The sequence below is a fragment of the Balaenoptera musculus genome, chromosome 3 (genome assembly GCF_009873245.2).
Source record: "Balaenoptera musculus isolate JJ_BM4_2016_0621 chromosome 3, mBalMus1.pri.v3, whole genome shotgun sequence".
In the NCBI taxonomy this organism is placed as follows: domain Eukaryota; kingdom Metazoa; phylum Chordata; class Mammalia; order Artiodactyla; family Balaenopteridae; genus Balaenoptera; species Balaenoptera musculus.
Window position 1 is genome coordinate 109,742,887 of NC_045787.1, and position 576,716 is coordinate 110,319,602.

At 46.1% G+C, this 576,716-nt stretch overlaps 1 protein-coding gene across 2 annotated transcripts; it reads right to left on the minus strand.

Annotated features, from left to right (window-relative positions):
* Positions 1-34,640: 34,640 nt before the first annotated feature.
* Positions 34,641-469,643, minus strand: FSTL4 (follistatin like 4). Of its 2 annotated transcripts, none has more exons than XM_036848961.1 (16): positions 469,435-469,643; positions 461,689-461,824; positions 417,084-417,117; positions 271,576-271,824; positions 180,822-181,015; positions 177,219-177,342; positions 104,143-104,309; positions 90,645-90,765; positions 70,110-70,271; positions 69,590-69,724; positions 68,633-68,659; positions 65,240-65,358; positions 60,801-60,950; positions 52,135-52,242; positions 43,069-43,178; positions 34,641-40,920 (listed from the first exon to the last, which is right to left on the minus strand). In XM_036848961.1, exons 2-16 carry the CDS (start codon positions 461,812-461,814, stop codon positions 40,212-40,214), a joined length of 2,535 nt encoding a protein of 844 aa, XP_036704856.1. In that variant the 5' UTR covers positions 461,815-461,824; positions 469,435-469,643; the 3' UTR covers positions 34,641-40,211. The 2 variants fall into 2 exon arrangements, with proteins under 2 accessions (XP_036704856.1, XP_036704854.1); XM_036848959.1 differs by having other exon boundaries at positions 90,645-90,768.
* Between the last annotated feature and the right edge of the window lie 107,073 nt (positions 469,644-576,716).

Here is a 576,716-nt window from a genome sequence, read left to right on the forward strand (position 1 = left end):
ATGTCTTCTTTGGAGGAATGTCTATTTAGGTCTTCTGCCCATTTTTTTGATTGGGTTGTTTGTTTGTTTTGGGATTGAGCTGCATGAACTGTTAGTAAATTTTGGAGATTAATCTCTTGTCAGTTCCATCGTTTGCAAACATTTTATCCCATTCTATGGCTTGTCTTTTCATTTTGTATATGATTTCCTTTGCTGTGCAAAAGCTTTTGAGTTTAATTAGGTCCCATTTGTTATTTTTGTCTTTATTTCCGTTACTCTAGGAGGTAGGTCAAAAAAGATCTTGCTGAGATTTATGTCAGAGAGTATTCTGCCTATGTTTTCCTCTAAGGGTTTTATAGTATCCAGTCTTAAATTTAGGTCTTTGATCCATTTTGAGTTTATTTTTGTGTATGGTGTTAGGGAGTGTTCTGATTTCATTCTTTTACATGTAGCTGTCTAGTTTTCCCAGGACCATTTACTGGAGAGACTGTCTTTTCTCCATTGTATACTCTTGCCTCCTTTGTTATACATTAGGTGACCATAGGTGCGTGAGTTTATCTCTGGACTTTCTATCCTGTTCCATTGATCTATATTTCTGTTTTTGTGCCAGTACCATACTTTTTTGATGACTGTAGCTTTGTAGTATAGTCTGAAGTCAGGGAGCCTGATCCCTCCAGCTGCGATTTTCTTTCTCAAGAGTGCTTTGGCTATTCGGGGTCTTTTGTGTCTCTATACAAATTAAAATTTTTTTTGTTCTAGTTCTGTGAAAAATGCCATTGGTAATTTGATAGGAATTGCATTGAATTTGTAGATTGCCTTGGGTAGTATAGTCATTTTCACAACATTGATTCTTCCAGTCCAAGAACATGGTATATGTTTCCATCTGCCTGTATCATCTTTGATTTCTTTCATCAGCATCTTATAGTTTTCAGAGTAGAGATCTTTTGCCTCCTTAAGTAGGTTTATTCCTAGGTATTTTTATTCTTTTTGATGTGATGGTAAATGGGATTGTTTCTTTAATTTCTCTTTCTGATCTTTCATTGTTAGTGTATAGCCATGCAACAGATTTCTGTGTATTAATTTTGTATCCTGCCACTTTACCAAATTCATTGATGAGCTCTAGTAGCACCTTTAGGATTTTCTATATATAGTATCATATCATCTGCACTTACAACTTTACTTCTTCTTTTCCAATTTGGATTCCTTTTATTTTTTTCCCCCTCTCTAATTTCCATGGCTAGGACTTCCAAAACTATGTTGAATAAAAGTGGTGAGAGTGGACATCCTCATCTTGTTCCTGATCTTAGATGGAATGCTTTCAGTTTTTCACCATTGAGTATGATGTTAGCTGTGAGTTTGTCATAAAAGGCCTTTATTATGTTGAGGTAGATTCTCTCTATGCCTACTTTCTGGAGAGTTTTTATCATAAATTGTGTTGAGTTTTTTTGAAAGCTTTTTCTGCATCTATTGAGATGATCATAGGTTTTTATTCTTCAATTGGTTGATGTGGTGTATCACACTGATTGATTTGCAGATACTGAAAACTCCTTGCAACCCTGGGATAAATCCCACTTGATCATGGTGTTGATCCTTTGAATGTATTGTTGGATTTGGATATTTTGCAGGTATTTGTTGGGGATTTTTGTGTCTATCTTCATCAGTGATACTGGCCTGTAATTTTCTTTTTTTGTGGTATCTTTGTCTATTTTTTTTTTTATCAAGGTGATGGTAGTCTCATAGAATGAGTTTGGGGGTGTTCCTTCCTCTGCATTTTTTTGGGAATAATTTCAGAAGGATAGGTGTTAACTCTTCTCCAAATGTTTGATAGAATTCACCTGTGAAGCCATCTGGTCTTGGACTTTGTTGCAAATTTTAAAATCACAGGTTCAATTTCAGTACTTGTGATTGGTCTGTTCATATTTTCTATTTCTGCTTGGTTTAGTCTTGGGAGACTGTACCTTTCTAAGAATTTGTCTATTTCTTGTAGGTTGTCCATTTTATTGAAATATAATTGCTTATACTAGTCTCTTACGATCCTTTGTATTTCTGTGGTATCCATTGTAATGTCTCCTTTTTCATTTCTAATTTTATTGTTTTGAGACCTCTCCCTTTTTTTCTTGATGAGTCTGGCTAAAGGTTTATCAATTTTGTTTATTTTTTCAAAGAACCAGCTTTCAGTTTTATTGATCTTTTCTATTTTTTTCTGTCTCTGTCTCATTTATTTCTGCTCTGATCCTCATGACTTCTTTCCTTCTACTAACCTTGGGTTTTCTTTGTTTTTTCTCTAGTTGCTTTAGGTGTAAGATTAGGTGGTTTATTTGAGATTTTTCTTGTTTCCTGAGGTAAGATTATATTGCTATAAACTTCCATCTTAGAACTGCTTTTGCTGCATCCCATAAATTTGGGATAAATTTGGTTCATTGTGCTTTCATTTTCATTTTTCTCTAGGTATTTTCCTGATGTCCTCTTTGATTTCTTCAGTGATCCATTGGTTGTTTAGTAGCATATTGTTTAGCCTCCAAGTGTTTGTGTTTTTCACAGTTTTTTTCTTGTAGTTGATTTCTAATCTCATAGCATTGTGGTTGGAAAAGATGCTGATATGATTTCAGTTTTCTTAAATTTACCAAGTCTTGCTTTATGGCCCAACATGTGATCAGTCCTGGAGAATGTTCCATGTGCACTTGAGAAGAATATGTATTCTGCTGCTTTTGGATGGAATGCTCTATAAATATCAATTAAGTCCACCTGGTCTCATGTATCATTTAAGGCCTGTGTTTCCTTCTTGATTTTCTGTCTGGATGGTCTGTCCATTGATGAAAGTGGGGTGTTAAAGTCCCCCACTATTATTGTGTTACTTTCAATTTCTCCTTTTATGGCTGTTAGCTTTTGCCTTATATATTGAGGTGCTCCTATGTTGGGTGCATATATATTTACAGTTGTTTTATCTTCTTCTTGGATTGATCCCTTGATCATAATGTAGTGTCTTTCTTTGTCTCTTGTAACAGTCTTTATTTTAAAGTCTATTTTGTCTGATATGAGTATTGCTAGTCCAGCTGTCTTTTAATTTCCATTAGCATGGAATACCTTTTTCCATCCCCTTACTTTCAGTCTGTGTGTGTCCCTAGATCTGAAATGGATCTCTTCAAGGCAGCATATATACGCGTCTGGTTTTTGTGTTCTTTCAGCCAGTCTATGTCTTTTGGGTGGAGCATTTAATCCATTCACATTTAAGGTAATTATCGATATTTATGTTCTTACTGCCATTTCCTTAATTGTTTTGGATTTTGTTTGAAGATCTTTTGTGTTCCCTTCTTCTTTTGTTTTCTTTTATTGTGATTTTATGACTATCTTTAGTGTTGTTTTTGGATTGCTTTTTCTGTTTTGTGTGTGTTTCTGTTGTAGATTTTTGGTTTGCAGTTCCCATGAGGTTTTGATATGGCAGTCTATATATAAACAAAATTGTTTAAGTTGCTGGTCTTTTAATTTCAAATGGATTTCCAACCTCCTGCATTTGTACTCACCTCTTCTCATGATTGCTTGTTTTGATATCATATTTATGTGTGGATGATTTCCTATCTTACTGTATTTTTGCCTTTACTGGTGAACTTTCCCATTCCTAATTTTCTTGTTTCTAGTTGTGGCCTTTTCTTTTCCACCTAGAGAAGCTTCTTAAGCGTTTGTTGTAAAGCTGGTTTTGTGGTGCTGAATTCTCTTAGCTTTTGCTTATCTGTAAAGCTTTGGATTTCTCCATTGAATCTGAATCAGAGACTTGCTGGGTAGAGTGTTCTTGGTTGTAGGTTTTTCCCTTTCATCACTTTAAATATGTTGTACCACTCCCTTCTGCCCATCAGAGTTTCTGGTGAGAAATCAGCTGATAACATTATGGGTGTTCCCTTGTATGTTATTTGTTGTTTTTCTCTCGTTGCTTTTAATATTTTTTCTTTGTCTTTAATTTTTATTAATTTGATTTTTATGTGTTTTGGTGTGTTCCTCCTTGGGTTTATCCTGCCTGGGACTCTCTGCGCTTCCTGGTCTTGGATGACTATTTCCTTTCCCATGTTAGGGAAGTTTTTGGTTACTATCTCTTCAAATATTTTCTCAGGTCCTTTCTCTCTCTCTTCTCCTTCTGGGACCCCTATAATGCAAATGTTGGTGTGTTTAATGTTGTCCCAGAGGTCTCTGAGACTTTCTTCATTTCTTTTCATTCTATTTTCTTTATTCTGTTCTGTGGCAGTGATTTCCACCATTCTGTCTTCCAGCTCACTCATCCGTTTTTCTGCCTTACTTATTCTGCTATTGATTCCTTCTAGTGAATTTTAAAATTTTAATTATTGTATTGTTCATCTCTGTTTGTTTGTTCTTTAGTTCTTCTAAGTCTTTGTTAAACATCTCTTGTATCTTCTCGATCCGTGCCACCATTTTTTACTGAGATCTTGGATCGTCTTTACTATCATTACTTTGAATTCTTTTTCAGGTAGGTTGCCTATCTCCACTTCATTTACTTTTCCTTGTGAGTTTTTATCTTGTTCCTTCGTCTGGGACATATTCCTCTGCCATGTCATATTGTCTAACTTTCTGTGTTTTAGTCTCTGTTCTGTAGGCTGCATGATAATAGCTCCTCTTTCTGGTGTCTGCCTCCTGGTGGGTGAGGTTGTTCCAGAGGCTTGTGCAGGCTTCCTGGTGGGAGGGACTGGTGTCTGCCCTCTGGTGGGTGGTGCTGGGTCTTGCTCTCTGCTGGGCATGGCCGTGTTAAGGTTTGTGTTTAGAGGTGGTTGTTGGCTCAATATGGCTTTAGGCAGCCTGTCTGCTGATGAGCGGGGCTGTGTTCCTATCCTGCTGGTTGTTTCGCCTGAGGCATTCCAGCACTAGAGCCTGTAGGCTGTTGGGTATGGCCAGGTCTTGATGCCAAAATGGCAACTTCCAGGAGAGTTCACACTGATCATTATTCTCTGGGGCCTCTGCCACCAGTGTCCTTGCCTCCTCAGTGAGCCACAGCTGACTCCTGCCTCCACAGGAGACCCTCCAAGACTCGTAGGTAGGCCCAGCCCAGGGTCCTATGGAGCTACTGCTTTATGCTGGGTCCCAGTGTACTTGAAACCTTGTGTATGTCCTCCAAGCGTGGAGTATCTGTTTCCCCTTGTCCTGTAGAGCTCCTGCACTCCAGCCCTGCTGGCCTTCAAGGGCAAATGCGCTGGGGACTCCTCCTGATGCCAGACCCTCAGGCTGGGTAGCATGACGTGGGGCTCAGGAACCTCACTCTTGTTGGAGAACCTCTCTGATATAGTTATTTTCCAGTTTGTGTTTTGTCCCCCACCCAAGTGGGTATAAGATTTGATTATATCATGAAAGCACTCCTTCTATCATCTCGTTGTGGCTTTTTTGTCTTTGAATGTAAAATATATATATTTTTGGTAGGTTCCAGTCTTTTTTGTCAATGGTTGTTCAGCAGTTGGTTGTGAGTTTGGTGTTTTTGTGAGAGAAGGTGAACAGAAGTCCTTCTACTCCATCTTTTCTGGAATTGAGGGGCTGCTTTTAGTTTGGATGCTTGCTGTCTCTTTCCTCAGCGTGTGCTGGCCCTTATCCCCTTTATATCAGGTGTGCAGGTCAGTGGCCCCTGCACACCCCTTGGATGGTGGGGGCAGGGCTTGATGCCTGCTTGCAGGTCTCGTATAGGTGACTGCTGTCCGTGCACTCCTGGGGCAGTGGGGGCTGCACTTGGTGCCTGCTTGGGGGTCTCCTAGCTGTGGCTGCTCTCCTCTCACTCCTGGGACAGTGGGAGCAGTGCTTGCGACCTGTCCATGGGTCTCATAGTGGTGGCCTGTGCCCACCTCTGGAGCCCACAATGGTGGCGGCTACTTGCATCCACCCCTGGAGTTTCTGTAGGCAGTGTCCTGTTTTCTGGGAGCACTCATAGGGAAAGGAACCCTTATGGTGGTCCCACCTCTCTCCTTGTGTGCCCCCCAACAAAGGTGCTTGCCTCTCTGGTGGTCCCAGGCTTGTTCTGAATGCACGCTCAGTTGCCACAGTCCAACCTCTTCAGGCTGTGTCTGTGCAGCCAACCCCAGTCTTCTCCCTGGGTCTGACCTCTGAAGCCTGTGCTTCAGCCCCCAGCCCCCACCCACACTGACAGACAAGCGTCTCAGTCTGGGGAGCACAGGGCGGTGGTGCTGACCTTCTGTGCATGTTACTGTCCATTTTGCCTTCTGCACACCAGTTGCTGTGCTCTCCTCCAAAGCTCTGAAACTCCCCCTCCATCCAGGCTGATCTCCATGACAGTGAGGAGACTTCCCAGGGTGTGAGAACCTTTCCTCCTTCACAGCTCTCTCCCTGGGGCACAGGCCCCATCTTAATTCCTTTCTTTTTCTTTTTTCCTTTTGTCCTACCTGGTTACATGGGTGTTCTTGCCCTTTCGGGAGTCTGAGGTCTTCTGCCAGTGTTCAGTAGATGTTCTGTGTGAATTGTTCCACTTGTAGATGTATTTTAATGTTTTTGTGGGAGAAGGTGAGCTCCCCATCCTACTCTTTTGCCATCTTGATCCTGTCCTCACTGTTAATTGTTTAAACTATTTGGAAGGGGAAATGGGGAGAGTCCCTCCACTCAGCCCCAGGGCTGTTCTAATGTCAGGGCTCCACTGGTCACTCGGGGCTCGTCCACCTCCTCCTTGGTGTCCTGCCCTCAGCTGACCTGGAAGCAGATGTCTATATTTAAAAATTGAAGTATAGTTAATTTATAATGTTGTGTTAATTTTTGAATCACAGCAAAGTGATTCAGTTATACATATATATTTTTTTTCATATTCTTTTTCATTATGGTTTATTATAGGATATTGAATATAGTTCCCTATTGTTTATCCAGTCTATGTATAACAGTTTGCATCTGCTAATCCCAAACTCCCAATCCATCCCTCCCCTGCCTCCCCACCCCTTGGCAATCACAAGTCTGTTCTCTATGTTAATGACTGTATTTTTATACTAAGTCTTGTTATTTGATAGGGCAAGTCTCCTCAGCTTTTTCTTGAGTTTCTTAGCTATTTGTGGCCTTTCAAACTTCTATAAGTTTTAGAATTAGCTTGCCAAAATCACCTCTTGAATTTATGATTGAGATTGTTATTATTTTGTAAATCAGTTTTGGGAAAATTAACATCATTATATTATTAAATCTTCCAATCCATCAACATGGTATGGTTAAAGACATCTTCCTTTTAATGTCTTTAATGTATACACTTAGAGTTCTCTTCAGAGACAACTTATATACCTTTGCTGATTTTATTCCTCAGTACTCTTTTAATGTTATTGTAAATGGTATCTTTCAAAAGAATAAATTTTATTTTTATTGTTTGTGCTAGTATATAGAAATAGAATTGATTTTGTCATACTATTTTTTAAATCCAGTAACCTTACTCAACTCTCATTAATTTTAATAATGTATCTTGTATGTTCATTTTAATTTTCTACCTACACAATCATATAATCTTGTTTTTTTTGTGTGTGTTTCAATCCCTTATACTTTTTGTTTCAATTTCTTGGTTTATTGATCTGGCTAGGACCACAGTGCACAGGGCTGAATTGAAGTGGCAATAAGTGGTATCTTTGTCTTGTTCCCTATCTGAAAAGGAGCACTTACAATATTTTACCGAAAAGAATGTTTGTTGTAGATTTTCATCTCTAATAATCAAGAAAGTTTTCTTCTATTTCTACTTTGCAAAGAGGACACCATGAAAGTGAATGAATCTAGAATTTTTTTTCAATGCTTTTTCTACATCTTTCCTGTGTTTTTCCTCCTTTAATCTGACAACATTGTAAATTACATCAATTATTATTTCCTGATGTTAAATCAAGTTTGCTTTTCTGGGATTAATTCAACTTGGTCATAATGCATTATCCTTTTTCTAAGTTGCTGGATTCAGTTTGCTGATATTTTATTTAGGATTTTGGTGTCTATTTTATGAGTAAAATAGGCTTGTAAGTTTTTCTGTCTTGAATTGATCTTGTTGGGTTTTGTTATAAAAGAGTTATTCTAATATCACAAAATAAATTGGGAATTTTAGTGCTTTCATTCTTTTCTCTGGAAGAGTTTGTGTAAAATTGTTATATCTTGCTTAAGTGGCTGATAGAATTCATTGGTGACACTGTCTGGCCTGGAGGCTTTAAACTGAAAAAAATTTTAGATAATTGTAGATTCACATACAGTTGTGAGAAACAATACAGAGAGGTCCTATGTACCCTTTACCCAGTTTTCTCCAAAGGTAATATCTTGCAAAACCATAGTATTATCTCACAAACAGGATCTTGACATTGATACAATCAAGACAAAGAACATTTCCATAACCACACGGATTTCCCATGTTGTCTTTCATAGCTACACGCAGTTTCCTCTCACTCTTGTACCATTTCTTAATCCCTGACAATGACTAATGTGTTCTCCATTTCTGTAATTCTGCCATTTCAGGAATGTAATATAAATGGAATCATGTATTCAGTATGCAGCCTTTTGTAATATGCCTTTTCAGTCAGCATAATTCTCTGGAGGTTCATTCAAGGCTGTTTCGTGTGTCAATAGTTTGCTCCTCTTTTTTCTCTGAGTAGTGTTTCATGGTGTGGATGTGCCACAATTTTGTGTAATTATTCACCCACTGAATGAAGAACATCTCAGTTATTTCCAGTTTGGGGCTGTTATGAATAAACCTGTTATGAATATTTGTATGCTGTTTTTTTTGTGTGTGTGTGAAGATAAATCTTCATTTCTGTGGGATAAATGCCCAGGAATGTAATTATTGGGTCATATAGGAGTTGAATGTTGATTTTTTTTTTTAAACCTGCTCAACCGTCTTCCATTTTACATGCCCATCTGCAATGTATGAGTGATCCAGTTTTTCTTCATCTTCAGCAGCATTTGGTGTTGTCACTATTTTTAATTTTAGCTGAGTAATATTTAAGCAGTTCTGATAGTGATAACATAGTGATATTTCACTGTGGTTTCAGTTTGCATGTCCCTAATGGCTAATGATGTTGAACATCTTTATTTTATTATATTTTATCTTAATTAATTAATTTTAATTGACATATAGTTGATTTACAATGTTGTGTTAGTTTCAGGTGTACAGTAAAGTGATTCAGTTACATATGTATGTGTGTGTGTGTGTATATATATATATATATACACACACACACATACACACACATTCTTTTTCAGATTCTTTTCCATTATAGATTATTACAAGATATTGAATATAGTTCCCTGTGCCGTACAATAGGTCCTTGTTGTTTATCTATTTTATATATAGTAGTGTCTGTCTTTTAATCCCAAACTCCTAATTTATCCCTCCCCCTTTTTACCCTTTGGTAACCATAAGTTTTTGAACATCTTTCCATGTGCTTATTTACTATCTATATAACCTCTTTGGTGAAATGTAACCTTTAGAATTTTATAATTCATGTCCTTTGCCCATTTTCTAATTGGATTGCTTGCTATTTTAATGTTGATTTTGAGTGTTCTTTGTAATATGCAAAGTTACCAGTCCTTTGTTGGATAGGTGGTTTGCAAATATTTTATCCTAGTCTATAGCTTATGTTTTCATTCTTTTAACAGGATTTTCACAGAGTAAACATTTAAAATTTTGGTGAACTCTGATTTATCAGATTTCTCTTTATGGATCATGCTTTGGTGTCAAGCCTAAGAACTCTTTGCCTAGCTGTATGTAGGTCCTGAGTATTTTCTACTATTTTTTTCTTCTTGAAGGTTTACAGTTTCATCTTTTACACTTAAGTTCATGATCTATTTTGAGTTAACTGTTTGATAAGATGCGTCATATAGGCTGGGGTTCTTTAGTTTTTTGCCTATGGATGTCTAACTGCTCCAGCAGCATTTTTTGAAAAGGCTCTTTCCTCCATTGAAATGCTTTTGCATCTTTGTCAAAAATCAGTGATGAGTGTGTTCCCAATTATATCAGTCAGAGTCCAATCAGGAGACCAAATCTATACCAATTTGAAGAATAGAAATTTTTTTTTTTCACACACACACACTGTATTTTATTTTTCCAAGAGATAAATAGACTGACACCAAGCATTGTACATGGATGACCACAATAAAAGCAACAATGATTGCAATTACCAAACATGAAACACACTCATACTATGTCATAATATTGACATTCAGTCCAGTAATCCTCCACTGTAGCAGCTCCTTTACTTTGCAGTGAAAATTGATTTGTATATTCTTTGCCTCTGAGTCCTTGTGGGATTTTTTTTTTTAATTCAAACAGAAAGTCACAAAAATTATACTCATCCTCATCAGTTCACTCAGTCCCATGTAATTAATTTTTTTTTCATCTTGATCTTTTGTTAGCACTTTTATGAGTTCATCAGTTTTTCATTAGAGTTCTGAAAATGCTTATTCATTCAGTTCAGCAGTACAGTCAGTTACCAGAAACCTGTACTTGTCAGAGTCTTTTCCATGAATTTCTTGAAGATGAAACCCTTTTACAGGAAAATATTTGCAAAAGCATCAGAGTACACCCAGAACTGTCTGTAAATGACAAAAGTCTTAAAAATGACCACGGTTAAAGATTTGATGAAAGTTCATAATAATGTAGTTGACAAGAAAATTAGTTATTTCTGAGATATACATTTTAAAGTAATAACTAAGATTATGACTTATAACATTACACCAGAACATATAAGATTTTTAGAAATTTCATGTAATGTCTGAAACATTTATATTAACATATTTCCATACAAATAACCCAATGAAAGTTTAGTATTAGTTGTTTTGTTTGTTTTTTTATACTGCACGTTCTCATCAGTCATCAATCTTACGCACATCAGTGTATACATGTCAATCCCAATCGCCCAATTCAGCACACCACCATCCCCACCCCACCACAGTTTTCCCCCCTTGGTGTCCATATGTCTGTTCTCTACATCTGTGTCTCAACTTCTGCCCTGCAAACCGGCTCATCTGTACCATTTTTCTAGGTTCCACATACATGCGTTAATATACGATATTTGTTTTCCTCTTTCTGACTTACTTCACTCTGTATGACAGTCTCTAGATCTATCCACATATCAACAAATGACTCAATTTCGTTCCTTTTTATGGCTGAGTAATATTCCATTGTATATATGTACTGCATCTTCTTTATCCATTCGTCTGTTGATGGGCATTTAGGTTGCTTCCATGACCTGGCTATTGTAAATAGTGCTGCAATGAACATTCGGGTGCATGTGTCTTTTTGAATTACAGATTTCTCTGGGTATATGCCCAGTAGTGGGATTGCTGGGTCATATGGTAATTCTATTTTTAGTTTCTTAAGGAACCTCCATACTGTTCTCCACAGTGGCTGTATCAATTTACATTCCCACCAACAGTGCAAGAGGGTTCCCTTTTCTCCACACCCTCTCCAGCATTTGTTGTTTGTAGATTTTCTGATGATGCCCATTCTAACTGATGTGAGGTGATACCTCACTGGAGTTTTGATTTGCATTTCTCTAATAATTAGTGATGTTGAGCATCTTTTCATGTGCTTCGTGGCCGTCTGTCTGTCTTCTTTTGAGAAATGTCTATTTAGGTCTTCTGCCCATTTTTGCATTGGGGTGTTTGTTTCTTTAATATTGAGCTGCATGTGCTATTTATATATTTTGGAGATTAATCCTTTGTCCGTTGATTTGTTTGCAAATGTTTTCTCCCATTCTGAGGGTTGTCTTTTCGTCTTGTTTATGGTTTCCTTTGCTGTGCAAAAGCTTTGAAGTTTCATTAGGTCCCATTTGTTTATTTTTGTTTTTATTTCCATTACTCTAGGAGGTGGATCAAAAAAGATCTTGCTGTGATTTATGTCAAAGAGTGTTCTTCCTATGTTTTCCTCTAAGAGTTTTATAGTGTCCAGTCTTACATTTAGGTCTCGAATCCATTTTGAGTTTATTTTTGTGTATGGTGTTAGGGAGTGTTCTAATTTCATTCTTTACCTGTAGCTGTCCAGTTTTCCCAGCACCACTTATTGAAGAGACTGTCTTTTCTCCATTGTATATCCTTGCCTCCTTTGTCATAGACTAGTTGGCCATAGGTGCGTGGGTTTATCTCTGGGCTTTCTATCTTGTTCCATTGATCTATGTTTCTGTTTTTGTGCCAGTACCATATTGTCTTGATTACTGTAGCTTTGTAGTATAGTCTGAAGTCAGGGAGTCTGATTCCTCCAGCTCCGTTTTTTTCCCTCAAGACTGCTCTGGCTATTCGGGATCTTCTGTGTCTCCATACAAATTTTAAGATTTATTGTCTAGTTCCATAAAAAATGCCATTGGTAATTTGATAGGGATTGCATTGAATCTGTAGATTGCTTTGGGTAGTATAGTCATTTTCACAATGTTGATTCTTCCAATCCAAGGACGTGGTATACCTCTCCATCTGTTTGTATCATCTTTAATTTCTTTCATCAGTGTCTTATAGTTTTCTGCATACAGGTCTTTTGTCTCCCTAGGTAGGTTTATTCCTAGGTATTTTATTCTTTTTGTTGTAATGGTAAATGGGAGTGTTTCCATAATTTCTCTTTCAGATTTTTCATCATTAGTGTATAGGGATGCAAGAGATTTCTGTGCATTAATTTTGTATCCTGCAACTTTACCATATTCATTAATTAGCTCTAGCAGTTTTCTGGTGGCAGTTTTAGGATTCTCTATGTATAGTATCATGTCATCTGCAAACAGTGACAGTTTTACTTCTTCTTTTCCAATTTGTATTCTTTTTATTTCTTTTTCTTCTCTGATTGCCATGGTTAGGACTTCCAGAACTATGTTGAATAATAGTGGTGAGAGTGGACATCCTTGTCTCGTTCCTGATCTTAGAGGAAATGCTTTCAGTTTTTCACCATTGAGAATGATGTTTGCTGTGGGTTTGTCATATATGGCCTTTATTATGTTGAGGTAGGTTCCCTCTATGCCCACTTTCTGGAGAGTTTTTATCATAAATGGGTGTTGAATTTTGTCAAAACCTTTTTCTGCATCTATTGAGAGGATCATATGGTTTTTATTCTTCAGTTTGTTAATACGGTTTATCACATTGGTTGATTTATATATATTGAAGAATCCTTGCATCCCTGGGATAAATCCCACTTGATCATGGTGTATGATCCTTTTAATGTGTTGTTGGATTCTGTTTGCTAGTATTTTGTTGAGGATTTTTGCATCTATATTCATCAGTGATATTGGTCTGTAATTTTCTTTTTTGGTAGTGCCTTTGTCTGGTTTTGGTATCAGGGTGATGGTGGCCTCATAGAATGATATTGGGAGTGTTCCTTCCTCTGCAATTTTTTGGAAGAGTTTAAGAAGGATGGGTGTTAGCTCTTCTCTAAATGTTTGATAGAATTCACCTGTGAAGCCATCTGGTCCTGGACTTTTGTTTGTTGGAAGATTTATAATCACAGTTTCAAATTCATTGCTTGTGATTGGTCTGTTCATATTTTCTGTTTCTTCTTGATTCAGTCTTGGAAGGTATACCTTTCTAAGAATTTGTCCATTTCTTCCAGGTTGTCCATTTTATTGGCATAAAGTTGCTTGTAGTAGTCTCTTAGGATGCTTTGTATTTCTGCAGTGTCTGTTGTAACTTCTCCTTTTTCCTTTCTGATTTTATTGATTTGAGTCCTCTCCCTCTTTTTCTTGATGAGTCTGGCTAATGGCTTATCAATTTTGCTTATCTTCTCAAAGAACCAGCTTTTAGTTTTATTGATCTTTACTATTGTTTTCTTTGTTTCTATTTCATTTATTTCTGCTCTGATCTTTATGATTTCTTTCCTTCTGCTAATTTTGGGTTTTGTTTGTTCTTCTTTCACTAGTTTCTTTAGGTGTAAGGTTAGATTGTTTACTTGAGATTTTTCTTGTTCCTTTAGGTAGGCTTGTATAGCTATAAACTTCCCTCTTAGAACTGCTTTTGCTGCATCCCATAGGTTTTGGGTCGTTGTGTTTTCATTGGCATTTGCCTCTAGGTATTTTTTGATTTCCTCTTTGATTTCTTCAGTGATCTCTTGGTTATTTAGTAACGTATTGTTTAGCCTCCATGTGTTTGTGTTTTTTATGTTTTTTCCCCTGTAATTCACTTCTAATCTCATAGCGTTGTGGTCAGAAAAGATGCTTGATATGATTTCAATTTTCTTAAATTTACTGAGGCTTCATTTGCGACCCAAGATGTGATCTATCCTGGAGAATGTTCCATGTGCACTTGAGAAGAACGTGTAATCTGCTGTTTTTGGATGGAATGTCCTATAAATATCAATTAAATCTATCTGGTCTATTGTGTCATTTAAAGCTTCTGTTTCCTTATTTATTTTCATTTTGGATGATCTGTCCATTGGTGTAAGTGAGGTGTTAAAGTCCCCCACTATTATTTTGTTACTGTCAATTTCCTCTTTTATAGCTGTTAGCAGTTGCCTTATGTATTGAGGTGCTCCTATGTTGGGTGCATATATATTTATAATTGTTATATCTTCTTCTTGGATTGATCCCTTGATCACTATGTAGTGTCCTTCCTTGTCTCTTGAAACATTCTTTATTTTAAAGTCTATTTTATCTGATATGAGTATAGCTACTCCAGCTTTCTTTTGATTTCCATTTACATGGAATATCTTTTTCCATCCCCTCCCTTTCAGTCTGTATGTGTCCCTAGGTCTAAAGTGGGTCTCTTGTAGACAGCGTATATATGGGTCTTGTTTTTGTATCCATTCAGCAAGCCTGTGTCTTTTGGTTGGAACATTTAATCCATTCACGTTTAAGGTAATTATCGATATGTATGTTCCTATGACCATTTTCTTATATGTTTTGGGTTTGTTTTTGTAGGTCGTTTTCTTCTCTTGTGTTTCCCACTTAGAGAAGTTCCTTTAGCATTTGTTGTAGAGCTGGTTTCGTGGTGCTGAATTCTCTTAGCTTTTGCTTGTCTGTATAGCTTTTGATTTCTCCATCAAATCTAAATGAGATCCTTGCCGGGTAGAGTAATCTTGGTTGTAGGTTCTTCCCTTTCATCACTTTAAGTATATCATGCCACTCCCTTCTGGCTTGTAGAGTTTCTGCTGAGAAATCAGCTGTTAACCTTATGGGAGTTCCCTTGTATGTTATTTGTCGTTTTTCCCTTGCTGCTTTCAATAATTTTTCTTTGTCTTTAATTTTTGCCACTTTGATTACTATGTGTCTCGGCGTGTTTCTCCTTGGGTTTATCCTGTATGGGACTCTCTGCGCTTCCTGGACTTTGGTGGCTATTTCCTTTCCCATGTTAGGGAAATTTTCGACTCTGATCTCTTCAAATATTTTCTCAGGTCCTTTCTCTCTCTCTTCTCCTTTTGGGACCCCTATAATGCGAATGTTGTTGTGTTTAATGTTGTCCCAGAGGTCTCTTAGGCTGTCTTCATTTCTTTTCATTCTTTTTTCTTTAGTCTGTTCTGCAGCAGTGAATTCCACCATTCTGTCTTCCAGGTCACTTATCTGTTCTTCTGCCTCAGTTATTCTGCTCTTGATTCCTTCTAGTGTATTTTTCATTTAGTTATTATATTGTTCATATCTGTTTGTTCTTTAATTCTTCTAGATCTTTGTCAAACATTTCTTGCATCTTCTCGATCTTTGCCTCCATTCTCTTTCTGAAGTCCTGGATCATCTTCACTATCATTATTCTGAATTCTTTTTCTGGAAGGTTGCCTATCTCCACTTCATTTCGTTGTTTTTCTGAGGTTTTCCCTTGTTCCTTCATCTGGTACATAGCCTTCTGCCTTTTCATCTTGTCTGTCTTTCTGTGTATGTGGTTTTTGTTCCACAGACTGCAGGATTGTAGTTCTTCTTGTTTCTGCTGTCTGCCCTCTGGTGGATGAGGCTATCTAAGAGGCTTGTGCAAGTTTCCTGATTGGAGGGACTGGTGGTGGGTAGAGCTGGGTGTTGCTCTGGTGGGCAGAGCTCAGTAAAACTTTAACCCACTTGTCTGCTGATGGGTGGGGCACTGTCCCCTCCGTGTTGATTGTTTGGCTTGAGGTGACCCAACACTGGAACCTACCCGGGCTTTTTGGTGGGACTAATGGCAGACTCTGTGAGGGTTCATGCCAAGGAGTACTTCCCAGAACTTCTGCTGCCAGTGTCCTTGTCCTCATTGTGAGACAGAGCCATCCTGCAACTCTACAGGAGACCCTCCAACAGTAGCACATAGGTCTGGTTCAGACTCTGTGTGGTCACTGCTCCTTCCCCTGGGTCCAATGCATACACGACTTTGTGTTTGCCCTCCAAGAGTGGAGTCTCTGTTTCCCCCAGTCCTGTTGAAGTCCTGTAATCAAATCCCACTAGCCTTCAAAGTCTGATTCTCTAGGAATTCCTCCTACCGTTGCCACATGCCCAGGTTTGGAAGCCTGACGTCCGGCTCAGAACCTTTACTCCAGTGGGTTTATTTCTGTGGTATAAGTGTTCTCCAGTTTGTGAGTCACCGACCCAGCAGTTATGGTATTTGAATTTATTGTGATTGCTCCCCTCCTACCATCTCACTGTGGCTTCTCCTTTGACTTTGGATGTGGGGTATTTTTTTTGGTGAGTTCCAGTGTCTTCCTGTTGATGATTGTTCAGCAGTTGGTTGTGATTCTGCTGTTCTCACAAGAGGGAGTGAGAGCACGTCCTTCTACTCTTCCATCTTGAACCAATCTCCTATGTCTGTACTTTCTATCCTGTTCCATTGATGTATATTTCTGGTTTTGTGCCAGTACCGTACTGTTTTGATGACGTAGCTTTGTAGTGTAGTCTGAAGTCAGGGAGGCTGATTCCTCCATCTCCGTTTTTCTTTCTCAAGATTGCTTTGGCTATTCAGGGTCTTTTGTGTCTCCATACAAATTAAAAATTTTTTTGTTCTAGGTCTGTGAAAAATGCCACTGGGAATTTGATAGGACTTGCATTGAATCTGTAGATTGCCTTCGGCAGTATAGTCATTTTCACAATGTTGATTCTTGAAATCCAAGAACATGGTATATCTCTCCATCTGTTTCTGTCATCTTTGATTTCTTTCATCAGTATCTATATTTTTCTGAGTACAGGCCTTTGCCTCCTTTTTGATGTGATGGTAAATGGGATTGTTTCCTTAATTTCTCTTTCTGATCTTCATTGTTAGTGAATAGAAATGCAACAGATTTCTGTTTATTAATTTTGTAACCTGCCACTTTACCAAAATCACTGATAAGCTTTAATAGTTTTCTGGTAGCATCTTTAGGATTTTCTATGTATAGTATCATGTCATCTGCAAACATTGAGAGTTTTCCTACTTCTTTTCCAATTTGTATCCCTTTTATTTCTTTTTCTTCTCTGATAGCATGGCTAGGACTTCCAAAACTATGTTGAAAATAAGTGGCAAGAGTGGACATCCTTGTCTTGTTCCTGATCTTAGAAGAAATGCTTTCACTTTTTCACCATTGAGAATGATGTTTGCTGTGTTTGTCATATATGGGCTTTATTATGTTGAGGTAGGTTCCCTCTAAGCCCACTTTCTGGAGAGTTTTTATCATAAATGGGTGTTGAATTTTGTCAAAAGATTTTTTTGCATCTATTGAGATGATCGTATCTTTTTTTCAAAATTTTTTGAATTTTATTTTATTTACTTTTTTATACAGTAGTTTCTTATTAGTCATCAATTTTATACAAATCAGTGTATACATGTCATTGCCAATCGCCCAATTCATCACACCACATCCCCACCCCCCCACGGCTTTACCCCCTTGGTGTCCATACGTTTGTTCTCTACATCTCTGTCTCAAATTCTGCCCTGCTAACCGGTTCATCTGTACCATTTTTCTAGGTTCCACATACATGCGTTAATATACGATAGTTGTTTTTCTCTTTCTGACTTACTTCACTCTGTATGACAGTCTCTAGAACCATCCATGTCTCAACAAATGACCCAATTTCATTCCTTTTTATGGCTGAGTAACATTCTATTGTATATATGTACCACATCTTCTTTATCCATTCATCTGTTGATTGGAATTTAGGTTGCTTCCATGACCTGGCTATTGTAAATAGTGCTGCAATGAACATTAGGGTGCATGTGTCTTTTTTGAATTATGGTTTTCTCTGGGTACATGCCCAGTAGTGGGATTGCTGGGTCATATGGTAATTCTATTTTTAGTTTTTTAAGGAACCTCCATACTGTTCTCCATAGTGGCTGTATCAATTTACATTCCCACCAACAGTGTAAGAGGGTTCCCTTTTCTTCACACCCTCTCCAGCATTTGTTGTTTGTAGATTTTGTGATGACGCCCATTCTAAGGGGTGTGAGGTGATACCTCATTGTAGTTTTGATTCGCATTTCTCTAATAATCAGTGATGTTGAGCAGCTTTTCATGTGCTTCTTGGCCATCTGTATGTCTTCTTTGGAGAAGTGTCTATTTAGGTGTGCCCATTTTTGGATTGGGGTGTTTGTTTCTTTAATATTGAGCTGCATGAGCTATTTATATATTTTGGAGATTAATCCTTTGTCCATTGATTCATTTGCAAATGTTTTCTCCCATTCTGAGGGTTGTCTTTTCATCTTGTTTATGGTTTCCTTTGCTGTGCAAAAGCTTTGAAGTTTCATTAGGTCCCATTTGTTTTTTTTAATTTTTATATCCATTACTCTAGGAGGTGGATCAAAAAAGATCTTGCTGTGATTTATGTCAAAGAGTGTTCTTCCTTTGTTTTCCTCTAAGAGTTTCATGGTGTCCGGTCTTACATTTAGGTCTCGAATCCATTTTGAGTTTATTTTTTGAGTATGGTGTTAGGGAGTGTTCTAATTTCATTCTTTTACATGTAGCTGTCCAGTTTTCCCAGCACCACTTATTGAAGAGACTGTCTTTTCTCCATTGTATATCCTTGCCTCCTTTGTCATAGATTAATTGACCACAGGTGCGTGGGTTTATCTCTGGGCTTTCTATCTTGTTCCATTGATCTGTGTTTCTGTTTTTGTGCCAGTACCATATTGTCTTGATTACTGTAGCTTTGTAGTATAGTCTGAAGTCAGGGAGTCTGATTCCTCCAGCTCCATTTTTTTCCCTCAAGACTGCTTTGGCTATTCGGGGTCTTTTGTGTCTCCATACAAATTTTAAGATTTATTGTCTAGTTCCATAAGAAATGCCATTGGTAATTTGATAGGGATTGCATTGAATCTGTAGATTGCTTTGGGTAGTATAATCATTTTCACAGTATTGATTCTTCCAATCCAAGAACATGGTATATCTCTCCATCTGTTGGTATTATCTTTAATTTCTTTCATCAGTGTCTTATAGTTTTCTGCATACAGGTCTTTTGTCTCCCTAGGTAGGTTTATTCCTAGGTATTTTATTCTTTTTGTTTGAATGGTAAATGGGAGTGTTTCCTTAATTTCTCTTTCAGATTTTTCATCATTAGTGTATAGGAATGCAAGAGATTTCTGTGCATTAATTTTGTATCCTGCAACTTTACCAAATTCATTGATTAGCTCTAGTAGTTTTCTGGTGGCATTTTTAGGATTCTGTATGTATAGTATCATGTCATCTGCAAACAGTGACAGTTTTACTTCTTCTTTTCCAATTTGTATTCCTTTTATTTCTTTTTCTTCTCTGATTGCCATGGCCAGGACTTCCAAATCTATGTTGAATAATAGTGGTGAGAGTGGACATCCTTGTCTCGTTCCTGATCTTAGAGGAAATGCTTTCAGTTTTTCACCATTGAGAATGATGTTTGCTGTGGGTTTGTCGTATATGACCTTTATTATGTTGAGGTAGGTTCCCTCTATGCCCACTTTCTGGAGAGTTTTTTTTATCATAAATTGGTGTTGAATTTTGTCAAAAGCTTTTCCTGCATCTATTGAGATGATCATACGGTTTTTATTCTTCACTTTGTTAATATGGTGTATCACATTGATCGATTTGCATATATTGAAGAATCCTTGCATCCCTGAGATAAATCCCACTTGATCGTGGTGTATGGTCCTTTTAATGTGTTGTTGGATTCTGTTTGCTAGTATTTTGTTGAGGATTTTTGCATCTATATTCATCAGTGATATTGGTCTGTAATTTTCTTTTTTTGTAGTATCTTTGTCTGGTTTTGGTATCAGGGTGATGGTGGCCTCATAGAATGAGTTTGGGAGTGTTCCTTCCTCTGCAATTTTTTGGAAGAGTTTGAGAAGGTTGGGTGTTAGCTCTTCTCTAAATGTTTGATGGAATTCACCTGTGAAGCCATCTGGTCCTGGACTTTTGTTTGTTGGAAGATTTTAAATCACAGTTTCAATTTCATTAGTTGTGATTGGTCTGTTCCTATTTTCTATTTCTTCCTGATTCAGTCTTGGAAGATTATACCTTTCTAAGAATTTGTCCACTTTTTCCAGGTTGTCCATTTTATTGGCATAGAGTTGCTTGTAGTAGTCTCTTAGGATGCTTTGTATTTCTGCAGTGTCTGTTGTAACTTCTCCTTTTTCCTTTCTGATTTTATTGATTTGAGTCCTCTCCCTCTTTTTCTTGATGAGTCTGGCTAATGGCTTATCAATTTTGCTTATCTTCTCAAAGAACCAGCTTTTAGTTTTATTGATCTTTGCTATTGTTTTCTTTGTTTCTGTTTCATTTATTTCTGCTCTGATCTTTATGATCTTTATCCTTCTGCTAACTTTAGGTTTTGTTTCTTATTCTTCTCTCTAGTTCCTTTAGGTGTAAGGTTAGGTTGTTTATTTGAGATTTTTCTTGTTTCTTGAGGTAGGCTTATATAGCTATCAACTTCCCTCTTAGAACTGCTTTTGCTGCATCCCATAGGTTTTGGATCATCGTGTTTTCATTGTCATTTGTCTCTAGGTATTGTTTGATTTCCTCCTTGATTTCTTCAGCAATCTCTTGCTTATATAGTAACATTGTTTAGCCTCCATGTGTTTGTGTTTTTCACATTTTTTCCCCTGTAATTCATTTCTAATCTCATAGCATTGTGGTCAGAAAAGATGCTTGATATGATTTCAATTTTCTTAAATTTACTGAGGCTTCATTTGTGATGCAAGGTGTGATCTATCCTGGAGAATGTTTCTTGCGCACTTGAGAAGAAAATGTAATCTGCTGTTTTTGGATGGAATGTCCTATAAATATCAATTAAATCTATCTGGTCTATTGTGTCATTTAAAGCTTCTGTTTCCTTATTTATTTTCATTTTGGATAATCTGTCCATTGGTGTAAGTGAGGTGTTAATGTGCCCCACTTTTATTGTGTTACTGTCGATTTCCTCTTTCATAGCTATTAGCAGTTGCCTTATGTATTGAGGTGCTCCTATGTTGGGTGCATATATATTTATAATTGTTATATCTTTTTCTTTGATTGATCCCTTGATCATCATGATTGATCCCTTGATCATCATGTCCTTCCTTGTCTTTTGTAACATTCTTTATTTTAAAGTCTATTTTATGTGATATGAGTATTGCTACTCCAGCTTTCTTTTGATTTCCATTTGCATGGAATATTCTTTTCCATCCCCTCACACTCAGTCTGAATGTGTCCCTAGGTCTGAAGTGGGTCTCTTGTAGACAGCACATATATGGGTCTTGTTTTTGTATCCATTCAGCAAGCCTGTGTCTTTTGGTTGGAGCATTTAATCCATTCACGTTTAAGGTAATTATCGATATGTATGTTCCTATGACCATTTTCTTAATTGTTTTGGGTTTGTTTTTGTAGGTCGTTTTCTTCTCTTGTGTTTCCCACTTAGAGAAGTTCCTTTAGCATTTGTTGTAGAGCTGGTTTCGTGGTGCTGAATTCTCTTAGCTTTTGCTTGTCTGTAAAACTTTTGATTTCTCCATCGAATCTGAATGAGATCCTTGCCGGGTAGAGTAATCTTGGTTGTAGGTTCTTCCCTTTCATCACTTTAAGTATATCATGCCACTCCCTTCTGGCTTGTAGACTTTCTGCTGAGAAATCAGCTGTTAACCTTATGGGAGTTCCCTTATATGTTAGTTTTCATTTTTCCCTTGCTGCTTTCAATAATTTTTCTTTGTCTTTAATTTTTGCCCATTTGATTACTATGTGTCTTGGCGTGTTTTTCCTTGGGTTATCCTGTATGGGACTCACTGCGCTTCCTGGACTTTGGTGGCTATTTCCTTTCCCATGTTAGGGAAATTTTCTACTATAATGTCTTCAAATATTTTCTCTGGTCCTTCCTCTGTCTCTTCTCCTTCTGGGACCCGTATAATGCGAATGTTGTTGCGTTTAAAGTTGTCCCAGTGTTCTCTTAGGCTGTGTTCATTTCTTTTCATTCTTTTTTCTTTATTCTGTTCTGTAGCAGTGAATTCCACCATTCTGTCTTCCAGGTCACTTATCCGTTTTTCTGCCTCATTTATTCTGCTATTGATTCCTTGTAGTGTAGTTTTCATTTTAGTTATTGTATTTTTCATCTGTGTTTGTTTGTTCTTTAATTCTTCTAGGTCTTTGTTAAACATTTGTTGCATCTTCTCAATCTTTGCTTCCATTCTTTTTCCGTGGTCCTGGATCATCTTCACTATCATTATTCTGAATTCTTTTTCTGGAAGGTTGCCTATCTCCAATTCATTTATTTGTTTTTCTGGGGTTTGATCTTGTTCCTTCATCTGGTACGTAGCCCTCTGCCTTTTCATCTTGTCTGTCTTTCTGTGTATGTGGTTTTTGTTCCACAGACTGCAGGATTGTAGTTCTTCTTGCTTCTGCTGTCTGCCCTCTGGTGGATGAGGCTATCTAAGAGGCTTGTGTAAGTTTCCTGATTGGAGGGAATGGTGGTGGGTAGAGCTGACTGTTGTTCTGGTGGGCAGAGCTCAGTAAAACTTTAACCCATTTGTCTGCTAATGGGTGGGGCTGGGTTCCCTCCCTGTTGGTTGTTTGGCCTGAGGCAACCCAATACTGGAGCCTACCTGGGCTCTTTGGTGGGGCCAATGACAGACTCTGGGAGGGCTCATGCCAGGTGCACCCCCCAGAACCTCCGCCTGCCAGTGTTCTCGTCTCCTCAGTGAGCCACAGCCACCCCCCGCCTCCACAGGAGACCCTCCAACACTAGCAGGTAGGTCTGGCTCAGTCTCCCCTGGGGTTACTGCTCCTTCCCCTTGGCCCCGATGTGCACACTACTTTGTGTGTGCCCTCAAAGAGTGGAGCCTCTTTCCCCCAGTCGAAGTTCTGGAATCAAATCCCACTAGGCTTCAAAGTCTGATTCTCTAGGAATTCCTCCTCCCGTTGCCGGACCCCCAGGTTGGGAAGCCTGACGTGGGGCTCAGAAGCTTCACTCCAGTGGGTGGACTTCTGTGGTGTAAGTGTTCTCCAGTCTGTGTGTCACCCACCCAGCAGTTATGGGATTTGATTTTACTCTGATTGCACCCCTCCTACTGTCTCATTGTGGCTTCTCCTTTGTCTTTGGGTGTGGGGTACCCTTTCTGGTGAGCTCCAGTGTCCTCATGTCGATGATTGTCCAGCAGCTAGCCGTGACTCTGGTGTTCTCACAAGAGGGAGTGAGAGCACCTCCTTCTACTCCACCATCTTGTTTCCTTCTTGATCATATCTTTTTTATTTTTCAGTTTGTTTAAGTGGTGTATCACATTGGCTAATTTGCATATATTGAAGAATCTTTGGAATTCTCTCCTTGTACTAACTTTGAGTTTTGTTTGTTCTTCTTTCTCTTGCATACCTGGGATAAATCCCACTTGATTATGGTGTATGATCCTTTGAATGTGTTGGTTTCGGTTTGCTAGTATTTTGTTGAGTATTTTTGGGTCTATGTTCATCAGCGCTATTGGCCTGTAATTTTCTTTTTTTGAGTTGTCTTTGTCTGGTTTTGGTATCAGGGTGATGGTGATCTCATAGAGTGAGCTTGGGAGTGTTTCTTCCTTGCAATTTTTTGGAAGAGTTTGAGAAGGATAAGTGTTAACCTTCTCTAAATGTTTGATAGAATTCACCTGTGAAGCCATCTGGTCCTGGACTTTTGTTTGTTGGAAGTTTTAAAATCACAGTTTCAATTTTAGTAGTTATGATTGGTTTGTTCATATTTTCTACAATATTTCTTCCTGGTTTAGTCTTGGAAGGTTGTACCTTTCTAAGAATACATCCATTTCTTCTAGGTTGTCCATTTTATTGGCATAGAGTTGCTTGTAGTAGTCTCTTAGGATGGTTTGTATTTCTGCAGTGTCTGTTGTAACTTCTCCTTTTTCATTTCTAATTTTATTGATTTGAATCCTCTCCCTTTTTTTCTTGATGAGTCTGGCTAAAGGTTTATCAATTTTGTTTATCTTCTCAAAGAGCCAGCTTTTAGTTTCATTGATCTTTTCTATTGTTCTCTTTGTCTCTATATCATTTATTTCTGCTCTGATTTTTATTTCTTTCTTTCTACTAACTTTGGGTTTTGTTTGTTCTTCTTTCTCTAGGTGCTTTAGGTATACAGTTAGGTTGTTTATTTGAAATCTTTCTTATTTCCTGAGGTAAGATTGTGTTGCTATAAACTTCCCTCTTAGAACTACTTTTGCTCTGTCTCATAGGTTTTGGATTGTCGTGTTTTCATTGTCATTTGTCTCTAGGTATTTTTTTATTTCACCTTTAATTTCTTCAGTGATCCATTAGTAGTTTAGTAATATATTGTTTAGCTTCCATGTGTTTGTGGTTTGTTTTGTTTTTTTTTTACAGTGTTTCCTTGTAGTTGATTTCTAATCTCATAGCATTGTGGTTGGAAAATATGCTTGATAGGATTTTAATTTTCTGAAACTTACTGAGGCTTGATTTGTGACCCAAGATGTGATTTATCCTGGAGAATGTTCTCTGTGCAGTTGAGAAGAACGTGTATTCTGCTGTTTTCAGATTGGATGTCCTACAGATATCAATTAAGTCTATCTGACCTAATGTGTCTTTAAGGCTTGTGTTTTCTTTTTTCTTTTTGTAACATCTTTATTAGAGTATAACTGCTTTACAGTGTTGTGTTAGTGTTCTGCCTATGTTTTCCTCTGTTGTGTTAGTTTCTGTTTTATAACAAAGTGAATCAGTTATACGTATACATATATCCCCATATCCCCTCCCTTTTGCGCCTCCCTCCCACCCTCCCTATCCCACCGCTCTAGGTGGTCACAGAGCACTAAGCTGATCTCCCTGTGCTATGCAGCTGCTTCCCACTAGGTATCTATTTTACATTTGGTAGTGTATATATGTCAATGCTACTTTCTCACTTTGTCCCAGTTTACCCTTCCCCCTCTCTGTGTCCTCAAGTCCATTCTCTACGTCTGTGTCTTTATTCCTGTCCTGCCCATAGGTTCATCAGCACCATTTTTTTTTTTAGATTCCATTTATATGTGTTAGCATATGGTATTTTTTTTCTCTTTCTGACTTACTTCACTCTGTATGACAGACTCTAGGTTCATCCATCTCACTGCAAATAACTCAATTTAATTTCTTCTTATGGCTGAGTAATATTCCATTGTATATATGTGCCACATCTTCTTTATCCATTCCTCTGTCAATGGTCACTTAGATTGCTTCCATATCCTGGCTATTGTAAATAGAGTTGCAATGAACATTGTGGTACATGGCTCTTTTTTTAAAATGTTTTTTATTTTTATTTTTATTATACTTTAAATTTATTTATTTCATTTATTTATTTTTGGCTGTGTTGGGTCTTCATTACTGTGCATGGGTTTTCTCTAGTTGCTGCGAGTGAGGGCTACTATTCATTGTGATGTGTGGGCTTCTCATTGCAGTGGCTTCTCTTGTTGAGGAGCAAAGGGTCTAGGCACGTGGTCTTCAGTAGTTGTGGCACACGGGCTCAGTAGTTGTGGCCTGCGGGCTCTAGAATGCAGGCTCAGTAGCCGTGGTGCATGGGCTTTGTTGCTCTGTGGCATATGGGATCTTCCCGGACCAGGGCTCGATCCCAGGTCACCTGCATTGGCAGGCAGATTCTTAACCACTGTGCCACCAGGGAAGCCCTATATGACTGTTTTTGAATTATGGTTTTCTCAGGGTATATGCCCAGTAGTGGGATTGCTGGGTCATATGGTAGTTCTATTTTTAGTTTTAAAAGGAACTTCCATACTGTTCTCCATAGTGGCTTTATCAATTTACATTCCCACCAACAGTTCAGGAGGGTTCCCTTTTCTCCACACCCTCTCCAGCATTTATTGTTTGTAGATATTTTGATGATGGCCATTCTGACTGGTGTGAGGTGATACCTCATTGTAGTTTTGATTTGCATTTCTCTAATGATTAGTGATGTTGAGCATCCTTTCTTGTGTTTGTTGACTATCTGTATGTCTTCTTTGGAGAAATGTCTATTTAGGTATTCTGCCCATTTTTGGATTAGGTTGTTTGTTTTTTTGATATTGAACTGATTAGCTGCTTGTATATTTTGTAGATTAATCCTTTGTCAGTTGCTTCATTTGCAAATATTTTCTCCCATTCTGAGGGTTGTCTTTTTGTCTTGTTTATGGTTTCCTTTGTTGTGCAAAAGCTTTGAAGTTTCATTAGGTCCCATTTGTTTATTTTTGTTTCTATTTCCATTTCTCTCAGAGGTGGGTCAAAAAGGACCTTGCTGTGATTTATGTCATAGAGTGTCTTCCCTATGTTTTTCTCTAAGAGTTGTTTTAGTATCTGGCCTTACATTTAGGTGTTTAATGCATTTTGAGTTTATTTTTGTGTATGGTGTTAGGAAGTGTTCTAATTTCATTCTTTTACATGTAGCTGTCCAGTTTTTCCAGCACCAGTTATTGAAGAGGCTGTCCTTTCTCCATTGTATATTCTTGCATCCTTTATCAAAGGTAAGGTGGGGCTTCCTTGGTGGCGCAGTGGTTGAGAGTCTGCCTGCTAATGCAGGGGACACGGGTTCGAGCCCTGGTCTGGGAGGATCCCGCATGCCGCGGAGCGGCTAGGCCCGTGAGCCACAATTACTGAGCCTGCGCGTCTGGAGCCTGTGCTCCGCAACGGGAGAGGCCGCGATGGTGAGAGGCCAGCGCGCCGTGATGAAGAGTGGCCCCCGCTTGCTGCAACTGGAGAAAGCCCTAGCACGGAAACGAAGACCCAACATAGCAATCAATCAACTAATCAATAAATAAATCTTTAAAAAAAAAAAAAAAAAAAAAAAAAAAGGTAAGGTGACCATATGTGTGTGGGTTTATTTCTGGACTTTCTATCCTGTTCCATTGATCTATATTTCTGTTTTTGTGCCAGTTCCATAGTTTCTAGATTACTGTAGTTTTGTAGTATAGTCTGAAGTCAGGGAGTCTGATTCCTCCAGCCCTGTTTTTCTTTCTCACCATTGCTTTGGCTATTCGGGGTCTTTTGTGTTTCTACACAAATTGTAAAATTTTTTGTTCTAGTTCTGTGAAAAATGCCATTGTTAGTTTGATAGGGAATGCATTGAATCTGTAGATTGCTTTGGGTAGTACAGTCATTTTCACAGTGTTGATACTTCTAATCCAAGAACATGGTATATCTCTCCATCTGTTTGTATTGTCTTCAATTTCTTTCATCAGTGTCATATTGTTTTCTGCATACAGGTCTTTTGTCTCCTTAGATTGGTTTATTCCTAGGTATTTTTTTCTATTTGTTGCCATGGTAAATGGGAGTGTTTCCTTAATTTGTTTTTCAGATTTTTTGTCGTTAGTGTATAGGTATGCAAGAGATTTCTGTGCATAAATTTTGTATCCTGCTACTTTACCAAATTCACTGATTAGCTCTAGTAGTTTTCTGGTAGCATCTTTAGGATTTTCTATGCATTGTATCATGTCACCTGCAAACAGTGGCAGTTTTACTACTTCTTTTCTGATTTGTATCCCTTTTATTTCTTTTTCTTCTATGATTGCCATGGCTAAAACTTCCAAAACTATGTTGATTAATAGTGGTGCGAGTGGGCAACCTTGTCTTGTTCCTGATCTTAGAGGAAATGGTTTCAGTTTTTCACCACTGAGAACGATGTTGGCTGTGGTTTGTCATATATGGCCTTTATTATGTTGAGGTAGGTTTCCTCTATGCCTATTTTCTGTAAAGTTTTTTATCATAAATGGTGTTGAATTTTGTCAAAAGCTTTTTCTGTATCTTTTGAGATGATCATGTGGTTTTTATTCTTTAATTTGTTGATGTGGTGTATCACACTAATATGTGGATATTGAAAAAGCCTTGCATCCCTGTGATAAAACCCACTTCATTATGGTATATCATCCTTTTAATGTATTTTTGCGTTCAGATTGCTAGTATTTTGTTGAGGATTTTTGTGTCTATGTTGATCAGAGATATTGGCCTGTGATTTTCTTTTTTTGATATCTTTGGTTTTGGTAACAGGGTTATGGTGGCCTCATAGAAGGAGTTTGGGAGTGTTCCTTCCTCTGCGATTTTTTGGAATAATATCAGAAAATAAGTGTTAACTCTTCTCTAAATGTTTGATAGATTTCGCCTATGAAACCATCTGGTCCTGGACTTTTGTTTGTTGGGAGTTTTTTAATCACAGTTTCAATTTCAGTACATGTGATTGGTCTGTTCATATTTTCTATTTCTTCCTGGTTCAGTCTTGGGAGATTGTATCTTTCTAAGAATTTGTTCATTTCTTCCTTAATATTTCTGTGGTGTCCACTGTAGCTTCTCCTTTTTCATTTCTAATTTTATTGATTTGAGCTCTCTCCCTGTTTTTCTTGATGAGTCTGGCTAAAGGTTTATCAGTTTTGTTTATCTTTTCAAAGAACCAGCTTTTCGTTTCATTGATCTTTTCTATTGTTTTCTTTGCCTTTGTTTCATTTATTTCTACCATGAGCTTTATGATTTTTTTTTCCTTCTACTAACTTTGGGTTTTGTTTGTTGTTCTTTCTCTAGTTGCTTTAGGTGTAAGGTTAGGTTGTTTATTTGGGATTTTTCTTGTTTCCTGTGGTAAGATTGCATTGCTATAAGCTTCAGTCTTAGAACTGCTTTTGCTGCATCCCATAGGTTTTGGATCATTGTGCTTTCATTTTCATTTGTTTGTATGTATTTTTTAATTTCCTCTTTGATTTCTTCAGTGATCCATTGGTTGTTTAGTAACATTGTTTAGCTTCCATGTGTTTGTGTCTCTTAATTTTTTTTCTTATAGTTGATTTCTAATTTCATACCTGTGGTCGGAATAGATGCTTGATATAATTTCAGTTTTCTTAAATTTACTGAGGCTTGCTTTGTGGCCAAGCATGTGATCAATCCTGGAGAATGTTCCCTGTGCTCTTCAGAAGAATGTGTATTGTGCTGCTTTTGGATGGAATGCTCTGTAAAAATCAATTAAGTCCATCTGTTCTAATGTGTCATTTAAGGCCTGTTTTTCCTCATTGATCTTCTGTCTGGATGATCTGTCCATTGATGAAAGTGGGGTGTTAAAGTCCCCCACTATTATTGTGTTACTGTCAATTTCTTCTTTTATGACTGTTAGTATTTGCCTTATATATTGGGGTGCTCCTTGTTGGCTACATATATATTTACAATTGTTGTATATCCTTCTTGAATTGATCTCGTGATCATTATGTAGTGTCCTTCTTTGTCTCTTGTAACAGTCTTTATTTTAAAATCCATTTTGTCTGATATGAGTATTGGTACTTCAGCTTTCTTTTGATTTCCATTTGCATGGAATACGTTTTTCCATCCCCTCACTTTCAGTTTGTATGTGTCCCTAGATCTGAAGTGGGTCTCTTGTAGATAGCAATATATATGGGCCTTGTTTTTGTATCCATTTAACCTGTCTTTGTCTTTTGGTTGGAGCATTTAATCCATTTACATTTAAGGAAATTATTGATATATATGCTCTTAGAGCCATTTTGTTAATTGTTTTGGCTTTCTTTTCTTTTAAGTTTTTAAAAAAATTAATTAATTAATTAATTTTTTGGGGGGGGTCTGTTTGGTCTTCGTTGCTGCGCACGGGTTTTCTCTAGTTGCGGCAAGCAGGGGCTACTCTTCGTTGTGGTGCGTGGGCTTCTCATTGCGGTGGCTTCTCTTGTTGAGGAGCACAGGCTCTAGGTGTGTGATCTTTAGTAGTTGTGGCATGCAGGCTCTAGAGAACAGGCTCAGTAATTGTGGCACCCGGGCTTAGTTGCTCTGCATCATGTGGGATCTTCCCAGACCAGGCCTTGAACCCATGTCCCCTGCAATGGCAGGCAGATTCTTAACCACTGCACCACCAAGGAAGTCCCCTGGATTTCTTTTTGAAGGACTTTTTATTCCCTTCCTCTTTTGTTCTCTTCTGTTTTGATTCGAAGACTATCTTTAGTGTTGTGTTTGGACTGCTTTTTCTTTTTTTTTTTTTGTATGTATCTATTGTAGATTTTTGGTCTGTGGTTCCCATAAGGTTTTGTTGTAGCAGTCTGTATATGTACAAGATTGTTTTAAGTTGCCAGTCTCTTAATTTCAAATGCAATTCCTATATCCTGCATTTGTACTCTCCTCATGGCTACTGGTTTTGATATCATATTTGTGTGTGGGTGATTTACTACATTTACTGTATTTTTGCCTTTACCAGTGAGCTTTCCCATTTTTGATCCTCTTGTTTCTAGTTGTGGTGTCTTTTTTTTTTTTTTTCTCCTGCCTAGAGAAGTTCCTTTAGGATTTGTTGTAAAGCTGGTTTGGTGGTGCTGAATTCTCTTAGCTTTTCCGTGTCTGTAAAGTTTTTAATTTCTATGTTGAATCTGAATGAGAGCTTTGTTGGTTAGATTATTCTTGGCTGTAGGTTTTTCCCTTTCATCACTTTAAATATATCATGACACTCCCTTCTGGCCTGTAGAGTTTCTGCTGAAAAATCAGCTGATAACCTTATGGGGATTCCCTTGTATATTATTTGTTGCTTTTCCCTTGTTGTTTTAATATATTTTCATTGTCTTTAATTTTTGTCAGTTTGATTAATATGTTTCTTGATGTGTTGCTTCTGGGTTTATCCTGTATAGACTCTCTGTAGTTCCTGGACTTGGGTGACTATTTCTTTCCCATGTTAGGGAAGTTTTTGACTATAATCTCTTCAAATATTTCCTCAGGCCCTTTCTCTTTCTCTTCTTCTTCTTGGACCCCTATAATGTGAATGTTGGTGCATTTAATGGTGCCCCAGTAGCCTCTGAGACTGTCCTCATTTCTTTCTATCCTTTTTTTCCCTTTATTCTGTTCTGTGGCAGTGATTTCCACCACTCTGTCTTCCAGCTCACTTATTCGTTTTTCTGCCTCAGTTATAGTGGTATCAGTTCCTTCTAGTGTATTTTTCATTTCAGTTATTGTGTTGTTCATCTGTGTTTGTTTGTTCTTTAAATCTTCTAACTCTTTGTTAAGCATTTCTTGTATCTTCTCAGTCTGTGCCTCCATCCTTTTTCCAAGATCTTGGATCATCCTTACTCTCATTACTCTAAATTGTTTTTCAGGTAGATTGCCTATCTCCTATTCATTTAGTTGTTCTCATAGGTTTTTATCTTGCTTCTTTGTCTGCAACATATTTCTCTGTCATCTCATTTTGTCTAACTTACTGTGTTTGTGGTATCCTTTCCACATGCTGCAGAATTGTAGTTCCTCTTGCTTTTGGTGTGTGCCCCCTAGTGGGTGAGTTTGGTCCAGGGCCTTTTGCAGGCTTCCTCGTGGGGGGGGGGACTGGTGCCTGCCCTCTGGTGGGTGGATTTGGGTCTTGTCCCTCTGGTGGGCAGGGCTGTGTCAATTGGTGTGTTTTGTTGTGTCTGTGAGCTTAGCATGACTTTAGGCAGCCTGTCTGCTGATGGGTACAGCTGTGTTCCTGTCTTGCTGGTTGTTTGGCCTGAGGCATTTCAGCACTGGAGCCTGCAGGCTGTTGGGTGGGGTTGATTCTTGGCGATGAAATGGGGACCTCCTGTAGAGCTCATGCTGATTAATATTCCCTGGGGCCTCTGCTACCAGTGTTGTTGCCTCCACAGTGAACTACAGCCAAGCCCTGCTTCCCCAGGAGACCCTCCAAGACCCCTGGGTAGGTCCAGCCCAGGTTCCTATGGAGTTACTGCTTTGTGCTGGGTCCAAGCGCTCGTGGTACCTTCTGTGCACCCTCCAAGAGTGGAGTCTCTCTTTCCCCCAGCCCTGTGGGGCTCCTGCCCTCAAGACCCACTGGCCTTCAAGGCTAAATGCTCTGGGGGTTCTTCCTCCAGGTGCCAGACCCTCAGACTGTCTTGGAGGGTTATTTTTATGTGGGAATGTCCCTGTGTAGCCTGCTTGGGTTTGAATTTTTTTTTTTGGTTGCAATGTTTGTTTTCAATATGGATGTCTGCCACCTCTTTCTTCAGTGTATGTTAGCTGTTATCCCCCTGATAGGGTATTTGACTGGTGTTTTGGTGACCAAAGCCTGCCCTGGGTATTGAGTGGAGCCTCCCCTTTGCTCTGTGGTTGTCACTACCCTGTGAGGGGTGGGGTCTGCTCCCTAGGTATTGGAGTAGAGGCCCCCAGATCTGTTTCTTAGCTGTGTTTCTGATCTGCAGTGCAAGGGAGGTGGTATTGGAGCAGTCCCAATAAGAGAGAAGCCACTGAGTATTCCTCCTCTGGCGCTATTCACCTATGAGCATACTCTGTTGTGTCACCTTTTACCCATTGTTTGAACTCACAAGTTACTCTATTGTTGGCACTGCTCTCAGCCCCACCTTAACCATTGGTAGGCCGGCAATTGGCCTTGGTGTCTCTCAGGTGTTGTTTTCACCAGGCCACTAGTGTAGATCCACTGATGTCAGGTCCCAGGAGATTGCAGTAATCATGGATCTGGACCTGCTGTGGGTACTATGGGGGTGGCTCAGACTCTGGCCTGGCCCATCCCGCACATGTATGTGCTCACAAAGTCCACAGCTGCTAAAGCTAGACCCGTCTCAGCTGCAGGAGCATTTGTTGACTGTTTAGATGTTCTTCAGGTGCTGAGTTTACAAAGCCAGTTGTGGGGGTGTAATTCTGCCATTTGTGCAGCTGTGAGGAGAGATTTCAGCTCTTCTTTCATAGTTGCACAGTCCCTGGGGCTCAGCTGTGGTTTCAGCTCCACCTCTGTGTGTGGGCCACCCACAGGCATCTACTCCCAAGGCTGCCCTGGAGCACAAGAGCCCAGCCCTGTGGGGATGGGTCACACGGCAGAGCCAGAGGCCGTGGATGCAAGAGACCTGGCTCTGGAGGGGACGGGGTGTGTGGGGGAGCGAGCCAGTGGCCATAGGTGTGAGTCAGCCCTGGCGGGAGCCCTTCCTAATGCTCATGGAGGCAGGGTCTGGTGCATGGGCAGAGAGGCTTCAATGGCGACCCCGCCCTTTGTGTGTCCCTCAACAATGGCGCTTTGCTTCTATGGCGATCCTGGCTTCTTCCAGGAGGATTCCTGGTTGAGGAGCTCCTCTCTCCCATCCCCTCAGGCTGTCTCCTCTCAGAGAACAGCAGTTCTCTCCCTGGGTCTGCTCTCTAAACCCCACGTTCCAGCACCCAGCCCCTGGGCATGTGTCTCAGTCTGGAATATGCAGGGCTGCGGCTTGGACCCTCTGTGTAGGTCTCGCTCTGTCCTGCCTGCCACAGACCGGTTGCTGCACTCTCCTCTGAGCCCCCAAAGCTCCCCTTCTGTCCCAGATGATCTCCTGTCAGTGGGGGGCCTTCCCTAGATGTGGGAACCTGTCCTCACCTTCAGCTCCACCCAGGGGCGTAGGTCCCATCCTGCTTCCTCTCCTCTTCCTTTTTCCTTCCTTCTTTCATCCTACCCAGTTATGTGAGAATCTTTCTTGTGCTTTTAGGTGTCCAAGGTCCTCTGTTAGTGTTCAGCAGGTGCTCTGTGAGAATTTTTCCATTTATAGATGTATTTTTGATGCATTTGTGGGGAGAGATGAACTCCACATTCTCCTACTCCTCCTCCATCTTGACTCCTCTCTAACAAATCAGTAGACTTTGAGTAAAGCAGATTACCTGCCATAGTGTGGGTGGGCCTCATCCAATCAGTTGAAGGCCTTAAAATCAAAATACTGAGCTCCCCTGAAGAAGAGGGAATTCAGCCAACAAACTGCCTTAGGAGTTGAAATGCAACTCTTCTCTGGGTCTCCAGCTGCCCACCTGCCCTACAGATTTGGGCTTCCCAGCCTCCACAACTGCACGAGGCAATTCCTTAAACTATATCTCCCTTTCCCTACACACACATACACACACACATACACACACACGCACACACACACGCACACACATACACACAGAGTGTGTGTGTTTCTTTGTAGAACCTGCACTACTGGTCACGGCACAGTGGACTTGAAACTCACCAAGGGCAGGGACTGTGTCTCCTTTGTGCGGCCCTGGGTCCCCCTCCCTAGCGCCATGCTGGCACATAGCAGGTGCTCCATCCACATGGTAGCCTGGTGATTACCAAGCACTTTATACATTCTGCATCCTAGCTGGAAAGTCTGCCCCAGTAAGAATCAAGAGTGACTGGAGTCAAGAAATGGATAAGAGTCTGGGGGCTGGGGTGGATTTTAAGGGCCTGCAGGGCAGATGACGAGAAGTTTTGAGCCAGATGTTAGTTGTACATTTTGGGACCTGAAACTTCAACGTGGGGAAGAGAGACTTCTGGGGTCAGATGCCTGCCTTTGTCCAGGCTCTCTTTGGACTGGGCCAGAGCAGTGTCCATTTTGCTTTGACCATCATGGACCTATAATGGCGATGGAGAAGGGGGAGAAGGCCCCCGAGTAATCTTGTCTTAATCAGTTCTCACTTTAGCAAGTGCATACAGACTGGCACCAAAAAAGGTAACTTTTGTCACGTTTTATTGTAAAGTCCTCAGAAAAAGAGCATTTACAATGACAATACTTTATGATAATCTGTGAATCGTCTTTATATCAAGTGGTACTGCAAATACATGGTGTGTCCAATACTGTGCGATACATCAAAGTAAACACAAACTTATCTCCAATGCCACATACAGTTGCTGTGTTGGTACAAATTTCTACTAAAGTTGATGTATTAAAAATAATTTATATATATTTTATAAATAAGGAAAAATTCACATGTATAGTAATTACAGGTGGCCTTTTGAGAAATACCAGTGATTACAGAAAATATATTTTGGAGTCTACACAACTGCTCAGAATAATGTAATCTGCCTCGACATAAGAGATCTGGAAGTTTTCTGAGGTGGGGGAGGATGAGAATCCTAACGGGACAAATTGTGTGTGTGTGACTGCATATCTCGAGGGTCGTTCACTACACTATAGCATGAACACAGCGTGTGTGACTACAGCAGCAAAACTCCATGCCTAGTCTGGTTTTAGATCATCTCACATGGCCTTCAGGAAGCATGAGCAGCGGGGGAGGGGGAGATGGGGTGTGAAGGGGCAAGGCCAGGAACGGAGAGGGGGCTGGCCAGCCGCTGGAGCCGGGCAGTCAGGGTGTGGGTCGGGGGCACCACAGAAGGCTGCGCTGTGGGTCTGGGGTGGGGGACTTGCAGACCACTGTCCCTCACCTCTCTGAAGCAGCTGAAGTAGCAAGGGACAAACAACTCTTAAAGCTATGGTCGATGTCACGCTGGGCAGTGCATGAAGGTTTAGATTTAGGAAATTTTCTCATTTGAGAGCTCTTGGGCCCCATATCCAGCCAATAATGGTTGCCATTCCTCAGAAATGATCTTGAAGACAGTGCCCCCACTGGGCAGCATTGTCTGATCCCGCCTTGGTGACATGTGGAGAGCTGCGTGTCACTGGGCTGGGGGTAGGGTTGAGTCGACAGTTATTGCTTTGTGGCCTGCAGACTGAGCCCTCTACAGCCCTCCAGGGCATGGCCTGCTCCCTGGGGCCACAGCAGAAAGGGATGGTCTCGTGTGAGTCAAGGTGAGCTTGGAAAGAGGGGTATGTGAATTGCGGTTTGTCCAAAAACCACGCACGTGCTCAACACTCTTGTGCTGGCTAAAGAAGCCTTGCTGTGAATTTTGGAGGTCAATTTCTGCTCTCCCCCTATCTTCCATAATTTCACACATTGTGTTTGGTTTAATTCCCAATGCTGCTCACAGGTCCAAAGGATGGGTGAAACCGTGCTTGCTGGGTTCCATGTGTCCGCTGGGTGGCTGGTACCTAAACCCTGAAGGCCCAGATAAGATGCGCAAATCCTCAAGTGGCTTGGCAGGTAACCTGGTGTAGACAAAAGCAGGAAGTGGGTTGCATTCCACCAGGTATTTGGGGTCTTGCAGTCACACCTTGAGTATAAGCACTGTATATTTCCCCCTTGAACTTTTTTAAGCCCCTCTGTTCTATGATCTCTTGATTTTGGAGAGAAATCAAGGCAGTTAGTGACTTTCTTGAACAAAACTGCTTTGCCTATGTGCCAATCTGGGAGCAAATAATAACATCTGGCCCTATGAGTGACTTTTCACTTGTATCCAAAGCAAGGAAGCAGCATGCAAAGGCCACTGGGGGCTGGTGTGGTGGTCAGGTGAGTTGCCCCTTGAATTGTAGGACTGGCTCATGAGCAGGAGGCCCCAGGCGTAGGAAGGGAGTGGGAAAGGCAGAGAACAAAGTGAGGATGGAGGGAGGTGTAGCTCAGTCCTCTAAGGGCTTGGCTGAGATGTTATGGTCTCTATTCCCGTCTGACAGTTTCTGTCTGATAATAGCCAACTTCCCTGACAGTTCTGAGTTCTCGCTTGTCTTGGTCACCTAACTCCAAAGGGCTGTGAGCTAGGGTTTGGGGGGTGTGATTTTGGGTAGCAAGTGGCTGTGTCCCAGTGGGTTCTGATTGCACTTGGAGTGGGATCTGGGGTCCTGGGTGGGGGAGGATGGCAAAGGACTTTGCCATCGATGTCGGCATCGTTGTCATCCTACATCACCTGTCTGGCCTCCTGGCTCAGAGGTGCCAGGTGCAAGGAGGAGGTGCCGGGTGCAAGAAGGAGGATGTGAGGTAGATTGGTGGATGTGTAGGAGGGAGTTGGGAGCAGTATAGTTGCTCCTGGAGGCTGGCTTCTGAAGAGGAGGATGGGAGAGCGAGCTGTAGGATTTGGTAATGAAATGGTGCAGTGTCCGTGGTATCTGAATGAAACACATTGTGAAAAATGAATGGATTACTATTTAAGCCCCTTGTAGAAAAATATATCCATCATGAAGCTGTTTCACATCTCAGTTCTGAAATCTCCTTTAGTTCACAGGTTATTTGGTCAGCAGAAAAGAAGTGGGGGCCACACGAAGCCAACTCTAGGCTGCTTTCCTCAATGAAGACTCAGCAGTTACAATTCCCTAGGGCAGCAGGCGGTTCTTGGCTTTATTTGGGCTGGAGTGCTGTCCTCCAGGGCACTTACCTGGATCTGGGAGGCTGAGATGGGGTTGGGGGGGGGGGATTGCAGGAACTGAGCTTCTGTCTCCCGTGATGCTATCTCTAGGTCACAGAATATGAAGCTTGGTATGAGTGTGGCCCCAGCCTAGACTTTACAGGGCTCTTCCAGCTACTTCCGGGGGCTTGGGGAAAGTAGCAGGACCCTCAAATGACTTGGAGCCTTAAAAAAGGAGCCTGGGCCAGCCCCAGGCAGGGCCCGCTGGCTCAGTGTTACTGGGGCTGCGATGATGGCATTTGCCTCACTGTGTGTGGTTCACAGCCAAGCTTACTTGCACAGAAAGTCCATGCAGGCGTCTAGAAGCAGACAAATCTCTCTTCCCACTATCAATCCGTGGGTGGCTGCGTGGGCTTTTGGACCGAGAACCTCCATGTGGGGTCTTGCTCACTTGGGCAGAAGGAGAATGAAGGCTTCCATTTCAAATCTTTAATGTCACCGTAGGTGTTGATTACTTCCGTTTGTTAGTCTGAAAAAAAATCTACGTTGAATTTTTGTGAAATGAATTTTATTTCAAAATCCAGTAATTTTGAAATAGTTCATCACGTAAGTGGCTTTGGGGGTGATTCTTTTGGTAAAACGAATACTCCTTTAATGTGAAATATTAGTAGATAGCCGATGATTTGTGTTCATCAGAAGGATCGCTGGCTGTTGTGATGACTTCGTACCCCAGTGGCTTTCAAACTGTGTTCCACGAGCCTCTGCTGGGGCTAATGTGTGGGAGAAAGGGGCAGGTGGAGTCCTGGCCAGCCCTTCAGTCCGTTGCACTGCTGAAAAAGCATTGACTTTCCTGCCTTTGTGAATTTGCAAATTTCACAGTTTTCAGGGTTGTGATTCCCCGCTCCTATTTAATTGTGTCTGAAATGCTGGCAGCAAGACCTAAACTGGCCATCTTCACCTTTGCAACTTCACAGTTACGACAACGAGAGGCAGAGAAGCTTTCCAGACACACTTAGAAGCGGAAGGAATTGTGGAAAAGGAACAGGTGCCGCTGAAGTCACTCCCAGTTGAAAAGGCCAGTTGGGACTGGATTGGTCTTTTACTCAGCAATCCTGCAGTCCAGAGGGACCAGTGTTCTGGCCTGGCAGTTGGTGGGCTCTTCCTCATGTAGGCTCAGAGACTTTCTTTTTCTTCCAGGGGCTGCCACAGTTCAGAAGATGTTTTCCAAAGGAAGAAGCTCACGAAAGTTGGAGAATTTCAGGGATAGAAGTGGGACTTTGGAAGAAAATGTGTCAAGACATTGAGGCAGGAATAAAAAAAGGTGAGATGTGTTTTCCATCCATCCCAGTTATTATGAAACTGAATATTAGGCTTTTGAGGTCAGTTTCTTCAACCTATATCTACATATTGTATCTTAAAAAAAAAATCTATGAATGTATTTGTCTAGGCACACCCTGGGAGTTGTGGGGGACAAGAGTTTGGTGGACTGAGATGAATGAAACACACTAGAGGATTGGCCAATGTCGGGAATTCTGTGGCGGGCAGGTGGGCTGGGTAGTTAGGTGGGAGTGAGAAGCTCTGTTTCCAGTGAGGCAAGGTCTATGTCTTCTTTTCTCTGAAAGGGGCCATTCCTCAGCAGCCCAGGAAACTCATGGCCATGTTGGCAGGTGAAGGCATCTAACCTAATGTGTCTGTGATGGGACCACCTCTTCCAACTTCAGGTGGCTTGAAAATGACCACTCAAGCCAGAAAGCATACAAGTGCAATTTGGCCACTGATGTGCACGAGAAGGAAAGGGGCGTTTTGAGAGCCCAAGGGGGCCTCTTCCTTGCCGAGATTCTCTGATATGGGCTGTCTTCATGGGGCTGTTGGGTTGTACTTCTTTGATGCCCACTGGAGAGCCTACCACAGCCTGAGACATTTGGGAATAATGCAGCAGTGCCAGCCCGTATCCTTGTGTATTACTGGGGAGAGAGGGACCCATGTGTAAGAAACACTTACTGAAATGTGCTGTCTGTGCTATGATGATGCAGGGACTGGGGTGCCAGAGCTGAGTGCGAGGGCCACAGGGAGAAGAGAAATGGGGTTTTAAAAGGGATAGCCTAAGGAACCCGCCTGAACCCCACTTGTATCCTTCGGGTTTCTGCCTTGAGCCTGGAGGCAGCTGTTCTGCAGGCCGCACACACCTTTCCAGGCAAGCCTGGTCTGCCCTGAATCTGGGGTACTGGGCTGGCTAATAAATGTCCCCCTTCAGTAGTGAAAAGCAGGCACGCAGGGTTTGTCTTGGTCTCTTGGGGGTCCCAACCCAGAACGGAGCCTTTACCAATGTGGTGGCCTGATCTGCACTTGGGGGTGTCCCTGGTGCAGAGGACCACGATCGCTTGATGGTCATTGTCTTCTTTCTGGATGTGGGGTGGTGACTCTCAGAGCCATGGCCTAAGGCAGGGAGGGATACAGCTGGACCTCGGAGAGCGTCTTTCTGCTTACTAGCATTTGAGATTATAAAAAATTATTTTTTAATCAAAAATTCCAAAATAAAGTGAGTGATTTCCCCATCCCCCAAGATGCAATAAGTCTTGTTGGCTCTCCCTCAGGCTTACAACAAGTCAAATGGAAAGAAAAGCAAGAAGCAACCGCGAAGGAGAAAATGAGGTCCAGAGCGAGGGCGATGTGGCTCTCACGCCAGGAGGGAGAGCCCTGCCCCGGGGAGCCTGTGTCTTCAGGCCACACCATCAGGGTGAAGTCTGGCCGGACCCTGGAGAATAACTAGGTGAAGGCAACCGACGGAAGCATCGCCTGGAAAGCGGGAGCTCCTGGTTCCATGGCGGCCCAGGTAACGTGGCGCGTAGCCGGGCGCAGAAATGATTCCTTTACACGGCAGCATATTCTCATCGTAGCTCAAGGCAGAAATCATACGTCCTAACGGAAAACCCCCATCTCGTTAGCAGCGCATACCTTATACTAGGAAACTTGCAAGGAGACCAGTGTTGAACCACAAAGCGAATACAGGTTTTTGCTTTTGTCTGTAAAAATGTACAGGGTGCCTGCTTGGGGCTGCGGTGTCAGTACCAGGCGGCGCTCGTGGCTGCTTCATACCTCGCCCACCCACACCACTGTGGTCCCCCCCTTCACTCCCGCCACCTCACACCGCGGCGCGTTTTGTCTCGCGTTGATGAGAAACAGTGACTCTCGGGCCGGCGTGAGGAGGTACTGCCCGAACAGCCCGCTGTCCCTCACGATCCTGCGGGGCCCGGCCCAGGCTCGGGCTGGCCCCGCGGGCGCGGGCGGCTCCTTCAAGCCCTTCAGCACGCCCGTCTTCCCCGTGGACAGTTCCAGGAAGAGCAGGTCCGGCTCTGTCTCCAGCGTGGCGTAGACGTAGTACCGGTCGCCCTGGGTGAAGGAGGGCTGGAAGGCCACGTCTGAGACGCCCTGGCTCACTTTCAGGTCATAGAGGGTCTGGATCTCCCCCCGCAGCGTGATCTCCTGCACGTGAAGCTGGGGGCTGCTGGACGCGGCGCTGACTAGGAAGCGCCCATCGGGGGACGTGTGTGGGGTGCCGGTAACGTGGCCGTTGGGGCCGACCACGGCGTCCGTGACGCTGTCGAGCAGCAGCTGCGGGGCGGCTGGAGAGGGGCTGTGCTGTCGGCACTGGATGAAGAAGTAGCCGCCCAGGTGGGTGTGGGCCATGGCCTGCGGCAGGCAGCCGTGGCTCTGCAGCCCGATGGTCTTGAGGAGCATCAGTGTTTCCAGGTCGACTTTGTGGACTGCAGGGTCAGACTTGTTGAAGATGAAGCCGAACCTGGGAGGAGACGTGAACTGAGGTCAGAGGTCAGGAGGACTTTTTGGGTTAGGGGATAGGTCATTGGTCTCAAACAATGGCATCCTTTCTCTTTCCCTTTCTCATAACCCTTTGGTGATCTAACAGCCTATTAATAAGATCTACCATTCTGCAGGAGATGGCTTGATAAGCGATTCATCTATGATCTCAAACCAAATGCAGTCGAGTTACAAAATGTTCCTGGATTTATGCTCTCGTAATATGCGCGCATCTTTAGAAATGGTAAAGGAAGAGCATGGTTGTGCCTCAGCAGCTTCTGCCTCGGGGATGCCTTTGATTCAGCTTCCCAGAGGCCTTGTGGCAGCTGGAAAGTGGTGGGCCTGTGGCTGGAGGGAAGGGACAAGAGGTGTCTGTCCTGACTCTGCCTGCTAGGAGGACGGGATAGGTGAGTCTACATCTGAGGTGGTTTTTGGACTACCGGCTGGCTCAGAACTTGGGGATGCAGATGCAAGAGAACAAGGACAGATGTCCTATCCATGCTCCCTTACCCTTGGAGAGGAACGTGGGTAAGGGTTGAGGGCAGCCTCTTCCCTGGCCACGTTGATGATGCTGGTCACAGGAAGCCCCTTTGGGCTGGGGCTGAGGACAGCTTTTACCTTTACAGCCAGATGGCCTGGCACTGCTGCGGTGCCCTGCTAGCTGCAGAGCCTGGGGCAAGTTGCTTGCCTCTTCAAGCCCCTACAAATATAAAGAGGGTAGTTCCTTCCAAGGGCTGTTGGGAGGATTAAATCTAAGAGGGAGCTTTAGTGGAAGAGGTCAGTAGGTGGAAGCTGCCACATCTGGACTTTGTGAAGTTCCTCTTTGGAGGCTGGTTGTGAGCTGCAAAAGGGCCTGATTCCAGGCAGGACTTCCCTCTGATTGTGAGAGCCTCTGCCTAAACCCCTCACTTGCAGAGGCCTTTGGGTGCTGTGTACACCTACAGGAGTAGAGAAAAATCTCTTCCACAGTTTTCTCTTGAATAACAAGCTGTGCCTCAGAGTTGGGAAAATGCCCACTTTACAGCATCTTTAAAGCATCCTTAAAGAGCTAGAGCATGGAAAGAGCAGGAAAGAAAACCCCATACTTATAAGAAACTCTAATGTAAAAGTCACACACAGGCTCTGCAGAGCCTGAGTTTGCATGACTCCTGGCTGAATTCAGCTTCTTTGAGGGGGTTTACCATTTACAACCATTTTAGAGGCTCTGCCCCAGGTATTCTCTGCAGTGAGGTAGGGAGGTCATAAGGTGGTTATTTTCTCCCTTGGGCAAGGATGAATGGGAGAGCCCTATTTTTACAAGTCCAGCTTCAGCTTGCAAAAATGAGTCATTTCTTCCTGGAAAAAGGTGCTTGATGTCAGAGTAAAGGAAGGCATAAACACTGCCACAAGACATCTGGGTCTTGATGACTTTATAAAAGGGCATGCTCAGTCTTCTGGCAGTGGTGCCTTGACAGAAAATGTCAGGGGTTCTCTGAAATGCATAGGGAAGGGGAGTGGCCAGGCTGGGATGAGGTTTGCAGTCGAGGCCATGGCTGTTATTATTAAGCTGTTCTTTTGGATGGTGGCAAACCAGGCACCCTGGAGGCCTTGTTTCCTTGCAGGCCCCTGCATGGCTGCTCTGGGGACTCCTAGAGGAACCACAGGTGTGGTTAGCAGAGAATGAGGCCAAATGGGGCACTGAAAGGAGACCCAGCTTTGCATTTAGTCTGACTCTGCCAGTTCCTGGCTGTGTGACTTTGGCCAGTGTCTTAACTTCTCTGGGCCTAAGTTTCCTCATCTATAAAACAGATTCGAGACCGCCTCTACTAGTTTCTTGCGTCTAGCAAGGAGAGGGTACTCAATTAACCACGGTTGTTTCCCTCTTTCCTCTGCTGTCCTCACCCAAGGATGAGACTTCCTGACCTCACTGGGCCCCTGAGGGCATTAGGAGCTGGGTGCCTTCCTTAACTTCAACAATTAAGGCCTGGGGATGGGGCCATTTCTCTGTCCGTTCCTGATGGGGTCCAAAGCCAGCCAGCCCAGGAAGAGTGGGGGAGAAAGAGAAAGGAGCAGGGCCACCTCGGGCGAAGCTGCCCCGTGCAGGGCTGAGCTGGGGCATGGAGTAGGTTAGGGCATTGCGGGCCGGTCTCACCTGATGTGGTTGATGATGAGGTTTGTTGGAGGAATGAAGAAATCGTCCACTCCTGCAAAGGGTGTGCGGATCAGGTGCTGGCCCTGACCGGTGCTGGCCTCTGTGATCACCTGCAACACAGAGCGGAGGTCCTTGTGAGGGCCCATCCCAGCGGGGCTTGGAAACCTGCAGACACATGCACGCTCGGGTGGAGACCCCAGCAGACAGGCTGCTTGAGAGAGAGATGATGGGCAAGTCACCGTCTCGGGGTGGGGGGGGTCAGGAGCAGAGCGGGAGCTGCTTGGGAATGGCGTAGGCAGGGACCCATCCTTCCAGGGAGGGGAAGTGGGGAGACAGGAGTGAACGCCTGGATTGCTCCCTCCTGCAAGGTCAGGCCTGCCCCTGACTGACTGTGGTGCATGTTGTCAGCCGCCGTGATGTGACAGCGGAGTGAGGACTTGGAGGGACTGTGCTGGGGCTTCTGAGGGAGGGTCCTTGGAACCTAAGCATCCCTGCTCAGAGACAGCCTCCCCCACGACAGGGAGTCCCACCTTCTCAACACCTAGGCCACCCTGGGAAAGGCGGCGAGGTTTTAAATAACGAAAATGCTAAACGCTGGAATCATTGACTGGCTCTGTATTTTCCCTTGATGCCAGGCACCTGGGCTGGTTTGTTGAGAGTCTCTGTCATATGCGCCTCACAGAGGTGCTCTCTGAGAACTGTGACTGCGTAATTTATTAGAGAAAGCAGGCATCCTGTCAGAGGTGCTGGCCGTGTCATTTATTTTATTTTTTATTTTTATTTATTTATTTACTTATTTATTTTAACATCTTTATTGGAGTATAATTGCTTTACAATGGTGTGTTAGTTTCTGCTTTATAACAAAGTGAATCAGCTATACATATACATATATCCCCATATCTCCTCCCTCTTGCGTCTCCCTCCCACCCTCCCTATCCCACCCCTCTAGGTGGTCACAAAGCACGGAGCTGATCTCCCTGTGCTATGCAGCTGCTTCCCACTAGCTATCTATTTTATATTTGGTAGTGTATATATGTCCATGCCACTCTCTCACTTTATCACATCTTACCCTTCCCCCTCCCCATATCCTCAAGTCCATTCTCTAGTAGGTCTGTGTCTTTATTCCCGTCTTGCCCCTAGGTTCTTCATGAACTTTTTTTTTTTCTTAGATTCCATATATATGTGTTAGCATACAGTATTTGTTTTTCTCTTTCTGACTGACTTCACTCTGTATGACAAACTCTAGGTCCATCCACCTCACTACAAATAACTCCATTTCGTTTTTTTTATGGCTGAGTAATATTCCATTGTATATCTGTGCCACATCTTCTTTATCCATTCATCTGTTGATGGACACTTAGGTTGCTTCCATGTCCTGGCTATTGTAAATAGAGCTGCAATGAACATTGTGGTACATGACTCTTTTTGAATTATGGTTTTCTCAGGGTATATGCCCAGTAGTGGGATTGCTGGGTCATATGGTAGTTCTAGTTTTAGTTTTTTAAGGAACCTCCATACTGTTCTCCATAGTGGCTGTATCAATTTACATTCCCACCAACAGTGCAGGAGGGTTCCCTTTTCTCCACACCCTCTCCAGCATTTATTGTTTGTAGATTTTTTGATGATGGCCATTCTGACTGGTGTGAGATACCTCATTGTAGTTTTGATTTGCATTTCTCTAATGGTCAGTGATGTTGAGCATCCTTTCATGTGTTTGTTGGCAATCTGTATATCTTCTTTGGAGAAATGCCTATTTAGGTCTTCTGCCCATTTTTGGATTGGGATGTTTGTTTTTTTGATACTGAGCTGCATGAGTTGCTTGTAAATTTTGGAGATTGAGCCTTTGTCAGTTGCTTCATTTGCAAATATTTCCTCCCATTCTGAGGGTTGTCTTTACATCTTGTTTATGGTTTCCTTTGTTGTGCAATAGCTTTTAAGTTTCATTAAGTCCCATTTGTTTATTTTTGCTTTTCTTTCCATTTCTCTAGGAGGTGGGTCAAAAAGGATCTTGCTGTGATTTATGTCATAGAGTGTTCTTCCTATGTTTTCCTCTAAGAGTTTTATAGTGTCTTGGCCATGTCACTTAGATGCCTGTGATTAGGATGCCGGGGAGGGTTCCAGTTTCACAAAGGGGACTTGCTGTGAGAAGTGAAGAATTAGGCCCTGTGTTTTGTACAAATTGGTAGTGACAGAGCATGCTGCCTCTGTTCCCCTTGAGGTACCACTTTGTCCCCTGCGTACTTGGCAGGAAGCGACTTGAGCCGTTCCTTGGTGTGTGTCCCTGCTGTGTCTGTATCAGGGAAGGGCACTGTGACAGCACAGAACAGAGCCAAGTGATGTCTGGGGTTAGACAGGATGAGAGCATGGTTTGGAGGCCCTGCCAAAAAGCCCCCCATGGTCAGGCTGGGCTTTTGTCCATCAGCTACTGAGGCCTTGGGCACAGGCAGGCTGGAGACACTGAGCCAGCCAGGCTGTGTCCTCTTGCCTTCTCTGCATGTGCTCTTCAGCCTCCAAGTTCTAGGTGATTGCCCAGAAAGGTGGCAGACCTGCAGCCAGATGAGGGGCTTGGCCAGCTTGTGGGCAGTTTTGCCTGGAGGACCCCAAGGACAAGCCCAGACCCTCTTAGCAGGACAGGAGGCAGATGCTAGACTCTGACCAGGGAGGGGAGACACTTTTCCTGATCTTCATGTTGTGGCCATTTATACAGAAGGAAGAATTCAGATTTTTGCAGCCTGAGGCTGAGGACAATTTGTGATGGGGCTTTGTGACTCACATGGCTTAGAGCTCTGGATGCTTTTACCTTTTAAGAGCGGGGCTGCCTTCTGCCTCTTTAATGACAAGACAAACAGCACCTGCCCTGCTTCCTCGGGCAGGTTTGAGGCTTGAGTTTTTTGGATCATGCTTCCCTTGAGGGGTCAGCAGGCAGAATGCCGGATTAGAATGATGAGAGCTGTGCATTTTCAGTCTTGGGGCAGCTCTAAAGTTGTTATTTTCCTGTGATTAAAAAAAAAAAAGGCCAAATGACACTTCCATGGCAAGTCCATGGGAAAAGCTTAGAACTAGGCATTAAGAAAATATCAGTATTAGGAAACTGGATCTTAGAGAGTCCAGGTGAAAATGCCAGAGAATTCCAAGAAGCCATGCAATCATTGCTTGATATAAGGTCTGTCATTTTAGCTTATAATAGAGATGGAAAATTACAGGCTGTCAGCAGTCAGTGTCATTCATGCTTCACCACCCTGACACCCTATATTCAGAGGTTACTTCATCAAAACCCGGTGTCATGGGCCACTGAACTGACATGGGCTAGTCAGCCTCATTTCTCCAATGAATCATGAGTTCCTTCTTGGCCTGTGTCCCAGCACATGGCTGGGCACATTTGTGACCAAAAGATAATTGTTGAGCTTCTCAAATTTGCTGGCTCTAGGGGCTTGGTTCAGGAGATGCACATAGTTGGCTGGGTATCAGGAGATGTAAGTTAGTAGTGAGTGTGGGGTAGGGAAGTCTGAGCATCTGCTTCAGAGGAGTGGACAAAGCCAGGTGAGAGGTGACAGCTGGGGAAGGGCAGGGTGCAAGATATCGAGTGGGATGGGCAGAGAGGCAGCTGAAAGCTGGGAGTGGGTGGGCGAGAGCATGATGGGCAGGATTTGAGACGGTGCCAAAGGTTCAAACACTGGCTCCTGGGGCAGGGCCTTGGTGGAATAAGCCTCATTTATAGAACCACCTTCATTTAGTCATAGCGAAGTTTGTTTAACCAATTCCTTAGTGTTGGATATTTAGAAACATTAAGATGGTATTTTCAATGTTTTGCAAATATAAACATTGCGGTAACACATAATGTTGTAGCTCAATCTTTGTGTCCATCCCTGATCCTGGTCTTTGGATAAGTTCTGAGAGGTCAAGTTGCCAGATTGAAAGCAATGTTCTGAGGCTTTTGGTTCACATTTCCAAATTGCTCACCACAAAGGCTCTGCCCACTGACATTTCCAGGAGCAGTTTTTGCAAGCAGTGGTTTCCTGAACCCTAGTCCACAGAGATGAAGGTAGGTTTATTCAATTTATTTCATTTTCTTGTCATAGTGCATTTCTAAGACTTTCCAATTATGGTGATGGTGGGCATAATGGTCTAATTCCTGCTATTAATTAAAATGCTTTTAGTGTTTTGTCATTTAGGCAAAATTTCCTCTTGGTTTCTGGGAAATAGTCTTCATTATGTTTATGTCTTCTATTCCTATTTTTAGTTTTTTTAAAAAAATTAAGAATGTCTGCTGTATTTAGTTAAATGCCTTCTAGCATTTATTGAAAATATTATAGCTTTTTTTCTGTTTTGTGTTATGAGTAATGTTGACTGATTTCCTGAGAGTGAACCATTACTGCATCCCGGGAATTTGTTCCCTGCTCGAGCAGTTAGATGCATTGTTGGACTCTATTTTTAATACCATGTTTAGAATTTTGCTTCTGTATTCATAAGTAAGATTAGTTGATAGTTTTATTTTTTAATTTTTTTTTGAATTTTTAAATTTTGTTTTTATACAGCAGGTTCTTATTAGTTATCCTTTTTATACACATTAATGTATATATGTCAATCCCAATCTCCCAATTCATCCCACCACCCTGCACGCACTTTCCCCCCTTGGTGTCCATACTTTTGTTCTCTACATCTGTGTCTCTATTTCTGCCCTGCAAACCAGTTCATCTGTACCATTTTTCTAGGTTCCACATATATGCGTTAATATACGATATTTGTTTTTCTCTTTCTGACTTACTTCACTCTGTATGACTGTCTCTAGGTCCATCCATGTCTCTACAAATGACCCAATTTCATTCCTTTTCATGGCTGAGTAATATTCCATTGTATATATGTACCACATCTTTTTTATCCATTTGTCTGTTGATGGGCATTTAGACTGTTTCCATGACCTGGCTATTGTGAATAGTGCTGCAATGAACATTGTGGTGCATGTGTCTTTTTGAATTATGGTTTTCTCAGGGTATATGCCCAGCAGTGGGATTGCTGGGTCATATGGTAATTCTATTTTTAGTTTTTTGAGGAATCTCCATACTGTTCTCCATAGTGGCTGTATCAATTTACATGCTCACCAACAGTGCATGAAGGTTCTCTTTTCTCCACACCCTCTCCAGCATTTGTTGTTTGTAGATTTTCTGATGATGCCCATTCTAACTGGTGATAGTTTTATTTTTTAGTACTAAGGAGTCACACATTTTTTTCCATATGGTCTGGGATAGTTCAAATGATATTAAAATTATCTACATTTGAAAGGTTTGAGAAAACTTGGCTGTACATTTTTCTATGGTAGATCTTTGATCTTTAAAAAACCTCTTCTCTGGTAATTGTTCTATTTCAAATTTTCCTTTTCTTAGGTCAGTTTTTTTTTCCTCCTTAATTTTTTTTTTATTGAAGTATAGTTGATTTACAATGTGTTAATTTCTGCTGTACAGCAAAGTGACTCAGTTACACATATATATTTTAAAATTTATATAAATATTACAGAACTATTATATTTATACCTTTTCCATTATGGTTCATCCCAGGACATTGAATATACTTCCCTGTGCTATAGAGTGGGACCTTGTTGTCCATCCATTCTATATGTAATAGTTTGCATCTACTAACCCCAAACTCCTAGTCCATCCCTCCCCCACACCCTTCCCCCTTGGCAACCACAAGTCTGTTCTCTATGTCTGTGAGTCTGTTTCTGCTTGGTAGACAGATTCGTGTCATATTTTAGATTTCATATATAAGTGATATCATATGGTACTTGTCTTTCTCTTTCTGACTAGGTCAGTTTGTTTTTTTTTTTTCTGCATTTTGCAAACAATCATCCATTTCTTCTAGGTCTTAAAATTTGCCACCCCAGAGTTGCAGTGTAGTATTATTTTACAATTATTTTCATCTTCTTTTATCTGCAGTAATATGCCTTTCCTCATTTCTCATTTTGTTTATATTCTTTTTTCTTTGTCAGGTTTGTGAAGGATTTATTGGTTTTTGTTTGTCCTTTTTTAATTTCTACTAATTTTAGTCTTTTAAATAATTCCTTCCTGCCAGTTACTTTGTTCTTTTTCTTATTTCTTTATACAAATACATTCTCTGCAGGCTTTTAAGACACAAATATTCCTTGCGTACAGCTTTCTCTGTATCCTGTAGGTTTTGATGAGAAGCAGTCTCTTTTTCATTGCTTTTGAGACAGTTTGTAATTTCTCCTTTTAATTTCCTCTTTGATGCAGTAGTGATCTAGGAGTGTTTCCTTATTAGGTAGGTCACATTTTAATTGTTTCTAATTATCAGATAATGTAGCCTGTAACACTGACTTTTACAAAATTTGCTAAATTTTTATTTGTGATTACTGACACATATATGTGGACATGTGAAAAATTTCTATTTGGCAGAGGAAAGGTTTTCTATATATTTATTAAACCAAGTTCCTTATTCATATTATTCATTTTTCCCATGTCATTATTTTGTCTCTTTGGAATGTACAATTTAAGTGCATTGTAAATCAAGTTCCTTTATTTTTAATCACTCTTGTATTATGTATTTAGTTATGTTGTTTGCTATCTGTTGGCTGTTTGTCTTCATATAATGCTTCTCCTATGCTGTTTAGTGCTTTTAACCTTAAATTTGACCTTGTCTAATATTAATATTACACTCATACATCTTTTTGTCCACCTACCATCACTATTTCCACCCCTTTCAATTCAACCTTTTATTATCACTTTATGGGTTTCTTGTAAACAAGTTACAGCTAGTTTTCTCTCCCTCCCTTCCAAACCCCAATCTCATCATCTCTGCTTTTAATAGGAGAAATCAGTTTGTCACATTTGGAATAATTAGACAGTTAACTATCTATCTCAACTATTAATTTCAAAGAACATTCTCTATATCCTCTCTTATCCCTGTAAGATGACATTTTTGAGTATTTTTACTCTTTCCTCCACTCCCTACCCTTACTTTTACAGAAATAATTTATCATCTTTAGTTAGAGCCTGGTATCAGAATTTCTCTTTCAGTGCATTGCTCCTAATTCAAATGCCCTTATTTAGCACTTATAAATACATTTCCAGGTAGTCTCTCCTCATCCATCTTATTTTATTTTTGGACCTTCCTCTCTAGGTTTCTTACTTAGGGCTGTTTCCTCTTTATCTTTCGCCATCTCGATGTCTCTGATCTGGTTTACCTACTGTTTTTCTGGTATATTTCATGATCTGCTCTCTGAATTCTTGCATATCCTTAGGTCTTTCTTTTGTCCTGACAGGTAAGTGATACCTTGGATATCAGCCCTTTTATCTTAATAGCATGTAGATGTGATGCCACAGTCTTCCAGCAGCTGTTGCAGGTGAGAAGTCCAGTGCCAACCTAATTGTTCTTTTACAGGTGACTTTTCTTTCTGCCTTGTAGCTTGTAATATATTTCCTTTATTCTTGGAAGCCCAGAGTTTTACCAAGAGCAGAGATGTGTTATTTCTCATCAAGTTAGCCTGGAACTTACAGATCCTTTTAATCTACATGATTTACTTTTTCAACTTGGAAATTTTCTTCCAAATTTATTTAATGTTTGACTCCATTCCAACTATTACCTTTTCTCTTTCTAAACTTTTTTTGACTTCTTTCTTTGAAACATCTTTTGAGACTTCATATCTTAATCTTTTCTTGTATTCTGTGAATTGAGGATTTTTCTTGTTCTTTATCTTTCAGGCTACTATTTTGAGTCTCAGTAGAAATCATGCATTTTCAACTCATCTATCTATCTACTGCAGTTTTAAATTAGGAAATCATTTTTTGTTAAATTTTAGTTTTAGAAAAATATTTTTTGGTGGCCCCTCCCCTTGAATTTCCTTACATGCTTTCTTAGAGCTGCCAGAGGAACCAATTTTCTGGGCTTATACTCTGTTTTGAGTGACCTTTATTCTGGCTCCCAGGTCCTCTAATGAGTTGTTATTATTTGTCATCAGCTCACTGGGGCCCAGGATGTGTTGATGGTGTTCATTGAGGGACAATAGTCTTGTTTTGTAGGAGGTGAATTAGTGTCCTTCCCCTGGCCCGGCAGCACAGAGGTAGGTAAGGCAGGTGGCCAGTCCCCAGGAGGAAGCTTCTGTAGACTGGGTATCCCTGGCCTCTTACCAGTCTTGGGAACAGTGTGAACTTGGCTCCATCTGCAGCCCTTCTCAGCTGGGGTTCTGAGAGAGAATAAAACCCTAATAAATATCCCGAGGAATCCACTGTATGCAGTGAATTCTCTTCTGTGCATCTAGAATGGTTCTATGCACCATCATTGGGAGAATCGAGGGAACAGGCATTCAAATCACCTTTTGTAGGGCTTAATCCTCTCATGTACCCCTAATGAGAAAGGCTGAGCCAGACACACTCAACATAGGGTTGGTGTTGACCTTCCCTGACTGGTGGAGGAAGGGATCCCACAGATGTCCTGGGCCCAAGCTCTTCCCAAGAGGCAGTACAGTGCAGTGGCTGAATGTATGGGCTGCAGGGCTGAATGTATGCCTAGGTTGGACCAGGGGCCAGTTATTGAAACTTCCTGTGCCTGGAACACTGTGAGCACTCAGTAATGTGCTTCCATTTATGAACATAATTGCTGCTGCTGCTTTTACTTCTCCTTCCTTATTATCTGGTGCCTGCTCTGACAGTGTTTTCCAGCCCATGCAGCCCAAGGTGAAGAAAGCCCTGGCTCCCTTCTCACTGCTTGAAGTCCAGAGGTTCATTTCTGCTTGGCTCCAGGAGCTCCTGGCTCAGAAGAGGCAAGTGTTCTGGGGCTGGGCTGGGTGGGGCCCAAGAGCCACATTCTGGTTGTCATGACATTAGAATCTTATCCATCATCAGTGTTACTGTCTTTAATAGCAGGCCTGGCAGAAGATACCCTGTTCATTGCCTATAAGGGGCATTATCCTGAGGATGTTTCCTACTGTCTCCATAGCCTTTATGGACATACTTTGGCTAAATGTGATTAGCCACCTAGGGAAGCAGGAGACATTTATTAGCTAGGGAGAGAGCTCTTTCCTGCAGGTGGGTGTTGTCTTCCATGTACTCAACATACCTGGAGGCTTGGTTGGGACTTATGCACGTTCCCCCAGCTCAGGACCCACACTTGGTCATGTGATTTGTCATAGGACAACTTAGCCGGCAGAGGGTCGACACCTATGGACTTGAAAAAAAATAGCGACAAGTTGGTCATTGTTGTTGCAGAAGCTGATTCATTTCTAGGCCATTTTTGGGTAAGTGGAAAGCCAGCCTAGCAGCCTTGACAATGAGCCAGTTTGGGAACCCAGGGTAGAAACATCCCTTCTGGGTTTATCTTCAGAGGCATAAAATTGGTTATCAGTAATGTTCTTCCTTTTAAAAATTTCTTGCAGGGACTTCCCTGGTGGTGCAGTGGTTAAGAATCTGCCTGCCAGTGCAGGGGACGTGGGTTCGAGCCCTGGTCCGGGAAGATCCCACATGCTGTAGAGCAACTAAGCCCATGCGCCACAACTACTGAGCCCATGCTCTGCAACAAGAGAAGCCACTGCAATGAGAAGCCTGCACACTGCAATGAAGAGTAGGCCCCGCTTGCCGCAACTTGAGAGAGCCTGTGTGCAGCAACGAAGACCCAACACAGCCAAAAATTAAATAAATAAATAAATAAATAAATAAATTTATTAAAAAAAATTCTTGCATGTCTTACTTAAAGGGTACCCAGACCATCTTGGCAAAAGCCTAAACAAACACAGAGGTTTTTTTTTTCAGTTTTCCACTCAAGAATCAGCTTCAGGACCCTCCCATCACTTCTCCTGTAAGCCTCTGGGGCCTCTTGAACCCTCAGCGTCCTTCTCTAGCTCTTCTTCCTGGGTCATCTGAGACTGACTTTGAACTTATCCATTATCACCTGTCTGTCTCTTTGTGCAGACTCCTCTATCTGGTACATCATTCACCTGGAGCCTCTGGGACTCAGACTGTAGCATCAGGCAGAGTCGTCTTTTTCTACTGCTGTAACTAACAAACTCTGCTATTATTTTCTGAGGACAGAGCTTCTGCAGTGGCCCTGTCAAATGGTGACTTTTCTACTTCTCAGAATGTAGTTTTATAAGTTCCAAAACTCTGTTTTGTTATGCCACTATGACCCCTGCTCTTCTTGGTATTGGCCAAAGTTCTAGTCACTCCCTTTGTTCACTAAAGATGCTCTGTTTTCTCTGTCACTCCCTGAGTCCCCAACTTTGGTGCCTTCATTCAAAGCCCTGCTTTCTCAGTTCCTTCTTGGTTTCAGTGATCTTTTCCTCTTCCCCACTGCAGCCACCATAACTTAAACCTTGTCAACAAATTTCTGACATTTCAGTCCACCATATTCTAGCCTTTCTGATCTTGGGGGAAAACCATCTTTGCCCCCACTGGTTAAAACTTCTCTAAAGAAATGTCTATGGAGTCCCTGAAACCACTTCCTCTTAACTGTTTGTCTTCACCACTCCACTGAACTGCTCTAGAGCTTCATGTCAAATTCAGAGAGCACTATGTGGTCCTCCTCTAACTTGACATTTCAGCAAGATTCCACATAGTTAACCATTCCATTCTGGAAACATTCTCTTCACTCAGCTTCCCACCTCCCTGGCTTCTCTTCCTCATCCTGACTTCTAAATGGTGGCATGTCCCCAGTCTTCATCTTTGACCTTGTTTCTGTCTATATCCTTTCCCTGGGTGAGCTCATTCAATACATGGCTTCAAGTAACCCATTATACTCTGATGACTTTAGAATTCATTCCTCTGTTGATGACCACAACTTTATACAAATCTGAACTCTTGATTTTGCCTATCCCTGCTGAAATATATTTCTTCTCCAGTCATCACCATCTTTGAAGTCTCCTTGTACTTTCTTGCTCTAATTAAAACTTCCTCTGCCCTGAAGCCTCAAGTAGAGGCTGTTTCTATTTTCCTACACTTCACATACCCCAGGTCCTTTGTTCATGCCTCCAGCTACTCTTCCTTGATCTTCTCATCCTGGCTGCTTCCCTTCATTTACCAAAGGCTTTAGGATCTGGCACTGTCTTCCCCTACCCAGAGCTTCTTTTCTCACCAGCAATGATACCATCCTGACACTATCTCTAGTTTCTTGTATTTTCTCTCTCACTCTTTTAAAAACCCTCTTGATTACACATTCTCCTCCAGCTATCCCATTTGTCTGCCCTCTTCACAAACTTCCCCAAAGTTTAGACTGCAGGCATTATCTCTCCTTTCTGCTTAACTTTCTCTAATCATTTTTCATATTCTCATTCTGACTGAGGTGGTATGGAGTAGGAGACTGAAAACCTAAACCAAAAATCTCTTACATTCAGAACAGAGCTTTCCACAGTCTCAGTATGCTAAGGAGCAAAGACATGGAAGGGAAAAGGTCCTGAAGAACACACCAGACTCTCAGTTTAAAGACCTGAAGTGCTACCTACTAGGAGTGAATCAGAGACTGACTAAGCCTTATGAAAGCTGCAACTCAGCCTTGATTCAACTTAGTACTTGATTAAAGTGATTCATTCTCTACTGTCTTTCTTCCTAGCAGAGAAAAGGGTAAACCCTCTTCAGTGGATGACAGCCATTTAAAGTCTCTACAATGTAATATGGAATGTTTGACATTCAGAAAAAATTACTAGGCACTCCAAGATACAGCTTATATAACTGAAAACAACATAAAAAAGACAATAGAAACAGACTCACGGGTGATCCATAAAAAAATAATTTAAAAATTGTACATATAAAAGGAATTAAGCAGAAATTCTAAAAGTGAAAAATTGCAACACCTGAAATTAAGATCTCAATAAATAGGTTTTGTTATATATACCTCAGACACAGTGGAAGATAGGATTATTGAACTGAAAGACAAGTTGATAGCATATGCCCAAACTGAACCACAAAGAGACAAAAAGGATGGAAAATAAGAGTGAAAGAGATGTGTGGGACACAATAGAAAGGTCTAACTTTTTTTCTCTCAGAGTTCCCAAGGAAGAGGTGAGAGAGAATGAGGCAGCAGAATATTTGAAGAAATAATGGTTGAGAATTTTCCAGTCTGATTAAAGATATTAATCCACACATTTAAGAACCTCTGAAAACCCCAAATCAGAATAAATACAAAGAACACCATATCTGGGCATGTAAAACTGCTAAAGACCAAAGAGAAAATCTAGAAAGTAGCCAGAGAGAAAAAACGAGATACATTATCTTCAAAAGAGAGACAATAAGATGACAGTTGATCTATTAACAAAAACAATGGAAGATAATGAAACGGCATCTTAAAATGCAGAAAGAATTTAACTGCCTATGTAGCACTCTATATCCAGTGCAAATATCCTTTACAAATAAAGGGCAAATTTTCAAACAAACACAAACTATGAGAATCTGTTACCAGCAGACCTGCACTAAAAGAACTATTAAAGAAACTTGTTCAGCCAGAATGAAAATGATACCAGACAGAACTATGTACTTCAGGAAAGAATAAAGAGCAATGGAAAAGGTAAATATGTGGGTGAATGTAAATGACTATCAACTGTACAAAATAATAATAATAGTCATGTCTTGTGGGGTTAAATTACATGTAGAATTAAAATTCATTCTCACAATAGTGCCAAAGGCAGGAGGAAGGTTAAAGGAGTTAAAGTGTTCTAAGCTTCTATCATTATTGGGCAAGTGAAGCAATAATTTGTATGAGACTGTATTGAGGCAAGGATGCATGTTGTACTCTCTATGGTGGTAATAATAACAACAATGATAAAAGTATGCATGGACAACAAACTCATAGAGGGAGAAATAGAAGAACAAAAATATTTGACTCATCCAAAAGAAAGCTAAAAGAAGAAAAAAGCAACATAAAGAGGTAGGTCAAATGAAAAAACAGTAAGATGGTAGACATAACCATATAATTACATCAAAAATACATGGATCAAATAATCCAAGTAAAAGATCAAGATTATTAAACTAGATAAAAGCCAAAATCCAAATACATGTGGCTTTATAAGAGATCACTTTTTAAATATATGAGAAAGATTGAAAGTGAAAGAATGGAAAAATTATACCATGGTAACACTAATCAAAATAAATCTGATTTAGCTATATTAATATTAGACAGAATGGACTTTCAGGCAAGAAGCTTTGCCAGAGATAAAGAGGGATATTTTGTAAGAAGAAAGAAGTCTTTCCCCCAGGAAGATACTATAATTTTAAAGCAAAAATGGATGGAACTTGATAAATCTACAGTCACAGTGGGAGACTTCAACATGCCTCTCAGCAGCTGGTAGACTAAGTGGACAAAAAAATCACTTAGAATATCTGAACAATGCAATAAACCAACTTGACATAATTGATATGTATGTAAAATCTACCTAAAACATTAGAATTCACATTCTTTTAAAGTGCACATAGAACATTTATGAAAGTTGATAAGCTGAGTTATAAAGCAAGCTTCAGTAAATTTCAAAGGATTGAAATTATTCAGAGTACTTTCTCTGGCCAGGGAAATCAATAACAGAAAGATAGCTGGAAAGTCTCCTATCATATTTTTCAGGAGAAACCACAACCACAACCCTGGTTTTTATACAACTTTCTCCCAACAATGATCCTGCACCTGGGCAGCTGTGCATTCCTGGGAAAAAAGATACAACCCTCCTCACTGGTCTGACTTTACATTTGCACCCCTTATCCTTAAGTGGGCCTTCACTATTGCCCTGCAGTCCTATCACATTTCCCTGGTCAGTTCAATCTCACATCCAACTTTTACCTCTTTCCTTAGACCTCAAGCCTTGGTGATAATTTTCCTTCTCATTTCACTGAGAAAATAAAGGCAACCAGAAGAGAAGGTCATCCAGCTATCACCAATTGTATCACCTATTTGCACCTGTGCCTGAATACTTTCTATTTCTTCCTGTTATGATGAAAGAATGTGCTTTTATCTTAGGCTAGCATATCTACTTGTATGTCCTGGATTCCACTGACTACTGCCTACTTCGATGATATAAAAGAAAGGGAAGAATTGTGGGAGAAGTTTTTCCCATTAGCATACAAATGCTGTAATATCACCTATTCTAAAAGTTTCTTCAGCATCCTCTTCCAGCTACTGCCTCATTTGTCTACTTTTTCTCATATTTATAGCAAAACCCCTCAAAATAGTTGTCTATATTCACCATCTCTACTCCCTCTGATTCTAAATTGAATCCACCCCCTCAGGCTTGCATTCTGCCATTATAGTCCTACCTGTTCTTGCCAAGGTGATCCATGTGGTACCAAATCCAGTGGTTAGTTCTCAGTCTTCATAACATACAAATGCTTTCAGCAACCTTTGACACCACTGGCCACTAACTCTCCCTTAAAAAGCTCTTTTCTTGGCTTGTGGAACACCACCCTCTCCTCATTTTCTTCCTACCTTTCAGGCTACTCCTTCTTGGTCTCCTTTGTTGGCTTCCTCTCTCATTCCTGATCTTTAAGTGTTGGAATACTTCAAGGCTCCAACCTTGACCTCTTTTCTATCTGTACTTCCCTCCATGATTTCCTCCAGTTAACTGGAGTTAACACAGTTCACATGGGGATGATGCCCACATTCATATCTCCAGCCTAGACCTCTCCTTTGACTCCAGACCTGTTTATCCAATTGTATATGTGTATATATATATATATATATATATATATATATTTAAAATGGCAGCTCAAGCTTAACAAATCTAAAGCTGAATTACTAATTTTCCCCTGTATCTGCTTCATGACCTGTATCCCCTGCCTTGCTCAAAGCCTCTATCAGAGTGTATTAGTTTCCTAATGCTGCAGTAACATTGCCACAAACTTGGTGGCTTAAAACAACACAAACTTATTCTCTTACAGTTCTGAAGGACAGAAGTCCAAAATTAATCTCACTGGCAGAATAAATATGTATGCAAGGTAGTTCTCCCTCTAGAGGCTCTAAGGGAGAATGCATTTCCTTGCTTTTTCCAGCCTCTAGAGCTGCATTCCTTGGCTTATGGGCTCTCCCTCCAATCTTCAAAGCCAGCAGTGTAGCAAACCTGCTTTAGTCCTTAAACTGCCTCCTCCTTCTATGTTGTCACATTTTTTCCTGCCTCCCTTTTATGAGGACACTTGTGCTTGCAGTTAGGGCTCGCCCAGATAATCCAGGATAACTCCCCATTTAAAAATCCTTAATTTGAACAAAAATGTTTACAATTTGCATGGAAACTCAAAAGACCCCAAATAGGCAAAGCAATCTTGAGAAAGAAAAACGGAGCTGGAGGAATCAAACTCCCTGACTTCAGACCATACTACAAAGCTACAGTCATCAAAACAGTATGGTATTGGCACAAAACTAGAAATATAGATCAATGGAACAGGATAGAAAGTCCAGAGATAAACCCACACACCTATGGCCACCTAATCTATGACAAAGGAGGCAAGAATATACAATGGAGAAAAGACAGTCTCTTCAAAAGTGGTGCTGGGAAAACTGGACAGCTACATGTAAAAGAATGAAATTAGAACATTCTCTACCACCATACACAAAAGTAAACTAAAAATGTATTAAAGACCTAAATGTAAGGCCAGAGACTAAAACTGTCAGAGGAAAACACAGGCAGAACGCTTTTTGACATAAACCACAGCAAGATCTTTTTTGATCCACCTCCGAGAGTAATGAAAATAAAAACAAAAATAAACAAACGGGACCTAATGAAACCCTAAAGCTTTTGCACAGCAAAGGAAACCATAAACAAAATGAAAAGACAACCCACAGAATGGGAGAAAATATTTGCAAACGAAGCGACTGACAAGGGATCAATCTCCAAAATATTCAAACAGCTCATGCAGCTCAATATCAGACAAACAAACAACCCAATCAAAAATGGGGCAGAAGACCTGAATAGACATTTCTCCAAAGAAGACACACAGATGGCCAAAAAGCACGTGAAAAGCTGCTCAACATCACTAATTATTAGAGGAGTGCAAATCAAAACTACAATGAGGTATCACCTCACACCGGTCAGAAAGGCCATCATCAAAAAGTCTACCAACAATATATGCTGGAGAGGGTGTGGCGAAAAGGGAGCCCTCCTACACTGTTGGTAGGAATGTAAATTGGTACAGCCATTATGGAGAACAGTATGGAGTTTCCTTAAAACACTAAAAACAGAGTTACCATATGATACAGCAATCCCACTCCTGAGCATATATCTGGAGAAAACCATAATTTGAAAAGATCCATGCACCCTAATGTTCATTGTAACATTATTTACTATAACTAAGACATGGAAGCAGCCTAAATGTCCATCAAAAGAGGAGTGGATAAAGAAGATGTGATACACACACACACACACACACACACACACACACACACACACACAATGGAATATTACTCAGCCATAAAAAAGAATGAAATAATGCCATTTGCAGCAACATGAATGGACCTAGAGATTCTCATACTGAGTGAAGTAAGTCAGACAGAGAAAGACAAATATCATATGATATCACTTACATGTGGAATCTAAAAAAATGATACAAATGAACTTATTACAAAATAGAAATAGAGTCACAGATGTAGAAAACAAACTTACAATTAACCGGGGGGAAAGAGCGGGGGAGGGATAAATTGGGAGATTGGGAATGACATATACACATTACTATATATAAAATAGACAACTAATACGGACCTATTGTACAGCACAGGGAACTCTACTCAGTATTCTGTAATGACCTATATGGGAAAAGAATCTAAAAAAAAAGTGGATATATGTATATGTATAACTGATTCACTTTGCTGTACAGCAGAAACGAACACAACATTGTAAATCAACTATACGCCAATAAAAAAAAGTAAAAAAAATCTTAATCATACCTGCAAAGTCCCTTTTGCCATATAAGGTGACATTCATAGGTTCTGGGGATTAGGATGTGGACATCTTGGGGGCCATTATTCATCCCACCACACATAGTAAATGGCATCACCATTCTACAGTTGCTTAAATTATTATTATTAAAATTATTATTATTCCTTTCTCTCAAACCTTACATTCAATCGAGCAGAAAATCTTTTGGGGTCTATATTTAAAATATAGCAAGACTTTGATAGCTTCTTACCACCTCCACTGCTGTCATCATCTTGCCCAGATTATTTCAGTGACCAATATCTCTGTTCTATCTTCCAGTCTGCTCTTAACTGAGTGGCAGATTGACTCTTTAAAAATGTCAGACTATGTCACTCCCCTGATTAAAACACCTGAATGTCTGGCTATCTCACTGGCCTTTGTTTACCCCTGACTTCGCCACATCCTACTCTCCCTTTCCTGGCTGTGCTCCAGTCCCACCAGCCTTCCCTCTGCTCCCAGAGCGGGAGTCCCACCGGGCATTCAGATCTCAGATTCTGTTCACTTCCAGAGTGAGGCCCACTTAAAAATAGTCTTCCAGTTCCTCTGTCCCTTTCAACCTGTAAATAGCTCTTACCATCTATAGCTCCCTAAAATTCTGATTTATGGTCTGTCTCCCCAGCTAGAATATAATTTCTAGGACTTGCTCATTCATGGCTGTTTTCCAAGCACCTAGACCAAAGTTTGGCACATAGTAGGCGATAAATACTTGATGAAAAATGCACATGAATCTTCTTTGCTCCCTCCCACTTCTGATCACCTCTCCTAGGAGCTGGGGAGTGTGCGGAAAACAAAGAAGGATGTGGCCGGCTGTGCCCCAGAACTGCAAGCTCCCCCTTCCCTCAGAGAGGTGTACCTGGAGGACTTTCTGGGCCTGCACGTCGACCACGAGGACTCTGCTCAGCGCGGGCTGGGCCACGTAGATGTAGCGGTCCCTGACATTCACTGCTGACGCCCACTGGCAGGGCTGGGTGGCGCCTCCTTCCCTTTGAGGACAGATTTCTTCCTGTAAAGGAGACAGGTTGCCATATGTCTTCTTAATTTCCTGTTCCCTCATCATCGCTGGGTTCCCTCTCCCCGACCCTGCTCTGTCCCTTTCTTCCTCTCCCAGAATTCTTCACATCCAGAGAGCACGGTATGTGCGCCCTCCTGCATCACCAGGTTTTCACTCCACGTTCCGTTCATCTTTCACCTCCTCCTGCTCCTACTGAGGCTGTAACTCCCTTTGCCGGCCTCTCAATCAGCAGCTGCATGGTCCATGTTCTTCCACTCTTGTGAGCTACCTTCTCCCTTTCCTCATCCCCATCCATCATATAAACAACTTCTGTCAATGACCAGACCCCTGAAGGAGTTACCTGCGCACTCTCAGCTTCCTCACCTCTCACAAGCTCCTTAATCCTCTGGCTCTAGTCCTCAGCACAGAGCTGGTGGTGTTCTCACCGAGCTCCAGGCTGACTTCTCAGTTATTACATTCAAGCTCTGCCATCATTTTATTTGAACTTGGGGCATCATGTGACAGCGTGTTGACTACTCCTTGGTTCTTTTCCCTCCATCCTCCCCAGTGGCTGATCCTTCTCCGTTGCTCAGTCCTACTCTGTTTGCTGATCTCTAGATGCCAGGATGCTCAGAGGTCGCTCCTGGACGACTTCTCTAAAATCCACTTCCTTTGCTAATCTTTGTTAATCCACGCCTATGACTTTAGACACAATCTACATGCTTACAACTCCCAAATTCATATCTTTAGCTCAGTCCTCTTCTCAGAAGTCCAGACTTAGCCACTTCCTAGGTCTACTTGGCTATTTAATTTACATCTCAAATGTGTAAGTCCAAAATCAACTCTCAATTTTGCCTCCCAATCCTGCTCATTCCACTCAAATAAATGGCAGCTCCCTTGTTTTAATTCCTTAGACCAAACCTTTCCAGTCATCTTTGATTGCTTTCTCTCCCCATGCCCTCAGCCTTCATCCAATGCATCAAAAATCATTTCCGTTTTACCTTCAAGAATATATTCAGAATTAAACTTTCCGACCACTTCCACCTCTGTCACCTTGGCTCAAGCCACATCTGTCCCTTGAGTAACTGCTACAGCATTCAGACTGTGCTCCTTGATTCCACCCTGGCCTCCTGCTAGCTGTTCCTGACACAGAAACCACAGGGATCACTGTGAAATACAAGTCAGCTCAACTCCCTCCACCACAGTAACATTCTTTCTTGCTCAGAACAGGGTCCAAGTCTTCCCTGAAGCCAGCGAGGCCCTGAACACTCTGGCTCCTCTGCCCATCTCTGCCTTTTTTCTCCTTTTCCCATCCATCCTGGGCACATGGCATGCTTGCTCTTCTGCACTCATGCCGCCCTCCTGCACCAGGGCCTCTGCAGCTGGCTATTCGTCAGATGTCTACCTGGTTTATTTCCTCATGTCCTTTGGGTGTCAGCTTACGTGTCGTCTTCTTGAGACACCCTCTCTGGTCTCACCTAGCCTAGCGTCCCGGCATCCTCACTGCCTCATCTTGCCGCGTTTCTCATCTACCACTTGACCTTCTGCGTTTGTTTGTCTACCTATGTTTAGTCTTTCTTTTTTCACTAGATAGTAAGCGCCTTGAGAGCAGGCTCTTTGTTGGGCTCACTGCCATACTCTTAGCACCTAGTAAAGTACCTGACACAGAATTGGTGCCTAAAATATATTTGTTGAATGACTAAATGAGAGAAAGGGGGACCTTCTTTTCCCTTAGTCTTCCATGATACACATTCTCATGTTTCTCCTCATGACTCTTGTCTAACACTGTCTCAACCTTTGTGGTTCCTCTTGGTGCATCTGCCCCTTAACTGCTGATGCCCCCCAGGGTTCTGGGCTAGGCACCCGACTCAAATCACTCACATGCACCCTTGGCGATCGGGTCTCCCATCCGGGCTTTCGTCAGTACTCTCATGCTGATGGCTCCCAGATCTGTGTCTTTAGCTCAGAACCACCTTCCCCAGTTCCCAAGTGGTTCCCCTACAGTCACCTCATACACAACCATCCACATCTGAACCGGTCCTCGCCTCCATCCCTGCTCCTCCTCTGGGTCCTCATCAGCATCTGGTCAGCCAAGTCCAAAGCAGGAACACCATCTTTGATTCTTCCTTCTCCCACACAAGTCACTGTGAATTAGTCATCGAGGACTAGAGAAATTGCCTCCTAAATCTTGGAGTTCTTCTACTTTCCATCTCCAGCCCCGTTTCTTTCCTAAATGGCTGCAATAGCTTTGAAACAGGTCTTTCTCCTTTTACACTTGCCACTCTCTGTCATCACATTTAACCCTCACAATAACCCCAATTTGCCTGTGAGAAAACGGAGGCTTAGAGGGGTTAAGTAACTTTTCTAAAGCCACTTAGCCTGCTGAGTGACAGAGGTGGGACCTGAACCCACCTGTACAGATCCTGTTCTAAAGCCTGGGCCCTTACCTATTAATCCTGCCACTTCCTTCTGGGCAAAGTGAACATCTCATCCAGCAGAGGGGCCGGAGATGAGATGCCAACCTCCTACTCACTCAGCACTTGAGAAAGAGGGTCAGCTCATTGTAACCCTCCTGTGAGGTTCTAGGCATATTTTAGATGAGGAAAATGTTATTTGGGACTGTTCCATAGCTCACGGAGGTCTTGTGTTGCCTGAAACGCCTACAAGACCTCTCTTACTGTGTCTTGTTCTAGTTTCTTCGGAAAACTGAGCCCTGGTTAGGATTTGAGAGATGTCCCCTACAAGCTACAGGTTAGGTTATTGCAAATATATGAGAAATTAGTGCCAATGTGATGGGTTACAATTATTCAAACTTAACTGCTGGAAATTAACTAGGACCACTCTTTCTCGATGGTTTTGTGGCTATCACGTGGAGGGAAAACTTATCAGAGGTCATATTTTAAAACATGATTAATTCAAAGGAAATAGCCTGGAAAACAGCTGCTCCCAAGCTGCAAATGTGAGAAATGCGACGCTCTGAGGGACACCACCAGTCAGGACAGCAGTGCAACACACCCGGTTCAGGAACTTGTCTGGGCCAGGCCCGCTTGCTCCATTAGCTCCAAGCCCGTTACTGTGCCCCAGTTTATCCACTGTCTGTCTTCAAGGAGAGGGCACGTGGGGGCTTTTAGATGACTCTTGGATTAATCCCATACCTCTACCCTCAAGTCGCTAGGATTAGTAGAAGAGGTCAGACCTCAAGCAAGAAACCACCAACACAACACCAAGTGGGATACCAGTGGGAGGGACAGAGCCGTGGGGTGGGGAAGCACAGCTCTGGAGGACGCCTGCTGGGAGTTGGGTCTTGAGGGTTGGAAGGGATTTTCTGGACCTGCTACCCGCAATCATCTCCTTTGCCTCTGCGCACTGCATGTCACGTTGCCACTTTCTACCTGGCCTCTTATTTGTTCACAGCAGCTCTGATGCGTGGGCCATTCACACATTTCAAGCTCTCTCCCCTGTTCCCTGGAGGCCACTGAGGGCCTCCAAGCTCTAAAATCTACTCAGTGCTTCCCATTCCCACCACCATTGGCTTAACCCAGGTCACCACCCTCACCTGGGTGATCACAACAGCCTCTTCACCCCCTTCTGTGTTTCTAGTGCAACCCTTCTGATCATTACCCACCGTGAGGCCCTGCACAGGTCCCAAAGCACCCTGATCCTGGCCATGCTTCACTTGAAGTTCTTCAGTGCTTCCCATGAGAACTCCTCAGCTTTGACCCTTACCTACTGTCATCCTAATCTGAGGCTCTTCCCATATCCATTCGTCCCTCCAGGCATAGAGAATATTTGCGGTTCCCTGAATGTGACCTGATGTTTTATGCCTCTGTGCTCCATATTCATGACGTTTCCTCTCGAAACCCATCACCGATTCCCACCTGTTCTTCACAGCTGAGCCCAGGCATCACCTGCCCCAGGAGCCTTCTCTGACTTTGTCCCCCAAGGTCTGGAGAGGCCTCTCTCCTCAATGTTCCAGTGCACCTTACACATCCTTCTAGCAGCACCTGTTTGGAAGCTGTCTGTTCACACTTCTGTTTCCATCATTTGACTGTGAACTCGCAGAGGCCAGGAACCCATGTGTCCGCCCTGGGCCTCCCCTCAGGCTCAGTGCATGGAAGTGGCCCCTGGAGGAAGGAATGAGAGTTTAAGCCTCACGTGCTCCTTGCTTAGCCTTGAACCACACCTGGAGCCACACCACATGTAGCAAATGGAATTTAAGAAATCAAGGGGCACACACGGTGCCAGGCTGCCTCTCAGGATGCTGTGCGTGAGGCGGACGGGCCCCAGGCACAGACACTTACGTAGCTCACGAAGATCTTCTCCGTGGGTTTGAGGTGCCTCTGGATCTCACAGTCCACTGGGTGCAGGACGATTATGCCATCGTCGGAGAAGATGTAGAACATGTTTCCCACACTGAGGCCTGCGAGGAGCAAGCACAGCCACACTTAGGCCCTTCCTAGCAGTTGGTCCCCAGGCCGGGTCACATGCCACTTCAGGCACAGATGAAACCTACAGTTTGGCTGCGTCTGCTACAGGCACAGAGTGCAAGGCCTGGTCGAGGTGGGGTGAGGGGAGACGAGCAGGCGGTGTGTGGGGAGCGAGTGCCCGAGGGCTGCGAATCAATATGTACACCGAGGGCTCTGCAATCCCCAGGCTGTCCTCCCAGACACGCATACCTGCGCCAGGTCATCCAGGGCTGGCCGCCAACCCAAGTTTTCAAATAAGTGACAGCCTAGGCTTTGACATACATTTGACCTTTCCTGTTCTGAAAGGCAAAGTCTCCCGTGGTCTTTGTCAACCAGTCAAATCAGAACAGATCAGGTGATGCCAAAAAAGCGAAGGCTTTTATTTTTTTTAAACACATCTATGTACAGTGCTGCTACCTGGGATGTGGGGACCTAAGCAAGCTGTGGCTGGTATTCCTTTGTCCAAATCGGGCCTGTCTGTGCCCGTGAGCCCTTCCTTCAAGACAGTTTGCTCCAACATCTGCCCTACCAGTTTCCCTACAGCAGCCCCAGGCCAGGCGACGGAGCCCACAGCCTGGTTAGGGCACCTACCTGCACCCCCATCCCAGCCCAGGGCTGTCTGGGGAGAAATCTCCTTAGACCAGCAGAGGAGGGGCCTTGGGGACCAGTTAGTTCAGCCTCCTTATTTTAAAGACAAAGAACCTGAGGTCCAAGATGGGGAGGGGCTTGATTGAGGCCATGTGCCTTCGTGCCCGAGCGGGGGTTAGACCCCGAGCCCCAGCCCTGGGCTCTGTCCCCTCACCCTGCTCTCCATAAAAGGTCAACATGGCACAAGGGTGGGTAAGGTCTAGAGTTCTCCCTCTTTCTCCACTCCCCTTCCTCCCTCCCTTCATTTCGTTTGAAGGTAAAACATTGAAAAGATTGCTATGAATTCTAAGAGAATGAGCTATGTGGAAAATTCTCTCTTTTCAGGCATGCTGAGAAAACCAGCGTACTGACTTAACAGACTAGCTGGGTAAGTTTTTAGTGAGTTAGAGAACAGTAAAACAGGCAAATAGGAATCACCGTTCCACTTGCTTTCTGTGGCCCTGCAGGTCATTTTCCCCAGTGCCTGTGGTTCCCTGTGTGGACAGAGGTCCCTGTGTGACACAGCCTCACCTGCCTCTGCTTCTGTGCTGAGAGGGGCTTCGGGCAGGAGGGCTCCTGCCACTAAAGACAGCTAGACGCCAGCCTCTCAGAAGCTGGGAGCACCTAGGAGCACTGCATAGGTCCCAGTGGGAATCCTGGGGTGCTGGGCAGCCCGTCCTGAGAGCCAGACGAAGCAGGCCAGCGCCTCCTACACGGCGGTCCAGTGTTTGGAGTGGGCTAGGTAGCACACGTTCGCTCTGACCCCAATCTATCCTGTCTCCAGGAGGACTTTCTCTTCTGTACACTCTCACCTGGCACGCTTCTGTCACTCAAACCTGTAGGGGCCAGAGGGAGTCAAAGTCCCTGCAAGACCACAGACCCCACAATAGCCTCCCAAGGTTTTTGGAAAATCAGTAGCTGGAAGAACCCACATGAGATGGAAAGCTCAGTAGTAGAGCCCACGTGGGCTTTGCAGCTGTGGCTACACTGCAGGCTGAGCACCGGGCCTTGTCACAGTCGACAGTGCAATGTGAGGCTCAACAAGGCCTTGCTCCACAAAAAACTGACTTCACAGGAGAGCTGGCCTCACGAGCCAGCCCCTGGAAGGTTCTGCCTGGGATTAGCTTGACCAAGGGGGCACACAGGAGCTTTCTCTGCTTCTGCGCACCCAACATTTCACTGCTCCTATTGAGAGCTGAGAGCGCCCTGGGGCCCTGCCGCCTTCTTTGCTTTTGCTTCTGTATTTCCCTATCTCCAGGCCTGGAGTTTGAGCAGGGAGGGGTGTGAGCAGCTAGCTGTCCAGGCGTGATGGAGTTTGTTCGCTGCTGGGTTGTCCAATATTAGCGCATCACCAGCCAGCCTAAAGGCCCGAGGCAGCTGTGGGTCTTAAGTTGGCCTTTGGGCCTCCAGAGCTGCATTTAACACTTTCCAGGGCCTCCTGCATTCTCTGCAGGTCTCCACTTTTGAAATTTGGAAACACCCCTTAGAAAACACCTTTTAAGGACACAGAACCAAAGCTCTCTGTGTGCACTGTGGCCTAGGGACTAAGTTCAGGCGGCGTCAAGGGACCACCGTCCATGATTAGCGACTGCTGCTCTGACTTTCCTTCTGAGGATTCCTAAAGCCCATTGGCAGCAATCCCTCATTTTCCGGGCTCTGCCTTTGTTTTGCTCCCAGACTTACTGTGTGAGCATTAGTGCCTGACATTCAGGAAATTACTCTGAGTGTGTGTATGTGTGCACATGCTAGACTGTAGGTAACATGGAAGTTCTTAAGGAAAAAATATGAGGAAATATGATGGTTTTTAAAGGAGAAAATTTAGTGCTTAGCCCCAAAATTGCATGGTGCTTTCTGCTGCTTCTCATACCATCCCTCTGTCCACCTAGCTGGAGAATAAGTTACCTCAGGGGATTTGGACTCTCTGGTGGAGGGTTTCATAGGTAGGGTTGGGGTCCACGAATGCACGTACACCCCACAGAGTGACTCAGGCTCTTTAACCCAGCACCCACATGTGCCCGCTATTTTTTTTTTTTTTTTTGTGCCCGCTATTTTTGGAGCCATGTTATTAGACCATTTTTGATATACAAAAATGGCAATTTTGTATGGCCCAACCTAATATCTACAGATTGTTAGATAGATACAAATTTTAAAAACCCATTCATTTAGAAATATACATGTAAACATACATTTACAGAAATCATGGTAGCTTTTTTATTCAGCATTTCCTCAAAGTATATGCTAAACCCCAACACCAGTATCAGTTACTGGAAAAAAGTTTAAGGCCCAGCTCTGACCAGGACTCCTGCCAAGAAGCTGGCTTCAGTGGAGGTTTCAAAATTGCTTTAAATGGAAACTTTCGTTTTAAAAATTCTAATCGTCTAATGTCCGTTAAAGACACTAGTAAGTTTAAATCTGCCTCAAGTGTGCCACTTGATTTTGACATGGACTTCCCCTCTCCCATTTGATTTGGCCCGTGGACCCCACTTGTGGGGACTGCTTGATGTCTGGAAAAGCTGTTGGTGGCTTATGGAAAGATGGCCTGTTATGGAACCATGAACACACGTGATCACAGGCACGACACAGAATAAGAAAGCTTGGTACCTTCTTCTCGCCATAGGATGTTTGCAACTGCAGCATCAGAGAATGGTGAAAGCAGGAACGTGATGGAGGGAAGGAAAAAAAAGAAGAAAGCAACTTCAGAACCTTCCTTGTAGTGATTCAGTTCATGAACATACTGGTATCTAGTCCATCATGTATAGAACCTGCACCACTCATGGCCCCAGCAATACTGAGGGGGGACGCTGGACGCTGGACAAATGCTTCCAGGGCTCAGGACCCTTTTGGTTCCTAATGAATCAGGTTCCAGGATCACAGAAGCGAATGGGACTCTCCCCTTCTGTGGATGATAAGGAGCAAGCAACGTCTCTCCCAGACCTCCTGGACTACTTCCAGGAGCAAGCTGGTTTTCTGCTAGGATTCTCCTTAGGAAGACCATCTGCAATACTTCTGAGTTTCTCCCTTGATGATAAAGACTCAGCTTAGAGCCTTTGATCAAGGGAAAGAGACCATGTCCAACACCCATATCCATGAAATCAACCTTGCAGGGTCTCTTGGGGAGCAGGAGCTACGAGGGAGAGCCTGCTTAGCACCCCCGGTGGGCAACAATCCCTGGGGTAAAGGCAGGCGTGTGAGCGTGCACAGGACAGTTCCTGGGCTGTGGATGGGCAGCAGCCGCTGGTGCGTGGTTAGCATGAGCACTTCTGTGGATGAGGGACAGAGCAAGTAGGAGGCAGAACTGGGGATATGATATGCGAGCTTCCTTGTGGTCCTGGGTTCTGTCTGCTGTCCAGAGAGTTTCCCTGTCTATGCCTCCAGAGTTGTCTAGGTTTACAGGGAAGGTCTACCCACCTCTGGCCACCCCCTGTCCCCAGCTTTGAGCACAGAAGGATATGAGGTTTATCCCTGTCTCCAGGGGCTCATGATTGGTGGCTGTGGCCCTTGCCACCCAACATCCCCCAACCAGCTCAGTGAGGAGCTCAAAGGCAAGCGTGGACTCACGGGTCTTTCTAGCCGAGTCTTCGATGAAGAGGGAGGAAATATCTTCATCCACGCCCACTTCATTTTTGGCAATGCAGGTATACGCCCCTGTGTCTTCATACCGAACACTGCCGATGTGGAGTTCGCTCCCATTGGCTGTAGAAGGGACAGTGCTCAGGGGGGCCTGTTCAGCTGGGACCTCCATCCTTCCTCCCTTCTCCCTTCTATTGAAAGTGGTGAGGTTAAAAGCACAGCCCCTTGGCAGGGCTGAGGGTAGCCAGTACCCTGATATACGCCCAGGAAGGGCTGGAACAGCAGAAATGAACTGCAGGTGACCTGGGACCTGATTGACAGCATCTCATCATGGTGCTCAGAAAGATCTGTGTGAGTCCAGAGAGCAGGGAAACTGGGGGAGATATCTGTTTGCTCCCCAAACGTCTGACTTAGAAACAAATCACTCCTCTCATTTCCATTCCTGGGGAGAGCGTCAGCTTGAACTTGATGGGAATAAAGGCACAGAGACACCGAGCGGAGCTCTTACCTAAAAGGGAAAGCTGTTTCGACATCTGGGTTGAGACATCCATGCCATTTTTTAGCCAAGTGATTCTGGGCATAGGAATGCCCTCTGCGTGACATCTCAGGCTAGCTGCCACTCCGGGTTCCTGTGCCTGGGTCTCTGGATAGACACGGATGACGGGTGGCACTGTGGGTGAGAGTTAGTGCTGGTGAGAAAAGGCCTTCACCTGACTCAGGCCTGTGGTCCAACTCTGAGACCCTGCCCAGAGGGCTGAACCAAGAGACAACTCTGGAGTTCTCTTTGTAACCAGTTTGCAGTCATCCTGCAGCAACTCAAGCCCTAAAAGAAAGGGCTATAAAATGGATTGCCGACAATAAACATGTCAGGCTTTGTATGCTGTAATTCATGGCATTCATCATTATTCTAAATATGATCAGAGAGACATCCAAATATTTAAGGCTGCTCAGCTGCTACACGTAAAGAGCAACAACTGCCAAAATTTATTTCTGAATGAATAAAATTCAGATATATTATTTCTCTTATCGGAAAGCCATTGGACAGGGGCTTAATTTCTTGCAGGAAGTGCTTCACAAAGTACTTATGGGCACTGACTGGCAGGGCTCCTAATTACATCACTGCTCTAGGGAAGACCATTGGTTTTCCAGTGGGTCATTTTTATTTTTCCACTTCTCACCCCCTGGAACATGGGTGAAAGGCAAGTGTGCCCTCCTTGGCTCCTGACTCACCCATGGGTCCTGGCAGTCAAGTTCAGGGCTGGGGATGTGACCAGGTCCACTCATCAGATGAGCAGGGGTAGGCAAGGCATCAGTACCCTCTACCCTCTGGCCTTTCCTACATGGGCTGTTTGTGGGGCAGGAAGGAGTGAGGACTGTCTGGAGGATCTTCCCTCTTACCCCTAGCTCTGGGCCCAGGAAATAAAATAATTATCATTTTCAGTGGAATTGGGGGCTCTTACTTATTCATGCATTTTTCTCTACATACTTCCAAAAAGGGTTTATGAGAGCTTATGTAAAGGCACCTGGATATTAAACTAAACAACAACAATAACAAAAACCACATCATACACCTTTTGGAAAGTTGGGAGATGCATTCTTTGCCTTGAAGCTGACAACTACATTTTCCCAGAGTTATCTGGACACTCTTATTGTCCAATAAAAGAAAGTGACCCAGGGCAACTTCCCTGGTGGTCCAGTGGGTAAAACTCGGCGCTCCCAATGCAGGGGGTCTGGGTTCGATCCCTGGTCGGGGAACTAGATCCTGCATGCATGCTGCAACTAAGAGTTTGCATGCCGCAACTAATAAGTCCACATGCCGCAACTGAGTCCGCATGCTGCAACTGAAAGATCCCGCATGCCACGACGCAGATCCCGTGTGCCGCAATGAAGACCCAGCACAGCCTAAATAAATAAATATTAAAAAAAAATAACTTAAAAAAAAAAAAAGAAAGTGACCCAGTATGTTAGGAGAGAGATTTTTCTTGGGACTAGAGGTGGAACAAATTGATGCATATATAGAAGGAAGTGATAATGTTGATCCTAGAATGTGAAGATTTCTAGTGATCTGTGCTTGGGTAGGCTGAGGACAAAGGAAAAATTCTATTACCTTATTGTGAGAAACAGATGCTGTAGGTCCTGTCAAAACCCAGGAGGCTGGTAATAATCTGATCAACTTAGCCTGAGTTTCAAGTCTTTCCTCTGGTTGACCTATGGGGCAAAGTAGGGGGCCGAGGACAAAGCCAAATGGATAGCTGGCAAAGGGCACAAACCCACCTTCAGAGTGGCCAGAGCTGTTTCTATAACATGAGCTCAGAGGCACCCATGACTAACCACACACAGACCAAACAATAATAAAATCTGAGTCATTTCCTTGGTTTCTCTTTGTTTGCAGTTCTGGGGGAGAGTCCCAGGGTGTGGGAGAAGGTCCTTGTCACGGGTCAGGCCACTTGGGATGGATGAAGTAAAAGGGGCTCTAGCTAGGGCGTATCTGCAGGACTGCTTAGAACACAGAAGTGGATCTCTCTTCTCTGATTCCCCTTGGTTCAAAGAGGGAAGAAATAGTAATTTATCTAGGAAAACTTCCTATACCCTGGATTTGGTAAAGAGAGGAATGGGGTTCAAGTTGAAGAGACAGCAGAGTTTTGTTCAAGAGGCTATGATTCAAAAGCACAGAGATAGAGCTGGGGGGCCTAGGAACACTGGACTGGTGGGGAGTTGGAGAAGGAGGTAGAGCAGCCTGGGTTCTAGAATGTGTGAATAACCTTGGGCTCCTGCTAGATCACCATTTATTTATATAAGCCTGCCAAGCAGCCACATAGTAAACTTAAAGAAGGTGAGGGAAGAATCAATAGAGATAGAAGCAGAAAGGAATGAATCAATTTGCCAAAAAAGAGTGGAACTGATAAATCTGAGACCTGGATGTTCGTGAAAATGAATAAAATAGCCAAATTTCTGGCAAGTTTGTTTAGCGAAAAAAATAAAGAACACAGAGGAGATTAAAAAATATGGAAATACTTTGTTCAATTATAGGTAATAAACATGAAACTTTCAATGAAATGAATCACTTAAAAGGAAACTTAAAGTACTGACATGGAATCAAGAAGAGAGCATTTAAAACATTTTAAAGCACTACTTTTCAGTTATGCAGTGAATAAGTTCTAGAGATCTGTTATACAATATAGGGCCTATAATCAGCAATATTATATTGTGCACTTAAACATCTATTAAGAGAGTAGATCTCATGTTAAGTGTTCTCACCACAAAAACGAACAAAAAAGAAAAACAAAGGGACACAAGGAAACTTGTGGAGGTGATGGGTATGTCTGTTACCTTGATTGTGGTGGTGGTATCCTAGGCGTATACATGTAGAAATTCATCAAATTGTATAGATTAAATATGTGTAGTTTTTTTGTATATAAATTATACCTCTATAAAGCTGTTTTCTTTTTCTTTTTTTCTGCTGTCTCAATTATCCTTTATTTGTAGTTTACCTTGAATTACTCTGGTAACCTATTCAGGTTTTTTTTTTTTCTTCAATTCACGGTGTCTCGGCACACCTATGTCACCGGCTCCTTTACAAAGAAAGTCCATAAAGCTGTTTTTAAAAACGCACTACTAACCCCCAAAGAACCCTGATTAGTTTCATAAGAAAGTTCTTTTGTACATTTCAGGAACGGATAATTCCTAGAGCATACAGCAGAGAAGATGCCCCAAATTTTATCATGAAGCTGTATAACCCGGACACGGAAACCTGTCAAAGAAAGCACAAAATAGATGATTACAGACCTAACTCACTCAGCACTAGATATACTGAAATCCCAAGTAAAATATTAGCAAATCAGGATTCTGGACAAGATGGTGGAGTAGAAGGACTTATGCTCACCTCCTCTCACAAAAACACCAAAATCACAACTAACTGTTGAACATCCATCGAAAAAAAAGACTGGAACCTACCAAAAAAGATATTTTACATCCAAAGACAAAGAAGAAGCCACAAAGAGACAGTAGGAGGGGAGCTTTTGTTATATAATCAAATCCCATACCTGCCGGTGGGTGACACACAAACTGGAAAATAATTATATCACAGAGGTTCCCCCACAGGAGTGAGAGTTCTGAGCCCCATGTTAGGCTCCCCATCCTGAGGGTCTGGCATCGGGAGGAGGAACCCCCAGAGCATTTGACTTTGAAGGCCAGTAGGGCTTGAGTGCAGGAGCTCCACAGGACTGGGGGAAACAAAGACTCCACTCTTGGAGGATGCACACAAGACTTCACATGCACTGGGACCCAACACAAAGCAGTGACTCCATAGGAGCCTGGGCTAGACCTACCTGAGGGTCTTGGAGGGTCCCATGGGGAGGCAGGGGTTGGCTATGGCTCACTGTGGGGGAAAGGACACTGGTGGTGGAGGGCTCAGAATACTGATCAGTGTGAGCTCTCCATTTTGGCAATGAGACCTGGCCCCACCATGCAGCCTACAGACTCCACTGTGGGACGCTTCTGGCCAAACAACCAGCAGGGTGGGAATACAGCCCCACCCATCAGCAGACAGGCTTCCTAAAGTTGTACTGAGCTTACAGCTGCCTCTAAACACAATACTTGACACGCCCCTGCCCAAGAGAGGGACAAAACCCAGCTCCATCCACCAGAGGGCAGGCAACAGTCCTTCCCACCAGAAAGCCTGCACAAGCAGCAGGACCAACCTCACCAACCAGGGGGCAGACATCAGAAGCAAGAAGAACTATGATCCTGCAGCCTGTGGAAAGGAGACCACAAACATAGAAATTTAGACAAAATGAGATTGCAGGGGAATATGTCCCAGACAAAGGAACAAGATAAAAACCCAGAAGAACAACTAAGTGAAGTGGAGATAGGTAATCTACCTGAAAAAAAGAATTCAGAGTAATAACAGTAAAGATGATCCAAGATCTCAGAAAAAGAATGGAGGCACAGACTGAGAATATACAAGAAATGTTTAACAAAGACCTAGAAGAACTAAAGAACAAACAAACAGAGATGAACAATACAATAACTGAAATGAAAAATACACTAGAAGGAATCAATAGCAGAGTAAATAAGGCAGAAGAACGGTAAGTGAGCAGGAAGACAGAATGGTGGAAATCATTACTGTGGGACAGAATAAAGAAAAAAGAATGAAAAGAAATGAGGACAATCTAGAGACCTCTGGGACAACATTAAATGCACCAACATTCACATTATAGAGGTCCCAGAAGGAGAAGAGAGAGAGAAAGGACCTGAGAAAATATTTGAAGAGATAATAGCTGAAAACATCCCTAACATGGGAAAGGAAACAGTCACCCAAGTCCAGGAAGTGCAGAGAGTCCCAGGCAGGATAAAAGCAAGGAATAACACACCAAGACACATAGTAATCAAATTGACAAAAATTAAAGACAAAGAAAAAATATTAAAATCAACAAGGAAAAAGCAACAAATAACATACAAGGGAATTCCCACAAGGCTATCAGCTGATTTTTCAGCAGAAACTCTGCAGGCCAGAAGGGAGTGGCATGATATATTTAAAATGATGAAAGGGAAAAACTTATAGCCAAGAATACTCTACCCAGAAAGGCTCTCATTCAAATTTGACAGAGAAATGAAAACCTATACAGATAAGCAAAAGCTAAGAGAATTCAGCACCACCAGCCCAGCTTTGCAACAAATGCTAAAGGAACTTCTGTAGGCTGAAAAGAAAAGGACACACTAGAAACAAGAAATGAGAAAGCTCACCAGTAAAGGCAAACATATAGTAAAGGAAGGAAATCATCTGCACACTAATATGATATCAAAACCAGCAATTGTGAGAAAAGGAGAGCACAAATGCAGGATATTGGAAATGCATTGGAAATTAAGAGACCAACAACTTAAAATAATCTTGTATATGTATAGACTGCTATATCAAAACCTTATGGGAACCACAAACCAAAAATCTACATTAGGTACGTACGAAAAAACACAAAAAGTAGTCCAAACACAACACTAAAGATAGTCGTCAAATCCCAAGAGAAGAGAACAAAGAGGAAGGGAAGAAAAAAGTCCTTCAAAAAGAAATCCAAAACAATTAACAAAATGGCTCTAAGAACACATATATCGATGATCACCTTAAACATAAATGGATTAAATGCTCCAACCAAAAGACACAGACTGGTTAAATGGATACAAAAACAAGGCCCGTATATATTGTTGCCTACAAGAGACCCACTTCAGATTTAAGGACACATACAAACTGAAAGTGAGGGGATGGAAAAACATATTCCATGTAAATGGAAATCAAAAGGAAGCTGGAGTAGCAATACTCATATCAGACAAAATAGACTTTAAAATAAAGACTGTTACAAGAGACAAAGAAGGACACTACATAATGATCAAGACATCAATTCAAGAAGAATATATAACAATTGTAAATATATATGTACCCAACAAGGAGCACCCCAATATATAAGGCAAATACTAACAGCCATAAAAGAAGAAATTGACAGTAACACAATAGTAGTGGGGGACTTTAACACCCCACTTTCATCAATGGACAGATCATCCAGACAGAAGATCAATGAGGAAACACAGGCCTTAAATGACACATTAGAACAGATGGACTTAATTGATTTTTACAGAGCATTCCATCCAAAAGCAGCAGAATACACGTTCTTCTCAAGTGCACATGGAACATTCTCCAGGATTGATCACATGCTGGGCCAAGAAGCAAGCCTCAGTAAATTTAAGAAAATTGAAATTATATCAAGCGTCTTTTCCGGCCACAATGCTATGAAATTAGAAATCAACTATAAGAAAAAAACCAAAACAAAACAAAGAAACATAAACATGTGGAAGCTAAACAATATGTTACTAAACAATAAACAACCAATGGATCACTGAAGAAATCAAAGAGGAAATAAAAAAATACCTAGAGGCAAATGAAAATGAAAGCACGATGATCCAAAACCTATGGGACATGGCAAAAGCAGTTCTAAGACTGAAGTTTATAGCAATGCAATCTTACCTCAGGAAACAAGAAAAATCCCAATAAACAACCTAAACTTACACCTAAAGCAACTAGAGAAAGAAGAACAAACAAAACCCAAAGTTAGTAGAAGGAAAAAAGTCATAAAGATCATAGTAGAAATAAATGAAACAGAGGCAAGGAAAACAATAGAAAAGATCAATGAAACTAAAAGCTGGTTCTTTGAAAAGATAAACAAAACTGATAAACCTTTAGCCAGACTCATCAAGAAAAACAGGGAGAGGGCTCAAATCAATAAAATTAGAAATGAAAAAGGAGAAGTTACAATGGACACAACAGAAATACTAAGGAAGAAATGGACAAATTCTTAGAAAGGTACAATCTCCCAAGGCTGAACCAGGAAGAAATAGAAAATATGAACAGACCAATCACAAGTACTGAAATTGAAACTGTGATTAAAAAACTCCCAACAAACAAATGTCCAGGACCAGATGGTTTCACAGGCGAATTCTATCAAACTCTTTAGAGAAGAGTTAACACTTATCTTTCTGAAACTATTCCAAAAAATCACAGAGGAAGGAACACTCCCAAACTCATTCTATGAGGTCACCATCACCCTGTTACCAAAACCAGACAAAGATACCAGAAAACAAAAATTATGGGCCAATATCACTGATCAACATAGACACAAAAATCCTCAACAGAATACTAGCAATCCAAATCCAACAATACATTAAAAGGATCATATACCATGATCAAGTGGGTTTTATCACAGAGATGCAAGGATTTTTCAATGTCCACAAATCAGTATGATACACCACGTCAACAAATTAAAGAATAAAAACCACAAGATTGTCTCAAGAGATGCAGAAAAAGCTTTTGACAAAATTCAACACCCATTTATGATAAAAACTCTCCATGAAGTGTGCATAGAGGGAACACACTTCAGCATAATAAAGGCCATATATGACAAACCCACAGCTAACATCATTCTCATCAGTGAAAAGCTAAAAGCATTTCCTCTAAGACCAGGAACATGGGCTTCCCTGGTGGTGCAGTGGTTGAGAATCCGCCTGTCCATGCAGGGGACACGGGTTTGAGCCCTGGTCTGGGAAGATCCCACATGCCGCGGAGCAACTGGGCCTGTGAGCCACTGAGCCTGCGCGTCTGGAGCCTGTGCTCCGCAACAAGAGAGGCCGCGATAGTGAGAGGCCTGCGCACCGTGATGAAGTGGCCCCCGCTCGCTGCAACTAGAGAAAGTCCTCGCACAGAAACGAAGACCCAACACAGCCAAAAATAAATAAATAAATAAATAAATAAATAAATAAATAATAAATAAATAAATAAATAAATTTATTAAAAAAAAAAAAAGATCAGGAACAGACAAGGATGTCCACTGTCACCACTTTTATTCAACATAGGGGTTGAAGTCCTGGCACGGCAATCAGAGAAGAAAAAGAAATAAAAGGAATTCAAATTAGAAAAGAAGAAGTAAAACTCTCACTGCAGGGACTTCCCTGGTGGTGCAGTGGTTAAGAATCCGCCTGCCAATGCAGGGGACACGGGTTCGAGCCCTGGTCTGGGAAGATCCCACATGCCACGGAGCAACTAAGCCTGTGCGCCACAGCTACTGAGCCTGCGCTCTAGAGCCTGCGAGCCACAACCACTGAAGCCCAAGTGCCTAGAGGCCGTGCTCTGCAGCAAGAGAAGCCACCACAATGAGAAGCCCGCGCACCACAACTAGAGAAAGCCCGCGCGCAGCAACAAAAACCCAACCTAACCAAAAATAAATAAATAAAAACCAGGTCTCTTCTGTCCTGGTTCAGCATAAAAAAAAAAAAAAAAAAAAACTCTCACCGCAGATGACATGATACGATACATACAAAATCCTAAGGATGCTACCAGAAAACTACTAAAGCTCATCAATGAATTTGATAAAGTTGCAGGATGCAAAATTAATACAAAGAAATCTCTTGCATTCCTATAAACGAACAATGAAAGATCAGAAAGAGAAATTAAAGAAACAATCCCATTTACCATTGCATCAAAAAGAATAAAATACCTAGGATAAACCTACCTAAGGTGACAAAAGACCTGTACTCTGAAAACTATAAGATGCTGATGAAAGAAATCGAAGATGACACAAACAGGTGGAGAGATATACCATGTTCTTGGATTAGAAGAGTCAGTATTGTCAAAATGACTATACTAACCAAGGCAATCTACAGATTCAATGCAATCCCTATCAAATAACCAATGGCATTTTTCACAGAATTAGAACAAAAAAAATCTTAAAATTAGTATGGAGACACTAAAGATCCCGAATAGCCAAAGCAATCTTGAGAAAGAAAAATGGAGCTGGAGGAATAAGGTTCCTTGACTTCAGACTACACTACAAAGTTACAGTCATCAAAATAATATGGTACTGGCACAAAAACAGAAGTACAGATCAATGGAACAGGACAGAAAGCCCAGAAATAAACCCATGCACCTATGGTCAATTAGTCTACGACAAAGAAGGAAATACTCTACAATGGAGGAAAGACTGTCTCTTCAATAAATGGTGCTGGGAAAACTAGATAGCTACATATAAAAAGATGAAATTAGAACATTCTTTAACACCATACACAAAAATAAACTCAAAATGGATTAAAGACCTAAATGTAAGACCGGATACTATAAAACTAGAGAAAACATAGGCAGAACACTCTTTGACATAAATCGCAGCCATATCGTTTTCAAGCTGTCTCCTGGAGTAATGGAAATAAAAACAGAAATAAACAAGTGGGACCTAATTAAACTCAAAAGCTTTTGCACAGCAAAGGAAACTATAAACAAAATGAAAAGACAACCCACAGAATGGGAGAAAATATTTGCAAATGACATGATTAACAAGGGATTAATATCCGAAAGTTACAAACAGCTCATGCAGCTCAATATAAAAAAAACAAACGACCCAATCAAAAATTGGGCAGAAAACCTAAATAGACATTTCTCCAAAGAAAAGATACAGATGGCCAAGAGGCACATGAAAAGATGCTCAACATTGTTAATTATTAAAGAAATGCAAACCAAAACTACAATGATATAACACCTCACACCAGTCAGAATGGCCATCATCACAAAGTCTACAAACAATAAATGCTAGAGAGGGTGTGGAGAAAAGGGAACCCTCCTCTACACTGTTGGTGGGAATGTAAGTTGGTACAACCACTATAGATAACAGTATGGAGGTTTCTTAAAAAACTAAAAATAGAGCTACCATATGATCCAGCCATCTCACTCCTGGGCATATACCCAGAGAAAAACATGATTTGGAAGGATATGTGCACCCTGATGTTCACTGCAGTGCTGTTTACAATAGCCAAGACATGTAAGCAATGTAAATGTCCATTGACAGATGAATGGTTAAAGAAGATGTGGTACATTTATATAATGGAATATTACTCAGCCATTAAAAAGAATGAAATAATGCCATTTGCAGCAACATGAATGGACCTGGAGATTATCATACTAAGTGAAGCAAGTGAGACAGAGAAAGACAAATATCATACAATATCACTTAAATGAGGAATCTATAAAAATGATACAAATGAACTTATTTACAAAATAGAAACAGTCTCTCTAAACAGACTTAGAAAACAAATTTATGGTTACCAAAGGGTAAAGGTTTGGGGGAAGGATAAATTGGGAGTCTGGGATTGACATATACGCACTACTATGTATAAAACAGATAATCAACAAGGACCTACTGTATAGCACAGGGAACTCTACACAATTTTCTGTAATAACCTAAATGGGAAAATAATTTGAAAAATAATAGATACATGTATATGTATAACTGAATCACTTTGCTGTACACCTGAAACTAACACAACACTGTTAATCAAGTATACTCCAATATAAGATAAAAATTAAGAAAAAATTGATGGACCTAGAGATCATCATGCTAAGCGAATAAGTCAGACAGAGAAAGACAAATATCATATGATATCACTTATATGTGGAATCTAAAAAAAAGATACAGATGAACTTATTTGCAAAACAGAAACAGACTCACAGACTTAGAAATGTGGAATCCAAAAGAAAATGATACAAATGAACTTATTTGCAAAACAGAAACAGACTCACAGACTTTGAAAGCAGACCTGTGGTTGCTGGCAGGAGGAAATGTGGGGGGGAGGAATAAATTAGGAGTTTGGGATTAACATGTACACGCTACTATATGTAAAATAGATAATCAACAGGGATCTACTGTATAGCAAGCACAGGGAACTCTACTCCATTTCTGTAATAACTTATATGGGAAAAGAATCTGAAAAAGAATGGATATATGTATATGTGTAACTGAATCACTTAGCTGTACAGCTGAAACTAACACAACATTGTAAATCAACTATAATCCAATATAAAATAAAAATTAAATTAAAAAAATACAAAAAACAAATACCCACATAAAAATATTAGCAAATCAAACCTAGCATGGTATTATTGGGTTGGCCCAAAAGGTTGTTCAGGTTTTTCCATAATATGTTAAAACCGACCGAACTTTTTGGCCAACCCAATAAAAATTAAAAAAACACACAAAAAACAAATACACACATCAAAATATTAGCAAATCAAACCTAGCATGGTATTATTGGGTAAGATGTATTATTTTCCATAAGATGTTACAGAAAAACCTCACGACCTTTTTGGCCAACCCAATAAAAGAACATACTGTGACCAAGTATAATACGTTTCAATGACTAACTATTAGGAAATCTATAATTAATCATATGCATGTCAAAGGCAGTCAAAAAAGAAAACCCATTTGATTCTCTTGCTAGACACTAAAAGGCCTTTGAAAAAAATTCAAAATCCATTTATTGAGGGAAAAAACCTCAATAAAATAGGAACAGAATAATATTTTCTTTCTACAATGAAGAATATCTCTATAAAAAGTGGGACCAGCACCATTCTTTTCAGAATGGTGAAACATCAAGTGGGGATAAAACAAAAAGGAAAGAGGAAAGGAGGCAATATCAGACTCTCAACATTTTGCTGGATGTTACTGTCAATAGAAGGCAAGAAATGAGAGGGATAAATATTAAAGAGGGTGGAGAAAAATGATACTTTACCTGGATATGCTCCAGATAACGAACCAAAAGTGTAAGGTTTAATAAGCGAGTACCATAAGGGGCCAGTACGCAGACAGACAAAATTAATAGCTCACTTATGTACCAGTAGCGACCAGATAGAAAACACACTGGACCGAAATGAATGAAACTATAACATCTCACTGAAGACGTATAAAAAGACTTGAAAAATTAGAGAGAGATGATCTTGGATAGGAAGACTTACTGTTGTTAAGAAACAAGATACTCCAAATTATGCCAAACATTTAATCTCATTCCAGTTAAAATCAATTAGTGGGGTCTTGACAAAATAATTCTCAAATTTAGCTAGAAGAAAGAATGTGAAAGAACAGCAGAAGAAATTTTGAAAAACAAGAGTGATTGTCATTTTTCCATACCAGATATTACAAAGTATTTCAAGTATTACAATAGCAAATAGGGGGAGGGGGAGAGGCAGGGGGAGGGGGAGAGGCAGGGGGAGGGGGAGAGGCAGGGGGAGGGGGAGAGGCAGGGGGAGGGGGAGAAGCAGGGGGAGAGGGAAAGGCAGTGTGGGGAGGAGAGGGGAGGGCTGAGGCACTTCCCATCTTTGAGTCCAGCAGCACATTAATGGTCTTTATTGAGTTTACAAAGTTCTGTCAACTCAATACTGTGCAGTCAACATTTATTACATCCCAACCAAGTGTCAGGCATTACACACAGAGCAGTGAATAAGATCGACCCAGTCCCTGGCCTCATGAAGCTTTCTGTCAGGGGGAAGATGAGTAACATAACTGCAAGTGTGGTGAGGATTACCAGAAGGGAGCTTTGGGGACACAGGGACAGGGGTCTGGGAAGACTTATCAGAATAGAGCACTTGGATCCACTCCCTCCACCTCACAAAGGAAATACCGACCTTCCTTATGCCTGTGGGGCTTGCCCCTTTATTGACAGTATGTTTGTCCAGTGAACTGGTGGTTTGGGCACCGGTCTCCTCAGTGAGGTGCCCAGTGGCCAGCACCAGCCTTGAAGACTGGCCTTTGCCTCTGCCCTGCCCTTTGATGGGAATCTGTGGACCCAGGAACCTGTCACACTTGAGTGTGTATCTGCATCCCCTGGCTGGAGCGGGGGCTCTTGTTAAAACAATGCTGGGCCCACCCCACAGTGTCTGATTCCGGAGGTCTTGGTTGGGGCTGGGGGATTTGCTTCTACCTGTTAGGTTCAAGGTGAGACCCTGGGTCAGCCCTGACTTGGAAGCTCTTGCAGACCGATTGAACTGAAATAGGTGGTGCTGTTCTACAACAAGACGAAAGCTGACTGAAAGTCAAGGGAGTGGAACCAACCATTCACTTAAAAACAAAGGACTACCTGCTGGGCAAAGACACCTGGGCCTCCAGTGGCAGGGGTTAGAAGACAGCTCATGTATGCTGAGAGAGAGGAAACCCTGGCTGGCCTGGAGGTCTCCAGGAGCTGAAGTCATCCTGGGGGCTACGACCACTCCCCCTCAAACCTCCATCCCTCCATCAGCAGGACTAAAGATGGGCCTCAGAACCCCACGTCCTCCACCTCCCAGTGGCCCCTGTCCCCAGTCTCCTCGTCTCCAACTGAGGACCATCAGGACCCTTTCCCTCATGCCCTTGATTTGGGATCCTGTCAGTCTTCACAAGAGCCTAGGCCGCTGGGGCATCCACCATCCCCAAAACCTTCTGTTGTGCCTTCTAGAACTCATGTTCTGCCATCAGCAAAATGTCCTCTATCCTTGAACTCCTCTGTGAGTGTTCCTCACCTTCTTGCTCAGATGGAAACCTGGTGACACTCCTTCTCTTGCAGACTTTTAAGTGCATGTGGCTCTCTCTCCCCACACTCCTCCCCCCGCCCCGTCCCCTACCCCATGGGCTGGGAGGTGGGGCAGGTGTTGTCACTGCCAGACCATCCTCCTTCCATTCTCCAGAAAAGGACCCAGTTTTGAGTTTCCTGTCCCGCGAGCCTCATTCCTAGATTCCATCCCCTCACGTCCTGTCCAGGACGTCGCTCTAGCACTTCTCTGTCCCTCCTGCATCAGTCTCCCCCTTTCTACTGGATCTTTCCTATTAGTCCATTAAACGCTTTTAATTTCCATCTTGGAAGAAAAACCCCAAACCTCTTTACCCCAGCTTCTCTCCCCAACTCTGCCCCATTTTTTTTCTTGGAAACACCCTGGAGAGTTGTCCATACTTGGTGGCTCTCACATCTCCTCCCCACCCCGCCGGAGCCAGCTCCAGGCAGACCTTTCCCCACCACGTGTGGAAATGGCTCTGCTCTGGACCACAGTGCCCCACCCCCCCTACACTGACCCTGACCCAATGGCCAGTTTTCTTTCCTCACCTTCCCTGACCTGCCGGTGGCATTCACCACAGCTGATCACTCCTCTTCCTTGGCCCCAGACACCACTTGGCCCCAGACACCATACTCCTAGATTTCCTCTCTCTGTGGCTTCTTCTCTGCCTTCCTTGCTGCTTTTTCTCATTCCCCAGGCTCTCAGTGCTGTCGTGCTCGGCTGCTGGACATTCTCTATCTGCACTCCTTCAGCATCTACCCTGGTCTATTGACTTTAAATACCAGCCACCCTGTGAGGCATCAGAAATTTATACCTCCAGTCAAACCTCTTCCTTCAGCTCCAGACTTAGATACCCCATGGGCTGCATGACATCACACGTTTGTCATGTCCCCACGAGCTCCTGATCTTTCTTCTCCAAGCTGCTCCTCCACGATCTTCTCCTCTCAGTGAATGGCCTCTACTTTTCCAGGTGCTCAGACCCAGATCCTTTGGAGGCATATTTGACTTTCCCACCAAGTGGACACAAATGTCATCTTTTCAGTACGGCCTTTACTTGCCATCATACCTAAAGCTTCCACCTTTTATCTGAGTCTCCTTATCCCCTCCTGTTTTAAAATGTTCCTCCTTAGTATTTTCCACCCTTTGAATTGCTCCATGAGGATGGGGATTTTGCTCTGTCCACTGCTATGTTTTCAGTGCTCAGCCTGGTGAGTGGCATGGAGAGAACCTCAGTAAATGCTTATTGAATGAATGGATGATGACGACAGTGAAGGATGAGGTGGTGTTGGCAGCAAGGCAGCGCAGAGCGGGGAGAGGGGGGTGGGAGGGAGGATTCTTAGCCAAGGGAACAATCAGTGCAGGGCAGTGGAGTCAAGAAGGCAGGGCGGGCACGGCAGAGGGAGAGAAGTTCACGGGGCAGGGGCACGTGGGAGGGGTGGGGCAGGGCCTGGGTCCCGGTGTGCGTGCGTGTGTGCGTCTGTGAGCGTGCACGGTGGACTCCCGGGGATGGAAGCTGCTGCTGCCCCTCTGTGAACCAGTGGCTTGGGCCTCCCCTCCTGTGGTTCCTGGCCAGTCACGAGGTGTCTGCCCTCTGGCCTCTGGGCGTGGAGGAGGCCAAAGAAGCACAGCCCAGCCAGCAGCAATGGGAGGGGGCCCTGCAGACAGGCCCAGACCCCTGGCTAGATCGGGGCCAGTAGCCTCCTGGATCTTCCCAGCTCCATGCCTGGCACGAGCGGGCCTGTGACATGGAGGGCAAACCCCGGAGTACCAAGGAGCTCCACCGAGAAGCCCATTTTGCCCTGACCTGACCTTTGCTAAGTTGAAAACTGGCAATAGGATGTTAGAGGGAAAAAATAACCATCCCATCATTTGGGTAGAAGCTCAGCCACTGCCTCCAGGACCCAACTGTCCTCCTCGCGTGTGATGAGGCATTGCTAAGACTGCAGCTGGTGTGGAACAGGCCCCAGGCTCTGAGAGAACACTGCAGCCAGAGCCCTGATCCAGCCTCCTGCCAGGACAGGGAGGGCCTAAGGAGAACCCTGGGCAGGGAGGCATCAAAGACCTTGGTACCCTTGGCCCCTGCTTGGTCAGGGTCCTGTCAGAAAAAGTCCTGCATTTTCTTTGTGAGAAACTACCCTTCCCAGGGTAGGGATCAGGTGGAGACACAGCTTTCTGCCAGCAGCAAGGCAAAGGCCCAACTGTTTTCCTTTGGCTCTGATCTCCCCTCTTCCTTTGTGTTAATTCACACACTAAAAAGCATTCAAATTAATGTATCTGGGATAAACATATTCGCTTTCTTTTAAATCTGCAAAACCTTCCCATGAACATATTTGAATACATAACACAAAGGCACATTTTCTTTGGGAAACATCAATCATTTCCAAGGTGAAAGGCAGCATAAATACGTCTTAAGCAAGAGGCACATTCACAAAAGTACCAAGCTGGAGTAATAAACAGATTTGGGAGATTACTATTGTGTTTGGGGAATGAATCGTTACTTGTCTGAACTGTGGGGAGGTTGAGGGTGTTTTTAATTTAATGGATTAATCATTTATTTCTGAAGTTTTTGTTCCTCCTATGGAAGCAATGCGGGAAGTTTGCATGAAGTTATAAATCATGTCAGTGTTTGGGCCTCATCTCCGGGAGGTCTGGTCTATGGGGAAGTTATACTAATAATTTGAGAAAGGAAATAGTTGCCTGGAAGGGTTTCCTTTAGCAAACCAGGTCAAGGCAGAGTCCTGGATGGAGAAGAAGCTCCAGAAGATGGTGACCCAGCCTGTATATGGAGGCCTGCCCCTGCCACCAGGGAGTGAGGCAGCTCCAGGGAGAAGTCTATATTTTATTCCTGGCTTGGCAACTTCCTCTGGGTCTTGATTTTCCCATCTGTATAATGAGTTGGAAGGTCTCTGAGGGGCTACCAGCTCAGACCATCTGTGTCCACCAACTACAGTTAAATATGGCTTGAGACAAAACAAAATCTCCCCCATATCTGTCCCATCTTGGACTTTGAATTATATCTGGCCAGGCATTTCCCAAGCATTTGACACATATCCTATCTCATCAGGCCTATAAGGGAGGAGGCACTATTGTTATTCCCATTTCACAGGTGAGTTTACTCACCAAAGATGTATGTCAAGGAAGTACCAGCACTTGGATAGGTACTAGGCTTGAATGCAGGTCTCTCTGGCTCAGAGTTCATGTCTTGGCCCTATGACAGAGGTGTCTCCAGCTCGGGTCTGCGCCGTGCCTTGGGTGGAACAGCGCCACCCAGCTCCTGTTCGCACGAGCGGTATCCCTGTCTCTTGGGCCCACTGGCCACACATTGCCTCCCCAGCACACCTGCCATTCACATGGAGTCTTCTGAGCCCTCAGAGAGGCAGGGAGCTGGCAGGGCCTCCTCTCCCCGCTTCATCTTCCTCCCCTTCTTGTCCTCCCTCTGACTGAGGAGAAGCAAGGAGAAGCAACCGACAGAACATTGTTCCCTGTCTGTGTGTCCTGGGCACCGCCTCGGCTCAGTAAGCCACAGGCCATCTGCCAGGCCAAGAGGGGACCAAATCCCACCACCCACAGCACAGCTGGGCGACCCCACCAATTCTACTCAAGCTGCTCTGGGACATCTTTCATGCTTTTGACTCACGCTTGGGATGACTGACGAAAAGGAACGAATCCCACAGATGAATCTGTTATAGCTTTCTCACATCTTCTCCATGAGATGCCTCAGCAAAGCAGGGCTCCTTCTGGCCTGAGCACAGACGGTGCCTTCTCACCTTCCCAGTCCTCCTGCCCGGAAGCTCCCCGTGCCCACCGCCTCGGTGAGCCTTCCGCAGCGGCCCAGCCCTCCTGGGCCTCCCCCTGGGAACCTGAGCAGCATCGGGCATCGGCACAGTGATCTGCCAAGTCCACCTGGAGCTGGACGACCAAGCCGCGCAGGTCATCAACTTCAGTCCTGCTGCGGGCAGGGGCTGTCCTTCTATCTACGCTGTGGGTCCTTCATTGGATGCTCGCTAAGCCAGCTGTTTCTGACCAGGCGTGAGCTCAGCACCAGAGGCAGGGATAAACGAGGCAGGGTTCCTATCCCCGGTCCCCCACAGTGTGCCCCCCGACAGCAGATCAACACTGACCTGCTGAACGACCACATCTGGATTCGCCAACAGCAACAGTGCAATGTCCCAAAGGGGAGGATGGGGCGGAGAAGGCGTCAAGAGTCTAGGCTTTGGTGTCAAGATCCATTTTGCAGTTATATACTAATTGTAGGGCTGGGGTTCCTGGGCAAATCACTTAATCTCTCTGAGCCCTAGTTTCCTCATCTGTGAAACAGAGATGGTGCCCAGTAATTATTCAGTAAATGTTCCTACTGCCATTGTGTCTTTCGTACCATTTTACTTTCAACGACATCTTCCCACCTTCCCACACAGATAGAGAGGTTTTCCCTCTCAGTCAACACGGCACGCTTCACTTCTGGAATACTCTGAAAACCTCGTGTCTTGTTCCCTGGTCAGCAGGCAACGGACTCATGTCCTTGGGAGGCAACAGCAGATCTACCTTAGTACGGTGCTCCCATGAGGGAGCTGCTTAATGGACCCAAATGCCACCCCCAAGTGCCTGGGGGTCAGCCCAGCCCAGGGACCTTGTGGGCTCCTGGAGTGAGGCCCACCCTAATGGCCCAGCCCAGCCGTCATGGAACTGAGTGAAGTGAGCCATGGCATGAGGTGGAAAGCCCACCGCAAAATGCAGAGGTCCCAGCATGCTGCCGCTGACTCTAGTACTTCGGCTGGAAGAGAAGCCTTAAATCTCTCAGCAATTAGGAAATGGATCTCAGGTGGCCTGTCTCTGGATCTCAGCGGGGAGGTTTTGCTATTTAGACTCCCCTAGGCCCCAAGCAGCCTCTTTAACAATCGCTGGGCTGGCGGGTGGGTGGGGGTGGAGTGGCTGGGGAGGCTTGAACAGAACTCTCCAGTGCCAGCTGCAGAGTCCACTCCCCACTCGGGTAGCAACAGGAAGCAGCCTAGCCTCTCCTTTCAGCCCAGCAACACACGGTGTCCGTGGGCCTGGGCCTTGCTCCCGGATTCAGCACCAGGAGGGAGGAAATGGTTCATTCCCATCATGAGCTCTGTCTCAGAATTCTGGGGGAACAGGAGGCAGAAGGGCCCTCCCAGCACCGTGGACCTGCCGTTCATGTATTAAAGGTGTTTAAGACCACAGAGTCTCCTGCAGGCGCCTGTACACCCCGATTCAAGCCAACAAACACAGCCACAAAGCCCCAAAGGATTAAATATGTCCCAGCTCAAGGGAAATACTAACAAAATATGGCTTCGGCACATATGAACATAAAAATCCCTAAAACATCCTATAGGACAAATGTAGAGGCAAGCTGAGCTCACTCTGTTGTCCTTAAATGGCTTGTCACCCAGGATCCCAGAGGTAAGTGACACTGAACCTCATGATGTAATTATTCTCAACACCGCGTACACTTTATCTCAGAGCAGAAGCCCTGGACACAGCTGGCACAAAGGATCTGGGGCTGACTTGGAGCTTTCACATTATTCTCTGGTGCACAGACGCCCTGCTCAGGCCTGCTTGGTGAAAGCAGTGATGTCCAGCTGGGCGTGGCTGGACACGTCTAATTTCCCTGGAGTGCTGATCTGCCACGGCACTGTGATGGCTTGTTTGTTGTGATGGCTGGAGTGGCCAGCAGTGTGACAGAGGGCAGAGCACAAGCCCTGGGTCTAGAATGACACCTACCAGTGGTGTGACCCCAGGAAAGTGACCTTACCTAGAGACTCATCCATAAAGTGGGTTAAAAGATACTGACTGGGAGAGTCCATGTGATGTGTTAGCCTAGGGACTGGCCAGAGAAAGTCTCAGAAAACACTGGCTATTGTAATTGCTGATGTGGTCATCAGCAGGGGTTAATTCTTCTCAGTTTCTGGGAATCCTGGCAACACAGGGGCCTGTGAGAAGCAAAGAAAACCTGCCAAGCCTGCTGAGGTTCTGCTTGGCTGGGCCCAAGCTGAGGCTCGTTAAGCCTCTGGGGGGAGGGAGGCAGGAACCAGCCCCTTTTGCAGAAAGTAAGGCCTCCCAACTGGATAAGTGATTTGGGTCCACAGTACCTGGAGGAGGAGTGGCATGTTCTAGACACTGTCTGCTTCTCACTGGATCAAGACCACAACAGCTTGCCATCTCCATGTCACTGTAACCGAGCAGGACCCTATGGGGCCTTCCCGGGACAGACTCCCTCCCCAGCCCCCATGTCCTCCACCTGCCTCTTGTCTATAGAAAACCTTTAGACTCCCAGGCCTGCCCTGAGTGCCAAAGAATAAATTTAATCAGACAAGTGAGAAAATGCAGAAAACAGTCAAGCAAGACAAAATAATAATAGTTTAGCCATTAAACAAAGTCAAGGACCTTTAGTTCCTCCTCAAGGGCTATAGATAATATTCGGAGCCATGCCCTTTGAGCTGTTTTGCAGATCCTGAAACCCCCACCAGGTGGAAGAAGTTAACTCTATGCTGTCCACAAGTACATAGAACCCAGACCAGTTGGAACCAGAAGGTTGACAGTATTGACTCCCGATTACCTCACCACCAACCAATCAAAAGAATGTCCACGAGCTGATCACGCGCCCCACAGCACCCCACCCCCAACCCCCGTCTTTAAAACCTCTCCCTGAAAGCCTTCGGGAGTTGGGTCCTTTTGAGCACTAGCTGCCTGGACTCCTTGCTTGGCACCCTCCAACAAACACTGTGCTTTCCTTCACCACAACCCAGTGTCAGTAGACTGGCTTTACCTTGAGCAGGCGGGTGGACCCAAGTTCGGTTTGGTAACATCACCTACAGGGCACACTGCACATTCTACAGGGGCGTACTGGAGATGCTGGGTGTGACCTGCCTAAGTGACTCACCCCCTCCCACCTTAACTCACTTCATCAGAGGAGGCTTTGGACGCGGGGTTCAGAGGAAGCCAGACCAGGAAATGAGTTGGCAGACTCTGCCCCTGCCTGCTCGCCCCCCTCCCCAGCCCCTCTTTACTTACAGGAAAGATGGGACATTTTGGGGTCAGGTATTTCTTTAAGAAGACAGAATGCAGGAGGGGAGGAGGGTTGTTCTGAGCAGCATTTGGGAACACTATGGGGGGACAACATGCATGGAGCCATTTACTAACCATTCACCTGCAGGACGTGGGTCTGGAACAGCTGCTCGTAGCCAGAGGCATGGCAGGTGTAATTGCCCATGTGGATGGTGGTCACCTTGGTGATGTAGAGGGAGTCGTCCTCTCCAAAGTCCTGCTGGGGCGAGGAAGACAACAAGATTGGCTTCTCTGTTGAGTAGCCTGGGAAGGATAGCCAGGTCTCCGGTTTTGCAGGAAAATAGAAACCCTGTAGCTGCGAGAGACTTCCTTTCTGCCTGGCCCCCTTACTCAGCCAGAGCTCCCTGCAGGGCTGGGCAGCAGAACCTCCATGTCTCTTCCGTGTTGCTTGCCCAGACCCTGTACATCCTTTTAAGATCTTGTTCACCCTCTCTGTGAGGTCTGGCTTGAACATCTTCCCCAGCACCCTCCCTCTCCATTTCTACAACTGGGCTCACCTGCCCCTCCTGTGCTGCTGCTTGGCTGGTTTCCTGGGCTCTTGTCCACCTGTTGAGAAGCTCTGGAGGGCGGCCTCCTTTAGGGTCAGCCCTCTTTTTCTTAAAGGGCCAGATAGCAAACGTTTTTGGCTTTCTGGGCCATAGGGTTTCTGTCAACTACTCAGCCCTGCCTTGTAGCATGAAAATAGCCATACCAATGCCTAAATTAATGAGTATCACTATGTTCCAATGAAATTTTATTAAAAAAAAATGTGGTGGGCTGCCTTTGGCCCATGGGCTATAGTTTGCCTACCACTGGTTTAGATCTCACCTCCATCTCCAAATAATTTCAGGCAGCTTACAGAGATCTGGGTAACCTAAGAGAAGGGAAATTGAACTCTGAGGAAAATGAGGGCAAACAAAAAACAAGGGCAGGGATGTACTAGAGAGCAGAAGGGGCTGATGCCAGGGGTTCCATGAGAAATGGCTCAGTAAGCCTTGTCCCTGTGACCTCTGCAGCCTCACAGAGTGGGATCCTATTTGGCCAGCACATGGGGAGGGATGGGCAGGAGGGGGCTTTGAGCTGGTCAGAGTCCCCTGGTGAGCTCTGGGCATGCAGCACTCCCCCAGGGCCTTTCCAGCCAGCTGCCTTGTCTCCTGCAGAACAATGCACAATGCTGGCCCTATCCAGGCACCAACTGCAGACATGCTGGGGAATGGAATTACCGGTGTTTCAGGGAGACCTTTCATCAGGTTTGGCTTTAGCTAGCAAACATCTCCGAGGTGTGGTGCTCAGAGCTGATGGGACAGAGGAGGTCCTGGCTCCCTGGTGAGAAACAGGCCTGGGCAGTACTAGCTGTGAGGAGTGATGGGGGAAGCCCAGTGCTGGCACTCAAGATACTCAGGGTTTAGCTTGAACTCTGGCACTGATCAATGTTCCCTCATCCCTCTGGGCACTGGCTTCCCCACCTGTAAGTTGTGGACAATTTATATGCCCTATCTGCCTCCTGGGGTGATGGGGAGATCTGGCAAGAGAATGCCCACGAGTACATTTTCCAATGTGGGAAGTGTGACATACATGGGGGCTGCTACTTTTCTTATTATTAACAAAAGATGCAAAACTCCTCTTGACCCCTGGAGACAACACCAAACCATCCCTCCCGTCATTCTCCCTGTCCTTCCTGAGCTTCCTTTTTCCACAGAAGCAATCTCGTGGCAGGAGGGACGGAAGGCCACCAGTCAGTGTGGCACAAGGATTGTCCAAGGGCCCGGCCACAACCATCATGAGTCCTTTAAAGATGCTTTCTGGCTAATTAACCCAATGAAGGGTGCAGGCCCAAGAGAGGTTTGGGTTAAGGCACAGGTTGGAAGGTGGAGAGTGGATGCATGCAGCCTGCTTTCAGTTATCAAGGAACAAAATACTCAGAAGTGTTCCCAGTGGAGTGAAATATTGGAGAAGGCTGCTGTAAGAAACCCTTAGAGTTTTCTCGGAAACATTGCTCTGCTGTAAAAAGCCCCATTCCTATCATGCAGTGGAAGCTTCCCTAATAAAAATAAAACACCAGATAGCTTATTTGTCCTGTGGCATAACAGAGTCATAAAGGGTTCATACCTGAGTTGCTTATGAAAAGTTAATGGTTAGTCAGTTCTGGGGTTGACATATTTCTAATCTAAGTTGTTTCCTGTGTCAAAACCTAAGTCTGCAGGAAAATACATTTTGCTTGGAGTCTCAGTGGTGGAATGGCATCTCGAAAGAGGGCTGGGGAGCTGGGTGCGGCCCCACCTTGGGGAACCTCAATACCTCACTTGGTTGGTTCCTGGACAGACTCCATCCCAAAGGGCAACACCAGAGCTGTTTGTAAGGGGTTTGGTGCTGGGGATCCCCCGGCATTTCCCTTTGTGCTGCCTTCTTGAGCCTTCATACCCACAGCCCTGCCTCACAGGAGGGCCCTTGTAGTCAGTCTCAGGTTCTGGCACCCCCTGCTCTTCTTGCCACCTCAGTGGGGTTGGGTGGTCATGGGACCACAGGCTGAGAAGAGCCCCCAGGCTGAGGTTCCCACAGATCAACTGCAGAGCGGTGCCCAGTAATAACACCAGCTCACAGCCTCCACGAGCTAACTGTGTGCTGGGAATCTTGACATACGTCGCTTTGTTTAAGCCTCAGAAAAAACCCTGAAAACCATAAAGCAAAACAAATGCCCAGTCCCCATGGGGTGAGAAAGTAGAGCTCTCCTGCGCAATATATTCAGAGTCTGACCTTCTCGCACCACCTCCACTGCTACTGCCGTGGGCCAGACGCACGGCCCTCCGCCGCTGCCCCTCTGCGCCGCAGCCAGACCACGCCCCCCTCACTCAGAGTCCCAGCCCTAGAGGGTCTGCAGGGATGACCTGCCGTCCCCTCTCCGCCCCGTCTCCTTCCACGCTCCCTTGCTCATTCCTCTCCAGCACTGCGGCCCCTTGCTGTTGCTCCAACATGCCCGGCATCCTGCCCCCTCAGGAACTTTCTCCTCCTTGTCCCACTGCCCCAGGGCTATCAGTCTGGCTTGCTCTACCTCCTTCAAGTCCGCTCATATGTTATCTGCCGGCCCTATCTGTAACCCCCACGGAGCACCTGGCACGCACTTACTCCCATTTAGCATACTGTTTGCCGCGTGTCTCCCCAGCTAGAATGTGAGCTCCGCCCTCGTGCCTGCTGCGCTCTGCTGTGTCCCCAGTGCCTAGCGGGGCCCGACACAGAGTGAGCCCTCAGTGGATATTCGCTGAGCAGACTGCACACGGCGCTGAGCTAGGCTCTCTGCAGGGGCTGTGCCCTGGTTCCGGTTCTTTGGGTTCGACAATGGAGGCGCCCACCTCCTGCCTTCCTGTGCCCCCAAATGTTACCAATCACACGGGGTCCAAAGCAAGTGGCTAGTGGGGAGGCAGAGAGCTGATCTCAAGTCTTGTCCCTGCTTTCCCACCCTGCCCCCTTCTCCATGCTGCATCCTCAGGCCTGGGCACACTGGGAGGGCTCAGCTCAGTGCAGCAGGCAGAGCCCATGCGTGTAGTCCCACACCGGGCTGATGGCTTCTGGGAGCCCCTAACAGAGTTGCTTAACCTCTCCGTCTGGTTTTCCTCACTGCTCCTGGGAGCAGAGGCATGTCCCCTGGGTGATCGCTCAGGTGTGGAGGCGTGTGGGTTGCCGGATGCATTATGGCTCTACTTCGAGCACCTAACTCATTACCAGCCTGTGAGTTAGGCTCTGGGGAGAACCTGACTCTGTACTAAGTAAAATAATGGCTCTGGGCTGAAACAATAGGCATCATATAATTACAGGAAAGAAATGCACATTATTTTCTGGAGCATGAATACTGGCTACAGAAATCAAATTTACCTCATTAGATGTAAGGAAGGAAATTACTTTAAAAATTGATTTATAAGAAGTTACATAAAACTAAACCTGCAATCCTTCTTCTCCTGAAGGTTTTCTGAGGTGTGTCTGAATGTTGCTATCAGTGCTTTATTGCATCTCTGTAACCGTCTTTTTATGGATGGCTTTTTTTTCTTTTGCTCTGATGCATAGAAATGTATTAGCAACATCAAGGTTCCTTCCAGAAATAAACAGATGCCAGATTAGACCATTCTTTGTATTGATGCACACCTGTCTTTGGAAAAGAGACAGTTTTACTTAAAGGTACGTATTTTTTGCCTTTTAAAAAGCTATTTTCTAAGTATCTGCCCTTAATAAAGTAATTAAATGAAACTTCAGTATTAAACAATATTTAAGCAGAGGCAAGATGGGGGATGTTGTCATAGTGATACATGTGAGTCAGGTCTAAGTAATATGAAAATGAGCCATCAGTGTTGATTATTTAGTGACTAAACGTTAGACACAAGGACTCCAGAGTGATTTCAGAGGTTAGGTTAATGGTACTGTCAGTGCTACAAAGTTTAGAAACATTTATTCAGAGCTTTTCTAGCTCTGCCCTTCTCAGGAGCACTCTTGGCTCTCTTTGGAGAGGATGGAGTAAAGGAGAGGGTCTTTTCCCCCAGGCTGGTTTGACTCTGGCCCCCAGAATTTCACTAACCCTAGCATCCCACCTGCACAAATGCACCCAAACACTGAGCGATGCAGCGCCTTGGTGACGGCCGGTCCTCAGAGATGTCTGCACTCACATGAACACACACACCCATTATCCAGACCCAGCAAAGACCAGATGCATCATTGGTGGGCACAGACAAACATCCTTGGGAACACATGCAGTAAACATGAGCATGTGTGCACACACATGTTCCAAACCACTGTTCTCTCTACACAGCTGACCCCTCGGACTCACACTGGGGTTCCCGTGTTGGTCACCTCCTTCTAGCCCCTCAGAGGACAGACCTGTCACTCTGCGAGGGCCTGCAGAAGCAGTCCTCTTGATCAAAGTCCTCTTAAAAGAGAAGTCCCTGCAACTTGAACCAATGCCTAAGTGGCCACTGAGCCCCCAGGGGAAGGCTGCTGTGGACAGTCACGTTTGGCGTTAGCAGCCTGGAGTGGGTCTGTCCTCCTGCCCACTCCCAGGCCTGGCCCAGGACAGGGAGCCACAGGTGTGGGAGAAGGCTCTGTGGGCAGGCTCCGGGCTTCCCCAGGACTGTGGGGAGTGTGCAGTCACTTGCTGCCTGGGGTTTATGTGGTCAGTGCCAAAGGGGAGGCACCTCATCTCTCTGTGCACCCCTATCCTGTGCCCATGTGTGGCATGGTGCCTGGTGCATAACGGGAGCTCAGTTAGTGTTTGCTGAATGAATGGAGGTGTGTCAGCCTAGAGTGCTGGCTTGTGGGGAGCCATAGGAAGTGAAGTGAAGAAGTAACGTTACCCAGAGAGGAGTCTGGCCTTTGCCCTCAGCTCTTGGGAGGTGAACTCTAGGCCTTGGGATGTGCCTTTGTTTGCTTGAGCAAACCAGAGCATCTAACAATGTGATTTATGATGGGAGCCCTGCACCACATGGTACCAGCTCTGCCTCCTGTCTCCTGGCTGGATACTAGGGGTCAGCCATGTGGGCAGTATGGGATCGAGTGCTAGTGAAGGCTCTGGACACAGACTTGGGTGAGCTTCCCTGGTAGGTATGTTGTTACACGTCTATGCCGGGAACCATGACCGCGCCAGGAGACAATGGAAGCTCCGCACTTGGACCCTCCTGGACTCTGTCCTGTGGGCTTCTTCTCCTGGCTGATTTTAATCTGTACTCCTTCCTGATGATAAACCATAACTGTGAGCATAACAGCTGTCAGTGAGCTCTGTGAGTCCTTCTAGTTAAATTATTAAACCTAAAGGTAGCTTGGGGAACTCCCCAAACTTGAAATTGATGTCAGAGTGAGGCCGTTCCTGTATGAACTGCTGTCTCTAACTTTGTAATTGGTTCCAGAACTCAAATGGGGGAGATTCTGACCCAGTTGCGTGGATGCTAAGCATTTGCCCTGGGGACAAGCTTGAGTGTCTGAGTGCACACAGGGGCCTGGGTACCTGTACGAGAAGGCTCACACCAGAGACATTGCTTTGAGCACCAGCTCGTCCATCCCCAGAGGCCAGAGGGCAGACACCTCTTGACTGGCCAGGACTCTAGAGTATATCACGTGGATGAGTGGCAGCTCCTGGGGTCTTCCGGGGAGTTGCAGGCCTGAGCCCCTGAATGGGGCTTCAGATCCTTAACTGATCAGCCCTGTGTGCCCAGTCTGGGTGGGAAGGGACTCAGGCGCTAGACTGCCCTGCAGGGTCAACTGAAGTTCCACACCATCTCGAACCTGCTGCCTTCATCTGGGAACCCTGCAACCCTCCCCCCGGGGGCCCCTTGCATCACGAGTCCCCAGGCCTAGAGGGCCTTACCAGCTCCTCTAAGCTGGGTCACACTCCCAGCCAAGACAGCTGATAGGCATTCTTGCTGTTCCGGAAACACCCCAGGGAGGATTTGATTAAATTTCCTTCCATGGCTCATTTCAGGGACCAACAAGGCTTGCAATCAGGAATTTTCTCCTGCTATGGTGTTTAAAAATCTTATACATCACTGGAGGGAGTATAAACTGGTGCAACCTTTTTGGAGGGAGATTTGGCAATATCCATCAAAACTGAAAACATGTCCACTCTTGGATATAGTTATTCCACTTCTAAGAACTTATCTTACAGGGCTGCTTACACAAATGTGCAAAGAGGTATGTATAAGGATGTTCACCACAGTATCGTTTTCATTAGATAAAGCCTGAAAACAGCCTGAATGTGAGCTCCCCTGCGTAGGGCTTGGGGCTCTGCATTCAGGGTCGGGAAGCTGGATCAGAACCTTCCTGAGGGACTCTGTACCTTTGAGATGGGGCCAGAAGAGGTCACTGAGCACAAGCAAAGCCTTGAAGCTAGTACTATTGAGACAGGTTGGGACCTGGGCCCCTTTGCTGCAGCGCTGCAGTGCTTGCACCTGGACACACCTCTCCTCGAGCAACAGAATACAAAGAAACTGTATGGGACTAAAAATAACTGCGCGCATGCGCAGTTGGGGCAAATTCCGGACAAAAGATACAAAGAGACCAAAAAACCCAACTGCCACTTTTGAAGAGCCTGGAGCAAAACCAAGGGGTCGGAAGCAAAGCAGGGTACTGCGCATGCCCTCTGCACACAACACCACACAAGGGGTGGGCAAACCACGTAAGCTGGCCCTCCAGCCCGACCCCCCTGGACACACCCCTACTCTCACCTCATGTAAAGAACAAGCTCCCTGATTCCACCCCGCTCAGCTAGTGAGCCAGTAAGGGTTCCTGTTGTTTGTTCTCGCTCCCCGCTGCTGCAGCAGGGGCCCCAATAAAGCCTTGTCTGAATTTCTTGTCTGGCCTCTGATCAATTTCTGTTGATTAAAGAGGCCAAGAACCCTGGTCGTAACACTATGGGGAAAGAGGGGTGATCCTGAGGAGGCCACTGAGAAAGCCAAGGCCAGTGGAGGTATTTGGGAGGGCAGAGACCCCCTTGAGTTCCACAGGCTGATGTACCATGGACCCGGGCCCTGTCTCTTGGAGAGCTCTGGCCAATTCTCGTGGTTTGAGCTCATCCAAAGCTCAAAAGAACCGGTTGCTCAAATGTAACCAGGGTTTTTGACATGAGCTGGCCAAAGGCTTTGAGTGCTTCAAGTATACTGTTTTCCAAGATTTTAAAACAAAATGTACCCAAACGTTTAATGAGATTATTTTAATGCAGAACCTACAACCACTGTCTAGCATGTTGCAAACAGCTCTCCATGCTAATCAAACGCCTCTCATCTTTTTACAATAGATTCATGACTGGTTCATACAAAGACAATAAGAATTAAATGAGTCATGAGCTCTTAAATCATTCTCTTTTGGTCTTTTTAATAACTCACTTCCAAAGAAGAGCTGGCTGAGAGCATATGCTTCATTCGAGTTATTTGTTCATGGTTTTACACCATATAGGCATGGGGAAAAAGTGAATCTTTTAACACATCCTTCAAACACTGCCACAAATAATTTCTTTTAATGGGTTTTGTTTTTCTGCTTTTGTCACTGTACTCTGCCTGCCGACATCTGAAAGCCCCCAATAGGGAGATTTGGTGAAAGAAAAAAAACAGCAAAAAAGAGTGGCTTTTTCAAGTCATCTGCAATATATGGGGTTTGCTATAAGCCTTTTTTTTTTTTTTTAAAGAAGAATACAATAGAAAAATGTTTCCTCTCCCTGAGAATATCTCGGCCAAACAATTCCACATGCTGGTCTCAGAGCCTTCTGCCTTCTCTTTGCTGTGGCAGAGGCTGGTGGCTAACGAGACCTGGAGCACCAGACACACGGGCTGCACCAGGAGGGGACACATCCACTGGGGCTCGGACACTGCAGCGGTTACCGTTGAAGCAGCAGGCAGGCCCAGCTGCCCCAGGGCGAGGCCTTGGCAATGCTTGGTGCTAGGTGCTGTGTCCTAAGAGCAAGGAACCCGGGGAGCTCTGGCTGGGGTGTGCAGGCTGGCTGCAGGCCCTGGCAAGTTCCTGGACCCTCTGACTAACAGAACCCCACTTGCCTCACAGGGCTGCGATGAGGATTAAATGCTTGTGAGCGGACTAGCATGGAAACTGGCTCCTGGACACAGCAGTGGCTTAGTACCGATGGTAGAAACACCAGCATTAATGCTAGTAAGGATTCAGGAGTCGGCTATTTTCTGGGACTTTGGGGATGTCTTCTCCCTGCTTCTCCTCCCCTGATGGGCAGCCCCTGTCCTTGGGGATATAAGGGACAGTGAGGAAGACAGTTACGAGGGGAGGGCAGGTGACATTGTTGGGGCAGGGCGTGAAGACTGGGTTTGGGGACGGTCACTTTATTTCCGGAGTAGCTACTGTGTGGTCTGGGCAGGGCACTGCAGCCAGGGATGGGTTCCACTTCTGCAGAAAGTGAGGCAGCCTCCCCCTCACCTCAAGGACACCTAGTGTGGAGGCCAGGGTAGGGCGAGAAGTGTATGGATCTGCCTCAGAGATGGGCCCCCACCCCAGCCCCGATGCCTGTCTCAGGGGACAGGCCTCGGGAGACAGGAAAGATGGAGGCTCTGTGGTCCAGGTGAAAAAGCAAGGTTCCTGGCTCCTGTGCAGGGCTCTCATGCCCCACATGTCCCTGCTTCCCACACAATTTCCTTATCACAGCACTGTATGACCCCAGAGCCCAGAGAGCCCTCAGGGGGCACCTGGCTGGTCCCCTTTCCGCTTGGGTACCGGTGGTGAGAGGCATCTCCCTGCCTCCTAAGGCAGAGTCCTTCCTGAGGGTAAACTTCCCCCACGGACTCCGGTTGTGGCCCTCCAGCGTGATGGGCTGTCCTCCCCCACGTGGCACAGGGCTGTCTGAGCAGAGCAGGGCCCTAGGCTGGGCATGCTGACCACAGGCGCACAGTGCATGGCCTGCGGGGTGCGGGCTCGCCCAGGCACGCCGGCATAGGTGCTCTGCTGGCCGGCAGCCTGGCCTAAGATCAGGGCAGGTGGTGCTCAGGGGCCTGCTGTGCCTGTCCCCTGCCCTCAGCTTCTGAGCTGGAGCAGTGGCCGTGGGTCCTTGAAGGCTGAGGTGGGGGCCACAGGGCCAGGTCTGAAGCCGCCACACCCACCACTGCTTCTGTAAAGAGCCTAGCAGCTGGCCAGGAAGTAAACAAATTACAGGCCGCCCTTTGTGAGCTCTGGGGAACGTGCATGAGCAGCAACTATTGATTTCTTATCACGCAAACAGAAGGAGGTATCATAATCCAGAGACCTGCTGCCGGGAGGTGAGGCAGAATTCCCGCCCCTCCTGGGGAGCACCTGTCTTGGGGGCCTTTGTGCTCCTGGTACCTAGTGCTGCCCTCTGCTTGGGGGGTTTGTTTTCCCGGGTGGGGCTGAGGCAGGGCCCCTCATGGCCTGTGCTGCAGTGAGGCCGAGGCATCCTGCAGAGGGGGGCTCAGGCATCCCGGGGGCGGGGCACAACAGGTCTGCGCTACCTTGCCCCCGCGAGGCCGGGGAGAATGTCTTTGCTCTACGCTCTGGCACAGGGCTTGCCACTCGCAGGCACTTATTAAGTGAATCCAGAGGATGGCTCCCCACGTAGGCCATCTGGACGGCCGTGTACACATTGGTGACTCCTGACTGCTCCTGACAGCGACATTGCTCACTGGGGAATCCAAGTGGCTCCTTCTTGCTTGGCTCCGGGCTAGAAGGGTACATTTACCTTCTGATCAAATATTATTCTGATGCTTGAGGCATCCTTGATGTTTGCAAGTCAGAAAAGTTTAATTACATGTGTCATTAGCATGGCATTCTGTAATAGCTCTGTGACTGAATTCATTAACAGAATTCTTAACAGATAAGACAAGACAAATTAATATTTTGTTGCCCATGAAAGCCTCTCATTAAGAGAGTAGTGAAAAAGTGATTAATATTTTGTTGCCAATCAAGATGTCTCATACAAATGACAAAGAAAGGAGGCCCACACCTCTCGGTGCTCTCTAATCTGCCCGCCTGGGGTTTTGTAAGCTGATCAACTTCCCCTGTTTGTGGAGCGTTTGGGAGCCAGTCACTCATTACAAGGACTGTGATCGTGTTTCATCTCTGACTGTGGCAGGTGGGGGAGGGCGCTGAGATGCCACAGGCTGGGGGGCTCTATGAACCCCTTGATCCCCGATCTTTGCTCGACCAGGGTAGCCCCCCCTGGGCTTTTCTCCCCTGACCAATCTTGCTTCAGAAATGCCCTGTGAATCCTGATGACCCAGCTCCACCCATCTCCAGCCTGATGTCCTCCTGGGGCTGCTCTCCTCACCGTCCTCGGACACGCTCAGCCTGAAAATGCCCACGTGAGGAGGAGAGCCTCATCCCTGTTTCCCCGCAGGCCCAGAGAAGGTGGCGGCCCTGGACTTGTCGGAGGCGGCTGGTCAGTGTCGCCCTCCGGATGAATCAAGGCTGACCTGAGTCGAGGCGACTACAGGCAGCAGGGGCACCCCAGGGTCACACCTGCCTGACGGGGAGCCTCACCGGACTGTGCTGGCTGCTGTTCGGGGACTCGGGCTGCAAGGGGTGGAGAGTGTTGTCTGGTGGGAGCAGTAATAATAATAATAATAATAATTAGTAATATTATGAAAATGAGAGTGATAATAGTTAGCATGGAACATTATATGCTAAGAATTTCATGTGTCTCTTAATCCTCATTATAACCCTATGAGGCAGGATCTATTATTTATCCCCTTTCCACAGAGGAGGAAACTGAGGCCTGGAGAAGTCAAGTGCCATTTCCAAGGTCACTCAACTAGTAAGTGGCAGAGCTGAAACTTAAAGCCAGATCCTTTTGACCCCAGAGCCTGGCCCTTCATGAGTAGGCTGTGCTGCGTCCCTCCCTCTTAAAGGCAGGTGTGTGTGTGTGTGTGTGTGTGTGTGAGCGTGGTGTGTGTGTTGTGTTGTGTTGTGTGTGCTTGCATGCATCAGGCAAGGACCCCTGCGGGGCTGGCACTGCCCTGCACCCTCACGCGGGGGTTTCTGAGAAGCACAGGCCCCTGCCTGCTTGTGGGCTGCTGACTTGCCCAGAGCAGCAAGTGTTTCCTGGGAGGTAACAAGAGGCCATTAATCTCCAGTCGCACCCACAATTACCCAAATTGCTAACCTCACTGTGAAAAGTAGAAATTCAATTGAGCTGGTGCTGGAGGCGTGTTCGAGGGAGGGGAAAGACACTCAGAGTAATTTAATTAACCATTGGCAGGTGCATTAAGAGGAGTTCTGCCTCTGCCTTTATTTCTAATGTCTTTAAATAGAGCATCAAGCAATGCACATGGATGTTCAGACAGACACAGGAGGACCTGACCTAGTTCTGAATTAATCACTACTGGCCAAACATAGTTAAAAGCTGACAACCCACCCTGAGAGATATGCACACACAAATGTGCACACACACGTGCATATGCACACATACACATACACCCTAGTCTTTACAAACACGCCAGTGCCTTCCCTTGCTAAGATCGCAGACAAGCCCTGGGCACCTCAGGCTCAGAAGATGAAGAACTCTGCCCACCCAGCATCTGACCATCAAGCAGCCACCAGGCTTGTGCTGGTCCTGACATTCAGAGATGGGTGGGATATAGGCTATGCTCACTATAGTGGGGAAATTGCAAGGAAACCATCCTGCATGGTGCGACAAAGGTTGGGGAAGGGCACTTCTGCCCAGCTCTGCCCAGGGTGGGACTCTAGAGTGACCCCCTCTTCCCATCTGCTTCCCCCATGTTCTCCAGGGCACATCCAAAGGGGCCTAGAGAGTAGCAGGGCTCCAACTTTGTGGTTCCTGTAGGATTAAACGCTGGACCTCTCTCCCCACAAAGCAGTCTCAGAGTTGGAAGGGATCTTCAAGGTCATGGGGTTTAGCTGCCCTCTTGTGGCTAGCAGCATTGTTTACCATGATCCTGCTTGAGCTTGTATGCCTCTAGGGATGGGGAGCTCACTGCCTCCTGTGATGCTCACTCCACTGCGGGGCAGGGCTGATGGCTGGAATGGTGTTGCATCTAAGCAAACCAATTGGTCTCTTTTTGGTCCCTTGCCCTTTGTGCTAGTCCAACTCATGGCTCACACGGCCCAGGCCAGCTCCCTCTGCCCCAGCACCTCCCTCACCACCTCACAGTGGCTACAGGAACTGACCACTCATCCCACAGGTCTTCCTTCTTGGGGCCAAGCAGCCCATTCTGGGTTGGCCTGTCCTGAGCCAAGGAGACCAGGGCTGCCCCTTTTCTGCCTGAAACTTGTATTCCTGTCACAGTAGCTCAAGACCTGTCAGCCATCCTGGCAGCGCCCTATGTGGGTGACATCACTCCATCTTCTCACATGAACTCCCAGGAAGCCACCTCATCCTGTGCCAAACCAGGGCCAGTGCATATTCTTGACTCAATCCCCTTATTCCTCAAGTCCAGTAGAAGGGAGGCACCGATAATGTTGCTCTTCTAATAGATTAATTCACTGAGGATCAGTTTAAGAAATTGTCCAGTCCTAAAGGCAGAGTGGGGTGATGCTGGGACCCCAGTGCGGGGTGCCTGGGCCCTCGGAACCCAGGAGACCCCCGTTGCTCACGTTAGGCTGTGAGAGCTCTGGAGCTCTCTTCTTCTGCTCAACCCATCACATCCATACTCCCTCTCCCAGCAAACAAGGCCCCTGGGCAGGCCCCTCTGGCCTGATCTTGTTTCCTTTCACCACCCCGCTGCCCCTGCCCTCCAGCCAACCCAGCCCAGAGGCTCACCTCTGCCCTCCACAGGGAATACCCCCTCCTTGGCGTCCAGCTGTCTGTATCCTCCCCAACTTCCGGATCCAGAGTCTCTCCTGGGGGGCACCCAGCCAGATGCTCTCCCCTGCCCAGGAACCTCCTGCCCTGCCCACCGCGCCTCCCCTGTTCACCTTATTCTGGGGCTGGCTAGCAGCTTGCAGCCACCATCCATCCTATTCTCTGCACGAGGTGGGACTGATACCTCCAGACACCAGACAACAGGCTGAATGGCACCAACGTGGGATGTGAAAAGAAAGCCCTCTGGCCCTGCAGCTACCACATGGCATCTTGGCATCTTGCACAGTTGGCTTTCCCGGGAGGTGCGTCTGAGCTCAGAGTCAGAGCCAGGTGACTTACATTGATGTCTTCCAAATCCAGGAAGTTCAGGGCCAGCCCGTTGCGCTTCCAGACGATGGGTGGCCGCAGGTCTCCGTGGACAGCGCAGGTCAGCACTGTGCTCAGGCCCACGGTCACTGTGGCCACACTGACCCTCTCCTCAGGGGCGAGGCTGAGCTGTACCACCTCTGCAGGGAAAGGAGAAGCCGTCAGCTGGAGGCCCAGGGGATGGAGTCTATACCTGAAGGGATACAGCCACAGGGATCTACTGCAGGTCAGGGGCCTCGGGCAAATTCCGGGGGCAGGAACATTGTCCACAATGTGCTGACTAAATGTACAGATGGACACACCTCCTGGGAGAGGGGCCACAACTTATGTTAAATGCTCAAAGGGCTGTTTGAGGCAAATCAGGTCAGGAACCACAGCTAGCGTAGGGGAAGCATCTGGGCTGTGGATCTGTGAGTCAAGCTAAGAGTGTGGGCTGCCCCTCTGAAACCAGGAAGCCAGGTGTGCTGGCCCTACCCTGTGCCCTCCAGGCCCCCTGGAGTCGGGGCCTTGCCAAGTGCTGTCAAGGTCTGCTGGCTGGGCCGACAGGTTTCTCATCCACCTGGGGGCAAATTAAAGGTTGCACTGTCTGAAGTCTGGGGAATGAACTGGCTGACCTTTGAAGGTTTGTTTCTGTCTAAGGATTCTCTGAACTTGGATTTGGATTTCTGCTCAGCCACTGTGCACTGTAGCCTTTAATTTTTTGAAGTGTACTTTGGGCTGTACAAATGATTAATCCTTGCCATTTTATACTTGATAACTGGCATTAAGACTGATCATCCGTCAGGCAAAGAGGAAGGGTCTAAAATACCTCCCTGCAATCACAGGCCTTTTGAAATTCTCAGGATTAAAGAAAAGAATCAAACTCAGGGTATTCAAATGCCAAAATGGGATGAGGCTTGGAGCGGGCGTCACTAGCTCACTGACTGGACGGCCCCTCCACTGTTCTGCCCCCAAATCCACTTGGGGAGCTTGGGGAGGCAGCCAGGGGCAGCATGAGTGGAGGGGGGGCTGGCTCTGGGGGCCTGTGTTATTCTGGGATGCCAGCAAAGACGCTGGGACCTGGGGGCCTGACAGGTGTGGAGCAAGGCACAGAGTTGGGACCTGAGCTCTGTGACTCAGCGGGACACTTTTGAGCTGTGACCAGGCAGCACACCTGTGCTCACACCCTCTTGCCAGTGTGTGTGGGAAAGGCGGAGGGGAAGGGGAGCAAAAACAGCTGTAGGTGCCACACACCACAAAGCAGGTACGGTGAAAGCAGGTGCACTAAGGTCTGATCCTAAGCCCCAAAGCCCTTTCCCCTCTGCAAACATTCAGTGGCCTGGCCCTGGGCCCACAAAGAGGAACAAGATATACACTAGGTGCTTAATCAGTGCTTGTTGGATGGATGGGTGAAAAGTGGAGAAAATGGAAAGAAGGAAAAAAAAGCCAACAGGCCAGTGGAGAGGGGACAATCGCACACAGGAAAAATGTGACTCCCGCTGAAGGAGCCACACGAGGAAAGATGAGCACTGAGTGACTGATGCAGACGCAACTGGCGTAATATTTTACAAACATTAAAGTGATGCATTTTAAGTTCCCTCTTAAATCATGTTCTGCTTGCTGCCCTCCCACCTCTGAGTCATGAGGCTTATTGCTCAGGGCAGAGAAGCCACTAAACCTCTGTAGCAAGACCCAGGCTCTGGAGATTCAGAGGGGTAGAGAGAAGGAGAGAAGAATTTGCTAAAATATTTTAGCTCCCACTGTGCCCAAGTGCAGAGGAGACAACTCTTCCTCCTCAGAAGAGCCACAAGGCTCCGTGCTCTGTGGAAGTGGGAGGGGGTGTGGAAGGCCCCCCTCGTCCCGGGCATGTGGGAGGGAGACAGTGGGAAGGGCAGAGAGCCTGCCTGTTGGTGTGCGGGTGAGGGGAACCACGGGGGCTCCAGAAGGAGGCTGAACCCTCCCTCAAGCGGCCTGCACCCCACCACCTCGGGCGACCACAAAGATGCGGCAGAGAGCCAGGGCCTGCGCTCGTCTGCCGGAGCCCCCTCGGTCCCTCGCGGCATGGAGGGGTCCAGAGGTTCCTGGCTGGGTCAGGGTGTGCTCTGGGCCTCTGTACCTGAGGACTGCATCGGACTCTCAGACCTGGGCCTGACGGAGCGGCCTCCAGACCTCGAGGGCGCATCATGCCAGTGGGGACTCTGGACTCCACTAGGCTGAGAGTGTCCAGACCAAGAGCACAGCAGGGCTGACCTCTGCTGCGGGTGCCCGTGAACAGCGCGACCAGGGGTCCTCGTGGTGGGGACCAGAGGTGGCGGTGGACAGCCGCACGCTTCCCTCTACACTCAGAAACCAGCTTGGGGAGCTGGGAATTGGAGACACAAAGCATTTTTATTAGCGAGGGCATTACTTACGTGGACTGTTAAAATGATCAGCTAGGACTAAGCTTTACAATGGACTGAACATTTAGGGACATTTTTCTCCCAGTGGCTGGTGGGTGGGGTGTGTGAAGAGGTCAGTTATGTTACAAAAGGAACCTATGTTTTCTTTGCATGTATGAGCACCAGTGAGAGTAAAAGTAAAAGGCCAAATGGGAAGTCAGGGAGGGGCCCTCAGAGGAAGCAGGACCTCCCCTGGGCTCCAGAACTCTGCTTCTCCAGGTACAGTCCCTCCCGCCACCTGCATCTCATCTCTGGGGCAACTGATCAAAACACAGACTCCTGCCCCTCAAGCCCAGGTTGGTACAGACTGTCTGGTGGCAGGATGGGCATCAGGTTTTAACAAGCACCCAGGGGCTTCTGTGGTACCTGAGGCCTGAGAGCCACTGCCTTAAAAGATTGGGGTGTGGCGGGAATGGGGAGATGGAAAGGGAGAGTGTGGGTGCGGGTGGGGAGGGGAGGCAGTGTGGTCGGTGGGGTCCCGGGGGCCTTAATTACCAGTTTTAGGAGCATGGGAATGTAAGATTACGTGCAATGTAGGAGCCCCTTCCTCCATGTGGCCCCAAAGTCTTGCATTTTAAACAGTTGTAGAAAAAATGGCTGGAGGAGCCTATAGCACAGGGCTAAAAACAAACAAACAAACAAACAAACCCGAGTGGGAAGCCTGTGTGGCTCGCCATCCGCCGCTGGGATAGCTGGTTCCCACATCTTTCCTGAGCGCACCCTCGAGCATTTGTATGTCTGAAGATGTGTGATTTTCATGGGAAAGACGCATGCAAAATTAGAATGCACGAATACTGACAAAACCATCATAATTCTGCTCCTGTCAGCTACACAAATATTAACCAAACAGCAAATATTTGGGTCATTTAAAGTTTAATTAAATGAATGTTTTATTAGATTTAGTCCATGTCAATATTCCCCAGATCCTTTTAAAATGCTGGAGATATTTATGGCAAATGAACTGCTCCTCACTCACGGTTATTTACTGTTCAACATGTCTTCCCCGGCAGGCCCCGTCTCCCAGGGTGATTTCCCAGTGAGGGAAAAACGAGGCAGCATCACGGCCTGGGGCTCGAGTGAACTGGGCAGATGCCTGGCTATGGCTCTGGACACCTGGCCTCCAGGCCTGGCTCTGCTGGTGGCACCCGAGTGGCCTCGGGCAGGTCCCTTCCCGTCCCTGGGCCTCAGTTTAGACATCCATATAATGAGGGATTGGGCTAGGAGGGCTCTGGGGGCCCGGCTGGCTTTCAGGCTCTAGGACTCGGAGCGCACGGTTCTGAGCAGACGTCCCTGCTCACTCTCCCTGGTCCTGCCGGGAGCTGCCCAGCTGCTGGTCCCTCAACGCCACCTGCCTCTGTTCCGTGCCCACTTGCCGTGATGGCACAAGTGATGCCTCAAGTGGCAGCATGAACAGTTGCCAAGCCCACAGGGGCTTCCCTCCTGATATCCCCTGAACCCTCCCCTCCCCTCCCTCTCCAGCCAGGTCCTCAACAGCCTCCTGTGTGGTCACCCCTCCAGTTTGCCCCTTCTGCCCGTGAGTGTCCTGGTCACCACTTGGAGTACAAGATGTATCACAGCCCTGCTCAAAAGCTACTAGTGGCTCCCCATCACCCACAGGTTCACCATGAATTGAGAACAGTCCCTGACCTTGCCCCACATTCTCCTCCCAGGTGACTCAACATGGTACCCACTGGTCCCCATCCCATTGTGGTTTGGGGCCTAAGCTTGTGCCTACTTGGCACCTTCTACTTGTCTATTCTGAGACTCTCACACTCTTGGTCCCCATCTCCACAATGACCTCATGGGATGTTTCTGGGACTCTGAAATCTTCACATAAGGAGACACTTGGACAGACATTGGGTGAAGATTGAAAGAAATCATCCTGGTGAACTTATCATGATCTTTTCAGGCTTAAGTAACAGAAACTCTCAGAAATGTTCAACTAGCCTAGGAAAAAAAAAAAGAAAAAACAAGAACGGGGATGATCTTAATGCCTGTAATTGGGAAATCTAAGGGGGTGGAGGAGGCTGCAAGCATCCAGGGCCCTCAACAATGGCACTCTCTGTGTGGCTGCAAGATGTCCAGGGGTGGCCCCACCCTCACATTGTTCCTGTACATGGGATCCCAAAGAAAGGGCCCAAATCCTTCCTGAGAGCCCTGCAAAAAAGCACGGGGGGGAATCTAATTGCCCAGACTCATCTCCTGCGTTCTTCCCTGAAGCAATCAACCAGGCCAGGTGGATGGAGTACTCTGCAGTCGCAGTACTGACTGACCCACAGGCCTGGGCCATGTGGTCACCTCTGGGCCGGGTGCTGGGTGGTTGGGGGTGGGGTCAGATGTCATGACAGAAAGGGTGTGCTGGGCAGATCAACACCCTATGACCCCCACAGAGACACAGAGAGGGCCCCTTCGGTCCCCTCCATTCCTTCACAGCCCCGTCTGGAAGCCTCTACATGGTGCAAGATGATGATGGGAAGGTGGCTGGAGCCATGTTGTGAAGACAACGAGAGTCATCAGAAGGAAACCTGATTTCAGTTACCACCGTCTGCCCCCCACCTGCCCCCTTTGGAGAGTGATCTGGAAGGGCTTTGTGGTGGTGGTGCGGCAGAGCTGAGGGGACCCCACAGTCCTCTCGAGCCTCCCATGGTGACGGGGCAGGAGGAGGGCCAGGCAGCCTGGGATTTGCGTAGATGGCCCTCTTATGTGTTCAGTGAACACATTGACTGAACTTCTACTGTGGGCTGAACCCCACCCCTGCCCAGGCACGTCTGTAGAGCAGGGGACTCAGATATGTCCGCGCCTGGACTCTGCTCTGGTGGGGCCCAGCGTCACGGGAGAGGGAGGCGGAGAAGCCACACTGCAGCCCTCCAGGGAGCAGCCTGCGGAAGGGCCGACAAGGGATCCTTCCAGCTCTCGGCTGGGGCTCTGCTGCTCCCATGGTGCTGACCATCTGTGGTCCCATACGCCACTCTGTGGGAAGCGTCCCTAGGTTTCTGGGGGACCAAGCAACAAGATATGCCTTGTGCCCAGAGGATGGTGGGGGTAGTGACAGAGGGCGGGGCTGGGGGCTCCTGTCAGGTCTGGGGTGACAATGCATCTGTAGGAAGAGGCTGGTGTCCCTGGAAAGGGAGGGCCAGGGTGGGGAGCTTGTCTGGCACTGCTAGGCAGAGGTGGACACAAAGAGACGATGTCCTCACTATAAGAACCAGTACTGGAAGGCTGCCTGGTGTGTAGGCAATTCAAGGAGGGCAAGGGAGATGGGGGTTCCTCACAGCTGGGGACATCTGTCTCCCTATGGGCCAGGCCTTCAGACATCAGTCAGCTTTTCTTTATTCCTCCTGGGATGAAGAGGCTCAGGTAGCATTGCCATGATTGTCAAAGTCAGCGTGGGTTGCTCAGCACAAGAGAGACCTTCCTGCTTCACTTGAGGCAGGAGATAGATGGGACCCAGGCTGAGCAGCTGGAATCTATTCCCTGTGGACAGATATTCTAAGATAAAGATAATGGCAGGAGCAAGGAGGAGCTGAGTCCTGCTTGGATGAAAAATAAAGAGACTACATATTTCTCATTCTTGAGGTCAAGGAGATTGCCCAAACTACACATGCACAGAAAGGTTCCTCAGAGATCAGAGAAGGGAGGGGGCGCCAGACCATAATATGTTCTGTCAACTTCCCAGAAACCCTTGCGCTGGAATCCATCTTGGCTAAGAGATGCACACGCACACAGGGGAGGGCCCTGAGTCAGACCAAATATGGACTCAGAGCCAGGCAAAGCAAGATGATTGGCCAGAGGAAACCCAGAAGAACTGTCCCCATATAAGTGATTTAAACTACCCCAAAGGTGCAACTCTTTCTCTGAGCCCACCTGTGTGAGTCTATCCACACATACATTTTTCCTCCAAATAAACACTTTACTTGTTTCACTACTTTCCATCTCTTTGTTGAAATTCCTTTCTCCAAAGCTGACCTTGTCACTAACCACTGGCCCCGGTGGTCTAGTGGCTAGGACTTGGTGCTCTCGCTACCGCGGTCTGGTTTCAGTCTCTAGTCGGGGAACTGAGATCCTGCTTTGAGCCGCTGCAGGCCAAGGCCACCCGAGATCACACTCACCAGGCTGCACGCCGGCAGGGGGTCTCAGCAGGGCTGTTTGGCCCTCCCGTATCTAGTACAGTGCCTGGCACACGGCAGGTGGGCTTCAGGCCCAGTCCAGGGAGACACCTCCCTGGCTCTCTAGGCCCTTCAAACCACAGTGGGAACACCCTTGGTTTTCCAGACACAGCCCTCACTCTCCTCCGCACACATGCGCTCTCCCTGCTCCTTGGAGCTTGGAGAGAAGGGGCAGCATGGGGGATTAATGGGCCCACCATGAGCAAGCGAACAAGCACCCTGCCTAGAAGCAGGAGGCCATAAAACTTGAATTGTGGGAGAACTGGGTTTTAGTTCCTATTACAGCTTTCCCTTAATCTCAGGCGCTATTTCTCACACTGACTTGAACTCGATGAGACACTCATAAACCCATCAGCACCCTCTCAAGCAGGCTTCTGGTGCTTCACAGCAATAGAAATTAAATTTCTTAAATTCCTGTCAAGTTGGCGTTAGTTTTCTTATGCTAGAAATGCAGTAATGGAACACATTCCTGCCTGGACATTTGCCGTTTTTCAAATGATGCTCTTGGTGGAAAGACTCTGTTCAAACCTCAGTCTACCGGCCCCCACATCCCTGTGTTGACTGAGCTAGGCTCAGGGGCCGGGTGGAAATGTGGGAGACCTGGAGAGACGCTGCAGGCCAGGCGCTTAGAGAGCTCTCTGCGGTGGTGGCCTCTTTTTGCACTGTTCTCTTCCTGCAGTAATGTGCTTCCCCCGTGCCCCGGGGAACACCCCCTCCCCCCGGCGGCCTGGGAGTTGCCGGAGGGGGTGTGGCCCTGTGTGACAGACTCTATTAATCTGGTCTTGTTCCTGTGACCAGGGCCACACTGTGAAATTGGTGAGTGGAACAGAAACAGGGTAGAGTGTGCATGCCTAAGGTCACCTGACCAAGTAGGGGACAGGCAACGTCTAACATCACCTGGGCCTGATGGCTTCCCCGGGCATTTACAGGGTGGGGCTGCTTTGGCTCGCCCCATGAGGAGGTGATGGGGGTGCTTCGTGCCTCCCCTGTTCCCCTCCACCAGAGGCTGCCTCTCTGGGCTCCCTTCAAACGTCTGCTGAGACTGTGTGGGTGGGAGGCTGGGAACAGGTGGTCTTGGGGCCTTTCATCTTGACACGGATGTTTTGAACACTGGGGTGTGTCCAGCCTGGGCAGGTGGCTCTGGACCAGCCAGACTTGCACTCATCCAAAATTTCCTGTTTCTTTATGCATAATCAGATTTAATTTTTGTGCCACTGTCATATTCCCTCTTGCTTGCTTCATTTCGGGGATGGTAATAAACATACTAGTTAATTACCTCCAGGGAATTCCTTGGAGGTCCATTGGTTAGGACTCCATGCTTTCACTGCCAAGGGCCCGGGTTTGATCCCTGGTTGGGGAACTAGGATCCCACAAGCCGAGTGGCGCGGCAAAAAAAAAAAAAAAAAAAAAAAAAAATTACCTCCAGATCTGGGGGTAATTTCCTTTCTCAGTTGACTTATGTTGTTTGGGGTTGCTTCAACCATTTTTGCAGTTCAGTTATTGAGTTCTACTCTCTGAGGTAAACAGACACCCTTATAAGCTGCATGAAGACAGAAACCATATGTCTTTTATTTTTTTTGTATCCCAGCACCTAATACAATTCCTAGCACACAAAAAGGCTTAATAAGTAGTTTTAAGCCAGTGAGTGATTAGGGCAGTGTTCATTCAACAGTTATATACTGAGCACTTGCCAGGATACAGTGGGTATATGCTAGCAAGTAGAACAGGCCCAGAGCCTGCTAACCTGCGACTCCTGGCTCAGCAGGGGGACAAGTGCCATTTGGAGGGACAGCAGGCCCCTGAGCCTGTCCACAGACCCTGGTGCAGAGCCCTTGGCTCCTGCAGAGCCTGACTGCCCTCTTTTGGTAGAGCTCCCTGTTTGCCCAGTGGTGGGCCCTGCAGGGGTGGATGCAGAAGGTAGACCCATGTCCTGCTCCCAGAGAGCCCCGGTCTGGTGTAGGCTTCTCTTTGTTTGCAGGAGAGGCCTGTGCGGGGCCAGGTCAGCTGGGCATCCTTTGAGTTCTAGGTCTCTGTTTTGCCTCCTCTGGCCAATGAACCCTTTCAGCTTTGGGAAAACTAAACCACACTGTGACTACTGTGGGCAGATGAGGGGAGGTTAGAGGTGAGCTCAGCGCCCAGAGACTGTGACATCACTGTCTCAGGGTGCCCTGGGGTGCCACGGGTGTGGCAGGCAGCAGATGCATCAGTGGAAGCATGGGGTCAGCGCCAAGGTTCAAAGCCCAGGGCCTCCTGGTCAGCAGGGTGCGTGGCCTCCATGGTGCCTCCCTAGCTGGTCTTTGTGGCCTGGGGGAGCCTCGGCCAGGCCAGCCAGTTTATGTATTTCCCACACCCCGCCAAGTCGGCTCCCAAAGGGGATGGAAGCACCTCTGCTCAAGATATTTGCAAAAGGAAAGTATTTTAACCAAAGTTGTCTTTTGGTGACTGTAGGGAAAAGAAGGTACTGTCTTAGGTAATTGTATACTAGTTACTCGGAATTTGCAAAAATTCATACAGATGTCAAAGACTGGATCTGGAATCTCCTGGACAAGCTGTTGGTGGAGATGAGCAGACAGCTTTTATCTAACCAGCACGAGGGTGCCATGCTATGTGTTCCCAGATGCTGGTTCATTTTCCAGTCTCTGAGCACTCATTAAGACTATTTCCCAGCCCCTCTTGGAGCCTGGATGCAGTGAGATGATTGGTTCTAACCAAAAGAATCTGAACATGCCTGGCTACACAAGCAGTCATTATGATGGTTAATTTTTTTTTTTTTTTATGATGGTTAATTTTATATATCAACTTAACTGGGCCATGTGGTGCACAGAGAGTTGGTTAAACATTATTCTGGTGTATCTATGAGATATTTCTGGATGAGATGAACATTTGAATCAGTAGACTGAGTAAAGAAGATTGCCCTCCCTAATGTCCATGGGCCTCATCCAGTCAACTGAAGACCTGAATAAGACAAAAAGTCTGAGTAAGAGAGAGTTTCTTTTCCCTGACTGCCTTCAAGTTGGGACATAGGTCTTTTCTTCTCTTCAGACTTGAACCAAGACAACATCTCTTCCTGGGTCTTGAGGTTGCTGGCTTTCAGACTGGAACTTACACCACTGGCTCTCCTAGGCCTCCTGCTTACTGACTGCAGATCTTGGGACTTCTCAGCCTCTATAATCATGTGAGCCAATTCCTAAAAATAAATCACTCTCCATCCATCCATCCATCCATCCATCCATCCATCCATCCACCCATCCATCAATCCACCCATCCTACTGGTTCTGGTACTCTGGAGAACCCTAACTTATGCAGTTATCATCCACGCTCTCGTTTCCTTCCATGGAGTCTGTATGGCGAAGCATTTTGTGAGAGCAAAGAACAAAGTAGTCTCCTAGTTGCTGCTTGAGGAGAGCTGCCTGACCCTATCAGACCTGATGAGGGTGAGAAGTCAGTCTTTACTGCATTATGCCGCTGAGATTTTAGGGTTTCTATAGCACCTGGTGTTGATTACCTAATACATAACACTGCCCGCCCCCACTAAGAGGAAAAAATATAAGTTAATTTACTTCCACTGAAGAAATTGTAATGAGATGTGGAAGGGACCGTTGGGAGGGCAAGGCATTCAGGTCAGGAAACCTCTGAGAATCCTCTGACAAGAGGAGATCTAACTTCTGTTCCAATCCCCAGAACATCTGTCCAGGGATCTCATTCCCTTATCCCATAGCTATTACTACTGCTTTCACTATTAGTGTTCAAACTCTGTGCCCAAGGGAGGGGGCATCTAAGGGTGGGATGGGAGAGAATGTGTAAATAAATTACACAGTATAATATGCTCTATAGGTAGAAGGAATAAGATGCTAGGAGAGAATATCAGGGGAGCCCTATCAAGATGCAAGTGGAGACATTCAGGATCAAGATGGTGGAGTAGTAGGACATGAAGCTCAACTTCTCCCACGAATACATCAAAAATACATGTACATTTGGAACGATTCTCACAGAATATCTACTGAACACCGGCAGAAGACCTCAGACTGCTGAAAGGGCAAAAAACTTTCCATGTAACCGGTAGGAAAAGAGAAGGAAAAAAAAAAAAAAAAAAGAAAGCAAGAAAGGAATAGGGACGGGACCTGCATCCCTGAGAGGGAGCTGTGGAAGAGGAAAGGTTCCTGCACCCTGGGAAGCCCCCTCATCCAGCAGGGAGATTGGCTGGGACAGAAAGGGAGCTTCAGAACCTCAGAGGAGACCGCAGCAGCCAGTCTGTGGCAGCCAGAGCAGAGGGAGAACTACACAGATGGTCAGTGCCATTGCCCTGCAGTCTCCAGCCTAAGAGATGCAACCGCCCATGCGGGCAGGGGCTGGAGGCTGGAACTCGGGCTTCAGAGATCAGAACCAGGGAGAGGACTGAGGTTGGCTGTGTGGAAACAGTCTGGGGTGGCTGGAATCCTATGTGACCGCAACTGAGGGTGTATGCAGAGGAAGTCTGGGCTGCCTTAGAGGCCAGTCGCCATTGTTTGGGGGGGTGCCCAAGGGGAGAGGTGGGACCCAGATTGTAGCCCTTTTCCCGTTGTGCACACTTGCAGAAGGCAAGACACTTCCTGCACAGGCTCCAGGGGCAGTTGTGAACCATCATTGCTGCTCATCCAAACACCAGGAGCGGTCATGAGCCTCTGCCACTGCCCTCGCAAACTCCAGGAGTGGTTAGGGGCCACATCCACTTCCATCATGTGCTCTGGGGATGCGCCTGAGCCGCCACTGCTGCTGAGAACCCCAGGACTGGGAACCAGATGCCACATCTGTACACTCCCTATCAAGGGGATAATGACCAGCACTCCCTGAGGAAAGAGGCGACAGGCATCCATACTAAAATCAGCCCTCGCACCAAATATATTAAAACCACACAAGCTACACAGGGGCACCCTCACAAATAAATAGTCCTCCAAGACCACAGTAGACAATTGTTTCTCCTAAACTCACAGAGTAAGACAAATATAAGTAAAATGAAGAAGCAGAGGGACCACTCCCAGTTAAAAGACCAAGAGAATTTCTCTGAAGGAACAAATAATGAAACAGACTTCTTCAGTCTAATAGACACTGATTTCAAAAAGGAGATAATGAAAACACTAAAGGAATTAAGAAAGGCTATTGACAGAAATGCAGAGTACTGTAAAAAGGAACTAGAAACTATAAAGAGGAATCAAGAAAAATTAGAAAACTCATTTTCAGAGATGAAAGCTCAGCTAATGGCAATGAATAGTAGAATGAATAATGCAGAAGAACAAATAAGTGACCTGGAAGACAGAATAACAGAAACCACCCAATCAGGCCTGCAGACAGAAAGCCAAACAAACAAACAAAAAAGAAAGCAATATGAGACCTACGGGATAATATAAAGCATGCCAATCTACACATAATAAGGATTCCAGAAGGGGGAGAAAGAGAAAAGGGTATAAAAAATGTATTTGAAGAAATTATGGCTGAAAACTTCCCAAACCTAAAGAAGGAAACAGATATGCAGGTATAGGAAGCACAGAGGGTCCCAAATAAGATATACACAAACAGACCTACACCAAGACATATTATAATAAAAAATAGCAAAAGTTAAAGATAAAGAGAGGATTATAAAGGCAGCAAGAGAAAAACAAAGAGTTAATTACAAGGGAACCCCCATAAAGCTATCAGCTGATTTCTCTACAGAAATGCTGCAGGCCAGAAGGGAGTGGCAAAATATTCAAAGTCCTGAAAGGGAAAAATCTGCAACCTAGAATACTCTACCCAGTAAGATTATCATTTAGAATAGAAGGAGAGATAAAGAATTTCTCAGAGAAGCAAAAACTAAAAGAATACAGCAATATTAAACTTATCCTAAAGGAAATATTGAAAGGTCTTCTCTAAATAGAAAAGAAGACTCTATAGGAAAGAGAAAATCACAGTTGGAAAGTAAATCACTTAAATAAGCCAGTACACATATTAAGAAAAAAATAAAAAAGTTTCTGTGAAAGTGAAAATAACCACAATTAACAGCACAAGCATGAACATGAAGATGTAAGAGAGGCCATCAAAATCATAAAATGTGGGGGAGCAAGAAAATGTAGATTTTTTTTTCCCCTAGAATGTGTTTGAGCCTATATGACCACCAGTCTAAGGCAAGTAGATATAGGAAGGGGTTAACATACTTGAAAAACAGGGTAACCACATATCAAAAACATACAGCAGATTCACAAAAACCAAAAAGAAGAGAGCGTAATTATAATACAAAAGAAAATCATCAAACCACAAAAGGAAAAACAAAAAGGACAAAAAAGAAATATAAAATCAATGGGAAAACAAGGTTTAAAATGGCAATAAATACATATCTATCAATAATTACCTTAAATGTCAATGGACTAAATGCTCCAATCAAAACACACAGAGTGGCAGATTGTACAAAAAAACAAGAGCTTACAATATGCTGCCTACAAGAGACCCACTTTAGGGTAAAGGACACACATAGATTGAAAGTGAGGGAATGGAAAAAGATATTTCACACAAACAGAAATGACAAGAAAGCAGGGGTTGCAATACTCATATCGGACAAAATAACTTTAAAACAAAGGCCATAAGGAAAGATAACGAAGGACACTATATAATGATAAAAGGATCAATACAAGAAGAGGATTTTACACTCATCAACATATATGCACCTAATACAGGAGCACCCAAATACATAAAACAAATACTAACAGACATAAAGGAAGAAATTGACAGGAATACAATAATAGTTGGAGACTTTAACACCCCACTCACATCAATGGACAGATCTAGACAGAGAATCAATAAGGCAACAAAGGTCGTAAATGAAACAATAGAACAGTTAGACTTATTGATATTTTCAGGACATTACATCCAAAAAAAGCAGAATACACATTCTGCTTTTGCACACGTGCACATGGAACATGCACATGGAACATTCTCTAGGATTGACCACATACTATGGCACCAAACAAGCCTCAACAAATTTAAGAGTATAGAAATTATCTCAGGCATCTTTTTTGACCACAACAACATGAAACTGGAAATCATCCACAGAAAAAGAAACAAGAAAAAACAATTACACGGAGATAAATAACATGCTACTAAAAAACCAATGGGTCAATGATGAAATCAAAGAAGAAATTAAAAAATATCTTGAGGTCTTCCCTGGTGGCGCAGTGGTTGAGAATCTGCCTGCTAATGCAGGGGACACGGGTTCGAGCCCTTGTCTGGGAGGATCCCACATGCCGCGGAGCAGCTGGGCCCGTGAGCCACAATTACTGAGCCTGCACGTCTGGAGCCTGTGCTCCGCAACAAGAGAGGCCGCGATAGTGAGAGGCCCACGCACCGCGATGAAGAGTGGCCCCCGCTTGCCGCAACTAGAGAAAGCCCTTGCACAGAAATGAAGGCCCAACACAGCCAAAAATAAATAAATAAATTAAAAAATTAATTAAAAAAAATATCTTGAGACAAATGACAATGAAAACACAACCATACAAAATATATGGGACCCAGCAAAAGCAGTTCTTAGAGCGAAGTTCATAGCGATACAGGCCTTATTTAAGAAACAAGAAAAATCTCACATAAACAACCTAACCCACCACCTAAAAGAATTAGAAAAAGAAGAACAAATAAAACCTAAAGTCAGCAGAAGGAAGGAGATAATAAAGGTCAGAGAGGAAATAAATAAAGTAGAGATTAAAAAACAAGCAAAAAAAAATCAATAAAACCAAGAGCTGGTTCTTTGAAAGGATAAACAAGATTGACAAACCTCTGGCCAGGCTCACCAAGAAGAAAAGTGAGAGAACCCAAATAAACAAAATAAGAAATGAAAAAGGAGACATAGCAGCTGATACTTCAGAGATACAAAAAAAAAATAAGGAAATACCATGGAAAATTATTTGCCAACAAATTTGACAACCTAGAAGAAATGGACAAGTTTCTAGAAACATACAGCTCACCAAAACTGAATCAAAAGGAAATAGATAATTTGAACAGACTGCTCACTAGAAGTGAAACAGAATCTGTAATTAAAAAACTCCCTATGAACAAAAGTCCAGGACCAGATGGCTTCACAGGTGAATTCTACCAAACATACAAAGAAGAACATATACCGATCCTTTTCAAGCTCTTACAAAAAACTGAAGAGGAGGGAACACTCTCAAAAACATTCTATGAAGCCACATGACCCTGATACTAAAACCAGACAAAGATACTACTGAAAAAGAAAATTATACGACAATATCTTTGATGAATATAGATGCAAAAATTCTCAACAGATATTAGCAAACTGAATCCAACAACACATAAAAAAGATCATACACCATGACCAAGTGGGATTCTTCCCAAGGTCACAAGGATGGTTCAACATATCCAGATCAATTAAAGTGATACACCACACAAACAAAAGAAAAGACAAAAACCACATGATCATCTCAATAGATGCAGAAAAACCATTTGACAAAATTCAACATCCATTCATGATAAAAACTCTTACAAAAGTGGGTATAGAGAGAATGTATCTCAATAAAATAAAAACTATTAATGACAAACCTACAGCCAATATAATACTCAATGATGAAAAGCTGAAAGCCTTCCTGCTAAAATCTGGAACAAGTCAAGGATGCTCACTGTCACCTCTTCTATTCAACACAGTATTGGAAGTCCTAGCCACAGGAATCAGATAAGAAAAAGAAGTAAAATGTATCCAAATTGGAAGGGAAGAAGTAAAATTGTCATCATAGCAGATAATATGATACTATATACAGAAAACCTTAAAGACTCCACACAAAAACTACTAGAACTGATAAACAAATTCAGCAGGGTAGCACGATACAAGATTAACATACAGAAATCTGTTGCGTTTCTTTATACCAGCAATGAAATATCAGAAAAAGAATGTCAAAAAACAATACCTTTAAAATAGCACCCCCCAAAATAAAATACTTAGGAATAAACCTGACCAAGGAGGTGAAAGACTTATACACTGAGAACTATAAAATATTAATAAGGAAATTGAAGATGATTCAAAGAAATGGAAAGATATCCCATGCTCTTGGATTGGAAGAATTAATAATGTTAAAATGGCCATACTACCCAAAGCAACTACAAATTTAACGTGATCCCTACCAAATTATCCATGACATTTTTCACAGAAGTAGAATAAATAATCCTAAAATTTATATGGAACCATAAAAGACACAGAATGAATTGCCAAAGCAATCCTGAAGAAAAAGAACAAAGCAGGATGCATAACCCTCCCAGACTTCAGACAATACTACAAAGCTACAGTAATCAAAACAGCGTGGTATTGGCACAAAAACCAACATATGGATCAATGGAACAGAATGGAGAGCCCAGAAATAAACCCACACACCTATGGTCAGTTAATCTTCGACAAAGGAGGCAAGAAAATACAATGGGAAAAAGACAGTCTCTTCAGCAAGTGGTTTTGGGAAAGTTGGACAGCCGCATGTAAATCAATGGAGTTAGAAAACACCCTCTCACCATACACAAAAATAAACTCAAAATGTCTTAAAGACTTAGAAGACATGACACCATAAAACTCCTAGAAGAGAACATAGGCAAAACATTCTCTGACATAAATCATACCAATGTTTTCTTAGGTCAGTCTCCCAAGGCAATAGGAATAAAAACAAAAATAAACAAATGGGACCTAGTCAAACTTATAAGCTTTTGCACAGCAAAGGAAACCATAAACAAAATGAAAAGATAACCTACAGAATGGGAGAAAATATTTGCAAATGATGCAACTGAGAAGAGCTTAATATACAAGCAGCTTATACAACTCAATAACAAAAAACCCAAACAACCCAAACGAAAAATGGGCAGAAGACCTAAATAGACATTTCTCCAAAGAAGAAATACAAACAGCCAATAGGCACATAAAAAGATGCTCAACGTCACTAATTATTAGACAAATGCAAATCAAAACTACAATGACGTACCACCTTATACCAGTCAGAACGGCCATTATTAAAAAAGTCTATGAATAACAAATGCTGGAGAGGATGTGGAGAAAAGGGAACCCTCCTACACTGTTGGTAGGAACATAAGTTGGTGCAACCACTGTGGAAAACAATACGGTGGTTCCCTAGAAAACTAAAAATAGAATTACCCTATGATCCAGCAATCCCATTCCTGGGCATATAACCAGAAAAAACTATAATTCAAAAACGTACATGCACCCCAGTGTTCACAGCAGCACTATTCACAACAGCCAAGACATGGAAACAACCTAAATGTCCATTGACGGATGAATGGATAAAGAAGATGTGGTACATATATACAATGGAATACTGCTCAGCCATAAAGAAGAATGAAATAATGCCATTTGCAGTAACATGGATGCAACTAGAGATTATCATACTAAGTAAGTCAGAATGAGAAAGACAAATACCATATGATATCACTTATATATGGAATCTAAAATATGACACAAATGAACCTATCTATGAAACAGAAACAGAATCATGGACATAAAGAAGAGACTGGTGGTTGCCAAGGGGGAGGGGGTTGGCGGAGGGATGGAGTGGGAGGTTAGGGTTAGCAGATGTAAATTTTTATATACAGAATGGATAAACAACACGGTCCTGCTGTATAGCACAGAGAATTATATTCAATATCCTATGATAAACCATAACTGAAAAGAATATAAAAAATGTATATATATGTATAACTGAATCAATTTGCTGTACAGCAGAAATTAATGCAACATTGTAAATCAACTATATTTCAATTAAAAATGTATATATATTGATTAAAAAAAGATGCAAGTGGCGAGCAGTGGTGGAAGACTTCTGAGCAGGAGATATTTAAGTAGAGATCTGTAAGAAGAGAAGCAACTAGCCAGGCCAAGAATGGGCGGAAAGACATTCTAGTCAGAGAAACAGCTCGTGCAAAGGCCCTGAGGTAGGACGGGGCTTAGAGTGCTCTGGGAACTGAAGAAGGCCAGTGTGGCTGAAGCACAGGGAATAGTGCAGGTGTGTGTGGCACAGATGCCGTCAGAGAGGCAGAATGCAGCCAGGTGGAACAGGCAGAGCCATGGTTCCTTAAAGGGAAGACGTAACAGTTTTAATTTAAGGCAATGGAAAGTGATGGGAAGGATTTTAAGTCAAGAAGGGCTGTGATCTGATTTGCATGCTAAAAGGATCACTTTGGCTATTGTGGGAATAATGGACCATTAGGGGAGAGGAGAGGATGCGGGGAGACCATCCAGGAGGCTGAGGCAGTGGTTCAGGGGAGACAGGTGGTGACTGTGGAGATGGGGAGAAGAGGAAGGCTTGGAAATAATGTGGATGAGGGGGCAAGGGAAAGGGGTTTCAGGATGACTCCCTCCTGCATTCCTGGCTTGATCCTCTTGCATAATACAGTGGCATTCCCTAAGGTGAGGCAAGCTGGGAGTGGAGGTCCAGAGACCCACACACAGCCTTGAGGTGCCACCTCTGTCTTGACTGATAGCCGCTAAACCTTCCCAAGGCGTGTGATCTGAAATGTAGATTACAAGCACATTCTTGTTCTCTTTAGTGAATAAGAGGTGAAGAGGATTTCTAAACTGTGGCACTCTTGTTACTACACAGCCTCAGCCGAGGAAGAGGAACAGACACAATCCTCTATTGTCCAGGGGCTGGGGTGTGACCAAGCAGCAGAAGCCAGACAGGGAGCCTGTCCCTGATGCGTCCCCTCACTCCACCTCTGCCCTGCAGCACAGGCTGGGCCCTCTCTGAGCTGGGACCATGCTTCATGCATGCAAAGGGGAGAAGCCATCGGGCCTTGCAAGAACATGAATAATATAGCTTGTTTTCTGTTTAATTATCCGGTCTCCTGAGGACGCTAAGTCACGGCTGCATTTTGTAAACAGGCATCAGCAGGCCATTTTGGAAACAGCTTACATCAGTGTATTTGTTTTTGTCTCAATTCCAACTTCCGGAGTGCACCACAGCTCCGATGAACTCCTGATGAGGGGTTCCTGAGCCTGGCGGTGGGCTCTGCTTCTCCCAGGGCCCATGGAGCTCCTGCCAACTTCTGTCTTAAAGGAAACATTGCTCACGACCTCCGTCCTTTCCAACATGGCTCCCAAGGACCTTGGCTTACCACCTCCAGGTCCAGGGTGAGCCATGTTCAGACTGCGTCCTCCCTCTGTGTCCCCCCTCTGCTCCCATAACTTTGGTCACTGAGTATTTATCAATGGGGCAGGGAGCTCAGCTGAGTCCAACTGTTGGAAGGAGAGGAGGTCAGTGTGGGGCGTTGGCCCTGACAGCCTGGTTTGGGTCTTGGCAGAGGGGGTTCAGGGTTGAATTTGGAGGAGCCTTTCCCTCACCAGAGTGTGATGCTATGAGCACAAGCAGGGAAAGGGCAGCACGGAGTTAGGGAGGAGGCCTCCGGGGGCAGAGGTCAGAGGTGAGGCTGGACATGTGGTCAAGAGCTGAGCTGGAGGGGCCCCATGACGACGGTGAGGAGTTTGGGTTTTATTCCACGAGAAGCCAATGGAGGATTTTAAGCAGGAGAGTAAAATGGTCTGATTTACACTTTTAAAGACCCTGTGCATCGGTTGAGATGTTTTCAGCTGCATTAACAGAAAACCCCGACTGGGAAAGGCGCTGCCTAGTAAGGAAAAGCTATTATCGACATAGCGAGAAGGCCCTGGTAGGTTCATCCTGTGGTCCCAAGATGGCCCGCAGGCCCTCTGCTTCCTGCCCTGCAGCCCTCAGAGCACGACTGTGCGGCACAGCTTTAGGCGCTACACCGGAGGGTGAGAGGAGGGACTCTCCCTTGAGCGTGAACTGTGGGGACAAGGAAGCCTCTCCCAGAGGCCCTCACGCCCCAACTTCCCCTCAGGTTTCCTTGGCCAGATTTGTGTCATGGGCTCACCCCAAAGCAACCACTGGAGAGCACCACCATGACTGGCTTGGGAGGCATGCAAATGTGGGAGTAGGTGGGCTGACCAAGGCTCTGTCTGAAAGAGGTGCACGGTGCTGGGGCGGCCTGCTGGGGGTTGCGTGGTGGGGGGACAGAGCGGGCAACAGAGGAGGGAGACCTGTTAGGAGCCAGACCGTTCTGGGACAGCTGTTAGAGGCAGGGCCAACAGATGTGTTGATTGACTGAATGGCGGGATTGAGAGAAAGGAAAGGATCAAGCACGAATATTAGAACTTTGGCCAGAAAAATTGCGTGGGGTTTGGTTCCATTTACTGAAAGGATAAGGAAGAAAGAGCGGATATTTCGGGTGAAATCCACATTCTGTTTTTCCCACAGTAGGTGGATTGAGGGGTAGGCAGTTGGCTATTTGTGTCTGGGGCTCAGGAGCGTGGTCCATGTCAGGGATACTGCTTTAGAATTCATCAATGCTAAGTGATATTTAAAACCATGGGACCCAATGAGATCAGCAGGGAGTGTGTGAAGAGAGGGGAGACATCTGAGAACTAAGTACTGGTCCCCACTGAGGTTTAGAGGTGGGAGGATGAGGAGAAGTCACAATGAGCCTGGGCAGGAGCGTGAGGGAGGGCAGGGGTCACCTGTGTCCAGTGCTGCCAACAGCTCCAGTCATGCTGGGACTGAGATCATGGGCTTGGTAGCATGGAAGGTAGTCAGGAACTAAATGTTTGGAACCTCTAGTGTTTCATTAGAGCACTGGGGAGTGAAGTCATCTTTGGAATAGCCTGAGAGAGGACAGGAGGTGCAGAGGAGGAGCTCATTAGAAGAGTTTTGTCAGGAAGGGGAGCCGAGAAATGCGATGGTGGGTGGAAGGCCAAGGAAAGCCTGGCTTGCAAACACAACAGCTTAAAAAACAAACCTGTGGGAACGATCGAATGGAGAGGGTGAACTTCATGATGCAAAAAAGAGAAGAGGTGATTCTAGAAGAAAAGCTTCCAAGTGGGTGAAGGTGGAGGGCTCCCAGAGAATAAGTGGAGGCCTGGCCAGGGTTGAGACTCTGCGCTTCATGACAGAGCGTGGGCAGAGCCTGCGTGCAGGTGGAGATGTGCACCCAATGGTGAGAGACGGGGAAAGGCCTGTTTGGTGTATATTAGTGCTTCACAACCTGGGGTGATTCTGCCCCCCAGGAGACATTTGGTAATTTCTGGAGATAGCTTTAGTTGTCACATCTTGGGGAGGGAGTGTTTTCCTACTGGCATCTAGTGGGTGCAGGTCAGGGATGCTGCTATACATACTACAAAGCATTTAAGAGTCCCCACAACAAAGAATGATCTAGTCCCAAATGTCAGCGGTGGCACCACGGAGAACCGTGGTTTACATTAATAACCACAATTAACAGTAATAATGTGACTTGTACAGCCCTCAAAGAAATACTGATCCTTAATCCTTGAAAGTAAAAGCACTCTCTCTCTCACAAAATTTAAGAAAATTCAAGCATCTTTTCTGACCACAATGCTATGAGATTAGAAATCAATTACAGGGGAAAAGGCTGTAAAAAACACAAACACATGGAGGCTAAGCAATATGTTACTAAAGAACCAATGGATTGCTGAAGAAATCAGAGGAAATAAAAAAATACCTAGAGACAAATGACAATGAAGACACAACAATCCAAAACCTATGGGATACAGCAAAAGCAGTTTCAAGAGGGAAGTTTATAACAAAACAATCTTACCTGAGGAAACAAGAAAAATCTCCAGTAAACAACCTAACCTTACACCTAAAGAAACTAGAGAAAGAAGAATAAACAAAACCCAAAGTTAGAAGAAACAGCCATAAAAAGGGAAATCGACAGTAACACAATAATAGTGGGGGACTTTAACACTCCACTTACACCAACGGATAGATCATCCAGACAGAAAGTTAATGAGGAAACACAAGCCTAAATGACACATTAGACTAGATAGACTTAACTGATATTTATAGGACATTCCATCTGAAAGCAGCAGAATACACATTCTTCTCAAGTGCACACGGAACACTCTCCAGGATAGATCACATCTTGGGTCACAAATCAAGCCTCGGTAAATTTAAGAAAACTGAAATCATATCAAGCACTTTTCTGACCACAACACTATGAGATTAGACAGCAATTATTGGAAAACATCTGTAAAGAACACAAACACATGGCAGCTAAACAATATGCTACTAAATTACCAAGAGGTCATTGAAGAAATCAAAGAGGAAATTAAAAAATACCTAGAGACAAATGACAATGAAAACACGATGACCCAAAACCTATGGGATGTAGCAAAAGCAGTTCTAAGAGGGAAGTTTATAGCAACACAATCCTATCTCAAAAAACAAGAAAAACCTCAAATAAACAACCTAACCTTACACCTAAAGCAACTAGAGAAAGAAGAACAAAAAACCCCAAAGTTAGTAGAAGGAAAGAAATCATAAAGATCAGAACGGAAATAAATGAAATAGAAATGAAAAAAAAAATAGCAAAGATAATGAAACTAAAAGTTGGTTCTTTGAGAAGATAAACAAAATTGATAAACCTGTAGCCAGACTCATCAAGAAAAAAAGGGAGCGGACTCAAATCAATAAAACTAGAAATGGGGCTTCCCTGGTGGTGCAGTGGTTAAGAATCTGCCTGCCAATGCAAGGGACACGGGTTCGAGCCCTGGTCCAGGAAGACCCCACATGCCACGGAGCAACTAAGCTTGTGCGCCACAACTACTGAGCCTGAGCTCTAGAGCCCACAAGCCACAACTACTGAGCCCATGTGCCACAACTACTGAAGCCTGTATGCCTACAGCCCGTGCTCCGCAACAAGAGAAGCCATGACAGTGAGAAGCCCACGCACCACAACGAAGGGTAGCCCCAGCTCACTGCAACTAGAGAAAGCCCGCGCACAGCAACAAAGACCCAACACAGCCAAAAATAAATAAATAAATAAATAAATAAATAAATAAAATAAAATTAGAAATGATAAAGGAGAAGTTACAACTGATACCACAGAAATACAAAGGATCATAAGAGACTACTACAAGCAATTATATGCCAATAAAATGGACAACCTAGAAGAAATGAACAAATTCTTAGAAAGGTACAATCTTCTGAGACTGGACCAGGTAGAAATAGAAAATATGAACAGACCAATCACCATACTGAAATTGGAACTGTGATTGAAAAACTTCCAACAAACAGAAGTCCAGGACCAGATGGCTTCACAGGTGAATTCTACCAAACATTTAGAGAAGAGCTAACACCTATCCTTCTCAAACTATTCCAAAAATTTGCAGAGGAAGGAACACTCCCAAGCTCATTCTACAAGGCCATCATCACCCTGATACCATAACCAGAGAAAGGTGTCACAAAAAAAGAAAACTACAGGCCAATATCACTGACGAATATAGATGCAAAAATCCTCAACAAAATACTAGCAAACGGAATCCAACAGCACATTAAAAGGATCATACACCATGATCAAGTGGAATTTATCCCAGGGATGCAAGGAGTCTTCAGTATACATAAATCAATCAATGTGATATACCACATTACCAAACTGAAGAATAAAACCATATGATCATCTCAGTAGATGCAGAAAAACTTTTGACAAAACTCAACATCCATTTATGATAAAAACTCTCCAGAAAGTGGGCATAGAAAACATACCCCAACATCATAAAGGCCATATACGACAAACCCCCAGCAAACATTATTCTCAAGGGTGAAAAACTGAAAGCATTTCCTCTAAGATGAGGAACAAGATAAGGATGTCCAGTCTCACCATTTTTTTTCAACATAGTTTTGGAAGTCTTAGTCATAGCAATCTGAGAAGAAAAAGAAATGAAAGGAATCCAAATTGGAAAACAAGAAGTAAAACTGTCACTGTTTTCAGATGATAATATATGTACAGAGAAAATCCTAAAGATGCTACCAGAAAACTACTAGAGCTCATCAATGAATCTGGTAAAGTTGCAGGTTATGAAATTAATACACAGAAATCTGTTGCATTTCTATACACTAACAATGAAAGATCAGAAAGAGAAATCAAAGAAACAATCCCATTTACCATCGCATCAAAAAGAGTAAAATACCTTGGAATAAACCTACCTAAGGAGGCAAAAGACCTGTCCTCTGAAAACTGTAAGATACTGATGAAAGAAATAAAAGATGACACAAACAGATGGAGAGATATACCATGTTCTCGGATTGGAAGAATCAATATTGTGAAAATGACTATACTACCTAAAGCAATCTACAGATTCAATGCAATCCCTATCAAATTACCAAGAGCATTTTTTCACAGAATTAGAACAAAAAATTTTACGATTTGTATGGAAACACAAAAGAGCCTGAATAGCCAAAGCAATCTTGAGGGGGGGAAAATAACCCCAAAAAAACAAAACAAACAAACAAAAAAAAAGGCAGCTGGAGGAATCAGGCTCCTGACTTCAGACTAAACTACGAAGCTACAGTCATCAAAACAGTATGGTACTGGCACAAAAACAGAAATATAGATCAATGGAACAGGATAGAAAGCCCAGAAATAAACCCATGTATCTATGGTCAATTAATCTACAACAAAGGAGGCAAGACTATACAATGGAGGAAATACAGTCTCTTCAATAAGCGGTGCCGGGAAAACTGGACAGCTACACGTAAAAAAATGAAATTAGAACATTCTCTAACACCATACACAAAAATAAACTCAAAATGGATTAAAGACCTAATGTAAGGCCAGACACTATAAAACTCTTAGAGGAAAACATAGGCAGAACACTCTCTGACACAAATTGCAGCTAGATCTTTTTCGAGTGGTCTCCTAGAGTAATGGAAATAAAGACAAAAATAAACAAATGGGACCTAATTAAACTCAAAACCTTTTGCACAGCAAAGGAAACCATAAACAAAATGAAAAGACAACTCACAGAATGGGAGAAAATATTTGCCAACGATGTGACCGACAGGATTAATCTCCAAAATATACAAACAGCTCATGCAGCTCAATATAAAAAAAACAAAAACAAACCAAACAACCCAATCAAAAACTGGGTGGAAGATCTAAGTAGACATTTCTCCAAAGAAGACATACAGATGGCCAAGAGGCACATGAAAAGATGTTCAACATAGCTAATTATTAGAAAAATGCAAATCAAAACTACAATGAGGTATCACCTCACACCAGTCAGAATGGCCATCATCAACATCTACAAGCAATAAATGCTGGAGAGGGTGTGGAAAAAAGGGAACCCTCCTACACTGTTGGTGGGAATGTAAATTGGTGCAGCCACTATGGAAAACAGTATGGAGGTTCCTTAAGAAACTAAAAATAGAGCTACCATATGATCCAGCAATCCTACTCCTGGGCATGTATATAGAGAAAACCATGGTTTGAAAGGATAATCCACCCCAATGTTCACTGCAGCACTATTTACAATAGCCAAGACATGGAAGCAACCAAAATGTCTATGGACAGATGAATGGATCAAGAAGATGTGGTACATATATGCAATGGACTATTACTCAGCCATAAAAAGAACGAAATAATGCCATTTGAAGCGACATGGATGGAACTAGAGATTGTCAGACCGAGTGAAGTTAAGTCAGACAGAGAAAGACAAATATCATGTGATATCATTTATATGTAGAATCTAAAAAAATGGTACAAATGAACCTATTTACAAAAAAGAAATAGAGTCACAGATGTAGAAAATGAACTTATGGTTACCGAGGAGGAAAGTGGGGGAGAGGGATAAATTGGGGGATTGGGACTGACATATACACACTACTATGTATAAAATAGATAACTAATAAGGACCTACTGTACAGCACAAGGAACTCTACTCAGTACTCTGTAATGACCTATATGGGAAAAGAATCTAAAAAAGAGTGGATATAGGTGTATGTATAACTGATTCACTTTGCTGCACAGCAGAAACTAACACAACATTGTAAATCAACTATACTCCAATAAAAATTAATTAAAAAAGAATAAAGACTATAAATAGCACCACAAAAAAGAAGAGTTCCCACAACAAAAATGATCTGGTCCCAAATGTCAGTAGTGGCACCATGGGGAACCGCCGTTTACATTAATAACCACAAATAACAGTAATAATGTGACTTGTAGAGCGCTCTAAGAAACACTTATCCTTAACCCTTGGAAGTGAAGGTCCTTTCTCTCACTGCCCTTCCCTAGGCAGGGCCGGCTTGCACATGTGGATGAAGCCCCGTGTAGACCAACCTAGGTCCTGGCAGTAACATTGTGGGGGCTAGAGAAGGCCCTTCGTTCCTCCCCGCGGCTTGACAAGGCCAATCCTTACTCCGGGGCTCGGCCATCATGCTTTACTGCTGACACCAGGATTGGTGGACCCCCTGTTGCTCCTGGGGTGGCAGGGTCTCCATGCGGGGAGGTGACTGGGGAGGGGGGACCTCAGATGATTGGGTGTTATGATCATCGTAGTTGTGACATTAGAAACCAACTTAGTTGCCTTTGCTGAAACCTTCCTTGTGTCGGGCAAGATGCATGGCACCAAAATATTGAGATGTGAGAAATCTCTTTTCCCTCTATGGGATATTTCTCTCTCTCTTTTGTCTTGGGTAGGTTCTTTAAATTATCTCTCGGAGAGAACGCTATAATGTATGCTTTGTCCAAGGACAGATCTTGGTAAGAAAAATGCCTCCCGTTTCCTCCCCAAAGACTCCACTGCCATCTGTCAGTTTGGACATCTCCACATCTTGACCCACAGCAAATTGCTTCTGGCTGCATCCAACAACGTAGTTCCTGCCCTGCGAGGCGCACGCAGAGGCTGCAGGCTGGCTGGGTGAACGGTCCATTTTAGGGATGAATGAGCCAAAAACCTCACCTACCTCTCCCCATCTTTACAACTATAGCCAAACCGCCCTTGCGCCCCTCTGAGTTCACCCCTTTCTCTTCATCTCCTCCAAGGTTGCTCCGGTCAGGACCTCATTACTGGCCGGAACAGCAGCCTCTTCTCTGGGAATGTCTCCACCAACAGGCAGCTTGCCTCCAGGCCACCTCCCTGTTCACTGTCTCTGGAGGGAGCCCAACTCCTCTGCCTGGTGTTTAAGGCCCGCGAGCACCTATTTCCAGCTGCATCCCCACAGCTCCCGCTTAGCCTGAGCCAAACTGAACACACTCTCCACATATGTCTTGCCCCGGACCCAGAGAGAGTACTCAGGGCATACATGCTCAAAAACAGAGAAATTCCAATGATCACAAGAGTAGAGGTGAAACTAAAACATCCTCTACAACTTGACACATGCAGCATTTAGTGGGTTGAATTTTGGAGAACTGACCTCCAGACCAAATGCAGGGGAGTCATCCCCTTACCAGGGACTCACAGGTTGGCAGGAGGTGCCCGACAGGCAGGCCGCCCAGCATCCCTGTTGGGCTGGCCATCCAGGGTCTCATGCAATTGACAGGCCTGTCCCCACATGGAGGAACGGGAAAAGCGAGGCGCAGAGAGTTACAGTGGCAGGACCAACACCCTGCAGTTCTGAACACTGCTGTGTACTTCTTAGCACCCCATTTCAATAGGGTCAGAGGGAGAGGGGGCAATGATAAATTCCAGAAGAGAATCTGGGTCTCAACCTCAAGAGAGGAAGGTACCTGAAGAGTTAAACACAGTGCCTCCGCACCCTCCCTCACAGTCCATCTGCCAGGCTGGGGGAGGGGGCAGGGGAAGCCTAAGGACGCAGCAATGGCACCCTGTCCCTGGCAATGGGGACCGATTTATCTTGATCTCATGTGTTTTGCTCACGGTTGTGGCACTGAATGACCTTACGGCTGTATAACTGAAAAGTCTCATAGAGGCTGGGCCACCGCAGGGGTCCCAGTGACCGCGTGGAAGGGGACACACGCATAGCCTGAGCAGAGGTCAGCGTGTGACAAATGGCTCTCTCATGGGGAGGCCTGCACGTGGTATGCGGGGACATGTTTGGGCCTCACCTGGGATGCAGCCCATTTCAGGAAACTGTGCTGGGCCCAGGCCCAGTTTCTCTTTGGCTCATTGTACAAACTGGCTCAGGTTCAAGTTCAAAGGCATCAGAATTCTTTGGAATAAAACAATCATCTGGGTTCTATAAACACCCCGCATATAAACAAATTGCACAGATACCCCAGGACCCTGTCCTGACTTCTCCATCCATGGAGACCCCAGTTTCATACCTCCCACCTGCTTGCTTTATACTGACATCTGGCTGTCTGGAGCAGCCTCGGGAGGCCATCCTTCCTGCCCACTGTAACCCCATCTGTGCCAAGATGACCCTTCCCAGCCTCACCTCCGTCTCCACTCTGGCCCATCAGGAAGGAAAGGGTTCTGAGAAACTAGTTCCTGCTGAGGAGCCGACAACAGCCAAATGTGTGACTCTCCTAGGTCCTGGCCGGGTTGCTTCTGATCTCACCTCACCTCTCCACACCTGAGCCCTCATCTGCAGGCATCTTGGAAAGGCTGGGGTTGGAGAAATGACCCTGATACCAGGAGGCCTGCCACCTGCCCTCAGCTCCATGGACGCCACACACCACGGTCCCCCGACAGACCGTGGGCCGGCCCAGCAGTCCTTGGGAAGAAATGGGAGTCACTGGTCACAGGCTCCTTCTGTTAAACCCACGGTGCTTCAGGAGAGTGGAGTTAAGGTCTTGGAACCCAGCCGAGCCCTCCTTCCTTAAGCCAGTGTGGCATGGTTGGAAGCGATCACCAACATGAAAATCCATCTGTCCGTTCACAGTCACTCACACCACACCCCATGGGCCGAGTGCCTGCGGGAGCCAGGACCTGTGTGCCCGGAGCTATCAGACCCCTGGCACTCCTGGCTGGGACCGCCCTGAGCTCTTGTGGAACTGGTGCTCTGACGTCCACAGGCCCTCTACCCTAGGCAGCCTGGCCTTCTCCTCCCCTCGTCTTCCCCGGCCCGTCGCCCTTCCCGGGCCCTGCCGCGCCGTCCTTTCTCATTCCTTCCGCCTCTCGCCCCCATGGTCCCAGGACTGGTCCCCTCCTCCTTCCCGAGCCTTTCAGCTCGGCCTGTCCTCCACTTCCATAACCACAGGCCAGAGCCTCCTGCCTCCCGCCCCACATCCTGGACAGCCACGCTGATGCCTGGGGTAAGCCTGGAGCCTCGTGAGAGCTGGTGCAGCCCGTCATTTCCTGTTCCACCCGCTGCACCCTCCTGAGGCTTCCAGCCCAGGCTGCCCCTGCGGCCACACCCGCCTCTTGCACTTAATGTCGGAAGCACGGCCTTCTCAGGGTGCCCTATATCACGTTTGGTGAGCGGTAGGCAGGGTTAGGGGCGGCAGGAACTCTCTGCCTGGGTTTCGGCTGCCCCCTCAGCACCTTGCACGGGACCTGGCACTCAGCCGATACAAATAAACGCCAACTGAATCAAGGAAAAATAAGCTTACCGATTGAAGAGGGAGCAAACAGGCAGCCGAGGCACCGAGGGACAGAAGGGCGGGAGCTGCTGGGAGCTGGAAGTGCCTGGGCCGTGGAAGGAGGTAGGGAACGGCGGGGCGAGGATCATGGCAGCCCTGGTTTCCAAGCCCGCTGTGCGCAGGCGCCACGGGAGTTACTCCACACCACGGCCACCTGGCTGGGTGCTGCCTTATCCCTGCGGCTCAGGGAGGAGAAGGGATGGAGCAAGGCTGCACAGCTGAGAAGCCGCGAGGCTGAAGCTGAGCTCAGGTTTAGCCACTGAGTGAGCACGCTGCCCCCAGCAGTGAGGCTGGGATACACAGCGAGGCCCTTATTTTGCCTCCCATCCCTCCCCTTCACGCCCACCACGTGATAGGGATTGATTGTTTGATGGCTCCAACCAGAAGGTACTCTCCCTGAAGGCAGGCAGTAGCCCTGTGAGTCCCAGTCATGTTGCCCCCGCACCCCAGGCCCACAGTGGGGCGCTCGGTAAGGGTGAGGGCACAGTGACTACCCAGCAGGCCCCGGGGGCTGCCAAGTTCAAGGGCCCCGCTACCGGTGACCACAGCGCTCCCGTCAGCTCCTGGCTGGGTGTCGTGAGCCCAGCAAGTACTGGCCAGGATGCTGAGCATGCACCCAGCATGGGGGCCTCTGTGTGCAAACATGGGGTACACAGACCACAGCACGTGCAGCCAATGTGGCGGCTGAATGCCGTTTCCCCGGCACTGACCTCGGGAGCTGAAATGAGTTTCCTTTCTCCTGGCGGCTCTACAGACAGGCCAGCAAGTCGTGGGCAGAAAGGCTTCCTGCTGACCTGAAACAACACTGCTTTAATGAGCTCCTGCACACGTGGGGCAATCGCCAGTGAAAGGTGTCCATTAAAATGTACGTGGCTCAGGAGGCCTGGCCCTCTCCCGGCTGAGGAGCAGCTGAGGGTAGGCGCCTGGTGAGCCGTGCGCCTGCCTAGCTTGGACAGGGTCCACTTAGCAGCCCCAGCCTCACCATCTGCCCCCAGAGACACCCTCCACACTGGCTCCTGACCTTGGAGAGAAGATGGTGAGCCAAGAATGGCGTGGAACAAATGCCTGGGTGTGAGCGGAGCCTGGGAAATGCGGGAGGGCCAGGGCTTCCGGGTTTCTCTGTCCTTCCACGAGAAGCGAGTGGGGCAGCTGCCTGCCTCTGCCCACTCCTGCACTAAGACGCGGGGTGTCCTTGGCAGCAGAGAACAAAGGGTACCATCCACCCCTGCCTCCTGGGAGCTGGGCATGTCCCCTTGTGGAGTAGGTGTGGTCGGCCTGCAGCAGCTGCAGCCGTGGGCGTCGCTGGCCCAGAGCAGCGAGCAGGCTTCCCCTTTGGTCCTGGGTCCCCCTGGGCATCCTCAGCCTTTAGAATGGTTATGACCCTGTTCACGCCCATAGGAACCAGAGAGGGGCAAGCATGCCCCTATCTCCCCCCATGCCCTCGGAGAGCACTGAAGTCCCCACAAGTCACAAAGGTGGAGGGTCTGGCCTTCTGGCTGGGCAGGGTGGACCCCGTCTTTGCACTTCCTCTCCCCCTGGAGTCTCTGTGACCCCATCTCTCAGGACCACTCTCCTGGGAGGTGGAAAAGTAGCAGTAGGAAAAAACTGGGTGATTTTGATTTGATAGGTCCTGTTGGGGAGGGGGAGGGAAGGAGTGAAAGACAAGAGACCAGGGGAGGGGGAGGAGCACAGAGCTGGCTCAGGCACCCTACAGTCTAACAAGATTCTGGGGGCCGGGTTCGGAGGTGGCCACGGGGCAAGCACGGAATCGGAATCGACAGGTGCCGAAGGAGGTGGGTGTTAACTGTCAGAAGGTGGCAGACCCACCGCCTGTCAAAAACCAGCACGTCTGCAGTGGCTGCAAGGGCCTCTCCCTGAGCCCAGGCCCAGGAGGCCCACAGGGCGGGTGAGAGGGCATCCTGGGGCTGCGGTTAACCGAGCAGTGGCAGAAAGGACACCACTTCATCACAAAACACTTGTACATCCAGGGTCACATCACCCCGTGGGGAGGCCCGGGAGGGGAGCATTTGCCCATGTCACAGATGAGGACGCCGTGGGCAAATGAGGCGAAGCAACAGGCCCAGGGTCTCAGAGTGGGGGGTCCTCTCCCTGACACCCTGGATGGTCAGAGTGGGTGTCCTTCGGAGGAAGACACTGAGGGCACAGTGAGGCCTCAGTGCCTGGGGTGGGGAAGGACTCAGTGTTGCCCTCCTGCCAATGGATACATGGGTCCATCACTGAAGGGTCATTTTGCAATTGAAACTCACCTGGAAAGACAGTGCCTATCCCAGCTATTAGTCATTAACACTGAGGAGACAGCTAGATCTTTCCAGCTGTGGGGGAATTTGGTTTGCTAGGGCAAAGGAGGGGTCTAGAGATCAGAATGGGAGCTTCCAGGAATAAGGTCATTAGATGCAGGAGGCAAACTTCCCCAAGCTCCACATTTCAGTGGCCTGGCTGGCGTGTGAAGGGCCAAGGGCTCCTTCTGGCAAGCAGCTTCCCTTTCCGCTCCTGAAGGATGCTTTCCCGGGGAGTACAGCTAACACCCCACACTTCAACTCACGTGCACCTCAAGCGCTGTGTGCTAAGGATTCCCAGGCTGTGTCACCCCACACTTGGCTCCAAACAGTATCAGAGCTGCTGTTTGGCTTCCTAGATTGCATCACAGGCTCTGGAAGTTTCACCTGTATTTTCAAAAGCCATTTTTGTTTTCCAACTATCTGTAAACCAACAGGTTAAATGCTAGCATTCAATCAAATGATGCTCTAACCCTCCAGGTAACGCATCCCTCCTTTGTGCTTGTCTCAGGATCCAGGAGCTCTCATGACAGATGAAAGGTCACGGTGCCAGGTCCTTCTAACTCACTGATTGGCCCACCCACTCCCTCGGCGGCCGCCTGCCCCCATGCACTGCTCCCAAGCTGATGAGGACTGACATGGCTGAGAAGCCAGGCGTGTGCAGCACGAAAGCAGGCTGGCTGGGAGGGGAGAGACCCTCCCCTGCACCAGCCAAACCAGCGGAGGGAGATGTCAGGCCCAACCCGGGTGGGGTGATGCTGTGAGGGCCCAGTGCCAGCGCCTGCACAGAGCTGGGAAGTCCACCTGGCATCCAGATGTTTTCCTCCAGATGTGGCACCAGATCAAACTCTGGTCTGAGAGCCAGTGCTGTCCTGTGGAAGACGTCTTCTCTGGAGGGCGGTGAGGAGTGAGTGAGTGAGTGTGTGAGTGTGTGTGTGTGTGTGTGTGTGTGTGTGATGTTCTTGCTGTTACTATGAGGCTGCCAGTAGCCCTTCCTTTAGTCTGAAATTATTTCCTTTCTGACTTACACCCTTTTTTTATGATGCTGTGGTAATTGTAGAAGCTACGAGTCATTACTTGGCCAAATGAAAATTTGGCAGCCCTAAATTAGTCCCCTAAGTTTTTGTTTTTAATTAAAAAATTAAATTAAATGTAAAAAAACTTTAAAAAATTAAACAAAGTAAGTGTGTGTAATCTGGGCACCACAGGTGTTGTTGTGACGTTGGGACGCCAGCTTTCACCTCTCACTTCTTGGTCAGCCTCCCGTGCCTGTGGCAGCAGGGGTGGCGGGTGGTTCAGTGTCTGCACCAGATCTAATTGGTCGCGTTGAGAAGGAGTCTGGGCCACATCCAGGCTCAGCAGGAAAGAACAGTATCATTGATGTGCCGTGTCTGCCAGCAACTTGGGGAGGAATTTGCTTTCACTAGCACCAGCCCTTGGGTTGAAAGTGAGCAATTTCGCATTTAAAGAAAAAAAGGCAAAACCAGTTCAATGGGCTTAAATAAAATTGTAGCCAATATGCAGTAATTTCTGAAAAGTCCAGATGATCATAACTCAAGCTTTAAAGAGGGCTTCACTTTGGAAAGCTAGATGTCAGAGATATCTGGGTTGGTAATCAGAACATAAGGATAACTCAGGATAAATCCACTCAACAGGCCTTAGAAGGAGCACTGCTTACCAAGAACAGAGGCTGAATTCACTCCTCCTTGGAGCTTCATCTGCTGTGGTCTGAGCTCTGAGGTCACCAGGCTACAGTGCAGAAGACTTTGGGTTTTTAAACGTGGATCTGGTCAAAGTTGTGCCTTTTCACTGGTGGATAGTTTCATGGCAACACTCAGAGCTCCATCTACCCCACTTTCTGTGCTGTTGCTTTTTGGGGGGCAGGAGTCTGTAAGCCACCACTGCCTGCCACGGGAGTTGGTTTGAGAAGCTGGGCTGATGCATGTGAGTTCCTGGATGACTGAAGAGACCCAAGGACTTCTGAGGCCTCTGTAGGTCAATCTGGAGGCGGTAGAGGCATTGTTTATTTATCTTTGTAGCCCAGCTTCTCAGGAGCAAATTCTAAGTGCAAATCCCAGTTGCCTCCCTCCTCATTCCAAGATAGGGAGGAGAGAGTGGGCTGTTTAGTCTTTTCCTAACTTTGGAAACCATAAGATACAGAGACGAGAGCCTGTCACTTCTGGAGGAGCTGGCAGGCACCTGAAAAGTCAGGTCCCTCCAGAAGCCTCTGTGAATTTATTTGATGGTGTATTTATGTGCAAAGATGTCTTTGACCAATGATGCTGATTGCAGTATTGTTTGTGATAATGAAAAACTAAGAACAACCTGATGCCCATCACCAGGGGATTGGCTAAATACACTGTTTCAGCCCCCAATAGAATATTATACAGCTATTGGAAGGATCCAGGTACTGTTTGTACTGACTTGATGTGGTTTTAAGTGAGAAAAGCAAGTTGTAAAACAATGTGTAGATTCTGATCCTAGGTCACAAAAATACCTCTGCGGGTGTTTGTACATGCAGGAAGGAAAGCCTGGATGGGTCCCACCAATTTGTCAATGGAGGTTGTCCCTGAAGCACAGAACTGGGGGTCAGTGGGTTTGGGGAGTGGTTATCCTTCGATTTAATATGCAATTGTGTAAAGTTAGCATATACTACTTTGAAACAAAAAAGACATTGCAAAAAGAAAATGAAAGAAAGCCCTTGGGAGTATCACTGTTTCAGGGTCTCACGTACAAACAGGCTCAGGTTCAAGTTCAAAGGCATCAGAATTTGGCATCAGGATGGGAGAAGTTGGATTTGAGGGATGAGTTCTTAGGAATTCATGCTGTGGGAGTTTTCAATCAGCCTGATGCTCTGGTCCAAGCCCTCACCAGAGGTGAGGCCTTTGCTCTGCTCCATCTAAGATTTTCTGGACCTGTTAATGTGTTTGCCTTTGAGCTGACTTTGGGATCTACAGATTTCTACAAGGCACGGTAATGTGTCCTCTCTCATTTTGTTGGGTTATGGGCCACAGGGTTGACTGCTGCTTGAACTTTTATGATAATTGGTTTGGTGAACACCATGCTTGTAAAGCTGATGAAGAGAGGAGGCTGCATTTGATGCCATCAGTCCCTCATTACCAATTTCTGGTTGGAAACCTAAATGCCCACATACCTGGCTGTCTTCTCTCTCTCCATCCCTCTCCAAGTCTTGAATTCAGGTCAGACTTCCCTGGTAGCCCCCAACTCAATAGAGTGTGGGTGCCTAACATGGCCCTTCCTGTAGGGTTCCCCTTCGTTATCTCCCTAATCCAACATGGAGACGGGGAAGATGAGCACAGCCACTCTCTTGAGTGATTTAACAGGATGCTTTAATGATGTACTGAAAATGAACATTGACCCCAGGTAAGAGGGGCTAAACTGATACTTTCAAAGCATACCATCCATTTCGCTCTGATGGACTCTCCTCCTTAAATCACTGTGTTGTCACTTTTACGATGCCAATCTAGCTATTGAGGCTACAGGACTGTGAAATGTCATATAAAAAAGCCAATAAGAAAAAAATAAAATTAAGTTGCGGGGAGCATGCATTAGCATTTCAAAAATGTTCTGTTGCAGTATGCTATTATTCTCTCTCTGTCAACGGGCACCGGGGTCCCGTCCTCCCCATAAAGAGACTATGCCACAGAATGTATTAGCGCTCCATTCCAGAAACGACGTGGCAGCTGAAGGGCATAGTTACGATAATGGTGAAATACATTTTGAACTAAATTTGATAGGACACTGGGGCCGTCTGCCTCCTCTGATGACAAAGTCTTGATTGCTTTTCTCCTTGTTGGCTCAAGCCTGTGGCTTTCAGAGTTTTGACAAATTAGTCTTTTCAGCATTTCTGCCCTGGAGAAAAGTAAGGAGTGACATCTGCTGAGGTGAGGGTCTGACTCTGTGCTGCAGATGACAACGTAGGGGCTGGGATTCCATGAGGCACAGGCCACCGCCACCCTGCACTTCCCTGCCTGGCAGCACGTAAAATACCCCAAATTACCCAAAGCCCAGTCCGCTTGAATTGCTGGATCTAGGGTTGAGTAGGCATGGTCCATCTGGAAAGGGCAAGTTTAATAATTCATAGTGGGCCTGGGTCAGCAGGACTGGTCACCTCAGGGAAAATTTACTCCCGTCCTTGGAGTTCAACACCTTGGCTCTCTGAGGGGCGTCTTACATTCTAAATGGAGTCTAGCAAGTGCTTCTTCATGAGCTGGGCTTCCAGGCCTGAGCTGGGCCAGAGGGAGGGACAGTGTCTGCAGAGGGGAAGAAAGCCTGCCAACCCCTGCCTTGAGGAGCCTCTGGTCTCCCGGTTAATTATGGGAATGTGATTCCTTCCTATGGCTCTGAATTTGGGGAAAGATAAATTGGGGAAGGTGAATCCAGCGCTCTTGGTAGTCAATTACACTAAACCACTGAAACAACTGCAATGCTTTATCTGGAACCTTCAGAAAGCTGACTTGTTCCTTAGGAGCCATCGGCTTAATGGAATTCCACTGTATTATTCTCCAATGTGATGTGCTGCAAAACTGGGTGGGTCAGCACTTTGGTTTGGGAAATATATTTTCATTTGAGAAGATGCCTCTGCTGGGCTTCTTGCAGCATTGGTTTAGGAAGCACGAGGCTCTTAGCTCCGCTGAAGGAAGGGGTCCTGGGGAGGCCCTCACGGCAGTGCAGGGAAGAGGGGAGCACAGACCTGCCAGCAGTGGCTGGGGCTTTTATTTTTATTTTTAAAAAATATATTCAGTATCACGTCCAGCATGTGAGGTTCTCCGCTGAATTGAATGTTACTCTTAATGAGATACCATGTCCCTTCTGTTCTCTGTAACAGAGACCTTGAGAGTTTTTATTAGCGAGCGAAACCACTTTTCACTGTTTTCATGTTTCCTAATAACAGCCTGAGTCGTAACCTGAATTTTTATGCAACTAATTATGAGCGCGACTTGGGCATGAAAGATTTATACAATCAGATATTACCTGTGTTATCTCTGGGCAGGCGGGGGATGAGCCAAGAAAGGAAGTTAATCAGTTTTCTAGGTCACACAAAAGGCACCTGTGAGGTGCTGGCTGAGAGGTGGGGTGGATGGAGGGAGCCGGGAGATGCCCTCCTGGGACACGCCCCACACGGGAGCTGCTTGCTTCTCCTCCACCCCAGGCCAGCCAGCATTGGCCATGGAGCCCTGGGAATCAGCACTTTTTTCTAGTGTGACATTTCCACCCTCTGCTTCCTAAGAGCAACATAGCTAACTAACAGTCCTGAGGAAATGACCTCAAGCACATGGAGGTGACAGGGTTAACGGGAAACAGAGACATCTCAGAAAGGGTCAATTCCCAGGAACAGAATAGAAGCCAGAATTCTAATAAATTTTGCCACTTTAAGTTTCATTTTAGGGACTTCCCTGGTGGCGCAGCGGTTAAGAATCCGCCTGCCAGTGCAGGGGACACGGGTTCGAGCCCTGGTCCGGGAAGATCCCACGTGCCTTGGAGCAACTAAGCCCGTGTGCCACAACTACTGAGCCTGAGCTCTAGAGCCCGCGAGCTACAACTGCTGAGCCCGAGTGCCACAACTACTGAAGCCCGCGCGCCTAAAGCCCGTGCTCTGCAACAAGAGAAGCCACCCAATGAGAAGCCCGCAAACCGCAACGAAGAGTAGCCCCCGCTCGCCGCAACTAGAGAAAAGCCCGCATGCAGCAACAAAGACCCAAGGCAGCCAAAAATAAAAATAAATAAATAAATTTTAAAAATTTATTATAAAAAAAAAGTTTCATTTTAGTTAAAAACAAAGACAGAAAATGAACTACGTGGCCGTTCCTCGAAGCCCGCAACTGAAGGAATGTGTGTCTGCCAAGAAGCAATAGCTCTTGCCACCAATCACACTCACTAAATGACTAGCGTATTGTTTATCTGTGGAAAAAGCTTGCCCAGGGTGGCGGTAAGGAGTGCGTGATGGAGAGCTGGCCTGGAGAGCGTGGGTACTCATGCGTGTTGAGTGCCGTAATGAGCATTTAGTTACACGGCCATTTGCTGAGGCCCACAACTGATTAATATACACAGGCTTGTTCATTTACTCAGCATTATGTTTAATCATTTAATTTCACAAGAGTTTTCAGATCTTTTAATCATCCTAATATTCTTCTTATTGCAACATATTACTAAGCTGTTAGTTCAATTCAATTAAAAAGTGTCATCTAAAAGTAATTTATTCCATGTGTGTCGTTAAGTGGATACCCCAGATATGCTTGCATTTTAAAGGAATAATAACTCTTCCGATTTATTAGTCTGCAAACGACTGCACTGCGTTAGCACTAAAGACAATACCACGAGTGGTGAACGTCTGTGGGCACTAATGTGGCACCAGATCTGTGACTGTTTCTCCAGGTTTTGCTCTAAGACTCAGAAGAGACTATGAAAACTTGGACCATCTGTTAGTACTCAGGTGGCCCCTGAAAACCTAGTGTGACTTTCTGGCCCTGATCATATTTGTAATAGCACAGCCTCTGGTTTCCCCCTTTGGGGACCTCTTGGCCAGAGTTCCCACCAGCACGTCCTCACTTCAGGAGCAGGTGCAGGAGGACTTCGAGGGCCAGGGTTCGGGAAATAGCCTGCTGTGGGTCTGTTGGGGAGACTTCTTCCCTTGTCAGAATTCTGATCTTCCTGGTTGACTTTTTAGATATTTCCCCTGTCCTCTCTACAGCAGTGCTGTCTAGTGGGAATGTAATGCAATGCAAACCACCTAGCAGATTTAAATGTTCTAGCAGCAACATAAAGTAAAAAGAAACAGGGGCTACTAATTCCGCTAATATACTTTATTTAACTCAATATATCTAAAATATCATTTCAACATGTAATCAATACAAAAGTCAGATAGGAGAATGTAATGAGATATTTTACTTTCTCTTCCCATATAAGGCTTCAAAATCTGGTGTGCACATCTCACTCTGGACAAGCCTCATTTCAGGGTCTTGGCGTCCACGTGGAGCTAGTGGCTACCATACTGGACAGCACAGCTCCAGAGTCCTCAGGCAGGGGGCCCTGTGCAGCCCAGCTGTGGCTTCCCTGTGCCTGTGGCTCCCCTGGATTGAGGTGGTGAGACAGGCTGGAACCTGGGACCCTTTGCTGCAGTGTTGCAAGGGAACCTGTTGTTTGCTCTCGCTCCCCCCCTGCTGCAGCAGGGGCCCCAGTAAAGCCTTGTCTGAATTTCTTGTGTGGCCTCTAGTCAATTTCTATTGATTGGGAAAGCCCAAGAACCCTGCTTAGTATCAGTGGGAGCTGCTTGGGGCCCTGGGGGATCTGCCTGCAGAAATTGGTGACGCTCCCACAGGTGTACAGGACAGGGCACGCTGGCCACTGATGACCTCTGAGGTTCGTCTGACCCTGAGGTTGCAGGAATCCAGCAGGCCTGGGAAGGGTTGGCTTGTTGGAAAAAAACAGCTGCAAAGATGCCCCTCGCTGTCTTTCCTTGTCCCTACGCCTTTGGGAGCCAAAGGGAAACCCAGGTTTCAGGTGGTGGAAGGAGGAAAACCACTCCAGTGCTGACAGGGGACACCGATGGGAGGGTCCACATCCGCTTCTTAGTCCCATTCCTGCCCCGTCAAGCATGACGCTGGGCATACATGGGACGTGCCGACTGATGAACAGGTCTCTTTTGCCTCTCCACCAGGAGACTAGCCCTGAGGCCTGATTATCAAGCTCAGGGAGTAAACTTAGTCCTTAGCCTGCTGTGTCTTCCAAGGAAAGATTGACTTTCCTTGGGGAACAGAGTCCTCCATGATGAGGGCACGTGGAATATTAATGCCTGCACTTTGAGGCCTAAGTGTTCCTTTTCCTTTGGCAGACCAAAGGTCAGTGGCCAGGGCCTGATGGAGGGTTGTTGCAGAGATGTGCTCTGGGCAGGCAGGGATGTTACTTGAGTCTGGTGACAGCAGCTAAGTGCCATTTCAACATCCTAGAACTTTGAGCAGTTAGTCCCCTGGGTCTGTCCCCTATCTGGGCCAGCTGAGAGCCTCAAGAAATCAGGGACAAAGAGAGAAATCTTCATGCCCTTTCCTGCTCTTGCAGAATGCCCTGATTATTAATATCTTGCTCTGGGAAAGGGCTATTTGTGCTGTTTTTTAGGAGAACAGCAATAAAAAAGGGAAATTAAATTAGCAACTCTGTGTGAGCTTCTAGTCCATTAGAGTGTCTTCAACTCCATAACCTGCTGTCTTAAACTCTGGTCACCTACTTAAGAGGTTTCAAGAAAATAGCAGTATTCCGCCTGGCCCCATTTTGTACCAGTTACAATAAAAGTGACTGAATGTCAGCAGAGTCTGGTGGTCTGGTCCTGAGTGAGAGGGCTCTGGACAGGTCACTGTGCTCAGCCTGCCCGCGTGATCACAGATGCTAACCCGTCCGTCAGCAGACCCATGTCCTCGCCCCAGAGCACACACGCAACTCCAAGAATTAGTCAAATACAATTACCCACATGAGGTGGCCTCTCCAACCGCTACTAAATAATGGGAAGATAAAACTGTCTTCAGAGGAAAACATCACAAAGGAATTGCATTTAATAACAAGAACAGGGTGCCAGCAACAGCAGCTAACTATTACTGAGTGCCAACGGTGTGCCTGGCTCTGTGCCATGCAGAGAACTGGCTACGTAATTTGTGGGGCCCAGTACAAAATGAAAATGCAGGGCCTTTGTTCAAAAAAGCAACAAGAATTTCAAGACGGAGATAGCAGAGCATTGAACCAAGCGCGGGGCCTTCTGAGAACGGAGGCCTGTGTGGCTGCAGAAGTCGCCCGCCCATGGCCAGCCTGGCTCTGTGCTGTAGACGCATCAACTGGCTTAATTCTCACAACAAATCCTATTACTGTCTCCATTTTACAGATGAGCAAACAGAGGCTCAGAGAGGTCCAGAGACTGCTGGGATGAAGGTTTTGAAGTGGTCTGAATGGAGAAAAGTGGTGGGAGGGCTGAGTCATCCCCCAGCACACGGTGAAGTCGCAGAAAACCTCACAGAACTGCAGCAGGCTGCCCCAGAATCATGCTGCGAGCGCTGATTTAGTTGCAGGAAAACAGTATCATTTGTTCCATTAAATTAATGTTGTTAATTTAAAGTTTATTGGTTTTGCAGTTTGTTTTTATTTCATTTATAAATTTGTTTTAGTTTTATGGTTGTAAAAGAGCTCTTACTCATAAGGAACGTGTACCTAGTTTTATGTTTGTACATATTTGACTAACATTATACTAAACATAATTCAAGTCAACAGAGAGAAACCCCTTTAAGTGGGGTCTGCATATTACTCCAGGAGGGAAATGCATCTCTTGTCCCCCAAGGTGGGAGCCACAGGGGTTGCTTGCAGCCCCGCCCCTTGGCTGGCTGCCAGCAGGGGCCATGCTGGCTGGACGCTGGACCCCGATGGAGGGGAGGGGAGGGGAGGGGAGGAAGTGAGGGGGAGGGAAGGGAGGGAGAGGGAAGGGAAGGCAGGTGGCTCCTCTGAGCAGGTGGCTGTCTAAAGAATCCCTGAAGGTCTGTCTGGCCCTGGCTCCTCTCCTGGCTGTTGCTTCACATCCCTTTGCCTTGGCCCAGGGAGCCCTCAGTCTATGATCCAGATTCCTGGAGAGTGGCCCAGGCCCAAAGGCAGGGAGTGGCCTGCAGGAACACCCAGGGGCTCAAGACTGTGGCGGGGGAGCAGTTATGACTTCTCAAGGGCATGTCACTAGCTGACCCTGAACAGATGCCTTTGGGCTAAAGGCCATCCCCCACCTCCCCACCATGGTCTAAGTCCCCAGTCTCACAGTAGGAGCATGGTTAAAACCAGCAGACAATACCTTGTTACTCCTGACTGGCAATGGCACTGCCAAGATATATTTCCCACAGAAATGCATGTCAAAGACTTGCACAAGAATGTTCATAGGAACATAATTTATAATTGCCCCAAAACAGAAACAAGCCAGGTACATTAACTGTGGTATAATCTTACAATGGAATATTATATACCAATGAAAAGGAACAAACTTCTGCTACAGATGAAATTCAATAGATGAGTCTCACAAACACAGTTTTGAGGAAGCAGCCATACACAAAAGGGCCATATTATAGTATTCCACTGATATAAAGTGCAAAAACAGGCAAAATGACTCTATGGTATTAGAAAGGCAGGATAATAGTTACACTTGGGAGGAGGGAGGGTGTCTGGGTGCTGGACCACGGGGCCCTCAAACAGCAGGAAGGCATGCCTACTTCACAGATGGGACAACTCTTCCCAGGAACCTTAAGAGGTTTGCATGGGCACCTCCAGGGTTGCCCCCAGCATATCCGTGGGGACCTGGTCTCATGGCCTATGCAAAGCGCCGCTGGGCTGATGCAATTAGTGCGGTGATGTTCGGAAGCACTGAGAGGTTTCACAACTGCGAGCTAAAAAGTGCCAGTTCATGGGAGGGCCAGGTGCCCACACCCTGTCCAAAAGCCTGCCTCCCCTGCAGCTCCTGGGTCTGATATGGCACGTGTGTTTGGAGCAAAAGGGACCTTGAAAGACCTTGGGTAACTCTTGCAGAGGCTCCTGCCCTCCTTGGCTCACCACGACTTCTGCCACGCCTCGGCTGCGGTCTTGACTCTTAGCCCCACACCTCACCTGCCTGCCGGCCACATGGACAGCCTTTCTGTTCTCAAGCATTCCAGGAGGGTCTGCCTCTGCTGGATCTTTCTTTCCCACATTCCATCAAGGCTAACACCAGCTTACGCTTCCTGTTCTGTCATGACTCAGATGGGGTTCAATGATGACTTTCCCCCGCCACAGTCTAAGGGAGCCAGGGTCCGTTCCCCTGCCTGCCCTGGGAGGCCATCCCAGAAGAGGTGCCTCGGGAGCCCCTCGGGGAACATCGGAGGTGGGAGGAAGTTCACAGCAGAAGACTGGGCACCAGGTGCTGGGCTCAGAGGGACATGCTGGAGGTGGGTAGCCCTCTCTGGAGGGGGCTTGTGACAGGCCTGCACATCACTCTCACCTCAAAGATTCCAGCCACTCCCAGACAGCTGGGCAGGGGCATGCCTGTGCTTCCCGCTCAGGACATCACGGAGGGAAGCGCCCTTGAAGACCATCTGGTCCCCCGCTCCTCCTGTGGACAAGTAAACCAAGGGAGCCTCGGGTACACAGGGCGCTGATGGCCTTGCTGGGTCTGAAACTCAGGCCCCCGGACTCCCAGACCAGGGTGGGGGTGACGGGCATCATCTCCGGAAGATGCAGCTGCACACCTGTCAAACCCTCATGCAGAGGGAGGCCCCAGCCTCTCCCCAGCCTTGACCAACCTGCTCATCCTGTGTGGCTGTAATTCAAGTGTGGCTATGATGCTGGGGGTTTGTGTAGAAGAAGGTCAGTTTCTGTAGAGAAGTTCTTTAGAGCTGATTGTGTGTTCTCTGGACTTCCAGTGGCCTAGACTGTAGCCAAACTTGGGTTCCAGGAGTCTGGGAGGAGGTGCAGGCTGAGCCTGGGCTGGCCAGTGCACATGTATCCTGGAAAGTTCAGGGGTTCCTTGAGTGGACCCAAGGGAATGTAAGAACATGGTGACAACGGGAGCCACAGAGCATAGAGTGGCTGGGACGTGGAGGTGCCACAGGGCAAGCACCTGTGAGGGCCAAGACAGCACACAGCAGGCACCCCACGCCAACTCCCTGCCAGGCCCACCTCCTTATGGGCTATAGTGGGTTGAACAGTGTCCCCCTCAAATTCAGGTCCATCAGAACCTCGGAATATAACCTTATCTAAAGATAGGATCTTTGCAGATGTAATTATTTAAAGGTCTCAGGATAAAATCATCCTAGATGTAGGGTGGGCTCTAAATCCAATGACTTAGAAGAAAAGACAGACAGAAAGAAGAGAAGGCCACGTGAAGATGAAGGCAGAGACAGGAGCTGTGCTGCTATCAGCCATGGATCACTGGGAGCCACCAGAAGTTGGAAGAGGCCAGGAAGCATCCTGTCCTAGAACCTTTAGAGGGAGCATGGTCCTGCCAACACCTTGATTTCAGACTTCTGGCCTCCTGAGCTATGAGAGCATAACTTTACATTGTTTCGAGCCACCTTGCTGCACTTTGCTATGGCCGTCCAAGGAAATGTACACAGGGGACTCCCTTGAGTTCAGGAGGTCGAATCAACCTGCAGCACCTTCTAGGCCTACATTTGGCTACCCGCTCTGACCCTGGCCGATCATTTCAGTGCCCTCTGGCTTCCGGAAGCCACATTGCTTAAGCTGGCTCCCGTGGAAAGTGGCAGGAAGAAGGGCTTGAAGTCTCAAGCCATAGACTCAGTCCCGCCCACTCACCCAGCTGCAGTTAGCTCAGAGCTCTCTACCTTGAGCCCAGGCATGAATATTCATGAGCCAAGTTACTGCAAGTATCTCAAACTCCCAGCCAAGGTCCATGCCACGAGGGAGGTGGACTGGGCCAGGTGGGTGAAAATGAGGCATAAAACTCATCCCCTACCTGCTCTGAAAATTCCTCCTGAAACGTGGCTGCACCAAGGGGCCCCAGCACCGAAGGACTCCAAGACACTTCCCATCAGGCGGGGGCTCCCCAGGGGCAGGGACGGAGACTGCCTGGTCTCGCAGGGCCCAGTGCAGAGCCTGGCACCCCATGCCCCCAAACCAAGCCCTACCCAGGGCCACAGAGATCTTTAATAAGCAGCTCTCCACCGCACACTGTGTAAAATCCACCCTCCTTCCTTTCGAGAGCTGCCCGCTGACAGCTTCCCTGCACCACTACATCCCAGCCATGCAGTCTGCCTCCTGGTCCTGGGACACAGTGAGCTGTTCCCGCTCCAGGTCTTCGCATAGGCTGTGTCCTTGGCCTGGACTTCGGCTGGCTCCTTCTCATCCTTTAGGTCTCTTCCTTTACGGTATCTCTCAGTGGGGCACCTCACCCTGTAACTACCCTATCTAGAGGGAGTAGCCACTGTTTTTCTGCCTCTCTCCCCCAACACTATAAGCTCTCCGAGAGCAGGAACCACATCTAGTTTTGCTCACCACTGAATCCCAGTGGCCTAGCATGTGCAACACAGGTAAACACTTGGTAGCGGGCAGAGAGGCCCGCACACTGTTTCCCTCGGTCTGGGACACACTGGGATGCTCTGATTTGGGGGGGGGCGGGGTTCCACCTGATTCCTGCCTCTTCCACCAGCGACGCCTCCAGAGCCCTGAGCCAGCTAGCTCTCCTATTTGCCTGGTGTTTGTGATCTGCATTAATGGCCCTGAGGGCCACTTGAAGGTCATGAATTCAGAGTCCCCGAAAGACCCCTGCTGGCTGTTGCCTGGAACCCTCTTTCTAGGAAATGCTCCCAAATAGATTGGATTTAGGAGGTCAATAATATTGATAATAAAAATAATGAGCATCCCCACCTTGCACTTGGCTGAGTCCTATAAACACAATACTCATTGAACCCTCAGAACAACCCTATGAAACAGGTACTCTTTTGACTCCCATTGTACAGATGAGAAAACTGAGACTCAGAGAAGTGAAGCAACTCAGCTCTTCAGGACTCCCCACCTGAGCTCCCTAAAGGCTGCCGCAGTCCTGGTCCAGGTCTCTCCTGAGATTTGAGCTGAATAACTGGAACAAGAGACTAAAAGTGGAAGAGTGTGATGGGACTGGAGACTGAGGAAAGTGGCCAGGGAGTTTTCTTTTTTCATGAGTTACCAGTTCAGGGTCGGTACTGGGCAGGCCCCTCGTCCTGGTATTCGGTTTTTCAGGGATGGGTTGGGTCTCAAGGGAGCCAGTCAGAGGCAGGTGTGGCCGTAGGGTTTTATCAGGACTTCTGGCCCCAGCAGTGGCCAGGATTTCACTACATGAGTGGCTGGCAAACCTGGGTCTGGGGTTAGGTTTCGTGGCTCTAAGACTGCAGGTCAGGCCAAGGCCTGGCCTTTCAGGTGCTGGGGCTGGTTGGGAAGGTCAGTGCCTATTTTTCCCCTGCAGCCTGAATTCATGGAGCACCCGCTATGTGCCAGGCCCCGCATGGCTTGGGGAACGGGAGATGAGTAAGTCCAGGAGAGGGAGCTGAGGACAGACTTGGCGGTGAAGGAAAGGCTTGGGGGGCATCTGTTCTGTGTCCTTGGAGGTCACCCTGAGCAGGGGACACTTAAGCTGAGCCTCGAAGGAGGACGGGGAAGGGTGGGACCTAGGAAGGGGGTTCCAAGCAGAGGAAACAGCATGTGCAAAGGCACGTACTGCTATGGGGACAGATGAGCAGTGGCAGGAGCACCAGGCCACATTCTGAGGGCTGAGAGCACGGCGGACATTCCTTAAACGTTTGGGGCCCGGAGGAGTCCTGGTGTATCCTTGTGTGCTCTGGGGTGGGGAACCTGTGGCTGTCTGGGGGAGAAGCTGTCAGTTCTGGTTTCCTGCCAGCTCACAGTTGCACTGTTCCAGTTAACATTCACAGAGTAACTGAAATATGTGATTGGAAAACTCAAAATGTATTTTAATCCCATTAGCAGTAGGATTGTTTTCTCCCCATAGGACTCCCCTTGTGAGAGGAGATGAAGGCACAGCAGTGGCTCCTGGGGGCGGAGTCGAGGCCTTCTGTCCCAGAAGATGTCCCTTCTTCACGCCCCAGGCTAGGGCTGCCCCCGGGGTTCTCTGAGCAGACGCCTGGGTCACTTTGGCCGTGGGTGCAGCCTGCTGATTCTGCCTGGTCAGCAGGACCTGCCCTGAACCTTGACCTGGGCTCAGCTCCATCGAACCAAGGGTTTGTCACATCCACTCTAGTCCTCTGAGCCCCGGGACTCTGCTCTGGAAGGGTCTGATCTTTTCCCACAAGGAACAAACAGCCCCTTTAACCAGGAAGGCTGTTTTCTCTAAACAAACACCACCGTCTCACAAGGCTCATCTGACATTTACCTCTTTGCCAAGACACAGCTGTTGACACTCATCAAGTTCTGAGAAATAATTTGGGAGCAGAGGGGCACGAAATGCCTGTTAGCACAAGGTGAGGGACCCAGGCAGGAGGAGGTGCCCCCATCCCAGCAGACATGCCATGGTTTTGTCACCAGGTCACAGAGGAACCTGCTGCCTGCCTCTGAGGACTGGTCACCAGTGACAGAGTTTGGTGGAGGGATTAAGTGCCCCTAACCATTTTCCCCCTAAAGGTGTGTTCCAGGAGCCCTTCCTGGGGCCTTTGGGCCCTGAGCCCAGCGTGTGGTGTCTTCAAGGCTGTAATGGGGCCAGGCCGTGCCTTGAGGACCCAGCTCTGGGGCTGGCCCTTGGCTGTCCAGATGGTAGACAGTGACTCGGGCCCTGTCTTAGGAAGCTGTGTCCATTGGGAAATGAGAAATAAAGCCAAACAAGCCAAGTCACCAAGGCACAACTTGTGAGCACTCTGTTGGAGGTCCAGATCCAGGGGGCAGCCTTCCCTCTTGCTCAAATCAATCATGTCAGACCCCCAGCTTTCCTCCCCATGGAGACCCCAGGTGGCAGATCACCAGGCGAGCAAATTCTGGGAGCTGCTGGGGGGGCATTGAGAACAGGCCCTGAAGGTGTTTGGCCTGAGGGTGAAGAGGGAGCTGGCGGATTCTCACGGAAACCGTGCTGGCGACTGTGAGCAGGAGACCCACGTGCAAGGTGAAGTCTGATCTGCACAGAGGTAGGCGGGGGTCCTACCCTGACCCGGCCGCACCCTGGGAGAGACCATTTGCACATCTGGAACTCTGAGCACATCATAAGGAGCAAACCTCACAAGTCTGTGCCCCCAGGTCAGACTGCTGCTAATCAAAGTGTTGTTTTCTTGACTTAGAACTGGGTCACGTCATTAAAAACACCATCTTTCTATTGTTGAAGTGTGACATTCTTTCTTGATCCTAAGACATGTGTCGCTTGGGGCAGAAACTGGGGGAAGGATGTGAACATCTTTGGTATTCGCAGCTGAGGCCCCTGCAGATGTGAACAGTTGCCCGCCGGTTAAGCGCCCCCTTCTAGGTACCCCCTCCCCCTGAATCCCCCCCATTGTGCTCTTCCTCCTCCTCCCCCTCCCCCCACAACTGTGCAGACATAGTACCTGGCACAGCTCTGCCCCGCGCATATGGCTCTATAGCCGCTCTGGGCCCTGACTCTGCTTTGGGCACTTGATCTTTTTCTTAAGTCCCTAGCCAACCCTGCTGGAGAAGACTCAGGCATCCAAGACCTGGATAAAGCCCCCATCTGCCAACCTCCTTCCCACTTCCTGGTTCAAAATGGTTAGTAAACTAACATTCTAAAATCTGAGAGGATGTCCAGTGTCAGATGCTGGAGAGACAGGTGAATCAGACATAGTCCCTGCCCTCCTCGAACAAATGACCTTTTTTTTGGGGAGGGAGGGGGGAGGGGAAGTGCTGGGGAAATGCAAATAGACCCAGGGAAGAGTCAGGCTGGGTAGGGCACAGGGGCACTGTGAACGGGGTTGGCTGGGGCATGAGTCCCAAGGAGCAGGCAGAGGTGTTGAGACTCAGTGAGGCAGGAAATAGGAAGCCATCGAAGGCTCTGGAACAGGTGAGCACAAGGTGATGGGAGATCTTTGGGAGCCCTGCCAGGCAGCCTTGCGAGTGGTCAGAGCACGGCACTGAGTCAGCCTTGGCACTCTTGATGCTGCCCCCACTACGCCTGGCTAGTTCACGCGGGACAGGGAGGTCGGCACACGTTCCTGTGCCCTCTTACTGTACACAGGCAGAGCTCTGATTGAGAGAAGACAGAGAAGGCAAGAAATATTTATGAACAACGAAAAGAGAAATGAAAAGACAGAGGGAAATCATGATGGAGAGGGGACTGCTAAAACCCTGTAACAGGAATGATATTTTGGTTTTGTACAGTGCCTTGGCGGAATGAGGGGAACAGATAAAGTTCCAGTAAGGTCCAGCCAGGTGCCAGCCCGGCTGGGACCCCAGCCTTTTCTCCGCAGGCTGCCTCTGGCACCAAAGGCTCTCTCAGACCTGCAGCAGAGACCTGCCCACTCCCCTGACCCTGACACCTCACCCTTAAAGGCACCATGGAGTAGGATCTGAACTCTCGCATTTTCCTCTCCACAGTTCCGAAGGAATCATCTCTCAGTGTCCTTCAAGTCCCAAGGGTTCCAACACTGCCACCCCAGGGAGCCTCCCTGAACCTCCAGCTCACCTCATCTTTCTCCCCAGAACAGGCCTTCGAGGCCCTGGCCCGATGGAGTCAGGCACCACCAGACACAGCTTGGGGCTGGGATGTTCCAGCAGCAGATGAAGCAGGAGTTGGCATCTAGCTTTCTGCAGACCCCAGGATAGGCCCTCGGGCTCTACCACAGCCAGGCACAGACTCTGTCAAGACCTGCCTTGTGGGTTCTCAGCACCCTCAGGGTCGACCACAGTCCTGGGCACGGCGTCCTAGGAAGGGAGCGGATCAGTGGCCCCACCACCAGGGCATCAATAGCTCATCTCTGCACCAAGCCCTGTTTTGGGTGTCAGAGCACAGCAGAATCTGCCCCGGCCTGCCTTCCTGGAGCTTGCAGCCGGGGTGTGTGTGTGACACGGTCATAACATGAGGCCGGACTGCTGAGTGTCTCGGAGTATGAGGTCAAGCAGCGCTTGGGAGCCTCAGTTCTAATCCCAGCTCTACTGTTTCCTGACTGTGCCACTTGGGCAAATTCCTTTACCTCTCTGGGCCTTGCTTTCCTCTTCTATAGCGTGGTAATCATTATAGGGTGTGCCTCCCAGACTTTCCATGAGGATTTAATACCTGAAAAATATTTAGCATTGTGCCAGCTCATGGTAAGTATCTGTCCAGTTGTATTACCACCAGAGAGGAACACCAGACTCCAGGGCTTTGGGAGACCTGCCCAGACCTCCAAACTCATGTACCTAAAAACACTTGGACCCAGTTTTTTCCCAAAGAGCTCTTGTTTCTATGGAGCACATTTTAGATACACATCCACCCACTACAAATTAATCATCTCTTTAGTCTTGACAAAAACTTTTCTCGCCCACAAGCCACGGTTCAAAAGAGCTTTTTAGCTTTTAAATATTTTAAAAAACATCACCTCAGAGAAGCTGTTGTGTGAGGAGGGAGAAGCACAGCCTGGGGAGGGGTGGGGGCCTGACCAGTCACTGGAGACCCTGCCCCAGCTCACAGACACATCCCGGCATCAGGGACCCTCCCCACACATCCCAAGCAAGCAAGGGCCAGAGAGAAGGGGCCTGGGGACAGTTTCCTGGCAGAAGGGACATTTGAACTGGCCAATAATGGCTGGAAAGATCCTGACAAGCCAGCGGGCCTTCCTAGCTGCTTTGTGGAAATGATTTTGGTTTTCTTTGTTTTTACTCAAAGCGTGTGTGAGCGTCTGGAAGTTATGAGACACACTAATCACCTCGATGTTGCCCCCAGACATATGCCTCCTCTGGGCTTGAGTGAAGCGTTTTTAATTCCATAAAAGGAAAACCTAATTCAAGAAGTATTGATTTTAAATTTCTTTCCATCTCTTTCACTTAAAAACAAACCCTCAACTGCGGGCGGGTTGTGTGGACTGGTGATCTCATCTTTACATGCACAGGCCAAATGCCAGTGCTTCTCAGCCAGAAAGCCTCAGCTCTAAACGCATCAAAGCTTTATAGGGTAACTATTTTGCAGAGGAATGGAGCACAGCTGCTGGGAGTTTATGAGTCACAGTCTTTGTTAAGTCGGCGTTGGTTTGGGGATGCTACCTAGGCTCAGGCTTGTGACAGAGGCAGCAGTTGGGTCATTTCCTTTTGTAAGATGCAGGCATGGAGTCCCACCCAGTTCAGCCCTGGCCCTGCCTCTCTTCTGCCCAGAGCTTTGGATGGCTGTCCCTGGCCTGGCCTTGGAGGCCTGTGTGTTCTGGGTGACCTCACCACTCTGGTTCCCACTGTCCCCTACTGCCTGCACCCCGTGCTCTGGGATACAGCAGTGCCCTCTTTGCTGAATGTATTCTGTGCCCTCCAGTTTCCACGTCTTTCCTCACACTGTTCTTCCTGCCGTTTGGTTCAATCACACATATTCTTCTGGATGCCACTCAAATGCCAAATGCCACCTCCTCCAAGGAGCCTTCCATGACCACCATACCACAAGCACCCTGCATCCTTCTCTTACCCTCCCTTTCTTCTGGGAAGCAGAATAGTGCAGTGGACAAGCTGTGTGTTTAGGAGTTGGACTTGCCTGGGTTTAATCCCAGCTCTGCTCTTGCCTGACCTCAGTCACCTTATCTGTAAAAGGGGGTTAATAATAGTACCTGCGGACTGAAAACTTAAAATATATAAACTGCTTAGCAGAGTACCTGGCACAGAGTAACGGCTCAGTAAAGAATAGTTATTGCCCTTTTAACAAAAGTCATTGACTTTTTAAGTATCCCAGCTCTACCTCTCACTCGGTGGGTAGCCCTGAGACCAAGTGGCTTATCTCCCTGAGGCTGCGGTCTTGTGGAGTCCGTGGACCTTAGATGAGGGTCTTGGGGATGGGCGGGGCTGGGAGGAGCCGCTGCCCGCCCCTCCCAGCCTCCGTCCGGCGCACGCACTGTGCAGAGCTGTCTGCGGCAGGGCTGCTGCTCATGTGGAAAGTGTCACCTTCAGTACTCACGACACGGAACACAGAACCTGCCCAGCCATGAGCGGCTTCAAGCGTGGCGCAGTCACAGTGCTCAGAGCCCTGCAGTGAGAAACTCACCAAAACAAAGCACCAAACTTTTAACAAGCCCCGACCCCGTCCCTCTTAGCCCTGGATGCTGGGACACGACCTTCTTAGGGGGGGGCCCTTTGTTCCGGAATCGCTGAGCTGCACCCAAGGCCTGGGGGTACCTGTGAGAAAGGCTGTGGTCCAGCTCTATTGACCTACCCAAGTGGCAGCCCTGTCAGGACAGCTGGACAGCACTGAAGGCGGCACCTGGGGACGAAGGGGTACCCCGTCTCTCTGAGTCTCATGCCACCTCGCTAATTGCTCCTGGGTCACAGGAACAACTTCTTGCCCTCCCTCCAAGGACAAGTGTCAGAGTCCATCAGTGGCTGCTCTCCACACCCCAGAGGTGGCGCTGTGCCCTCTCCTCCTGTCCCTGCAGCCTGGGCTCAGGGAAGCACAGCCCTGTAAGAGGGCTTTTGGGCAAGGGAGCTCCAGGAACGGCCCCTCTCTGATGGGGCACTCACCAGGAGCAAGACAGCTCAGTGACACTGGCTTCCCAGCTGCTCTGTCAACATTTCAATGGTGCCAGAAATCCCAGGGGAACCCAGGCGTGGGACACCCAGGTCCCTCCCTGCCCATGGGGTGAGCACAACCCCTACTACCCTGGAGGCTGGGATAACAGTGAGGACCTCGGAGGCTGCCAGGTCTGGAGCCCCAGGGCCAAGCAGGACAGAGCTGGAGGTCACATGTCTCAGCCTGGCCTGGAGGCTCAGCTGCGACTGTCCCACCACTGATCTGTCCAACTTCAGTCCTCCAGTCATGCAGACTAGGAATACAGCAGGTACTTAACCAGTGTTGGATGAAGGTAAATTCTTGAACCTTCTCTCCTAATCCCTCCTCTGAACCTTTGTCTCACCACAAGGTAGAGCCTTTTCCTTTTTTCTCTGTCTATCCATGTCTACCCCATCCCCATTCTTCAAGCCCATCTCAAGTCCATCTTCTTCCAGGAAAGCTGCTGACCTTCACCATAGTTCCATAGCACCTAGCACACAGCCCCTGTGGTTTAGTATTCCATATTCATGCACTGCCTTCTGCCCATGGGCCTCATTTCCCTAGATGGGTCGGGAGCTACAGAGTGCACGGCCTGGGCCACCACTTCCTCCCCCTCCCCAGTGAATGACTGGGCATGTCTTTCTTCCCCAGAATCTTTGCTGATAAAGAAGCCTAAGACAGTGTTTCAGACCCCAGGAATGAGTGAGGGACCACAGCGTGGCTGGACAAGTGTCCTGCAGTTGGGGTCACCTGTCTCCTAGCTCAGCTGACTCCTGGGTGGTCCAGCAGCCAGTCCTGGCACAAAACTAGCCCCAAGCCTGCCGTTCTGCCTCCAGAGCTGCCCGAAGCCAGGTATCAGCCCTTGGCTGGTAAAGTAACCTGAGAGCTCCACGTGGCAGTAAGAGGTGGGGGATTTAGTTCATCTGACACAGCCAGGCACACAGTTGTTTATTTCCACTCTCCTTGGCCATCAGTTCACTTGATGAGAACCAGAAATGGAGCAATGGCTTCGGAAACAAAAAGAATTTTGTCTCAATTGCATTTGCATCCAAATGGGCAAAATAAATTCCAGCACCTTCCTGAGTGTGCCAAGAGCGGGGTCTGGGTACCAGGGGGTTGCTGACAGCTTTCCACCCCTGAGAGAGAGAGACAAGGATGAAAAAGGAGGCCACAGAGCAAAGCTTCGCAGTCAATCTATTAGCGGTGGCGCAGGCGCAGCACCAGGAGGTGTGTCCTCCAGGCGGGGTGTGCCTCTCGCCCCTCCCAAAGGAAGCTCGGTGATTAATTATCGCCTAGGTGGCCCGGGACTACAAGGAGAGTGAATGAGTAAGATGGAATTTTATCTCTGCATGCACTGGTTGGGAAGCATGTGAGACTGTTTGCTGCTCTAAATGAGCAGAAGGTTTAGAGCCGCAACAATCAGCAGGCACATTCGGCATCCGCACCCGCCGCTTAACCCCTCCGCGCCAGCGCCAGACCCTCAACCCACAACCGAGCTGGGGGGCAGGGCCCCTGCAAGACCATGGCGAAGCCTGCCAGCTTCCTCCGCGTGGAGACAAGATATAGCCTGAACCTGAATCTTCCCTCTCGGTCCAGAGCCCTGCTTCCTGGCATGTCAGCAGCCCTCGGGGAGGTGGTCCCATGAGGGCAACAGGGGGACCCTCATGGAGTTACACTTTCTGCAGGGTCTGTGGATCTTGACATGGATGTCTGAAGCCCTTGAATTTTAGCTGCCCTTCACCTGGTGTCTCCTGCCTGCACCGGGCAAATTCATCCGCAGACTCCTTTTCCTTCAACATAACTCTGTGGGGCCCTGTTGGAATGCCAAGACGCTGGTTTGTTGGCCAGCCGGCCCGTCGGCAGGCAGCGACCCAGGCCCAGCAAGCCCTCAAGGGCGGCTTCCTACTCTGGTGCTGCAGGCTCTCCACGGGGCCCTCGGAGACCCAACCACTCACTTGGAGGCACTTAGCAATCTGATTACAGATGAAGTACCTTGAAGGGAAGAGGTGAAAGTACATTGGTGAGATAGGAGATGCAGAGGAGAGCGGGGCTTGGGGGAGGATGGGGAGTTCGGTCACCTCAGTGTGTGGAGCCCACAGTGATGACCGAGGGGACACCAGGGGGCTGGTGAAGACCTGCAGCTGGAAACTTGGTGTCTGGAGGTGTGGGTGGGGCAAGACCCCACCCTGAGGAGAGAAGTTTGCCTAAGTGTCTCAAGAAGGCCCTCTGCCTGCTTTTGTAAATAGAGTTTTCCTGGAACGCAGCCGCACTCATTGGTCTTATGGCTGCTTTTGTGTCACGATGTCAGAGTACTTGCCACCTGGCCATCTATGGAAAAAGTTTAAGAGGCTGGCAAAAGAGAGGAGCTCACTCACAAAGGAGGTGGAGAAGAGGTGGAAGGCAAATGGGCATCTCAAGGAGAGGGATCAGTAGGGCCTGCAGAGGTCAAATCCGCTAGAGGCTGAGGTGTGTCCGTGGATATGCCAACTGTAGGTCCCCAGTGACCTCTGTGGGCCTCAGTTTCCTCATCTGTACGAGGGTGTGGTGGAGATGGCTGCAGAGGGAAGAGCCAGGAGTGAGGGGTAGGGTCACGGCGTCCAGGCGCACAGATGAGCCCTTGGTAAGATGCTTGGCTGTTTCAGCGAGGAGCGGGGGCTGCAGGTATTAGGGTGTAAAGGGCAACCGGCAAACCCTTCTACATCAGATCCAAGCCTTGAAAATATTTCTGAAATATCTGAGTCTGCTTTCCTACCTTGGTTACAATTGTCCAGTCAGCTTCACAGACTCGGCCTTGTCAGGCCTCGAGTCTCCACAGGGGTGTGCGGAAATGGGAGCTGGAGTGTAGAGAGGGGAGCCGCAGACCCAGGGCCAAACGTCGTGGGTCATGTTACCCTGGTGCTGGCCCTTGTCGGGGTCAACTCACCAGTTCTTTCCCATCTCTTACCCTCTTTCCACACCAGAGCCAGAAAGTGTCTACTTAGTCTGCTGAGTTGAGGCTTTGCCATGCAGCTCTATCCCTTCATCCTGGAGCTGCACTGGCCCCTGGGTTCTCTGTGTGACCCAAGAAAGAGCTCAGCCTGCCAGGCCTGGCCCCAGTTCTCCTGCCTCTAAGTGCTCCTCCCAAGACTGTACCTCCCTGCACCATGGAGGTGGGCTTTGGGGTCTCCGTCCCACCTTGCACAGCCCCGCCCCAGTGGCCCACTCCAGGAAGGGTCTGGGCAGCCCCCTCCTGCCCCACCCTGGCCTCCTAGAGCATGTCGTCTTGATTCCTCCCAGTGGTGCCACAGCTAGACCTGCAGGCCAGCCCTTGAATCCAAAAAAAAAAAAAAGTGTGAAGTTAGGTAGCAAACTCATCATTTGAAAATCTCACATTTCCTGAAATGACTCCCATTAACAAAACACCTTCATTTTCAGAAAATCCATGTTCACAGCTTGCTCTGTAGAGCCTGCCCCCACAAGTTATGATTTATATTTTATTACAAGGTGAAAAGAGACAAAAAAAAAAGAAAGCCTCACAAGGAAAAAAACACAAAAGCCCACTGACTCTTTATAGCAACTCTCAGGGCATTTGATTTAAAGGGACATTGTCATCTTTAATGTTTTCATCCAGAGGAATTAGAGAGCGCCACCACGATAATTTAGAAGCCCCTGATTTAAGGGGCAGCCTCCGTGGTCTGGCTTCACTGTATTTCCCTTTTTATGGTTCCAGAGAGTATTTTCTGAGCAATAATAATGTTGGGTGATATTTCTCCTTTGTCATGTGGAGGCCCAAGAAGAAAATTAAAATATGTCCTTTCTTCCTCCCTCTCTGATGGCCAGGCTGTGGATTGAGGAGGACTGTCATGGGCCACCTGCAGCCGCTTCATTTTCCCAAGGCCTGAGCCTGTCTCTTGGTGCTCCCACTGTGGAGATGGGGAGGTGGGTGGCCATCTTGGCCCCACGGGAAGCAACTCCTGCCCCAGCCACTGATCGCAAGGGCCTCTCAATATCATCTCTTTCTGTGGCCCTTTCTGCTCCCACTCCTGCCTCCATGTTCAGGTCTCCATCACCTCCCAAGTTCTCCAGCCCGTCATCTCCCCTGTGGTTATCTCCGGGTCAGTCCTTCACAAGCTGGCTTTGATCATGTCTCTTCCTGCTTCCCTGGTCTCCCTGACTTCCTTGATAAGCCCAAACCCCGTGGCCTGATCTGGGGGCCTACGGCAGAGACCGCCATGTGTTCATCTAACCTGCTTCCTTTCCCTCCTGTGGACACAGCTGGACTACATTTCCCAGCTGCCCCTGCAGTCAGGCGTGGCCATATGACTGACTTCTGGCCAATGGAGTATGTCAGGAGGGATGCACATAAGTCCTAGCTGGGCTCCCCCCAAATCTCCTGCAAGACCTTCTACTCTCTCTTTCCCTCTCCATATACTGGCCAGGTGCAGGGCATCTGGTAAAGGAATCTGAGGCCCTATGAGATGGTAGAGCCACAAAAATGAAGATGCATGGGTCCCTGTGTCATCATGTGGCCATGAACTGAACCCCAGCATTGAACTGTTACACGAGGGAGAAATAAATCTGTATTGTGTTAAGCCTCTGAGACTTGGGGGTATTTGTGCCTGCGTTTAGCCTCCTGACTAACACAAGCCCTTGCTGCTCTGGTTCTAATCTTTCCCTCCAGCATCACCTTCTGCTTCTCTCTTATCCATGACACAAGGGATACACTGGCCATGCAGGATGGTCCTGGGCCTTCCCACATCTGGACTTTTGCTTGGGCTGTTCCCTCTGACTGGGACGCCTTTCCCTACTCCCATATTTGCCTGTGAAATGTCAGCCATCCTTCTCTGAAGACTTCTGGCATCTCTTTGATTGGAGGTGTTACACCCTCCTCAGTAACCAGGGCATTCTGTAGGCAACCGTCTCACAGCCTTTTTGCCTTATCTCTGCACATGCTCTGGTGTCCCACAGGAGAGTGAACTCCTTGGGGACAGGAACCACATCACCCTCATGCCTACGGTTGGAAGGTATGCTGTGTGGTGGCCAGGGAGCCAGCCTTGGAGGCGGACTCCCTGATTTGTGTTTCAGCTCTACCACCACTTACTGACAATCTGGTGCCTCAGTTGCTCGTCTGTAAAATAGGGATAAAAAGAAGACTCCACCTCACAGAACCTGCTCCCAGGGAGAGATGGAAACACCGGTGCAGGCTCCATGTACCACTGCCAACCCTCTCTGCTGCAGTCACCTACTGAGGCTGGGTCACTCCTCACCCCATTTCTGATGCTCGTAGCCTTTGGCTGACCATAGTCTCTCTGATGCTCCTCCTGTGTTTACATCCACTGGGTGATATAAACATCCAAGTGGATTACCCTGCCAGCCCTCCACTTTACAGCCCTCACTCCCATGACAGTATCCCGGCGCCTAGAGATCATCATTATAAATAATGGCAGCCTGAAAAGGCTTATCTTCAGGCATCCTCCTCTCTGATCACTGCCCTCCCACCCCCCATCTCTTCTGGTTTATTCCCTCTGGTATCCAGACTCCGAAAACTCTTCAGCTCCACTGGGACCCACAATCTACTGACCTACCATCTAATTTTCCATCAACCCCTTTATGATGTCACTTCCTTCTCCCCCAGCTTCAGCTCCATGGAATTTCAGTCACTGGAATCATACATTGCACACGCCCTCAATTCTCTGCCCTTCTCGGCCCTACTCCAGCCCTGGTTAACCCTGTCTGTGTGCTCTGTGCTTACATCTGAGTAGCTGAACATGGCTGGGGACAGCACACCACCCTGCTGACTGGGGTCCCTGTGAGTCCATGACTCTGCGCTTCAAATGAGCCCTTCATGCTGCCTGGTGACCATGTCACCTCCTCTCCATCTGGCCACCCTCCCGCTCTCCTGGATGATCGTTCCAGACCTTCTCTCTTCTCAAGCCTCTGCATGTCCTTCCCCATCCTCATTCTCAGCCATGACCTTGCTTCCTGACTCACTGAGAAAACAGACATCTACACATGCTCCCACCACACCTTTCCACCTACCTGCACCTGTGCTCACACCGAGGGCTTCTCTCCTGTTGCTATGGATCTACCAGCCTCGCCCTGGGGCAGCCCCTCCACCCCGGCACTGGATTCCAACTGCCCTCACCTGCTCAAAGAAGTCACTCCAGGCGTGTCACCGCTTCCTTCCACAGCATCAAGTTTCCTCTTTCACTTGATTATTTCCATCACCATGCAGACATGCTCTTACTACCCCTCCCTACTGTCCCTCCAGCTACTGCCCTATTCCTCTACTCCTCACAACAGAATTCCTCAGGAGAGCTCTGTATACCTCGTTCCTCCAGTTCCTCTCTTGCCACTCACTTTTGCCCCCGCTCCCCTGCCATCCCGTGGAAACTGCTCTTCGAGGTCACTAAAGACCCTGCAACTCACAAGCCAGTGCTCTTTTCTCTGTCTTCATTTTAACTGACCTCTCAGTTGCATTCGCAGAACTCACCACTTCTGGCACATTCTTCTCTTGGCTTCTGGGACATCGCGCTTGCCTGGTTTCCCTCCCACCTCTTTGGCATCTTCTCGCTCTCTTTTGCTACCTCCGCCCACCCCCATCTCCTGACCTCTTCATGTTGGACACTCGTTGGACTCAGTCTTGGATACTGACTGAGAGTCTCCATCTACTCTCACCCTCTCAGTGATCTCATCCAACCTCATTGCTTCACACACTGTCAATATGCTAAGGACTGGCACATTTCATCTCCAGGCTGGACCCTGCCCTAACTCAGTCTCGTATACCCAGCTGCCTGTTCTGCATTGCCACTTGGACGTCTGATAGGCACCTCAAACTCAATATGCCCCCAAAGTAACGGCGATCTTCCCTCCCAAACCTACTCCACCCACAGTCTTCTCCATCGCAGTAAAGGGCAGCTCCATCCTTCCAGTCCTCATGCGGAAAACCTCAGAGTCATTCTGGACTCATCTCTTCTCTCATAACCACAGCCAACCCATCGGCAAATCTCCTTGGTGCTACCCTTCAAACTAAACCCATAACTGACCACTTCTCACCACTGTCATGCTTGTCACTTTGGTCTTTGCCACCATTATCTCTCACGCAGATTATTGTAAATGCCTCCTGACTTGTCTGCTTGCTTCCACCCTTGGCCTGCAGCAGTCTATTCTTACAACAGAAGCTAGAGTGATTCCTTTAGAATATAAAGTCAGATCATGTCACTCCTCAACTCAAAACCCTCTGAAGACTTGCCGTTTCACTCAATGTAAAAACAAGTCCTCATGCTGGCATCCAGGGCCCTGCAGGACCTCTGACCTCACCCCCTCCTTCCCACGCCAATCCAGCCACTGGATGGACCTCTTCTCACCTGAGGGTCTGGGATATGTCTTCCCCAAGTGACCTTGTGGCTAGTGCCCCTAGCCCACCCCAACACCCGGCTCACACAGCCCCTGCTTGGTGAGGCCTTCCCTGGAGTTCGGTGTTTAAATTCTGCCACCCACCAGCCGCTGCCTGTCCCCTGCCCTGCCCGCCCTCGTCCTCTGGGTTGTTCTCAGAATCACTTCTTGTCTTCTAATCTATGTTTCTCTTGTTGTTTATCTCTGTCTCCTCACTGGAACGCAAGTTCCATGAGACTGAGAATCTGTGTCTGTTTTGAAACCTGCTGAATGCCACGGCCTAGGACAGTGCTGCCAGGAGGTGTTTGTTGTGTGAGTGACTGCACCCTGCTTCCAAGGTGAAGACCAACGTCGGGGGGCTGGGGGGTGGTGGGAGCCTCGTGGAGGCTCGGGTGTAGGTTCTGCAAGGGCACCTCTGAGGCCACGCGGGCAGGACGCACCGGCCTATCTCAACTGCATCAGGAGGCCCTCCAGAATCAGTAATTGCACCCTTTGATGCGAAACATTTTGAATAAAGGCCAGGAGCCAAGAGGACCATTTTTCATACCAAATAGCATCACCCAAAACTGTTTTGCACTAATGTGTCCTGTCTCACGTGCGAGATCTCAAAGCATTTTGCAAACGCGTATTAATTGATTTTTACAACATCCCTGCCAGACAGAGGAGGAATCAGTCCCCCAATGAAAGAAAATTCAGTTTCATGATTGAATCAGGCACAACGATGGAGTGTGGGGAGCCCCAGGGTGCCAGGGGCGGAGGAGAAAATCCTATCTGCCCTCAAGCCAAGGCTTAAATGTGGTCACAAGTGGCCTCATCACAGATGTGCTGGAGGGCGCAGCAGCTGCAGTGCCTGGGTTCAAATCCTCTGCCTTCGGGTCCAAGCTGGGTGACCATGGGCAAATTACTTAATCTTTCAGTGCCTCGATTTCCTCAACTCTAAAATGGGGATAAACGAAATCTTTTTCATAAGGATTGTTGTTACTAGATAAGATAATGCAAAACCGGTTAACACTCAACAAATGTGATTAGTGGTAACAAATGCCACAGCCCCTGCTGCCTGTCTCCTCCGTCTGAGTACTAGTGAGCCTGACTGGCCCCAGCTCCCTGTCACTCACAGCCCACAGAAGCCCCAGGCTGGACACAGGAGCCTCTGGAAGTGCTTGCCAGATTGGTCCTGGCCAACGAGGAGGAGGGCCCCTGCAGTGGTCCTTCACAGGCCTGTGGGTAGGACAGACTCTAGAAGCAGGGGTGCTTCTGGTGCAGCGGCCTTTGTGGGCCAGGATGCAGAGGGTGGGAGTGGGTGGGACTGGGCCAGCTGTGCCCCCTCCTCTGGATACACCCCCTTCCCCCCCGGCCACCGACATCCATGAGGCTAACACCTGACAAGTTTGAGGTACCACAGGGGCCCTGCTGAAACACTCTGGGCATCACAGCGTCTAGAATTCCTTGAGTGGCAGTATAGCCTAGCTTGGCCTCTGAAGCCAGACTTCTGGGTTCAAATCCTGACCTGCAACTCCAGCTCTGAGACGCAACAAGTTACTCTAGTGCTCGGTGCTTCTGGGCTTTTTCTGCAGAAAGGGGCTAATGACCGTCCCTCCCTCACAGACTGTCGCAAGGACTAATGGATTCACTTAGAACAGTGCCAAGGCACGTGCTAAGCACTCAGTAAGCATCGGCTCTTAACGCTGTTATTATTCCCCAAGATTCATTATATGTCTTCAGAAGCAAGCTCTGCAACACATCATGGGCCCTGTAGCTGCTCTGCCCCAGAGCCCTGGGGCCTCTGCACCGTGTGTTGGGTGCTGGGTCAGCTCACACAGGAAATACTCCATCATGGGAGGGCTTCCCTGTGTGGTCCCTAAACCATTTCCTCAGCAACCAACTTGTAGACAGGGTGACAGGGCCAGGCCTGCTGTGGTCACCATTATGTTCCCAGGGCCCAGGCTGGCACTTGCTAAGCATGAATGCAAACCGGAGAGCAAATATTTACCTGTTGCTTCCATTTGGAAGCGTTTCCTTAAACTTTTGTTTACTCAGAGCTTCCTAACCTGATGGTTTTGTGACTTCATAGACCACGGCTGTCACATGGAAACCTCCTCCAGTAAACTAAGCCATGGTGCTGAGCCATCTGACACCTGCCGGGGGTGTCTCGGTCACTCTGGAAGCTTGCTGTCCTCCGCAGAGACCGCAGGGACAGCTGCTGTTCAGGCCACTCACCCTGGAAGCAACCATACATCACAGTGTCCCCATCTGAGGGTTAGGAACAGGGATTAGGGTCGGAAGGCCATCCCTGTACATTTGGGGAGACCCCCTGGCTGTGTCATTATAAGGACCATCTGCTCTCCTGTGATGAAGGCCACCTCCCACACCCTGGGCATCTTGGCAGATGTTCTGTTTGCAGATGTTACAGAGCCTGCAGGGCCTCAGCCTTCTGAGCCACGGCTCTTCAAAGAAGCAGGCTTGGTCTAGTCCAACACAGGCCTTTTAAAGTTGAGCTGCCTAGACTCTGGACCTGTGAATATTTCGTCTACCCAGCTGCCCGGCTAGGGCTGCTCACAGAGGGGCTGTGGCCTGCAGCCTCGTGGCCGCGGATCACGGGCTTGGGCTGGGTGTGTGCCCTTCACTCCAAGCAAGATCAATAACCTCTCCTGACTTCAAAGGGAGGTGGGCACACGAGTGTGGAGGCTCAGGTGGGGCCCACATGGACAGATAACCCCAGTTCTTCCTCCTGTGTCCATTTAACCCTGGTTCTGCACTCCTCTCCAAAACCACTGCTGCCCAGAGACATTAATCAGCAGCCCATCTAGCTGCTTAGAGCTTTCTCTCCTCCTGTCTCTGCTTCCCCTTCACAAGAGCTGCTTTCAAACTCTAATGAGGCAGTGGCTGGTAGGCAGGGAGGCAAGGAGGCAGGGAGGCTGGGAGGCTTGGGAGAATCTGGGCATGAATAATCCAAAGCGAACAATCAGCCTCTGAATGATGGAGGGCTGACTCTAGGGGACCGGGAGCCCTGCTCAGCCCATGTTAATTTAGAGAATGCAAGGAAAACATTCAAAGTGGAAGCACATTGGCATTCCTCTTTGATTAGATGCAGCTACCGACTGCTTCTCCATCCAGCACACGCCGCTGCTCCCTTAGAAGCTACACAGGCAGCACTTAGAAGGTCTCCCAGCACCTCCCCTCCTGTCTGGTAAGGGGTGTGTGTGTGTGTCCCTGGCTGGAAGCAAGGGGGGCGGGTGAGGTGCTCTGTAATGATGGGGCTGGGGACAGTGAGACCCCAGGAAAAACTAGTAGAACTTCTAACTGTGTGGGGCACAGTCAGTTAGAGAATCCATGGGGCAGACTGGACCTTTGCGTTTAGGGTGAGATATGCCAGGTTGCCTCCGAGCCTCCCTGTAGGTGTGACACCTGCCGCTCTCTTTCCAAATCCCCTCCTTTCCTCACAGCCAACGCCTTGCCTGTGAACATTCCACATTTTCTGTTTCTTCCCAAACCTGAAGCCCTGAGCTTCATCAGGAAGTGCTTCATTGACTGCCCCCCAGTTCACAGGATGGTAATTCTGTATGTGATCTAAACCTCAGGCCACCAGGGTCCCCAGGGAGGACAGGGCTGTACCACTGGTCATGACACAGCAAGACCCCCGATTCAGTCCTCACTTTGCACCTACCCCGTGCCTCCAGGATGGGGGATGTGGTCCAGGAGACGTGACCACCATTGTCTCCACGGAAAGAGAGAGCCTGAGTGTCACTTGTCCACTCAGCACCCCCAGGTGTCAGGGCCGGCTGGGCCCTGGGCAGCCTCAAGAGCTTTGTCGATGCTCTTATTTGCCCTCTAGTCCTTTTCAACCCAGCTCCCAGCCCACCGTCTGTCCTGTCTGAGCCAGCCATGGGTGGCCTCCACTGGCCCTTAGATCCCGCACCATGCCCTGTGCCCTGAGTGCTGGGCGATGGCAGCCCCACAGGTGGTCGGATGCAGCTGCCGCCTGGACAGCGCTAGGCCTGGTGAGCTCCTCCTTGGCTGTCAGCCTGCACCCAGGTGTCAGCAGGGGGACCTCAGGGGAAGGGGGGTCTGAACACCCATGAACAGCAGTGTTGTTCCCAAGCCGTCCTGCTGTCAAGCACCGGCACTTTTCTAAGTACTGCTCCACAGAGGTGGGCTTTTGAAGACTGGGACCAACACCAGGGCTGGACAGGCCCAGGAAGAGGAGACTCTGGATGTGCTTTCACTTGTGGGAGCTGAGGAGGGGTTGCTATTTGACGGGTTCTGGGTCTGAGAGGAGAGCATCTATCTCTCCGTGGGGGACCTGATCCCTCAGGGAGCATGGGGACGCCTGTTCTGAGTGACAGGCCTGCTCCCTGGGGCCCCACCTTCCCCTGCGCTGAAGCCCTCCGGTCCTAAGCGGCTCTTTCCATGATGTCATCGGAAGGGGACCTGGTAAACGTGTCTGAAAGCACCTGCAGCACACGGACTTCGGGATCCAGAAAGAGCACACAGTGAGGGGCGCTGTTCTGCAGCAGCATGTGGTGAATGGCCCTCAGCGAGGATTTGGCCTACCTGACCCCTCCCTCTGCCCCATCCCAGAGTCACAGATCGTGGGGATCTTTCTGGATCTTGGCCTCTGGGGGAAGAACTGGAAACTCCAAAGGGTCCCGTCTAGAGCAGGGTGTGTAGCCAGTGCCTAAGTGCGCAGGTGTGACTCTGCAGACCTGGCTTTGTGTTGGCGTCTGTATTAGCAGCTGTGGGCACCTCACAGGCCCCCAGCCTCCCCGGCCTCAGTTTCCTTATCCTCAGAACTCGGGGTCGGGAGGGAGGCCCTGCCAGGCGCGGGGGTAGCATCTGGCATGCGGTGTTGTGTGCTCTGGAGAGCCGTCAGCGCCACGCCAGTGGGGCTGTGTCTGGAGAGGCTCGAGAGCATTTGGGAAGATGAGTGAACCGGAGGAGGCACTCAGAGGGACCGCCCGCCCGTCTCACTGCCCCTCCTGCCACCTGTGGAAGGCAGAGTCCTTTGGGCCCCATTTCTACTCCCACCTGGATTCGATCTGCAGTCCTGACAAGTGTACCAACAGTTGTGCCTGAAGCGCCTGAAGACAACAACGCCCATGCCGTCTGGAGCAGAGCGGCTCTCCAAGGCTCAGCTCACAGGTGCCTGGGCGGCTCACGCACAGCCTCCCTCCCACCTCCCCTGGGCAGACTGTACTGTGGAGGATCCAGGAACGGGACCGCGCCAGGGGACTTGGAATCCTGGCCAAAGCCCGAAATGGAAAACCACTGCCAAGTAGCCCCATGTTTAAAGAGCACCAGAAGGCCACTTAGTGCTGGTGGCCCAGCCAGTCAGGGGTCCTCAGCTCATCCTGCCCCTCAGCCCACAGGCAGGAGGAGCCTCAGGATTCACTGGAAAGTCTGCACAGAGGAGAATGAAACTGCTTTCCTGCCTGGACCTCTGCTGAGTCCTCCCGCAGTTCAACAGACGGGTAACGCACATTGTTTGTCCTAGGCCCAGCCTGGATCCCACAGGTCCAAGAACAACAGCAGAGTCCAGAAGTGGAGGCAAAGGTCTGAGGTCCTCAGAACCCCACCAAATCCTGTGTGAGCTGAGGCAGGAACTCGGGGCTTGGAGCACACGGCCGTGAGTAGCTTGCCTCCTACCCAGAATCGGAACATGTTCTCCTCCGTCAGTGGGGACACCTCCCAAGTCCCCATTTTACTGCGAAGGGCATTTGAATCCCAGTCCCCTCCCTGGCCTGGGGCCTCCTCACAGCGTCCAGCCTGGAGCCTCCAGGCGGCATTTGGAAAGGACTTGTCAGATGCCGTAGTTATAAAGGGATCTACAGGTGGCTTTGCGCTCTCCCTCAGAGGGCCAGCTTTTGGGGAAAAACAAGTCCCACCAGGAGAGGGGTGAGTGAAGTACAGCAGGGGTGGGAGCTGTCTCGGCAGAGGGCAGCTCTCTGCCAACCCAGTGATCCAGATAACCCGACATCCCTGAGGAACAACAGTGGGCAGCTGACCGCAGCCAGTGCCACGCGTGGGCAGTAGGATGACCTCTACCACCAGAGAACCGCCTGACTGTTCTGCATTCTCTCTGGGAATCGCTACAACTTCCTTGAACCTTTTTGCTTTGCTGTGATTTAGAAAAATCCATCGTGGTCGTTAATCCTTTCAACAAGTGTTTTTCAAGCACCTACTATATACCAGGCTGAATAGCCACCTTGTGGAAAGCTCTAGGCTTCTGTCTCTCTCTCCTGCTCCCTTGTCCTCCAGCTGGAACAAAATGCCTCAGGCAATAACAACCTTGCCTGCTCTCAGACGCAGTCCCTACCTTCCTTCGCCCTCTTGCCTCCTGGGTTTGCTTCTGCTTCGTCCCTTCTGCTGCTTCCTGTGTTCAGGTACTCTTGGTGACGTGGGCTCCGCCCATACATCCACCACCTACCATCTTCCCTCCCCTCAGTCCCAGGCCCAGCAGGAGGGCCTGGGCCCTGGGCCAGTGGGAGGCACCCTCAGCCTTTGGGGCTGGAGAGTTGCTGAGTACTAGTCCTGATAAGGTGAGGACCTGTGAGCCAGCAAGTGTGGCCGGTGCAGAGGACACCTGGATGGGTCACCAGGGTCTCTGACCAGCCCCTCACGTGCCGCCCGAATGCCTGTTTCAGGCAGGCAGCAGCAGCTTGGGCGTTCCTTGCCCTTCCCTTCTCCTCTCCCAGGAGAAGACAACTCCCTCCGCCTATCCAGGTCCGGTCTGCGCCCAGAGCCTGGCTCTCCAGCCACTCCTGCCAGGGGCCACCCTGGTGCTGGGGCTTGCGAGTGTCCCCAGCCCCAAGAGTGGCCCATATGCTGCCCACCCTGTTGGTTGCTGTGCCCATGTAAGCAGAGCCCTCGCCCCGTCGCTCCCCAGCACTCTGTTCCTTGCCCGGCCCACAAGCTGGGCCTGCAGAGTGGTAGTGGCCGGGGAGGTCTTGCGGGGCGCTGTCACAGAGCCTGAAAGGAGGTGGCTAGAGACGAAGGAAAGGCACAGGACAGTGATTTATGCTCCAAGTATCCTCCCCAGGGGCGCACAGCCCAGGGAGGTCTCCCCTCTCAGGCACATAGCAGGCAGGGCTTCTCCACGCCTCAGACCACGGGGGTCTCAGGTGCCACAGAGCCCACACCACCCCCAGGCCACATGCACACTGGCACGCGGGTGTTGCCGGTAGGACAAGGAGGCAGCGAGCCGGGGGGCACCCTGCCTTGCTTTCTGGGCTCTCGCCTGGAGCCTGAGACGCAGCCTCGGCATCTGAGGAGCCCCTCGGAGATCTGGGCTCTGGACAGCTCACCCACTCACATCCCAAGCCTTCCCAGCACCTTAATCCCAGGGAGCAAACTTGGAAATCAGTAATGTGACCTTCAGTGCTTAACTGCACGTTTAGGTCCTTGAAGTCCTCACAGAAGCTTTGCAAAAACAGTGAAATTTATGAGGACAATAAGGTACTATCCTGGTAAAAAGTTGACATTTAAATTGTTCTCCTTTTATATCTTTGTAATGAAATTTTTTGTTTCCTCTGCAGCCATTTCTGAGTATTTACTAACATTTCTGTTCTATGCGAAACTTCAAGTCAGGCTGGCTGGGTGGCACATGAGCGTAAGATCCACAGCCTGGCCTGGAGTCCCACCGGGAGTTCTTACCTCGGAACAGGGAGAAACAAGGTATCCAGCCACCCTGCCCCTGCCTCTCCCTCGAAGAGGAGGGTTTTAAAAAAAATCACCAACGCATCATATTTTAATGAGTTTTCTTTGCAATTTGTATATAATAGATTTTCAGTAACAACCTGTAACAAGTTCATTTTCTACTATTCAATTGCTCTGCACTGAGGTCATTGACAGCCTCCAGCTGGGATCTTTAAAAATGGAAAGTGCTTGAAAACTCAGCTCCAGATAATGCTAGAAAGTGGGACCAAGAGTGCAGCTGTTAGCAGCAAACCACTGGAGATGGGAAAGAGGCCGTCTGGGTTTGAAAATTCCAAGGAGAAACTAGCAGAGGGCAAGGTGGCTGGTGAGCAGCAGTTCTGGCTCAGAGCTGAGCCCTCCATCGTGTGATGCCGGGCGACACTCTTTCACCCCAGAGCCCTGATACATGCGTGGGGGGCCCCATTTTACCACCCTGGCTCCCCATGGGGGTAAGGCACTCATTGAACACCACCCCTCCCCCACACCCCATCATGGGCTGCCAATGGCCTTTCCTGCACAGATTTGCATCAAGATGGCAAAGCTGACCTCCTGGCGTGGGAGCGGGGCAGGAGCCATGGGGCTGAGCCTGGACCGCTCACAGCCAGGGTCTGCTGCCTCTACTGGGCATGTGGCTATGGTCTGAGGAGCGGCTCTGAGCATGATCCCTTGTCTGCACACATAGTTGTTGGGAGTGGGGGTAATTAAGCAGCGGGCAGGTGACCTAACAGACTAACAGAACACGTGTCCCGAGGAGGCTGAACGGCCAGTCAGCGGCCCTGGGAGCAGGACGAGAGCTTTATGGGACAAGCAGCTTTTGTCTTCGTTAAGGGAGCATTAGGCCCATGTGGGCATCAGGGGCTCACCTCACAGCCCAGTCACTCATCCAGCAGATCAGGGGTGTCTGCGGAGGTGCCCTCTGGCCTTGTCTGGCCTGGCTGGTGCTCCCCCACCAGTGATCCCACCTGTGAGGCCCCAGCAAGCTGCTTCCTGTGCACCCCTGGAGACATGCTAAGGCCCTCCGTGACCCTTGGTGACACTGTGCTTGGATGCCTCTGCTTGCCATGAGCACATGGTGAGCAAAACAGCCCCTGGCCTCATGGAGCCTATGGACTAATACGGGCCAGATGACAACAGTGTGGCACAGAGTGACAGGGGCTGGGAACACACAGAAATCTTCATCATCACCATCATCACCTCCATCATTGACCTACCTGGCTAATGATTACTTAGCACTTATCATATACAAGGTATCATTCTAATCACTTTACACGTATTATCTCATTTAGTGCTGAGTAACACTATGCGGTGGTTAGTATACCCATTTTATAGTTAAGGCGCTTGAAGCTCAGCTTAACCTCTGGTAAAGACCTGTCCAAGGTCACACAGCTAGTAAGTGGCAGAACAAGGATTTGAACAAGGTCTGACTCAGTCCACACTCAACCACCAGGCCACAGTCTTATTACTGTGTAGAGATGAACCCAGGGCTATTGGCACACAGAGGAAAGCGTGTGGGGCTTGGTAGAGGAGAGAAATTAAGGAAGACTTCCTGGAGGATGAGACCATTGAGCTGGGACTTAAAATTCAGGGAAACCCACGGTGGGGACAGTGAGATTCTCCTTAATGGAGAACGCTGATGAGTTGCAACCTGTGTTTAAATGCATGAAATGTTTCTGGAACCAGGCATTTGGGTTCTTCTATCTGCTGGCTGTGTGACTTTGGGTTAGCTACTTAACTTCTCTGAGTTTCAGTTTTTTCATCTGTAAAATTGGGATATAATCACAGTGCTGACACATGATAAATGTTAGGTATCATTTTATATGACTCAAGTAGTAAGAGCTCATTACTAACTAAAGCAATATTAACAAGCAAAAAAGCATTCAGATGGCACGCTGATATTGGCTTCAGGGGCACTGAAGCTCACATGGAAACTTTTTTGGAGCCCCTCTCTCTAGTGGAGGTGAGGAGAAAGTCCTTGGCAGGGGGTGGTGAGACTGAAAGCACCTTCTGATACCAGTTTCCAGTTCCTCCAGTGGCCAATCCAATTTAGCTGTTTTATGCCCTTGAGCAAATGAGGGACCAAGGGCAGTGAATCCGTTTTTTTGCCCCTTGATTTGCAAGTCCTGCATGAGGCATCACACATGTTGGGGTTGGGCAGTCATCACACTGATGGTCTTAGCATCTGCCAACACCGACACCAGCGTGCAGGTTACTCCTGCTCTCCAAACTCAAGAGCCAAATAGACTCAGATAAAATTTTTGATAAACCCCATGCTATCTGAAATTTTGCTATTCACTATCCCAAACTAAGGAAATGAACAGAGTAGGATAAAGTGGTATTCTTACCAGCTGAATTTCCTGTCTGAACTCATGCTACATGGATAAAGAGCCGGAAAGATTTGGGCGAGGGATGGCTGCCGTTGTTTTACCATCACAGGGCGGCTGTGAGGGCTGACTAAGAAAACGTGTCTGGCACGGCGTCTGGCCTGGGCGGGCATTATTTATTCCAGAGGATAACGATGTGCGAGGTGAAGCCGTAACCATCCTTTCATTACGCAGAAACAATGGCAGAAAAACAGCTGGAAATTCGCCAAGTGACCACCTCCTCTGTTTCACAGAGTTGCCCTGGATACAGAGGTATTGCAGTAATCAGATTAAATCACTGTTTTCCTTCCTGCTTGCCTGGAGCTGAGGGAGGGCACCTGACTCTCACACAATCAGCTCCCTGCGGTCCCCCTGACACGGGTACTCCTCCTGGACACTGTGCACCTGTGAGCCCGGGACGTTAACACGGGAAGCCCTTGATCCTGCACCGCGAGCTGCGCAAACCCTTCCTTTGCATGAAGCGCATTGCTCTCATAGGATTAATGAAAAGGACAAGTATCTTTCTAAAAAGCAGAAGGAACTTGTAACGAATTCAAAGTGAGAGAAAAATCCTCGTTTAAAGCAACACGTTTTTCCCATGATCCCAACCCAAGCATTCAGAAAAGTGCAAAAACATGCATTATGAGAAAGATTTTTAAGCGAGCAACTTTTAGATTTCTTTATCGAGATGAACAGACAGGCTGGCATGCACCACGCTTACCAGCAACCCTGGGGGCTGGGTCTCTGCCTCATAGCAGGGATGGGAGGTTCTGGGGCTTGTTAGGGACGCGGAGGGAGGAGTGGGGAGGAAGGGTGGGGGACACGTGCTGAGGAGACACTGTGTCTTTAGTTCCGAGATCAGCCTGTGATTTGGGAAGCCAAAAGCAACCTGCAGAGAATGTTTGGGTGACAAATAGAGGAAGAGAGGGAGGCCACCCTCCTATTCCACTGCCATCACTGTACAGAGACGGGTGATTTGCAGCCTTCCCACCTTCTGACAGAAAGAGGCTGACCTGACTTCCACAGCTAAGGGATCTGTCCTCTGCCCTCCTCAGGGGGAGGGTCACCTGTTCTGCAAAGCCAGGAGGAAGGTGCAGCCCCATCACGAACCGGCTCAACTGAGCGCGGCAGCCACCAGCCCTAGGATTCCTGGCATTGCCCTCAGCCATCCATAGACAATGGCAAACACCGGCCCAGCCTGGGCTACGCCAGCTGCATGAGAAGACGAGATTTAGGAGATCCACCCGCAACACCAAAAACTCATAAATACAACCCACTTCTCCAGGGAAAAGTCCCCTAGACCCATCCTTTAATAGAGCAGCCGAGTCTGTGCCAGGAGTCACCCCACAGACCCTGCCCTGCCTGGTACCCAAGCATCCTGGCAAAATAGAGACTAAAAAGTACAATTTTAAAGTCTCAACTTTTGCCAGCCTGTCAGCTGCAGTTTTGAAAATTAAACCCAAGATGTTGTTGCTGAAATGTTTCAGATATTACTTTCTGAGTTTTAGGGAGATTTCTTTAATGCCCATTGATTTCTGGTTAATAAGTTGTACCTATATGTCTCATTTCAATTTCCTATTTAACATTCACTGAACCATAAATCCATTCCCAGAGCAATGGGAATTTAGAGTTCTTGTGACTTTGAAAGACCATTGATCTTGTGTGCTCCGAGTGGCCGAGTGTGGGGCCTCTATGGCAGGGTTAACTCATGCTGCAGCTTCCTTAATGGCTGTGAGTTTACGTTTTATTGCATATCTATTATTTGGGTTGGGCTGTGATGAATGGTTTAGCTGCCAGGTTCAAAACAAGTTCAAGGTGACAGCAGAATCTAATTTGCTTTAAAAACGGTGATTATAAAGCTTTTCAAATAATAATCCAGGAATGAGGGAAACAGACAGCACATTGCTGTGCATGGGACATATGGCTGGAGGTGAAGCAAGGACTTCCCTCCTTTTCCACGGGCAGCCCCTGCTCCTAATGACCTTCACTAGGGAGGCCAGGGAGGACTTCTCTTTCATCAGGGGTAACAGGGATGCTGCCATTTCCTTGAAAGTAGAGCCATTAGCTCCTATTTGGTCCCAGACCAATTCCCACGGAGTGGGCTCATGCGCTAGAGGCTTCTGTGGCACCAGGTACCAGGACGGTACCTAAGAAGTGCCGTTCTCTGCCTAATGATGCCGTCGTGGGACATCTGAGTACGATGCTCAGTGTATCCCCCAAGTCCTTGAAGTCCAGCCTTGGCCCCCAGCTCTTAAAAGGCACTGATCTTTTTCGTTACAGTTCCTTTTCCAGAGGGGCTTGAGCGCACAAAGCACCTCAGAACTGCCTCCAGAGAGCATGCCGCTGCTTCCCTGATGTGGAGGGCGGCTCACCCTGTCATCTGCCCCGACATCTACTCTCTTTTTGTTCACGTCCTGTGGGAATAGCATCATCAAGAGGGCTCCGTTTGGGGAAGCTGGATGGAGAGGAGCTTGCGGGAGGTGATGCTGAAGACAGGAGAGGAGGGAGGGTCTCGTCCAGCGTGTGCAGGTCAGTGCCTAACAATGGGCTCTCCAGAGGGAGAAGAGCGCCCTCGCCCTTCTGTAGCATTTGTGTAGTGTGGATTTCTGTGTTGTAAACACTCCTACTATGGCTGATTTAAAGCTACCAACCATTTCACTGTTTGCCTTGCAAAAGTCCTGAAAATCTAAGAATCGTCTCCTGAGCTAGGTCTCTGGAGTTGCTGATACTTCCATACATTGTAAAGTTTAGAGATTTATTTCATGGAATAAGCTCCTCAATCCACAAAGCAAATCCCTCCCACAGCAGATTGAGCCTACAGTCATTCACGCCGTATTATGAACCACCAGATGTAGATATGGGTTTTAACCGTGGGCAGGAAGGAGGAGGCTGGGGACCCACACCTAGTCACCGTATATCAAGCAGAGCCCGGGAACTGGGGGTTGGACTTTGGGCCTTGGTAACAGGGACGTCGTGGACTGGAAAGGCACCGCCTGCAACAAGCTCATGGACATTTCCCACAGGGAAGAATCACACTCATTTTTCTCCTCTTAGGTCACATGAGTACCTCTTCTATCTGCCACAAGAGCTCTTCTTGCCAACAAATCACAAGGATTCTCAGGCCTTGTGAATGTTTGGAATAACAATAGCACACGGAGATGTCGACTCGAAGCAGGAATACCTTCCTGGAAGGTGGAACTCCAGGTACAGGCTGGGGCCGGGGCCGAGGATGCCAGGACCTGTGGCTCAGAGTACTCAGGGCACCCTGGGGATCTCATTCCTGCTTCCCCAGTTCCAGGGCCTGCAGTTAGGAGCTGTGAGCTTGCAGGTCACGTCCAAGGGCGCCTCACACAGGCCACACACATTACCTGCTTTAAGCAGAGCCTGAATGCTGTCTGTCATAAAGGGGTTTCACCTCTTTGGGGCCAAGAATGTCCCCTCTTGCCTCGAGTTAGGGCCCCCGCATCACCCTTCCCTCTCCCCTCCTAGTGAGCTTGTCTGGAGTTACCTGGGGCTCCTTCCTGCATGCCGCATCTCTTGGAAGCCCTGTTCCATCCCCAGCTATGGTTGGCGTGAGGTCATGTCTTGGGGGAGCACCTCAGGGAGAAGACCTGCGTCCTTCAGCTGCCCTACCCACTCGCCATATGTACCAGCGACCGCACAGAGGGTCCACTCCGGGCACCTCCGCTGTTTTCAGGTAGAGCACCCCCTGTCTCTTCTTCTCCAGGGATTCCCCTGCCTCTCATTAGCCAGGACCCTTGTTCTTCATCATCCTTCACAGTAACTGCTCCCTCTCCTGCCTGGCCACGCCTCCAGCGCCCTCCTGCAGGATTCACCCCCAGGCAGGGTTCCCTGACGGGGCCAGGCCGCCGCCTGGGGAGAACCCTAACATCTGCTCCCGCCACGTGCAGTCACAGAATCCCCTAGCGATGTGAGGCAGTGCCCTCCTAACCGTGCTCACGTCGCAGTCTCGGGTCCCTCAAACAATAGCAACAGCACGAAGAAACTATCCAAAAGGAGCAGAGCGAGTCCCCCCCAACCCCTACCCTCCTCACTCTTCCCTTAAAGCTCAGGCTTGTTGCAAAACAAATTCAACTGCTTTCACCTATAGAAGAAGCCAATCTTGGAAACAACCAAGGACAGACTCCAGGCCCCTGACACCATCTTGGTGCAGGAATGTCTGTTTGCCCACTGTGAGCCCCGACTGGGGCCTGACTTACGGAAGGCTGTGTAGAACTCATGGAGGGTCAGGAGGCCGTCTTTGTTGTAGTCATCAAATCGGAGGAGGTCGCCTGGTGAGCACCCCAGGAAGTCCTCTTCCAGGGCCTGCTCCTTCAGCACGTGCTGCGGGTGAGAAAGGGAGCGAGGCTAGAACCGGGAGTGAGTTCAGAGCTGTGCGCACTGCTGGAAAATGGCTCAGGCCAAGTGCGTGGGGCTGCGCTCACCGGCCTGGTTGTGTGTGTGTGTGTGTGTGTGCGCGTGTGTGTTCGTGTGGGGACTCCAGCGACAGCTCGGTGGGCCATGAGGAGCACCCAGATCTCTTTGGTATTGTCTTGTTTGATCCTCTCATTTTATACATGAGAAAACTGAGGCTCAGAGAGGGAAGGGACTTTCCCAAGGTCACCCAGTGATTGGGGCCGACTCGGGATTAGCATTCAGGTCTGTCTTCTCCCTGCCTGGGCAAACAGACCCCAGACAGTCTGAGGTGGGAAGGATCCTGTGGTCACCTGATCTACCCCTTCACGTTGTAGATGGGGAAACAGGGAAGAGAAGGGGCCTGATCAAATAAGCCCAGCAAACAGTGGCCGAACTCAGTGGCTCCCAGCTATGTAGAGCTGGAAGGTCACTGCTCCATCAGTGTTCCCCTCCCCGCCTCCACCAGCCCACTCCAATCTCAGGGCAGCACGTCCTAGCCACAGCACTCCCCCCGGGAAGGGGAAACTGCCATTCTACCGACACAGGCTTGGGCCCCCGTCTCTGCCTGCCCTGTCCTGCCAGGAACACAAACAACTACCCTTAGGATTCTGTCGCGGGGACCACGGGGGGGCCCCTGTGAACTCCTCTCTGGATGTGGCCTGGGCCACAGGGCAGAGGACTCCCCAGCGTGACCAGTCACGTTTTGGCATGTGTGTCTGGAACTAGAGTCTTGCAAGGAAAATGCTCAGAAGGAAATCTCAGAAGAAAGAAAATGATTTTATTTTTGCGGGGAGAGGGGAACAGAGGCATTTCCTCTTTATTTAACAGTCTCAGCTGGGCCTGCTATGTTAAAGGCAATTTAATGTGATAATGTTAAAAAAATGACCCTTCACCCAGCAAGTAAGAGTGTTCGATAAAAGGGCGATCAACCGTAACGCCCGAAATCAATCTTCCAAAGATGGAAATTTCCCTTTGCCTATTTCTGTATTGGAAATTGATTAACTTTTCATAGGACTGACAAGTTTTTCCCTGATGCCTCTGATTCAGTGTCAAGGAAAGTCCCATTTTAGCTGGCCCCTGCTCGGCAGATTTATGAAATGGACTTTAAACACATTAAATTTTAAAGAGGAAATCATAGTCCAATTACCATGCTTGTTAATGGCTTCAGGTGCCTCGGGGCATGTCTCTGCCAGGTTAGAGCAATGCGCCCAGGAAGGTTCTGTTTACCTGGCAGCTTCCGGGAGCCATGTTGGCCTGGGGCACCAAGAGCCCACAGCTGCCTCTGTTAAATAAGGAGAAAACGCCTGCCCTCCGGGCTCCCCGCACAGCCTGTATTGTGGCGAATCGAATCGCCAGATGGCTCTTCTCACAGGTAACCGTAACTAACAGGACCTGGGCTCTCCCCAGAGCGGTGTGGGTCACCTGTGGGTCCCTGGCCTCGCCCCTTGGGCTCTTAGCCATAGCTGGGGGCTGAGTGTTGCTGGAAGTGGTGACATGCAGGCTGGCATGTGCCTGGGAGGCCTCCCGGGGTGCGGGCCGTGGATGGACTTGCGCATGCTGCCAGGTGTGGGTGAGCAGGGCGGGATCTGCAAACGCCTTAGGATCTGTGTTTCCCAACACACTCCCTGGAAGCAGGCTCTGGACTGGCTGGACTTGAGAAGGGGACCCTGCGTGGGGAAGCATCTGGATAACTGCTCTGTACTCAGATTTTATGGGCACCTGTCATCCCCACAGACTTGGAGAGCATCAGGTGGAGCCTGTGGTGGGAGCCCTCCTCCCAGGGAGCCCCCTGTACCGTGAGGAGAGCAGGTCCATTCACCACCCCCCCCACCACCCCCTGGCCCCCGGCTTTCATCTTAGTTCACCATGTTCTAGGTAGTACACACTCTGCAGGCAAGTCTCTTGATTTCTTGGAGCTGCTTCCTCATCTAAAAATACTTGGGAAGTGAGGATAACACTAGCACCTGCCACACAGCAAAGGGTGGCTGAAAGGTTTAAGGAGGAAATAATACCAACAATAAAGGTGATGATGACGAAGTGATGCTGACGGCTGTCACTTACTGACAATGTGCCGCGTGCCGGGCGCTAGGCTGAGAACTTCACATGTCTTAGCTCATCTAACCCTCCTGATGACCTTGCGACAGTCACAGACAAGAAACGAGGGCACAGAGAGGTGAAGTTGTCTGCCTAGACCCACTAGGTCCCTGTAAATGCTGGAGCTGGACCTGAACTCAGGCAGTCTGACCGTGAAGTCTGCGCTCGTAGCTATTCTCCCTCCGAGTGAGGAACACATCTGTGTTAGGTGCATCACAAGTAAAGGGCCTTGCTTAGTGCTGAGCCCACAGCGGGTGTTCCGTAAATGTCAGGACTCTCCCTAGCCTGGTCCTTCCTGGTGACCTGGTCACAGCTTTGATGAGGTCATTGCTGTGCCTTGTGAAGGATTTCTTTAAAGAAGCATCAAAGGTGGGGACTCATCCTATTACCTGTCCTCTGGTGGGGGGCACTCTGTGGTCTCTGGGGCAGAGCTGCTAGGCCCTCCCACCCTTCCTGACCTCGTCCTCCCTCCATATCTTTGCCCCTGGTGTGGCTCCAGGGCCCCAGGCCCTCAGAGGCAAACCAGCAGAGTAGGAGCAGGAACTCAGGCCCTCGGGCCCACCCAGCCTGCCTTTCTGCCACCAGCACCCAACAGGCCCACTCTGCAGCTGGCCTGCCTGGTGCCCTAGGTTGCTCCTTCCTCGCTTCTTTTTGCTGCAGATGCTCCAGGCCCTTGTACCACCTTGTAGCTGGACAAAGGGACACGTGTGCTGTGTCCGGGAGGGAGGCCCCGTCCAAGTGTTTTCTCAAAGGGAAGAGCAGTGTTTGGGGGTGGCCACAGGGCTTCCTGCAAGCCAGCAGGCTGGGGTGCGGGCTACTGATTCCTGGATACCGCAAAGGGCGAGGTCCTAGCAGAGAGGACGTGGGGACACCCAGGTTACAGCTCCAAAAGTGTCTGGGGGGAACCAAACCTGCTTCCTTTGAACCTTCCTGCTGAGGAAAGCAAAGGACTCAGGAAGAAAAGACTTATTTCCTAATGAAAACCTCAGAGCCCAGCCGGTGTGCAGTGTGTGTTTCACCAGCTAGCTGAGAGGGCCTCAGAGCTTGTTTGTAAATATTGGCTGAAGGTGGCTGGTGGGAAGGAGACACTGACATTGCTCTGTTTGTCAGATATTCTCAAGAGGTGTTAAACACAAGCTCTCCGACTCCCGGGAGATGGTTTTCTCTTGCAGGAGCAAGGCCTCCTCGGCATCCCATTACAGAGACGGTTACAAATGCCTCTCCCCACGTGGATCTCCCAGTTCTCTTCCTTCACATGCGGAATGGAAAACTGGATTCCTCCCTAATGCAATTTCACCGAATGCCGTACCCACCTGGGTCAGTTCAGAGCTGCTGAGGTGGCCATCCCCGTCTACATCCAAGTCCTTAAACAGAGATTCCACCAGGAGCCGCTTCTGGGAAGCAGGGTCTTGTCTGCTGTCCCCTTCATGGAGTGACTGCAGGCGGGTCTGCAGCGCCAGAAGGGCCTTCTTCAGGCGGGCGTAGTCGGCCATGGTGCACGGGTCACCTGGAAGAGAAGACGGGGTTATTGCAGCCAGACTCCTCCCCTGGTCTCGAGAAGACCCCCATGCACCCCACCCATCGGCAGTTACTGGGCATTCACTATGTGCAGTGCAGGGTGTTACCGGAGTACATGAGACCTATTCGTCCATCTGTCCACCAGTCCGTCCCATAAATATTTATTGAGCACTGGATACATGCTACACATGATGCAAATGCTGGAAGGAGCCTGTTTGTTCATCTCGCAAATGTTTATTGAGCACCTACTACAGCCAGACACAGAGTGACTGCCAGACGGAATGGGGAGATTCATCCAGGGGAAGTCCCAGCGCAGCCCCACAGCGGCTTTAGGAAAGCCGCCCCGATTCCATTTTGTAATAGCTCATCTTTGCCTTAATCCTACCTTAAAGGCTGCTTTGGAATCCTTGGCCTCATAGATTAGCGAGTTCCAGTTAACAGGACTAATACGCCCTGCTTAAGTTAATTAGGTACACTCCCAGAGCTGGATTACTTCAAAACGAACATGAGTACACAAGCCTACGACCAAGAAACAAAAGGCAGCTTTTACAAAATTAAAACCAAAGCGCACAGCCCATTGCTCTTAGGCCTTTTATCATGGCCATGCTTGGCCCACAGCATCCGAACCACACGGTGTTCTGGCAAATGAGGCCTGTGATGCACTGTGACATGACATAGTTTACCTCGCTGGCAACAGGCCATGAGGGTGCTCCCCGCACAGGGCTGCACCGTGAGTGGAGGCTGCCGGGTTGTCAGCGAGCGGGAGAGCCTCTCTGGCCCCACTGCCCCACCTCCCGGGGTGGAATATGTACTCCAGCACCTGGCTCTGCTGAGCGCTGGAGCATGGGTGTGGCTCCGCCTCATCCAGTCCAGGTTGAAGCCACTGCCCTGCTGGGAAGGGAGTGTCTGGGGCCTGGGGCTCTTCCCCTTAATTCCAAGGCCAGTTTAGGGCACCAGGTCCTAGCTCAAGGGTGCTGGAGAGCACTGGATCTGGAGTCCACCGGGTTTGAGTCCCAGCTCTGTGGCCGCCTGAGTGTGTACCTTGCACAAGGTGCCTCAGTGATTTCATCTGTGAAGTGGGGAGAGCAGTGCCTCCCACATAGGGCTGTTAGGAGGGTTAAATAAGATACGCACATAAAAGGCACAGCAGTGGCTTGGCACCTAGTAAGGGCTCATAAAATGATAGCTACTCTCCCCCTTGTCATTATTGGAACCGCATTTGCTGAAGAGCAACAAACGGGAGCTGCTTGGTGGGGAGAGTGCTGGTGGGGAAGTCTGTCTGTTTCTCTCCCTGCCTCCCTAGACAAGCCTGGACGGTCCAATCACTTTCTCTTGTGCTTGTTTGTGTTTCTAGATTTTCTTCCAATTTGGCGTCAATTGATTCTTGCCAGAAACAGACGCCTGTTACCATCTCCTCCTGCATGTTTATTTAGAAAAAAATCAATTGCTGTGTTCAATATAATCAAATCTATTTGCTCTCTGGGAGTTTCTATGCTCTGACAAGAACAGCTTACCCACCCCTCTTTGGCCTTGTAGGGTATCCATTCCTGGGAGCTCGTAGGGCCCCTGGTTGGCAAACCCGATTCTCAAGTCTGTACGGCGTTGAAAATTGTGGCCGTGTCCCATGACCACACACTCCCGCCCAGGGGAAGACGTGGCAGCCTGCTGGGCTCTGCTTCCTGAGCCTGGACAAAGGTCAGTCTGGGGAAAGTAGAGGAAGAGCTTTGCCCAAATCCTGGCCTCCAGCCTCCAGGAGGGTGAAACTAGTCCTGGCAAATGGATGGAAGCTGGATGCGGTATCTGAGTGGAGAGAGAAGCTTTGGTGGAGACGGCAGTGGAAGTCTCTGTGGGGGGATCTGCAGGGACCTGCGCCGGAGGGCCTGTCAGGCTTTCCTGGGGACAGGCATTCATGCCCAGATGCTGGGAAGCTAGTGTACACAGCGGATGGATATGGGGTTGATAGGAGGCTCGACTCAGAAATGCTAGCGTACAGTTAGCCTCCTAAAAAAACACACTACAGCAGGGCCACCTGAAGGATGGGCCAGGCCAGGTCAGATGGGCAGAGATGTCGCATTCTTGCAGGTCCTCCCAACCCTCCAATCTTCCTCACAGACCCTGGTGGGGCACAGATCTCCTCTGAGCTGCCTGCTTCCCTCAGCCAGGGGTCCGAAGCTAGACAGCACCTCCCACTCTGGCCGGCCAGGGAAACCTTCAAGGTGGGTTCTGTCAGGTGGGCTGCAGCGACCTCCCCAGGCTCTTACCCTCTTATCACATCCCTACGGTTCACTGTGAGTTCACAGTGGCTTCTCCACCCCGGCAGCTGCCCAGCACATGACTCCTGGTCAGGAAGGTATGTACATGTCTAGAAATCAACTTGGGGGAAAGAGGTGGTTGCCCCCAGTCTCCAGGGCCAGCTCCCTGAGCCCCTGGTCTGGCCTCCTGCTAGGGCTCATGCCAGCCATGCCCTTCCCATCCTTTTACCAGCATCTACTCACAAACTCTGTGCCTGAAGCTGGGCGGCACTTTGAGGATACGATGGAGCTTCCCATCCTGGGCATCAAGGGTGCCAATGGAGGGAGAGTTAACAAGGCCGGGGTGAAGGAAGTCTCCCTAAGGATGGGACCTGCAGGATGAGGGATCTGTGGGCAAAGGAGGCAGAGGGAAGGGAATGCCAGGTCACAGGGATTGCAGGTGCAGGAGCTGGCGGCACAGTGTGTCCGGAGCCCAGAGGAAGCTGGTGTGGCTGAACCGGAGTGAGGCAGGGATGGGGGCACAGACGAGGCTGGAGGGAAGTGTGGGGCTGGCGTAGGATGCCAAGCCCTGCAGATCACACTTTGCCAAACTTCCTGTGTCCTTCTTGCCTCTGCTGAGGGCCTCACTGTGCCTGGCTGCTGCTGGGCATGGGAGTCCTGAGATAAATTGAGCTGCTCCTGGAAGACGATTTGAAGTCCTTCTTTATCCCAGGAGCAGTTGCACTTTACATGAGTTTCAACCTGGAATAATTCAATCATTGGCCCAATGTTCCTGAGCTCCTCTAATATCCCTATAGCTCTGGGGGACCATGAGCATCAGAGGAAAGACCCCCTGACGGTGTCACTTTAGATTCCAAAATTCAACCTCTTTCAAGACTTCCGACGCTTCATCTCCAGCAAGGACTGCCCTCTCAAAAGCCTTCCCTTTTGGTTTCCAGGATGAGTTTACCAAGTCCCAGGTTTATTTCTTTCATTCACAGCCCCCCTGGTCACACTGTGGGGTCAGACGGGACAGCTCACCAAGTTGGAGCGTGGGCGTCTGTGAATCTGCCAGACCTGGTCTTTAGCTAAAGGTTCCCACCCTGCTGCCAGCTTTAAACCTTTGTCTTATTGTAAAAGAAACACACGTCCATCAAAACAACAACAACAAAACACTTGGAAAGTGCAGATGAGTATAAAGAAAGAAAATAAGTTATGCATAATCCCCTTCCCAGAGGCTGGCCAGAGGTGAAGCCAGGCCCTCTGCACAGGTGACCCTGACTGTGAGCCAAACTAGTGGAGCCCTGGCTGGCCTTGTGTGTTGCACGGGGCCCGAGGCCCGGCCCACAGAGCCTCTGTTTTCAGATCTTCCTCTTCCCTTACTCAATTTGGGCAAGAGCTTCAATACCCAAGGGTTGGATGTTTCTCAGTATCATGCGGGTCATTGCTGCCCGCCCACCAGGCAAGTCCACCGGGGACTTGAAGAGGTAGGGGTGTGGAGGGAGAAACATTCTTAATAGCACCTGCCACACGAATGTGCTGCTTGGAGTTGGTGTTTACTGCTCCCTCCAATGTTCTTTTATTTTTCTTTATACAGCAGGTTTTTGTTAGTTATCTATTTTATGCACATCAGTGTATACATGTCAATCCCAATCGCCCAATTCATCACACCACCACCCACCCCCGCCCCGGCCACTTTCCCCCCTTGGTGTCCATACGTTTGTTCTCTACATCTGTGTCTCTATTTCTGCCCTGCAAACCGGTTCATCTGTACCATTTTTCTAGGTTCCACATATATGCGTGAATATACGATATTTGTTTTTCTCTTTCTGACTTACTTCACTCTGTATGAGTCTCTAGGTCCATCCATGTCTCAGAAAATCTACAAACAATAAATGCTGGAGAGGGTGTGGAGAAAAGGGAACCCCCTTGCACTGTTGGTGAGAATGTAAATTGATACAGCCTCTATGGAGAACAGTATGGAGGTTCCTTAAAAAACGAAATATAGAATTACCATATGACCCAGCAATCCCACTACTGGGCATATACCCCGAGAAAACTATAATTCAAAAAGACACATGCACCCCAATGTTCACTGCAGCACTATAGCCAGGACATGGAAGCAACCTAAGTGCCCATCGACAGACGAATGGATAAAGATGTGGTACATACATACAATGGAATATTCCTCCAATGTTCTTTACCCAAACCTCTGCCCGGCTTACTCTTCACTGTATATTGGCCACTGCAGAAACATCACCCAATCTAAAGTAGCACCCCCAGCTTCGTAATTCTCTGTGCCCCACATGTCTGGGGTGGGCCTGGGTCCCAGGGACAGACCCTGCCCCTTTGGAGGGAAGGTCCCTGGAGGGGATACAGCAGAGGCTTGGGGACCACAACACCCCTCCCTGGTGCCCCCGCGGGGGCTGACCGTGATGATGGTGAGAATGGCCATGCCCAGCCTGTCCTGGGAGCCCTGAGCCTGGGCCTCTGTGGCCTAGCCTGCAGTACGGTCAACTTCCTCACTATTGATCCAGGGAGGGTGGGACTTCCAGAGAGGACTCTGGAGAGGAGGATGTTTGTATATGATGTTGAGGTCTGTGCCTTGAATGAGCTCACCTGGAGCTGCCCAGCTGGGACCTTAGGGGACCTGCTTCATGAGTAGGCAGACTAACATAATTTGTACATGCTTAGAAAGTCATTTAAGTGTTTCCTCTGTGTCTTGGTGTTTTCAAGGAAAAGAAAAATTCGTGTCATTATAATATGGGGATTTTGAGGTCTCTTTGGTGACTTAGGCTAGGTCAAAGCCTTCTAGTGAGACTTGGAGAGTCCCAGGGAAGACCCCTACAGACCCATAAGCTCACTGTGCCTGATTGCAGCCGATGTTGGCCTACTGGGTGCCTTCTTGCGTGCTTTCTCCTCTCCATTTCTCTGCATGAAATGGGCTCAATGCCCTATGTGAGCTGGGGCCTGGTGCATTTGTCTCTGTCCCCTTCACTGATGCCTAGCGCCTGGCACAGGTGGCCACAAAATCAGTGAAGACTTCTTCCCTCCCTTCCCATCCCCATGAACATTTCTGCTCTAGGGCCTTTCAGGGAGGGAGGCTTGTGTCCCGGCCAGCCTGGCAGTGATGAGAAGCCCCAACAGGCCCTTGGAAGGGCCCAGCCATCCTCCGCTTGCTGGGGTGCCCCCTGTGCCGCAGCGCTGGCCCCTCTCGGCCAGCCCCCAGCACTGGCCTCGGGCTTCCTGCCAGCATGTGTGCGCGGGGCCCCTCCTGCTCACAGACCGGGCCTGTTTTGGCAGATAAAATATTGATCAGCCTGCCGAGGAGCCCAGAGTGTGATCCTATTTTCATGTCAGAACTTGGTAATGAACTACATTTATCAAGCCCGTTCTCCACGAGAAAGGTCAGTCGCAGATCTGGCTAAGTTGTTATGACACCTCATTAATCTAGTTCCCTCAATAATTGTCCCTCTTGGAAGATTCTAATGTTCTCCCATTCCAGCCACAGTCCTTCCACTCCGAGGGCGATTATTATAGGAGGAGCACAGGCACGTCCGCATTTAATTTTTTGAGCAAAGAGAGATAGGAAGCAGGTAGCAGCTTCCGGAATTAAACGTCTATCAAAGGCACGCTTTCTATTGCAAAACAAAGGGAAGCAAGGGAGACACTGAGACTATTCTATCAGCCACATGTGCCCCTGCCAGCCTGGGCCTCAAAGGGGCGGTCTTCACTCTGCGGCGGGCAAAGCTTCCGGTCCCCGGTGTGGGAGGGGCTGGTGGCTCCCGAGATGAGGAAGGGGCGCTGCACAGGGTGGGCGAGGTGGGAGGCAACAGCCAGGCGGCAGGACGCTCTGATTCTAACCGAGAGGGAGACAGGCCATGTGGGCGAGGCCCCGGACAGGCCCAGGTCCCAGATGCCGGGGTGGCCTGGAGCAGGAGACGGGGTGGGCTGGAGACCCGTGGCACCAGGAAGCGAGGTGGTGCGGGAGACTGGAGAGGGGCCGTCTCTGCCTGCCACCCTCTCCGACATCCCCCCCGCCCCCCGTCTGCTCTGTTGTTGCCCTTTTCCCAGGCTTCACTCTCTGTTATTCACACACTGTTGGTGTCAGGCTGCCCCGGCAGATGGGAGCCCCTGGAGGCCAGGGCCCTGCCTTGTTGCAGGCGTGACGCCAGCACCTGGCCCACGCGCCCGCCTGCAGAAGGTGCTCATTAAATGCCTGTGGGCTGGACGAAGGTGGAATCTTGGCGGAGAGCCGCTACAGCCCTGCCCTGAGGAGGGGACGATCCCGGCCGCCCTGAGCCCCAGTGACTGAGGTCTGCGACTCCAGAGAGGGCTGGGGGCCGTGTCATCACCCATCATATCCGTTCCTGGTTGGAGGGGGGCGTGAGATGCACGTGTGGTACGTGTAGCTGTGCTCACTGCCGGGGGCATGGGCCCTACCTCGCTAGTAGGGGCACCCCAAAACTTGCGACAGGGCCCCACAGAGTTGAGCATGGCCGGGCTGGGAGTGGTGGTGGTGAGCCACAGAGGGGCTGCTGCCCTGCTGGACACTGGGTCACATGGAAGATGTCTCCTCTGAGCCCCTGTGGGGACACACACGGCTCTTCGGGACCTGCCTCTGGAGAGGAGGAGGATGAGAGGGTCTGTCCTCTGGTTCTGCCACCGCTGGTCAGGACACCCTGGACAGCCCTGTGAAAAGGCCAGGCGGGGGGGAGGGGGCTAGGCTTGGAGCAGCAGCCCAGGTGGGGAGGCCTGAGGGTGAATTTGGCCACCGCACAACTTCGGGAAAGGCCTGGTCCCATACCAGGGCTCTAATCAGTAACTGAGCACAAAGCTGACCTTGGGGACCCTCTGAGCTCCCATGGAGAGCTTTATACACAGGCAGAACTGGGGGGTCGGGGTGAGGGGGATCCTGAGGGCCCTGTGAAGACCCCAGCCCCCAGCGGCCTCCAGGGTGCTGGCTCTTCTCTCACCAGGGCAGCCCTGCACTTCTGAAGTCCCCTGCAAACCCCAAATTTATGAGAGAGGGGACTGCAGGACAGAGGTTACTTGATATCATGAAGAACTCCTCTGCCGTTAGCAGAAGCCATCCCATTTGGGCATGGGTGTGAGCTAAGGAGCAGGGGGATGGGAAGGAAGGAAGCGCTGGGTGGGGGCCGGTGGCTCGTGCTCTGAGATGCCCACTTGTAGGGGGAGGGCAGCTCCCTTCCCGAGCCGCACACAGGCCATCCCTCCAGAAGCCACACAGCAGCCAGCCATGCCCTCGAGCCACACCCTCTGAACTCCAGTCCTCCTCCACCTGGCAGGGTGGCCCAGCCCCTAGGCTCAGATCCAGAGACCCTCACCTGGGAGAACCCCCAGAAGGGTCCAGGGGAGAGACTGGATGTGGCCACAACCTCTTGGCGGCTGTTGGGTCCGCTCATGGGTAGGCTCTGCCCTGAGCCCCACCCAAACACCAGCAGGTTCTCACATTGTCCCCAGATGGCCTGATAAGTAATGTCACTGCTGCAGGCAAAGCTGGGATCTTCACCACCAAAGCAAAAACTCAGCTTAATCGTCTGGCACCAACATCACAGCTGAACATGGTTGTGTTACACGGGCCTCCGTTGCAATGTGTCATTCGGAAGTCTATTTTGAAACCGCTAAGCTGTGCAAAGAGCAAGAAGCATTTTACTTCCTGGTCTAATTTATGAGCCGCCATAACTTTACTGGAGTTTAGTTTAAGAGGAACAGATGTTTAACTTGATGTAAATGCATGAACGTTAACAATCTTTCCGCTGCCATTTCTGGGACAATTCAATTAACAATAAATGCCAAAACCAATGGGTTTATCTTTAGGATATGTTTTCACTAATACGATGTACTTTTACCGATGGTGTTGACCAAGCCACAAAATTCTGAAAATTCCTGGAGCTTGCTAAGCACACACAATACGGCCTCCTCACAATCCCCAAACAGACACAAACAGTTGTACTCAAAGTCACGCCACCTGGTGACTCCCTGCTGGCTGTCCCCTGGGGCCGGTAACTTCTGAGCAGATGGGTCACTCCTGCCACACTCAGGCCCCCTGCGGAGGTGCTTGCGCCGTGGCCTGAGCCGCGATTCCTGGCTACGCCCACTACCTGCCAGAAAGCGGCCTGCAGATTTGCTTCCAGGTGCCCCTTCCTGGAAGGCCCTCTCTTCAGGTCTGACTTTTCTCCCAAGGCCCGGCTCTAAGGAGGTGCTCTGTCTGCTCCAAGCCACACACTCTCGTCCTGTCTTCATCTCTGCCCGTCTCCTCCGAGACTGTGCTCCAACGCCTTTGCATCTCCTGCGTGAGTGTCTTCAGTCTCTTACAGAACTGGCCGTGGGGACTGCAGTGGACACTGTCACGGGCCACGAGGGCGCCGGCGAGTTGCTGCCTGCCCTTGGTTCGGGGTGCCTGGCTGGCCTCCCACCATACCATCACTCTGGGCTCCAGCTGGCTCCCCTTCTCACGTACTAGTCTCAACCCCAGAACCAACCGCAGGCCCAACACTCATTCATTAGCAGCCCCTCATCGGCCCAGACCCCATAGAGGGCCTAGCCTCAGGCTGGCCAACTGTCCTTGGTCAGTGTCCTCTCCTTTTTTCCCTGGACTGTGCTATTTGTCACCCCAGCTTCTTTGGAATGTTCTGGGTTGAAGGTACAGGACCCACTTTGGGCCCACAACAGGATCTGCACATCTAAGGCTCCACGTGGCCTCCTGCCCTGCTTGGCCCAACACACATGCCACGCACCTTCTTCCCCAGCTGCTGCACCAGAGCCGGTCAAGGCTGCTCGGACGCTGGGTGGAAGTAAACACCTCCACCGGCACCTGAGTTCGCGAACAAAACCTCATCTCAGTTTTCGCCCCAGCATCAGGTAATTTAAATTAACAAAACCACCCAGAGCTTTGCTGGACAAATGGTACATTTGCTCATCAATGCCTGGTTCAATTGATGTTGCCATACAATCTGCTCTTTGACATTTACAGTCCTCTCTTCTATTCCTATTAGAGAAAGCAAAATTTGTTGGATTCCTAGGAGAGGGATCCACATACACTTTTTATGGTTGATTGGCGCATCTGTCAGGTGGCCCCAGAGTGAAAGAGTAATGTTTGAAAACTTGAATGAATGCTAAAGCCCTCCTGGCATTAAGAACTTTAGTTTTTACTCTTGTGTTCGTGGGAACCTCACACAACTAGGTTCCCTACCAAGTGAGTCATGCTTTCTAGGAGGGCACTGACTCCTTACAGACTCCACTCCCCCACTTTCCGGCCTGGAAGCTCAGGCCCCTGCCTGCTCCCCACCTGCCCTCACCCACACCAAGAGAAGAAGCAGTAGTGCCAGACCAGAGGACGGCCAGCAGTGGGGAAGCTGGAGTGCGTGAGGGGGAGGAGAGTGGGCACCAGCCCACTTGCTGTGATTCCATCAATTTTGTTCTTGAGAATTGCTGGGAGGCTTCCCAAACACCTAACCAAAGGGCAGGGTCCTGCTACTGAGGCTGCAAACGTTTAGTTCGTCAAGGGTCAGACTGTCCAGAAAATGTTACTGCTTTGAGCTTTCGGCCGCCGTGTTTTTCTGTTTTTTTTTTTTTAACATCTTTATTGGAGTATAATTGCTTTACAATGGTGTGTTAGTTTCTGCTTTATAACAAAGTGAATCAGTTATACATAAACATATGTTCCCATATCTCTTCCCTCTTGCGTCTCCCTCCCTCCCACCCTCCCTATCCCACCCCTCTAGGTGGTCACAAAGCACTGAGCTGATCTCCCTGTGCTATGCGGCTGCTTCCCACTAGCTATCTATCTTTCATTTGGTAGTGTATATATGTCCATGCCACTCTCTCACTTCGTCCCAGCTTATGCGTCCCACTCCCTGTGTCCTCAAGTCCATTCTCTAGTAAGTCTGCGTCTTTATTCCCGTCTTGCCCCTAGGTTCTTCATGACCATTTTTTTTTTTTAGATTCCATATATATGTGTTAGCATACGGTATTTGTTTTTCTCTTTCTGACTTACTTCACTCTGTATTACAGACTCTAGGTCCATCCACCTCACTACACATAACTCAATTTCATTTCTTTTTATGGCTGAGTAATATTCCACTGTATATATGTGCCACATCTTCTTTATCCATTCATCTGTCGATGGACACTTAGGTTGCTTCCATGTCCTGGCTATTGTAAATAGAGCTGCAATGAACATTGTGGTACATGACTCTTTTTGAATTATGGTTTTCTCAGGGTATATGCCCAGTAGTGGGATTGCTGGGTTGTACGGTAGTTCTATTTTTAGTTTTTTAAGGAACCTCCATACTGTTCTCCATAGTAGCTGTATCAATTTACATTCCCACCAACAGTGTAGGAGGGTTACCTTTTCTCCACATCCTCTCCAGCATTTATTGTTTGTAGATTTTAATGATGGCCATTCTGACTGGGGTGAGATGATATCGCATTGTAGTTTTGATTTGCATTTCTCTACGCCGTGGTCTTTGAGTGGCCACTGAGCTGAGGGGGACCTCGCCCAGAGACGTGGTAGGGTCTGAGGCCACCGTGGGCTCAGTGAGTGGTGGGGACAAGGGCTCCTGGTGCCAGAGTGAGGCTTACATCCAGGCAAAGTGAACACTTTGCTCTGTGTGGAGTCACAACACGGGAGAGGCACGATCTCAAGAAGGGCGGTGCTGTTCCCAGGATGCATTTTGGAATTCCATGTGGGTGTTTCTGATGATTGGTGGGGGCCCTAGTAGCACTTAATGGGGGGGGGCAGGTACCTTAGGGATCCTGCTCTCTGTAGCACAGTCCTGCCCAACAAACATTTGCTGGGCTGGCATCTTGTACAAGTTTTCAAAATGTCACAGTGGACAGTCGTGGAGTGAAAGATCCAGTTACTATTCTCCAGTTACTAGGACCTAACGCCTAACATGGTGTTACACATAAAGTATTTCCCCCCCGCCAGGGTTTGGCAAGGATTTTCCAAGGAGGCACCTATGCTGTACATTGTAAATTTGGTTTACAACTTTATCACAGATTGTCCACTATTTTGGAGAATCACCCCTCCACACACAATGTCACCTGAGTACTCAAACTGTCAACCTAACACGCCCGTCACAGGCTCCATCTGCAGCCGTGGTGTTCGCAGGATCCACGTGGCAGGGCTGACGTCTGACCACTGTGAGTTGGTGTGTGTAGCTGGTGTCCAGTTACACACTGAAAGGCATGTTGTATGCCCACGACTTTTCTTGTATTTCTCCTTTATATCCCAGGTTTGGTTAAGACACACATTCATTCAAGATAATACAGGGATGTTACAGAATACTTGCTGTGAAAAGGTGGCTTTGGGTCTGACAGGGTTAAAGCAAGTCATCTATGTGAACACCTAAAATCTGATTTTTTCCCCCAACTTTTTTATTGTGGTAAGACACACATAGTATAAAATTTACCATTTTAACCATTTTTAAGTGTACAGCTCGGTGATATTCAGAATATTGTGCGACTCTCACCACCACCCATCTCCAAAACTCTTTCCATACGTAAAACTGAAACTTTGTTCCCATTAAACAACAGTCCCCCATTCCTCCTCCTTCAGCCCCTGCAACCACCATTCTTTTTTCTGTCTCTATGACTTCGACTCCTCTGAGTATCTCAAATAAGTGGAATCATACAGTACTTGTCTTTTTGTGACCGGCTTCTTTAACTTCACGTAATGTCCTCAAGATTCATCCATGTTGTAGCATGTGTCAGAACTTCCTTCCTTTTTAAGGCTGAATATATTCCATTGTACGTATACACCACATTTTGCTTATCCATTCATTGGCTGATGGACACTGACTTGCTTCCCGGTTTTAGCTACTGCGAATAATGCTGCTATGAACATGGGTGTATAAATGTCTCTTCAAGACCCTGCTTTCAATTCTTTTGCATAAACACTCAGAAGTGGAATTTGGATATGATTCCAGAAGTAGAATTGCTGGATCATATGGTAGTTGTATTTTAAATTTTTTGAGGGACCTCCATACTGTTTTCCACAGCAGCTGCACCATTTGACATTCCCACTACCAGTTCCCAAGGGTTCTAATTTCTCCACATCCCTGCGAACATTTATTATTTTCTGTTTTACTGTTAGTAGCCATCCCAATGGCTGTGAGGTAGTGGCCTTACTTCTTTTGACACTCCTTGGTTCTGGGATTTTAAAGGACAGTGGGAACAGTGCAGGAGTGTACCTGAGTGTGTGCGTGCAGCCCCATGGCTATGCCGTGTACACGTGTACCTGTGTGCAAGCCCAGCCTGCAAAGGCCAAGCACAGGGAGGCAGAAGGTGCAGGGCCACACCTTGGGCTGTGGCGCTGTCTGGCCCTAGGAAGGAGGCTAGCAGCAGCCCCTGAGGACCGGGCTTCATCTCTGTGCCCACCCCGCTGGGGACGAGGGGCCCCGCATGGGCACCACCAGGGGGCAGGGACCTGCCTCCCTCCCCCTTTCTCCAGAACTGGGCTCTTTCCTGGCTCTTTTCTTCTGGGACGTCCCCTGGGCAGGGACTGTGCACTCTGGGCCCACAGGTGAAGAGACCGGGATGGGGAGTATTCTGAGCCCGTGTCTCACACGCCTGGCATGGCCCGTGGTGTTTTTCTCTCCTCCGTGTTGTCTGGGGGTGTCTGCTCAGATGCAGTAATCCTCACCTTCTGAGTAAGCCAGAGAGCCACTGGCTTTTAAGACAGCAAGCAGAGACGCTCCTTCTCTGGCATGCGGGGTGCGTGGACTGCAAATCAATGCCATGGAACTAGGGTCTCCAGGAAAGAACTGCCCAGATGGGAATGGGGTCCCCCTTTCCCCCAGCAGAAGCTTAGCTGGGATCGTGGGGACATTTACTTTAGAAGGAAAAGTATTAGAGGAAAACTGCCTGAGAATGTTCTCAGAAGCCAGGGTCTGCTCTAAGCTGGGGATTCATGTCTTTATGTGGCCTTGGCAGGAAATGGTATTTCAGAGAGAATTACCTGAACAGAGGTTTTTAGACCCGAGATGACTTGGAGAAGTTTCTTGAGGTTTGAAGATTTATCTGAACCTCTCTGACTTGTATGATTGACGGTAAATCCCAGGTCAAAACAAAGGAAAACAAAACTCCATAACAACTCTGAGAGAGAACAACAGCTTTTCGGGGATAGCTTTGGAGTATTTCCCGTGCTTGAGCTGCCGGAGAAGAAATAGAAGTCTCTCCCTCTATGCATCTACACCTCTGTTCTGGGGATTATCCACACTGGAAACCTATCAAAATGCAGGCAGCCTGCGGAGAGAGCCCCAGAAACTCTTGTCTCCGTGAAAGTCAGCTCCAGGCCAGATGTGTCTGAGCTGATGGGCTGGCCACAGCGGTCCTGGCTCCGTGTCCAGACCCAGAGCCTGGCAATGAGGAGCCGGGGGCTGACAGTGAAGGAGGAGGGCAGTGGGACTGAAGAGGAGTCCGGGGTACGGCTCCTCTGCTGCTCAGAAAGCCCCTCCCCTCCAGCAAATTGAGTTATTCCAGACACAGCTCAGCCGCATCACCGTCTGCTCTGTTCGCTTCCCAAACACCGCTGTGGGATTTGCCAATGCACTGACTCTCATTAGAGTCACACGCTGGGAAATTGCTTGGCCTGCGCCTTGCTCTCCTTAATCATAAGGTCTCCCATCCCAAGAATGGCCTCCTCGTTGCCTTATCTGGGAGGAAAATGGATTCAGGAGTTTTAAGAGGGCTCAGCACCCACAGGAGATGGGCGTGACAGGGACCCTCCAGGATTCTCCCGAGGACAATGTATACAGCCCGGAGCACACCTGGGGGTGGACCAAGGGGGGCCAGTGCCCCACAGCTCGATGCTCTTCACACCTGAGGTTGTGGCAGGTGCCCTGTGTGCACCCCTGCGGATGGGGTGCAGCCTGCATGTGTCACAGGACTAGCGCGCTGTGCCTCAGCCTCAGGGGATGCTCACCTGCCTTCTTTTGAGTTGGGCTTTGAAAAAGGTGGGTAAAAATTTCATAAAGAACTTTCCATGGAGAAGGGCAAATCTGAGAAACCACCTGCTGAGGCTCAAAACCCACCACTTAATGATGCTAATGGCCCCTAGTAAAAATGGGAGCCATCAATCAAATAAGCTTATCCTACTCTTGCCTTGATTTGTGTTTTTCCCGCTAATGGTGCTGTTTAATGAGTATAGTGTCCTGGTGAGATTTTCAAGAGCGTGGGGATGAGACGCTCTTTCATTTTTTTGTAGGCCCTCAGCATGCCACCCAGGGCCAGGTGCACAGAGGACACTGGATGAAAAGTCCTTATACCTGTAGACAGACACACACGCACACACACAGCTGCAGATTCAGGGGCGCAGCCCAGTGACACTGATCCTGTACCAGCGACTCAGCCCCAGCCTCGTCCCCCAGCCCTGTTCACCTTTTAGAGACCCCTACGCAGGCTGCCCAGCACAAATCATAGGCCGCAGATCCTAATAGCAGAGGGTAAAGGCCTTGGTATGACGTAGTCCAGACTCCTCATTGTATTGACATGGAAACCGAGGCCAAGGAACACTAAGGGGTCTGTCTTGGGGCCCAGGGTGTTGGTGATGGAGCTGGGCTATTGCCTGCCTGGCATTTTGTGCCCACACCCTTGGGAGCCTTTCCTGCCCCAGCCCCGCCTCCCTTCTCTTCTAACTTCAGCCTTCTGGCTCCTGTAAAGAAACCCCACGAGACATAAATAAGCCTGTGGGGAAGGATGAAGGAGACTGTGATGGAGAGAGATGGGATTTTCTGTAGCATGAGGAGGATGTAGAAACCTTGCCCAGACATGAGGGCCTATTCCTGGGCAAATCTTATTATCACCAACACACTGGCAGGTCTGGCCTTTTTCTGCCAGCAGCCTTGGCTCAGAGCTGCTCTTGGGAAGGGTGGAGTGAACTGGACCCGGCCTGACCTGGGAGGGGCCTTCAATGCCCTGTGTCGGACCTCTGGGTCATTAGAAGGTCCAGGCCCCACCCAGGTCCCAGGGCATCACCAGTGGCAGGAAGAGCCAACAGATCTCTATTTTCTACTCCACTAAGAATTTTTACTGCTTCCCTTCAATAGTCTCTCCTCCTTTGGGTGTAGAGCCTAGAAAGGGTCCGAGTTTGGAGTTGATATTGTAACCCATACTAGTAAATTCCTAGGCCGTTGTTTTGTATTCTAAGTGCAATGACACATCACAGTCGGCCTGTGCCTGCCAAACTCACTGGATCATTTTCTTCCACACTCCCGTGAAGCTTTTCTTAACCCTCTGGCCTGTGCTTTCTTTCTCGGTATACCCTCTCTTCCTGGGGCCTCCTCTAAGTGACAGTGTTGGCTTTTGTCCCTGATCTGGTTTGTCATCTTTTCCTCTTTCAAAAGGCAACGTGAATAGGGTGACACTTGGACGGGGACTTGAATGGAGCATAGTGGGGCACTTCCGGGTGCTGGTCAGGAGGTGTGTTCTTTGTGAAAATTCATTGAGCTGTACACTCCTGATTTATTCATTTTCTGTATGTGTTATACTGCAATATGCTTATTTAAAAGAGGCAATCTGATGGCTCTCAACATCAGTTGCCTTGGGTAGGGTCTTTGTCCTTGGTCAGGCACCGGCCTGGGTACACAGACCGGGAGCGGGGCTTCACAGGAGGGGGTCTGTGATGTGGAGTAGCAGCCGCCTGCCTGGTCCCTCAGGCTCTGTCTGCGGGCATGGCTCCGGCCCACACACCAGCCTGAGCGCCGGGATGCCCACCTTCCCTGGAGGTGTTCCCTGTTAGGGTCTCAGGCCTGGGTCTCTGAGGAGGGGGTGGGAGAGGGGTGGGGTTTGCAGAGGAGCCTTAGGAGAAGGAATGGAAGAGGCCGAGGTCAGGGGATCCCCACTGTCTGGGGCGTCCCGGCCTCAACCCCACACTCTGTTCCGACTTCAAACCAGCAGCTGGGACAACCCCTCACGGGCTCTGTGCGCGAGGCTCCGAGGCGCCCTCCTGTGAGCTCTGGCTCACATCACGGGCCTGGCTGGCAGTGGGCGGCTCTTGACCCAGAGGTATTGCTGCGGAGTCAGGCTATTCTCAGTGAGCGCCCTGAGCCACAGGGCTTGGGGAAGGCCTGGGAAACCTCTCACAGAACTGGCTCCCGTGTTGGTGAGGACTGACGTGAGGACTCAGGCCCAGCTAGGACTGACCTCCACGGCCCTGCTGTTTGGCTCATGCGGCCCAGAAATGAGCATCAAGGGTCCCCTGCTCAGAGGGGATGGAGATGGACCCTTCTGCAATCTCACCTAATGGTCCAATTGTGCCCGACTCGCTTTCCATGACGACGGCACAGCGGGCCCAGCTGCACCCTCCTCTTCCTACGCTCCTCCCACCAAGGGCCTGGCCTGCCCTGCTGGGCACAGCTCAAGTCTCCTCCTGGAAAGCTGTCCCTGGCCAGCTCCCCTCCCCTTTTCTGTGGCAACCAAGGTCCAGACCCTGCACCTGACTTCCAGCATTCACTCGTTTTCCAGTGGGTGGTGCACGCCTGCCAAGCAGACGGCCTGATGTGCCGCAGTGGCAGCCGCAGGGGCGGGAAGGCTGTGAGCCCTCTCTGCACTTCTGGCACCCACCACGCCCATGCGGGATGCTCCATCCCTGGGGACGGACTAATCGGTCCTAAGCAACGTGACGTTCAGATAATTTACACCAGGGGAGCAGAGGCAGTTCACTCCACAGTGGGAGATAATTTACAACCATTCTGGACATCTGGCTTGGCAGGTGGGCAACCTCGTCACTCATCCCCGATCTGAATTCAAGAGCACATGAATTACCGCCGGGCTTACCGTAACTCTACATCTCAGCACGAATGTAGGCCAAAGGGGCACTGGGTGAAGAGCTCTGAATCCAAAAACCCAGGTGGCAGCCCATCCTCCCCAGCGAAGCTGTCTAGCTGGGGAGGAGGGATGGGTGTGGGTGCGGGGAAAGAGCACAGCCAGCCCTGAACAGCTCTTAGGTTCTGTCCGCGTGCATTCAATAGACATGCACTGACTCCTTGCTGCACTTGGGGTGTAGGTGTGCCAGCGCTGGGCCAGGCAGTGGAGCAGAGAGGGGACAAGGCACAGGCCCTGCTCTCCAGGAGGCCAAGCCCTAGGACACGGAAAGCTGAGCAGCACGGCTGGGCTGCATCCTTCCCTCCTGCGCCGGGGCAGGTCTCACTCAGGGCGGCGGGGTGAGGGGCTGCAGGCCTGGTGCTCAACTCCGGGCAGCGTCCTCCCGGCAAGGCCCAGCGCCTCCCACCTGCCCTTCCAGGAGCGCAGCGCTGGGATGGGCATGCCCAGTCCCACCTCCGGACCAGCTGCACCGGCTCAGCACACAAGCCGCCCACCCAGGGAAATCATGCCTGCATTATGGGTGGGCGCTTCTCTCCCTGTGACCCAAATGACAGAGCCAAAGGTACATTTTCCAACTAAGAAGACTGCTGTAAAGAATCCTGTGCAACTAATTTGTGCACACGTTTTACCTGTCTTTAAAACGTGATGAGGGGAGGAGCCTCAAGACAGCGGAAGAGTAAGGTTGGGAGATCACCTTCCTCCCCACAAATACATCAGAAATACATCTACATGGGGAACAACTCCTACAGAACACCTACTGACCGCTGGCAGAAGACCTCAGACCTCCCAAAAGGTAAGAAACTCCCCACGTACCTGGGTAGGGCAAAAGAAAAAAGAAAAAACAGAGACAAAAGAATAGGGACGGGACCTGCACCAGTGGGAGGGAGCTGTGAAGGAGGAAAGGATTCCACACACTAGGAAGCCCCTTCACGGGCGGAGACTGCGGGTGGCGGAGGGGGGAAGCTTCGGAGCCACGGAGGAGAGCACAGCCACAGGGGTGCGGAGGGCAAAGCGGAGAGATTCCCGCATGGAGGATCGGTGCCGACCAGCACTCACCAGCCCAAGAGGCTTGTCTGCTCACCCGCCGGGGCGGGCGGGGCTGGGAGCTGAGGCTCGGGCTTCTGTCGGATCGCAGGGAGAGGACGGGTTGGCGGCGTGAACACAGCCTGAAGGGGGGCTAGTGCGCCACAGCTATCCGGGAGGGAGTCCGGGAAAAGGTCTGGAGCTGCCGAACAGGCAAGAGACTTTTTCTTGCCTCTTCTGTTTCCTGGTGCGTGAGGAGAGGGGATTAAGATCGCCGCTTAATGGAGCTCCAGAGACGGGCACGAGCCGCGCCTATCAGCACGGACCCCAGAGACGGGCATGAGACGCTAAGACTGCTGCTGCAGCCACCAAGAAGCCTGTGTGCAAGCACAGGTCACTCTCCACACCGCCCCTCCTGGGAGCCGGTGCAGCTCGCCACAGCCAGGCTCCCGTGATCCAGGGACAACTTCCCTGGGAGAACACACGGTGCGCCTTGGGCTGGTGCAACGTCACGCCGACCTCTGCTGCCGCAGGCTCGCCCCTCATCTGTACCCCTCCCTCCCCCCGGCCTGAGTGAGCCAGAGCCCCTGAATCAGCTGCTCCTTTAACCCCGTCCTGTCTGAGTGAAGAACAGATGCCCTCAGGCGACCTACACGCGGAGGCGGGTCCAAATCCAAAGCTGAACCTCGGGAGCTGTGCGAACAAAGAAGAGAAAGGGAAATCTCTCCCAGCAGCCTCAGGAGCAGCAGATTAAATCTCCACAATCAACTTGATGTACCCTGCATCTGTGGAATACCTGAATAGACAACGAATCATCCCAAATTGAGAAGGTGGACTTTGGGAGCAAAGATATATATATATTTTTCCCTTTTTCTCTTTTTGTGAGTGTGTATGTGTATGCTTCTGTGACTGATTTTGTCTGTATAGCTTTGCTTTTACCATTTGTCCTAGGGTTCTGTCTGTCCTTTTTTTTTTTTTTTTAGTATAGTTTTTGGCACTTGTTATCATTGGTGGATTTGTTTTTTGGTTTGGTTGCTCTCTTCTTTCTTTCTATTACTTAAAATATTTTTTTTAATAATTATTTTTTATTTTAATAACTTTATTTTATTTTATTTTATCTTATTCTTTCTTTCTTTTCTCCTTTTTATTCTGAGTCATGTGGATGACAAGCTCTTGGTGCTCCAGCCAGGCATCAGGGCTGTGCCTCTGAGGTAGGAGAGCCAAGTTCAGGACATGGTCCACAAGAGACCTCCCAGCTCCACGTAATATCAAATGGCAAAAATCTACCAGAGATCTCCATCTCAACACCCAGCTCCACTCAACGACCAGCAAGCTACAGTGCTGGACACCCTACGCCAAAGAACTAGCAAGACAGGAACACAACCCCATCCATTAGCAGAGAGGCTGCCTAAAACCATAATAAGGTCACAGACCCCCCAAAACACACCACCAGACGTGGACCTGCCCACCAGAAAGACAAGATCCAGCCTCATCCACCAGAACACAGGCACTAGTCCCCTCCACCAGGAAGCCTACACAACCCACTGAACCAAACTTACCCACTGGGGACAGACACCATAAACAATGGGAACTACGAACCTGCAGCCTGCGAAAAGGAGACCCCAAACACAGTAAGTTAAGCAAAATGAGAAGACAGAGAAACACACAGCAGATGAAGGGGCAAGGCAAAAACCAACCAGACCTAACAAATGAAGAGGAAATAGGCAGTCTATATGAAAAAGAATTCAGAATAATGATAGTAAAGATGATCCAAAATCTTGGAAATAGAATGGAGAAAATACAAGAAACGTTTAACAAGGATCTAGAAGAACTAAAGGGCAAACAAACAGTGATGAACAACATAATAAATGAAATTAAAAATTCTCTAGAAGGGATCAATAGCAGAATAACTGAGGCAGAAGAACGGATAAGTGACCTGGAAGATAAAATGGTGGAAATAACTACTGCAGAGCAGAATAAAGAAAAAAGAATTAAAAGAACTGAGGACAGTCTCAGAGACCTCTGGGACAACATTAAATGCACCAACATTCGAATTACAGGGGTCCCAGAAGAAGGAGAGAAAAAGAAAGGGACTGAGAAAATATTTGAAGAGATTATAGTTGAAAACTTCCCTAATATGGGAAAGGAAATAGTTAATCAAGCCCAGGAAGCACAGAGAGTCCTATACAGGAAAAATCCAAGGAGAAACATGCCAAGACACATATTAATCGAACTATCAAAAATAAATACAAAGAAAAAATATTAAAAGCAGCAAGGGAAAAACAACAAATAACACACAAGGGAATACCCATAAGGTTAACAACTGATCTTTCAGCAGAAACTCTGCAAGCCAGAAGGGAGTGGCAGGATATATTCAAAGTGATGAAGGAGAAAAACCTACAACCAAGATTACTCTACCCAGCAAGGATCTCATTCAGATTTGATGGAGAAATTAAAACCTTTACAGACAAGGAAAAGCTAAGAGAATTCAGCACCACCAAACCAGCTTTACAACAAATGCTAAAGGAACTTCTCTAGGCAGGAAACACAAGAGAAGGAAAACACCTACAATAACAAACCCAAAACAATTAAGAAAATGGTAATAGGAACATACATATTGATAATTACTTTAAATGTAAATGGATTAAATGCTCCAACCAAAAGACACAGACTGGCTGAATGGATACAAAAACAAGACCCGTATATATGCTGTTTACAAGAGACCCATTTCAGACCTAGGGACAGATACAGATTGAAATTGAGGGAATGGAAAAAGATATTCCATGCAAATGGAAATCAAAAGAAAGCTGGAGTAGCAATTCTCATATCAGACAAAATAGACTTTAAAGCAAAGACTATTACAAGAGACAAAGAAGGACACTACATAATGATCAAGGGATCAATCCAAGAAGAAGATGTAAGAATTGTAAATATTTATGCACCCAACATAGGAGCACCTCAATACATAAGGCAAATACTAACAGCCATAAAAGGGGAAATCGACAGTAACACAATCATAGTAGGGGACTTTAACACCCCACTTTCACCAATGGACAGATCATCCAAAATGAAAATAAATAAGGAAACACAAGCTTTAAATGATACATTAAACAACTGCCAAACTGGCAGCTGCTCCTTTAACCATGTCCTGTCAAATTTACAAGCAGGACATTCCATCCAGAAACAACAGAATACACATTCTTCTCAAGTGCTCATGGAACATTCTCCAGGATAGATCATATCTTGGGTCACAAATCAAGCCTTGGTAAATTTAAGAAAATTGAAATCGTTTCAAGTATCTTTTCTGACCACAACGCTATGAGATTAGATATCAATTACAGGAAAAGATCTGTAAAAAATACAAACACATGGAGGCTAAACAATACACTACTTAATAACCAGAGATCACTGAAGAAATCAAAGAGGAAATCAAAAAGTAACTAGAAACAAATGACAATGAAAACACGATGACCCAAAACCTAAAGGATGCAGCAAAAGCGGTTCTAAGAGGGAAGTTTATAGCAATACAATCCTACCTTAAGAAACAAGAAACATCTCAAATAAACAACCTAACCTTACACCTAAAGCAATTAGAGAAAGAACAAAAAAACCCCACAGTTAGCTGAAGGAAAGAAATCATAAAGATCAGATCAGAAATAAATGGAAAAGATATGAAGGAAACGATAGCAAAGATCAATAAAACTAAAAGCTGGTTCTTTGAGAAGATAAACAAAATTGATAAACCATTAGCCAGACTCATCAAGAAAAAAAGGGAGAAGACTCAAATCAATAGAATTAGAAATGAAAAAGGAGAAGTAACCACTGACACTGCAGAAATACAAACGATCATGAGAGATTACTACAAGCAACTCTATGCCAATAAAATGGACAACCTGGAAGAAATGGACAAATTCTTAGAAATGCACAACCTTCTGAGACTGAACCAGGAAGAAATAGAAAATATGAACAGACCAATCACAAGCACTGAAATTGAAACTGTGATTAAAAATCTTCCAGCAAACAAAAGCCCAGGACCACGTGGCTTCACAGGCGAATTCTATCAAACATTTAGAGAAGAGCTAACACCTATCCTTCTCAAACTCTTCCAAAATATTGCAGAGGGAGGAACACTCCCCAACTCATTCTACGAGGCCACCATCACCCTGATACCAAAACCAGACAAAGATGTCACAAAGAAAGAAAACTACAGGCCAATATCACTGATGAACATAGATGCAAAAATCCTCAACAAAATACTAGCAAACAGAATCCAACAGCACATTAAAAGAATCACACAACATGATCAAGTGGGGTTTATCCCAGGAATGCAAGGATTCTTCAATACACGCAAATCAATCAATGTGATACACCATATTAACAAATTGAAGGAGAAAAACCATATGATCATCTCAATAGATGCAGAGAAAGCTTTCGACAAAATTCAACACCCATTTATGATAAAAACCCTCCAGAAAGTAGGCATAGAGGGAACTTACCTCAACATAATAAACGCCTTATATGACAAACCCACAGCCAACATCATCCTAAATGGTGAAAAACTGAAACCATTTCCACTAAGATCAGGAACAAGACAAGGTTGCCCACTCTCACCACTATTATTCAACATAGTTTTGGAAGTGTTAGCCACAGCAATCAGAGAAGACAAAGAAATAAAAGGAATACAAATTGGAAAAGAAGAAGTAAAGCTGTCACTGTTTGCAGATGACATGATACTATACATAGAGAATCCTAAAGATGCTACCAGAAAACTACTAGAGCTAATCAAAGAATGTGGTAAAGTAGTAGGATACAAAATTAATGCACAGAAATCTCTTGCATTCCTGTACACTAATGATGAAAAATCTGAAAGTGAAATTAAGAAAACACTCCCATTTACCATGGCAACAAAAAGAATAAAATATCTAGGAATAAACTTACCTAAGGAGACAAAAGACCTGTATGCAGAAAATTATAAGACACTGATGAAAGAAATTAAAGATGATACAAATAGATGGAGAGATATACCATGTTCTTGGATTGGAAGAATCAACATTGTGAAAATGACTCTACTACCCAAAGCAATCTACAGATTCAATGCAATCCCTATCAAACTACCACTGGCAGTTTTCACAGAAGTAGAACAAAAAATTTCACAATCTGTATGGAAACAAAAAAGACCCCGAATAGCCAAAGCAATCTTGAGAAACAAAAACAGAGCTGGAGGAATCAGGCTCCCTGACTTCAGACTATACTACAAAGCTACAGTAATCAAGACAGTATGGTACTGGCACAAAAACAGGAATATTGATCAATGGAACAGGATAGAAAGCCCAGAGATAAACCCACGCATATATGGTCACCTTATCTTTGATAAAGGAGGCAAGAACATACAGTGGAGAAAAGACAGCCTCTTCGATAAGTGGTGCTGGGAAAACTGGAGAGCTACATGTAAAAGAATGAAATTAGAACACTCCCTAACACCATACACAAAAATAAACTCAAAATGGATTAAAGACCTAAATGTAAGGCCAGACACTATCAAACTTTTAGAGGAAAACATAGGCCGAACACTCTGTGACCTAAATCACAGCAAGATCCTTTTTGACCCACTTCCTAGAGAAATGGAAATAAAAACAAAAATAAGCAAATGGGACCTCATGAAACTTAAAAGCTTTTGCACAGCAAAGGAAACCATAAACAAGACCAAAAGGCAACCCTCATAATGGGAGAAAATATTTGCAAATGAAGCAACTGACAAAGGATTAATCTCCAAAATTTACAAGCAGCTCATGCAGCTCAATATTAAAAAAAGAAACAACCCAAACCAAAAATGGGCAGAAGGCCTAAATAGACATTTCTCCAAAGAAGATATACAGATTGCCAACAAACACATGAAAGGATGCTCAACATCATTAATCATTAGAGAAATGCAAATCAAAACTACAATGAGATATCATCTCACACCGGTCAGAATGGCCATCATCAAAAAATCTACAAACAATAAATGCTGGAGAGGGTGTGGAGAAAAGGGAACACTCTTGCACTGTTGGTGGGAATGTAAATTGATACAGACACTATGGAGAACAGTATGGAGGTTCCTTAAAAAACTAAAAATAGAACTACCATACGACCCAGCAATCCCACTACTGTGCATATACCCTGGGAAAACCATAATTCAAAAAGAGTCATGTACCACAATGTTCATTGCAGCTCTATTTACAATAGCCAGGACATGGAAGCAACCTAAGTGTCCATCAACAGATGAATGGATAAAGAAGATGTGGCACATATATACAATGGAATATTACTCAGCCATAAAAAGAAACGAAATTGAGTTATTTGTAGTGAGGTGGATGGACCTAGAGTCTGTCATACAGAGTGAAGTAAGTCAGAAAGAGAAAAACAAATACAGTATGCTAACACACATATATGGAATAATAAAAAAAAAAGTTCTGAAGAACCTAGGGGCAAGATGGGAATAAAGACACAGACCTACTAGAGAATGTACTTGAAGACACGTGGAGGGGGAAGGGTAAGCTGGGACAAAGTGAGAGAGTGGCACAGACATATATACACTACCAAACGTAAAATAGATAGCTAGTGGGAAGCAGCCGCATAGCACAGGGAGATCAGCTCCGTGCTTTGTGTTCACCTAGAGGGGTGGGATAGGGAGGGTGGGAGGGAGGGAGACACAAGAGGGAGGAAATATGGGGACATATGTATCTGTATAACTGATTCACTTTTTTATAAAGCAGAAACTAACACACCATTGTAAAGCAATTATACTCCAATAAAGATGTTAAAAAAAAAAAAAAGGAGATGAGGTAAACTGGCGGTGGCCGGCTCTGCCTGCTAATTTGGGGTGCTTTAGTGCGGAACTGGAGCCTAGGGCATCTTCAAGGAGGGGATCTGGATTCCCTTATCTGGATCACATCCACCTGAGCAAATGGCCATGACCCTAGCTTTTAAATGACTTAGTAGAATTAATGGATCACAGGAAAAAGTGTGGGACTAAAAGTAAATATGAAAGGAGGGAGTCTGTCGGCTTGAAAGCTGGGGCTGCGGTGTCGGAACACCAGTGATAATTACATTTAAAATGCTGCCCCTGTCTTGGGAGATTCTTCTCCCGGCTCTCGTCTCCAAGTTTCAGGCTGCATGTTAGAGCTGCACCCCTCTCAGAGCTTTAAAGATGCACCAAGGAGTGAAGGATCATCATCCTATTCATCAGAAAGCAAACCTAAGAGCTGGAGAAGCATTCTTCCCAAGGTCAGCTAGCTCAGTGGAGTTGATTTAGCTTTTAAGTGATATGTAGTGAGCATCCTGGGGGACACTGCTTGCAGAAATGGAGATTTAGTATTGAAAACAGTCATGCCTCTCGCCCACAAGTCACTTGTACCTGTGTGGCTCCAGATGACGGTGCTGCAGTGGTTCGTATGTGTGTGGAGGGCACCTGCCAGTGGACTTCTGGGAGTGTTGTGTATCACAGGTGTGTACAAGTGTGAGGCTGGGTCTCTGGGTGTGTTGGTCTCCTGGCTCACCCAGGAGGTGAGCTTGGGAGCGGGGGCTGGATGGAGCCGGTCACCTCCTTGGGCAGGTCATGAGCGAGTACTGGTTGAGCCATGTCTCTGGAGGGGCCTGGTTTATCCTTACTACCTCTGCTCTGGCCCAGACCGCCCTGTGTGCGCTGGAAGCCGCTATCTGCCCAGGGATGGGGCAGCTTGGGCCATTCACTGGCCCTGCCCACATCACACTCGGCTCTCGGAGGCCCCAGTGGGGTGTGCTGACCTGCCCATGCCAGTGCCCCTCTCTGGACCAGCTCCTCTGAGCAGGGCGTGAGCGTGGCCCCCGGTTCTGGCCTCTGTCCATGCTCCATCTTCCCGCCCTGGTCTCTGCAGGCCCTTCCACACCTGATCATCGCTGGGGTATTTTGACTGTTTCTCCTGCTCCTGTGCCTTCCAGGTTTCCAGAAGCTTTGGTTCTTTGGGGACTGGAGTGACGTGAGCTGGGGGGAGCCTCTAGCTGCTCCCCAGTAGACGCTCAGTCCCTTTGATCAAGGGCTGGAGCTGGGGAAGGCTGGAGAGGTCTCCACTCACTGTCCTGCCCAGACCCTCTCCTGAGCTCCAGACCTCACACGCCACTGCTGGCCTGACATCTCTCCATGTTGTCCCGCAGGCTCCTGCCTCATCACGGCCCAAAGTGAACTTACCATCGAGACTGCTCCTTCTTTTACCTCCTAACCCCAGCCAGTGGCCCCTCCACCAAAGCCCTCAGCTGCCCAACCACACGCCTGAGGTTACCCTCGACACCCCGCCATCCCCAGCCCATCAGTCCTGGCTCAGGCCACTCCTGCCTCCTGAGAGTTTCTTCACGGTGCCAGTTTTCCCCACTCCTAAAGCCTCCACTCTAGTTCAAGGAAACCACGAACATGACTTGGATGACCCCTCCGCCCTGGCTAGCCCGTGGCTCCAATCTCGCTCCCACTGACCCCATCCACTCAGCGCTGGAGGAATCTGTGGGGGGCACCCCACCGTCCTCACGGTAGAGCCAAGCTGCTCCCCTTGGCCTGAAACACCTTCTCCAGCTGGCCTGGCCCCTTCTCCAGGCTCACCTCCTCCCACGGTGCACACTCACCCCAGGGAACCTGAGCCGCCTCCAGTACCGCAAAACCAGCCTGGCGTCACCCGTGGGCCATGGCACCATCGCCACACCGTGCCCGTCTTAGCAGACCCCTCACCATCTCTGGGTCTTAGCTGGCACACAGCTTCCCCTGCGTATCACTGCCCTGAGCGCTCTGGCTGGGTTCACGCTCCCCCTGTGTGTCCTCAGAGTGCCCTGGGCACCCCCTTCAGAGCATTTATTCTCTCTGCTTCCTCGGCTTGTCCATCACACCCCTCCCGTCATGGCCTGAGAGCCAGTGGGGGTCCTGGCACGTGATTAGTGTTCAGCAAGCACACGCCAAAGAAACGAAGGAGTGACCAAATGAGAACAGGCAAATGACTTCTGTCCAGAGTCCCTTCTACTGAGACACACATGGCCTCTAAGTTTCCTTCTGACCCAGGATGCCATAGAAGAGCCGTTGGGTTAGCTAAACATGGATATTCCATGCCCACAGGCCTTCCTTCCACCTCCACCTGGAACCTTCCTCTAGTGAAACCACCTCCTTCACATGAGTCGGGGCAGGAGAAGAGGAACGGCGGCAAGTAGGCCCGAGTGAGCACGAGGCGCTCTGGCTGCGAGCCCTGCCCGTGTCCGGGAGCTGGCCTGGGCCATCTGGGGTCTGCTGTCCCTTTCACTGATGGCGGAGGCAGCTCTGCTCACTGCATGAACGTACGGGCACTGGGGTCAGAGTGTCCTGACAGTCCTTCCTTCCAGCTCTCGCTTTTACTTTATTTTCCGTCACGTGTATTCACAGGACAGGCTGGAGGGCTGGGTGTGCCCACATCTCTGCGTGCTCCTTCTCTGGGTATGTGTGTGAGCCGAGCAGCGCCTGCTTGCTAGAAACTTAGATCTTCTCACCCTGAGCCGTGTTTCCTCTTGTGCACGAGGGGGCTGATCACCTGTGTCCCCCGGGGCTGTCTGAGTCAGTGCCCTGGACGGCCCCTCGCCTGGAACAGAGGAAGAGGACTCTGGATGGCCGGGAAATCCTTTCTGCATTTAGTGGGTCAGACTGCCAAGACCTGTGCGTTTGGGGGGAGTGTGGGCTCTAGGGAAGTTACTGGGAGTTCAATCTCTTTCCAGAGGAAACACCTCCAGGGCCTTGATCCCAGGGAGGCCCCAGGGCCCAGGATGGACACCCCTCTCTCTGGTGGCACTGGTAGTCGAGGGGGGAGGGCACCCAAGAAATGACTGTAATGGAAATACAAATTATCCTACTTCAAAGCAGGCACTTGAATATTTCGTAATGACCATTATAAACCTGTTCTCTGCACACTGCTAATAAATATCTCAGCCCCACACCACATTTTCAGGTATCTCTAAGGACACAAGGAGAAGGCAGGGGAGCCATAAAAGAAACATAAAAATACAGTTGCAGGTGAGCTAAAAACTCATTTTGTTGAAGCTTAATTGATGGGGCCAGTTCTGGCCCCAGAGAACTTAAAGGTCCATCATGCAGATATTTGATTAAGCATCCCCATAGCATAGACCACACTAAACTGGAAATCATTATGCAGTAATTGCAGATGCATTAATAAAATGATGATGTGGGCTTGTCCGGGACATAAAACAGGAATAAAATAATTCATTCAGATAACTCAACGAAAATGTACAGAATGCCCCTGAGCAAGGGTTGTTTGGGTCTCAGTCTTACTAGCCCTCTTGGGATGTGGCCCAGGCCTCTGTTTTCAAAAGCTCTTGGGGTAGATGGAAGCGTGGCCAGGCTTCAGAACCACTGATTGAGTCCAGGTATGTGACCCCCAAAGGTCCTCTGAAGTTCCTGTCCAGGGAACCACCAGCCCACTTACATTCTTTCCACCCAGCCAGGGAGAGACAGCCCCGCTCTGATGACAGCGTCTTTAACTATCATCTCTCTCCTAAACCACTAAAGGGGAATGTAGAAAATATGTGCAGGAACTCAATCACATTTGCATTAACTACCTAAGATCTCAGCCAAGGCCAGGGTGACTGTCCCTAACCATAAGCTGGCTTCCTACTGGACATTAGGCAGGCTCTGCCACTGACTCCCGGACCCCAGAACACAGCCAAAGGAAGCTCACCAGCCTCTTCTGGTGGTCCCAGGACTCTCTGTCAAGCTGCTATGTGAAAGTGTGTGCGTGTGTGTGTGTAGGAGAAGGGAGGGGGTAAGAGAAGTGTCATGAAGTCCTTTCAGGGAGGAAAACTTCTTCCTTTCTTCCCTGTTCTCATCTACCAATGGAGCACATCCAGCCACCAACACCTTTGTACAAACTCCAGACCCTGTCGCTCTGTACCACTGCCCCCATGCCCTGCTCATATCCCATCTGTCCCTCCAGGCCCATCCTGAAGCAGTCTTCCTCTAGGAAACCCTAGGTATGGACACTGGATATGCCACTCACAAGCTGTGTGACCTCAGGTAAGTCACTTCACCTCTCTGAATCCTATTCACAAAGCAAGAACTGTACAAGTACCTATGTTATTGACATGTCTGAGGCCTCCACTGCATTGTCGTCTACACCCCCCACCCCCAGGCCCACAAGAGTGTGGGTATCTGCCCCAGGTGCGTGAGAGTGCCTGGTACCTGCTCTAGCACTGCCTCTCAGGCACCCACGGCTTCCTCAGGGCCCGAGTCACCTCACCTCTGGCTCTGGCAGCTCACGTAGTGCTCTCACAGAGGGGGATTGTCAGAGAGCTGGGACCAGATGATAAGTGGATAGGAAGGAGAGCTGGGAAGGACCGGCCCAGGGGAAGGTGGGGCTGGAGAGCCTGAGGCAGCATCACTCGAAGCTCAGGCAATGGCGGGTGTGGGACCAGAAGGGGAAAAGGTGCTGGACCCTCATGTGGCCAGAGAGGGGCAGGAGGAGGCGTGTGAGGAGAGGCTGTGAGGGTCAGGGGGGTGCACAGGGGAGGGGCAGGAGCAAAGACAGCTCAGAACCAGAGAAAACAAAACCGTGTCTTCGTTAGAGCAAGGTACACTGGCAAGATGAATGTGGAAACCTTGTGTAATTCATCCCTGAACGAGTAGCACTGTTCGTCTTCCACTTACCAATACTTTAGTGAGGAGGCAAGCTGTTGACTTGCTCATTTGCTACATTTTTACCCCAAATGGCAGAGGAAGGACCAACATTTGGAGATGGTTTCTGTCTATTGGCTCTGGCAGGGGCCATGCATCTCAGTGGGTCCAGGTGCACAGGAAATGCACGGATCTTTAGTGAGGGCTGCTCTGGACGCCTGGGTGAGCCGCGGGCACACGGGGCCTCTGCACTTCCACAACACGTGCATGCGCACACGCTCAGGATGAGAGGATGCAGTGATACAGAGATGATATGTGTGCACCCTGGTCAGGTGGGGTGGGGAGAGGATGGGTGGTTTTCCTGCAGCCTCGACACTAGGAGCCCGTGGACAAATGGGACGTTAGGCAGGGCTGCTCCGGGGCAGGGACTGGGGCAGCTGATAGGGCCCCAAGGCTGCCTAGACTTGTTACTTTATGGGTACCCACCTGAGTAGGTCTTTGGAGACTTGCATGTGTGTCTGATTTCAGCCCCCTCCCGAACTGAAGGTATCCCTGGGAGAGCTCCATCTCTGACACAGAAAAGTGTTCTTTTCTCTGAGCCTGGATCTTTTGGTAGTCGGGTGTTCTCCCCTCGCTGACAACAGGAGAGGGAAGGAGGGGGGTAAGACCCAGGCAGTGTGGTTGAGTCTCAACCCTACCCCCTCATCCCTATGCTGTCCTGTGGCTCACTTGTTCGTAAAATTATGAAGAGCCCAAGGCACTGGGCAAACTTCTGTTCAATGCAAATAACTAGGTGGTAGCCCTATAAGTTCCCCTTTCATGGGGATTATGAGAAAATTTTGAAAAAGGAAAAAATAATTGCCAGTGATTCTTGAACCTCTAACAGCAAGGCCACCTCTATTTCTGCATGGTCCCTTTTGCTGTTTGCCTTCATGCTGCACATGTTTGCATTATGGCAATGACAACACTCGTGGCACCCAGAGTTCTGCCTTTGTAACCATCTCTGGGAAGACTCCTCTTGTTTCCATTTGCTCACGGATCTTTTCACTGCAAGGGGAGCCACTTCCTGCCATCCTTGGAACACCCCAGTGCTTATCAAAGTGACTGTGGGCCCTGGGGCATTTCCTTCCTTCTGAGGAGAAGCAGGCGTGGGAGCACCCCTGCTAGCTCATCGGGATGAAAGATGCTCCTGTCATGTGTGTTATGATTATGCATTATAATGAGGGCCCACCTGCCCTGGACAAATCCATTTTATTTTAATTAGCAAGAAGTAAAGCAGGACATAGATTTCCTTAGCAACTCTGGAAAAATAAAGTTTCTGGACCCATCCTCTGAGCCCTCCGCGAGGAGGACAGAGAGAGGGCCGAGGCTGGCTCTGATATGGAAGTTCTCCTGTGAGCCGCCGGCTGTGTCAACAGAGGCCTGGATGCTCGGCACAGATACAGAGACAGCCCACAGCCAGCCGCATCTGGGCTCCCTGGGAGGTCGGCCCAGGGCTACCTCTGTGTCCTGGAAACATCTGAGCAGCCCTGGAGCTTCACAAGGGAATACAGGGAACTTTTCAAAACACTGTGTCATCCTTCTGAACCCTGGGATTTGAGAATCTCAGATCTAAAATCACACGAGTCAAAAATACACTTTTTGCTCAAATTGCTTAGCACATCTGAAAGAGGACTCTGACCCTACACTTGTGACATAAAGTTTTCATGACTAGGGGCTGCATTTGCTGATATTTGCTTTGTTGTGTTCAAAGCACTAGGAGACATTTTTATTAACGGCACAGTTCCCGTCACTGGGTTTCTATTTGCTCTGCGAGACCTAATTCTGTATCGTCATTCCTAGAGCAGCGCCACTGGAATCCAATCACTAGATTGTAAATTTCCTCAAGCAGCTTCTGTTTAGTCAAGGCCAGGATCTCAGTGGGTCGTAATAAATACCAAAGTACAGGATGGTTGAGGAAGCAAAGTAAAAAGCCCAAATCAAATATGATTATTGATCAACACTGAACTGCCTTAATCATCTCTATGCTAATCCCAGATATATACATACACATAGTGGCACTTTCATTGTGTAACTACACTGACATTTTTAGCTGAGAAAATATATTGAGCAATTCAAAATGGCAGTCTTTGGAGAACAGCAAATAAATAAAAATACAGTAGAAGGCACAGAATAGAAAATGCAGGGAACTCTTATAAGCATGAGATAGCCTGTGACAATGAGTTGGGTAGAAGCTCTTCAAATATTCAATACGGTGCCACTTTTGAAAACATTTTGAAAGCGAAATACGCACACCATAAAAACAAAACCCCAAACTTTAACACATTAAGTTCAATTAGGCAGTCTTTCCTGCCCCTTCACTGTGGAAGAAATCCAATCCCCGATCCTTCCCTGTTAACTTCTAATTTAAATGTTCTACGTTAATTTTTACCTTGTTACACTCTGTAACTGTATGTAATAAGTGCCAGTTTCTATTCATTGCACCTAAAAGTGAAAATGAATAAAGAGCATTACGAACATTCTGGTCCATCATCCTCAGCAGAAGGACACGGTGACCCTCCCTTCGGGGAATGAGGTGGCAGCTCCAGTGACTCACCTGTGCTGCTTCAGGCCTCAGTCAAATAGTTCTGTTTCTTCACCTTCCTTCAGTTACTCAAATACGTGACATATTTGAGTTTGCTTAATATGGGACCATGTCCTTCTTGTTCAGTAATTTGTTTTTCCCAGAATTTTTAACTGCCTTAAAAATGTATTAAAAGATTTCTTTCTTTCTTTATCACTGAGGTTTAGAGATTCTTAATCTTATTTTTGTGAAATGGAATCTGCTTTGTTCTTGAGGACTTTCTTCTCAGAACCTTCTGACTTCCTCTTCTAACCTGACTGGATCATCTCCCAGGTTCCCAGGTGGTCCCACCTGTCATGCTGGGATCCCCTTCATTACACGCCTGGGTTAGTTCTGCTGTTTCTTGGACCAGCTCTTCTTATTAAATACCTTTCCTGCTTTACTGGATTATACCGCCCCTCCCACCCCCCACCCCTTTTTTTTTAATTAAGAAAGAAGGTAATTTTCTGTGTCCTTGCATGTCTGAAAATGTCTTTATTTGGTATAGGATTCTAGGTAAAAATTGTTTTCCCTCAGACATTTGAAGGTAACTGCTCCACTGCCTTCCAGTGGTGATAACTCCTATCTGATAACAATGATCTCCTGACTCTTTGTTGATGACACATCTTTTCTCTCTGGAAGCTTTTACAATCTTCTCTTTGTCCTTGGTGTTCTGAAATCTCAAAGGGTTATGCAGCTGTGGATCTTTTTCATTTCCCCCTTCTCAGTTCTAATCTGGTCTTTCCACCTGAAGGTCTGTATCTTAGTTTAGCTCTGAGGAGTGTTCTTCTGTTCCTCTCTTGATAATTTCCTCCTCTCAGATTTCTTGGTTGTAAGTCAACTCATCTGAGTAGACGGATGTTCGTTCCCCTAGGTTGATCGTCCATATCTCTCAGTTTTTCTCTCACCTTTTCCATCTCTTCAGTTTTTAATCTATATTATAGGATAATTCCTCAACTCTTTCTTTGACTCCTACTGAATTTTTAACTTTAGCAACTATATTTTTAATTTCCAAGAAATATTTCTTGCTCTATTCTTCTTTCTCATAACAGCGCTTTCTGATTATATGAAAACATATTCTCAAGTCTCTCTAAGGGTTTTTATTAGATTAAAAAAAATTTCTTTTGTTCCATATCCTCCAGGGTTAGTTGTGGGTTTTTCTGTTGTTGTTCATCTTGGTTCTTCTCTTTTATGCTGTTGATTTTCTTCAAATGTCTCATGACCCGTTTGTCCAATCTGTCTGTATGTTTCGTGCACTCAGCTGACACTAGTTTCCTCTGTGGCTGTATAAGTGTCTTGCCCTGGGAGGACTGGCTGTGAATTCTGTGCACAATGGTGTGTGTGTGTGTGTGTGTGTGTGTGTGTGTGTGTGAGAGCGAGAGAGAGAGAGAGAGAGAGCGAGAGAGAGAGAGAGAGAGGCACCCAGCGGCTCACTTCAGGACGCACAGACAAGCTACCCTGCCCAATCCTCCAGGACTTCCAAATCCTTGAGGTCAAATCTGCCCCATGTAGTTTCCTCTTCTCAGCCCTCAAGAAGACTTTGAACAAGACAATTATTAACTAATAAAAACAAAAACGAACAAAAAAGTTCTTACCGTTCATTAAGGGCCTACTCTGAGCCAGGTGTTTTATAGCTGCTTTATATCCATTTATCTTATTTAATTCCCCAAACCACCCTATTTTTCCATTTTGGAGGCGAGGAAAAAGACTCAAGGAGTGTAGGACACCTGCTCAAGTTCATACACGTGGGAAGTGGCCGAGCCAGAAGAGCACAGTTCTCAGTGACCCCAGAGCCTTGCTCTTTCCAGCACTGCTTCCACATTTGTTTGAGGCCAACAGACCAACCATTATAACTGCCAGAAATCTACGGTCACTACAAACGGCCCTCGCCTTGTCACCTCTGTGCTGTGTGCATTATAAATTCATAGTGTAGGGAATTATATTCAATATAATCTCCAGGTCTGAGCTTGAGCAGATGTGCAGTCATGTAACAAAGCCTCCATTATAACACGGCCAGGGAGGTAGGTGTTCTGGTTAGTAAAGCGCTCCCAGGAAAGACTTATTAGAAAGTACTGAGACCCCTCCTGTGAGCCACTCATAAACAGGACTCCGGGCTTCAGAGTCGGGCCTTAACTACCCCATGGGGACTTCTGGTTCTCCAAACGCAAGAGGGCAAAAATACGCACTGCACAGTAAACACAGCTGGGCTTGCTCTGATGACCCAGGTCAGCGCTTCCACTAAAGTCGGCAGCAGCGCTGGTACCGGCAGTCGTCCTGGCTCAGACAGGCTGGTCTCAGGTGGGCTGCCCACCAGCCTCCTAGAGCACCAAGCCTGATTCGGCCCTTTGCTCAAAGGCCCTGGAGCTCCTGGAGAAAACCAGCCGTCAAGAGGCCAAAACACACCCAGACTAGTCATCCCCAACTCTCCTAGGGACAACCCCGCAGACCCCATCTCTGTTGTGAAACTTCGAGCCACAGTTCCAGGGACTTCCTGCCCAGCAACAAGCAGCAAGTTGTGGACCTAAGAGTTAATGCAGGAAACAAAAGAGGGCTTGGAGGGCTTTATCATGGACTTGGAGCTATTGAAAATAACCCCTGTCATCATGTGAATACCGTAAAATCAGTTCATGCATTGACATACTGAGAATCACAGCAGCCTTGGGAGGCAAGCAGAGCATGGGGCATTACCCCCATCTTACAGATAGGCAAACTGAGGCTTGGCAGAGTCTATTAGTCAAATTCCTCTAAGGGCATAAAAGAATAGCTTAGGCAATTCATTTTCTCCACTAATTCAATTTAATTTAATTTAATTTTTAAATTAAAATTACACTTCGATCCAGAACATTGCCCTATGTGCCCCCAGAAGTGTAATGGTTGTTGGACAGAGAAAACCTTGCTCCAGAAGGATCTAAGGTGGCTTCAACTCCCTCAAAGCGTGCTGGGGCTTGAGTTGAGCCTGGTCAAGCTTGCCAGTTCCTCTTTGCTGGTCTCAAATCTTCCCTATCCCTCCTCAGGGGCTGAGAAGGCCCAACTCCAGCTGCACCAGCATTCCGGGCCTCTTCCCAACATGTCCTGCTCACAGGACCTGGACCCCTTCAGAAGACCTGTCCCCTACCAGGCCTGGAAACAGAGGACACACCAAGACAGGCAGAGGAGGGCAGAAGTGCAGACCCGCGTTCAGCTGCAAAGCTTGCTTTGCTTTCAAATCTCTGCAAACTGGGGCAAAAGCCCTGCAGGGTCTGAGGATTTCCCCAGGAGAAAGCAGACAAGGGCAGCCCCTGGTGCTAGGCAGTGGGAGCTGATGGGAAGTGCCCCATAATTGAATCCCCACTCAGCAGTGTGGCACCTGTGGTTCTCCTGCCCAGTGGCACTCTCCCCATGCCCACCCCACTGTCCCGTCCCCTCCCCTTCACCCTGCTTCCCACACTTACTCCACAGCCCACTCTATTTTATGAATGCGTGGAATGTGAAATCACCCAGTCGGAAGATGGAAGATGGAATGTGTTAGCTGCAGCCAGAGACAGCAATGAATTTTACAAATAGCTTTCTAGAAGCCCTCATTGAAGTTCACAAATCAGGCCCATAACAACCCCAATTCTACATCCCTGCAGATGGAGATGGCCAGCTTCTCATTTCTGGCGAGACCATTTGTCTTGGGCCTAATCTTGTTCATGCAGTGTGGAAGGCTCAGACTGATCCTGAATTTCCCCAATTGCCTCAAATTGCAGAGGAGAGAGACCTTTCCTTGCCCATGTCCATTTTGAATGGGTCCCAGCTACCCTGCTGGAATGCAGGAATCATGGGTCGTCACAGCCAGTAAGGATGGAGAGACCAGCAAGTTCAACTCCTCCCTCAAAAGACAAGAAATCCAAGGCTGGGTGTTACCCAAAGCCAAAGTCAGGGGAGCAGGACAGTCTTTCAAAATGATAGCTGGTGGTTTTTCCTTTTCAGCAAAATTATATTTTCTCCTACGTCCTTTCACCATTAAAACTAGACCCAAGGCTGAGCATTATGGCCTCAGGGGAGGGTATGGTGCACAGAACACAAAGGTGTCAAATTCTTGGCTCTTGAAACTCATAGCAGAGACGATTTTCTGGAAACATGGCTTTCAATTTGCAGAAGACAGGGTTTTTGAAAAAGAATTTATTTCTTAAGCTCTAAAAGCTTGGCTTTTAATATCAAGAACTAAAGCGATGGAGTCCATAAAATGCAGAGCATACGCAGCTGAGTTGGGGAGAATGTGTGGGAATTTAAGAGCTTGTTTTCTCTCCCAGTAGGAGATCAAGTTACTGGGCTGGGAGAGGAGGGGAGAGGGGCTGGGCGATGAGATCAGTAAAGGTCATCCCTGGTGTCCCTCTTCTAGAGGGGGCCTTTATGGCCCCTTTCCTTGGAGGAGATGATCAAAATCCCATAAAAGCTGGTGGGGGTCCCAGGAGAGAGGAGGCCTGCGCCATGAGGGGCTGTGAGCCTGCTAGATTAGACAGGCCCGGAGTCTAGCCAGGCATGGGAGCTGGAGGGCAGAAGGGCTGCGGGTTGTCCCTCTGGCTGAGTCCCTGAGCAGGAGCAGGACCCTCTCAGCTGGGTGTCCCCACCTCGCCTCCCATGACTTTCAAGTCCAACAGATCTGAACTCACCCGTGGTCTGTGTCCTCCACTTCCTTGTGGAGGGGCTAGTAGCCGGTCAGTGTCCTCATCGGAAAAGTGGGGACACTAACGGAGCTGACCTCACTGGGAAGTCGTGAGGATTGAGATGATGCATGCAAAGTCCTTAGCACGGAGCCTGCCGCAGAGAAAGTACCCACAAAAACGCGGCTCTTATTATCATGGCTAACAGCGACATGCTAGCTTTGAAATCAGCTCACTTAAAAAAGCAGAACCAGGGAACTCCTGCAAGCAGGCTAATTAAAACATCTAAGTCATCATCATCTCTTCAATAACTGCCAGTAAGAGTCAGGCCGCAAGGGCTTCTGGGGTCTGTAATCACATTCAGTGGAAACTCAGAATAGTTCTCTCAAGTTCACAGGCCACAAATGAAACACCTCTTGTGACAACATCACTCCTCTTTGCAGAAGAGAGGCTGGGGTGTAGACCCTGCCTCTGTGTGAGAATCATGAACCCAGAGAGGAGCACTGGGCAGTCCCGAGGGGAAAAGAAACAGTGCTCTTCTAATTGCTAGAAAACTGAGCGCTCTTCCTCTTGGAAGACAACGTGCACGTGTATGTGCACGTGTGTGTGCGTGCGGGTGTGTGCGCGCGCACACGTGCACATGGGTTTCCCTGTGTGTCCTCCTCCTCCCTGCGGCCCCGGCTCTCTGAGGAGCTCCAAATAGTACAGAAACCACTGACCGACAGGACCCAACCCCACTGCACCAAAGAACCTAAGAGCCCAGCCAGCACAGCTCAGCACTTGGAAATTTGTAAGTCTGCGATGCCAGCTGTGATTGGGCATACCATAAAGGACCCACTTTATGGGGTGGGCTGTAGTTTTGTTCATCCTTGGAGAGAGTGTCATACATCTCCCAAGGGTGACAGTTATTGGAAGCACTGAAGTAGGACCCTTGGGGGCCAGCACAGCTGTGCGGGAGCGATAGTCAGCCTCTCTTGGCCTCCTGCCCGGTGAGGACTCGCTGTTGCAGGAAGGGCCCATGCTCTGTGAACACAGGAGGGTCTTCCCTCCAGGCCCAGGCTCTCAGGCTTGACCATCTCTCTTGGTTTCCCCCGCACCCCTCCTTCTCAAGGTTTATCCCAAGGTTTGGGTCCCTGTTTTAGTTTCTGCTGTCAAAAGCTTTTCAGCATCAGTTAAGATTAAATTTGCTATAGCGGAAATTAACACAACATTGTAAATCAATTATACTTCAGTAACATTTTTTAAAAAAGATTAAATTTGCTGTAACAGGAATCCCCAAAGGGTGACTTAAACATGTTATAAGTTTTTGTCATCTTTTTCATGTAAATAAAAGAATCCAGAGGCAGGAAATTCAGAGCTGGGGTGGTGTCTCCGCTAGCTTGTCATAGACCTGGAGACATCCCAGTTCACCCTCCGCCATCCTTTTGGTGTGGCCCTTGGCTTCATGGTCCCAGATCGAGCTAGAGCCTCAGCCAGAATTCCTCCTTCCTGGCAGCAATATGGGGGAAGGGAAGGGGAGGGCATGCCCCCTCTACTGTAAAGCAACTTTCTGGAAATCTCACATAGCACTTCTGCTTCATCCCATTGGGCAGAACTTATTTGCAAGGCCAACTGCGTGATGAGGAAGGCCGGGAACATAGTCTTTTGTCTGAATGGCAATGTGTCCAGGTAACTTTGAGATTTTATTACTGAAGAGGGAGGTGAGGAGAGGATATTGGAAGGCAACTAGCAGTACCTGCTCTATATAAATTTTTTATTTTGACGAGCAAAGGGAACTGGGCACAGATCTCCCCACTGCCTCCACACTGCATTTCCACTCCCTATCTCCGAGGCCACCTTGCTGTTCCTAGGATTATTTCATTGTGTTCTAGCACCTATTGTTGTCTTCTGCCAGTCTAAGCATTTCCCCTTTGTAGGTAATACATTTTTTTTTTATCTCTGGTTGCTCTTAAACTTTTCTCATCGTCTCTGGTGATCTACAATTTTACCATTATTTGTTTAATTTTGGATCTGCTTTTATTATCTTGTCCAGAACTTTCTCAATCTGAAGATTAAAGTATTTCTTCAATCCTGGAAAATTCCCAGCCATTATCTTCAAACATTGCTTCTCTTTCATTCTCGTTATTTTCACCTTCTATAACTCTTAGTAGATGTGTATTGGACCTTCTTATTCTGTCATCCATATTTTAGCCGCTGTTTTCTATTTCCCTTCTCTTTATCTCTCAATGCTGCATTCTGGGTTATTTCTTCAGCTGTCTTCCAAATCATTAATTCTCTCTTCAGCTGTCTAAACTATATTTTAAATCCTTAGTCATAACGGCAATTAAAAGATTTTTCCTACAAGTTCCATTTGGCTCTTTTTTTAGAGTATCTAGTTCTCTCAGGATGATCTAATCTTTCTGATATCTTAAAAAATTTAATATACTTTAAAAAGTTATATTTTAAACATGTTACACAAGCCCATAATTTAAAGAGCCCGATAGTTACTTAAGGCTTTTTATGAAAAACAGCAAGCCTTTGCCCCTTCCTTCCATTTCCCTACCCTAGAGGCAATCCCTTTCAGCATTTTTACTTGGTTATTTTAGAATTAACCTAAACAACACTCAACTTCTTCTTCTTTTTTTTTAGTGTTAGGCATTATCCATTAACTTCCCAGTATGGAAGATGAGAATTTAGCTACCTTTTGCATAATTCTTCCCCCCATCCCCACTAGAAACAGGCACCCTCCTGTCTACCCTTCCTCTCAGTAGAAATATGCTCTATTTCAGTTAGCTCAATGTTTGGTGTTTATGTTACTAGGCTTTAAAAAGGCTATTCACAGCCGAGCCATGAAGTGCACTATGATGGCACCCTGATCCATGGGAGGAGGTACTGGGAACTTTTCTTGAGCTTTTTTTTACTCTGGAGATAATTTTTGGTGACAAACAAACAACCCCTCTGCAGAGGAGGAAACAAAGGTCTGCAGGTGGGCTGGAACCAGACTGCGCCCCCAGGCGGAAGGGTGCACAAGGGGTCCCTTCCACACCCCCAAAGAGGTAAGGGTGTGCTCCGGCCTCCCTGGGGTTTGGTGGGAGGGTGTGTGGGGCGTCCTTTCTCAGATGGCAACAGTGTGGAGGGAGAATGGGAGTGCTGCACAGATACCTTCAGCGGCCAATAGCTGATGGGGGGTGGGGTGGGGGCAGCGGGAGCCACGAAACCACAGGTTAACACTTTCTGGAAGGCTTTCTTTAGAAAGCTGCTTCCTGACAGTGTTGCAGCGGAGACTGTGAGGAGCCGTATGCGAGTACACACACCCCTGAAATAACAACTTCAGAAGCAGGAAGGAAGCATGCTGCCTGCCAGGACTTTGTTGGCCTCAGGTGTACACCACATTCCTAGAGTTCGGTTCTTTCCAATGGCAGCAGGAACCCCAAACACGCTGGGCAGTGCAGGGGGCACTGTCCCCCTTGTCACCTCCCCTGCTGAGGATGAGTCAGGGCCAGAGCTATGACCAACAGGGGCAAAGGAACAAGGCGGGGGTGGGGGGGCTTTAGAAAACAGGTGACCTCGCCGCTCTGCACTGTGTGCAGGCTCAGGGGGCTGGTCTGGTCTGGACTTTGCTCCTGCTGGGTGGCCTCAGGCAGCTCCTGCAAAATCACCCCAGGTATGCAGGACTCTCCTAAGGATTGAGAGAAATGATATCGGCAAAACAAAGCAAAGCAAAGCATGGAAAGTTTGTAATGCCACGCTGGAGTGATGGGCGGCTCTTACCAGGGTGGAAAGAGAGAAGGAGCTAGAACAACACACGATAAGCCGGCCCCAACTGGCCTTGGAACAAAGGAGGGCAACATCCCTGCTGTTGAAACGGGAACGCTATCGGAGGTTCCTAAAAAGGGTCCCCGTGAACGTGTTTGGAGCGGGATGGAGATTGTGGAGTAGCTGTGGGAGTTTCCCAGCTCAGCCCTCCTGGCTGAGTGTGCGTGGAAGCTGTGAGATGGAGAGGATGTCATGGAGAGCCTTGATGACCCAGGCCCAGGTCTCTCTGCCTTCCGCTCCCAGCAGCCCTGTGGTCACCCAGCCTCTGGCCATGCCCATTACCACTGGGTATGGATTCACTGTTACCTTCGCAGTGAGACCACATAAACTCCTTGTGCACAGAGACTGGACTTATCCCTGCTATGGCCTAAGATGGAGCTGCAGAGAGTGGTACAGCTAACGGCTGGGCACTGGGCAGGTAATCAATGAGACCACCCACAGCTATTAGTATAACTAAGTGGGCATGGCACCAGCCCTCTAGTTGATGGCTTTGTGACAATCTTATAATCCAAAGGTCGTGTCTGTGCCCATGCAGATCTCATGTGCCTTACATCAAACCTACAGCCCCAGGAACACTATTTTTTCCACCAAATGAACAGACTGAGGGCAGCAATGGGTGTGCGTGCACAGGTGTGGGAAAATGTCACTGCCCACGCTGGTGTGAGCTTCACGCCTGCTCCGTGCCTGCTGGCTCCTGTCACACCGGCGTGGACTCTGTCCTCTGCTAATTGAATTTAGGAAGCCCCACTGTTAGCAGCAGTCAGGCTCCAGCTGTGGTATAGACTTCACTGGTCCTGAGCAGCTGTTAGTAAGTAGTTTGCATGTGAAAAGACAGGAAATAGAGAATACTAGTCACAGGTGGCGGCAGCCTGCGCTAGACGTTTAACCAGAATAGTTGAGGGAACAGTGTTCTAGATGCCTGAGCAGTCTAGTTCACAGTTATTCCCAGATGGCTCATCAAGTTTCGAAGAGAGAAAACAGATAAGCAATACTTAGCGTGGAATTAAACTGAATTTGACTGAATCTTTCTTCGGGCTCAGGAGACATGCCAAGCTCTAGTGGAAACTGAGAACCAGCATTAACAATGCCAAATTCAGTTGTAAAAGAAGATCAAAATCAAATTCTTCAGCTATTTAGGTTTTAATGGCCAAGAAGCGGTTTCTAATCCTTTATTTCAGACTCAGCATTTCCTTTTTTGTGCTGGTCTGAGATCCCCTTTGCACTCCTGGGGACTTGAAACCAACACCAGTGGCTGCAGCCTGGTCTGTGGGAGGAGGCGTCGGCTGATGCTCAGTGAGGGCGGGTGTCTAGGCCTCCTGGGCAGCCCAGTCTGGGTGGCATTGTACCTTTTAAGAGGAAGACTCTCAAGGCCTTTCACAGAGGCATGAGGCCTGGGTCCTGAGGGGCCCTCAGGGATATGGAGGCCAGGTATGACTCACTACCCAAATCCTCTCTCCAGCCGAGAGCCGAGGGGGTCCTGCTATAAGAAGTCTTCATGATTAAAAGATAGTCTTTTATCCTCCTCCTCCCACAAAGCAGAAACATTGGGGTGCATTACTTACATTGCAAAGTAATTCTTATTTACCAAAGATGCAATCACAAACACGTACTTCGTGTCTATTTTGTGCTAGACCCCAGGGACACAGCTGGGGCACCGCCAGCCTCGGCCCCTCTGGGCACTTTGGGTATTCCCAGGTGGGGGCTGAACCTGGATTTGGGGATGGGTTCTGGAGGGCCATGTGGAGGAGGTACCTGGAGGGTGCACTGAGAGAAAGAAGCATGTCACGGCAAGCCTGGGTGGCCAAGGCCAGGCCCCTGACCCGAGGTCTGGACACGTCCAGTGGGGAGCGGGCAGGCCAGACAGGACAGGTTGGAGGCCCCTCAGCAAATTTCAGGGGACTCTCCAACCTTCTCCAGGTGGGAACAGGTGCCAGAGTGGCCAATAGGGCATCTGCTGGTGGGTAAATGGTGGCAACTGGGCAGCAGGAGACCAGAAACCACTTTGAGGGTGGCAACTGCAGGGGACGCCGTGAGACTAGAAACTTAAACAGAAAAAGGAGTGAAGAGCCCACCGTCTTGGTTCCAGGCACAGCTGCCCTAGGTCTGCCTTCTGGCCTGCCTTGCCGGGAACATCGGGCCTATGCAGTCTTTTCAAAAAGTGGCCTCCTGAAGCTTCCTCTGGGACTTTAATGAGGATGCTGGGCATGCACGTGAGACCCTCTAGGCCACATCACACAGCCCCTGGTCTGGAACAGTTCATCCCAAAGTGCACTTACTCACAGCTAAGTGAATAAAGGGGCACTTCCCCCTGCCCGTTTTAAATTTGAGCTAAGTTTTATGATCCAGGGCAAGAAGGGGTGCAGAGCCCAGTTAAAGCTGCATCAGCCCTGGAGTCCGAGAGCCCAGGGGGCCCGAGTGTGGAGCTGGGGCACATGGAGGCCAGTAGGCACCCTTCAGGCAGGAACTGGCAAGCTGCTGGTCAGTGGGGCCAGATCAGACCGTTGGCAGGTAGTGGAGGAAAGAGAGCATTTGAGATGGCCACTGTAGCCTCAGACCAGGGCTAAGAAGAGCACATGTGATGGTTTGGGTAGTTTTTCACTTCCTTCCTGTCTGTGCTCTCTTGGGTCCCCGCCCCTCCCCTGTCAGAAATCCCTGTTTGCCGTCTGTCTCCTCCAGACTGGGCTCTCTCCCCTCTCTCCTGGCTGGATCCTCAGTGCCCGCTCCCAGGATATGCCAGTTAGTAATCATACAAATAACCAACTGGCAGGAAGTAAAAAAGGCACGTGGACCGGGTTGGGAGCCAGGGAACCAATTTCTAGCTGGGTTTGGGCTTTTGCCATTTTATAGAATGCAGTTTAGAAGGTGCTGATTTCAGCGGAGGCTTCAGGCTCTGTCTGACATCATCCCTTGTTAAGCAAAAGTGAATTCTTCCTTTGGACGCTGCCTCCCCACGCGACCGAACCATAAGAAGTGCACCGCTGCGCCCCAAGCTACAGAGCCCTCTCGCTGCCTCATTGCTTCCTGCGGGCTTCGCAGACTCAGCTGCCTTCACAGGGTTTCCTGCCTGATTCATGCCCGAAGATTCGCCTCCTTCAGGCTCACTCTCTATAATCCCCTTCCCCAGAATGAGGCAGGAGCAGGTGACTTGGGTTCTGAGACACGCACACTGAGGCCCCCAAAGGAAAAGTGTGCTGGGGCCAACCTCGCCCCAGGCCCTTCCCGAGACTGCTCCCACCTTGTCTTCTCCGGCCCTCCCCACTGCTGGCTGCGTGCGGTGGAGCAGCCCAGGCGGGGCCAGCTCCGCTCAGGATGACCAGTCAGCGGTCACGGTGCCAGCTCAGCCTGGCGAAGTGTGCAGCTGGCCTGGACCCACCTGCATCTGCAGGGCCTGCCCACACCTCCCCTGGTGCACGGCCTCACCCACTGCTCTCCCTTGGTCCTTCTCTCTCAGGGCAACTGTTGGCCTGGAGTCATCTCCTGTGGCTGCCTGGACAGACTGCCACGGACTCAGTGACCTAAACCAACACAGATTTGTTATCATATAGATCTGGAGGTTGGAAATCCAAAATGGGTCTCAGTGGGCTAAAATTAAGGTGTCGGCACTTCCGCCTTCCTCTTTTGTTTGCAAGGACCCTTGTGATGACTTTGGGCTTACCTGGAGAGCCTCCCCATCTCAAAGGCCTTAATTTAATCCCACCTGCAAAGTTCCCTTTGCCATGTGAGAAACAGAGTCACAGACTTCGGGATTAGGGTGTGGGTACCTTTGGGAACGGGCATCACTCTGCCTGCCACACTGCCCAACTCAACCCGTCAGCTCCAACACTAACCAATAAAATTGCATTACAGAAATTAGGCTTCACATGTCTCTTTCCCAAAGGCTCAAACAGCAGGGCCTGGACTCTGACAGCAGAGGAGGCCCCCCAACGGAGGGGCACTGTGGGGATGATGAGGGGGCCCAGGCCCTCCCCCGACGACCCCTGAGGCCGTGCCCGGACACCCTGGGTTCACTTGGGTGACCGTGCCTGTCCAGCTGGGGTTTCGTCCCTTCTCAGGATTTGGTTTGACCTGGCTCCTCTTCTCTGAGGACAAACCTGCAGCAGGTGATGGATTTGCAAATGCTTTCAAGGGCCTTTTTTTCATAAAAAAAGAATTTTCCTGGGATCATTCTTTTTAATGAAATATTACAAAATAACACACATTCCCTCAAGACAAGTTGGAATGTAAAGAAAGGCACCAAAAAGGAAATAAGTCTCCTGTGATCCCAACACCCAGAACGAGCGTCTAGGTACAGTTACATATAAGGAAATTCTTATGCGGCGGGGGGGAGCAACCGTACACGCTGTTCTGTAACCTTTTTGCTCTTAACCTGTTGTCAACATTTTCTGGTGTCACTGGATGTTCTCTGAGCTAGAACATGATCTGTGACAACACAGTCAGACTCTGCCCTTCCCTCTACCAGAGAATACTTAGTCCCTGGTGGCCATTCTGTAAGCTTTCCTCACTATTGTAAGCAGTGCTGCCATCTAAGCCTTTTGCACTGTTGTGATGGTTTGGGAAACACCCCTGGCCATGGAAAAGCTGGATTCGAAGGTGCAGAGTAAACTCTAAGAACGCTGGTACCACGACTATCTTTTCCATGGTGTGTCCACAGTGTGAAATCTATGGATATTTAATGACTGACTGCGGCACTGATGATGACTCTCAAAACTATTCAGCTGAGCAAAAGAAGCCGGATGCCAGAGAGCACATACTATGTGATTACTCTTAGTAGACATTTTAGAGCAGGCAAAATTAATCTATAACGATGGAAATCAGGAAACTGCCCTGGTGGGTGAGGCGACAGACTGAGAAAGGACCACGAGGGAACTTTTTGGGGTGATGGTAACGTTCTATATCTTCATTGGTGTAGTGGTTACGCAGGTGTGATGCGTTTGTCAAAATTCCTGAGTTTAGCCCCTTATTAAGAGTCATATTAGCGTTTTGTTCTTATAGATTTAGAGTGTGTTTTAATTAACTAACGTCCACTCTCTCTTCATCCTCTTTTCTGTTTTTAACAGCATTTCTTTACTATTCTTTGGCTTGATGGAAACTCTTATCCGGAACCCTCTCTCTCTCTGTTCCTCTGCTGACTGTGGCCTCAGCATCCCTCATGGGAGCGTTCCGGAAGAACCAGAGAGGGTGGGGCAGGTGTAGAAGCACTATCCCTGACCCTCTGGGCTGCTGGGTCTTAGATTCAAAACCGCCCTGACAGAGCAGAGCCAGGTGTCCAGAGCTCCAGCCTGCCTGCAGGCTCCTATGCTTTCTACTTTCTAAACCCCACAAGGTGGGTTCCAAGCAGAGGAGATTTGCTACAGTGCTCCTGGGAAACAACAGTCCCGACAGGGGACGGAGGCTCGGGGCTTCCGCCTCTACCACGTGCAGGCGCTTGGGGGCAACACGCCCCCGCTCCTCTCCACCGCCAATCATTTAGCTGCATTATACAGTCCAAGTACAATTTTCTCCTAAATTTTTTTTCAAACTGTGAAGGAGGATTTTGGGTGACTTCCCCCCTACATGCACCTAGCTGTTCTCTGACCTTTTAAAACCTCTTTTATGGTGAGAAAGGAAGAACCCATTGTTTAATGCAAAGCTGGCTCCATGATCTGACCTTAACGCATGGAAATGTGTTGTGGTCCAATGATCATTTTGTAGAATCTAAATCTGAAAATATTCTCACTTCCAATCTGAAGTTAAAAAACATAAACATTATCATTAGTGTCTCTTAGTGTTTGTTTTTCAGGTAATGAAAACTTTTTGCAATAAACCAGCTTTCATTCTTCGTGAACAATCTTTAAACTCACTAAGTTTGATAGGCTGGAAAAGGAAACTAGACAAGGCAATAAAATCTCCACAGGAAAGTTCCTATTGATGTGATTACAGCTTGAGGGAAATAAGAGATGACACATTTAAAAAGGAAACTTCTCTTCACATCATCCAATTATGCTCAGGAAAAATAAAAATACGCTCAAAGAAGAGGCTATGTTTTCAAAATTCAGGCAGTTAAGAGCAGCAATGCATTTACCCTTCAAAAATAATAAATAAAGTTCCAGAGTAATTGCAAACACTCTTCATCTCTTCTGAGATGACATGTCCCATTCTCTGTCATGTTTCCCAGTTATCACCGTAATACTCCCTCACACAGGGAGTTTAATTGCCATCTTACCGTGTGTAGCATTTTTTTTTTTTTTCCTAAAGCAAAATTTAGGGAATTAAATCTTTGAGAATAAAATGGTTCAATCACAATAACACAACTGTGTATTAACTTTCTCCTCTCCTTGGAGTTTATAAACCTTAAAATTCTGCTCTGAGCAAGAAGCCAATTTTAGAAGTGAGTTATATGACCCAGAGCAAGAAGAATATCCGATTACCTTTTTTTCTGGGCCCTTCCAGCTGAGACTGAGTCTGAAACACGACTCCTGACTTCTTCTTGCTCTAATAAATTTTCCAAGGAGGGGTTCACATTCCAACTGTGCAGTGTTGGCTTCTTTCCAGAGCTTTCTAATAACTAGATGAAAAGCATTGTGTCTAGATGAACACCATGCCAGGAATGGGAGCCCCTTACCTCTGACTCTTTATCTGTTATCTTGAGATGCTACAGTCAATTACAATAATTCTTTATATATATTTACTACTCTAATTGAGAAGCATCCTCTCTTCCGTCAGCTGCTGTTCCTTCGACAACAAGCAGCAGGCTCTCTAGTGGGTCCTTTGGCCCTGCTTGCTCACACCTCTCCCTTTCTCCAGCAGTTGTCTTCTGTCTCCATGAGACCCATTTCACTGTTCCCTGCCTGAGAATCTACAGAGCTCCCCACAGCATCACACTCATTCAGCTTGGCCAAAGCTCAAAGGCCTCTCTTGCAGGGTTTCCTGCTCTTATTCCTAAATATCTTCTTTTGCAAAAAAAAAGTTCCCTGCCATTTCTGAGACTTGGAATGTATACCCAGATAGCCATGAGGAGGTCCAAGGGGCTGTCAAATGCTTTTTTTTTTTCCAATTTTTGAATTTTTATTGGAGTATAGTTGACTTACAATGCTGTGTTAGTTTCAGGTATACGGCAAAGTGAATCAATTACACATATACATATATCCACTCTTTTTTTAGATTCTTTTCCCATATAGGCCATTACAGTGTATTGAGTCCCTTGTGCTATACAGTAGGTTCTTATTAGTTATCTATTTTATATATAGTACTGTGTATATGTCAATCCCAATCTCCCAATCTACAGATTCAATGCAATCCCTATCAAATTACTGATGGCACTTTTCACGGAACTAGAACAAAAAATTTTAAAATTTGTTTGTAAACACAAAAGACCCCGAATAGCCAAAGCAATCTTGAGGAAGAAAAACGGAGCTGGAGGAATCAGGCCCCCTGACTTCAGACTATACTACAAAGATACAGTCATCAAAACAGTATGGTACTGGCACAAAAACAGAACTAGAGATCAGTGGAACAGGATAGATAGTCCAAAGATAAACACACCCACTTATGGTCAATTAATCTATGACAAAGGAGGCAAGAATATACAATGGAGAAAAGACAGTCTCTTCAATAAGTGGTGCTGGGAAAACTGGACAGCTACATGTAAAAGAATGAAATTAGAACACTCCCTAACACTATACACAAGAATAAACTCAAAATGGATTAAAGACCTAAATGTAAGGCCAGACACTATAAAACTCTTAGAGAAAAACAGAGTCAGAACACTGTTTGACATAAATTGCAGCAAGATCTTTTTTGATCCACCTCCTAGAGTAGTGAAAATAAAACAAAAATAAACAAATGGGACCTAGTTAAACTTAAAAGCTTTTGCACAGCAAAGGAAACCGTAAACAAAACAAAAAGCAACCCTAAGAATGGGAGAAAATATTTGCAAACGAAGCAACCAACAAGGGATTAATCTTCAGAATATACAAACAACACATGCAGCTCAATATCAAAACACCAAACAACCCAATCAAAAAACGGGCGGAAGATCAAATGTTTTCTTGATTAGCCATGTTTCCCCCTCTAGGACGCTCGTTCTAAGCCAGGCAGAACTGCCTCCCAGCAGCTTTTCTGGATATCACTGGAGCATTTAGGATTGTCACAATGACTGGGGGTGTGGTTGGTGGGGGAGGGTTGCTGTTAGTATCGAATGGAAAAGGACCAGGGATGCCAGCCATCCTGCATTGCACAGGATTGTTCTTCACAACAATGAATTGTCACATGTCCCCATTTTGGAGGAATGTCTCATTGGGTATTCATGTAGGTGAAAACAATGATTTAAGCCTAAAACCTAACTCTGATTATACATAAACACAAGGTATCTTGTGCATGGTTTTAATATATTTGGAATTTTCCTGGGATACAACTGCTATGAAAACCAAGGGAAGAGCATACACTGTTTTGTTCAGAACTTTATCAAATGCTGTTCACTATGACCTCATTGCCTATGAAAATGCATTGTTCGTGGTATGAGCTGCCAACTCCATACACCTGAATCAGCTGCGTTTATGCAGGTTGCTTTCATGCCAACACCTGGCTTCCTCATTAGGAATTCTGTTGTGCTCTCACATGAGCACCCACATATTGAAATACGTAGTATTTCACTACAAATTACCTTCTTTGTATTTTTCATTTATATTTCAATCAGGGCATCCTCCTTTGAAATTACATGTGTAAGTACATTATATTATCTATAATTTTCATTTTGGGGTAATAAAGAAGGCATTACAAATAATTTGTTATAAAAAGCGGGTACTAGGTCTGATAGAGTTGAGAACCAGGACTTGAAGATTTAGCTGTGGAACCCAGCCGCCCCTCCCCAGAGAGGGCAGGGGAAGCCATTTTTTGTGCATTTGCTTGTGTATTGGTTTCTTAGTTCTCACTCCCCAGCCTTCTAGGGGGCCATCAGGGGCTTGCTACCTGCACACTCAGGGTTTCTCTGATGGGTCCAGGCCCTGAGGCCTCTGGGCCTGCTTGTGTGTAAAGGAAGGACAGCCCTCTCCCACTCAAACTGAAAAACGCTGTCCCTCTGGCCTGGGAAGAAAGGACGAGGGCTGGGGGCTGTGAGCAGGAGGTGTCAGGGTTGCGCCAGCTCTGGGACCTTCCCCTCAAGCTCACCTGCCTGGACACCTCCCGCCGCCTCTGCTTCTCTTTTGCTCGGCAGCTATTTCTTCACCCTAGTTACCTTATATATATATATATTTTTTTTTTTTAAAAATTAATTTATTTATTTTTGGCTGCATTGGGTCTTCATTGTTGCACGCAGGCTTTCTCTAGTTGTGGCGAGCAGGGGTTACTCTTAGTTGTGGTGCACAGGCTTCTCACTGCGGTGGCTTCTCTTGTTGAGGAGCATGGGCTCTAGGCGCACGGGCTTCAGTAGCTGTGGCACATGGGCTCAGTAGCTGTGGGTCACGGGCTCCAGAGCTCAGGCTCAGTAGTTGTGGTGCACAGGCTCAGTTGTTCTGCGGCATGTGGGATCTTCCCGGACCAGGGCTTGAACCCATGTCCCCTGCATTGGCAGGCGGATTCTTAACCACTGCGCCACCAGGGAAGCCCTACCTTTTATTTTAACACTCTATTTCCTACTTTTATTTGATCTTCACTTAATTCCTATGTTTTTAATCTATCTCCTTTTTAATACTTAATTTCAAAATTCATTCTGTTTTTTTATAACTTTCTTTTCTATTTTATCTCAAGGTTAATATCTGGGATTTCAATTCTAGTCTTCTAATTCCTTTTCTCCTGTCTCGTGTAGCTGTCAGCTTTCCAAACCTCTTGTTTTAAACTTCATCTCTTTTATTGATTCTCCTCTCTTCTAACTTATGCCTGGTTTATTTCCATTTTGGGGTTTTATGTCTGCTCTATCATCCTTGAAGAAGAAAATAACCTCTTTTTATTTTTTTCTCTTTGCAAATAATCTGGATGATCCACAGAGGGAAAAACCAGGTGTAGAGATAAACTCATGGTGTAGTGCTGGTGGGGACACAGCTGGCAGTGACAGCCAGGTGCCAGTCTCTCACAGGAGGAGGTCTCCCGTGCTTCCATGGGTGGGGTGTCATACAGGGTGGGGGTGTGCTGCGAGGTCCCTGACCTCCAGCTCCAGCCCTGCAGTGGGGGTCATCTACTGCAGCCCCCATCAACCCTTGCTTTTCCCCAGGAATCCTGGAAACTCCCACCCAAGATGACTTCCCTTTTTCTTCCTACCCCCAACCTTGCCTTCCCCAGAGCTCAGCCCCCAGGGGAAGTCCTCTCTGACCGCTGAAGCCTGCAGGAACCTGGCAGCCCTGAATGCCTATCACCAGCCGCAACTCAAGTCTTTAACTCTATCAGCTACCTTTTCATTTTGCCTCCTTTGCTCTTTCTTTTAAAAACAACAGCATGGGGGCTTCCCTGGTGGTGCAGTGGTTGAGAATCCGCCTGCCAATGCAGGGGACACGGGTTCGAGCCCTGGTCTGGGAAGATCCCACACGCCGCGGAGCAACTGGGCCCGTGAGCCACAACTACTGAGCCTGCGCGTCTGGAGTCTGTGCTCCGCAACAAGAGAGGCCGCGATAGTGAGAGGCCCGCGCACCGCGATGAAGAGTGGCCCCCACTTGCCACAACTAGAGAAAGCCCTCGCACAGAAACGAAGACCCAACACAGCCATAAATAAATAAAATTAAAAAAAAAAATTTAAAAAAAAAAAACAAAAACAACAGCACGTAGCCTCGATGTAGGAGGCCAAGCAAGGTTGTTCTTGAACCTACAGGCAGTACACTTGGTGCTATAGGATGATACTTGGGCTGTAGGGTGAGGGGCATCTCAGAGCTGGGAGGCTGGAGACCCGAGGAACCAGCTCCCACTCACTCGCTTGATTCTGCTGCAATTCCCCACACCAAGGGTTGCGTAAAATGAAGGCCGCCCACACCCTGCTCCACGTCCTGTCCTTCTGTCAGTGTTAAAGCTGTGTGCAGGCCTCTCGGCACTGAGAACACCTCACACCGAGCTAACGATGGTTTTCTGTGGCTGGGTTAATTCAGAGGTGGTGGTACAGAGGGCATTAAATTATGAACACTTGCCACTTTGCAATAACCCACCAGCCTTCTTGCTGATTACAGCCCACCTCTGGGCCTTAAATGTGCTGCCAGGAACAGATCTTTAAATAACCCCTTCCTACTGAACACACTGGCTAAGGCGGCACATACTGAATTCCAGCATCAGCAGGCAGATTGACAGCTCAGAAACACAGGACCAAATGTGCCCGTGGGGTGGACGGTTCCAATCATTGCCCAGCGGGGACATGTTCAAAGCACATCTTGAGCTAGGCTCTATTTCTGAAAGACTCCAGACCACTCTCAAGCTCTAAAGCCGGGTTCTGTCACGGGGGGCGAGGGTGGGCCTGCTGTCCCCAGGCCTGTGTCTCCAGAGAAAGTGCCATCATGCTTCCACGGGACCAGGAGCCTCCGGCCCCAGGAGGCAGGGGGGCTGTGAAGGGGAAAATCAGCGGGCTTGCCTTGTGCCAGGTGCCTCCTGCTTCTGTTGAGTCCTGATTTAAGGCCCCATAACCAAGACGCCTTGGCCCTCCTGCACAAGCCATCCCTCCCGACGCACATTAGCAAACAGCATTTGGGAAATTGTGCAGTTATGAGGCAGGCGCCGAAATGAATCCTGAAGGAGATGGTATATTTTTTTAGTCACTTAATTGAATCTGTGGCAGTAAATCTTTTAGTCTTCTCTTAGCATTTAGAATTTCAATTTACTCCATGGATTTTTGTGCTCAACCCCCAGTGAAAATGAGCATTTGTGCTGAAAAGCTTTTAATCAACTGTTCTGAAAATGTCAGTCCCCCTTATCTCCAAAGCCCACTGAAATCTTTGTGCCTTTGGTTTAAAAATATATTCTGTGTATCCTGTTTCTCCCTTTCAGTTTCTAGCATCCTTTATCGTGGTTTAATCAGAGTCATTTTTGATGTTCATCCCTCTCTTAATCTTCTTAGATTTCTTTTTAAGGTGAGCTTTCCACTTCAATCCGGCTTCGCTGATCTATTAAGATTCTCTGCAGCTGCTGCCTCATAGATGAAGACACGCTTCTGTGGAAAGCCCTCACAAAGCCCTCTGTTTTAGTACGCAGAAGGTTAATTGCCCAGTCTTTAATTAAATCAGTCATTTTTCTTGAACGTTGTTTGTGGAACTCCATAATAAATGAAGCCATAAACCTATATTCATTTTATGAGGAGTCTGAGTTTTGACTGTTCTTGCTCATTCTTTTTCCAAAGGCTGTTCATGGCAAAAGCTAATTTCTAAAAAACCTTAGTAGAAAAAAAAAATTACAACTTTAGGGATTTTAATGGCAAGTGTTTTATTTAGCCATGGTTTAGGGAAAGGTGTTTTTTTAATAATTCTGTGGTAAAACAGAAAAGGCTAAACCACTGGCCTGGCAGGACCCCTAGACAGGGCCTCTCTCCCCACGCAGGACCTGGACCTGGACCAGGCTCCTCTGGGCCCTCCAGCTCACCTCCAGACGCTGCTGTTATTTGAGCAGCCACCAGGGGGCAGCATGCACACCACCTGCTGATCTGCTAATCAGCACTGTGCTGCCCCGACTCCCTGCATGGGGCAGCGATGTTCTCCCATCGATTTCTCCCTGGCCCTCTGATTTCCAACTAGCCTAATCAGCTGTGCAGCTCAGTCCTTGCTCCTTGATTTGTCAGGAGAATGAGTTATTTGAGCAGACACTCTCTGTGATTTGTAGGTTGGAGGACTCAGCTGTACTGCTATGACCTTTTTAATATTCTGTTATTAGATGGGCTGGCCATTTCAACTTCCTCCTGAACAAAGTGTCTTCCACGTGTGCTGAAGTGGGAGGATGGCCAGTTAATCAGCACACCCAATGCTGAAAAGGTCGGACCAGGACCAAGGGTATTAACACTCACCATCTGCATTAGCATCTCGCAGCCTGCAAACCTCACATCCCAAGGTCTCTGGTGGGACCAGACAAAGGGATGAGGTTCAGCCTGCAGATCCTCTCCTATCTCTAGCAGACAGATCCACAAGGCTCCCTCTGCCTGGGTTTCTGGCTCCTTCCCTGACCTCGTCTCCTACCAGCCTTCACTTCACTTTTGATGCTCCAGCCACAGTGACCTTTCTGTGCCTTGAGCAGCCCTAGCTCCCTCCAGTCTCAGGGCCTTTGCAGGGGCTGAGGCTCATCTTGAATCTCTCTTTTCCCAGATTTTTGCATGGCAGCGTCCTCCTGAACATTCAGCTCTCAACTCAAGTGTCACCTCACACAGGCCTTCCTGACAGAGATCCCCTATGCCCTATGAAACTCCCCGTTGAAACATCACCCTATTTACTTCCTTTCAGAGTCATTTATCACACTCATCTGTTCATGTGTTTATTCTCTGTCTCACTCTACTTGAATGTAGGCAGCTCAAGGGCAAGTATGTTGTCTGTCATGGTCACCACCATATCCCCAGTGCTTGGCATAATCACAAGGATATAGCAAGTCCTCAATAAATGATTACTGACTGTTATGGACTGAATGTTTGTGTCCCCCCACATTTCATATGTTGAAATCCTAACCCCCCTAATGTGACAGTATCTAGAAGTGGGGGTCTTTGGGAGATAATTAGGTTATGAGGGTGGAGTCCTTGTGAATGAGATTAGTGCCTTTACAAGCAGAGTCAGGAGATCATGCTTCTCCCTCTGCTCTCCACCACGTGAGGACACAATGAGAAGGCAGTCATCTATAAACCAGGAAGCAGGCCCTCACCAGACACCAGATCTGCTGACACCTTGATCTCGGACTTCCCAGACTCTAGAACTGTGAGAAATAAATGTTTGTTGTTTAAGCCACCTAATCTATGGTAATTTGTTATAGCAGCCTAAGGGAAGACAGAATGAAAGCAACAGTAGTTTACTAAAACATAATCCCATAATTCAGACTCCACAATGGCCACTGAAAGCTTTCTTCCACCTGCTTCCCTGTGCCCCTTTCTCACCCCTTCTTGGGAGGTTCCAAAGCACATGTTCCTGTGACACCGAGGCCAGGTGAAACCCAGTACCCAGGATTTTAACTCACTGCAGTTACTCGCTCAAAAAATCAGCAAGTGATAGATCTAAAATAGACGTTTCTTATACAAGCACAAAGCAGCAGTATCATTTGCATCATTTGCAGCAATGAAACCATTTTCAAAATCGAAGGTTTGAAATTAGGCCTACTTAAATCACTCACCCTAGCTTGAGAAGGCAAAAAAAAAGAAAAACCCTTTGCTTAATTTTTTGGTGCAGGGCATTTTAATGCTGACCAATGATCCATCTAAACTTGGATTTGTATTGAATGTTGAAGCTAAACAGTATCCACTCCGTGAGATGATAGGGACCCACTCCCATGATTCAACGCCCTCCCCTTGAAGGTCTGTCCTGAGAGTGACTCTGTTATAGCATCTTTGGAGCAGATGTAGGTGGAGGACAGCAGTCCTTCTTTCCTGGGAGAGCTCAGCTCAGGGCTGGTGAGGGATGAGCAGACCTGACTGCATACCTGCTTAAGGCAGCACAGAGGGGTGGACACCAGGACACCCAGAATCACTTGCCCTACAGTGAGTGAAGCCTCCATTCAGCCAGCAATGCCAATTCCTAAGGCCTGAGGTATGTGTTTCACATCGCCACAAAGTGGGGGCTACTATTTTTAGCATGATCTAAAAATGTGTGGGGTTGGAAATGTTGTCTCGGAAACAATGTGGAAGATTCTGGCCCAGAATGTCTCCCTTCAGCCCTAAGGTAAACAGAGAAGCAGCCATATGGCATACTTGATTCTTAGAAGTTTTTTAGGAATCCAACCAAGGCATCACAGAAAGGCCTGTGCTGCTTTAATTCTGTTCCAGGCAGCCCCCAGGGGTTTAGGATCATGATGCGAAGAGGCCTCAGCGCCATGGCATGGGCATTTTTCTGTGAGCACTTTCACATCGGATGCCTGTCGGCAGCGAGCAGAGCCACGGAACAGCCTTGGCTTAGCCACGCTTCCTCCCCTCAGCCCTTCCTCACCTTGAGGATGAAAGACGTTCAGAAGTGCAAGGAAGCAGGTTTGCCTGCCACTGCGGGGTTTTCTGCAGTAGGCCACACCAGGAGTTTGGATTCAAAGATCAGGAAAGTAGAAAATTAAAGCTAATGGTTTTAAAGGGTCTGCCAGCTATGATCTTTGGGGGAGAACAAATCAAACGCAATTCCACAGGTAATATGGGATGTACCTGAACAGAAATCTAACAGTTTCTCATTGCATTTGGCTGGTTGGCTGGAACTTTGTTCTCCATGCTCTGCTGTTGATAAACCCAGGCCCAAGAGGCAGGATCAAGACCCCAGAGCCTGAGACCTTGAAGAAGCCAGGAGACCAGGCTCTGATCTGACCCCTTCATTGTGTGCGGATGGAAACTGCAGTGAAGGATTAACCTTGTCCAGGGAGAGTCTGGCCTCTGCCCCCTGGCTCCTGGGAGGTGATCCCTAAGGCCTTGGAATGTCTGGGCTGATAGATATCTTTGTTGACCTGTGAGCTTTGGGCTGCATCAGACAGTCTATGCTATCTACCTATCTATCTATCTACTTATTTATTTATGCAGCATTGGGTCTTTGTTGCTGCGCATGGGCTTTCTCTAAGTTGCAGTGGGCAGGGGCTACTCTTCGTTGTGGTGCATGGGCTTCTCATTGCGGAGGCTTCTCTTGCTGCGGAGCATGGGCTCTAGGTGCGCAGGCTTCAGTAGTTGCAGCACGTGGGCTCACTAGTTGTGGCATGTGGTCCCTAAAGTGTACGGGCTTCAGTAGTTGCGGTGCGTGGGCATGGTAGTTGTGGCTCGCGGGCTCTAGAGCGCAGGCTCGGTATTTGCAGCACATGGGCTTATTTGCTGCGCGGCATGTGGGATCTTCCTGGACCAGGGCTCGAACCCGTGTCCCCCGCATTGGCAGGCAGATTCCCAACCACTGCACCACCAAGGAAGTCCCAACAATGCAATTTATGATGGGGGCCAAGGTCCACATGGTGTCAGCTCCACCTCTGCAAGGGCTGGAGACTGATCGGCCACGTGGGCAGCCAGCCATCTCTATGGGACTGAGTCCCAATGAAATCTTTGGACACCAAGGCTCAGGTGAGTGTCCTCTGTTGGCGTTACTCCGTGTGTTGTCACACGTCATTGCTGGGAGAAACAAGCATGTATGCACAACTGCTGGGGGAGGACCATTGGGAGCTCTGTACTTGGAGCCTCCTGGACCCTGCCCTACGTGGCTCTTCTTTCCGCTGTTTTTAATCTGTATCCTTTTACTGTAATAAACCATAACAACTAGTATACTGGCTTTTCTGAGTTCTGTGAGCCCTTGTAGCAAATTATCAAACATGAGGGTGGTGTTGGGGACTCCTAAACTTGCAGTTGGTATATGAAATTAGGGAGGTCTTGGGGCCTATCCAACTCTGTAGAGATTGAGGTCCAGAGAGGAGGAGGGAGACCCAGAAGAGAACTCAGGCCTCCTGATGGCCAGTACAGATCCCTAGCACCACAGGGGAACGGCACGCAGATGTCCTGAGCTAGGAAACAGACATGTGCTAGAACAGAACTATATGCGGGGACCCTGCAATCTGGTCCCACAGGCACCTGTGCTCTTGGCCTTGCTGTCAGATGCACCTGGATCCTTCAAGCCAAAGTCTACTAGGTCCTTTCCTGGTGCCCTAACTGTGGACACATTGCTGGCTTGTCATCTGGCCCAACTAATCACCGAATGAAGATCAGCTAGCAGGCCAGGACTTTTCTCCTAATGCTAACTGGCTTTTCCTGCAAAAGATTTTCTGGCCAACAGCACTTCAGTGTGAAAAGCCAGTCTTGAGCCAAATATAGGTGACCCTCCCAATAGGCGGAGAAGCCTTCCCAGTAGATGGAAAAGCAGCAGACGCCAGCTTCCAGGTCTACTTGGGATCCACACGGGGTCTGTCAGGCACGCCTGCATGGGGCCTGCTGAAAGCCACCAGCCTCCAAGCCACCCAAGTCTGCCTTTTCCTTCATAATGTTAATCTCTTTATATCTTTCAAAGCTCAGTGCCCATCTGGCATTTGAGAATTGGTTGAAGAGAATCATGCCTCTTAAAACAAGAAGCCAATTATGCAAGTTGTTGCATTTGACAACTGGCATCTAGCTAATGCACGGCAAGCGCCGTCCCTCCGTCAGCCGCCTCCCTGGGGCTCCTCGCTCCTGTGGGTCCTCAGCAGGACCCGGGCTGAGCCCCCACTGAGACATGTTAACACAGCTCACGGAGGAGTCATGGAATATCACGGCGGGAAGGTGAGAGAGAATCAGACCAACCCCTCGTTGTACAGAAGCAGAAAGTGAGGCCACCTGCCAGGAGGCAGGGCGGGGACCAGGTTTGTTCAAAGTCACGACCCCAGGAGGTTGAAATGCCAGGCCAGCCCAGCACACCTCAGCCTAGCGAGGGCCTTGTTCCCTCCACCCTGGTGCCTGCTTTCTCATTCTCCGCAAAAGCTCAGCTTAGGCAGGCCCCATTCTGACAGGTGGGCGTCTCCTACGTGGTGACACTCTGGAGACTCCAACTGGCACGTAGAGCCTGAAATAACATTGTTAAATGGCACTCGTGTCATTTTATTTCCTGGGTGGACTCCTAGTCACCCGGTCACCTGTCATCAGCAGGACCCCATGAACTCACTCGACTCCCCTCCTCCCTTCCAAAGCCCCAGAGCCTCAGAGGTGAGGGCAGAGCCCTGGGTGGCAAGGACACAGGACAGAGGTGGACGAGTGGCACTTGTCTGCCAGGTGACAGTGAGGGCCTGCTGGTCAGTGCCCTTTGCTGAGGCTGGTCCCTCTCTGACCCAAGACCATCATGCTGGATTCCAATCCCACCTCCTCCAGGAAGGTCCCCCAGTGCCCCCAGTGCTCACGGGTCCCTCTCCTTTGAAGTCTTGCCATGTGTGTGTGAGTGCCCCATACCCTCTCCTGGCGAGCATCCTCTTGAATCATGTCCTAATTATTTTCAGTCTGTCCTTATGCGACTCTGAGCTCTCCAGGGCAGAGGAGAGAACTGGTTGCCTCCAAGAGTGCTCAGCTCATGGCCAAGGGAATGACAAGGTGACTTGGATACTGCAGCCGTGGTTGGCAGGCTGGGCAGTGGGCAGCCAGACAGGGGCTGAGACAGACTGCCCCAGCCCTGCTTCTTTGCCAGAGATGGTTCCATCATTGGCATCTGACCCTGAGGGCAATCCCACTAGCGTGAATCATCTCGATCATTTAAGGAGTCTATCCTTGGGGCAGTTTTAATTTTTAAAAACATTAGCCATGGGCCCTGCAAGAAGCCTAGCAGAGGATACCTAAAGGAAGAGATGGAGGGCCTGTCCTAGCCCGGAAGAGACACACAACTGGGATGTGTCCAGGGCAAGCCAGGGTGGTGAGGGACCTGAGGACGGGTTGGGGAGAGAGCCGCATGGGCCTAGGAAGCCTGGTCTATAGGGGGCATCAGGGTTTGGACTCCATAGTTTCACCCGCTCGAGGTGAAGGATGGGAGATGAAGCGGTGCTGGGGGAGAGAGGAAAGAAGGCCAGAGAGTTCAGAGCAGGACCCGTCCAAGTCCGAGGTGACTGGCTCCATGGAGTGACAGGGGCAGGTCAGTGGTGGCCGAGGGGAGGCTGGGTGCTGAGTCGACCTGGGGTTAAGAGGCCGCTCTGTCTCAGAGGAGGTGACTGGGTGCAACCTGGGCCCCAGCACAGCCGTGGGCTTACACATCAGGCCTGCAATCAGAGAGACCTCGGCTGCTTCCCCTCCCAGCTCCAGGCCTGGCTCTTGGGCAGTCTCAGGTAACGTTGGCAAGATGGGCCCATGGAGGAAGGGGCACAGCGGCCCGAGTGCCCCAAGGCACTGAGAAGGGGGCCGCTCCCAGGCCATCAGTAGAGGACAGCCTTGGGGGACTGAGTGAGATGAGCCTCCCAGCCTGCACCTCGGCTTCCACGGACTGGGTAAGCCCTGCCCGCATTTCGGGGTTGCCCGGAAGCCGGCTCTGCTCTCTCACACCCCCACAGCAGGTGACGTTCCTGACGCTGAACACACCTGCTCCTGAAGCCTTTCTCCAAAGTGGGTCTCATGGAATTTCAAGCTGGAGCTGGTCAGTGTCCCCAAGGCCCCCGTGAGTGAAAAAGCAGCATGACTGAAGAGGTCTGGGGAGAGCGTGGGACGCCTGGTGGCAGGCTGAGGTCTGTCTGGGGGGGAGAAGCTGCCTGGGTGTCCCTAAGGCAGGGCTGCCACTTGCCTGTTCAACCCAAGAATTCTCGGAGGGGGGAGAAGCCTCCTCTCCGTTTGAAGAGCCTGCAGAATAATAGAGAAAGTGGCAGTTGATTCATGTGCATAAACATCCACTGGAAGACAAGGAAGTGTCATCTTCTCCTTTGTTCTCAGACCCCTTTGAAGTGCGATGGGCAAAGATGGTCACACTGATCATTGGGCGCTGTTTGTTATGGGAGCATCATTTAAATAAACTGATTTGGGCTTGAAAAATACTGCTAAGGTCCAGCAGTGTCTACTGGAGTGGACACCTCCAGGCTGGAGGGCCCTCCAGGTGACCTTCCCTCCCAGGGCAGGAAGTTCTCCCTCTCTTCCACCAGCCTCCGCTGCTGCATCCCAGGATGGGAGGCCCCATATTCTGTTGCACATAAAAAGCCCCAGCTGTTGGAAGGCTCACCATGTTATGGTAGAGGCTGCTTCCAGAGGGGAGGAGATGAGATTCATGATACTGACAAGCAGACTTTGAAATCTGCCTCCTACCCACAGGCCCAACGTCCACCTGCCATGGGGCCCAAACATCCCACATCAAACTCCCAGGTGAAGGCCCTTCACACTTGGAGAGAGTCCTCTTGTTTCTCTTACTAGGGAGACAGTGCTTTAGGCTGAGATTTTGGGGACTGTTGGGGAAAACCTACAGTGTTGTTTTTACTGTCCTGTGAGATGAAATGTCTAGACTGAGTGCTACTCTAGTCTTCCCTCCTTGGAGGCCACCTACTTGTCAGAATCCCCTTCAACACGCAAAGCCAAGGAGAGAACGTGCAACACAGCCTGGTCCAGCCAGGGCTCAGTGGGGTGTCCCTTCCCTCCCTCGAGGTCCCTGTGAGGACTGGGTCATTGCTCAGGCCTCCTGGTCACCGTCCAGCCAGAGAGTCCAACAACCACTCCTGGAGCCAGCAGGAACCCCACCTCCAGGCTTCCATGGAGGGACTTACAAGGTGGGAAAAAGCCAATGAGGGCAATTACAGAGATGCTGCTTCACTTTGGACCAGTTCCAAGCGACACTTGCAGTGAGAATAAGCCAGAATGAAAGTCAGGTGTTGTAGTATAAACATCAAGTACCTGGGGTGGATGGGGACACTCTCTCTAGACCTATGGAGGGTGCCAGGAATCTGCATTTCAAATGTGGCATGTTATGGTGGAAACTGGGCTTCCAGGGGGAGAAGTAGAAATTCATGACACTGACCAGGAGGGCACTGCCTCTAATTGTGCCCAGAGGAAGGGCAGCTCCTTGTGCCAGGCTCTCCTACCAGCTGCCCCCTGGTGGGAACTGTGTGGCCCACCTTCCACACTGAGGAAGAGGCTGGGGCTCTGAGGCCAGCAACCTCCCTGTTGCATTTATGGGGACCCTGTAGGGGGCTGTCTGCACCTTAAATCCCAGGCCTCGGGAAGTGTTGGGGATTGGGAGGGTTTGTTCCAGCGTGTAACTCCTCCTTGAAACACATCTCAAGAGTGATAATGTGAAATCCACGGGCAACAGCACGGGAGGGCTGTGTAACGAGGTGTCTACAGAAGAAGAGATGCACTGTGTGCACGTGAGAGGGAACCGGTGTCAACAAGCAGCAGCACCAGCGTGAGAATGTGTGAGCTGGAATATTCTGCTTCTGAGGCCAAGCCAATCTACTCAGTAACAGCCCACTGCACTGGCTTCCCCGCTGGTCTCCACAGAGGCGGCTGAGTGTTATGGGGGGACAAATATCCCCTGGCCTTAATGACTTGGCACAGTCCTTAAGCAGGTTGGCTGTGAGTCTGGGATGCTGGCCCCGCGCTGAGTGACCATCTGGGGCAGATCCCACAACTCCCACACTCTCTGCATGGGAAGCCCCAACCGCAACCTAGGCCATGCAGTCTGGGATGGGGCCACAGTGCCCCTTGGTCCCCCTGGGTGGGGTACTGACGTGGGTGGCTGTGGATAGTCCTCTAAATTTCAGCATGAAGCATCATCTGCCATGCAGTGTGACGCTCTTCTCCACGCTGGCTTAAATGGCGCTTCACAGTTATCCACCCTCACCCTTTGGGAAGCGCAGGAAGTTTCTGCCCTAAAGCTCTGCCTCCCTCCTGATCAGCACAGGTAGAAGAGCCAAGTGACCTGCCTCCGCCAGACCTGAAATGCAGGCCGTCGGGTAAGGGAGCCCTGAGCCCACCCCGGGTGGTAATTCAGGGTGATTTCACAGGCTCTGGGGAGGTCCTCCTGCCCACCGCTACCCGACTTGCCCTGCGCTCAGGCTTACTGCCCTGGGCACAAGGGAGTTTATTTTATAATTAAAGGCAGTTGTACAAATTTCTCCTATCCAGTCACTATGGAGATAAGTTTGTTCACACTAAGGTCCTTTCAGGGGAGGGTACATGTCAGTGGCAGAGCTGAAGGGAGAAGGGCAGGGTCTCAGCAAGGGGCCTGAGCCCAGGGCACACAGACACTTCACCAGAGACAAGCTCTGAAACACCGTCTCTTCTCTGTACAAGTAAGTTGTGCAGATGGAACGACCTTGTAACATTTCCCTTCTAGATGGAAATAGGGAGGGCACTACATGCTGGTTAAATACGGACTCTTCCAATCATGTCCTTGGTGAAAAGCCAAACAAAACATCGTCATGGCAACCATTCAGCCCTATGACAGGGAGACCTTGTAATCCCAACATTTTGGAGTTGGAAGGAACCTAAAGGTCGTGAAAATTGTAAGTTAACCATCTAAAAATGAGTGGGCTGAGCACCATGAGTGAGCTGGCACATAACTTAACCAAGTACATGATTTTAAAAATGTTTATATGATGCAGAACTGCAGGGGCTGTTTCAATTTGGACACTTCTGCCTCTCCTGAAGGAATTCTCTGCCCACTTAACCTGCAATGCACCTCTGCATCCCCACCACCTGCCCTGCCTGGGTTGGAGGCCCTTCTCCCAAGAGAGTGATGGCTCGACTTACAATAACACTTAAAGTGTTATTTTGGAAAACAAAAGGTGTGCACATGGGTGCATATATACACATAAAGAAAAAAACTCTAAAGTTATATGCCAAAATATTATCCGCGGTTCTCTCTGATGGCAAATACATTTTATTTTTCTCTTTTGTGCTTTCCTGTACTTCCTAAATTTTCTGCAAATAATACATAATACCTTTGTAATCAGAAAAACAACAATAAAAAGAAAGCAACAGTGGTTACTTTAAAAAACCCCAATCAAGGTTTTGCTGCCTTGATTGAAGTAGCAGAGCCTCACGCTAGTTCCCCATTGTCAGAAAATGGCTGGAATGTTGGTGAAAGCATGAAGGGAAACAAACTGGTTAGTTAAAAGTGGTGGAGGAGCTTCAAAGTAGGTGCTATTTTGAAATGTACTTTCCTCTATTCTTGCTCCCATTGGGTATACTTGATCCATTAGAGGCAGCTCCCTAAATATCTACCTGTCTGGAAATCTGGCTTTCTGTCACATCTGGATCAGTAATAAACTCTAAGGTTAATTTGTTTCTCTCCCACTGACACAATTTAAAGTGAGATCAACCCTTGTGACAAAGGAGTGGAGACAGGAGAAAATGTTACAAGTCACTGAAAGATCCATGGCCTGGAGAGCAAACATACTGCTTGTATCAGTTGATATTCAGACCTAAACAAATGGAGGGATATGGTACGTTTGGGGATTAAAAGATACAGTTGTGTAAATATGTCAAATCTCCCGAACTGACCCAGAGATTCAATTCAATACAAATTAAATTTCCAACAGGGTATGTGCACACACGCATGTGTGCATGTGCACATGGCTGCGTGCACTGAACAAGCTTCTTCTACAATTTATTGATAGGTATAAAGGACCAAGGACAGCTGCAGTGCTCCCAAAGAAGAACAACAAGGGCCTGCCCTATGAGATATCAAAACTTATTATAAAACTCTACTAATTGAGACAGTGTGGTATTGGTGTAGGAATAGATCAAATGAATAGAAGAAAGGGTTCCACAATAGGCCCCTGAAAATATAAGCATTTGCTATAGGACAGAGATCTTATTGTAGATCTCCAGGGGAACAGATGGACCTCTTAAGAAATGATGCAAGCACAATGTGGGAAAAAATGGCCTCTGTTTGACACTATTCGTAAAAAATTACTTCCATGTAGAAGAAAAAATAAATATGAGATTCTACCTCTGGAATGATGGCATAAGGAGCTCTGGAGACATGCTTCCCAGAGAAACAACCATAACTGGTAAAATGATTTTTAAAACCATTTTTTAAAGTGTCTGGAAATTGTCTTAAGGGCATACAACACATGAAGAAACTTTTTTTTAAAAGAAAACCTAATAACTCTCAGTAAGAACAGTGAGAGTCTTACTTGAGCCATGACCTGCTTACTTTCCCCTCTCTACTCTGGATGGGAGTGGCCCAGGAGATAGAGCTCCTTCACTTCCAGCTCTCACTCAAGGCCTATAGTACCTTCCTGGGAGGGCAGGACACCAGCATTTCTCATCCTTTCTTCCTCCATTTTGCATAAGCTAAATTCAAGTCAAGTGCAGCTGAGGGATATGGGTTTCGCTTCTTATATCCAGCCCTGACTCATAGGATGGAAATTCTACTGCTGGCAAGGCAGGCCAAGGATACTGAGGCCCCAACTGCTCTCACCCAGCTCACTCACAGGACACAGGTCCCATGATGGGAGAGGTAAGCTGAGAAGACCAGAGGCTACAATCGCCACCTAGCTAGCACCTCAAACCTAAACCAGGGGTGTCACTCTGAGAGAATCGGGCCACTACCCCTGCCTCAAGCTCTGGAGCACTGGCTTGGAGATTTTGCCCAAGGGGAGAGGCAGGCCACAAAAAAATGGGGAGCTGTGACTAAGAGGAAGTGACTTTATTTGGAACAGAGTATGGAGAAGTTCAAGCCTAAGAGTGCTCTTATAACAAGGAGATTTTGGTGGTAAGCAATTAAGAGGAGGCTGTTAGCTCTACAAACTAGACTATAGGCTGGCCAATTTACCAGGGAAGGAAATAAACAAAACAAAAATGAACAAAGCTTCAAAGACATATGGCATACCATTAAGCACACCAACATATGTATAATGGGAGCACCAGAAGGAGGGGAGAGAGAAGAAGATGCAGAAAAAATATTTAAAGGACTAATGGCTGAAAACTTCCCAAATCGGAGGAAAAACATTAATCTATACATCCAAGAAACTCAACAAATTCCAAGTAGGAGAAACACAAAAAGATCCACACTCGGTCATATAGTAAAGATGTTGAAAGACAAAGAGAAAAATTTGAAAGCAGCAGGCAAAACAAACAACCAAAAAAACAACTCATCAGGTACAAAGGAACCTTCAGTATGGTTAACAACTGACTTCTTATCAGAAACAATGGAGACCAGAAGGCAGTGGATGCTAAAAGAAAAAATAAACTGACAGCAATGAATGTTATTGCCAACAAAACTGTTTTTCAAAAATGCAGGGAAAATAAGGACATTCCCAGGCAAACAAAAACTTAGATAATTTGTTGCTAGCATATCCACCTTACAAGAAATACTAAGGAAGCTCTTCAGGCTGAAAGCAAGTGACCCCAGATGGTAATTCAAATCCACACACACAAAAAAACAAAGAACACTGGTGAAAGTAATTATTCAAGGCAATATAAATATATTTTTCTTCTTCTTTCTTGTCTTAGCTAATTTAAAAAGCAACTGTATAAAACAATATGTAAATAATTGTATTGTTGTGCCTATAACATATAGAAATGTAATATATTTGAGAATAACAGCACAAGGGAGGCGAGTGGATGCAAAATTGTATTGGAGTAAGGAAATGATACCAAACGGCAACTTGAATCCCCAGAAACAATGAAGAGAACCAGAAATAGTAAATAAGTTTAATATAACAAATTCTATAAATTTATACTTGCTCTCCTTTTTCCTCTCATCTTCTTTAAATGACATAAAATTACATAAAGTAATAACTATAACAATGTATTGTTGGGTTTGTAACATATATAGATGTAATATGTATAACCATAATAGCAGAAAAACGGGAAGAGGAAATACAGGTATATAGGAGTAACATTTCTATATCTCACTGGAATTTGGTATGAATCTGAAGGAGATTCTGATAAATTAAGATGTATTTGATTAGGCTTAGAGCAATCACTAAGAAAACAACTACAAAAATATAGTGAAATTGCCTTAAAAGACTTAAAATATTACAGTAGAAAACATTCATCTAATGCAAAAGAAACCAATAAAGGAAGAATAGAGGAACAAAGTGACGTAAGACATATAGAAAATGAAGTAAAATATCAAATGTGAAAACAACTATGTCAGTAATAATATTCAATGTAAAAGGATTAAGCAATCCAACCAAAAGACAGTGATTGTCTGGATGTATAAAAAAACAAGATCCAGATATATGCTGTCTATAGGAGATATACTTCAGAATTAAAGATGTAAACAGGTTAAAAGAAAAAGGATGGAAAAAGGAACTATAGAAAGCTAAAGTGATTATACTAATATCAGACAAAATAGACTTTAAAACAAAAAAATGTTACTAGAGATAGAGAAGAATATTTTATAATGATAAGAGGATCAATTCACCTGAAATATTTAACAATTATAAACACATATGCAACTAACAACAGAACCCAAAAATACACGAAACAAAAACATGACAGAATTTAAGGGAGAAATAGACAATTCAATAATAATGGTTGGAGGATTAAATACCCACTTTTAATACTGGAGAAAACAACTAGGCAGAAGATAAACAAGGAAATAGAAGACCTGGACAACACCATAAACCAACTAGACCTAATAGACCTTTATAGAATTCTCCATCCAACAAGAGTAGAATACACATTTTTCTCAAGTGTACACAGAACATTCTCTAGGATAGACCATATTCTATACCATAAAACAAGGCTTAATACACTTAAAAGGACTGAAATAATATAAAATATGTTCTCCTACCACAATAGAATGAAATTAGAAATCAATATCAAAAATAAAATTTGGGAAGTTCACAGATATGTGGAAATTAAACAACATACTCCTAAATAACCACTCAATCACAGAAGAAATAACAAGGCAAATTAGAAAATGTTTTGAGATGGATGAAAATGAAGATGCAATATAACAAAACTTAAGGTATGCAGCTAAAGGAGTGCTTAGAGGGGAATGAATTTATAGCTGTAAATGCCTCGTTAAAAGAAAAACAAATCTCAAATCAATAACCTAACCGTCTACCTTAACACACTAGAAAAGTAGAGCAACCTAAACCTAAAGTAAGTAGGGGATAGAAATAGTAAAGATTAGAGTAGAAATTAGTGAAATAAAGAATAGAAAAATAAAATCAACAGAACCAAAAGTTGTCTCCTTAAAAAAAACAAAACTGACAAAATTTTAGCTAGACTGATAAGAAAAAAATACAGAAGGCTCAAATTCCTAAAAACAGGAATGAAAGAGGGTATATTACTACTGATTTTACAGAATAAAAAGGATAAGGTAGTAACATGAACTACTGTATACCAACAAACTAGATAACTTTGATGAACTGGATAAATTTGTAGAAACACACAAACTACTGAAATTGACTCAAGAAGAAACAGAAAATCTATACAAGTAAAGATATTTAATTAACTATTTAAAAATTTACCACAAAGAAGTGCAGGACCAGATGGATTTATTGGTGAAGTCTACCAAACATTTAAAAAGATTTAATACCAATTCTTCATAAAGTCATCCATAAAATAGAAGGGATGGGAACACTTCCCAACTCATTCTATGAGGCCAGTATCACACTGATACTAAAGCTAGACAAGGCATTACAGGGAAAATAAAACTACTGACCAACATCTCTTATGATTATAGGTACAAAAAAAAAATTCTCCTCAACAAAATACTAACAAACCAAATCCAGCAACACATAAAAAGGATTATATACCATGGCCAAATGGGATTTATCCAAGTAATGTAAGGTTGGCTTAGCATATGAAATCAATCTATGTAATATACAATATAAATAGAAAAAAGAACAAAACCACATGATCATCTCAAGGGTTGCAGAAAAAAAATGATAAAGTATAAAATTCCTTTTTTGATTAAAAAAACACTCAACAAAGTAGGAATAGAAGGGAGCTTCTCAACGTGATAATGAACATCTATGGAAAACCCACAGTTAATATCATACTTAATAGCGAAAGACTGAATGCTTTCCCCTAAGATCAGGAACAAGACAAAGATGTCTGCTTTTGCCACTTCTATTCAGCACTGCACTGGGGGTTCTACCTATGGCAATTAGGCAAGAAAATGAAATATAAGGCACCCAGATTAGAAAGGAAGAAGTAAAACTATATTTATGCTCATATTATCTTATATATAGATAATTCTAAGTCACATTAAAAAAAACCTATTAAAACTACTAAATGAATTTGGCAAGTTTACAGGGCACAAGACCAATACACAAAAAATCAGTTGTATTTCTATATATGAACAATAAGCACTCCGAAAATGAAAATATGAAAACAATTCTATTTACAGCAGATTCAAACAGAATAAAATACTTAGGAATAAATTTAACCAAAGAAGTGTAAAAGTTTTACCACAGAACTGCAAAAAAATGTTGAAAGAAACTAAAGAAGACCAAAATAAATGGAAAGACATCCCGTGGTCATGGATCAGAAGCCTTAATACTGTTAAGACAGCAACACTTCCCAAACTGATTGACTCATTCAATACAACACCTATTAGAATGTCAGCTGACTTTGCAGAAATTAACAAGCTGATCCAAAAATTCACGTGGAAATGCAAAGGACCCAGAATAGCCAAAATGATCTTACAAAAGAATAACGAAGTCAGAGGATTCACATTTCCTGATTTCAAAACTTACTACAAGGCTGCAGTAATCAAGACAATGTGGTACCAGCCTAAGGATAGACATACAGATCAACAGAATGGACTTAAGAGTCTAGAAATAAACTGTTACAATTACGGTTAACTGATTTTCAATAAGAGTCCCAAGACAATTCAAAGGGAAAGAGTACTCTTTAAAACAAATGGTGCTGGGACAACTGGATATCCACATGTAAAAATGTGACACTGGACCCTTGTATCACAATGTATGCAAAAATTAACTCAAAATGGACTTAAGGCCTTAATATAAGATCTAAATGTAAATGCTAAAACGTAAGATGTAAATGTTACAACTGTAAGACTCAGAAAAAAAAACTATAGTAAATCTTTGTAATCTTGTGTTAGGCAAAGCTATCTTAAATATGACACCAAAAGTACAACTGACAAAATAATAAATAGGTAAATTGAACTTCATCAAAATTAATAACTTTCATTCTTCAAAGGATAACATAAAGAAAGTGAAAAGAAGAACATACAAAATAAGAGAGAATATTTGCAAAGCATATATACTATAAGAGACATGTATCAGGAATACATAAAGAACTCTTATAACTCGATAAGAAAAGACAAATTGTCCAATTAAAAATGGGTAAAGGATATAAATACATAGTTTTCCAAAGAAGATATACAGATAACCAATAATCACATGAGAAGATGCTCAAAATCATTACCCACCAAGGAAATGCAAATCAAAACACATGAGATACCACTTCACACCTGCTTGGAAGACTGTAATTAAAAAGACAGATAATAACGAGCATTGGCAAAGATAGGGAGAAATTGGAACCCTCATGCACTGCTGGTGGGAATGTAACATGGTGCAGTCACTTTGGAAAACATTTTGGCAGTTCCTCAAAAGGTTGAACACAGAATTCAGATATGACCCAGCAACTCTACTCCTATGTAAATAGCCAAGAGAAATGATAACATATATATATCCACACAAAAACTTGTACACAAATCTTTATAGCAGCATATTTATAACAGCCTCAAAGGGGAAATGACCCAAATGTTTCTCAACTGATAAAAGAATAAAATTTAGTGTATCCATGCAATGGAATTTTATTTGGCAATAAAAAGGAATGAGGTACTTATATATGCTACAATGTAGGTGAATCTTGAAAACACGATACTAAGTGAAAGAAGCCAATCATGAAAGACCATATACTCCATCAAATGTCTAGAATAGGCAAGTATGTAGAGGTGGAAAGTAGATTACCATGTTTGCTCAGGCTGGGAGGGTTACAGGTGGAATGGGAGAAATGAGGACTGACTGCTAGTGGTTCAGGGTTTCTTTTTGGAGGGGAGGAAGATGTTTTAAAATTGTTTATAGTGATGTTTGCATAACTCTTGGGATATTTTAAAAATTATTGAATTGTATACTTTATATAAGTGAATTGAATGGTATGTGAATTATATCTCAATAAAACTATTATATTAAAAAAACTAAATGTAAAAAGCAACACTATAATAATGATATAGAATAATGTAGGGGGGCAGGGAAGGATTTATTTAAAAAAGCATAAAATCCACTAACCATAATGGAAAAGTTTTTTTTTTAATTGAGATATAATTGACATATAACATTGTGTATGTTTAAATGGTACATGTTGACTTGATACATTTATATATTGCAATATGAAGGAAAATTTGATAAATTCAACTATATTAACATGAAGAACTTCCATCCTTAAAAAGAAAACAAGACAGAGTGAAAAGTCAAGCCACCATTGGAAGAATATGTTTGTAATAAACATAATCAACAAAGAATAAGTATCCAGAGTATAGGAAGAACTCTTACAAATCAATTTAAAAAAAGACAAACAACTGAATAGAAAAATGAACAGAAAACTTGGGCAGGTCCTTGAGAGAAGAGGAAATCAAAATGGATAATAAACAAATGAAATGATACTTAGTCTTATTGGTAATTAGAAAAAAGTCTCAGTTAAACCACAATGAGATAGCATTTCATACCCCCCAGACTAGCAAAAATTAAACATGTTTAGCTGTCACAAGTGTCAGTGGGAAGGGCAGGAGCTCTCACACCCTGCTGTTTTCAGGGTAAACTGGTCAACAATTTTGGAAGACAGTATGACAATATCTAGTAAGGCTAAAGAAGCATACTGCCCAGGGATATACACTAGAAAAGCTCTTGCATGTGCACAGTGGAAGACATTTATGAGAATGATTCCAGTGGCATTGCCTAGAAAAGCCCCGAGCGGGAACTGATGCTGGCTGTCAGCAGTAGGATGGATAAATGGTGAAACGTTCATATAAGGGGTTTTCAGCAACACAAACAAACAAGCTACAGCTGTACTCAACATGGATGAGTCTTACAGATAACGATGTCATGTGAGGGCAGCAAATCAAAACAGAACATCTACAACGCAGTTCCGTTTATATGAGGTTCAAAACTGGGAAAAAGCAAACCATGTCTCAACACATATTTAGGTGAGACAACTATAAAGAAAAGCCAGAACATGATGATCACAGAAGGCAGAGAGGATAGCACACACCTCTAGGGCAGGGAGGAAGATGTGAGTTTGGTGGGGGGCAGGAGAGAGGGGGTGTTTCTAAAGCATAGCCTAATTCCTAAAACATGGCTCTTCTCAAGGTTTTTTTAAATTGCAAACATACATCTTGTATCCTCTTCTGTCTGCATGTCATATTTCATCATAAAAAATGAAGAAAACCATTCCGTTTTCAACAAGTGGCTTCCGTTCCACTCCTTTGAATGTGCCGGCAGGTCAGCATTGCACATGGGTACATCTACGTGCAGGGGATCGCCAAGGCTCATGGAGCTCGACCCTGGAGGAAGAGGTGTGCCTGTGGGAGAGGGCATGGCCTTGGAACACTTCTCTGGCCTGAGCACATCCTGCTGTAGGTGACACTGCCATGTGAGTAACAGACTGAGTGCTGTTCGTCGAGGTTTCCTCTGTCCTTCTCAGCTTTGAAATCATCAACTGTTTGCTGTTCTACTGACCAAGGTGAAAACCAGGCTTGCGTCCATCCAGTCTCTCCCCTGCTTTCCCTCCCTCTCCTGAGCATGTGTTTATGGCATGCTTAGTCCATGCCAGGTGCCCAGGATACAGCACTGAGCAAGGCGCATCTGGTCTCTACAGTTCAGCGGAGGGATGATGTTACCTATTACCTCCTAATTAATTGATCACTATCGTGCCAAGGGCTAAAGAGGAACATTTAGGCTTTATACACTCATGCTTGTTAAACCAGGCCCATACCCAGGCCCAGGGCAGAAACCTTGGAAGACACTGGGAAGTCTTTTAGTCCTGTCCCTAAAATGTTAATTTTGTGGATATTCTTAAACACTTGAAGGATTCAGGAATGTAAAATTTGGTCACTAGGAAGCAATTTGTGTATGATTAATGTAATTGCTTTTGTTATGCTAAAAGTTTCAAACTGCTCTACACGAAACTTAAAAGAACAGCTTCTTTTCGTGGCTTCATCATTTCTGTTTGCATATGTAGGATACCTGGTGGGCAAAAGTGAAACCTAGATATAATAACCAGGAGGTACTGAAATGACGTGTAAGGAGATTGTTTCCTTCCGAGGCTACGGAGAGATGAATTTTAGCCTTAAACCCATTAGCCCTTATGTTCTGTTTTCGGGATTTACAGCCGCCGTTGGATTTTCCCTAGTAGTAGAGTGGGACCAAGACGTGAAGGGGAACGCTGTTTAATTTTCTCCAACGCACTCCCACCTGCGAACGCGTTCTCATGGAAGGATACATGTCCGCTTGTAGATGTAGTCTCACACACGACTTCGACTGACCTGTGAGTGAGGGGACTCCGGAGAACAGCCCAGCCGGAGTTGTGCTCACTCACCACACCCCCTTCCCCATCAGCGATGACGGGGGCGCCGGTGCTGCGGGGGGTCCGTGTGACTTGCTGTGCTGACTGGCTGTGGGGTGCGGTGCGAAGTCCACCTCGGAGCCTTGGTCTCCGCTTCACAAGCGGGAATAATTCCCACCCACCAGCCTGACTGTTAGTTCCCATCATCCCTTCCTCCTCCCTCTTTAAACTGGAGGCAAGAACCCTGAGAAATTACTCACTTGATTGTTGAGTTAGTCACTTATTTATAATCTAGACTGTGATGGAAAAGCTGGAGAGAAGGATTCCTCTAACGAAAGACAACCTTGCTGGCTCATATGGAGTCGCCGCCATTCACACACCAGGAGAGTCAGACGGAAGGGGTCCCATCCCATACCCCACGCTGGGTGATGATGTCCAGGGGAGGGTGGACAATTCCGTATTTCAACTGTGCCTAAACGCCAGTGAAACTGCTTAAGTCATTAAAACTACTGGTGACACCCAGTTCACTGAGAAACAGGTAATTTTCCAGCCGCTTGTTTTAGGTATGTGTGGGCACACTCAAGCCACACTTCCTGGGGAGAGGGGCAGAGAGGGAAAGCAGAAAGGGGGAGGTGAGAAGATGGGAGAGGGGGCAGCGGGGAGGAGAGAGAGAAGGGGGGACTGCGCCTGCCTGGGGGATGTGCAGTCAGCTTCCCCCGCCCTCTTAACTGGCCTCCGACTTCAGCTGGCGGGGGCCCGTGTGCCCACGGGGCCGTTACTGAAATCTACTCCTCCGCCAGCTCGGGAGTCAGCCTCTCCCTCGGCATGACCAACTCCTCCCCGTCAGAGCGAGCCTAGCCCACCCTGACTTTGCCCTCCCCTGAGCTTCCAATGTCCTGCGTCCCAGCCTCTCCCATGGCCCACATTCTGCACCCCTTCCTGGTCATCCGAGGATCCCAGACCCCAGTGGGGTCCTGGCAGGGGCTCTCCAGACTCGGCCTGGACAGGGGAGGAGAGCTACCCTCTCACGGACCACAGACCAGGTGCACCAGGCACCTCTACTGCAAAATTCTCCTGGCTTCCCAGATTCGCAGCCTTGCCCTCTGGCTCTGTGATCCCCAACCCAACCACACAGTCTCCATGGTGGTGGGTGGTAGGGACGGGGACCCTATCTGAAGGACATGTCTTGTCCCAGGTCAGGCAAAGATACTTGTCAAAAACAAACTTCGGTCCCAATAAATGACAAGCCAGTGCTCACTTCCCTGGAAGGAGTTTTTCTCCAATTAACTTAAGTCATGTACCTGCCTGTCTGACTGGCTGGCCCCCAGGGGGCTCTGGGAGAAGAAAAGGCATCCCATCACTCGGCGGGGACACCTCAAACATTTGCTCTGTTAATTGGTCACTGTCTTATTAAGAGGTGGGTCTCCTGCTGCCGCCTTCATATCCAGGAGGTACTGCACCTCCCTGTTCTCCCCGCAACGCTACCGTCAACCAAGGCAGCTGATTAAATACTTTGATTCCTGTTTCTCTGAACCTGGCAGCTTGCTGGCTGAGGTGTGCGGTTCCAGACAAAGGTATCCTTGGAACGGAGCCACGTTAGGATTTAATCAGCAGCCTTTGTGTCCTGCCACCATCTCCCGCCACGTGTACATCTTCCTTGTGTTCCGAGAAATTTGACGCCTTTGTTCCCCTTTGATTTTTCTCCTCTCAAGTTTGTATCTTATATCATTTGAGTGTTTAAGTGTAATTTCAGACAGCTATTGTTTAAACTATTAAGCTTGTGGGAGAGAAGAACTTTACTGGGAAAACAGCCATTGGCAGAAAGCACCTCTAAGGTTGGTGGGCGCAGGAGGGCGGGGCCTTCTGGGGTGAGTGCCACACCCCCACTTCGGTGGATCTCCTGGGTGCTGGGTGGGGGTGAGGGCTGGGCTGCAATTCAGGGGAAGCAGGTGCAATGACCCCGAGAGTCAACACTCCATCTGCAGCCCAGGGTCAGGGACTGAGCCCCAGGGTGGGGGAAGCACACCTCTCACTGGACATCTAAGCAGTGCCTCCTTCCTGACTCACGTCCTGCTCTCTAGATGGAGTGGCAATGGGGTGCGCCCCTGACAAAGGGCCAGCACGTCCGCACGGCTGTTCAGGGCCTGGTCCAGATGGGATGCTTGGATCCTGTGGATCGAAGAACCTCATGCAGACCTACCCAGTGATGGCCTATACTTACAGTTAGACAAGGACTGGTTAAGGTCTGACGAAGGCAGTTAGAACAACCCTGGGGTGAGTAGATAGTGCTTAGTTTTATGTGTCAACTTGGCTGGGCAACAGCACCCTGATAGGTGATCAAACATTATTCTGGGTATTTCTGTAAGGGTGTTCTGGATGTGATTAAAATTTAAACCAGTGAACTGAGCAAAGCAGATGGTCTTCCACAATGTGGGTGGGCCTCATCCAATCAGTTGAAGGCCTGAATAGAACAAAAGACCAACTCTCCCTCAAGTAAGACAGAATTCTCCAGCAGATGACCTTCAGATTCACAATGGAATGCTGGCTCCTTCTGGGTCTCCAGCCTGCTGGCCCGTCCTGCAGATTTGGGACTTCTCAGCCTCCATAACCACATGAGCTAATTCCGTATAAAAAATCTCTTTCTCTCTCTAAACACATCCTACTGGTTCTGTGTCTCTGGAGAGCCCCGACTAATGCAGTAAGGGTAGGAGGCAGGGCTGACTCTGCCATCCCCAAAATGTTTGAAAGCCTCTTTAGGAAGGAATGGCTGAAGTCTAGAGGGCAGGCTTTTATAGAAACTGAGTCCCTCTTCCCCCAGCCTTCCTGCAGGGCCTTAGACTCCCCACATCCACAGCAGACGGGGTGAGTCTACCACTCACAAAGCTTCCGCTCCTGCGTCCCCATCTCGGTGGAAAAGGCATGCGCTCCATCCAGGCCATGAGCCTCGACGTCACTCCCACCTCCTTCTCCCAGGGTGTTCAACCAGTCCCTGGTCCTGCCAAACTGATTTTTCCTGAAGAGTTCCCCAGTCTGTCCACTCCCTTAACTCAGGCTCCCACATCTCTCTGCTGCATGCGTCAAATGCCTCCTCGCTGGGCTCTGCCCCAAGCTGCTCCCCATGGCAATGCTGGGTGATCTTTCTAAACACCAGCCAGACTGTTTAAAACCCCCAAATCCTGCCTGCAAAAGAAAGCCCCCATCCCCTTAACCTGAAGTTCAAGGTCTAGCCCAGAATTGGCCAAAGCCCCTCCCCAGATTCAGCTCTTGCCGCTTTCTCCCACCTTGAACTTCATATTTGGAGAAACAGCAGGTGGCTTGTGGCTCCCCATATTGGCTTCACACCCCAACCCTTGGCCTAAAAGGCCCTTTCCCTTCCTCTTTGACTAACCTACTTCTACCCATCGTTCAGTACTCAGCCCAGATGGCACCTCCTCCAGGAGGCCTCCCGGTTCCTTCCATAAGAGGCTGGAGGTGCTCCACCGTGGTGCTCCCCACCCTGGTTTACATGCACCTCCACTAGGAGCTCCCCACAGGCAGGGGCCACTTCACCCTCCTCCTGAGTCCCCAGCCCCTAAACTGGGCCTGGCACACAGTGCTTGTGAAATAAATGAAACGCTGAGTTGTTGAGACCTGCCAAGTCATGAATGGCCAGATATAAGAACCACAGATTTTTTTAAAACAATCCTGAAGCCTAAGAGTGAACCTTGGTCCACGTAATGTTGAAAACAGGCCACTGCTTTACTTGCCCCAGGAACGAGAGCGAACAGGTGGAATGAAGTCAGGGCACACCTTGGTGCTGCTTGTAAATCCTGCGTGATGCTGTGCTTTCCCTGATCACACCCGCTCCGATCCCCTTCTCCATGGACACCACCTCGGGCCATCCCACAGGTTCCTGGTCCTCCCAGGACCCTGCCTGGGGCCGCAGTGGGAGGCCAAGTCAGCAGGCCTGGTCGGCAGCTTGGCCCCAAGCCCACTCTGTCCACTGGCACCTCCGAGGAGAACACACGTGGTTCCCAGCTCATCCTGACCCACGATTAGACTGGGTGGGGCTCACGGCAAAGTCTCTGTCCTTTTTTATTTATAAAAATCAGCACATATGCAGAAGGCATAGGAGAAGGAGCAAAGGCTACAAAGGAAGAAACGTTTAAAAAAAAAAATCACCATTTCTTTGTTGAGACAAGAGTGGCTAACAGCAAGGTGCCCGTCAGCTGCATGTGTGAAAAATCCCTCCTTCAGAACAGAACGTGGACACAGGCACCATCTGCCACGATGGTGAGCAACAGTCACTGAGTGCTTTAAAAGTCCAATGATTTCCAGAGCTTATTTCCTTTTGTTAATTGTAAAAATCACTATAGGTATAAGAGATGCAGTACAGCAGTAGGCGCTAAGACAATATGTAACATTTAAAATCAAAAAGTCAGAGACGTGGGCTTCCTTGGTGGCACAGTGGTTGAGAATCTGCCTGCCAATGCAGGGGACACGGGTTCGAGCCCTGGTCTGGGAAGATCCCACATGCCGCGGAGCAACTAGGCCCGTGAGCCACAACTACTGAGCCTGCGCGTCTGGAGCCTGTGCTCCGCAACAAGAGAGGCTGCGATAGTGAGAAGCCTGTGCACCGCGATGAAGAGTGGCCCCCACTTGCCGCAACTAGAGAAAGCCCTCGCACAGAAACTAAGACCCAACACAGCCAAAAATAAATTAAAAAAAAGAAAAAAAAAAAAAAGTCAGAGACGTGACTCTGAAGTGCAGCTCTCCCGCTCACCAGCTGGCTAGTCTTGGGCAAGTCACTAAACCTCTCTGAGCCTCGGTTTCCTCATCTGCCAAGTAGGAATACTAATAGTCCGTATCCAGGAGGGCCGTGTGGGGTTGATGAGAAAGAGTGAATAAAGTACCCAGCCTTGAGCCTGGCACACTGCATGAGCTTCTTGCATTAGCTATTACCCTGCCTTCCATTCCAAGCCAAATCTCTGATCTCTTCAAAAGGGTGAGAAGCGTAAAATCACAATAATTTGCTGCAAATTTTGATGATTGTAATCGCAGCCAACTGAGTCCCTGTGGAGCTGCACCCAAAGGAAGGCCGGCGGAGCCTTCCCTTCGAGTTACTTCTTCCCCAGCCTTCTAGACAGGCACGTTCAAGGGTGCATCTTGTTTCCCACCAACTGTTTCTCTAAATGAGTACATGGGCTCCTGTCGGCGTTTCTCATGGGAGAGAAACCACATTTCCCAGCAGCGGATTCTGCCTTCTTTCTCTACAGATGCCCGTTCTCATTAGGTCTTCCTGATACACACAACTGTTTGTCCTGAGAGCCACAAAACTTTTTAAAATCCAAAGTTTGTTCCTTTAAAACCGTGAGCAGACAGACACAGAAAACAAATTTATGGTTAACCAAAGTGGAGAGGGGGGAGGAATATATTGGGAGTATGGGATTAATAGATGCACACTTCCATATATAAAATAGATAAACAATGATTTACTGATTTACTGTATAGCACAGGGAACTATATTCAGTATCTTGTAATAACCTATAATGGAAAAGAATTAAAAACAGAACACACACACATATATATATCTGAATCACTTTGCTGTACACCTGAAACTAACACAACATCGTAAACCAACTATACTTCAATTAAAGAAAAACAAACCTGTGAGTAGAGTGTTTCCTGAGAGAAGCCTGGCACGTAAACAAGACCTTCACGCTGCTATAGTTTGGCAGGGGTGGGGTGTGGTGGGGGTGAGCAGGCACACAGGTGAGGGGGAGATGCGGGGAGGCACGGGAGACACGAGCGTCCCCTCCTCCTGTTGAGCAGAGCCTGCGGTGGCTCCGTGGCAGGGAGCGGGACTTCCTTTCTGTGCAGCGTGCTCACCTCACTGGTCATGGCACACATCCACGTGGAGACAGACGTGGGTGTAAAACAGAGCGTGTGTGAATGTGCCAACCTCTCTTTCACGTTCAAACAGGTCTGTGCAGGCTTCACTGCCGTTGGCTCGCATCCCGGCCCTGGCGAGATGGTCCAGACTGTGGAATTACGGCTACCTGCATGTCACTGCCACTAAATACCACTGAAGGGTTGTAACTTCACTGTAACCAACACTTGTGGCCACATAGTTGAGAGACGCCCTTGAAAATCTGGTTTTGTTCATGGGGGGAAAGGAGAACTCACAAGCTCACTCTCTAAATAATTGGGACGATGCGTCACTAACCCTTCCTGCCACCACCTCCACTGCTATCCTGGTGTCCCTGGGTGTCCCACTTTGAAATGCCTTCCTCACTCTGGGGTTTTCTTCCTTCTGCAGCTTGGCAAAGAGCTCATCCTCAGTCCCTCTTTCCTGCCCATTACCCCCTACCAGGAAAAGCTTCTGCTATCAGACCCATCAACCCCTGGGTTCCTGAAATCACTGGACAGGCTCAGGTGGGGGAGAAATTTACAACCTCAGCTACGAGGGCCCATGCAGAGCTGGGTGGGCACAAGCTCCATCTGACTGGGTGAAGCGAAGGTCTCTGCTAAGCCCATAAAAAAGACCTTGAGCTTGCTATATTTTAATGGAAACAGGAATGATTAAGTGAGCTACACACACAAGAGACAGGGAGAGAGAGAGGTATGGGTAGAGGATCAGAGAACTCAGCCAGGCAGAATGAAAGCGGCATGTGGGGCTCGGAGAGGCATTTGCTGGTCCACCGGAGACAGGCCTGTGGGCCACACCTCAGCTGACCAAAGTGGGCAGGAGAGGACTAAGGGACAGACAGTGGAACACAATTCCCTAAGGAAGACAAGTAAACAGACATGTCTGCCAGGTCACTGGATGAGCTCTTTCCTCCCGCTGCAGAGAGAAACACACAACACACACACCCTGCTTATAACAAGTGGACAGAGTTCACTGCATCTGGTGATTTTAATTACCTGCAAGCAGAGTGAGTCTACTACTTTCATTTAGGGGAGCTTTCTGAAAGTAGATTCACTCTGCTTACCTTCATTAATGAGGGATGGGAACACATCAAAGCAGAAGTGAGCATAAGAAGAATCAAGGCAGAGGGCAGGGCTCGCGGGGACCGGCTGCCCAAGTCTGGGAGTCACTGTGAAGCTCTGCTCTCATTAGCTTCAAGAACACCCCATGTTCTGGGCCCTGCTCTTCCATGGCATGTGGCACAGGGCCAGGCACAAGTCCACCCACGATAGGAAAACGGGCGGTTCCTGAGCCCCAGGATGCTGCAGAGGGCTGGGCCCCAGCGTTCTGTAGCTCTGCCCCTTGGCTGTCCCAGGTGGGGGCTCACCTCCACAGGCTGAGAGTTGCATCTCCTTATTCATGCATTTGATGAGCCTGCTCTGCTGGGGGAGATGAGCCATCACCTACCTCTCCCTGGGTCACTCTGGGGGTCTGTTCCACCTCCAAACTTCCCTGCTTTATTTCAGTTAATTTGGCACAGTGATAACTGTACCTCCCTCTCTTTGGAGAAAAAGATGGCCCAAACTGGTACATTGCTTCCCTGTCCAGAAAAGCAGGCAGAGAGTCTGGGCACCCATGCCAGCCGCAAGGGGTGCAGGTGAGTCAGGGGGTTGAGAACCAAGAACTGCAGGCGGACCTGCAGGCCTCGCCAGACTCACGTACCCACTGTCTTCCCAGCCACTGGCCCCTTTAACACCTTATGTCCTCAGGGAACAGAAGAACCTGAAAGGGACTCCCTGTGTACAGAAGAGCGAGAAAGCCCTTGCCTCCAGCCTGTCAGTAAGCAGGAAACACTGTCAGGCAGGGACCCAGAGTCAACGTATTTGAGTTGTGGCTGGCCTGACAGCTGCTGAGTTTGTCACACAGATAATTAAATAAACTGCTTGAGCACAGAGATTCAATATGTGGTGTCATTTAGCGGCTGCTACACGGGGGCCTTGATCTTAATTGAAGGTGCAATAGGGGAGAACCTTAAAGAAGTCCCAAATCAACTTCTCGCTCTAGTAACTAAACATTTGACTCCTGATCATCATCCAAAGCCTCCCAAGTTCTGGCCTTAGTTCCATTAAATGGTGCTAAGCAGCCTGAACCAAGGGTCTCCCTCCTCTCCACGCAGGGCCTTCCTTGAGCAGCCTCCTGCGGGGAAGCTTGGGGGGCAGAAGGCTCCATGTGACCCCCTCACCCCACTTCCTTCTCCTTCCCTCCTTCCTCATGCTCCCTCAACACCCACGGATGTGCTCCCCCCACTCCCCCTTTGAGCAGGGTCCTACGTATGAATCTATCACCTCCTTTGCTGGGACCCTGTGATTTGCGTTGCATGGTGGGCCTCCAGCTAGGGCTTCCCATCCTCTCATGTGGGGCCCTCTATGGGACTGTGCGAGCCCTATAACACATAATCATCAATTTGTGCATTCATCTAAGAAATGAATGGAACATCTCCAATAAGCAAAGAATAGAAAGACAAATCACATTTCGCCACTCATAAGGACATCCAAGATAGTGGGAGGACACGCAAGCTAACAAGAAGTTGTAACAGAGGGACGACGCTGCTCTTGCTAGAAGTTCTGATGGCACCTTGGGCAGCTTGGGGCTTATGCAGGAAATCCCCTGGGCCCTATAGGCTTATCTCAGTTAAAGCGTGAACCTAGAAATCCTTGGTGATGAGCTCCTGGACAGGTCGTCTTTTCCAGCCCACAGCACACCCCTCAAGCTTTCTGGGGTGGTGATGAAGAGGGAGGTCCCCTCAAGGCCATCCCTGGGTGAGGGTGGTGGAAATTAGAAAGAAAACATAGCACAGTGGCTAAGAGTTTGGGCTTTCAGTGCTGACAAGGCCCTACCTGGATGATCTGTCCCTTCACCTCTTGGATGTCTCTCCCTTTCTGCACTCTGCTCCAGCAACCCTGGTCCCCTTTTTGATCTCCAAAAGTGCCAGGAGACCTCTCACACCAGGGTCTTTGCATCTGCTATTTCTTCCGCTGGGATGCTCTTGCCCCAGCTATTCAAATGCCTCCCTCCCTGACCTCCCAGCCTCCTTCAGGCCTTTGCTCAAAAGTCACTTCTCATGTTAGATGTTCTCACTAACTTCTTTCCCTGTCTTCCTCTTCTCTGGCACTTGTCACCACCTAAGACACCTCATCTCCTGTTTACTGTCTCCCCCATAAGACTGTATGCTCCACGAGGGCAGGAACCCTGTCTGTTTGTGCACTGCTGTATCCCCAGTGCCCAGAGTAGACCCGACTCATAGGAAGTGTATGTTCCTTGGATGAACGGATGAAAGGGTTCAAGCAGGAGAGCACACGGTCAGAGTTACCTCTTGGAGGGTTCACTCTTAAAGCCACATGAAAGGTGGGTTTGAAGAAATATCTGACCAGGAGCTGGGAGAACAAGTAGGGGGCCTGGGAAGAGTCAGAGGGGCAGGGGCTGGACCAGGAAGACTGATGGACACCCATGTAGGACAGATGTAGTAAGACCAGACCTGGAAAGTGCCACCTGGACTTGGCATTTACAAGGATACGGTGTTCTTAATGGGGACAAGAGCCAGGCGCAGGCCTTGGTGGGCAGAGTGCCAGGGAGCTGGGAAAGCGGAGGCGGCCAGTGCAGGCAAGGCTTCAGGTGCCTGGGAGAGAAGGAGGGGAGAGGTGAAATGGTGCCTTGAGGGATGCTGGGATGAGGCCGGCTCTTTGTGCTGTAGGGTGAAAGAGTGTGAGCCTGTCAGTGGACACAGAGAAGGAAGGGCTGGAATAAGAGGGAGTGGGTGCTGGGAAAGAACAGGGAACATTGTGGGGGGCCTCAGAGACTGCAACCCGTTTCCGTAAGTGAAATCAGTGCAGTGCGAGACTTTCTCAGCTCAATAACTTATTAGCAATTTTTAATTACTGGAATGTATTTAAAGTGTGGTGGTTCTGTGAAGCACACCACACGTGCTGAACTGACAGCATTCTTGCGTACTTGCAGGGTGCTCATGTCAGGACATTGTCTTGCACAAAACCTAGAGGAAATATCCAGAGGGGACACATGTTTAAGTCATGTTTCTTGATCCTGGAAGCAGATACTATAAATGGGATGACTGCGACCTGAAGGCCACTGTGCTGGAAGGCTGTTGGTGACGCACTGATGACGGCAGAAGCTACGGAGGAGGCTGCAAGAAGGAGATGGTCCGTGAAGACTCCCATTGGTCCTTGAGATCTTGGGGTGTCTCTGGCTAGAGCAGCCCCACACAGTGGCCCAGAGAGTGGGGGTGCTGGGGACTAGACCCCGACCTGTTTTTGGCTGTTAATTCCATAATGTCAGGCCTGGCATCCTGATCATACTGGTACCCTCAGGTCCTGCACAGCCTTGGCACCCAGTGGACATTCAACAACATCTCTATCTCTTCAGCAAGTGGTGTTGGGAAAGCTGGACAGCTGCATGTAAATCAATGAAGCTAGAACACACCCTCATATCATACATAAAAATAAACTCAAAATGGCTTAAAGACTGAAATACAAGACATGACACCATAAAGCTCCTAGAAGAGAACACAGGCAAAACATTCTCTGACATAAATTGCACCAATGTTTTCTTTGGTCAGTCTCCCAAGGCAATAGAAATAAAAACAAAAATAAACAAATGGGATCTAATCAAACTTATAAGCTTTTGCACAGCAAAGGAAACCATAAACAAAATGAAAAGACAACCTATGGACTGGGAGGAAATATTTGCAAATGATGCGACCGATAAGGGTTTAATTTCCAAAATATACAAACAGCTCCTACAATTCAATAACGAAAAAACAAACAACCCAATTGAAAAATGGGCAGAAGACCTAAATAGACATTTCTCCAAAGAAGACATATAGACGTTCAATAGGCACATGAAAAGATGCTCATCATCTCTAATTATTAGAGAAATGCAAATCAAAACAACAATGAGGTGCCATCTCACACAAGTCAGAATGGCCATCATTAAAAAGTCTACAAATAATAAATGCTGGAGGGGGTGTGGAGAAAAGGGAACCCTCCTACACTGTTGGTGGGAATGTAAACTGGTACAACCATTATGGAGAACAGTATGGAGGTTCCTCAAAAACTGAAAATAGAATTGCCATATGATCCAGCAATCCCATTCCTGGGCATGTATCCAGGCAAAACTATAATTCAAAAAGATACACGCACCCCTATGTTCATAGCAGCACTATTTACAATAGCCAGGACACAGAAACAGCCTAAATGTCCATTGACAGATGAATGGATAAAGAAGATGTGGTACATATATACAATGGAATACTACTCAGCCATAAAAAAGAATGAAATAATGCCATTTGCAGGAACATGGATGTAACTAGAGATTATCATACTAAGTGAAGTAAGTCAGAAAGAGAAAGACAAATACCATATATCACTTATATGTGGAATCTAAAATACTACACAAATGAATATCTATGAGACAAAAATAGACCCACAAATATAGAGAACAGACTTGTGGTTGCCAAGGGGGAGTGGGGTGGGGGAGGGAAGGACTGGGAGTTTGGGATGAGCAGATGCAAACTAGTATATACAGGATGGATGAACAACAAGGTTCTACTGTATAGCACAGGGAACTATATTAAATATTCTGTGATAAACCATAATGGAAAAGAATATGAAAAAGAATATACAGATGTATAACTGAGTCGCTTTGCTGTACACATGACATTGTAGATCAACTAAACTTCAATAAAATTAAAAAAAAACCCCAATATCTCTGAAGCTAGACAGCTTGGTGGCAAATGGCCACATCCCCCTGTGTGGAGCTCAAAGTGAAGGACAGGAAGGGTACAGAGAGATTCCTTTGCAAGGGCTGGGGAAGCAGCAGCGGCCTTTGGACAGAATGCAGGTGGGGCCAGGAGTGGAAGGACAATTGGAAGAAACTGGAAACAGGTGGGGGGCTGGAGAGAAAGTAGAGGCCAGTGCCCAGAGGCCAGAGCAAACTAACAGTGGGCATGCCCCAGAGGCTCTGCGGCTTCATCTCCAGGCTCCTCTGGCAGCTCTGGGAGATGCTGAGTTTCCCACTCCTTCCTCAGGGGAGAGGAAGTGGTCTGGTGCTCTGGTGTGCAGAGGCCCTGTGGGTTCAGGATGACTGAGCCAGCTCTCCTGGAGAAGCTCCCAGCTGGGCCTCTTGCTGACCTGCACAGCACGGAGGCCCCGCCCAGCAGCAGAGGCCTTTCCACTGACCATGGCTCCTGAGTCCTCCCTCCACAAAGTCTCCTGGGGGAAAAGGATAATGCAGTCACATCTGCTGTGAACATGCCTTGCTGGGACGGAATTAAAAAGAGCCCCGAAGCTGGGGGTGATTATGAAGGGTGGGCTGTAGCGGCAGAGCCTGTGGAACTTGGGGCAGGTACTCACCCTCTCAGGACCTCTGGTTTCCCATCTGGGAAACGGGAAAGCTGGACTATCTTATCTGACACTCAGTCAGCTTGAGTTCAAATTACCTAGGTTGGCACACAGGCCTCACGCTTACCCACTTGTCTGCATTCACCTGTAGTCTCCGTCACCATCCGCCCCCGCCCCCGCCCCCAGGACCTGCATCTGAATCACCTGCCCTGTCCCGTCTGCACCCTAGGATGCCCTCACTCACCTTTCAAGATTCACCTCAAATGTCTCTTCTCCAGCTCCCTCCCCAGACATTCCCCTTCTCATCCTCTGGTGGACCAATCCCTCCCTCGGGCTCAGCTGACAGTTCCTGAGAGCCTTCCATGCATTCCAGAAACTTCCTCTAGGCCTGGAATCAGGAGCTCTTGGTTCTTCTCTTCCATCTCTACTAGCTCACGGGGTGAACTTGGATGACTCACTGCATCTCTTTTCAAAAAGCAAGGCCTACTTATAGGACAGGAATAGAGACACAGATGTAGAGAACAGGTATGTGGACACAGGGTGGGAAGGGGAGGCTGGGATGAACTGGGAGATTAGGTTTGACATAAATACACTACCATGTGTAAAATAGATAGCTAGTGGGAACCTGCTGTATAGCTCAGGGAGCTCAGCTCGGTGCTCTGGGATGACCTAGATGGGGGGGGAAAGTGGGGGAGGGAGGTTGAAGAGGGAGGGGATGTAGGTATGCATATAGCTGGTTTACTTCATTGTACAGCAGAAAGTAACACAACATTGTAAAGCAATTTTACTCTAATTAAAAAAAAAAACAAGGCAGTTGGAGAAGCTGATAGAAGTTTGATCATTTGGAGGTCAAATTCCAGTCATTCATTAAATCCACATGGAGAACAAATGTTCTTCTCTCCCCTTGTTCACAGAACATCCACACCCCTGACCTCTAAGCCCATATCCAGCGTGGTCACATATGGGCAGGGTTCTTACAGCCTCCTGTGTCTGCCTCTCGACTGTGCCCTGATGTTTGCAATGACAACACCATCCTCTGGAGTGCTGCTGACACTGCTTAGAGAAGAGCGCTCATGATGTGACTGGCACTGCTCATTTTATGCTCGCGACACCATGAGGTAGGCGCTATCATCATTCCCATCTTACAGACGCAGTAAGTGAGACAGAGCTTATGTGCCTTCTCCAAGGCGATGTGGAATGGCCCCATGGCTGACCTAAGGCCGGTGCCTTTGGTCCTGTGCCACCTGCTCCCTCAGCATGGGCCTCTCCGCAGGCCCCGGCACCTCCCTGCTGTAGGGACCGCTCCAGCAGGGTGAAGCCAAATCCCCTAGGATGCCTGCCACCACCAACACGGCCCTGCGCCCACTGCTCCCACACCGTGGGACGCCGAGTCTCTCTGGGGCTGGGCCGATACAGCTGGGAATGTGAGTAGCTCTCCCTGGCAGGGCAGAGGAGACTTGTCAAAGTGTGGAAATGCCCTGGAGGCATGGGACTCAATTTATGTTTCTGAAGCAGTAAGATGCAAAGTAACAACAACAACTAAATAAATACCCAAAAGAAGAAAAGAAGTCTTTGGCAGCAAGACCTATCTGCTCTGCTAACTTGTAACAGAAGTTTGGGTTTTTATTCCTGTGTTTAGTAACACTTAAGAAAAAAAGGTTTATTAGTGAGTCTATAGTATGTTTAATTTTTAAAATAAAAAGTGGCAATTATTTCCTCTGATTTCATAAGCCTGGGAATTCCCCTCTGAAGCACCAAAGCGTACCTACAAATTCCATGCAGGATGAGGAAGCTTAATGGCCTGTTTAGAACTGAAACCCTAACAAGCTTCTTTCTTCCATAATTTCGTGGTTTGTTTGGAAAACTGCCCAACTATGACACTATCATCTGGGATAATACAAGCCAGGCGTGGTGAGTGATAGCTGAGTGGCAAGCTTGTCTTCTCCAACAGTGTAGGAAATAAAGCGTGAATTCAGAACTGAGTCAGAAAAATCATTTAAAAAGTGCCAGCTAGTACACAAATAGGAATGCCATGTCACAAGATAACTTTTAAGACACAAACTCTAGAAGAATTTAAAGGTCCAGAGAAATCCACCTACTATCTTGGTGTTCATTGGTAATATTTGGTACCGAGGACAAATGTGACTCTAATTTTGCCCCAAAGAGAAGGGGAGACCGTATCCCACCTCCCTTGTCCCCCTGACTTTCAGCAAGTGAGACCCTGCTTGGAACGTCAGGACTGCTGGTATGGAAGCTGCCAACACCCGCTGAAGCAAGGCTGCTGAGTTTAGTTTTGATTTTCTCACCGGCTAATGATCCCTAAATGATGCTGTATTTCATTCTGTATTCACAGTATCCCATTGCCATAGCAACAGGAATGTGATACCACAAGTTTTCTTGCACATGGGCTTTGAATGCTGCCTCTCCTCCCTGGCAGAGGGGTTAGTGTCATGTCCCCAGGCGGTACCCCTGAGAACCCCCTCTGCACCCCAGTGAGGGCTCAGGGGCTCTGGTGGCAGAGCAAGTGCTCTGAACTGTGGTGGCCTCGCCTAGGAACCCACCACCACATCCCCGTCCCCCTCGCTCTACGTGCTCCAACCCCATAAGGACGGTCCTAATATAGTGACTTCTGGGGGCAGAGAAAGCCCCAGAGAGTGAAGTCATAACTTCTCTTTGTAAAGCTGGTAGGAAAAGACAGTGAAACATTATGATTTTAGAATTTTTGTTTGCACGGGAAAAAGGTGTTTTTAAGTTTCCTGGATCAACAACTCCCTGGAAATTTGGGATGAAAGACAAATCGTCATCAGTGGCACTCAAGATGGCATTAAATACTCTGCTGCCATCTTGGGGTGAGGACTGAAGGAAGCTGTCCTTTATACCCACCAGCCTTTTTCCTAAGAATCCCATCCTGCTTGCCCCCCAGCCCTCTGTCAATCCATTACTGCCCGCTCCCCACTGGAGCCATGGTTCTGGCGAAGATGGAGAAGTGCGCTCCCAAAGCACCCTCCTAGGCCTGGCTGCCTCCGCGCCCTCCAAGGCCCTGGGACCAGTGAACAGGTCTCTACTGCTTGCTGGGCATTCCCTATGGAAACGCTAGAGAAGGAGAGACTGGCTGGCCTCCTGCCTAGGAACTGGAGCTGATACTGAACCAGAGGCAGTGAAGCCTTCTCCATGGGGTCCAGACGGGGCCAGGGTTGCAGACGGGGGAGCCGTAGCCCCTGGTGGGCATCTCCAGGATAGCCTGAGGGCCTGACTCTTAGCACCTTCCTCTCCCACTCTCCATCTACCTGCAAGTCATCCGGGCCCAAGACCTGCTGGTCAGAACCCTTGTTCCTGCCTCTGCATTCCCCTCACAGCTTGTGCACCTCTCTGCTCCAGGCCTGAGGCCACACTGAATTAGATAAATGATGACAACAGGTGTCATTAATACCCAACACACGTGTAACATACCCGGCCCACGCTAAGTGGTCTCTGTGCTGCATCTCCTTTATTTTTCTCCACGGAGCAGGTGGGAACTGCCAATAGCCCCTTTTACAGCCGAGGAAAAGGCCCAGAGAGGCGGAGTCATGCACCCAAGGTCACAGAGCTGGGCTGCAAACCCAGGTCCCTCTGGGACTTTGCAGGTACCCCTTTCCACCGAAAAGGGATCTTTTGCAGAGCGGCTCTGTCTGCCACTCAAGTGGGTGGGAATTCACAAAATCGGTGAAAAACCCAACGAATCAGAAGGATTCGGTGGATAAATTCAATCAGCACGAAGCAGAACCAAGACCTAATCTGCCTGCCCCTCCCGCACGCTCTCCAGCTCTCCCCCAGCACCCTTCACCGCGGCAGGTTTTGTGGTGGGTGATTTTCCCTCACGTGACGTAAGAAATGCTGTTTGAATAACCAATGGTGAGGGAGGCCGTGCACACTCTGATGCAGAAATAAAAACCTTTAGAAAGATGCAAGTTGGGGGATACTGGAAACTGGAGAATGGAACGTCAGTCTATAAAATTCAACATGGCCAATAAGGCTGGAGCAAGTGGTCAAGTGTTTTAGTGCTCACGGCTGCTGAGGTATCGGCAGGCCTGGGCTGGGCAGGGCTTCCAGGCCTCGGACATTTTTCCTGGGCTCATTTTGTCTTGATTCCACATTGGGCCTCATGACTTCTAAAGCATGTCAGCATTCGTGTCATAAGCATGGCCATGAAAGGGGCCAAGACTCTTCCCATCACAAGATAAACTCAACTTTCTGGAGACCCGCCTGCTCCAGGACCCCGCTGCCTGGGCCCGTGGATGAGGTGGGAAAGCTGCCCTTTCTCGGGGTGCAGAAGGCCCACAGACCTGGACTCCTCCACCGTGAATCCTCCTGTCACATGGTCCTGGCGCCGGTGCAAGTGAGACCAGAGCTCTGCCCTTCCCTCTGGGCGCCCAGGCTCCCAGCTGTGACCACACAGAAGCCCTTTTCTGCCAGTGTCACCAGCACTCTGCAGCGGGGCTCCATTCAGGCTTTCTCCTCCCCTCCCAGCCCTGCCCCACAGCAGGTCTTGGACCTCATGCAGCCCCATGTGGGCTCCCCACCTCCAGCATCCCCCGGCTCGGGCCAGTGGGACTGTTCCCACCTGCCCAAGTGCTGCTTCTGCCATCTCACATCGTCTAATTTATTCATGTGTGGCCATTTGGGTTCAGCATCACAAATATTTCTACAGGCTGTGGCATGCACTATTCATCGGGGCCGCATGGACATGGGAATTTGCGGTCTAGCTCTCATATTCTTGAGCATCTGTGAGTTGTTGACGTCTTGGTGCAAGGCCCTGAGCCAAGTGCTGAGACTATATTCGTGCACCAAGAGCCACGGGCTCTGCCCTTGAGGCTCTTACCATCCATTGGGAGCTGGCACTGCCCCTCTCACTCAAGCCCAGCAGAGGGCATGAACCCTTTGGCCCCAACTCCACGGACACGTTCTGAAGTCCTTGCAGGGCCTTCCTCATCTTGCTCAGAGGCGTTCTGGACAGGCCACGTGACCGCTCTAGGCCAGAGCTGGAGTGCCCAGCATACTGGGAACCACTGGACTGCGGGGTCCATCTGGCCACATTCTACACACAGCATGGTCTCCTGATTCACGAGACACTGTCCAGAGGGGCCAACGTGCTCTCTGCCGCCACCTGGCAGGGCCCATCCTACTCAAGAGACCTGGGCAGTGCCTTTCAGCCTGGTTCCTACTGGACACATGCTCTGCACCAGCCCAGGGCTTCGTGGGCCTCCCTGGCTTCTGCTCTCCCAGGGCCTTCCTCTAAGGGCAGGGGCCTCTGGAGGTGGACACAAACGAACACGCATCACTGAAACACTGCTGCTGCTATGCTGTTAAGGCTCTTTCCTCTTTCTCTTTTTTTAAAAACACATTTAACCTGTAAGACGCAGCACCCAGGTCATTTGTCAGAAGGGCATTAGAAAATCCATGACAAAACCCACGAGCATAGAGGCAGGGAGCCGTGTTCCTACCTTTAAGGAAGCAGTCCTTGCTGCGGACGATGACAATCTTCTTCCCCAGCAGGCAAGCAGCACGGTGGAGCTCACAGTGGTTTTCGTAAACCCTCCCGTCGGAGCCACACACGGGCACGTAGCTGGGACTGCAGGCCTCCAGGCACCGGCACTCGGGCTCCCCCGTCTCCCTGCTGAGCGTGCACCTGCTCCCGCGGCTGCAGAACTTCTTCCTGCAGGAGGCCGGCAGCCCACGGTGTCCGGAAAGCCCTGCCAGGCACACAAACACAGGTCAGCTGTGAGCACTCAGGGGTGTGAGGCACGGGCCATCTGTGTGGCTCTTTCAGGCTGTGGTGAGCAGAGGCTGTGAAGCTGAGGCCCGGGGGCTCGGGCGCCCCATGGAGCCCCTGCCCCTCTGGCGGGGGTGCTACGAGCAGTGCCCTGCCGTGTAGAGCCCAGGTTTTTTGGCTGGCTCTCGCCAAACATCTCAGACACAACCCCTGCCCATCCTGGAAGGGAGGAGTAAACAGAGGGCCACACGGAGCTGGCAAAGTACCGATGGACCCTGCTGACTGAGCGGAGGAGGGCTTTCCAAGGGACAGAGGGCTTGAGCCAAGGCTCCCGTAACCACAGCACAGGGAGCATTTGCCTGTCTCTGGGAGGAGACGGTGTGGGTTGGGGGGATAAGGGTAGCAAGGCGTGGTTCTGCCTTATAGACTCAGACAGCCAAGCAGAGGCATTTTGGTCTGATATGTTAGGCACTGGGGAGCCGTGGTGGGGTCTAGGGAGTAAGGAGAAAATGGTACTCTGAAGTGTTCAGGATCGGGGGGCAGCCAAGGCAGGGAGGCCAGAAATTGACCTATTCCTCTGAGGAGAATACAGTTCTCTAGGACACAACAGCAGTGGTGGCACCAGCAGCCTTTGTCCACTGCTCAGTCCTTTCTAGCACAATACTGCAGCCTGCAGCCATGGGCAAGAAGGCTGAGACCATGGAAACAGCAGTTGCTGTGTTCCTTTGGGTCTCACACTTGCCATGTTGTTGTGTGTCTCCTGCACCCAACACATGCCCATAATGATCTCAGGCAGTGGTGTCCAGAGCTCACACACCAAAGCAGCAGGACAGCTGGTAGAGTGGCTTATTGCCGAAAAGGTACACTTACATGGAGGGCCAAAAAAGCATCTACCACCAACGTGACACTCCTCCAAAGAGTCCAGAAAACTGGATGATTGCCACGTGGCATTAATGGCAACAGATAGGAAATTGAGAATTATAAAGGGATATCAAAACGCAAATAATTAAAACATGAATGCAGATTTTATGGCCACAGACATCTTTGCTTTTAAGTTTTAATTAAATCTTCTTCAAAATATTGGCAAGACAGAATGGCCTGGGCCGTCAAGACTGAACTTTCAGCCTCAACACCTACCCCATGGGATTAAAATGCCTAAGGAAAAAAAAAACTTGTTTTTGGTTGAGTCTGTTTTTCATCATTATAGATTTGAAAAGAAAAAGAAAAGTCAGTTATCGGTAGATTAACTACTTGATTCAATAACTCATTTAAATTCCTCCAGCCTTGGCAAGCTGAGAAATATTGACTTTTTCTTGAATCATAATAAACTAGAAGGTCAAAATATCTCTGAGCAGTATAAAAGTGCAGATTGTAAGTGGGCGTGGGAATCTCCTTTATCCACTTTGCTAACTGTTGGCGTGTCACCGCGAAGGCTAGGTGGCATTCACTGGCCCCAGCATGCACCCTCCTGTCAAGGCTGACAGGCGGGAGGGGAGCCAAGGCACTCGGCAGTGGGAGGCTCTGGGCGGGAAGCCCTTCACCCACGGTGTTTATGGCTGCTTTGTCACAGAGTGTGTTTGATTAGTATGATTCTCCTGGGTTATTGGAAAATGGGTTATCCTGGAAAGCACCGGAGGCTACTGGAAGAAACTAACCAGCTCTAAAAATATCAGCCTTTGTTTCTTTCCCAAGTCAATGCCAGGACACAAAGTGCTGCCATTGTATCACTATTTTAATAAACTTCCCTGTGGGATGAGAAGGATACCCACTAGCCACCCCATTTTGAAGAAACAAAGCCCAACTTTCCGAGCCTCTGGTCTTTCAGTTCCTGCTTTGGTGCTTTTGCCCCGGCTGTGCTACCTGCCCAGACTGGGCTCTCTCTGGGTACATCAGCTCCAATGCACCCTTGGGGTCCACTTCCTCCACCAGGTGCCTGCTGCCACCTCCAGTCTGAGGGCCCCTCTCTGAACCCCCTGACCCTGAGAGGGTCTGCCCCACTCTCTGGCCTCAGGACGCCCCACGGATGCAGGGCCTTTGTCTTCTTCAGCCTGCCCCCTCACTCAGGATTTAAGAAACACAATAGTTTTCAAAGCTGTTCGCCCTAACTCTGTTTCGGTGCTTAACCCCCAGGCTAGAAGCTGGGATGGAAAGGTGGAAAGGGCCCCGTATGCAGTGACTGTTCAGGGGTGTATCTCCCTTGCCACCTCCACGTGGGGAGCTGGAGGGATGGAGGCATGAAGGGGAGGCAACTGTCCATAGAGGTGGGCCTTCTCTGGGGTAAAGGGGACTAGGACCAGGAGTGGCAGTGCAGCGAGGCCCTTCAGAGACCACCTAATCCAGTGCAGGCATCAATGGAAGGCCAGTGAGCTGTGGACGGGGGTGGAGAGAATCCTCTCTACCTGATCCTATCCCTTCTGAGACGCCCACATACCCAGGCTGCACCCAACACCTCTGCGGACCAGCGCTGCACGTGGCGCTTCCGACGCCCAGGTTTGATCATGCTGCAGGTATGGCTCTGAGGGCCTCCCCCAGGCTGTGCTCCGAGGGGTCAGTGTTAAGAAAACAGTTGTGCCAACCCGTGCTCATCCGAGTGGCCCAGAGCACTCAGGCTCTCGCTGACGTGGAAATGGACTGTTGGCAAATATTTGATTCCTAATTATTGGCAATTAAGACAAAAGTAGCTTGAAAGCCCTGCATCTGCCCTTCCCAGTCTGTGGCCAGTGGGCCCCCCGACAAGCGGAGAATGCCGTGCATGGGGGCGGCCTGGGGTCCCGACCCCAGCCTCCGAGACGCCGGCCAAGTGTGGTTTCATTAAATGAGCCCCTTGTCACCACTTCCTCCTTGTTATGAAAACAGAATGAATTCCCCCCTCCTACCAGGACGATGATAAAACGGTAATGGGAAAGGTAACCAAGTGAGACTGCCAGCAACTGCCTACAGTATTTATGAGGACGACCATGATGCCTGAAAAAGATATAATGTGCTTAATTTATAGTCATAAAGAAAGTCATTTACCCAGGTTAGAGACTGATCATCTCACCAAATAAGCTGCTTTTCAACACTAATTAAATGTACCGAACATGGTCAGACATGGGAATTGTTACGTGAAAGTGATGGTGGCAGAAGAAACAAGTCCATTTGTACCAGTCGGTGCTAAAGCCTCCCTCTGCAATTCAAATAAGGATTCTCGATTTGACCGCCACAGACCAGGGATCTGCAGGTGGTGGAGGTTAGACGTGGTTGAGTCAAGCCCGTCCGACCCCGGGGGAGGGATCAGAGGGAGCGAGCCTTCCTCCTTCGCCCAGAGCAGGAAGCCTCCTTCCTTGGTTGCTCACCTCTGACCACAGCACAGAGCACAGACAGTTCAGTTATTCTGCCCCCAAACTCTGACTCAGTCTCTGAAACTGGTTCTTCACACAGAGTAAACCAGTGAGCTCTCCCCTCTCAAGGATCGTGCCCTGAATTGCACACAAGGGGAAACCCCTCCGAGTTCCACTTTGGGATGCTAATTCCACTTCGGGCATGTTTGCCCAGGGCAGCATTTCACCTGAGAACTTGCCCTTGGCTTGCCTACTAGGGGAACCCCTCCCCTTTCCCGGCCTGCAGAGGTCATTCTAGGTCTCTGTGGGCGGTGCTGCCTAGGCCCCCTCCAGCCGGCCTCAGTGTCCCAGCAAAGGGCTGGGGCTGAAACGCCCACTACCTCACCCCACCCCTCCACAAAGCCACAGTGAGGTGATGGCTTGGCTCTACGGTGGCTGCACACTCTGCAGGGCCCAAGGCCAAGAAGAGGGGGACGTGGACGCGGAAGACGAGAGGCGACAGGTGCAGCCCCAAGTACCGGCCGCCCTGCACGCTGATGGCCTCACTGCTGCCTGCCGTGAACCCCTGTCTGGCACCGCAGCGGTCTCCAGCTTCTGCAGACAGAAGGTATCTGTACAGGAATGAGGGGCCCACCTGTCAGCAGACATAGCCCCTTACACATAGATTTATATGCTTTATTTTCTGTGCATTGATATGGATCCACCGGGGAGCTGCAGCCCATATCCTGTGTCATGGTCAGGTTCTTTAAAGACCTACAGTGAAGGGTGGTGTGTGTACAGAGGTGTAGCTATGTGGGCTGTATCAGCCAGGGGCTGAAGGTGATGGTCCCAGTACGTGTCCCTACCTCACAGCCCCAGACATGCCCAAGGTGGTCTGGAGACAGAGCGTCTGGTAAACTTTGACTCTGCTTAGCAGAGACCATGCAAGTGCCCTGGAAGTGGCTGCAGAATTTGGGTTTGTGCGAGAGCCAGGCAGAGACCCAGGTCTGCAGCCAGTGCAGTTTCTACACACCAGATGGGGTGGGTGGTAACAACGGGCTGCTTCAGGAGTGCCTGCCGGCCAGCTCTCCAACCACCTATTCATCCAACAAATACTTACGGAGCACCTCCCATGGGCCAGACCCTATTCTAGGTGCTGGGGACACAAGGCAGACTGGGACATTGTCCTCAGGGCACTGATAGTACAGTGCAGGAAGACACACGAGAGCGTGAACAGGCAAACACACACACAAGACAAATGTGGGCTGGGGAAAAGGCCAGGAAGGAGTTAAAAAGGGCGCTGCAGTGGGCCAGCTTTCATCTGAGTCAGGGAAACCTTCTTTTTTTGGTGGGGGGGCTTTCCTTTTACTTTATTTATTTATTTATATTTTTTAACATCTTTACTGCAGTATAATTGCTTTACAATGGTGTGTTAGTTTCTGCTTTATAACAAAGTGAATCAGCTATACATACATATATATCCCCATATCCCCTCCCTCTTGCATCTCCCTCCCTCCCACCCTCCCTATCCCACCCCTCTAGGTGGTCACAAAGCACTGAGCTGATCTCCCTGTGCTATGCGGCTGCTTCCCACTAGCTATCTATTTTATATTTGGTAGTGAATATATGAAACTACCATGCCACTTTCATGCCACTACCATGTCACTTTCCATGCCACTCTCTCACTTTGTCCCAGCTTACCCTTCCCCCTCCCCGTGTCCTCAAGTCCGTTCTCTACATCTGCATCTTTATTCCTGTCCTGCCCCTAGGTTCTTCAGAACCATTTTTTTTTTTTAGATTCCATATATATGTGTTAACATACGGTATTCGTTTTTCTCTTTCTGACTTACTTCACTCTGTATGACAGTCTCTAGGTCCATCTACCTCACTACAAATAACTCAATTTCATTTCTTTTTATGGCTGAGTAATATTACATTGTATATATGTGCCACATCTTCTTTATCCATTCATCTGTCGATGGACACTTAGGTTGCTTCCATGTCCTGGCTATTGTAAATAGAGCTGCAATGAACATTGCGGTACATGACTTTTTTGAATTATGGTTTTCTCAGGGTATATGCCCAGTAGTGGGATTGCTGGGTCGTATGGTAGTTCTGCTTTTAGTTTTTTAAGGAACCTCCATACTGTTCTCCATAGTGGCTGTATCAATTTACATTCCCACCAACAGTGCAAGAGGGTTTCCTTTTCTCCACACCCTCTCCACCATTTATTGTTTGTAGATTTTTTGATGATGGCCATTCTGACTGGTGTGAGGTTATAGCTCATTGTAGTTTTGATTTGCATTTCTCTAATGGTCAGTGATGTTGAGCATCCTTTCATGTGTTTGTTGGCAGTCTGTATATCTTCTTTGGAGAAATGTCTATTTAGGTCTTCTGCCTTGAGAACGTGAGATTTGACCTGAGACCTGAAAGTTAGGTGGCAGAGCCCCGGGGAGAGAACAGCAGCCTGGGGGCCCGGAGCCCTGTGTACAGAGCAAGGGGGCGGCACAGGGAGAGGCCTGGATTGCTCCCAGGCAGACCTCACTGGGGCAGAACCAGTCTGTAGAGTCAAATTTGCCGCCTTGCCCAGCTGTACCCCTGGGGAAGTGGGGTGACTCTCGTTCCCTGGAAGCCTGCAGTCAGCTCTTGGGAACTGAGTGTTGGAGGGAGGCCCCATCTCCTGGCATTCAACACTCCTAGCTCCACGCCTGGCTGAAAGGGCCCGTCCTCAAACACTCCCACAGGCCACAAGGCTCTTAGCACCTCACAGGCTGCTGGTGGGGACGAGAAAAGCTCTCCTGGTCTCAGCACTGGCCCCCTTGGTGGCAACCTCCATATTCTCTGGGTGACCTGAGTATTGCGGCTGCCCTGGGTCCACCTCTGCCCTGCAAAGTCTCATTCACACTCAAGGGTTGGAAAGAGAATCTGCAATTCCTCCCAGGGAGATGTGCATTTCCAGTAGTACCCAGCCAGGGGGGCTGTTGCTTAAAGTAACTCCTAGTTACTGAGTAAACGGTAAACTCCTGTTTACTGAGGCGTGCCAATGGCCAGGCACCATGCCTAACACTTACATGAGCTCATCTAATCCTCATTTCATCCTTGTAACAGCCCTGTGAAGTAGACACACAGGCCTCACTCTGAATGTATTTGTGGCATGTATATGTGCCCATTTTACAGACTGGGAAATATGAGTCAAGCAGTGACATGCCTATGGTCAGAGAGCAAGTAGGTTGTAGGTGGTGCAGCCTATATTTGAATGAGTCTCACCCCAAATCCCTCGGACTTGGGATAATCTGCTCAGTCAGGAATACGATCCCTGCCTCAAGGAACTCAGGCCAGGAGGGTTCAGATGTCCATAGTCTGAGCTTCTCCAACATCAGGACACATACAAATGTCAGCAGTTCTGGCCAGTAGGCTTTCTGCTGCTCACACAAGAACATGCAGCTAGGAGGCCAATTTAGCAAATTCTCTGAGGGCTGGAGGTTTACAGAGTCACAGGAGGAAGTGCTGCTTGGATCTTCGAACATCGAATCCCAAACCCACTTCTCAAGCATGGACACCGGGTCCGCGACCCCCTCCCTCCATTATGATGTCTCTCAGCTTCAGTGGCCCCCTGCCCCCCTCCTCTGGGCTTTTCCCCTGAAATTGTTCAGGTGACTAGTGGGCAGACGTGATGTTCTCTCAGTGACCACACAGCACAGCCTAAGCCGAGACCACTGTGTGCTTCATGAAAATGGAAGTTTGACCAGCTCAGAAACACGTGATCAATTTTCCAGCTCCCAAAGCTTAACAGAAACATATGATTACCCATCGCTGGAAGATAACTTAACCTGTTCTGTGTATGGCTCACAGATACTAAATTAAGGTCTGACAAATTGGCTTCAAAACACACCACTAAGTCAAAGCCAGAAATGCCTGGCACACGGAGAGAGGAAGGAGGACCTTTAACCCTCAGCGGGCTCTCAGTTCTGCCTGAGGAATTTGATTCTAACCAATTCTGCATCAAACCAAAGCACAGAGTAGGATGCTACACACTGTCCAATGCCCCTGGGCAGGGCTTCTGGAGGCAGTTATTTCCAGTCAGGGGTGAAGAACATAAGTGCCAAAGTATACTTTCCAAAAACTTGAAAACAGGACTCTGATGAGAATACAAAATGAGCAAGTGTTAAAGATTTATTCAACTCAGTAATGAGGGACCTGCAGGAGGGTGAAGCTGGTTCAAAGGAGAGTTGGAGGAGGTATACAGGCATTGGAGAGAGAAGGTGGGATGACATAGCCAGGAGAGGCACACCACCGGGTAATGACCTACAGGGCAAGAACACCATACCGTTTGGGGGTTATTTTTTCCACCAGAAAGAAATAGTTTGCATCGTTACTGGAAACAAATCTGTAAGTTAATTAACATGTAACTGCATAGTCTGGGCCTTTAATTCACACAAAATAGTGAGTTGAACAAAGACACAACTCCCTATCATGGATCAGTATATCATTTTCATACTGCTAAAACATGTTCCCATATGACACGGGGAGAACTTGCCACCCTCCCTTGTCCTTATTCCCAAGCTCTGGATACTTTTCCCAATGCCACAAAGTGCCTACAGATGTCATCTGAGTCGGCTGTCAGGACTTTCACCCTTGCCTCCTACCTGGGGCAGCTCCTTCCTCTGGAGCCCCCAGCCTCACAAAAGACCCCAGAGGGAGGAAATGAGACCCCGAACCACTGAGCTCAGCGCTGCTGAACTCTCACGTGCCGAAAGGCACCTGGTGTGGGAGGGTGAGAACAAGCTTCAGCCGGTCGGGTGCGAGTGAACCCACCCTAGTGCTCACGTGAACCCTGAACCACATCTGGCTTTCAAGCAACCCGTGGTTAAACCTTACATTGACCCTGCCCTGGGCTCCTGGCCTTGTTAGCCGTGTGATTCCAGGCAAGTTCCCCACCCTCTTTTCCCTCTAATTTAAAAATGAGGATAACAATGGTTTGCCCTTCACAGGATTTTTTTTTTTTTGAGGATTAAATGCGCTGACTCATGTGAAGGGCTTGGCACACAGTAAGTGCTCAATTCAGACATTTGGAATTACTGACAGGTTGAATAAATAAGACTGAAAAATAAGAAGCCATTTGGTTTTACTGATATAAGTGTATACAAGCGTGGGCTGGTTACAGTTCTCAGGAGGCCTGCCTTAATGAAAAGGGGAGCATATTTATATAGAAAGTATTGCCTGGTTTTAAAAGGCAGACTCGCAATAGCATGCTTCATAATATCTCGAGGAAATGCTTCCCTTGCAGTTTCCCTTACATTGGGAGTTTGCTTGACCCAAGTGGAGTCTGCCCAGCTTCTGAGGGAGTCTGAAGTCACACATTCTCAGGGCACAGTGACCAGCACTGGCCTGCAGCCCAAACGCAGCAGGCTCCACTCCACACCTCAGGGTCCCTGCCAGCCGAGCCCAGAGCTCAGTTTCAAAGGCAGCCATGGCACGGGCCCTGGTCCTGTGAACGCCACAGGCCCACTTACCTCAGTCAGTCCTGGTGTATCTCCCCCCTCTGGGAGCCCTTTGCACTGTTATGCCACCTCTCCCTCTATATTGTATGATGATAGTAAAGCTACCTGACTCACGATTTCTAAGAGCTTTCTCCCTGGGGCCTCCCACAGGCATACTCCACTTAAAACGGGCTCCCAGACTGCCGGCCTGGAGCTTTTTCTAGCTGTTTGCCGGCACTCAGCACTTCTCACCCTCTGGTCCTGTGGCTTTCCAGACAGAAGAGCAGGCCCTGGGGCAGGGCCTCCGCAGCCGGACTTCACAGTCACCCAGAGCTCCAGGGCGGGCATGCGGTGGTCCCTGTGGTTTCAGGGCAAAGACCAGGTTCTACTTCTGCTGTTCAGAGCTCGGCACAGGGCCTGGCACAGAGTGGGCTGCGGAAAACGCCAGGTGAAAGACAGAATCTGATTAGGACACTACAGAGACCCAAGACGGCTTGCTAGAGATCTGAGTAATCAGAAATCAATGGTTCCAAAGAAACAGACATGGCGACACAATGAGTAATAGAAGGAGTGGAGACTGTGGACAGCATTTGGGTGGGAGACTAGAGACCTGGGTTCTGTCCGGGTTCTACCAAAGCAAGTCTCTTTCACACCTGAGCCACAGTTTCCTTATCGGTAACATGAGGCAGTGTCTAGAAATTCCTTGAGACTGAATTTAGGGTGTCTATAAAAGCCTGTGTTCTAACTTGCACATCTTTTGGCTGTAATAAAACTACAATAATCCCTTCTTTTTCTTTTTGCCTCTATTTGCCCTATCAAGTTATTTCAACTGGCCTCTGAAGGGTTATTTCAGAGACGAACTTGGGAAGAAAAGCTGCATAAAAATGTGAAGCACAATAGGATTCTTGCCCTTGGGAGAGTTTCTTTTACAAAATGGTTTTGTTTTAGAGTACTTCCTCCAAATATATTCCTATCCCAAAGTTCCTGTTCCTCTCCAGTTCGCATCTGTCTTGTTCTCTGTCACCAGGGCCCTCATTTTTCCACCTGGTACCGAGCTCCCTTGTCACTTTCTCTAGCTCCTCGGGGCTCCCTGTGTCTTCCAGCTGAGGGGGCCAGTTGTTGCTGCTCTCAGTGGGTCTTCACTCTCTCCATGATGCCTCATTACGTGGGTTCGTTCCTGCTTCTCCACCAACTAATGATTCAAGGCCATGACACCTCGGACTGCCTCCAATTATTTCAAGGATTATTGTGAAGACACTCAGCGTGAGCCACCAGGATGCTCCCCAACACTTTAGACCTGTGACCGCAGAGGGGATGCTAAATCCTTCTAGGGCCCTTTACCTGCTGTACAAGTGCTGCCCCCAGGTCAACACTTTATCTTGGTAGATCACTGGTCTTTGATGTATCTTATAAACAGAGAGAATAATATGTACTTCTTGACCATCCTTTTAAAGGAAAAAATGAAGCATAATGAAAATATCTAATATTAGCACAGAAGAATTTAGTACTTTCAATCAGAAGGGTATCAGTTTCACCTCTCAAAGATCTGCCCTTTTCTCTCATTGGGATTAGCAGCCATAAAAATATTTGCTGGGTAATATCAAAATAAAGCTTAGTAATAGTATCAAATAGGTAATTCCATTTCTCCTCTGGTTTGCCTGAACCAAGTGGCTGCTGAGGCCTCTGGCAGGTGGGCCTAAGGGCTCAGGGAGGCTGGCTATCCTGGCTGAATGGGTCTCCCCCCCGAGACCAGGAGAGCACATGCTGACCAGAGAGCAGGAGGCTTCTTCCAGGTGTCTCCGCAGGGGCTCGACAACCTGTCTACTCCCACATAGAGGCCCTCAGGACCAGCCACCCCCTATCAGGGCCTATCTGGGAGACCACTACTGCATTAGAGTCCTTCCGCGTCTGAACTTGAGCTCCAGCGAGCAGGCAGTGGACAATCACCATGCACACTAGGGGGTCCAGCCTCCAGGGGGACGAAGAACAAGCAGAATCAGAGCTGCTGGAGAAGGATAACAACTTCAACAGAGACAACAAACCATCAAAACTCCAGGAGAAGTGACTACAGCACAGAGAAGGTTTTCAAGAGAGTTGTGATTTTTGAACCCAAAAGAAAATCAGAGGAATTTAAAAAGAGAATGGTCAGTATTGGGACTCAAATGAGTGGCCTCCAAGATCAAGTAGAGTACATATCTCAAAGCCCAGAACAAAAATAGAAAAAAAGTTCTAAAATACAGTAGTCATTCTAAATAAAAACTTTAAGGAAAAAAGGCACGGAGGACAATTTCCAAATACGTCCCTTTAAATGACCAACCACTGTTTCAATTAAAAATCAGGAGCCAGACAGGGATACTTGTCATCACCATTTTTATTCATAAAGGAAGTGTAGTAAGACAAGAAAATGAAAAATTAGTAAAAATTTGGAAAAGACAACTAACAATTATCTCTTTTTGCTGATTGTATATCTATATACTTAGAAAACCAAGGGGCTCTAGTGCAAAGATATGAAAATTTTAAGAGAATTATTATGAGGTGGTTGGACAGATGATAAATATGCCAAAATTAACCATTCTTTTCTTCACTAGCAAAATAATTAGAAATGGGAAAGGGAAAATAGTCCACTGATAATAATGATAAGACTATAAAAGAAAAGACTATATTGGCCCCAGATAACCAAGAAAAATAAGAAAAAGAATAATGAAGGGGGATGTGCCTTTCCGACGTGCCTTTCCAGATAGCAGAACATCAAACCAGAAAGCTGCTATGATCAAATTAATACGATAACGACTGAGGAATAGACAGATCAATGACTGTAGTTGTAACAGTAAAATAGAAGAAGGGATCCAGAAATAAATCCCTGTGTATCTGAAAATTCGATGTATGACAAGAGTGGCTACTGCATGGGGTACATGATAGTCATTTGATAAACGATGTTGGGGTACCTAGCTATCCACCTGGAATAAAATAACATCAGAACCCTATTTCACACCACATAAAAGTCAAATTCAAGTAGCTGTAAATGTTTGTTATTCTTATTAAATAATGAGTGGATATAAAAGAAGAGTTACACATTTTGTGGACAGCATAAGCGTTGCAGCACAATGAACAAATATGTACTCATCGACCCATTTAAAGAAAAAGAACAGTTTCATTAGTTTTGAGTTCCTCCGATACTATACCCTCATTTCCACTCAGAGGTAAACATTATCTGGATTTTTTTGTTTATTATTATTTTGCTTTTCTTTGTAGTTTGATCTCATCTTAGTATTTCTATGCAATATACTGCTTTTTTTTTACATGTTTCTGAACTTGACAGAAATAAATCACATTGTATTTATTTACCTGAGAAGTTACCTCTTTGCTCTTGCACTATGTTTTGTTTCATCCACATCGTTGCATATACCTTTAATTCATTTTCACTTATGTTGCCCATTGTACACACACAGCATTATTCATTTATATAGTCTATTTAGGTTGTTGATTGCCTTTTCCCATGGTCCTCTTTCTCTCTTTTGTTTCTTTATTTTGGATTGAATATTTCACCTTTCATTCTTTTTCTTCTAGTCAGATAAAAATTGAACATACTCTTTTTATTCTTCTACTCTTTACTCCATAAATTAAAAAATGTATAAATTAACCCAAGTCTAAAGTTACCCAATAACTTTACCCTCCACATGAAGAAGAGCATATGAACTACAATCATTCCTTTCCTGACCTAAATATATGATAATAGTATATATTAATTCTATGTTTATTCCTCAAATTTTCTTAGTTGTGTTTGTCTAAAATATCCATTTTATCCTTGTTTTAAAGAGTCATTTATGCTGCGTAATTAATTCTATGTTCACAGATTTTTCCTCTCAACTCATTAAACATTTTATTCCCCTGCTCCTTGGCTTCCACTGTTGTTGAGATGTCAGCTGACAGCCTTTTCATTCTTTTGTAGGCAATCCATCTTTTCTCTTTGGATCATTTTAAGATCTCTTTGGTTTTCTGTAGTTTCTCTATGATGTAAGTAAGCATATTTCTTTGCTTTTGTTCTGCCTATAATTCATTGGGTTTCCTGGAAGTGAGGATTCATGTCTTTCATCAATTCGTGGAACTCACAGCCATCTTCCTTTAGATACTCTCTCTGCTCCATTATTTCTCTCCTTTTTCAGGCATTCTGATTAGACACATGTTACAAGTTCTCATTCTATCTCAATATCTCTTATCTCCCTCACATTTCCCATATTTGGTTTCTCTGTGTTGCATTCTGTGTAATTTTTTCAAATTCATCTTCTAGCTCCTGAATTCCCTCTTTGGCTTTTTCTAGTCTACTCTTACATTCTCCCATTGAGTGTTTAACTTTGAATTTTTATTTCTAGAAGTTCTATTTAGTTCTTCATGAAGATGAATGGTCATTTATAGAATCTCTTGATTTTCAAACATATTCCAATCTTCAAAAAATATTAAACATACATATTTTATTTTCTGTGTTACTTTGCTATTTATGCTGGTTGTTACATGGTGCTTCCCCCCCACGGTGTTTTAAGATTTTTTTTTTTTTTTTAAAAAGAATGAGCTCACAGTTCCTGGAAGTCGATTTGTGAAAATTCAGGATGCACAGTTTGAAGATGGGCTCATCTTGATTGTGCCAGGCATTCAAGGACTCCATCATTCTGGGTTAAACTCAATTTTATGTTTGAGATTTTACAGACTACCTAGATAGTTTGCATCTGAGCTACAATTTCTTGTGGAGATCAGCATATGGTTATATGTTATCATGGGACGTTTTCCCTCTCTGCTGTCTAATTTTGTGCCAAGATTTGAGACAAGCACATTTTCTTGCACTTGCTTGGGACAAGGTGTGTTTCTTTCTTGTTTAACCCTCCACTGTGGATGTAACCCTTTGGAGTTTCAGGTTTATAATGGGAAGGGGGAAATTTTTCCAAATATGCCCACCTTGGAAGGATGCTGGGATTTGTCCTTGCTGCCCTGAATTATGCTGGGTGTGCAAACCAAAGCTAAGGTTCACCCAGTTTGGCAAAAGCCCTCCAGGTAAAGCCAGCTTCATAGCTACATTACCTCTCTAGGTTTCTGATTTCACTAGCTTTTTTAACCTCTAAGTATTCCTTACATTCTTACCAGCACATCAAAGCTTAAAAGAATTTAAAAATATATTTCTCTGCCCACTGCCAGAGGCAGAAGTTAGATTATGACTTTAAAAAATTTTACATAACAATTTAAAAAACTGAGGTAAATACAGGGGTATGACATTCAACACAGCACTAGTTAGCTCTTTGGAAAGTGGCTGAGAACTGTTCCTGCCACAGAAGAGACTCAGGAAAGGCTGGGGTCATTGCCAGATAGCCTACTGTAATTTTCCTGAGTCCACCTGCATGTTTAAAGCAAATTTAAGCCCTTCCATCATCAGAAAGTTAAAAATTAAAGAGAAGTCTATGAATGGGGTGCAGTGGAAAAAAAAAAAGAGACACAGTTGTCCCCAGTAACCTATGTCCCTATCTGCCACCTCAAAGCCCAGAGCAGGGTCTCTCAGTAGCAGTATTTTTCTCAGTATACAGATGTGGCTGGTGACAAATACAAGGAGAGTGACTGGCCACTTTTGGACCACTTGTAATAAAAGAAATAAAAAGATTGAGTTGAGTTTGAAGTATCTTCTGAATAAACAATGCCTTTAGGCACCGTGTGGGTCTCCGACCTTTAATGTCATCTGATCTCTAGTTTATATTGACCACAGCAAACCTGCTTTCGACTGGTCCTGCTCTCCGTAGGCAGCAGCATCAGAGTGAGGGCTTTACTCTCACTGACATATTTCTACCTAAAGCCTGGGCAGAAGTCACTCTGTAATAGGTGTTATTTACAGTGGCAAAATGGAACAATATTAAAAATCAAAATATCCTTCTAAGCAGGTCTTATTAGCCAAAACAAAATTATTTTTGATTTGTGACAACTAGCATACTTATCATCTCAACTATAAACATGTCAGAATGACTTTTGCTTTTTTAACTGAAGGAGAGAAAATTCTAATGATATTTTAACTTCAAAAATTCATAGTTAAGAGGTAGGCAGCAGAGCATAGTGGTGGCCAGGTGTGGGGGTGGGGCACCGCAAGGAAGGGGACCAAAGGATGATGGCCAAGTTGGTTCTGGTAGGCAGCTGCACTGGGCAGTGGCAAGGTGGAATAAGGACCCACAGAGGAAGTGGAGTCAGGACATTATTTTATATACAGAGGGACCTAGTAATGGATGAATACCTTGAGGATAATGAGAGCCAGGTTTCTCATTGAAGAAGAGAGTTATAAATATGAAAAGAGGGAAGCTAGCAGGAACCCTATAGAATGAACCCTGTATATATATATGTGTGTATGTGTGTGTGTGTGCATGTATGTGTGTGTGTGTGTGTGATTTCCTGTATCTCTTTTCTGAGAGGGTCCAGGAGCAGCTAAACTCCAGTGGCAAGGAGCACATTTTACTCTCATGTCTTGGTTTCTAAATGCAATTCACCACTAATGGGAACCAAAGCTCTTTGAAGAAATGGCTTATTCCAGAGAAGGGGCAGGGAAAGTATAAGAAGAGCCCAGAATAGCTTGTTGTGCCAGAAAGTAAGGAAAAACTTTCTTACATATCAAAAGATGGGACATATCAAAAGACACAGAAACCAGTTTGAAGAAGCTCCCACTGGCCACATCTGGGATATTTTGGGCATGAAAATAAATAATGATAGCAGCAGATAATATCCCACTGAATAAACAGAAATCTACAAATCCACACTGATTTTTAAAAAGTGAGCAAATAAATGGGGAAACACAGAAAATTCTTCCTTACAGTAGAATTTCAATTAATAAAAGTAGAAGAAATCAAGGAATTAGAACATTTTCATTTGGCAATGATTATTGCCAAATAATCATTAGTACTAATTATTTAGTACTTATGTACTAGTAATTATTAGTACAATAATAATTAGTACTAATTATTTCAGGCCAAAAAAAATCAATAAATGCTAAAACTAGTGGGTGAAAGAGGAATAACAGGATATTTACATAGTTTCAAAATAGCTCATCAGAAAACATTTATTAGTTTTAAAGGAAAACCGAGCAACTTTACAGTGGAGAAAGGTGGCAGATATCACCTTATTCAAGTGATCAAAGTTAACATCACCAGTGATGGGAGGAGTTGACATTAATTCTTAATTGCTGGGATGCAGGAGAAGAGCTCATCATAACTTCACTTATATTCTTGCCAAAAATTCATAACCTCAATGTAGTCGCAAGGAAACATCAGAAAAACCCAAATTGAGAGACACTATTAAAATGACTGGCCTATAATTTTAAAAAATGTTAAGGATATGAAGGTCAAGGAATGATTGAAGAACTGTTCTGAACTGAAGCAGGCTGAAGATAGATGACAGCTAAATGTAATGGGTGATCTGGTGTGAATTCTCTTACTAAAGAGGATGTTGTTAGGACAGTCGGCAAAAGTTGAATGGGGTCTTTTGTGAAGTATATATGAGAGTTCTTTGTACTGTTCCTACAATTTTCCAGTGACATGGAAAATATTTTTAAAAATAGGGCATCTTAAATTTCAGACAGAATTATACTTCTGTATAGGACAGAGAAATTTCCAAAAGACTGTTGTCCCCATTATAACAACAAAAAAATCCAGAAGGACTAAAATTCATATATTTCTTAAAGTCATGTGACAGTAATGATGGAATATATGTCTAAGTGAACCAAATTCAGAGAAGAACAAGGCTTTAATAGAACTGAATATACAATATATGAAATAAAGGATTTACTAACTGGACTTTAATAAGAATAAGCTGACTGGACACAGCAGATAATGACATCAGCAAATTCCTAGATAAGTCAGTAATAAAAATGACTGAAGCACAGAGAAGAAAAATAGTGAAAAAACATTGAACAGATCACCAGAGAGCCGGGGGATAATCTGAATAGGACTAACATACATGTAATTGGAGTTTTAGGAGAGGAGAGAAAGAATAGGGCAAAAGGAATATTTCAAAAGATATTGAATAAAATTTTAAAAACTGACTCAATCCATGACACGGGAGGTAAGACTATTCAAGGGAGAAAAGACAGTCTCTTCAATAAGTGGTGCTGGGAAAACTGGACAGCTAAATGTAAAAGAATGAAATTAGAACACTCCCTAACACCATACACAAAAATAAACTCAAAATGGATTAAAGACCTAAATGTAAGGCCAGATACTATATAACTCTTGGAGGAAAACATAGGCAGAACACTCTCTGACATAAATCAAAGCAAGATCCTTTATGATCCACCTCCTAGAGTGATGAAAACAGAAACAAAAATAAACAAATGGGACCTAATTAAACTTAAAAGCTTTTGCACAGCAAAGAAAACCATAAACAAAATGAAAAGACAACCCACAGAATGGAAGAAGATATTTGCAAATGAAGGGACTAACAAGGGATTAATTTCCAAAATATACAAACAGCTCATGCAGCTCAATATCAAAAAAACCACAAACAACCCAATCAAAAAATGGGCAGAAGATCTATATAGACATTTCTCCAAAGAAGACAGACAGATGGCCAAAAGCACATGAAAAGATGCTCAATATCACTAATTATTAGAGAAATGCAAATCAAAACTATAGTGAGGTACCACCTCACACTGGTCAGAATGGCCATCATCAAAAATCTACAAAAAATAGATGTTGGAGAGGGTGTGGAGAAAAGGGAATCCTTCTACACTGTTGGTGGGAATGTAAACTGGTACAACCATTATGGAGAACAGTATGGAGGTTCCTTAAAAAACTGAAAATAGAGCTACCATATGATCCAGCAATTCCACTCCTGGGCATAGGAGAAAACCGTAACTCAAAAAGATACAGGCACCTCAGTGTTCATTGCAGCACTATTTACAATAGCAAGGACACGGAAGCAACTTAAATGTCCATTGACAGAAGAATGGATAAAGAAGATGTGGTACATATATACAATGGAATATTACTCAGCCATAAAAAGAGGGAAATAATGCCATTTGCAGCAACATGGATGGACCTAGAGATTGTCATACTGAGTGAAGTAAGTCAGACAGAGAAGGACAAATATTGTATGATATCGCTTATATGTGGAATCTAAAAAAAACGGCACAAAATGAACTTATCTACAAAACAGAAATAGAGTCACAGATGTAGAAAACAATCTTATGGTTACCAGGAGGAAAAGGGGGAAGGATATATTGGGAGATTGGGATTGACATATACACACCACTGTATATAAAATAGATAACTAATAAGGACCTACTATGTAACACAGGGAACTCTACTCAATACTCTGTAATGACCTATATGGGAAAAGAATCTAAAAAAAGAGTTGATACATGTATTCAATATACCTGATTCACTCTGCTGTACAGCAGAAAGTAACACAACATTGTAAATCAAATGTACTCCAATAAAAATTGAAACAAACACAAAAAACAAAACAAACAAATGAAAAACTTGAAAGACATCAACCAAATATCCAAGAAGGTATGTGAACCAAAGCAAAAGGAACTCCAGCAAAGAAAACCACAAAGAAAACCATCATTAAACTACTGAAAATCGAATATAACAAGAAAATGTAAAAAGCAGCCAGAAGAAAAAAGGTATACCACCTTCAAGAGAATAAGAAGAATGATGTTGGGACTTCCCTGGTGGCACAGTGGTTAAGAATCTGCCTGCCAATGCAGGGGACACAGGTTCAAGCCCTGGTCTGGGAAGACCCCACATGCTGTGGAGCAACTAAACCTGTGTGCCACAACTGAAGCCCGCACGCCTAGAGCCTGTCTCCGCAACAGGAGAAGCCACTGCAAAGAGAAGACCATGCACCACAACGAAGAGTAGCCCCTGCTCTCTGCAACTAGAGAAAGCCCACACACAGCAACGAAGACCCAGTGCAGCCAAAAACAAATAAATTAATTAATTAAAAAAAAAAACCAGAAGAATGTTTCATTTCTCATCAGAAACAATGGAAGTCAAAAGACAATGAACAAAGCTTCCACTACAAGAAGAAGGAAAAAGAAGAAAGAATACCGAAAGGAAGTAGAAGGAAGAAAAATAAAGGTAATAAAATAAAGAATAGAATAAAGAAAAAGAAATCACCAAAATAGAAAACATTCCCACCAGCAGTATATGAGTGTTCTGGTTCTCTCATATGCTTGCCAACACTTGCTATGGTCAGTCTTTTAAACTTTAGAAATTCTAATAATATCCTTGTAGTTTTAATCTGTATTTCCTAATGACTGATGATGTTGAGCATCTTTTTATGTGTTTGTGTGCCATCCATAAGTATTTATCCAAGAGAAATGAAAGCCTATGTCCACAAAGGACATGTACAAAAATATTCATAGGAGCTTTATTTATAATAGTCCCCAAACGGAAACAAACCTAATGTGCTTCAATAGGAATGACTAAGCAAACTGTGATGTGGTCATTCAATAAAATACTATTTAGCAATACAAAGGAACAAACTGATTTACCAACAACGTGGAGAAAACTCAAGAACGTGATGCTGAGTGAAAGAAGCCAGACACCAAAGATTCCCTACTGTATAGCTCCACCTAATGAAGTTCAAGAATAGCTAAGCTAATCTATGGTGACAAGAACTGGAGTAGTGGTTGCCTCTGCATGTGGGAGGGTTGACTGGAAAGGGACGTGAGATCACTTTCCAGGGTGATAGAAATGTTTAAAGTTTTGATTTGAGTAATGGTATATACATTTGTCACAAATTATTGACAAAGACCTATGCCTTTCATTGCACGTAAATTATACTTCAGTTAAGAAAGAATCCACATTCAGGTTTTACTTTTTTCAAGACAGCACTTAAGATTAAATGATCACAAATGGAAATTTAAGAAATCTTTTCTATTGCTCCCAAGTCTTACGCAGCAATGCCGGGAGCCAGCAGGGCCGTGCTGGAGCCTTGACTGCAACCCAAGTGTGACGACAAGCTGCTGGGGGATTTGAGCAGGAGGGTGATTCGATATGATTAATGCTTTTAAAATGGATTCTCTCTGCGGGGGGTGAGGGTTGACTGAAATGGTGGCCAAAAGAGAAGCAGAGGGACCAGTTTAGGAGGCTGCTGGAGTTGCCAGAGCATCAGATGCCATGGGCCTGGACTAGGGGGTGGGACTGGGGGAGGGGCGGAGGGGCTTCTGTGCTGTTTCAGGCAGGGCTTGCTGATACAGCAGGTGATGCTGTGAGTGAAGGAGAACATCAGGCTTCTTGCCCGATAACCACGTGAATGCTGCTTACTATCCACTGAGACGGGGAGAATGGGGGATGATCAGGTTTGGTCATAACATCAAGAGATTTGTTCCAACTGCACTAAGACTGAGGTGTCTATTAAATGTCCCAGCACAGAAAATCAAGGGGCAGTTGGCTTTGTGAGCCTGGAGTCCAGGAAATAAGTGTGAGTGGAGACAGATTTGGGAGATTTTAAAATCATGGGACTAGATGACATCACCCAGGGAAAGAGTGTAGATAAAGAAGAAAAGAGGGTTAGCCTGAAAAAGTTATTCTTAGACAATTCTCAAGTGTGGAAATTTGTGAAATTTAACAATTCCACCTCTGCGTTAGGAAATTTGTGTTTAATCTGAAAACGATGTGTTTAATTAGGTTATTCAGGCTACCTTAAAAGAAACTCTTGCCAAAATTATTTCATTTTTCCTTTACGGGTACAAGTTGTTCCAGCTTAGAAACAACACCCGAGGTCCTCGGGACTTGGTTATTGTTCTAACGACCGAGGCTCCTGGTCTGGTGCTCTGAGAGCCTGAGGCCAAATGAACAGCGAACAGACTGGAGCTGCATGGCCTCCCGGCAGCCGAGCTCCAGCTGTGGCGTTTCCTGTGCACAGTTTCTGTACGAGGACCATAAAGGAGAAAGATCCCCTGGTATTTCTGAAACATGTTGGAGCCGGCGCACTGGCTTCGTCCTCGGACCGCACACAGTAACTTGTTTCTCGGCCGGTGTCTCTGACTCCCGTTTGACAATGCAGCACTGCTCACCCTGATGGAGGCGGTGCCCGGACCTGCATTCCTTTACATCAGCAGAAGCTTCAGTCCTCAGCCCATTCAGGCGGCACCCCAGCTGTCCCATTTGCACTTTAGGAGCTGGAGTGCGCACATCTTCCTCCCAGGGGGAGGCCCCCGCCTTGCTCCCTCACGTAGCCCGGTGCCCCTGCCGAGGGACTGCACACCACGGCTCCCCGCAGAGGAGATGCTCCACACATCTGTCCCAACCCTGAGGCCGGGGTGCTGCCTGATTCTGCTACAACACGAGGAAATAAGGCCCTGCCACATGCAAATAGGAGCTTCCAAACAGCTGTGTGCTGGGGAAGGGGTGGCGATGGTGGGGAGACAGAGAGGTGGAAGGAGACTCCGAATGGGGACTGGAGTGGGGACGTGGGGTGGGCTGGGGCAGTGACAGCGCTGAAGGCGAGGGTCGCTGAGTAGCGGTGGGATGACTGTGGAGGTGAAGGGGTGGTGGTCCACAGTGGTGAGGGACAGGACGGTGGTGATGATGATAAAGGGGGTGAGAAACACAGACCATTTTCTTCCCCTCTGAGAAGGAGTCCCCTAAATGACGCATGAGAGAGGCCAGGGGACCTGCACAGGGCAGGAAAAAGACAGATATGACCGAGTATGAACCTTTTCACAAAAGAACACGCGATAGGTCCACGAAGGCTGGGGGCCCACAGGCCAGGACGAGAGGCCCCCCGCGCACACGGACCACGTGCTGAGGCCGAGCGGGGAGGTGGGGGACAGCGCTGCGGTTCCAGCGGGTGACCAACCCACCCCACGTCACCGCTTGCTCCAGGGCCAAGGGCACTCGCAGATAAGCAGGGCCACGCCTGCCTCTGTGAAACCAGGATGGGCTGCCCACCAGAAAGGGCATTCTGTGTGACACCACTAGAAAGAGTGCCTGTACCTGGGTTTCAGGGACCCCGGGACCTGAGGCAGCCAGCCATTCCTGGGCATGGGGTGCCCCTGAACTTTCTAGCAGTTCAAAAAAGTCAGTGCAGAAGGATTCCACTCACTGGTTACTAGTGGAGACCTGTGGGCAGTGCAGGAGGCTATGTCCGGAAAACCTATGAAATAATCATATCAGAATGATGAAAACATTCTCCTGGGACCAGCTGACAACACAAGAAGTTCACAGAAAATTTGAGAAATATACAACCTGACGGAAATGTTTTCAAGATGGGGAATAAAAGATATTTTTAGGGCTTCCCTGGTGGTGCAGTGGTTGAGAGTCCGACTGCCAATGCAGGGGGACATGGGTTCGAGCCCTGGTCTGGGAAGATCCCACATGCCACGGAGCAACTGGGCCCGTGAGCCACAACTACTGAGCCTGCGTGTCTGGAGCCTGTGCTCCGCAACAAGAGAGGCCGCAATAGTGAGAGGCCCGCGTACCGCAATGAAGAGTGGCCCCCACTCACCGCAACTAGAGAAAGCCCTCGCACAGAAACGAAGACCCAACGCAGCCAAAAATAAATAAATAAATAATTTTTAAAAAAATGCTAAAAAAAAAAAATATTTTTATTCAACACATTAGAGACAAGGAAATAGCATACTTTGAAGCACTCTGAGTTTGCAGCCACTCAGTTTTGATATTTAGACCGTCCGGGGCACCTGGGTCCCCTCGGTTTGCTGGCCCACACTGCCTCCCTGTTGGTGATGCTGCAATACTGACAGGTTAGATGACAGTGTCCTCTGAAAGGCACCACTGCCCATCCCAGGCCAAAGGAAGGCTGGACTGGACAGGGAAGCTGGCAGTGCCCTGACCATGTGGTCACATGGGCCATTTTGGCTGAGTTCACCATGGACAGTTCCCATTTCTGGGCTCATTTCTAAACACCAGAGAAGGGAAAGAATGCTGGCTTTGGGGTCCAACAATCTTGAGCTCCTCATCTGGAAAATGGGAGAACAAACCTTACCCGGAAGTCAGCAGAGAAGAATACAATGAACATAAAACACCTGGCCCAACTGCCAGCATGCCCCAGGAACATGCTAGATCCTTCTCCATTCCCAATAAAAAGAGATTCCATTGAAAGGAAACATATAAAAACAAATCTATAGATCCTTTACATGAAATTTCTCATCTATATCAGATTGTGCTGAAATTTTAGCCTGTGAATTAACCTATTTCAAGTGAACACTGATAGAAAAGATTGATGGGCTCACATTTATTGAGCATTTACTATGCTCCAGACACTAGAAGTGCTTGATATAGATTTTCTTCATAGGTGACTGTGTTACCAATTTTAGAAAACACTTTACTACAAAGGTTTTAGTTTGTGCATCTTTTTAATATTAAAATTTCGTTCAAGTGACAAAAATGAATGAGCTTTAGCTAAAGCCCAAGATTTGTTCCAGAAGCTGTTCTCAAGCTATTCAGATGGCCTGTCTCAACTGGTCTTGCCCTTTATCAGGAGACCCAGAGCAAGGCATCTTGACTGGCACACATAAGACAAGGCCCATCCCAGTCGGCAAAGCTGTTAAACTGCCAGGCCTGAGGTTTAACAACTGTCCATAGCAGGAGCTGTGTTGAGATATTAAGAAAGAGACATAAGGGAAAACTATTTTGAATGTGAGTTTAGATTGTTCAGAAGAAAACCTGGCAAAGTAATTAGCAGAACTCCTGTGAGGAAAGATTTAAGGCCCAACTGACTCCTAAGACTTCCATGACATCTGAATCTCCACTGCTGGAGATTCATTTCTTGGAATAGCCCTTCTGGGTTCCTCTCTGAAAGTATCAATTTGAACTTTAAGTTAAAGCATTCATTCATTCATTCATTCATTCACTTATTGAATAATTTTGTGTTCCTACATGGGCTAGGCACTATGTCCTGGGAATACAGCAGAGAACAGGACACACATGGACCCTGCCCTCAAAGCTTATGGCTACCATATACAGCTGTGCAGTTTGTGCGCTGCACAATACGTCCAGTGGGGGATGAAATCTAGTCTAGTTCATAGTCTATGTTTCCTGGCATTGGGTTGAATTTGTCTGGATGAAGGGACACTATTTTCTCTCACAGAGATGTCCTCTACTTGCCAAGCCAAGAACTGACAGCTCTCTGTTTGCCCACTGGGGGCACTTTTATTCTGACGTATGCAAAGGCTGTGGAGGAGACGGTCCTGAACACATGGTCACAGGGCCGTGACGGTCTCACGGATGTCTCCACAGCCTGTTGGTTTGGGCAGAGGTCTCCCCCTGGCCCACAGCCAGGCCTCAATGGGAGGACGGAGACATGAAAAAGAGAGTCTGTGTTTGAAGTTGGGGTGAGGGGAAGGGAAGCAGGACCACTTGGGTGGGCTCCAGTCCTCCTGTCCAGTCTTGTGGACCTCACTGGGCAAGACCCTCCTCTCCCTGGCCTCGGCCCCCTGCTCTTCGGTTTAGGGGCAGGTGGAACTGGACTATTTGTGACTTCCCTTGCAGTTCTCATCTGCCCTTATTGGTCCACCGTCCCTGAGAGTAGGCCTCTGATCTCAAAAGAAACCATCCCTCCCAGGTAGGAATTCTTAAAACACAGAACGTGCTAACGGAATACTGAGTGTAGCCCTTTATGCCTGACCACAGGGAGGTCTTCCCCACCAAGGGAGTGAGCACAGAGCAGCTGGGAGCCTGAGGAGGCGAGGAGGAGACCGGCCTCCCATCCCTCCGTGGGGCTGTGCTGACTGACAGGACCAGTGGACTTGGGGCTCCAGTATAACAAGCCACGGTCACTGCGTGGTGGCTCTGGGCAGATGGGCTGCGCTGCCCTGCTGGCTTGGAAGCTCCCTAATTGGAGAACAATCCGAAGGTGGTCTCCTGACAGAGATCATTAGGGGAGAGACTAACAATTCTGATTACTCATAACACAGCTCCCACGGCCAATTAACAGCAGAGGAGGCTGAACTGTATCATGGGCTGGGGGCATGATCTCTACGGCTTTGTGCCTTCTGACGGGGTAAGACAGTGGGCAGCTGCAGAGCAGAGGAAGTGGTGGCAGAAGGGGTGGCGGAGGCAGGGCTGGGGGAGGAATAATCTGGGAGCATCTGTCCTGCTGCGCCCCAACCTGCAGGCGGACAACCTGCCAATCCCTGATTTAATGACACATGGATAGAACCTCCAAGTCCCTTCGTCAGCTTAACAAACTCCACTGCCACCACAAGGTGAGAACCCAAACCCCGGATAAAATATCTCTTCCTTCCAAGAGTCAGCATGGGTTTTGGAAGGAGCAAGCCAGCGTTTCAGGATCTAAAACCAGCTCAGTCTCAGCATGTCTTGTCACATTCTTGGCATTTGACTTCTGAGCTCAAAGGCTCAGGGGACATTTGGTTTTATTGAATCAGAAAGTACACCAATGTTCCTTCTTATAGGCTGGCTCACATCGTCTCCTCCAGAAGGTCCCAGCAGTGTCACCAGAAGAGAGTCAGCCAGCCCTGGTTTACAACCTGCTTCTGCTTTTACCAGCTGCGTGGCCTTGGACCAGTCACACCTCTCTGGGCCTCAGTTTCTACAGCTGAAGAGCTAACAACCAGTACCTTGCCTAAGGGTAAGAGAGGGCTCACTCACAGCACTCAGGACAACCTGGGGCCGCTAGAAGGTTCTCAGTACTTGGAAGGGCTCCTTGTTCTATCAGTTTCTTCAGCCAAACCCTATTCTAAAGGAATGAACCCAGAAGCCTGAGAGGACGGAGCCCCCCTGGGAGAAGCTGTAACTGTCCAGCTCAGGGGCTTGCCTTTCCCCACTGGCAGGGCTGCCACCTTCTCTAGGGCTCCCCAAGCCCTGAGACATGGACTCCTTTTGGTGGGAGGGTGGGAGGGGGAGGGCTCTACAGGAACACTCCTCACCAGTGCTTCCTGCCAGGAGTGCACATAACTGGGGGGTCAGTGATGGGGGGGGTTGTTCAGGGTAAAAATGCAGATTCCTAGACTCCATGTGCGGAGACTCTGATTCAGCAGTTCTGGGGCTGGGGCAGGTCCTGGGAGTGTGTGCCTTTTTAACAAGTGCCCTGGCTGAAGTTAGGTTGCAAAGCTGTGGACCACGCGCAGAGAAGCCCCACAGGGCTCCAGCTCCTGCAGTTGGGACACACAAGGCTTTGAGTTCCAGCGGGTCCCGGCCTCTCCCCTGACCTGGGTGGCGGCCCTGCTTGGGCCGAGGGCAACACACCGGCTCAGAGGTTTCACCTGGCCACGCGGCACCAGAGAAGTGTGGGCCTCTGGGTCTCTCAGGGGAGGTGCAGAGGACATCTGCTTTCCATTATGGACCTTTCTGGAAAGTCAGGTGTACACAGAGGGTAAGAGAGAGAGAGCTGGGGAGGTGGTTATTTCAAGGACTCTGCTGAGGCCCGTAATGGGAGAAGAATCACCCTCTAAAACCAGATGTCACCTTCCGTTAGTTGCAAGGTTGCAAGTAATGTGTGACTAACAATGCCTAAGGTGTGCCAAGTTGGGAATGAGTTACTTTTCAGAGAATGAATTTTGAGTGGATTTAAATTTACCCTGACAAAACTCTCATTCTCACACACTTGTGCTCTGAAAAACTGTGGCGTATGTATGAGGAACTGCAGCCAACGTGTGTGGCACCGGGCAGGGCTTCTGGTCTTTGGTACCTGGGTATGCGAGACAGATGATGTAACCCGTCACACATGTCACGGCGGGAGACAGACCTGCTGCGCCACCTGGGCTGTGATCCACGGCTCTTGTCTTGCCCCAGGGCCCCTGAGCCGGCGCCTTGCTGGTCTCACCCTGCTGCCATCTCTGACCGGAACTGTGAGGGCCTCTGGAGAGGCCTGTGGGGATGCCCTGCCTAGAGCCGACCAAACGGGAGAGACAGAGGGCGAGGCTGGAGGGGAGGGCCGGGGCAGGCCCGTTGCAGGTTCCAGCGGGTGGTCCACAGGGAAGCCCATTCCTCCCATCAGAGACACGCGAATGGCGGATGCTGTGCCGGTGCTCAGCTTGGCAGCAGTCGCCCGGCCCTGAGCACCGGGCAGCCCCATGCAAACAGGAGGCGACCGCCCAGGTGCCGGCGTGCCACGGGCAGGGGTGCTCGTCATCACGCGCTGCAGACCAGCCCCGCCCGTGACTGCAGACACGCACGCGGGCACTCCAACTCGGGATGCCCCTTTCTCTTTGGCCATTAACCTTAATGCGACTCTTTAAAAGGATTTTTTCTGGGGACTTTCCCCAGTGCCCAGCCCAGGGCCGGCACACAGTGAGCTATGCCCGGCCCGCCGACTGGCTTCACTGTTAACGGAGTAACTGTGATATACGAGCAGCGCTAGCTCTGTTACCACGTTAAATGCAAACATCATCATTCTAAGTTGCCTCCTTAAGTCCCAGCGGCATTTTTCAGAAATGAGTGAGGGCCTCCTTGTCCACAGGCAGGGATTTTCGTTTTCTCTTTCCTGCCTTAGAGATGGGCTCCTAAGGATACCACAAATGGGAAGAAATCAAACACTAAAGAGTCCATAAAAAGTAATCTTGTGGAAATCTGGTCTCTGGAGTGGCCTGACGTGGGTCCTGGGCGTAAACTGGTTTACCCCTTGGTGTCCCACGTCAGTGGAGATGGGCTCTCAGGAAGCGCATCACCCATAGTCACCCATGCTGAGGAGCTGCCCCCTTAATCCTCAACTCAGACAGTGGTGAGGATGACGACGGTGATAGCGCCGCTGGGCTGGGCTCTGACTGCGCACCAGGCTCCGACTGTGCACCAGGCTCCGTGCCAACTGCCCCGCGGGCATGACCTCATTTTATCCTCACAACAATCTCCTGAGGGGGGTTCTGGTATTCCCATGTTACAGGCGAGAAGACAGGCAGAGGAAGGATCCTATGCCGGGACTGCCTGGGACCAGATCTTGTGCTCAGACCACCATCCAGGGAAATGGGAAGAAATAGGGTAGTGGTGACAGCAGTCACGCTGACAGAAGATGTCCAGGATGGGGGCTAAGTCCAAGCTCTTTCTCCTTCCAGAACCTGCCTTGCTCAATATTAGGCCTGTCCTCTGAGGGTGGATCTCGAGGCTCCTAGGCTTCAAGACAGTTTAGGCCATCGGGGTTCACTGTGTGATGGGTGTCTGTATGCCCCAGGTTGCCCACAGGAAACAGGACGGAGCAGGATAAACTTAGGACCCACTCCCTGTGAGGCATCGACTCTCAGTCAGTGACCTCCCAGAATCCACTGGCCCACACCACACCAAGATATAACTCAATTAGAGGATAAGGTCCCTCCCCTCCTTTTTCAGGTTAATTGGGTCTGTACCATAGGTCACAGATTCTTGCTTTCGGATCTCTAATTATTGATTAACGGCAGGTCACTGGTTACAGACACACTGCATAGCATCAGCCTCTGAGATGTGAGCTGTAAATAAATGCTCATAATTAGTGCTTGAGAAAGATTGGGTGGCCCCAAGATGCACAAAGCACTTGGGAAATGTGAGGTGCAATTTTTCCCTGTCCAGGCAATTTCCAAACTCTAGATATAAAGCTGTCTGGGTGTGGAATGTAAGTTGGAAGTAAGATTTTTCACACTAGGGGCAAACTTTACAAGAGAAGAATTGGAGAAAAACCAGTTGAGTTAATTGTCTTTGTTTCACCTGCTGTTCCTAGGTACGTGGAGCTAGACGTGCTTCTTCTGAAGCCTAGTCTTCCTCCAGCCACGGTGGCCCTGTGGGGTGGGTCTCTTTGCTGTTTCTGCAAACACTCTGCTTTCTCCTAGAGGTTGGGCTTAATGGGAAAGTGGCATTTGCAAAGGTTTCGGGGAGTGGCCCTGGGACGGTGATGTTTGTTGCCATAGAAATGAATATAAAGTCTCCAGTTCATCACTGTCATCTCAGCAGGACCTGGGAGAGGAATGGACAAGTCAGAGCCCTTATATGTTTGCTTACAGATGCAGTCATGAACTCACAAAAGAAGTGGAGGAATAACTGTTCAGGCATGCCTTAGCTCACTGCGTGTGTTGTTTTAGCCAAACTCATATCAAACTCTTACTCTGCAGAACAAAAGAGTGAAATACGACTTTCCAAAATAATAAGCTTCCTCCCTCCCTCCCTCCCTCCCACAAATTCCTGAACAAATTCCTGATATGTATTTCAATAGGAGTCTACTTGGTAGAATTAGAAGTAACACAATCATTTGTGTTTTTCACCATTTCTTGAAGGACACACCCACAACTAGATGTAGAGATGCCTGGCTGGCCTTGTTTAACTGACTGGGTAAAACTACAGAGAGTGGTCAAAGGCCTTAGAAAGCTTGTCCAGGAATGCATGGACAAAGCTTAGAGAAAAAGAAACGAATCCCCAGCACAGATCTAAGGCCCCACCGTTCCTGCAAAGTGGTGGTGAACAATCAAATTTGCTACAAAACTCTATGGTAGACAATAGTTAAATACAATCAGAATAAAACGTTGATGGGAAGAAAATAGGGTAACGCAGAGAGGGTGGGGTACACACTCTGAGGGAGAAAGTACTAAGTCAGGGATGGCAAATATGGGGCACTCACGCCCCAACTGTAAAGGCAGACAATGGGAATCACCCCACTCTTGCCCAGTGCACCCATGCGAGGCCTTCTCCTTTCTCTCTCACATCACTCCAGGCAGACACTACCAAGAGATTAGAGTTACCATCTGTGGTAGATTAAAGAAGGCAGCAAATTTTCTGATGCCTCTCAGAGGCAAAGTCTAATTTCCCTCCTCCCGAATCTGGTCTGTCCCTAGTGACTTGCTTGACCAATAGAATGTGACAGACATAACTGGGACTTCTGAGGCTAAGAAACCTCACATGTTCCACAAGCGTGTCTTGGAACACTCACTCTTGGAGCCCTGGGCCACCATGTAAGAGATCTGACTATCTTGCAGGACAGACTTGTGGAAATGCTCTAAAACTATGTGCGAGGAGAAGAGGGGTCTATCTGACCCTGCCAAGGTGCCAGACACATGAGTGATACTGGCTGGGACCCTCAATTACAGCCCAGCTGGCCTCTGAATACCACTGAGTAGCCCTATCAAAGCCACCTGAAGCAGACAAAAGAATCACTCAGCTGAACCTTTTCCAAATTCCTTACATAATCATGAGATATAATGCAAAGGTTGTTGCTTTTAAGCTGCTAAGTTTGGGGGTAATTTGTTACACAACTATAAATAACATGCATATCACACAAAGTGAAACTCATTGGCCTTCCTGGGTATAGATAAAAATTGTGTTCAGGGCCCAGCAAGAGTCTTTGGAGGCTTTTCCAGTAACACAATAGTAATAGTAGTACTTATTGAATGCTTACTATGTGCAAGACACCTGGAAACATTTTATATGGAATAGTTCATTTATACGCCAAATCTCCCCAAGTACCCAAGGATAAATACCAAACCCCCATGAACTGGGCCAAATACTGATGGACCAACCTCACTGAGAGTTAACTCAACCTAGCAGAGGGTTTGACAGGTATGCAATCATGTCTTTTCTCTCATTGCTGCCTCACTATAGCCCATATAAGCTGGGCAAGGCTAGTTTCATTTTATAGACACACACACACACACACACACACACACACACACACACACGTATTTTAACATATGAGGAAACTGGGGCTCAGAGAGGTTGTGAATTGTCCAAGTTCATACTGGTTTGCAAAGGAAATGGAATTTGAACCCAGATATGACAATTCCCTGGCCAGTGGTTTTTCTGTACAATCACCCTGCCTCTCTAAACATGTTAGCTGGTAGAGAGAGGTTCTCCTCACCATGAGCATCCCCACCACCGTTCCTGCTTCTCCCACAGTAGCTACTCAACACAATGAAAATCAGATAGGATAGGGTCCTTACAAAGGAAATCAGCTCTAACTTTCAGAGACTTGTGCTGCATGAGAGATGTGTAGCACCTAATGTCTTAGGTTCTCCTCTGCAAAACCCACCTCTGGGGGTGGTGTGAGGACTAAGAGTTCAAGTTGCTATGAGAATTGAGCCAGGCAAGGCACACAGGGAGTGCTCAGTAAGTGGGAGCAAATGTCATCACTCATTTATTTAATTTTTTAAATAGTTTTTTAAAAAATCAATTAATTATTTATTTTTGGCTGTTGTGGGTCTTCATTGCGGTGTGCGGGTTTCTCATTGCAGTGGCTTCTCTTGTTGCAGAGCACGGGCTCTAGGCGTGCGGCTTCAGTAGTTGTGTCTCTTGGGCTCTAGAGCACAGGCTCAATAGCTCTGGCGCATGGGGTTAGTTGCTCTGCGGCACGTGGGAGCTTCCTGGACCAGGGCTCGAACCCGTGTCCCCTGCATTGGCAGGCGGATTCTTAATCACTGTGCCACCAGGGAAGTCCCATCACTCATTTATTAACTCATTTGACCTTAATTATTATCTGCTATGTGCATGTGATGTTCTAGGCACAAGGGATTCAGTAGGGAACAAAATAGGCAGAAATCTGCCTCTTAGAGATCTTATACTCCACTGTTGAGTAGAAGCCTCTATGGGAAGGGGTGCTGGATGGCTGGCTAGGCCCACTCACTAGCTCAGTGATCTTTTTCCACACAGCAGCCTTGGATCACATTTGATTCAAATTTATTCCACAGCAACATGACAAATTAGTGTCCTGTGGGGACTTCTACAGTATAGTTAAGACCACAAACACTAAATCTGGCAACTTTTCAACTTTTCAAATTTTCATGCTCTAGTGCCTTGCAGTGTGAGGTCATGACCCAGTTCTTGTCAGCAGTCCTAAGGAATGGCTTACAGAAAGGGGAGAAAGCTCCTTGGGTCCTATCTCATTAAAGGGCAGCTCCACTAAGTTCTCTACCTCCGACTTCTCAGGCTGTCACACTGGGAAAGAGAAATTACTGGAGTTGTGAGGCAAACAAATAACTAAGCTGCTCTCTCTTTCAGTGAGCTGAAAGCCAGAGGTGAAATCTTGCATGATTAGGACTGGAGCTCATTGGAATTCACCAAAACCTGGACGAGTTTCCCAGAGACCTGCAAAAGCCTAATAGGGTTATTTGTTTCTGAAGCAAGGGACACTGCAAATCCATTCCACCTGCCCACCCACATTAATGTCATTTTCTGGTCTGGGAGGTTAGTGAGGGGAGGGATTTCCCACTCTCTGGCAATAGTGCATCTACACGACGGCGGGATACCCCTCCAATCTGCAGATTTTCCAGAGTAGTTTTTTTTTGAAGATTGTTGGTCAAGTAGCCTGTCATGATTTAACTTTTCCAGTACTGATGAAACATTTTTGGGTTCACTTTCTAGTTCACGCATTCAGCTAGCATGTATTGCCTGCTAAGGCAGGGTTCTAAGTGAATATAGCAGGCTGTGATGGAGGTTGTATTCTAGTGGCGGACGTTTAGACAATACGCAAAGAAATAGACACATAAGAAAAAAATCAGACCGTAATGAATGCTATGCAGAAAATGAAAATACACTGATTTGATCAGGAGGCCTCTCAGAGGAGGTTGCATGTAAACTGAGAGTGGACAGGAAGGAATCGACTACACAAAGGGCAGGGGGAAGCATCCCAGGCAAAGGGAGAGCTAGAGCCAGGCTAAGGTTGGGCACATGAGGGAGAGACCGCAGCACAGTGGGAGGACAGAGCCGCTTGAGATGAGGTCAGACAGGCTGGCCAGGATCTCTGAGGGCCTCTGGACCCTGCCAAAGGAAAGAGCTTTGGATTTTACTCGAGGTGTGATGGGAAAACACTCAAGGGTTTTAAGCAGGAGGTAATGTGGTCTGATTTACATTGGAAACAGATTACTCTAGCTATCGCATGGAGATTGGCCTATAACAGGGCAAAGGGGGAGGGAGGGAGACCAGTGAGAGGCTGCTGTGTTTGTCAAGGTGAAAGATGATGGTGGCTCTGACCAGGCAGGGCACAGTGCTGGGGATGGACAAAGTTGGCAAGATGCAGGGTACACTTTGGAAGTAGAGTTGATAAAACTTGGTTAATGGATTACATGTGGAGATGTGGGGGATGGTTATAAAATAAATGGAATGTTTTTCAGACAGAATAACTCAACATTTTAGTATACCTCACCCTAGTATTTTCCAGTTACATAAACATACATATGGATTTTTATAAAATTGGAATCTGGATGTAGTTTTATATCATGCTTTTCAACTTAATGTTCTTTTTGTGAATATTTCTATAAGTCATAATTTTTAATGACTGCATAATATCTCATCATGTAAGGCATACCATAATTGCTTTAACCAATCACTGCTTGACATTTGGGCTGCTTCCAATATTTCTGCTGTTATAAACAAGGCTATGGTAAACATCCCTGTACATAAATCTTTAGGCAATCTCTGATTTTTTTTCCTTGCGATAAATTGCCTGAAGTGGAATTACTGAATCAAAGGCATTTTGAAAAAGAGACTTGATAAATGGGTACTGCCAAATTATTGGCAAGAGAGGTGGTATCATTTCATATTCCCATTGGCTGTACTTGATAGTACCTATTTCACTTTACCTTGCTGAAACTGAATTTTATCATTAAAAGTGGCCAATCTAATAGCCAAAATAATGTATTATGCTGTTTTAATTTGCCTTATTTTGATTACGAGTGAGGTTAAGCATCTTTCCAATATTTAACCATCATGCATATTTGGTGGATGGAAGTGAACGTGAGTGTGTGTCTATGTACTTTCCATTCCTGCTCTTCATCAACTTTGCTATTCGGATGGTAATCTTTTTTTTTTTAATTGATTACTAAGAACTCTTTATATAGTAAAGTTATTCCTAACTCCAACTACTATTTTTTCCTTCAGTTTTTCATTGGCTTTATGATATTCAGAAGCCTAAAGATTTTATGTCATCAAATATATCAACTGTTTGCCTAATTGTGTCTTCCCTTTTTTTTTTTTTTTTAAAGTTATACAATTTTTATTTATTTATTTGTTCATTTATGGCTGTGTTGGGTCTTCATTTCTGTGCGAGGGCTTTCTCTAGTTGCGGCAAGTGGGGGCCACTCTTAATCGCGGTGCGCGGGCCTCTCACTATCGCGGCCTCTCTTGTTGCGGAGCACAGGCTCCAGACGCTCAGGCTCAGTAATTGTGGCTCACGGGCCCAGTTGCTCCGCAGCGTGTGGGATCTTCCCAGACCAGGGCTCGAACCCGTGTCCCCTGCACCAGCAGGCAGATTCTCAACCACTGCGCCACCAGGGAAGCCCCGTGTCTTCCCTTTTTGTTTGGGTTAGGAGATACTCATTCACCTGGATAAAAGCATATAAATATCTGTATATTTATTTGAGGTCTTTTATGATTTTATTTACTTCTTAAGCTACCATTTCCCAAGTGGTTTCTGTAGAACATGAAATATCAGTCTCATGAAATGTTCTGTGGTCAAGAAATTCTGGGAATAGTATGTATAATTTCTCTTGAAATTATCTAGTTCACAGTAGCAACAAAGATTTTTGAAAAGTTTGCAATAAAGAAATCTGCTTACCTTGGCTTAACATAATGTTTCCCAGAATTATTTGACTATGGAACCCTTTTCCTATTCTGATTATTAATGTCCTGTAAGAGTGTTTTGGGACAAGCTTTAGAAGAGCCATTTTATCTAACTGGAACCATGGAGCAATCCCACTTTTTAAAAATAAACACTTGTTTGTCCCAGCACCATCTGAAAATATCCTATCCCTTTCTCACAGTTCTGAAATACTGTCTTTATGTTAGTGTTCTGTGTCCTAAGGTTTGTTCCTGGCCCTTACATTCAATTCTACTGGTGTGTCAAGGCCTCATGCTACAGCTCTTATTTTTCTTTCTGTTTCTAACAGTAACGGCTGATATTATTTGGTACATAAAGCTCCTTGACCACTGAATCTTCTTTATGGATTTTATCGCCATAAAACCACCTCCTTTTTTCTCATTTAACGTTTTTACCTTGAATTCTACTTTGTCTATAAAATTGTTATCTTTCCTATCTTTTGTGTTTCTGACTAATAGATATTTGCCCACACTTTTTCCTTTAACCTCCTTGTGCCATTTGATTTTAATTGTATGTCTTTTCATTCTCTCATCCATCAAAAATGTGTTGAGTACTTCCTATGTGCCAAGTGTTAGGCATTAAGGAATACAATGGTGATCATAAAACAAATATGAAGCTTACCCTCACAGAAATTAAAGTGCAGTATGAAAAATAGACATTAACCCATCGATAATTTCCTAAGTATATGTAAATTTACAATGGTGGTATATGTTTTGTGGCATAGAGCATTATGAGCTACTAAGTGCTACAAAAGTTTATAATGGAATCACTTCTTTTAGCTTGGGGGACTGCTCAGGAAAGGCTTTCCTGAGGAAGAGACATTTAGGCTCAGCTCTAAAGGATGTTTTGTTAACCAGATTGGGTGGGGGGCACTGGGAGCATACCGGACACATGGTGACCTTGTGGCAGGAAAGAACTTGTTGCCAGCAAGTGGGGCCAGAAGCAGTGGACCAGGAGAATATGGTATGAGTTGAGGTTAGAAAGGTCAGTGTGGTCTGACTATGAAGAACCTTTTAGGTCCTGCTGAGGATTTGAGCCTTCATTCTACAAGCAATGAAAAGTCATTCAAGGGTTTTAAGCAGAGGGTTTACAGGCAGTGATGTGCTGCAGATTTCTGCACACAAGAGCAGAACTGGGCATATCTCTTCCCAACTCTGTGTTCAGTGACAGCACTGAACTGGTCACTTGAAATCACCCATGGTAGTAGTATTCATACCATGGATATTGGCAAATGTTACATATCAGGGCTTTCCCCCCCCCACCGCCCGCCCCCCGGAGATCCAGTTGTTAAACATTTATCTGCATATAACTGATTGACATAATCATCACTTGCATTTTGAAAAGAAATTGCTCTGGTATCTGGGTAGAAAATAGATTCCAGGAGAGCAAGAGGGGATATAAGGAGATTGGTTAGGATGTGATTATGAGAGCCTGGTGAAGAAAAAACTGTACTTTGAATTAGAGATGGGGAGAAGTGAATGGGTTTGAGACACATATAGGATGTAGAGCCAAACAGATTCGGTGATGGATTGGATTGGGTAGCTACAGGAGGAAGAAGTATGGAGATGGCTCCCAGATCTCTGGCTTCTGTAAATGTATGGGTGGTGGTATCATTTACTGAGATATAAATGCTGGTTGAGTAGTGTTTTGTTTTTGTTTTGGCAGGAGGGTTGGTGATGGGCAAAGACCACGAGTTTAAATCTGAACATTATGAGTATGAGTTGCCTGTAAGACACTCAAGTGCAGGTGCCCAGTTGGAAGATGGAATTATGGGCCTGGATATCAGAGCAGAGGTCTGAGTAGGAGCTATAAAGGTGAGTCACAGCACTTTGGTGGTACTTGAAACTTTGAGCATGGATGAGGTGACTTGAGAATATAGAATCAGAAGAGAAGATCATCTAAGACTAAATCTATAAGATTAGAGATTGAGTAAAGAACACTTATTAGCCAACATTTAATGCAAATAGAATATAGTCAGGTTATGGGGTGGGAGTTTTGAGTCGATGTAGGGGTCTTTGCCTTTTCATTGGGAAGTTGTTCTTTAAAAATTTTTTTCATTATTTCTGTTATTAATGTTTCCTTGCTTTGTCCTTTTCCTTGGATCATTATTTTTCCATTTTTCAGCTCCACAGGACAAGTTTTCCTCTTTAATTTCTTTCCTTCTTTCTTTCCTTCTGTGTCTTCTCTTCCTCCTTCCCCCTTCCTTTCCTTCTCTCTTTCTCTTTATTATTAATGAATTGTAATATATTACTCTAATTATATATACTTAATTCTGTTATTAACTCATTTGGAATCTCATGGCCCATTCTTTTATGACACAATTTCTCTTTCTGGATATTTATTTTGATGCATTTATCAATGGGGTGGAGTATGACTTAAAGTCATAAAAGTCATAAAATTTTTTTAAACAGGAAAAAGTAGGAAGATGTCATATGCTTCTGAACACTTACATAACTGAGAATGTCTTTCTCTTACCTTCACACATGAACAACACTTAGGCAGGGTACGAAATTCTTGGATCATCATCATTTGTCCTCAAAACTCTCTAACTACTGCTCCAGGATCTTCTGGCATTCAGTATTTACAGACAAGAACTCATGAGTTGATTGGATTTTTCTTCCACAATGTTAGTAGAATTTTTGTGTGTGTATATTTCAAAACATTTTCCAGGATATGTCTTTGGGTTGGGCAGTATCTATCAGGAGGAGAATATATTGTATTGGTGGAACGAAATATACTAGGGCCTATAAACGAAAAAGAAACTGTGAAGTCCCTGCAGTCAGGGACACATACACAGGTCATTAAGACAATGTGGAGAAACAGACACAGAGGGTGGGGGAAAGAGGTAGATGTGGGAGAAAGTGCAGAATCTTTGCCTTCACAGGATCGTAAATGTGGGATGAGTGAGGAACTCAGAGGGAGTTTGACTAAGGAAAGTTTTCAGTGAAGCAGACCTGCAAATTCGCTGTCCTGACAATGGGACTCACACCTCATGAGAATGACATAATAATGAGGAAAAACCACATGCAAATTAACTACCTTAGATATAGAGGATGAACAGAACTGGTCTAGTTAGCTCCACCTTTGGGGAAGATCTGAAGAGGAATTAGGAGAGTATGCGGGCTGCAGGCAAAGAATGAGGTTTATGAGAAACGATTTGTATTATATGTAAAAGGGCCAGATGAGTTTGGATGCTCAAGAGCTGCTGGAATCCCACACACCTTTTTTATTTCTGCCCACTCTTGTGGAAGTCAGTATGGGGCTCTTCTCCCAGCCTCGGCTGATGTCTGGGAGATTTGCGCCCCCTAGGGGTGGGGTGGGGGTAGCTGATGGGAGTAGAACAAGAGTGTCTAGAAGTTGTTTTTGTTTTTGTTTTTCCTTTTTCTAGAACTCTCTGAGCCCTTCAATCTATCGCCTCTTGAATTTAAACAAGACATTCTTTTTAGAAGACTTTTGACGTGACCAGGCCCAGATCTGCCAATATTTGGTTACTCTTGGGGCCATGAGTTTCTACCTTAAATCAGTACAAGTTATTTCAGGGCTCTGGGTGAGACGGAGGACTGATATCACAGGTTAATATTTTCATCCTGTTGTCAGGTGGGAGGTTGACTGTCCTCTCCACTGCTAAAAATAAATAGCTTAGGATTACCAGGAGTTGAAAGTTAGCGGAAGCAGAGCATCTTGCCTCCTCCTCTCCTGCATCAGGAATCTTCAGGTGTTGACTCATGGGACACCTAGGGAAACTCCCTTTCCTTGTGGGGCTGTATCTTCCTTGTCTCTGAAGCAAGGTCTAGAATGAGAGGTGTTCCAGCTCTGGCACTGCTATCTATGATTGCAGAGATGGCGTCACTGTCCAAAGACAGCCTGTGCCCGGTGGGTGTGGCAGCCAGGGTGCACATGGGCAGAGCAGGCACCATGTGGAAGGCTTTGCTAAAGGGGGCAAGCTCAAGTGTATTCATGTGCTTGGCCCACCTCTACCCACGCCCCAGCCTGGCACCATCAGTGGTGGAAATCCCTTCATTAGGAATTCACTCCCTCATTTGTAGGAATTAGGGCTCAGACCCCTGGGAGGAGATAGATGTTGATCTATCCATTCTAAGCAAGATGACTTGTTCAGTCACTCTAAGCACGACGGTCCTTGGAGAGCAGAGCTTCTCGGGTAGGAGGACAGATGGGGTGGGAGGAGGGAAAGAAAAGCAAGCTTGCAGTGAGGCCCTGGCCCTGGAAGAATGGCGGGTCCAGCCTAGCAGGTGGCACAGGAGAAGCTCTGGACACTGGGGCGCTTCCATTCACTGAATAGCTCCTGGGTGCTGGCGAGGGGCAAGGGCCCTGGGGGAGTGGTGTGGGCACAGAAACAAGCTCTGTCCACCTTGGCAGCTGTGGGCTAAGGACAGCTATATGTCAGCACCATGGGGTAATAAGATCCCAGCTATCTTCCTCCCTCTACTTGGTTACAAGAAGATGCAACAAGACTGCAAATTGATAGCACAGGCATCCTGTTCAGCTCCCAATCATTTCTCTTTGTTGCTAATTGTACAACTGCAATGTCTTGCCATTAAGTCACTAGAATAAAAGATGCTGAATAGTCTAGGCTAGCATGGAGTCAGATCCATTTTTATTGAACATCCTCTTCTGCAGCTTTTCTTGAGAGATGTGATGTTGATGCTTTTTATCTACCTCTATTTATCAAGATAAAGGAAAAAAATCCTCATCTGTTTTTGACCAGAGTCAATAAAAGCATATCTGGTAAAACCAATACAATACAGCACGGGTGTCATTCTCTGATTTATTTTTTAAAAAGCTCCCATGAGATGGTGTATCATCTTGAACTCTGGTGGAAGTAAGAAGAAAAAACACAGAGGCATCTGTGCAATGATCCTCAGTCGAAGGACCCCAAAATTCATGTCCTTCTTTCTTCTGAGTCGGATAGGCTCAATCGGGCTCTCACAGTCACCAAGACAAAACCGCTCACTGATGAAGTCGCATTATACCATTGAGCCAATACCACCAATATCTCCAAGCTTCATACACATTGTACCTTTTTGCCATGTATAATTGCACACCCTGTACCTTCTTTAAAGCAACAACAGGTACCTTGCCTATCTTATTAAATGTGAACAAAGCACATTAAGTCAAATATAATGAAAAAAGTTCCATTTCCTTCTAACTTTGCAGTACCCAATCGAGAAAGTTCACTCTGGGCTCCTCGGCCTGTGCCATAGAGTTACCACGTGTGGGCCACGATGGTGGGGTCATGGCAGAGGGAAGCGGAGGGGCAGCCCTGGCCACATACCTGGAGGACTTGGGCACTAGGCACGTGACAAGCCTCACCTATGGGGTCAGCATCATTACCAGCCCAAGTTAGTTAGGGAAACTGAGGCACAGAGCAAGGAAAGGACTTGCCCAAGGCCATGTGGGGCCACCCAGAGCCCAAGTTCACCCCTAAGCCACAGTGCTATTCTCTCTTTTCTCAAGGCAAACTTTTACTTGACAGATGAAAAGCAGGACAAAATGCATCTCCCGGAAATTTCCAAACCTTGAGCTTGAGAGAAGCACTCTGGCTGGCACAGGGGAAAAGACAACACACCTGGCGGGATCAAGGGTCAGATCCCTGAAACTCAAACTGGATAAAGTTCACAGAAACACACAAAGAGCAACAATGTACACAGGGTTATTATTTTTTAAATACCATTTTACTGCAAGCTACATGTTCCCACCATTCTGGTGGAAACTTCCTAATCTTTCAACAGAACTTTCTTTTTTTTTTTTTTTCTTTCTTGGAACAGATGGCAAGATTTTTATCTCAAATATCTTCAACAAGGAAGTTGTTATCTCTATCCTGTGTTTGCATGTGCCAGTACACCACGTTTCATATATTTGCATGAAAGTAGCTGTGTTTAGTCTTTGCTCACACTTGAGACGCTGCGAAGACACTTAATTAAGCACTCTCAGCGAACAGCGATCATAGAGTAGCGGGAAGACAACACTGCACGAACTTGCCCCTGTTGAAGCCATATGCCGCGCTCCACCCCGGGGCTGCCCTTCTGATGGCATCTGTCCACTCTGTAACAGAGTCATGGCTTCCAAACTTCTCTCTCCACCCTCTGTCTTCCGCAGGCTGAGCAACCTTCCTCAGTGACATGGGAGCGCACCGGGCCAGCACCCACCCATCTGAAGGGGAGAAGCACCCAGGGCCATATGCTAGGCACTTAGCTTCCAGCTCCACAACCTGGGGCACGTGTGCGCAGAAGGTCTCTGCCGGCCTGTCCCCTTGGGTGTCACTCTGTCTACAGCACCACGGTGCTCACGCCCCTGAGTGCACCCGCTCACAGCACACATAGTGAGTGTCAGGTGCTCCCCTGCTCCTGGGGCTGACAGTGGGGTCACACCCAAGACGAGGGCCTCCCTGCCACCACTGCTCTCCCACAAATGCTGGCACTTCTCAGGCTCCTCCCAATGGCACTTTTGGGGGCACATTAACACCCACGCCTTAGAGACAGAGGCTGAGGCTGAGAGAGATTGCCGACAACTCCCAAGGTCAGACGTTCTTCAGCATTTCTCAAAGGGCGGCCCTGACCTCTGGCAGCATTTGTTTAGAAAAATGTCCTACTGATTCAGTATCCCAGGATACGGGGCGTTGAATGTCCTGAGCTCTGAACAAACACTTTTTGTGTCAAGGTGCACAAAACAGCTTGACACCCTCTAAAGGGGATAAGACAGGGATTTAAATTCAGGTCCCCATTGCCAGTGCTCCTTCTAAACCACAGCTGCCACCAATGTTTCAGGTAATCGACTGACTAATTCACACCCAGATGTTTAATGGCCAATTGACTAATTCCTACTGGGGAGGTAATTCTGACAATGGTATGAACAGGTCTTCCCTCCCAAAGAATATTCCCTTTTCGTGGTGGCCTTTAGGCGTATAGATAAACATTGAAAAGGGAACGGGGGCATGCCCAAGCCCCCACTCCTTGGATTCCCTTGGCGCGTGCACTCTACAGCAAGCTCACTGAACCACTGCTGCACCTCACTGACGCTTGCGGCAGTCCCACGGGGCAGGGTGGCTGTGCCTTTGGTCTACTCTGAGCTACCTCAGTGCTTCACCCTAGACTGGCCTCCCTCAGGAGCTGGGGGCCCCATCGGGACTGCGCCCTCATGGCCGCCCTCATGGCCAGTGGGTGGGGAGGCTCTGGGCTCCAGCCCTGCCACTTCCACTTAGCCATCTGCACACAGCCTGAGCAAGGGTTCCTGCACACTCACAGCTCACGGGGCCCAGGGGAGCCCTGAGAACCATCACCAGTCTTGTCTGTCTTTCATAATTCAGGAGAATCTGGGTTAAAAAAAAGTGCATGAGCAATCGACGTAATTTATATGCTGCAAGTGGACGAGCTGGCATCCTCTCGCATCATAAAGTTTAAATAACGGTGGTTTAACACCAGATGTAAGTGCAGCTGTCCTGAGTGGAATGCCATTAGCTCCATTACGATGGGAGATGGTGCTTTTCCCAGTTTAGCATCCCCAGGAAACCACTGCCCCTGTCATCCCGGTGCCGCTAGCAGCTGACTTGACGCAGGCATGTACGGCTGCCTCTTCCGATCGCATCCATCAAGGGTCTGGGGCATTCGGGGGGGGGGGGTCGGCTGCAGACCAGCCGGGAGAGAGGCCGACCATGTCCGCATTTAGTGCACTCTGGACGAGACCTGGACTCCAGGTATTCCCAGGTGGCCTAGCCCTTCCCACTGTGGGAGCGGGGGGGGCGGGGTCGTGGCTGAATGGAGGGAAAGTGTGGGAGAAGAGGAGAGGGGGAGATAAGGGGTAGGAGGGAAGGAGAGAGGGACGGGGGGGGAGAGGGACAGAAGGACAGATGGAAGGAGAGGGAGACAGAGAGAGAGAGAGGGAGGAATGGTGGAAGACGAAGGGAGGAGAGAGAGAGGGGCAGAGGAAGGAGGGAGGAGGAGGAAAGGGAGGGAGGGAAACATGGAAGGGGAGAGTGGGCACTGGACCTGGGCAACTTGGAGGAAGAGGCCTTCCCCTTGGCCCCTGTTTTGGCAAAGCCCCTCGAGGGCAGGTTGAGTTGACCTGGGCAGGCAGGGACTGTACCCATTGACTAGTTCCACCTGCCTTGGCTAATGGTCAAGGTTTCCATTCCAGTCAAGAAATCTCTTGAGGGCCTTCTACATACAAAGGGGAAACTTGAGAATGTCAACAGCAGTGCAGTGGGGACAGGGCTCAAACACACCTGTGGGCAGAGCCACTGGCTGAGCTCTGTGGAGCACCGCGCTGGGCAGAGAGCACTCCTCTTACAGACAAAACATGCAGACCTAAAAGGGAAGGGATTTCTCCGATGCCCCGGGAACAATTCAGAAGGCAACAGAATTGTCAGAGTCAGGCAGGCAGAAGAACTGGACTTTTTCTATTTCTTGAGCAATGAAATCGCTGTGACTCTTCACCAGGGAAAGAGAGCACTGGGATCACCGTGAGCTAGGAGCACCAAGGCGCCCACAGCCACAGAGACAGGACCATCTGTTCTGCTGCCTGCCTGCCCCGTCACTTGCCCCGCGTCAGGAGGCACTGCAGGTGCAGACATAGAAGACACAGCCCCTCCTCCTCCAGGAGCCCACACCTGACTGGGAGGCGGACCTGCGGAGCACCTGGGGCTTCCATGGGTTCCATGCATTGGCTGCGGGAACACAGAGGACGGAGCCCCTGACCTTGCAGAGGAGTGAGTGCTGGTGGTGCAGGTCAAAGGTGGCCCCTGACAACATACCCCAGGGTTCCAGGTTCCAGGCCAGTCTCACATCCGCCCACCTGGAAGCCCCAGCACACGCTGGGGGACCACGGTCTGGGCGCAGCCTGTGAATGTGCAAACCCACTGGGGCTGAGAGCCGTGGCCAGGTAGGTTATGACCCTCGCAGATCAAGGCTGCTGGGAGACAAGATGTCAGCAGTTGGTAGGGTTAGCTGCTTGGCCCAGTGTCCCTCATAAAAACTCCGCTGCACTGCGGAGTGTCACTCTGGCCTGTCTGATTACCTGGGAAGAAGCATGTCTAAGAAGACACAGACTGTTTGGTTTCCATCATCCTTTGCTCATATTTCTCAAGTACCAAACCAAAGAATCGGATTTTTAAAAGATGACAAAAGTATTTGTGTTGCACCAAACAACAAGAGGGCAAACAACACAGGAATACTTAGTGCGATCTGCAGCTGGGAAAATTTTCCTGAGCTAAGAGATTTCTGTGCAGGCTCTGTAGACAGTTCTCATTTAAATGGAAATTCCCCCTGAAACACTAACAGTGGCTAACACATCCATTGCTTTACTAGGTGCCAGGCACTGTTCTGAGAGGTTTATGTGCATTAACTTACTTAATCCTCACAACTACCTTGTGAGGTACATACTCTTATTACATGTACTTTACAGATGAGGGAATTCAGGCTCAGAGAGGTTAAGCAATTAGGCCAAGATTACTCAGTTTATAAAAAGCAGAGCCAGGATTTGAACCTAGGCACAGTCTGGGTCCAGAATCCATCATCTTAACCATGAATGTGCCAGGAATGGTAAATGATCTATAGTGAAAGCATTAAATTAACTTTCACAACAAAGGCTCACATTTCCAATGACCTCTGCAGCTAGTTTGGAGGGATTTATTTAGTTAGTTTTAGTAGACTTTGACATAATTAATTTTGGGAGTCCATCTCAGAAAAAATTCAGAAAGGGACTTTTCCAACAGGGAAGAATGGAAATGTTTTGCCATTCTGAGCTTTTGAGTCCTTCTTACACAGAAAAAAAGGGGTTAGTGGTCTTCCACTGGGAAAGCAGGGCCTCAGGGGGCTGAGTGAGGTGCGCTGGCTCTATTCCCGCCCAGAGAGACCACACGTGACACAGCTCTGCTGACCTCATCTAGAAACCCCACACATGATGGTAATGACTTTCTCCTCCACTGCAGGCTCACTCTGCACTGTGTCACACTGAGTCACTGAATGTTCCCAACAACCCTGGGAGGCAGCCGAGATGCAGAGGGGAAGCGACTCGGTGGGATGATACAAACAACGCCTTGCGAACTTGGATATATGTCAGTGTCCACAGCAGTGTCCAGAGCACATACACGCTCCGAAGTGAATGAATGGATGGATGAACAAATGAAGGAAGGAATGAATGAACAAATTACTCCAGATCCAATGACAACAAAGGCAGCGAGAAGGCCGAAAGGACATACAATTCTTCTCTCTCCTGCAAGGAGGTCTCATTCACGGGAGGGAAGGGCTAGAGGTGAGGTGAGCCCAGCAGTTGACACTCACTGAAGACCTAACTGATGCCACACTCTCCTGAAGCCTGTAGTCTGTCGTTGTCATCGTCGTCATCATCATCATCCCACGGGCTCATGAAGACGATATTCTGAGTGTACAGTGTAGCTTTCCAAGTTCATGTACTGAGACTAGATGAACTCTTGAATGCATGCTTCCTCCCCCGGGCAGGGTTACCTTTCCCTTGCTGCACCTGGCGTAGGGGCCTCACACAGGGGACTGTGCTCTGACTCCTCTGGGCTGTCTCAGGGGATCAAAACCTGAGCCAGGTCAGACCCTGGGCTGGCCCTGACCCTTGCCCAGCCCAGGCTGCCAACTTGGGGAAGAAGATGGGAGAGAAGGAACCAGCCACCTTCTCCAAGGTCTCCCAGCCCGAGTCCATGGCTGGGAGCCACAGCACACAGCCAGGCGAGGGTGTGTGGTCCCCTCAGGGGTCCACCACGTGGAGCACTTGGTTAGTGCCTAGTAGAGGCCCTCATGACTAATTAGGGAGGAGGCGGGGTTGAGGGGCTGGAGGGGAGGCCACCAGCCTCAGAGGCAGCATTCTCACGGTTCTGAAAGCCACTGCAGCATTTTTATCTTCCACAAGAAGTGGAAACAACTAAGTTGGGCAGAGATGAGGCATACGGGCAACACAGCAGCTGTCAGAAGAGAAGCATAAACCGTTCTCAGCAAGAGCAATATCACATTTCTTCCTCGATCAGCGAGTTTTAATTTATTTATCTAGCCGAGCCATGATGGATACAGTCTGCCCAAATATATTACATGGGGATAATGCAATCTCTTATCCAGAAAACCAGCATATTATAGATACTATCAAGCTACTTCCTCAAAAGTGTTTGGTACCCTAGCAACCAAAAAAAAAAAAAAAACAATAAAACACAACACACAACACTAAGACATAAAACTTACATTGCATCTGCAATACGTTGTTGAAATTGGTTTTGCAATAGAGCATGCATTGTAAAAACAAAATAAAGGTTTAATGATATATCAGTTTGGTGAAAATCTGATTATAAAGCAAAAACACATACATCTAAGTAAAGTTGCAGAGCTTTTAAAAATGAAGCTTGGCAAGGAAGTCCTGGGTAAGCTCTATCTGAAAGGGTGCTGGGTTTGGTTTCTCCCTAATGTGGGTCTGCACCAATGAAATCCCTTCTACCACATCCGATTCCACGATGCCAGCCTCAATCCTGAATTTGACCTTGCAGCAGCAACTACTGGAGTTGGTACACTTAGACAGAGGGCGGAGGGTTGCGTGGACATATGAAACATTTGCCTACACAGTAAGCTCCCTCTGCCCTCAAAGGTGGCATTGCACAGAGCCTGGGAACACTGGGAGGTCCCAGCAAGATGGCTGCCACACCCAGTTATGAGCAGCGTCCCAGTCCTGCTGACTGGGATCCGGTTGTTATGGATGCCACGCAGTCTGCCAGTCACTGGCTGGGGTGTGGACGCTTTTGTTTAGTGTCCTCAGTCCCTCGGCCCCTGGGCTGAGCCTGCGATCGCTGAGAAACCCCAAGATGTGTGGGCTCCAAAGTACTCTGTCCTACCACTGGGCTCTCGTTGTGGCCTTCTGTTCTCTAATGTTCTCTGTTGCCAAACTCCTCCACAGACTGGAGCACCTTGGGCGAGGACCACGTCTTATCGGACTCAGCGTCCCACCCCAGCACAGAGCTTGGCACACAGTAGGCCTCGCTCAGTGTGAGTCGTTAAATGCCCACATGGCAGCCTCCATACCAAGGGAGGAGGGCACAGAGGTGAGCAGGAGATGCCCTGCTTGGAGAAACTTCCAGCGCAGCTGGGGCAGGGGAGAGAGAAAGGTGCCTGTGGCATGTCCAGCAGTCTCCCTGTTTGGCCCTCCCTCCTCTTAGTTCTTTCCCCTTCCTGGGCTCCTCACCTGGCTACTTCCTTGTTTTTCTGCCACAGAGAAAGAATAAACTCATCATATTAAAATGCCAGGCATAGTGTCTTGAGAAGTGTTTTTATTTCCTAAGAAAATAATAGGCTGGACGCCCCTGGTGGCGCAGTGATTAAGAATCCGCCTGCCAATGCAGGGGACGCGGGTTCGAGCCCTGGTCCTGGAAGATCCCACATGCCTTGGAGCAACTAAGCCCATGTGCCACAATTACGGAGCCTGCGCTCTAGAGCCCGCGAGCCACAACTATTGAGCCCATGTGCCGCAACTACTGAAGCTCGCGCTCCTAGAGCCCGTGCTCCACAACAAGAGAAGCCACTGCAATGAGAAGCCCGTGCACCTCAACGAAGAATAGCCCCTGCTCGCCACAACTAGAGAAAGTCCACATGCAGCAACGAAGACCAAACACAGCCAAAAATAAAAAATAGTAATAATAATAATAGTAAACATTAAAATTAAAAAATAGAATTAAAAAAATTTTTTAAGACGTAATTGAGATTGATCTTTAAAAAAAAAAGATAGGCAGGGAATGTTTAACCTAAAAGAACGAACAGGAGCATGGCAGGCATGACGCCCTCTGGGTGGAGGTAATGCCCTGCAGCTGCTGCTGCTAACACAGCAAAAGATGAAAGACATTTGTTTTTTAAACATGTATGTGCATATACCTTACTGATTGTATTTCTTAACCTATATGGATTGCCTTTTCAAATAAATTCGCCCTTTTAGAAAGGGTCAGGCATGCAGATTTCACCAGCAGAGGCTGAGGGCAGAGGATCTTTGAAGGAGGCCTGCAAGAGAAAAAAGTCTAGAGGGAGAGAACAGAGGAAAATCTCAGGGGCAGCTTATGCCAGGTAGAGACCAGACCCGAGGAGGCTTCCACAGCACGAGATAACACTGAAGGTCTTGGGAGAGACATGAAAAGGCAAAGGTAGAGAGTTGGTGATGGCATCTACGGACCAGGCTCTTAGCCTGGTACCCATTCTACCTCCTGGCCTGCAGACAGGGGCTCCTGGGCAGGCAGGCCGTGCTCTGTGAAAAGCTGTGCTGGCCCCCATCCCCTGGGCAGGATGGGAGAGCTTCAAGACTGGGCAGCGTCCAAAGTCTGTGGTCCCCCTGAACGTGCAGGGAAGCCCTTGGAGGGCCTGGTTGGACAGCCCTTCTTCTCAGGCCCCGGCCCTCCTGGCGTCTTGCCATCAGCAAGCCCTGCAGGTGCCATTGGTGTGGTAGGGGCTGGTCTTCTGGGAACAGTGACATTAGCATCTTGGGTATTTCCTGCAAAGAGCTTGAGGCTTTTTATTGAGTGGATCAGGCTTTCAGAGGTAATTTCTGGATTCCATTGTGAACCCCAGGGGCTCCTCAAGGCCTGTAGCTTTGACTTCTGCATCACATCTGGAGGACACACCACACACACCCACACCCACACCCACACACACACATACACACACACACATACACACACACACCAGAGACCAAACATCCCAGTGGGGAGAAATGAAGCTCATCGGCTGTGAATTCAAGTCCAGCTTACAAATGTGGAGGACCAGCTGATGCCTTTCCTCTGGACCACACTGCCTGAGACCCAGAGATGGGCTTCCCCTGACCAGGCCGAAGGCCCTTGGTGGTCACTGACATTTTGGTTAGTACCCAAGAGTAGGAAGCTTTATTTCTTTTTTCTCTAGAAAGGCTTGTCAATGGTCAAGACACAGCATCACACAAAGTTCTGCTTTAAGGAAACAACCCTTCAGCACAAGTAACAAGGCATAGATGCCTGAGATCTTCTTTACCAGCTCTGGCCCAGCACAGGGACAAGGCCCTGTTGTACCCAACTCATGACACTACAGGTTCTAAGTGCAGATGCGCCCAAAGTACACACACCCGGCCTGCTCCTCTGCCCACCTCTGGCTCCACTTCCGTCCTGGTGACTTCCTGTTTTTGCTCTTCAGATGTCTGCACAGTGCAGAACTCACTGACAGGCCCCGTGAAATAGGCCTGGGGAGATGCCATTTCACAGACCCTTAGCAAGGATGGGGCTAAATGCACTGGTTGGAATTTACAACCTACAATTTTCTGTAACGTTGTTCCCAGGGTGGGGAGGTAGAGAAGGAACAAAAAGAAAAAAGAAAAAAAAAGAAAGCTAAGAGAAGGAAATACAATTTCAAACTCATTTATGATTTACCTGTTCCCTCCCTGTGGCTGCAGAGGAATTTTAACTCTGCTGCAAGATGGCCTGGCTGTTGGATGTTGCATGCCACGGAGCCGCAAACAACTTGGGCAGTGTTAACCCCTCCTTTGCTGGCTGCCTCCCGCCCTCGCTCCGCTGCTACGCAGCCTGGCATTTGGTTGATATCAGCCACTGGGCAGGACATCACAGGCCTACTGAGGCACACAGGTGGGTGCACTCAGAAAGAGTCTTTCTCCCCAGAAAGACTCACTCCAGTCCCCACACAAACAAAATTCTCTGGAGCCAAAGTGAAACAGAACAGGTTTGAAACCTGTGTCTTTTCCACTTCTGCTCCTTTCTCCTTCATCCAATGCCTTCCCTTTGAAAGGCTGTAAAGCCCTGAAGGGAGGCGAGACAGCAGCGCGAAGGAGACTTTCAGAAATGTCAGTTTCCATGTCAGCGAGCTGAGGCAGCGGGGCCAATCAAATGCTCCGGGGCCGCCTGTGTTGCTTTGCACCAATGGGCTCTACCTACTAAGGCATCAACAGCACCTCAAGTCTGCGTTGCCCCACAGTTTGTAAAAGCCCTTCCTCATACATTTCCCCATTCAACCTGCTTCTGCCATTTAATCAAGGATCCTTTGACTTCCAGAAGGAAGGGCACAGAGACCTTGGAAGGAGTGTACAGGCCATCAGTCAGTGGTCTCCGCGTGCAAGTGAGGGGAGGCCCGTTTGTACAGCTGAGCATCAGATGCCAGTTAGCGCACAAGACGTGTCCCAGGATGAAGGAGTTAATGCCAATGTCCCCGGGCAAAAGCAACATGGGGAAAATTCATTCCCACAGTCTGGCCTTCGACAAGCCTCCGTCTATCTATACGTTCAGCTGAGCTTCCCCATTCCATTCTGCACGGCGAACAGTCATTGTTTAAAGATGTCACAATAATAATCAGCTTTTGCGGCAAAGATATGAAAAATGTATTGCAAGATCAAAAGGATGATATTGCCTGCAGCAGATTCCACATTCCGCACAGAGAAAGGCTAATCTGATGTCCTCAGAGAGGAAATAGGTAAACATTTTCAACATTATCTCCATCTGTGTTTCATTTCTTTGGGCCTGCTCAAGAAAAATTTATTTATGTATAAATAAAGAATGATTTTTGTCCTTAAGAAAATAGTAATGGAAGCCTTAAAATATCTGTTTTGGGTTTTACAATCTCAGCCAGTATATCTGAGAGGAAACATGGATGCCGTCACGCAACCTTCCTGCGGAAGAGATAGCCATCCTCCTCCCATTTCCACTCCGTCTGCACCCCAGCTTGAAGTTAGTCTTGGAATTGGCCAAGGTAGTGTCCCACCCCACACTGTTCACAAGGGGAGAACGGACTCTCCTGATGGTAACTCCAGAGACGTGCCCTGGGGCTGGAATCCCCGCCTCTCCACATCCGGCAAGACTTTTGTCCTGAGTCTGACCCCAGCTGTGAAATGCGGATGACCCGGCCTCAGCAGGATGATGGGCAACTGCTGGCCACTTACGAGGCCCTCACAGACAGGAGGGGTTGGCATGACTGTCCTTACTGGCAGGAGTACTGTCATTAAACACAGGATGGGGTGAGGGAAGGAAGAGCACTTTGAAACCTGCATCTTTTTAGATGATTTCAGCAAGTGTTTCCTGAATGACCTATTGCGTGCTTAGGCCTTGGCCAGCCTTCTGGGAAGGACATGAAACATCCCGATGGAGCACTGGGCCAGCAGGGGAGGGAGGACAGGTACACACACCGCTGCATTCTAGCAGGTCCGGGCAGGGAGAGCTTCTCTCACCTTGAAAGTTTTCAAGTGGGCTGGTGCTGATGGACAGCTCAGATCTCAGCGTCTCTAGGGGACGGTGGGGGGGGGGGGGGCATCGTCATCTCCCCTTCCCCCAACAGACCCATGGGCTGAACCTTCCCAGGGAACTTTCAGCCAGCAGGCTTCCGGAAACTGAGGGGATTTCACCGTTTTCTTCTGTTTCCTTGGGCCTGAGAGGCTAACGCAGAGGGCACACATGTTAATTCTGAAGCTGAGAACGTGGAACAAGGCAAACCCACCAAGTGTTCCCCAGTGCTTTCCGACCACCCTGGATCCAGGCAGGGGGTGGGCAGGGAGACTGTCCGTCAGCAACCACCCTGCCAAGAGCCTACACCCGGAATTAACACCATAGCACGAGCCACTCAATACTTGGGACAGTCACGTGAAATTAGGATTAAATCTTTGAATTTTAGATTTTAAAGAAACACTTGTCTAGAATTTCAAGTATAAATTTAAAATTGTGTTATTTTAAAAACAGTTTTGCTCTCAGAAATCTATAAACTTGAGTAAATTCAATCAATAGATATTATCAAACATCTGCTGAGGGAATCATAGAGAACTAAAAACAAAACAAAATAGTCCTTGTCCTGAAGCAGCGTAGTCTGAGGCAACAGGTCAGACAGAAGAGGAAAGAGACACATGAGTTCCCAGTGTCTGAGGCTGCCTCTCGACAGAGGGCATGGTGAGGCCATGTGGGGCCATGCCAGCCTAGGCTCTGTGATGGGAGGTACTTCGGTGTTTATTTCTTGCTTCACCCTTGATGGGCTCTGGGCCATGCACACTTGACGAGCGAACTATGATTTTGGATGACTACCTCCCCTCTCCTTCATCAAGGACTCTCCTGCTCCCCATCATGGAGAGGGTCCTCTGTGCCACAGTCCTCTGGCCAACCAGGGCAGCGACAAAGCCGCAGGGGGTGACAGCGCCCCCTGGCGTGGAGCTCTGCCAGCCCCCGGCAGGCTCTCAGAGGCACAGCCCGGCTCCTCCACGGTCTCAGTTCCTGCACTCCTGCTATTTCCAGCTCCTTTACTTCCACCTTGTTGTTCTTTCTCACAGGAACACACATTTCTTCTCTCTTCATCCTGTCTGTGAGCTCCACGTCTCTACTCCCAGAGAAGTCTAACAGTAGTCCTAGGCCCCAACTTCATTTAAAAAAGAAGGAACAGGACATATTTTATAGTGAAACTGGGGAAAATAGACATCCAATGGGGCCCAACACAACCCGGAAGACCATGAATGTATTTGACAGTCTCTTTGGAAACTTCCCAAAGGCCTTATTCGCTGGATCGGGCTGGGGGCCTGGGTTCTTGTCTCACTGGCTGTGTGACCTCCAGCCAAATACCGCACCTCTCTGAACCTCAGTTTCCTCATCTGACGAACGAGGGCTTGAACTCAACTATCACTCAAACCCTTTCCACGCTGGCACGCTATGTGGTTAGCTTCTCACCTTCCTTCACGTTACACCGATCAAGGAAAAAAAAAAAACAATTTTCTCTTGGATGTTTCTGTTTTACTTAGAACACTGGGGCCCCTAATATTAACCACATATGTATGGTATTTTTGGCTACATTAAGGGTTAAATAAAGTTTTGGAGACTTGTCTAGAAATCAACCTCCATTCTGGGGAATATGTCTGTGGAAAAAATGCGTTTTAGTTTCCAAAGGTCCAAACAACGGCCTCACGACAGACGCCAGATGCTGGGAACAAAACCCTCTTGTGAATTGTGGACTGCTTGCAAAATCACTTACTCAAATTCCATCTGTCGACACTGCTCCACTATTAAAATTTCCAATCTAAAGGGAAAATGCCATAACTAGTGTGGGTTTCAATCCCGTGTCTCAATATTGGGACCTGCCATCCATCCTTCCCTGTCATAACAGACTGATTGCCTTCAGAAGTGGTTTTCAAGAACAACGGGTGATTCTCACATTCTCAGCAGTTTGGTGTCAGCAGTTTGGTCTCTTAATTCAATTCCTAAGTAGTTTACTGGGGCATTTACAAACTTCCTGTCCCATATCCCAACTTCCCAGTGTAATCTCCCAGTTTTAGCTCACCAATGTTTGCTGCTGCAAATCTGTCCTTGAAACATTTTGGGATGAATGCAGATTTGATTTTTTCCCCCAAACCAAAAAAATGTCCAAGTTTTCAGAGAAATTCTACTGCAGTTGTAGGCTGCAGACCCTGCGGGTGACTGATGAGACACATCTGGGGGTTCACACATGTCACACTAGTGCCCTCGGAGATGGGCAGGTGCTCAACCCTGTTCACTGGTATGCTATTCATATCTAAGCATTTTATACCATTTAGATGATTTATTATGCTATTTGATCAGCCTGGGTAATGAATCTCATATATTTTCTTCATTTGAGAGCTCCACCCCTACCCCCAACACGTTTACAAAGAAAAGACCCAATGACCTAGGATGTTCAAATAAGAAAATAATTACACATTCTCACAACCACGCCTCGGAACCTTCCAGCTCTCAGCAAGAATGAGGAAAGCTCTAGGCCTATGCAGGTTTAGAGGAAGAGTACTGCCAAGCACATAACCCCTGGTGCAGCCACTGTACGGGAAGTAGACGATGGTCTCAGGCAATAAGAGGGGCATCTACTTTCACAAACCATCTGGACTCATTCTGAGTCATTCACAGGCATCATCCAAGAAGGGGGCGGTGGGCGCGGAGAAACGCAGACATAGCTCCTCACGGCCACATCCTCACTGGGGCCAGACAGCCAGTGACATCTGCCCCTACAACGTCCCCTCCTGTCCCTGAGGCTCTGATGACAGATGCAACCGTCTCAGAGTGAAAGCTGGCCAGGTAAGGGGCTGACCAGGTGCTCACACACAGGCCTGCTGCACACAACCCTGAGGGGCAAGGCCCGGGGCCTCGGCATTTGCTCCTCCCCAACACTCCGGAGGGTCCCTGCAAAGAACTGCCAAGCTCTGACCCCTTTGCTGCCAAGGCTCTCCTTCCCCTCTCACTCACTCCTTACTTAGCTCCTAGCCTATTAACACTCCACTCGGCGCTCAGAATTCCATTCACTTCAGGTGGACTCCATGTAGCACATGTGAGGATGAATGGTTGACTCTCTAACTTCCTTTTCACTCCAAATGATTCAAGACACCCCTGAAATCCCATTTCCATGCCAATGATTGGCTCAGAAAGGGGCATATATCCCGCCCCAGCCAATGAAGTGTGAGGGGCACTCTTCTGGGCACTGAAGAAGGATTAAGAGACAGTCTTTTCTTCTAGTGGATGTTGTAATGTCGAAGTGTGACTCCTGCAGGGACCAGACAGATGGCAAAGCCGGCCCCTGGGGGATGGAGGGTGAAGGAGCCTGGTTCTTGATGATATCACTGATGGTTGGAGCCTGGGACCTGCCCTACCCACGGATAGGTGTGAAAATCATCTTTGCTTGAGCCACTCTGAGTGGGGCTGTCTGTAACCTGAGAGAGCATGGTCTCAGGGATGGGAGATATGCTCCAGGGATTCCTTGCTCTCCTGGAGCTCACAAGCAAACAGGGTCTGGCCTTGACTTCTTTCCAGAGCCTGGCTGAGGAAGCCAAGTGAGGCCCCTTCTAGATCTCAGGAATTAAACCATCTTTACTACGCATGGGGCACCTACAAGAACTCACAACAGCCAGTGGCCCCTCCAGTATCCTTAGTGACAGTGTGCTAGACCTCGCAGGTCAGTCTCCACCCTGTGAACACCTGGTGACAAAGACTTGACAAAATTTCAGTCAGGCTCCTTTGAATCCTCTTCTCCACTAGACCCAGGCCTTGGCTTGCTAAGCCTAGTTTTAGGAAAGAATCCTACTAAGCCAGTTTATCCAGAATCCCCCAACTCTTGATATTCTTTCAAGCTCTTGTCCCTCCACACCCTTGATACCTAACCAAGATCCTCTTAGTAATTTTCCATCCCCTCCCTTATTCTTCCTGCTGGTTATAAATCCCTATTTGTCCCTGTTGACTTGGAGTTAAGGTGAATCTCTCTCTCCTCTATTGCAATAGTCTTTTCAAAAATGTTTTTTTTTTAATTTTTATACATTTTCTTTTTTTTCTGTTCTTTGCTCTCCTTTTATTTTTATTTTTTTAAATTGAAGTATAGTTGATGTACAGTATTATATAAAAGTTACAGGTGTACAATATAGTGATTCACAATTTTTAAAAGTTATACTCCATTTATAGTCATTATAAAATATTAGCTTTTTTCTCTGTGTTATACAATATATCCTTGTAGCTTATTTTATATATAATAGTTTGTACCTCTTAATCCCCTACGCCTATATTGCCCTCTCCCTGCTTCTCTCTCCCCACTGATAACCACTAGTTTGTTCACTGTATCTGTGAGTCTGTTTCTTTTTTGTTATGTTCACTAGTTTGTTGTATTTTTTTAGACTCCACATCTAAGTGATATCATACAGTATTTGTCTTTCTCTGTCTGACTTATTTCACTTAGCCTAATACCCTCCACGTCCATCCATGTTGTTGCAAGTGGCAAAATTTCATTCTTTTTTTATGGCTGAGTAGTATTCCTGTGTGTGTGTGTGTATGTGTGTGTGTGTGTGTGTGTGTGTGTGATCAATAGTCTTGAAGAAAACCTTCCTTGCTGTTTTTAGCAAGTGTTAGAATAATTTCTCCTGAACACTACCCATCATCCCCCCTCAGCATCCCATGCTTTGCTTTCCGATGGTTCAGGCCCAGGCAACAACGTACAGGAAAAGACCTGTTACCCAAAGCACCATCTCCTCTCTCATTTCGTCCTGGCCTCTCAACCTCCTGGTACAAAATCTTTACATAAATAGGGGACAGAGCTTTCCATACCACAATGAGAATTAAGGTTTAAAGCACAGATATCCTGTGTCAAGGAGTTTGACTTAACACACACTGAGGTTGTAATTGATGATACCTTTTCCTGAGAGCAGATGATAAGAGAATGAATACAAATGGCTGCCCACGAGACTAAATTAATAAATTAAGGTGTTGAGCACCTGAAGGCAGGTAAGAGGACAGAAAGGATCAAAAAGGTAGGTGGAGGTTGACGAGGCAAAAGGACCGAATCCTCTACCTGCGTTACCGACTTGCTCCATCCTTCCTGCACCAAACGGTTCCACCACATCTGTTCTGAGTCGTCGTTCTAAATTCAGTCCCACTTACCTCCCCATGGGACAGACACTGAATGAGTGTGTGCTCACTGACATGTCATAACCGCCTCACGCCTCTAGGGTCTCCGCGGACGTCCTCCCCAGAAACTCTGCTCTTGGCAGCGGACACTCGCGTCAGGGATGTCAAAGAGCCTCCCCTCCCCCATCCGCACAACACAGGCACTGCCCAGAGCCTGCTGCACGGTGACGTCTGGGCACGAGCCTACCGGGCCGGCTGGCTGCGGCAGCCCAGGAACAGCCCAAGTCACCGGCTTCAGGGCTGCTGCATTTCCCCAGTGACAAACCATTCTTCTATAGGTGGACTCTATATGCAGGTTTTTCTGGTTAAATGGTGAGAAAGATAGTCCCACTCCTACCACCAAATACCCTAAAAAAGAAATCATAACCGGACTTTAAATGTTCAAGGGGTCCAAAGGAAAAATCTCTTTCTTTCACAAAAGAAAATCATTGACTAGTTTTACAGTGAAGCATTGCCAGCCTGCTGGGCAAGTTCCTTGGACTGCTGAGGCAGAAGCACCAGGGACCCTCCCTGCCCCTCTCCGCCCAGCAGGCCCCTCCCCACAGCAGGACTGCGTCTCAGCCCCTAAAGACGGAGGACAGCTGCAGTACAGGAAGTCGGGGTCTGCGACTTCAGGGCGGGGAGCCAGGGGAAAGGTCACTGCAGGGTTTGATGAGGGAAATTCTCAAAGGTGACCTGAAAGAAGAGGCCATTTTCTTATGTTTTATGCTTTTCCTATGAAACATCACTGAGTGAACTAGTGAGTTAAATCAGACCTTCCCAAGGATATGCTGGGATGAAGTGAGAGAGTGGCATGGACATATATACACTACCAAATGTAAAATAGATCGCTAGTGGGAAGCAGCCGCATAGCACAGGGAGATCAGCTCGGTGTTCTGTGACCACCTAGAGGGGTGGGATAGGGAGGGTGGGAGGGAGACGCAGAGGGAGGAGATATGGGGATGTATGTATACGTATAGCTGATTCCCTTTGTTATAAAGCAGAAACTAACACACCATTGTAAAGCAATTATAGTACAATAAAGATGTTAAAAAAAAAAAATCAGACCTTTCCAGGGCCCGCGTTCATCTGGATAGTCTGTGTAGTAAAGTGCACCGGTAGGCATTTCCCCTGCCCTGGGTGAAAGGATCATTTGCCCACGGGGCAGTCGGGTCTCTCACTGCCAGTCCCTGACAGGTGCCACCGTGCTGTCCTCTCTGGCCTCTGCCGCACCCGTTCCCTCCTATGCCCGTCGTTACCCCCAGCCGGAGCACCCACTCCACCACCCATCCACCCGCCAAAGTTGGGCTCCAGTTCCGGCTGCCTCTCAAAGCCCTGCCTCTGTGGCTCAGCCCACATCCGTCTGCTCTGAGCGCCTCGAGGTCACAGGGCTGCTCCACATGAACGTGGAAGACACCCCGTGTTGTCTGGTATTACGCCCCGTTACCTCCTGTGGGACGTGTTCTCTCCAATGTGGAGTGACCTTCCTGAGGGCAGTCCCATGGCAGGTGTCCTGCGAGACCCCCAGACGGTGCTGAGCGCAGGGTGGGGGCTTGAGCATGGGGAGCGGTGGGGAATTTGGGGGAGGGGCAAACTAGCAGGGGCAGAGATCCCGAGTTCCCAGGCGCATGTAACCCAGAGCCAGTCTGTCCCTACCCTGGGAAGGGGGCAGCGAGATCACACCCTCTGGGAGCCCAGGCGGTGGCCCAGCAGTGGAGGGGAAGGTGCCATTGCTGCTCCAGGGAGCATGTCATCTCCAGCTGGGCCTCAGCGTGGGGCCTGAGACACAGGCTCGGCTGTGTGACAGCCCAGTGTGAACTGAATGAACGACAATGCCTCTGCCGAAGGGGGGAAGAAAGAAGCCTTAGGGATGCGTCTGATGAAGTGGCACACAGACAAGCATGACTAAAATACATTCTACCCGGGATATGGTATTTCCAAGTAATTACGTCGATGGTCAAAGATGCAAGGTAGCTTTGAAGATGTAGGATCAGGATGTGTTTCTGAAAAGGCAGGAGGAGTAGATCAGAGAGGAGGCAAAGGCTGCTGAATCCATGGATGGGTTTCCAAGAGGCCACGTCTGGAGCCTGAGAGAGGGAAGAGGATGTATGTGACTCAAGTTTCTGCCATTTAAAATTCTTCTCCAACTACCACCGGCATCTCTCAGGCATGAGTCTAAACCTTCCCTTGCATATGAATCTCCAGGGGTGCTAGTTTAAAATACCCATCCCAGATTCCCCCCACCCCAGACACTGATTCAGCAGGACTCGGGTGGGGCCCCAGAAGCTGATTTTTAAGAAACCCTCCCAGCGACTGTAGTGCAGATGGTCTGTGCCCTGGAATTAAGAGCCCTGTGAGTCCTGAGAACAGGACAGACCTTCTAGCTGCATCCTCCTCTATTTTTCCAACACATCATCAAGGAGAACTTTAGGTGGATGGGTGTTTCTGTGTTTCAGGATCTTCCTGTAGGGACACAGGAGGGGGTGGCTAGCTTGTCCGCCAGACCAGACCTCCATCCCTACACCAAGCAGGCTCCAGTGCTTAAGGGAGAGATTCAGTGGGGGTTTACTCAGTTTTTAGCCATGGAGCAGGGAGATAGGCTAATTTGTGAACCTCACTTGGTTCAGAGTGGAAGGAAGTAGGATACAGCCTCTGTCATCAAACTGCTGACCCACTCTTTGAACAAATGTCTCACAACGTTCTGCTCCCCACACAGGAAAGGGTGTTGCCCAGTGGAGTACAGAGTCCCCAATTGAATCAACCCATCTCTCTCTCTTCCCCTGGGGTAGTTTCTGATTTTGAGTCAGGTTGAGGTGGAGGAACTTCTTGGGACGAGAGCATTTACCAATCCTCAGGGCTACTCATGAATCCACTATCCATCCATCCACCCATCTATCCATCCAACATGTGTTGCATTCTCTCTGAGTAATAGATCTCTTGCCACATGCCAGGAGCAGAAAGCGAAGAAGGTAAGGCCCCTGCTCTCTCAGCTGCACACAAACTGGTGAGAACAACAGAGAGATCAATGGAGGCAACACAGCATAAACATGAGTAAAGTCCCAGGCTCAGCATAGCACAAAGGAGAAAGCACCTAACTCCTCCTACCACGTTAGAAAAGCTTCACAAGGCAAGGATGCCAGGCCTGAAGGCTGAGGAATGGGGAACGGTTTAGGGCCAGAGTACGTGCGTGCGTGTGCAAGCATCGCACCCTTCTTGGGACAGAGGAAGAGCAGAACGAAGCACAGAGCAAAAGCAGGATGAACCAAGATGATTGTCAAGGTCAGCAGGCAGGCTGGGTCTGCAGGTGGAGGCTGGGCCTCCAGCTCGCTGGTGCTAAGCGTTCTCTGGTGGCCTCTAGGAAGCCACAACGCTGTTCAGAAGCGGGGGATTAGGATCCGATTAATGTTACTTGTGTTTCAGGCAGCCCCCATGGTGGCCGTGAGTAGGGCAGCTGGGAGGACGACAGGGAGCTCAGGTGGTGGCTACTCTAGCCATCGTGACAGCAAAGGGTGGGCCTGGGCCCAGGCAGTGATGGGAGGGGATGGGCAAGAGGACACAGCATCCGCGGACCTTGCGGGGGCAGGGGCAGGACTCCAGGATGGCTCCCAGGCCTCCGCAGGACCCTGAGTACACTCAGAAGTGGTCAGCAGTGGAGACTCCCCCTGCCCCACCCCGATGGGGCCCGCTGCTCACCCACAAAGGTCCCAACCTCCTCAGTGCCCCGCCCTTAGGCCTCTCAGGTGCCTGTTTGCTCAGACACCGCTGGCTGTGAACCAAATGCTCCTGAAATGTTTCTTATACATTGCAGACGTTTTTCTGCCCTGAAACCCTTGGGTGGTTTAATTTGTTTTCTGAAATAAGAAAAGCAGTTAGACTAATTGCCTTCAGAATGGGGCACTCACAGGGAACAGCCTCCACGCTGCAGAGGCTACGCCTGGCAGACTGTTTCCAGGCCCATCACTTATGGAGCAATCTGCCTGTCCTGTCACAGGCCAGTGTCTCAGCAAGAGAAAGGTGTGCCAGGTGCTGGGCACCGCACTTCGCAGCCCCTTGGTGACTCCTCCTGCTGGAAGTTGAAAATAAGAGGTTACTTCCCGCCTGCATGAGCCAGGGGTGGTACTCACCCACCTAGCTCACTGCCTCTGGCACCACCAGGGCACCAGGGCCCTCCTCAGCGCCACGTGGGTGTTACTGCTCCAGTGTGTCACCCATGGATTGCGGACGACGCCATCCTGCTGAGCTAGCCCAGACCCCGGGACCACCGTCAGGGCAGCTGGGAATGGATGCCTGGACCCAGTTCACGGCCGTCTGCATTTTGGTTTATTCCTGAGGCAGCTAACGAGCAGTACAAGGGATGGCTATGAATTAGGATGTAAGGGGGTGAATGGGGCTCCATCACTCCCTCTGTTTTCTCATGGAGGCGCCCTGGAAGCTTCTTGGAGAATCTTACTAAAGCTGCCTGCTAAGGCACGGGGCACAGAGCTGTGAAACTGGTGCCTCTTAGAGTTCCAGCCACACTGGCTTGCTAAGAGCAATGCCTCCACGCAGGCACCAGGTTAGCTATTGAGTAAGCCCCACTCCCAGGCCTAACATCCAGGTTCCAGATTCTTTGTGCACCAGCACCGGGCAAACTCCCCTCTGATCTTACAGCTCAGTGGGGGAGACACACCTACCCAACCAATGGCCAAGTGCACAGCAGGGTGGCCTGTGAGCTATAACAAGATGCAGGAAAGGGTTGAGAGAGTCCCTACAAGAGCAGGGATTCAGGAGTCCTTCTCAGAGGAGGTAGCATTTAATCCAGGCTCTATTATGCTCTATGGGAAGAATTATGCTCTATGGGCAGAATTGAAAGAGGTCTGAAAGAGAGGGCATCTCAAGCTGAACGAAGGCACACATATGTGTCTGAGGGTGGCTGGTAGTGTCACCAGGTCAGGAGGGCAGGAGGCAGAGGAGAGCAGAGATGGGTAAGGTTGGGAAATCAGCTCAGGACCAGATTGTGGAAAGGTGGGACAACCAGCCAGGGGACTGAATTCTCCTTTGTGTACTGGGAGAGGTAATGTCTACAGTCCTGAAAACTATGAGCTGCATTGGCCAGGGGTGCAAAGGAGTCAGGGGATCTGCCAGAAAGATCAGCCCAAGGAGAAGACAACAGCCCAGGGGCCCATAACCCAAATGCTGTGTTGAGACCCATCAATGCTGAGCATGTCCTCCCTTCCTCCCTCACCCGCCCATCAAAATTTTGCTGAGCACAACTGCCCCGGGCACCATGCAGGCTGAGTACACACTGGAGGAGAGAACCAGCATGATTCCTGTCCTCTGGGTACTTGGGATCCAGCGCACCACCTATCAATAAACTAGTGAATAAAACATGATGATATAAACCATTTGTATGTAAATATGAATTGGGTTAAGGGCTGTGAAGAAAATGAATAGGTACAGGGACAAGAAAATAATGATTGGGAGAAACCTACTTAGAGGGAGTAGACCCTGAGCGGTGCCTAAGGATGAGAAAGGGGGTGCCATGTGGAGGGCTGGGGGCTGGGTGAGCACTGCTCCTTGGAGGAGGCCAGAGTGGCTGAAGCCAGAGGCAGACGAGAGGGGGAATGCGCTGAGGTTCGGGAGGTGGGAAGGAGTTAGTTCTTGCAGGCAGGCCCGGTGGGGAATTGGATTCTACTGAAAGGGCGATAGGAGCAACGAGACGGAATTACCTTTTAGGTCGATCTCTCTGCCACAGGAAGAATGGGAGGTGGGGTAAGAATGGAAGAGTGTGGAGGAGATTAGAGTCTTGGCTTGTCTAGGTGGTGGCACTGGGGGTGGAGATATGGACAGATTTGAGACACAAACACAGAAGGCAGAGCCAAATGAACTTGATGCTGGAGATGGGAAAGGGAGGAACGACAGAAAGATGACTCAGTTTTCCATTTAACAAGTGGGTGGATTTTAGTGCTGTTCCCCGAGGTTGGTAAGACCAGAGGAGAAGCAGAGACTTCTCAGGGATGGCAGAGGGGATATAACAGCTCTGCTTTGGGCATGTTACACTTGAGATGCCAAGTGCTAATACCAGAAGGCCAGATCTCCCATAGGTTAGAACAAAAGAGGAGGGTTCAAAATGACAGGGTAGGCACACACATCCTCCTGAGACTCAATTAAAATGACCTTAAAAGAATAAATCACAGAAATGAAGAGAACGAGAGAGGAACACTCAGTGAGCAAGGGATTTAAAGACAGGTCTTGAAGAACATTCACTGGCGAGCAGGGCAGAGGGCACCTCAGCCCACAGCCTAGAACATGCACTGAAGGGGCAACAGTTGCACGACCCCTCCGCCAGAGGCACGGCTGAGATGCTCAGTGTATGGGAAACTCCCTCACCCAGAAAACACCCAGAGGGTTCTCGAAACAAATGGAATTAACTGCCTGAGGAGAACCATGGCAGTTAATGTGGGTGTTGGCACCCTCCTCACTCTGGCACCTGGGCCACCCAGTGTGATGTCTGGCTCACACCAGGCTCATTCTCAAGTGGAACCTCCAGCTGACAAGCCCTGACCATCAGCATTTGTACCTTCTTCATTATTACACCTGGAAGGTCAACCAAGAATCACCAGACCCACAACCCAAAACAGAGCAACCTGAAAACAGATCAACAAAAAAAGGGCAATTAAAGAAAACCACACACAAAGATAATCTACATGACAGAAGAAAACTAAAAGTAAAAGCAGAATTCAAACAGAAAACCAAAAATTACTAACTAGTATCCTCAAATACTTTCAAGGTGTCACTTGTAGAAATCAGAGAATGAGAAAGTGTGCTTGGAAATTAAAAGCACAATTCTTGAAATAAGTTTAATTCTCAGTTTGGATGATAAAACCAGGGGAATTTTCCAGAATATAGAATAAGATATATGGAAACAGAAACTTTGAAAGAAAGGGTGTGACAGCAACTATTGACCCAGGAGGTTACATATTCAATTAAGATTTCCAGAAAGACAAGAGAGAAAACCAAGAAGAGGGAATTATTGAAAAAAAATTATAATTCCTTTCATTTGAGGAAGGATATTTATCTTCAGATTGAAGAGCCCACAAAAGGGGCCACAGAGCCAGACACATCATTGCAAAATTTCATAACACCAAGAATATTAACTATTATTTTAACATCATGGATTTTTTGGGTAATAATTTTTATTTTGTAAAATATTGTATTAAATATTTATCTTGGTTATTGAGTTTTTATGCTGAAAGTGAGGGCCTTAGTCACCTCACCCTAATCCCAGCCCCATTACATACCAGGCAGAGATACTGGAGATAAACTAGTGAAACAAAGCCCCTACTCTCATGGACATTATAGGAGACAAAGAGATTATCCTACTAGCTTCCAGATAGATTAAAATGGGTCGCCCACAGGGAACAAAAATCAGTCTAGCATTGGACTTGTTATCAAAGACTGCTTGCTTGAAGATGATGCCTTTAAAAAGTATGAAGGTGTGGTTTTCTCTACAAGCCTATATTAACTATGCTTCCGATTCCCCTCGCATCTAGATGGTGCCATGTGATTACTCCTTACAGAGAAAGTGTGATAGAATGATATACCACCTCTAGGCTGGGTCAGTTAAGAGCTGGCGGGCCTTTTCCTTCTCCTTTTCTTGGAGACTACAATATAGAAGGAGTCTATCTAGGTCCCTGAATTACTGTATGGATCAGAGAACACCCCAATATTATGGAGCAATGAGCAGGTTGTGATGGGACTGCATAATAAACTCTGTTAGGCCAGTGGTATTCGAGTTATCCTACCTTGACTACTAGAAGGAAAATTTTCAACTTGTAACTCTACATCCAATCTGCCAAGTACAAAAACAGAATAAAAGCATTTTCAGACATTTGAGGAGTAGAAAGTTGAACTCCTGTACACGCTTTCTTAGGAAGTTACACAAGGGTGTATGCCAGCAAAAGGAAAATGTAAGCTAACAAAGGAAGAGTCAGGACATCCTAGGAAGAGTGGTGCAACTGAAAAAAAAAAAAATTCTAGATTGGAGCAAGAAAATGAGGCTCCAGAAGAGAGGACTTGAGGCAAAAGAGACAACTGATGATAAGTGAGAGCATATGAATGCATGTGAGGATATGTAAAAGGCAACTGAAGGAGGGTGAAAAGGGAGACGCTATCTGAACCTGATGTCAGAAAAAAAGCCTTCACTGAGTGACACAAGGGGTCAGTATGCTGGCACACAGAGAATGAAATGAAAAACTTGGACATGATTTGACTCTCCAGGGAACAATATTTCATAGTTATAATAATAGAAATGTAATTTATTTGTCCTCAACTTTTAGAATCAGCTTAAAGAAAAATGATGGGAGGCCATTCAAATGCTGGCATGATAGGGACAGATCTTGGCCACTGAATTCAACCGCAGCCTTTGAAGATGAATAAACCAGAATTGGAATAGTGATGTGAGTTTCCCAAGGTCTGTCAGAGTGTAGCAGGGACTGGGGGAAAGTGGCCTTGGCTGTTGCCCTCATTATGACCTGTCTCGTGCCCTGCTCACCTGCCTGGATTCACTACCAACAAGCTAGGCAGAGGAAGCTTGTGCCTCTGACTTTGCCTTCTCGGCAAAGCCTGTTCTGACTTTTGCAGAGTTTATCATCCAGTTCCAGTTCTGAGAAGCCTTCCCGGCCCTGTTCCTTTAGACACTTTTCCTCCCAGTAGGGACAGCTATTGATTCCCTCTCTAGAGAAGATAACCTTGCCTGTCCAACATGTGCTAATCTAGTGCTCTGTTCCTTTAGTTTTGGCATGCTATTGGAAAGGCTCCAATTTGAAAAGAAAAAAAAAAAAAATCAATGGTGTGCTCTGTAGAGGTGAGACATCAAAGCATATCAGCCACTCGGCAGTTGGCCAGGAAGCAGCACCACAGCCCCCCGTCTGCAGAGCACCAGGGATGGAGTGCACTGCGTGGCCTGCCAGTCATCTGGACAACATGGTTCCTAGTCATGTGCAGTGTGTCCCTCCCGGGGCTTCTATGAGTCTGCGATCAGGAGTGACCAGGCTGCCACCTTCGGCAGCCTGGCGTGATGGCTGACCAAGTGGTTATGGGGTCAAGAAGTCAGCTAGGCCCATCCTCTGCCTCCGGACCAGTGCCACTACCTTGATATGCTTCCATAGAATACCTTCTGCATTTAGGAATTTAGGGAGGACAAATAACCAAGACAGAATTTCCAGAGAAATCTAATTCCAGGGGTGGCATAATCTATCCCACAGTAAGAAAATAGATTTCAGGTCTCACCTCAACTCTTCCTGCTGAACTTTCTTCCCATTCTAGGTTCAGTGGGGTTGCATTGGAGCTGGTCCCCATCTTCAGTGCTACCTATGTCACCTCTGGAAACTGAGACATCTAGAGTGGTGGCTTGTGCACAGTTGGTGCCTAATAACCAGGGAATGAGACACTCACACGCACACAGAATCTCTCTATGCCCCAGCTTTCGGCCCCTGCACCCTGCTCCCTGGCCAAGCCCAGCAATTCCAGTCATACTGCCTGAGGAGGCAGGACAAAGAGGAGAAGGAGCCAAGGACCTGCTGAGAAGTAGCAAGTGCTCAGGACCCAGCTAGAGGACGTGACACCTCTGTACCGGGTTGGGGCTGAGAGGGGCTCAGACTCTCCCAGGGTCAGGCCCTTTCCACTCCAGCCCACGTGGAGAGTGCACAGGCCGGAGGGCATGCCAGGACTTGCTTATCTGTGTTAGTCGCCCTATCCTGCAGCTGTCACCAAGGGCATTCGGTGCTCAGGGATGGGCAAACCTCCATGCATGACTTACTTACGGTAATGCATGATTTACTGGCAGGCATTGCAATACTGAGCAGCTATTTGGGAAGAAGGGCCTTCGTTATCTGCTCCCCTACCCTGGCATTAATAAGGAAAGCATGCCTAATTGCCAAGAGTGGTTGATGTAAGGAGAGAAAACTCTGAGCTCCAGGGTCAGTGGAAAGGGCTGGTGCACAGATTACTCTGAAATTATCTTTCCTCTGTCTTAGCAGCTTCCTTTAAGGCAATAAACAAACAGCAATTTCTTCGTAGTTTTGACGGATACTTGGCCGTTGAACTAGTTCTGTGATTTTAACTGATGGTTCTCACTCACCCCCACTACCCCATGAGAGGGAATCAGCCTCCCAGGGTCCTTGGGCAGCCTAAGTCATCCCATGGTCCCGAATCGTCCTAATACTTGGTTCCCACAGCCTGGCCTCAACGGGAGGAGACTGAAAGAGAATGCATGCTTGTCTCAAGGGGGCCGTGAGCCTCACATCCAGCCCAGGCTGGGCCCAGGACGCGGCCTTGACAGACATTTAAGTAGGGGATCATTCTTAGCTATGAACTGAAACTCAGCTCCAGGCTTAACTTTCCAAGAAGTTTGCTCTGTCCAGAAACGTGCATCAATTTTCCCAGTTAACTACCAACAGGTGGGCGAGAAAGGCACACAACAAAATGTCATTTATAATTTAAAATTCATTACTGAAAAGGGTTCTGCAGTAATAGTCCGACTTCAGTCATTTCAAAGATACCTTCAGGAAGGAGGTGGTGTGGGTTTCTAGGGCTACTTTCCTCGCCCCCCTTACTGGGCCGAACCCCTCCCCTACCCAACCCTCCCGTTAGAAAGATATTTTATCTCTGGAGAAGTTTTATGCCAGGGACATATGACCAGAATACATGAAGGTCTTTTAAATTTATTTTCAATAGCCCTGCTACTCTCTTCTCTATGAAATGTTTAGCATTTAACTCGTTATTTCTGCGGCGCGCAAAGTCTCAGGTGCAGGTGGCTTTGTAGAGATGGCAGGATGTCACAGCAAGGTAATTGTTTCTCTTTATTTCCTCTAGATAAAGCGTAAGTAACAGGCAAGTGTGAATCATTGGGCAGTGCTTCCATCACAGGCTCCAGCAATAACATAAACCAGGAGACTGAATTTGGAGTGGTTTGCATACTCAGCTCCCCACCCCACAACTCCAAAAATCTGCCTGAGAAGCAGCCTGCATTCATGAGCCACTTCTGCTCCCCCACTGTCCCGTGTGTGTGATAGTCCCTGCTTTCTAGAGACTCTGACTGGCAGAACTGCCTTTTAATATCCACCCTCAAGAGTTGTCTGGGCAGGCGGGACCGGCCTCCTGGGGCCCTGTGAGAAGGCGGCAGGAGGGTGCCGCGGGGAGGACGAGTAAGAGGAACCGAGGCACAGACGGGCGCTGGAGGGCAGAGGAAAGTGCGAGAAGGCAGGTTCACGGAGCAAAAGCAGAGATCACAGCACCAGACCAGAGTCCTGATGAGTATCTGAACCAAATGGAATCAATCTGCAAACCTTCTGAAGCTTCGTCACTTAGCTTCAAGTAAATTATGTTAAGTTCGATTACAAAAAGATGAAGGAAGCGGAGACCGATACATCTCGTGTTTATGCGCACAGCCCCACATCCTTACCTCCTGTATGCCTTATTACAATTCGCTGTTAATACAGAGCAGGCTTCAGCTTTAAATGAATATTGGTCTAAGCACTTGGTTCAGCAGTACCCAGTTACTACCTTATACCCATGCTTTTATACCTCAGAAAAATTGGAGACTGAGAACAAAGTTTGTTTTCTTCCCCCTCCAAGCATTTTAAGCAGACAAGGCATAAAGATTCATGAGTGATAGGAAAGCTAGCTAGAGAGCAGTTGTGGTGGAGAAAATGGTTCTGTGAAGTTTTTATAGCCCAGCCACTTAGCTCCATGGTAAACTTTTACTCAGAAAAAAGTGCATCAGATATCAAATTTACTATCATCACCAATGAATGTTCATTCTCTGAGGAAAGGGAAGTGTCTGTCCCATGAATGTTTCCACCATGTTCTCCTGAGCCCTCACTTCCCCACTCTACCACTCTTCCTTTCTTCAGGAGGCAGAGGTAGGGAGAGCTGTCTATGGAGAGCAGACCTCGCTGACCCCATGTCAGTGGGATACACATTGATTGGTCTTCAGATTTACATACATACATTATAACCATAATTGGAGGACTAATTTCTAAGTGCCTTCTAATGTCGTTGTGTAAACCCCAGGGGATGGCTGGATGAGGGACCAAGCTAAGCCTGGCTCAGGGATACTCAGTCCTTGGGGCTGGGATCATAGGATCCTTCAGGTGGACCAGCAACTGACCCATCTGAAGGTTATACCCATAACCTGGCCTCTTTGGCAAACACCTGGGGCTGTGCCTGGCACATAGTATGTGCTTAGTGAATCATTTTATTATTGAAGACTTGTGCGTTCTGCCATCATCATTCTGCTCAAGGAGCCAACAGACTAATATCATTGATATGCAAATGTTTACCAGCTATGTTTAAAGTTTGGTTTAAAATAACTGCTCAAGTGACTCATTAACTGTCAGTGAGAAAAAAAAATCTAGGAAGGAAGGAATGGAGGGAGGGAGGGAAGTAGAGAGGGAGGGAAAAGGTTAAATATTGATACATTCCTCAAATCTGCTAATAGCTTAGTTGGTGTATAAGAATATTGCTCTGATTTCTCAAAGGAGAAAGTCAAATTTCTCATAAATGATCAATAGTTCTGCCATTTTTGCTCTGCTATTCTAACAAATTCCACTCTTTCCACTCCTTCCGGTAGATTACCATCATGTTGGGCATTAACTTTACGCTGCTTACTTCACTCAATAATTTTCACACTTCTCACTGGATCCTCCCAGCAAACCTGTGGAGATAGGGCTTATGATGTTCCACCTTCCACATGAGGAAACTGAGGCTGGAGAGCATGTGTGGCTTGACCAAGGCCACAGAACTTGTTAGTACCAGTACTGTTTCCTGTTATTCCCAGATGTCCGCTCTTAACCAATTCCCAGTATTTCTCTTTTTAGGAAGATACAGAGCGACAGATGTGACCCTTTAATGTTTTGTCTGCTTCTCTTCTGAGAGAACAACCTGCTGAAATTTTAATTGGCTTGGGCGACAACTTTTCTAAAAGCATCTTTTTCAAACTTTATCTTCAAAACTCTGCAAAATCCTTCTTTTTTCCCCTGAGAAGTGCCAGTTTTCCAGAGAATTCAGACAGAAATTTGCCCAGGTAATTGATAACTCTTTTCTTGGGTACTGAAGCACACCTCTCACTGGGGACATTTCATATTACTTTATGCTTCAATTACTAAAAAGTTCTCATTGTCTGGCCTGTGTGACTTCAACAGCAATGACATCTGAGGCAGATGCCAATCCATTAACGCCAGTGGAACAATTTTCTCTTTCTGAATCTCATGCTGGTACATATCATTGTATGAGCCAGGTTCATTAGGAAGGAAATTATATTCTTCCACTGAAGGTCCCCAATGAACCAAAAATCACTTTTGATGTGCCTCCAAGATTTTACTAATGAAAAACATGTGGGAATGAACCACATAACCAATTCCATGATTTTTTTCTCAATAAAATTTATGCCGTACAAAGCCAGCATTGTGGCCCTAATTGGATTTAGACTCACGTAGCTACCTTCATCCTCACGATTTATGATGCAACTGTACACACAAATATTCTAAAAATATCTCGACTGTTCATCTGAAATTCTAACTTTACTGGTGAGCTGCAAGTCATCTGTCTCTGGTCTGCTTCTATAACTGACTGGGGTCCAAACCACGGGAAGGAGTATCTGTAACAGTGGTAACAGGCAGGGGATAAATAATGCATTTTCAGGCGAGAGCCTTAATTTGCTGCAGTTTTAGAATGCATTCCCAATATTACAGACTTGCAAATTTAATCTTAATTTCTTCTGTGATTTTTCTCTTTAAGGTTCTCCATTGATCCCCTGAGTCAAGAAAATGTGTAGTTTATCATCTGCCTGATCAACAATGGCTGAGTTCACTTAAGTTGCCTCATCTATTTCCTTCCATCAGATCAGGACAAGATTTAAATTTTTCATGAAGAGCAAAACTGTAGCTTTCTACACGGCCAGATAACTGGGGTAATTTGCTCACACACACTAATGCAGCTTCAGCTGAAGGCTCCTGAGGCCTCTGAGCTGCCCCCAGTTGTGGAATAGAAAGGATGCTGCCTTGTCAGGTGGGGGTGGGTGGCATGGGGGAGAGAACCTGGTGTGTACTGATCCCACAAAGTGTGCAGAGAAGCCACACGCACCCACAAGGCAGCCCATGGGTGTGTCCCCGAGGTATACAGATAGAAATGATTTTCTCTGTTGTAAATCTTTGAATATTTTCCAGGCAAGGCGAAATTATTTGGGAAATTCTTTAAGTAAAATAGAAATTTCAAATGCTGGGGGAAAAAGTCTAGAGAAGTTTAAAATAAAAATGCTAAAAAAATTCTGAACTCCTCATTACATTTTCTCACATTACCTTATGCTATTTCCTTCATAGCACTTATCACTACCTAACACCTAAAATTTTAAGTTTGTTTACTTGCTAATTGTCTCCCTCCACAAGAGTGAGAGTCTCACGGAGGCAGGGACCTTCTGTGTCTTGCTCACTGCAGAGCTCCCAGGGCTGAGTCCCGTGCCAGGAACACAGAAGGAGCTAAATAAGTGTTTGCTTGGATCAGTGAATGAGCCAGGAGGCACCAGCCTGCGTCTCCCTGACTCCACTGATCACGTAGCTGTAACAAGGGCGAAAGCTGAGACTCAAGTTTCTTTTTCTATCAAAGAGGATGATACAGTAGCCAAAAAGTGGAAAAAACCCAGACCTTCCTTAACTGGTGGATGGATGAACCAAATGTGGAACATAGGACTGTATATAATTCAGTAATTAAAGGGAAGGAAGCCCCCTCTGTCCTAAACAGTGTTTTCTGCTGTTTTCCCCAGAGGTGCCTCTCGGCAGTCCCCTTAGAATCCCACATCTAATCCTTAAAGCCTCTGCTTTCGAATGACCTTCCACATGACCCTGAAGAAATGCTTCACTAGATGATGGGTCTCTGTTTTCCCAGGAAGAGAAACTCGATTTTAAAATGGGGTTTCTCTCCCGAAGCCTTTGCCTGCCTTTCAGCAACACTTCCAAGAAAAGGGCAGCTTCTGACTGAGCACATCGCATTTGAGGCCTGGGGGGCAAGGGGTGGCAACGGGCCAGCCCATGACACAGATGCAGCCCTGGCAATCCCAGACACCTCCGGGGTCCAGGCTAGAGGGACAGAGGCTGTTGGTCTCATAAGCAAGCCCGCCAGAGGCTGGGGACCGTGCTGTTGCTGAGGACGTCCTGAGAGTGGGCACAGGGCTGGTGCCTCCACAAACTTGCAGGTGTGTGGTCCAGGTCTCTCTGGCCTTGAGATGTTTAACCCCTGCTTGGGGGCTGGGTCGTAGATTTTCCTTTTTATCCTAATCACTCATGAGCTACCAGGCATTACTGTGGGAGGAACTCAGCAGGTGGTCAGCTGCTCAGCTCAAAAGACATTTTATTCGCACACTCATTCAACAAATGTTTACTGAGTGCCCACTGCGGGCCGGACTCTGTGCCACTGTCTGTGTTCACAAGGGTGACAGGTCAGCACAGTCCCTGCCTGCAGGGAGTGATCCAGAATTGACCCACCACCAAGGGGGAAAGTCCTGCCCCCAGAGATGGCAGCCTGATGCAGGAATAACGTGGGGATTGTAAACTTGGGCTCCTCTTGTTGGCATCTAAGAGAGCACCCCTACAGTGCCAAACCCAGGGGATCAGGCAGAGAGAAGGGGATCCTGTCTCTTGGGACTGATTTGTCTTGAGAAGGGCGGGGTGGGGGCTAGGCAGCTGACACCAGGTGGGAAAGAAAACCATCTGAGAACGATGAGCAGGACCACAGTCGGGCCATGTCTGCCTGCAGCCGCAGAGTGCAGGCAGGGTGAGGAGGAGACGTTGGTGCGCCAGAGAGCGGGGGACCCAAGGCCTCCTTTGGAGGGGAGAGGTTCAGGGATCCTCCTTTAGCCAGTGCAAGGGTCAGCTGCAATTTCACAAGAGGAGGGAGGCTCAGAGCGGGCCCACTGGCGGCTCTGTGTCTCTGGGAGTGATGACCCTTGACCCCATGCAGACAATCCACAGGGGCCACACGGGAGTGCTGTACAGAGCCTGCAGGCTCTCGCGGACCAGAGCCATCCGCAGAGAGAGCATACGCACCCAGCAAAGGGCGTGTGGCCGACTGCGGGCGCCTGCTAGTGGCTGTGTGTACACATGCCCCCGCGCGTGTGCGCTGCTGTGAGCCCATGCCCAGCGCCCATCCCAGCAAAAGGGCTAGGATATGCTGGCTGGAGCTATGACTGGAATCTCTCCAAAGCCTGACCTTCTAAGGCCATTCAAATACCCTGTGGCTGGGTGAGCCGTCACCTGTTCTCTGACCATAGACCACCCCCCGACCTGGCATCAGACTGGCCTCACTATTCAGCCTGGAGGCCAGGGCAAATTCACCAGGCAACCTCTTCCTTTTGGTGTCACTGTTTCGCAGAGCTTCTACCAGTTTTTGTGGCTTGGCAAGGTTCACGTGCCTCATGGTAGTGGGAGGAACCAACAGGTCTCCAGGGCAGGTGGGAGCCTCTGGGCAGGGGCGGGGGCGGGCCCAGCGGGAGATGAATCCTTCCCTGCTGCAGTCCTGCTGCACGGCCCACCACCTGCCTCCCTGGCCCTCACCCGGGCAAGCCTCCCCAGAGTCTCTACTAGAGGTGCTGGCTGCAAAGTTCCCACCACCCCCGGCTCCTCCTGCAGCCTGCCAGGCCTCCCAGCAAGAATGTCCACTCGCATTTTCTTTCTCTGGAACTTTCTCCCCATCCCCCTACTCCAAATCGCCAGCATCTATCACTCTCCATGCCCAGGCTCCAGCCACGTGCCTGCCTTTCAGTGCCCCCAACTGGCCCTGTCCACTCTCTCCCACATGTGTCTCTGCCCAGGTGGTGGGTTCACAAAGGCTCTCTGTCCCCTGGGTGTGGCACCTTCTCTGCTACACGGCAAACCGGGCAATTTCTTCGTCTCCCAGGCACGGCCCCTTGAAGTGAATGGAAGGCAACAGCGGTGCTATCACCACCTTTGAGCCCCCTCTTTGCAGAAAATTGAAATGTAGGAAGAAAAAAGGTTTTTGAGAAGGATGGTTCACTTAAAGGCCTCTCACACAGAACTCTGATGATGACACTGGAAGAGAGGCCTCTTAAACAAATAGGATGTAATATTTTTTTAATAAAAAGAGTAAAAATCTCGCTTTCTTAACTAGCCAAGAAGGAAAAGAAGATGATACTAACTTATATGCAAGGAGAAGTATATTCTCTTGCTTTGTAAGAACCATCATGTGTCAAAGAAAAACATGCTTCGTATAAGGTTTAAAATGGCTCATCTGAGACTCCTCATCCTGCTTTTGCCTGACTGTAAAGAGAACTTCCACTTTCTAGGCCCCCACTGTTTTATGTGCACTTGGCGGTTGCACTTTTTACACACTGCTCAGCAATGGTGTCTACTGTCTCTTAAGTGACAAAATAACACAGTGACAAGAGCCTGGTGCCAGCATTCAGAACACTTCAAATCTAGCCAAATCACTGTCAAATCACTTTTACAACTGATGTCAGCATGAGGGCCTCAAAGTTCCTTTCTGTGAAATGGGGATGCCTTCCTTTAAGGATAAATTGAGATCATGAATGTGACAGCTTAGAGCTCTCTAAATGCAAGCACCTTGTATTTATTCATTAAGCAACAATTCTTACTATTGCTGCAAGAAAGATGCAATTTAGGCTGTCTCAATTCAAGCTTGATTTGACGGGTAACTTCACCCAAAGAACTTTCCTAGCTCTTCTCTTGTTTTTACCTCTTTGTCAAGGATCTCAATACATTTATATTACTCTTGACAGTAGCTGTGAATTTTGGCTTAAACATGAAATGTGACTGCCCCGGGTAGTGCCATTCCTCAGCCCAGAAAAAAAAAAAAATTTATGAGACATTCTAGAGTAACAGGAGTTTCTCCCGATGGCCCTGAGAGGACCCTGCAGCAGCCCACGCTGTAGGCACACGCGTTCTCTTAGCATGAGCTTTAGAACAAGTACAGAGGCAGAGTTCACAGTCCCAGCTGGCTCTTAGGAGCAGATGCTAAAGAAATATCTGTCTGGAGATTCGTGGAGGAAGTAGGACAGAGCCCTTTATGGGCAGGTAATGGCACTGCTTCCCATGTAGGTAAACCTTGCCACTTCAGGCTAATTGGGAGGATGGCCAGCCTGTGTTAGCAGTGGCTGAGCTTGGGAACATTGAAAGTGAAATCTAATTTAATTTCAGTTTTGCAGCAACACAAAGTAGAAAGAATGGCCAGGACTTGCTGCTCTGCAGAGGTCCTTTAAACCCACTTTATAAGAGGTAAAGAATTTATAATCAGCACATTCCAAGCCAATATGCAAATGGGAGCAGCCCAAGCAGCTGCAAACAAGCTGTTGTCTTGAGTGGGTTGGCTGGGCAGGCTGCAGGCTCTGCTTCAGGCTCTGCCCAGCTCCTTAGCAAACACTCTGTCCCTAGAAAACTCAGCCAGTTTCTGGCTATCAGATACTGTGTAGGAGACTGAGTTGCTGAGGTCCAGTGTACATGGGCACAAGCTGGTCCTGAACTACGGTTATCTGAGGGAGTGCATCCTTATAACCCCAACCAATTAGCTGTGACAATGCGCTTATTGCAGAAGACAAACTCTCCTTTAAGTGGCAAATTGCTATTTCCTCCAATCCTAGATCAGGCTCACTGTCTTTTTGTTGGTAAATGGACATATTCCCAAGCTGAGGAGGGACTACTTGCCACTGGGAAAAGATTAGTCACAGCAGAATTAGCTCACACTCATGAACATATCACCTTCATGTAGGCATCAGCAAGACACGGGCTCATGCCTGAGAGAGAGCACAGTGTGTGCGAGAGAGAGACGGGGGAGAAGGGCTGGCTGAGAGATACAGACAGGGACAGGGAGAGACAGCAAGAGAGGAAGGGAGGGAGGGGCAGAAAGACAGGAGAGAGAGAGACAGGGAGAAAGACTGAGGGCAAGAGACTGACAGAGAGAGACACGGATCAAGAAAGCCAGTGAGGGAGAGAGACTATGAGAGTATAAGAGAGAGACCTAAAGAGAAGAGAGGGAAGAAAAGGGGTACAGGGAGGGAAGAAAAGACTAAGACAGGCAAGAAGACAGACCTTGAGAAAACCTTGAGACAGAGACGGAGAGAGACTGAAGGAAAGACTGAAAGAGGCTGAGGGAAAGAGACATTCCTCTAAGGAATAAGAGAAAGAGACAGAACTCCAGCAAGCATTCCCATCCCTGTTCTGTCCTTCACTTTCTTTAAAACTAGCTCAATCATCAACCAAGTCTGAAAATGCTTTTGAGGAGTTAAGTTGAAGAAAAATGTTTCCCTGTGAAAAATCCATCATCAAACACAAGTTATTCTCACTGGCTTGCACTAAGGAAGCAAAAACAACCCAGGTGACCCTTCACAGCTGATGGACATGTTACTGGAAGAGCCTAGAGACCCCCACCCCCCAGCTCCCTGTCCGTAGAGGGAGGCTGAGGACACATCCAGGAGTCGGGTTTACAGAGGCCAGTGAGCCTGAAAGCTGGAGCTGGGGGTGAGGGGAGCCTTGCACCACACTGTCTTTGGCGCTGCATACATAGTGAAACTCCACAAAATTACGCAAAGCAATATTATCGCCGTTTGCCTGATGAGCAAACGGAGGCTCAGGCAGGATAATGTGCTTGAAGTTGTGCAGCGGTAGGAGGAGAATCTTGGGCTCCCCCATGACTCCTGTTGGAGGCCCTGACGCCCGCCTTCTGAGGAAAGAACTGTGTTTGTCAAAGATTTTGATACATTTACACCGTCCTTGATAGTATCTGTGGGGGGATGGGGATAACTGGGTCTTACCCTATACTATACCCAATACTATACCAGCGAAACACAGAGAAGAACTGGCAGAGGCTATGCAAAGCAGGCGGACAGCAAGCATGTCCTTGACGCCTTTTAAAAGCACCCCATAAGGCTTCCTTGGTGGCGTAGTGGTTGAGAATCTGCCTGCCAATGCAGGGGACACGGGTTCGAGCCCTGGTCTGGGAAGATCCCACATGCCGCGGAGCAACTAGGCCCGTGAGCCACAATTACTGAGCCTGCGCGTCTGGAGCCTGTGCTCCGCAACAAGAGAGGCCGCGATAGTGAGAGGCCCGCGCACCACGATGAAGAGTGGCCCCCACTTGCCGTAACTAGAGAAAGCCCTCGCACAGAAACGAAGACCCAACACAGCCATAAATAAATAAATAAATAAGTGGATACATGTATTAAAAAAAATGTATATATATATAAAAAAAAGCACTCCATAAGCCTGAGAGGACGCTCTACCGTGGGCATTCCTCCTTGTGAACACTGGGGGGGCCTGACACTTGGTCTCACCACCCACATCAAGTGCATACACCTCCCTGCACTCGGCACCCAGGGGTGCCGGAGCTCAGGATGAACACACGCAAAGGGCAGGCACCCACGATTTATCTGCTGCCTGTTCGGTATTCTCCTCCTCCCGCAGCCTGAGCTGTCACCATCTCTCCTTGCAGATGATGGCGGATGAGCCGCTCCGAGGTTAAGCATCACTCACCGGGGCCCCTGGATGCCTGACGGCAGGGTCCTTGTCTTGGTGAACTGTTCTGCTGCCGGCCTAGCTCTGTGACCTTGGATAAGCGATGGCCTCTGAGCCTCAGGTTTTCACTATTAAATGTAAAATTCCTACCTCACCGGGTGGTGGGGAGTGTGTACTGAGCTGTGATATGAACATATTAGCACAGTGCTTGGGAGATGGCAAGTCCTCACTCAGTGAAGGAGAGTCAGCCGTGGGAGAAGGCTGTTGCCCCCTGCAGGTCTCCAACATGCAGCAGGACCCCCACTCACCTTCCCTCGCCATCATCTCCCACTGCGCTAACCAGCCCCAACACTTGGCTTGGCTGAGCACTCTGCAGAACCACAGCAAAGGACTAGCACCTCGGGCCATCTCTAATCTCCAGAAGATTCTGGGAGACCTGGGTCTCCAACCTCCAACCTTGTTGCTGTGGGCCTGGGGTTCGCCATCCTTAGGACCAAGCATACAGGTGAGGTCCGAAAGCAATAGTCCTGTCTAGCACTATCGTCTCACACAGGGGAAATCGGATGCTCCAAGAGGGAAGGGGTCATGCTTCATGCAAAGATAGTTAAGGAACTAGAATTCAGACCACTTCCTACACAACTGTGTATATATTTTCTATTATTAACCAGTGTTTATTAATTTTGATTTTGTTGATATAATTATCTTATGCTACTGAGGATTTTTAAAAAGCCCAGGAGAAATGAAACGATCATTGTGGTGAGAAAACTATACAGATCAACGATGGAGCATTTCCCACCATCTACTCAGCCTAGGGCACTGTGGAAGCCTGGCTCCTGTTCAGAAACTCTCATTGCACTAGGTGTTGAGAAGGACCAGGTGTGATGTGGAGTGAAGGAGAAACCTAATCAACCTGATCATGTAATAATTGTATACACATGGCTGTCGGTGTCAGGGGCTGTCACTGTGACAACCTCAGGCGGCAGGGCCTCCATTTTCCGGGGGAGGAACCCTCAAGTGCCTTTGAGGTCCCGTCCAGATGCTCTATCATCTCAGATGTTGTCCGTGACCCTCAGGAAAGCCTTAGGCTGAGACTACTGAAACGTTCTCAGAAGACGTGCATAAGCTCAGGACCAGTGCTTGTTCTGGGGAGAAAACTTCCCTTTTAGAGCACACACAGCACACTGTGTCTGGGCAATGACTATATCTATATATATATATGTCACCCTCTAAATAACCCCCACTTCCTCAGCTCCATTTAGTCCCAGGGGGCTCCTGACTCTGCCTGCATGGCTCTGAGGCCCTCCCTGGGGGCTGACAATGGACGAGCAGCCACTCATCACTGACATCTGAATAGACACGGACGTACATAAGTCAGGTCATAGGCTTACCTCTGCCCTGAAAGCAAGACTCTAGCCTGAACACTGCAACCACTGACATCATCTCCTATAGCTCATCCCTTTTGCCAGGAAATGCCCATTTCCACACTAACCTTGAATGCCAGGAACCAGCATCTCATTTCACGTTCTTAGTATAAGACATTCTCTTCTTTGCCAAATTTGTTTCTTCCATTTTCACGTTTTATTATACCTGCCCTAGTAATTATGTATATCTTGTCATAAGTTACCTCCCATCCTTTTTGTCTTATTTATGGTTTTGTTTTGTTGCTTTTTTAAAACAAATTTACATTTGTCATAAAGAATGGAGTGTCCTGCAATGGCGGTGTTTCTCTCAGGTCTTACGGAGCACCAGTAGCTGTGTGGTGAAATAGCACACTTACTTGCCTCTTAGGTTGTTTTGGCCTTTAAGTGAATTAAATGTAAGGTACATGGAAGTCTCTGGCACATGAGCATGATTATCCCCAGTCTTGCTAGAGCTTAATGTATTTTATTCATTTTTTTCAGGAGGCCAGATCTTGGCTTCATTGATCAACACAACTGTTTCTTTGTTTTCTATTAATTTCTGCTCTTATCCTTATTATTTTCAAAGTTCTTGAGTTGACTTCTTTGGCTCTTTGATTTGCAACTTTTCTAATTTCCTAACATTGCATTGAAGGCTATACATTTCCCTTCAAGTATCACTTTAGCAGCATCCTATATATTTTGATATATAATGAACTCATTATTATTTAGTTCTAAACATTCAATAATTTTTATCATGACCACTTCTCTGACCCTTGAATTATTTAGAAGTGTGTGTACACACACACACACACACATATATATACACACTGTATTTATAGTTTTAAATTGAGGTAACATTGTTTTACAACATTATATAAGTTTCATGTGTACAACATTATATTTTAGAAGTATATTTTTAAGTTTCTAAATGTATGAGCTTGTAGTGGACTTTTTGTTATTGGGTTATAAATTTATTGCATATTGGTGAAAGACTATGGTCTATCAACTACTTGGTATTTGTTGAAGCTTTTTTCTGGCCTAGAATGTGGTTAATTTTTGTAACTGTATATGCAAAGGATGTATACTAGATACACAGTTTTACATATAGTAATTGGAGTAAGTTTATTAATTATAATTTTCAAATATCTGTTTTTTATGAATTTTGGTTTGCTTGGCTTATCTTATGAAATATATGCTAAAATATCCCATCATAATGGTGGATTTGTCAATTTCCTCCTGTAAGTTTCTAGGCTTTGCTTTATGTTTATTTAGCACCTATGTTAAGTACTTATAGGTTCATAATTGTTACGTCTTCTCAGTGAATTCTTTCTTTTGTCAGTGTGCAGTAAACCCAACAATGTGTCTGGGTCTTAAACTACACTTTGATATTAATGCTACTACAAAGCATGTTTTTTCTTTTAGTATGTATAACTTTATAGTATACCTTTCCCCATAGATTTCATTTCAAATTTTGTGTCATTATATTTAGACATGACTCTTTTAAGTAGCACATCTCTAGATTTTAAAAATTCAATCTGAGAATTGCTATTGACTAACAGATGAGTCTAATTCGTTAATAATTATTACTGATATTCAGACTTATTTTTGCCATCTTGTTTTGTACATTTATTTATGTATTACTATTTTTATTATTATATATTATTACTACATTATTATGCTTTTACTTTGCTTCATTTTGTCTACTTTCTTGCCTTCTGTAGAATTGCTTGAGCGTTATTTAACAAAACCTCTTTTCCACTCTTCTGTGTTAGAAGTTATATCCCATTTATATTCTTTTACAGGTTACCCTTAAATTTTTAATATGCATTTTGACTTAAAAATTTAAAGTTTTTTAAGGGCTATTATCTCCTCAAATAACACAAAAATTATAAAATGCTTTAGTACTGATCATCATCATCACCTCTCATCTCATATTTAAACACCCCAAATGAGTCATCTTATAATTGCTGTTTTTCTAGTCAATGCTTACTTATATTTACCTTTATGTTTGCCTATTAGCCTTTCTTGCCAGTGATTTTTGTATTCCATTATTATCTTCTGGGTTCAATCACCTTCCTCCTAAAGTATATCTTTTAGTACTTCTTCCAGAGAGAGGTTATGAATGGTAACCTCTCAAATCTTTGTCATGAAGTATCTTTGCCCTCACTATTGCATATAATTTTAAGTTGACTATTTTCCCTCATAATGTGGAAGATATTATTCAATTGCTTTCTGGCCTCCACTGTTGCTGATGAAAAGTTTGCAATCAGTAGTTTTTCCTTAGCAGTTAATCTTTTTTTTCTCCTTGTTTGTTTTTTATTTTTGTATTCTGCAGTTCACTGTGATATAACCTGTACTCATCCCATTCAAGACTTGGTGTGCTTCTTCAGTCTAGAAATTTATATCTTCCTTCAATTATAGGAAATTCTTAATCATTATCACTTCCAATATTTCCTCTCCCCAACTCCCTTCATACTTTCCTTATGGAACTCCTTATTCTCTCTCCTCAAGTATTAATATCTTTTAACAATATCTCTTAACAATATCTCAAGGTCTTAACAGTCTCTCAATGTATATTTTATGTTTTTTCAACTTTATGTCTCTGAGTTCTTTTCTGGATAATTTTCCAAGATCTATCTTCCAGTTCAATAATTCTCTTTTTAGCTATGTCTAATATGCTGTTTAACCCATCCACTAGTTATCAATTTTAATAACTTTAATTTAGAGAAATTCTACTTTTCCAAATTTACCTGTGTTTTTTCTCTACAATTCTTTCTTTATAATTCTCCTCTCCTCTTTATAATTCTCTTCTCCTTTACTATTCTAATCATTTCAAACACAAATTTTTAGATAGTTACTTTTACATTGTTTTATTATCTGAACATTCTGGAGGGGCTAACCCTCTGGTGTGCTGAGTCTGTTAACTCTTGCTCAATGCAAATTACTTCCTTATGATCAGCAATTTTATATTTTCAGGTTTTCTTTCTCCCAGGGGAATCCCATATGTTCTGGTGTGGAGGTACTCATTTAAAACGCATTTACGGGGCTTCCCTGGTGGTGCAGTGGTTGAGAATCTGCCTGCCAATGCAGGGGACACAGGTTCGAGCCCTGGTCTGGGAAGATCCCACATGCCGCGGAGCAACTAGGCCCGTGAGTCACAATTACTGAGCCTGCGCATCTGGAGCCTGTGCTCCGCAACAAGAGAGGCCGCGATAGTGAAGAGGCCCACGCACCGTGATGAAGAGTGGTCCCCACTTGCCGCAACTAGAGAAAGCCCTCGCACAGAAATGAAGACCCAACACAGCCATAAATAAATAAATAAATAAATAAAAATTAAAAAAAAAAATACATTTACATGCGTTTCTTCTAGGATCCCTAGTAGTTTTACTGATCTGGGACCTACCCGCATGTTAATTTCTAGGTTTAGAATTTCAGAACCACATATAATAAACAGTGTAAATGCAGATCCTCACACTAATGTGTGGAGAAAACCTCAGCAGATCACAAGTTACTTTCCACCTTCCTGGCCCAGCAGGTAAAATTTTCATAGTCCCTGGAAGTTCCCTTGGTTTTGGCCTTTTGTAGGGGCCTTTTTCTATTGTGCAGGCAGACCACACCTGCTGTCCTGGCATGGATGTTAAAAGCCCTGCTCCCAACCCTCATGGCTTATGTCTGGATGTGACACTACCCCTCGAAACTGCAGGGTGCCATCACAGTGGCATCCTCACTAATCACTGCCTTTGAGAATTCTTGTTCATTTCGGCACCTAGGAATTTTCCTTACCTTCATGTTCAACCATGTATTTGGAAAACCAACCAACCAACCATCCTTTTTTCCTAGTAATATTTTATCCAGTATTTATATATGTTTGGAGTGGGGACAGTGGATGGGTCTGGTGTCAAGCCAGATCACTTCTGTCAGAAGGTGAGCCTTCCAGCCTCTCGCTTGAGTATTCGTTTTCTTCTGAGGTAAAAACCAGTCCCCAGCCAATTCTTGCTTCAAACTACAGAAAATTAAAAGAAAGAAAACTCCAACAGTGAAGCACGGAGCTCTAGAATGTGTAATAACAATAGCAGACCCACTATGTGCCAGGCACTTTCTGAGCACTTTAGCCATACTGAGACGTGTGATCTCCACGATAACCCTATGATATTACCATCCATTTTATCGTTAAAGAAACTGAGGAACAGAGAGGCTAAATACACACAGCAGCTATTTGTTTAACAACATCTAAACAGCAGCAGAAAGAAGAAAAGGAAGACATTTCCACTTCTCTAGAATTGGGATGATGGAGGATTTCATATGTGACAGTCTCACAACTACAATCTGCCACTGAGGGCTTAATGCTGAGTTATCATGCCTAAGATGATACTTGTGGTGCAGTCTTTTTAAAAATTGTGCTGTACAAATGTGTAATTTAATTTCCTTGAAAGCTTCCCAAGCCCAGCATCTCACAGGAGTAAGTTCATTGAATCAGTGATGTTGTTACTAATGCACAGAAGACATAAGCACACATGGACTCCCACTCTTGAAATACACGTGCAGACATTTTGGATACACTGCCAGCATAAAATACACCGAGAAGTAGTATTTTTTGGAGGTAAAATGGTCAACAATTGAGTCCTTAGACCTTATGGAATTCTGAGCATAGATTTTGATCAAATCGGAATTCCATGGTACTAAACTGTATCTGAAAACTGTGAAATCCTGATGTCCCTTTGAAGAGCATGGTCTGGCTTATGCACACATTTATTTCCATGACATTTAAAAGGTGGCCTGCAGCCTGAGAAAACCCACTGGTGGGACTTTGGCGTGAACACAATGTCCCAGCACAGAGAGGCAGCGGACTTGCGTGCCAAGGCATCTGGTGCACATGTTTTGATCAGCCTGGAAAGTGAACTGTGTTTTTCTCCCATTCTCAGTCCTGGAACTGCAGGTTACATTTAGCAAATATTTTGACTGGTGAGGCTGCAAACAACTGTTTGCAGAAACCCAAACATATCCGTGGTGAACAAACAAAGAGGAGGGATGATTCCTGCCTTGGCCCGCAACATCCCCACAAATCAGTCTGGGGAACAAACACTGCAATCATTTATGAGAAGGATCAACACAAATGCTTACAAACCAGCCGGGACTGAGGGATTGCAGCTGATAGGAGATGTGGAGACACGTGCTGTTAATGAGCGAGGCTGGGACCTGCCCAGGCCCCTGTGGGGAAGGGCAAGTGCGGGGGTAGTTCCCAGATCTCAGAGAAACTCTGCAGCTAATTTCCAGGGCTTCCATACGTCTATGGGTGAAAGAGCAAGTGTCTCAGATGTAGCAGTCACACCTAGAAGGCAGTTTCCCTATCACTGAGGAGAACAAAACAAAACTGAACATCAGTCCCAGCAAGTAAGTGCTACATGTCACCTCCTAAAGCTGGCACATTTGAGGGTATCTCTAAGCAGATGAGCAAATAATCCAAATAACTGAGCTTCAGACCTTTGCATGGTAAAACTTGTTTTATTCTAAGTGTGATCATTTTGGATGAGTCCCTTCTCTGGGGCATTACCCACATCCAGACATTTTACAAAGAGAGAACTGAATAGCCTCCAGGGCTTTATGCAGAAGTCAGATCATCCTAGTGAGCGGCAATGATTAGCCCATGCTCTGCTCCCAGGGCCTAATGAGGTGTAGGAGGGAGGTTTGGGCCAAATCTGAGTAAACTGGTGACCTTCTGTCTACTTCTGCAGTTTGCTTTTGGGCTGCCATCTGTCCCCTGCACTGTGGCCAAAATCTGTTGCCTCTGGCATCTCCTTTCCTGCATCTAATTGCTCATGGGCTGGGAAACCACATCATCGAGGTGGTTAGAATTATGTTTAAAGCAGGAGTCACCAGGCTCTGAGTGCTGAGAGAGGTTTCTCCTCTCACGTAGTCATGAGCATTTGCACAGGCTGTGGCCTCAGGATGAGCAGCTCAGGGGTCTTCTGGGTGCCTCTGGGTTCTAAGATGTTCAGAGGGCAGAGGAGGGGCAGATGTGCTGTGCAGCAGCTCCACTGCTGGGGCAGAAGGACCAATTCCACCTATAGCACATAACTGGGATTCCACCCTCCCGACCACTCATGGTGTCTACAGCTATGCCCTGAAATCCAAACCCGTCTATACTTAATTTCTTTAAATAGAATGTATTTTTGTGACGTAAGGCTGGTGGGTATAGCGTACCTTCTGCAAGCGTGCAAACATTTAAACAAACAAAGGCAACTTGTAGATTAAAATACAGACTGCTTTTTAAGATGCTAACGTGGGAAGGGAGAACACAGTGCCCAGTCCCATGGTCTGGCACTCAATGGTCTCTCATACTAACCCCTCCACAGCCCGGGTCTGCAGAGGTCTAAGGTCTAAGAGGAAAAGCCACTATTGACTTAGCTTCTCCTCCACACCTGGCTACATGGCCCTCCCACCAAAGGAACCTTAGAGCCCTAAGCCCTGTGTCCTAGGCAAAGACCTACCTTTGCTGCATGAGATTCTGAATCAACCCAGGACCCAGGAGACAGGCCTCCTTGCCATCTCTCACGTAGGATGGAAGTGATGGTGAGGCCTCGACAGGAAATGCACAGGCAAGGATGAGGAACAAGGAAATCCTGAACCCCCTCTGCCTCAGCTTGCCTATCAGATCAGAGCTGTCCCAGAGGAAAAGAGGGCCCCAGGGAGTTTAAACCATTGTGACCGGGCTCCTCCCTGCCAGTCGCTCCCCCTCCCAGCCAGCGCATGGCACTGCTCCCCCCTGCCCTGCTCAGGCCTAGCCTTGCTCTGGTCCACCACCTTTGGGAGCACCCAGGACCACCGCCTTCCCCAGCACCCCCTCCCAGAGGGAGCTCTTGGTGCTGGCAGCCCTGACTCTGCCTCGCTGCCTCTCATATACCCTCCTTCTGCCCACCTTCTGGTCTTGGAGGCCCCCAACCTAGTCCCCTCCCCTCAGGACCCAGCTGCCTCCTCTTCCTCCAGGGGCCGGTCCTGCTCATCTCAGTCCCAGGGTCTCCTGCCCGCCATGGTACATCTCCCTTCCGGGCTGCATTCCCTGAGCTGTGTTGATTCCCCAGAGCCTCCGTGAGGTCAGGGGCTGTATCTGCTCTTACTCCTGGCTCTGGTCCTGCCAGAGCAGCTCAGACCAGACAACGCAGCAGGCGCTCAATAAAAAGCAGGTGAATGGGTGTGGATTGAGCAGGCAGGGAGGGGAGAATGATGGTCATTTTTTAATGAAATCTGAAAAAGGCTCCAGAAAGTTGGAAAGGGCCTTAAAGGTAGGATATATCATTTGTAAAAGGACAACTCTGATGTACAGAGACTATAATGATAAAATCCAGTTCTTATCAATCTCTGTGTTGCAATTCTTATTAAGCAAGGCCACGAATAGTGAGCTCTGGGGAGAGAAAACTTTCTCAAACATTACTTTACTGAAGGAGATGAGAGGATGTAGGATAAACACCAATGGCACTTCTGGAAGCTGTTAGGAGGACAGCTGGGGGCTGGGGGTGTCAGTCATCCTGCCGGGGGGGGGGTGCCGCACCTGAGGATTTACCCTGAAGTCTCATTTGCCCAGCACACTCACTGCTCTGATCAAAGTGTGCCTCTTTGAGGGAGGTGCCGAAAAATATTATGGGAGAGCTGCAGCTTCCCTCGTCAGACCCCCTTGGTGCCACCAGCGTGTAGGCTGGGGCCATGCCTGCAGACAGACCCCACAAGTCACAGACAAGCCCAGTGCACAGACCACTTAGTGTGGGTTCAGCAGAAGTACCTTCTGGGTAAATTCTTGCCTGCAAATCTCCTTCCTCTAAACCTTTCTCTAAATCCTGGCTCTCTTGGGAGCATCCTCTACTTAAAAAATAAAATAAAATTGTACAACCACATTTTATTATTCCCTGCATTTAAAGAGCAAGGAAAAAAAATTAGTGGGCAGAACAGGCAGACCCAGGGACTCATGAGAGCAGCAAGTTCATGTGTCTGGGTCTGAATCACGTTCCAGGCTCATCAGAGATGCCGGATGTCAGTGCACTGTGGGCTCCAGCCCCGGTGCCAGGTCAGAGGCCTTCAGCTCCAGCACCCTTCCTGCTGCCTTCTTGTGTGTGTGACACTACAGATTCTGGATCTGATAGTGACGCAGCCTGCCCTTTCCTTGGATCAAGGGCACTATGTCCCCCACAACCGGATGTCAGGGGAAGAGACCTGATGAATGGGGATAAGGAACCAGCCTCGGGGCTGCCTGGGCTCAGCCTGAGCAGGAAGCTGAGGCTTCTCCCCTGCCCCTCAGACAAACAACAACAATAATCATATCAGCAGCCCTCGCTACCATTTACTGAGCAGGTACTATGAGTTAAGCAGTGTTCCAAGGGCTTTACATTACTCATTCTGATTTCTGTACTTCCTCTGTGAAGTAGGCTTTAGTATATCCTTCCTATCAGAGAGACTCAAGGAAAGTGACCATCTCAAGATCACACAGCTACCTTACGTAAGTGGCGGAACCAGGACTGGAAATTACATGGGTCTGAGTCCAGAATGCTAAGCCCTGCTCCATCCTGGGAAAGCTCCTCCTCAGTGGGGAAGGGAAGGTCTTAGATAATTCTGTGGAGAACCAATTACCTCAGAGCTGGGCTCAGTGGCACTACCTGTGAGGGCTGAGTCCCGGGGAGGAGATTTCCATTTTTTTTTTGTCAAAATGCATCTTCCTTGTTTAGAGGAAACGCGTATACAATCAACATGTGGGTGTCTGACAGGGAATACAGGAACTCCTCAGATCCCCTAAACTGAGCATGTTCTCACCATCAACAAATCACACACACACACACACACACACACAGTGTGCTTGAACACACTACTTTTACCCACTGGTTATTTTCCAAATGTTAAACAACTGGTGTGGCATGAGCAGTGACCATTCAGAATGGACCACAGCCATAAATGCTTAGTTTAGACAAATGGTTGCAGTCTGGCTAAACTTCAGCCCTTTCACAGCCATGTTCGAAAATCCACACACAGGAGAGCTGCTAAGTAGCTCTTATTCTACCCCTGTCTAACCTGGTCCTGAGATGGCTGGTTTAAAGCTAGAAAAATAGCTCCAAGATTAACCAAGATACCAAGTCTTTCCTGAACTCTCTGGAGGGATCTGACCATTTCAACAGAGGCTTCTCTTGGTTATACACACCACTGGGTCTTGAGGGGGCCAGGGAGGCATGGTAGGATTCCCCTAGTTACGCAGGTGGGAGGCTCACTTTGTTGTGGGTGGAAGCAAAAGTCAGACTTCCTTGATCAGGGCTATAGCGCTGGGGTTTCCAGGAGAGACTTGCACAAATTGTGACTGCCAACTGCTTCTCCAGGTTCAAACCCAGGAATAAAACAACTTCTCAGGGTTTCAGTTCAGCTTAAAATTTGCCGTTCATAACAGTGACAATGTAGCTTTGCTTCAGTGAAGCACATTCTTACATGATTTTCAGTTCCTTCTGTGACTGAGCGCGGGCTCAACGGATCCATCCCGTGCTGGGGATGCAGGGCTGCTGCTGGGACCATGCCACCCCACACCTCTCTCCCATCCCTTTGAAGTCCTCAGGGCAGCAATGATCTCTACCCAGCCCCACCTCCCGCGGCACACAGTTTAGCTTGATAATGGGATCCTGGAAAGGCAGGACCCCAATTCTGCTTTCTCATATTTTGCTTGACATTCATATATTCAATCAACCAATATGTATTTAGAGCCCACTCTGCACAACTCTTATCTTTGCAACGAGACCAGAGGGGCTGCAAAGCATGCTGCATGCTTCCTTCTTATCCCCTCTCGTGGGCCAGCAGAAGGCTGGGGATGTAGAGGGTGCTTCGTAAACACTTGGAGCATTGAATAAATATCTGTTTTGTGCTACAGGAGTAGAGAGGGAGTTCTAAAGAGCCCACCTTGGGCCCCATTTTAAGTTGAAGTGTCTTTTATCTCATGAGTCTGGCTCTCCATCCTCCTCTTCCCCGTCAACATCCCACGTTCATATCTGTGAACTCATGTGACCCTCCCAATGTCCCTGCAAGAGAAGCTGAGCCCTCACTCTGCAGAGGAAGATACAACGTTCGTGGTGGGTTCGACAACTTGTCCTGGTTTCATACACCAACGAGGCTCAAAGCGGACACTGTGGTTACGCCGACTGAGCGCCGGTCTTCGGCTCATCACACTACATGACGCTGCCAGTGAGCAAGGTTAAGGAGACTAAGGTTGTGGGTTCAACTCCCTCCTCAGAAGAAGCCCTTCCTCATGCTGTCTTCACAGAATGACCTGCAACGCAAAGCTTTGAGCCCAAAGGGTCCAGGTCGGAGCACACGTGCCTGGAACTTTGCCTCAGCAGCAAGAAAGCCCAGGCTCCTGACTCTGGGGGTGTCGTGTCATCTTGGGGTGCAAGGGTCAGTGTCCAGAAACACAAAATAACAACGGTGTTAATTTCCCAAGCTCACACCCTGAGGCTATTTTACAAATTAGCCATGTTAAAAAAAAAAAAAACTGATTAACACGTTAACCTTTGAAGATATAAAAGCTGATAAAATAACCAAGCCCATTTCCAAAAAGGATTTCCTAAATGACTAATTCTCCTCTCTAACCTTTCTGGATGGAGTAGACGATCATACGATAACGTAGCATAATTAAATTCTCCAAAGGACATTGCCCAGAAGAGAACAAACTGGACACACAGTGGGAAGCCATTCAGCTCTCAACGTTCCTGTGAAACACCGACACTGGCAAGATTCCTGTTTGCTTCACAAAACGTGTGCTTTAACTTTTGAATCTGCTCGACATCTAGAGCAGGGGGAGATAAAGGAAGACTCTAAGTGCCATGTAGTTTCAGCCATCACGCACAGTGGGAGATGTGCTTCTGGGGAAGATGAAAAGAGAGGGCAGGCCGAAAACAGGTAGGCATGGAGATGACTCCAGCCCACACAGATGCACTTCCAGTGGGCGGCAGAGTGCGGTGCAGAGGGCGCCAGGGAAAGGAAGACGTCCTCCGACCACAACCATACGGGGGGAAATGGGGAGCAATTTGTTACACGCTCCGCAATCTTAAGAAAAAAATAAAAAGCAAGAGCAAGCTTCCCTTCGCTGATGAGTAGAGCACAAAATTGGTCATGTTTGAAGGCTGAAGTTCTTTCTCATCACTGTGTCTTGTACCAACCACCTTCATCAGCATGGGTGGTCAATTTCTACTGAGCCTGCCCCAAGAAAGAGAGCAGTATGGTCCATGAGACAGTCCTGTTTGGAAGGCAGACAATACACTCAAAACTGGAGGAGGGAAGAAAAGGTGTAAACTGAGGTCATCCAAGGAGGAGCCCTGGGGGCATGGAATCTATTTTTAGGTAAGGTAGCGAATGGGACAATTCCTCAAAGGGCATCTTTGGAGACTGAGGTGGGTAGATTTCTAAGAGTGTACCCACCCCCAGAGTCTAGGCCCTAACTGCTAGAAGCTGCCAATACGATGAGATCCCATTTCCGTGATTATCTTATATGTTCCATGGCACTGTTATAGGTTGAGTTGTGCCCCTCAAAAAGATTTGTTAAGGTGTGGTACATATATACAATGGAATATTTCTCAGCCATTAAAAAGAATGAAATAATGCCATTTGCAGCAACATGGATAGACCTGGAGATTATCATACTAAGCGAAGTAAGTCAGACAGAGAAAGACAAACATCATATGATATCACTTATATGTGGAATCTAAAAAGATGATACAAATGAACTTATTTACAAAACAGAAACAGACTCACAGACTTTGAAAACAAACTTATGGTTACCAAAGGGGAAACGTGGGGGGGAGGGATAAATTAGGAGGTTGGGATTAACATATACACACTACTATATATAAAATTGATAATCAGCAAGGACCTACTGTATAGCTCAGGGAACTCTAATCAATATTCTGTAATAAACTATATGGAAAAAGAATCTGAAAAAGAATGGATATATGTATATGTATAACTGAACCACTTTGCTGTACACCTGAAGCTAATTGTAAATCAACTATACCCCAATATAAAATAATAATTTAAAAAAAAAAGTTTTTTCAAAGTCCTAACCCCTGGTACCTGTGAATGTGACTATTTGGAAACAGGGTCTTGCAGGTGTAATCAAGTTAAGATGATGTCATTAGGGTGGACTCTAATCCAACCTGACTGGTGTCCTTATGAGAAGTGGGTAATGTGAACATGGACACACACGCAGAGGAGAACACAGACGCAGAAGGAAGATGGTCACGGGAAGTTGGAGTCAGATATCGGAGTTGTGTTGCCACAAGCCAAGGAATGCCTGGGGCTACCAGAAGCTGGAAGACGCAAGGGAAGATCCTCTCCTAGAGGCTTTGGAGGGAGAATGGCCCTGCTGACGCCTTGATTTTGGACTTGTAGCCTCCAGAACTATGAGAATAACTTTCCAATGTCTTAAGCTACCCAGTTGCTGGTACTCTGTTATGGCAGCCCTAGGAAACCAAGACAGGAGCAGTTAACCTTAAGATGGGTGGATTATCTGGGTGGGACTGATCTAATGGCACAAGCCCTTAAAGGCCGAGAGCTGTCTATGGCTGGTGGCAGAAGGTCAGAGTTTCCAAGTATAAGAAGGACTCGATGTTCTGCTGCTGACCTGAGGATGGAGGGGCCACAGGGGAAGGAATGCAAGTGACCTCTAGGAGCAGAGTGGCCCCAAGCTGACAGCCAGCAAGAAGTCAGGGGTCTCAGTCCCATGTTCAGAAGGAACCGAATTCTGCCAACAACGTGAAGGAGCTTGGAAATGGGTTTTTTCTCCAGAGCCTCCAGACAAGAGCCCAGCCTGGCCAACCCCTTGACTTGGGCCTTGTGAGACCCTATGCAGAGAAGCGTAGCGTTTTTGTTTTTTTTTTTTTCCCCAAAATGGGCATCGTGGCTTTATTTTGTGCACTGTGAGGGTGAAGGCGAGCTCCATCGCTCCTCCTCCCCTGGTGTGTCCCAGGACGAAGGGGTGCAGGTGGAAAGGCCGTGCGTGGGGCAGGTGTGGGAGGTGTGCTTGGTCAGGAGGCCTCAGGGCTGCGGCCCACGAGGCTCCTGCTTAGGAGCCCTTGTTCCCTCCCGGGGAAGGAAGGAGAAGAGAAAACCCAAGAGAGAAGGGGAGGTTATGGGCTCAACTGTCGGAGAAGGGACCAAGGTGGACCCTGACCTAGAGGAACCTTGAGATAATAGGTTCGTGTTGTTTCAGGTTGCTAAGTGTGTGATTTGTTGTGGCTGCAACAGAGAACTGATACAGAAACTGAGGAAGTTCACTATTTCAACATGTCACTTGCTTACTCCCTCTTTAGCAGAAGGGGCTGATAATTTAGAACAGAATCAGAGACTTTCAGGAAAATAGCAAAGCCATCACAGATACTCTCCTTCTCAGATCCCAATGGAAATAACCCACAAAATACCATTAGAAACAAAGTTGGTTATAAACAGTGGTGTGCTGGTAAATGTTTAACAACCAGCTCTCCAGGAAGGGGAAGGGAAAAAAAAAAAAGCCCTAATTTGTAGCATTTGCCAATTTCCATGGTGAGAGTGTTCCTGTGATGGCCAATTTTAAACAATTGGCTCACAGAATTCCTGAAAATCTAATACAAGCCTTCCTGAAGCAAAAGAGCTGGCTTCAGTACTCCACGTGGAGTACTGATTCACAAAGCAGAACGGACAGAAGTTATCTTGAAGGAACGCACACAGTCTTGGCCTAAAGGAGCTGAAGAGGCCCAGCCCAGTGCATCCACCCTCCTACAGATGAGCTCAAAGGCTCTGGCCCTCCAGGCCCTGTCCTAGGCCTTCTTCTCTGCAGACTCTACCCTCAGGCCCCAGACATTTTCAGCCAGTCATGACTTCTTTTGCCACCCACATGCTGATGACCCCTAAATCTTTATGTTCAGGCCAGGGCCCTCTGTTGCATTCCAGCCCTACCTGGCCAATAGCCTGTGTGCTGTCTCCTCTCCCACAGGTACATCCAGCTTGGCATGTCTAAACCAGAGTCCATTATCTACCCCCCAAATCCTAGTCTTCCCCCAGGGTTCCCCGTGTCAGCATCCAGTGCCTCTTCCCAGTTGCAAAAGGCAGTAATCCATGAAGCATCCTTGTTGCTTCTCTCTTTCTTGCTTTCCATATCTAAGTAGTCACCACATCTGATTAATGTACTCCTCAAAGGAAAAAACAGGTAGGCTCCACCCACTTCTCCCATCTCTGCTATCACTCTACTCCAAAGCACTGGCATTGCTCTTCTAGATTACTGTAGTAGCCTCCTAACTCAACTTCTCACAGCTACCCCAAGAGTCCCCACTCTTTGCTACAGAATAATCCTTTAAAACTGTAAATCTTATCAAGCCCCACACCTGATTAAATGCCATGATAGCTTACCACTGCTCTTAGGATAAACCCAACATCCTTAACCGGGGCTCTGAGCGATCTGGTCCACGCCTGCCTCTCCTGTGACATTCTGGGCCACCTACTCCCTCACTCTCTCAGCCACTCCGGCTGCTCTCAGCTCCCCTAGAGCTCTTGTCTCCCTCCCACTCTCCCCCAGGCTCTTTGCTTTGACAACAATGCTTGCTCAGCTGTCAGCTCTGAGCCTTCATGCCACTTCCTCGGGGAAGCCTTCCTGGTACCCAGACTAGGTCAGGTGTCCACAGTCCCCTGTCCTTCTCCTTCATTGCTCTTATCACAGTTGTAATCAAATGATTATTGGGGCAATTCTTTGTTTAATGTCCTCTCCTCTCAGAGGAGCACTCAATAAGGGCTGGTCCCGTGGGCCCAGTCACTGCTGTACTCTCACAACACCACAATGACTTCTTCGTGGATAGATGCAGAATATGTATTTTTTAATAGCAACAAATGAAAACTGTAGTGTTAAGTGAAAAGAATCAGGTTACAGAATAGAATGTACAGGAAGATCCCAGTTTTGTGGAAACAACATAAATGCTTTAAGAGAGAACAGGCTGGATATAAATCAGAATAACAAAGATGATGTCTGGGTGGTGGGATTACAAGAAAGTTTTGCCTCCCTGTCTACATATATATTCATTTTTAAAAATAAAGGACATGTTCTATTATAATCAGGAAAGAAAGCTATGAAGGGTATTGTTTTTAAATGTAAGAACACAGCAGAAGGGGCATTGTGTCTGAAGTTAAAGAACGACGGAAGGTCCTGCCCTTCTCCTCTGTCGCCGGTGCCCAGCAGGTCTCTGAACCAGTGAGCATCCCCACAGCATACCCTGGGCAGCAGCCAGTTCTCACAGGCCAACCTCTGTGTACTAGAAGGTCCCAGCCCCATTGAGAACCCAAGACAAAATTTTCTTCCTGAAGTCTGACTAGCCCAGAAGACAAACAGTCAGAGAAGAAATGCCCATCTTTGCAGTTCCTTCTTAATCAAAGCCCAGGGGAGATTCCTGGCCATTAAGCAGGATTTTTATTTCCATTGGGATGAAGATATTTTAGAATAAATTCCCTCTTATTCCTTAGAATGAATTTTTAAAAGAGGGGATGCATTCCTTATAGCTGTCAGGTTTTTGGTTTTTTTTTCTTAATGAGTGGATGAGAAACTTTGACTCTAACATCTATGTGATAAATTAAGGTTCCTACTAGCAGATGAAGCAATGGAAGGTTGTTTATAACTTTAATACTCCTGAGGCCTGAAATCATGCCATCAAGGCTGCATATCAACGTCTGGCAGAAACAAATCAGTTGCAAGATAAAATCCAATAAACTACATCTCTTCTCAACCTCCATCAAAAATACCCATCGCACTTGCTTGGGAATATATTCTTCAAGTAGGTTTATTTCAGGCAAGACAACTGTAAAATCCCAGAGAGTGGGCAAGGGGCTACCTGCCAATCCCAGCAAGGTGGGGTCTCTTTGGAGGTGGGGAAGGACCTTTAACTTCAGGGAGTCCTCATTGCATGCGGTATCATTAAAGCTGTCACCCAAACCCAGCTCTCAGAGAAAAGGCTGACAATTAGTTCATAAAAAATAAAGGCTGTGTCAATTCATTTGGTTTCCCAGGGATCTGTGACATGGCAGAAGTATGCTCTTACCTAGTTATAAAGGTTTAGTCCAGGTGTACCCCCGACTCTAGCTAACAGACAGTCTGCCGAGCCAAAGGTGAGAGGTGTGTGTGACAAGTTGCCAACCTTGTGGCAGGTAAAGCAAGTGCACAGAGGGTAACAGTGAGTCACTATTAGCTTCCTATCCATTAGCACAGAGGCGCTGACTCCATCAACTTGTCACCATGAAAAGCCAAAAGCTCAACCCTGCAAGAATGAGGGAAGGGACAGGTAAGAGCTGATGAGCAGGAAGGGAAAGAAGAAAGATCGGAAACTCAACTGGGCAGAATGAAAATTCTGGCTTTTGATTCACCACTGACTTTGGTAGTTCATACAACCACTGATCACGCTCAGTCTGTTTTCTCGCCTGCGTGACAGGGGTATCATCCACCCAGCGTTGTTGTGAGAGCAGATGTGACAGAAATATTCCACGGATTTGAGGGCCAAGGCAGGACACCAACAAAGGTGAGAATCAGGTTGAAAGCAGAGCGGTTTAAATGTCTACCTCTCTTCTAGGGCCCAGAACAGTGCCTGGCACAAATGGGGTCATTCAGTAAATATTTGTTGGAGGAACGGCTAGCTGAATAAACAAAAAATAGCAAGTATTTTTGCAAGATTCATCTGAAATAAATTAGATCGGGACTTTAAAAAAGTAGGTAAAAAAAAAAACCTCTTCATACAAATGCAGCATGCTGTACCAGTTCTTTATAGTTTCCCCAATCGGGCTGCAAAGAGCTTGGGCCCAGTGTGTCGTTTCTGCAGGTCGATCAGAAGGCTGCTTTGGAACTAGCTCAGAAACTGCCTTCACCATCTCAATGATCTAATGCTCTCTTTTGAAAATACCTACAACATATGAAAACAAATCTGGCAGTGATTTTCAAAATGCAGGCATTTCCCCGCCACCCTATTACATGGCCATCCCCATGTGGAAGCCTCGTTCAGACCATGGGAGAGCTGCCCCCTGCAGTGGTGGGGGACCCTTCCTCCCGTGGTTATGCCGTGGCCGCAGGGATGCTGCACCGCCTCTCCACCCACCCCACCCCCGCGGCAAGCCTCCCCTCCCCTGGGCTTCCAGGCTCTTCTGGGACAGAGCCCTCCCCTCCTTTTCACACACAGCAAAGACCTGGCCAACCTATTCTGTGCCTCATTTCCATGTTCTGTTTAGATTTCTCTTTTCCTGATTTCCTCTCCTCTGATTCTTTATCATAGGGGAGCCGTCACCGTCCCTGTGCCTGCCCCCTCCTCACTCATTACCGCACCCTGGATACCCTCACAGAGACGCACAGCACTTGGCAAGCACCAATTCATCCCAAGAAAACCTTTTAAGGGGCTGGACCACTGAGTGCTCTCTCTCGCTATTCAAACGGTTATGCTCTCAGCCTAGGAATATGGCTGTGGGAGCTTTCCCTTGTTTTCTTCTGGCAATGATTCATCTCACAACAACAGAGTCCTTCAGGGCAGGACGACAATAGCATCTGGGTTGTCAAACACTGAGTGTTTCATTATGGATAATGGGCCGAATACGATAATGTATGTAAGCAACAGGAAAAGAGAAAAGACACCAAGCCGGCTGTGAAACTGTGCAGTGTGCCAGCCCTGCCTCTCCTGCTGCCCTGGGCAGCGCCCACTGGCCGAGGGCCTTGACCTTGCAGCACCTGCACTGAACGTGGGCAAGGACCTCAGAGGTCGTGTACATGTCAAATGCCTACGAGGCTCTGGGGAAAAATGTCTGGCACAAGTCCCAGATGCTAGAGTTCATACACAGAGAGGTGGCAAAAGATCTGGCCCACTCACTCATACTTAATAATTGTAGCTACGGTTTGAGGGCCCACCGCATGCCAGGCCCTGTGCCAAAGCATTTACACATTACCTCCTTTAATCCTGACAACAACCCTATGAGACATGTGTGAGTATTATCCCCATTTTACAGTTGGGGGAACTGAGTTCACTGTGGTTAACCAACTGGTCGGAGGCTACAGCGTCAAATGGCACAGCTGGGCTATGCAGCCTCGCTCGCCAGACCCCTAATGCTGAACTCCTACCAACAGGCTGCGGCTGTTAATTATTATATGGGACAAAAGTTAAATTGTGTCCTTTGTCCAGAGAGAACAAAGCCTGCCACTAGAACAAGCAGTGATTACATTGAATTCATTTTGACAAAGTGCATGAGAGCAGAGATCCTAGCAGCAGTACACTCTACGAGTATCGTTTGTCCTGCACCTATCCATATGTCCAGCATGTCAGAGGAGCAGCCAGTGGGACTAAAAGATACACTTGGTTAAACATTCATCATGAGCTGAATTCCTCCTATGACCTGCGGATGGGACTGGATTCTAGTGAACCTGTGTTCAGCAGCCCACATAGATAGACAAGGACAAGAGCATCTAAACACCCTGTCTACTGGCAAACAAGGAATGGGAATGGAATGTCATTTCGCTGAGTAAAGGATTTAAGTTCTTTACTTAAATCCTTAGGGCAAAGGAAGGGGGATGAGTGTCGGGACGGAATCTTCACATCAAGAGAATATCTCCCTGAAGAGTCATATCAGAAAATGGTCAATTTTAGGATTCAGAAGAAAATTTAAGAAAACTCTGCACCTCAGGAGAATTCAAGAAGTCATGGTTTCTGAGAGAGAAGCAGAGCTTCATAGAGGAGAGGAACACATAAAAAGACAAGAGAATGAATCAACTCAATAGAAAAGGATGGAGGGACAACATGAGGAAATCTCATGTGAGGCAGCTTAGAAAAAGGGAGATTTTAAGAGGCAGAAAATGAATTTGCATAATTAACATCCATATAGGAGCCAGTAAAAAGCAGAACCGAAATGGTACAAAACTAAATCAGTGATGCAGAAGATGAACTTCAGAAGCTTTCCCACAGCAAAGAGAGAGGACAGAGGGGTAGGGCAGGCAATAGAGATCTATATACTCAGATAGCTCAGAAGACAAACCAGAATGAATAATTAAGACATAGTTGAGGAAAATTTTCCTAAAGATCAAAGCCCAGATTAAAAATGCTCACCATGCTCTAGAAGAAAAAAAAGTGATAATATATAACTATACTTACCTAAACAAAACACGTGAGTAACAAAAATAAAATACAAGTGGTTCTAGCACTGTAATAAGAAGATAAAAGAACAATGACGAACAGATTTTCTGCAAGAAAACAAAATCAGGCCTCCCTTAGATTTTTATTTTGGAACACAAAATACTGGAAGATGATGGAGCAATGTCTATGTAGTTGTAACGGAAAATAATTTTATTTTATTTAAGAAGCATAGCCAGGGAAGTTGTCTTTCATGCATAATAGTATTATATTCTTGGATATACAACATTTCAGACAATAGAATACTCGTGCACTCTTCCTACAAAAGCATTGCTTGAAAATATAGTATTAATACAACTAACCCAGGAGAAGAAAGTTAGTATCTCCTGAAACTATAAAAGAACCCTCAATAAGCCATGCAACTAAATAAACAATAGATATATCGAAATAAATGCTATTATGCTGGATGATAAGCTGAAAAAAACTGTCAACATATTTTTTACTGAAGTATAGTTAATTTACACTATTATATTAGTTTCAGGTGTACAACATAGTGATTCAATATTTTTATAGATTATACTCCATTTAAAGTTATTATAAAACATTGGCTATATTCCCTTTGCTGAACATTACATCCCTGTATCTTAATTATTTTATACCTAGTAGTTTGTACCACTTAATCCCCTCCCCTATCATGCCCCTCCCCCTCCCCTCTCCACACTGTTAACCACTAATTTGTTTCTCTTTATCTGTGAGTCTGTTTCAGTTTTGTTACATTCATTCATTTTAGTTTTTAGATTTTACATATAAGTGAAAACATACAGTATTTGTGTTTCTCTAACTTATTTCACTAAGCATAATACCACCCCCAGGTCCATCCATGTTGTTGCAAATGGCAAAATTTCATTCTTTTTTGATGGTTGAGTAATATTTCATTGTATGTACATATGCATGTATACACACACACAAACACACACCACATCTTCTTTATCCATTAATCTATTGGTGGACATTTAGGTTGCTTCTATATCTTGATTTTGTAAATAATGCTGCTATGAACATTGGGATGCATATATCTTTTCAAATTAGTGTTTTCATTTTCTTTGGATATATACCCAGGAGTGGAATTGCTGGATCATATGATAGATCTATTTTTAATTTTGGGGGAAACTTCATATTGTTTTCCATAGTGACTGTAACAATTTATATTCTCACCAAGAGTATACTAGGGTTTCCTGTTCTCCACATCTGTGCCAACATTTATTATTTATTGTCTTTTGGATGATAGCCATTTTGACAGCTGTGAGGTGGTATCTCATTGTGGTTTGGATTTGCATTTCCCTGATGATGAATGATGTTGAGCATCTTTTCATGTGTCTGTTGGCCATCTTTATGTCTTCTTTGGAGAAATGCCTATTCAGGTCTTCTACCCATTCTTTAATCAGGTTGTTTGTTTTTTTCATATTGGGTTATATGAGTTCTTTCTATATTTTGAATATTAACCCCTTATCTGACATATCATTTGCAAGTATCTTCTCCCATTCAGTAGGTTGTCTTTTTGTTTATTGATAGTTTCCTTCCCTGTGCAAAAGCCTTTAATTTTGATTAGGTCCCATTTATTTATTTTTGCCTTTGTTTCCCTTGCATGAGGAGACAGATCCAAAAAAATATTGCTAAGACCTGTGCCAAAGAGTGCACTGCCTATGCTGTAGAAGTTTTATGATTTCTGGTCTTACATTTAGACTTAGATCTTTAATCCACTTTGAGTTTATTTTTGTATATGGTATGAGAAAATGTTCTAATTTCATTCTTTTACATGCAGCTGTCCAGTTTTCCCAGCACCATTTATTGAAGAAACTGCCCTTTTCCTATTGTATATTCTTGTCTCCTTGTCATAGACTAACCATATGTGTGTGAGTTTATTTCTGGGCTCTGTATTATTTCACTGATCTCTGTGACTGTTTCTGTGCCAGTACCATACTGTTTTGATTACTGTAGCTTTGTAGTATAGCCTGAAGTCAGGGAGCACGGTACTCTGGCTTTGTTCTTTTTCCTCAAGACTGTTTTGGCTATTCAGGGTCTTTTGGGGTTCCATATAAATTTTAGGATTATGTGTTCTAGTTCTGTGAAAAATGTCATGGGTATTTTGATAGAGATTACATTAAATCTATAGACTGCTTTGGGTAGTACAGACATTTTAACAATATTAATTCTTCCAATTCACGAACACAGGATATCTTTCCATTTATTTGTATCATCCTCAATTTCCTACATCAATGTCAACATTATTTTTTTTTAAAGAAAAGACTCCAAACATTTTAAAAATTGATTTGGCTCCAAATCTCCAATAATAATAGAAACTAAAAAGTGGTAGACAGGTAAGGAAAGAAATTGGAAACAGAAAAGAAGGTAAAAATTTATTAAAATGAGTTAATATTGAAATTCAAAAGACATTGTTTCAATGGACTCAAGAGTTAGAGAAAGATCAATTTAGAGTGCTTCAAAAAATTTAAATGTGGGAGATTTAAGAACAGGGAACACACTGGTGACAGTGTGGAGAAAAGGGAATCTTTGTGCACTGTTGGTGGCAATGTAAACTGAGGCAGCCACTACGGAAAACAGTATGTAGGTGCCTCAAAGAAATTAAAAATAGAAGTACCATATGATCTAGCAATCCCACTTCTGAGTATTTATCCAAAGGAAGAAAAATCAGGATCTCATAGAGATATCTATACTCCCATGTTCACTGCAGCATTATTCACAATAGCTAAGTTATGGAAATAATCTATGTGTCTGTCAATGGATGAATGGATGAATGGATAATGAAGATGTGGTGTAGGCAATGATATACACAATGGAATATTATTCAGCCATGAGAAAGAAGGAAATCCTGCTGTTTTCAACAACTTGGATGAATCCTGAGGACATTATGTTAAGTGAAAGAAGTCAGACAAAGAAAGACAAATGCTGTATAATATCACTTGTATGTGGAATCTAAAAAAGCTGAACTCAGAAAAACAGCGAGCATAGTGGTGGTTACCAGGAATGGGGAGTGGCAGTAGGGGAAACGGGTAGATATTCATCAAAGGGCACAAACTTTCAGTTGTACGATTAACAAGTTTTGGGGATCTAATGTACAGCATGGTGATTATAGCTAATAATACTGTAATATACTTGAAAGCTGCTTAAAGAGTAGATCTTAAATGTTCTCACCACAAAAAAGAAATGCTATTTATGTGATGTGATGGAGTTGTTAGTTAATATTATGCTGGTAACCATTTTTCAATATATAAATATACCAAATCAACATGTTGTACACTTTAAACTTACTAATGTTATATGTCAATTATATCATAATAAAGCTGGAGAGAAAAGTTACATTGTGGAAGAGCACAGAAAAATGTTCAACCCTTACTGGTAATTGGGAATAAAAACTTACCCCCAAAAATGCAAAATAAAACACTAAAACATGATAATGAAATAATGATAGTTCACTGAATAAAATATAGAAAACAAAGACAAAAGAAGCATAAATTCAGAAAACAAAACAAGCTGAAAGAAGTAATTCCAGTCATAACACATATAATAAAATAAGTAGATTAAATACTCTTGTTTTAAAATAAAAGACTTGACTGGCTCAACAAAATAACACCTGGTATCTTTTTTAAATAAGAAAAGCATAGAAAACACAAATTAAAGGATGGACAAATGAAAATCTATGCTTCGCACATAGTATGTGCTCAATAAATATTTGCTGGAAAATGAATATCAGAAAAACCAATTTACAAAAAAGCAGGGTTGGTAATAGTAACATCAGACATAGAGGAGATATGGTGGCAAATAGTATTTAACAGTCTATTATATTGAAAAAAAAAATGGAATTTCCCAGCTCTTTACAAAGTGAGTGATCACTAACACAAACATGAGAAATGAAACATAAAAACTGAAAACTACAGCTCCATATCATGAAAATTTATGCAAAGGAAAAACCCTAAGTAACACATCATGACCAAGGAGCACTATTTCTAAAAATTTGGTGATTATTTGGGGGGAATGAATTTCATACATGGCAATAATAGCAGTAACAGGTATTAGCCAAAATTTACTGAGGAATTATTGTTATCCTGATTTAAAGGTGAGGAAACCAAGACACAGAAAGATTAAGGATTTTGTCCAAAACCCCACATCTAGTAAATGGGGATGCCAGAACCTGTACCCAGGAGTTTAGATCTAGAACCGACACTCTTAACCTCTTTGCCAACATATTGACAGTCCAAAGGTGAGAAACCACTTTACAGATGTAGAAAAGGCAGCTGACGAAGTTTCAAAGTCATTCCTCATGTAAAGCTCCTACTGAAAAGTACGAATATGATACTTGCTCTATATGATAAAAACTATCGACCTCAAAATAACAACCATCATTTTCAACCATGATTTACTTAGGGGCATTCACTTTACTTTTGGAATTAAGACAAAGACACTTGTATACAATATATATGACTTTGTTTCCAGCAAGGTCTAGTCATTGCAATTAGACAAGAAAATAGCAGTCGAAAAACTTAGAAAGGAGAGAAAAATAATCCTCTTTTCTTAAAAAAATCTTCAATTCGCAAAATTATTATTAGAATTTATTAAGACGTAATACAGTAAAAGTAATAAAATAAAAATATTAAGAAGTAAGGCAACTGTTTACAATGTAAATTGACAGAAAAACAAATATAATGGCCAAAAAAATCCAGTTTACAACAGTGATCAGAAATAGAAAATGACTATGGAATGTGCAAAACACATATGAAGAAAATCACAAGAGTTTATTGAGAAAAATGAGAGACAACTAAATAGAATTTTGTAAAAATTTTAATTTTCTCTACATTAACCTATATTAATACAATTCCAATAAATCTCCAACAGGGTTTCTTTTTGGAACAAAGATTATTCAAATGCATGTGGAAAATATTTCCAAAATAGTATTTGAACAAGGCAGTAGAGAGTGTACGTATCCAACAATAAACTGCATTGTAAAACTAAGGAAACTGAAACAGTGGCATATGGGAGTAGGAACAGACAGATCACAATAACAGACTTAGAAATCCAGGAAGAGAAACTTATAAATGATAAGGGTGCCATTTCAAAGTAAAGAAGAAGGGATATGCCATTCAGTTTATGATGTTGGGACTATTAGTTAACCACGTGGGAGATAATTAATTCTCTGCCTCACAGCAAACATTAAATTCCTGACAGACTAAAAAAAAAATGTAAAAACAGACATCATGATACTATTAGAAGAAAGTATAACTTAATATTTATATCATCCTTGGTGTGGAAAGGACTTTCTAGCATATAAGCAAATGCAGATACTATGAAGAATAAAAAAGAAGATTTTGACTAAATAAACATTTAAAAAAAACTTTTGTATGTCAAACCTATCATAAACAAAATTAAAAGGCAAATAACAAATTGGGGAAATATTTGCAAAATATATGCTGAAAAGTTAATGTCTTTTATATATTAAAATGTTATTTTACAAATCAGTAAGAAAAAGATAAAATACGTGAGAGAAAGAAAGGGAAAGGAACAGTCAAGCTGCAGAGAAATCCATACAAGTGCCTGATAAACAGACGAAGACAGGTTCATCATCACCAATAATCAAAAACAGGCACATTAAACCAGGACATACCACTTTATACTATCAAATGAATAAAGATTTTTTAAAATATCAACACTCAGCAAAGGACAGGTAAGGGGAAAACAAACAGCATTCTGTTTAATTTCTGGTGATGTGAATTAAAATACCCTTTCAAAATGGCGAATTGACACTATGTTTCTAAAGATCTCAAACTCTGCATATATGCTGCTCCAAATTCCAGCAATTTCACTACTAAAACTAAACGTTAAGGGAAAAATTAGGAATACATAGATGAGGATGTAAGTACAAGGATACAAAATGCTTGTTACTCTTAACCCATGCATGGGAAAACAAGCCTGATGGGACATACATACAAACAGTAATGGTGTTTAATGTCCAGATGGTAGTTTAAAAATATTTTTTGTGTGCTTTGTTGTGTTTTCCAAATTGACTACAATACAGATATATCACTTTCAAAACAGAAAACAAACAAAAAGCTCTCTTAAAACTCAATTACAAAGGATATTATTCCCTGACGACCAGAGCATGCAACAAAATAAGCAATATTCTTTGTATATGGTTAGTCCTTTTTTGAGTCTTTCATCAAACCAGAGAGAGAAGAAAGACTATTATGAGCACCATTTTACACATAAAAGTACTGAGACCTAAAGAGAAGAAAAACACTTTTATAAACCCAGGCTCTGGGTTCCAAGGCTCACTTGTCAGGTGGGGACAAAGGTCCCCCAAGCAAGGATGAGGTCCCCCTCACACCTCTGCCCCTAAAGTTCCATTGCTTGTCCTTACTGTTTAATGTCACGTATGGCACTTTCCAAAGGTTACCACTTGTTCGGATTGTCATAGAAACCAACAACACATATCCACTCCAGAGCGCGCCTTCTATGAGCCAGAATGTGCCCACTGTTCCCTGGACACACAGTGACTAAGTGGGCAGTAACAACTACCCTACAGCTGGCTCCCTCCCAGACCAGCACCCCTGGAGGCTGTCCGTTTCCGCTCCTACCCCAGCACCTGGCACCAGTGAGGAGATTAGCTGGCCTCGGGAAGCCTGTGCTGGTAGTGCCTTGGGGCTGTTATGTCACCAGTCACAAGGGGCACGCCTCCTGTAGTCTGCTCCCTCCGAAGTTGCAAGGCAAAGGAGAGCCCCGATGGCCACAGGCATTTCGAGGCAGCTGGGTGGTCACACGCCTTTCAGAGAGGGGCAATGGCAGTAACAACGGTGCCTGAGCCACTCTGGCGTTTTTCATGCAATAACTAGCTGTACTTTTCCAACCAGATATTATCCCTCCTTCCCCAGCAAGTTGCCTTTTATAGAGGATTTTGTTGTTTAGCAAGAATCACTTCTGCTCTAAGAGGTGCAGTCAGGAACGAGAATTCAAAATAAGTCATCTCTAAGATCTTCTAATCAGAGGGAGAGGGCCCAGGGCCCACGACCCCACAAGTCACATGCATTCATTCTCAGTCTAATTACGATACGTAGGCAGTAGATGTAGGTGTTAGCCCTGGCAAGGGGTGCTCCAGAAGATTGAGAGTAAATTTTCTACAGAAAAAAATTTACATAAAATTACTTGGGATAAACAAGCAGCTAAATTAGACAGTGGGCACCACTGTGTTAAAAAAGTAGCAACATAAACCAGATGTACATGAAAAAACCCTGGAAGGAAAACACCAAAGAGGCAAAAGGAACTGGCTTTCCATATTTCTTCTCTAACTTTTCCTTCTCCTTTCTTTTACTCTTCTCCCTTTCTCTTCCTTTCCTCCCTCCCTCCCTTCCTCATTTTCTGTTTGCAATCTGGTTGTATTACTCACGTACTTAAAAATACATACAGGTTTGAGGGGAAGACAGTGCAAAGGCAGATGGGCAGGGAGCTTCTCGGACAGTGTCACTAGACCTCAAAGCAAAGAGTCCTGGGCAGTGGAGAAGGTCCGGGACCTGCATCCTTCCCCTCAGCCCTGCAGACCTCTGTGCAGCCTCAAGGAAGCATTCCAGTCAACCAGCCCACACTGAGCACAGACTCCACACTGCAGAGTGCTGGGCATGGCACCAGGAAGAGAAGCCCAGGGCTGCCCCCTGGCATGCCCAGTGTCGGGGGGCAGGGGTGGTGGCAGGCAGACGCCGAGGCAGCAAGTGACAGGCAGAGCTGTCAGGACACAAACAAGGTGCGAGGCGAGCACAGTACTCTAGGGGGAGAAAACTTCCCCCCACCCCCGGCATTCAGCACACCTCCACGGGCATCTACTGTGTGTCCAGTGTGGTGCTAAGTGCCAAGACCAGGGAGCTGCTTGGTCCCTGCTGTTAGACAGTGTAATGCTGAGCACAGGCACTGGTCAGAAGGACAGGAGGGGGGAAAGTGTTCAATAAAGGGATTTTTTAAAACAGCGTTGCTTTTATGAAAAGTCATACATATGTGTATGTATAATAATATATGTATATTTTTATTATATGTAATAATTTAGAATTATGCATCGTTTTGGAAAACAAAGAGCTAGGCGCTGGAGAACAAGACACAGGATCAGTTCTGCTGGGTGAAAGGGCACGAGTGTGTGAAGCGTCTAGAGGTGTTGATATGGAGGAAGACTGTTCTTGCAGAGAGGACCAGGGAAATACTGCAAGCCGCTTCCTAAAGGAGCACAGTGCAGGGAAAGCTCTGGGTTCAACATCCAGCTCGGCTCGGTCCTGCAACCCTGAGTGGATCATTTAAACTTTCTGCAGTTTGGTTCCTCCTCTGGTGTAGTGAGAAGTAACTGCTTCCCCCCGTGCCACACACACGCACACCCACCATCAAGCACCCACTACTCCTTCTTAGGATGAGAGTACCTGGAACCTGCTTTAGAGTAACCACCCCAGCCCCACTCTTTAGGTGACGCTGTCCTCATCCCCAGGGGGAAAACCTGGTCTCCACCTGACCATAGGTGCAACCTTTCCTTCCCTTTCCTTCTCTCTATAGTAGGTGTTGGAGGATGGGCCCAAGACGCAAGGTGGTCCAGCGAGAAGAGACCTCGGGCTTTGGCTTAAGCAGCTGGGGAGGGGCTGTCTCTTCTTCCCTACTGAGCTCTGAATGCGGCCATGCCTGGAGCCAGTTATCACTGGCCTCTCCAGTTACACATCCCTTTCCTCTTGCTAAAGACAGTTTTGGTAGGATTTCTGTCGCTTGCAATTGTAAATCCTAATTGATGAGGAATTGCAAGCTCCCTGAAGACAGGAACTCTGCATGTTTGCCACCCTCTCTTCAGCACCTGTGAGTGCCTGGCATCTAGCTGGCTCTTAAAAGCCTTTGTGGAATCACTGAAAGGATGACACAAGTGGGACAATAGCATCTCCTTTGTAAACCTGCTGTATTTTGAAAGAAAAATGATTTTCAATAAACATTATTTCCTTTTCCATTTTGTTTCCCATTATCTTATAAACGCTTTCTAAATTAACTCCCAGAGAGGGACCCTATTAACTCTTTGTGGCCATTAACGTCTTAGTGGGAATTTTTATTAAATCCCTTTTCATGGAGAGGCAGAGTGGGCAACCATGATATCACACCGATTGTTAAGTTATAAGAAAGAACATCTCTGGATGTTTTGGCCACAAAGAGGCTTCACAGTTATCTGGTTTAATCTCCTGCCTTCAGGTAGCTGGATACCTAAACTGCAGGGTTGTCCCGAGAGCACAGTGATGCAATTGCGTAGGGATGCCAAGAGGCACAACTAGATGATGGAAAGCTCCCTTTATGACAGAAATGCAGATATTTCAGGAGGCACTGCGCAAAGCGAGACAGAGGTACCGGTCCCAGGCCCCCAGAGGCCCCATAGGGACATAGGGCTGTGGGGGAAAATGTTAGTGAGTACTGAGATTTCCACCAGGCGAGAGAGGCTTGAGTTTACTTGCATAGTAATCAATCAAGACAAAGGGCCATCAGGACAGGACCGCCGGTAGCGCAATTCTCTTGCTGGTCTAATGCAGCATTTAATCACAGTAAAAATCAAAACCTTTGCCTCCTCCACCTTTCTTTTGCTGGACTTGAGCCCATAACTCCTATGAAATTTTCCAAGAAAATGTTAAACAGCTGGCCAGCATTCTTCCTTAAACCACCCTAGAAGACAGTATATTACCCGTTTGCCACAATCTCTTGGGCACGGGGATTTAAAAAATAAAAAACCACAATATTTCCAACTTTTGGACTTCATGTACAAAATGTCCCTCAAGCCTCTGTATGCCCTTGGAGTGTTTATTCTCTGATATTTATCCTTTTCAATTCTACGTGAATTTATTTCACTGGAAAATACACTAGAGTTCATATTCCAGTTGTCCCCTTTAGTTCTGTCTGTTTTAGCGTTTTTAAGAATACCCTTGGCTACAACGAGAGACATAACAGATTGTTGCCTTTTTATTTCTACAATTAAATTTGTAAAGCTTTGGGAGAACGCATATAATGGGGTTAGATGAGAAGGCAATCTTATTTGGCTGACTGCTGTTTACAAACAGTTCTAAATACAGTGACTTTCCCACAAAAAAATAAAAAGAAAAAAAGGAAAGAAAAAAACACAACTCTTTTCGCTTTCCCTCACAGCATCATTTTCTGTCCCTTAATTCACCCTTGTTGTTCATTTTTGGACCCCTTCCAGCTTTTTCACATTCTGCCTAAATTTTGGAGGTCAAAGCTGATGGCATAATGCTGATGCAGACATCTCTCTGATGTGACCTGCAGCCTAAACAATTTTCAGTTGCATTGTTCACATTTAATATTTCAGTGGCTGCCACTGAAACCATACGCCATGAAACTCAAAACTTTCGCACAGCAAAGGAAACCGTAAACAAGATGAAAAGACAACCCTCAGAATGGGAGAAAATATTCTCCCATTCGAAGCAACTGACAAAGGATAAATCTCCAAAATAAATAAGCAGCTCATGCACCTCAATATCAAAAAAACAAACAACCCAATCCAAAAATGGGCAGAAGACCTAAATAGACATTTCTCCAAAGAAGATATACAGATTGCCAACAAACACATGAAAGAATGCTCAACATCACTAATCATTAGAGAAATGCAAATCAAAACTACAATGAAGTATCACCTCACACCAGTCAGAATGGCCATCATCAAAAAATCTACAAACAATAAATGCTGGAGAGGGTCTGGAGAAAAGGGAACCCTCTTGCACTGTTGGTGGGAATGTAAATTGATACAGCCACTATGGAGAACAGTATGGAGGTTCCTTAACAAACTAAAAATAGAACTACCATATGATCCAACAATCCCACTACTGGGCATATACCCTGAGAAAACCATAATTCAAAATGAGACACGTACCACTATGTTCACTGCAGCTCTATTTACAATAGCCAGGACATGGAAGCAACCTAAGTGTCCATTGACAGATGAATGGATAAAGAAGATGTGGCACATATATACAATGGAATATTACTCAGCCATAAAAAGAAAGGAAATTGAGTTATCTGTAGTGAGGTGGATGGACCTAGAGTCTGTCATACAGAGTGAAGTAAGTCAGAAAGAGAAAAACAAATACCATATGCTAACACATATATATGGAACCTAAAAAAAAAAAAAAAAGGTTCTGATGAACCTGAGGGCAGGACAGGAATAAAGACACAGACGTACAGAATGGACTGGAGACTTGAGGACACGGGGAGGGGGAAGAGTAAGCTGGGACAAAGTGAGACAATAGCATGGACATATATACACTACCAAATGTAAAATAGATAGCTAGTGGGAAGCAGCTGCATAGCACAGGGAGATCAGAGCGGTGCTTTGTGACCACCTAGAGGGGTGGGATAGGGAGGGTGGGAGGGAGACGCAAGAGGGAGGGGATATGGGGATATATGTATATGTATAGCTGATTCACTTTGTTACACAGCAGAAACTAACACAACATTGCAAAGCAATTATACTCCAATAAAGATGTTAAAAAAAAAATTGAGCCTGACAATTTTCATAAAAAAATAAATAAATAAAAGTAATGGACAGTGGAGGGAAGAGGGGTCTCCCTGAGATGAGAAAGTCAGCAATGGCCTTTCCGGGGAGTTACCGTCTGAGGGGACACCACACGGTGAGAGGGCGGCAGTGTGAAGGATCTGAGGAAGACTTTCAAGGCAGAGGGAACAGCAAGTGCAAAGGCCAGGGTGGAATCAAGGCTGTTCTACTTGAGGGGCAGAAAGAAAGCAAATCATTGTGTCTGGAGTATGGGGAACAGGAGAGAGAAAGGGAGGAGATGAGTGGTGAGAGGCGGGCAGAGGTGAGATCATACAGGGCCTTGCAGGCTCTGGGAAGAAATTGGATTTTATCCTAAGCATAATGGAAGGCCACTGGAGGTTTTAAGAAGATAAATCATTATCATTACTCTGGGTTTTCCAAAGTCTGACAACACATAGGGAAAAGGCTTTATGATGACTGAAGGGTAAAAAAACAGAGTCACAGCCTCTGGCAGTGTAAGAGGGAAGGGTCAGAGTGGTGTCAGCCCCAAGGAGTTTATGAGGAACACATACCATATGTCACCTCGCCTTGTCACAGATTGCTGTAACTTGGGAAACAGAGGTCAAGAGCCGCCTGTTATAGATGAGCCTGCTGCAGACAGAGCACCAGAGACACGTGCTTTCTCCACACGCCATTGCTTTGGACGAGCACTGCCACAGAGCCTGGCATACAGAGGACCCTCCAGAAACGCTCCCTAAGGTGGCTCACGTGATACTGCAGCGATTCAAATGTGCAGAGTGGATCTCAGGAAGGTCACAACCAACACACAGCATCCCACCTGCGCCGCCCGTCTCCTGAAGGATGCCACCTACCTGGACACCAACTGGGACTTGCAGGTGAACATTGGATGTCAGGACTGAATTTGACCTCACTGTACCCAGTCCCCTTTAAAGCCCTTTAGAACCACCTGATCTTGCTAATTTGCATGTATAAGCTTTAGATGAGGAATCCTTGAACAGACCCAGTAGCACTAACATCTTGGATCAAACAGGCCTCTGAAATTTCACCTTTTAAACCCTGTTATGCGGAGTCTTCCCAGAAGACTGGTGCTCCAACCTTTCTCCTGTTCTGGCACAACAGCCTGAGGGATGGTTAAGTTCAAGTCCACTTGACGCCTGGAGGATTTCTATTAATTATGAATCCTTTTGGTTAAAAATGCAAATGATCCTTGGCAGCCATTTCGACCTCCGTGCGAATTAGCTTATCACACACATTCTAACCCCAAGCCAAGCCGGCCAAGTGTGATATTTGATGACGGCCAGATCCGGGGAGCTGGACCCCTTCTCCCTGCACCGCCCACGTCCATATCAGGTTAGATGGTCCTGGCTTCCTCATGAGGAAATGCCGAGGTCCCACTCAAAGGCAGCTCCTTTATTTCGCAATGTGAATGAAGAGATGCTTCGGGGAGGATGAGAGCTAGCTAAATTAGGAGCATTAAAACATCCTGTCCACTAAGGTGCCCCAGGTCTGAATCCATAGCTTTCTCATTTGATGCTGGAGTGGGGAGAATTTTTATTCATCTTAAGCAATCTCCTCATGGTCTCTGCTCTCCTGAGACTGGCACACAGTCATCAGTAACAATACCGGCCTTGGCAAGGATGCCATCCTCACTAACAAGCTATGTCTCAGCTGTGTAATTGCCAGTTAAAGAGCACCGCATCCTAATTAACCTCTTTAGGGAATGAAAATAAAAGCATTAAGAATTTCAGAGTTCGCAGGACCTGAGCACAAACCCTTGTCATACACATAAGGAAATTATGTATGAGGATGATTAGGGCCCAAGGTCCCACGGCCAACTAGAAGAGCTCCAACACCAGAATCTGGATCTCTAGACTGACAACCAAAGCACCGGGTCACTCCACCAGCCAGTGTGAGCTGTCCGTATTCCCTTCCTCTTTATCCCTTCAAACATGTCGATCAAAGATGTATTAGTTGAGCATGTATTATGTGCTCTGTACCGTGCTGGGCTCTAGGGTCATGGGGAAGACATAACGGCTTGTTCATTCTTTTAATAACTATCTACTGAGCACCTATTATATGCTACACACAGTAAGGGTGCTGGTTAAAAGCACTGCTTTTACAGGTAAACACCTTTGATTCCTGGCAGTGGGATTTGCTAACTAAAATGAGACACTGATACTAACTACACAGAGTTATGAGCATATTAAGTGCAGTGATATTTAAGAGGGGCTTGGTGCAATCTTTGGCCCATAGTAAGTGATCAGTGTGTCCGTAGCTGTCTTTATTCTCCTCACCACATAGCTGGGGAGATGAGGTAATCCATGAGACCAAGCGGGTAGCCTCATTATCAAGCACTGGACAATAAGGGGTGGGTTTTGGGTGGTGAGGAAAAAGCAGATGAACAGAGAGAAAGTGAGACAAGACCTTAGCTGGATCTTGCAGGAAATAGAAACTTTGTTCACAAATAGAAGAAGCCCAAATATACAGCCAGAAGAAAGGAAGCATGCTAGAGCAGGGTGGGTGGCACTTGTCATTGGAGAGGAAGATGAGGAGTGATCAAGGATGGCCTCAGAATTTGGTCAGAAGGGCAGGGACGATGCCAGCGATCTCCAGCTCAGCCATTTAGACCTCCATGTGAATGAGCTTACGGCACACGCTCCACCCCCAAACCCAGCTGGCCAAGGGTGAGGCGATACCATGGACCGTTAGTGGAGTGGTGCTGGGCAGACTGGGGCCAGAGACGCCTTTGCAGGGAACCAGGGATGAAGACAAAAGGGTCAAGGAGGGTTGGATCTGAAAGAGGAGGAGAAGGAGCAGAACTTGTTGCCAACCTGGATGCGGCTGATGCGGGACCAAGGGGGACCTGTGAGCGGGTTGAGGTTGTGCATTTGGGAGGATGGAGTTGCCAGTTGACTCCCTCCATCTTTAAAGGGACGTGAGGAGGAGGTTTCCCAGTCCTCCTGCTTCCCACCAGCAGAGGGGCAGGCAGCACGTCGCCCTGTGAATGCCCACAGAAGCACGAGTGATGTGGGCAGTGAGGACTCCTGAGCACACCCTCTGTCCAGAGAGCCTCACCGCACCCGGCACTCTCCCCAAAGGACGGCTAATGTGCAGCTTCTCAGTCACCGCGTGCTCCCTCTTCCTCTCATGTTGTTTCTATGCTGCTGGAGAACGAGAGGTTTCAGTGGAAGATGAAAGATTATCCTTTATTTTTATTCTGTGTCTGAATACCTTCCACTTCTCTGTAAATTGAAGGGTATATTTTGATACTTCGTCTAATGCTTGGCGAACAGAACCAGAGAATCAAGAATCGGTCAAGGTTCCAGGAAGACTGATGCAGCTTGACGCCGCATGGAGACCACATCACTCTCACCAAAAACTGCTCTGACTCCTCATGAAAACCGGGGTTCACCGCATAATTGGGGGGGGAGTTGCTGTGCCCATTCCCCCCTCCTCTCAGTCGTAATCTCCCCATGTCCCCCTCACACACACACGTGTGTGCACGAGTGTGCTCACTGCAATACTGATGGGTGTTATAAGCATTCCAGACACATAATGCTGTTAAACAACCAAGAATCATCTCTGAAAATACAGGCCAGCACTGATCCTGTAAGAGCTGTAAACTGGAGAGCTGAGGGAACTCAGAGTACTAAGAGTCATTCACACTTTATTGATTTCTCCCTTATTTTTTCTCCTTATTTCAAAACATCAAGGTGCAAGAGAGACACAAGCATGCACAGACTGAGGGGACTGTGGAGTGATGACCAGCAGGGTTTGTGGCCCAGCCAGCTATGTGCAGCTCTGGGCCCAGGCAGGAGGGTCCTAGGGAGCCCCCGATGGCCTGGGGTCAGACACACCGAAGTGCAGCCTTGGCCTCACTCGGCCTCCATCTCCCAGCCCCAAGGAGTACTGTGCGCGCACCTGCAAGTCTGCAAAGGCACAAATCTCATTCACTTAGCTTCCCGCACTCAGACAGCCCATGCTGGGAATGAGGATGACCCCTGGTCGTCAGGCTCCATGCAAGCACCACGACATAACCTCGGTGGGTGTCTGCCACTTCACCTCAGGGGCGGTTAGATGTGTCCATCATGGACAGGTGGACGGTGGTCCTAGAGCCATGGTTGCAGGTAAAATACCATATGCTTTCATGCCGCTTCAGTATAATTCCTAGGACACACCACTGTGGCTCCAGAAAATAAGTCACCTTTAATAAAGGGGCACTTCCCACAGGAAGATGAGCTCCCCGGTAGGCTTGACTATAGCCCATGGAGCTCTGCACCGCCCTCCAACCCCTTGGTTTCTTGGCTTCCCCTCCCCCACCCAAGGTCTTGCTGCGTTGCGTTTCAGTTCCTTCCCCAGACTGTGCTCCCATTTCCTCAGGACCTTGCTCCTGGGATCCCTCTGTTCCAGACATCCTCCCTCCACCTGGCCCTGCCTGCCCTGCCCCTGCCGAGCTAGCGGCTCTGCTCTCTGGCAGACAACCCATTCTGGGGAAGGACACCTTGACCTTGTCCAGATCAGATGCCACACGTATGCTTTCACAGTGCGCGTCGCACTGTATTGCGACTCTAATTCACATCTGTCCTCGTCATGTGACCACTGTGTCCCCAGCACCCAGGGCAAGGCCTGGCACACACAACTCTGTGAACACTTCTTGACTGGTTTGGTCAGGGGACAACATAGGAGTGATGCCGAAATGCCGGTTAAACTGCTCCCTTGCTCTCATGCAAGCTTAGGTCGCCGTGCCCTGGTTCACATGGCTATTTTCAGCTCAAGTGACTTGACACCCAGCAACACATGTGAGTCAGCATGGCAGGGGGCATCACCCCCCCCCCACTTTAGAACGGAGCAAACTGAGATGTCTCGTAAAATCTGTTCTTCTATGGACACAGAGTGGAATGATTTCTCCCAGCCACTCTTGCTATTAGTTGTGACCATGTGACAAGTCCTCCTGCTCAGAGTGTGCAGGGTACTGAGAGTGCCCCTCCAGGTCTGGCCGTGAGACCCTCCCGCAGGCATGCCTTCACCTCTTTCCCGGGTTGGCTCGGGTGCTAACTTGGAAGCTGCCGTCAGCCTGGGTCCCTGGATGCCCATGTGGAGGACGGCTGCCTTGACAATCTGAACACCTGTCCAGAACTGTTCCTAGGGCAAGAAATAAACTTCTATTGTGTTGAGGCACTGAAACTGCGGGGCCTACTTGTTACTGTAACCTAGCATACCCCAATACATACCCTGAGGCTCAGAAAAGATAAACAATTCCCCCAAAATACTAACAACCAATGTCAGCTCCACAATCCACATTTTAATTGAGGATCTTCCCACAATTCCGTGCTGAACTACATTCACCACAGCGTATTTCATTCAGCTGTCTCCTTCTCTGTCTTCTCTGATGCCACAAAACATCAGCTACCAGGAGCCCACCTAGCATCAAACCCAGTACACAGGAGGCTCTCAATATTTTATTTTGCACACACTTACATAATGTTTCCCATGTGCCAGGCTCGGTTCAAAGGTTTTTATAAACCTTCATTTAATTCTCTTAACTTCATGAGGGACATATTATCATCATCTCCACTAGGAATGAGGAAACTGATGAAGAAACTGAGGTACCACTATCTCCCTAGTAACTAATCAAGCAGCTGGAAACCTCCCAACCCAGTCAGAGCATTTCTAGTCCTGAACCCACTCCCGAGCCCACGGGGCTCAGCAAACAGTGACGTTCTGCTTCACTAAAGACTCGCTGCTTCAGAGTTGCTGGTTCAGATCTCTGTTGAATGATTTTTTGTACGACACTATTCATCTATAATAACATTTATTTTCTACAGAGAATGAAACGCAAGCAGTAAAATGGCTTTTTAAAAAAAATCCTCTATGGCTGCATTTGTGCAGCGGCCCCCAAACACTGATCCAAACCACTACAAAAAGACAATGGCTTTGTGTAACCATTTCTCTTTTCTAAGGCAGCGATTCCAACCTTTTGGAGTGTGACACTCAATTTGCTTGTTTGGATTTTGCGGCATGTTTCTTCCTCCCCTCCTCCAAACTCAGCTGAAACTGCTGTATTCTGCATATTCTGCAAAAGCAAATGGTTTTGAGAATCCTGTGCCAGCCCTTGAGACAGCTGGGCTGACACCCTGGGGTGCTGTAACACTGAGGGTGGGAACCACTGATCTGACAGAGGAAAAAGGGTGCAGGGAAAACTAGCGTATCAGCATCTTTCACAGCTGCAGCACGATCCAGAGTGCGGCAGCCCAAGCGCAGCCACTGCTCACACTCACTTTCAAGGTTAGAGCAGGTGAAAACCACCTTGCAGGGCTCCCAGCTGCCTCTCTGCTCCGCACCCTTCGCTGGCTGTTCAAGACAGCTCACACAGCAGTTTTCAAGGGCCCCTGTAATCCTGAGTCACGTGACCTGTAGTTTTGTACTCAGCACTAGCCTAGGCGCCGTCGAAGCACAAGGTAAGCAAAAGCATCATCCCTGCCTTCAAGGACACGTTAGTCGAGGCAGGAAGGCGAGACACACACGTCATACGCTCTCCTGTGTCACGGATAAGATCTAAGTGTTCACAGAAACAGAACCTCATTTTCTCCTCTTAGAAATCGCTGTGTATCTGGGCTGCTGTTAGGTGGACCTACAGTTAGGGACCTGCCCCGACCCCACAAAGTCTCCAAATACAGAAGACACTTTGGCAAAAGAGAGCCAAGTAGCCTCTTGCGAACAGCTAGACCCAGGCCCCACGCCCCAGTGCAGAGATCTGGCAAACAGAGCTGGGCCCGAGATTCAGACTGAAGCAGGTCCTAAGTGGGGTCTGTGTGTTCCAAATACCTGCATCCACAAACTCAGGTCTGGATCTTGCCACACTTACTTGATCTGCAACAGCAAAGATACAAGAGAAGGATTTGCCCCAATGCCCAATATATGGACCACAGCAAGCAGAGCCCAGACCTGACACGGGGCCAGATTCCAACACCCTGGGGATGAGCCTGGAGACGAGGCTGGGCCCAGGTGGAGCCAACAGTCTTCTTTGCCAGGAGAACTAATGCAAAAAAGGATGGGCCCCAGCCATCTTGACTGACCCTTTCCTAGTGTCTCTCTGGGACCACTGATGTGACTTTGTCTTCATACTGGTGTTTTTCAACATCTCTCCATCGAAATCTTAACAGCCTTCTGGGTGACATATTCCCCTACATAATTGTTACAAGGTACCACTTTTGGAGAAAGTGCTTCCCTCCACTGCTAAGAGTGAGAGGCATGAAAGGGGAGTGGAGTGAGGTGGCTGGAGCCCAGACCACAGTGGTCACCTTGCCAGGGAGAGACCCACATGGTGAGTTTCAGAATTATTCTTACCAGGGAGTCAGGAGGCCTTGAACATCCTGCTTCTGCTGTTAAAGATCAGCTGAGAAGAACTAGGTCTTGAGCTGCATATGGTGTGGCTCTCCCTACACAACAGAAATCGAGCCCCTCCAGGCTGAACTAGTTACCTAAAGGAGTATTGTTCCAAGGAGGTCTCTCATCTCAGGGGAATGAACAGTGACAGAATAAGCAACAAATCATCTTATTTGCTAAGACTATGAGCTACAACCTGAAATAAATCAGTGTGAAATGAGAAAATAGAAAGGGAAAGATGACCCTTTTCAAATTGCCAGTCAAGTTTCAGTTTACAAAATCACAGGCTAGTGATAGGAATGGCAATCATCAGACGTCTTGGTCACAGTCCTAGTCTCAACAGAATGATATTAAAAAGTATTCTAGTGAGCTCATTCCTGGCATCCATCACTGCAACACGTAGCACATCAATAAACTGTGTCCTTTGATCACGGGAAGAGAAACCAAGAACAGCGCTCCAGGGCAGGGAGCTAAGCAGGGAGTAGTCTCTAAACCAGCTCTGCGGTAAACAGAATACTGCTCTCAAAGGTGCCCATGCCTAATCCCTAGAACCTGTGAACACGTTTCCCTACATGGCAAAAGGGACTTTGCAGATGTGATTAAGTTAAAGGTGTTGGGGGGTGATTATCCTGCACCATCCCTGAGAGGCCAATATAATCACCAGGTCCTTCTCAAAGGGAGGCAGAAGGAACAGAGAAGGAGATGTGACAACAGAAGCAGAAGTCAGAGTGATGTGGGGCCATGAGTGAAGAAGGCAGGTAACCTCAAGAAGCTAAAAAATATACGGAAACAGATTCTCCCCTAGAGTCTCTAGAAGGAAGCACTGCCTTGTGCTTGTCTGAGGCCACACGCACCAAGCAATCTTTATAATTTCCAGAAATCTACAGTCACTACAAACTGCCCTCACCTTATCACCTCCGTGCTGTGTGCTTTATAAATTCATGGTGTAGGGAATTATATTCAATATAATCTCCAGGTCTGAGCTTGAGCAGATGTGCAGTCATGTAACAAAGCCTCCATTATAACACGGCCGGGGAGGTAGGTGTTCTGGTTAGTAAAGAGCTCCCAGGAAAGACTTATTAGAAAGTACTGAGACCCCTCCCGTGAGCCACTCATAAACAGGACTCCGGGCTTCAGAGTCGGGCTTTATCTACCCCATGGGAACTGCTGGTTCTCCAAACGCAAGAGGGCAAAAATACACACTGCACAGTAAACACAGCTGGGCTTGCTCTGATGACCCAGGTCAGCGCTTCCACTAAAGTCGGCAGCAGCGCTGGTACCGGCAGTCGTCCTGGCTCAGAGAGGCTGGTCTCAGGTGGGCTGCCCACCAGCCTCCTAGAGCACCAAGCCTGATTCGGCCCTTTGCTCAAAGGCCCTGGAGCTCCTGGAGAAAACCAGCCGTCAAGCAACAAGCAGCACCTTGTGGACCAAAGAGCTAACACAGGAAATGAAAGGGGGCCTAGAGGGCTTTATCACGGACTCGGAGCCGCCAGAAATAACCCCTGCAGTCATGATGTAGCTTGACACTTTGATGTTAACCCAGTGAAACTGATTCTGGATTTCTGACTTGCAGAAGCTGAATTTTGGATTTCTGACTTGCAGAGGATAAATGTGTGTTGTTCTAAGCCACCCAGTTGGTGGCAATTTGTCACAGCAGGGACAGGAAACACATGAGTTCTCCATGAGCACAATCACCTCCACCCCGCTTTGGGTAGGACAGACTTCCAGCAAAGCCAGCTGAGGAGAACGGACCCTTGTGATAAGCTTCACCTCACGTTCGAGATGAGTCACCCTGTGCGCACACCTCAGAGCAGACTGATTTAGTTCCCCACCGAGGAAGGGGGACGGCCATTCAGCCCCTGAGGCATCTCCTTCCAGCCTCACTGCCCTTTCCTGCCTCCTGACTTCTCTCTCCAGCAGCCCACAGCTGGAGCTCACCCGAGTCCTCTCCTCCGGCGGCAGAGAGATGAAAGAGGGCCTCTGAGGTAATAGAGCTACGGCCTCTCACCCACACCTCCACAGCCAAACCTCAGGCCAGAGCAAGTCACTTTAGAAGATAAACTGGTTGTATTTTAAAAAGCAAAAAATAAGAAAAAAATATTTAAAATTAAAGCCTCCTATGAAGGGCTTCCCTGGTGGCGCAGTGGTTGAGAATCCGCCTGCCAGTGCAGGGGACACGGGTTCAATCCCTGGTCCGGGAAGATCCCACATGCCGCGGAGCAACTAAGCCCGTATGCCACAACTACTGAGCCTGTGCTCTAGAGCCTGTGAGCCACAACTACTGAGCCCACGTGCCACAACTACTGAAGCCCACGCCCTAGAGCCCGTGCTCCACAACAAGAGAAGCCACCGCAATGAGAAGCCCATGCACCGCAACGAAGAGCAGCCCCCGCTCGCCTCAACTAGAGAAAGCCCTCGTGCAGCAACAAAGACCCAATGTAGCCATAACTTAATTAATTAATTTTTAAAACCCCAAAAACCTCCTATGAAATAAGAGTTTGCACATTCAAGTTCACAAATCATCCTAAACTACTGGATGCAAATTATTTTTATATCACTTGAGTTTCAGAAAAGGTCAGTCAGTCAGTAAGGCCTCTGCCACTTCCCAGCCAGCCAAGGTCTGCTCTGTCTTCCGCAATCTGGTCCAAATTCGGACAAGCCCAGGCACGGGGAAGAAACAAGCCCCAGGGTAAGCTGCAAGGAAAATTTATTGTTGATTTTGTCTAATACACTTAACTACAGTAATGAGTTCCTTATATGCTGATGTATTTCTTCTCACTACCCATTTCACTTTTATTCCTGGTGATAAAAGTCTTGGGTAACTCCATCCTTTGTGTATTCATTACTATACTATTCTTGTGTGACCATTAAACCCAGATCCATAAGGTCCAGTCCTGAAAGAATAATGTGGTTGAAGTAACATAGCTCCAAGTTCAAAAATCGTTTTAACAAATAACACAATTCCTTTACTTGCTTTTTTTCTAAAACAGCTACTGGGACATACATACGTAAATTATGGTAACATCTTTTTTCCTCCTTGCCTCTTTTCCCTCGCACCCCCAGCTGTCCCAGGCATCTCTCCCCACTATTGCTATAACCTCTTCATTCCCAGCAGCCCTGGCCTTTCTTCCATGTAACCACTTCTTTATCCTTTTAATACATGGACCAAACTGCCTCTTAATGAGCAAGGAAGGAGAACTGAGGGGGTAGAAACTGGGTTGGAAATCATGGGACTTTCTTTGGTTGATGGAAAGAAGTGAAGAAGTAGCATTCACTTTAGTATTAATGAGAGTGTCATATAGTGTCATCATACTACATATGACACTGTATTATTTATACAGAGACTGAACTCCTCCAGGGCAGGGACCATGCCTTGCTTATCTTTCTTTTCCTAGTGCCAAGCAGAGGGCCTCACACACACAACAGATACTAAGTGGTTGATGGAGGAACAAGCAAGTGAACGAATGAGCTGAGTACATGGTGGAATATGTTCTCACCCACCCGCCTCTGTTTAGCAGCAGATTTTACCCCCTTACACACGTTTATTCTGGGAAAATATTAGAAAATACAGAGAGTCATGAAGAAAAAAAATTATTCAAGTTGACTATTTAGAAATAAGCCTCTTGATTTTTTGTTCTATATACTTCTACATTTATCTCATTTATTATTATTTTTTTTTTACAAAATAGAATCCAATAGTGCATATCTTTTTATAACTTACTTTTTTCCTCCTTAACAGCATATTGTGAACAACTTTCCATTTCAACAAACGTCACTGTACAACACTGTTTTAAATAGCTGCTTAGTATGCTATGGCATGGATCTACCGTAATTATTTTACTCAGTTGCTTTTTCTTAGTTTAAAATAATTTATTATTATAATTGATGCCGTGAAAAACATTTTAAACTTATTTAAAAGTTAAAATTAACTTTTGAACAGAAACAAAGTATTTATAAAATATATGTACAAGATCGTGTAAAATAACAATGATTGAGTAAATTAGTTGTAAAACTAATATTAGTTATTAGATGTATATTAGATGTCTTTAATGTAAAGACATCCTTTTGTAATTTGTTTCTTTTGTTCTTAGAATATTATATCAATGTTATTACATGTAGATGTAATGCATCGATTTTCACTGGTTATAATATCCTACTTCTTTCTATTTATCTTCTATATATCACTAGATAATAAATCACTATGTTATCACTGTAGACTATATCACAGTTTACTTATACATTCTTCTGTTGCTACACCTTTAAGTTGTAGTTTTAAACTATTATAAATGAAGCTGCCAGAACTTTCTTGCTCATGTCTCCCAGCATAAAATATGCAAGAAATTCTGAGAGTATATACCAGGAGTGGAATGTCTGGTTCCTATGGTATAAGTACTATCAGCTACACTAAATAAGAACAAACTTTTCCAAAAGAGTCATACAGCTTATATGCTCACCAGTGGTGTATATATTAGAGTCCCCTGATGTGTGCTTTTTCTTCAGGATGACCATCACTATTTCTGGCCCTTTTGTTTCCATATAAATTTTAGAACCAGATTGTCAAATTACATACACACATTAACATATACCTGATAGAAAGTTAATATACTGATCATTTTAGGGGAGAATAAACTTCTTTGCAATATTGAGCTTTCTTATCCATTAATTTACGTGTTTCAATAAGTTGTCATAACCTTTTTTCCATGAGTATCTTACATATTTCAATTATATTAATTCTTAGAAACTTTATATTTTTGATGTCAGTGATTTGGGTATCATTTTAAATTATATTTTCTCTTTCTTGCTGTGGTATAGAAATGCAATTAGACTTTGTATATTAATTTTATATTTAACAACCTTATTAAAATATATTGGTTAATTCTAATAATTTATTCACAGTCATTTGGATTTTCTATAGAACCGTATCAGTGTGAATAATCAGTTTCATCTCTTCCTTTCCAATTTTTATGCTGTTAATTTCTTTTTCTTGCCTTATTGAACTAGCTATGCCATCCAGTGCAATGTTTAATAAAAGAGACATAGCAGGAACACTTAGCTTGCTCATCATCTTAAAGGGAATGCTTTCAATGTCTACTAAAAACAGCATTTGCTGTAGGTTTGTCACTTTTTATTTTGATACAATTTCAAACTTACAGAAAATAGCAAGAATAGTGTAAGAAAATTTTTTTTATCAGATTCACCTTTTTGCCCTATTTGCTTGTCATTTATCTCTCTCTCACTAGTTAGAGATAGATATACACACACATGTATATATATGTGTATATATACACACACATGCACACTTTTGTGTGTGTGTGTATACACACACACGCTTTTGGGGGAAACATTTGTGAACAAGTTAAAGGCATAATGTGCCTTTAAGCCTAAGCATATATTTCCTAAGATCAAAACATCCTTCTACACTACAATTGTAAAATTCAGCATTGCTACAATACTATTATCTAATCCACAGTCCATATTCAAATTTTGTCAAATCTTCCAGTAGTGTTCTTTATAGCTGTTTTTCTTTCCTACTACATGATTCAACCAAGGATCATAGATTTAGTTATGTTTCTTTAGTGTCCTTTTATCTGGAACAGTTCCTCAGCTTTTCTATGTGTTTCTTGATCTTGATATTTTTGAAGAGTACAGGCAAGTTATTTTCTAGAATATCCCTCAACCTGGATTTGTCTGATGTTTCCTCATGACAAGATTCCAAGGTATAAAAATTTCACAAGAATACTACAAAACTAACATTTTGTCCCCAGTACATCATATCAAGAGGCACACATTTTAGCTTGTCCTGGTACCGGTGAGGTTAGCTTCAAGCACTTGGTTAAGGTGTTATCCACCAGTGTCTCCAAAGTAGAGGTAGTAATTTCCCTTTGTAATTAAAAAATTATTGGTGAAGAAGTGCTTTCAGAATATGTAATATCCTCTGTTCCTCATCAAAGTTTGGCTATTGGTTGTCAGTATCCACTGATGATTTTTTACACTCCATTATTCTTTTTATATTTCTTATCTGGCATTCTACCAGAAGGAAGAGCTTTCCTTTATCCCCATTCATTTATTCATCCATTTATATAAGAATGGACTCACGGATTCCTATTTTAGTCAATGTGTTATAATCCTGTTCCAGTTATCTTTTGTTGTATAACCAATCATTCAAAAATCTTGTGGCTTGAAGCAACACCACCTATTTCATTATCTCTCACAGTTTCTGTGGGTTAGGAATCTGGGCAGGACTGATTCTGGCTCAGGTCCCTCATGTGGTTGAGGTCAGACAACATCTGGAACTGGAGCAGTGGGGGACCAGCCAGCTGTTGGGGGTTTGTTGAGCATCTCTCTTTCTTCATGTAGTCTCAGAGTCTCCTCATGAGGTCTTCCCACATTGGCTCATTTGGGTCCCCTCAGAGGATGGTGACTTCAGAGAAATCAGACCGTTTACATGACAGCTCAGGGCTGTAGTGTGAGTGATCCAACCAGCAAGGCAGAAGATTTGTTACCTTTTATGACCAAGCCTTAGAAGTCATGTAGCATAATTTCTATCACAGTCACAAGCCCTGCACAAATTCAAGGGGTGGGAAATAGATCCCATCTCTTGATAGGAGAAAGGGCAAAGAACACTGTGAGAAGATATGTGATGGAGATACTGTTGCAGACATCTTTGGAAAATACTGTCTGCCATGTTCCACCCTCTGACCACAACAATTCACATACCTCTCACATGTATGCATGCCATCCTCTCCTTAATATCACCAAGTCTATTAGTGCAATAACACAAAGTCCAGGATATCGTTATCTAAATCAGGTTCAGGTTCAGATAAAAGATCTTGCTGTGATTTATGTCAAAGAGTGTTCTGCCTATGTTTTCCTCTAAGGATTTTATGGTGTCCGGCCTTACATTTAGGTCTTTAGTCCATTTTGAGTTTATTTTTGTGTATGGTGTTAGGGAGTGTTCTAATTTCATTCTTTTACATGTACCTGTCCAGTTTTCCCAGCACCACTTATTGAAGAGACTGTCTTTTCTCCATTGTATATTCTTGCCTCTTTTGTCATAGATTAGGTGACCATAGGTGCGTGGGTTTATATCTGGACTTTCTATCCTGTTCCATTGATCTATATTTCTGTTTTGGTGCTAGTACCATACTGTTTTGATGACTGTAGCTTTGTAGTATAGTCTGAAGTCAGGGAGCCTGATTCCTCCAGCTCCATTTTTCTTCCTCAAGATTGCTTTGGCTATTCGTGGTCTTTTGTGTTTCCATACAAATTGTGAAATTATTTGTTCTAGTTCTGTGAAAAAAGTCATTGGTAGTTTGATAGGGATTGAATTGAAATTGTAGATTGCTTTGGGCCAAAAAGCACATGAAAAGATCTTCAACATCACTAATTATTAGAGAAATGCAAATCAAAACTACAATGGGGTATCACCTCACTCCAGTCAGAATGGCCATCATCAAAAATATCTATGAACAATAAATGCTGGAGAGGGTGTGGAGAAAAGGGAACCCTCCTACACTGTTGGTGGGAATGTAAATTGGTACAGAAGTAGAGTCACAGATGTAGAAAACAAACTTATTGTTACCAGGGGCTAAGGTGGGGAGAGATAAATTGGGAGACTGAGATTGACATATACACACTACTAGATATAAAACAGATAACTAATAAGGACCTACTATATAGCACAGGGAACTCTACTCAATACTCTGTAATGGCCTATATGGGAAAAAAATCTAAAAGAAAAGAGTGGATATATGTATATGTATAACTGATTCACTTTGCCGTACACCTGAAACTAACACAACACTGTAAATCAACTATACTCCAATAAAAAAATTTTTTTTTAAAAGGCATACCCTTAAGATCTTTAGAAGACCTTTTCTTTTTTCTTTCTTCTTCCTTTTCTTTCTTTTCTTTTCCTTTCTTTCTTTTCCTTTCTTCCTTCCCTTCCTTCCTTCCTTCTTTCCTTCCTTCCTTCCTTCTTTCCTTCCTTCCTTCCTTTCGTCTCTTTCTTTCTTTCTTGTTGGCAGAATCTAAGATACCTTAAATTTTTTGGAAGTTTTAAAAAAGAATTCTACAAACCTTCCATGGATTTGATCTTTGCCTTGAAATCTTTTCTTAATTTGACCAGTTTTTTGCTGCCATCTTTGAGAGGTTGAGAATGAGAAAGTTTTATTTTCAAATTCAGTGAGTCCTGGCCCCTTACATCCTTAGCTCACCTTTCTCCTCTTATGTTTTATCACAGGCAAGCAGTAGCCAGGGGGTCTTTTTGATATTCTGCCTGATTATTTGTTTAGCTGGATCATTGAGTTCATTTGGTAAATTTCCTATTATTGTATTACCACAGGTGAAAATATTACCAAACCATCCTCTTTCATCCAACTTTTAATAACGTTTTCCTTTCTTGCCTTTAAGCTCTCACTCAGGGCCTCCTCAAGGCTCTTCAGGTTTCTACTAACATTCTCACAAAGCCCTTTAAGCTCTCACCAGCAATCTCTTTAAGGCACTTCCTGCTTCTTCCTCCCATCCAGTCCCAAAACCAATGTTATATGCCTTGATTTTTTGCCGTGGCACCATTTCACATCCCCGTCCCAAATCTATTACAATTATCTATTGCTATGCAGTGAATCACCACAAAACTTAGCGACTTATAACAACAACAAGCTTATTATTACTTCGCAGTATTTCTGTAGGTCAGAAATTTCGGATGGGTGCAGCTGAGTGGTTTTGACTCAAGATCTGATGTAGTTGTAGTCAGATGGTGGGTGAAGCTGCAACAGTGGGGAGCTGAAGCTGCTGGGGGCTGAGGCAGCATTATTCTTTCTTCATGAAGTCCCAGGGTCCCTCCATGTAGTTCCTCCTCATGGACTAGTTTGGGCTTCCTTATAGCATAGTGACCTCAGGATAGTTAGACAATTTATATGGTAGCTCAGGGCTCCAGCATGAGTACTCTAGCCAGCAAGGTAGAAGCTTTCATGTCTCTTATGATCTAGCCTCGAAAGTCACATATTATCACTTCCACCATATCACAAGCCCGCACAGAGTCAAGGAGAAGGAGCATAGACTACACCCCTCAGTGTGAGGGGTTTCAAAGGCACATCATAAAAAAAAGTACAAAATGGGAAATACTGCTGTGGCTGTCTTTGGAAAATCTGTCACAAATATATTACTATCCTCTCTTTTCTTGTTTAAGTCTAAATTGTCCAGATGTGTCCAGTGTGAGCCTTTTCAAGTTGGCAACTGTATCCTTTTGACAAGTTCCCATGATTCTTTGAGCACTGCCATACTTTCTGGAACAAAATAGTGTTTCAGATTCACTGTGCACTTTTTCTGCTCCACTGGTGCAATCAGCCATTTCTCCAAGAAGTCTTGGCTCCCTAGAGGAGAACCTGGGCACTAAGGGCTTTCATTGCTACTGGGGTATCATGCATCTGGCCCATCTGAGCAAACAAAGCTGGGAAATGTTACACACACACAGACATACACACATACACAGACACACTTTGAGTTCTTACTGATACTTGCAACTCTAATTCAACAACAAAGGGTACATTCTAGATGTGCCTCTTTCCATATTTGTAACCCCCTTTCCTAACAGTGAGAAATCTGGTTCTCATTATACTCAATATATTTACTCATTTGTCTTCTGTTGAGTTCTTTAAATTATGCTTTATTAAGTTAGGTAAGTTCCCTTCTATTCTAGTCCTCCTTTTCTAATGATTTTTTTTCTGAAATAATGTTAGGTATTTCAAATGCTTTTCCTACATCTAGTGAGATCATCATATGACTTTTCTACTTAAATTTGTTGCTGTGGAGAAATACATCAGGACATTTCTAGTGGCAACCTAAATATAAGTTTAGGGGATAAACCCAAAGTATTATGTTTCATTATTTTTTATTAATACACTACTAAATTTAGTTTGCTAATTTTTGCTTAGGACTTTCACAGCTATGTTTAAAACCCACCTTTCTTTTTAAAATACCATTCTTGCCAGATGTGAGTATCAAGTTCATTCTAGCCTCATATGTATACACACTTTTTCTGCATTCTAGAATGGTTTGTGTGAATTGAAATTTTTATTCCTTGAATGTTTATTAATTTATTAGTACTTGTATCTGGATCTGATAATCATCTTCGTGGGAAGATTTCTAAATAGAAGTCTGATTCTATTTCTTTAATGATCATAAAACTGATTGGGTTTTTTATTTCTACTTAAGTTTTGTAAAGTTTTATTTTACTTTTTTCTTTTTTAGGAATTTGACCATTAGAGCTTTCAAATTTATTGGCAAAATAAGATTCTGTTACTGTTTTAATTTCTGCAGCTTCAATAATTACATCTCCTTTTATTCCTCCTATTACATATTTATTCTCTCTCCCTCGTCTCCTCCTTCCCTCTGTCTCTCCTTTATTCCCTCGAAGAGTTCTGTCCGTTTTATTAGTTCTTTCAAAGAATCTGCATTTGGCTTTGTTTATCCTTTCTGTTGATTTGTTGTTTCAACTTTTATCATTTCTTTGTAATGTTCTTTGTTATTCACTTCCTTCTCCTTTATTTGGGTTTCCTCTGCTAGTCTTTACCCACCTTTGTGAGTTGGATGTTTAATTCATTGACTTTGGGCCTTCTTCTACTTTAATGGAATTACTTAAGATGATGGGTCTCCCTCCAGTTTCTACTTTAACTGCATACCACAAATTTCAGTATGTAATGTTTGTTATTGTTTAGTTAGATATTCTCATTTTTTCTTTGACTCTTGTATTATTTAGAAAAGTATTTCATCTTCAAACATATGGGAGTATTTCTAGTCATCTTTTTTAAATTTCTTACTTTACTGCATAGAAATTTTATGAGAACTGCTCTTTGGTTTAACTTGTGGCAAGATTCTTAAGCTTTCTGTGCACACATGAGGAACACATGCCTTCATCAATTGTGTGTACTCTGGGTTATGATTTTGGACCTTCCTTTTAGTTCTCTTTAGTTATGTCTAATTTGCTCTTAAATCTATCATTGATTTTTAAGATTTCAATTACATTTTTCATTTCTAGACATTATACTTGGCTGGTTTTCAAAAATCAAGATCATGTATTATAGCCTTACTCTTTGTTTATATTTTCAGCTTTTTAAAATATCTTTATAAGATATTCTACTTTTTTTTTTTTTATGCTGTACCTGTTAATTCCAATATCTGAACTTCTGTTTTTACTGGTTTTCACTTTGATGTCTTTTTTATTGTTTTTATGTTTTTTGGTTTTTGACTGTGAGCTCACATTCCTTGGATGGTAACCTGTCAAAATCATCTGAGGCCTCTGATGAAGACGGATTCTTCTAGACAGGATTTGCATTTCCTTTACCACGTGCCTGGGAGTACTACCGACAGGACAGCTTTGCACTAAATTCTTGGCTTGAGGTCTTCTCAGACCAGTCTGCTATATGAATTCCACTGAAAACCTGGCTCGTGGCTCTAGTTCTCAGAGGAGATATTTTAACCCTTCACTTGGCACCAAGGCTGGGGGCAGGCAGTTTTCTTCACTCATCCCTGAGGGGAGACAGGTGCGTTTGTCTTCCACCCTCACACGACACATGTAGCCTCTTGGGGCCTCAGCTTTAGGTGGACCGGGTTTCCTGACAGACTGATATGTCCTGGGCTGGGCTCCTGTCCCCCGTATATATTTTTTTAAATTAATTAATTAATTAATTTTATTTTTGGCTACATTGGGTCCTCCTTGCTGCGTGCGGGCTTTTCTCTAGTCGTGGCGAGTGGGGGCTTCTCTTGTTGCGGAGCACAGGCTCTAGGCACGCAGTCTTCAGTAGTTCTGGCACACAGGCTCTAGAATGCAAGCTCAGTAGTTGTGGCACATGGGCTTAGTTGCTCCATGGCATGTGGGATCTTCCCAGACCAGGGCTCGAACCACTGTCCCCTGCACTGGCAGGCGGATTCTTAACCACTGCACCACCAGGGAAGTCCCTGTCCCCCCATATATCTTGACGTCATAAAAATTCAAAGCTCAAGGTCACCTGCATTGGGCAAACACCCTCAAAGCAAAAAGCAGCTTCAGAACTCTGATTTTCAACTTTCTCTGAGCTTGTGGCCTCTTAGGAAATCTCCACTTTCCTGCCTTCTCACTGATGTCACTAACAGATTATTTAAATGCTTTATCCATTATTTTAAATTATCTCAAGTGGGAGAGTCAGTTAAGGATTCTAGCCACAGAGCTAGAAACAAAAGCCTGCACAAATAGTTCTAAACTTTTCACCTTATTATTGCCCACTCTTCCTGAAATAGTGGGTAAATGTGATTACTTAGGTTTAATGAAAGTAAATAATGTGGACCACTAAACCCAAGGCTTTCTAACGCAATTCATTTCAGCAAGTACTCACTGCAGATGTCCTAGTTTCCTATGGGTCCACTTAGAATTACAAGACACAACCCAGCCAAGCCCAGCCCTGGCGTGAGTGAGTAACTAACCGTGTTGGCGAACAAGGGGCCTGCACAGAAGGTGGGCCAGTGCTGTGCTAAGCTTTTTTAAATATGCATTTAATCCATACAAGTGTCATATGATATAGAATTAATACTACCATTTTAGAGATGAGTAAACCAAGGCACAGAAGATTAAGCAACTTGCCCAAAGTAATATAGCTAGTAAGTTGGATCATCCTCAGAAAGTCTGGCTACGTTAAGTTTGAAAAACCACACAGAAAAATTAGAGAATACAATGGTACATGATGTGCGATTATATGAAAAATAAGACTAGGAGAAAGTCCCCAGGTAATGGTGGTTGGAAATGTTGCAGAGGAGCCAGCTGATAAGCAGACAGACTTTGGGTTGCTTTGCACTGTGCAGGAATGGCTTTCTTGCCCTTTGCTATAGTGTTCCACGTGATGTGGTCACGGCACACTTATGCCTGTCCCTAACTAGATGGGCACATCTTGCTCCTCTCCTCCCACATTCTGCCCTCTGTTAATTATGGTGCTTTTCTAGTAAATCTCCTTGGCTTCATATAAGTCCTTTCACAGCACAGCAGCCAACAAACTGGGAATCACTGTTCCTAAAGACAGGCGTGAGCCACGAGAAGCTGCTTGTAGCTCCAACTCTGTTAGAGGTGAGCGATGTTTGCCTGCTTCTTGCCTCTGCTAACGACATTTGGGGGAGAAACAAGTGTGGGAGGGAGGACAAATCACAAGATAGTTTTTATAAAATGACTATTATAGAAATAATGAGAATCCAATAACTACCAACTACAGAGGCAAGAAAAATAATAAAGCAGAAAGTGTACCAAGCAAACAATTAAGACTATTTTATTAAAACAGTACTTGCTACTCAGCAAGCATTAATTCTCACCACACGAGTGCAGTAACTGTTTATCATCGGAATTTTGCACATTAAGGAAATCACGCAGAGGAAGTTAATATGCTCCTCCAAGCTCTAGGATACTCCGCAGCCCAGATTAAAAGTTAGCCATGCTCACTATTAGGCTGAGATGTCATCTCTCATTAAACTCTAAATCAGCTCAGAGGACACACCATGTTTATTACTTTTCTAACACCATGTGACTGATTCTGGGGGAGCCAAGAGAATCTTTGGGATAAATGCATTGATTAAAAGATACTTTAAATTTGTCTTTTTTTTTAGCCCAATGAACCAAAATACATAAATCAGAACTATTCTGCTCTACTGAGTACTGTAAATGTATATTTAGATGTAACAAAATATCAGTGGGAAATACCTTTGGAGAGTAATTACAGTATATGTGGAATGTTTTGTAAATGCTTAAAACAACTGATCCATTTTAAAGACCTAACTTACACAGAGAGGACACAAATATTAGTTACCAAGCTGGAAACTCACTTGCAAACTTATAGCCTGGAGTTAATGTTTACAGATCAAGGCATAACTATCAGAAAATAAAATAGTTTAATGGAAGACTTAGCTGCCTAAACTGAGGACCCACTTGTAGACACCAGCTTCACCAGAGATGCTCAAGGAGGGCTGAGTAGATAAGAGTTACTCCAGCCTTTACACTGAATTTCTCCCTGCTTCCCGCCCTCTTTCCCACCCCCACCCTTGCTGACATCTGGTTCTCCTGTGCTGTTATTAACAAGTTCTGTACCTGAGTACAAACAGGGACTGAAAACTCAAGTACCGACACAGGCCACTCAGGTAACTTAATGATTACGGTTATGCTGGCATTTCAACTTGTTCCTATTTATTTTTCAAAACTGCACCTGACACTCTGTGTCAGTATCAAGGAGGCACTAGGGAGCAGCGCAGACTGTGGCAAAATAGGAAAGGGTGCATACTCTCTGAGGACAGGGCTACTCACTCCAGCCTGTTGCTGCCATGAAGTCACACGGCCAGAGTTAACAAAGCGTTTCACTTTCCAAGATAATCAGCCTATCTGAATCTGTAAGTAGAATTTTCATGTTTTTAAATGTTGACAACTTACTCAAATTAAAATAAAAACACAAACAAACCCCTGTAGGCCAACACTGTGTAAGTCAAACAACATGATCACCGGCTGATTCTGGTCCACAGAACACCAGTTTGAGACCTCTCACGCAGAACAAATATGGAACAGACTTTGGGCCCAGGGATCTTAGGAAAAGCTTGTGTTTGGTTTTCTTACAAAGAGGCACACAGGCTTAGTGAGTTGCCCAGGTAGGGTATGACATGGCTCGTTAGAAGTTCTGGGACTCGTTCAGGACCCAAAATGACTTTGGGGTGTTCACGAGGAAAGAAGGGATTGAAGCAGAACGGTGGGTTTAGGTACTAGCCAGCAGGCAGGGGAGGCATGTGTGTGCAAAAGTCCTTCCTGGCCCCTGGAATATAGGAGCAGAGCCACAGAATTCCCAGCATCCACTGGGTGCAGGGTGAGGCGGCCTCCAGGCAAAGTCTCCTGCTCCCACCGTGCCCTGCGCTCCCACCCCAGTAGCCTTTTGGTCTCTGCCATCCGATATCCTGGCCCGCAAAACGGAGCTCTCGCTCTAGCCTCCTGGGGACGTGGGGGAGGAAGAGCCTGGTGGCAGCTCACTGTCTATATCAAGAGGGCGGAACCCGAGGTTCGTCCAAGATCAACAGACTGGGCCAGCATCCCACTCCGAGCCTCACAGCGTCTGGCCTCCGACATTCCCTTCCTCTGTTTCCATCACTCCTCCACACTGCTCCCTCTTCCATCAAGGGCAGCCACGGAGGTGCCTGCTCTTCTTAAGCTTTTCAAGGGCTGACCATTCAGAAGTGGCTTTGGGGAGGTACCTGAGAGCTGAGAGTCCTCGGGACAAGGGTCCTAGGGAGGCTACAAGAGCAAAACACAGGGACGCGGTACCACAGAGGACTCTGAACGTTCTGTTACAATGAGCGTTAATATAAGGGCCGTCTACTAACTGAAGCACCCAGCCAGCCACATCACTAACCCTTCCAAAGCCCGTGTTCCCTCAGCCGTAAAACAGCAGGTCACACTGGTGGGCCACACCGGACTGCTGAGTGTGGAAACAAGTTAACTTGGCAAAGCTTACCGTGGGGGCTTTAATAATGACAGTTGTCACCATGTGTTCCATCCCCCATGGTCCCCTTCCCTCAAGAGAAAAACAAAATATTTAGAAAAATTTTAAACAAAAGTCAAAGCGGAAAATTTAACTAGAAATCTCAACCAAGATGCCCATCCCTAGGAAATGGTGGCTGGGTATCTAGGTTATGTTGGACACTGCGCCACCTCTTGAGAGAAAGGAAAACCTGGCCCCAAGGGCAGGAAGAAAGGGAAGAAAAGGAAGAAAATCAACCACAGAGAGCCCGGAGGTCTATGCACACTGGCTCAGGTCCTCACGTCCTTCCTCTGTTACTCACTAGCCATGGGACCTCAGGTCCGTCACTTCCCCTGTTCAGGTGTGTGTCTCCACCTTTGAAAATAAGGGCTGACCCTGCAGGGATTTTCTGGACGTGGGGTTGGATCATGGGATGAGTCCATGAATGGCAGCACCAGAAAGAGAGCTAGACTTCCCGAGGAGGGCATGACCACCGCCACGCAGAGCATTCAGGCAGGCTGCTTGGTGGAGGGGGTACAGCCACAAAGACTGGCGGTAGGACTGGTCTTGGAGACAGAGAGTGAGGTGGGGGAACAGGGGGCGCCTGGCCCAGACAGCTAGGCACATCCAGCATGTTCTCAGGTCATCTAAATGGGGCTCGGCCAGCACTGGCGTATCTCTCACTACGTTCCGAGTACCTCTGATCTGTGAACACCGGCATCCTAACGGATCCTGCTGTCAGCGATGGATAAGCATTGAGCTAATAGATGTCAAACAGCATCTGCATTTCTGGGATGGCTTCATCTGCTCCCTCTCCCAGGACTCTCCAAAGAGAAGTGTGAAATTTGGATAGACAGGTCCACTCCCAGCGGCTCCTCTTCCAGAAATCCCATGGGAAAGAAACAATTATTTAACTATTTCCTGCACAGACAAACAGCTGAGCTTCCTAAACAGCAACCACAACTACAACCCCTACAGGAGGCTGCTTCTCAACCTTCTCATCTTGGGAAGGCATGCAATTCCCCAAGAGACACATGGAAATGTTTATCACCCCTTGTAGTTTAAATAGCTTTCATTCATTCATTCGAAGCACACATCACAGTGAATTGTTTCGTTCATTAGAAATTCTGCAGAAAGCCAGTGACAGGTTTGGGTTGGGAGAGCATCAGGGAGGTGAGCATCTGGAATATGATCCAAGAAACAAACCATGAGGCTAGATTCACCCATGCTCCCTCTGGATGATGACAGCAGGGTCAGAATGGAGTTCTCAGTTTGGGTTTCAGTTCCAGGGACACCTGTAGCAATCTGAACAGGCTGCAGAATCGTCTGTGTGGGGGGCATCTGTATTTGGGGGTTACTCTAAAGCAGTGCCCGACACACAGTAATGAATGGATTTTCTGGCTCTCCCTGGCTCTGTTTTAAACTGTCATCATTTTAAACCACGAAATATGTCAAGTGGTAATTAAACCTCACCACAGACAGATACTGTGAAAATGATTAACTTTTACCATTTCCCCCACACATATTTTGAATATTCTGAATCCCTAAGGTATGGGATCATTACATTGACAGATGAGAAAAGTTGTCTTCACAGTAATTTATTTTTAAAAGAACCAAAACAGGCCTGAAAATTCTGTGCTTTCTCATTGGGTTCTAATTTGAAAATTTCTGCTGTAAACTCACACTCCTCGAGGAAGCCTGGTGGGAGGAGTACAGAGCTGACATCACGGCTCCAGCCCCACCTCCATTAGCTGCATGACCCGGGACAAGTCCCTTGCCACCTCTGAGCATCAAGTTTCCCCACCCATCAGTCAACAATGATAATATCCTCACTCCACCCAATGCACAAGTTTTCTTAAATGTAGTAAATGAGATGACAAATGAGAAAGCTCTCTGAGAGCAAAAAGCAGCCTGGTAACACTATCCAAGTATAAGATGTACATTCTGTATAAAGGGGGTAAGTGATATGCTAGCACAGCTTTACAGACCTGCTGTTTTTTTAAAAAAAAAAAAGAAAGAAAGAAAAAAAACAACCTCAACTCATTTTATTTTCAGTTGAAGTTTCTAAGCATGAGATTAGATCTGACCCTGTCAGATAAATGTCTCCTCTTAGCCACAGGACTCCCATTTTGGGCCCAAATATGCAGTGATTCACATAAATGATAAAAATTTAAATGAAGCAGCCAAGCAGCTGGATGGGAATGCTGCTTCCAGCAAAAAGAGAGCACAAATAACTGGTAAAATTAGTAAAACAAACAGATTTGAAATGTATTTTCCCTCCCATGACTCCTTTTCTGGACCTGTGATTTTCTGATTTAAGCCCCATTTCTTCTGAACGTGGAGGTCTCTGGTTCTCTCTGGCAGCGGCAGTCCTGCAGGGTCCCATCACCCTAACCCTGTGGGCACTTCAACTGCAGAATGATGAGTTCACGTCTGCGAATGTGAACATTTCAATCAGAATTGTACAAACATTGCTGAATTTCCATCAAGAATGTGCTTTCCTGGATGACCTCAGTTAAGCCCATTTTAATTCTTTTATCAATTTCCTATAGCGTTCAAAGGGTCCCCCATTTTTCTTTATTTACAAAATAAAATTGCAATGTCTGTGTCAGAGGGTGTTTATGAGGATTAAATAAAAGACTGAGTGTGAAAATTGTTTCCATTAAGAACCCTTCCAATCTAGGGAATTTATATTAAAGCAGTGAAGTAAGCCTTCACTCCTAAATGAATGTATAGACAAACGAGACAGCACTTACTTTAAAAGCGGCTCGTGTTCAAGGGCGCTGGTTTTCTGTAAGGCCCAGGTCACCCCACCACACCTGTGCTCCTGCCTGCCACATAATGCCCATTTGGAAGCAGCAGTGCAGAGAGGCCCCGCCGTCCCCTTTCCAAGAAAGAAGGGGGATCTCTTATGAAGGATGGAAAATAAAGCTTCTGGAAGCCTCATGGAGGTGAGTACTGAAGTCACCAAGGGGTGGGACTGGGGGGATTTGCACACTAGCTTTTGATCTTTATGTCCTTCGGCTGAAGGGCTAAAGAAAGGAGAATGTGTTGGGGGTCCAAACAAAGAGTAACACCCCCATAGTCGGGCCAGGGGATGCTCGCTGCACCTCACCAGGTCACTGTGTCTATCACAGGGGAAGAGGCTGAAGGAGCAGGAGATCCCGTCCCTGGAGGCAGCCATGATTTAAAAAACCAAACGTGCTTGTATTTGTCATCAGGGATCTGGGTTCCAAGTCACATTCTCTTATAAGCTCCTGTGATCTTGGGTCATCAATTTGGTCTCTTAGCCTCGGTTTCCTTCTCGGAAGATGGAAGAGATGCCCTCCTCTGAAACGTTAGGTAAATGCTTGCTGAATCTTCGCCTGCCTTTGAGGCACTGAACACTCCTTAGGGGTGGAGGATGTGATAGACACCAGATGTAAAATAATTAAGTAACTGATAATATGCACCTTCCTGCGTTGTGTTCCCTACCTGGGCAGAGCCCTAGTTGTCATCTGGGGATCTACCTCCCTCTCACTCTCAGGGGTACAGCTTGTGACTGCTAAACCCAGCAGCATGTGGCACCCCCCTGGCCTGTCACTGATTCAGGAGGGGGCATGTGACCCAAGCCCATCCAATCTGAGTAGATTTTAGCACTTTTGGGGGAAATAGCAGACCAGAAGCTCTCCCTCTTCACGGGACTTGGAGGTGGAAGGAGGGGCGGCTGGCACTCCCCCTGAGGGGGAATCAGCTGCGAGAGGGAATATGAGTGAAACCAGGTCCTGGTACCCTACGTTAGGTTTGCCTGAAGCCGGCATCCCTCACGCCTCCATCCCCTGCCCAGCTGTCCGGTTACCTAAGCCAACAAGATCCTCTGTTTGGGCTAGCTGGACTACATTTTGCTATTTCCAACAACAAAAATGTCCCCCACTAATTGAGTGTGCCCAAAAAGAGGCCCTCTGCCAACAGAACCGTCCTTTGGGGACTTCATTGGTGGTCCAGTGGGTAAGACTCCACGCTCTCAATACGGGGGGCCCGGGTTCGATCCCTGGTTGGGGAACTAGATCCCGCATGCATGCCGCAACTAAGAGTCCACATGCTGCAACTAAGACCCGGCACAGCCTGCATAAACAGACAAACAAACAAATAAATAAATAACCATCCTTTGGAGAGAAGATCCTGAGAAGTCACGTCCACCAGGCCATTCAGAGAGCCATTCCCCTAGGCCCCCGTGTCGGTCTACACTGAGCAAATACTCTCCCGCTTTGGGGTCGGCCCCCCTGCAAGGTGCCTAGCCATGGTGCAGGGCAGCCAGGTGCCTTTCTATCTACAGGACACTCGCGCATCTCCCCGCTGACACATTAGTGGATGCAAGTGCTCTGTAAAGGCAGGGACCACTCCTTGTCATCACCGCACACCCAGCAGACTCCAATCCACCTGAGGAAACTTTCATTAGCACCTAATAAACCTTCACGAAACCCTAAGAATGGTATTTACCTTTCCACCAGAGTGATTTCTCTTTTAGAAGTAATCATGATCAAAATACGTTCCCAGACATTGCTTTAAAAGCACTGCAGGGGTGAGGGGGCAACTGAGGGCCTGAGAACTCCCCGCAGAGGCCTCCAGAGAGTGGGCTGGTGGGCAACGACCAGCCTAGGTACCCAGGTGAACTAGCACCATGCACCATCCAGCAATACTGACAGTACTCACACTCCGGCCCAGACCGCCCCCTGCTGACTTCACCCACATCCCAGAGGCTGCGTGCAGGTCAGTGTCCACATCCCACAGAGCCAGTGGCTAGTCAGTGCCTGCTCATTTCCGGGGCCCATGTTTCCTGATTTCCTGAGAACATAAGGCAAGCTAATCTTACCTCATGCAAAATTCAACATTTTGAAAAAAGTTTTCTACATGCAGACACTGAAGCATTTTCTTGGAACCCAATGAGAGCCCCAGCCAAAAAGCATAACCAAAGACTGAGTGTGCAGAGAACCACTGGGTGGGCTGTAATGCCCAGGATCTCCCGCCCTCCTTGCCTGACCTGCAAGGGCCCTCCAGGGGCACGTGGCTTGTTCACCACACGCTTGTGCACCGGAGGGCACACTGTGAAGCCCTCACCACAGCCACGGGGAGAAACAGGCCAATGGCTCAGCAGCAGTGAGCACCCAGAAGTGAGTGGGGCTGATCAGGAGAGAAAGCACTGCACGCCTCACTCCTTCAGATGAGACGCATCACCTTGCAGATTACTCCCCATTTGGGCTCTGCGACTGCTGAAGCTGAGAGATTAAAGATTTGTTGTAAAGAGACAACACAATCTGAAAGTAAGGCGATGGGAGGGTTTTGTGGGGTTTTTTTTTTTTTTTTAAGAATTTTTAACAGATGAACTAATTCTGAGGACAAGAAAGGAATTACATCATAACGGTCAGTTGGATTCTGTGTCTCGTTCCCAAGAAAGAAAGGTTGCTGAGCAGCAAAAACATAAAAGAGACAGAAACAAATGATTTTTAAGTCACAGATAATTAACCCCAGAGGCTCGGTGAAGGCACATTAATATTGCTGGGGCAAATGGCTTAACAAGTTTGAAAAGGACCTCAGCGTTTATATGCAGCAGATCATTTCAAGGGTTCCTGAAAAGCAGAGAAACTCCTTCTGGCTTGGGGGCCGGGCAAGCGGCGAAGATGACAAACGTCAGCCTTCACTGCTGGGATCTCAGAGAAGAGAGGCGACTCCCCTGGGCAGGATGGGACCTCAGCAGGTCCAGCAGGAGTGCTGCACGTCACTTTCCAGGCCTTGACAGGCCAGCTGGGTGTGATTCAGAGCGGTGCTGTCTTATGAAGGGCTTGCCGTACTGTCCTTATGAATCTGCAGTGGTTCGTATCTTTTAGGGGTTATGACTTCTTAGGTAACATGACTCTTTCCCCACCAATTCCAGACAGGGAGCTATGCGCACGTTTTGCAATGCCACCCCAGGGAGACTCCTCGCTGACACAGCTCGCTGTACAGGGCTTCCTGACCCCGCTCAGACCTACTGAGGCCCTTCATAACCACAGAGATTCAGCTGATCCGCATGAGCACCTTTTAAGGACTTTCTATCCGAGGGACCCACAAGTTGTCAGAAAGAGCAGAGTAAGCTCCCTGAGGATGGTCATTAAGGAGAGGGAGCCCTTCCAAGAGCAGTAGTAGGAAAAGTAAGCACAGCAGATGGGACAGGGGTGCCCAGGAACCGTGGGGTCCACAGCCAAACAACCTGGCAGCACCTATACCTGTGATTTTACTCTATGAGAAGTGGAGGTGTGACAAAGAGCTGGGTCAGCCCTAGGATGTGCCAGGATCTAGCACTTTTTCAGTGCTCGTTGTGTGCACAGGGTGGGAGACCCCAGCAGGAAGAGCCTCGATCCTTGCTCTCCCAAGGCTCATCCTACCCAGCAGCGTGACAGCTGCCATTGGAGCACAGGCCACAGCCACCAGTGCTGTGTGCCATGGCGCTGAGGCACCAGGTGAGGCATCACACACATTCAAACAGCAGCACGAGGGACTCCCTGAGGTGTATGCAGCAAGGTCCTGCTTCTTCCAAATCACTGGAGAAAATGACATCAGCCAGATGATAGGAGGAAAAAGCCACTCACCAACAGCCTGGAAGACCTTTGATTAAGGGAGAACATGTAAGGGGCAGTAGAGAGAACTCAGGCTCACTCGGGCTTAGTCCACGGCTGGTCTTTCCAGGTCCAGGCACTTAGAATTGTTTTCGGGAAGCTTGGGGAACAGAAGCTTGGGGTTACTCACAACCCGAGAATCCTCTGGCTAAGGCTGTGCTCGGTCCTTGGGAAGGCCATTGTCTGCACTCCCTGAGCTTTATTACGATGAAGTAATTGAAAGGAAATATTAAGGGTCTAGTAATTGTGATGCTCAAGACAGTTTCTGACCCCAGTGCCCAGGAAACCCTTAATCTGGGGAGACAAATTTTATGTGTGTTTGTCCGTACGTTCTTAAAGACAGCATCAAGAAGAGAGCTGTTTGGTTCTTCTGATTGCAGAATACGAGAATCTGAGCAGAAAGTTAAAGACTCTGACAGAGGGGACAGATGGGAATGGCTAAATTTCAGAAAATCCTTCTCAGGAAAAGTCAACAGGCTACAATATGCAAAGTCACCTTAAGTCTGCTTGGAGACAGAGGAATGGGCTTGGTGACTGAGACATTCCTCATTGCATGTCCGAGGCCAAATCTACAAGATACAGCATGAGAATAGCCATAATGAAGACTACCAACCTCACTGGGCACTGACGCCACTGCCCACACTGTGCCAAGGGCCCTCCATGCCAAATCCCTCCCCATATTACGTCCAGGAGGCTGTGAGGGGCATCAATTGCATGCTGCCCAGCATCCTTCCTCTGTGGACCAAACCTGCATCCACTCCCTGGCGTTTGAGTAAGGGTGATTCTGCAAACTTCAGGGGAGAATATGTGATCTCGCCTGGCCAATCACAGTATTCCAGTCCCTCCATGCCACAGTGATTGGTTTACGGCTCGAGTCATGATATTATACAAGGCCAGCAAATCAGAATCCTCACTGAGACTTTTCTCCTGTCACTCTGGAGGAAAGCAGTTCCACCCTCTGAGATGGTGAGTGGTCAGGACCCTGTGAGCTGCAGCTGCTAGGAGTCATCCTGCAAAGCTGTGTGGAAGAGACCAACACACCAAGAGGAGGAAGGAGAAGGGGTGTCAGAACCCCTGTGTAAGCTGTTCTTGAAGCCAGGTCCACCCTCCCTTAGATTCCGCAGTTTGACAAGGCTTTTAGGCTTTAGCCAGTGCAAGTTGGGTTTCAACAACCCAGAGTTGGGACTAATGGTCTATACTATTACTATCCTCATTTTTTTCAGAGAAGACTGAGTAACTTCCCCAAAGTCACACTGTAACTGGAGAGGTGGGATTCTACTGTCTGACAATTGGTCATGACTAAACTGGGTACCAAAACGTTGTATGCAACCAGAACACATCAGCCAGCTGTGTCATCCACTCCCCACTTAACCTGGGGCAACTAGGTACGATACAGTTTTGCAGCAGCTAAAGAGTGGCAGCACTATCCAGAAAGAGTCCACTGCTGTGGGGCTAGAAACTGAAGGAGTCACATGCCACCTCCACCTTTTTGGAGCCCAATGACTGCAGGAGAGAACCAACAAGCTCCGCTGTATAGAGTGGGGGTAGGATGGGGAAGGAAACCCCATTTCTTTCCCCAGATGGCAGTCTTGATTGGAAAAGGACCCACTATCCCAGGCACTGTCAATCTGGATGGCTCCCTTTTAAATTCCCTACATCTGCAGCCATTCAAGAAGTTATCTCAAAAGAAGCTAGGAGTTTATTAATCTGTTTCATCGAAGACAGTCAGCCACTGTACATTACACCAAGATAGATTATGCAGGCAGCTGAGCGATCCAGAAAACATCTGCTAAACAAAATCAAAATTAATGGTAAACAGAATGCAATTCTTGATAGCTGAAGTTCACCCAGATGCAAAGAACTATAAAGGGGCTATTAGAGGCAGCTGCCAATTAAGGGGATAATTCCAAGGGTTTTCACAAAGTGAGGCTCTAGTTACACATTCAGGACTGGCAGGTCATGTTTACGTAGGAGATTTGCATTGCTAAGGAGCCAGAGCCAGCCTGGCTGTGTGACTGTCACTCCCCTCTCTTTTTCCGTGAAGACAGGGCATCCCTCCTCTCAGGTTTCCCTCACAGCCCTGCTGGAAGCCACACCAGGCTGGTCTAGACTGGAATGTGTGAGTGAACCATCGTTGGGAGGGTGGGTAATGCAACGTGACATTGGTGCCCACCCCAAAACCCACAGCCTCTAATCTCAGCACAATCACAGACATCTGGAATAGCTTACAGATCACCCCATGCTCTAAGAGATGGCTGACAAGGGCTGAATTATCCCAGGTGCTTGCTCAGCTTACTCAAGTGTTCTCTCATGGCTGTAATTCAATGTGATGGGATCAGTTAGAGAAAAGCACTGGTTTGAGTAGATGAATTCTGGCAGTCGTAATCAGCATCAGCCCTCAGAGTGGACATGGGAGTGTCTTGGAGAGGTGAGGTTGGCAACTTTTGCTGAAGCTTCAGAAAAAGTTAAAATTAAATTGTAGGTGTCTAGAGGGAGGTGTAAAAACACCTGCATTAGAAAGCAGATAAAGAAGCAGCCATCTTTCCTTCCCCGTGCAGCTGGCACAGGTGGGTCCCAGGGCAGGAGGATAATATAGGACTGCCCTGAAGGAGGAATTGGGTCCAGCTGGGGTAGGCATGTACCCTTCCTAAGAGACGTCCTCCCAGTGTTGCTGTCCTGCCACAACCTCTGATACTCTATCTCCCAAGAGCCCTTACCACAAATCTAAATTGGAAACAAAGCTCCCTTAGGAAGTTTTCTTCCAAGAGTCCCTCTCAGCTTTCTGGGCTTGGCAGTGATCGTGTATGTTTAGAAATCCTTGGATGATAAAGCGAGATCAAGTCATTTAAGCCACCCCATCCCACCCATTAGAGAGGTTCACTGCATCAGAGGGACATTGGTCCAGAGGGATGCTGACCCAGAGGACTCTTTGTTCCTACCAAAATTAGCATGGAAAGGAAGGAGTCTCGTGCAAGGTGCTATCTGCTCTGCTCATACCATGGGTTACTGAGAGTTAAGGGAGGTAAAGAACATGAAAGCTCTCTGAAAACTTCAGAACAACTGAGATATAGTTATCATTATAACTAGCTCACCACTCTCTCCATGCACCACCCTTGGAAGACAGTCACTGGTGCTGGGGCATGTCCTGGGCTCTGATGAAGCAATCCCTCTTCATGGACTCTCTAGAGCAGGGCTTGCAAAGGGCACTGCATGGAATGTCAGCCCAGAGATGATTAAAAGCAACAAATCAAGATGCCATGGGAAACTAAGTTTGGGAAATGCTGCATATTACACCTCCTTTTGAAAGTCCTATTTAGCATCTTAAAGACCTGAGAGGTTCTGCAGTAAAAATAACAACTACTAGCTCAATATTGAGTCCAGCATTTACCAAGTGTATTATTTCCCTATGGCTGCTGTAACAAAGTTCCATAACCTGAGTCGAACAAGAGAAATCTGTTTTCTCCCAGTTCTGGAGACTGGAAGTCAGAAATCAAGGTGTTGACATGGCCACACTCCCTCTGAAGGCTCTAGGGGAGGATTCTTTGTCGCTTCTTCCTAGCTTCTGGTGATTGTCAGCAATCCTTGGTGTTCCTTGGCTTACAGACTCATCACTCCAATCTGTGCCTCCATCAAAGCATGCTGTTCTCCCTGTGTGCCTGTGTCCATATTTCTCTCTTCTCAAAAGGATCTCACTCATTGGATTAGGGCCCACCCTATTCCAGTATGATCTCATCTTAACTTAATTACATATCTGCCAAGACCGTATCTCCAAGTAATGTCACATTCACATGTTCTGGGTTAGGACTTCAACATATCCTTTTGGGAGACACAATTCAACCCATAGTACCAAGCTTATGTGAACATGGAGCACTTTCATCAATGCACCAGCTGGTAATATCTAGATATCCACAGAACACTCCCTAAAAGTGCGTTTGTAGGACCAAATGACTCAGTGCCTCTCTTGCTTAGCACAAGGACAGAATCAGAGTGAAACGTATATATAAAAAGCAATTTTTAAAATTTTCACTTTATTCAAGAAATGACTGTTGAGCAACTATAGGCCCTGGGCTAAGGCCTTGAGGACTTTGGGAGTGAATGAGGGGAGGGTCTCAGCTCTCAGGAAATGAATGACCTAATAGGAGCCCTTAACTCTCAGGTAAAGTAGGGTAAGCAAAACTCTTCAGAAAGAGAGTTGGAAGGGGTGAGGGAGAGGTGGAACTTCACAAAAGATGAGGGACAAAGAGCATGCAGGCTGCAGGAACAGTGAAGGCCAGAGGCAAGAAAGCTGGGCTACAATCTGGGAACTGTGACATCACTGGATGGGAGGACCACAGGGGGAAATAAAGCAGAGAGTGGGTCTGAGGCACACAGCGCATTCATGTCACCCTAATGATCTCCAACCCAACTGTGACTTAGCCCAGACTCCACTTCCACTGCTAATATTAGCCCCCTCATTTCTCACTCCACAGACTTATTCAAGAGTTTGCAAAAGTCACATAGCGTAAAGTTGCAATTGGTCATCCATTTGTTGCAATGAACTCTGGTTGGAGCTGATATCTTGAGTCAGATGTAGTATTAAAACAAACAAAAAAAAACTGAACAACAAAAAAGGAAAACATCTTGGGTTTTGTGGTCCAGAGGCTACCTCTCTAGACCTTTCCAGAATCTCCTGGGCTTGGTAAACCAGGCGGAAAAATTCAGAGTGTTAATTATTTGCTCCTCTTTCAGTGCCAGATCAACATAAGTGTATGTTGCTAGACAACAATGTCTTACTTGTGTTTGTAGGAATAATAGTTTATTGAAATATTCACAGTGCTTCTACTATTTTTATACCCATACACTATTCTGGAGAAGATTGATAACCCTACTCTCATGCTCCCTTATAAGTCCAGCAACGAAGATTCTCGAGTTCCTCTTGCCTTGTCATGGGGACTCAGGAGTTAACCAAGGAAAACTATTTGGCCCCGTGAGGAATGGCACTGTCAGGGTCTGTCCTGGATGGAGCCTAGTCAGGAAGCAGTCTGAAAGTATACAGTTGTGGTCACCTCATGAAGATGCCTGGCAGGTGGCTCTCAGGAAAAATACTAAGTCTGGATCATCCACGTGGCAGCTTTGCATGGGGAGATGGTGGCTCCGAACTGGAACTGAACTGCCTTCCACGCACTTGACCAAAGCAATGAGAGTGGCCAGTACATGTGGTGTGAACGGCAGGTTTAAAGAGAAGGAAATGTTTTCTGCTTTCCTTTGTCCTTGGACTGCTCAAGCTGAACAGTAGGTGACCACTGTTTTAAAGGAACCCACTTGGGTGGTTTGGATCAGAGCTCCATTTCATCCCTAGCCTTGAGTTGCTTTTGGTCTGGAAAGGTGGCTTTGTCTCATGATATCCACAGCTGGAACATTCTCTGTAATTATGAATTGTTTTACATTAACTAAAAGAGAATGTCTTTGATCACTAGAGTTTATCAGTGTTGGATTGTTTCCATTGTGACATTCTTAAATTTTTTGTTTCAAAATATTAAAGTAACTCATGTTAGAGACTCTTTCAACATGAAAGGCTTGTAGTTGAGACATTACATATATTTTACTGTTTATAAAAAAAGTCATCTATACAAAAAAAAAAAAAAAAAGATTAACAACCCTACTACCCAAGCCTGTGAATCTCAGACTTGAAAATACTTGGAACCCACTCTTCCTTCCTTCCTGCCAGGTTATAAGCACTGACATTAAGGCACTGGGCTATTTCAGGAATTTTCAAACACTCAACTTTGACAGAAACAAGCAAGAAACACATCAGCTCACAATAGGAAGAAAAAAGTTTATGTTATGTCAAGACAAATTTACCAGTACAAACCCAAGGCATATGCTCCCAGTAAGCCAGTTGTGAAAGATGCTGCTTCTAGAGAGAAGGGGATTATGGATGATTAGAGCACAGCCTGACCATGCTTTTGCTCATCCTCAGACACTCAGTCTTCTAGGAATTGGGAGTCTTGGGTACAGTAAGGCCTTTTATGCCTTTGAGCAAAAATACATGTGGTTCTCTCATACCCTAGCCTTACTATTTAAAGACATTTCTAACACAAGGACAGTAATATTCCAAAACAGTCAAGTTTATATGTGATTCCATAACGCAAATTAATTCTAAACAGTCACACTCAGGGGTAGTGAATGAATAGTATTCTAAACCAAAGTTCATGCCAACCTCTGGCTATTTCTCTCTAGTATACATGTCATTGCACCCATTGTGAACACAACTTTGAATAAGAAACATGCCTTCCCTGCTGCCCCACCCACCTTCATCCAATTTCATTTTATTTTGATATCCAAACAATGCAGTTTACGCTATGGATGCAGTTCAGAGGACACTGAGTCCAAAACCAGAGATGATGGCAAATGAGAATGAAAGCCAGAAAATTCATCCTATAGCTAGATAATCCAGATCCTTTGTATCCAGTATTCCAGTACCATGGACAGCAGCAAACAACCAGTTCTATTAACCCATCTGTACAGATAGTATGGAAAGTTTAGGTCTAGGAACACACTTTGGTAACATGGCCATTCTGTGTCTTTCACTGTGCTGCATAAAATAAGAACTAAACCACGGGGGAGGTTTTTAGATTTGAAAGTCAATATGGTATTTGCTCACTTTTAAAGATTGGCACTCTTTTTGGAGACAATACCACAGAGAAGGAGACGTGATTAGGGCTAAAGCCAAAGGCCAGACTCTAGACCAAGAATTCACTTTGGTTTCTGACTTCATCCTCCCATCCCTGCAATAAAGGGCTGATTGGTGGTGATTTCCATAAATCATAAAAAAGACACCCTCTCATGAGAGACTAGGTATTACTGAAAGCAAGTAAACTTCAATTTCCACTAAAAGATTTCAGAAGTTACCACCCATATATATATTTACCACAGTGATCAGAAAACGAATGTGCTAGAGGAACTCTGGCAGGGAAAATAAAACACCATTGCATTGTTTTCGGAAGGGAAATTAATTGCTTATATCTATTTCAGCTTAACTAAAGTTGTAAAAATCTAAGAAATATTTTTCACAGCGGCACATTTTCCCAGATATTGAAATACCTCAAACCATAAACCATTTTTTATTGTTGAGGTGGTTTTCACTGGGTGGAACTAAATTATTACTTCAAACTTCACTCAGAAGATGAGGCCTCTCTGGAGAGACTGTAAACATTATCATGAATAAGCCAGTTCGCCAGACCCCATCTCTGATACTAGAAGGTAGAAGACACAGTTCTCACAAGCAAACCTGGACTTTAGTTCCTGCAGTCCCTAGAGGCAAGTGCCAAATAGTCAGCACCCAGAAAAGGCCACACGAAATTTCAAAGAACAGGCTGAAGTTCGTCTTAACTTCAACAAACTACATCCAAATGTCAACAATGAGAATGAAATGAGCATGAATGCATCTTCCCTACCTTCTCTTCTTGTGACTTCAAGGCTTCTGGATTCCTGCAAGAAAAGAAAGACTTGGTATTTTTGAAGAATAATTCATATGTAGAGATACTTGAAAATATCTCACCTGTTGTTAGACATTTATTCACAGAAAGGTGAACAATGTCATAAGAACAAGACATTCAGCAATGTGGGGTTTATTAAACTCTCATACATACACACATCTGTAAATGTAAGCTACTTGTTGCTTTGTTGGCTTAAGCAAAAAATACTGTTAATCATGCAGTTTTTAATGAGCAGAGCCAACTCTCATGGTCTTCCTTATGTGGAAACTGGGCTGGTACCAATTGTTAGGAAAGACCTTGTTCCAAGTTGAATTCCCACCCTCCACCTAGACTGCAGGTGCTTGTAGGGCCTGGGGAAAACATAAGAAGACAGGGGCCAGAATTATATGAGCAGCAGCAGGTTCTGATTCGTGGTGCCACGGTGAAGACTACCATTGCTCCTGGGCAGGTCACTGGCATGATCTGGTGATTGATTATGCTCATCAATAGTTTCCAAAGGGTGGGATATTATGGACAATTTGGATAGCCAGTCCACGCCACTGGACTGAATTAAGCCCTTGGCTTTTCTAAATTCAATCTCATCTTCATGCACTGTGCAAAGCAATAAGCAAAGTGTTTCAGAAATTACATAGGTAAAACAGTGTCCCTGCATTAAAGATATGCACAGTTGAATAGAAGGGTACAGAACAAACACAAATTACTGAGAAATAAAGGGGTGATTTTGCCTTGATAAATACCAATATATTCACATTCAACTGAAAATATAAGAAAAAGTGTTGTTTTTTTTTTTTAAGCACTTTGTAAATAGCACTGAAGAATGGGAAGGCTTTCAGACAGCAATAAGGGAAGGAGGGTGCACCAGGAAGAGAGAATGGCTTGAGAAAAGACAGGGTGGCAGAAAAGTACAGGGCATGGTCAGGAAGCAGTAAAAGACCCAGTGGGAAGTAATGGGGGGAAAGGCTGAAACATACTGCAGTTTCATAACTAATAAAAAGTATCTACAATCCATTATAAATGACCAGTTTAGGATAAAAAGCCTAATTTTGAGAATAAGCTGAAAATCCATTCTAGCAATTGAAGAAAAGAAGATCAAACACCGAACTTGGGACAACTCAAAATCACAACCAAAAAGACCACTCAGCACAATCACTTTTTAAACAAATGATATTGTCTTTCATACCTTAACATTCTTGTCTAGCATTCTTACGGAGCCAGGAAGGGGAGGCAATATTAGAAAGGAAACTGAGGAGGCACTGAAAAGACTGTCCTGCCCAAATTGCACTTTCTGACTGCCATGTCTGTAATGAGTCAAAAGCCCAAGTGGAGACCAATTGAAGATACAGGTTATAGGTCAGCAGCACATCAGCACAGCACAATTAACCAAACAAGCATCCAATGTGCTGGTTCCTCAGCAGCTCAGGGTTCAAAAGAGGGAGCTTGGACTGTAGTAACTGTAATAAGAGATACGAAAGCCATGAAGCACATCATGCACTAAGTAAACCCAGCTCCTTCCACACTGCTCCTCAGCTCTCTGTTCTAGGGGCTGGCACCTCCATCCTTGGAAATAACTAGTATTTGTGGAATAGGGACTGGTACAGCTCTAGAAAAAAACTTTATGGAAATTTTATTGCAATTGCATAAAATTTAAAAATTAACTTAGGGTAAGTTGACATCTGTATAACGTTGTATCCCCTTATCTAACATGGTATTTTTAATAATTTGCTCAAGTCTATTTTTCTTTCTTTCAAGAGTATAATTTTCCTGTATATATGTTGAAAATGTATTTATTACATACATTTTGTTATCATAAATGGAATTTATCTTTCATTATATATTATAACTAGTTCTTGTTTGTATATGTGATAGCAATTGATTCTTATATATATATAACCAACCACTTTACTAAATTTCTTATTGTTTGTAATAGGTTTCCCATTGATTCTTTTGGGCTCTCCATTTATATATTTATACAATCTGCAAATAGCAGTGATTTTCTTTCTTCTTCCCAGTTTCTACGTCTACAGTTGCTTTCTCTAATCTTATTCTTTTTTTTTTAACATCTTTACTGAAGTATAATTACTTTACAATGGTGTGTTAGTTTCTACTGTATAGCAAAGTGAATCAGCTATATGTATACATATATCACCATATCCCCTCCCTCTTGCGTCTCCCTCCCACCCTCCTTATCCCACGCCTCTAGGTGGTCACAAAGCACTGAGCTGATCTCCCTGTGCTATGCAGCTGCTTCCCACGAGCTATCGATTTTACATTTGGAAGTGTATATATGTCAATGCTACTCTCTCACTTCGTCCCAGCTTACCCTTCCCCCTCCCTGTGTCCTCAACTTCATTCTCTACGTCTGTGTCTATTCCTGTCCTGCCCCTACGTTCTTCAGAACCATTTTCTTTTTTTATAGCTTCTATATATATGTGTTAGCATACGGTATTTGTTTTTCTCTTTCTGACTTACTTCACTCTGTATGACAGTCTCTAGGTGCATCCACCTCACTGCAAATAACCCAATTTCATTTCTTTTTATGGCTGAGTAATATTACATTGTATATATGTGCCACATCTTCTTTATCCATTCATCTGTTGATGGACACTTAGGTTGCTTCTATGTCCTGGCTACTGTAAATAGTGCTGCAATGAACATTGTGGTACATGACTCTTTTTGAATTATGGTTTTCTCAGGGTATATGCCCAGTAGTGGGATTGATGGCTCATATGGTAGTTGTATTTTTAGTTTTTAAGGAACCTCCATACTGTTCTCCATAGTGGCTATATCAATTTACATTCCCACCAACAGTGTAGGAGGATTCCCTTTTCTCCACACCCTCTCCAGCATTTATTGTTTGTAGATTTTTTGATGATGGCCATTCTGACCGGTGCGAGGTGATAGCTCATTGTAGTTTTGATTTGCATTTCTCTAATGATTAGTGATGTTGAGCATACCTGCATGTGTTTGTTGGCAATCTGTATATCTTCTTTGGAGAAATGTCTGTTTAGGACTTCTGCCCGTTTTGGGATTGTTTGTTTTTTTGATATTGAGCTGCATGAGCTGCTTGTATATTTTGGAGATTAATCCTTTGTCAGTTGCTTCATTTGCAAATATTTTCTCCCATTCTGAGGGTTGTCTTTTCAACTTGTTTATAGTTTCCTTTGATGTGCAAAAGCTTTTAAGTTTCATTAGGTCCCATTTGTTAATTTTTGTTTTTATTTCCATTTCTCTAGGAGCTGGGTCAAAAAGGATCTTGCTGTGACTTAGGTCACAGAGTGTTCTGCCTATGTTTTCCTCTAAGAGTTTTAGAGCGTCCGGCCTTACATTCAGGTCTTTAATCCATTTTGACTTTATTTTTGTGTATGGTGTTAGGGAGTGATCTAATTTCATTCTTTTACATGTAGCTGTCCAGTTTTCCCAGCACAACTTATTGAAGAGGCTGTATTTTCTCCCCTGTATATTCTTGCCTCCTTTATCAAAAATAAGGTGACCATATGTGCGTGGGTTTATCTCTGGGCTTGCTATCCTGTTCCATTGATCTATATTTCTGTTTTTGTGCCAGTACCATACTGTCTTGATTACTGTAGCTTTGTAATATAGCCTGAAGTCAGGGAGCCTGATTCCTCCAGCTCCGTTTTTCTTTCTCAAGTTTGCTTTGGCTATTCGGGGTCTTTTGTGTTTCCATACAAATTGTGAAATTATTTGTTCTAGTTCTGTGAAAAAAGCCATTGGTAGTTTGATAAGGATTGCATTGAAATTGTAGATTGCTTTGGGTAGCAGAGTCATTTTCACAGTGTTGATTCTTCCAACCCAAGAACATGGTATATCTCTCCATCTCTTTGAATCATCTTTAATTTCTTTTATCAGCATCTTATAGTTTTCTGCATACAGGTCTTTTGTCTCCTTAGGTAGGTTTATTCCTAGATATTTTATTCTTTTTGTTGCAATGGTAAATGGGAGTGTTTCCTTAATTTCTCTTTCAGATTTTTCATCATTAGTGTATAGGAATACAAGAGATTTCTGTGCATTAATTTCGTAACCTGCTACTTTACCAGATTCATTGGTTCGCTCTTATACTTTTCTGGTAGCATCTTTAGGATCCTCTATGTATAGTATCATGTCATCTGCAAACAGTGACAGCTTTACTTCTTCTTTTCTGATTTGGATTCCTTTTATTTCTTTTTCTTCTCTGATTGCTGTGGCTAAAACTTCCAAAACTATGTTGAATAATAGTGGTGAGCGTGGATAACCTTGTCTTGTCCCTGATCTTAGAGGAAATAGTTTCAGTTTTTCACCATTGAGAATGATGTTGGCTGTGGGTTTGTCATATATGGCCTTTATTATGTTGAGGTAAGTTCCCTCTACACCTACTTTCTGGAGGCTTTTTATCCTAAATGGGTGTCGAATTCTGTTGAAAGCTTTTTCTGCATCTATTGAGATGATCATATGGTTTTTCTCCTTCAATTTGTTAATATGGTGTATCACGTTGATTGATTTGAGTATATTGAAGAATCTTTGCACTCCTGGGATAAACCCCACTTGATCATGGTGTATGATCCTTTTAATGTGCTGTTGGATTGTTAGCTAGTATTTTGTTGAGGATTTTTGCATCTATGTTCATCAGTGATATTGGCCTGTAGTTTTCTTTCTTTGTGACATCTTTGTCTAGTTTTGGTATCAGGGTGATGGTGGCCTCGTAGAATGAGTTTGGGAGTGTTCCTCCCTCTGCTCTATTTTGGAAGAGTTTGAGAAGGATAGGTGTTAGCTCTTCTCTAAATGTTTGATAGAATTCACCTGTGAAGCCATCTGGTCCTGGGCTTTTATTTGTTGGAAGATTTTTAATCACAGTCTCAATTTCAGTGCTTGTGATTGGTCTGTTTGCATTTTCTATTTCTTCCTGGTTCAGTCTCGAAAGGTTGTGCCTTTCTAATAATTTGTCCATTTCTTCCAAGTTGTCCATTTTATTGGTATAAAGTTGCTTGTAGTAATCTCTCATGATCCTTTGTATTTCTGCAGTGTTAGTTGTTACTTCTCCTTTTTCATTTCTAATTTTATTGATTTGAGTCTTCTCCTTTTTTTTCTTGATGAGTGTGGCTAATGGTTTAACAATTTTATCTTCTCAAAGAACCAGCTTTTAGTTTTATTGATCTTCACTATTGTTTCCTTCATTTCTTTTTCATTTATTTCTGACCTGATCTTTATTTCTTTCCTTCTGCTAACTTTGGGTTTTTTTTGTTCTTCTTTCTCTAATTGCTTTAGGTTTAATGTTAGGTTGTTTGAGATTTTTCTTGCTTCTTGAGGGAGGATTGCATTGCTATAAACTTCCCTCTTGGAACTGTTTTTACTGCATCCCATAGGTTTTGGGTCATCATGTTTTCATTGTCATTTGTTTCTAGGTATTTTTTGATTTCCTGTTTGATTTCTTCAGTGATCTCTTGGTTATTTAGTATTGTATTGTTTAGACTCCATATGTTTGTATTTTTTACAGATTTTTTTCAGTAACTGATATCTAGTCTCATAGTGTTGCTGTCGGAAAAGATACTTGATACGATTTCACTTTTCTTAAATTTACCAAGGTTTGATTTCTGACCCAAGATATGATCTATCCTGGAGAATGTTTCATCAGCACTTGAGAAGAAAGTGTATTCTGTTGTTTTTGGATGGAATGTCCTATAAATATGTTAAGTACATCTTGTTTAATATATCATTTAAAGCTTGTATTTCCTTATTTATTTTCATTTTGGATGATCTGTGGGGTGAAAGTGGGGTGTTAAATTCCCCTACTATTACTGTGTTACTGTCGGTTTCCCCTTTTATTGTTGTGAGCATTTGCCTATGCACTGAGGTGCTCCTATGTTGGGTGCATAAATATTTACAATTGTTATATCTTCTTGGATTGATCCCTTGATCATTATGTAGTGTCCTTCTTTGTCTCTTGTAATAGTCTTTATTTTAAAGTCTATTTTGTCTAATATGAGAATTGCTACACCAGCTTTCTTTTGATTTCCATCTGCATGGAATATCTTTTTCCATCCCCTCACTTTCAATCTGTATGTGTCCCTAGGTCTGAAGTGGGTCTCTTGTAGACAGCATATATACGGGTCTTGTTTTTGTATCCATTCAGGCAGTCTGTGTCTTTTGGTTGGAGCATTTAATCCATTTATGTTTAAGGTAGTTATCGATATGTATGTTCCTATTACCATTTTCTTAATTGTTTTGGCTGTGTTATTGTAGGTCTTCTCCTTCTCTTGTCTTTCCTGTCTAGAAAAGTTCCTTTAGCATTTGTTGTAAAGCTGGTTTCATGTTGTTGAATTCTCTTAGCTTTTGCTTGTGTGTATAGGTTTTACTTTCTCCACTGAGTCTGAATGAGATCCTTGCCTGGTAGAGTAATCTTGGTTGTAGGTTTTTCCCTTTCATCACTTTAAGATGTCCTGCCACTCCCCTCTGGCTTGCAGAGTTTCTGCTGAAAGATCAGCTGTTAACCTTATGGGGATTCCCTTGTATGTTATTTATTGCTTTTCTCTTGCTGCTTTAATATTTTTCTTTGTATTTAATTTTTGATAGTTTGATTAATATGTGTCTTGGCATATTTCTCCTTGGATTTATCCTGTATGGGACTCTCTGTTCTTCCTGGACTTGATTAACTATTTCCTTTCCCATATTAGGGAATTTTTCAACTATAATCTCTTCAAATATTTTCTCAGTCCCTTTCTTTTTCTCTTCTTCTTCTGGGACCCCTATAATTCGAATGTCGGTGCGATTAATGTTGTCCCAGAGGTCTCCAAGACTGTCCTCAATTCTTTTCATTCTTTTTTCTTTATTCTGCTCTGCAATAGTTATTTCCACTATTTTATCTTCCAGGTCACTTATCTGTTCTTCTGCCTCAGTTATTCTGCTATTGATCCCTTCTAGAGAATTTTTCATTTCATTTATTGTGTTGTTCATCACTGTTTGTTTGCTCTTTAGTTCTTCTAGGTCCTTGTTAAACGTTTCTTGTATTTTCTCCATTCTATTTCCAAGATCATCTTTACTATCATTACTCTGAATTCTTTTTCAGGTAGGCTGCCTATTTCCTCTTCATTTGTTTGGTCTGGTGGGTTTTTACCTTGCTCCTTCATCTGCTGTGTGTTTCTCTCTCTTCTCATTTTGCTTAACTTACTGTGTTTGGGGTCTCCTTTTCACAGGGTGAAGGTTCATAGTTCCTGTTGTTTTTGGTGTCTGCCCCCAGTAGGTAAGGTTCAGTGGGTTGTGTAGGCTTCCTGGTGGAGGGGACTAGTGCCTGTGTTCTGGTGGTTGGGGCTGGATCTTGTCTTTCTGGTGGGCAGGACCACATCTGGTGGTGCGTTTTGGGGTGTTTGTGAACTTACCCTGATTTTAGGCCACCTCTCTGCTAATGGGTGGGGTTGTGTTCCTGTCTTGCTAGTTGTTTGGCACAGGGTGTCCAGCACTGTAGCTTGCTGGTTGTTGAGTGGAGCTGGGTGTTAGCGTTGAGATGGAGATCTCTGTGAGAGCTTTTGCCATTTGATATTATGTAGGGCAGTCTCTGGTGGACCAATGTCCTGAACTTGGCTCTCCCACCTCAGAGGCTCAGACCTCACACCTGGCTAGAGAACCAAGACCCTGTCAGCCACTCAGCTCAGAAGAAAAGAGAGAAAGAAAGGAAAGAATGAAAAAATTAAATTAAATTAAAAAGCTATTAAAACAAATAATAAAAATATTATTAAAAATAAAAAAATAAAAAAGTAATTAAAAAAAGAAAGAAAGACGAGAACAACCAAACCAAAAACCAAATCCACCAATGATAACAAGCGCTAAAAAGTATACAAAGAAAAAAAAAAAAAACGGACAGACAGAATGCTAGGACAAATGGTAAAAGCAAAGCGATACAGACAAAATCACACAAAGAAGCATACACATACACAGTCACAAAAAGAGAAAAAGGAAAACATATATTTTTTTTTAAAGAAAGGAAGAGAGCAACCAAATCAATAAATAAATCTACCAATGATAATAAGCTCTAAATACTAAACTGAAATAAACATAAAACCAGAAACAAATTAGGTGCAGAAAGTGAACCCCAAGTCTACAGTTGTTCCCAAAGTCCACTGCTTCAATTTTGGGATGATTCGTTGTCTATTCAGGTATTCCACAGATGCAGGGTAAATCAAGGTGATTGTGGAGATTTAATCCTCTGCTCCTGAGGCTGCTGGGAGAGATTTACCTTTCTCTTCTTTGTTCGCACAGCTCCTGGCATTCAGCTTTGGATTTGGCCCTGTCTCTGCATGTAGGTCGCCTGAGGGCATCTGTTCCCGGCCCAGATAGGACGGGGTTAAAGTAACAGCTGATTAGGGGGCTCTGGCTCACTCAGGCCAGGGGAGGGAGGGGTATGGAATGAGGGGTGAGCCTGCGGCAGCAGAGGCCAGTGTGACATTGCAACAGCCTCAGGTGTGCCGTGTGTTCTCCCGGGGAAGTTGTCCCTGGATCACGGGACCCTGGCAATGGTGGGCTGCACAGGCTCCTGGGAGGGGAGGGGTGGGTAGTGACCTGTGCTTGCACACAGGTTTCTTGGTGGCTACAGAAGCAGTCTTAGCATTTCATGCCCATCTTTGGCATCTGCGCTGATAGCCGCAGCTTGCACCCATCTCTGGAGCTCATTTAGGCAGTGCTCTGAATCCCCTCTCCTTGCACACCCCGAAACAATGGTCCCTTGCCTCTTAGGCAGTTCCAGACGTTTTTCCGGACTCTCTCCTGGCTAGCTGTGGCGCACTAGCCCCCTTCAGGCTGTGTTCACGCAGCCAACCCCAGTCCTCTCCCTGGGATCTGACCTCCGAAGCCCGAGCCTCAGCTCCCAGCTCCCACCCACCCCGGCGGGTGAGCAGACAAGCCTCTCAGGCTGGTGAGTGCTGGTCGGCACCAATCCTCTGTGCGGGAATCTCTCCGCTTTGCCCTCTGCACCCCTGTTGCTGCGCTCTCCTCCGTGGCTCCGAAGCTTCCCCCCGCCAGTGAAGGGGCTTCCTCGTGTGTGGAAACTTTTCCTCCTTCACAGCTCTCTCCCAGAGGTGCAGGTCCTGTCCCTATTCTTTTGTCTCTGTTTTTCCTTTTCTCTTTTGCCCTACCCAGGTACATGGGGAGTTTCTTGCCTTTTGGGAAGTCTGAGGTCCTCTGCCAGCGTTCAGTAGGTGTTCTGTAGTTGTTCCAAATGTAGATGTATTTCTGAGGTTAGTGTGGGAAGGAAGGTGATCTCCACGTCTTACTCCTCTGTCATTTTGAAGGTCCCTTGGTCTAGTCTTATTCTTTTAGCTAATTCCTCCACCTAATGTTAAGTGTTGTAAACATAGTGGGTACCCTAGTCTTCTGATTTTAAGAAGAAAACTTGTAGTGTTTCCAAATTAAGTAAAATGCTGGCTCTTGGCCCAAAGGATGTTTATTATACTAGTGAAATCTATGCATATTTTATAGAGTTTTAAAAATAAATGTATGTTCTAGCTTGTCCTCTGACTTGTTTGTTTATTGTCTGTTTCCTTCCACTGGAATGTGAGCTGGGATGGTGCCAGTATCTTTTTCATGCTTGCATCCTCAGTGTTATTTAAATAGGGCAGATGCTCAATACATATTTGTTGAAAGAAAATAAAATAAATGTGTGTTTAATTTTATCAAATACTTTTTCTGCATTTATGGAGGTGATCCTATGATGTTTTTCTCCCCAGCTCTATTAACTTGATGGCTTATCTAGTAGATTTCATAGCATTCAATTATCCCTGTATTTCTGGAATAGCTTTTGTTAATCATGATGCCTTTTTAAAAATATGCTGCTGGATTCTATTTGCTATGATTTTAAATACATTTTTGCATTAATATTCATAAATGAGATTGGTCTATAATTTTTAGGTATCCTTTTTCTCAGTTTTAGGAATTTAAATTATACCAGCTTCATATAATGGATTTGGAAGTTTTCCTCATATTATGCACTGAAATAGTTTAAATAAAAGTCCGATTATCTGATTTTAGTTGAAAATGAAGTTTCTGCAACTTCATTTCCCAGATATTTATTAAAATGGGAGGAAGTAGAGGGTCAGAGAGGTTAAAATTTGTCTAAGTTCTCACATTTTGGTCACTGGTCAGCTGGGATTTAAATTCTAAAGTCTAATCCCAAAGCTTATGCACATAACAACATTCTATGTATTTAATTCATAAAGATAGTGTAAAAATTAGGGGCTTCCCTGGTGGCGCAGTGGTTGAGAATCTGCCTGCCAATGCAGGGGACACGGGTTCGAGCCCTGGTCTGGGAAGATCCCACATGCCGCGGAGCAACTAGGCCCGTGAGCCACAACTACTGAGCCTGCGCATCTGTAGCCTGTGCTCCGCAACAAGAGAGGCCGCGATAATGAGAAGCCCGCGCACCGCGATGAAGAGTGGCCCCCACTTGCCACAACTAGAGAAAGCCCTCGCACAGAAACGAAGACCCAACACAGCCATAAATAAATAAATAAATAAATAAAACCCAAAAAAAAAAAAAAAAAAAGATAGTGTAAAAATTAGATGAGATAGACTTCTGCTTCAGGCTGTGAAAGATTAGCTTGTATTAGACCAATCCTTCTGTTAAGAATAACTACAAAAGTTGGATAAATAACCCCCCAAAGTTTTTGTAGGCATGTGAGAGCAACAAAGGCAGACAGAACTTAGCCAATATTTGGAGAGAAGAGGAGGCTTTTGAGGTGAGCCCCATATTTACTGCCAGATTTTCCCTTTGGGGCATTTATGGTTTTACATAGAAGCCAAACAAAAGTAATGTTCTGGAGCTTAAAGTAGCCTTACTGAGTTGGGAGATACCTGAGTTGGGGCTACAAAAGCAACCAGAACTTGAGCGTCTACAATCCTAGAAAAGGGAGTCAGAAAGAAGTGAGCCCAATATTCTGCACACAGCTTCCTCTTGAGTTAAATTATTATGCTTGAGCTGTACATATAAAGAGCAAGAGGTTGAGAAGCAAAAAATTAGCCTCAAACAACCTAAGAAACTAAGCACAGATTTTGACAGCATCATGGTGCTAGGAAGACAAAAAGTAAGCTTTCAAAGGAAGAGTGGTCCTGGTAAATGCAGCTGACTTTCAGTTAAGATCATATATTCTCAAAGAATTTCCATTCCTGAGTAGATCAAGATGATCTGCCAGTATTCTATATCTAACAAATAAAAGTAAATCTTTGCTGAAAGACAATAAAGTAGTCTACAGAGTTTACAATTCTTCATATTTTTTACCTAAAAAAAATAAATTGTTAGTTATTTCTCCAGAAAAAAAAAATGGGGGGGGGGAGTTATTCAGGATCAGCAGGTAAGTGAAATTCAGGGTCTACAACCATGATGAGCCATCTGCAAGTCCCCATATGACAAAGGAAGGAAATCTCTTTTATAGAAGGGAAAAGAAAAATGGGAGGGCTATAGTAAACACAGAGTTCATGGCTTTTCATTAGCTGAGTTGTTGCCAGGAAATAAAAGGAGTCTCTTCTTTCTTTTGGGTTCTGCAATTGTCACAGGGTGTCAGAGCTCCCCATTCTGGTGTCCCAGCTCTATTTAATTGAGGTTTCTGTTTATTCTTTTTTTTTTTTTTTTTTTTACAATATATAATGTCCAGCATCCAATCCAAAATTACTAGGCAGGGTGGGAAAAAGGATCAAATGACTAAAATCCAGTAAAACAGACAGCATAAACTGATCCACAGGTTATCCAGATTTTAGAATTATCAGACACAAGCTGTAGAATAATTATGACTAATATGTTCAGGAAAATAGAAGATGCTGAATTTCACCATAAAATTGGAATTAAAATAAGAATCAAATGGAAATTCTAGAACTGAAAATTAAATAACTGCAAGATTCAATAGATGAATATAATAGAAGATTAAAGACAACTAAAGAGAGGATTAATAAGATGGAGCTTAGGTCAGTAGAAAATAACCAGACTGACTGAAGATCTTAAAGGAAAAAATAAAGAATAAAAAACACAGTAGAGGGGGCTTCCCTGGTGGCACAGTGGTTGAGAATTTGCCTGCCAATGCAGGGGACACAGGTTCGAGCCCTGGTCTGGGAAGATCCCACATGCCGTGGAGCAACTAGGCCCGTGAGCCACAACTACTGAGCCTGCGCGTCTGGAGCCTGTGCTCCACAACAAGAAAGGCTGCGATAGTGAGAGGCCCGCGCACCGCGATGAAGAGTGGCCCCTGCTTGCCGCAACTGGAGAAAGCCCTCGCACAGAAACAAAGACCCAACACAGCCAAAAATAAATAAGTAAAAAAAAAAAAAAAGAATTAAAAAAAAAAAACCACACAGTAGAGTATGAGAGACATTATGGGGTATGGTGAAAAGTTCTAACAAGCATGTAATTGAAGTTTCAGAGAGAGGAAATTAGGCAGAATCAATATTTGAAGAGATACTGCTTGAAAAATTTCAAAATCGATGAAAGGCATCAAGCCAGAGATTTAGGAATGTCTACAAACCCTAAGCAAGATAAATACAATGAAAACCATGACTAGGTACTCATGCAAATATAGTTGAATATTCAAAGAGAAAAAGAAAAATCTTTAAAACAGTCAGAGGGTGGGTGGTGGAGGTGCAAAGGACATATTACCTACAAAGGAGTAACAATAAGATTTGATAGCCAACTTTTCAGGAGAAAATAATGGAACCAGAAGACAATGGAATGACATCTTTAAAATTCTGAAAAAACTTAGAATTCTATATCTAGTGAAAATATGGATATTTATAAGGTAAAATAAAGCTATATCTAGACAGACAAAAACCGAGTGAATACATTGCTAGCAGATTAATGCTAAGAGCAATACAAGGCAACACTCTCAACAAAAGGAAAGTTTTTCAGATGAATGCATAGTTATGCAAGAAGGAATAAAGAGCACCAGAAAGTGTTAAAAATGAATAAATCTAATTTTGGCTGCTTAACACAACAACAATAACGCCCTCTAAGGTAATACTATTTGTAGAACGAAAATGCATGACAATATGATCACAAAAGGTCAGGAGGTCAGATGGAATTTAAGTATTACAATCTTATTACTATCCAAAATATGGTAAAAGTAGTGCTATAAGGTCAAAGGACTGGGATCACAAAAAACTAATCCAAAAAAAAAAAAAAGACAAGAAAGAGTAGGGGAAAAAAGAATAAAGAAGAGAGAATAATACGTTAGATTTATAGTGATAAAAGGACAATTTAACAGGAATAAATAGCAATTCTAAACTTGTACATGCCTAATTACATAGCCTAAACACATATAAAATCAAAACTAAAAGAACTAAATGAAGAAATTCACAGTGACAAATTCACAATAATGATTAGAGAATTTAAGAAACCTGTTACTAAATGATAGAATAAGTTGAGGAAAAATCAGTAAGAATGTAGAATATTTGACCCTCATGATTAACAAACTTCACCTAGTTGATGTACATCAAACGCTGTACCAACAACTGCATACTACATATTCATTTCAAGTGTCCATTCAACATTTATAAAAACTGACCATATTCTGAGCCACTGGGAAGTTTCAACAAATCTCAAATTATCAAAACCATATAGGCAACATAAATAGTTTTCTTACTACAGTGAAATTAAATTAGAAATCAGTAACAGAAGATATGGAGAAAATTCTCCAAATACTTGACTCATGGATTTGGAAGTATACTGCATAATTTCTAAGAGAAACATCACAAAGGAAATAAGAAGACACAAAGGAAATCTGAATAACAACTGAATTATAGCATTTGAAAAATTATGGGATGTGGCTAAAGCAGTGCTTAGAGAAAAATTATAGCCTCAAGTGCCTATGTTAGAAAAAAAGGGGGGGGCTAGAAATTGATGACCTAAGCATCTATCTCTAAAAGCTAGAAAAGGCCAATGTAAGCCCACAAAAAATAGGAGGAAAGAAATATAATAGGAGCAGAAATCAATGAAACAGAGGAAAATAATTATACCATGAAAAAATAAGGTCAAAATTTAGTTCCTTGAAAAGATTAATAAAGTTGATCCCTAAGAAGGCTGATCAAGAAAAAAAGAGAAAAGGTATACAGAATGCGAAGTCAAGCAAGATATCACACGTATCCAGTTTCTGGGGTTATGACAAAGGTGTCAGTGCAGTACAATGGAAAAGAATGGCTTTGTAACAGATAGAGCTGGATCCATTGGATATCCATAAAGAAAAAAATGACTTCCTACCTTATAACATACAGAAAATTCATTTCCAGATGGACTGTAGATCTAAATGTGAAATGTAAAACAATAATGTTTCTAGAAGATACCATAAGAGAATATCTTCATGACCTTTAAGTAAGCAAAAAATTTCTTAAATGGGATGTGAAAGGCAGCACCATAAAGGAAAAGAATGATATATTGAACTCTTTTTTAAAAATGAAGACTTCTGTTCATTAAAAGATACAATTGAGACAGTGAAAAGCTGAGCCCCATTAAGGGAATATATTTGCAATATTTATCTATATATCTGACACAGCACTCATTCAGAATAGAAGATACTTTTGCAGACAAATAAGACAAATACAAATAACCTAATTAAAAATGAGCAAAAGGCTTGAATAAGAACTTCACAAGTTAAAACCACAGTGGGATATGGCTGTACACCATAGAAAAGATAACAAGAGAACAAAGCAAAACTAGTAATAGCAAATGCTTATGAGGATATGGAGCAACTATAATTTTCACACTTTTAGAGGAACCAGCACCAGCAGGACTCTCCTCATTGGCCTGAGATTCAGCTTTCTGGGGCTCCTCCCCTAGAGACAAGAGCTGCTTCCTGCAGTTATTGCTCTTAGTTATCACAGCAGTCTTTTTTTTTTTTTTTTTTGGCTTTTTAACCCTTTATTACCTGTTTAACCAATTCTATTAAAATAAGTAGCGCAATATTTCTGTCTTACTTGACCCTGCAATACCTCTCCCAGGTAAATGTCCAACTGAAGTACATTCACATGAGTACTAAGACACATGTACAAGAATGCTGATCACAGCATGATGCATAATAGCCAAGAACAGGGAACAACTCAAATGTCCGCCAACAGTAGAATGGATAAAGTGTGGCATATCCACACAATGGAAATGTCACAGCAATGCAAAAGGACCAACTCTGCAATATGCATTAACTTGGATGACTCTCACAGACATAATGTTGACTCAAAAAAGGCAGACGCAAAAGAGTACAATGTATAGGATGTTATTTTTATAAATTTCAGAGACAAGCATAAGCAATCTTTGGTGACAGATTAGTGTTCAGCTTTGGGAGTATAACAACAGGGGGATACAAAGGTGGTTTCTGGGGTACTGGAAATGTTCTAAATTATGATCTTGGTGGAAGTTACTTGGTTGTGTTCACTTTGTAAAAGTAAATGGAGCTCTACACTTAAGAGGTGTACACTTTCCAAAATATTTGATGCGTCTCAATCAAAAATTTAAAAATATAATAGAAGAGAGGAGAAGATGGCGGAAGAGTAAGACGCAGAGATCACCTTCCTCCCCACAGATACATCAGAAATACATCTACACGTGGAACTGCTCCTACAGAACACCCACTGAACGCTGGAAGAAGACGTCAGACCTCCCAAAAGGCAAGAAACTCCCCACATACCTGGGTAGGGCAAAAGAAAAAAGAAACAGCAGAGACAAAAGAATAGGGACGGGACCTGCACCAGTGGGAGGGAGCTGTGAAGGAGGAAAGGTTTCCACACACTAGGAAGCCCTTCGCAGGAGGAGACTGTGGGTGGCGGAGGGGGGAAGCTTCGGAGCCACGGAGGAGAGTGCAGCCACAGGGGTGCGGAGGGCAAAGCGGAGAGATTCCCGCACAGAGGATCAGTGCCGGCCAGCACTCACCAGCCCGAGAGGCTTGTCTGCTCACCCACCGGGGCAGGCGGGGGCTGGGAGCTGAAGCTGGGCTTCAGAGGTCGGATCCCATGGAGAGGACTGGGGTTGGCGGCGTGAACACAGCCTGAAGGGGTTAGCGCACCACAGCTAGCCAGGAGGGAGTCCAGGAAAACGTCTGGAGCTGCCGAATAGGCAAGAGACTTTTTCTTGCCTCCTCGTTTCCTGGTGCGCGAGGAGAGGGGATTCAGAGCGCTGCCTGAATGGGCTCCAGAGACGGGCGCGAGCCGCGGCCATCAGCGCGAACCACAGAGACTGGCATGAAACGCTAAGGCTGCTGCTGCCGCCACCAAGAAGCCTGTGTGCAAGCACAAGTCACTATCCACACCTCCTCTCCCGGGAGCCTGTGCAGCCCGCCACGGCCAGGCTCCCGTGATCCAGGGACAACTTCCCTGGGAGAACGCATGGCGCGCCTCAGGCTGCTGCAACGTCACGCCGGCCTCTGCCGCCGCAGGCTCGCCCCGCACCCATACCCCTCCCTCCCCCCGGCCTGAGTGAGCCAGAGCCCCTGAATTAGCTGCTGCTTTAACCCCGTCCTGTCTGAGCGAAGAACAGACACCCTCAGGCGACCTACACGCAGAGGCGGGTCCAAATCCAAAGCTGAAACCCGGAAGCTGTGTGAACAAAGAAGAGAAAGGGAAATTTCTCCCAGCAGCCTCAGAAGCAGCGAATTAAAGCTCCACAAACAACTTGATGTACCCTGCATCTGTGGAATACCTGAATAGACAATGAATCATCCCAAATTCAGGAGGTGGACTTTGGGAGCAAGATATATTATTTTTTCCCCTTTTCCTCTTTTTGTGAGTGTGTATGCGTATGCTTCTGTGTGAGATTTTGTCTGTATAGCTTTGCTTTCACCATTTGTCCTAGGGTTCTGTCCATACTTTTTTTGTGGTTTTTTTTTTTTTTTGCTTTAAAAATTTTTTTCTTTTTTTCTTAATAATTATTTTTTATTTTTTATTTTAATAACTTTATATTATCTTACTTTATTTTATTTTATTTTATCCTCTTTCTTTTTTTCTTTCTATTTTTTCTCCCTTTTATTCTGAGCCATGTGGATGAAAGGCTCCTGGTGCTCCAGCCAGGCATCAGGGCTGTGCCTCTGAGGTGGGAGAGCCAAGTTCAGGACACTGGTCCACAAGAGACCTCCCAGCTCCACGTAATACCAAATGAGGAAAATCTCCGAGAGATCTCCATCTCAACACCAAGACCAAGCTTCACTCAACGACCAGCAAGCTACAGTGCTGGACACCCTATGCCAAACAACTAGCAAGACAGGAACACAACCCCATCCATTAGCAGAGAGGCTGCCTAAAATCATAATAAGGCCACAGGCACCCCAAAGCACACCATCAGACGTGGACCTTCCCACCAGAAAGACAAGATCCAGCCTCATCCACCAGAACACAGGCACTAGTCCCCTCCACCAGGAAGCCTACACAACCCACTGAACCAACCTTAGCCACTGGGGACAGATACCAAAAACAACAGGAACTACGAACTTGCAGCCTGTGAAAAGGAGACCCCAAACACAGTAAGATAAGCAAAATGAGAAGACAAAAAAACACACAGCAAGTGAAGGAGCAGGGTCAAAACACACCAGACCTAACAAATGAAGAGGAAATAGGCAGTCTACCTGAAAAAGAATTCAGAATAATGATAGTAAAGATGATCCAAAATCTTGGAAATAGAATAGACAAAATGCAAGAAACATTTAACAAGGACCTAGAAGAACTAAAGAGGAACCAAGCAACAATGAAAAACACAATAAATGAAATTAAAAATACTCTAGAAGGGATCAATAGCAGAATAACTGAGGCAGAAGAACGGATAAGTGACCTGGAAGATAAAATAGTGGAAATAACTACTGCAGAGCAGAATAAAGAAAAAAGAATTAAAAGAACTGAGAACAGTCTCAGAGACCTCTTGGACAACATTAAACACACCAACATTCGAATTATAGGGGTCCCAGAAGAAGAAGAGAAAAAGAAAGGGACTGAGAAAATATTTGAAGAGTTTAAAGTTGAAAACTGCCCTAATATGGGAAAGGAAATAGTTAATCAAGTCCTGGAAGCACAGAGAGTCCCATACAGGATAAATCCAAGGAGAAACACACCAAGACACATATCAATCAAACTATCAAAAATTAAATACAAAGAAAACATATTAAAAGCAGCAAGGGAAAAACAACAAATAACACACCAGGGACTCCCCATAAGGTTAACAGCTGATCTTTCAGCAGAAACTCTGCAAGCCAGAAGGGAGTGGCAGGACATATTTAAAGTGATGAAGGAGAAAAACCTACAACCAAGATTACTCTACCCAGCAAGGATCTCATTCAGATTTGATGGAGAAATTAAAACCTTTACAGACAAGCAAAAGCTGAGAGAGTTCAGCACCACCAAACCAGCTTTACAACAAATGCTAAAGGAACTTCTCTAGGCAAGAAACACAAGAGAAGGAAAACACCTGCAATAACAAACCCAAAACATTGAAGAAAATGGTAATAGGAACATACATATCGATAACTACCTTAAATGTAAACGGATTAAATGCTCCCACCAAAAGACACAGACTGGATGAATGGATACAAAAACAAGACCCGTATATATGCTGTCTACAAGAGACACACTTCAGACCTAGGGACACATATAGACTGAAAGTGAGGGGATGGAAAAAGATATTCCATGCAAATGGAAATTAAAAGAAAGCTGGAGTAGCAATTCTCATATCAAACAAAATAGACTTTAAAATAAAGACTATTACAAGAGACAAAGAAGGACACTTTATAATGATCAAGGGATTGATTCAAGAAGAAGATATAACAATTGTAAATATTTATGCACCCAACATAGGAGCACCTCAATACATAAGGCAAATACTAACAGCCATAAAAGGGGAAATCGACAGCAACACAATCATAGTAGGGGACTTTAACACCCCACTTTCACCAATGGACAGATCATCCAAAATGAAAATAAATAAGGAAACACAAGCTTTAAATGATACATTAAACAAGATGGACTTAATTGATATTTATAGGACATTCCACCCAAAAACAACAGAATACACATTTTTCTCAAGTGCGCATGGAACATTCTCCAGGATAGATCATATCTTGGGTCACAAATCAAGCCTTGGTAAATTTAAGAAAATTGAAATTGTATCAAGTGTCTTTTCCGACCACAATGCTATGAGACTGGATATCAATTACAGGAAAAGATCTGTAAAAAATACAAACACATGGAGGCTACACAATACACTACTTAATAACGAAGTGATCACTGAAGAAATCAAAGGGGAAATCAAAAAATACCTAGAAACAAATGACAATGGAGACAGGACGACCCAAAACCCATGGGATGCAGCAAAAGCAGTTCTAAGAGGGAAGTTTATACCAATACAAGCTTACCTCAAGAAACAGGAAACATCTCGAATAAACAACCTAACCTTACCCCTAAAGCAATTAGAGAAAGAAGAACAAAAAAACCCCAAAGTTAGCAGAAGGAAAGAAATCATAAAGATCAGATCAGAAATAAATGAAAAAGAAATGAAGGAAACAATAGCAAAGATCAATAAAACTAAAAGCTGGTTCTTTGAGAAGATAAACAAAATTGATAAACCATTAGCCAGACTCATCAAGAAAAAAAGGGAGAAGACTCAAACCAATAGAATTAGAAATGAAAAAGGAGAAGTAACAACTAACACTGCAGAAATACAAACGATCATGAGAGATTACTACAAGCAACTCTATGCCAATAAAATGGACAACCTGGAAGAAATGGACAAATTCTTAGAAATGCACAACCTGCCAAGACTGAACCAGGAAGAAATAGAAAATATGAACAGACCAATCACAAGCACTGAAATTGAAACTGTGATTAAAAATCTTCCAACAAACAAAAGCCCAGGACCAGATGGCTTCACAGGCGAATTCTATCAAACATTTAGAGAAGAGCTAACACCTATCCTTCTCAAACTCTTCCAAAATACTGCAGAGGGAAGAACACTCCCCAACTCATTCTACGAGGCCACCATCACCCTGATACCAAAATCAGACAAAGATGTCACAAAGAAAGAAAACTACAGGCCAATATCACTGATGAACATAGATGCAAAAATCATTAACAAAATACTAGCAAACAGAATCCAACAGCACATTAAAAGGATCATACACCATGATCAAGTGGGGTTTATTCCAGGAATGCAAGAATTCTTCAATATACACAAATCAATCAACGTGATACACCATATTAACAAATTGAAGGAGAAAAACCATATGATCATCTCAATAGATGCAGAGAAAGCTTTCGACAAAATTCAACACCCATTTATGATAAAAGCCCTGCAGAAAGTAGGCATAGAGGGAACTTTCCTCAACATGATAAAGGCCTTATATGACAAACCCACAGCCAACATCATCCTCAATGGTGAAAAATTGAAACCATTTCCACTAAGATCAGGAACAAGACAAGGTTGCCCACTCTCACCACTATTATTCAACATAGTTATGGAAGTTTTAGCCACAGCAATCAGAGAAGAAAAAGAAATAAAAGGAATCCAAATTGGAAAAGAAGAAGCAAAGCTGTCACTGTTTGCAGATGACATGATACTATAAATAGAGAATCCTAAAGATGCTACCAGAAAACTACTAGAGCTAATCAATGAATTTGGTAAAGGAGCAGGATACAAAATTAATGCACAGAAATCTCTTGCATTCCTATACACTAATGATGAAAATTCTGAAAGTGAAATTAAGAAAACACTCCCATTTACCATTGCAACAAAAAGAATAAAATATCTAGGAATAAACCTACCTAAGGAGACAAAAGACCTGTATGCAGAAAATTATAAGACACTGATGAAAGAAATTAAAGATGATACAAATAGATGGAGAGATATACCATGTTCTTGGATTGGAAAAATCAACATTGTGAAAATGACTCTACTACCCAAAGCAATCTACAGATTCAATGCAATCCCTATCAAACCACCACTGGCATTTTTCACAGAACTAGAACAAAAAATTTCACAATTTGTATGGAAACACAAAAGACCCCAAATAGCCAAAGCAATCTTGAGAACGAAAAATGGAGCTGGAGGAATCAGGCTCCCTGACTTCAGACTATACTACAAAGCTACAGTAATCAAGACAGTATGGTACTGGCACAAAAACAGAAACATAGATCAATGGAACAGGATAGCAAGCCCAGAGATAAACCCACGCACATATGGTCACCTTATCTTTGATAAAGGAGGGAAGAGTACCTTATCTTTGATAAAGGAGGCAAGTATATACAGTGGAGAAAAGACAGCCTCTTCAATACGTGGTGCTGGGAAAACTGGACAGGTACATGTGAAAGTATGAAATTATAACACTCCCTAACACCATACACAAAAATAAACTCAAAATGGATTAAAGACCTAAATGTAAGGCCAGACACTATCAAACTCTTAGAGGAAAACATAGGCAGAACACTCAATGACATAAATCACAGCAAGATCCTTTTTGACCCACCTCCTAGAGAAATGGAAATAAAAACAAAAATAAACAAATGGGACCTAATGAAACTTAAAAGCTTTTGCACAGCAAAGGAAACCATAAACAAGACCAAAAGACAACCCTCAGAATGGGAGAAAATATTTGCAAATGAAGCAACTGACAAAGGATTAATCTCCAAAATTTACAAGCAGCTCATGCAGCTCAATAACAAAAAAACAAACAACCCAATCCAAAAATGGGCAGAAGACCTAAATAGACATTTCTCCGAAGAAGATATACAGATTGCCAACAAACATACGAAAGAATGCTCAACATCATTAATCATTAGAGAAATGCAAATCAAAACTACAATGAGATATCATCTCACACCGGTCAGAATGGCCATCATCAAAAAAATCTACAAACAATAAATGCTGGAGAGGGTGTGGAGAAAAGGGAACACTCTTGCACTGTTGGTGGGAATGTAAATTGATATAGCCACTATGGAGAACAGTATGGAGGTTCCTTAAAAAACTAAAAATAGAACTACCATATGACCCAGCAATCCCACTACTGGGCATATACCCTGAGAAAACCATAATTCAAAAAGAGTCATGTACCAAAATGTTCATTGCAGCTCTATTTACAATAGCCAGGACATGGAAGCAACCTAAATGTCCATCATTGGATTAATGGATAAAGAAGATGTGGCACATATATACAATGGAGTACTACTCAGCCATAAAAAGAAACGAAATGGAGTTATTTGTAGTGAGGTGGATGGAGTTAGAGTCTGTCATACAGTGAAGTAAGTCAGAAAGAGAAAAACAAGTACAGTATGCTAACACATATATATGGAATCTAAGGGGAAAAAAAAATGTCATGAAGAACCTAGTGGCAAGACGGGAATAAAGACACAGACCTACTATAGAATGGACTTGAGGATATGGGAAGGGGGAAGGGTAAGATGTGACAAAGTGAGAGAGTGGCATGGACATATATACACTACCAAACGTAAAATAGATAGCTAGTGGGAAGCAGCCGCATAGCACAGGGAGATCAGCTCTGTGCTTTGTGACCACTTAGAGGGGTGGGATAGGGAGGGTGGGAGGGAGGGAGATGCAAGAGGGAAGAGATATGGGAACATATGTATATGTATAACTGATTCACTTTGTTATACAGCAGAAACTAACACACCATTGTAAAGCAATTATACTCCAATAAAGATGTTAAAAAATATATATATATAATAGGACAAAGTACCTGTAGTACACAACAGAAACTTGTTGAAGAAAGGGAATAATCATACTCCCTAATTTATAGATGAGAAAGTTTCTACAGAGGGAAAGGCTACAGCTTGCTGACTCATCACAGGGTAGCAAGTGGCCAAGTCAAGGCTAGACTTGGAAATCCTACCACTATGCTCTGCTGCCTCAAAGCAAATACTCAGTGAATGTTCAGGAGACACATGACAGATATTAAAAAATGGAACTCTGAAGTCGGATGGATCTGGGCTGGATCCTGGCTTATTCCTGACAGCGATGGCCCTGCCACCTTTGGTTAATTATCTCACCTTTCTAAGCCTCAGTTTGTTCATCTGTGAAATAAGGGGCAGGAATGGTACCTTCTTTGTAGAGTTGTTGGGATGACTAAGTGAAATAATAAGCCTGTGCTACACTTAGCATGGTGGTTGTCATACAGTAGTCCTTAAATGATGGCCGCCATCATCATCTTTATTGCCATTAATGACGATAACTAAGGGAGAGAAATAGTAAGGTCACTTGGGGAGGGAAATGAGTTCAATGTCTCTGTCAATTATTGTGGCTAAATAAGAATATCTTTTCAGTACTTGAAAAAGTATGACCCAAAAAGCTGTAGCAGAACTGTACAGAACAGAATTCACTTATAGAAGTGACACCAAGGCCCCAGATGCTTTGCCGAAGGAAGAAATTATGTGCTGCAGAAGCTTCAAACCAGATGCTTAGAAATGAGAGTTAGCACATGGGCATTACTTAATGACTAAATTTCTTTAACTAAAAATCTAATTTTATTATGGTATAAATCACATTTTCTTGAAGTAGGGAATTAATTTTCGATTTTTCATTTACTGTTCATAACCTTTCCACGAATTTGACAGCCAAATCATTTAAAATGTCATTTAACCAATACAACAGCTTTATTCCTCATTGTGCCCTTCCTGAATCCATTATCTTCTACTATAATGTAGAAGAACTTAAGTAAAAAATTACCATTCCATAAAGCTGTATTTTATCGTGCAGTTGAACTGCATAATCTTTATTTTTGAATCAATATAATATGAGTGCTGAGTAATATTTTTCATAATCCAAAAATCTATTACGGATTCTCAGCTACCAAAAAATAGTCTGTGAGCTGCTGAAAGAGGACACATGAAGATCCTCAGATTCCATGCCTGGATCCTTTTCATCCATCTTAGGTGGTGCTCAGGACATTAGGCTGTATGTGAGGCTCAGGAAAACGGTGGTGGAGCTCGGCCACAGATCAAATTCATCCCCCTTGGCCGTGTGTCCAGTCATCCTTGGTTAGAGAATAAGTCTCAGTGTGTCACTTGAAATGTTATGGGATTCAGTGGCTTCCGGGAGAATGTTGGTTCTGTGAGTTATCAAAGTGGGGATCAAAAGCACCCACTACTCAGAAGAGAAGGCCATGGAAACAGCAAGTTGAATGGAGCTTGACGTGGCCAGGTCTTTGTAGACAAAGCAGAGGTGAGTCTGGTGCAGATGGGGCATGGCCTGCTGAGGTGGGCAGCTGCAGAACCTCTGCCCCTGCCAGTGTCCTGGTGGTGAGCCCATGCCCGGCAGCACCCCAGTCCAGCATGAGAGGGGCTGGGGAAGCCCCTGCTGCAGAGTTCCTCAGGCTCCCACTGCCTGAAGAAGCTATGAGAGGAAGCCCAAGTGCTCAATTTATAAACCACTTGGTACGGTTGGTATGGAAGCTTTGCTAACAGCACTCATCACTACTCAAATTCTGACAACTAAATTCTAAGGTTTTCATATCTGAGATGCTCTTAAAACTAATGCTTCTTTAACAACCTTTCTTACAATTTTTCATTTATTCATTTGAATTTTAAAAACTTGACTCTTAATGACTTTGATTTTTGCTAGCAGGACACCATTCTGCAATTAAAGCCTTCACTTGGATGAATAGAACACGGCTAAATAAAGCGATGCCTTATGTATTCCATCACTGTCTCCCATTTACTGAGCACACAGTAAGTGTTTGGTACACTTTATCTCATTTATATGGCTCAGGTAAAGGCAGAAGGAAAACCACTGCGTTGTTAGATGTGCCAGCACACCGCGTCAGGGCCTTCAAAGCCAGATGAAGAGAGGGTTAGGGGATTAACCCTAAACTCAAGAGCTAGCTTGAGAGCCAAGGTGAATAATCCAGCCAACAACAGGATTTCCTGGGGGGTCAGGGGGGGAGTCTGAACATCAGCTTTCCCTCCGGTCATGTGGAGCCCACGGCAAGCGCTTAAGGAAGATACTGATGAGGAGGTGCCCGCTCCTGAGGAATGCCACCTCACCTAGTCAAGGGGTCAGAGCCCATTCCCCACCTCCCTGAGAATAGCACCTCATGCCAGGAGTCCTCTGGGTAGAGCAGAGTGTGTCCTCTCAGGTAGACAGCCTTACAGGTGGGAGAGGCACAACCAGCCGCCCTGCACCTCAGGATGCTTAGGGAACAGAGGATGCTTAGGGAACAGAGGATGCTGGGCACAGGCATGGGTGTTCCCCTCTCAGCCCGCAAGCTGCCCGATGCAGTGAGGCCTCCCTGGCCTCTATCAGGAAAATGAGAACGGAAGTGGTGGGGAGCATGACCACACAGGCAATGAAAGGGACCTTCTCCAAGACTTCGGGGCTGAAACATGGACCATACGGTGAGCACGTTCTGTGTCCGTTCTATTTCCTGTCCAATGATAAATGGATCAGTGTAAGCAAACGGGTGTTTACACAGGACCCAAGCATTTAATGGAGGTTTATTAAGACAAATGGAAAAGATCATGTATGGATAATTTTGAAAAAATATCACAGAAATCTCTTTATAATTAAGGTGCAGTCATCTTTTTTTTTTTTTTTAAGTCATTAATATGAAATCACCAATAGCCTCCCTGTGGCACCTTTGTGGGGAACATCAATTTCATTATGTTCACAAGGGAAACTGAAACAAGGTCCTCATAGCCTCTAGGAGGCCTGAATAGCCTGATTTTATTAGTAAGTGCTCCACCAGCCGCAGCCCAGACACCACCCACTCCAGGTTCCCCATCTGTGAATGGGCAGACCAGACAGCCTAGCCAGGATAAATTAAGTAGTGACTCAGAAACATGGGCGGAATCCACAGGCAGTTCTGCTCAGCGCTTTCTGATGGGGAACACAGGGGGCCACACTGGAGAAAAGCTGTGATACTCTAAAGAGAAAAGATATTGATGGTGATTACAAGAACACCAGAGTAAAAAGAAAGAATGAGGATATTTGCCAGGCCTTCAGAAATTAAGATGACTTGGAAGTTAATTTTCTTGTTTTTAAAAGTAAAGAACGAATAGAATATTATATGAGGATTATAGGGATCTTAAATTCTTGGTAATATTTAAAGCTATATTAAAGGTTATTAATTTACAATTAAAAAGTTGGCTTTGGATTTAAGGTTGTCTTTTGTAGCGAATCTACTGATATGACAGTACAAGTAAACATTAAATTACATTTGATGGCATAAATGTCAATGACTAATTGATCTCTCCACCTTGTTAAACATCATCACCTGCACACAGCCAGAGGAAGAGACCAAGAAGGAGAGAGGGGCACTTTCCAGCTTCATCTCTCTGACAACCCAACAAATTAAAAACTAATTAAGTTTTTGATTTGGGGAAAGTCATGCACATCTCTGCTTGAGAACAAGTAATCACTGCAGGCAGGACTATCCTAAGAGTTAGCAGCATGGGGCTCTAACTTGGCACCCCAGGGACCACCCCATTAACAGTTGTCCTCTCCGGGGACACCAGGCAGGCCCGACAAAGCCCAGCTCACCACACAGAGCTGATTACAATGGGCCACGGTCATGCGGGACTGTCATTACTAGGGCAGCCTCTGTCTCCCCCATGGCCCACACCTCACTCCTCTCTCACCCCAGTACAGGTCCTGGCCTACCATAGGCCCTAGAGATTGACTGCAAGAATGAAGTCAGTTTATTTCATGATCTCCTGAGGAGAATACGGGGTGAGTGAGGGTCTCCTCCAGGCTTGTGGAACACACTGACTGTCACTGAAGTGTGACTTTCTATATTTTCCATTTTTAGCTAAGTTTCCATAGGATCAGGACACCCTAGGATGCCTTTCTCATTCTGCGAAGCTTCATGTCCACCCATTGTCCCGTCCTGTGCTCCAGCCGTCCACGGACGACAAGACAAATAAGACCATCTTGTCGGTGTTTGGGGGAGGACAGATGGCCTCTGGGAGGGAAAGGGACAGTAGTTTACATTTTAATTATTCATTATCCCCTCCAGGTACCATCCAATAGATAACGTAGCTTAGCATCAACCTGTTTAATGTGATATTCAAACCTGCCACTTTTTTTCTTCTGCCAGCTGTAAGCCACAGTGAGGTTTAGAATAACCTGTGTCTAGAAAATTAAAAGACAAAAGAGGAAAATAGGCTGCCCTCCAGCACTGTTCTCATGTCTGAGTCTGTTTTTCATTCTTGTTTTCATCTGTGACCCACCCCCACATGGAGTGGGGGTGGGTCACAGATATACATCATCTGACTTAAAGATGCAAAAAGTTATAGAGCCATGGTGGGGCTCCTTTTCCCCCCCAAACCACACAATATTTATTGAATAATAAATGTGTGGCAACAATCCAGCTGTATTCTTTTTTCCATTCATTCATTTTTCATTGGGCAACTTCCATCACATTAGCTGAGTAACCAGTAAGTTGTTTGTTGTCTATTTTCTAAAAGGCTCTTCCACCACTATCTGCGTCACTCACAGTCTTACAGTTTCAGAAGCTGAGTTTAGAGAGTAGCTACAGTTTGCCTGGTGGACTAAACTGAGATTGGTAACTGGCTGCCTGTCCACACCCCCTGCATTTGAGCCTGAGTGTCCAGCCCAGACACACCCCTTTATGGGCACAAGTAGGGAACAGAAAAAGGCTGGAGTGGGTGTGAAGGTGAGCACACTAAGGACAGGCACACTCACTTCCCCCAAAAGAAACAGCAAAAACCCCTTGGTCTAAGTGTCACAACCAGAATCTCTCAGCTTGCCCAGAAACAGGCCCCTCCCTTCTGGTGCTCCTGCTTGGCCAGTGGCCCCTCTGCCCCCCCTCAGCATCGCCTTCACTTCCTCATTCATCACTTCCTGCTTCTGTGGGCTCGCCTTTGCGGAAACATTTTTGTCAGGCCTTATCCTGCTATTCCCCTCCACCCTGGTTCTCCCTGAGACGCTCAGCCCCTCACCCAGGGCTCCCAACAGAGCTCCTGTAAGTCTCTTGATCGTTCATTTATTCTTACCTTCATCTATCCATGTATTTGTTCATTCAATAAATACTGACTGTCCTGGGGATACAGCAATGCCAAGACGGCCACAGCCCTTATCCCCATGAAGCTTATGATCTCACGCAGAGAGACAGCAACGAACAAGCAAATGAAATGTATGGAACATGTCATAGTAAGAAGTGCCATGGTCAAAAACAAAGCAGGGAAAGGAGACAGAATGAGAGAGGGGAAAGGCTTTTCTACTTTAGATAAGGTGATCAGGGGGGCCCCTCCAGGGGCTGTTATTTGAGTACAGACCTGTCCCCTGCTCCCTGCTGTGCAGAGCAGGACCTTCCCCTGCTCAGGACTGTTCAGTCATTCCTCTGAGCCACCACACAAGCCCCCGTCTCCACCACCATCTCCCTGTCCACAGCTGTGGCACCAGCAGTGAGAACTAGCAGTGGAAGCAGTTGTGGCCCCAGAAATGGCAGCGAGCATCACAATGGCCACTTCTGTTTGCTGAGCCCTCTCCACACCCACCCCCTTCCATCTTCATAACCCCCGGAGGAACCCCCAATGCCACTCCACGAGCCTCCACCACCATGCCTCCCACTCAGGACATGGCGATTTTTTATTGTTGTCTGAATTAATAACTGGCCTGTGTTACCACGGGTATCGGTTTCTATACAAGGAGATAAATCCACAAACACACTTTGATTAGAAAGCACTTTCATTGTACCACTATAAACTTGTATTAAAAATGGAACCTAAAGTAGTTTAAATTAAATGAATTATATATAATTAAAAAGCCTTTAAGGCACAATAAGGCTCTTTTTCAATCTTCTTTTATAACAGAGTCAAAAAGGAAGAAAGGCACCCAATGGACAGCATAGCTGGATTGCTGTTCACTTGGTAGCTGGCCCTTCTGAGAGTCCCAGGTAAAACCGACAGTGTTTTCCCTGTCCTTCCCCTGCTGCACTTAAGTAGGATGCTCCAGGAGCTACAGCCTGCTCAGCTAGGAGATGACATTCAGGGTGGTGCCTAGAAGGTGGTCCTGAGAATAGAATGAGGCCTGTGCAGAGAACACTGAGCCTCACTCCTCAGCTGGAGAGACACCTGCCCTCCACCTGCCGGTCAGGAACCAGGCCAGCCTTAGTCACCCACACCTCCCAGAGGGCTTTGCACTTGGGGCAAAGGCACGTGGGGGCTTTGTCTCCAACACCCGGAATCATCTCTCCCCCTGAAGAGCATTTGCTGAGAAGGACAATGATGAGAGAAGTGGGCGTTCTATCTGCACTTCTTCCACAAGCTAACCCAGTGGTTCTTGAACAGGGATGTTTTCAACAATCCAGAGCTCAGGCCACACCCCAGACCAATTAAATCACAACCTCTAGGGCTGGGACACACGAATCAGCATTTTCATAAAGCTGGTTCCAATGTATGGACACGATTGGGAACCACTGGGCTAACCAAGTATCTTACAAACTCTCTCCCCCAGAATGGGGTTCTCACTCTGCTCGCCATTGCTGCTCATCGCGGTGCCGGGCAGCCTCTGGTGGACCACCACAGCTTCCACGGGTGCCAGCCAGACTCTCCCAGGCACAGACACAGTAGCGCCGATTTCTCTTTCCCAGCAAGATTTATTAAAGCAGGTGGATGGCTGGGTAGGCCTGGGGTCTCTTTCCATGGGGAGCAATGCCACCCCAGCATCTAGGTCTCAGCAGATCTCAGCAACCACTGGGTGCAGTTGGGAAGGGCAGGCTTAGCACCCAGAAGTGGGAGCCGCCCCAGTGATGGGGAGAACAGGGTGACTGGCCTGGAGCACACAAGCTGGCTTTGGGTGGTCGTGAAAGTGCTCATCTGGGCCCCAGCACCTTGGGTCTCCGGCTCCAAGGTGGTAACGTCGAGCTAGTTTCCTCGGCCGTAAAGTGGGATACAGGGTAGTACCTGTGAGGCTGCTGGGAGACCTGACAGAGGAAGGTTGCTTGGTGGCTGCTGTAGCTTACCAGCTCCCAGCCACAGCCAGCATCTGGGGGACCGTCGGGTGTCACGCTGCCCGCAGTCTGGAGTGTAGGGCCCACTACACTCCATCGGAGGCTGCCCGGCACCGTGATGAGCAGAACAAAAGAGGTGCTCATCAGTGTTTCGGGGCCTCTGGAGTGGGGAGGGGCCGACAGTTCTGCTGCCCCAGTGGGCAATGATGCGCAGAGACAGGGTGGGGGGATGGCGCCATCAGGTGGTACAGTGTCAATCGTGAACCATCAACACCTGCCCAGAGCTGTCCCCTCACCTGTCTTCTTACACCCACCCCAGGCTGCCTTCCCTGACTTTCTCTGACCCTCTGGGGCTGCCCATTGGCTGACTGGCTCCAGTACACTTAAATGCCAGGATTCCTCCCCCTCGGTGTTCCTCAGTGGGCACTCTGTATGCCCCTGCCCTTCCCTCCTCATCCATGGGGCAGGGGCTGAACCTTCCTCGTGTGCTCGCCCACCTGGAGGAGGCAGGCATACTTCTGAAGGGGCCAGTGCCTGCTCCCACAGCTGGGCCAACCTTAGTGCCCTGTGTACCTGGGGCTGCCCTACCACTCCCACCTCTGGGGAAGACAGGACCGCCCTCCATGACAGCCTCCCCCCCAGCAGCAGGAACACAGGGAGCCTGCCTCTGGCGGTAACACAGCACTGACCCCTTTGCTCTCTTCCAGTGGCTGGTGGAAGAGTCAGCAAACACCAACAGTTTCCAGCTGGGATTCCTGACCCTCCAGAAACCTGTATCTGACACAGGTGGCCACCTTGGTCACCGATGCTGGGACTCTTGCCTCTTCCCTAAAGTCAATGTCCCAGAGTCCAGCTTCTGAAAGGGAGACAGTTCTCATCAACCCTTAGGCACTCCCCAAGGCCAATTCTTAGAAGCAGAAACAGAGAGCACCACACACCATCATGCTTAGCTCTCCATCCAGAGCCCAGACACCCACCTTTTCATGTGCACAGTCACAGCAGCGGGCCTGGCCAGGCCCTGCCCTACATGCGGGCAGATGCTCAGGGACCCACAGGGCACTGACTGCAAAGTCCCCACCAGACCCCCTTGAAGAACAGAAGAAAACAGCCTAAGAGATGTTCATTCTCGTGGATTCCACGGCTGCCCCGTGGGCCCTTTCCCACAGTGGGAGAAGACAAGAGAAATGTATGCATGTTGGGGAACCAGCGGGTGAATAGGGGCAGGACATGCTCTGCCACTCCCCACGGGGAGGGTCAGGAGGCCCTCAAGCTTTGCTGCCCTCTGGGAGGTGGGGATACCTTATCTGATGTGACAGGGTCTGCTTTGGCCTTCAAAGCTCATCATCATCACATGTCCTTTTCTTGGTCTCAAAAACATGTAAAGGGGGAGGGCTGGGTAAAATCACAGCTGGATCTCGTGAGGAGCATAGCAGGACAGTCAGAATGCCGGGTGCAAAGCCCAGCTCTACTACTTAACACACAGGAGACCTCAGACAACTCACCCATCATCTTGAAGCCTCCGTTTCCACATGTGTAATATAAGCAACCCAAGGGTACCTCACAGAATCTTTTTGAGAAGTCAATGAAGTAATGTACTTAAAGCTTTGACAAAATGATAGCTGTTTATTAATGTTATCAACATTAATAACTATGGAATTCAAAGGTGTCCCTATCAGGAATCTCCTCCTTATTCCTGTAGAAGAATGGTGAGAAGTGTCATTCAGACGCCCAGCTCTGAGCTCCAGAGGCCACCCTGCCCTGACATGCCCACCCTGGAGGTGTCCCCAGTTTCCTAACACTCCGTAATTCTTAGTTATCCAGAAATAGACATGATAGCAAAACCCAAGTTCCTAATGCAACAAGAGTCTGCCACCTGGCTGGGAACAAAGCTCAGCCCCAGAACTGGGGGAGCATCCATCGTGTCTCGTCTTCCACGGTGACTGGCCTAATTATCCCACAGCAGCTCGACTGTGATGTTACTCACTGGATTCCACAGGGTGGTGGACCCTCTAAGAAAAGGCATCTGGTAAAGCCATGACTCCCCTCCCATGTAGCCCCATCTTTCTTCCCAAGAACAGTTCCAGCTAAACCTTAAAGCAGCTGCACTAAGGAGCTCCCTGCCCTACAAGATGTGTGAACTCTGGAGTCACAGGGCCACCTCCAAGCCCCAAAGCCTGCTGCCCTTTAGTCAATTTGATGGGGACAGGGCGTGAACACAGGCACCGGGAGCACAGGCACCAGGAGGGCTGAGAGGGTCAGGGTGAGGACCGGCGAGATGCGAGTCAGCCCGTGCCAGTCAGGCAGCCTTCACAGCCTGTCTACCGGGATAAACCAGGGAGGGTAATTTGGGCTTCCAAGCTGCCCAGCCGCAGACAGGCCAGGTTGGTGTGGTGAGGGTAACAGTGAGACAGGTAGAGGAAGCTGCGCACACGAAGCAGAAGGGCAAAGATTTAAGACCACGTAGGCAGGCCCTCCTACCCCCAATTCCAGCTCTGAAGATGGGAAAGCTCAACTTGATGAAATGCCCGCACTCCTGAAAACTCAGCACACGTTACTCTGAGCCCTGAGAGGTTGGAGGTTGGCTCCTTAGCCTCGCCAGCCCCGTCCACCCACAGTGACCTGCTCTCTTGCCTCTTCACTGGAGCCTCCCAGGCCGCCACCTGCAGCCTCTGCTCAGAGCCCCTGAATGGGACTTCACCTCTGGGGACCTGTCCCCTGGCCACAGATGACAGGACCAGGGCAGACGCTTGGCCAAGTCGAGCCAACCAGGTTCTCAGAGACTAGACCTCGACTGGGTAGTCCAGGGCCCTGGAACCGGAGGTTCCTATGGTGCCCGGGCCATGTTACAATGTAAAGGCTATGAGACGGGATTTGCAGGTTTGCAGAAAGGCTGGTCTCCAGAGAGAACAGGCAAAGGAGAGAGAGGCGGAGGTTGGAGATGGTGCAGCTGGGAAGGGAGGTGAAGGGGGACAGGCTTCCTGATGACTCTACACCCTGCACCCCCCAGGCAGCCTGCTGGGCTCCAGAAGGTCTCTGGGGCCTCAAGAGAACCCTTCTTTGTACACAGACACATTGGAAGGTGATTCTGCTTGTGGCCACCAAGGGTCCCTCATGCGTCACTTTGCCAGCAGGCCTGGGTATCCGCACCCATCAGTCCCTCTTCTTCTCCCTTCCCATCAGACACAGTCCTGTTCCAGCCCACACCTACACTTGGAGGGCGCCTCCTCCTTAAATACTTAACTGTTCTCCCCACCCACATCTCTGCCAGCCTCTCCAAGGCCCTCCGCCTTCAAGAGGCCCTTCCCAAGCCCGCCTCCCACCCAGTGCCTCTCTGCTCTCAACTCTCCCATCACCCACGATTGGGCCCCCACTGCTAACGTTCTGTACCACATTAACTGCTCACCGTGTGCACGTGTATAGGTGATTTCTTAGAGCTGTTTGTGATTATTCCCTTTCCTTTCTCATAATCTCGCGGTGAGACATCAGCCCACCACACACAGGAATTTCCTATAGAATGCAGCTCAGGACCATCCTCTCTTGCAACATAAGAACAGTCATTTTGAATGACATAAGGTTTAAAGTTTATTATACATTTTCATCTAGAATGTATAATGAATCAGATAATTTTGTCCTATCAGCATGGCCACAGAAGTGTTTTCTTCCTGTAAATTACCAAACTAATTGGTACAACAATTGGTACAAGGAGGGACACCTAGCTCAAGATGGGACTCAAAAGCAAGAGCTAAGACTTCCAGGTATGATGGTGTGGGCACTGGGGTGGTAATGTCACATGCTACCGCACCCCCAGAGAGATGAGACACAGCAACAATGAGCAGCCGTCCCCTCCCCACGGCCAGACAAAGTCCTCGGAGCCAACAAGAAGGACAGGGCCATATCGGGTAGAACCACCTTAGGAGAGGGCCCAGAGGGGTGCAGACCCTGCTCTGGTGGACAAGTTCGAGAAGGGCTGGGGGGCTCTGGTTGAAATTCTGAGCCCTGGACACCACCAGCTACTACAGTCACCACTGTGTCCAGCCTGTGGGGGTGACACCCTGAGATGCCAGCTTCTTCCAGCCCCCAAGTTCCAGAGCAGCTGAGTCATGGGCCGTGGATGAACCTGTGATACTAGATTTGCCATTAGTCACAACCCCTCTGGAGAGGAGAAAGTCTGGACTGTGAGAACAAGCATCCTGCTCTGGGACCAGGGGTGGACCAGTGAAACCAGGGAAGGCGGGAGTTACTTCCTCCTTTATTACTCAAGAAAGATACCTAATTTCCTTTAGGCTAAAGTTGACATAGGGTTAAATTCCTTCTGCTAACTCATATTCTGTTCAGCAATAGCCAAGGGCTCCATCACCCTCCCAATTCCCCACCCCACTCTCACGCCCCACTGGTCCTCAGGCCCCAAGAAGAGAATCACCAATCCCATTTCTCTTCATCCAGTTGGCCCTAGAACCGGGCCAAGCACACAGAGGGGTGCTCAGTGGATACCTACTGATGACTAAGACTTAAGACCACCCGATATCCCAGTTGGCCTAGATATCCCAGGGTCGAGAGACCCACACAAGGTAGGTGCACAGCATCCTGAGAAGGTCAAGTGAGAAGTTCTGCTTTGGGACACAAACACATACTCCTCAGCTACACTGCCAGGGGATGAACACCCAGGCACGAAGCAGAGAAGCCCATTCTTCACAGCCAAATGATAAAGTGAAAACAACAGCATAGGTAACAACCAAACAGAAGAGCGTGGAGGAGGAAGAGGAGGCCCAGTGGGGCACATTTTAGAAGCACTCCAATTAGAGCATCACCTGGCAGGCCTCTCCCATTTGACATCTCCTAGTGTCTCCACATGAAAGTCTAACTCCCTGGAATGAATGCACAAAATGTGACATCAGCAAAACCACAGAAACCTGAGGCCCTTGCTTATAGAGGAAGTTTTCCAGCATGTTTTAAAAGCAAGGTTAGAAAGGCAAATAAATGGGAAGAGTTCTGTTTTCTTTATTTAGAGAGCAAGCTTTAAATGACAGAACAGCTTAAGCAAGCTTTTACTCCAACTGACCTAAGACTTAGCATCAAGAAAAGCCATCAGGAGTCTAACAGCTGTTTAACAAAATCCCCAAAGACAACTTCCGTTCTCACTGCCCTCAATCCTCCCTTTGTAGGGACAGATGGCAGCCACCCTCCCTGGAGCCACAGACTATTTCTGCTGACCCTGAAAATTTGAAGCATGAACAGAACATCCTGCATGTGAGTTTACATTGCACTCTCAGGTTTCCAGTTTGGGTGAGGGTCTGGTGTGCTTGCCCGATGTGTTGGCCTCTTCGCAGAAGGGACCGTCAGGGTCAGGCAGGCCCTCAGACCACTCGAAGAAGGAGACAGCAAATGAGTCAGGGATTCCACCCCCGTCCCCCATACACAACCCATAGGACGCTCTTAAGCTTCTACTGATTCAGTAAGGATGATGGAAAGATTTGAAACTGTGACGGGATTCTGCTACAAGTGGAAACCAAAGAACAGCCTGGTCTCTCCTGGGATTTCTTCTGTAAAGAGTCCTAGAAACTCAAGTCACCTTGTCTAAATCCCTACGTGATGCCAAAACAATAATAAAAGATCGCTGCCTCATTCACTTACTTGACAAGTATCTGAACATCCTGCTGTGTACCAAGCTCCCCTGGACACTGGAGACCCAGGGGGTCCAGACCCCAGGATACTGACCATTCCACCAGAAAGAGAACCCTCCCACCCCAAGAGCTACCTTGCTAAACACTGAGTGACAAGCACTGCAACTGGACGTGACACGCCAGCCCTCGGCGCAAGAGAAGTGCACGGTCTTCTTGATGGGTACTTAGTGGGGTTCTGAGATCACAGACACAAACCACAGCTCTGACTGCCATGTTCTGAGCAGGTGTCCGTGACGGGTATTACATGCACCATCTTAGTCCTCATGACAACTCGGAAACCGGGGCTTTTATCGCCTGCATTTTACTCAATGCTAACCTGAAGGTCAGAGAGTAAGGAACTTCTCTCAGCCACACAGCTGGAAGGGGAGAAGCAGACCTGAACCACTGGGCCCTCCAACCTGAGGGGCCCCTGAGTCAAAGGCAGGACCGGAGATCCCTTAGGAAGCAGCGCAGACAGGCAGAGCAGCAAGTGAGTGATTTGGCCCCAGCTGGAAAAAGCAGCTATGGGGTTTTAAAGCAACAACAAACATTGTGGAGGAGAAAGAGGAAACGTAGAACATGCAGGGTTCAGTTAGGACACGGCAGGGACAGCTGTCTGCCTCAGGCTGTCTATGCCAGGAGCTTGCCCACCACCAGCCGACAAGCCACCAGGAGCACAGAGAACACTCAGCCTGAGCAGGGAGAGATGTGCGGTCAGAAGAGCAGGCTACGCTCCACAGGCTGGGGCCGAAACCTGGGTGGTGACGTTGGCACCTGCCACCTCCCTCATAGCTGGTTAGGTGGTCAGCAAACGTGGTTCTTTAATCCACTTCCTACTATGTTAAGGGCTCGCTGGTCACCAGTGGTATTCTCTGGAAAGGACTTTTCTGAGAAATACAGGGACGACTTCTCAACTCTTCAAAAAATATACACATACACTTTCTACCCCAAAACAGACCATCAGTGATTAAAGTATTTTAACAAAAGTAACAGTGGCAGCTCTCCTTTCCAACTAAGCCCTCAGAAGGGTTTCAGTTCGAACTTAAGACCCTCTTGGAACACTGGGGAGGGGGGAAAAGCAGGGCTCAGCCTCCAGGTGAAGCATCAAGCAATCACTCAGGTGTCTTTCTAGAAGCTCCTGCAACTGGAAGGAAGCCAAGCGTGGTTCCCTACAGGCCAACCCCAGCCTCTCATCAGCACCAGCTTCTCCACTCCTACCCTGCACAGAGTCAGGCGGAAATGCACCCTTTGGCCAAGGGAAGACCCAGGTCCCACAGGTCACTCACCCTCCATTCCTCACTCCAGCCAAGAGCAAGCACTGAGGTTTCTTATTCCTGACTAGGAGTAAAACGAGAATGCCTTTTACTAGGAGGAAGAAGTTGTCCACCAAACAGCAGTGGTGTGTCAGTTTTCATGAGCAGATTAAAGAGATGAGCAAGAAATTTTCAAAACTATGAACAAGAAATCCTGCACCCCGGTCTCCCTTTAAACCCAGCCACACCTGTCACCTCCACATAGACTTGTGCGGGATGGACGATGGAAACCTATCTGCAGGAGGACCCTCCTGCCACCTACACAGGGGGCCCAGGGGCCTCTTTCTGGGATGAGCATTCATCCTACCTATCTTGGAGCTAGGTCTTTCCAGCTGTGGAATTAGGACAGGCACTGCAGAGAACAACACTGGCCCTAGGTCTGGGACGTGGTGTCTCCACAGGGCTTAGATTCCAGCTCGCCAGGAAATTCAAGGCCAGGCCACCAAATGCTTCAGTGTGTCTCAGTTCCCTATGATCTAAATCAATGTTCCTGGGATTCACAATTACATTGTGAATGTAATTGTTGTGACTGGTCCTCAGACACAACACACCTGCACAGGCAATATAGAACGTGCCTGTGGAAGGCTTTTGTGGGATGGACTGCACGTTGTTCTGCAAGTCTGGCCTTTATTCTTTTTTATAAATAAGAAAGTATAAATAATGAAATAAGTAAAGAGGTGATAGGGATTCCAGGAGGTAGCTGAGCTTCTTCTTTAAAAAGTTTTCATTTTTCTGCTCTTGAAGTCAAACAGTCTAGGAACCCCTTCTCTGAGCACGGTTCCCAGCACACAGCAGATATTTAGCCGTTGTTAGACACTGAATAAGACAATCAATTCCAGTTCCTTTCCGGCTCAGTACGCTAAGGACTTCTCTCCCTGACACCAGCAGGTCGCTGGTGGTTGTGGCATCAGCACTTAACCCAGGGGGCCTTCTTTGAACCCGGGTCTGTATGAAGGTTGGGGGAGTGTTTCTGGTCAAACAGAGCCCATATGGTTCCACCCCACATGGTCTCCATGAACTCCTCACCTGCTATCCCTTCCCAGAGGAGTGCACCCAAGGAGACTTCAGGCAAGGCAAGGCCCAACCCCTCCCCACCCGCTTCCCTACAGAATTCCATTCCTCTCCACCCTGCAGGGGTCCATTCAGGGCTGGATTCTGTGTCACCGCTCCCTACCACGCCCAGAAGGGTCGTCAGGGAGACATTTTAAAATTAAGCTGAAGCGAAATTAATTTTATTTTCTGAATTTCACTATAGTCCCTGAAATACCTGAGCGAAGCATGGGGCTAGGTCCCCAGGGTAAGCTGGAGGCCCCACTCACACGAAGGAGTAAGTGAGGATACCCAGGTTTTACTTTTTGAAAGAAAGAAACCCCAAGGTATTAGAACCAGCGACCCATGAGGAAAGAGGTTGGGTTTCTCTGCATCCATGCCTTCCTGCCTCAGGGAATGCCTAAGGCCAAGATGCAAGTGTGTGGCCACAACAAGGGAGGCCCAATGGACGGAGGGCTTCTCTAAGCCCTGAGGGGCTCAGCTCGGCTGCTTCCTCCACCCAACAGCATGCACCTGGCCCTGCTGCAGTTCTCTCAGGTATGGGACCCCCCTCTCATCCTATGCCCTCCATCTCCGGAGCCAGTACCCTCCCCTTCCCAGGGGACTCAGAGCAGAAGCCACAGCAGTGGAGACAGAAGGACAATGGCCCTGGATTGCAGGACAGGGAAGTGGAGGCCACGCACAGGGGGCCTGCTAGAGTCTGACACCAACACGGCATTCATTTCTCTGAATGGGAAACAAGAGAGACAACCCACAAGGGACAAGTCACAGAGAACAAATCAAGCAGATGACTGGGGCCTGACAGAGCTGACGCTGCCAAGTGCCCCGACAACGGAAATCAGAGCCCCATTGACAACACAAGGCCTGATGTCCTGCTTACAATCGTGGGAAGTTTCCTAGAGAGGCAGAGATTATTTAGCAGCAGAGACATACAGAAAATAGTTAGATGAGTAAAGGCTAAATTAAGAGGAAGAATAATGGTTTTCTGTGAACTCATAAATGTTTATTTTCCTGGGTCACAGAACTTTTCAGAGACAGTTAAAACTCTGTCAACTATGATCTCAAAATACTAAAGGGGCATACAATGCACTAACTGGTACAGAGTAGAAGGCTTGCTAGGAGCGGCGAGAGAGGAGAAATATCCAACACAAAGAACAAAGACGGTGGCTTCCCCTGTCCATGGATAAAAATGAAAACAAGACCCCCGAACACAGCACCAACCCGGCATTTGTGGTCCCCAAGGCAGCCTGGCTGGGTGCTGGAGACAGAAACTGGGCAGGACACCAGGATGGCTGGCACAGAGGCGGTGATGGTGAGAGCGTGGGAGTGTGGGCCGACCCTCTGGATTTAAATCACCTGTAGGTAAGCCAGGGCGGAACTCTGGGTTCAGAGATCTTAGTTTTCTTATCTGCCTGCTTGCTTGAAAGTAGGTGAAAATGACTCTCAAACCCAGGTTGTTTCAATTCACCTCTCCCCTCACCTACCTGCCCCTGCCTCCCCACCCCCGAAGCCAATTTCATGGCAAGCTATTTCCCGGTATGACTGCAGCCTTTGTGTTTCTCTCCTTTTTCTGACTGCAGTCAGCGTCATCATGTTAGCAAGAAGCTAAAAAAGGCCAGGGTTCATCACCAACTGGATTCTCCTTCTTGGATGTGTGCAGAGCGGGTGGTGGTAGGGGACACCTCTATGGCTTTTCTGCCCACTGTCCTCCAAGACTGGAAGTATCAGGGCCTGTTCACAAGCACACTGAAGCTCAAGAGACACTGCACAGGAGTAGGTACAGCCCACACTAACTCTGAAGGTGGAAATCAGCTCATCCTCCCCTGGGGCTTGGAGGATCTGCCACCACCCTTCACCTTGGAAATTATGGATTTACTCACATCTGCAGGTGGGAGATTGTGCTCTCCCAATTTTACCTAAGAAACTAACATCCATACCCTCTGACACACAGTAATAGACAGCCATGGCCGAGAGCTGGAGGAGCAGAGAAGAGGCCTCGCCCTGCCCGAATCAGCCCTGCAGCAGAAGTCCCGGATTCATATAAGGGGTGCCATCTGCATCCCAGTGAGCCACGCCCAGTGAAAGGCCCCACTCGCGCCTCCTGCTGTGACACTTCACCCAGAGTCTCGTCTTCTTTGAAAGCTGCAGTTGGTACCAGGGAGTGTTTAGGAAGGGTGATTCTGCAGAAAACAGACATAAAAGCTGCATGCAGGCCTGTACTGCAGATGAGGCTTGGAAAACGCTGAGTATCCAGCCTGGACCCTGTCTGTTCACAGGGAGGAGGGAGTTGGTTTTCTCCACTCCCACAGAGTGAGGGGCCGGAGTGATCAACTCTTCTTCCCTGGCAATCAATCAAAAGGAAGTCAGGGGCATGGGGTGGGAGCTGTGGGGGGAGAACATCACTAGAAAGGGCAGGGGAGCATTGTCTTAACTGCAATCAAATGTGCAAGAACAAGGACACTTATTAAGGAAGAAAAATATTTTTTAAATTAATGCTCAGTCTTAGCAGCCTGAGTCCTCCTGAATGCCCAACCAATGCAGAAAGAAGCCAGAGCATTTAAGTTCTCTGCAATTTGAAGGTGTCCTCACAGGGATGGGAGTGCAGTCAGCGTCAGGGGCCAACACTTGCAGAAGGGGAACGGGCTGGTCAACCAGGGCAGGATCCTGCTCTCTTAGGCTGACCCCTGGAGTTAGGGAGGACAGAAAGCATCCTGACTACCGATACCACTCCTACTACATATTTTTTTTCCTCAAAGACTCTTATGAGACTTCACACACACTGAAAACAAATGGTGTCTGACATCAAAGCATATCTCGGGTCTATAAGCACCAAGGCATACAAAGCTAACAATTTTAAATGGAACCAATATTAATATTTACAGATATTTAGTGCATGACTAGAAACCATGGGTAAGAGCAATTTAGGAAAAGTTCAGTAAGATCAAGAAGGATGCATAAGACTGTGTAACGGCCACCATCCAATCCCAGAGCCCAGCGGGTGATGGCAACACAGTATCCAGGTCTCAAAGGGGAGGGGACCTGCCCACAAATGTCTGCCCCTCAAGAGGGACGTCCCTAGGGACTGTTATCACATCCCTTCTCACTTTCCTGGTCTCCCCAGTATAAAATTCTACCAATATTGATTTCACTACTGTATCTATCTTGGCCAGAGTATTGGGGAAAGGGGGAAAATAAAATATAACTCTACTTCAGAATTTCGATAAGTTGTATCTCTCAGAAATGTCTCCTCTAAATTCAGAATTGCATTAGTATTCTAGATCATGTCCTGCCACTCAGCTCTTTCTTAAAGAGGCACTCCACCCAGCTACATTTCCTTTTATCTACGTTTTTAAAAGGGTAAACTCCTTGAAACTATTTCAACTGCAGTCTTTGTACATAAAACAATAATTTAACACAATTCACAATTGTTATAATTGCTTTAAAAATGTGCAAGCACACACACATTGGTCATTTAATCCTTATTTACCCTTAGGACACTCAAGTAATTGGTATAATAACTTGAAAGGCAAATCAAATCTTATTAATGCTTTCCAAGTACTTAAAAAAATCTAAAGTCAATGAATGTTTTGGAAAGTACTACGATCAGGAAGAAAACACAAACTGAAACATTTTACCATTTAGTTCCTGGAAAGGTTTTTTTTCATTTATTTATTGAGTCTCAGGAAACTGTTGGTTTTGATTCTTTTAGAAAATAAGACTGTCTGAGGAAACTGCTAGAGGAGTTTAATATGGTTTAGGCAGTGCTTTCTGGATATATTAAGAGCTACAATTCAAAGAAGAAACTACCCAGAACCTGTAACACACAGGACTATCTTGGATGTTGACAAGGTACAAGCTTGGCTTGGCCCACAAACTGCTAACAGATTTGCTGGGGGGACCATTCACATCCACACCAGAAATGAGCCTCCTGTGCAGGGAGGTATAAAAAACTCATTTAAATACATGATAGTCTAATGTGAAATTTGAAAGCACCAAGGTGACTTCATGACTAGTACCAAATGTTGAATAAATATCAATTGACTCAAAAACTCAATGAGCCTCTATTTTCCTCTTAAAATTATTAGACGCGGCCTTCCCTGGTGGCGCAGTGGTTACGAATCCGCCTGCCAATGCAGGGGACACGGGTTCAAGCCCTGGTCCAGGAAGATTCCACATGCCGCGGAGCAACTAAGCCCGTGCGCCACAACTACTGAGACTGCGCTCTAGAGCCCGCGAGCCACAACTACTGAGCCCGCGTGCCACAACTACTGAAGCCCGCGCACCCTAGAGCCTGTGCTCCACAATGAGAGAAGCCACCGCAATGAGAAGCCTGCGCACCGCAACAAAGAGTAGCCCCCGCTCACCACAACTAGAGAAAGCCCGCGTGCAGCAATGAAGACCCAACACAGCCAAAAATAAAATTAAAAAAAAAAAAAAGTTATTAGACGCTGTAAGGAAGAGAAAGATAAATAAGATGGCTTCATCCATATGCTAAAGTACAAATACAAGAGCTAAGAAAAAGATAGGAAAGACTAAGATTAGGAGTTCAGAGAAAGAGATCAAATGTAACCAAGAGTGGTCAAAGAAGACTCTAGAGAAAAGGTAAGAACCAGAGCTGGGCCTTGGAAGAGGGGCTGATTCAGACTTGCAAAAAGAGGGGACGGCACTGGGGCAGGAGGACCCTAGTGAATGAGGGCACGGAGGGGCCGTGCATCAAGTGTCATCAAGGTCAGCAAACTAACCAGTTACGCTACATGTCCTGCCCACTCTCTCTAAACGTTCACGGAGGCTGTCCTATGTCCTGGGCCCATTCACATTGTCACCATCTCATTTAACAGTTGACAGAAGCAGACTCAATGAGCAGAAGTTACAACACTTCACAAAAACTCAGTCTACAGCAAATTGTACTGGATGGGTAGGGCGGTTGTTCCGGCCTTTGGGAGTCCACAGAGGCATTACTTCCTTTTCCCAAAGCAGTGAAATTCCCAAACCTGGGAGACAATGGCATCTCCGGGGCTCTATCCTAATGGGGTGAAGGGGGGAACACAACAACACCCCCGAACAAAAAAAAGCCTCACTTCTTCAGGATGAGCATCAGGTACTCTTTCTTGTTGATACACAAAGAATTAGGGTGGTAACAACTAAAATAAAGAGACCCTAGGTTGATATCAACTTACCTTCAATTTACCTCCAGCTAGATCCCACCGTAATAGGCTTGACTCTTTTAATTGAAATAAGTGATTTAAAACAGTGGGCCAATGAGCCCCAAAAGTAAGAAGACTAAATACACATAGCTGTGTGTTTGCCTGTTTGCTTTGCCGTTAAATATTCAACAATATATTTATAGGATTTAAGTGATCATTTTCCCTCTGTATGGATATGAGTATAACAATTAAACGATTCCCATTGGAAATGCTGGGCTTGCTAGCAAGTCAGCCTTCAGACTCTTTCACAAGAACATTAAGTTGTGTCCTTCATGGATTTAGATGGGAGAGATAGTGTTTCTGTCTAATCATCTGCTCACCACAAAGGGAAGCCACACTAACTTCAGCAGGAAAAGAGTGCGCATTAAATTACCTCTGTAGCTCCCTGCAGATTAAGGCTTGTAGCTTTGGGATTGCATTACAATTAAGTAATAATGAAAGAGAAAACGTGTCTTTTGATCAAATAACGCATTAATCCTACCATATAGTGTGTATCGTTATTCACTCTCTGGGTAACGTTGACTTTTGGGGGTGATTTTTCTTCCTCATTCCACAGGACGGGAAGCACGCACAGAGAAAAGGAGAAGGGGAGGCATCATGGAAGACGGCGGCAGTTAAGATGCCCTGGAAAGCTCTCAGGTAAGAATTAGTATTCATCACGTCATCAAGAAAATCCTAGGTGGTTTTATTGAAAGGGTGTAGTCATTTCTCAAGGTTCAGCATGTCAAAACATTTTCTGCAGAAAATCTACATCCCTCATGAGACCCAAATTCATGAGGCCTACTACCTGAGCAGGGCTGGCTGCAGTTTATGACTCCTCTTCACTACTTCAGACCAGAGTTCACAAAGCAATTAGCAGGATAGCAAGACTCTCCCGGGAGGTATTTGAGAACAAGTTTTTCAAGCACTTTAGAAGCATTTATATATACCTAACATGCCATTAATCATTCTTATCTGTTCATTAAGGCTGTCTCCCTTAGGACCTCTACCCTCCAGTTCTTACTCAGCCTGGTTCTTCTTATCTATATAGCTGAAAAGAAGTCTATTTCCTTTATAACATATTTTTTAATTAAAAGACTTCACTAATTCACATGGGTGTGCTCCACCAATGAGTCAGCACTTTCAGAGTGCTATTAAGTATACACAAAGGCCGTTCTCTGGTGGGTCTGTGTGGAAGACAAAACATGCAACCATAGCTTGATCTGGGGATACATTTTTGGCACTGGAGAGATTTTAGACAATTACTTAACAGCATGATATAAACCTCCTGTCCTTATCAACACGCATGGCTGCCTTCTGTCCCCTACCAAAAAGGGGGCAGGATTTTAATTTTCACTGCAATCTACTTGATAAAAACTAAAAGTGGAAAGGAAATTAGATACTCTAACATTGAAAAGCAACGAGTTTTAAATGTCATATCAGCCGTAACGTGACTATACCTCTTCCCGGGACTCTCCCACACCCATGTTCAATCCTCTGCTGGTTCCTGGGTTCATCCACCCCAGCGCAGCAGGCAGGGAGGCTCCAAGCAGTGTGAGATGCAGCCAAAAGCATCCTGGCTTCATTTTGTTGAGTCTGTTGAGAAAATGACAAACACTCAGAACTAAGCGTTGCAAAGTGTAAAGAAGTCAAGGCATAGTTAGTTAGTGAGCACCTGTGCTCCAGAATCATATAAAGCCAAGTTTAAATTCTGGCACCAACCGTTCTGTTTTCCTATGGAGAAGTTATATTACTTCGGAGCCTTAGTTTATTCACATCTAAAATGGGGTCAGAATATGTACCCAATAGCGCTGCTGTGAGGACTGAAGCAGGCAGGGTCGGCACATAGTAAGAACTCTAGAAATGCTAACTGGTATGTAGAAACCCACTTAAAATGCACCTGCCACTACAACTGCAAGAACAAATGGGGGTGAGAAGGCTGAGGCACCTCTGTTAGGTTACCCTACGTCCATGCTTCTGTTTCCTCAGAAAGCATTTGCAGCTGGGCACACTAGTGCTCAATAAATGCTGATGAGGAATCACATTAAATCTGTAGCACCCCTGTTTGTAGCTGATGCCTCAGTTAACAAGATCGTGAACTTCAAAACAGCATTAAAGGGTCTACTATTTTTATTTTTGTTTCAAGACCAGTCCTTGTAATAGAATCCCAGCATCCAATAGATAATAGGATTTCAGTAGCGTTTAAGATATTTCCTGAGACTCACTTGATAAATTGTCTAAGAAATGGACAATTGAAAGTAATCAAAGAATCACATGGATGAAAAAAACTAAGAATCAGCTATAATAAAAATTCAACTCCCTAACATATGCTGGGCATTGTGTTAAGAGGACAAAGACACAGACTGGTGCATTTGTCCAATTAGCTGTACTTTCTAAGCCTTCCACCGTGAACATATTCCAACCTTAATTTCAGTATCTCTAAGAAACATATCCAGATAGAACTCATCATGCAGTATTTAGAACTCTTACTCAAGGAAACTTTAAGGGTTATTGATTTCTGTGAGCACCATACAGTTTAGTGCTTAATTGCATGTGGTCCACACTGCATCCTGCTCATGGCTGGGGAGATGAAAACACACAGAGCTCCTTGCAGGCCAGCACCCCCGTGCCTTGGCTTAGGGCTGGTCATGAGCAGGTGTCCGAGTCAGAGATGATTAGCTGCTTGAGAGACCTTACAGCCTATTTGAGGGGTCCACCCGTGCTCACCCCCAGAGCCAACAGCTTTGAAGGATCCCTGCTCTACACAAGGGGAGGTATCAAATGATCACTAGCGCTGATGCCAGGGCTGCCAAACAAATACACTCCTGCCACATGCCAGGTTTCCTTTGGCTGCCTTCCATACCCAAATAAAGCTGCTGCTCCAGATTTGCTTTATGTCCCCGACTTGAGACAGAAATGCCCACAGGAAGGAGAAGTCAAACTAAAAATTGTGGGCATATAACACTGGCCTATGAAAGGCACGGTTATAAGTTATGACTGTCTTCTAAGAGAAGACATCTCTTTTTTCTTTTTCTTTTCTTTTTTTTAAGAGTCCACACACAGGCTCCTACTCCTACCTCTGTTTCTTCAGCCGTTCATCTTTGACATCTGTAGGGAAAGCTAGAGATACTGGGGAAATGGTCCGAGTGGCTAGTAAATACAATCTGAAGGTCATGGTCTCAGCAGTCAGCACCAGCTCCTCCCTCTGAAGAAGGCAGAGTGGGGCAGAACGCTGCAGCTTCCGCAGCTACCTGGGAGAGGGCTGCAGCGTTATCAGCGGCCCCCCAGCGCTACGCTCCCTATCCGGGGCTCGAGCTAGGGTGTGTGTCCTTACAGGGATGAGGAGTGAAAAATCACATTTGGGACTAAAAGAGAATAAAAATGACTTCCCTAACTGCAACCAGTTTTTCTAAAAATAAATAGGGCAACTCCCTACTCCCCATAAATTATTCTCTTCTGAACACAGAGCCATCCATGTTCCAGAGACTGCAGAAAGCAGTTGCTGGATTTTTGGAATTTTTTTTAAACCAGCAAGAGTAACTCAAGCTAGAACTAGAAAGACACTGCTTCCTACTCTACTTTTATTAATTCTTCCCTACTTATCCACCATCAAACAGTGCTCATGGAGTGAGCATATATATAAAAGGTCTTCTCTCCCTTTTCATGCCTTCAAGCCCAAATAAACTAAAAACAGCAAGATAATCACAACTTACTCTAGATAATGCACAGATGTCAATCCCTGGAGTTATGAAATATGTGAGCCACAATATCTAGTATTTAGTTTTCAGTTTGCCTAGTAATCCAAGACCAATTATTTTGGATGTTTTATTATTAATGGATAATATCAGAATAAATTCTGTTCAATTGTTTTGGGAAGCACCAAATCACTTCATTTAAGAGGGTGTGCCCAGACCTCTGGCATTAAACCAGCTGTTCTGAGATGTGTTTCAGGAAGCTGAACTGCAGCCCTACTGCACCTGGAGTCATCTCTGGTTTTGTCTGGTTTGTGTTGAGATTCCCGTAGGATTTTATTGGACGACGGGGAAACGCACGAGCCAGGCCAACTACTGAAATATTCCTAGGCAGCCTCTCTGTAACGTTTATTTCAGCTTGGCCACCACTAGATCAAACTTCATTTGCACGGCAGATGAGTCTGAGATGTCATTTTATACTCATGGTGATTGACAATTCATTCCGTCTACAGCAACAACAGTCTTAAAATTTACAACCCAAGTTTTATGACAGTTCGGTTCATAAAAAAAGAATATTGCGTCTAAATCAATTTCGATGATCTGTCTAATAACCAAATAGAGACTATCTATTTGGTTAACACATATAGCAATTACTATGTGTCAGGCACTGTTCTAAATGCTTCATAGGTATTAACTCATAATCCTCATTTCTACTCCATGAGGAGGGCAATGATTATCCTCTAGTCAGATGACAGAGGAAATGGGTCGCAGAGAGGGTTAAGTACCTTGCCAAGGCCGCGTGGCAAATAAATGGCAGAGCTGGGACTCCGAGCCAGCCAGGTGGATTTGGCGTCTATACTCTTAAACCCCATCCCCTGCTGCCTCTTGATACTTAGAAATATTTTATTTGGATGAATGGTTGGTTTTAGATGGGGGAACATGTATGTACAGCAAGATCAGAGGCCATGAGCCCCAAGTCTCTCCTCTGACCGATGCCAAGAGCTGTGTTCCTCCAGCTTTCATGGCTCCGAGCAAGGCCACAGGAGCAGAGTGAGGGGAAAGCCAAGCTGCCCCCCTCCTACACTTCACCCAGGATGCGGCCACTCGGCCCGCTCTCCTCGGCCTTCATTGATGCTGTCTTCGTTGGCCAAGAAAGAATGTGATTGAAATAACGAAACCATGAGGAGATACAAAGGATGCCAGGCATCAAGAGTACCCTTTAGCTCATGGGCAACACCAACCAGCCTGGTAGGCAGTCACTTTGGGTGAAGAGGACCTGTTGGAAGATTACTCAACAAATTCAAATAGCCCTACTGGCCCTCAGACGGAAGAAAATACAACAAGAATCTCCCTGTCATAGAAATGGGAAGGTACCACTAATAAGGTCACAAACCCTCTTTTTCAACCTAGAGCTCCTTTTGAAATCAATTTACGTTTATAAGCTTCATTCAATCCATGCTAGAGTCCCAAGATTGGTTATAAATCTACCTGAGATTGTTCTCATAAAAGACCTGGGACTACCTTTCCTTTCAAACAACTCATAAGACACAATCACTTGATATTTAAGACATCTCGTTTCCAAGAGAAGTACTTCACTGCTTCCTCTGAGGTTTCCCACCTGAGCCTCATGTTTCCCCATGCTCAGCAGAATCAGGTGCCAGACTGGCCACTGCACAGACAGGACACCAAAGACCTGGAAGGTGGAGGAATTCACCCAATGTATGAAGCCAACTCAGTGGCCAAACCTAGACTAAAACTCAAGCATCCTGACCCCTAGGCAATTGTTTTGTTTCTAACATAATCACAAACTTACGTATGGAATATCTATGCATTCTCTGTTTAGACAGACTGATTTTGCTTTTTTTAGTTCAGGGTGGGCCCCATTAGATCATCTACCCCCTTGCTGTGAAAACCACAGGATTTTCTGGTGTTATAATACAAGCTGATATCGTGCTATTATTTATTTGTATGTAAAATCATAGAGGTACGAAAAATCTGTAGAATGTAACATTCCAAATACTGACTTGTTTTTTGAAGGAAGTTGAAAAACTGTGACCTAAGAATGCAAATGATCAGGGAGAAATAGATATGAATATGTAAACTCCAAATCTACCCCACCAGAGAACATACAGCAGCATGTAAGCTGTCTTTACTGAACAGGGTCAGAAGCCAAAGAGAAGCACGGGCATAAGTACAAACTTCTCTTTCCTCCTTCAGGAACCAGCCCTGTTTGGGAAGAATGGGAATTCTGACCCTTGGAGCTTTTGGGAAAGTTATTCACTGGTTCGTTCTCTCTCATCCTCTCTCTCAGAATATGGTGACACTACTAGACCAGACACTATGGAATAGTCACACGGAAATGGCTTCTCTTTGTAACAGACAGGACCAGAAATTATGAAGATGATTTGGCAGAACTAAGCACCACCACCCAGCCTTGAAGAGAATGGTAAGGTCTGTGACTTTGAGGCACCTGAATTTCTAACCTAATTGAAAAGTGTATGCTCTAGCCAATTACTTTTAGGTGCATTGCATTTTACACATGTGATGTTGGCAATCAACGAATAGAAACCAATTGGGGACCACTAAAATCCTACAGTTCTCTTCTGTATGCCTGCCCAATGTTCAAAGAAAAAAAAAAGGCCTATCAACTCCAACCTAAAACCAGGAAGCTGTATGCTAATTTCTTTTGCAAGGTTTAGGACCCCAGTTTTGATTTGTGAGTGTTTTAGGAAAAAAGAAAAGGGTTCAAACTTCCTAAAATAATCCCTAAAATACCAATCCCAGGAAATTAGGCATGGAAACATATGAAGCCAACCCTGAAGCAATCCATAATGAAGTTATATTGCATTTCCTATTAATTATCTATTCGGTATCTTTGGTTAATTGTTCCAACATTTGATAAATTTGATATCTAAATTACTCTATGTGCAATGTGTAAATCTATGACATTCCTATTTACTATGAAGTTAACGCACAGAACCCTCACCCTTCCAACATTCAGATTATACCTCCTAAGTACCATGTTCGCTCCACTGTAGTTCTATTTCACTTGAAGTTGCATGCCTTGTGTTATGCACAAAGATAGAAAATGTAAGGAAAGATGTGCTCTTGAAATAACTGCCTAATTTGATTAATTAGTAAGCACAGAGCAACACAAGAAAGTTGAGTTTGCAAAGAAATACGAAAAAAGGCAAAGTAGCAATTAAGGAGATTTTTAGGAAATCCTGACTACTCAATGACAATTTCTGAAATGTAATGTTGTCAAACAGAAGCTCACATCATGAAGATCACTAAAAAAAAAAAGAAAAGAAAGAAAAGCCTGCAGCCCTTAGAAGGAGAAGAATCCTGAGTGACTGGCAGGTCAAGGTAGAAAAATCCAACCTACCCCTCCAGGACACAGCCAAAGTGATAAAAGTTCTCGCCATACCCAGAACAAGCTGGCCCCTCTCTGGAACAAAAAGCCTTCCTGGAACTGACAACAATTGAGGGTGGGCAAAAAATTTGGAGAGAGAAAAATCCATTGGAACAACTTTTATTAAGCAATTTTAATTCACTACATCAAAGACTATTTTCTTGCACAAACTTTGGCTCTGTCTGAAGTCTTTGGAGAGACGGGCTGTCTTTTTCCCTAGCAGGGGAAGAAAGTGAACATTCACCTCAGTGTGTTTAAACAGAAATAAACTAGTAATGCTGCAGTGTCTTCTCACAAAACGAAGACGGAAAGCAGACATGCGCCCTGTGGAGCATCGGCTCAGGTCTTCCATTAGAGTTACTGCCTGAGGGCTGCTGAGCCTCTGGGGTCAGAGAAGCCGTATCCCTCACTCCCTTGACCATTTGCTTCCCAGGTGAGCCCTCCACCTGACCACTGCCCAGACCCAGAGCCTGTCTGGGCCATTCCAGGATTAAAAGGACACTGTTAAAAGTCATCTCTGGCTTTCCCCTAACCTGATGGTAGGAAAATAACTCGGGACTTTTGAGAAAAGTCTGAATTTCTTCCCGATCCCTTTTCTCCCCTCTCAGATTGTGTGATAATCAAAATGTGCACCAAAAGTGGGCTTAAGTTACCGCGCCCCTTCTATTGAAATTCTGTTTCTGTTTGGCTCAGAGAATGTGGACGGATGTTTGCGTCTCAGGAGTCCACCTAGTACAATTCCTGGTGCACAGGCTTGCAACAAATTCACTAAGGAAACAGACCAAAGCTACCGGCTCCGCTCGCCGGAAACCTCGGCGGAAGCGACACCTAGAGGGGAGCGGAGAAGAGGCTGCAGAAGCGCTATTCATCAATGTCGGCGACAGTTCTCAGGAGAGAGGTCGGCTGGACAGCGCATGTGGGACCAACTCTCTGGGCTAGACGCAGACCTAGAAGGCCCAACTCTGCAGGTCCCCAGGAACTTACATAGACGGACACGCTGCACGGGATGCTCGCCACGTTCTGGGCATGGTGAGAAACCCTACTGCTCCAGCAGGTTTCTGTTCCTGCAAGAGGGGCGGGCGCCGAAGTCCTCAGGTGGCAGGCCTCAAGCGAACGCGCTCGGGGCACCGCTTTGTCAGCTGAAGGGAGCCCCGAAGGCTCGCGCCAAGCTCTCCCCCAAACTCGAGGCCACACTCGCACCCAAAGCAGAGAGCTCTGCCTGCTTCGCCTAGGTCCCCCCGAAACTTGGAACAGGTCTTTTGCTGGCGCCAAGAGGGGTGGAGATCACCCACATTACAAGCTCTTAGGACCAAGCCCCCCGCCTGAACATCCCCCAAACAAATTGCTCACTAGTGATTTTCCAGCAAATAACACCGGCCGCTTGCTTGGAACAACGACCGGCCTGGCCGAGCAGAAGGAGAGCGGCGGGCTGCCGGAGCCTAGTGGGGTCGCGGGTCCTTCCCGCCTCCTCCGAGAAGCCCAAGCGCTCAGCCCCGGACGCGGCGGCCCTCGGGGTTGTGAGGGCCAGGCCGGGCGCCGCGGGCCCTTCGGGCTGCAGCGAGCAGACGCCAAGTTTCCCCGCAAAGCTGGAGGAAAGAGGTGGTGAGGACGCCCGCCTCGCGCCCCAGCCCTGGGCCAAGGGCACAAGTCCGAGCCCAGGTGCAACCGCTCTCCTGTCTCGCCGAGGCCGCTCGGGGTCCAGAACCCAAGAACGGCACCTGAAGGGTCTCGGAGCCCGGCGCCCGCTTCGGGCTCGACCCAAGTGGTTCTGCGCGGTGGTCTGCGCGCAAGCCCGGTCACTCCGGTCCCCACTGCAGACCCAGGCCACACGCCTCGGCTCCCCAGCCTTTACCCCGAGTCCTGGCTCCGGCCGGGGTAGCCCTGCCCAGCCCGGCTCCTGGGGTCCCGTGCCCGCCTCCCGGCAGGCGGGCAAACTTGGTTCACCAGGCGCGGCGGTGAGCACTAGCAAGCGCCCGGCCGGGCCCTGCAGGGAAACGCGGGGCCGCGGGCGCCAGTACCCCAGCGGGGCGCGGCGGGACCGGTTGGCGGCGGCGGCGGCTTGGCACCCTCCCCACGGCCGCTCCGAAGCTGCGCCCGCGTACCTGAGGGGGCCGGGGCCGAGGGGAAGACCAGGTGGCCGGACTCGGAGGGCGAGAGGGAGCGCCCCGTGGTGGCAGCGGCGACCCGGTCCCGCGTCCTTCGGTCGGTCTCTCCGGCTGTCGGCGGGTCCTGCGCGCGCTGGAGGCTGTCGCGGCTCCAGCTCTCTAAGCCGCCGTGGACCGCTGCTGTGGCACCACCGCCGCGGCTGCCCTATTTCTGCCGGCGGGACCGGAGCCCGTGACGTCACCCTCCGGGCCCCGCCTGCCCAATCGCCGCCACCTGTGCGCGCGGCCCGCCCGCCCGCCGCTCAGACCCGCGGGGCCAGCGGCAGGTGCGCGGAGCAGCCGGGCGCGCACTCGGGGCTGGAGGACTCCCGGCGCTCCAGGGCGATCTCTGCAGCCTCAGGGGCACGGGGTGCGCTCCCGGCCCTGGCTCTGTGGAGCCCGGCGGCCGACGAGCTCTCCCACCCCCCAACACACTCCTCCTCTCCTCTGGCTCTTTTCCGGGCAGGGTTCCCCAAGTCTGTGCTCTCAAGATGCGCTGCTGGTCTTAATCAGCAGCTGTAGCTTGTGGAGCTGAGGCGGGCCAGTACACCGCACCAAGAGAGCTGTCCCTGGACGCAAAGTCAAAGGACACCACCCCTCGCTGAGAGCCAACAACCTGCGAAAGAGCGAAGTTTTTATTTCTCTCTTCTGAATCTGCCTTCTCTCATTGCAGAATCTCACTAAATCCTGGGCATACAGAGGCAGTCCCAGTTGACATTTGCCTAGCCTGGCCAAGCTGTGACCAGAGAGTCCCTTCTTCTGCCTTAGAACCAGACATGAGGCCTGGACCTCATCCCCAAGCCTGCGGCTCCCAAAGCTTTCTGGATCCCTCTTCAACATCCACAACTTTTGGAGACCACAGCCCAGTGATCATTTTGTTTCCATTAATTGGCCTAAAGATCAGTCTTGGTGCCCAAATAAACTGGAAACAACTTTGTAACTACTAGGGCCCCCCAAATGGTCATACTGTAGCTCCAATCTGGCATCAAACTTAAGAGTAGACTCTAGCCAGTCTAGGCTGTGGTAACTGATGGGCAGGAGACTTTCTGGGGGAAAGCCTCCTGCTCTGGCTGTGTGGGCACCAGGTGACTTCCTGGCTTAGGGGAACAGTGTCCTGTTCATGCCCCTGTGACCTTTCCTGGCCTGGAGGAGGGGCAGAGGGGCTCTTCTGAGGTTAAGGTTAGTTAAATATCAGGAGAAGGGGAAGAAAAATAGAAAGCTGACATGGAGGAAGAGGTGTTATATTTGTTCTTTCCTTCAACAGATATTTACTGGGCCCTCCTGTCTACCAGGCACTGTACTAGATACTGGGAGACAGCGGTGGATAGGCCAGCGTGGTCCCTGCCCTCTCATAGGTTTTGTTCTGGGATGCAGCCCACCCTCTACTACCACTCAGCTTGTAACCCAGAGCCAGTCATATTTCTGCTATTGGTATGTTTCCCCATCAGTAAAATGAGGACTTGGAGGAAACCTGGGTGACTTCCAGGGCTCACTCTGCTGTGATTTCCTCCATGGATACCATGATTTGTGCTCAAAAGAATAAAGGCTACTCCATGCTCCGTGCCCCTGGCCTTGGCAGGCATGATATTCTCTCAGAATTGACCATGAATCTTTGCCAAGGCCACCCATGACTGAACCTCCAAGGCTGGCTTGAGACCAGATTATCTGCAGCTGGATCAGGAAAGGGGTGGCACTTTCCATCTTGGGAAAAAGAAAATTAAGACTGAGCATAAAAGGAAGCAGGGAAGTTTGGAAACATGCTGAGCCTCCCCCTGAAATTTAATTCTAAGTCAGTGGTCAAGATGGAGCCCCACAGCCTGGAGGCTGGGTTCACCTCCCTTCACAGACTTTGAGGTGTTTGGAAAAGCCAGTTTCTGTTCTCAGCTCTGAGCACAAAGTCCCTGAGTCAGCCGAGTGGCCCTATTATATAACCAAGGCAGGCCTTGGGGTGTGTGTTTTTAATAATTTCAGGTTCATATGTAAGTCAGGATCTGTAAATCGACCAAGATCAGAAATAGCTCTGTTTAATGCAGGGACTGGACTTCCACAAACTTCCTCTGCTTCCCAAAGAAGGGGGGAATGTAGCTGCTGCAAATCAGATGCATGGAATATCCCTTACAGATAATGCTAACAACTGAAGTGAGCTAGTGTGACTACTGTGCATAAAATAAGACTGGAATTAAAAGTCACCTTGGGGGCTTCCCTGGTGGCGCAGTGGTTAGGAATCCGCCTGCCAATGCAGGGGACATGGGTTTGAGCCCTGGTCTGGGAAGATCCCACATGCCGCGGAGCAACTAAGCCCAGGCGCCACAACTACTGAGCCCGCGCTCTAGACCCCGCGACCCACAACTACTGAAGCCTGTGCCTAGAGCCCCTGCTCCACAACAAGAGAAGCCACCGCAATGAGAAGCCCATGCACCGCAACAGAGTAGCCCCCTCTCGCTGCAGGTAGAGAAAGCCCGAGCACAGCAACGAAGACCCAGTGCAGCCAAAAATAAATAAAATAAATAAATAAAATTTTTTTTAAAAAGTCACCTTTGAATAAAAAAGGTGAAGTGTGAATGACAAAACAAGCCTTCAGGGAAGCAGCATCAGATGCCAGCAGACCTTGACACCTCTTTGAATTGCTCTGTGCTTTCACTTCTCAGGGCAATTCTTGGTTTAATAAGAGTCCCCAACTTGGAAAATAGGCTAGATTTTACACAGAGAATTTCAGAATTTGCCTGAAACCCTGTTTCAGAACTTGCAAACATACTGATGATTCTCAGTAGCCAACTATGATGCTTAAATTTTGAAATCATACAATTCAGTAAATTTGAAAGGAGGAAGTTAAAAGGCAACATAAATTCAGATTACTGCCCCAGGCAGACTCAGAGACACACAGAAGAAAGTTATCAGTGTATTTTTACAAGATCAAGAAGTTTAAAAATCCCCAATATATATTAGGGATTTTACTTTACCAGTTTTAAAACTTTTTTCTATTTCTAATCTTACCAAAAACACAACCACATGACCAAAAACTGCTGCCAAATAATGTGGCTCCTACAGGTCATTTCAGATTGCAGCTGCACATCAGGATACCCAGAGATGACACATAGCTGTGGGGGTCAGAAGGAAGCAGGACACCTCCTCCAGATTCTACCAAAAGTTACCCTGTCACTAGCAATGGGTCAGGTCTACCCTGGGCTGATCAAACAGTCCCAGAAATACCCATTTGAAGCCAGTCCGGGAGGTCACGTGAGAAGGTGGGAATAGGCAGGGAACTGTCTTCCTTGTCTTGCATGATTTAACATTCTGCTGCCTGTCCAAAAATGTCTTAGTAAATCTTCAAACCAAACTATGCAGTTGATTGAAGAAGCAGTCTGGATCTTAGGAGAGCCCTGGACAGAGAGGCAAAAGGACTGGGTCCCTAGCCTGCCTCAGCCCCTCTCTGGCTTTGTGAGTCTGGAGGAGTCCCACCTTTTCTGGTTTGTTTCCTCATCTCTCAAGAAGGGGTTGGGAGAGGAGTGGGAAGTGGTCATACTCAATGAACTTCTGAGGCCATTTTCAGTTCTGCAAGTTGATGCCTATATTTTGCTAGAAGTTATGGCTACTCTGATCTAGAGCTATGATGTTAAAGGTTTCCCTTAAGTCTAATATTAATGCTGATTTCTTAAGTGATGATTCATTATCATCTAGAAATTAAGGCAATGGAGGCAACAAATTCAAAAACCGAGACCTAAAATCACACTCAGAAATAATTATTTAAAACTCTGATTTAGGGAGAAAAGGAGCCATCATGGAGATAAGGTATTCATTCAAGAGATAACTGATTTGGGAAATTTTTCAAGGCAATGAAGAAGTGGTATAGGGTCAGAATTTTAATTAAGAAGGTAGGATGAATGAGAAGATGCAGTGATAGAGAGGAAATTGTGAATGGGGAACGTGGAGGGAGGTGAACAACAAAACCCTTCATCATAGTACTGTTCCAGAGACAAAAGTCCCATCTAACTCCCAGGGCCTAGAGTGATGGTACAAGGGGCCTAAGAAAGGCACTGAGAACCAGAGGAAATGAAACTCAGCTACTCTCAGAATTTCATGTGCACAGGGAGAAATCTGGGATGAGAAGGCCAGGCCTCCAAGCCACAAAGCAGCACACGTACTGGGAGTGGGAAGAGGCATGAAAGAGGCAGCACAGTAGGAGAGCCAAGGGAGGGGCCAACCTCCTTTATTCACAAGGGATATTTTTGTCATGCTTCCGTTTTCCAACTCATTAGTAGAGAGTGGTAAATAGCATGACAATCTGAAAAAGAGATCTTTCAAAAAGATAAGCTCCTGCTTATGGAGGTTCCATCCTGGTGAATATCTGCTCCATTCAAATGAATATGTAGTATTATGGCAGGTCATCTTCAGTGTTATGAAGAGAACTATGCAAGACGAGGATGTAGCAGATGGTGCTGGACTTAGTTTATATACCACTCAAATCTGAGCAGCCACGCTGACCTCTCCGCCCCCATTCCCCACCAGGGCTTTGGCTACTTGCCTTGCTTCCTGACCAGAGTGACCCTATCAACTCTTCCATGCTATTTGCACAGTCTTAGAGCCAGGTACCTCTGCTGTTATTGCCAGCAGCTCAGATCAAGAAGCCCTGCGTGTGGCAACAACTGACAAGAAAACACTGGCCTCCACGCCTATGCATTGGTCAGACTGGACCCCTGAGGCTCTGGCTTTTCCAGAGGCTGCCTGGGGGTGCTACTCACTACATCATAGAGGTGGGGGGGGGGAATTCCTGCTTCAGGGGTGGATTGACCAGTGGGAGAAAGGGTACAGAAGGGAGCCAGCAGATCAGTTCTCTCTTCCTTCCCTGGGTAGTCTGTACAGAGAGGCAGAGCTCCGTATGCCCCGTCTCAAGACATCCCTGGAGACTAAGCCCTCAGCTACACTGATTACAAAGCTGGAGCCCTTTCAGGTATTTGCTCTTTCTTTTTCCTTGTTCCTGCTTCCCTGGGACTGTATTCCTCCTCAATCAAGTGTCAGCACATGAGCTTTTGCCTCAGGTTGTTTTCTAGACAATCCAGACTAAAAGAAAGAGTAAGTGGGAGTGAGTGTGGTGAGTGTTTTTAAGAGGGCAGATGACAAACTTCTCTCTGAGGAGGTGCTTAGAGCACAAACATGAATAAATGAGGGGAGAAGATATGAGATGATCTAGTGGGGAGACTGTTCAGGCTGAAGGCCCAACAGGCATGAAAACTGTGATGTGGGAACTGGCTTGATGCGATTCAGGCCAACGTAGCAAAGCAGAGGGATCTGGGTGGAGTTGTTGAAGAAGGCAGAGTGCTAAGCAAGGGCCAGACCACACAGGCCCTGTAGGCTGTGATGAATAAGGACTTCAGATCTGATTTTAGGTGCAATGGGAGCCAGGAGAGGGTTTTGAGCAGGAGAATGATCTGATCTACCATATGTTTTTTTTTTTTTGGTGTATAGTTGCTTTACAATACTGTGTTAGTTTATACTGTACAACAAAGTGAGTCAGCTATATGTATACATTTATCCCCTCTTTTTTGGATTTCCTTCTCATTTAGGTCACCAGAGAGCACTGAATAGAGCTCCCTGTACTATACAGTAGGTTCTCATTAGTTACCTATTTTATACATAGTATCGATAGTGTATCTATGTCAATCGCAATCTCCCAATTCATCGCACCCCCCCCTTTCCCCCCTGGTATCCATATGTTTGCTCTCTATGTCTGTGTCTCTGTTTCTGCTTTGTAAATAAGATTGTCTATACCAATTTTTTCATATTCTACATATATGTGTTAATATACGATATTTGTTTTTCTCTTTCTGACTTACTTCACTCTGTATGACAGTCTCTAGGTCCATCCATGTCTCAAAAAATCTACAAACAATAAATGCTGGGGAGGGTGTGGAGAAAAGGGAACCCTCATGCATTGTTGGTGGGAGTGTAGATTGATACAGCCACTATGGAGAACAGTATGGAGGTTCCTTAAAAAACTAAAAATAGAACTACCATATGACCCAGCAATCCCACTACTGGGCATATACCCAGAGAAAACCGTAATTCAAAAATATACATGCACCCCAGTGTTCACTGCAGCACTACCTACAATAGCCAGGACATGGAAACAACCTAAATGTCCATCAGCAGAGGAATGGATGAAGAAGATGTGGTACATATATACAATGGAATATTACTCAGTCATAAAAAGGAACGAAATTGGGTCATTTGCAGAGACATGGATCTACTATATGTATTTAACAGGTCACTCTGGGTGCTGTATATAGAGTAGATGGGTAGAGGGCATAGTGGCTGCTGGAAAGAGTAAAAGCAGGAAAAACAGCTACTCAGCTGTTGAGAGGTGCAAGGTCATGTCAGCTCATTATCACCATCACTGCATCATATCAGCATCGCACATTCATTGATTGCTAACTATGCACTGGGCACTAGGCCTACCCGTTCGTATGTATTGTTTTACCTAATCCTCATAAGTCCATTAGGTCCCCATTTTATAAGTTAAACTTAGAGAAGTTACACAACTAATCTCAGGCAGTTTGTCTGGCAAATGGCAGAGCTAGGATGTGACTCGGAGTCTGCCCTCACAATCACGAGGCAATTCTACATTGATTGCACAGAATGTCTATGTATGTGGCAGCTAATCCTGATGTCAGAAGTCATGTTCTACAAATCAGTGCCTGGAAAACCTTTTGTTCTGAACCTGTAGGTGTATTTACTTAATTGTCCTGTGAACCCTTGTCATACCAAAACCAAACATGAAGTCTTTCTCTCTTCTTCTCTGCCTGTAGAATGTCAATTCCGTTCAGCATGGTCTAAGCCAGTCATGGAGCTCCCATTCTCCCTGCTGGGAACTGGCCAGGGGGTGAGCAGGGGCCCAGTGCTGGCCAAGGAGGGGTGAGAGAAAGTCAGCTGCGGAGATAAAAAGATGCACCAGAGGTGATGGTACCTCTTTCCTCTCTTGATACCCTCATCAACTACAGGGTCCCCTAGACCCAAGGTCATCCTCTTGTGACCCTGAGAGCAGCTGAGTTGACCCATGAATGGTAGCAGAACAGGGAAAGGAACCTAGGACCTCTGTGAAGTGGTGAAATGAGCTGCTAAAATAACCAACTCTGAAGCTGTCCTACCTCGGGATTTCTATTTTCCTCACGACTTAAACCAATTGAGTTGGGGTTTTCTGTTACTCAGAGTAGAAAACATACCAAATGAGAAAGAAGCTAAAATGTAAATAAAATGCTGATTTGACACTGGCTTTAGACACTCACCATGGGAGATAGGTGTCTATTAATATTGTCATCATCCCACTTAATTTGTCTAAGAACCCCAAGCTAGTGAAAGGCTGAAGTCTCTTGACCCCAATCCAGTGCTCAGACATATAGTAATTTTCAGTTATGGAGAACATGTCACTAACCAAGACTCTCATTTCCTAATTGTCCTAGATAAGTGCCAGTGGGCACTTAACAGCTGATTTGTACAGGATGCTTTAAAGCTGACAAATGCATGCACACCCACCGCACAGCCCAGCCGTATGTGACTTGCAAACACCTTTCACTACAACCTTCTCCAAAAAATTTTAAACTGGTTTTGCCATTTTTCTGTGGTATGTGACAAAGATGTGATTTGAACTTTCAAACAAACTATTTAAGAGTATCATATTAAGTATTGTATACTACAGTTTGTTTTAATGCACTCATTAATAATATTCATAATATACAGTCATTACAGACAAATTTCCACTCTGTATCATTTAACAACAAATGCACGTTTAACTCTTTTTAACTTATACAAGAGAAAGCATAATTTTCTAAATTATGCTAAATAAATATACTAAAAAATGATATGTCAAATCTGATTTGGAAACTGTATGTATACTAAAAATACTTTGGGATTTAACTCCCTGATACAGCACCAGTACAAGCAAAAGCTGTTTTCCAAGAATCTATGTCTGAAATTATGGAATTTTATGCTAAAAACACTACAGGTTTAGTTTTATAATTTCTATGTTTTGTTTATAAATGACAAGAGGGGACAGATTTCAGGCCACTATTTGCAAGCACTCTGCAAATAGCATATTGTGGCTGTGGACCCTTTATTCTCAATAAATGAAAAGCCAAATTAGATATAATTGTCACTCTATTTTCTCTTCTTAACACTGTTTTTGAAGTACCAAAGACATCTTGATGTTCTATATAATGATTTTTTTTTTATCAGATGAATGCCATTTACAGATTAGGAAAGGTAATTTTGAAGTAAGATTATAATCTGACCATTTTTGCTCTTAATTATCTTGTATTTCATCATCGGGTTCCTTATGTTTCTAGTCTTTAAACATGATCTAATATGGGCACAAATCAAACATATTTGACTAAGAAGAAAAACAATTTAAAATGCAGCAGTCTCTACCATCCCAGCAGTCAGTGCTATTCAGCCAAGTGATGAACTGAGTGATGGAATCATGAGCGTCCTCATCTGACCTCCCCCTAACGGCTACGTGTGCTCACTTGTTACACACTGTCAGGCTTGCAGTCTTATAAATGGAAAAAATTAAATAATGTAGCACTTATTGGTTTTTTAATTAAACCTTTTATTTTTAAATAATTGGAGATTCACATACAGTTGTAAGAAATAATACACAGCAATCGTGTGTACCTTTTACCCCATTTCCCCTAATGATAACATCTTGCAAAACTATCATACAATATCACAACCAGAATATTGATGTTGTTGCTGTCAAGATACAGAACCTTTCCAACACCATCCTTTTATAGCCACACCTCCCTCCCTTCCCTCTCCCCCTCCCTCTTCATCTCTAACCCCTGGCAACCACTAATCTGTCTTCATTTCTATAATTTTGTCACTTCAAGAATGTTACATAAAGAGAAGAATACAATAGGTAACCTTTGGAATTGGCTTTTTTCACTCAGCATAATTACCTCAAGAGTCATTCAAATTGTTTTACATATCAATAATTGTTCCTCTGTATAATAGTATTCCATGGTATGGAAGTACCACATTTGTTTAACCACCTGGGTTGTTTCCATTTTGGGCTATTATAAATAAAGTTGCTATTAACATTTGTATGCAGGTTTTATATGAACACAAATTTTCATTTTTCTGAGATAAATGCCCATGAGTGCAATTGCTGGTTTGTCTGATAGTTGCATGTTAAACTTTTTAAGAAATGACCAAATTGTGTTCCAGAGTGGCTATAGCATGTTCCAACAACGCATGAATGATTCTGTTTCTCTGCCTGCATTTGCTGGTGTCACTATTTTTTATTTTAATCATTCTGATAGGTGTGTAGTGATACCTCATTGTGGTTTTATTTTACATTTCCCTAGTGGCTAGTAATCTTTTCATGTGCTTAGTTGTCATCTGTATATTCTCCTTGTTGAAATGTCTTTGGGCCATTTTCTAATTGGATTACTTGAGGTGTTTTTGTCTGTTTGTTTTTACTGTTGAATATTAAGAGTTCTTTATACATTCTAGATATTAGTCCTTTGTGGATATGTGGTTTACAAATATACCCTTCCAGTCTCTAGCTTGTCTTTTCATCCTCTTTGCAGAGAATTTTGCAGAGGAAACATTTTTAGTTTTGATGCAGTGAGGTTTATCACCTTTTCCTTTTTCTAGATCTGCCTTTTGATGTCAAGTCTAAATCCAAGATGCCAAAGATTTTCGTATTTTTAAAATAAAAGTTTAATAGTTTTATATTTTACATTTAAGTCTGTCACCATTTTGAGTTAATTTTCATTCAAGGTCTGAGACTTAGACTGAGATTCTTTTTTTCCCGCTAAGAATGTCAAATTGCCACACATCATTTGTTGAAAAAGCTTTTTTCCTCCATTGACTTGCTTTGCACCATTGCCAAAAATCAGTTGGGCAAGAATTGCAAGGGTCCCTAAAAAGCCAAAACAATCTTGAAAAAGAAGATTGGAGGAAAAACAAAGTTGTAGGATTCATACTTCACAATATCAAAACTTACTACAAAACTATGGTAATCAAAACAGTATGGTACTGCCAAAAGGATAGACATCTGGACCAATAGAGTAGAACTGAGAGTCCAGAAATATATATTATGGCCAATTGATTTAAATCAAGGGAACCAAGACTATTCAGTGAGGTAAAGAACAGTCTCTTCAACAAGTGGCACTGGGACAACCGGATATCAACATATAAAAGAACGAATTTGGACCTCTATCTAACACCATATATAAAAATTAACTCAAAATTGATCAATGACCTAAATATACACGCTAAAGCCACAAACTTTAAGAAGAAAACATAGGGGTAGATTTTCATGACCTTGGATTTGGCAATGGATTCTTAGATATGACACCAAAAGCATGAACAACAAAAGAAAAAAAAGAGAAATTGGATTTTATCAAAATTAAAAACTTTTGTGCATCAAGGAACATTATCAAGAAAGTGAAAAGACAACCAGTAGAATGGGAAAAATATTTTTAAATCATATATCTGATAAGGGAATAATATAAAAAAATACAAATAACCCTTACAACTCAACAACAGAAAGACAAACAACTCAATTAAAAATGTGCTAAGAACTTGAATAGACATTTCTCTAGAGAAGATATATAAATAGCCAAAAAGCACATGAAAAAATGCTCAACATTCTTAGCCATTAGGGAAATGCAATTTAAAATCAAAATTAGATACTATATAATAATTTTTTAAAGTAAAATAACAAGTATTGGTAAGGACATGGATAACTGGAAAACTTGTATGTTGCTGGTAGAAATGTAAAGTGGTTCAATTGCTATGGAAAACAGTGTGGTGGTTCCTCAAAAAGTTAAACATAGAATGACTATATGACCTAGCAATTCTGCTCCTACATATATACCCAAAGAATTGAAAACAGGCTCTCAAACAAAGGCTTGTACATGAATGTTCATAGCAGCACTACTCACAATAGCCAAAACTTAGAAACAACACAAATGTCTATCAACAGATAAATGGACAAATTGTGGTAAGTGCATACAATGGAATATTATTCAGCCGTAAGAAGGAATGAAATACTGATACATGCTACAATATGAATGAATCTCAAAAACAATGCATTAAGTGAAAGAAGCCAGACACAAAATGTCACATATTGTTTGATTCCATTTACATGACATATCCAGAATAAGTAAATTCTGGATAGAATAGAAAGCAAATTGGTGGTTGGAGGGAAGAATGAGAAGTAACTACTTAATGGGTATGGGGTTTTGTTTTGGAATGATGAAAGAGTTTTGGAACTAGATAGAGGTGGTGGTTGCAGAATATTATAAATGTACTAAATGCTACTGTTTGGTTTCATTTTAAAATGGCTAATTTTATGTTATATGAATTTCATCTCAATAAAAATAAAATAATCAGGCATATTTTGCAGGTCTATTTCTGGGTTCTCTATTGTGTACCATTGACAGATGTGTCTATTCCTCCACCAATATTTCACAGTCTTGATTACTGTAAATATAATAAGTCTTGAAATTGGGTAGAGTGTTTCCTCTATTTTAATCCTTAATGGTATGTTTGTCTTTTATTTCCTTTTCTTGCCTTATTACATTGGCTAAAAGTTCCAGAACTATATTGAATAAGAGTAGTGAGAGCAGACATCCTTGTCTTCTTCCTGATCTTAGGAAGGAAGTGTTCACTCTTTCAAAATTATGTATAAGGCTAGTTGTAGAATTTTTGTGGATGCTCTTTGTCAAGTAGAGGAAGTTCCTCTGCATTCTGGTTTTTCTGAGATTTTTTATAATGAATGGAGTTTTGTCAAATGCTTTTCTGCATCAATTGATATGATCATATGATTTTTCTTTAGCCTGTTAATATGGTGGATTACACTGATTTTTCAATACTTAACTAGCTTTGCATCCTTATAATAAACCCCTCTTAGTCATGGCATATAATTATTTTTATATCTTGCTGAATACTCTGTTAATATTTTCCTGAGGATTTTTGTGTCTATATTCATGAGGGATGTGGGTCTTTAGTTTTCTTTTTTGTAGTGTTTTTATATGGTTTTGGTATCAGGGTAATACTAAATTTATCAAATTAATTTGGACATATTCCCTCCTCTTCAATTTTCTGCAAGAAATTGTGTATAATTAGTGTTCAGTCTTTAAATATTTGGTAAAATTCTCCACCAAAACCATCTGGGCCTGGAGACTTCCTGACAGGGAAATTTTTGAATATTAAATCAAGTTCCTTAATGATTTAGAACTACTCAAATTATCTATTTAATTTTTGACGAGTTGTGGAAGTTTGTGTTTTTTGAAGAATTGATCCATTTCATCTAAGTTATCAAATATAGGCATGTAGAGTGGTTTGCAGTATTACGTTATTCTCCATTTGATGTCTGCATGGTCTATAGTGATATTCCTTATTTCATTCCTGATATTGATTATTTGTGTCCTCTCCCTTTTTTCTTTTGTCAGTATTGATACAGGTTTGTCAATGATATCAGTCTTTTCAAAGAAGCATCACTTTGTTTCATTGATTTTTCTCTGATGGTTTTTTAATTTTTTTCTTTTCAGTGTCATCAATTTCTATTGTTACCTTTATTATTTCCTTCTTTCAACTTGGTTTGGGTTTTTTATTTCCTTTTTTCTAAGATCTTTATGTGTGAACTCAGATTATTTGACAATTTTTCTTTTTTCTAATGTATGCATTTAGTGTTAAAAATTTTCTTCTCAGTACTACTTTCTGTTCCACAAATTTTGATATGCTGTATTTTAATTTTCATTCAGTTTAATATATTTTTATCTCCCTTAAGACTTCCTGTTTGATGCATGGATTATTTAGAAGTGTGTTGTTTTAAGCAGAAATAGAGACACAGACGTAGAGAACAGACGTATGGATACCTGCGGTGGAAGGGAAGGTAGGATGAATTGGGAGATTGGGATTGACATACATACACTACTATGTATAAAATAGATAACTAATGAGAACCTACTGTATAGCACAGGGAACTCTACCCAATGCTCTGTAGTGACCTAAATGAGAAGGGAATCCAAAAAAGAGAGCATATATGTAAACGTATAGCTGATTCACTTTGCTGTACAGCAGAAACTAACGCAGCATTGTAAAGCAACTATACTCTAATAAAAATAAATTTAAAAAAAGAAGTGTGTTGTTTTGTTTCCAAGTGTTTAGAAATTTCCTGTTATCTTTCGGTTATGGATTTCTAGTTTGAGTCCATTGTGGTTAGAGAGCACATCCTGTATGATTTAAATTCTTTTAAATTTGTTGAGTTTTATTTTTTGGCCCAGGAAATGGTCTATCTTAGTATATGTTCAGTACATACTTGAAAACAATGTGTATTCTGCTGTTGTTGGGTAGAGTTTCCTATAAAAGTTGATTAGATAATGTTGGTTTATGATGTTGAGTTTCCAATATCCTTGCTGATTTTCTGTTGTTTTATCAATTGTTGAGAGAGGGCTATTTAAGTCTCCAACTCAAATTGTGGATTTGTCTCTTTTTCCTATCAGTTTCTGCTTCACATATTTTGCAACTCTGTTGTTTAGGGCTACACATTTAGGATTGTTACGTCTTCTTTGTGGACTGACCCTTTTATCATTATATGATGTCTCTCTATGTCTCTAGTATTTTCTTTGCTCTGAAGTCTACATTATCTGCTATTAATATAGCCACTCTGGCTTTCTTTTGATTAATGTTTGCATTCTTTTACATTCAACTTTTCTATATCATTATATTTGAAGTGAGTTTCTTGTAAACAGCATATAATAGGGTCATGTTTTTCATTCCACTCTGAAAATCTATTTTTAATTGGTGTATTTAGACCATTTATACTTAATTGACATGTTAATGATTAAGTTTGTCATTTTGTTTTTTGTTGTCTGTTTGTTGTCTCAGTTTTCCATTTCTGTTTTCTTTTTCCTGCCTTCCTGTGAGTTATTCACACATATTTTAGAATTCCATCTTGATTTATCTGTAGCATTTTTTAGTGTACCTATATAGACTTTTAGTGGCTGCTCTAAGTATTACATCATTTCTAGATAACATTATAGTCTACTGGCTTCATTATTTTACCAGTTCAAGTATAGGAGCGTTACCTTCCTTTACATCCCTTTGTCCTTCCATTTATATTGTCTTAAATCTTTTTTCCACACAAATTTAGAACCACATCAGAGAGTGTTACAATTTTTTCTTCAAACATCAAACATGACTTATAAAACTCAAGAGGAGAAGGAAAATCTGTTGTATTTATCCATATTTTTGCTTACCACAGTCTTCCTTCCTTATATTCCAAGGTTCCTTTTTTATTTTCTTTCTTTTTTGAAAACTTCCTTTAGACACTGTTTTAGAGCAGTTCTTCTGCAGACAAAGTCTTTTAGTTTTCCTTTCCCTGAGAATGTCTTGGTTATTCCTTCATTCCTTAAAGATATTTTCTCTGGATATAAGACTTGGGGATGACAGGTTTTTTTTCATTGGTTCAAAAATGTTGTGCCACTTCCTTCTAACCTTCATAATCTCTGATGGAAAATTCTCTGTAATTCAAATTGTTTTTGCCATATAGATAAAGTGTCATTTCTCTCTTGCTACTTTCAAGACTTTTTATATCTTTAGTTTTCAGGAGTTTGACTAAGCAGTGTCTTGGTTTGGATTCATTTGGATTTATCCTAATTACAGTTGCTAACCTCCTTGAATCTGTAAATAAAGTCTTTTGCCCGATTTGACTTTCTACCATCATTTCCTGGATCACTTTTTTAGTCTTGCCCTCATTCTCCTCTCCTTCTAGGACTCATAACACAAATGTTAGAGCTGTTGTCATAGTCCCATAGGTTCCTGATACTCCGCTAATTTCAACCTATTTTTCTCTATGTTGTTCACAGTGGAAAATCTATTGTTCTATTATGAAGTTTACTAATTATTTCTTCTGTCCCCTCCATTCAACTATTGAGCCCAACCATTAAATTTATTTCAGTTACTGTATTTTTCAGCTTTAAAATTTTCATTTGGTACTTTTTTATATCTTCTATTTCTTTGTTGATTTTTTTTTTTTTTTTTTTTTTTTTTTGGCTGCACTGCACAGCTTGTGGGATCTTAGTTCCCCAACCAGGGATTGAACCCATGCCCTAGGCAGTGAAAGCACAGAGTCCTAACCACTGGACCACCAGGGAATTCCCATCCATTTCTTTGTTGAGATTTTCTATTTTTTCATTTGTTTCAAGAGTGTTCATAATTGCTAACTGAAGCATTGTTATGATGGTTGTTTTGAAATCTTATCAGATAATTCTAACATTTCATTTATCTCAGTGTTAACATCTGTGGGTTTTTTTCGTTGTTTGAGATCTTCCTGATTTTTTGTATGATGTATGATTTTTGAATGAATCCTGGACATTTTGGATATTATGTTTTAAGACTCTCGGTGTTATTTGTTTTTCAGCCTTATTGAGGTATAATTGACAAATAAAATGAAATAGTGTATTTTTAAAGTGTACTATGTAATGATTTGACATATGTATACTCTGTGAAATGATTACCACAATCAGGTTAATTAACACACCTGGATCTTTTTTTTTATTTTTAACGTCTTATTGGAGTATAATTGCTTTACAATGTTGTGTTAGTTTCTGCTGTATAATATAGTGAATCAGATATACGTATACATATATCCCTGTATCCCCTCCTTCTTGCACCTCCCTCCCACCCTCCCAATCCTACCCCTCTAGGTGGTCACAAAGCACCGAGATGATCTCCCTGTGCTATGCGGCTCCTTCCCACTAGCTATCTATTTTACATTTGGTAGTATATATATGTCAATGCTACTTTCTCACTTCGTCCCAGCTTACCCTTCCCCTTCCCCGTGTCCTCAAGTCCATTCTCTATGTCTGCGTCTTTATTCCTGTCCTGCCCCTAGGTTCATCAGAACTTTTTTTTTTAAGATTCCATATATATGCGTTAGCATACGGTATTTGTTTTTCTCTTTCTGACTTACTTCACTCTGTATGACAGACTCTAGGTCCATCCACCTCACTACAAATAACTCAATTTCCTTTCTTTTTATGGCTGAGTAATATTGCGTTGTATATATGTGCCACATCTTCTTTATCCATTCATCTGTTGATGGACACTTAGGTTGCTTCCATGTCCTGGCTATTGTAAATAGAACACACCTGGATCTTACTGAAATCTGTTTTAGCTGGATTCCTCTGACATTGCTCCAGGTTCCCTACTCAGCTTCCACTGACACCTAAGGGGAGGGGGACTCCTTGGTACTGCTGGGCAGGGGTTGCAGTTCCATCTCCCTACTAGGCTTTCACTGTTACCTCCCTGGCAGAGGAGGATAGGAGTACCTCATTACTACTCCCTATATGGCCTCCACTGACATCATGGGGTGGTAGAAAGTGGAGGGAGAGTGGCCTTGTTACCAAGAGAGAGGCAGTGGTGAAAGTCCTGACTCCATAAGGCCTCCTCTGACAGCACTTCAGCAAGAAAAAGGAGGGGTTCCTTGTTCCTGCTGGGCAGGGGTGGAAGTCTAGATCCTTACTCAACCTTCTCTAACACCTTTGAGTCTTCTAATGTTTGTAATGTCTAGGGCTTCTAGTTGTAGTTATTGGGAAGAATAGGGAAAAATCTGTCTGCTCCAGCTTTCTGAAAGTAGAAGTCCATTCATTGATTTTTAAAAGTAGCAATATGAATCCTCTGGAACACCACAGTTGGGAGGTGCTGACACTAATGACATCAGCTGAGATTTGCGATATGTTAGATATGTTACTACTGAGAAAAGAACTGTACAGAGGGGTCCTTGTGCCCTGTTCCTCTATCATCCTCTATCATTCTTTGGCCTTCTCTAGAGAGCATCCTCATATTCCACAGCAAGTGGCATGAAAACAAACTTCCCCCAGGAAATGGAGAGCAATGCCTTGTTTACCCAGAGCTTAGTTTTATATATATAAACTTACATATATATGTAAAAACAAGAGACTCCAGACTTTGGGATCTCTGATTTATTGCATCACTGGTAGAGGGTAAAGGGATAAATAGTTCCTTTACTTGGCACTTTACTGATCTCTTGTCTATTTTATTCATTTTTTAAAAACATAGGGAGGAGTCCATAGACATCATACTGCCATCCCATCTGTTCTTTACATCTAATTTGGAATGGAAAGCAGTCACCTGCTATTTTACATATAAAGGCAGTTAGGAAGTGAGGATTCATTGGTTTTAGGAGGCTTCAATAATGAGCCATATGCTGATGTACTCTGAGGAGGGGAGTAAATGATGAAAGCACAACAGGACTCTTAGGATCAGAGGACATAAGGTAGCCTTCAGAGAAGACTGTGTTTATATGTTTGATAACAATGGTCTTGATGCGAAGTAAGCCAATTGCCCCGACAATTAAACAGGAAAAGACTGAAAGACATATTGCCATTGTTTGTGTATGGGAAGGTGTGTGGACTAGAACACTATCACCGCCTTAAAACTCCCCTGGTTCGTCCTTCCTGAGTTCGCAGAAACAGTGAAAATATCTCCACTCCTTCCTCCCGCAGCAAAATCCAAGTGAGTCTGTCTTAAGTCAAATGGTAAGAGGAGAAGCCCTGTTGTGGGCACGACTGATGCCAAGTGAAGGAAGGAGGCAGCCACCCCCACAGCATGATGCCACGTCACAGTGCATGGCACCACGTGGGCAGGGACTCTGTCTTGTCCATCGCTGAATCCCCAAGGCCCAGGTCAGCCCCTGGCCCATAATAGTCCCTCAATAAGTAAGTGTCAAACGAAAGAATAAACAACCTTGAGAGGCTGTTAGGACAATGGCCATTTCACAGAAGATATTATACTGAGTCCTGGTGATATGCAAGACAAGACTAATGTTCCAAGACTCAGGGGTCCCAGAACAGAAGCCCAACCTCAAGGAGCTTGCAGGCTTATAGGTCAGGGAAACTCTCAGCAGCCTTCACACTTCATGAGTGGGACAGGAAGTAAGGGCTACAGGAATTCAACAGATGTGCCTTGGCCCTAAGTGGTCAGGAAGGCCATGCTGTGGGCTCCTTGAGGACACAGGCAGTATCTTCGGCGTTTCTAAATCCCCAGTGTCCGGCACAGGGCTTGGCTTACAGTCAACACTTGATAAATATTTACTGAATAGAGGATGAATGAAACAACCTGGCTCTTCTACCTGAGAGCTGTGCAACCTGAGACAAGGCACCTAACCACTCTGTGCCTTGATTTCCTTTTCTACAAAATGGGAACTATAACACAACCTACCATTCAGGGCTGCTCTGAGAATTAAATGAGTTCATATGTATAAAGTACTCATTTAGTAAGTAGTAAGTGCTGTGTAAATATTTGCTCTTATTATTAAACTATGCATGAATGAATAGACAGTCTTGAATAGGATCTTGGAGAGGACTTTAACAGATGGTCTGTGGGGGGTGGAACTAGCACAAGCAAATGTGCAAAAACGGGAATAAGAATTACTGTTATTTATTGAATATCAACTGAACACTAGCACTTAATTCCCTTAAGAGCCCCATGAGACAAATATAGTAATTATCCCTATTATACAGATGAGGAAACTGAGGCTCAGAGAGGTTAAGTGACTTGCTGATAGTTACACAGTTCATAAGGAGGCTGGGATCTACATTGTTTGGCTGGAATAGAAAGGTGTTAGAGAGAGAGCAAAAAACAAGGCTGAAAAGATGGATGGCACCTGGATCGTGTCAAGGGAGTTTGGACTTTATTCTGTTGGGAAGCTGCAAGGACAAGGTGAACGCCAGGCTCTTGGATGATGACACCATTAATAATGTGACAAGACAGATTGGACTCAGCATCATACTTTCTCCAGCTAGAAGCTCACTTGTCTGTTCTCCGTCCTGTGCCTGCACTTTCTGCCCTTCGGAGCCCACCCCAAATCAGCCTTCATTCTCATCACACCACAAACAGCTCTTGTAAGGTCACCCACGACCTCCACACTGCTACATCCAATGGCAAATTCTCAGTCCTCATCCTATTTGACTTACTTATTCACTCAACAGATTATTTGTTGAGCATCTGCTACGTGCCAGATCCCAGTTTAGTGGCTAGACATCAAGCATAGAATAATACAGGAAAAGATGTCTGTGCTCAGGAACGTGCAGTCCAGTGGTCAGCAGAACTGGACACAGCCAATCACCTGCTCACCTTAGTAACACTTCCTCCACTCCATTTCCAGGATGTCACTCTCTCTGCATTTCTTTCTCCCTCCCCGGCCATTCCTGCTCGGGCTGCTATGCTGGTTCCTACTTGCATCTCCTCCCTGTAAATGTTGAAGTGCTCTGGGTCCTAGTCCTGGGACCTCTGCTCTTCAGGATCTTTACTCACTACGTTCAGGAGCTCTTCCAGTGCATGGCTTTCATTACCTGTGCAAGATGCCAACTCTGAAACTCGTGTCTTTAGCCTGGACCACCCTGCTGAACTCCAGGCTCCTGTATCAACTGCCCTGAGCACCTCCCCTTGAATAACTAATGGGCATCTCAGATTTAATGGGCTCAAGTCTGATTCCTGACTTTTCTTTCTCCAAAGCTGCTCCACTCAGCCTTCCTCAGATTCGATCACGGCAGCTCCGTCCTTTCAGTTGTTCAGTCCAAAACCTTAGAGTCACCCATGGCTCTTCTCTTTCTCTCACATCCCAGTCCAATCCATCAGCAAATGGTTTCAGTTTCACTTTCCAACAGATCCAAAATCGGACAGAGTGTCACTGCCTTTATAGCAGCCCATCACTGTCGCAGGCCACAACCAGCTCCTAGCTGCATTGTGAGCACCGGCTTCCCCTCCCACCAACCCGGCCCTGCCAGGGACTATTCTCGAAACAGGAGTCAGAGCTTCCTCTTAACTATCAGGTAGACCATATCTCTCCTTTTCTTGACCCCCTCCCCCAGTGACTGCACTCCAAGGAAAACCCAAAGTCCTCATGAGGGCCTATAAGGCCCTACACGATCAGCCCATCATCCCTCTGACGTGTGTCTCCCTTCCGTCCTCCTTGTTCACTCAGCTACAGCCGCCCTAGCCTGTGGAATACTCCAGGCGCACGCCTGCCTGAGGCTGCCTTCCCAGACACCCGCCAGACTCCCTTCCTCCTCCACAGCCTCTGCTTCTCCACGAGACCTTTCCGGACCAGCCTACTTAACACTTCAACTGCTCCCCATCCTAGCATGGCCTGTCCCCTTCCTCTGCTTTATTTTTCTCCCATAGCACTTGCTTTCGTTCATCATACTCTCTCTTTTGCTTTTAACTCTCTCTCCCCACTGAAATGCAAGCTCCCCGAGGGCTGAATGTTTATCCATTTGGTTCATTACTATATCCTCAATCCCTAGACCAGTGTGGCAATAGATCTATCAATATTTGTTGATTGGATGATTTAGTACATGAATGGGGATCCTGAGAGTCAGAGAGGGGAGGGTCTGTGAGCAGCCCATCAGCTTTTCCCCAACCCCAGGTCAACAGAGAAGATGTGTGAGTCTCCTAGGGTGACGCTGGAGAGGGGTTAGATTTCCCAGGCAGGTTTCCTAACAGCCTCAGCTCCTTCCCTGAGAGAGGCCCTCACCCTGTCCTCAGAGCTTTCTTTGCTTCCAAAGCAAACCCAGAGCTCTAAGTCAAGTCAGGACGTTCCAGGTAGGGCAGAATCCCTGGGGTAGGAAGGGGAGGGCCGCTTTCCCTGGGGCCATCTGAGGAAGCCCCACTGAGGGTAGAGAAGGGCAGTGGGTAGGGAGGAGCCCGCATGGACTATAGCCTCCAACCCCACCTCCTCAGGGGGATGTCTTCCCCCTCTACTGCATTATCTCTGACCGCCCAGGTTCAAGGGGTCGCACAACAAGGGGAAGAAACAAGCTTTTATCTACACCTTGTGCACTAAAAGCCCAGGGCTGAGCCTGGAGAGGAGACAAATATGGTCACTGCACCCATGGTAATCTCTCTCACAGACTCTGAAGGGTCAGCACCCAAGACAGAGACATTTTCCAGTCCCCATCTCTTTGTCCAGCCTCTCAGTGACCCAGGAAAAAAAGTCAGCCTTGACTTTTTAGAACAAGAAGAAAGAATCTGCTCTGGTTCTGATTAACAGTAAGAGGCAGGTCCCATTCACATCCACCACAGGTAAGTTAAGCAAACAAAAAAGTGACAACGGGCACGGTGCAGTGACAGAGGAGCCTATTGTTATCACGGTGACAAGGTGCGCCTGGCCCACATGCCATTCATTAAGGCTTCTCATTCTGCTGAGGCATGAAATTATCCACCCTGACGGAGCTGCACCTACATTCATGCCAACTAGCAACATGGCATCCTCTCATTATCCCCTTGGTTACAAATCCACCTGGAGGGGTGTGATTAATGAGAATCTCATAAAACCTGGGGGAATGGGCCATCCCTGGTGCCCTGTAAGAGTGAAATTGCCACTCACAGCCACATAAATCACCACGTGTTAATCCCCACTTCCTCGCTGTCACACCTTGGTGAGCCACCCCACGGCCTCCAAGATGTGACACGTTTTCTAGGACAGCAGAATCTGCTGCTCTTGGGGACACCTTGTACCTGACTCCAAAGCAAGGTCAGAGTTTAGCTCTAATTATCCCAGCACACTTCTGGCTCTGAGACCTCCTAACGGGGCAAAGAAAGAAGCAGTGTGTTTACATCAGGAGAAATACTAAATGTGGAGCAATGGCCTGATTCATTTCACAGCTGTAGTCTTTTTTGATTTTTTTTGTAACTTTCTACACTATTGCTTCCAATTTGATACTGTCCGGGCCTAGGATGACAATAAGAATGGGATAACAGATGATGAGCTCAAAATACTGAACACTGTCAGAGTCACCCTGCATGTATGTACAATCAGCACGTCACTTGGAAGAAGAAACCATTGGCCGCTGCGCAGAGTGGGGAATGTAAAATATCACAGAATTCAAGATGCATTTCTTATGTATTTAGGAACTGTCACCGTAGCTTCCTCACTGCTCAGGAAAGGAAACGGGCTTAATGTTTCATGATCAGTTGCCTTAGACAAATGAATTAAAAGTTCAAAAGAAGTATGGGAAGGGTTTCCAAGTGACTCCTTTTGCTTTGCTTGGCAGGGGTGCTATGTACTGTTGTGCAGGTTATCTACTGCACAACTCCAGGGGGGCACAATTGCCATAGACTGCATTGTGAAATAGCACCTCCTGGAGTCAGGAAGTCATTTCCGTACAACCATATGCAGCAGCCCAGTGGGTGACTGAGCAACTTGGAGTTAATACTCCTAAGGGCTCGCAGAGTGCCACAAAAATGGATCACAAAGACCCAAGCACACAGTATCCACATTGATAGCCTGAAAAATCCATGTATAGCCTCACAGATTACTAGTATAGTGAATTTTCTGTTATCAGGCTCCGTAGGGCAAGGGGCCGTTCCATTTATTCTAGATATTCTGGTTAATAAAGCTATCATGTAGAAACATGCATTATTAATAATTAATTTTTAAATTATTTGATTATTATTAAAACTCTCTAAACTTGACAACTCCTTTAAACATGACCTATATTTGTTGAGAGGCACTTCAACAAGCTTTAAGAAGACAATGTTACGATACATATCAAAATATAAGATTTTAAATATCCTGTGACCAGCACTTCTACTCCTCAGAATTAATCCTACAAAAATAAGTTAAAATATACCAATATATTTGCACTTCTGTGTATATATGTGTGTATACATACACATATACAAATATGATTTTTAACAGCAAAAATAAAGGAAATCATTTGAATATATGTTAATAAGGAATTTGCTAAACGAATTATATGCATAAAATGCGATATTATGCATACGTTAAAATAATCTGCTATAGCTATGTGTACTTGTAGAGGACTCCTCCTTCCCCTCCCCTCCCCCTCCCCCTCCCTCTCCCTCTCCTCCCCCTTCCCCTCCTCCTTGCTTTCCTCCTCCTCCTCCTCCTCCTTTTCTGCAGTCCCAGCAAATTTTGAACATCTTTTAATGTTTGGAAAATCAGCTGTCTTAATGATACCTTCTCCCCACAGCAGAAGCCAGAAATCCCACTTCCCAGCCTCCTCTGCAGCTAGGACACAGGGATGTAACCTGGCTCTACCAAAGAGACACACCACACAAGTTTTCAAAAAGAAAGTGAGGAAACAGGCTCAGAGAGGGGCAGCGTTTTGCTGGTGAGGAGACTGCCTGAGACATCCTGCTTTAGGACTTGCAAGGCTGAGTTTCTGATACAGAAGTCCTATCAGTGCTAGTGGCAGGGTTATTTTCAGCAAAGCTGAGTTCCCAGCACAGCCAGCTTTAGCACCAAGAGCTTCCTGGTAGTGTTTTTTCATCAGGACAGCTCTGTATCATGGGCTTGGCCATTGCTCCTCAAAGCAGAGCTCTGGACCTAGTGCTCTGGCCCCCAGCATCTCTCTGAGCTACCCAATCTTTTTCAGTAAGTTCATTTTCTTCTTAAGGAGCTAAGTCAGCTTCCACTGCCCTCAAAGACATCCACAATACAGGTATCCTTGATTTTATAATTTCAACTTTTGAATAACCCACACTTAAGCACAACACACGTGGAGACCCTCTAAGCCATCTCTCAGGTACCAGCTTTAGACCTTCAGAATTCACCAAAAGGATGCATATTCAAGATCTGCAGGGTGGTGCTGTCCACCAGCCCCCGATCCAGTTTAAGGAGCATGGCCAGGCAGGTTAGTACAATTATCCTTGTATATTTTATTGCATCATGCCCCTTTGTTTTATTAAAATGAATAATAAGGAGAGAAATTAAAATGTTGATATTTACAACAAGAAGACAAGGTCTCATATGCCTAATAAAATTGAAACAAAGAAATTACTGGGCACTGCAAGGAGAAAGTCTTCAGCCTTGATTTGCTGCTCATGGACTTAAGCTTGTGGACTTGTGTTCAACTGCAAAGTATAAGAACAAATTCTAAGAATGTGAACGGGATGCCAGAATAATTTAGATTTCTGAGATTGCAATTACCTTAGAAAATGTACGTTGATTTTTTACTTTTGCATATTTAACTTCTGAACATCTTTTCAGAAATGCATTATGTGTGAAAGTAGGACTGCCCATACCTTCTAAAGTAAAATAAAGTAGGATAAAGTGTACAAAGGTTTGACCCCTGCTTTAAAACAATGATACGAACATTAAAAAAATCTGGAACTATACCTGCAAGCTCCGAAAATGTGTTAATTCTGTAGGTTGAGATGGTAAAGGAATTTCACTGGCTATTTCACACAGACTTGAACTGCTTCAAATGCTGCAATGAGCAAGTTTTACTTACTACTAGAATCACCAAAAACCTTAAAGGTATTTCCATTGTGAAGAATGAGTATGATGGCTCTTCAGAGCTTTCTAAGACCTGGGGCCATTGTATAGGGATGAGTCCAAGACCCTGGGCCTTGGGAGACCCTCCTGCAGCCTGATGTGTGGCCTCATGCCTGTCATGCCACCCCTCTGGGCCTTATGTCTTGATCCCTAAAATTAGGGAGTAGGCACGTACCCCCATGGTGGACCTCTGGAGTTTTTCACAATGAACAGAGGGTTCTACCACTATCAAGGGCAGAGCAGGTCACCCACCAGACAGGTGCCCTTCCCATAAAACTGTCAATAGACACAAGAACTTAAGAGAAACTGCCCAACAATGTTGTTCAGGGTGAATAAAACTAATTGACTGTTCTGTTTAATAAAGTGCAAGACTGCCCCAGAGGCAGCATGGGCCACGGAGCTCACAAGGATCAGAGAGAAAAGAGAGTGAAGCTGGCATTCCCCCCCGCTTACAAGGAGGGAAAGGAGAGCCTGGCAGCAACTCAGGAAGAAATGAAACAGCATGCAAAGAAGACCCAAGGACAGAACAAAGCTATTCTTATCTTACTGCCTTGCAGGGAGGCAGCTTATCCTTTCTACCATTTCTAATAGTTCTGTTATCCTTCCAATAAATTAAAAAAAAAAGATTTCCTAAATTCAAGCATCTATCAAAATAAAATGGTGAGAAAAGGGTAAAGGTGTTGGGCTTTGTAAAATGTGTCCTTCTCAGGGCCACAGGGATGTGCTTTGTTAGGAGAAAGGAGGGTTCACTCCGCTTGGATGCCTGGATGTCCAAGAGAGATGCGGAATCTGCCTTCAGCTGGAACAGCCCTTCTGGTTGCTAGAGTTCAAGTTTGCAGCTGTGCTGAGAAGGACCACTCCAGTTCTCATCCTTTCCTTGGTTCCAGCTTGCAAGTCAGAAGTTAAAGTTCTCTTTTTCTTTCTAACCCTGTGGTGGGCAGGGACTGATCTGTGAACCCCACAGTAGAATTAAAGATCCTACTGTAAAGATCCTCTCCCTGCCTGCTGTAAAGTCTTGCTGGGCTTTAGCCCCTGCTCTCCACAAGCTTCTTCACCCTCCAGAGCCTCTTGCAAATGTGGCTCAGTAGCTGGGCTCTTCCTGTCCCCAACCCTCAGGGTCACAACTGTTGGAACAACTGAGGTAGTCTCTCTGCTTACAGGGAGGTGGGGGAGGATCATGCGGGAGGGAGGGAAGTTTCTTACTTGTTGTTCCCTTGTTTAGACCAAGTGACAGCCCCTTCTGCCTCCTGCCTCTCTGATCCTTCAAATGGCGTCATTGCCGGTAATCTGCCCTGCTGGTAATTTTCCATTTGTGTCTCCTCCGGACCTTTGCCCTGTCTCCTTCCTGACTCTGTGCCCCAGGGGCTGAGGGCTATGGACTATGGGCAGCACCTAGAAGCCCCCTTTCCTCTGGGTCTGGTTCAGTTCTGCCCACTGAGAACAGCAGTAGATCAGAGGATGGAAAGAGAGACAGGTTAAATATTTCCCTCCCTACTCCCTCCCCGCTTTGACACCGTCTCTCTCTATGACTATATCTCCTGCCAGGCAGCTCCATAGCTTAACTCTCACGGGGCTCTGTTAGCATTATTTCCCCTCCCTGTCCCCGTGGTCCTAAGGGTGGTGAGACCTTCCCACTGCGGACCTCACCATCCCTTGTTTGTTCTCTTTCCCCTTCCCACACTAATTTAAGTAGTCTTCTCACTAAAGCCTCTTCACTTGACCCATCTGAGTGGATACTGTTTCCTTTCAAGATCTTAAATGATACATCTGCCATCCTTTTGCTTTTGGGAGTCTGCTTTTTCTTCCCTGGTGGGTGATGCAGACAGTCTCTGAACAAAGAGAAGCCCTAAGAGATAGCCATGGTGGATGATGGGTGAAGCACACACCTCAGGTATACAGGCAAGTGTTAACGCAGCAAGCCCAGCACCCAGTTGGAAAAGACACCCGAAGGCAAATATTTCTAATCAAAGTTGAGGGTCATTGCAACAAGCTGCCTGGTTTCTATGATCACAGCAGCCCTGGTTGATTCATTCATTCACTCAACAAGTGTTTTTGAGCACCTAATGGGTACCAGGACCTTCATTAGGTACAGTGGGCTGACTAGTGGCCCCCAAAATATGTCCACGTCCTAATCCCCAGAACCTGTGGATATGACCTTATATGGCAAAAGATGTGACCAAGGATTTTGAGAGGAGGAGTTTATCCTGAATGATCTGGGTGGGCCCTAAATCCAGTGATAACTGTCCTTATATGAGTGAGGGAGAAGGACATTTGACAGAAGAGGAGGAAGCAGTGTGAACATGGAGAAAGAGACTGGAGTGGTGCAGCCACAAGCCAAGGGACACTGGGATCCACCGGAAGCTGGAAGAGGCAAGGAAGGCTCTTCCCTTAGAGGCTTTGGAGGGAGCACGGCCCTGCCAACACCTTGATTTGGAGCTTCTGACCTCCAGAACTGTGTGAGAATAAATTTCTCTTGTTTTAAGCCACCCAGTTTGTGGTACTTTACAATAGCAACTCCAGGAAACTAATACACTAGGTTCTGAGGATAGAGTACTGATCAAAACATACATGGTCCCTACCCGCTAGAATATACAGTCTAGGGGAGCAAACACACAATGAACAAGTGAAAAAAGATGAGTAATTACAAACTATGATGAGTACAACAATGTCCTTAGATAGAGAAGAGTGCAGAGGAGTACTTTATTTAGATTGGAGGTCAGGGCCAACATCTTTGAGGAGGTGACCTTTGAGCTTAGACTTGAAAGATGGAAGGGAACCAGCCATAGGAAGCTCTCAGGAAAGAGTGTCCAGGCAGAGGAGACAACAAGCCAAAGGCTGTGAGATAGGAAACAGACTTACATGTTCTAGAAACACGAAGAAGCCCAGTATAGGTGGAATGAGGTCAAAGAGGTAGGGAGGGCCAGGACACACAGGGCTTATGGGCCAGGGTAAGGTCTCAGTATTTTATTCTGTGATGAAAAGGCATCTGATGGTTGAGAGCACCGGAATACCTTGGGCTAATTTAAGGTTTTATGTCAATTCCTCTGGTTACTGATGGGAAACAGCTTGGAGGGGGATCAAGGGAGAGCACAAAGACCAGTTACTACACTCTTAAAGTCTTCTACTCAAGCACTGAAAATGGACTATGTGATCCCTTAGAGACGGAGAGAAGGAGATGGTTTGAAGACATATTTTGGAGATGGAACTGTCAAGAATTGGTGGATATTGGGTATAAGAGAAAGACATGAGTTAAGGATGAAAACAAGATTTTAGGCTTGAGTAACTGGCTGGATGTGGTGCCATTCATTAAGATGAGAGGAAGAGGGGGACGAGGAGGACAACAGGAGAGGAATGAAACCGGGAAAGGTCCTCCCACTCCTGTTACAGTGTCAATAAAGTCTTCTGAGATACAGAAAGCTATCCCAGTTTCTGATGTTTTGGGGACCCAAGGAAAAGTATCCTGGCTCCTGCAGAAGGGGTACTAGGACCATTGGTCACCTAGATCTAGTCCCCTAATACCGTCCACAACACACAATGCACAGAGAAAACAAGCAAAAGCAGGGAGCAGGGTCTTCTAAAGGAGATACCTCTCTTGTCTCCCATGCTGCATCCAGAGTCTGCTGTAATTAAGGGTTCCAGTGATTGGGATCTAATTTAATAACACCTACACCTTATCCAATTGACTCTTCCAACCACTCACCATGATCTTGACCCTGTTGGAGGCACCATGAGAAGATATGGGAGAACCAGTGGTTGAAAGTTATATCCTGAATACCTGAACAAACCACTACTTACCAAACACTCCACTAAAATATTTTATGTTTTAGGTCAATGTCCCCACAGGATATTGAGTTCTAAAAAATGACTACCCCTCCCAATCTTCCCTCCAAACATATATTATGAGAAACTTTCCCTATAAAAGGATAGCATGTACACATGGTCTAAACCTTCCTCAACTACTCACCTGCCTTCCAGGGAACAGAGACAAGGAAACCTACAGTGACAGAGCCTGCTCAGGACCTGCCATGCAGCTGAAGTCTTGTATTAAAATCATAGATGGTACTCTTTCTGGAGAAGGTATCTGAAGAATCACCTCCCAAATCTGCATGTAGGTCGTTCTTTTCATTCCTCTCTAACATACAGCATACCACTAAGATCCAGGAAGAAGGCAAAATATACATAGGGCCTCATACCACTAGCCAAAGGTTTAGGCATATTTCTCACCAGAAATCATAAATCCAGTCACTCTAGTTTCACTCTGCCCTCCTTAGCGTTTATTTAATATCTTATTTTAAGGCTATGCCCGATACTAACATTCTTGATGATCTGATTTCCCAACTCACAAGAAGCTAGCAACAATAACTATGAAAAGAAGAGAGGTGATTCTAGAATGAGGTATATGCCAATGAATGACAGCTAAAAGCATGAGAACAAAGGAAGTGATGGAAATTAAAAAGTAGAAATAAGAAGGGGAAAAGTTTGGGACCAAATAGTACCAGGGCAAACAATCCCGTTCATTTCAGTAACCCTAGGGGGCAGCACTGAATTGCTGCGTGGTTTAATAATTAGTGGTGCCAGTATAGCTACTGGGCAAAGAGGGTCTCCTCTGACTAAAGTTGTAAGGACCAACTTTTCCAGGATGAACTTTCTGTTTCTAGGCTGACCCCCCAAAAGGGCTATCACATACCAACGCAATAAAGTAGGCATTTATCATGCATGCACCTGTGGTGTACCCAGCACAGTTCCAAGCCTGGAAGAAGCCAAGCACAGCTGCCTGCTGAGTCATGGGGTGTTCATCAGCCTCAGTTCTCCTGGCCTCAAAGGGTCTGCTGGGCACTGACACTGCAGGCCAGACCAAGGGACTCGGTGCTGACTTATTAAAATTAGAAACAAGGATCCGTACCTGTTTTGATGAACATTGATATCCCGACAATATTCCAATAGATGTATTAAGTAAACATAAATGTGACAATGGCAAGTTAGGAGAGGCACCCACAGTTATGGTGACAATGGGTACCTTGCCTACATCCCATCTATTAGGTGTTTCATTTTGATTATAAAATTGCCCACAGTGCATGCCAGGAGGGGGTTCATATACCCAGAAGTTACCCTGTACATACATGCTGATTCCCTGTGTCAGGTAATGCTGCCTTAGGCCTCAGACAAAACAAGTCACACACCACACACGCATATTCACAGCACATAGCACATGCATGTTGAGTCAAGGTGCAAGTTTTTAGTGCAAGAAAGCCTTTTAGCAATGAAACGGCTCAGCCTCCTCCATCTGTGAGTGGGAAACGCAGGTGAAGGGAAGGGAAAGGAATCTGAAAATCCTTTCCAGATCAAATACCATCATCCTGACTCACAGACTTACGTAGTTCACACAGCATTTTGTCCCTGAGGCCTTGTCTCCTCAGCAGACAAACTTGCCGAGGCGAAGCTCACCCCACTAGACACCCGAGTCAAGTCGTTGAAGGCCTCTACAGAACCCCAAACTCTTTGGGCCACAAGGAGACAGCCCTGTTTGAACACTGGCTCTGGAAATCTCTTCCTCAGGAAAGTATCCCTCCCTGCTCCAATGCTGAATCTTCTTTCCTGCTGAGGATTAACTATGCTGCATCTTGGGCAGGAAATGAGTTCTTTGCTGTTTATTGTGGTCAAATCCTAAAATGAAGTCAATCTAGCAGTGAAGGCTGGATAAGCTGATGTCTCCTTATTAATTCACGAGGCACTCTGCAGGCCACCACTGTCTATGCTGAGACGGATGGAAGCCGAAAAAAGTGCACGTGAAATTACATCTTGATAACTTCTGCTTAACTGGTCTGTCAGGGACAAAGAAGATTAAACATCTGTGATTTATTCCTTTGTTAACTCAACACACACATGCACACACGCTCACACACCACACACACCACAAACACACATGCCAGCTAATGAGAGACTGCACCAGACTGCATCTCAAACTCGACTCCACCAATTTGTAGTGTGAAATCAGAGAAAGGTCAGTGCTGAAAGGCCATAACAGAAGGTTCATTATTCCTCTGTTTATTCCTTATTCCTTCATTCATTTGTTTATTCAACCTTTCCTCATCAGCTCTGGACTTGCTAAAAAGGGTCTTGCCCTAGGCAGGAAGAAGATTCCTGGGGGGCTAAATTTGCTAATTTCTAAGGCAAACAGTCTGGCAGTAATTAACCTGAGTGTGTGTTTGAAGAAATTTCTAACATCTCCAGCTCTGCCTCTCACAGGTCAAGGGGTCTTATGCAAACCTGTTCCCTTTCTCTAGCCTGGAGTGCTTGAAATCATCACAGCCACCATGTACTGAGACTTATTATGGGCACTTAGACTGGGTCCTTTGCCTGAATGACCTTATTTAATCCTCACCACAACCCTCTGAAGTGAATACAGTTCGTTTGCTCTTTTACACTGTAGAAGTCTGAGGCTCAGAGCGGTTACACAACCTGCCCAAGCTGCCAAGCTACAAAACAGGGATGCGGAGGCCAAACAGTCAGACTTCAGAGCCCAAGTTCTTCCCCACCCTGCAAACCCTGGGGCCAGCCTTCACTTCACAGACTGCCCTGGGTCACAAGCGGTCACTGCCTGCATTCCCCGTTGCCATGGTCAGTTCATTGGTGCCTCCGGGCAAACTCTTCTTGCTGTCTTTCTTTCTAGACCTCTGCTGATAGTGCGGATCACGTGGAAGGGACTTCTCCTGACCTGGCCTCAGTCCTCCCAGGGCTGGGTGCAGAGCCACAGGGATACCAGGTAAGGGAAAGGAAGGAGGAGAAGAAAGGCAAATCTCCTTGATGGAGAGCTGCTGGGACAAGTGCCAAGGAATCCGCAGGGATGTAGGGGTCCAGGCCCTTTCCATGGGAACACAGCCCTCAGGGCCTCCCTGGCCCGTCTAGATCTTCTGAGGGCCGTCTGGTATTGCTTGGGATTCTTTTCGGACAGAAGTTGGTGATCACATTCCCCTCCATTGCTTCAACCTTCTCCAGGAAACAACATATCCACAAATTTTTGTCTCCAAGCCTTACCTCGGTTCTAAGCTGCAGACCAGTATATCTAACGGGGCACCAACATCTGTCTGCTCCAGGTGACCTCTATTTTTCACACCCAACACAGTTCAAACTAGAGTCACCATCTTTTACCTACACCTGTTTCCTCCTGTGTTTCTTATCCCTTTCTGTCTAGTCTGGATCAGGTTCCAGACCTTGGAATCTCTCCCTGTCCTCCCTCACCCACCAGGCCCTCTTCTTCTTCCCCACAATTGCTCCCTGTGCCCAGGACCTCCACCCGCCTCATCTCTTCACCTCCCATCTGCCTGAGGCTAAGCTGGAGCCTCCCACAGAACCCCCGCCTCCAGCCTCTAGCGACCGCAGTTCACCCTCACCTACCACCAGAGCGAACTCCTGGAAGCACGGCACTGCATCAAGTCACTTCCCTGCCCCAAAGCCAGCAATGCCCGACCCTCCCCCAATGCACACAGCGCTTTCAGCGGCAGTAGTGGGAGGTACACAGTGGGGGAACTCTTCAGGGGCCTTTCTTTAAAGGAAGGTGTTGACTAAGAGTCATTTACTAAACAAATGTGCCTGAGTATCAGCTGTGAGCAGGTCCCAGGAGCTTGGCGTGCAGTGGGGAGCTACACAGAGAGTCCATGTGCTTGGGGACCAAGGATCTTATTGAGGGAGACAGAAAGCAACGAATGAGCAAACAAGATAAACTATAATATCAGCTAGTAATATGTTGCCACGGGGATTAAATGCATTAATAAACATGGCGCACTTGGAACACAGCCTGGTGTGTAGTAAGCATTCAATAACTGTTACCTTGTGAACCCTGAATACCCCAATGAAAATAGCTCTTGGCCTCATTACTATTATTACTTCTCATTTCACAGCTGAGAAAATTAAGCACGAGAGCACAAGTCCACAAAGTGAGTGAGCAGCGGGGCCAGGCTTTTCCCCCAGTAACTTGACCCCAGAATCCACTCTCCTAACCATTGTGCTGTGCCACTTCTCCAGGAGGTGATGTTTCAGTTGAGACTTGTTGGGGTTGGCAGTGTCTTAGTTTGAGTTCTCTCAGAAGCAGAACTGAGACAAAGATTCACAGGCAGGCAGTTTATTTAAGAGGTGACCCCAGGAAACCCTGGCAGAGGAGTGGGAAAGTGAAAGAGAGACAGGATGGCAGCCTCTAAAGGGTATGTCATCAAGCCAGATACCAGTGTGGGCAGATGGAGCCTAAACCCACGGGAGGACCTCTGGGATCCAGTGTAAAACATATGCCTCTAAATCTCCTTCCCACCCAAAGGGCTGAGGGAGCTGGGATATTGATACACCAACTCCCATCTCATTGGTGGAGGGCCGCTTTCAGGGGCATGACTTCTCTGGCCCTTCTGACTGGTCATTTACAGAGGCAGATGAGGCTCTCACCAGCGAGAATACCCAGACAAGGAGAAGCAGCTGCTGGCAGGTGGAATTCTGGCTCTGTGCACAGAGATGTGGAGGCCCAAGAGGATATGGTCAAGGTGCCAGCAGCAGCTGCTAGAGCATTCCAAGCAGAGGGGACACCATGTGTAAAGGCCCACAGGTGAGAGCAGCGTTGGTGCGCTCAAGCAGCAAAGAGAAGTCTGTGGCTGGTTGAGTGACTGAGGTGGTGGGAATTGCATCCGGAGAGGGCACTAGAGGCTAGACCATGTAGGGACTCAGAGATCAAGGTAAGAAATTGGCATTTTAATTAAAGTATGATGGGGATGCCATGGAAAGTTTTAGAGTAGGAGAGTGACTTTATTTACATCTTTAAAAGGTCACTGTGGTTGCTGGGTGAAGGATGGACAGTAGAGGACAAGAATAGAAGAAGGAATATCATTTAGGAGGCTATGACAGTTCAGGTGACAGATCTGTAGGCTTGGACTAGGGTGGCATTTAAATTGTGGTTGGATTCAGGCTACAGTTTAAATTTACAGTGTATCAGAATTAATGATGGAATGGTCATGGAGTATGAAAGAGTCATTTATTAAGATGGAGAGATTAGAGGGAGACACCAATTCGGAGCAGTGGGTGGGGAAATCCAGAAGTGTTCCGGACATTTAATAAGTTTGAGATGTCTGTTAGTAGACTGTTGGATACACGAGTCTGGAGCTCGAAGAAGAGTTTGTTAAATTTGCTATGCTGTGCTATGACCATCCCCACCTACCCTTGCCTCTCCATTGCTCTAAACCTTCCGGAGAGCCTTCCTGGGACAGTACCTAGCCTGGGGTGCAGAGTGATCACACAGCTTGGAAGAGGGATGGTGGATTCAAAAACACAGTGGAGAGCTGGAATGTAGCAACACTAGCAGCTCTGAGCACAAGATAGCCAGGAGAAAACTTAGCCCCAGGAGACAATGGCGTGCACCCAGGTTACCTCACTACGTGAGCTAGATGGGAGCTTTTTAGCTGAGTGGCTCATGTTGCTCAATTCGATGCAAAGTCTTCATTGGTCCGCACAGGGCTTGTCTCTGGTTTTGTATTTTATTATTTCCCCTAGCCCCCCGTTTCCACATCTGTTCTTCCCTGCCCATAGGTAGCCTCTCTAACACATTTATCAATGCCACTAGATATCTGGGTATCCATGAAAAATATGTATTGTTTTATATATGTTTGTTTTTATAATTCAAAAATTATAAATTTCATTCTTTTTTATTCAATTCTATATTAAGATCTATTTGCATTACTATATGTAAATCTAGTTTATTTTGAGCAGGTGTTGTGTAGTGGTTTTTTGGGGTTTTGCTTTTTAAAAACAGGTGTATAGACTACATTTCTTATCCATTCTCCTAAAGGGGGACACTTGGGCTGCCTCAAACTCCTCCTTTATAAATGATGCTGTAAGAAATCACATTTTAAAAAATTAATTTTTAGTAGGTAGACTTTGTTAAGATTGGAAAATTTCCTTTTATTCTGGTTTTCTCAGAGTACTTTTTTAATGATAAATAGATGATGAACTTTATCGAATGCATCATTTGTGTATACTGAAGCAATCATGAGATTTTCCCCTTTATTTCATTAATATATTGAACCACAATGATAGATATTTTTAATGTTTAAACTTTCTTAAATTCCTTGGATAAATTCAATATGACTGTATGTATTTTAAAAAATAAACCATTCGATTTTATAAACTAATATCATATTTAGGATTTTCACATCTATGTTCATAGAGAAATTGGGCTTTAATTTTCTTTTCCTGAATTGTTTACATCCAGTTTTGGAATCAAGTTTACACTAACCTGATAAAATAATGTGAACAATTTTCTCTCTATTTCTATTTTTCTACAGCAACTTTATAAGGTTGGGATTATCTCTTCCTTGAAAGCATTATAGAATTTAGCTGTAAAACTATCTGGAGCTGGGGCTTTCTTTGAAAGGGTGATGATGATTCCATTTCAGTTTCTTTAAGGGTTATAGTTTTACAATCTTGGGTCACTTTTAGCATTTTTACATTTTTTTCAGAACTTTATCTAGTTCACCTAAGTATCCAGTTTATTAGTGTATAGTTATACATATATTCTCTCACTCATATTTTGTTTATTCACATTTCCTCCCGTCTTTCCCTCTCCCATGAGTCTTGCCAGAAGCTCATCTACTTTGTTAGTCTTTTTAAAGAACATGTTCAGTTCTGTTAAGTTCCTACTTGTTTTTGTTATCCACATTTACTGATTTCTGCCCATATTCTTATTTATGCCCTTCCTTCTTGTTTATTTGGGTTTACTCTATTTGTCTCTTTGAACTTTGTAAGTGGAAAGCTTAACTCTCTTGTTTGCATTCTTCTTAATTTCTGCCATATTTAAAGCTATAAATTTAGCTCTGAGTACTGCTTTGAATATGATCCACAAAATTTGGCATGTGGTACTTTCATTGCTGTTCCCCTGTAAGTATTTAATAGTTTAGCTTTGATTTCTTTTATAGCCAAATGATATATGGTAGTATTTTTAAAATTTCTAGACACAGGATTTTAAATTTAATTTAATTGTATCATGGTCAGGAACACTGTGTTGTATATATGACGCTGACTCCTAAATTTACTAAAGTTTCTTTTGTAGCCTAGCACATCTGTGGGTATATGAAAAGAAAATATTTTGTTTCTTGGGGAAAGATAGGGACAGATTATATCAGTATAGTCTTCTATATCTTTGTTTATTTTCATATGCTTCAACTACTAGTTTTTGAGAGGGTATATTAAAATCATCAACTATGATTTTTGATATATTATTTCTATCCTAGATCTATCAGTTGTTGCTTTATGTACTTTGATGTCATATTGTCAGAGGCATACATGTTCATGATTATTATATTTCTTGATGTACTATTTGTTTTACTAATATATAACATCTTCAGTTTCCTCTTTTAATATTTCATGCCTTAAATTAATATTTCTTTCATATTACAATTTCTATCTTGACTTATTTTTGATAAATCTTTTCCTATCTATCTTTTCTGTACCTTTTTGTTTTTAATATGTATCTTGCAGGAAATATATCGCTTGATTTTATCTTTTTAATTCAATTAGAGAGTCTTTATATTTTGAAGCATTTTAACTATTTACATTTATTGAATTCCTCTTATATCAATATTTATTTCTGCCCTTTTTTATGTTCCAAATTTTCCATGCTTCCTTTTTTATCCTTTCCTTTTTTCCCTATATTCTGTTGAATAGATGGAATTTTCTTCTCCTGATGTAAAAGTTATACATTTTATTTTTATTCTTCAAATAGTTATCCCTAAGTTATTAAGAACAATGACTTTGGGCTTCCCTGGTGGCGCAGTGGTCGAGAATCTGCCTGCCAATGCAGGGGACACGGGTTCGAGCCCTGGTCTGGGAAGATCCCACATGCCGCAGAGCAACTAGGCCCGTGAGCCACAACTACTGAGCCTGCACGTCTGGAGCCTGTGCTCCGCAACAAGAGAGGCCGCGATAGTGAGAGGCCCGCGCACCGCGATGAAGAGTGGCCCCTGCTTGCCACAACTAGAGAAAGCCCTCACACAGAAACGAAGACCCAACACAGTCAAAAATAAATAAATTAATTAATTAATTTAAAAAAAAAAAAAAGAAAAAAAAGAACAATGACTTTATCCCCTATCAATTTTTTAAGCTATCAGTATGTATTTGTTCCTCCAGAAAAAGAATTTCAGAGAAATAGACATTCAAAACCAAACCAAAGTAACAGAGAAAAGATAAAAGGAGGAAAGTAAATGAGGGAGCAAGAGGTCAGCAAGAAACAGAGAAAAAGGGAAAAAAGACATAAATCAACAAAAAGAGTTACGGCCTGAGGGAATAAAGTCAGGAGTCCTGCACACCCAGCATGATCAAATTCAGACAGTGAGAAAAACTCTAGGCTTCATTCATTCCTTTCATGTAATGTCTCCAGATAATTTCTTTCTTCCCTTGCTTGGGAAAGCATTACAAATTATTTCATAACTATTTACTAAGCAGCCACTGTGTTCTAGGCCCTCTGTCCGGCCTGAGGACAAAGCAGTGAACAAGTAGACCTTCTCCTTGCCCTCCTAGAGCTCACAGTCAAATAAATCACTTTAAAAAGCAATTACAGGAAGTATTAATATTGTTAAAATGGCCATACTACCCAAAGCAATCTACAGATTTAATGTAATCCCTATCAAATTACCTGTGACATTTTTCACAGAACTAGAACAAATACCTCTAAAATGTATATGGAACCATAAAAGACCCAGAATTGCCAAAGCAATCCTGAAGAAAAAGAACAAAGCAAGAGGCATAACCCTCCCAGGCTTCAGACAATACTACAAAGCTACAGTAATCAAAACAGCCTGATATTGGCACAAAAACAGCTATATGGATCAATGGAACACAATAGAGAGCCCAGAAACAAACCCACACACCTATGGTCAATTAATCTTTGACAAAGGAGGCAAGAATATACAATGGGGAAAAGACTGTGTCTTCAGCAAGTGGTGTTGGGAAAGTTGGACAGATGCATGCAAAGCAATGAAGTTAGAACACACCCTCACACCATATACTAAAATAAACTCAAAATGGCTTAAAGACTTAAATATAAGACATGACACCAAAAAACTCCTAGAGGGGAACAGAGGCAAAACATTCTCTGACATAAAACGTACTAATGTTTTCTTAGGTTAGTCTCCCAAGGCAATAGAAATAAAAACAAAAATAAACAAAAGGACCTAATCACACTTATAAGCTTTTGTGCAGCAAAGCAAACCATACACAAAACAAAAAGACAACCTACAGACGGGAGAAAATATTTGCAAATGATGCAACCAACAAGAGCTTAATTTCCAAAATATACAAAAAGCTCATACAACTCAATAACAAGAAAACAAACAACCCAATCCAAAAATGGCCAGAAGACATAAATAGACATTTCTCCGAAAAAGAAATACAGATGGCCAAGAGGCACATGAAAAGATGCTAATCACCACTAATTATTAGAGAAATGCAAATCAAAACTACAATGAGGTACCACCTCACACTGGTCAAAAGAGACATCTTTAAAAATTCTATAGGGTGGAGTCAAGATGGAGGACTAGGAGGATGCAGAATTCGCATCTCCACACAACTAGGGCACCTACAAGGCACCAGTGGGGGACCACGGACACCTAAGGGGAGGGGAGGATCCCCCAGTGACCAGGTAGGACGTGGGATGTGGGGAGAGTGAAAGGGGAGGAAAAGTGGAGGTGGGACAGGACTGGTGTCCCTGAGGGGAAGCTGGGGGATGGGAAGGGATCCCACGCCCAAAGGGGGAAGTTAGGGGACCACTGGGAGGGCAGAGGATCAAAAGGGAGCATGGCCAGGGTTCCCCTGCCCACTTGGGCCCCCAGGAGTCTGCTGAGATCCCAGGCCTGATCCTCTGCCCACCGAGGTCCCCCCAGGTCACACGGGTCCTGAGGGAATGGGAGGGGGGAAGGGGGAGCAAAAGTAAAGGCTGGACCTCCAGGACCTGCACACCTGAGGGATGGCTGGGGGAGGGGAGGAGTTCCTACACCCAGCAGGACCCACCCATGGTTAGGGGTCCAGTGGGGACAGGGGAGACCTTGGGGGAGATGGTGGGGGCGGGGCACGAAGGAACGGAAGGGAATGTGGCCAGCACTTTCTCTGTCCACTTAGGCACCGGGGAGCCTATTGAGCTCCTGGGCCTAACCCTCTGCCCTCAGAGCCTCCCTTCTGCCGCACAGAACCCAAGGCCCACCCCTACACCCCCACCCAGGGCCCTACCTCTACACTTGGAGACCCCCTCTAATGCACTGGGCCTAAACCCCACCCACACACCCTCACCCAGGGCCTTAGCTCCAAACTCCAGAACTCCACACTCCAGAGGCCCTCCTTTGGACCTGCTGCCTCTCCCCTTCCACGCAGGTCCTAAGCAGAGGCCCTGCCCCATACTTGAATGTCAGCCTCCCACGTGCCTAGGTCCTGCCCCACCCTAAACCCCACCCCAGCTGAAGTTCCACCCCCACCTAAACTCTGTTCCCATAGCCAAGGCTGTTTTTGGGGGTTTTTCCCCTTCTTTTTTCCTCTTTTAGATTGGGGTACTGTTTTACCTTGTTGATTCATTGTTGCTTATTCATTTATATTTTTATTTTTCCTAATAAATCTTTTATTTCTCTAATTTTATTTTATTCTTTATCTTTTGTTATTGTTCTCTCCTTTTGGCTTCTTCACCCCCACACTTTTGTTTTTCTTTTTTCTGTTGTGGTTTTATTTTACCTTGTTGCAGTTGTTTCAATTATATTTTAATTTTTCCTAATATATTTTTTATCTTTCTAATATTATTTTGCTCTTTATTCTTTGATATTGTACTGCTCCTTTTAATCTTTCTTTCTTTCTTTTTTTTTTTTTTGCCATGTCATGCAGCTTGCGGGATCTTGGTTCCCAGGCCAGAGGTCGGGCTCAAACTCCTGTGGTGGGAGCTCCAAGTCCAAACCACTGGACTAACAAAGAACCTCACACCCCAGGGAATATTAATCAGAGTGAACCTCCCAGAGGTCCTCATCTCAGCACAAAGACCCAGCTCTATCCAACTGCCTGCAAACTCCAGTGCTGGACGCCTCAGGCCAAACAACCAGTAAGACAGGAATACAGCCGCACCATCAAAAAAAAAAAAAAAAAAGAAACAAAGAAACGACAAAAAAATATGTTACAGACCAAGGGGCAAGGTAAAAACCTACAAGACCAAACAAATGAAGATGAAATAGGAAACCTACCTGAAAAAGAATTCAGAGTAATGATAGTAAAGATGAGCCAAAATCTCAGAAACAGAATGGAAGAAATACAAGAAACATTTAAAAAGGATCTAGAAGAACTAAAGAGCAAATAAACAGTGATAAACAACACAATATTGAACTTAAAAATACTCTAGAAGGAATCCATAGCAGAATAACTGAAGCAGAAGAACAGATAAGTGAGCTGAAAGATAAAATGGTGGAAATAACTGCCAGGGAGCAGAATAAAGAAAAAAGAATGAAAATAATTGAGAACAGTCTCAGAGACATCTGGGAAAACATTAAATGCATCAACATTAGAATTATAGGGGTCCCAGAAGAAGAACAGAAAATGAAAGGGTCTGAGAAAATATTTGAAGAGATCATAGTCAAAAACTTACCTAACATGGTAGAGGAAATAGTCAACCAAGTCCAGGAAGCACAGAGAGTTCCATACAGGATAAACCCAAAGACAAACATGCCAAGACACATACTAATCAAACTAACAGAAATTAAATACAAAGAAAAAATATTAAAAGCAGCAAGGGAAAAGCAACAAATAACATACAAGGGAATCCCCATAAGGTTAACAGCTGATCTTTCAGCAAAAACTCTGCAAGCCAGGAGGGAGTGGCAGGACATATTTAAAGTGATGAAACGGAAAAACCTAAAACCAAGATTACTCTACCAGGCAAGGATCCATTCAGATTCGACGGAGAAATTAAAACTTTTAAAGACAAGCAAAAATTAAGAGAATTCAGCACTACCAAACTAGCTTTACAACAAATGCTAAAGGAACTTCTCTAGGCAGGAAACACAAGAGAAGGAAAAGACCTACAAAAACAAACCCAAACAATTAAGAAAATGGTAATAGGAACATACATATCGATAATTACCTTAAAAGTAAATGGATTAACTGCTCCAACCAAAAGACATAGATTGGCTGAATGGATACAAAAACAAGACCCATATATATGCTGTCTACAAGAGACCCACTTCAGAGCTAAGGACACATACAGACTGAAAGTGAAGGGATGGAAAAAGATATTCCATGCAAATGGAAACCAAAAGAAAGCTGGTGTAGCAATTCTCATATCAGACAAAATAGACTTTAAAATAAAGACTATTAGAAGAGACAAAGAAGGACACTACATAATGATCAAGGGATCAATCCAAGAGGAGGATATAACAATTGTAAATATTTATGCACCCAACATAGGAGCACCTCAATACATAAGGCAAATGCTAACGGCCATAAAGGGGAAAATTGACAGTAACACAATAATAGTAGGGGACTTTAACACCCCACTTTCTTGAATGGACAGATCATCCAAAATGAAAATAAATAAGGAAACACAAGCTTTAAATGACACATTAAACAAGATGGACTTAATTGATACTTATAGGACATTCCATCCAAAAACAACAGAATACACTTTCTTCTCAAGTGCTCATGGAACATTCTCCAGGATAGACCATATCTTGGGTCACAAATCAAGCTTTGGTAAATTTAAGAAAATTGAAATCTTATCAAGTATCTATTCCAACCACAACACTATGAGACTATATATCAATTACAGGGAAAAAACTGTAAAATATACAAACACATGGAGGCTAAACAATACGCTACTAAATAACCAAGAGATCACTGAAGAAATCAAAGAGGAAATCAAAAAATACCTAGAAACAAATGACAATGAAAACACGATGACCCAAAACCTATGGGAGGCAGCAAAAGCAGTTCTAAGAGGGAAGTTTATAGCAATACAATCCTACATCAAGAAACAAGAAACATCTCAAATAAACAACCTAACCTTACACCTAAAGCATTTAGAGAAAGAAGAACAAAAACACCCCAAAGTTAACAGAAGGAAAGAAATCATAAAGATTGATCAGAAATAAATGAAAAAGAAATGAAGGAAAAAATAGCAAAGATCAATAAAACTAAAATCTGGTTCTTTGAGAAGATAAACAAAATTGAAAAAACACTAGTCAGACTCATCAAGAAAAAAAGGGAGAAGACTCAAATCAATAGAATTAGAAATGAAAAAGGAGAAGTAACCACTGACACTGCAGAAATACAAAGGATCATGAGAGATTACTACAAGCAACTCTATGCCAGTAAAATGGACAACCTGGAAGAAATGGACAAATTATTAGAAAAGCACAACCTTCCAAGACTGAACCAGGAAGAAATAGAAAATATAAACAGACCAATAACAAGCACTGAAATTGAAACTGTGATTTAAACTCTTCCAACAAACAAAAGCCCAGGACCAGATGGCTTCACAGGCGAATTCTATCAAACACTTAGAGAAGAGTTAACACCTATCCTTCTCAAACTCTTCCAAAATATAGCAGAAGGAGGAACACTCCCAAACTCATTCTACGAGGCCACCATCACCGTGATAACAAAACCAGGCAAAGATGCCACAAAAAAAGAAAACTACAGGCCAATATCACTGATGAACATAGATGCAAAAATCCTCAACAAAATACTAGCAAACAGAATCCAACAGCACATTAAAAGGATCATACACCATGACCAAGTGGGGTTTATCCCAGGAATGCAAGGATTCTTCAATATATGCAAATCAATCAATGTGATACACCATATTAACAAGCTGAAGGAGAAAAACCATATGATCATCTCAATAGATGCAGAAAAATCTTTTGACAAAATTCAACAACGATTTATGATAAAAACTTCAGAAAGTGGGCATAGAGAGAACCTACCTCAACATAATAAAGGCCCTATTGGACAAACCCACAGCCAACATCATTCTCAGTGGTAAAAAACTGAAACCATTTCCTCTGAGAGCAGTAACAAGACAATGTTGCCCACTCTAACCACTGTTATTCAACATAGTTTTGGAAGTTTTAGCCACAGGAATCAGAGAAGAAAAAGAAATAAAAGGAATCCAAATTGAAAAAGAAGAAGTAAAACTGTCACTGTTTGCAGATGACATGATACTATACAGAGAATCCTAAAGATGCTACCAGAAAACTACTAGAGCTAATCAATGAATTTGGTAGAGTAGCAGGATACAAAATTAATGCACAGGAATCTCTTGCATTCCTATACACTAATGAAGAAAAATCTGAAAGAGAAATTAAGGAAATACTCCCATTTACCACTGAAACAAAAAGAATAAAATACCTAGGAATAAACCCACCTAAGGAGACAAAAGACCTGCATGCAGAAAACTATAAGACACTGATGAAAGAAATTAAAGATGATACAAACAGATGGAGAGGTATACCATGTTCTTGGATTGGAAGGATCAACATTGTGAAAATGACTATACTATCCTAAGCAATCTACAGATTCAGAGCAATCCCTGTCAAACTACTAATGGCATTTTTCACAGAATTGAACAAAAAATTTCACAATTTGTATGGAAACACAAAAGACCCCGAATAGCCAAAGCAATCTTGAGAAAGAAAAACAGAGCTGGAGGAATCAGGCTCCCTGACTTCAGACTATACTACAAAGCTACAGTAATCAAGACAGTATGGTATGGGCACAAAAACAGAAATATAGATCAATGGAACAGGACAGAAATCCCAGAGATAAACCCACACACATATGGTCACCTTATTTTTGATAAAGGAGACAAGAATATGCAATGGAGAAAAGACAGCCTCTTCAATAAGTGGTGCTGGGAAAACTGGACAGCTACGTGTAAAAGAATGAAGTCAGAACGCTCCCTAATACCATAAATGAAAATAAACTCAAAATGGATTAAAGACCTAAATTTAAAGCCGGACAGTATAAAATTCTTCAAGGAAACACAGGCAGAACACTCTATGACATAAATCACAAGATCCTTTTTGACCCACCTCCTAGAGAAATGGAAATAAAATAAAAAATAAACAAATGGGACCTAATGAAACTCAAAAGCTTTTGCACAGCAAAGGAATCCATAAACAAGACAAAAAGACAACCCTCAGAATGGGAGAAAATATTTACAAACAAAGCAACTGACAAAGGATTAATCTCCAAGATATATAAGCAGCTCATGCAGCTCAATATCAAAAAAACAAACAACCCAATCCAAAAATGGGCAGAAGACCTAAATAGACATTTTTCCAAAGAAGGTATACAGATTTCCAACAAACACATGAAAGGATGTTCAGCATCACTAATTATTAGAGAAATACATATCAAAACTACAATGAGGTAGCACCTCACACCAGTCAGTTGGCCATCATCAAAAAATCTAGAAACAGTAAATGCTGGAGAGGGTGTGGAGAAAAGGGAACCCTCTTGCACTGTTGGTAGGAATGTAAATTGATACAGCCACTATGGGGAACAGTATGGAGGTTCCTTAAAAAACTAAAAATAGAACTACCATACTACCCAGCAATCCCACTACTGGGCATATACCCTGAGAAAACCATAATTCAAAAAGAGTCTTGTACAACAATGTTCATTGCAGCATTATTTACAATAGCCAGGACATGGAAGCAACCTAAGTGTCCATCAACAGATGAATGGATAAAGAAGATGTGGCACATATATACAATGGAATATTATTCAGCCATAAAACGAAACGAAATTGAGTTATTTGTAGTGAGATGGATGGACCTAGAGTCTGTCATACAGAGTGAAGTAAGTCAGAAAGAGAAAAACAAATACTGTATGCTAACACATATATATGGAATCTAAAAAAAAAATGTTCTGAAGAACCTAGGGGCAGGACAGGAATAAGACGCAGACGTAGAAAATGGACTTGAGGACATGGGGAGGGGGAAGGGTAAGCTTGGATGAAGTGAGAGACTAGCACTGACCTATATACACTACCAAATATAAAATAAATAGCTAGTGGGAAGCAGCTGCATAGAACAGGGAGATCAGTTCGGTGCTTTGTGACCACCTAGAAGGGTGGGATAGGGATGGTGGGAGGGAGACACAAGAGAGAGGGGATATGGGGATATACGTATGCATATAGCTGTTTCACTTTGTTATACAGCAGAAACTAACACAACATTGTAAAGCAATTATACTCCAATAAAGATGTTAAAAAAAAGAGAGGGAGTGAGAACACAGCATCTTGAACTCAGCCAAACCTGACTGTTATCATTCCTCTCAATCCTGATATGTCCGTTTACTTGTTCAGTTGTACACATTCCCCCTAGCTAGAAACCTCAAGATAATACTAGACACCAAGAATAAACTACAGGGGAAAATCATTTTTTGGACTTTTAAGAACTAAGCTTTTTCTCCTCCAGGATCTTCAAAAGAGCTTTTCCTCTCACTCACACATAGAAATAAGTAGGTGATCTTAAGATCCAGTGACGCCATTTCTCTGAATCTACTCTAGGGGTACACTCACACAGCTACATAAGGAAGCATCTATGAGCATGTCCTTTGTAAGAGAGAAAAAGTGGAAACAGCCTAAATGTCAACTAATACAACACGGGCTAAATAAACCATGGTATAGTCACAACACAGAATACCATGCAACAGCCAAAATGAATGAAGTAGTTCTATAAGTATCAATACAGAAAGCACTCCAAGACTGATTGTTTAGTGAGAAAGGCAACTTGAAGAATGATCGATAATGTATCATAGTATTGGTGTAAATAAAATAACCAACAACAAATCAACAACCTAAAACAGTAAATTGTTTCCTATGGCTACATACATATGCATTAAATGCATAGAAAATGGTCTGGGAGAATGCACACAAAACTGGTAACAGTGGTTACCTCTGAGAAGGTAGGAAGGGAACCAGGGCTGGGAATGATGGTCAAAAAATTTAGTGTTACCTGTATTTAAATTTTTTCACAAGTGTAATAATGCATTCATGTGTATGTAAATTAATTAAAGAATTTAAGGTAAGAAAATCATTTTAAAAATTCTATAAATAACAAATGTTGGAGATGGTATGGAGAAAAGGGAACTACACTGTTGGTGGGAATGTAAATTTGTGCAGCCACTCTGGAGGTTCCTCAAAAAACTAAACATAGAGTTGCCATATGATCCAGTAATCCCATTCCTGGGCATGTACCCAGACAAAACAATAATTCAAAAAATACATGCACACTTATGTTCATAGCAGCACTCTTTACAATGCCAAGACATGAAAACAACCTAAATGTCCATCAACAGATGAATAAATAAAGAAGAATGTGTGTGTGTGTGTGTGTGTATAATGAAATATTACTCAGCCATAAGAAAGAATGAAATAATGCCATTTGCAACAACATGGATGGACCTAGAGATTATCATACTAAGCAAAGTAAGTCAGAAAGAGACAAATATCCTCTGATATCACTTATATGTGGAATCTAAAATATGACACAAATGAACGTACTATGAAACAGAAACAGACTCACAGATATAGAGAACAGACTCCTAGTTGCCAAGGGGGAGAGGGATGGGGATGGGGATGGAAGGATTGGGAGTTTGGGATGAGCAGATGCAAATTATTATTTATAAGATGGATAAACAACAAGGTCCTACTGTATAGCACAGGGAAGTATATTTGATATCCTGTAATAAACCATAATGGAAAATAATATGAAAAAGAATATATGTATAACTGAATCACTTTGCTATACAGCAAAAATTAACACATTGTAAATCAACTGTACTTCAAAAAAATTTTTTAATAAAAGCATTTCAACAGAGTAGGGGAGGTACAAGCACCTTGGAAGCATCCAGCCTGTGGGAATCAGGGAAATCCTCCCATATGTAGTGATACCTAAGCTGAAGTTGGAAAGACATCACTCCTCCACCAGTGGGTGCCAAGGGCAGAGGCTGGCCTAAACTGCTGCCCTGCTGCTCACTTGTCTTCTGCATCCTATGGGGCTGTGGGGAGGACATACCCATGTGGTCAAGGCCATGGTACTTATACTCATCATGAAGCCATGTATCTATAAACAGCTCAGGTCCTCTCAGTACACATGCTCAGAATTCACAAGGTCCCTAACCCTGTCCCATTTCCCCAGGCTGTGTCAATGTGTAAGGTGTCAATGTGACCACTTGGTTCCTGAGGCCCACCATGTCTCTCTGTAGCTTGTCTACATATTTGCTCCATGCCTTAATTTTCTTTTATGCATAATCAGACTTACTAATTTAGATGGATCAAGGAAGGAGCCTGAGTTAGGAAATAATTGAAGGCAAAAAGCAATAAGGAGCTATGGTAAGTTGGGTGAGGCCCATTTCAAATGCCATCCACACTGGCTTTAGGAATAGAAAGAGACAAGAGTATGGAAAAGAGTAGAAGAGATTATGAGCTCCCACTTTGGAGACAATTACCTGGATTCAAACCCTGATTTTACAGCTATCGTCACTGTGATCTTGGGAACATGGCTGAAGGGCTCTGAGCCTCAGTTAACTCATTTGTAAAGACACTGGTTATAGATTCACAAGGTGGTGAAGATTAATCAGCACTGTGCTTGTGACACACTTAGCACAGAGCCTGGTGTTTAACAAGGGCTCAAAAAGGGAGTTGCTTATTGTTAGTGTTGCCATTAGCATTAAAATGCGAGCTACTATATTACAGCCTAACCTGGGAGTACTAATGAAGGACATTGTATCGTTATTTTCTATGGCGAGAAAATATGGGAAGTCGTTTCTGGTGGATGCATGATACCTAATCTATAACATTTACTAATCAGTTCCTAGAGTTGGTTTAAACAAAATACAAAGCTCTCGTTCATAAAAATAACTTTTTAATTAAGCAAAGGGATTCAGATAGATTCTTTATGGATTTCGGTGTTGTCCTGAAGTTTGCATTATTTGCTCATTTAAGGATCCAAGGTATCTGGTCACACCCTTATTAAATTGTCCTTGTTCATTCATTCATTCATTCATCATTTATTCAACAAATATTTGTTGGATACCTATCAGAGAGACATTTGCACAAAGTAGGCACCTGCCAATGTTTGTTGAATTTAAAAAATAATTGTATTACCAGAATCCAACCACATATATATGCATATTTAATTACATTCATAAATTCTTGAGTTTTACTTTGCTTGACCTCTGAAACAAGTTAGCTAATCTATATCCAATAAATTTTTACTTTTTGAGGACTGCATTAGAAATTTTTCATTCCATTAAACCTTCCAGATTTCTCAAAGGTGGGAGAAAAAGCCCAAATTCCTTGTTTAGTACAATTTTGTACATATATAAGCTCACTAAATAATCATTTTCATTCCTAAAACATGAGCAGCTCTCTTTTCCATCTAAACCTCAATTTTTACACACTTTGCTTTTTCATTTACAGTTGACATACTCAGCAGCAATATTACTATTTGCCAAATCACTGTGGATATTTTCACTCTTTGGCTAATCACTTTCGAGTTTAACAAAGTCAGATTGGAATCTGAATTTGTACAACTTTTCTCCAGATCAGACAGTCATAGAGTACACACACCCTTTAAAGGCATATACCATGGAGGGAGTTAGCAATATGAGAACCATCATCCCTGCTAGAATACATCTCTGAAAAAAACCTGTAGGTTGACAAGTTTCATTACCCTTGATTTTTATGCCCACCATTTGAAAATGCTAAAATCTTTAAGCAGTGAAAAATGTTGGTGTTTTAAAGCACAGAGATAGTTAGAAGAGGAAGGCAAAAACTCGAATCCATCCCATTCATAGTTCCAGAGCCCTGGGGAACTCCGCAAAGATGCGCTGCACCAGGAGAGCCTCCCTGCGGTCACCCAGCTCATGCTACCAATGCTCCATGTACTGGCATGGTGGCATGAGTCACTGTATGCGTTGCAGAGGCCTTGTCACATCGTCCAAGATAAAAAATATAAAATGTAATGATTTAGGATCATGAGTACATGTAAGCAGAAGATACCCATGGGCATTATGCAGAGTGGAAAAAGCCAGTCTCAAAGACTTACATACTGTGCGATTCCACTGATACAGCATTCTCAAAGTGACCAAAGCATAGTGATAGAAAGCAGACCAGAGGTTGCCAAGGCTGGGGGGAAGGATATGATTACTAAGGGGTAACTTGAGAGAGTCACACCTTGAGGCAGCACAGCAGCCAGGGCAAACGTAGACAGCCAGGCTTTCACCACGGCCTTTGACAACTGAAGCAAGCCAGGGAGGCCATCTAGGAGGTGAGGGGTCTGAAAGCCACGTTGTGTTTCTGAATCAAGCTGGGATGCTCAACCTGGAGAGAAGGTGTGGAGCCATGTGTATATGTCAGGAGGTATGGCCTGGCTGCTGTAAGCAAATATCTACAGGGCTGTTGTGTGGGAGATAGAGTAGATTTGCCCTATATTAACTCTGAGGGCAGGTCTTATATCTGCAAGTAGAAGCTAGATGAAAGCAGGTTTCAACTCAATATAAAGAACTGCCCAACAGACCTTCTTTGACAGGTAATAAGTTTCCAGACAATGGAAATATTTGAACATAGATCAAATGACCACCTGTTGAGGATGCTATAGGGGTCCCCATCAAGGGTCGCCATCCCACTCTAAGAAGATGATACCAACAATGAAGACACTGGAGGTAGGGGACCCTGATCTGAAGACAAGATCCAGTACAGCTCTTCCCTTTTAATTTTTTCAAACTCCATTACTGTGTATCTGCTTTCCTGAACACATTAACTCTTTGGTGGTTCATCATATCCTAAAATAAATCTCACCTCCCCAGCAGATCTCCAGGCTTCTTGTTAAGAGAGACACTGCCTGCACTGCTCCTTCCTCCCCCACAGAGCCTGGCATGAGGTGGGTGCAGAAGGGAAGCTCTGTAAACATGTGAAGCCAGGTGAATGATAGCTTTGGCATGCCCGAGGCAAGAAGCCAGCCTGGCTGCCCGCCGAAGTCCTCTTGCACTGAGAGTCCATATATTTTATGACCTCGGAGTGCTTCCTGGCACAGACTCCCCACAATGGTGATTCATTTCTCCTTTGCAGCTTTGTCAGTATTTGGGTTTTCTACTTAGTTCTCAGTGAACTAGCTATCACAGTTATAGCTCCCTAGGAAATGCCATACAGTAACTCTGTCAGGGTTTTTATTTGCTTGGACAAATCGTTTTATTTCAGCAAGGTGTTTTATTAGCTTAGAGAGTCATGAATCATTTCAAAGGTAGATGAAAGATGACCCAATACACAGAATTTTATATGAGATGTTGTTCTTTCTACTGAAGATCATGGTTCCTTGATTAGGACTGAGATCACTTTAACTTCATGCAAATTATGAAAAGTGAACGACATCGGCATACCTGTGCACCCACCTGGCCAGAGCGAAGAGGTTGACTCCAACACCCATCTGGTTACCATCACTTGGGAAATCTGTCATCAACATGCAGGGTAATCATGGTCCCAAACAAAGCAGTTTGAAGCTCCTTCTCTGAAACATATGTCCTCCTGGGCCCAAACCACACCAGTGATGAAGACTCCATGAAGTATGAGGGTGGCTATGAGAAAAGAGTTGTATTAGTTAGCATAGGCTCTGCTATGATGCAGTAACACCTAAACCCTTAAATGGCTTAACCCAACAAACATATATTTCTCATTCTCATCAGATTTCCAGTGAGGTTTGGTCAGGCCTCATTTCAGGATGACTCAGGAATCAATCCTGTCCTCTTCCATCTTGTTACTGCAGGAAGAGAGGAGGGAATAAAGAACTCCACCCACTTCCATCCTTTCCTCTCTTCCTCCCTTCCTTCCTTCTTTCCTTCCCTCTTTCCTTCCTTTCTCTCATGTTAAGATTTTATTTTTTAAAGCAATTTTAGGTTCACAGCAAAATTGAGGGGAAGGTACAGTGATTTCCCATATACTCCCTACCCACACACATGCAGAGACTCCCCCATTATCAACATCTCCCACCAGAGTGGTACCTTAGTTACAATTGATGAACCTACATTGACACATCATAATCACTCAAAGTCCATAGTTAACATTCTGGTTCACTCTTGATATTGGATATTCTACGGGTTTGGACCATTGCACAATGACGTTATCCATCGTTATAGTATCATACATAGTATTTTCACTGCCCTAAAAATCCTATGTACTCTACCTATTCATCTCTCCTCCCCAATCACTGGCAAACACTGATATTTTTCTTTCTCCGTAGTGTTGCCTTTTCCAGAATGTCATATAGTTGAGACCATACAATAGGTACCCTTTTCAGATTTTAGTAATATGCATTTAAAGCTCCTCCATGTTTTTTCATGGCTTGATACCTCATTTCTTTTTAGCACTGATTAATATTCCATTGTCTGGATGTACCATAGTTATCCATTCACCCACAGAAGGACATCTTGGTTGCTTCCAACTTTTTGCAATTATGGATAAAGTTTCTGTAAACACATGTGTGCAGATTTTTTTAAAAATTAATTTATTTATTTGTTTTTGTCTGTGTTGGTTCTTCGTTTCTGTGCGAGGGCTTTCTCCAGTTGTGGCGAGCGGGGGCCACTCTTCATCACGGTGCGCGGGCCTCTCACTGTCGCGGCCTCTCGTTGTGGAGCACGGCTCCAGACGCGCAGGCTCAGTAGTTGCGGCGCACGGGCTTAGTTGCTCCGCGGCATGTGGGATCTTCCCAGACCAGGGCTCGAACCCGTGTCCCCTGCATCGGCAGGCAGACTCTCAACCACTGCGCCACCAGGGAAGCCCCATGTGCAGATTTTTGTATAGACATAAGTTTTCAAATCCTTTGGGTAAATATCAAGGAGCGTGATTGCTGGATAGTATGGTATGTGTATGTTTAGTTTTGTAAGAAACTGCCTAACTGTCTTCCAAAGTGGCTAAACCATTTTGCATTCCCACCAGCAATGAATAAGAACTCAGCATTTGGCGCTGTCAGTGTCCCAAATTTTGGCCATTCTAATAGATGTGTAGTAGTATCTCATTACGTGTTGTCTTAATTTCCTTGATGACATCCGCCCCCTTTTAAATGCCTGGGCCTGGAAGTGACACTCATTGCTTTCATTCACAGCCCACTGGCCAGAACTAGACATAGCCCAGCACCTGACAGCAAGGTCTGAGAAACACAAGGGAGCACCTGAGCGCTGAGAAAGAACAAATGCCTTTGCCACAGGGCTTAACCCCCTGAGAATGGCTTTCTCAGCGCCTCCATCCCAACTTGATCTGTCACCATGGGGTCCAGGTTTGTTCTGGTGTGCAAGTTGGACTGGGAAAGCAGCCTCACTTCTGTGAGTGAAAAAGAACTGGGACTTATAGCCCAGAAAGCCTCTTCTGGAAGCAAAGTCAGGAGTTAGATGTACTGGACCCCAGAACATCTGGCTGACCTGGGGCACATAGCAGAGGGGGCTGCAAGGGTCTCTTCCTCCTCCTCTGTATTCAAATCTGAAAACACCCAGCCAGCAAAGAAATGAAGAACAAATGAGCACAGCCATGCCTCTGCACAGCCCTTTGCTCCCTGTGCCCAGGGAGGCAACTCGACTGGACACCTGCAGAGCTGGGCTGCGACAGAATCCAATGGCACCACACACCTGGCCGCTCGGGACCATGGCCGCTCAGGTGTGGTATTTTCTCTAGACCCTGACCTCACTGGCTTTTTAGAGGCCAAAGTCCCCAGTAGGAAAGTTGGGCATGGGAGTGTCCTACATATCATATCTCTTGTGCCAATTACAAAAAGAAAAAAGATAATCACTAAAGAAATAGCTTGTAAGATGCGGCAGCATCTCATCTGCAAGTGAACCAGCCAAGCTGCTCAGATATTATATTATACTATTATGGAATTCATGTTAGCATCTTCAACGTAAAGAATCATTTCAGTGAACAAAGTCCTTTTTTTTCTTCCAATTCCTGTTTTAATTAGAAAATTGATGGAAAATCTAGAACTAGCTCCCTATAGCTAGTTTTAAAAAAATCTATTTGGAAACCTTGAAAATATTGGTAAATTATAAAAGAAATTGAACTCTGATACTTTTCTTCTATTTTATTGTTCCCTATTCTCTGAAAAGCCTCCAACATTGTATTTCTATAGCTCAGAATAAGGATGTATTTTCCCCTTAGAACCTGTAGGTATTCTAATTATATGTAAATCAGTTCACAGAAATAAATATCCATGGTTAAAGGACATTTAAAATGTTAAAAGCTTTTTCTCAACTGTTCACTGTTTAAAAAAAAAAAGTCTATTTTCAGAACCCTGGTAGCTTTAGCCCTCTTTCATGACCTCACAGAAGCACCGTCTCATACGATGCCATTTTTCCTGGGCTGTTCTCTTCCCTGAAACACCTCAAGCGGGGATCACAGTTTGAATCTGATTTTGAGGCAATTCTATGTTGTTTTTTTTTAAACATCTTTATTGGAGTATAATTGCTTTACGATGGTGTGTTAGTTTCTGTTTATATCAAAGTGAATCAGCTATACATATACATACATCCCCGTATCTCCTCCCTGTCGCGTCTCCCTCCCACCCTCCCTATCCCACCCCTCTAGGTGGTCACAAAACACTAAGCTGATCTCCCTGTGCTATGCGGCTGCTTCCCACCAGCTATCTATTTTACACTTGGTAGTATATATAAGTCCATGCCACTCTCACTTCATCCCAGCTTGCCCTTCCCCCCTCCCCGTGTCCTCAAGTCCATTCTCTACATCTGCGTCTTTATTCCTGTCCAAGGCAATTCTATGTTAATCACCTTTTTTTAACAGTGAAAACTTTTTTCCCTTTTATTCAGAATCAAAACAGACAATTGGACAAAGAAACTGAATAGAAATTAAGAAAGTTTTTCCCATATTGAAAAGGGTATCTTAAGTAAGGTCCTTTATGTGCTGAAAACACTGCTACAGATGTATGTTTAAAGTGTCATGATTTCCCCAATATCTGAATTCTATTCCGCTCTAGTCTCCTGGCCATAAACACCAACAAAATGTTGATGATTCCCCTTTCTGTCTCCACCCCTGTGTCCTCAGCTCACATGGTTAAATGCCTATTTAATATCTGCACTTGGTTTCTCACAGGCATTGCAAGCTGAGCATGTCCAGAACCTAATCCCCGATCTTCTGCAAACCTGCTCCTCCCCCACTTTTTCCTTCTCAGCAAAGGGCAGCGCTGTGTGCTGGTTTCTCAGGGCAAAACCTAGCAGTTATCCTTCCTTGTGCTTTTTCTCTCACAGTCTGCTTCCAATCCATCAGCTAAGTTCTACTGGCCCCATCTTCAAAATTTGTCCAGAATGTGACCATGTGTTATCACCTCCACCATCATTATTACTCTGGTCCAAGCCACCATTGTGGCTTGCCTACATTTTTTGCACCAATCTCCCTGATTCTGATCTTGCCCTCCTATAGTCTAATTGGAACACCACAGCTAGAATGATCTTTTGAAAAGATAAAGAAAGTCATGCCACTTCAATGCTCTAAACTCTCCATGACCTCCCGGTGTCAAAGCAAAGTCTTATTTATACAGATGGCCAACAGGCACATGAAAAGATGCTCAACATCACTAATTATTAGAGAAATGCAAATCAAAACTACAATGAGGTATCACCTAACACTGATCAGAATGGCCATGATTTAACATCTACAAATAATTAACGTTGGAGAGGGTGTGGAGAAAAGGGAACCCTCCTACACTGTTGGTGGGAATGTAAATTGCTGAAGCCACTATGGAAAAGAGTATGGAGGTTCCTCAAAAAACTAAAAACAGAGTTGCCATATGATCCAGCAGTTCTACTCCTGGGCATATACCCAGACAAAACTATAATTCAAAAAGATTCATAGCAGCACTATTCACAATAGCCAAGACATGGAAACACCCTAAATGTCTATCGACAGAAGAATGGATAAAGAAGATGAGATATATATATATACAATGGAATACTACCCAGCCATAAAAAGAATGAAATAATGCCATTTGCAGCAACATGGATGGACCTAGAGATTATCATACTAAATGAAGTAAGTCAAAAAGAGAAAGACAAATACCATATGATATCACTTATATGTGGAATCTAAAATACGACACAGATTATCTATGAAACAGACTCACAGATCTAGAGAACAGACTTGTGGTTGCCAAGGGGGAGGGAGTGCAGGAGGGATGGAATAGGAGTTTGGGATGAGCAGATGCAAACTTTTATATAGAGAACAGATAAACAACAAGGTCCTACTGTATAGCACAGGGAACTATATTCAATATCCTGTGATAAACCATAATAGAAAAGAATATGAAAAAAAACGTATATATGTATAACTGAATCACTTCACTGTGAATAAAATACTTGAATAAAATAAAAGTTTTTTAAAAAGCAAAGTCCTGTTAAAATGGCCCATAAAACTCCCTTTGACCTCATCTCCTACAACTCTCCCCTGACTCCCTCAGCTCCAGCTGAGGGCATTTGTTTCTCAAACTCACCAGGCCTGTTTCCACCCCAGGACCTTTGTGCTGACTGTTCCTTTGCCGGGGATGCTCTTGCCCAGATATCTGCAAGGTTCTTGCTCCAGCATCATCCCGACCACTGCAGCCGTAGCATCTTCACTCCTAGCCTGCCCTCCCTTCCCTGCTGCATCTTCCTTCACATTTCTTGTCATCTAACATACTTTATATTGTACTTTATCTTTTCCTTCTTCTAGAATATAAACTCCACAAGGGCAGAGATTTTTAACTGTTTTGTTCACTGCTACGTCTGTTCGCTTAGGAACATTACCTGGCACACAGTAGACACTTAACAAATATTTGTTGAATGAATAAATGAGATTCAGTAGTGACTCAATACATTTGGTTAAACTAGGGACTCATCCTCACATTTCATGCCTGCTGCACATTTGTGGCACGTGAACCCATGACTGGCCGAGGGGCTCCTTGTGACAGGACCAGCAGGTGCTAAGCTTGTAACTGAAACTTAGGTGTATGATTTTCAACATGTGAATGTACTCGTAGGCCACTCACTGGATCTTACTTCTGAGCTGGGCTCGCTGTGCAGGGTCAGTCACTGCAGGCATCTTGGTGGTCTGGGGGGGGGGGGGTTCTGTACAAGTCTATCGCACCAGGGACTGAGGTAGCCCCAGACCACTCATCTTACAAGAAGACAGAGCTGCAGGGGTCAGAGAGTAGGGGAGATTCTGAAGAGAGCCACATGGATAAGAGTAAATGAGACTGTCTCTATACCTTTTCGGTCAGGGGAGGGTTATAAGTAAAAATGTAGATTTGTTACACTAAGTGCTAGTATGCCTGCAGACAGGTATTTGAAGAAGTGAGAAGCGACTTCTCCCCTCCACCACAGATGCCATGCAGCTCTGTCTCCTGCAGGCTCAGGGAGCTGCAGGCACGAACTAGTCTGTGAGCCCAAGAGATACTCCAGGAGACCTTCCAAAACATTCAGGAAGGGCCAAGGGCCCAAGCAGCTGGGGATGCATAAGACCTTTGGACATTCGGGTTATGCTGCTAACATGACCTCATCAGTAGCCAAAGACTGGCCGGGTCTGGAGATACTTGGACCCCACTTGGGTGACATTACCAGCTCTGCCAAGTCCTGGATGCTCTGCCTTCTGGCCTTATCAACCTGGAGGCGAGGCTTGGGGTTGGGGTCACTTATCACTAAAATAAATCAGCAGGGCCCATTGGGAGTGCCGCTTTTAACAAGTCCCGAAAAATTCCAAGATGTGATGAAATCTAACTAAATATGTCACAAGCAGAAAGGACAGGAAATGTTTCCAAGTTTCATTCACTCTTATGAAGTGACATCTAGAAGGAAAATGAATCCGATGAAGAGGAAAAGGTGAATTATGATATTAAAAATTCATTTCCATGTAACAAATTTTCTATTAGCATCACAATTCAGGATACTTTAATAATTAGAGCCTCACATAGGTGGCATAATTGGCTGCCTCACTGATAGGATCTAAGGGGCACCAGAAAAATCCCTGCTCCCAAATCGCTTCTTCAACCGCCTGAGGTCACCTACCAGGGCTGGACAGAGCTGACTCTTCCCGGGTTCCTCCTCTAAATACACATTCCCAGGAGTGGGGGATCAGCCACTCAGGCCCACCCTCCCCGGAGAGTGGGCGGAGCAGGTGAGAGTCCCAAAGCAAAGACTGAGCGTGGGAAGTGAGGTTCTAGGCGGCCACCCCGCACACCAGGAGGCTTGTCGGCCTTGAGTCCATCTTCACAGTCTGACCTGTTCCTGCTGAAGACAAAGGTGCTTGGGAGGACAATGCTTTCTGGGAATTCACAGGAGAGACAGCAGAAATTGTGCAGTGGGACATCCTTCAGCCAGGGAACAGTCCTGTCATGGTCTGGGGTCAGGAAGGGCAGGGGTGTGCCCTGCTCTCTGAGCAGCTCCACCTGACAGCACCAGTCAGAATGCGTCTGAGGACCCACTAGGTCCCCCTGCCTCCCTTCAGCCAGGTTTCTACTGAGCCTCTGGAAAAGAAAAGGATCCTGGTATGACGTATCCCAGATATCCACACTCAGGCTTTGATAACCAGGCAAGTCCAGAGGAGATAAGCCCCAGATCAAGCAATAATGCTGAGGGTCTCAGTGCCTCTGCTTTCAACCGTGACTCTCACACAGGGAAGGTGAGCTTATTCCCGGCACTACAGCCCCACCTACTCCCTGCCCTATGCGAATCTCCCCAAAGCAACCAGAGGGACTTCTGAAGTGCTAGAATGAGCTGCTCTGATTTCTCAGTTTAAAAGTCAGAAATACCTCCCCAGTAAGCTCAAGAAAAAGGCCCACATCCTGGCCTGGTATATCTAGTTGCACAAGATCTGGGTCCTGCCCCTTCTCAGGCCTCCTCTCACCACCTTCCCACATGACCCCTGTGTCCAGCTACAAGCACAGCTCCCAACATGCCCACACTGCTGAGGACCTATATGCTCTCCTCCGACAACCACAGCCTTCTCCATCTCGGGCTCCCAGGCATTTGAGTTGCAGCCCAAGTCCTGCTCCCAAAGGATGGGATGTCAGAAGGGGGCGGGGATAGAGTAAGTTAAAACACAAGAAAGCTTGCTTTACCGAGATTCAGCTGTTTTTCCTTAATAAATATTCCTCATATTGTTGCAAGACTTTGGTTAATTTCCAGAGTTCTGAAAAAGTTCATCTTGACAGTTTTCTACCAGCATTCTCACTGCTTTTAGGAAGGAGTAGGTTTTCAAAGGTCCTCACTCTGCCAGTCCAGAAGTGTTCGTGCCCGTGAATTGATTTCTGACACAGGTGCAAAGGCAATTCACTGGGTAAAGGATAGTCTTTCTGAAAATGGGCTGGAACAATTAAATATTCACATGCAATCAATCAATACATAAAAATGAAAAGAACTTTGATCCATACCATGCACCCTACAAAAAAAAAGGCCAAAAGGATCATAGATCCAAATGTAAAACCTAAAGCTACAAAATTTCTAGAAGAAAACATAGCAGAAAATCTCCATGACCTTGGATATGCGAAGATCTTAGATACAGTGGTAGATATATGATCCTGAAAAGAACAAATCACCTTTGTGACCTTAACCAGTTTCCTTAAAATCACTGAACCTTAGTTCTATTTTGAAGGTGGGAAGAAAGTGCTTTCTCTCAATACACTATTTCTCCCCATCCCCTCTCTGACTGTGATTTTTTTCAAGGTAATGACACATCATTGTTGTGCTATGAGAGGTTATTAATACAGTACTAGAGAGTTTCATTTATATTGTTGGTGAGCCAGTCTAAAGAAGTGAGGATCCAGGTTAAGACTGACTGGCAGACTGAAACAGGTGGTAGTGAAAAGATGTATAGGGACCCTGGAGGACAAAGATCTTAAATGCAATGGTAAACATATGGTCCTTAAAAGAACAAAGTGAACTTCCTCAAAATAAGAGCTTCTGAGCTGCTAAATCATTGTTAAAAGAATAAAAAGACAAGCAGCAGACTAGGAGAAAATATTTGGAAATCATATATCTGATAGAGGACTTGTACCCACAATATAGAAAGTATTCTCAGTACAAACTCTCAAACAATTCAATTTTAAAATGGCCAAAATATTTGACCAGACATATATGAAAGAAGATACATGGTTGGTAATTAAGTACTTGAAAAAATATTCGACATCTTCAGTCATTAGGGAAATGCAAATCGAAACCACGATGAGATACCACATCACACCGATAAAATGGCTAAAATTAAAAAGACTGTTATATACCAAGTGTTGGTGAGGATGTGGAGCCACTGGAACTCTTAGGCTGCTGGTAGGAATATAAAACTGTACAGCTATTTTGGGAAATAGTGTGGCAGTTTCTTAGAAAGTTAAATATATACCTATCGTATGCCCCAGTCACTCCATTCCTAGGTATTTAACTGGGAGAAATGTAAGCACATGTCCACTCACAGACTTGTACTTGAGTAGTCATTGCAGCTTTCTGTGTAATAGCCACAAACTGAAAACAACCAAAATATTTATTAAGAGGTGAATGGGTAAACAAATTTTACTATATCCATATAATGAAATACTGCTCACCAAAAAAAAGGAATAAAGTATTGATAAATGCAGCAATATGGATGATTTCAAGATAAGTATGCTAAGTAAGAGAACCTAAACAAAAAGTAGTACATACTGTATCATTCCATTTATCTAAAATTCTAGGAAATGTAACTATATTCCATTTGTTCAATACAAAGTAACCTATAGAGACACAGAGCAGAAGGTGTTTGCGCAGGATGGAGCAGGGGCTAGCATGGGTGGGAGGGAAGAAACACAGAGGGTCCCTAAAATGTTTTTGGACATGATGGATATGTTCCTCATCTTGAGTGTGGTGATGGTGTCACGGGTATATACGTATGTCAAAACTTAGATTTCAAATATGTGCATTTTATTGTATGTCAGCTATTCCCCATAAAGCTGTTAAAAATAATGAAGCCTGGGACCATCAATCAAATCAGTGTGTAGCTATAAGATCTTTTGTTAAGACATGTAAAAGAATTAATGCACTGTCCAGTAGAACTTCCCAGATGAACAAATGGGCTTTAGGAAGCTTAAGGGCAAGATCCCACAGAAGCCTAATCTCAACATAGCAGTAAGTGTAGAGAGAGGTGCACATTGAAATAATGGTGAAATGGAAGCAGCTTTTTAAGCATGAAGTGGGCAATCACAACATATACAGAAACTCCACAATGTTGTTAACGTGAGTTGTACTAATAAAAGTGCTGCCGGTCTGGGCTAAAAGGAACCAAGACTGTCCAAACTGCAAAAAGGTCTCTGATCCTTAACTTTCTATGGCCAGGAAGCAGGCTGAGAAAACTACTGAGCCACCAACATAGACCATTTCTTTAGAAGTAGCCACAGAGTGTGATGGAAAAGGAAGCTCATCTCAGAGGGCAGAGCCAAGAACCTAGATGGTAGAGTCGAGAGCTGGAGAAAATAAGGAACTGGAGCATCATTTCTAGGGAGCAGAACTGTGGTCTAATCGAGGAACACTCCCCATCCCAGAGTGGCAATCCCAGGCAACATTTCTGCCCAGCAGGATTTCAGAATTATTACAGACAATAATGTTATATTACAGATAACAGACTAAGTGGCTAGTCTGTTTGGAAAGGGAATATTTATTGCTATGATGCTATCCTATTATGCTATCCTTGTTTCACCACTGTATGCTGGGTGTGTGGGAAGCAGATCACCTGTCTTTTTTGTTCATTAGGTCTCCAGATCAAGAAGTGCTACATGTGGATTTTATGTAGAATACATGATCCTGGATTTTGAAAATAATGCCATGATTGGATAAGACTTTGGGGGGATCTTCAAAGGGGAAGAGTATATTTTGCATGGAGAAGGAAAGTGAATCATTCTGACAGAGGACAGACTATGGAAGATCTGTGAAAAGAAAATCAAAATAGAGTTGATATCACTAAGAGAGCTCACTAAAACGGAGCCAGCAACATTGCTAACTATTATAGAAATGCAAATCAAAACTGCAGTGAGGTACCACCTCACACCGGTCAGAATGGCCATCATTAAAACGTCTACAAATAACAAATGCTGGAGGGGGTGTGGAGAAAAGGGAACCCTCCTACACTGTTGGTGGGAATGTAAATTGGTGCAGCCATTATAGAAAACAGTATGGAGGTTCCTCAAAAAACTAAAACTAGAGTTACCATATGATCCTGCAATCCCATTCCTGGGCATGTATCCAGGCAAAACTATAATTCAAAAAGATACATGCACCTCAGTGCTCATAGCAGCACTATTTACGATAGCCAAGACATGGAAACAACCTAAATGTCCATCGACAGATGAATGGATAAAGAAGATGTGGTCCATATATACAATGGAATACAACTCAGCCATAAAAAAGAACGAAATAATGCCATTTGCAGCAACATGGAAGGACCTAGAGATTATCATATGAAATGAAGTAAGTCAGAACGAGAAAGACAAATACCATATGATATCACTTATACAGTATGTGGAATCTAAAATATGACACAAATGAACTTATCTATGAAACAGAAACAGACTTTCAGACATAGAGAACAGACTTGTGGTTGCCAAGGGGGAGAGGGGGTGGGGGCATGAAGGACTAGGAGTTTGGGATTAGCAGACACATACTATTATATAGAGAAGGGATAAACAATAAGGTCCTACTGTATAGCACAGGGAACTATATTCAATATCCTGTGATAAACCATAATGGAAAAGAATATGAAAAAGAATGTATATATATAACTGAATCACTTTACTGTACAGCAGAAATGAATACAACATTGTACATCAACTATACTTCAATAAAATAAATCTTAAAAAACAATAATAAAATGGAGCCAGGAAGCTGTTAAGGAAGTATGACTTATGCACATCCCAGCCTGGATGGAATCTAACCTACTGACCTGATGAAGTCATCCACAACACCTGCCAGACACTTATTGGACCCCTGCCCTAAAACAACTTGATTCCTTAAGGACAAATGTTCTCTGACTTGTATAAAAGTCAATCATAATTCTTACCAGGCAACAGCCTTGTGACTTTTTGTCTTTATAAGTTTCTGACTCTTTCTCTTCCTTGGAACACTCTTTTGAGATTACCTGAATCGGTGTCTCCCAAACTGCAATTCCTAAGACCCCAAATAAACTCTTTTCTTTTGCAGCCTCCTGCATTGTCTTTTTTATTTTTCCAGTTAAGTTTTTGTTTTTTTTTAACATCTTTACTGGAGTATAATTGCTTTACAATGTTGTGTTAGTTTCTGCTGTATAACAAAGTGAATCAGCTATATGTATACTTATATCCCCATATCTCCTCCCTCTTGAGTCTCCCTCCCATCTTTCGTCCCCATCCCTCTAGGTGGTCACAAAACACTGAGCTGATCTCTCTGTGCTATGCAGCTGCTTCCCACTAGCTATCTATTTTACATTTGGTAGTGTATATATGTCCATGCCACTCTCTCACTTCGTCCAAGCTGACCCTTCCCCCTCCCCGCGCCCTCAAGTCCATTCTCGACATCTGCGTCTTTATTCCTGTCCTGCCCCTAGGTTCTTCAGAACATTTTTTTTTTAGAGTCCATATATATGTGTTAGCATACAGTATTTGTTTTTCTCTTTCTGACTTACTTCACTCTGTATGACAGACTCTAGGTCCATCCACCTCACTACAAATAACTCGATTTTGTTTCTTTTTATGGCTGAGTAATATTCCATTGTATATATGTGCCACATCTTCTTTATCCATTCATCTGTTGATGGACACTTAGGTTGCTTCCATGTCCTGGCTATTGTAAATAATGCTGCAATGAATATTGTGGTACAAGACTCTTTTTGAATTATGGTTTTCTCAGGGTATATGCCCAGTAGTGAGATTGCTGGGTCATATGGTAGTTCTATTTTTAGTTTTTTAAGGAACCTCCATACTGTTCTCCATAGTGGCTGTGTCAATTTACATTCCCACCAACAGTTCAGGAGGGTTCCCTTTTCTCCACACCCAGCATTTTCTGGGTTCCCTTTTCTCCACACTCCAGCATTTATTGTCTGTAGATTCTTTGATGACCATTCTGACTGGTGTGAGGTGATACCTCATTGTAGTTTTGATTCTGCATTGTCTTTTTTTAGTTAATGGGTCAATTGCACAAATGGCCCAATTCTGAGTCCATAGACTCTCCAGTATGGCTTGGCCTCTCCACCCCTCAAGATGTGGAATCTGTCTCCAGACCCTCTGACTCTAGGGTGACTCGGGAGCGTTCTTTGGCTGATGGGATGCAGAAGAATTGATGGTGTGCCAGTTCCAAGCCCAGGCTTCAAGGCTCCTTCTATTCTCCAGCTGTCTTCCTTGGTTGCCTGCCTGCAATATGAGAATAAGCCTGGGCAAGCCTGCTACAGGGTGCAGATCCTGGGAAAGTCAGCTGACGACCTGACTGCCTCCAGAAGCAGAGCTGCCTTGATGACCTATAGCTGATCACACATAGTGATTGAGTGCAGCTAAGACCAGAAAAACTGTCCAGATGAGCCCCATCTAGATTGTCAAACCACACACAGTGAGCTTGCCATTGAAGTCACGGTAATTTGTTACACAGCACTAGATAACTGATACACATGCATCATCTCTTGTAATTCTCACAACAACCAGAGAGATAGGGGCCATTGCCCCTGTTTTACAGGTAAACCTGAGGCTTAGAGCAAGTCTCAAAACTATCTTGGGTCATACAGCTAGCAAATGGCCTTGTAGTCATCTGAGCTGTGTGCCAATATTCTGGCTCTCCTTCCAGGCACTTGGTGAGACTGAAGTTGAACAGAGTTTCGGGATTTGTTTTGGACAAAAACTTAAGTGGAAGCAACGTGGATCACTTCTGGGAGAACGACTCTAAAGGAATGCATGATTTGTCACGTTCCCTTCCTCTTGTTGCCATACCAGTGATATACCAAGTGGTGACTGTCTCTTCCATCCAGGTCTCTGAATGTGATTTGGAGGACAGCTCCCAGCCAACCCACAATGGACATCACACATAATAGTGAAATAAACCCTTTTGGGTTTAAGCCACTGAGATTTGGGATTATCACTATAGCTGAGCCTAGCCCATCCTGACTGATACAGCAGCTGAGTGAGGATTAAACCTCATATCTGTGTCATTCCAAAGCCCATGCTCTTATTCACAAGTGAATGGGTGAATAAGTGATTTTTGTCCAAAGGACGAGCCAGACCAACAGTGCTAACTGAAATGGGATTAAAAAAAAAAAAAAAAAAAAAAAAGAGGAAAGACAACAAATCAATGCAATTGAGACAGCAGAGGTCAGAAGAACAAATTTTCTGTCCAGAGTTCAAAGAGAAGGCAAAGCAAGTATGGAGGGAGTATGGGAATGAGGTCCCTCCCGTCACAGCCCTTCAGAGCTGCACCACGGGGCTGAGAAGAGGGCTGGCTTCTGCCTCCCATCGGAAGGTCTCTGAAGAAGCAACTCAAAGCAGGCATGACCTGGTAGCCATGAACATGCGTGAGGCGACTCCAGCCCTTCTCCCTGTGGGTTAGGAGCCTCAGCAGTGACCCCGCCCAGGGGCAGCCCCCGACTGGGCCATCAGGGTCCCTGCCATAGAAGGGGCGTCTCCTCCCAGCTCGACCGCCCTGGCTGCTGCTCACTGCGGGACATTCCTCCTCTCAATCAGGATGGCTTCTCAGCACTCCTGTCACTCAGCCCTCTTCAACAAAAATAACCAAGATCATCTGATTAATCAACTCACGTCCTGAATCTGACATCTCACGTTGCCCGCCAGCAACTGTGGATTCAAATTCAACTCATCTGCCTCCACTTTGAACTCTCCAATTTAGGGGACTTTTCCAAATACCAAACTTTAATTCTATGCAAATGAACAAATGCTTATCTGGGGCCTACTATGTGCACAGAGCTATGGCCAGTTAATAAATAAAACATCCTCTCTCCCTACAGGGATTCACCGTCTAGTAAGGGAGAAAGATGTAAGTAAAAGGGACCTTCATTCAAGGCCAAGTATGATAAGGGCTGTATTAGAAGGACAAAGGTAACCAGAAAACAGGGCAAGCAAGATTCAAGCTCTCCATGTTCCTCTCAGCACCAGGACCTACTTGTCTGTGTGTTTTTATTATAATTTTCTACAATGCAATTCTCATTGGTTTTGCCTCAATAATGAGCAGTCTTGGAAACATAATTAAATGTTTGTAATCACTATAACAATAATTACAGTGTAAGGCAGGGATACAGCAACAACAGAGGTCCCCACTGTAGGAACGGTGGTGACCTGCGGAAGCTCCAGGTGGCTAGATCGTCTGAGGGGACCTCTGTCTCCCTCTGTGAGCAAAGCGTTCACACACTGATGTCTGTGGACCACTGGCTCTAACCTGCTCACTTCTATCACACACAGTGGTCTCCATACTTAGGGCTATCTGCCTTTCCACTAAGTAAAACGCATCAGCTGGATGACAACAACATGCCCGGCCAGGAGATATTTTCCCCTACCCACTTCGAAGCTTTCAGCTGTCTTCTTAATGGTGGAGGTCAATGCAATTCTGGCCTGCAGGGACAGGGGGGCTGGGCTATTATCATTTCTAACACTACTGGTCACCCTGAGGATCCACCCTTCACACAAAGTAACCGGAAGAGGAAAAGGTTCTCTGCACACTGTAATAAATAAGGGAAGCAAAACTTATTGATTCAGATCCCATTAAGACAAAAGAAACCTGACAAATCGCCGAGAATGAAGCAGGAAAGACCAAGGAGGCATCCATACATATGTGTATGTGAGTTAATAGAAGCCGTGTGGATATGAACTAGCAGAGACTTTTCTTGTTCTGCTGACTGGAGATCACAGATGGTGCACGTCAGAACGCCATGCCTGGCATGCAGTAGGTGCTCAATAAGTGCAAAGTGAATACAATTAGAGGAATCCCATGAGCTGTGTGGGTAAAGAAAAGAGAACCTGCTCATAGGTATCAGGGTAAAAAATTAAATATTCTTCTCAACATAAGTTGGCAGATTTCTGATTATAATCACATATTCATTAATTTGGCCAAGAAATCTATTCACTACACATTTACTGAGCTCATGCTATGTTTCAGGCACTAGTCTAGGTACTGGGCTCACTGCAGGGAACAAGCCCGCCTGGAGACTGCATTCTAGTGATGACACAGACAATGAATCAGCAAACTTTAAAATCAGGTTGTGATTTGACCTATAAAGAAAATGAAACAGTGATGTGATAGTGCCTGGGGGAGTGGGTTAGACTTGGGGTGGGGGCCGATCCAAGAAGGCCTCTCAGAGGAGTGACATTTAAGCAGAGACCAGAAATATCAGTAGTTTCTTTCAATGAGTTCTAAAGGAAAAGCATTAGCGCAGAAGGAACAGCTTGCACAAGGGATCTAATGTGAGAAAGAGCTTGGAATGGAAATGGGAACATGGAATAATTTAAATTGTGGGAAGAATGTTTTTAAATTGACAGTTTAAAAAAAAGTGATATTTGTTGCCAGTGATATTTGTCTCCCAATCTCAACATGATGCAGTGAGCAGAAGTCACTGATTCTGAAACCACCCATTCATTGCAAGCCAGGTGGCGGTGGGAGGGTATGGGGCAGACAGGCCTCCTGCTCACTGTGGACCTCGGGCAAGCCACTCACCACTCTGCCCGTTTCCACCTAAAAAGGCCAACGCCACTGACCCACAGGAGGGCTTCTGAGGATCAGGTGAGATGATGTACTGTATCAACATTAGGGCTTGGTGTTGTCAGTGCCTCACACTGTACAGAGCCTGTTGGCAGGAAGGAGAGGGTCGCGAACACCTACTGAAATGGACCGAGCAAAGGTCCTTGGCCAGGTCTGGACTCAAGACTTGAGATTTAACCCTTAGAGGCTGGTTTGTAAAATAAGCCCATCACCATCACCCTAAACTGGTTGGCGTTGAGAATACACAAAAATTCAAGGAGTCAGTGAGCACAGCTCCTTTATCTCACTTGGGTGGATCTCTGTGAACATGTCAGTGAGGGGCAGGAAGGAGCTGCCCTTGTTCCTGACAGCATCAGCGGTGGGAAGCCCTGTTGTCTGGCCTCCAGGCCCGGACTCTCCCCCAGGACTGCAGAGTCAGTCCCGGGGGACAGACCCTGGGACCAGCTGGGGTGCTCCCGAGCCCCACCCTTGGTGACTTCCCCATCTGGAAAACCCCTCCTCACCCCAGTCTCCTTGGCCAGACCCCAGGGGACTGGGGGACCCTCAAATGTATAAATGAATTAAACAGAACGTTTAATTTCTACTGAACTAGAGGATGCAGAGGCATTTCAGAGACCACAGCAAAATATAATAGTGGGTGAGGGGATGACTACCTGCTCATCATGTTTGTTTTCTAAGAGATACCTTATCCTAAGGATTTCTTTAAAAAACATTGTAACACTAACATTAGTTTGAAGAAATGAGTTTTACTTTTTTTGCTATCTTGCAACCCCACGGGCTAACACTACTCCTGGGGTTTTTCTGGTTACTCTTCAACTACTTTCAGATGAAAAAATTTGTAACAATACCTTTTGTTAAGAACACTTTAAATTCCATGTATTCTTAGCTCTCTGAAAGTAATTCTGCTTTTAACAAGACTTTTTATTAATTAGTTTCTTCTTTCAAGATTCCAGTCCTTCAAAAATGCTTTGAAATGTAACTGTTCTCCCTGCATTTTTCTTTTGCTTAGAAAAGCCTTTTCCTCAGGCTTAGAAAGAGTTGGATAATTACCAGTTTGGAGTTTAACGGCAAAACACATTAGTGTTAATACTGCCAATTTTCTATCACATGAAGATGCATGAACACCATGAGGTTTTGCTTTTGACTAAATCTACAGGCTCAGATGTTTAAAAAGTAGATTGTTCTTCTGGGCTTCTTAGGATAAAATTTAGTCAAGTTTGTGTCAGTCTGAAAACTAAATTGTGAATATTGTCATAATGGAAATTTCTCACATTTGCAAGCCAGTCCCTTATCAGAAAGTGGAAGGGAGAAAAGTGTGTATCCCTGTACTTCTCTCATCTAATTCTGTATTCTGTTTAGTCTTTTGATGTTAATAGTTTAAATTACTCTGAGTACTTTTCCACCACGAGGGCTTTAGCTCTGCTTTCAAACATCTATACATATAATGATGTACTTCCCCAAATGCCATGAGGAGTTTTATGAACTCTTTTAGAACCCTTCCCCAGAGAAGTTGCATTTAATAGAGGAAAATGTCATGTTTCATTATTATATTCATGCTCACACAAATTTAGTCTTCGGAAAAGACAGTGCTTGTAAAACTGAAACCAAAATTGACAAATTGTGCCTCTGTTTAAAAGCTAAAATCCTCAAATAGAGAATCATTCTCACATACATCAGCATGAATCTAAAACATTTACATTCCCTCGAATAAAAATTCTTCTGCTAAGATTCTTTTCCTAGGATGCAATCTAGAGACCCACATCCTGAGTCGGGGAGGTCATTCAGCTGAATTCCATTGGATCTGGGCAGCTTCATCTACGATTTGTCCCCTGCATGGGCATGGATATGAAATCAGGAACACCTGTTAGCTTCACTGCCCAGAGACTGTACATTAATGACATCTGAGGTCTCTACCCCATTTTGACTTCAGAGGGAGGGGCCCGGTTAGAAACCAGAATATTCTAGTGTGGAGAGACCATCAGTTAAGGAGCAGAGTGGATCATATCCACTGGAGACACTGACTGAAGGCCTGGGAATAAAGCAGTCTCATAAATAGAGATTTACATCCTTCATTTCTGATCCTAGGAAAATATTCTCTTCAGGCCTGAGCAGCCTAGGAAGTTGACACACATATGGGAGAGTCTAGCAGAGCATTAAGATCTACAACTTGGGACTCAAAAGAGAATTCTAATCCCACATCTGCCACTTAATAGCTAATGACTTTAGTCAAGTTGCTTAATCACTCTGAGTTTTCATGTCCTCAAACAAAGGGTTATTGTGAGGATTAAACAAGTTGTGCTTATTGATTTATTTCTTCAACAAATAACCACCAAAAACCAGGGACTATTCTAGATGCTGAGAAGACAAGCAGTGAACACACCAATAAAGTCCTGACTCTCATGAAGCTTATATTTTAACACAAGGAGACAGATAAACAAATGAACAAAGATTATGTTGGGTTGTGATTAAGTACTATGAAGAAACATTTTAAAAGGATCACCCTGGCTACTGTTTTAAGAACAACCTCAAGGGAGGTGGAAGACATGTTAATAAATAATCCCAACAGGGCCCAAATAAACAAAATTAGAAATGAAAGAGAAATATCACAGAAATACAAACATAAGAGAATACTACAAACAAATATGCGAACAAATTTGACAACCTAGAAGGAATGGATAAATTCCTAGAAACATAGAATCTTCCAAGACTGAATCACAAAGAAATAGAAAACACGACTAGTATTGAAACTGACTAGTATTGAAATTGAATCATTCATCAAAAAACTCCCAATAAACAAAAGTCCAGGACTGGATGACTTCACAGGGGAATTCTACCAAACATTTAAAGAGGAGTTAATGCCTATCCATCTCAAGCCATTCCAAAAAATTGAAGAGAATGGAATACTTCCAAACTCATTCTATGAGGCCAGCATTACCTTGATACCAAAACCAGACAAAGACACCACAAAAAAGAAAATTACAAGCTAATATTCCCGATGAACATAGATGCAAATATCTTCAATAAAATATTAGCAAACCAAATGCAACAATACATTAAAAGGATCATACCTCATGATCAAGTGGGATTTATTCCAGGGGTGCAAAGATGGTTCAATATCTGCAAATCCATCAATGTGATACACCACATTAACAAAATGAAGGGTAAAAATCACTTGATCATCTCAATAGATGCAGAAAAATCATTTGACAAAATTTAACATCCATATATGATAAAAACTCTCAACAAAGTTGGTATAGAGGGAACATACTTCAACATAACAAAGGCCATTTATGACAAACCCATAGCTAACATCATAGTTAACAGTGAAAAACTGAAAGTTTGTCCTCCAAGATCAGGAACAAGATGAGGATGCCTCTTCTATTTAACATAGTATTGGAAGTCCTAGCCACAGCAATCACACAAGAAAAAGAAATAGAAGGCTTCCAAATTAGAAAAGAAGAAGTAAACCTGCCACTATTTGCAAATGATATGATACTGTATATAGAAAATTTTAAAGACACCACCAAAAAGACTACTAAAACTGATAAATGAATTCAGTAAAGTTGCAGGATACAAGATTACCATACTAAAATCTGTTGCATTTCTATACACTAATAATGAACTATCAGAAAGAAAAATCAAGAAAATAATCCCATTTACAGTTAAAACAAAAAGAATAAAATACCTAGGAATAAATTTAACCAAGCAGGTGAAAGACCTGTACTCTGAAAACTATAAGACATTGAAGAAGGAACCTGAAGATGACACACATTAAAGGAAAGATATCCCATGCTCATAGACTGCAAGAATTAATATTGTTAAAATGTCCATACTACCCAAAGCAATCTACAGATTTAATGCAATCCCTATCAAAATACCCATTATATTTTTCACAGAACTAGAACAAGTAATCCTAAAATTTGTATAGAACCACAAAAGAACCCAAATAGCCTAAGTAATTTTGAGGAAAAGGAACAAAGCTGGAGACATCACACTCCCTGACTTCAGACTATACTACAAAGCTACAGTAATCAAAACAGTATGGTACTGGCACAAAAACAGACGCATAGATCAATGGAACAGAATAGAGAGCTCAGAAATAAACCCATGTGTATATGATCAATTAATCTATGACAAAGGAGGCAAGAATATACAATGGAGAAAAGACAGTCTCTTCAAAAAATCGTGTTGGGAAAACTGTGCAGGTATACGTAAAAGAATAAAATTAGAACATTTTCTCACACCATATACAAAAATAAAGTCAAAATGGATTAAAGACCTAAATGTAAGACCTGAAACCATAAAACTCCTAGGAGAAAACATAGTCAGTATGTTCTTTGGCATTAGTCTTAGCAAAATTTGTTTGGATCTGTCTCCTTAGGCAAAGGAAACAAAAACAAAAATAAACTAATGGGACCAAATCAAGCTAAAAAGCTTTTGCACAGTGAAGGAAACTATCAATGAAATGAAAAGACAACCTACTGAATGGAGGAAGATATTTGCAAATCATATGACCAATAAGGGGTTAATATCTAAAATATAGAAAGAACTCCTACAACTCAATATCAAAAAAAGGCAAAAACCAACCAACCAAACAAAAAACAACCCACTGTAAAGTGCAGTCAGTGGAAAAGCATATGAAGTTTCCTCAAAAAATTAAACATAGAACTACTTTATAATCCAGCAATTCCACTCCTAAGTATATATCCAAAGAAAATGAAAACACTAATTTGAAAAGATATAGGCAGCCCAATGGTCAGAGCAGCATTATTTACAATACCCAAGATAGGGAAGCAACCTATGTGTCCAATGACAGATGAATGGATAAAGAAGATGTGGTATATACCTACAATGGAATATTACTCAGCCAAAAAAGGAACAAAATTTCGCCATTTGCAATAAGATGGATGGACCTTGAGGGTACTATGCTAAATGAAATAAGTTAGACAAAGAAAGACAAATACTGTATGATATCATTTATATGTGGAATCTAAAAAATAAAACAAATGAACAAATATAACAAAACAAAAACAGATTCAGAGATACATAGAACACACTGGTGGTTGCCAGAGGGGAGAGGGGTGTGGAAGGGACAAAAAGGGTGAGGGGGATTAAGAGGTACAGACCACTAAGTATAAAATAGATAAGTTAAAAGGATGTCATGTACACCACAGGGAATATAGCCAATTATTTTATAGTAACTTTATATGAAGTATAATCCATAAAAATATCAAATTACTATGTTGTACACCTGAAACTAATATAATATTGTAAGTCAACTATACTTCATTTTAAAAAGAAGAAAATCAATCAATCAATCAAACAAACAAACAAACAATAATGATGGCTCTGGGGGTTGGCAGGAGAACACAAAGAACTAGTCAGAATTTAGATTTATTTTGAAAGTGAAGATGATAACATTTGCTGAGGGCTTGGAGGTGGAGTATAAGAAAATAAAGAAGGCAAGGATAATCCCAATACTATAGATCTGAGCATCAACCATATAAGTGTCAGGACTAGTAATTGACATGGGGAAGCCTGGGGGAGGGGTAGATCTGTGTATGAGTACGTGGGGGGAGTGTGTGTGTCCAGAGGAGGAAATCAAGAGTTCAGTTTTGAATGCATTCATTTTGAGATGCCTATTTGGTATACAAGTGGAGCTATTGAGTAGATGGTTGGATATATGAGCATGGATTTCAAGGGGAGACGTCAGGGCTGGCGATATAAATTTGGGAATCATCATTGTATAGAAGGTATGTAAAGCCCTGGGACTAGATGAGATCACCTGGGGAGGGATTGTAGGTGCAGAAGAAAATGGAATCAAGGATGAAGTCCTGGATAAGTCAATATTTAGAGGCTGGTAAAAGAGAAGGAGCCGGCAAAGGAGGCTGAGAAATGACAGGGTGGGTAGGAGTGGTGGAGACAGAGAGTGGAAAACCAAGAGGTATGGCATCAGTTATGACCACACCCAGAAAGGCTGGGATTTGATTTACAGGATTCAGTGTATGCTCTGGATCAGCAACCAACACATGGTACTATTTTCCCCACAGCCAGGTCACATGGGTCTGGAATCAAGGGGTGGAGATGGGAGTGGCTCCTCTCATAACAGCTAATAACACACTCGCAGAATTTTTCTTTCCATTCTTTCAACTTTGGTCTCTGCTGGTTCAGAGGTCTTGGAACTCAAGAGAAGAAGGTCCACCCAGAGGCACAAAAACGATGCCACTGAATTGGAAGATGAGACAGCTCCCTGGCCAACTAACAGAGGACTACTGTCCTGAGATTATTGATCCTGCTTGCCCAAATCAGGCTGCAGCTGCACAGAAAGGGCAGGAAGGACTGTCTAGAATCCAGAGGATTCTCTGCAGCAGCTCTTGGTACTTCCATGTCCACCCCAAGTTAATGCAAAACACCTGCCACCAAAAAAGACAAGACCATTGCGGATGAAGACCTTCAGGCATGAAAGTTTGGAATACCACACCAGTAAAGAACTCCAACATGGAAAGGGCAGTGAGAGAAAAGAATTGTATCAATTACAGCCTTGTGACCAGTTTTAGAAACACAGACCTTTGTAGCTTTGCCTGTTTTCTTTCCTGCCTGTTTATATGTAACTGTAATAACTAATTTCATCTTTCCTTGCTCTTCTTTCCCACATTTGCTGTGAGGAATTATCGGTGGTGATTAACTTCAAAATTTAGTCTTTACGTTACAGACAGTTGTGTGGAACCATAAGTGAATTGAAAGAATAGTTAGCTTCATCAGGTATGGATACAGTGACTGCTGAGCTGTCGTGCCTCCCCTTTGTAGGGAGAGAGCACATTTGTTTGTACAAAGGATACTTGCACCTTGTTAGGAAAACACACACAAGTTGTATGAAAGTTCATAGACGTGCATGGCAGGGTGTGTGTGGAGGCTGAACAATTCAACGGGCACGCTGTGTCAGTGAATAAGCTATTGGCTCTCAGCCCCTAACCCTCTGTCTAGATTCTGCTCCGTGATGCCAGCGCCAGGACTTGAAACTAGTTTTCCTTGGCCACCTGGATTCCCACTAGGTTTTCCCTGTAGCGGTACTAGAGGTACTTCACCCTTGGCAGTGACAGTAGATTCCAGCTCCCCTTGAGCAGTGCCCCTGCTCAGATGTCTGAGTCTTAACTCCATGGGCCCCTCCTCTGAGCTTCTAGCTTCTGACACTCTAAACCTCTTCCTTCTGTTCCCCAGCCATGGGGTAGTATTGCAGTGACGATCAATAAAAGCCAGAGAAGCACAATACCTGGTGTGCTTTCTGTTTTCCCGACCGGATCCTGACTGGACTCTGATGGAAGGAAGCGGTGATTCACTTTATCAAATGCCACTCAGGTTGCAGAAGATGAGACCAGAGAATTGACTCTTAGCTTTTGCAGTTTGGAGGAAAAGAGCTTGGCTCAGGGCTGTCCACAGAGAAGTGCTCAATAAAGGGGAGCAGCTACTATTGCTGTCATTATTATTATGACTTTCTTCATGAGAGAAATTTTGTCTGGCCTCACCTCCTGCCACCATCTAACTGGCCTTCGGCAATCAGACCCAGTCAAGCACATGGGCAGTGATGACGTGTGTGGCCAGGTGAAGGAACGAGGGTACCGAGAGAGGTGTGGGGCAGGCTCCTTGTCCTTAGGTGCTCACAGCCTGGGAGAAGGAGAAGCTGGTGATGGGGGGTCTGGCGGAGGTCCTCAAGAGCCCTCTCCATTCAGATAGTCACTAGAACAAATAGCATAGAGCTGTGCTCCGAGCTAAGGGTCATTACATTTAGATGGTATACAGGGATATAAAATGGCATATAAGGATATACTGCTGGGTCATAAGGGGAAAAGACACAGGCAGGGTCTGGAGGAACCCGTGTACAGGAGCCCTTATGCTCTTTTCCTCCCATGCGGGATCACACAGAGCTCACTCTTCCCTCAGTAAGGAAAACACAGAATCATGTGGGCAATGTTTCTCCCAGGCAGTCTCATTAAGGCCAAGGTTTTTATCTGGGCTGGTCACACAGACACCCTCTGCCTAGCATGTACCAAAATTCCTGACTCCCAGGAGGAAAGCAGGTGTTCAGCATAAACCATACTGTACAAACAGTCTGGGCACAGTGAGCCACCTTTATCATTCAGGGAAAGTTTCAGATCAGTGTAGGGTACTATTGACCAGCCAGGTTCCCAGATGCCAGCCAAGTGCAATCGTGCAGGTGGAGCTTTCTAAGGCCAGCAGTCTAGGAAGAATGTTAACTCCTTCCTGAGTCATGGGAACTGTGCTCCCTCAAGCATCTGAGGACTAAATGCTGGTCTTGAGGTGTTTCTCGGCAACCTGGGTACCCAAACTCTTGAAAAGCCCCAGAAGATGAGCCCGTCACTTGGGCAGCCGAGAGGTGACCTCCTAGACAAAGGCTCAGAGAGCTGGAAAGTTGGTTGGATTAATTCCAGGCTTCAGGTGCAACTTCCTGAAAGTAAACACCCTGGGAGTGCCTGCAAAAAGGCCACACTGGTCACCTATTAGCAGAGCGGGCATCTGCTCGGGTCCTGCGTGGATGGGAGATGCCCTTCTCTGCAAAAGCTCTTGGCTCGTAGCCTCCCACCTGCCCCTTCGCTTCACTAACCCCCTCTGGCCCCAGGCCCACTAGCTCTTAGCTCCCACTTCCCTGGACTATGGAGACAGCCTGGGTACTAGCCTTCCTCTCCCTCCAGCCGGGTGGTTTCCTGTCTCCACATTCCCAGGCAGTCTGCCCCAGGGTGACCCCAGTAGGTAAGATACCTGTACAGTCAGGTATAAGACTCTAACAGAACTCAGCAAAGTCAAGATGATGAGATGAGCTGGGATGTCGGAGTGGCAGGTAGCGGTCTTCTTTGGTTTTGATTCCATAAATCATAAGTCTGATAATTTCCCAAAACCTTTGCTGGTACCCCAAAGTCTACATAATAAATCCCAGATTGTGTTCCACAAATTGGCACAATTTTTCATGCCTTCTCATTCACTCACATCTTCATTCATTTCTTCAACATTACTGAGACCTACTATGAGGCCTTGTGCTGGATTCTAGAGATACACAAACAGCACACCATCCTCTCCTCACCCCAGCCCCACCCCGAGAAGCACGTGGCTGAGGGAGAAGGCACACCTGTGAACTGAGGCTTTCCACCAGATGTGCAATGCCTGGCCTTGGGGGCCATAAACACATCTCCAAACACAGGATCCTCCCTAAAGAGATGGCCCTCTTCCTTCCAGCCATGCCTCATGCCACCTCCTCCAGGCAGACTTCTGTGGGCTCCAATCAACCTAAAGCAAGCACTCCCTGTCCAGGGTTCCCATAGCACGGGGCCCACTTCTTAGAGGATTACCATCTCACTCTCTGGTCGCCTCTTCTCCACCAGGATGTCACTAAGGACAAGAAACAACCCATGATTACAGGCAAGCTTGATTCCCAGTGAGTCCTCAGCGCACAACCGTCAATGAAAACCTCTTATCAGCCCACAGGACAAAGCCCCTCCTTACAGGCACCCCACCCCACCTCTGGCAGAGAGAAAAAGTGGACACAAAGTAATGCGGTAATCTGGTTATAGCAGAATAAATACTGACATCACAACAGCCACCATTTGCAAAGATTTACAGCTTTCCAGGTCCTGTGCTGATAAAATCACATGTGTGACTTCCTGTTACCCTCAAATAGACACTGTTCATCACCCTTCTTTTACAGGTGAGGAAACTAAGGCTCAATGACGGCAGTGACTTGCTCAAGGTGATGCAGCTGATCACGGGCAGAGTCAGAACTGAACCTAGGGCTTCCCTGGTGGCTCAGTGGTTAAGAATCCGCCTGCCAGTGCAGGAGACACGGGTTCGAGCCCTGGTCCGGGAAGATCCCATATGCCACGGAGCAACTAAGCCCGTGCGCCACAACTACTGAGCCTGCGCTCTAGAGCCCGTGAGCCACAACTACTGAGCCCGTGTGCCACAACTACTGAGCCTGTGCACCTAGAGCCCGTGCTCCCAACAAGAGAAGCCACTGCAGTGAGAAGCCTGAGCACCACAACGAAGAGTAGCCCCCGCTCGCCACAATTAGAGAAGGCCTGCGCGCAGCAACAAAGACCCAACGCAGCCAAGAAGAAGATAAAATAAAATAAATAAATTTATAAAAAAAAAGAAAAGAACTGAACCTAGATCTTCGGGAGTCTAGAGCCAGAGTCCTTCCCGTTGGGTGCTGTGGCCTCTCTGCTGAGGCCAGATGTCTGCACGAAGCAGGAGCAACCAGGGCAGGCAGAGGGGAGCGTGGCGCAGGCGGGGCCGAATGGGTGTGATGGGCTCTCTCCCTACGATGATTCCTGTGTTCTGATGATTTGCACTTCATGGTACAGCACGAGCCACCGGAGCAGGGCAAAGGTGGGAGGAGAGATGGCAGGCGGGTGGGGTGGCACCACCCTAACCTCATCCTCTTTCTGGCTTTGTTTCCAGCTGTCCAGTTGTCCAGGGAAGGCAGGCCCCGGGTAGACCACGGCAAGGGGTCGTCCCACCCTCTGCTTTCCTGAGCTGCCCCCAAATGATGTGAGGTTCAGGCCAGGAGCAGTGAGTAAAGCAGCGCAAACCTCCACCCCACAGGCATATGTTCTCCAACCTCAGGGAAATAAAAGGTGATTATTACAGCCCTTCCTGACTCCAACAGCCCTGAGTCAGAGGCTTCCCATCTGGAGCCACCAGAAGGACTCAGCTGCAGCCCCATTCAGTCTGTGATCCGTTCCTGGATATGTTAAGATATTCTAAAGCCAAATGTAAGAGTGACATACTCTTTGAAAATCAAAGGGGAGACCGTCTGATCATCCTGTTACTGAGAGAAAAGAAAAAAAACCTTGACATGACAATTGTCATTGGTAATGTGATGTACTTGACCTGCGTGTGCCTGGGGCTGATTATTAAAAATTGAGATTTTAAAAAGGCTGCTAATCAGATGGAGGAATCGGGAGTCTCCTTGGGAGAGGAGCAAGGACAGAGGAAATTCCAGCTGCTGTTTTGCCCCCGGCAGGATGGACCTAGTCTCTGAAGGATGCAGCATTCCCAACTCAGCCTTGGGTCCCTCCTGTATAGAAGTGACTGCTGGGAGCAGCCCCTTAGCCCCAACAGAGGCCACGGCCAAGACTGCCCTTGCAATTGCCTTGTAATCACACCCAGAAGATGAGACCAGCTAGCCACACTCAGGAAATGAACTCCTGGCATGGAGAACGTGGCCTCTTGCTAATGGATTCATGGTGGATGAGCCCGTGGAAGAAAGGCTTCAGCCCTGCTTTCAGAGAGGATACAGGGCAAGTGAAACTCTGTATCTCATGGTGCAGTGAACGGACCTCACCCCTAGGTGGCATAGTTCCTCCTGGCCCAACCATCATCCTGACACCATGAGAGCCCCGCCCAGAGCACTGCCAGGGATATGGCACATCAACCCCTATAGAGACCTGACAACCATCAGAGTTGGGACTCTGATGCAGTGAAAGGGACTCTTGATGCAGTGAAAACTCTTCAGGGGCAAAAGTGTAAGTTCAGCCACCCAATCAGCTGACAGCATCCCAAATAGATGCAGGAGTCCTCCCCGTTCTTGCTCTCAACTCCCTTGGTCTGGCCCTGATCACGGCGCCCATCACACTGCATTGTCATTGCCTGTTTCGCTCCTTGAGGGTAGGGACTGACTCAAACTAATGGCTAAAAATGGCATAAACCTCATGTACAACCCAGTGGGTGCAGAGTATTTACATGTTAATACCAGTGCTGGCAACAAGTATAGACGTCTACCCGAAGAAAGCCTTTATAGTAAATAGGCTGCCTGTTCTAGGCACCTGGGTGATGACAAACAGCATCTGGCTGCCCTGGGGTAGAACTTCTGAGAACAACACACCTGGAGTGTTTTTTTCACTGCAGCCATGTGACTGGAGCCCTGAGTTGTGTATGTCCTGAGAAGCACTGTGTCCTGACAGGCTATGACCACCCTTCAGCCTGCAATCCTCAACACATACAGTCCAACCCAGGAAAGGTGGGCTTCTGGGGTGGCCTCCTGCAGAGAGAGAACAGGGGATGCAAAATCCTAAGTTTAACCAGAGGTCCTGGTGCTCAGATGAAGAGACTGGGTGATAGCCCCCCTTCCTTATGATCCAGGTATTGATATTGAAGGCACCAACTCCTCCACCCAAGTGGTTAATGTCAAGATATCCTTTGAAGAAATGTTTGTTAAGCCTTTGGGATATAGTTGAAGCCTTTGCACATCACAGAGAAGCAGAAAAAAGAGATTTGACACGGTCCATATTTTCCCAAGTATTTTCTAGGCATGTCTGCTGAGGGTGGAAGCACAAGGTACAGAAAGATAGCCAAGGTTTGCATATCTTGAGAGCAGGCACAGGAAAACCCTAATGAGAAAAGATGAATGTTATGTTTGTTATGCAGGAGGGCACCAGCGGACAGTTACATCTGCCATCCCCTAAATTAGAGCTATTTGTTCTCATAGAATTAATTGCAGAAATAAATAAAATTAATCTTTAATATTTGGCATGTGATCTTAGAAATTAGAATTCATGAGCTCACATTTTCGATAACTCACATATAAATGCAGACAAACGGATGTTTTAATGCAAATTTAATATACAGTAGTTAATGATTTTTCTCAGTTTGTTTTTAATTGGGGGATAAAACCTCCCAACCACACCATATAAATCAAACTTGCCCAGCGTGTTTGCGTGATAGAGCAGTCGGCACCTTCACGGCCGTGTATCAAGATCCTATTTGCTTAAAATAAATGATTCCTGCTTCCAGCTCCAAACGTGGCATCATGTTAATGCATATTCATAACTGGCCATTTCTTTCCTTTTTTTCTCTTTTGTGTTTTATATTTTCTGGATTGAAAACATAACCAAGGACATTTGTTCCCAGGGGCCACCTGGGTCAGGAATGCTGTATTCAATTGGATTAAAGACGTGATGAAGCATCTTTCACTGCCCTAAAAGCAGACAGGAAAGGAAAAGCACCTACTTCAGAACTGGACTTGGGCCTCGGGATTGCAGGGTGGGAGCCCTCCCTGCTGGGGCCGAGGCGGTGGGTACACGAGCAAGGAGATGGTGAAGGACGGGACCCGGGATGCGGGCTCTGCTAATTGCTCCCACTCATAGCTCATCTCGCCTCATCCGCGGTGATTGCCTCTTGATTTCATGCTGGATGGCTATACTGCTACCAGGGGCCTCTTGGTGAGTTTGTGGACCATATGAAAAAGGCATTTTTATCACCAGTTTAATGCCCCATGGCTGACAGGGAACAGGCCCGAGAGCGAAGCGATGCTACAGCTAGGGCATTAAAGGGATCATTAAGCTCTGCGTTAAGGAAAGGTCTTGTTTTCAGTTACATGCCGAGCACAGAGCTGAAAGTGATGGGTAAGCAAAAGGCAGGAGGAGATGCTCACCTTGCCTGGCCAGACGCTGCTGTGCACCTCCACCTCCCCTGTCCTCCCCACCGACCATCCCGGTCAGCTTGGGGTGGTTATAGAGGGAGAGCATCCACCAGGAGCAGGGGCTTGCACCCCAACTCTACTAATTGGTTGCACACCTCTGGGAGGTGATGCAACCCCACTGCCCTTCCCTCACTTGTTGCTTCTCAGCCACCCTGAGCTTCCCCAGGTCAGAGAGGCAACCGCTGGCATTGACCCCCCTCCTTCACCCCAGGCAACTGCTGCTCCCCAAGTACCCACTAAAGGCTTTCTTTGATGCCCGGCAGAGAGAGGCACGCACTCTTCTCTGTCAAGCCTAATCCCTGGTCTTACTCTCTGCCTCCAAGTATCCGGGGACTCATGATTGAGATACAGAGTTTGTGGAACAAAATCATTCAACCAGGGGACTCGAAGCATTTCAAGAAATGGGAAACTGCCCTCGTGGTGCAATTAGCTGGTGCATAGATATCACCCACAGTGATGGCAGTCTGGAGAGGCGGCTCCATGGAAAGAAGAAATCAGGTGTAATTGAGGGCTGCATAATTTATGGATGACCTGGGGCAGCTATAAATAATGCACATCCCCAAATTATTATTCATTGTTTTATAAGGCATCCTGCCTCTTCCCAAAAAGAAGCTCCAGGGATTGAGATATATTTGTGACAACATTTAAATGGCAACCACGTTGCTTTAGTCTATACCCAGAGGACCTGTTCCAAAGAGCCTATAAATTCTTCTCTAACAAAGAGTTAAATGCCAGCATTGAACTCTTGACCAAGTGCACAGGGTCTGTCCAGCCCTAGCAAGGTCAACCAACCAGTGGCAACAGAAACACACAGTCCCAATTTTCAAAGGGCAATGGCCACAGCTCCTCTGGTGTCAGCAACTTGCCCTCAGGACTCAGCAACTCTCCTGAGATTAGGCCATCACTCTCCCAGGTAGTATGTTGTTTCCTCTGCTAGAAATCCAGCTTGGAGGTGACAAACCCTACCCCCTTCCCATTCAATTCAAAGTTTGCGGGCTTTCAATATGGCACCTCAGAAGGAACACAGAAGCTTACACTGGGGCAAGGTCCTTGGTTGGCTGAGTTGAGAAGGGGAAGCTGAAATGGCCCAAAGAATAAAATTTCTGACTAATGGCAGTGGTCACCAAGGGCCCAGTATATGCTGTGTTTACACAAAGAAAAAAAAACAAAACAAAACAGAAGTACAGAATGTGGCAGATTAAACAAGAGATGTGCATGTACTCAGAAATAGTGAAATGCTGTGTTAATATAAGGGGCAGTTACTCCTTGTTGCTGTGACTATATGACAAAGTTGTAACACTCCTGCTGTTTTCTGGTGCTTCCACAAACCTTGTCTAAGATAGAGCTACCTCAGCCCTCTTCTTCTTTCACCCACAGATATAATTCAGTGGAATTATCCAGGCCCTATAAGGCATCCAGCCTGTGCCAGTCATAATAGTAATGGAAGTCTGGCATAACTAGCCAGATATGAGCCAGAGGATGTGGGCTCACGACCAGCACTGGCAAGAGGCAGGCTGGCCACAATTCCTGGTGATGGATACATGTGAAACCCACCCCAATCGCTCTGCCAGCGACTGCTTTTAAAAAGCCCGTCCTCACTGTGTTCCAGCCATGTCCCCGAGGCTTATCAGCTCTGACATACTCCCAACTCATTTGTTTTTCTTATTCTCCCCACCATCACTTCTAGAGGGGCATAATTTCCCTGGCAAATGGCGCAGTTGTCAGATCACCTGATTAAGAGGTCTGCATTTATTACTGTGAAATTACCAGCTCTGTGTCTGAAGGGAGCCCACCAGACAGACTCTGTTTGGGGGTTTCTATTTTCTCCTCTGATGCCAAATAAAAACCACAATTATGACCATCCCACACATTTGCCATGACAGAGTCACCAGCCCTCTGGCCCTTGCTAGCTTTGGAAAGATAGTCAGTGCAAAGGTGGACAGCCCGGATTGCAGAGCCCGACTGCCTGCCTTCAGACCTCAGTTCCTCTACTCACTAACTCTGCCCTCAAGCAGTGTTTTCAACCTCTCTGTTGGGGTTCCCCCATCTGTAAAATGGGGATAAGAGAGGTACCCGTTTCAGAGAGTGGCAGATAGGATTAAATGTGATAATGCTGTATCATGTTTAACCAGTGTCTGGCACACAGTAAGTGCTTTATAAGTGTTTGTACAAATAAATGAGCCCCATCCTCTGGGCAGTTCAGTTGGTTCAGTGTCAGAGTTGACCATATTTGTTGGATGTGCCTCAGAAGCCACCCCAGTACCACGCCTTGGAGAAGAGATGTGTATATCCATACCAGGCAGTAGGGGACATTTATCCATGTACGTTCCCACCATACCTGTGAAGTCCAGATGAGATAGGCAGAGGACTATAATTACCCCCATTTCATACACAAAGGGACTGAGGCCAGAAGGATAAGAGAAACGACTTATGCAGGGTTACAAGGACAGGACAAAACCCAAGTTGCTTGACTCATCTGTTACTTTCATTGATGTCTTCTCTGATCTGGGGGCCAGGAATTAAGACGTATGTAACCTGGGCTCTGCCTTCGTGCAGCCATAGTGACAGATGGGCAAACTCCAGAGAACTGACTTCAGTGGAAGGAAATTTTGCAATGGAAGGGTGATTGGGGCAGCAGGGCAGGGAGGGCCAGCTCTGTAGGACGTGGTGGGTGGGAAGAGGTCAGCCAGTAAGGGCTGAGTCTTAGAGGATGAGAAGCTCATCAGGTAAAGGGGTTGGGAATGGCATTGCAAATAGAGGCAGCAAACCCAGCATGGCATGGATGTAGGCAATGGCACCATGACTTGGGAGCTGCAAGATGTACCAAGGACTGAGCCCATGCCCCAGGAGAAACTGGGAGACCATGTGTGGTAACTCAAGGAATATAGACGCTATCCTGCAGGGAGCTGATGACAGGCTGGGGCGAGGGGTGGGCTGGGTGGTAAGATGTGCATGGTAGCAAGATGAAGAAAATGACTGTGTAGACTAGACTAGGGTAAGAGAGCAGTGAGCCCAGAAGCCAGGAGACAGTTTGAGCTCTACATATGCTAATCCAGTCAGCATGGGTGGAGCACCTATTATCTGCAAGGTAATCTTTGTAGTGTGGGGATACGCAGTAAACCAAAAATCCCTATTCTCTTGGAGTTTACATTTCATCCCAGTAAGAGATGATGAACTTCTCAGCCAGGTGATAATTGGAATGAATTTGGAGAATAACCAAGGGGGCTTCCCATCACGGTGAGTTTTCAAAACTCATTGCCAACTGGCAGGTCTTTAGGAATGCCCCAAGGCAGCAAATCCAAACATTTTTGAGTTGCCAAAATCTTCAAGTGGTTTGTTTATACACCTTCCTTATTCTCCAACTATACATATTCGACTTTTGAAAGAAAGAATTATAAATGAGGATCTAGACGGAACTGCTGTGAAGAGAGATGCAAAATAACAGTAGCTTCAATAAGGGAGATATCTATTTCTCTCATGCACGGCAATTTGGGCATAATCAGTCCAGGCTGGCATGGTGACTGCAGGGTGCCGGGGACTCAGACCCCTTCTGTCTAATCATTCCACCCACCCCAAGGGGGCTGCCCTGTCCTCAGGGTTCTGGCCAGCTCACCCCGCCACTTCTGCATCCAGACAAAATGGGAAGGAAAACAGGGGGAAATCAAGGCACATGGTTTAAGGGCACATCTGGGAAATGGCTCACATCACTGGGCTCACCTCCCACGGGCCAGCACTTAGGAAGTGGCCAGAGCCAGCTGGCAGGAGCGCTGGCAAGTGCAGCCGTGGGCCAGCTGAAAAGTGATGGTTCTGGAGAAGAGAGGATGGATGTTGGGGGACAACTCATCTCTCCGGCAGAAAAAAAAAAAAGGCTTTTGTGTTTTGCCATTGACTTGAAAATGCTTTCCATCTTAGCCTCCAAACAGCTGCTGCTCTCCACTTCTCTCGTCCTAGTCATTCTGAGGACAGAACAAAGATTCTGTAGACAGAGCTCACACAAGAGCCAGACAACTGGATTTAACCTTCAAGGGGAATAAACAGGTCTGACTTGGGACTCATTTTTTTCTGAATTCAATTACTCTGACTTCCTTGGTAAACATGTGACTTTGATGGAAAACATTAAGGGCCCACGGTTTTGATGGTCTGCAGGGTAGAAACCGGTGCTTAGCTGCTGACTTCCCCTGACTTTCTGTTTTGTCCCCCACGAAGCCTCTCATGCCATCAGCTGTAGCCCCAGGCCGGGCCCCCAGTACTCTGCTGAGGTGGGTGAGGGGAAATTCATAGCCTAGAAAACAAAGCCCTGCAGGCCTCTCATACTGCTGGTCCTTTAGCTCCGGGCGTGGGTGGCAGCCACCCACTCGGGGTGATAGGAGCGATGCCGTTCAGGAAGAGAAGCGGCACCGGTGTCCTTGCTTGTCTCCCTGAGCAGAGGCCTGCAGCCAGTGCCCTGGCCACCTGCCCCTCCCCATGGTCCTTTGGGTTTTCCCCTGCTCTACACCCCACCTTCCTAGCCCCTTGCACCCCATTCTCTCCCTAGTGCCCCTACTGGCCAGCCAGTGTGCCCTCTCTCACCTCTCCAACCTGCCCTTGACTCAGCTCCACAACCACGTCCTCAGAGCCCATCTTGGACCAGCACCCTCCCACGCTGACTCTACCTGGGGCAGGGGTGCCCTTCCTCTAAGGCAGGAGGTTCTCCTCCTAACAGCAAAATGAACTCCTAAACCTGAGAGTAATTATCTAAGTCTGGAAAACATTGCTCCAGAGACAATCCACAGTGCTGAACAGCTGCTTGAAATTCGGCCAGTCTTTTCAATAAAATTGCATTCTTTTCACACCAGCCTCAATGTATGCAGGTACAGTTGTGGGTACCTATGTAAGAATAATTATTTCTTCCAGCTACAGACGGTGCTGTGCTGGGCATGAAGAAGGACCGCCTGCACAAACGCTGACTCCTCATTGGGAACCTCAGTCCCCTGAATAAAGGGAAGACTTTTCTTTAAGGGTTCAGGTCCCTGTCCATCCAGCCCCACCCTACATAGTTGCTTGTTCCCCCAAATTGCTTAACATTGCTTGTTCCCCAAAATTCAACCCACAGTCACAGTCAAGTTAGTGGTCTCAGTGTTCTAACTTCCCCACCCACACTCCCTTTCCCCCATCAACTCATCCTCCCCTTCATTTGTCTACCCTGCTGTGAACATGCCCACCTTCTTTCCCTAACATAAGGGGACCCCCTCCTCCCACTCACTATCTTAAATTCCATTCATAAGGTCAGATGTGGGTCTAGTTCTCCTCCTCCAAGAAGCCTTCCTGGCTGCCCAGCATTCTCTGGTCCCTATCATACACCCAGGAAGGACCTCATGGACAGAACAAAAGAGAGCACCAAGGATGAAATGTGCCGTACTTATTGATTCTGTCTCTCAAACAAGATGCCACTTTCCTTACATAAAGGACATGACTTATCTCTCACACCCTGCATATGCCTAGCATAAGAGGTTAATAAATATATGATGCTTGATTACAGTTATTGAAAACCTGATGGCTGATTATAGTTATTACAAAAAGAATAAATCACTTTCAATTCCTGCTTGTGTACATACAGCTGTCCCCATACAAGGAATATCAAGCATCTGGGTGGATGATCAATTCTAATGATAATCCAGATGTTTCCAAGTATAAAGATGCAGGGCAAACACTGACCCTGAATTTTTGATTTTTTGTATGAACTGAATTTATAACTTTTCATATGAATGTTCTGGGGCCATGCATGGACAGCTTAAAATCCTTTTTGCAAACCTTTGCCCATAGAGAAAGTAATTTGCACATCCTCTTCTCTAGCAATTTCCAAACTCTAAAGCTCATATCTGCTTCTTCTAATAATTTTCCTCTGAACACCTGCCTGCTGCTCCATTACCATGGGGTGACTCAGAAAGAACAAGCCATCCTTTGCTGTCACATTTCCTCTACTCCGGCAGGGGCATCTCAGGATTGATGCCATCTCCCAGAGAGCTCTGTGAAAGATGAGCTAGCCACCTAGGAGTGCACTGGGTTTCAGAGAAGCTCTGAGCCCAGGGTATCCCGAGCTCACCAATAATAGCCATGCTGTGCTTTGGATCAGAGGCCTCTGATTTAGACCTTTCTTCCCCTTAACCACATTGGTTTTCACGGTTTCTCCGAAAAATCAATTTGGAAAGGCATTTTTGGGGAAAAGCAAATAAAATTTCATTACTGAATTTTATTTAGAGAAAAATGTAGTACTTTCCATAAAAAGGCAATCTGATTATATTACAGGTGCACTCCTAATCTGTATTTCCTATGTCAAAGCATTCTTTAATGGATCAGAAATAGATAATTGCCAGCCATATACTCGGTTGCAGCCTCCAGAAACAATGTGTCTCTGCTGTCTTCTCCCAGAGGCCTGCGTGGCCAGCAACACTCAGGGCGGACTCGTGCCAGCTGGGTGGCCTGCCCAGCTGGCTTGTCTTGCCATCGAGTCGGCTGTGATCCGACTAAGCTGCCCAGAACTGAGAACTGGGGGGAATGGACCCCTCACATCATTTCCCTACTCATTCCTGAATTCCTCCCTTCTGTCCCAGAAAGGATTCGAGGCAGAGCTACTGCTGAACTCCCCATAAGTCCAAGTCTCCCACTGAAACCTGCTCCCACCCATCCCCGAGCAGCTGAACCCTCGAGGCTGGGGTAAATGCAGGGAGGGCTGTCTGTCCCCTAGGCCGACTCCTCCACAAGCAGAGAAATGGTGCCCCAGGGATGCTCCACAATCGACGTCAACAAGAAGCCAGAGCCCGTGAAGGGATGAGGGGCTGTGGTGAACATCCCAGTGAGAGGGAAGAAGCAGGACACAGCCAGCGGGCTGTAACTTCACCATTCACTCATTTGCTGAGCACACACTGTGTGCCAGTACTCTAGAGACCCTGAAGACACACTGTGTTGTGAATAAGACAGACGTGTGCTTGGTGTCAGAAGGGGCAAGCCAATACTAAACAAGCATCTGGAGCAAAGTGGAGAGGAGGACTAGATCCAGGAGCTGGAAAGGGGTTGCAGCAGGAGTCATGGGAGGCCTCCCCAGAAGAAGTGACTTTTAAGCTCAGAAGTGAAGGATGGGAAGAAATCTGCCAGGTGGATAAGGGTTGGGGCAAGGAGAGTGAATGGCATGTGCAAAGACCCTGAGGAGAGGGAGAGCTGGGCACATCTATCAGCCCTAGACAAGTCGGGCGTCTGGAGTGTGTAGAACAGGGCCTGAGCGTGGATTCCATACATTGATGACCTCAAACTACTGAAGGGCTTGAGCAGGGTGTGATGTGATCAGATCAGTCCTACACGAAGACCCCTCTGGCTGTGAGGGATGGTGAGGAGGGCTGTTGTCAATCCAGGTGGGCTATGGCAAGAGATGGTCGTGGCCTGGACTTGTGTAGCACAGCTGGATTTGGTCTCCAGAGCTGTGGCTGTGTGCAAAGTAGACAAGCTGAACAAGAAGAAACCCTTCTGGAGGACGTTGATGAACGAGGCTGATGGGAGCTCTGACCTCTCCAGCAGGGACACGAGCTCCAGGTGGTCCAGGATGAGATCTTTGCTGCTCAGGCCACGGGAGGGAGGGGGAAGAACTGGTGTCTCCCCCAGTGTAAGAAGAGAACAGGTCAGACTCTCTCCCACCTCGTGCTGCTCCCTTACCTTACAGTGCTCTCCCCACCCTTTACCCAGTTAACTCTCACTTATCCTTCAAGCCCAACGCAAAGGTCACTTCCTCAGAGGCCCTCTCTGGCTTCCCTGATTAGGTCAGGCCCACCATCATCTGCTGCAGCTAGTTAGTGTTTGTTTAATGGATGTGAAATAAAGTCAGTGACATACTTTGTCTCAGGTGATAACATTTCTGGCAGATATGGAAAGATTTCCATTTGTGAGAAAGGTCTCTCTCTCTTGGCCATCCTCCTGGGAGATGGGGCCAGGAACTGGACGGGACCATTGCCTCTGCTCTGCTCAGAAGATGTGGACCCACTGAAAAGCATATAGCCAGAAGAATCCAAACTCAATAACTCAATACTGACTCTCATTTAAAAAAAAAAAAAATTAAAAAAAAAAAAGCTTTTAAAGATGGACCATTCTGGAGCCCAGGAAACATCCTTTCATAATTAGAAGATTAGGGAGCCTTTTACGAGAACAGAACTATCATCATCACACTCTATGACAAAAAAATTATATACAAATTATACAATTATAAAAAATGAGTTGCGTCTTCCCAAATTACAACAACGTACGTATCCCCCAAGGAAAATTGCATTTCTATTTCCACCTAGAGGGAAGCGGGGGGTTCTGATTTGGAATTTGAGGGGGATCAGCATGGGTTAATGTCAGCAACCATGTTTTACTGATAAATTGATTGACTCGGTTGCCCTGGCTCTGTCCTCCCAAGGGCTCTGCCAGCCACCTTACTACGGACAAACCCTTCTTGTGCCAGGCATTACGAGCCCTACCCAAGTTCCGTGCGGAGGTCCAAAGACTCCAAATCCCAGACCAGTGCCCCCTCCGGTCCCCTGCAAAGCCACAAACACCATCCAGTGTTGCATCGTGTGACTGGGATGGGGGAGAATCTGGGAGAGGAGAGGGAGGCCCTGCCCTACAAAGGTGTCCCATCTGCGTCACTCTGTCCCCGGGCCCAGGGTGGGCCTCATCTGTGAGTGCTACTAAGGCCCATGTCCACCTAGAGCCTAAGGCTGCCCTTGCCTCGATGATTCACAATTTTCTCTGTACGCCATGGAAATTCCCTGGTCACATCCACTCACTCAACAACATTCATTCACCAGATATGAACTGAGAGTGTACTGTGTGCAGGCACTTTGGGGGTGCAGGGGACACAATGGGGAGAAAAATTAACCTGGTTCTTGCCCTCTTGGAGTTCAGTCCAGCAGGGGCAACAGGCAGTGATCAGCATTCTCCCAAGTACATACACAGCCACGGGCCCCACAAAGGGCCGTCCTAGTGCTCCGTGCCCAGCTTCTCTCCCACATCTGTTACCATCTGTCCTGTTCTGAGTCATCCTTCTTGTGGCACCAGATGACAACTAGGACTGCCAGGTTTATCCCATCAGCCATGGGGATGAACACAACGGCCCTGCCAGGCCTGCCATGATGTTGCACTTGACCGTAGCCCTCTTTATTCTACCTCTTCTTCTTCATGAGGATCACCGCTAACGTCCTGGAGGCTACCAGCTCCTGAGCACCTACTAGCAAAGTTGCTTTGCTAGCACATTCTCATCTTCCCCTCTGCTTCCAAACTGTTACGCCACAGTGCATATCAGGTTCTGGTTCACGGCGGTGGTCTGTGACCCTGGCGCCCAGCACAACCCCTAGCACCCCAACCCTGCACAGCAAGGTCAGAGGGCAGGGAGGCACAGCCCTGCTGCCACGTGGCAGAGGAAAAGGCAGGCTTCCCAAATGTCAAAGCAGGCAAGGCTTTTATTTTCCTTAAATCACCACTTTTTTCGAGGGATTTGTACATAAACATAGCTCCCCCCAAGCAGTCCTTTACCCCTAAGACCAAAGAGACCAGAGGCTTAGAGGCCCCATGGCAATGACCCAGGATTTACAGGGCAGTGGCCACAGTAGGGAGGGCGCTGGGGGGCCACCAAACTCAAGTCCAGCGCCTGCCTCAGCCGCACCCTCGAAACCTGACGTCAGCAGGAGCCTGGCACAGCTCAGAGCCGGTGCTGACCTCAGAGGCCCCAGCCAGAGACAGGAGAGCCCGAGACCAAAGGCGTCCCCTGCCTGCAAAACCAGGAGGGAGCAGAGAACGTGGGCAGCGGGGGAGGGACAGGGTGGGAGTCAAGACTGCGAGCAGCCTCCACGGAGGGCAGCCTGGGGCAGGCTTCTCCTGCCCACAAAATAAAGCCCGGATCCCAGTGTCTGTTTCGGATGGCTCCGTGCATGATCAAGCCCACACCCACCTCCCTCTCCCATCTCTTTTCCTCGGAAAGAAAGCCACACCTCAACTGAAACTCCATCTCCATTGCAATCTGTTGGCAGAGTCTGTGCCTGAGCTCTCTCTGTACTATCTAATTTAATCTTCGTGCACACATGGCCCTCATCCTCAGGACACAGAGGTTCAGAAGCTATGAAGCAGGTCCCTGATCACACAGCTAGTTCACAGGGAACGGTCCTCAGGTCCATCTGCCTCCAGAGGCTCCTGACTTCCCCACTGTGCCCCCTCCCCTTCCCACACCCCTGCTCACTCCTGGGCTCGGAGCGGGGCTGGGATAAGGGAGGGAGGGCAGGGGAGGCCACATCTTTGGTCTTTGGCTGTCCTGATTCTGTCTGGAGCCTCTGAGAGCAGGACTGGTGCCCAGCTCCCGGCTTTGCCTTAGGGTCCCGATGATATCCTGGTGACTGTCCTTCTGGGGGTCTGCTCCACCCACTGGCCCCTTTGCAGGCCCCCAGAACACTTCATAAGGCCCTAAACAGACCCAGCCTTACGACACCGTGCCTCTGCTCTTGCTGACCTGTCTCGTGATCCCCTTGCCCACCTGGGCTCCTCTGTAGTGTCTCGGAAACCTGGAGCTCCCTCTCCTCTAGGGCCCTGGGTCCTTTGTCTGTGCTCTCCTTTTAGCCCGTGTATTCCTCGTTTCAATTACGCATGTCTACCTCCTCTCTCAAAAGGTCCACTCTGACCAGTTCTGTGTTGTACACTTCCCTGGCACGTGGCCAGGTCTCAAAAAAGTATCTGTTGAGTGGCTACCTGTATACATGGATGGGCAAGCAGATGGACAGATAAATTCCTCCTGTGGCTCTAATTCATCTGGGTGAGGCAAGAAGGGTGGTGGGGAGGGAGGAGGAATCCCCAGCTGGCAGCCCCCTTGGGGATAAGTACCTCCCCGACCCGACTGTCTCTGCAGTAGGGGGTTGTATGTGTACATGCATGCATGTGGAGATGGGGGAGGTCTGAAACTCTGGTGTGAAATGATCAAGGTGTGAGACTGAGAGGCAGCCCATGGGTCGCCCCATGGCCCAGGGCCCCTGAGCTTAATTGGACCCGTGCTTGCCTCAGAGGGCCCTCTGTGGGAGAGGAGACCCAACACCTAGTATGAGATCCTGGGCCAGACAACAGGGCCACCTCAGCTGCAGTGCCTGAAACACAGGACGATTAGGAGGAATTAGTGGAGGGCAGTGAGGGGGGCTTGGAAACTGTCATGGCAACTGTGGGCGCGTCCTCTGTGCAGCTCTCCTCTTTGTCCCTGCCAGTGAATAGCATAGGCATTACATAAGCAGCAAATGGGCTCTCTGTTACGACTGAGCCCTTGGCACTGGCGGGCTGTGGGCCAGGAGGCACCACGCAGGATGCTCTCCCATCCACCGCCGTGAGGGAGGGCCCGGGCAGCCTGATCCAAGGTCCACTGAGGCCACCGTGAGGCGAAACCCACCACCCAATTCAGCACCTGCTGCCCAGAGCAGAGCCTCCACCAGCCACGCTAGGCAGCCAGAGAGGAGAATCAGTGGATACCTCACCCTCAGCCCCAGACCATGTTGACACCTGCCTCTTCCCCCAGCTAAAAGACACTTTCAACCTCAAAAGCAATGGAAAAGACAGTCTCCACCCCCTCCCCCATTCACATGAATTTACTGAAAAACTCAAGGCCCATCAACAGCTAATAAGGAGTCAAACTTGAAGCCCCACTTGTCAGAATCTCTTCCTCTTTAAGAGGCTGAATTTATAAACTCAGTCTGAAATGGGCCCCCTCTGGCATGACACAGCCATCCTCTCCACAGCACCAGGGTGCTTGGTCCTCAGATACAGGGGAAGTGAAGGCTAGTTGCCTGTAGCCCCAGGGAGGGTCACCACCTTCAGACCAAGCTGTGAGACCACCCACCAGCAGAGCCTTGCAAAGTCACCGAGGCGCCAGGACATGCTGAGATTTCTGACGGCTCCTTCCCTGCTCATGAACGCCTGCCTCAGCATAACTTCCCAGCGTCTGTTCCTGTCACCAGGGGAAGAAAAGTTTTCAAAAAAAAGACAACTCAAATAGTTGAGGGCTCATCTCCAAGTCTTAATGCTCAGCATACCAGCTTTACTTCCAACGGAGTTCTAGAACTTTGAGGCTGGTCTCTTTTCTTTCCTTTTGAGTTAAGTCAATGGGGATCGATCAAGTACTCACTCTGTGCCTGGTTCCATGGAAGAAATCAAAAACGGGAAGAGTCTCTGAGCCCAGACTGCAAAAGGAAAGCCACACAGAGAAAACAACTTTACAACCTTACTTAAAACTCACACCCTCTGGCTTTCAGAAAGTACCCGGACAGTATCAAGGAGAGTCCCGAGGGAAACTGGAGGAGCAATCTTCCAGAGGCCAGAAACTTCTAGAGTATCCGTACTGAAGGGCTGGACCTCGTCTACGAGATTCCAGGGAAAGAAAGAGGGACAGATGCAGCCGGACAGAGACAATCTCTGTGGCAAGGACGAGCACAGCGTGAAGTCACAGACCTGGCTCCAAATCCCAGCTCTGCCACTTATAAGCCAGGTGACCCTGGGCAAGGCTCTCTACTTGCCTTAGCCTCCATTTCCTCTTCTGTAAGACAGCAATAGAAATAGTACCCCGTGATGGAGTTGTGAAAATCCCAGGCGAGCGTGCACGGAGCACGCCCAGCACCACACCTGCAGAGCCAGCGCCCAGCACGTGAGAGGTGGCTTCACTACCAGGACAGGGAGAAGGTCCCGGGTCTGTTCTAAAGACCTCCTTGAGAAGCCTGAGCTTTGGATCTGCTCACAGTGATGGCCAAAGTTCTGGAGGGACTAATGGCCACGAGGTAGAACAAGACATAGAGAGCCCAGGCAGTAGTTCTGAGACCTGGAGGGTCTCCTCAAAGGAGAGGAACCCACAGCACTCAGGCACAGAGCTTTGCCTTCACTTCAAAGAGAAAGATTTATTCTTGAAGCCAAGGCATCAGCTGCTCTGATCTCTCCTTCACAGGATGATGGTGACAAGGTCCACACCTTGAGGAACAGAATCTCAATGAAGCTAGAAGGAAAGGCAGTCAGTGGTGTGGTGTCGTGGAGGTCTGGGACCTACTGCAACCCAGGCTCCCAAAGCCCAGCCCTCTGCCAGCCTTTGACTCTCCGAGGGGAAAGGCATGACATTTACAACAACTAAGAGGAATGAAAATGAATTCACCGTAAGCCTTTGCATGTTGTCACTCAGGCTAAGCAGAGTCCCAGGTGGGGCCTGAGGAATCCATGCTACATTTTACTTGCTTCAGCCAGCCAGGTCCACTGGGGCCTGGGGAGCCAGGAGGGACAAAGCCTGCTGGAATCAGCCTCTACTCCCAAGTCAGGGAGTCCTCCTCTGCCAACACAGCATTAGCATCAAAATCCACCCTAAGAAAACAAAACAAAACTCTGAGTACTTACTATGCGCCAGGAACTGTGCTTATCTCATCTCAGCCTCCCAATGGCTCTACAAGGCTGGTATTGGTGTTTCTGTTTTATCCATAAAGGAATGGAGGCGCCAAAGAGTGAGTGAGTTGCCCAGGGACATTGTGCTAGTCGGTTTCTGCTGCACAGCAAATAACTTCATACATCTCAGTGCCCTATATAATAAATATTTCTTTGTCCAGGTGTGCATGTCAGCTACGATTTGGCTAATCTAGTTTGGGCTTGGCTGCAACAGACTGGACTCCAGACTTCATGTCAGATTCACGTCTTCCCGTGGGTCTTCATCCTGTGGTCCGTGCTGAAGGATCAGCAGCCCCCCAATGACAGATCAAGTAGCACAGGAGAGCAAGTAAAACCAAAGACGCACATTGAAAGCCTCTGCTCACATCACCTCTGCTAGCATTCCAATGGCCAAGCCAAGTAACCATGATGTGTGCAGGCGAGTATGTACTCCGCCTATACCAAGGATGGAGATGCTTAATTATATTCCAGGATGGAGTGCAGACCCAACACAATACCCCACATCTACCACCATCGCATAGCTCCCAAGTGGCAGAGCCGAAAGGGGAACCCAGACAGCCTCTTCTCCTCACTGCTCTGCGATCCCAGCTACTGTGTAACTTTCGTTAGGTCCCTTCACCCTCTCAGCCTTGGTTTTCTCATCCGCACGCTGGGTATAGCCTGACCTACGTTGTTGGGCTATGTAAGGATCAAACGAGGTGGTGTGTGAAGACTCTTTGAAGGGATCCAGGGGTACACTAGGCCAAAGTCTCTCCCAGCCCTCATTTGGAAATTCCACAGCATTCTGACTCTCTTCCAGACATAGACAATGTCAGAATGACAAGAAGGTAGAGCTGCCCTGCGACCTTGAGAACGACGGACCTCTCTTTACCAGCTGAGACACAGACTGATCCTGAGGCACGTTCGTGTGAATGAGAAATGTCAGTGTCTCGATCATAATTATGACAACTGTCAAGCCTTGGCCAGGTTGACTGTCTTAGGGAGGACGTTCCATGCCGAATACCAAAACCAGGTGAGGAGCTGGTCAGAGAAACACACACAGTTAAAGAGGGCAGCCTGGGGCTCCCCGAGTGCACGCTGGCACTGCTGGGCAGTGCAGCCTCTCACAGCTGCTGGACAGGGCTCAGTACTGCATGGGCATCTGTTACTCTTCATCACCGATCATTTGTTCCCGGCACACATCTTCTGACTGGTACATTTTGACATTTTATTTTTAGATCAAAATAACAGCAGGGATCAAACTTCTAAATAGAAGTGATAGCAGAAACACAGGGTCAGTCACAAAGAGTACACAGTAGAACATGTCTGCATGTTTTCCCAACAGAATGCCTGAGCCCAGCCACTCAGTTCCACAGAGAATGGCTCAGATTCCTGGGTTCCTTGGCTGCCTGGGTTCAAGTCCTGCCTCCATCCCTTAACAGTTTAACCACCTGAGACTCGGTTTCCTCATCTGTAAAAGGGGAACAGTAATAGTACCTATGTCGCAGATAGGAGGATTCCACAAGAAAATCTATGCAAATCCCTCAGCACATGGTCTGGTACCAGAAAACTACCGTTGTCATTAGCACCCCTTGGCCCCTTGGCAGGCAACCCCAAAACCATTCCCACCCCCTCAGAAACTTCTCTCCACCTCTAGCAGAAATTCTGGGAAGCAGAGGTCCACATGTCCCTGAGGATCCCATTTCAGTACTGAGCACACATCACTGCAATCTGATCTTAGGCATCACTGTGTAAACATATGACCCTTTAATTCTATTTCAATTCAGTTACGCAAATCTCATCATATATTCAACATCAAGCCATTTTTCTTCCCTCTCAAAATCTGTCTACCACTGGCCAGCCGAACATACTACTACCAATTCGAGGCCCAGTGGGAGCAGAGTCCCAGCATCTTGAGTTTGGAAAATGCATCACTCCTCAGCCCGGGCACAGAGCCAGGCCAGCGACAGGTGCTGATCACCCCGGGGCCCGAGGGAGTCGGGGCAGAAGGCAGGACAGAGATCACCCCACCAGGCCCCTTCCTCCCATGCTCCACAGGGCCCCAGGAGGCCAGGAGGTACCCAGGGGGCCTCTCTGTGTGGGGACACAAGAGAGGTCAGTGGAAACAGGCGGGGAAACAGGACCCATTCTCCACGTGTTCCCCGATACAGTTCACACTGCCTGTTCTATAGACTGAGATACCATGGAAGTCTTATTTTGGAAAAAAAGGATGCTACTGCTTTTATATTTAAAAGAGAAGAAGACAAAGAGGAACTAGTTAATTAACCCCATCCTAGAATCTTTATTCCAGACATGGGGAAACTGAGTTCCAGCGAGAGAAAAGAGTTAGGCAAAATCTTAGACTGGGAGCCAGAGCCAAGAGCAGAACCCAGAGCAGGGCTGTTTCCATTTGCGCATGGAGCCCAACCCCTGCTTAAGGAGACCTGAGTTACCAGCGCTTCCTCCAAAGACCAGGAACAGGGCCACGCCACGGCTCCATCTTCCCTCTACACTGGGGCAGGAGCAAGAGGGGCAGCGGACAGAGCCCTGGCACAGCGCCAAGCCACAGCCCGTCACACCCTGTCTGCTCCCACGGCAGAGGGGCCCTGTGGGCAGGAGAGCTGGGCTGATGGTGGACGTGGGAGGCCTCCAAGTCTTAATATGGCCTGTCTTCGTTTATTAACAGGAGATGGATAATATCTGACAAATGACAGGAGATAAATTGTTAAGCAATATGCAAATATGCCTGCAGCAAAAATGGAAAATTACTATACAGTAAAAGCTTTTATGGCTGCAAGAAAATTCAGAGGTAATTTGTCTCTGCGTCTCCTCAAATTCCAATCTCGCTGTTAGCTGTGGCAGAATGCTACATCCGTTACCATTCCAATTAAATCATTATAAAGGGGCTCCCGCGTAGACATCAACTTTAAGGGGCCGGGGAGGAAAGGGCATTTACAAAGCTGAAGCTCAGCCACAGCTTCCCGGGGTCTGTCCCTCTGTCCATGGACTGTCACTTAGTCAAGAGCCAGGATTATACCCCAGGACCATTTCCACCAATATGCCCATCTCCTTATGATCACTCAGCCGGCCCAGCTGACTGTTCCTCACCAGACACTTCTGTAGGACACTAGACAAGACGTGTAAATGACCACTGTCTGCCCTGGCCAAAGAGACGGGCCAGCAGGATGGAGAAGGACTTTTGTACCTGGGAAACTTCCCAAGACGAGATGGAACCCACTGTGAAGGGAGGTCTCAGAGCCCCTGCAGGAACTCCCAGACTCGGCCTGACACAAACAGAAAATGAGATAGAAACTCTGTAGGATAGCAGGCAGGAAGAGAAAGCCAGGAGCTCACTGAGGACACAGATGTGGGCATGTGGACCTCAAGCCCGGTGGACTTCCAGAGGGGAAGGCCCCAGACCCAAGTGGATGCAGGGCGGGGCAGAGGAAGCTGCCTGGGGCCCAGCAGAGCCCCAGCTTCTGCAGGAAACACAGCCAGCACCGTGGCAAGATTTTCTCCTTATTCAATCCAGGCTCCTTGTTTATCCATTAAAAAACAATATAGGAAAAGAGTGTCAAGGAAAATCTCTGTGCTCAAAACACACTTGTAAACAGCTGCTACCTACAACACAGGTGCGGGCCGGACTGTCCTGGGAGTGAAGGACGTGGGGCACAGCCCAGCAGAGGAAGGCATGCACTTGGGGACACACCACGCTGGAGCAGGAGGTGGTCTGTGGGGACCAGCCACAGGGTCCATCCCTGCTTGGCAGGAAGGGAAACTGACCTGGAGAAAAGGCGTCATGCCCAGGCTGAGTCGGGCCATGCCACCTGAGCGTGGCAGAGCCAGCAAAGGCCACAGGTGAGGCTTGTGAATGGGAATCGGAGGAGAGCTCAGGAAATGGCTCCATCTGCACGATGGAGGGGAAAACCAGGAAATTCAGTCCCATAACTAACTTGCTTGAAGGGATTTTGTTTGTTTGTTTGTTGTTGTTTTTTATTTGATTTTTTTTTTTTTTGGCTAATCATGCCAAGAAATCGGTATAATTGACAGCTTCATGAAACTGACTGGCAATTCTGGGATCCTGTAGGCACATCCCTAGTGAAGGATCTAGAGCAGATGAGCGGAGAACCAGGAGACCAACCTCATGACTCCTGTGGCTCCCTACAAGCGAAGGTTCAGGCCCCCAGGCACGAGAGACACCCATGGCATCAGCTCAGATTGAACCAGGGGCACAGAATGCCAGTCCTAAATCCCGGTTGCCCACCGAAGGGGCCACAGGTGCAAGGTTACCCGTGTTCTGACATGACACCCAGGTAGTCCTCAGATATAGCCAGGGGCCTCTCTTGATCAAAATTCACAGGAGCTCAGGGCGTGCTCACTCACTGTCACCAGTGCCAGAATCACCCTGTGCCAGGCACGGTGTCAGGCAGGTTGCACACCGGATACTAATGGCACATGCACTGCTGACCTGAGATGGGAGACCAACAGAATCAGGGTTCATCCGTGATCTGGGAACACGAAAAGGCATTTGCCGTCTTCCTGGGACTTATAACTTCAGGTGACAATACAAATATTTCTTTGGGGCCGAATTGCCCAGGCATCTGGATCCTGGCTAAAGTGCCAGAGGACTGTGAGGGTAAGTGAAGGTTAGCGCACTGTGTGTTTTACAGATTAACTCTAGCTATGGTTATAGAAATGACGAAGAATCTGCCTGCAGACTCCGCACACCTCCTTCTGGAACAGGGAACCCCTGCCCCCGTCTGTCCCCGGCCCTGGCCACTGCCAGGCCTCTGTGCAGGTCCTGCTCCCCTCCTGCCTCCGGGGCGGCCTCAGATGGGCCATGAGTCCTTCTCACAGGATACCGGCCAACCACCACAGGATCCAGGATGACTTTGTGTGTTCCTCTGATCATGCAGGGACCCTGCTGGGGGGCTCATGAGGGGTCAGCCAGGGATGTAGGGGTTGCAACCACAGAAACCCAATACCTATCTGAACAGCACATTCAATCTTCTCTCCCTCCCTATTATGGGTCCTCTGGCCCCCGCCTGAGCCCTCACCCACCTCCTCACCACCTCCCTTGAATTCTTCAGGATCCAAACCAAGTTGCCTCTCTTCCACAAAGTTGGACTTCTACATCTCTCTCCCTCTCTCTCTCTCTCCTCCGACCCCCCTGCCCCGCCCCCCCCCCCACCGCCAGTGGCTCTAGCACTTCTCAGCTATTTGAATCATTCACATGGCATGAAACTTCCAATAATGGAAAATTAATTGATAATACCTCTTTTTTACTAACTGGTTAGGAAAAGAATGTTCTGGTTAGTTAATCATCTCGGTTAAAAGAAATTTACCAGAGCTGCCATACTAAAACTACCAATTTTGCAAGGAATAAACTAGCATATACTACAACTTAATGACTGATGAATCTGAAGACATTTAAGACTTTCCTAAGGCTTTTTAGTCATCAGTGAGAATCTTGACCATTTTGTGCTGGGAGATTTTATAAATGCCATTTAACAGGGTTTTCTGATTGCTGGAAGGAGATTTCATCCAACCTTTACTTGGTGAATGACAGACATGCACATACGTAAATACTCACGAGCATATACCTACAGCCAGCCCCCTTCCGCGTGGCTCTTCCATCGTCAACCAACACAGCGGAAATGGGATAGTTTAATCCCATCCCTTCCTCTTGATGTGCCAGAGCCCTCAAGGTTAGAAACCATGGGTACGTGACTCAGGGGACGGATGACATGGAGGAGCCACCTTCAAGCAGTGCAGAGAGGCCCCACCCAAGCAACAACTTCCGTGATCCTCTGGCAGCCATCACGTCCCACTTAGGCCCCGGCGAGGCCACAGCCCATACCAGGTGGGCCGAGTTCCCTGACCCAGGGAGGAAGGTGCACAGAGACCTGGCAGGGGCTGAGCCCGGAAAGGCAGGCTCACATTGCATCATCATTTGCTCAGAAGCATATTGTCATTCCTGTCAGCAGGCGCTAAGCATCCATGACAATTCCAAGGCTTAGGTGAGCTCCCCTCTTCTACAAGAAGGAGGGTGTCAGGGGACTAAATTGGTGTCCGCTCAGATCTGGGTGATTAGCTGACTCAACGCTGCTTTCCTGCTGCTGCTCTCCTGTTCCCTAACTCAATTCTGGTGTGCTTAAATAACAGGGATGAGTTTGTGCCCCAGCTCCTCCAGGATCCAGCCTGTGAGCAGTTGTCAAGCTCCCTGGCCCACGGGAAGCTCCCCTCTCACTGCTTTCTTGCCAATTACAGAAGAGGTTTGTTCACATGGCCTAGGAAGCAAGGGTTGATGAAGCCCGCAAAATCCCTTAGAGCCGGGGAGCAGCTTCTGACATTTCAAAAGGTCAATCAATCACACTATTTCATGGAACATAATCATCTCCCAGGACCTAAATGCAACAATAAAACCAAGTAGCGCCAAACACATGGGGAAAATGAATGATGCACACACAGGAAAGGCTACAGTTGGCTTAGAAAACATCTCTGCAGCCTGCCCTGGAGCCCCAAGCTCTGGGTTTGAATCCTGCCTCTGCCGTTGGCCTTGAGGCAGCTCTTGCAGCATCTCAGCCTCGAGGATGAAGTGAGCTGGCTTTGGGATGCTGTGCTCCAAGCACTCAACAGTAGTTTCTCCAGAAGAGAAAGCGTAAGGGGCCGGAAAGAATTTCACAGAGGTCACGCCAAGCCACTGAGAGGTGCCTCCAAAGACAGCCCTCAGGAGGAGGCCGCAGCTCACGGGGAAGAGGGGGGACCACCTCACACTCAGCGTGGAGCCACCGAGCCCTGTGTTCCATGAGGCTAAGAGCCTGGCAGCTCTGTCTCCCCTGGACCAGAGAAGGGGAAAGGCAGCTGTTTGCTTCATGGAACTACAACCACCACGCCCCTGCCAGTTCCCCCTTCTTAAGGAGACATGAAGTGGCTGCCCTGCCGCTCTCACACACCCACCTCCCTCCGGGGAAGCTGTACCAGGTTGGCAGGCGTGCCTGGGGCAAGGGCTCCTGCAGATGTGCTTGACGCCAATCGGAGCGCATCTAACTGTCTCTCAGGGTCTGGCCACAGCTCGCCACAACCTCCAGTGTCTTCTCTCCTTGCCCTTCCTTCCCTCCCACTCCGCCCTCCCTCCTGACCCTACCACACCCCTGAGGACTCTTTCCATTGTAACCCTCTCTCCCGTCCACGGCCGCCTCACCTGGCAGTCCCCGGCCTCCTCCTCTGCGGCTCGCTCACATTCTCCAACCCCGTTCAGTTTCTTCAGAAGCCCTGGCCTTCTCCCTCTTCCCGGCGCTCACGTAAACCTCCCGCCTTCTCAGACCAGTGGTTCTCACCTGGGCATCCATTAGAGGCATTAGAATCACCTGAGGGGCCTTTGAAACTCCCAGGGCTCAGGCCACAACCCAGACCAATGACAGCAACATCCCCGGGTGCATCAGGGTTTGTAAAGTTGCACAGGCGGGAGGGGGCAGCCCCAGCAGCTCGGACCACAGGCTCAGCCCTCGGCTGGGTTCCAAAGTGGATCCGTGTTGTTACCTCTCGGGAGCCTAGGTCTCTACTCCCCTTGCCGGAAAACCAGCCTTCAGGTAGCACTTTACACCCCTGCCACTGGGGAGGCTTCCCCGCTCAGAGCAGTGCATTTGGGGTCTTTCCCCATCTGTGCTCCCACAGGCATGTTTGATTGTCAGGTTAGAAACCAGTCTAGGGTTTCCTGACAACGAGGGATGTGCTTCCCCCATGCCGAGAACAGAGCGGGGTGTGTGATACTGTCAGTAAATAGCCGTGGGGTAGAAAGAAAAGAGGGAAGTGGGAGAGAAGGAGGGAGGGAGGAAGTGGGGAAGGAAGGGGAAAAGATGTCAGGATGCCCTTGTCCGTTCAAAATGAGGTGGTTTGCATTTATTGAACCTTAGCCACAAACCCCTCAAGGGAGGTTTCCTAGCAACACCCCTTTCATCTCCTGGGTGCCCAGCTCTGATTCTCCCCCCACCATGGGTAGGCCTCTGCTCTTTTTTGAAGTGGGTGGGGCTACAGCAGGGCCACATCCCAGGTGGCCCTGTCCATTGATATGCACCTCCGTTACCCACTGGCCACCTCCCTGCTGGACCTGAGACACTGAACCAAACCCATGGGCCTGACCACTGTCCCTCCCAGGCCCGGGCGCTGCCCTGCTGCATTGCGGCAACATACTCCACTCCACAGGCCGCTCACGACCACCAGCTTGCAGTACGTGGCACCTGGGAGAGACCACGAGACCACAGAAGACCCTGGCCGTGTTCTCCCAAAACACACAGCCCAAGGAGCTGCAGCTCTACGTGCTGATATTATCGTCCTCTCTGGTTATTCTCTCCTTTTAAAATTCAGGAACCGACCAATATGGCCCAAACACAGGGCAAGGGAGAAGTCACCTTGGTCTGGCTTTCCCTGAGATGGCGGTGGGGGAACACCCAAGCCAGCCTTAACTTCCCAGGGAAGGAAAGCTAGGGAAGGCTCTCTCCTCCACTAGAAAGCCCATTCCACGAGAAAAGGGTACTGATGGTCTCATTCCCCACCATTTTGGCCCCCAGCAGCCTCTGGCACTCAGTAGGCAGGCTATAAACACTGCTTGTCATTATTGATGATAATATCAATCCATAACAAACTTCCCCAGAGCATTTAAAAGGGATTTGACTTACAAATCATTCTCTACACAACACTTTAGACATGAGGCCAATATCAACGTGAAGCACAGCTGTTACCAACAGGCTGAAAGAAATCTTTCCAGATTACGGACCACCCGTGTCAAACCTGTTTTGACCACTTTAGGAGGAGCTAAGAAGACGGAGGAGAAAATGAGGGTTTTTACAGTGATTGGACCAAACGGTCCCCCAAGTAAAAGCCCATTTATTCACGAGAATCAGCTTCAGTCTTGAAAGGCCAGCTGGCAGTTTTGTCAAATAAACCACACTCTCTCCCTCACGTACCAGCTCCACAATTGACTTCTGCTTGAGATATGAGCTTGACAAGGACTGGCTTCACTTAACACTGGCTCCTTCGGTATATTTTCCGCAGGATATTTTTCCTCCTCAGCAGCAGGAAGGGCACTTTCAGAGATGTTTATCTTCCCTGATGAAATACAGTGGAGCAGCCGTCAGCTGCGCTTGGCGTTGCCAAGCAATGGCCTGAGCCCCTCTGGAGCATTTCAGAGCAGGTAGAAGCTCCTGCATCCACTTTCTTGGGATGGTGACTTGCCCTGATCGTATGGTCCCTTCATTCTGTTCCTCCCTCACAGCCCAGAGGCCCATCTCAAGCCACACGAAGGGCCAGAGACCCCACGGTGAATAGGTTTCAGACACGATAGCCTCATCCACAAGGCTCACGCCCCCACCAGCTCAAAAGAGCCAACCGAGAGGATGGCTATCCAGTCACCTTACGTAGGCCATCAATTTTATCTTTATTGTCTTGGAGATGAAGGGGCTTTGACATATCTCCATAAATCTGTGGACGCAATGCGATCTCTCTGGGGCACGCTTGGCAGGAAGACCAGAAAGACATGGAGTTTAGGAAACAAGCCTGCAGAGCCTGGGGACGTCTCTTTCCCAGCTCTGCAGTCCAGGAGGATCTGCACCCAGGTTCTCGAGGCAGAACTGAGGCTGACACGGAGGGGCTCAGGGAGCAGCGCCCAGGAGGCGGGGGTCCAAGCTCCAGCCCGATGCTCGGGAGGGTGGTGCTGTCAGCTATCAGCACTCGCCAATTCCTATTCCTTAGAAAAAGAGAAAAGCAGACCCTCCAAAGTGCTCACTTTTAGAACAGTTGCTTGCATCTGACGAAACCATCCCTTCCTGGGGGGTTGCGATCTGAACACCAAATGCTTTCCTCCCTCGGGCTCCCCTCTGCATCAAGCCTTCTGCCACCCCCCAGCCTGACGTGACCAGAGACCAGATGCGCCAGTTTGCCTGAGCCAGTCTTGGTTTACACCTCCTGTCCGTTGTAATTATTAATAATGCTCCCTGTCATTCGAATGTCCCAGTTTGGATGATAAGTTGTACAGGCACGATTTCTCACACTCTCCTTAGCCTGGACCCTCAGGGGCCCCCATCAGACACTCACAAACTTGTGCCCTGCTCAGGGGGCACAAGCCCACCTTCTTGGGGTGCTGGCCACAACTTGTCCTTTCTCATTTGCTGTCCACTCCATAGCCCTCATCCCCAGCCTGACCACGTAGAGCTGCCCAGAGAGCTGGTTAAAAAGCATGACCCGGACCTGGGCACCAGGCTTGTACAAAAAATTGTAAAAGCACAAGCACATAGGCAAAGAGCCAAGCTTGAAGGACCAGTTGTAACATCTATCTGTGGGTTGCAAGGCAGCTGAGTAGCTCAGAACAATCTAGTAAGGTAAGAGCAGAGGAACCACCAAATTTTCACACCATCAGGATACTACTACCGCACTTTTGTCCCCAACCTTCAAATAAATACGGTAAAAAATATATATAAACTTGCAGAGTGATGGCTGAACAAACAAACATGGCTACAAATGAGCAAGTGAATAGCAGCAGCCTTGGCCTCTATCTGCACCCTGTGGGCAGAGCCGTGCTCGTTTCTGAGCTCTGCAGCCTCTCCAGGTCCGGGTGCCGTGTACACCTGGCAGTTCTCTCAGCCAGAGACTTTAGGTACCAAAGAACAGTGCAGCCTCTCTTTGTGTCCCCTGTGCTGAGAGAAGAAATGGTGGAAGGGAAGGGACTGCTGACATTTGCTGGCTTGGGGCTTTAACTCTTCTTAAAACAGCACACCAAGGTCTTCACTTTACAGGTGAGAAAACTGAAGACAGCTCAGAGAGGTGACGGAAATTACTGGAGGTCACACAGCTACAGAATATCCAGCCCAGTCCTTTGGACTTTTCTCCCCAAACCAAGGCCTCCCCAAGAAAACTAACAACTGAGATACAAGGGGATATGTGATAACTAGAGAGGGTGAGCGTTCCGATTCAGAGTCAGCAGTTAAAATGCATCGAGGGCAACTCAGAGTCATAACTCCCCATGGCCGCTCATGATTTATGCAGACGCTTCCCATTAGCTCTAATGGATGTGGGGAGCATAAATCTCGGGGCACAGCTCCAGACAGGCTCTTGTGATCTAAACACCACTAAAATCAATGACATCGTTCCAGTATTGATATGGAGATTGTGGCGCTTCATAAATAGGCCTGGCGGGGTTAGGATGAGGAGCGGAGTTGGCCTGCCTGTGACAGCCTGTCTGTGACACCCTTGCTAGTGGGAATGACGCCCCTCAGGAAGCACTCCAGCAGAGTGGGCCAAAAGCACCAATTCCAGAGCCAGGATACTGGGTTCAAATCCCATCCTCCCATCTCACCAGCTGTATGACCTAGCAAGCTACCAACGTGCCCTGAGCCTCAGTCTCAACATCTGTAAAATGGGGATTAAATGAATTATCATGCAGAAAGCCCTTAGAACAGTGTCTGGCTGTGAAGTAAAGCTTCACTTTGAGAAATACAGAAGGCCTGTGTAGACCATTTAAGAGAGAACCACTTTGTTTGGATTTGTCCTGGAGACCTAGGCAGAGTGCAACACCAAAGCCCAGCCAGCATGAAGGCCAGGATTCCCCAGAGGGCCTTTGAAGGTCAGTGCCCATGAGTCCGTGCAGGTGTCTGGAAAAGTGGGTGGGAGGCTGGGCCCCACCAGCTGTGCACGGCCAGGCTTCTGCCCCAGCAGGCACAGCTGCCCACAGGACAACATAGGCACATGAGGATACCCCCTTTCGGGAGGCTCTGTGGCTTATGCAGGGCTCTCACAGCCGCTCCACCTCTTTCTCTGCCCCGGGCTGAAGATAGATGAGCATATAAGAACCTGGTGTCTGAAACTCGCTGGAAGGCTAGAATTATGTTCTACTCTTAACATCAATATTTCAATCAATGTTTTATAAAATAAGTCTATGAGGAGGTCTTTGCTCTCCAAGGATAACAGGTAACAGAGACAAAGGCCTCTGTGAATCCACTCAAAACAGAGTCCACAGTGAGGAGTGAAGAAAAGATTTTAGTGAGACTTTGTCTTGAAAATTAAAACTAAAAATTATAAAGATATATTTATTTTTAGCTTATCTTTTTAAATGTGATCATTGCAACTCTACTAATTATTAGAATGAACAGAGGATACATGATGGGTTGGCATAATCATTCCAACATTTGCTTGGGACAAATCCATAAAAAAGCAAAGCAAGGTGCATGATCTGATGGGAAGGAAATGGCTGAGCAGCTTCCTCCCTTGCCTGGGAGGAAGGGAGGAAGGACAGCTTCAGCTGTCCTAAGCCTGTGGGCTACCCTCCCTGCGGGTCCAGAGCTGACTGATGCCGCCTTTGCGCTGCAGGAAGCAAGCACAGAATGACGATGCCGAGCACCTGGATTAGAAGAGAGACAACAAGAGCCCGCAGAATTTCCAAGAAGGTAGGATAGATGCACTGAATCAAGGAACCAAGAGCCCAAGCTGTCTACCAGACAGCTTTGGGGGATCATTCCATCTTCCCCCTGTTTGGTCCAGGCCAACCCCCCACCAGGGAGCTTTCATCCAGCTGTATAAACCAAGCTGCTGGGTCCTAGACAGCGGCAGGGAGAGACTGAGCATGTCGAGTCCTTGATCTTCTTGCCGGAGCAAGGTCTGAGGACTTCAGAGAAGATAAACCACCAGACCAGGAGCAATGGGATCGCGTATTTTCTTCCAACACTGAAACCAGGGAGGCAGCCGTGGTGAAGCCATTTCAGCCCTTGCCATTCCACTGGGGTGGACAGGGCACGTCTACAGGGATCCGTTAACCTGCACACCAGCCCACAGAGGGCACCCGGACGCTGACCCACTTTGCCAGCTAGAACCCTGGAGACCCAAAGACAGTGCCTGCCAGTTTCTCCACAGGAACAAGCTGCTCTCCAGGAGGGGCCTGCTTCTCCCAGACCCCTGCCCACTTACCCACAGAAGAGGTCAGAAGCTGGAAACAGCAGGAGGGGCCCGGCTGAGCTCTGGGTTGGAATCGCACAATGACAAGATGGTCAGAGGCAGCTCCACAAGGACCGCCCTCCAGCTCAGCCCTGGCCCAGACACGGGAGTGATACAAAAACGCCAGCCACGGCTCTTATCCAACATGATCCCTCCTCTCCGGGAACACAGAATAACCATGACTTATCAAGCCCCTTCCACGTGCCAGGCACTGTGCTCCACCATCGCATTTAACCCTCCAACAACTCTATCACTCAGCTACTCATGCTAAAACGGGAGCACAAAGACACACGCCTGAGAAGTGGTATAGACCGGATTCTAACTCATGCCTGCCTAATCCAGAAGCCCATGCTCTTAATGGCCAGACAGGGCTGCCCTCCACTGATCTCACTGGGAAGCCGAGAGCCCTGCTTATCTGGTGCCTCAAATAAAATCTGACATGGGTAGATGCTCAAAAAATATCTAGCTGGGCTGTGTCTATACTTCACAACAACCTGGAGAATTGGAAAAACTTGGCAGATAATTTAAGCTTCATAAAACTTCTGCCAAGCTGGGATTAGGTAAATCCTGACTGTGAGCTCTTGAAGGCAGGATCTCAGTCAGATCCTTGCTTTGCTCTCCCAGAGCACCATTGCTCTCCTGCTTTGCATTTGAACTTGTGGTCATATGGTTCACTGAGTAACGTCTGTCTCCCCCATTAGGGTATGTGTTAGCCCAGCATCATCTCCATGACTGGCACATAGTAGGCACACAGTGGATATTCCTTGAATGAAGACATAAATGACCAGCAAGGAGGTTGGCATGACTGGACCATGGCCAGGAAGGTAGAGAACATGGGGGGTTGAGGTGGGGACTCCAGAAATGAGACTTGCACACCGACGGGGACCCTGAGCACCTCCAAGCCTTCCATCAAGCCCCAGAGCTTCCTGTCTCCTTCCGGATCTCCACACGGGGCCAGGGCAGGCACGGCCCCCTGGTTCGACGCCTTTAGGATAGACTTTACTCATCCAGATCCTCAAAATGTTCCTCAGTCATTTTAAATATGGAAATTTTGTCCTGAATAGAAGAAAATGCTCTGAAAAATTATGTTTTGCCTTTCAAATGAGCAAAGATTCCTTGAATTATGAAAGTAAACAAATTAGGGTAGAAGATCTCCAAATAATCGCATAAACTCCAATTTCCTATGTTTTAACATAAACATCAAAATAATAAACTCAGGCATGTATGGGGGAGGTGGAATAACCCAGCCTGATG

Bases quoted from the DNA above. Each gene is read 5' to 3' on its own strand.
- FSTL4 (XM_036848959.1), bottom strand. From the start codon at position 461,814: ATGAAGCCAGGATGCTTTTGGCTGCATCTCACACTGCTTGGAGCCTCC. The intron at 65,359-68,632 runs GTACCAAGCTTT...TGCTCCTCGCAG, and splicing joins CATCCTATGGCGAGAAGAAG to GCCTCAGTGTGGGAAACATG. The intron at 52,243-60,800 runs GTACACCTCTCT...TTTTTTTTCAAG, and splicing joins AGGCCCAGAAAGTCCTCCAG to TCCATAGGTGTCGACCCTCT.